The sequence below is a fragment of the Homalodisca vitripennis genome, chromosome X (assembly GCF_021130785.1).
Source record: "Homalodisca vitripennis isolate AUS2020 chromosome X, UT_GWSS_2.1, whole genome shotgun sequence".
Classification (NCBI taxonomy): domain Eukaryota; kingdom Metazoa; phylum Arthropoda; class Insecta; order Hemiptera; family Cicadellidae; genus Homalodisca; species Homalodisca vitripennis.
In genome coordinates, this window is record NC_060215.1 from 119,321,663 (window position 1) to 119,898,378 (window position 576,716).

General features: G+C 35.1%; 4 protein-coding genes across 6 annotated transcripts; 2 read left to right on the top strand and 2 right to left on the bottom strand.

The window, feature by feature from the left end:
- Positions 1-65,725: 65,725 nt before the first annotated feature.
- On the bottom strand, positions 65,726-69,663 carry LOC124369842. 3 transcript variants are annotated; one of them, XM_046827973.1, is made up of 3 exons: positions 69,067-69,663; positions 68,721-68,877; positions 65,726-68,042 (listed from the first exon to the last, which is right to left on the bottom strand). In XM_046827973.1, the coding sequence occupies exons 1-3, from the start codon at positions 69,223-69,225 to the stop codon at positions 67,615-67,617; spliced, it is 744 nt and encodes a 247-aa protein (XP_046683929.1). In that variant the 5' UTR covers positions 69,226-69,663; the 3' UTR covers positions 65,726-67,614. The 3 variants fall into 3 exon arrangements, with proteins under 3 accessions (XP_046683929.1, XP_046683928.1, XP_046683927.1); XM_046827972.1 differs by having other exon boundaries at positions 65,726-68,877; XM_046827971.1 differs by having other exon boundaries at positions 68,721-69,663.
- Positions 69,664-84,710: 15,047 nt separating this feature from the next.
- Positions 84,711-136,416, top strand: LOC124369583. Its single transcript, XM_046827624.1, has 3 exons — positions 84,711-84,962; positions 85,139-85,339; positions 136,309-136,416. The coding sequence occupies exons 1-3, from the start codon at positions 84,711-84,713 to the stop codon at positions 136,414-136,416; spliced, it is 561 nt and encodes a 186-aa protein (XP_046683580.1).
- Positions 136,417-136,469: 53 nt separating this feature from the next.
- On the top strand, positions 136,470-473,905 carry LOC124369843. Its single transcript, XM_046827974.1, has 22 exons — positions 136,470-136,832; positions 393,988-394,052; positions 395,935-396,000; positions 396,352-396,417; positions 396,772-396,837; positions 409,386-409,583; positions 417,488-417,628; positions 418,812-418,880; positions 426,150-426,215; positions 426,961-427,026; positions 428,165-428,233; positions 434,317-434,382; positions 435,488-435,556; positions 436,322-436,387; positions 443,865-443,930; positions 448,623-448,715; positions 458,503-458,595; positions 461,006-461,194; positions 464,168-464,283; positions 466,238-466,525; positions 471,143-471,290; positions 473,439-473,905. Exons 2-22 carry the CDS (start codon positions 394,038-394,040, stop codon positions 473,547-473,549), a joined length of 2,127 nt encoding a protein of 708 aa, XP_046683930.1. The 5' UTR covers positions 136,470-136,832; positions 393,988-394,037; the 3' UTR covers positions 473,550-473,905.
- On the bottom strand, positions 271,566-295,113 carry LOC124369584 (tudor domain-containing protein 7-like). Its single transcript, XM_046827625.1, has 4 exons — positions 294,977-295,113; positions 289,340-289,538; positions 280,617-280,907; positions 271,566-271,589 (listed from the first exon to the last, which is right to left on the bottom strand). The coding sequence occupies exons 2-4, from the start codon at positions 289,520-289,522 to the stop codon at positions 271,566-271,568; spliced, it is 498 nt and encodes a 165-aa protein (XP_046683581.1). The 5' UTR covers positions 289,523-289,538; positions 294,977-295,113.
- Positions 473,906-576,716: the final 102,811 nt, after the last annotated feature.

The following is a 576,716-nucleotide window of genomic DNA, read 5'->3' on the forward strand; positions in this document are numbered from 1 at the left end:
ATTTTGAATTTTTTTTTTTTTTTTTTAATTTTTGTTTCCGCAGGAAGTTGGCCCATCTTAGGGCTTCTGCAGGTCCAAAACTGCCCTGAATAGGAGGGACAGTGTTTTAGGGTAGGGTGGGGTGTTCCAGCCCTTTACAAAGATCAAAAATTGTTCCATGCTATAGAAGGATTGATCTATTAGGAAATTTTTTAGCTCACTCTTGAATTTTTTGTTGCAATTGATTGTTCTTATTGTTAGTGGTAAAACTTGATAAATTTTTAGTCCAGAGAAAATTTGGTTTTTTTTTTCAAAAAGAGTAAGCCTATGTTGCATTGAGAAATTGTTCTTAAATCTAGTATTGTAATTATGACTATTGTTTATAAATTCTAAGTTTTGAGATTTTATGTACCAGGCACATTCATAAATATATAGACATGGAACTGTTAATATTTTTAGGTTTTTGAAGTGATCACTACAATGTGAGCGGGGAGGCAAGCCCAACATGGCTCTGATGGCCTTTTTTTGCCAAGTAAAAATTCGTTTGAGATTTGAGGCTGAGCCCCCCCACAGGATGATTGAGTAAGAGATGTGAGACTCGAACAAAACAGTGGTATACAGATTTTTTCCAATTGGTTGTTTTTGAGTTTTGCAAGGTTTCGAAGGACAAAAACGCCTTTGGCTAATTTGCTTTCAATTTTGACCAACTGTTCATTCCAGTCCAACCCATCATCCAATATCACCCCCAGCAGTTCTGCTGATTTTGTGACATCCATCTCCCTGTCACCAATGCAACAAGCTAGGAGTCCAGGAATTTTTTTGAATTTTTCTTTTGTTTTGTTTGGATGCAGATGCATTTTGTTTTTTCTTGATTGAGTTTGAGGTGGTTTGATTCAAAAAATTGGGCTAGATTGTTTTGCTTTGATGAAGGATTCTAATTCCAGGACTCCACAATCTCTGTGCCTGGTAAACTAGGGTAGTGTCATCAGCGAACATGTAAAAGATTTTCCACTGGAATCTTACTGGTTATGTTGTTTACATAAACAAACCAGGAAAAAGCAAAGGGCCCAGGATTGAACCTTGTGGCACGCCATTTCGGATCAAAACTGGGTCGTGAAAGTGTGGATTTAATTTTGAATTTGGTTGTGCTGAGAACCTCCACTACCTGATACCTATTGGTCAAGTATGAGGTTAGCCATGCGATGGCCAGGAATTTTGAACGCCCAGTGCTGATAATTTCTTCAATAAGATGACCCGCATTGACACAGTCGAAGGCCTTCGATAGGTCAGCAAAACAGCCGAATACCGTCTCACCAGCCTCGACCGCATCAATGCAACCATTTACAAAATCAATTAAGGCCAGTTTGGTTGATTTGGATTTTCTGAAGCCATACTGCCTCTCCACCAGGAGTTTATTTTCCTCCAGGTAGAGAGTCAGCTGGTCACAGATTACCCTCTCAATGATTTTGGATACTGCCGGAAGGAGCGATACTGGACGATAGTTGCAGACATCGGACTCATCACCCTTCTTTTTGAAAAGAGGCCTCACCTTGGCCACCTTGCAGGCATCCGGGAAGGTGCAGCTGTTTATTGGAGGCATTCACCAACTCCACAAGGGGTTTAGTCAGTTCCTTTTGACAGAAATTTAATAGCTTTCATACATAGACCATCCACTCCGGCCGATGTTTTCGGTTTGAGTTTTGAAAAAAGTTTTTTTAGTATTCTATCATCTTTTGGCCTGAAAGATTCTAGTTTTGTGTTAGGGTCTATGTTTGGACCGTCATTGTCATCAGAGCAATAGTTTAAATTTTCATTTATTTGGTCTGCAATGTTTATGAAGTAATTGTTAAAAAAAAATTCTCCAATCTGCTTTGGGTGATTTATTTTTTTGTTTCCATTAATTATTTCAATATTTGTTATCTTATCAGTGCTCTTTCCTCTAAAATTATTTAACAACATTCCAGGATTCCTTTTGTTTGTTGTCAGATTCATTTATTATTTTGTTAAAACCATTCTGCTTTTGTTGACTTGATTCTTAATCTGTAAGTCTCAAGGGCTGAATTGTATTTCTGTCTGTTTCTGAATTTTTGTTTATTTACCATTTATTAAACAATTCATATGCCCTGTTCTTTAAATTGCTTATTTCATTGTTCATCCATTTAATTCTGTGATTTTCTTTTATGGTAACTTCTTTTTAAAGGGCAGGCTATATTGTAGTGGTATGCAAAAGTTTTGATAAAAGCTCCATATTTGTCATTTATATTTAGGGCGTTATAAAAATATCTCCAATCTTCATTTCTCAGTCTAAGTTTTAATTCATCTAGGTTATTCTGTTTCATGCTTCTTATTTGTTTTTTTAGTTTTACAATTTTTCCCTTTGTGAGTATCAATATTTAGTGATATGGCATGGTGATCAGATAGGAGTGGTTCGATTACTTCGTTTTTGTGTTTTTCAAAATTTGTAATGAAGTTGTCGATACAAGTGGCAGAGGTATCAGTTTCTCTGGTGGCCTCTTTTACAGTTAGATTCAAGCCAAAAACTTGTTTAAACTATTTTTAAAATCTAATATGGTTTTATTTTCACACAATATATTCAGGTTGAAATCACCACCTAGTATTATATTGTTCTCTTTTGGTGTTAATTTAGAGAGGTAAAGTGTTTAATTTGTTTTGGAATATGTCAATGTTTCCATCAGGGCTCCTATATAGGATGCCAATAATGGTTTTCTTATCAATCTACTTCGGTTATTATTTCACAGCATTCAAAATTCTTGTTCTCAGATAATTTATTGCCAATGCTGGTTATTTTTAGAACTTTTAGTTTAGACTGATTTTGCTTATAGATTGCAACTCCTCCCATTCTCATCCCTTCCCTGCAAAAACTGTTTTGCAAAGTGTAATTTTGTATTTTCAACATGTTTAATTTAAAATCTTCAAGACCATGCTCAGAGACTAAGAAAAAATCAGGTTTATTGTCATCCAAAAATATTTCAGTTTGTGTTATTTTTTCAAGAATGCCCCTTATGTTTAGGTGAATTACTTTACAGGACCCTGTTATATTGTTAGATGAAGCTTTTTTCCCCCAATTTAGCCTTCTGTCCCGTCGTGGGATATATCGGCTTGTGGTTATCTATGTGTTTTCCAGGGTCATGTCTATTTTTGCGTTTTTTTCATCCAGTGCTTTTTTTGGACTGACTAGTGAGAGATAGTTGATTATTAGGTCGTTTAGGACATCCTTGCCCGTTTTTATTAAAGTGTAGGCCATGTCTAGTAAAGCAAGTCCTATCTAACATTGAATTTATGTTTAGGAACGCCCAGTTATTTAGTTTACATTTATGTTGTATGATTTCATTTTGTTTTTTTATTACTTCATTTTGTCCGGGCTGTCGAATCTGTAGGGTGTTTCGACCCACAGCACCCTTCCCTTGAGCCCTTTCCGCAAGATTGTCCAACCCGGAGCCCAGTTCCAAGTTTGTTTGGTTTGAAATGGCATTTGACCCCCCTACATGAGTACAAAATCAGAGTCCCCTGCCTGTTTGGTTACCTCACCCGCTCGGTCCTATCATGGACATGAAAGAAGTTACCAGGCTGCACATCTTCCAAAATTTGAAATTTATCCCCAATTTTTGACCCTCTCAGCCGGTCACCACAGCCCCTCCCATGACTGTCTGAAACCAACCTAACCACACATTCCGGCCGGCGAGCCCCCCAACACTCGCACCAGCCACACCCCTATGCCCCTTAACCTCCCTCCACTCGTTCAAACCGGCCATTCACTCCTCCTCAGTCATGTCCATGACTACTTGCCTCAGTCTCGTTAACTCTACTTCCTTAAGACCAAGATCCTCTAATAAGGTTTCTTTTTCCAATAACAAAGTTTCGTTTTGAGTTTTTAGATCATTGGATTTTCTTTTCATTGTCCCTAAGAAGGCCTATTACATCAAGATTTTTTAAAGCTTTAAATTTAAATTGTGGTAGTATTCTATGCAAATAGGACAGAACCCAGTAGTCATTTTTCCTAATGTTAACAAAAAGTGTTTTTTTTAGTTTGCTACATGCTTTGTCTGCATGGAACCACTTACAGAATTATGTCACAGGCTATTGAGTCGGTTTTGTTTTCATCAATGGGCTCTCTACATTTACAACAGGTTTCAACAATCATTTTCTTGATGAGCTTAAGTAACTTTAAATAACTTAAAAAACTAGCCTAGCGTTGGGTAGCTTTTTGTCAATTAGTAGTAAGTTAACAACGAGAAAGTCTAGACTAACTTATTGTATGAGTGGCCAGATAGGCCTAGTCTTATATTAGTCCAAATTTGATCAAAAGCTTTAATTGTGTGATTTGAATTCCTAAAACTAACTATGTAGGTAAGTGGCCAGATAGGCCTAGTCCTAAATTAGTCCTAATGTAACTATACAACAATCAGGGATTTATGCTGTTCAAGAGTCAGCTAAGTTCCTGGAACAATTTTAATGTTGTGATTTTTTGAAATGAAAATGATTAATGTTGTTTAGTTTAGAAAAGATTTGACCAATTGGGTTTTTAATTTTGAAAAAGTTCGGCCCTCCCGGTTCAGAGTGATGTGGGTTTCAGCTGGTGTGTATGGATATAAAATGGAAGTTTTAAGGTTTCGAGGTTGAAGAAAGATATTTCCAAGCAAAAGGAAGGCAGTTTTAGTTGTACTTGCGTGACCTGCAGTTATCCAGAATTGAATTTCTTCATTAATGTGGTACGAACTTCTTCATAAACCTTATATCTTGACTGAGCACGTTTTTTTATGTTTTGGTCGAAAATTTTAGTAAAAAGCAGAAATTTATTGTTCAGAATGTAGATTTGTTTATATAATACTGAATCAAACTGAAAAAGTAGCACTTATTTACTGATTTATCAGGATTTTTGCGGATTTTAATTGAAGAGTAAAAAATTTGCAGCCGCCACACACACAACAGTCGTCCCGGCTAAATAAAAATGTTTTAGTTCGTGTTTGAACCTTACCACAACCTATTCACATATATTAAGCTATATTATGACCCTCAATACTTTTACTTCATTAATATATTCAAAAGTACTCATTAAGTCTTTTTTAACTTAAATACTTGAACTTTTATAATTCTTTCCGGGAGGTTTACAGGGATAAATGTACTGATTATTTCCTTACGTAGATAGTTAACATTAGGTATGCCATATTTGCATTGCATTATCTTAGCAAACATGAGACATTCTGTATAAATAGTAACAAGGCAACTATTTCAGTTTCAGATAGGTTGGATTCATTTTTTAGTTTCCAAACTTTTTTAAAACATGCTTTATTTCAGTGATTATTACACTATTTTTATCGTGAACTTCTTCGACTAACACTCAAGGTGGGTTGAGTATTAAAAAGATGTTAAATATATACAGTTTTCAGCATAAATATTTACATTATAAATAGCTATTATTGGTAAAATAGAAATACTGGCTGTAGGCTGCACTGATGGAGGTTGTTAAGATGAAAAGGCACCAAGTTGGTTTTCACTGCGGTGCAAGCTGTCCTTACTGTTGGGATGTAATGCCTATGAAAACTGTTGGGATAACCAACAGAAATAGTAAATCTAACAACAAATGGTACAATGAGGACTTAAGAATATTAAAGGTCCAACTTGACAATGCTTACTATTTATTCTGCAACACTAACTGTAAGAGGTCTAAAAGAAAATTATATTGCTCTTAAGAGAACGTACAAGGCAGAAATTAAAAAAGCCAAACTTTAATCATAATAACAACATAATTGACAGTTCAAACAATAAATCAAAAGCTGCATGGTCTGTCATAAATCAGCTTAGAAATGTTAACAGTAAGCCTCCCAATATTAACGCTAATTTAACGCCTGATGCTTTTAACAATTTTTTTCTTACCAGTGTAGAACAAATTTGTAATAGCATACAAACTGATGTAAATAAGCCTAATCATAGTGTTTTTTTCTTGACAATAGTGAGAGAGACTGTGCAACAGGAAACAATTCAATAGGGTTATTCACTCTTAGAAGTTTTACAGTAGAAGAAGTCTACCTAGCCATAAACCAACTGAATAATAGCACTTGTCTTGATATATATGGCACCAATGCAGCAATACTGAAGTTATCAGCATAGGTCTATTTGTGAAGTACTAACATATCTTTTCAACTTGTGTATTAAGCAGGGTATTTATCCTGACAAACTAAAAGTAATTAAGGTCATTCCAATACACAAAAGAGGGCCTAGGGATGATTTGTGCCAACTATAGGCCAATATCCATTGTTCCGACGCTGTCAAAGGTCTTGGAACGTCTCATTCATGAACAACTTTCCTCCTTCTTGGAATCAAATAAGTTATTGTCCAAGAATCAGTACGGCTTTAGACCTAACCATAGCACTGTTGAAGCTACTCAGGATTTGATCTTGAATTGTTTTGAAGGACTGGAGAACAACCTGAACGTTCTTTTTCAGATCATTTGATATGTCCAAGGCCTTTGACACAGTGTCGCATCATATTTTAAACTGGATAAGATGTATTTTTATTCTATTGAAAACAGTGTAGTGCAGTTCTTAAGATCTTATTTGAACAATCGATGGCAATCCGTATTCCTAAATGGCTCTTACTCAAAACAGTTAAGTGTAAAACAAGGTGTCCCACAAGGGTCCATTTTGGGACCCTTGCTTTTCATACTCTATGTTAATGACCTGCCGTACAACCTAAATGCTCATTCAGTAAAATCATTTCTATTTGCTGACGATTTGGCAGTGTGTGTCCAGGGTAACAGTGCAGAAAATGTGGGTTACATAATCGACACCAAAACTAAAAACCATGCATGACTGGTGTAATGCAAAATAAGTTAAGCCTTAATGACGGGAAAACTCAGGACCTTGCTTTCAGCCTTAGCAATCGGGGGGGAAGTAACCCACTCAAAATTCTTGGGGTTTCACAGTCCAGAGCAATCTTAAATGGCATCAGCAAATTGACAGTCTTGCGAACAAAATTTCAAAAGGCATTTTCATGATCAGAGCACTTAAAGGCAGTGTCTCTGTTGGTGTTCTGCTCTGTGTTTACTATGGCCACATACATAGCTACCTCTCTTATGGAACTTCAATCTGGGCAAACCATGGATATGTACAGAAGCTTTTTGTGCTGCAAAAAAAAAGCAATCCGTCTGATTTGTGATGCACACTGGCAGGCCCACTGTAAAGAGCTCTTCATTAGGTTAGGTGTCCCTTTCATTGCCTTCTATGTATATATTTAGCACACTCTTGTTTGTTAAGAGGAACTTGGCACTTTTGCCTGCAATGTCCTGAGGTCCATAACTATGCAAACTAGAAACAAAAATAAACTTATAAGTGAACGATGCAGATACTCTGCAACTCAGAAGAGTTTTCTATACCAAGGCATAAAAATGTTTAATGTTTTGCCGGAAGGTATTAAAGAGCTGCCACTCACTAGATTTAGACAAAAACTAAAGAACTTTCTAGTTGCAACCTGCTTATACGATTGTAACAGAATTTTTACGAAGTTGTTAACTCTTTAAGTTAGGTTAAGTAACCTTTTAAGTTGACTTTGTTATACACGTGAACATGTTTACAACAAATAAATATTTGATTTGATTTTGATTTTATTTGATTTGATACTAGATATTAAATGCTTCCTCCAGTGTATCTTTATGCTACTAGTCATTTAAACTAGCTACCAACACCTTTATCTGTCCTAATTTTACATAAAATAGCGATTATTTAGCTAACTGTTCCTTAACTCAAAACAGCAATCTACAATTTAAGGCTAATGATGTTTCTCTTTGTACTGCAGTTAGTTCTAGTTGACTTTCTAAAAGGAAACAGTTCTTTAAATGAACATATTTATCCTGACACACTTTGATCTCTAAAGAGAAACTGCGACTATTTAATTCATTGCAATCGTAGTCTAATAAAATAACTTTTCACTGAGGAGCTTTACTTCCTCTTTGTGATATATTCTTCTAGTAGCTAAATGTTTTCTCTCAAACAGTATCATAGGGTGTTTCTAGTTTCATTTTCTGAGGAGATTCTATTTATTTAGATACCTCTGTATATCAGTTCATACACTAATTCGTCCTTTGATAAATCTTCTAACTTAATGGCAGGCAATGTGACTGTTTCAACTGGTTTCTTGTAGTTTCATGGTCTTTTAAGGACTTGCGCAGTTACTATATGAACCGAATGGACAAAATAATGGAGTTAATGTGTTGAGGTCACACAACAGTTATAGATATGAAATATAACTATGTAATGCAGCTGCTAAAATCGAATAAACGAAAATAATTGGTATATGAGGTGAGGCCAAGTGATTATAATTTTCATTCGAGCATGATAGTCAATCGATATTTTAAACCACTAAAATTGACTTATAATAAATTACGCCGTTGACTGACAAACTACTAAGTCAGTGTCGGTAGATTTGGCTTGGCATTATACATCTAAGCTCAAAGGTTTTCAGGCCTAAATAATCGTGCCTGCGGTAAAGGAAGTTGGGTATAAAATAATTCTGGTAGAAGAGAAGAGAACTCGTATATATCAAAATCGCGACGGGATTAGGCATTTACCGAGACAACATACATTTTCATAGATGTAGTCTCGTCAAACTTATATGACCACAAGTTTAATCCTTTGAATTTTGGAAACAATACTCCTTACAAGTAACGTAGCTATAGTGGGAAGTTTTGATTCAATTGAATTTTCTGTTCGGCTCCAGTTCACCTTCCTTTCATTGCAGCGTCTGGTGTTTGACTCTGACTCAACTTAACTTTTGGAATCTGGAGTCATGTTCGTCTGAAATCCAAAGAAATTCGACGTAAAAGAATCTAAAACGAAATATTTACATCGTTTCGACATCAGAGACACCTATAAATAGGTGAAGTAGTAGCAACATTGTCTCATCATGTACATAGTTGAGTGAACTACGATTTGATAGACGCAATCTCTAAGGACGGTGACCAACAGTGTGTTCTACACCTAACCCAGCTATGATAGGAAGGGTTGATTTAATTGAATTTTCAGTTTGGCTCAGTTTTATAGCGTTTCACCATGTGAGACACCTATAAATAAATGAAGTATACGTTTCGTTTTGAGCTTCTTCGTCGTCGACGTTCTTTGGATCTCTTCAGACGAACGTTACTCAAAATTCCAGGAGTCAAGTCTGAGACAGCGTCATATACCAGACGCTGCAACAAAAGGAAGATGAACAGGAGCTAATCTCAAAATTCAATTACAGGCTAGTAAATTACTATTTACAAATCTGAATAATTTATATACATTAAATGAAAGGGTTAAATATCAGCTTCACATGAAAGGGTTAAATTATGATACGAAAAATGTTATTATTACTTACAGAAAAGCACACGAGATGTTTTCTAGTAGCCGGAAAGTCGTTTCTTAGAGAAGAGATAAATACGTGTCCCTTTTAGGTTATCACTTAATAATTTTGTTCAAAGAACATTAGAGAAGAAATATCAATATCCAGTTAAGAGCAACAGAGATGTGTAACATTTATGAAATAAAGATACGGTCGTTTCTATAGTGGAAAACGGGAATTCTCTTCTTAATATTAATAAATATAATTCATGTCCACGGGTTGAATGTTATTTTTAGCAAAAGTTGTAGTTTGTTTCATAATAAACCTCAGAGGATAACCGTTATTAGCGAATAATAATGAATAAAAGATAACAGTTGTGTTCTAAAACATAACTAATCAGAATTAAATTTAATGCTTACTTCGAGGTAACGAAGTACCTAATCGTTTTAGTAATTTTATTCCATTAAAATAACACTTTATTTTATTTTATTACTGAAGAAGTGCTAATTTGATGTTTTAATATTTTAGAGGACGTAATAAAACTTTAATACTTTTTAATGTTTATAGTTTTTGGATAGTGTATATTTTTATGTCTTGAGTGATTTAGTTAGAAAATTTAAGATAGGCAAATTTAGATGCTTTTAATTATACTATACAGTAGAATACACCATCCACTTTGTAGAGAAAATGAAGGCCACAAGAATATACTGCAAGTACCATATTCACGTAAATAAATATTAAAGCCAAGTATATTGATTGTCCGTGAATACTGGGTATTTCATTACAAATATTTAATGTCAATAGTCCAGTTTCCAAGTGTAATAAATCCTGAGTATTATGATGATTTAAAATAATATTAGTGAAAATAATAGTGACAAGATTAACTCGATCTATGAGTTCTTCAGACATTACATTTGATATTTATGATGTATTGATCAATTAATTTAGAAGAGTGAAGACTTATTAGACAATAAAGTACAAGCAAATTAAAAAATATATTTATATTTTTTCATAACATTAATCCTTATTTGTATTACTGTAAAACCGAGTTATTGGTTGGAAGGGTTACTCAATTAATATTAAGACACTTAAAGCAACAAGAATATTATAAATGTACAAAGGAAATGAGTTCACTATTATTGTTCACCATTTTCTGAAGTTCTATAGATCTAGAGATAACCACAGTTTAAACCAAATGCATATATGTTGCGTAAAGTTTACTTATCTATGAGTTTGAGCAATTTGTATTGAACTGTTTTGACAGAACATTCGTAATAGTTTTAAATTATTGTGTTCGATTGATTATGATTCAAAAGTAGAACTTATATTTAATAAAATTTACAGTAATTTGAACATTTATAGATGCAGCATAAGATTATTGTATTTCATTACGTTAAAGTAATAAAACTATTTATATACTGAGTACATAACACTCCTACTTCCGTAGGTTCTTAATAAAATATGCCTTATTATCTCTAGTAAAATTACATTCTATATCAAATCCATCATGATGCCTCCAGTGAAAGTATATTCTTGATAAAATCCCTCTAATATCCAGTAATACGACTATTTTCCACAAGTAAAAATATATAGTCCAATGGTCCGCTTGAAAAAGTTACATAACATCACATATCACTATAACATCTGTAACATCTGTAGTATAACATTACATTTATAGCACGCGATGTTTTATTAAGAATGTTTTCATGGACGTGCTTATATGCATAAAAAAGGTTAGTCATTTACGTACACACTTATAACGGGTACCGGGAAATTAGCCATTAACCGGGATGTTGAATGTTGGGAGTCAGTAATTAACTAAATTGAAGGTAAGAGTAACAAACATTCATAATGCCGCTTTTAGTTTACTATGTGCAGATGTTTCTTAGCTTAGTAACCTTTAGTAATTACGCAGAATTAAATATTTATGGACACTCACAAGGATAAACGTAAGGCTGAGACGACGGCCTACTCTCTGTCTAATGGATATCCTCACGTACGGAAGTGGGGTTTATTAGCTCAGCACGTATAGAATAGAGAGTTTTCACTATTACTGTGTTGTCGTGACGTACTCAATACGTATAATCTTTTATATTATTATATAACAAAATTATTAAAAAACTTACCTACTACAAAAGTTTTATTTGACAATGCAATACAATATTTACCATATTTTGTTGTATTCTACTATAAAGGTGTTGCTATTGCTCGATGGTTTTATAGTTTTTGTGTTTGTATTAGTACTAATCATTAAATGTTTTAATGTGAAACTTAAAACTAACAACTAATTGAAACAACGTCCCGAATTTTCTGGAGAATTTACTGTTTGTTATTAAAATATTTGAACACCAACTTTTTTTTAACGGATAAAGCTTTTAAAGTGCGGGTTGCGGCTTACCAAAGAAGTGAAGAATTGATTAGGCCTTTAAAATTACGTGCATTTCAAACTATGTTTACATTAAAGATTTTACTGACTCCTCGTAGACCGTTCCCCTATAATAATACTACTAACTACCTTCACCTGGTATGGTACAAAAAATTATGCCACTCTTAAAATTCCAAATAAGATCGGTGTCGAAATTATTAGTTTCGCCATTCTGTTTATAATTAAACTTTTTGAGGTCTGATTTCCAGCATGAAGTTCTACTAATTAAGATCTTTAAAACGGTACGCACATAGACTTAAACTTGCGTTTAAGATTTTCCACTGCCTCCTTATGGGCTATACTTCTGAGGTGGCGAAAAATAAATTAATGCAATATGTCAACGTATAAAATTTTATGGTTTTACGTTTACGGGTACAGAAGATATTAAACCGTTTCAAGACTTTTAAACACCCCTGTATGTTTTAGTAGCTTTATGCCATTTTACATTAGAATGATCTAAAATTGCAGCGATACAAACTTTAAAATTAAATGCAATCTTATTTCGGAACATACAATCAAGCACCACAACAACTGAATACATTCTGTTCTTTAAAGCGTATTTAAGCATATTCAAAATTCAAACAAGCTTAAAATTATTTATTTATGAATATTTAATCAGATGATTCCACAAAATAAACAACCCGATAATTTAAATTAGATATATGGATAATTATTGAGATAAAATTAACAAGTTACATGAGACAATTAAAATTCAATTATTATAGTAAATAATATTTCTTGTGCAATGCATATTTATACTCTTTGTAATTAATTTGTTTTATATCATAAGATTTGTATCAAATTTTTGTTAATATTTATTCATTCATATATACAAAAATTATTTAGATTTTATTTAAAAAATTTAAAAATTATAATCTACTTTTTCATTTATCACATTCGATCATAAACTGGGGATGATTTGTATACATTTTAAGATATAAGTCGATAAAAATTAAAATATGAATTATTAAAGGATATAAATATAAAAGTTAATACTTGAACAACGGAAGTAACTAGGGAACGATCATTTACGCCATCCTACCATCAGATATTTATCTTGTTTGTTAAAGTACACCCAGAGTAGATAGACAGGGTATTTTGCCTTACATTCTCATCCAGTTGACAATTAGCTTCCAATAAATGAAATTGCTCCAGTGTAATCATGTGTTATAATAACTTATAATATTAGCTCAAATTCAACAATACATCTTAAACTATATTAACATAATTATAAATCCTTTAAGTCATAATTATTAAAAAAATCTTAGTCCATAGTTCTTTATTGCAGTCAATAGATGTCCTGATATTAAACTGAGAAGCAGCAGCAAATCAAATATCTCAAAATTTTTGCCATCACATTTATGTATGCTAATAATGTAACTAAATACATATGTATGAGTAAGTTACCTGTCAATAAGAAAACAATGAACAACTCTTCTGCTGTATGAAAGGCCAGATAACAAAAAGCAAGTTACAAATATATTCATGTAACCATTATCAAATAATGAACCTTATTAAGTGGATATTTTTCTGCACAGTATTTTATTATAGAACAAAAGTTTTGTTACGAATAATAGTCATAATTACTGTCAAGTTACAGTTACTTTAATTTATTATTATTTTAAGCCAATATAACCAATTAATAATAGGCTTCTACAGGATAATCTAACATTAATAAAAACACCAAGGGGCCCAAGTGAATAAAAACAACCTATATAACAACCTGATTGGAGCGAGGGCTGGCTTCCAATCAGACTCTTATTAAATTAAGCAAGCTTAATGTTTTAGTAAGAACATTGAAACCTAGCATAAGTTTAAAATGGGAATCCAACAAAACATTTTCTTTAAATTTATAATTTAAAAATATCAAAGTAATAATAAACAAATATTGAAGTAGCTGTAAACAATTAATCAATCGTTTCTAATTAGATAAAACGTGGATGCTTTAAAAAATGTTGGACTTGCTTTTAACTTATTGGAGTGTATTTTAGGAGATGGAAATATGATCATGTCAGAAATCTTGTTTCACCAGTATTTCTGTCAGGAATATTGTGATGGAAATAATAGTCCTATGCTCAACAAAATAGATCAATTATGTTTAAAATATGTATAGATATCAAAGGTATAAGGATTTTACTTTTTATAAGTAGACTAACTAGACATATGTCATTTGTTTCGTAATTTATTTCATATCAAGAAGTTTCATAAAGAGTAAAACATTTAACAATTATGAATAGTTAGATGAATTTTTGGTTTATCTCCAGTTCATCTTCCTGTTATTACAGCGTTTGGTATCTGACACTGTCTCAGACTCGACTCCTGGAATTTGGAGCAACCGTGTCAGATACCAGACTCGACAATAAAATGAAGGTGAACTGAAGGAAAACTCAAAATTCAATTAAATCAACCCTTTCAACCATATATAAGTTATGTGTAGAAGGTTATTGTTATTGATTAGAGTTATATTTATAAGGAAGTTAGTAATAATCATAAGTTCACATACCGAACAAATATCAATTTTAGTATTTAAGCCATTTTATTTCCATAAAAGATAAAACACACACGCAAATATTTCAAGTTAATACTACTCGATGTGAGGAATGTTTTATTTCTTAGCTGAATTCATTACTGTTTACAAGCTTACTACTCTACTACTTACTGTTATAAAAATTACAAATTTAATGCATACTTCGTATGTATCATGTACCACAAGAATACATATCCTCTCAGTTAAATACGACTTTTATACTTGATTACAAGGCTATGATAAGAATACTATAAATATGAAGAGTTATTTACACACAACCTGGTATTGCATTGAGATTCATTCATTTGAAAAACTTGTGAATGGTGAGTTTACCTCTAGTTCACCTTCCGCTTGGTGCAGCATCCGAAATCTAACTCTGTTTCAGGCGTATTAATCAGTCTTGAACAGTAGATTACGTACATCCAGGTAAGCAAAGAACTCCAGACAGTTTCTTCGTCGTGTAAGATACCGCATAAATAATAGGATCAGTGCAATGTTGCAAGTTGATGTCAGGCAAATACGTTTTTTATTTTATATATGTGTGTGTTTGTGACTGTGTGTGTGTGAATTAAATTACATTACGAAATCTTATAAGAAAATGTGCGCATTGAAGACGAATGTCAACAGCTCAAACAAAACAAACATGCAAGAAATGAAACAAGATATGTTTGTTCTGAACTGTTTTCATGCATAAGGGATTTTCAGAGAGAAGTCACAATTGAAATATTGTACTTTGGAATGGAATGTTCGTCATAACTTCAAACTTTGTAAAACACAATCTCTTGTTCATTCTTGATCTATTATAGTTTCTCTTTATTCCCATTGCTTTTAAAGTTATGAAAGCAATGATTGACTACAATTAAGTGGAAAACATTATAATTTACATATTTAATCATTCTATTCCACAAAGACATTCTTTCATAGATTTAACTGTGTTTCACCATTATTACATCAGAAAGATTATTCTTTGTTGACATTTTATTATTGACGATAGATTACTTGACAACATAATAGTATTTTGAACTGTTACTATCGTTACATATTACAAACTCAGAACACTACGTTTCAAGGGTTTGAAATCTATGCTCTTTTTCAATGCTAGAAACTCTTAAGACCTAAGGTTATGAAAGCTCCAAATAATATATGATGATTAACTTACCGAATACTTACTTAATATCTTATGAAATAATACTTTAGTTTATATTCTAAACCACTACTGTTTTTCATAAGGGAATTTTTATAAAGGAAGAGTTAAAGCATCCAACAGAAATGGAATAGTATATTCAGGAAATAAGTCTTCTTATTTTTCCTAGTCTGTTTCTCTATGCCATACTTTATTAGATATATATATCTAATAAAGTAACAGCAAAACCATGGTATTTATATGTTTGTTTATATATATATATGTGTGTGTGTGTGTTTGTGTGTGTGTGTGTATGTGTGTGTGTGTGTGTGTGTGTGTGTGTGTGTGTGTGTGTGTGTGTGTGTGTGTGTGTGTGTGTGTGTGTGTGTGTGTGTGTGTGTGTGTGTGTGTGTGTGTGTGTGTGTGTGTGTGTGTGTGTGTGTGTGTGTGTGTGTGTGTGTGTGTGTGTGTGTGTGTGTGTGTGTGTGTGTGTGTGACATATTATTATTTAATTTTTACTAATCCACGTAACAATTTTCTTTAAAATACATGTATACTTCATTCTAATTATGTAACTATTACCAGTGTTTGGAATGATTTAAAAGTACTTAAATATGCTATTTAAAATCACAAAAAATTTTCTTAGTATGAAAATGAGCAGAGTAATAAAATGTGATACTGTACTGGCCTAAGTGATACTTTGTATTAAGAATAAATATCACACACACACACACACATACGCAACTTTGTTTGTTTAATCCGGTATAAAATTCAGTATAACTCCTAGTTGAGTAATGCTTTCGCAAAAGGTGCACGGTCATTATGCCTTAGATTTAAAAGTGAATGATATTTTTTTATCTAAATACAATTTATTTTACTTCAACACCATAAAACTCAAAATTGAATTGAATTTCATACTGATTAAACAAATGAGATAAATGTTTATCCTCAGGGGCGGTCTTACTTTCGAGGCCGTACGGGTAGTGGCGACCCCGAGGTACCCTAGCTAATGCTCCAGATCCCTTCTCTTCTTGTTCTGGAGGCCTATGGCTGGCACACTTTTCTATGTGTCAGCCTATCTCTCTTCTTCACTCTCTTCTATCTGAGGTAAACTTCCTCAACCCTTCGATTTAGTTTTCCTTTCATTTCTCCCACTAGGGGCCAAGCCACGGTGGAACAGCGTAGGCCAGGGCTGAATGGCTGGTGGCAAACCAGTCTTTACTATGCGGACTCTGGACACCGGCGACCCTCCAGTTTAAAAGCAGCTTACCCAGGCATGCGGGGCTCTGTCTGGGTCGACCTTCCATTCCCTAGCTACTCGTGGGAACAACATGAAGAAAAACAGAAACAAAAACCAAAACCAACCAACCCTTGAAACAGTTCCTGAAGCTGTTTCTAACCTACCTCTTCCTGCTGAGGTAGCTCCTGAAGCTACCTCGCACATACCATCACCTGGCAACACAACTCAAGAGGTTGTTATGCCAACATCCCTACCTTCTCCTCAACAAAGTGCCTTAGGAACACAGGAGGTTCCATTGCACACTGAAGCTCCCATACATGGCAAGGCTTTATCTGAGGAAGGTAGTACAAGCGCTGAGGAAGTAAAATCCCTTCAAGATATAGAAGATCAACTCCTCAACAGCCCAAGCACTCCCATGTCTACAGGTACGCTGGATGATGCCACAGAGCAACTCGGCAACCTCAGAATGAAGAGGCCTAATCTCACCACTGCTCAAAGAAAAGAAGCACTAAAGGCTAAACTTCTTGAAAAGGGTGAAGCTTTTGACCCTTCCAAGTGGAGGAGGGGAAAAAAGAAGAAAAAGAATCCAGAACGGCAGGAGGTCTCAACTCCGGGCCCAACTGCGGGTACCAAGGCGGGGGAGGGGTCGGCCAAACGCCCCAGAGGCACCTTGGTCACTCCACCCTCCACGCCTTGAGGGGCCCGCAAAGAAGGCTAGGAGGGAAACCCAAAAGCCCGAAGCCCACGATCCCGAGGCCTCTGGTAGCACACCCAAGGCTACCTACAGAGAGGTCGCAGCGATCAAAATGGCCATAGCCCTCGAAGGCTACCCGGAGGCGAAGCTTAGTGCAGAGCAAGGAGAAGCCATCGAGGACGCAATTATGGAAGAAATCCAACCCCTGGAGGATGGTTCCGTTCCATCGTTTGCGGGCACCTACCTAGAGAAAGGTGTTTTAATTGCTTCCTGCATCAACGAGCACACCAAACGTTGGCTGGAAGAAGTTATTCAAAGAATAAAACCTCTGGGAGATGACATCTCTCTGAGAGTGGGTCTGCGTAAGGACATCTTGAGGTCCACTAGGGTGTTTTTCAGAGCTCACCCGAAGCTTCTGAAGAAGACACCTGAAAAGGTACTTGAAATGTTCAAAAAGCAGAATCCCAACCTAAATGTAAACGAGTGGAAAATCCTTCCATCCAAGCCAGATCCGAAAGGTTACGGATTCGTCTGTTTCCTGGACGAGGTCTGCTACAAGGCTGTGTAGGCTTCCAACTGTAGAGCCAACCTAGGACTCTGGCAGGTCTCAATTGTCTCCTCGACAGTCAAGGACAATGCCACGAGTTGGGCATCAACCTCCAGCACAGTAGGGCTGCCTCGGCAGCCTTCTGCCAGTTCTTCCTCCAGGAGGGATTTGATCTGGCATTGATTCAAGAACCATGGCTTCACCAAGGGAGAGTGGCGGGCCTAAATCAAACCAAAGGTAAGTTAATTTACTGTACCTCTCTAAGGAATGTCAGGACCTGCATCCTGTTGAAGAGAGGCTTGGATTTTCTAACCCTCAACGAATTCTGCTCCAGAGATCTCACTGTGGGCACACTGACCTGGAAGAATGGAGGCATAGTGCAGAGCACAATTGTAGGCTCCGTATACTTGCCATATGATGCCAGGGAACTCCCTCCATCAAGAGACCTAGAGCTCCTGGTGGAAGAAGCACAAGCCAGACGTCAACAACTTCTTCTAGGTTGTGACGCCAACGCCCATCACTCTGCTGGATGGGGCAGCACCAACACTAACCCCAGAGGTGAGGCACTTTTACAATTTCTTCTAAGTAGGGACCTATTTATATGTAATAAAGGTAACCGCCCTACGTTCGCAACACGAATTAGACAAGAAGTTATTGATATAACAATCTGCACACAAGGTATACTTGGAATGGTTGATAAGTGGCACGTAAGCGAAGAGGCCTCATTATCGGATCACAGGTATATCCGCTTCAACTTGCAAGATGAGGCTGCAGAGGTCCTCTATCGCAATCCCAGGAGGACTGACTGGTTGGGATATAAGTCTGACCTTCAGTCACAGTTGGGATCGGTAGGCGGAAGGGTGCGATGCTTCACAGACATAGATCAGATAGCTTCTGACCTGCAGAATGCTATAATCAATAGCTTCCACGACAATTGTCCATTGCGACGGGGGAAGAGTCGAACCAATACTAAGTGGTGGACTGCGGACCTCGCTCGCAAAAGGGCTAATGTCAGGAAGCTGTACAATCAATGCAAAAGGAGCCGTATCTGGGAGTCCTATCATAGAGCTCTAACAGAATACAGCCTAGCAATTAAAAAGGCAAAACAAAGTTCCTGGAGGCAGTTTACACAGAAGGTAAATGAGTTAAGCGCGGCAGCTAGACTGCAACGTTTACTAGCCTCAGGTCCAACCGGTCACTTGGGATCATTAAGGTCCCAGGGAGATCAACACACTTCCGGGTCTAGTGATAGCCTCAAACTTCTCCTTGAGACTCACTTCCCTGATTGTATCTTTGAGAATGACGACACTGGAACGTCTGGTAACCATGAGGCAGGCTCACGGCCAAGAGCTTATCGTGGTGGCTGGGCCATTGCCAGAAGGATTGTCACTCTCTCTAAAACCAAATGGGCAATTTCTAAATTTGCCCCTTTCAAATCTGCAGGAGGGGATGGAATCTTTCCGGCCCTGCTTCAACAAGGGCCGGAGAATCTCCTTACCCTTCTATGTGAACTATTCAGGGCGAGCCTAGCTTATGGGTACATACCACAAGTCTGGCGTCTCAACAGGGTGGTCTTCATCCCTAAAAAAGGGAGAGCGGACTATTCTGTCCCTAAATCTTTTCGTCCCATCAGTTTATCTTCGTTTCTACTGAAAACATTAGAAAGACTGGTGGAGAGGCACCTGAGAAAGGGAGTTCTCTCAAACACTCCCCTTCATCGCAACCAACATGCATACCAGCAAGGCAAATCCTGTGAATCAGCACTGCACCAACTAGTCAGTAGGATTGAGGATAGCCTGTGCGCCAAGGAATTGGCATTGTGCACCTTCATAGACATTGAAGGAGCTTTTGACAATGCTAAATTCACTGCGATGGTAAGTGGAGCACAGCGACGTGGCCTCGAGCCAGCTCTGTGCCGGTGGCTTAGGGCCATGCTGTGCTCCAGACGGATCAGGGCCGATCTCAATGAAGAATCGCTTGTGATCGCACCTACAAGGGGGATGTCCTCAAGGAGGCATCCTGTCACCTCTACTGTGGAATCTAGTAGTAGATGGTCTACTTGAGGACCTTACTAACAATGGAATCTATGTCCAAGGATATGCAGACGACATAGTCCTTATGGTACAGGGAAAATATACAAATGTTGTTGTTGATATCATGAATACCAACCTTCAACATGTACACAACTGGTGTCAGGGAGAGGGACTGAAAGTAAATCCCTCTAAGACAGTAGTTGTACGATTCACTAGGAAAAAGAACCTAGAGTCTCTTTCTAGGCTGAAACTCGCATCCACACAGCTTGAGTGGTCAAAGACAGTTAAATATTTAGGACTGACTCTAGACCATAAGCTTACGTGGAATGATCATCTTAACAATATCCTGCACAAAGCAAAGTGGGCGCTCATAACGTCCAGGAGACTTGCAGGAATCTCATGGGGCGTAAAACCCCATATAGCACTATGGCTTTACAAAGCAGTTGTAAGGCCTCAAATCACTTATGGTTCATTAGTCTGGTGGACAAAGGTGAATCAGGTAACTGCCAAAGCCAAGCTTGAAAGCTTACAAAGGCTTGGCACAATCTTTGCAACCGGAGCATTCAGGAGCAGTCCCTCAGCGACCCTCGAGGTGGCTTTAGGACTTCTACCTCTTGATGTCCATATAAAAGCTGAAGCGCGTAAGTCAGCTTATCGGCTGATGGTTGCTGGCTTGTGGAGGAATGGCGCGTCTAACGCGAGCCATGGCGCCATCACTGAAGCTGTAAACCCAAGCGCTATTCTCGAAATGGTCTCCGACATAATGAGAACGGAGTTCGTATTCAATAAGCCATTCTCTGTTGACTTCTACTCCAGAGATGAGTGGAAATTGCAAGATAACATCCCAACAATAAGAAAGAGCTTTGTCTGGTACACGGATGGCTCGCTTATTAAGGGAAGAACTGGATATGGAGTGTTTAGTCAATCCCCTAGAACTGCCCTTTGCGGCAGTTTGGGTCGGAACTGCTCCATATTTCAAGCCGAAATCTATGGTATCCTAGCCTGTGCCGACCTAGGCTTCACCAGAGGGTACCAGGGAATGAACATCTGTATAATGTCAGACAGTCAGGCAGCTCTTAAAGCTCTTGACTCCAACAGCATTTCATCCAGGCTTGTGTGGGAGTGCTTTAACACTCTCTGCAAGCTTGGATCACGCAACTTTGTGCGTCTTGGTTGGGTACCGGGCCACACAGGCATAGGTGGCAACGAATACGCCGACAGGCTTGCCAAAAGCGGAGCAAGCATGCCATACACCGGTCCAGAACCGAGTTGTGGTATAAGCAAGTCAGCCGCTTACCAAAGTATAAACAAATGGTCCAGGAAGACACACCGCTTGCGGTGGCAGAGTCACCAAGGACAAGCACTCGGCAAAAGACTGCTCACTGATTCTAGCTCCGGCTTCACTAGATGGCTGATGGGGCTGGGCAGGGATCGGGTTAAGCAAGTGATTGCCTTGATCACTGGACACGGCCACTTCAGGAAACACCTAAACACTCTAGGTTTACGAAATGAGGACTCGGAGTGTAGACTCTGCAATAAGTCTGAAGAGACTGCAAAACACATAATACTGGACTGTGAGAGACTGGGAGCAAGGAGAAGGGCTCTTTTCGGTGATAAACAACCAGGCGACGAACCAGATGCTAGTATCGGGGAAAAGCTTCTTAGCCTAATTAAGGGCACAAAGATAGGCTTACCCCTCTAACATCAAAGGGGCACACAATAAGCTCAGGTTGACGTGTGAGGATCTGTGAATCCACCCCAATACCCTAAAGCAAAAAAAAAAAAACATATATTTCCATATCTGTCGAGAAAGAACTGGCTAATCATCAGTTTCCAATGTAAGTTTCCAAAGTATTATAGAAAATATAAAGAATAAAGAATTTATTTCTCTTTTTTACATCACAATATATACAATATACATATAGTTGACAATTTTTTATATATGTATAGTAGACAGTTTTACATATTTATGTCTTGCCAGGACTGACTTCAAAGCTATAAGTTTATCTACAATATTTTAAATACAAAAACATGTCAAGCACAATGAAAAAGTTTACAAGGTTTTTTAACTTAAACAAATTTACTCGTAAGAATACATAAAAGTAAATAATCTAAGTACAAGAATGAAACTAAAAAATATACTGAGATAACAAAAACATAAAGATAATTATCAACTACATCTTACTTTTTATATATAGAGAAATATAGGGCCTCCAAGGCTAGCCTGTTCGGAGGTTCCAGCATAAAAACAATAAATAAACAAATAGTTATCAGCGAACAAAAATCACACAAAAAATAAACCAAATTCTCGCTAAGGAAAAGAAATATATATTTACATAAAACTATTCAAAACAAGATATTTAAATCTGTATAACCTGATTTAAATTTGAATTTACATCTACTTAGAACTAATGTGTTTGTCAAAATGATTAAGAGGATAATAATGAAAATTTATATAAAAACCCAAAGTGATAATAATAAAAGCTAAACTTGAATATTTAGAACGATATCTATATTATCTATATCATGGAGCCACTTTTTTAGTTTTTTTAAAAATACAATTTTATTTGTTGAGTTTTTAATGTGGCTTGGCAGCCTGTTAAAAAACCAAGGTCCAATAAAAATAAAAGATTTGGTAAAGAATGTATTTTTCGGCTTTGGAACTTCAACATTATCTGCATTTCTAAGTTTACTTTTGTATTCATTAATTTGATGAACAGAAGTTATCATACTAAAATAACATTTTAAAATCTTAAAAACAAATAAATGTTTCAAAGGAAAAACTTTCAACTGTTTAAATAGTGGACGAGAGGGTTCAGTTATTTTTTTTTTAAGTTATTATTCTGACAAAATGTTTTTGCTGTAAGTATATTGAATTCATATTTATGTTATAAGTACCACCCCAAAGAAATAATCCATATTCAATACGACTTTGTACAAGTGCAAAATATAGCATTCTAAGTATGTTTGAGCAACACATATTTTTCAGAAAATAAAAGAGTCTAATTACGTTATTTAACTTTGTTTTAATATTTGTTATATGATTTTTCCAATTAACTTCTTGATCTAAAATAACACCTAGGTATTTTAAATTTTTAGTTTTTTCAACGATTGAACATTCATTTGTTAAACAGATATTTAAGCTTGAATCCATAATACAACCTGCACATTTATAAATTATGGGTGTTTCAAACGATACATCTTTTCTTAAGCTAAAATTAATATACATCGTTTTTTCAGTACTAAGTAACATATGGTTCATTTTGAACCACCACTGTATTGCTGTCAGATCTTTATTCATAGCAATATGAATATCAGCCAAATTATCTTTTACGTAACTGAGCGCAGTGTCGTCCGCAAAAGACGTCACTTTACCTTCAAATTTTGCATTACATAGGTCATTTATATATATTATGAAAAGAATTGGCCCTAAAACGGATCCTTGAGGAACACCGTGAGAAATTGTACCAGGTTCGCTGTATGTGGCACACACTTTGACACATTGACGTCTATTTTTTTAATAGCTTTCAAACCATTTGTTTGTTACTCCTCTGATTCCAGATTTATGCATTTTATCAAGTAGAATATCATAATCCACAGTATCAAAAGCTTTTTTATATCTAAAAAAAGGCCACTAGTACATTTATTTAAGTTTAAACCGTCATAAATGTTTGACATGAAATGCATTAGGGCATTTTCAGTGTTCATATTATCTCTAAAACCAAACTGATTTTGACTAAAAAAACGCGTGTTGTTAAGAAATTTTAAAAGCTTCTTTTTCATTATTTTTTCATAAATTTTTGAGAAACAAGAAAGTAATAAGATTGGGCGATAATTGCTACATTGACTGTTTGGTCCTTTCTTATAAATAGGAATTACAACTGCTTGCTTCAATTGGTTTGAGAAAATACCATGTTCAAAACTTGAATTTATCAGATACGCAAGAATTTCAACTATTTCCCGTGCAACTGTTTTGATAAGATTAGAACTTATATTATCTATACCAGGAGAGGTATTATTTTTTAAGGAATTTATAGCAATAGTTACGTCTTCTTTGAAAATAGCTTCTAAAAACATTGATCTGACTTGATACACATCGTCAAAATAACTTTTAAAACTTAAAGTTGAAAAATTCATAGGCAAATTGCTATCTAAATCTAAGTTATCTATTATGTTCAAAAAATATTCATTAAACTCATTTGCTACAGTCCTTGAGTGGTATTCAAGTTTATCATTTACAGTATATACAATCCAACAGATTTTGAATTTACTTTCATTTGATTAGTTATGCCATTTAAAACCTTCCAAGTATTTTTTGTATTACCTTCACATTTTTCAAATTGTACTTTATAGTAATTATTTTTTAGCGCTCTTATTTCATCTTGTAACTTGTTTCTAAATATGGTATAATAGTTTTTCAGATTAAAATTATTAGGATGATTTTTTACAAGTTTGAATAAGGAGTTTCTCTTTTTAATTTTTCTACAAATAAAATCATTTATCCAAGGTTTTATTTGTTTTATTTTTTTATTAAAAGTTAATATTTCTTCACTTTGTTTTATATATATCTGAAATAAGTCAATGAAAGAGTCAAAAGCAGACGACGGGTCCTGATCGTTGTAAACATCAGACCAGTCGGCTTCACGCAACAGCTGTCTCAGCTTATCATACGCGCGTCCTGAGCGGCTGAGAGGTTGGCAAGGGCTCGTCCCCCTCCCCATCCCTACCGGCCAGTGATAAGCGCACACACAACAGTGAGTGGTCAGTGATACCGGCGTGTATTGTTGAGACATCCACTAACATCCTGTATCGGCACGCAATACGGGCGAAAACATGATCAATACAGGTGGCCGAGTCTGCCGCAATCCTTGTAGGCTCATGATTTAAACTTTCTAATCCATTCATCGCCAATAACCTCAGATAGCTATCAACAAGTTGCGTGTTTTCTAATATATTTATATTCAAATCACCAACAATAAAAAATATTGATATTTATTGAAACTATTTAAAACTACTGAGAACTCATTAATGAAAGAATCTATTGAATGGAAATATAATCTGTATACAGATAATAAACAAATTTCATAACCAAGAATATTAATTATAATTTTTAAGGCATCAGCTGTTTGCATTTGAACTATTGAAGAATGTATAACTGAAATTGAACTTTTAACATAAACCGCAATGCCACCTGATCTATAACTATCGTTGCAATTTGAATACAAAACATAGTTAGGTATTGAATATTGATTTATTTCGTTACTATTAATCCATATTTCTGATAGAATAATTATATCAGGATAAGTCTTTTTCTGTGACATTTCTAATAAAAATAGATCAAAATTTTTCCTGATACTTCTAATGTTTTGATGAATTAGTTTAACTAAAAAACTACTAATTATTGCTGAAAAAATAGACTATTTACAAGAAAAAAATAGTTAATAATGATAATGAAGAAAAGAAAATATAGAGCTAGGAAAAAGAATATACATGATATAATCTACATTTATACATACATATATACATACAAATGTATACATCTACATACACACGCACATAAAACATATTGAAGCAGAACAGTTATAAAAATCAAAAAACTAAGTTAGCCTATACCTTGCTTAAGTCAGCCTGACAAGTTACATGGATTACTCGAGCAGATTCCTCCCTCCGTAAGAAGATCTTGCCGTTGCGGACCCACAGGAACTTGTAGTTCTTCTCCCGCTTCAACCTTCTCGCCTCGCCCAGAAGCTTCCTCCTCGTCAGCGTCAGGGACTCGTTGATGTAGACCGGCTGGTCTACCCCCAGGTTCATATGCCGGACAAGCTGCTTTTGACCCTCCGTTTCCTCAGGAATTCTTCTTTATCTAGTCGGCTGACGAATTTAACGATGATCCCCGGTGGCAAGTTGTTGGGACCAGACTTATTTCCCAAACGGTGACAGGCATCGATCATAGATCTGGTTATATCCATATCTAAGGCCTTTCCCACTTCCTTCACCACAGAGACGACGTCTTCATTCTTCTCCTGCGGGACGCCATAGATCTCAACAGTATTTCTTCTGGAGTACTGCTCCTGTTCTTCTATTCGACCTTCCAGGAATTCTACCTTTGTCTTCAAAACATTATTTTCTTGTACAAGTTCTTCAATTTTTTTCCGACACTTTTCTAGCTCTTCTGTTTGTTTCTTAACTGCATCAGTGCTATCGTCGATTTTTAAGTACAAAGTCTCAATGGACGAATTGAAGTTGGACTCCATATGTTTCTGACCTTGTTCCATTTCGAGAATTTTTTTCATGATATCTTCAAGGGTGAGTTTCCCCTCCAATGATTGAGACTCGAACCTCATGCTCTTGCGTCGCTCGGACCCACAGGGTTGGCACCGCCACACGAGGCTGTCGGCTGTTACACACTCCACATCTGCTTTACTCATCTTCAAGCAACTTGCGTGAAAATCCTTATTACAGTCATTACACGTTAACCTCAGTTGTTTCGTAGTAACAGCTCTGACACACTGGCCACAGTTGGACATTGTAAAGCAGTAAACATAAATATACACAATAATATAATTTTATAAACACAGATAAACCTCTAGATCACTTTTTCTTGAAAAACACAATTTAAGATTATATGATGATCAGATAAACGCACAGGTTAGTAATACTCATAGACACATGAAAGCGAACTTTCACCTGAGCGAGCTCTTATCAGTCACGACCTTTACTTCTGAGCGCCGACTCATCACTAAATACTTATCACTAATCACTAAAAGCACAAAATACTTATATAGCTTAAGTATAACAAGTATTACAGTACTTACATTTCTAAATGAGCTAAAATCCACCTCAAAATTATGTTTTCCCACGATAATGCACGTCTACATACAGCCAAACGTACACGACATGCCTTGGAAGACATCGATTGAGAAGTGTTTGTTCATCCTCTTTATAGCCCAGATCTGGCATCAAGCGACAACCACCTCTTTCCATCGATGAACATCTGGCTCGCAACACAGCGCTTCGATAGTGACGCTGAACTTCACGCTAGCGTTAATCAGTGGTTAAGATCTCAGGCGGCAGATTTCTACAAAAATGTAATCAACAACTTGCGTCACCTTATGATAAATGTCACAATTTGAACGGGGATCACGTTGAAAAATAGCCTAACAGCTTTTAAATGTGAATAATTAAATGTTCCTATTTCAGTTGCGTCAATTTGTTTCAAAACGTCTGTTACTTTCGGGATAGCCCTCGTATTTAAAAGTTGATCTTTGATAAATACAAAAACACTCCTGGTAAATAAAATATATAACAAATAATCTTGTTAGTGTTATCCCTGCACTAACAAAATATTAAAATCCTTAAACATAAGCACTGTTAGAAAATAATCAAAAACCTTTAAACCAAAACATATAATAATTAATGATCGATCTTATTACAAATTAGTACTGTTGTAATACATTCTATAAATTTAGTAAGATTATTATATAGAAATTATAATAAGTCACTCAACCAATGTAAAGTGTGACAAATTTGATATATTTGGTTTTTTTCATTACAGTGAATACTTTTATTAATTTAGTACATATTAATATATCCTTCAGTTTTCAGGAATTTAGTATTCAAAATTGAGAACTGTCGCAATATTTACACTTGGAAATGACGTATTGTTACTGCTGAAGAATTGGAAGGTAATTAAAATACGATAGTGTGTACCAAATTTAAGTGATATTCTGTTAAATTAAATTTGTGTGATAAAAGAATTTTCACATAGGTACAACATTTCTGGTATATTGTTAAACCCTTGTAGGACACATTGTATACAATCATTGAACATAAATATTTGTTGTATTTCGTCACTTTAGTTACTGAAAAGTTACCATGTTGGAGCGAAATCAGTACCCATATAGTACAATATAGTTATTTTCCCATGTCCAGTAATATAGTAAATACGCAATAAAATGTGTATGTATGTGTATTGTACTGTAGTCTGTTGTTTGTATACAAAGTAAAAATGTAATTCAAAAACTTTGTAATAAATGACAAAGAAGAAAATAAATTAAAACTTTGTAACCCACAAAAAAGTGGAGAACAAATGGTTGACTCTGAGATGAAGGGGATAGGAAGGGATAGGATAGGGTAGTAGTGTAGGATAACTAGGGTGTGTAGGTTAGTGTTAGTGTATAGGAAAGTTTGTGTAAGTGTAATCGAGCCCTATTGGGCTCTCACCAAGAGCCTTCGGTCCTCCACTTGCAAATCCACGGATTTGGTATTTATTTCGTCATCGCAACACAGCACAACACCGAGATGTTAAACTTTTGAACAATAAGAACGATTAGTAATAGACAGTAGCATTTTTGTAAATAACTTTCGTTTGTACCTAACAACAAAGTAAAAATTAATTTATAGTCCAAATTGCAATATTCATTCGTTTAAGCAATTATTACTCGAACACCAGCGAAAGTCGGTAAGGAAGATTCTGGGGGATAAAGAAGATCAACTGTGCTGCTGATTCGTGGTATATAAATAGTACATTTTTTTAGGATTTCGATTCAGAAAATGCCTTGTGTGCCTGCGTGCGTGTGTGCGTGTGCTGCTTGTGTGCGTGTGCGTGTGTGTGTGTGTGATGTGTGTGTGTGTGTGTGTGTGTGTGTGTGTGTGTGTGTGTGTGTGTGTGTGTGTGTGTGTGTGTGTGTGTGTGCGCGCGCGTGTGTGTGTGTGTGTGTGTGTGTGTGTGTGTGTGTGTGTGTGTGTGTGTGTGTGTGTGTGTGTGTGTGTGTGTGTGTGTGGTATGTTAGCGCGCGGGCACGTGTCGGTGCGGTGTGTGAGCGCGTGCGGGCGTGTCGGTGTTTGTTGGCATTATCCATATGAATATAATACTTCGACATATTATATTTACAAAATGAATATTATATTACAACATATATTACATAAAAAATATAAAATCCAATAATGGGATGGTTTTTGACAATAAATATTGTAGGATAATTATAATTCCATCGTTAACATAAAATTGCATATTAGTAGTATTTCAGATATTGTGCCATATAGCCTCTGGGATGTAAAAATTGTCATATCAGCGTTTAAATTATTGAGTACAGAAATGAAATAAGAGTACTATTGCTATGTTTTATAAATACAATTAAATATAATTAAATTAAAAGTTATTAGTACTGTAACAAATATTTAAATAATTGAAATTACATACTACGTGCCTGAACATACGTGTCTGAGAGTCCGTGAAATGGTGAGGCTTCGTAGAGTGCTCAGACTCCGTGTAACAATGAAGTTTCGTCGAGATCTGAGAGTCCTTGATATAGTGAGTCTTTGCAGTCTGCTGAGATTCCGTGAAGCCCGTTAAGTTAGCTTTGAAAATCTTTGGTTAAAAAAGGCAGGTTAAAAGGCTATATTGTAGAGAATACAAATAAATCGCGACAATCTTTTTATGAAAGTTGGTGGAAATTATTTTTATACAATATTAATTGCAAGAGTAGCTAACAGTGACTGTCACAATTTTACCTTTAAAATTCTAGAAAATGCATGAACTGAGTGCACACAATACCTTCAGTACCATAACTACCACAGTCCGTATAGGTGCATCTTAGAATATCTCACACGTTCCCCAAACAACAGAGATGTAAACCCAATTTAATGGTATGGGTAAAGTTTCTAATAAAATATTCCAATGATATAAAGCGTTTCTTGTTATCTTACAAACCCCTCTATAGTTTATATAAGTATTATAAGCTGTGTTTCTACAGTCATAACAATAGTGTAGGTTACTCATACTCATTATATAAAATGGCTTCAATACACGGTCTTAAACATTTATCACTATTATTATTATTATTAGCTACTTTTTTGAATAAATCCACAACATTACCTCCATTAGTTATTCGTCATGTATAAAAACGGAATTAATAATAGAAAGATATTGCATCATAATACGACACTTACATTAATGACTGTAAACCAAATTGTAATGAATTAAATACTTGTCTAAGAAAATAATTATATCTTAAATAGTAAAAGAATCTTAGCAATATATATTAGTACTTGTATTTGAAGTTAATACAGCACAGAAACTATTTTGAAAGTAAATGATTATTTTACACAAAATTATTATAAGCGAGAACAGGGTTTCATAACGTTTATTATTGAAATATGAAAAACTACTGAGGAATCTGATATTCTCTTCGTCAGGTGGGGGTTCATCAAACCCCCGAAACGTTGTGTTATACAATTTGTAACATGTAACGATGGTAAATGTCCCAAGTTACTGATAAAAGTGGTTTTAAAGATTAGGCTATTAAGTATTTTTTATTCTTACATTTAACCAATTTTAATATGGCTATTAAACTCACGGAGAGAATGTAATATGAATAAAGAGATTTCAAAAGCACATTTTACATATTTTTAGATACCAACTTTGCAAATAACACATTTCTTGAAATAAACTTAAAATTCTACTCTTAGACTGAAAAGGGTTAATTCAATGTGAATTTTGAGTTTATTCCAGTCCACCTTCCACTCAGTGCAGCGCCTGAAATCTAAAGTTTTCAGACTTGATTTGTTAATCTGTAGTTATTTCCGTCTGAAGAGATCCAAAATATCGGCACAAATAAGTGCACTGATGAGACAGTGAGAACACCTCTTCACCTAGATTACACTTGATTTTGTAGACTGAGTGTCTCTGATTTCGATACAATGGCAAGATTCCGTTTTGCACTTCTTCGTCGCCGACGTTTTTGGATCCATTCAGACGGACATGACTCCAGATTCCGAGAGTCAAGCCTGAAACAGAGTTGGATTTCGGATGCTGCACCAAGCGGAAGGTGAACTAGATGTAAACTCAGCATCCACAAGTTTTTCAAATGAATGAATCGCAATGCAGTTCCGGGTTGTGCGTAAATAACTGGTCTTATTATTAATATTCCTACCATATCCTTGTAATCAAGTATAAAGGTGGTGTTTAACTAAGAGGATATAAACTCTTGTGGCACGTTGGCATTTGTAATTTTTATAACAGTAAGTAATAGAGTAGTAGGCGTGTAAACAGTAATGTTTTCTTGCTCCGCCCAATGAATTCAGCTAAGACATATAACATTCCTCACATCGAGTATAATTAACTTGAAATATTTGTGTGTCCTTTTTTATCTTTTATGGAAATAAAGTGGCTTAAATACCAACATTGATATTTGTTTGGTATGTGAATTGAAAGAATTATGACTATTACAACTTCCTTAGCAATATATCTCTGAACAATAACAATAAACTTCTACACGTAACGTAGATATGGTATAAGGGTTGATTAAATTGAATTTTGAGTTTTGCTTCAATTCACCTTCCTTTTATTGTCGAGTCTGGTATCTGACACGGTTGCTCCAAATTCCAGGAGTCAAGTCTGAGACAGTGTCAGATACCAGACGCTGCAATAACAGGAAGGTGGACTGGAGATAAAATAAAAATTCAATTAACTACTAATTATTAAACTTAAGTAACTTAATACTTAAGACCACAGAAACCCTTCCTGTTCTTTGTCTCTCGAAAGCCTGCCAAAACTGGTTATGACAAATCCACTAACTACAACTATATAATAATTTTGTTGTCACTTCTACCCATGATGCCACTTTAATATGTCCCAAATAATTTCACGCTCCTCGCAAGTTCAGGTTACAGGCATACGGCTACCATACTGTATTGAGCTCACGATTGGAGTAGCTGGTGACATGCGCCCTCCACCTGTCAAGACTCCCTGTCAATCATTTCTGATGCATTTCTAAATACATTGAGCAAGCTACACCATGAATAATTGACTTACGTTTTTATTAGAATAACATTACGTATTCCAATCAGTCAGTAAATCCATGTTTTATTGCGGAGACATAATAATAATAATAATATTCTTTATTGCAGGAAACAATTACCAATAATTGTATTGCAAGCGTCATATAGAAATAAAAGTCCTAATCTAATAACTAACACAATTAATTTTAATTCTGAGTAAAAAAATACTAGAGTAAATTTAAAATAAAAATTACTTTTTGGGTATGTGCCACCAGCCGCCGTTTTCTCGATAGTGGCCAAATTTTCTTGGATATCAGAAGGGGAATTGTAATTTTTTTTAATGTTAGTGAAGACTATCCCAGCGACCCATCGCAAACTCGTCAACTGAGTAAAATGCTTTGGACACTAAGAAGTGTTTTAATCGAGATTTAAATTGTTTGTGGTTATTGACGCGTTTGATATCTTCAGGGAGCCTGTTGATTAGCCTCACACCAACCTGAGATGGCAAGCGTTCAAAAACAGTAGTTCTGTGCTGTGCCATACGAAAGTTGTCCCGGCCTCTAGTTCCGTATTGGTGTACGTCGCTACCCCGAAGTGAGACGCACTTGAATCGGCAGTATAGCACGACGTCGAGTATGTAGAGGCTAGGCAAAGTGAGTAATCCAAGCTCCCCGAATGCTAATTTACACGACTCTCTCTGATTTAATTTGTAAATGATTCTGACAGCTTTCTTTTGCATTCTAAACACTCTATTAAATTTTTATCTAGAACAGCAACCCCACAATCTTAGACCATAAGCTAAATGTGGATGTATTAGGCCAAAGTAAGCTGTCTTCAGAATATCCAATGAACAGAATTTTTCCAAATTGCGTAAGACATAAATGCCAGAAGCAACCTTTGAACAGACACTCTCAATGTGATCGTCCCATGTCAGCCCTCGATCAAGGTGCATCCCAAGAAACTTGGTGGATTCTTCTTCTTCTATTATGGTTTCATCCACCATCACAATTGGTCGGATTTCGTTTTCATGTTGCCGAAAACAGAAATTAATCACGCTTGTTTTAGAAAAATTTGTTTTCAAATTGATATTTAAAAAATGATCAATGCATGAGTTGAGTTCTTCAAAGGCTTTGATTTCAAGATCTGGTTTGGTTTTTGATCTAATGCAGAGAGTTGTATCGTCAGAATACTGAATCATCTTTCGATTATGGATTGATGAACTCAATCTGTTGACGTAGACGAGAAAAAGGACAGGCCCTAGAATCGATCCTTGTGGGACTCCATAAGGCATTTTAACTTTTTCTGAGAGGGTATTCGCGATCTGCACACACTGCTCTCTATCATTTAGGTATGACGAGAGCCATTTGTGAGGCAAACCACGAACACCGCTTGACCATAACTGGTGCAACAGTATTTCATGATGCACACAGTCAAAGGCCTTTGAGAGGTCGAGAAATATGCTAAGCACATGTTCCCGCCTCTCCAAACCATCGACAACAGAATAAATGAGACTCGTGACAGCATCAATAGTCGATTTGTTTTTTCTAAATCCAAATTGTTCATTACAAATAACTTCAAAGCGATTGAAGAAATCTTCTAATCGTCGAAGGAAGGCTTTTTCGAAAATTTTGCTGAGGACCGGAAGAATGGAAATTGGACGATAGTTACTTGCGACATAAGGATCGTCCTTTTTAAAAATTGGAATGACTTTTGCTGTCTTCAAAGTGGACGGGAAAACGCCTTGGGCGAACGACAGGTTAATCAATTTTGTGAGTGGTACTGAAATGTGCTTAAAGCAGCGCTTAAGTAATCACACAGACATCCCATTGATGTCACCAGACTTTTTCGACTTCAGCTCCCGCACCACACGGACCAACTCCGCCTCGCTCACAGGAGACAGGACCATGGATGAGACCGGTCCCATAAATGAGTCCTCTCGGGTGCTGTTCCCACTAAAACATGGGTCCGGCCCAGCAACCGTGGAGAAAAAGTTATTAAACTCACTTGCCACTTCAAGCGGATTTTTTGTTATTTTACCTTGTATTTTAAGGTTAGGTTTGAAATGTTTTAGGACTTGTGTTTGAGTTATATTTTTAATTATATTCCACGCACTTTTTGAAAAATTTTCAGAATTCATTAGTCTATTTTCGATTTCCCGAGCCTTAGCGGCTTTTATATCTTTGCGGTAATTTAGCTTGTATGCTCGAAAGAAATTTTTGAATTCTTCATTTGTCGATTCTATGTAAATTGAATGATACAATTTTAATGTTTTTCTTAATATGAGAATGTTTTGATTTATCCAAGTGTTGTGTTTTTTGTCTGATCGCTCTTTGAATGACTTATAAGGGCAAGTGATGTTCAAATAAAAATTAAAACTGTCTGTAAACGCAGAAAACGCTTCCTCCGCATTATCAAAACTATCAATAAATAACCAGGATTCTTCTTGGAGAAATCTGTTCAGAATTTGGATATTATGAATTTTAAGATCTCTTCTTATATTTACCGAAAGAGGTTCGATCTTCGGACTGAGATTCCCGATCACGGCCTCCTGCGCGAAGTGGTCGGAGATAGCCGCGTCCAGAACGGAAACCGAAACGTCTAATACGTTTGTAATGACGTTGTCGATGGCCGTACTCGATGTAGCACTCACTCGTGTTGGCGTGTTCACTGACCAAACTAAGCCGAAAGAGGTGAGAATATCGCGTAACCGATGGGTCAGGGGGTTGGTGTGGTCCAAAACATCGATGTTAAAGTCACCTGAAATGATAAACTTCAACGAATTAGAACAGAGAAAATTTAGAAGGGATTCAAATTTTTCAAAAAAAAATTATTGAGCAATCATTTGGGGATCTGTATAAGCCAATGATTGTAATTTTTCCTACGGAATTTAGATTGACTTTTATACCTCCCACTTCAAAGTCTAGATCACAACTGTAATCAACCTTGAAGGGTTGGAATATCAGTCTTTTCTTAACGAAAATTGCCACACCTCCGCCTTTGCAATGTTTTCGGTGAAATATTGCTGCCAATTGAAAATTGTCAATTTTAAACACAATATCCGCTTCAGGTGAGAAGCTATGATGAGTGACTATGAAAACGTCCGGATGGAGCTCCCCAGCCATGAGCGATAGCTCATCAACTTTATTAGAAGCTGTTTGTGCGTTTTGGTGCACAACAGAAAATTTTGATTGTGAAAACGGAATTTTGTTTTTGTTTAAAATTTAGGTTATTCTTTTGTACATCCGATGCTGATATCCTTGATTTTAAGTCACATTTGATGTCACTAGAATTAAAGATTTTTTTTGGTTGTAGCCACTTTTGTTGTTGTTGAGCTTCACTACGTCCGCAAACGTCTCAAAGGTCAGCGTCGGAGGCTCCACTGCAGCCGGTGTCTTACAGGCAACTGACTTCTTCGACAGGTGGTCAGTCCGGGGCAGTGACAGTCTATAGGACTTGAGAGGAGGCGGACGCGATGTAACAGCACGGCAGAACCTTCCCATACACTCCACCAGCAGCTCGGCCAGCAGGCGCTTACACTGAGGCTTTAGATGCATCCCATGGTTCGTGAATGCACCCCTTCCGATACGGTTGAAATCCACCACCTCCACTCCACTCTGCCTCACGCAGAGCTCCTCTATGTAGGCGTTAATTAAGGATGTCTCCCTGTTGATCGGATGTTGGGCGGGTAAGTCGTGTCGGTGAGGCAGAGTGGATACCACTACCTTAGCTGTCCTCAATTTGGAAGTGATGCAGCGCTCCAGATGTGTGTAGATGTTGCTCTGCTGACCGATGGCGACATCGTTCGTGCCTGCAATAATCACATAGCAGCTGTCTGGCGGAAGAGGACTGTCAGAAGTGACACTCAGCAGCCCAGCCCCGGGTCTGCAGACACCCTTCACTTTCGTGTCAGCAGTCACCATACAGCGGACGAGGTCGACAACATCACGGCTGTGGCTATCCCCGGCGATGTGGATGCTACGAAAAGGGAGAGATCTTATTTGATTGGGGACCGGCTGTCTAACTTGTTTGGTCCTCCGTTTTGCTCTAGACTTCCTTCTCCTTCCCATAGGCTTGCGAACCTCTTGCTTTACATTCTCCATTACGCTGTTCAGCACAGTAAAGCTGTTTGTCGTCTCAAGTGGTAGTGGGCTCCTTTTTCCCGCGTTTAACCGTCCATTCGACTTCCCCACCTCCCACACCACACTCGCGACTAGCCATAGATTCTTTTAGGCACTTCAGTTCGGCCTCTAGCACCTCCACTGTGGTCCTCAGACTGCTCACTAGCTCTCTAGCTTCGACACACAGTTCGTCCGTACAGGCTACCGGTAATTCACATTTAATTCCGCATTCAGGTCTGGACACCCGGGTAGTCACGAAACGCCGCGGTGAGTTGGCGACAAATATCTGGTAGGTATATTGTAGCAGGCGCTTGTCATTGTTACAGTACATGTATAGCAAAAGTCAATTCGAGGTGACAGCTAAAATTGTTAACATTCTTACTACATCAGAATAAAACTCAAACATACAATTCAGCAATTATTCATCCATTTGCCAATTTTCCATCTACAGCGACAAATTCAATCTCCTGATTGGTTAATTTCCCCTGGCAAATTCCAAAAACTCGGTATCGTTATAAAATGCTTTTGAAGTTATAAAGCGTTAACAAAAATTATACCTCTATAGAAGAGCTACGAACTAGTAACTTATTGATGAAATGCTATTTCATGTTAACTTACTAACACCAACAGACATGTTGAAGTTGAGAACTAAATATCAACTTAATTTTATATATATATCCACATTTTGCAATACGACTTTGTATCAAAAGTGGTTGTTAGGTTTAATTAACTTGAATTTCCATTTATACACGAGGGGTTAATTGGAGACGATTGTGTCGCTGATCATAAGATTGTACATGTTACTATTAAAGGTATATAAAGGTATTTAAAATGTCTTATGTCTATAACTGATTCGAGCTTTATCCCTGTCAGAAACTAAGATAGGTTCCCCTATCATCGTTAAGGCAAGTAGAACTGGAATGTCTGAAACTGTTCAATGGAATAGTTTCAATCACTGACTAAAGAAAAATATCATTGAATGGTTAAATATTGATTAACTATAAATGTTAGCCCGACATGTTTGATGATAAATACTTATTGCACTATATCTTTTTAGCACTGAAGAGCCTTATCAAGTGTCGATTTCTCAGAATAGTTTTACGTGATCTCCAAGTGTATAATAATGAAAAAGATAGCAAGATTAATAGCGAGATTTCCCTGAACATGTTTTAAATAAGTTATGGTCATAGGTGTCTTGCATCGGCAGCACTGGTGGTGATGGGACCGATTAAGAACAGATCGGTAGATAGGAAATGCTCAGCAGAATATAGTTCACCAAGAACTCTTCTAATTGTTCCACGTCCTTAATGCAAGTAATTGGATGTGAATTAACTGTAAAAGTCAATAAAAAAGCTAAACGAAAATATAAAATACTACAAATGAAGGCTTCGGCAGTCGCCTTTACTCGAGGTTTGTCGTATCTTATGGAGATGCACTAAAGACAAGTATTAAGGTATTTGCGTCCAGCATAAAGCTGTCAGCATGTCAGATCACCACAGTGAATCATCATTCAGTTGTAGCAATTGAAAATTGAAGAGGTACGCAACCGATTAAATAGTGGAACGGCCTTCTCAATAATAGTTTTATCCCTTTGGTTTCCACGCGTGTCCATTATGATCAAAAGTATGTACTTTAGATAATTCTACTGGGAAAAACTAAGTTCCTTGTTCATTTATCAGATAAATAAGAATATACTGCAGGGTTAATGGAATTATCTCGTCCTACTGGACTTAATGTGATAGGCGGACGACATCCACTCATTGGCCCAAAGTAAACTCTCGTCGAGTGCCTCTTAATCTTCTAACACATTCGCAGAACAACAGTCAACATGTTCTGATCACAACATTTTTTAACTGGCAATCACTTTGCTTGGCAAGGTTTTTACTGCAGTGGTCAAATATTGTCTGGTGCTTCACTCTGTGTTCAAGCCTCCTGGCTAGAGTTTAGAAAAAACATCGTCAGCATTGAAGAATTACAGATTCTCGTTCAAAGAAACGAGACAAGCAAACACCGCCAGGACAAATTGAGAAGTGAACTGTATCCACAGGACTAAGTAACTCTTGTCTTTCATCCGGTCCCTGAGCACACAAATCATAATATATATATATATATATATATATATATATATATATATATATATATTTAAGTTAGAATATGACGACATTTAGGTTGTATCGTTTGACTAAATTCAATTACAGAGAGATAAGTGTTTTAGATGGATATATTGCACGGTTTCAAAACCGTTCTATATTAAATGTAGTTCAGTTATGGTTGAAATCAATATCTTAGAACAGTAATATTCATAGAGATCTAAATCAACGATCTCTGCCAAGAACATACATCTCTTTACGATACATAGATTTTAGCACGAACTGAAAAGGGATTTACATTCACTATAAATTCATAGTAATAAGTACTATAAATGCAAAGTAACTACACGTACAGTAATACTTACTGAACAAGTGGGTATGAATTTCTGGTCAAGGTTTTGTGGTGGAAAACGAGAATGTTTTATCCAGCATTAAGGTGAAACATTCAATAGCAATGCCTTACAGCAATACCTCAATGCAACCTTTATAATACAAAGAGCTTAACATAAAGACAAGTTCATCTAAGAGCTTACCATTACGTGACCTGCTTTGAGAGAAATAGTCTCCTTGCAGAATGCGGGTTCCTGTTTCACTCTGTCAAAGATCTTTTTCTTCTTTAGGCCTACATCAAAATGGTTTATCCTGTTTAGCCACAGAATGCATAACTAAATAATAAGTAAATGTTTGGTATACAAAATTAAAACTCTTTTATTTATTTATTTTTTTTATTTTTGCCTTAAAAGAATATTAACCATTTCCAATTAACATCATTGTTGTTTAAACTTCAATAATAGAGAATGTAAGGTTCGTTTTAATCAGTTATTTTGTATGTCTTTTACTTTATATCCATAATTTAAAGATTTGTATTAAATTGTCTTGTAATAATAGCAAGTCTTATTTCATAAATTATGCATTTACGGTTTAATATTAATTTTAATACAATAATGTAAAACAATAGTCGAAAAGCAAAAATCAGTAAGACGGTGAATATCTCATCAGCGACAAGTAACGATGATTAAAGGATTATATTTTTATAAACACATATAGTTGGAAATAATAATGATGGTTAACGTAGTGAACCTGAAACATTGTGGATCATTAGCAGTAAGTAACATGAATGATGTACACACACAAAGTACATTCGTTGATATACTAATTGAAATAAAACTGCCAAGATATGTACTGAGAAATATCACTGCACATGTGACAGTTATTGGCCTAGAAATGTGGACAGTCTGTTCATTCAGTCATACAAATATGTGTGTATTATTTCAAATATGAATATTGGTAACATTTTTTTTTTAATACAACTTACGAATTATCAGATTTGTTCAGTAATATGAAAAATAAATACACTGTAAGACACCAAACGACTGTTTTTGAAGTTTCAAACCAAGCAAATAAATAATGTTGAGAAAATTATAGATTTTATTTAGCAATTTAATTTTTAGTAGAATAAATAATGAGTAAACATTGGCAACAGTAATAATAAAGAAAGCGAAAATTCAAAATACGTATTTAATTCAATGATTATTTGGCATTCTTAAAATGTAGCTCTTAGAAACGGTTTTGTTTCTGTTGATCTAAAAATCAGTGTGACCCAACCAATCCCTATTAATCAAAGACTTTCAAATTAAAGAAAACTAAAAGTACAAAGCTACAGAATTGTAGACGACTGCTGTGCCTATACTACCTATATCGCTCTCACTAAGCTTGCTCTCCTTCAGTAAATGTATGATTCTAAATATTAAACGTTATTATTGATAGTATGATATATTTGTATTTTTAGCAAAACCAGCCATTAAAAAAAACTTTACATTTGTAACATTGATTTGAATGTAAATAAACCTTTAAACATTGCAGTCAAAACCTGAATTTAAACAATTAATAAGTACTACTCGTATGATATAAGAATGAGTTACTTTTCGATTAAATTAATTAGTCTATATAATAATCATTAATTCATTAGATACTGTATATATTGGTATAAGACATGTACCATTTACTAACTGATACCTATGTTAGATTTATTGTCTAATTCAATGTGATTCTATAGATCGTGGAATATTGACAACATCAATGCATAATCATGATTTTATGCAGGTGCATATTATATATTTGAATAGTTTTATTTTATCTCACGAATGCAATTCTTATTCCAGAATATGTTTTATTCTCTCACAATACAATAATATGGCTTACTATAAATAATAATTAAACAAACTTTAACAAAAATCAAAGAAAGGATCAATATTTCTATAAAAAGGCATTTTAAAAGACAGAAAAATAAAATCTTTTAAGATCACTAGAATACAGTGTGTAGTTATAACAGTAATAATTCTCTACCTGTTTCCTTTGCAAATGAACAAATTCCATAAACACCATTACTTTTAAACTTTATTGTCTGCTAAATATTATACTACATTTTACAATCGATTTTTTCGTGTTAAAATGTTTCATTTATATTTAAATATTTCTATATTATATTTACGAAAATAATATTCACTCTTATTTAAAAGTATTATAACGTGTTGTACTTACCGAAACCAGTATCTTTTCTTTAAACCCGTAATACATTAATTTTAAAATTTATGTACATACCTTAGAGTGAAAGTGTAATTTAAATAGACTAACAAGTTTTTTGCTAAAATTAAAATAATTAATTGTTTTAGTTAAAACATTTTTGATACCATGTTTACCCATTCGTACAACGTTGAAAAGTAGTAATACCGTGCTAAAATAAAAAAAAAATTACAATGATATCTAATTTTTCCGAAACTTAATTTATATATATATATATATATATATATATATATATATATATATATAAAACATCCGAGAACCTGTTATAATCAAAAAATGAACTATCTTTACTGCAGTATAATGAATGGTTGGATTCTTCTGTAATGGGAAAGTCCATTCGCGACACAATATCTTCTGTCAAAAAAGCGTGGTAGTGTTTAAATTCACTTGGTTTCCTGTATTACTGGCCATTCATCTACTTCATGGCTGACACCGTTATGTGTGCTGACAGGAGGGAATTCTGTATGTCTGTTTGATGCATGCTATTTAAGTGAGATTATTGGGCAACATATACTTTTTCAACAGAATTTATGTGAGAAATGTAATTAAAAAAGAAAAAATATGAAATAGATAATATACCGTTTTAAAGTATTGCCTTCATGTATTACTATGTGTGTATTGGGTGCTACCAAGGTGCTTTCGTATTTAGATAGTGTACAGATTTATTTTTCTTGCTCCTGAATTCCTATTGAATGACACAGAGCCGCGCACTGTGACGTCTGTTCTTTGTATCACACAAAAAACACATTAAACTATACAGCCACAATTACACTATTATATTTAACAAAAATACAATTAATTAAAAAAATATCAAAACTATTTTAACAATAATATAGTTTTAAAGTTTATTGTTCTAAATAAAAATAATTAAAAATAATTACAAAGTACATAAAGAAAACAACCATCTTTTTACCTTAGTGCTAAAAGTTCTTAGACCTACTGATTCTTTTATTGGCAATGGTAGTTTATTTAAAAAAATAAATCTTATTAATATAAGATTTATAATATGAGAAATATTTTTATTGTAGCCATATACAGTGTATAGAGTTTTACAAATACTTTTAAGGTTTTCGGACGAACCAGTGTTAACAAGACCAATTCAGTCATGGTAATTTGAGTCTTTTGTGGCTTAACGTAAATTTTATATCAGCTGAGAGGGACCTTTCATAAAATAATTTTTATACATCAAAATATACCGTTTTGAGTATTTCCTTTTGGGTAAAACATAGTTAAATTACAGTTTGAACTTTGGATCTGTAAAAGTAAGAGGTTATGACATAAGTGGCACGAAGAGATTTTCATTAAGTTTTTGTTCAGTTTAATTTAGCGTATTTTATAATAGAGAAAAGTAAATTTATTTTTAATTAAATTAGGAATGTTATTTTCTTTGAGTTTTATAAGAAGAGACTTAAATTTTTATTCGATATTATTTTTTAAACATAAAGTTTAATTTAATCTATTTTATTTGAAAAAAGAAAACCTTTTCTTGAGAAAACTTGTGCAACAAAAGGGTTTGTGTAATCGTTTAGCAATCGATTTTAAATATATAAAAAGTTCAGGGATTGTTCTTCGAAATCCATTTTAATTTAAAATTAATAATTTTTAAAGGCATTAAAAAATTAATCTCTTGTCTATCTACCATAATAAATATAACTAATTAGATTTTAATAACTTGCGGATCTCTCTACAACTCTGTCAGGGTGCTTCCTCAATTACTTAGATTGGTTCGTTTTCTTCTCCGCCATCATAATCGGTGGGTATTTTTCTTTTTGTTGACAGAAACTAAATGTGATCGCGTTCGTTTTGATAAAATGTTTTTCAAATTGATATTTTTAGAAGGTAAATTACATGAATTCAGTTTAACGTAGACTTTGATCTCTAGATTTAGTTTTTGATTTGATACAAAGAGCCATGTTATCAGCAAATTGATTCATCTTACTGGGGGACACAATATAGTCTTTTTAGTTAGTTTGACACGGTGTTGACTGCTCTCTGCCGCTGGAAAGGATGATGGAAGCCATTTATATGGTAAAACGTAATACCTCAAATACCATTTATCTGTAAATTATGCAACATTGACGTTTGATGCAAGCAGGTGAATGCTTTTGAAAGTTCAATAAATATGGTAAGCACCTGTTCTTGCCACTCCAAGCCATTAAAATCACAATCACAGATATGTAACATTTTCAACAGTCTATTTTCTTTTCCTGAATCAGAAATACTCAGGACTAAGAATTTATTTCAACCTACATTTTTATTTCCTCAAGTATTTCCTTATTTCTTTGGAATGAGTTGTAGTAAATCATGTAATATATCTCATAATAATAAAATATCTTAATTTCTAAAACAAAATAGTATATATCCAGCAAACTATTATTTTCCAATATCATTAAATATTTGAACCAGTAAATCGTTATATTAACAATATTAATGCTATACAAAATATGCCCAATGCATATGTAAAGACAAACTTTGCTTTCTCTCACCTGTACCCTTTAAACATCATAACCGTATCAAAAAGCCCTGTAAAAAATGTAAAATATAAAAAGTTATAAATGTTCTCCCTTCTTAAGTAGAAGCAATTATATCGTAAGTACATATGATTTTGTGTCTGAGTAACCTATGAATTTATTGGACGTTACTGTATGAACTTTTCATTTTATATATTATATGTCAAATAGCTATGTAAATTATTGTACGGAAAATCAATTTATACTTAAAGTATAATACAAACTACTCATACTATAGGGTCGTGCAAGATAATAGTAATCTTCAGATATTAATAAGCCCCTAACAAAAATAAAAAAATCATATGCATTTGAAAGATCAATTTTAAAGTGGTTGATCAAAACCGTACTTATGAATTTGTATACAATTAATACATACAGGCTATAACGCTTGCTGCCTATTTGTAGAGCCTCAAGCGTCAAACGTTATGTTTGAACTAAATCTTAATATAAAACATTTTTCGAACGCTATAATAACCTCTAAAATTGTTTCATGTATATTTTAGGCTTTTAGTATAATTATTTAAAAGCGTATGTTAAATCCATCAAGAACTTTTAGTCTAAAAATTATATTACTGATGTAGAATATAATAATAATAATAATGGAACATGTAGTTATTTTTTTCAAACACAAATATTTGTATAATATAAAAATATTTATAATTAGTAGGCATACTTAAAACACTTATATGATTTATTAGAGTATACCTCTTTTAGCTCATTTGATAGTTACAATATGTAAAAAATTATATTAAATAACATTTCGTGCATTTTTATCACGTTTTGTTATTTAACATATGTTGACTCAATGTTACACTTTTTTAAATACATGATTTAATACCACATAAGTATCTTTTTATATATAATACATATAAAGTGTATATTTACATCAAATGTATGACTATGTCCATCTATTTAAAATCATTAAGGATATAAATCAAAACATGAATGTTTTTCTGTTAAATAACAAAGCAACAATTCTATGTTCCTTTATACGAAGAGCCATAACATATTCATTAGCCAGGAATAAACATTCGCCATCTGGTAATAAATAAGGATATTTGGGGTCCCAAAACTGGCCGTCTGTTATCTGTTAATGATAGCAATGAAAAATAGTTCCATTCAAATCTTTACTAACTGTGCATGTTCAATTATTTATTGTTATAAAAATATCTATCCATACCTAGATTTTCATGAAAATACCTGTTATCTAATATACCACTTACTACCACATCATTTCGGATATATTTATTAACACTTTGCAGCAATCTTAACGACTTTACAAAATGATCTTTTTGCATATGAAGCTATACGATTATGCGTTGCCTGTTATAAAATTTTCTAAAAGAATTTAATGAATATAAATTTTTTATTTACCTTCAATTTTCGTAAAACAAATATGTTAAATAAAATTTCGTTCAATAAAATGTTAAATTTAATCGTTTAATACTTATGTAGCATGGCCAACGAATTAAAAATACGAAGAGAGAGATTAATTTTAAATTCCGAATAACAAGAAAACCTTTTAAGTTTGGTGCAGGCGACGAAAACTGTTTAAAATCACTGGGAAATACATTTTGTACTCACCTATAATTTCTGGCGGAAATTGAGACACACATGGAACGTATTTACATAGATGCGAACACTCTTACAACAGAAAATCGTTTAAATTAATATGCCCTCTATAACGAATGAATTAATTACCGAACTAAATTAATGCCCCAGCAGGTTTCTAAAGAAATAGCCAGCTCTCCTGATTTGAACCAACCAAAACCAAAATGACTAAATTATGAAATTAATAAATAACTTTGTCAAATTTGTAACAAGACCTAAACGCTACAACAAATCCACAATAGCTTTTTTGCTTACTTATGCGTACTATGAAAAAATCTTGATTTTATAAAGTTTATTTTGTTCGCTGTAAATATTTGATTATTTTTATTGGGCTTCCTTCGATGTGACATAACTCTTTAAGTGATTAAGATTTTCAATTTTACTTACATTAAAACTATAAATATTGTGTTCAACTATCTCGTACATTCTGTACAACTAATATGAAATGTAAGTTAATAACAGTAAGTGAAGACAATGGTTTAACCTGTATTGATTGACGTCACCTGACCGCCCATCGTTAATTGACCTCTGCACTCCCATACTCCGCCTTACACTGTCTTAATAGTGAATAGAGAAACGTAGAAACTACGGTCAGTACAGTTCATGGTCAGTACAGGCAAGCTTTCTGATCTCTGATATCTATTTCTGCTCAGTGCTTATTGCTTTATTAATTAGCGTACTGCTTTCCATTTGAAGAAAAGTTTCTCTTTCACTGCTAATAACTTAAAGTTATGTTTTATATTCAGAAATCTCAAACCATCGCATATTTAACATTATCTTCACAAATAAACAAGTTTGTTTTGTTCTATCTCTTTTGTTTAGCTTTAAAAAAATGTGTTGGGAATCCTGATTACTTTATTTCATAAAATGTTTTGCCTGTTTATATTACAAGATATCTGACCACTATCTCACCATTTCTAATAAATACTTACCGCAATGACTGGCTATTTTAAATGTCTGTCATATAAATTTTTAGAACGATTTTAGTTCAGCGTTCTATTACTTAATTAAAAGGAATGTTTTATTTGTTCACTTTTATATCAGTACAAACTTCTAAACTTAAATTCGCCGTAATACTGGGTCTAGAATCCTTTGAAATCGATCAAGTGGAAGTTCTCCATCAAGTAAGAGAGGTGACGTGCGATGTTGCTTACATTTTCTCTTCTCTAGCACAGTTAATCCACGTTACAGCTTCATTGTGACGAAGATGCAATTCCTTTAGATACAAATACATGGTTTTTAAATTAAGGCAAAAACCAAACGTAAGAAACTTGTTTCATTCTACGTGTTACAATTCTGTAATTTGTTAAAACGTTTCTAAATTTGTTATTTTAGTATCAAAGAGTACAAAAAACAAGTTTAGCTGAAATTGTGTCATAATAAAATATTTGTTCATTAGGAAAACTTTTCAAGTCTTTTGCTGTTGGATAAATATTAAGGATTTTATTATTTCTCAGTGCAAGTTGGTTGGTAGTAATATGAAATTTTTATTGGTGATAAACCTTATAATGTCCTCAACACAAATAACTTGTCTCAAGGAATCTCGTATTAAATTTTGGATTTCGTTGGTACTAGCCTATTAAAACATCGTTGACCTTAACGAGGGTTTAGGCCATTGGGCAAAATCGCTGAAGAAGTCCACGGACGCTAGGAATCCGTTTAAACACCACTGATATTTTGACCCAAGTGAAACGACAGTGAAGTGTGAAAGTTTAGATTTTATGTTATTTTATACTGCGTTTTAACTGATCATGTATATCAGTTTGTGATTATTAAATTTTACCTACATGAATGTTTCACTTATGTCATGCAACTTTACCGTAGCAACAAGGAAATAACATTGAGACCAAGGTAAAATCTTAAAATTTTCTGAGAAACGACATTAATTGTAGCCCTTAGGTAGGATTGGTGGGGACGCTGCTTTAGCACCCCCTGGAATAAGCACCCCCTCGGGCTCTGACGTCACGGCGGGGGGTGCTAATTCAGCGCACGGACACGGTCCAGGCACGGAATTAGCACCCCCCGGCTACAAGGGGGTGCTAAATCAGCGCATGAACATGGTCGAGGCCCTGAATTAACACCCCCCTGTTCCAAGGGGGTGCTTATTCAGCGCATGGACATGGCTCAGTCACTGAATTAGCACCCCCTAGCATTCAACCAGCAAAAAGGGTATTTATCTTTTACATATTCAATTCAATCATAAATATAATAGTTGTTATCTGGATTTTTGTGACGCTGCCTCTTATAAGCTACTATCTACGATTGTTTTGCAATTTCCGATGAACGATTAAATAATATAATAATCAAATATGGCTACTTTCTCTTAAAAATTACCATAGACTTAATATTACATAATAATGCTCCGACTAACAAGGCTAATAGACCTTAGAACTCCTCCCTCTCATACGCATTGTCATATTTGTGTAATAATTTTCACTCATGACTTTGCTTTCTTAATTTGTTCTATATATCACCTATTAAAATAATAAATTAAATCATATCCTTCATTTATTCTATTTCAGTTTATTCTTTCAGTTAATATGTTTGTAAATTTAATTAACGCACTGCTAAATATATATTTAAAAAAACATAAAATTCTCGTCGATTCTGAGTCGATTTTTGGAATATTACGGAAGGTAAAATGTAATTATGGTTTTTATACACAATTAGTCTAGTATCTTTGCTGTGTCATTTTTATTGTACAGGTATTGAGTACTGGGCGTCCATACCAATGAAAGATCTAGTCTACTCATAGTCTAGTTAAGGGTATTCACTGAGCATTAACAGTTCAAACTTAACCCAATCGTGAAAACTCAATGAAACATGTTTCTACATATAATTAAAACTATGTTATTTGTATATGAATCCATAATTAAAGTATTTATTTCATTTAATAGCTTCACGGAAATGGAATCTTTTTTTTTTAGTTTAATTAACGCAAATGTAAAAAACAATTACAACAAATAATTTTGTAAACAATTTAGGCTCGTATTTTAGGCAAAATAGTTCACTGTCACACAGTATAGAATTTTTCTCTGCGGCATTTTTGTTTCATATTTAATTTTAATTAAATTTCAAAATTAGGTTTATAGAATGAAACAGATGAAGTATGAAAATTACAGTTTTTGACTTGTCATTTATTACAGAAATAATTTTTCAGTACCTGCCCTTAAATAATTACTCGTAACCATCTGCAGTAAGAAACTAGATTATAATTTTTTATCTTATGCACTATTAGGCGTATAGTGAATCATCTGCACAATGGAACAGCTACATAGACTTAACACTACACAAAAATCCGTAGAATGGTACTCACAAAAATATCTCAAGGTTACGCCCATAAGTATTACTATTGCTTACGTGTAAAATATCCTCTATAGAATCATGCCTAACTATTTTTCATGATTAAAGGAATATATTATAGAAACATCAAATACATTTCACATGAGGCTACAACTTGAAGATACATTATTAGTTTATGAACTTAACACTGTGATAAAAAACTTATGGATGAGGCATTGGTAGCTAAGGATGAAGTATATTAATCCGCAAAGGTTTCTTCCTAACTAGTTAATGTAAAAAAATGTTTGGTCGACTTCTGTCCATCTTACTTCTAGCAGATATATCCCTCTGGTAAAGGATTATACCCTCGATTATATTACTTTTTCTAACGGTATCGATGATAATTAGTGTAATATTACGAGAATGAATAATAGAATTCATATTGGGACTTTCATATTAAGTGATATCAACTATTACATGTAAAGTATTCCCACATATATGTTTTGTTGCTCCTTTTATGAGTAACCCTATTTTCAAATGTGGATCATAAATCTTTTATTACCTACGATACTTTAGGAAAGGAGGGATCGTGATTTTTAATTACTTTAGAACATCAGTTCAAAAAATCATGGAATGTCGCATTGACATTAAAATTGGAATATTTTCCAATGACCATAATTTATTTCATCAGTAGTATGCCATTTTTTTAAAGGCATGAAGGAGATGTCTATGACGTACCAGTTATTCTAGAAACATTCCGTACGAAGGGGCGGGTATCAGCTAGTAAACATTTAAAAACTTGAAACTCGTTATTTTTGCCTTAACATCGTTGCTCGTTATATATTGGCCGTCTACCAAATATGAAATATACAGAGTGAAATCAACCTGCAAATATCGATTGTAGGACTGTAGGTCCACACATAATTTTGACGAAGCTGACGAAACCCGTGCGTGCACTACCGACCCTACTTTTCAAACTGATGTGGCCGTATCGAGTGGTTGAGTAATAATATCGATGTTATTCTCAGTTGTTATTCCTATATTAATACATAACTTATTATGTATAGTGAATTTGTTTGATGAAATTTCCTAAAAAATATAAGAAGAAATCAAACAATGTTTGAGTGTACAGGCCCAAGGTGTAGCATATTATACTCTCTAGGTAACGGATACTTTTACACGAGTAAAGAGAAAAGATAAACTAGAACACGGTAATGATGTATGGACAAAAACTGAAAATCATCGCCCTTTTGTATGCAGTTAAAGAATATTTAACTATTGTGTGTTACATTAGTCAGACGTGCGCTTCTAACCCCATGTATCTGGAAGTGTCAAACTTAAGAATGAACATTCTTACAATATTGTAAAAAGAAGAGTGAAATCTCAGTGAAGTCTTTAATAAAGCGTCTATAAAAAGGTAAAATTTAAAATTACACTTCAGCTTAGCTGTACTTTTATTTTAAAGCTATTTATATCGGAAAGTGTAGAGAATTTTGTTACACTCTAATTTTCAATTCGTTGTAATTTTTATAACTGATTTGTAAACTAGGTAGTAAACAGATGTATAGAAGCATAAATATTACTTCATTAATAATAAAAAAATACTACACAAATATACATAATATTTCATTTTGTATAAAGTAAACTTTAATATTTTTTAATGTTTTATTTTCCGGGTAGAACAAAATCTTCAAACCTCGGTTAGAACAAACTTAACAACTGCAACAAATAGCAATCTTTACTGGTACATTTAAGCATCTACGTTTAACACCGTAATCAATAGCATACCTACAAACTCCGTATAAATTTACAAGCCAAAAGTAGGTCTGAGGTCTTCCATTTAAAAACAAAATATTAAATAGACATATAATAACTACAAAGACATTTTTAATTTTTGGTCTACGTAATCAACATGTATTAGAGTGTTTTTTTCTGACGTCTCAATCAAAAGAAACTTTGTTTAGAAATAATTAAGAATATTATGACCACAATTCAGCAATGTAATGTTAAAATCACTTGATTAGAGCAGCTAAAATAAAAACAGCTGATTGTTGCAGCCCACATTCATTCATATAATAAAGGCGGATATTGTTTGGTAATTGGTTTTAAAAAACAGTAATTGGTTTTAAAAAACAGTAATTGGTTTTAAAAAACAAACTATCTCCCTTATTTCACAACCAATTTTTAAAACTTGGTATCGTTAGATTTTTTATTAAATTTAGATATTTTTTTTACCATATATCGCTTTTAAGATATTTACGCTTAAAGATCTTTTAGAAATCACTATTTTGAAAATAAAGCTTGTAAGAAATTTAAATTTTTGATTTTCCTTAAGGTTATAAAGGTATATACAAAATTTTAACCTAAACAATCCATCAAATATAAATAGTAAAGTAAAAAAGACAAAAACAAAACAAAATTGTGGCTATTAGAGTAATTATTGAGTTTTAGAAAGGTGAATATGATTGTTTTTGCATTTGGTCCATGAATAATGTCTGAAAATATTGGTAGAGATTGTGGAACACTCTCTATAATAATTTTATGTACAGAGTGTCCTGTAATTCTTAGGAAAAGTCTATATACCGCAACTGCTCAGGTCATGGCAAACGCATTTCAGAATATGGAAATAGATCTTTGGTGCTTAGTTTCCTATCCGTTAGTCTGTATGTGTTTTTTATATACAAATTCGCTTTAATATCTTAAAACGAATAAACAAATCCTACCTAATTTGGATCAAATATTTGTGGTAATAAGGCCAGTTATAAACAATATTCATTAATACTTTCGAAATGGCGGCCATTAAATCTGATTAACTTTGAATGTCTTAAAATCCAGCAGGTATACAAGAATAAATCTGATCGTGGATTGTATCACAAATCTAATTACTCAAATACTATTTCAAACTAATAATAAATAACTCATTAAGAGCATCTTTACTGTAAAAAAACATGGTTCGTGAAAATAAATTAATATCAACTTTAGAGTATCTTATCCCTATTTCTTTTATTTTTGTGATATATTATGCAAAACATTTGAAATACATGTTTCAGGCCTATCTAAGGATAGAATACAATCATATATTTCATGTTTAATGAAATTATTTTAATATCTGTTGTTTTAGGACATATTTATTTACGAAAATTTAGTCAAGCGACAATCAGATGTATTTCCAATAAAACCGCTTATCTTTGATTTTGTCATCTATAAAAGCATTATTGTCTGAATATTACTGTACGAATTTTCTTGTTCTTTATTATTCTTAATATATAACAGATAACCTAGTCACTTTATTTAGTTTTTTCACATATATTGTGAATAAATTGAAGCTTTATGATAAATACAACAGTTTATTATTGTTAATTAAGACATTTGTTTTTGTCCTTCATTGTTCATAAAGGCGTTCATTGTTGATACATTTGCAATATCTCTAGTAGTTTTTAATTTATTAGAAAAAAAGTTGCTTGGCAACAGATATTAATGTATTTCCTGTACTTTAAATGAAGGGAATAAGATGTGAGCACGATTGGCATAAGATATTCTGGAGCTGCCGTTTACTCGATTTTTGTATTGTGACCTACTCGTTGAGATTTTCCAAGATATTCCATTTTTAACAACAACAAAAAACGCACACTAACCGACAGAGGGGAAATTAAACAATGTAGATCCATAATACTCAGTATATAAATGTATGTTTTGACAGCAATAACGCTTTTGAAAATACGGTAGTATATTTATTGCTACATGTTTTAACATTGTTTTCAACTTTTTTTTAAATTATAGTTGAACTAACTGATATGGATATAACTGAATGATATTTATTCTTATAGATATAAAATAATATTTAAATTGTTTGTCAAGTGTGTTTGAATTATACTATTCAGTTTAAATAGTATAATTCAGTTTATGATGCGTCCTTAAAAATAATTGGCTCTTAGCCGTCGCAAAATTACAATTTCACGGTTCTAATTTTCCCGCTTTTGATTGGTATTCGAAAAATTAAAATAAATAAATAATTGTTTTTAAAGTGGTTAATAGGTTTATATAATCTCTGACCATGTATATTTATTACACATGCCGGATTTACGCAATATCAGTTCCTCTGCGTTGTTCGTACCACGATTTCAAATTAATTTTACTTTAAAATAAACCTGTATTTGAATGCCTAGAACCTAGTTTTTTACTTAAGTATATTTGATGCATAGTATTTTTATAATTGGTAATGAACTGTTTGTTTTTGAAATTTTAAGTAAACCACAGCAATGCAGTAAATGTACTCATTGCAATATATATATATATATATATATATATATATATATATATATATTATATATATATAATTATATATATATATATATATATATTATTTTATTTTATTGAAAAATAAATCGCAATATGGTTAAACGTTTATTACTATATTCCGTTGGAGTAATTATTCATCTCATCAATACGCTGATTTAGCAGCCCCCAGATTCAAGGGGGTGCTAAATCAGCACATGAGCACGGTCAAGGCGCTGAATTAGGACCCCCCTATTCGAAGGGGGTGCTAAATCAGCACATGAACACGGTCGAGGCGCTGAATTAGGACCCCCGTATTCCAAGGGGGTGTTTATTCAGGGCCTGGACACGGCCACTGTGCTGATTTAGCACCCCCTTTCGTGGCGTCAAAATGACGTCAGTAGCGAGGGGGTGCTATGTCCAGGGGGTGCTAATTCAGGCGCACCGGATTGGTTTGTAAAAGTACATATAAAAAAATTGTATATGTAAATCTACGGATCATGTAGGGTTCCCCTTGTGCACTAAATCTCGTATGATGTAATATTCTGAATCTTATAGTGATTCTCGGCCACCGTTATATTCTTTATAGCACTACAATGAATAACGTGTACAGGTTATTTAGTTAAAATCTAAATAAAATTTCGCTTTCAAGAATCCTGAGAGAAACTAAAACGAATAATAAGGAGTAAAAACGTAATTGTAATAGTAAATAATTGTTAATGTAGGACTTTCTACAATATCCTAGTTAGTATGTATTACATTTACTTATAACTGAGAATTCAAGAATGTTAACGTAAACCAAATGTCATAAACGATATTGGAGTATTATGATGATATTTAATAAATTACTCTGAAGTTTTAAACTTGTTATTAAGATATTTTCTTGATTTATTCCTGGTCATCCGAATATAATAGCTGGTGGTGGTGTGGTTGTGTGTGTGTGTAATTTACGTTAGGATAATTAGTAATGTATCGTGTACAAAAAAGTTACAAAGTCTAAACATTTATTATTTTTAATTAATATTTAAAAATTAATATTTTAATTAATTAACGGTAAAAACATTAGGGAAAATACGCTTAAGAGATCATTTTAAAGTAAAATCCCTGTTTAACATTCCCAAAATCATTAGTGAACTTGAAACGTTGTTGGTGTTATTTTTTAGAATAATCGTGTTTGCTGGATCTTACAAGGTTCGAAATCAGACTTGCAATGATGAGGGAAAATATTATTCTTAATGAAGTACTGAAAATTAATGAAGCAGTCACTTTAATATTATAAGGTGTATTGGAATTTCTTCATGTGCAGGTGAGTCTGTGGCAGTATAATGAAGCATAAGAGGGACAAGTATTCAAATTTATTGCCTATAGAAATAATATTGATCATAAGACAACTATAAGCAAGTTTCTAATTAATATTTTACTACTTCTGCTATGCCTCAGGTTCGAGACAAGAATATTGTGCATATTATTTTCTAGAAAACTTCTAAGATAAGAACGAGTTATAATTAAAGTATTTTCTACTAATTTAATGTACCTTTTTACTTGATACCTACTTTTTTATATTAATGATGTACAATACAAAATAGCTTGAACTTGCGTTTTCATCGGAATATCGTTTATATAGCGTTATGTTAAATTCATAACTTCAGAAATAGCAATCATTTTAGGATATATTCTGTCCTTAAATATAAATAAACTATTAATAAGTTTAAATTCATTATTATTCAACCTAATCTTTTCACTTTGTAATGAGTTTAAAGAAGGAAGCAAATTCATCTAAAAGAAAATCAAAGCGGGCATTATACAAAACATGTAAATTCCAGACATTACTAACGAAACACCCACGAAACTTAGTTTGTATAATAGCGTATGGAGTTTGCTTCAACAACTCTCGAATAACTGTGTACAGTTAGACTCAACAACGGATGTTGATTATTCAAGCCCAGTCAGTTGTTGCCCGTATTTGCTTTAAACTTAGCAACTGAACAGTTCAAACACTACTCTGTTGCAGTTGCTGGCGGCTGGATAGTGTATTCCAGAATTTGGATTACTTAATTAAACTTATAGCAGACCTTTAGCTCGGATAGTACCAAGAACCTTTCCAATGATTTAAAGTTAATTTATTCTCTGAATGTGTAGTTTGAATATACGACAAAAATATAAACAGGTACCTATATCCATATAAACATTGGTAAATAAAGTTCCCGAGTTACCAGACGATTTTCGGTTGTTGTGAGTCCATGAATATTCGTTTATATGTTAAGCTTATTTAAACATCAAAACCTTTTAACCAGAACGTGATGTTCCAGGGGTTAATTTTATTTACTCGATGGTGTATAAAAATCTTTTTCGCATTTTTGATCAATATTAGATACAAGTTCTTTTAAGATTTAGTTTAGTTTAATGTAGTTAGTTTTAAACATGGTTTTGAGTATTCTCAGTATAAAAATATATTTTATTATTTACTATGGTATAGCACAATGTAAACGTAATTGGATACAGCTGAAAAACTTGTTGCAACAAATAATAAATATCAACGTCGTATGTAATTGACCCATATTAAAACATTATTCTCCATCCACTATTAACGTGAATATTTAAGTTTGTGTTATTGTATTGAGTAATTAATTCATGGACAAAGGATTAAGCATTTGATTAAGCATTAATGAGCATTTGAGTGACATACGCGTTTGTTGCATAGACTACTAAAATGTAAACCTTTAATTTAATAAAATAAATACCGATATCTCCATTGACTTTCCCAGCAATAGTTACTATTGATACCTGCGGCCATTTTAAGATACAGGTTCAAATGTATATAACTGCGAAACAACCTAAACAGCATCATATCCGGACTCTGAATATGTTTAAAAAAGTATCAAACAATAATAGTCCAGTCGTATTACCTGATTGAAAAAATAAATGTTTTCTTACAGCAAACTAATGGCACAATTTAGTCAAATACATCATAAATAAATAAAAAAAACCATTCCGAACCAAAATCGTCTATTAGGGGGTATAGGAGGGGTGGTTTTTAGGGGTGAAAATGGTTTTTTGCAATTTGTGAGTAAACAATGCATCCTATTGAAAAAAGTTAGATGTAAAAGTTGTTGGAAATAAAAAAATCTACAACTATTCTTGTAATAATTTTTGGCCTAACCTCAAAAATTTCCCCAAAAAATTCAAAAAACAGTTTTTTTGGTTTTTAATTTTTTTCTTTTACAAAAATGGTTCGATTGAGCTGAAAGTTTGATGGAATATACTTTGTGCTATTCTAAAAATACTGTATTTTTTTCATTAAGAAATATTCAGCCGTTATAATAAAATTTCACTTTAAAAAAATATTTTGATAATTTTCAATCACCATTTTGAAACATTTTTTTTTAATCAAAAAAGGTTCACTGACGGCTCATTATTTTAGTTTTTTTGTCTATTTTGAAGAAATTAAATAAAAAATATGTAGTTTAATTGAAAAAACTGCAGAAAAATTGAAAATAAACAAAATATTGACATTTTTCATTATACATTGTATTATTTACGTGGAAAAATTGTTATTATTTATTTAAATTATAATTTTTTTTATACCAGTGCTATTTGTAAGCATTAGGCAAAATAATAATGCATCATGCATATTTAACAACTACGTGGAAATTTTTAAATAAATCAAAAAACAGGATTAGAGTCTTAGTAATTTTTTTTTTAATTTGTATTTTCCATCATATATTTTTTATTTCTTTAAAATATGTTTTACAATTCTTATTGAAATTAATCAAGAAACCATTATTTCTTACCAAAAGTGTTTTTTGAATATTTATGTTTTTTTTCAGTGAACTTAAAAATATAAATATATATTTTTTTCATATTCTACGTCATCTGATCGTGATTCATACCATGTTCTACTCAATTGTTTCCCTGCTTTTTTTAAATGTAATGATTGTATCTCCTTTCATTGAAGGAAACACAAGATCGTTATCAAAACTATCACTCAATTTTTTTTAATGTATTTAATGTTGGGATATCACCATCAAAATCTTCTTTAATTTCGTTAAGGGAAAATTGGCACTCGGATGAATTTTTTTAAAGTAATACACGCAGTAACTTATGAAATCTTTAGAATCTACACTCGCTGTATGTCTACAAGATGTTGAGCTTGTCCCATCATAAAAAGATGACATGCACCTATTATGATAATAAGCTTGAACTTCATCTGATTCTTTGAGAAAATTCAGTCTAACTAACAGACTTTTATTAAATGATTCTCAAACATCTCTTCCCTTTAAAGTTGATAAAGTTTTTCATTAGTCTCAACCTTCTGCATGCCGCGAAATGCTCTATTTTGGTTACAAGGTTCTTCACAAAAAACACAATGATGCTCAAAATTAAAATCATATGCTTCTTTCATAATCTTCTTCCCAATAGATTTTGATCGAGGTCTATTGTATGCCAGTCGACAACCATCATGAATGTGTGCTTCAGTCAATTTCTGAAATGTTTTGTACCGCTGATCTTTGCTTTGTTTACTTGACGAAATAAGAGTATCTATCCCTCGACTTTTTATTTTCACCAAATATCCATCGCGGCTTTTACAAATGATACAAGAAGGTACCTTTTCCACCATTTACATGAATCTATAAAATGCAGAAAGCACGATAAAACTAGTATACTGAAAATACGTAAAAATTACTAGATAAATAGCATGCGTAAAATTGTATACACAGAGACAAATATTTATGATCTGTATTATTTTTAATAATCTTTATTGAATAATTTGTATAAAATTTTGTTTCAATAAAACAACTTTTACATTTAACTTTTTTCAATAGGATGCATTATTTACTCACAAATTGCAAAAAACCATTTTCACCCCTAAAAACCACCCCTCCTATACCCCCTAATAGACGATTTTGGTTCGGAATGGTTTTTTTTATTTATTTATGATGTATTTGACTAAATTGTGCCATTAGTTTGCTGTAAGAAAACATTTATTTATTTGACCATTTTTAACTGCTATTTCTCCTGGACTATAATTAAATATCTTACATTCCAAATACCTTGCAAGAAGTATCTATCACAGAATCTTTAAATACCCTTAGTTTATACAGAGGCACTTTGGAAATACACTGGAATTAGTTCGAGTTTCATAGCTTGGTTATAACATTAACGGCGTCTGTTTCCAGGTACTCAAAAAATGTTTAAGGATTAGAAAATAAATATCATAGAAAAGAAATGTTCTTACAAATTAAGATACGAATGTAATAAAGACTAATAGTTACTAAAGTTTACCTCTTGGTCAATGTAATAAATGTAAGATGTCATGCGTAAAAACTTTGAAGAATTTGATCTGCAGCATGGGTAAGGTTTATTTTCCTTCTAAAAAACCTATCCTAGAACAATCTCACTATCACCTTACAAATATCAACAGTATTACAACTTTTTAACAAACGTGAGAACTTATAGTTGTTTTTTAAATGGAGTAATCCTATTTTACTTTTGGAAATTATATTTCTAATCTTTAAAAAAAGTTTGTTTTACAATCTGGTAAAATCATGCCAAATTTTTTATGGTAATTACAGGAAACTGTTTTAAAGAATGCCGAAATTCAACGCAATTCAATACATGCAGTTTGTAAAAACAAAATATGGCGTAAACACACTGATGTTTCACACTGATTGCTTGTAACGTGTCTATAGTAAGGTTATCTACTATAAACCAATTACAACTATTTTTGTTTTAGTATAAGAGCGATCAATTGTGTTCTGAACTAATAACTCTTTATTTTAAGAATGCACAAGTTCCAATGGAATTCAATAATTAAACTCAGTATAAAATAATAGTAATTTTAATAAAATTTAAAATCAATAATACAGCAACGCCAAGCTATCTTTTTTACTTTGAATTTATTCTCAATTATTTCATATTTTTAACCCATCAAAAGTTCACAAGTCCAGTCTTAAAATTAACAATCAATCAATCTTTCAATAATTGTGTCCTTCAAGTTCTCAGTGCTACTGTTTTCAACACAAACTCAAAATAAAAATCTTCATTAAACTTCAAAATAAAATAATCTTCTTCTAATATAAAATGATACAAATAATAAAATAAGACTTCTTCTCAAAATAAAAATCAACAAATTAAGGTAATATTAATATTTAACATATGAACAAAGACAATGTCCAACCAGTTAAACTCAAAATTGTATCAAATTCAAACAACTTATTTTCTGTAAATTTCCAATATACAAATTATTGAATTATCCAGAATTGTCCACTTGGCTTTGAATGTTAAATTTAGGAACTTGTTAAAATGTATATAGAATCTCAGAACGTTAAATACATTTTATTTTTTAGTAGGCTATTCCTGATTAAACCAAATTGAACAGGAAAATATCATCAAGTAATTTTCTATTTCAATATTAAATTCTAACTTTCACAGTACCTCACACATCTGCTGAAGACTTCACCAAGTAACCAAAATGACTATTATAGATTAATTAATTTAAACTTGAGACTTTAAATTTTGAAAAGAAATTTTAATCTTAAACTCAACCTTCTTCCCGAAAAATCAATACGGCAAGAGTAGACTATCACTTTACACGACTTCTCTCTCTGAGCACACAGCAAAGACTCCCCTGAAAACGTGGTTGAAGCCACTGGAAGGATCTAGAAGTCCCTCCCACCATCTAATCAACCTAACATTGGCCAATCAAAATTGAGCAAACACAATGTCTGAATTGGATGGTACCTATCCAACCCAGACCTGTAACCTATGCTCAATACCTAGATACAAAAGGAAGCTTCTAGCATTCCTCGAACCCGAACTGACAAGAAATTCAGCACTGCTGGAAGGCTCACAATCTTACAATTCAATTATTATATTAATTCACAATTCTCTTAATAAAATATAAAGGTTCCTATAAATAATTAAATAATATAGGAAGCATCATATATCCTCCCTACCTTCAATGCTAGAAGCAAGGCTTCTAGCCATAATAAGGACAAACTACTAACATCAATTAGCAAGGGGTTTTATTAATAATGAGGAAAAACTACTAACATCAATTAGCAACTAGCAGGGCTTCTAGTAATAATGAGGGCAAACTACTAACATCAAGGGGTGCTAACTAATTAGCAAGGGGTTTAGAACTCACCAACCTTTTACCAGAAATAAAAAAAATTGTTTTTTTACACAATATTCACCTTACAAACTTTAAATATCCATTAAACAAAGCAGATCAAAGAATAATTACTTCCTACAATATGCTTACTTACAATTACCTACAACATGTTTGTTTACCTAATTACCTACAATCAAAACAAGTAAAATTCAATTAAAGCTCAGAATATGCAAATTAGTACATCATCAATAAAGCTTACATTTTAAAATACTAAGTTACTTCTCTAAACATTCTTCAATTGAAAACCATAATTTATTCTGTTAATTTAATTACACTACATCAAAACAATAAATATTTTAGAATGACTATAATCTTAACACCTAACAGATTCAGCTATATATAAATCAAATATTTACATTTAATCTTTGGTTAAGTCCAATACTGATGTACATATGTTTACAAACAAAGTTTAAAATGTAAACAAACAAGAATTATTAATGAATGTTAAATATCTATACTATGTTTCTTAACATCAATATTAGAACACTAAAATATTATTTATTGTTACAAATCTTTGAATTCTAAAACCTTAATTCTCCTAGTTTGTTTCATACATTAAAAGCACATAAAGTATAATAACCTGTTTTGAATTTATTATCATTAAATCAAAGTTTAAAAGCTCTTTAGAATTAATTATTTAATTATTGCAAGTTTACTTTAACAATCAATAAATATTACTCAGTACAAAAACAATTGATTAATTTTGAAATAAATTTATGTAAATACAAAGATCCCTATTTTTACATAATTCATTTATTTAAATGTAAAGTAAGTATTCTAAAACTAACTATTTCGAAGAATCCAGATGTGGAAAGTTCGTAGATAACGGCCGAGATTATTGATCGCAGTGCAGCTAACAATCTTATCTTGGTCCTTTGTTTGCGATGCCCACTGATAATCGACAGTCGCTTCCGAGACAGGTATACAGCTCCTGGCCAGCTCGCTTCTCCTGCACCTCGTACACACCACCAATGACTTCGTTCCCTGGTATTGCATTTTTCTCGTTCTCAGCCATTGCTCCAATATGTAACATTTATTTAGAACCCTTTAAAAGTATATCTGTAAAATTTAAATTACCACATGTCCCTTTTTATTCACTCAGTAGAATTCTTTGTATACCCCCAAAACGTTTAAGTTATTTCAAAATAAAATTCATTTCATCAGTGAACAACTTCATCAATCCACACCACAAATTTTTACCATAAGGAGCTTTCTACAAGACCATCTCTTCTCATCTTTAACTGTGCTGTGCAGTGCTGTTAAAATAATGTTCTTTCTTTTGGTAATTATTGTGGTGCAAATTAATACAAGTTAAATTCTTTTTATTTTAATTTTACTCAGTGCTAGTTACTTGTTTAGTTATTATGGATAACCAATCCAGGTAACAATTATATATATATATATATATATATATATATATATATATATATATATAAGCCGTATCCTTTTTCACTAATTATTTTAATCTTAATTTAGTGCTTATAATGAGGTAATATCATGTTGTATTTTCTCACTTTCACTGTGTAAACATTTACTCAGGGTTGTTGGAACATTTCATGTTATAGACCACAACCTGGGGTTTTCACAACAAATACAGATTATTTTTCCATCCAAATTTGTTATTACAATAGGAAGGGTAGGATTTACATTCACTAAATATATATATATATATATATATATATATATATATAGTGTGTCTGTATGCGTGAAGTAAACACATGTCTCATTGTACTTTCACTCATATGGTAACATGTATGTAGATTTCATAAAACATTAGTAATATCTATAACTAATTGGTTTGTTTACAAAATCTCAGATTATTACATACTCATTAATCGTACAAGTTTCATGTATTAAATACTCACAGTCCATCTCCTACCCTGAAATTTACACCATACACTTTCTACACCTATATTCATTTTACCATCATTGTTTTACCAGCTTCATGTTCATGCTGTGAACTCGCTTATATATGTTTGCATCTCTCAGATCTTGCACCACAAAACTGACATCTGAAATTACGGCAATAATTTTGTAGGGTCCTTCGTAAATGGCATCCAATTTCTTTCTCTGAAAATTAACTTTACAAAACACAATATCACCCTTCTTAAATCTAACATTGTTACCATATTTACTTAGTTTATGATTTTTCAAACATTGTTGCTTCAAATTTCTGACTGCATTGATTAATTTATTTTTATTCTTTCCCCGTAATTCGTTATATATTAAGTCCTTCAGATTCCACCTCAAAATTAAACTATTATTTGGTTTATAATTAAACAACAGTTCAAACGGGGTTGATTTCACACTTTCATTGTGATAACTGAATTTTTCCCAAATCTTTAGCCCATCCTCTTTTATTTTCAGAATAATAAACAATTAAAACTTGATTTAAATTTCGTAGGTTGACACTCCCCTTTTAATTAAAAATAATTTGTATTCTTCAGTAGTTAAACAAGTTGCATTGTCATCCACTATACATTCAGGTAATGAGTAATTATTAAGTAATACTATTTTCTAAGGCTCTTATCACATTACCTGATGTTATTTCCCGCAGTGGAAGGTACCAAGTGAATTTATTCATATCTTCTACAATAATAATTATATACTGATATCCATATTATATATCTGGGGTGGTGATAGCACCCCACACTATTTCAACTTTTTTTCGACTTATCAATAATTTTAGTATCGTGAAAATTACCATTTTTTCCCTTAGATGCAAAATAGGTTGAGGTAAAATAAATAGACTTTTTCACACAAGAAATACTTATTCTGAGTTATTTATTATACTTTAGTCATCCCCGATTGAAGAGCTTTGGTGGTTTTTGTTCTCCAAACATTTTTCACAAATGTTTTTCATGTGGTTCAAGCACATAAACTGATCACAAACACAGCAACAAAATTTATTTTTCTTCTCTGATTTTCTCGGGCATACAGTACATCTTCCAGATCCTGGGACATTTGCAGCAAGAGGTTGGGCTGGTTCCATCTTAGCAACTTTAGCTGCTTTGTTTTTATTTCCATTGGAAGGGTTTTTGTGGTGGCCCTTCGTCTGATTTGTAAATTTATCCTACAAGGAAGTAGGAACATTCCGAAGGAAATTCAACCTGTTCATAGCATTTTCTGCACTGTTTGTTGCATACAAAACAAATGAATTAATTCCAACAATGTCAATTACTCTAAAAAAATACAACTAAAGGCCAACGGTTGCACTTACGAGCAACACTATAAGAAGCACACATTTTGTTAACGGTGTCGACTCCGACTTTCTTCATGTTATAAAAAGTTATGATTTCAGGTTTGAAATCATCCCCAGTGCTTTCGTCAATGCCACATGATTCAGGATGCATACTTGATATAAGCAAGACATTTCTCTTCTTTTTAGGGACATAAGTTAAAACAGTCATGTTTTCTCTGTAACCAAACATTGTGCTCTTTACTGGTCTTTGACTTATATTTACAAACTCTTTTGCATCATGGGGTTTGTTCTTTCTAAGTGTACCTAAATAGCTAAGCTTTTTATTTAGCAGCTCCTCAGTCAGTGGCACACTACGGTACCAGTTGTCAGTTGTAAAATTCATACCACTACCAGATATGGGTTCAGTTAATCTCAAAACAACATTTTTTGCAGAGTTTGATAATTTATAAGGTCCATCAGGCTGTTTAGCTGGATATATCTCCATATTCAAAGTATACCATGTCTTTGCATCATAAAGAGTGTGCATTTTCAAACCATATCGTGCTGGTTTGCTGGGTATATATTGTTTAAAACCGCAATTTCCCTTAAATACAGCTAAATTTACATCAATTGTACAGTATGCTGATACCGATTAAGCATTTTGACTATTTACAATACATTTCTTGAATAAATCGCGCACTGGGGCTAAGTTGTATAGTCTTTTGCGGCTATTGCGGTCATTGATATTGTCAAAACTCAAACAGCGTAAGATCTGTTTAGAGACATTGCCGTAGGAAATAACTCTATATATTCCCAGAGATCTTTTAAATTCTGTTTGCCGCCACGAAAAGAACCAGCAAACAACAGAAGACCAATCGTTGTTTGTATTTCATTTTTATCAGTAAGTCTACAATAACTTTGATTCAGATAGTTAGGCTGAACTTTAGATATGTATATGTTGGTAAAATTTGTGATCTGTTGCACTGTGTTATTATCAGTCAGAACATTGAAACATTCAATTGGTGTTTTAGCGTTCTTAGCAGAATACTTTGTACCTGGTAAGTGAATAACAATAATTTCTTGTGCGAGAATTCCGATTTGAAGGAAACTTACGCCACTTAGTAGTTTTGTCTTTACCTACAAAATACTCACAATATTCTTCATTGCTGTCAGGTTGTTCCTCTTCTTCACTGTCTGACTGTTCAGATTCACTGTTATGAACTGATTGATTTTGTTGTTCATTATTTTCTTCCCCATCAGATGAATCATTCACTTCACTTCCATCACTAGGTTCAACCAATAATTTGTATATCCTCTGTTGTTCTTGGTGTAGGTTATTCATGATCTATTTCTATAAATTATCACTATTTACAATATAAAAACTTGAAATATTCACTTTAATATGACAAAATAAAAACTAACATGAACGCATATGTGGGGTGTTCATAGCACCCCAGGGGACAATATTCACAAGAACATCAAAACATGACCTCAACCACAATAGATTAGCAGCTGAGAACAAAGCCAGTAATGTAATGGAAAGGTACTTAACAACCCAGGAGGACTGCCAATCTCTAAATCAAAATTCCCTCATTTTACATTACTGGGGTGCTGTGAACACTCCACGTATGTTCTGTAGGGTTAAAAGGGGTTTTCATTAAAGAAGGAATTGTAAGTTTTTGATTAATAATATGTTGTAAGCATCATTTTGAACATATAGGTCATTATAAATAGCTTAAAACAAGTACCCGGGTATTTTGATTATGCTGGGACAAGAGGTTGGAATACTTTATGTAATTTTTCAAGACAGAGACAGCACGAACCTCATAGTTCTTAGGAGGCTTTCCAGTACACCTATAAGAGAATTGTTACTCTAATAATGTTCAAACATATGACACAATAACCAAAACACATACTACCTGGTAACTCCCCCAGGCCAGACTTGATTCAAGGAACTTTATATATTTTAGAAATCACCCCCAAGTGAGTTAAGTGACGCTGTTCCCTAAAAAATATCCATTATAAAATACAATCTAGAAACATCGCAAAGAACATCAATATAAAGTATCAAAACATAATTTGGTTTTACATAACAATATGATTCAATATCCAAATAAATATAAGCAGGCACTAAGTCTTTGAGATACGTAATAAATTTAAATGTTTGTTGGACAAACAAAATATACTGATGTGTATTTTACTATAAGAATACTATTAAGCACAATCACTTCTTTACTCTTCTTACTTTTAAGCCCCTAATAGACTATAGAGGTTTTTTTCTGTGTTACAAAATTAGTAATTTACACAAACCCATGAGTGACTTGATACCTTTTAAGTGAATCCAATTTGGTAACAACACTATTTTTTCACCGTACTGATGAATTTGCTGGATTTTTCTTAGATTGTTTGCATACACGATAGATAAACTGGTGTTAAGTATAAAGCCTTGGGGACTACCTACAGTGACAGACTTAATGATTTACCGTTGCCGGTAATATTTAAAGTTTTAACAAATAGATAACTAACTTAATAAGGAACCAAACATTTAAGAGGTTCACATCGGACATTCTAATGTTCCATCTTGTCTGATTTCAAGTATCAGATGGGTTACATACTGCTGAGATCAGAGACGTGCCAGCACTGCATTAGTTTGCATCAATTTTCTTAAACAACTCTGTTTTAAATGTTCCATTCTAATGTTTAACCGTAATCCTATAGAATATCTTACGATATAGTTTGTCAATGTAAAATATTTGTTGAAAATTGCCTAAATTAATTACCTACAGTAAAATTGTCATAAATAAGTAAATTAGAATATGAGAAAAATAATCGTTTCTCAGGTAAATAATAATTGGTATTTTGTACAAGTAAATATAAGGTTCTGTCAAATATCTGTACCTCAGAACTATATGGGCCTAAGTCACATTTAGTAGATTTTACAGGAGAGCATAAAAACTACGAACAGTTGTGTTTATTCTTTATTATAAAATTATGAACTGTGTTTAGTTTCTACTTCACAAGTTAACTTACTTATGTTTATAGAAGCATTAAACTGCTTTAGTATTTTTATGTAATTATTTTTTTGTTACATTAAAAATGGACTTACGATATTCTGGCTCTAATCAAAAACATATGTTATATTGCTACTTGGACTTAAGCAACCAAATTAAGTGTATCCATTAGCAACCAATATACATGGTTTAGTCAATAAAAACACTATTACAATGCTAATAAAATATATTATCTAACAATGTTGTAATGGCATCTGGAAAGTTGTTTTTTCTAAAATCAAAAACATTTGTTTTAATGCTATTTGGACTTAAGCATTGTATTTCCATTAGCAACTAATATACATTGTTTCGTCAATAAAACACTATTACACTGCTTATAAAAACTATAAATATAAGGTAAGAATTAATCTAATAATGTTGAACTGATATCTGGAAAGTCATTTTCACTAGCCCCATGTGGAAGGTTCTCAAAGTAAGCCTTGTATTCTTCAGGGACCCACTGGAGGATTGTCATTAAATCTCTGAATTTTTCATTACTTATTTTCCTCTTCTCAGATCTTAGTTTCGGAACTGATTCAGGCATGATTGTTTCTTTTCTCTTATTTCTTCTCAAATCCACACTTTTAAAATCAACATCATCAAAGCTTGTTTTATAGTACAGTATACCAAGTTCTTCTCTTCGAACCTGTAACCAAACTGTGTTGGAAATGAGGAAAGGTTCTCCAATAGTATTTTTTTTCCTGTTTATTAATGGTCCATCTTTATTAGTAAGCGAAAGAAAATCAAGAAAGTGTTCAAGAGACATTTTCTTTACAATGAATGGGTTTTTATTGCTACAAGATGCGATGAAGTTCGCCCAATCATTAGTAGTAAATATTGTGTTAGTTTTAAGATGCTTTTTTGCTCTTTCTATTAATCCATGTTTACCATCTACCTCCATATGTGTATGCCCAGCTAATAAAAATTTGTGGTTTATTTCATTAATGTTGGGTAGAGTTTTCAAAATCCAAATGTACATAAAAATCATATTAATATTTCTATTTTGACCGCTGCAGTTATCGGTCCAAACAGTCAGAGTGTCAATGCTGCTTTTATTGAGCTCTTCATTTGCCCAGGTAAACAAACAAGAAGCCATCTCACTTCCACCTCTACCTGCAGTGGTCTCATTCCAAATCATGCACCACGTTTTCTTTCCACTACTGTCGTCAATGGTGTAGTTTAGAGTCCAGAGCTTTCTCAAGTAGAAGCTTTGACAGTTTGTGAGAGCTGGAGTAGGAAGACACTTCTGTAGGTCTGCCATAACAACTTTAAATTTTTCATTTCCTTGTCCCAAAAGCTTATCTTCTTTTTTCAAATGGTATCTACGTGCTGCTTCATCTAGATGCTTCTGCTTTTCTGCTTGAAGGTTTTCTTTTTGCTCACCGTTTGCATTCTTTAATTGGCAATCAATTCTGTCACAAAAATCACATGTGTCATTGTCTGGCAAATGAAATGACAAATTGTATTCTCTATTGAAAATTTCTGAAAATAACCATTTCTTTTCGGGTTTGATATTTTTTTCTTTACATTCATTTTCATACATGGTATACATTATGGAAATGTTTAAATCATTACCCAAGTATTTTTTGTTTGTCCTTTCCCTACTATAGTGACTTTCATATGCTGGATATTTTGATATGTGGTTTCTTATGATATCCTTTGCTGTCTCTGGTATTTTGTTTCCTGGTACATGTTTGCCACGATGGTCTGGTTCAACCATACCAGTACTTTGGGTTTTTAAGAGAGCAAACTTAACAAATGTTTCTGATATTACTAGTGTGTTCAAGAAAAATTGTTTGCAAACTTTTTCAAAATTGTTATCCCATTTGAGAAAATAAGTATGGCTGTTTTTTCTACTATTTCTAGAACCATCTCTTTGTCGTGACCTGGCTATTGGCTTGGTTGTAATACAAGAAACTATATACTGGCGTTTAGAACTTAAGTTTCTTTCACTATTATAATAGTCAGAATGAATGTGTACTCTTTGTGCATGACTTATGCGCTGAGAGCATTTCAAGCGACAAGTAGTTTTACAAGGAGGTCTTAAAGTTCTTTCTTTTACAATATCTCCTTTAGAGTTGACATGCTCTTTTCCAGAAATTCGTCCCTGCTTTCTAATGTTTTTTTCCACTTTTTTTCATTCCTTATTCTTTTTCTTCCTTTATTTTTAGGTTGAGTAACTATCGGTAACTCGCTCTCCGTGTCATCTGAATCGGTGTATGGTACCAGAGGTATTATATTATTATTATTTGCTGTAGTATTTGTACTTACAGATTGACTTTGTACTTGTTCTAAATCGTTACTTAAAGTTGAATCACTCTCTGAACCTGAAGGTGGAGTGTATGTTGGATCATCGATGTCATTCTCAAATAGGTCGCTCACAGAAGATAGCGCATCATCTAAATCTTCCAGTGTTGTCGATGCTCCAGATTCTTGTTCCATGTTTGTCACTTGTGTTATCGTCTCTAGCTCCCATTCATTTGACTCTGAAAAATAAATTGTTAAGATATTTTGAATATTTAATTTTATTTAAGTGTTTTGCTTTTAATAACATAGAGCTTTCTTTCCTACAAGTGTTCCCAGCCTTCAAGAAATAGAGAAATTCACTCGGTTTTGTCCAATTTATTTTAATTTTTTAAATTGATGTTCCGCCAAAACATTGATTAGTTCATTATATAGATAGCCTACACAAAGAATGTGGATATAAAAAATATTATATCGTTAAAGTGGATTTCTATTGAATTTTTATCATGTTTTTGGTAATTATGTGTAATTTACTCGTCACTCACGAAGTTTTTCATATTGAAGTATAATTTCTGTTAAACATGTAGAATGTTAAATTAGGTAGAATAACAAGTCGGAAAGACAAAGAACCCCTAAGAATATAACTATTATCGTATGAAATTAATGCTCTCTGTCCCTACCGACTACAGCATTTACAGTCTAATGACAATGTACTAGGTCTAGGCCCAGCTTAACACGATTGAAATGGAACCTAAATTATTGCTAGGGTAGGCTAAAGCCCCCGAGTAAATACCTGCTACAATATGGTTAAATGGTTAAACATAACAGTAATTTACACAAAAAAGATTTTTATAACAACCATAAATTTACTGAAATTTATTTAAACTGAGCCTAGAGTATTATGTACCTACTAATCTCACCTGGTTCTACTGGAGTTGAAATGAAATTAAGAAGATGTACGTCTTTACTAGTTTCTCTTTCAACTTGGATATTTTCACTTTCATGCATGTTAAAATTCCATTGGGTTGAGTCATTGTCAGGTAAAACGAGGATGGATGTGCAATCTGGATTCAATACCTAGAAATAAAATTGAAAATCAAACATACACTTAGGCCTACTTCTCCTATTGGCACAACAATGTTCTAAACCTAGGCTAATAATAATAATAATAATAAAAATTGTTCCTTGAGGTCTGAGTATAAAATTCGAATTTTACTTTAAGTTTTACATATTGTTAGCTTGTAAACATATTTAAAAAATACTTACTTTTAATTCGGTTAAAGTCGGTGAAGGAGTGGAATTTCTTCGTGGAACTTCTACTGATTGATTGCTAGGACAATCATTAGTTTCAGGTTTCAGATTATCTTCAGTGAACGTATTAAGGTTTTTCAATTTGGAAAGTATAAACTTTCCCCTACTTTCCATATTAATACCAAAACGTTTTGTTAAAAGTAGAATAAAACTTTGATTAGTACAGCTCAGTCCTAACCTCAATAATCTCTCTAATAGCAGGCAGCAGCAATATCAACAGTATTATTGACAGTCATCAGCTGTTCAGAAAACAGGACTTGAGACTAAATGAGTATAGTGGCTAGGGCCAGACAATGGCAAGTCCATTTTGTGGACTTAGGTTTTTGCTGAAATGCTCAATGTTCAGAACCATAACATCATAGGTGGAGTTAAGTTTGTCTGGTTCTGATATACCTCAGGACTTAGACTCATATAACCTTTGATAAATCATAAAAATAGAATTTTTAGCGGAGTTACGATGGTATGGCTGGATGTAAAATGAAATTTTAAGAACATACGTGCAATAACCTAAAAAATAAGAAATTTTGGACTTAGGCTCATATGGTTCTGAGGTACAGATATTGTCTTAAATGTTATGAATATGGTTTTTATTCCAATTATGCATCCGTACTAACTTGGTGTAATCTGACAGAAGGCAGAAATAAGGCTTTGAATGGAATTCTGTACAAAACAAGAGGGGAAAAAGGGATGGGTTAAGAGTTTGATTAGAAAAAAGACGTCAGTAAAATTCTACATTTCTGTGAACTTAAATATATGCAGTTAAAGCCAGGCTAAAGAAAAATATCCTTAGGATTAAAGTTCAAGTCTATCTTCATATATTAGTTTTAGTTTAAATTATACACTTTTACGATTTAGAACGCGCTAAACTTTTAATAATACTAGCATAGTATTTGCAGGATAAACATTAAAATAATCTATATACATTAATATTTTAGTCCAAGTTAACCGGTTTCTATTTCACGATACACACAATACTTCTTTAGAACATAGTTACAAAACATTTCAAGTATTTATCACAGAGAAGTTTTACTTTTCTACTAGCACTTTTATAATGAATGTTTAAAAATTGCTATCCTGATAAACAGATTGAATATTTTGTGGTTATACAGCCACAGACAGGGTGAAAGAAATAAAGAAGGCAGTTTTATGAAAACACCTTTTATTAGTAAAATTTTAAGACAATTTTCTATGGTAGCTTTTGATGCAGATTATAACACTAGGACCTTATTGTAGTAGATAATAAACTAATCTCATTCGCTAAAGATTTGTTTAGTTGGCAGGAGTGGCTATATTTGTTGGCTCACTAATTTGATATGATAAACCATTTAATAAAATATGGGTCATCATTCAGTTCATGACTAAGGATTAGAATTAGGATCATGTGAACAACATATTTGTATACGTCACTAATAAAACGGAAGATTAGAGGGAGTTTGGAGATAATTAAAACGTTGCATTCACAAGAGAGGAGTGGTTCTTAATATGATCAAAGTAGCCTACTCCATATTAGATAGAATAGTTTGTAAACAGAGATATAATATCATTAGATTCCTTTGGGAGGTAATTTTTATTGTAAAAATTTACTTAAAAGCAGAAATGTTAATGAACCATAAGTTTTATCCATTATTGGAAATACAAGTGTTATAGAAGTGTATTATTTATTCTTGTATTCATTATGTATCATTGTATTATCAAAAAAGAAATATATATGTTTACATATTTATATAAATATCACTTTATTTAGACTTTTTACTTTTATTGTATCACTTCATTATGAGAAAGAAAAAAAATGTTAATTTCACTTAAGAAGTAGGTTAATTGGTTTCTCTAAGTTAGATTAACGGGAGGTGAAAATTAAAAGAAACTAGAAGCTGTCAAACCGAGCTATAATTTTTAATCTCCGGCACTAACTTTGCCACTTTTCCACTTTATGATTAACTTTGGTTACTAATAATTCTAAAATCACAACTTTCGGTTGTTATGAAGGGTAGAGGAATAATGACCATGATTAAAAGGATATAGTAGGTACTGATAATGTATGACATTACCTTATTGTTAGAACACATGCGAGTTGGTTAATGTTTGTAATAGACATGAAAACTATATTTGATACTATTTAGTTCAATAACATATCGTCTCAGCTCCGACTTCAGTAATGACATTTTATGATTTGAAAAGCGCATTTTACTAATCATTACGATTAACATAATACCCACAGTGGCACCAGCATATTTTTATCTTCGCATTAAAAGGAAGAGAATTTGAAGAAATATTCACAAATACAGTGGGTTGTTCATGTTTTCTGTAATGGCCTTAATAATTCATTTTCAAATTTTTGACACCATAACTAGTAATTAACTGAAATAGATACGTCGTAACATATTCCAAGATTGAATGACTCATGAGAAAGTAACACTCATAAAAGGCTAAAAGGAATTGCGGGTGTTCATGTTTCCAAGGAAATTACCAACATTAAGTTTTGAATGTCAAAGTATTTATTTACTATTAGTATTATTATATTTATATTATTATTTGTTTCCCTCTTGTAAAATAATGGAAATTTGCAACAAGATTTTTAAATATTTATCCTAATATTTATTATCATGAAACTCTTAATATTATAAATGAACATATTACCATAATATAATTATATATTTCATTAAATTTCTTAACATATTGTTACAAAATACCGATTGTCTAAAAATCTTATAAATTTTTAAAAAATCCATGCACAGTCGTGAAGGATCTAAAGAGTTTTAATTTAAAATTTTGTAGGAAATTTGGTTTAAGGAAAAACCCATTCTAACACCAAACAATAAAATAGCGGCAAGCGTTAATGATTGGACCATAATCCTTCTCAGATACGAAATATGTGGACCCTGTTGTAAAGTTAGAAGATAAATATCACTCTTTTGTAGAGTTTCTAAACTTGTAGAAAGTGGTAGTATTGAACTTATGGATTTACTGTTTCTCCCATGGTCCAATAAATGTAGCCTGTTCATGCGTAAGCTCTCTTGAAATCTGTGTTTCGATGGAAAACTTGTCTACCAGGAGGTTTGATGAAATACCGTGATTTTTATACAACACTTCACTACAAAAGCCTTCGTTTTTCTGCTGGTCTAGAAGTAATATTTTATATCCCGAACCAAAACTTATCTTCATACTCAATTTGTGTGCAGCTATATTGTATCCAAGGACGCTTTCCATAAAATATTACGATGTAAATCATAAAACTTAAAATATCAAAGATCTTATACGCTAAATATATACATAAGTTATGATTAACGACGGAAATACACATTTCTAACAAAGCTAACGTATGGTCGTCTGATGCTTAAAAAATCATTAATATTAGTTTAATATTGTGTAATAATTATTTATAATAGTTTTTAGTGATATAAATTTCCAGCAAAGTACTATAATAATTTGGATTTATAAATTATATGGTTATATTAGTGTGGTGACGAGTAAATTAAAAACAGAATAGACCTACATGCATTGGGGTAAAGTTGTTCGTAAAAAGAAAGCTCTATAATATTGTTTACAAAGCTGGTATTTTGTCTGAGATTGATGTTGTTTTCCCTTTCCATGCTTGGCTGTAACAATAAATATAACGTGTACCTACCACAGAGCACCACTAACTAATAAACATTGGCTTGGTTTTATTATTGACCACAACGTTCCTTTTAGCATTTTGTCAAATATTTTTATTTCGTCAAATGGTTTTATTGCAATTTAACATAATACAGAAGTTTTTTGCTCTAACAGTGTGGTACAAGTATTAAGAAAAAATATAGAAACAACAAATATTCAGATCTGTGACTGAAGTCACTAGCTTAGTTATTAAAATAAATGAAATAAATACATCTATATAAGATATTGCGATCAAACAGCAATGGTATAATTTAACAATGCGGAAGGTTTGTATAAGTATGAATATGTCATCAATGTTATGCCAGAGTATGCGTGCTCATTCGCGTGTGTGTAGAAGTCAGGATATGAATAACAACTTGAATGTAAAAGTATATCACTGTATCTAAATATTAAAATATAATTATATAATCCTGCACCGATGTTAACTTGTTTATACCGTTTTCTGTGTAACTCACTAATCTGTATTTTTATGACAGTACAAACTGCATAATTGCATCAAAGTAAGTGTTAGATATAGCGTGGCTTGCGAACCACTGCTAAATACGTTGTAGCTTTATCAGAAACTAGACAAAAAAATAGTAACATATAACCAACCATATAGTAAAATTTCTCTAGCAGGACTTTCTTAGTAACTCTTCCAAAAAGATTACTTTAGTCTCATCTAATGAGACTGAAGCTGACATTCGTACAGGTGGTAAATTGTTTGGAAAAATAAAACAGTATTTGAAATATAAATAAAAGGGAATATATGATTTTTTTCTATCGAAAAAAAAACTCTTTCCAACACAATTAGGTTTTGCAAAAATAGGCGTGATAATATTCAGGAGATAAAGTCTAAACTGCTTGCAGTAGAAATGGACAGATTAAGCCATAATAAGCTGTTAATACAACTTTGGATTATAAAAATCAGTACAATAGCCTGAAAATAACGTGTTGTTGTAAAAGAATATTTATTAACTGGTGTATTTGAATTTCTTTTTCTTTAGCAATGGGAAGCACAAATAAAAATGTATTAATACATTAATATTGTTAAACAATATTAAGTTCTATATGTTTCTCGTAGGAATAAAATATACTCGGGTCAGAGGGTGCGACCCTTCTCTATTTGGCTCTGATTCCGTTATTCGGTGATCTGATTTAAAATCGTAGACATCATTTTGAACCATGATTAAGTATATATATCAGTATAGATATAATATAGTATATATGTATGAAAGTCATATTTTGATTTTTTTTTAAATTATAATAATTATTAATGTAAGAGTTTCAATCTCAAAATTCAAACATTATTAATTTCAAATTAATAATATTTAAGGAGTGTCGTTATAATTTATTGAAGTTCTTCTCCAGAGAAACTATTTAATTTTAAATAAACTCATACCTTAACACATACGCTCATAGTTACATAATACTGTAAACGTGTTCAATTAGCTTATTTAAATAATTCATTTATATTGTATTGCAAAAGCACATGCATAACATTTAAATATTATGGCCGGAATTGTATTTTCCTGACATGATAAACTTTGAAATGCATATCAAATCACATCTTATTTAAGGGATCTGCACTAAAAGGGCAAAGTCTTGAGGTTTACCAAAGGGATGAACTCAACAAGTAACAGTTGCTGAATAGTATTCAAAATTTCTCAGAGTAAACTTAAAACTAAAAATAACCACTTTGTCTGAATTACATTTAAACATTTAAAATATTCTGTACGTATTATAATACAATCTAAACAGACATAATTTTTAATATTTTGTAAACTGATAGCATTCTGTATACGTTGCTTTTACCAGTATAGTGTTCTGTATTTAGTAAATGCGTGTTTTTTAGATTATTGTTTTCATTAAGATGTAAATTAAGGATTTGTTAGCAAATCTTTAGTATAATATAGTAAACAAATTACTATACCCCGCGTCATTAATATTCAAAACAATCCACTACTATATTTTCACCATGGCCATATTATGGAAGAAGATAACAGATATCAAAATTTAGCAATGAACATGCATTAGGTATAAAAATTACCTAAGATACGTAAAAATAGAGTGTGCTATGCATGATCTTCACAGTTAATGATGATTTTAAGTGAGATAAATAGATAATAAGCAGGAATTAGATGAAGAATATTATTTAGTGAATGTTGTAGGATTATATCTGAAAACCCAAAACAAGGAAATCGTATACAGTAAATTATATTGATGAATTCTGGAAGCATGATGGTCATATCAGTATAGCCCTAATACCTATGTTCAAATAGGAAACTTGCTTGAAATACGGATAATTGATTAATTTCCCGTGAAACCTAAGGTAAAAAGCAATATATACAAGTACAATGCTAACACTTTAGTTTAAAAAAATTGGAGATCAAGGGATCAAATATTCTTTATATTCTTAATAAGATTATTAATTGTAGTGCACGACAATTTACTACAGCATCGGCTTATGTATAAAACCGCAGTTTGTATTGTGTCAAAATAATTATTTAAATAAAAAATAAGTTAATACATAATTCAGAAATATTGTTGCAAAAAAGTTATATTAACCTAATCACGAGATTTTAAACGCTAAATATATGTTATTAAGACATCCTAAAAAGATTTGATATACGTGATGCGGTAAATGAAATGTGTGGATTTGCATTAATTCCTTCAGTTAGCACATTGATATCGCCTCCACTTAAACGTACTTGGTAATCGTCCAACTAGATATGTTAGAGGCTCACAGCTGACTGAAGGAGGCTTAAGGAGCTCGGTGTATAGACTCAAGTTATATCTTACACTCAATCCGCTACCATACTCGCATATGTCCTGAGTATAATTATATATTATATTATATAATTATATGCAATTGAAATCGTAAATGTCTACCGTAATTTAATAACTAAGAAAATTTATTTATTACTCATTTATTGTCAACTGTCAATGTACACCTATATAGTTTCGTTTGTTACAGTATTTATGCTTAATAATGAAAAAGTGATTTATACATTCGCCGTAACATAAATTAAGAACTCTTAGAAAATATTATCTCACAACACACGTCATGTTAACTGCCTGCCTTTGGTGATTAGGTGAGTTAGCACAAGGTACGATACAGTTCACTGGGACTGCAAGTGAGGTGCAGCACAGGTTTCAAACAATTGAGAGGTATTTAATACTGGGTTTATGAAAGAATACTAAATCTCAATAGTCATGTGAAGATTAATAAATAAAAATCAGGCCTAAATGTATTAAACAACAGTTTATTTTCCACAACCCATGGTTGCACTGATATGTCCTTTACTATAGTACTTAATTTATTAAACTGTTAAAAGATTATCACGTGACCTATAATCAAAACAATGATAGTTAAAGTTTGGTCATCTATGTGCTATTTCTATTGAAATGAGGGAAATTAGATTTAGAAATTAATTGTTTGCATGACTTCAAAATAACGGAACAATAAAAATATAATTATATCTTGTTGTTTGAATTAACTATTACGTTGATGCCTAAGGATGCTTGAGATAGAACGCAAACTAAGGATAAGGTGTTTACGTCCGTGAGCGTGAGTGAATGTACCCAATAACTATATAAACAGAAATTTTTGTTTGACTGAATACTGATCTCTTTGATCCCTTTGTGTCTGTCTCACTCACACTTCTGTGACAGTCAGTGATCCTGTTACACAAAATGCTCTTGTGTCACAGAGTTTGTATATATATATATATATATATATATATATATATATATAAAACCTACAATAAGCATAGTCACTGTCGATAAGTAGGTTATCTTCATACTTGCAACAATTTAAACTGCCCCCGTCGTTTGGTAATTTACAAAATGTATTACAAATGTTTACAAAAATATTTTACTAAATTATATATTATACAATATATATATATATATATATATATATATATATAAGTACTTGTTGGTAAAGGTAGATTTTAAATAAAATTTTGTGGAATGACAAACGAAGAGGGCAGTTTAAATTGTTGCAAGTATAAAGATAGGCTACTTACCGACAGTGACTATACTCGTTGTAGGTTATGTCATCTCGGTTGTTGTTATTTTATTTTGATTAATGCAGTATTAAATCCTGCTCCTGGAAATTTGCAGTTTTGTCTCGTTAAGGTAGATGTGTCTGCGCTACATGCACAAGGAATGAAGATTCCGATCAGTCTCGAGAAGATTATGTAGTATTTAGTGACATTACAAATCGAAAACCTCAAAAAGATAATTCCAGTAGGCGATATAAAAAGCTTTCACTTGAGTTGTGTCTACTAGTACTAAGTGCATTACTATACTTTAAGAACAAAAACAGCTTAGGAAAGGAAATAAGTACTTGAGGGATGAACTCTGTGATGTGTAATATAAAATTATACTAATTATATTTCAATTACTACTCTGTCTTTATCTTGAAATAGGACGTTCCAAACATTTGTAATAAATAAAATTAGTATTACAATTTGGCAAACAAGCATTAGCTCATATAATACTACTCCTACCTGGTCCCACCAAACTTCAAGATGTGTATTGTGTTTGAACGATTTCGGTGCCTTCCCAGTTGAACCCAGAACCCGCATGTTTGACAAGGATATCAAATAGCCATAAACGTAAACGAAGTTCACGGGTCCTGCTTACCTGCACACAACCTCCCGTTAGCCATAAATAAAAATTATGTTTTCAATTAAACATCGTTACAAGATCTGCTGTTGTGCTATACGTAACCTGCTTGCTTAAATTAGTTGCATTGAGAACAAATACATTTATCAATATCGGGTTGATTCGACATCCCAAAATGATTTATATTAACGTACGAATCATTGCCATTTTATAAGCTCAACAATATATCACTGTAAATAATAACAATTTATATAATTATATAGCATTCATATCTTCTCAAATTTTAAAACATGTAATTTTTAAAGCTTAATTTTTGTATGCAAATACACAGAAATCGGTTCTTTTACTGTAACTATAATACTTATCCTAAAATTGTGGTGCAACAGTTTAACGAATATTTAAGAAAGCATAGGGGTTAAACTTAAATAAATTGAAATCTTCAAATTGTATCTTTGTTGAGTGATTTATAAACAGGCTTAGATCTGGGGTAACAAAATTTGTAGAAGACCAGTCCTTGTCAATACCTAGCAGAAAATACACAACTTTAAAACTTCTGTTGAGAGTTAGTCTCATGTCCAACAGAAAAAATTTACTATATAACGTTTATATTATATACTATAAACTAAAACACGCCATCGTCACTCGTGTGTCTCCAACCTTTTCAAGGTATCTCGCAAGGGTCTGGTGCCAACAGAACTTGTCTGGATTACGGAGTCTCGAACTTCATTATAGGCAACAACAGATGAGTCAAGAATGTTATAGGCCGAGTCTGTAGACGTGTAAGCATCGCTAGTCGGTTTAGAAGAATGTTTTTTCCTTTCAATGCCCTATACGTCTTTCCTTTGTTTGAAGTTTATTTTTGACGATGGAAGGATTGTGAAGGAAACAGGATTTTTCTGGACATTTGCCATCGTTCAGTGAAAAAAATCAATAACACTACGTTTCGAGATCTGCAATATGATCTCTTTTTCAAGTAAATAACTAACCTAATACATAATTAATTATTTCTTTATTGAGCTGTTCGACGTGGTCAACATGCGCAGGTTGGTTCCTGGTTAGTTTTTATATTCGAGAAAATATGGTATTTGCTATTTAGATTGTTGTAGTTATTCTGCGCATCCACATTATACATTCTTTTCTTTTCCAATGGTTGTGACACTAGCGGTGGGGTCGAGGAGGGCACAGACGAGCTAGCTGACGAGGCCGACTACACATCTTAGAGATGTCTGGGATCTCAAAGTAACAATGTATGGCCCGCTTTGCTTATCCTTACTAACAGTTCTTTTAGCTTTTTATAAACAATGCACTCATTAGACTAAGAATAATAAACACTGCACTCATTAGACTAAGAATAATAGCCTTCAATGTATTTACCGTATTGAGTGATAATTAACGTATTTCCCTTATTTGTAACTCATACGGTAAATTGTATTACCTTTAAGTCACAATACAAATAAAAAGTGCATAGTAAGAATAAATAAATAATACTTTGCCCAATAGTCCAAGGGCGCCCTGCTAGTGAGGCCTAGGTACCAAAACATGAGTAAAACGGCACGTAAATAACCGAAGCGAGGCACCTAGCACACTGTTTTGCTGGTTTTGTTAGATCAAGTAGATGTTATGACCAAATTAGATGTCATACGAGTAAACTCACGTTCATGCACCAGTGTATTAACAGTTCACAGCTATTTCAACGTTATAATACACAATGCGATACTAAAACGAAATATATCTTACACATAAAATTAAATAAATTAAACGAATATTTGAGACGATAAAAACAGTTTGCTGCAAGTCGGCCCAAGTGCAGTATCCCCAAAATGTAAGGCCTCACGCTTTTCAGTGCTTGTTTTTAATTTTTATGTAAGCTGCATTCATATATATCACCTCTTTAGAAAGCTAAGTGAACTGTAACTAGACAAAAATTAATCAAAAATTAATAATTATGTATGATCGTGTTATAAATAAGATATAGTTTTAATTATATTGTGTTTAACTATTATGTACCAATAACTGATATCAGTAAACAAGCAAAGCCTACGTAGAGCTAATTTTAAGTTAAATTTAATTATTTAATTACCTGAGCTGAAAGTAAAAAATAAGGTAGCCTTATCTTACTTCTTTATCAATGATTCCAGATATAATATGAGTTATATTAGAATGTTATGTCGGGGGTCGGTAGGCCTGTCCTACAATAATATTACCAGTAAAGATGGTATCTCAATAAATTTAATAATTGCATGCAGTACAACGTATTCGTCCGTAAGGAGAACTCTGAACGTATATTATCACACCATGCACGTAAAGTACTAACGCTTGAACCGGCCTTCACTTTGCCGGATAAATAATCACTGAGCAATAGCAATGATATAATTTCTCAAGGCAATTTCAGTTCTTCGAAATCGTACACGATGTCCCGTTGTCACTCACAGAGATTGGTGCACGTACTCTGTTATCTACTTACTGGAGTTAATGTCTCTTCTACCTATGATCGGCAAGATGAACTGATAAGAAACCAGAATTAAAACCACGCATTGAAAATCGATAGGATCCACCTTTAATTCAGAAAATATTATTCCCTCACTACATGAATGTAATGAGGTGGTCTACAAATAAGTTGAAGGGTTACATATTTTAACTTCTGGAGTGCATTTAACAAAAACAAAACTAATACCTATCTAAAATGATAAACATTCTGAAGATCAAATGAATGTTCTTCTACTTATGTGTTTTTTAATTACTTCCAAGACCGATTTATGAATTGTGTTTTTATTTGAATAGTTCTTTCTTTTTTTCCTTCTGTGGGATTGATGAGAAAAGCTCAATCCGTGACTCTTCCATTCTTCCTCACACAAAACCCTTTTCTATTTTCTATAGCAATATCGTGGATTTTCCTAGGAGCTACAGCTCCTTCTTCCATTTATAAGATATTATAAATCATACTATCTGTTTCCCATTGAAGTATTGTGTGTTTAACATATTCAATTCTGATATCCTGATTTCTGCTTGTAGCCATTTATCTGAGAATTTATGTTATGTTTGGGTGGAATTAGAATCGCTCTTATTGATATTAGAATAGTTAGCGTTAGAACTTCCACTTCTTAAAATCTGTTTATGTCTAGCTCGAGTTTCCCGTCGTCAAGCTGTGTGGTCAACTCCTATAAACTTATCCACCAAAACAGCTTGTCGACTAGTTAGTTTATTAATCTGACTCACAACCTCATCCTTAGATTTCAATTCCATGACATCAGTCTGGAACTCAAAGATGTTCGTCGTTTTAGCAGATATCATTTGCGATACCAGTGGGGAGGATGAGAGGGCACAATATTGATTGATATATGTCGCTAAAATATTAACATAAGACATTAATGAAGGCACAGGGGACCAGCTCCCCATTTTAACTAAAATACATTTGAACTTGTAGATGTCAAACAAACTGTTTATACATCTCAACAGTCATTCAGGTGTATTTGTTTATGCGTTAGCTGGGATAAACTTAAGTAAGTTCAAACTACCTTCATGTAATTAGAAAAAAAACGCCTCGAGATAATGATATTTTATTAATAAAGGCAGGTTCTAATTATTTCAGCACCATCAAAATAACAGGTCACCTGCATCCTTCGTGGTGTAACAACTCTCTCGTTTTGTGAAGTCGCGTAGACACACAATTTCGTAATTGTGAATTTATTTCATGAACATAATCTCCCTTCTAACGGACTAATTAATGAAAAAATAAAAAGAACTTATGCAGATTTAATAATAAAAAAGCAAGAGGGGTAACTATTGTGTGGGCAACAGAAAACTATTAAACCTAAATAGCCAACACGCAAATGGCCTTGGCAAAAGTATACTATTTGGAGAAATAGTGAAATCCATGAACATTCTATATGCTCAAGACTATGTTCTTGCCCATGAGATTACTACATCTTTGTGATAGGACACATCGGAGACATCCCGAATCACAGCATGTCCCTGCAATTGAGCTGAACGGTGAGAGCTGTTACAATAACGACGTGGAGGGTACACAACCTCCGACAACTGAGGAATGCGGCGGAGGGCAACCCTGCGAATACGTCGACCTGGGATCTAGCAATGCTTCCTACTACAATGATGAGAGTTGAACTTGTGTCATCGGACTTGATTAGTTTTTCATATTTGTTTACAACCCACAATGATCATTCAGATTTATTTAGTAAAACTGGCCAAAGGGGAATGTATCGAAACAAGTAAGTTGTTCAAACGTAACTTCAAAAGATGGTAACGGGGTAGATTCAGGAAAACATAAGCAACGTTAGACACAAGTTTTTACAGCTATGCTTGTCGTTCACTTAGGTAACTGATATAATCTATATCTTTACTGAACTATCAAAGCGTAATCAAAGAACTATAATATGTAAAACTTTAACTTGAACATTTTAATAGATTACAATTCTCATGTTACATTATTAACAAATTAATTTCATTGATTGACATGAGGGAAATTGTAAAACAACAAACAGGATCACGATAACATATGCATCTCTCCTAGATAGTGTATTTACGAGTGTTCAAGGTTACATTGATTGTGAGGTAACATTGAATTGCTGTTATAAAGCATTTGTTCTAATCGGGTACAAAATTCAATAGCTTTGTGTTTTCTATGCTGGGAAGTTATGGAGCTATGGAGTTATGGAGTTGTAGCTCTTTTATGGCTAAAATCGCATTTGTCTCACAGGATACAGATTATTCAATTTGCTTCTTAAAATAAGATTTACTTGATAACAAATGGGGTGCCGCAAAGTTCCATTCTGGGGCCACCTCTTTCTATCCTCTATAATCAACTATAATCATGTGTGCTGGTGGAACACTAATTTGATACTTCACGCAGATGACACTATGGTTCTTCTTGGCGGCCCAGATAGTGATATTGACCTACGACCATCTTCTTCCCTTGTAAATATTGATCGTTGTCTGATGAAAAATAGCCTAATGCTGAAGGCCAAGAAATTCACGTTTATTCACTTTCTAAAAGAAACAAGCAAACTTCTGATTTATTGGTAAAAAGAAATGAAATTTAGGATCAGTCTCAATCTAAAAGTAAAAAATAAAGTAAAGAATGTCTTATTTTACCAGGCGAAGTTAGGGTTAAGAAGCCCTCTCTAACATTTAACCTGGGGACCAACGGCTTAAAGGTGACTTCCGAACCACCGCCAATGGCCGGGCAGGCGGGCCGCTTGCAAGGATAGAATCGCTCAGCGGTTACCTATCCAAGCAGCAACCACGCTTGACGTTGCTTGATTTGGTTATCTTGCGATAACCGCCGTACCCGCTATACTGTGCCATTGGCAAATCTACGTGTTTTTTAGGTGTAAAATTTGATAGTAGACTGCAGTGATATCATCATGTATCTAGGTTTTGTCGCAAAGTTAATAAAGTACGTTTTGCTTTGCGAACTTTCAGTCCATTTAAGATCAGATATCCGTTAGTGACTGTTTACTACGGGTGCTTTGTTTCCCTGTTGGCGTATGAGATCGAGGTCTGAGGTGCTCATGAGTCACCTGTAGAACATGAATTTTTGTTCCAAAGATAGTTGTACAGGATTTTATGCTTGGTCGAATACTTTATTTATGTATACTTTGGAAACTTGACATTCTGTAAATTAAATCCCCATTAATGTTTATAGTTCACGTGTATGTGAGGAAGTGTTTCTGTCAATTTCTATTCGTAGGAATCACTGATGTCTACTGGACCAGGCACTGCACTTTGCTTCGCACTTCCTCTCATTAATGTCCTTGCGTGAGCTTAGGGTAATGCACGCGGGTCACTTTTTACAATGTTGTCCTTGAAAATTTGATCGATGTCTGTAAGACAACAATTTTAATAAAGAACCATAGGAAGTACATAATAGTTTAGGAATTCTATAATGTTAATAAATTCATCTCTGGCAGTGGGTTTTAAGTTGTGAATGTATACGAATATTTTCTTATTTGCATTTTTCTTTGTGGATACTGTGAATTGTGATTCTGCTGATAGCACTGTGATATTAAGATACATTTAATCAACATTTAAGATTGCGATGTATTGTTTTGCACCTTATGCAATAAAAAATACTAAGAATTAAATATTAGTCTATCATTTATCAGTTAGTAGCCATTTTTTGAAATAGCCAAACTTAGTTCGGATATGGTTGTACGTGAATAATTCAATACTATTCAGGATTGTTATATTATAAGTTTATATATCCTGTGAATGAAAGAATTAAAAAACAATTCAATTGATTTTAAATATTTGAACGAAAAACCTAAATAAAATAGGTTACACAATAGAAATTATTATACTAAAAGCTATGTACTATAAAGTGTATTTCAGTTACTCTGAAGAATGGTTAAACTAATAAAACTTATTTGTTACGTATGTTTTTGTGTTTGAAGATAAAGGACAGGTTCAGCAAAAAGTTATGACATGTGAATTCAAGTATCAGAAGCAATTGATTTAATAATGTTGAAGTAAGACAACACTATCGAGGAATTTTAGTGAAATCATTTCTGTATGTATAACTGTATATTGAAAACTATTGATTTATCTTATAATGCAGTGTAAAAGTTCGTAAAACAATGCATTTGACTTAAGTATAAAGTTTAAAAAATAGAGAAAGTCTAAATTTACCCAACATTGAGAAACATGGAAAACTGTGACAACAACAAACGAGCTGACTTTGTTTCTGTTGTCAACTTACTGTTTGTTTACCCGAGTCTCTGCTTCTGATGTGGATCAATAAAATCAGTGTGAATGATTCTTACTGCTTCGCTCAGAGTTAAATTTTACCTTATATAAACAAATAGTGTTATAAATTATTTATTTTCACGGTTCATAATAATAGGTTCGTTGATATATTGGGAGGGGTACCTATCTAAAGTCTCTACCACTAGCCGAATAAATCGGCGTCGATTTATATATTCAGGTGTTTACGGGTACACGATAACGGATATACTGTCAAGACTATGTTTGAATCTGTACCATAGAGGACTAACATGATACTAACTCGCTAATTATTTAGATGAACGTGGTCCTAGAGTTAGACACTTTTAGGGCTGAAGGAGGTAATTTTAATGCCCCAGGAGGTACAGGAAAAACATTTTTAATCAATCTGCTTTTAGAAAAAGTGAGATCTACCGGAAAAGATTAGCTGTTGCGTCATCCTGCATTGTCGCTACGCTTTTGCAAGGAGTCCGAACCGCACACTCTACATTCAAGCTCCCGATGATAATAACAGCGTCTGTAGTGTTTCTAAACAGAGCAATACAGGACAATTGATGCGTGACTGCTCATGAATAGTCTGGGACGATGCTACCATGTCAGACAAGACGTCTGTGGAAGTACTAGATAGGACAATGCGTGATTTTCACAATAAAAATTCACCTATGGGTGGATGTACAATTCTGTTTTTGGGAGATTTCCGTCAAATCCTACCAGTTGTGACTCGAGGAACACGTGCTGACGAAATAAAAGCTTCGCTAAAAAGATCTAACCTTTGGCCACATGTCAATAAATTAGAAATGTGTATAAAATGTGAGAACAGGCTATTTCCAGAGATTCTGCTAAAAGTTGGCAATGGAGAGCTAACACAAAGTGAGGGAAGGATTAACCTTGAAACCTTTGTGTTTTGATAGATCCTGACATTGATAACATAAGTTAGAAAATATCTTGGTTTAAAGAAAGAGCGATTCTGTCACCAACTAACGAACAAGTAGATAAGGTAAATGACTTGATTCTTTCAAAGATTGATGCGCCAACGAAAATATACTACTTGGTCGATACTGTTCTGGATTTGGAAGAAGCTGTTCATTTTCCTACAGAATTTCTAAACTCTTTGAAGTCGTCTGGACTCCCTCCTCACAAAATAGTGTTGAAAGTAGGTTGCCCTGTTATTTTATTAAGAAACCTGAATCCACCTAAACTTTGCAATGGCACGCGTTTGCTGGTAAAATCACTGAAAACTTTCATAATAGAGTGCACAATACTCACAGGATGTGGTAGCGGAGAAGATGTATTGATTCTCCGAATCCCTCTGATACCATCGGATTTACCCTTCCAATTTAAACGTTTACAGTTTCCGGGAAAGACATCTTTTGCAATGACCATTAATAAGTCGGGTCAAACCTTCAACGTTGCAGGCTTAGATTTGAGCGTTAATTGTTTTTCACATGGCCACCTGTATGTCGCTCTTTCAAGAATAACCTCTTGAAATTGAAATTATGCTGCATCACATTTCGAAAACAGCTTTTCAGCGTATGCTTCGTTTCATTTGCATATTTATATTCCAAGAAGCAGTAAATGTTTAATAGAATACTGAGCTTTAATTCTTTTAATGCACCCTGATTTAAATATATAAAAAAATCACATTTATTATACTAATCAAATGTTTTTCTAAATATTGATTTGAAAAAGTAGTTTGCATGAAACTCATATTAGTGTAAACATGTAAAATATTTCTTTCGCTCATTTTATTATGTATGTATCACAATGTTACATATAACTGTGCAATCCAAAGAGCGTTTTATTTAATTAATCTAGTGTATTTCTTAACAGTACACCGAGCATCGACAATGTAGAGAACATTACAAAACAAATATAAGATGCATAATGAGGAAACTTTTAGAAATGTTTGAAATAACAATGTTTACAAATTCCCATTCGTTATATTTAACAACATAGCATGCGGATAATTATAAAGGGTTTCAAATTTAACTCACTCTCTATCAGAATCGGTTAGGGGCAAGCCAAACATTTCTTTAATTTAATAAATTTTTGTGTAATACCTCAAATGAAAGGCCATGATGAGACCAAACAAATGGCACTAATAAAACCTTTATATTTTAGTGATCTAAGTCAGTAATTTATTGATTAGTATAATAGAGCCTCATTACTCTATCCAAAATGGGTATTACTTGAATAAAGATAATCATCTGAATATATTTGATGCTATCTTAGGGAAAGCTCCAATTTTTTACTTTTTATAGGACTTAAAAAACTAGACAACACAACTGAATCGGTCATTATAGAAAAGACATATGTGACATTTTTCAAACTTTCGGGAAAAAACTGTGTTATCAAACCAGTTTCCATAGTAACTTGTAATAATAATTTCCATGCAACAATAGACTAATTTGCTATTTATACTTATAATTAAAAATTCTTTTTGTCATCAAAAAAACTTAAATAAAAAAGGCAAAATAATTTCACATGTGTTGTTTTTGCAAAGAATGAGGAATTCGCAATATTTAATGGGCTCAAAAATGATTAATGAGTGTTATACACACAGAGAAACCATATTTATCTGTAATAGTAAGATCAGAAAAGTATACAAAAATTAAAAGTTATTTTTTTATTTGTTTATGATCTTGATAAAAAACACAACTTCCAGTGTTTTAGTTTGGTCACAGTTTCAGCACGAAGACGCATCAGATGCGATGTTCGAGTCATTATCATGAGCTAATGTTGGCCACTGGTAGATTTCATCATAAAACTCTTCGTAACCTGTTAAATAGGGTTTTAACTTCTTCATATCCACGATTTTTCCATTTTTAATCGGTATTTTACCGTTTAAATAGGCACGTGTTGTAGGTGGTTCTGAGACATGTCTTGTTTTGCCAAAGGAAAATTTGCTTTCTATTAGGCCCCCAATGAAAAATTTTGCAACAACCTTGCCTCTGGATTCTTTGCTGAAGATAAACTGTCTATAATTGGATATTTTGAAAAAGACTTTTTCTTCTTTGGGAATGCAACGGCCGGATGTTTCATCTGAACACGTTTGCTTTTTGTAAAAAGTTGGCCACCATTTATGAAAGTGCAAGATTTCTCGAGTCTTAACATAGTAAATTGAAAATCTACCTTTTGTATAAGAGCGCAAAAATAGCTCACTATATTGTTGTGGAGTGTAAATGCGATCTGAAGTTCTCAAACTTCTTTTTAGGACCGCCAAAGTCTCGATCAAATGGCATGAATGAGTGTCCTCTCACAGGGAAAAAATGAATAATTTTCTCAAACCTTTGACTGTCACACACAAAAAAACAGGAATCGGAGTAAAGTATGGTTTTTATTTTGTCCTCCCTTCCCATCACTAAAACATACAGCTTTTTCACTGTTTCTGGTAACTTTTGTATGTATTGCCAAATAAACGAACACACTTCATTTGGGGATTTTCCAGCTTCACCTTCATGATATAAATACAGGTCAGCGTGACCACTTTTTTAGATCGTGGATGCAAAAGATATTTAAATTCAACTGCCTAAGATAAAATACTCCTTGCACAGGAATGCGTGGAAGTAGTTAAGTTGCCATGAATTCAAAACATAACGTTTCTGTCATCATCTTTATCATCTTAATTTTTTCTTGCTATACGCAAAGCGTCATAAAATTTGTTGGAACGCCCTGTATGTAACATTTGCTCCGCAGCTAAATTCGTTTTAGCATTATCGCTAAGATTTTTGTCTTTCATTTTCATGGAAAAAGCTTCACAAGCACTGCAGACATCAACTTGAGGCCGTCTAAAACTATAATTAAAATTTTCTTTATAATATTGTAGGAAGAATTTATATATTTTAACTATACCTTGGTATACAGGGTATTCCTCCAAAAACAGTTGGTGCATGATTTTGTCATTCAACATAGCATCTAAATAATGCTTCGGTTTACCACCATAGTGAGTTGTTTTAAATCGTAATAAATTTGTAATGTGATCATGAATCACTTGGCAGATTTCTCCACTTATAGCATTACCGCTACGTGATTGACCTCGTAGGTCCCCTTGAGCTTTTACTAGGAACAAGCAGATTACTTAAACGTCGTACACGGCTGACAGATATTCCATTTAATTTCATGTAAATCTAATTTCAAGTAAAAAAGTTAACTAAACTTCTTTTTAGGACCGCCAAAGTCTCGATCAAATGGCATGAATGAGTGTCCTCTCACAGGGGAAAAAATGAATAATTTTCTCAAACCTTTGACTGTCACACACAAAAAAACAGGAATCGGAGAGTAAAGTATGGTTTTTATTTTGTCCTCCCTTCCCATCACTAAAACCATACAGCTTTTTCACTGTTTCTGGTAACTTTTGTATGTATTGCAAATAAACGAACACACTTCATTTGGGGATTTTCCAGCTTCACCTTCATGATATAAATACAGGTCAGCGTGACCACTTTTTTAGATCGTGGATGCAAAAGATATTTAAATTCAACTGCCTAAGATAAAATACTCCTTGCACAGGAATGCGTGGAAGTAGTTAAGTTGCCATGAATTCAAAACATAACGTTTCTGTCCATCATCTTTATCATCTTAATTTTTTTCTTGCTATACGCAAAGCGTCATAAAATTTGTTGGAACGCCCTGTATGTAACATTTGCTCCGCAGCTAAATTCGTTTTAGCATTATCGCTAAGATTTTTTGTCTTTCATTTTCATGGAAAAAGCTTCACAAGCACTGCAGACATCAACTTGAGGCCGTCTAAAACTATAATTAAAATTTTCTTTATAATATTGTAGGAAGAATTTATATTTAACTATACCTTGGTATACAGGGTATTCCTCCAAAAACAGTTGGTGCATGATTTTGTCATTCAACATAGCATCTAAATAATGCTTCGGTTTACCACCATAGTGAGTTGTTTTTAAATCGTAATAAATTTGTAATGTGATCATGAATCACTTGGCAGATTTCTCCACTTATAGCATTACCGCTACGTGATTGACCTCGTAGGTCCCTTGAGCTTTTACTAGGAACAAGCAGATTACTTAAACGTCGTACACGGCTGACAGATATTCCATTTAATTTCATGTAAATCTAATTTCAAGTAAAAAAAGTTAACTAAACTTCTTTTTAGGACCGCCAAAGTCTCGATCAAATGGCATGAATGAGTGTCCTCTCACAGGGAAAAAATGAATAATTTTCTCAAACCTTTGACTGTCACACACACAAAAACAGGAATCGGAGTAAAGTATGGTTTTTATTTTGTCCTCCCTTCCCATCACTAAAACATACAGCTTTTTCACTGTTTCTGGTAACTTTTGTATGTATTGCTAAATAAACGAACACACTTCATTTGGGAATTTTCCAGCTTCACCTTCATGATATAAATACAGGTCAGTGTGACCACTTTTTTAGATCGTGGATGCAAAAGATATTTAAATTCAACTGCCTAAGATAAAATACTCCTTGCACAGGAATGCGTGGAAGTAGTAGTTAAGTTGCCATGAATTCAAAACATAAACGTTTCTGTCATCATCTTTATCATCTTAATTTTTTCTTGCTATACGCAAAGCGTCATAAAATTTGTTGGAACGCCCTGTATGTAACATTTGCTCCGCAGCTAAATTCGTTTTAGCATTATCGCTAAGATTTTTTGTCTTTCATTTTCATGGAAAAAAGCTTCACAAGCACTGCAGACATCAACTTGAGGCCGTCTAAAACTATAATTAAAATTTTCTTTATAATATTGTAGGAAGAATTTTATATTTAACTATACCTTGGTATACAGGGTATTCCTCCAAAAACAGTTGGTGCATGATTTTGACATTCAACATAGCATCTAAATAATGCTTCGGTTTACCACCATAGTGAGTTGTTTTTAAATCGTAATAAATTTGTAATGTGATCATGAATCACTTGGCAGATTTCTCCACTTATAGCATTACCGCTACGTGATTGACCTCGTAGGTCCCTTGAGCTTTTACTAGCAACAAGCAGATTACTTAAACGTCGTACACGGCTGACAGATATTCCATTTAATTTCATGTAAATCTAATTTCAAGTAAAAAAGTTAACTTTTTCTTTTTTTCTTTCTTCAACAGAATCTTTTTCGGGGTAATCGCCATCTTGCAGGTTAACCTCATTTTCTCCGATAGGCCTATCATTTCTCCTTTTAAGCTTGCGACGTCTTATCGCTTTCCGTTTCTCAATCAAACTCTGTAGATATGCATCTTGTGTATTCTTACTATCCAATGAATAGAAATAGTTCCACAGTTCAGTTTTATCTTCTTGAGATATAAGGGCGTTTCAAAAAGGACTTTACAACTTTGAAAATTCATATAAATTTTATTAAACAAGGTGCAGAGCTGGTTTTGGTGTTATTTTTAAAGGAAAATACTTCAAGTTTTTTACCTTAAACTAAAGATGTTCTACGTGGCTTCCGTTGGTTATTCTGCAGACATCCCATCGGTAGCCGATTTCTTCCTAGACTCGCACCAGCATTTCAGGTGTAACTTGCTCAGCAGCAGCGTAAATTCTTGCTCTAAGTTCAGGTAGAGTGGCCGGCAAAGGTGGTACGTACACCATATCTTTTATGAAACCCCAGAAGAAAAACTCTAGCGGTTTCAGGTTTGGTGAAGGGGGGGCATGCCATTGGCGCATCACGGCCTATCCGTTGACTTGGGAAGCGGTCATTTACAAAATCTCAGAAGTCAGTCAGATAGTGTGGTGGTGCGCCATCTTGCATAAAGAAAACATTTCGTTCTCGGTCATCCTCATCGATATGTGGTATTAAAAATTTTTGCAACATATCAAGGTACACTATCCCATTGATGGTTCTCTCTTGGAAAAAAAGGGGCCGTACACTTTCCTCTTGCTCAAACGTACAAAAAGCGTTCACTTTAGGGCTACCACGAACATGTTGTAATGTTTCATGTGGATTTTCGCTGCCCCAAATCGTACAGTTATGTGTGTTTACCTTGCCACTTAAGTGAAAAGTGGACTCGTCAGAAAGGATTATGTTGTCCAAGAAATGTTCATCATCATCCACTCGATTTAACATATCCACAAAGAAGTTCCTACGGGCTTATCAGTGTCTTTAATTGCTTGTAAAAGCGAATATCGGTATGGTTTTAATTGCAAACGTTTTCTTAACACACGCCAAACCGTCGTATGTGGTACTTGCAGCTCACGAGATGCACGCCGGGTCGATTTCTTAGGGCTATTTACAAAACATCGTCTCACTTGCTCAACGACTTCGTCAGATGTGCTTAGACAAACTGAGGAGGATTTTTTTATGTTTCACTGAGCACCCTGTTTTTTACAAAAAAAAACTATGCCACTCATAAATTGTAGGCCTACTAGGAGGATCTTTAGCGTACTTAGTACGAAAATTACGCTGAACTGTTGTCGTAGACTTCGATTCTTAAACCAAAAACACACAACTAGCACGCTCCGGTCCAGTGAAGGCAGCCATGTTTAACGTAACTGTCACTAGCGCTTGTGCGTCGCGATTAGGCACTAGCGGACTACGCGAGTCAAAACGTGAACTGTTTTCCTTTATAACAACACCAAAACTAGCTCTGTACCTTGTTTAATACATTTTATATGAATTTTCAAAGTTGTAAAGTCCTTTTTGAAACGCCCTGTATTAGAATAGCACTTTTCGGCACATTTACAGTTAAAATCCTCTTGTACTTTACCATAGACTTTCTTACCCGAGTGGGATGAGTATTCGACACCTTTCATTCTAGCATTTTTAACAATGTTTCTCTTGTATTCACTTTCATTTCTGTTGTATTTTTTTTCTTTTAATAGTCGGTTCACAATCACTTTCACTTGACATGGTAATAACAAAATATATTTCTTTCACAATCACAACAACTTTTAGGTTAGTAATATTATAATAAACAATAAATATTAACAAGTAAAAACATATCTGATTGAAACAGCAGATTACAGTGTTGCCAACAGCAACAAGAGGCAGAGAAAATCGTCATCCAGTACAGAAACAACATATGTGTATACACTTGTGTCGTTTCTGCACGGAACGAAATATTCTGATCCAAAATTTAACAGGCAAAGCATCATGGCACATGTGTCATTTCTGCACGGAATTGTGCCCCTACTCAAATAGAACAAGAAAAAAAGTGAAATTTGAAAACATTTCATATGTTCATCCCGAAGGAGATATGTACATTTGAAACATTTTACAAATTATTAAGGAGTTGAGGTGGGATTAAAGAAAATTCGTCATATTGGAAAATAAGATTACGAAAAATATTTTGTGGCACTTGATAGAAGTTAATTTTGTCACCCCCCCCCCCCCCCACCCCATAATACTCAATATGAATTTCGATTACGTATAATAACAGTATCATTTGGTTTTAAATAATTACGCGCGCATTACGTTAATTTTTCAAATTAAGCTTCCTAAATTAATATTATGTATTTCCTGTACTATCTCCTTTAACACTGTAAAAATTTAAGATACAGTACATTCTATGAAACTTATGTATTTTCCTGGATCTCCATGCTGTGTATAGCTCAGAATCTCGTCTAAATCTGTCATATATCTCTTAAACTATCTACTTAACACATTAAATTACATTCTCTCCTGAGTATTATTCTTCAATAGCACTGCAATGTTTTGTTTATCTCAGCCTACGTTGTTCCTCTAAAATCCTGCCTAATAATAGGATCCTCCTGAAATTTATAATTCATTCATTTTATTACCAGAGGCTGCAAGTTACATGTTTTGTTATCAGCCAAACCAAAGATTTGCTTTATTTGTTTGCCCGTAAACATTTAAATGTGTAAGGAAGTGTCATAAACATGTACTCAGGATATACTCAAGCAGTTGCATTAAATAAAATCACAAAAATTAGATGTTTATTAACATATATTAAGGTATGCTGTTCTGTTACTCTCCCTAAATAAATTTCAAAACTTACAGTAATACTTTCTCATAATACAAATGTTTGATTTTGTCATCATGGCTATTGTAGTGATATAGTCCTCCCAGATAAATGTTGATTTTAAAGGATATCCGGGATTTCAGAATGTTTTCAAAAGATATTGAACAATATTCATAAATGTCTTCAATATTCACAGAATTTGGAAGTTTTAAAGTCTACCAAAAGTTAATGTTTTATACAGTGCACAGACTACGGACTGCTCAGTCTTAGGTTGCATGCAAAATCCCAAGAATACTGCTAATCTCATTAGGCTAAACGTGCTACTATGTCATATGTGGAAATGAAATGAAATGAAAAATTCTTTATTTTTACAGGCAAAGTTAGGGCCGCATGGCACTTTCTTACACTTAACCTGTTGCAATGTAAAATTTAAAACATTAAATAAATATTATCTAAGAATAAAACAAAACATAATAAAGATAATAAAATAAAGAAATAATTACATTTACACAAAGTGGTGAAATTAATGTAATATTTTAACGTGTAATAATTAAAATTTAACACATTAATAAATTAACCATCTCTACTATTCTTAAAACATAATATAAATTTATATTTTTAATATACAAATAAATTAAAGTATTTATTGCTAAATGAACTTTTTCACACACAATCTCACATTCATCCCTCTGCCAGTGTCACGCCCACAGCATCTCAGACCGGAACTGCCCCGGCTAACCCCTCAAGATACATATCTTTCAGTTTCGCCACAAACCGGGAACTGCTATCGATGGAAGTAATTGTTTAGGGAAGGGCATTCCACAACCTACAAGCCATTACATGAAATGACTTATCAAACACTGCAGTCCTGTGCTGAGGCATTCTCAAAATGTATGAGCCAGAGCGAGAGCTTCTTACACCTACATGAGACACAGATTTAATATATTCAGAAAAATATCTTGGAAAACCAAATTTCAATATTGAATGAACTAGTTTTAAAATTTTGATGGACCTTTGATCTTTTAATTTTAGAATATTTGACTGAATATAGTACGGGTGTGATGTGCTGCTCCCGTCTCATATCGTAAACGTAACGTATACAGTAGTTTTGAGTTCTTTGCAGCTTCTCACTCAGCACTATGGTCATATCATTGATCACGGAGTTACAGTAATTGAAATGTGGAAGTACGAGTGATTTAGTCAAGAGCAGCTTGATATGTTCTGGTAAAAATCGTTGTAAACGTTTCAGTGAGTGAATAGATGCGAAAAGCCGTTTACAAATCTCCGCAACAGCGTCAGTCCAAGTCAAAGTCGAGTTTATAGTCAAACCAAGATCCTTCACCTTGTCGTAGTATGGCAGGGTGTTACCATTTACAGTTAACGTTTCAATAGTATTGAAGTTTATTGAGTTTCGTAAACGAGAGTGACAAATAATGATTGGTTTCGTTTTTGCATGGTTTAGTCTCAGGCCATGATTTTTGGACCACATAATCCCTGTGGCACCCCACAAGTAACAATTTCCCAGTCCGAAGTCATGTCATCCACTTTTACACACTGCCGTCTCCCTGACAGATAAGATCTCAGCCAAGTTAATACATGACTAGAAAACCCTATTAGCCTTAGTTTAGCTAGCAATACTTTATGGTTTACGCTGTCGAAAGCTTTTGAGAAATCGAATAGTGAGAATTGTGCCCTGTCTGTGATCCATAGCAAGCCTAATGTCATCCGTCACTTTTAAAAGTGCAGTTTCTGTACTGTGGTTGGTCCGAAAACCAGATTGATAGTCACTAAATATGTTGTTGTAAGATAGATATTCAGTGAATTGGCAGTGCACAATTCTCTCTAGGCCTTTAGATAATGCAGGAAGAATATTTATCGGCCTATAATCTGAACATGACGCTGGTGCTGAAATCTTATTAAGAGGACGGACAAAAGCAGACTTCCATTGTGATGGGAAAATACCACTCCTAAGAGACGTGTTGAAAATAAATGTGACTATTGGAAGGACAGCAAATAGAATATTCTTTATGAGGCGTATTGGGATGCCATCGTACCCAACAGCATTACTGCGAATACGGCGTATAGCTTTCAAACACGTCACCCTGTATCACAGGTTTAAAAGTAAACTCAGGATAACCACAACTACGGTGAGGTAGGTTTTGAAGATGTTTTAAGTAGTCCTCCACTTTTTCCTGACTGAAAACTTTGACTACAAGATGTAAAAAAAAAACAGAAATGTCATATGATTGTTCTCAGTATGTTTAAAAATATAAATCTACGATTCTCTTGCGTAGCCATCGTGTAAAAATGTGCATTGGCTAACGCTCAGCCAAATTCCTTGGTATGACATGTACCATTATCAAAATCAATGTTGCTTATATAAAATGAAGCTTCAATATATAAGTTTATACGTTAGTTCGTCCTCAAGCTATCCTACGAACAGACAGACAGGTAGGGATAGACACAAATCGAATATTTCCTGCCCCTGATGCAATAGACTATGTAATTATATTCATGCGCTAACGCTCAGCCAAATTCCTTGGTATGACATGAACCATTATCAAAATCAATGTTGCTTATATAAAATGAAGCTTCACTATATACGTTTATACGTTAGTTCGTTCTCAAGCTATCCTGCGAACAGACAGACAGTTAGGGATAGACACAAATCAAATATTTCCTGCCCCTGATGCAATAGACTATGTAATTATATTCATTCGCTAACGCTCAGCCAAATTCCTTGGTATGACATGTACCATTATCAAAATCAATGTTGCTTATATAAAATGAAGCTTCACTATATAAGTTTATACGTTAGTTCGTTCTCAAGGTATCCTGCGAACAGACAGACAGTTAGGGATAGACACAAATCAAATATTTCCTGTCCCTGATGCAATAGACTATGTAATTATATTCATTCGCTAACGCTCAGCCAAATTCCTTGGTATAACATGTACCATTATCAAAATCAATGTTGCTTATATAAAATGAAGCATCACTATATAAGTTTATACGTTAGTTCGTTCTCAAGCTATCCTGCGAAGAGACAGACAGGTAGGGATAGACACAAATCAAATATTTCCTGCCCCTGATGCAATAGACTATGTAATTATATTCATTCGCTAACGCTCAGCCAAATTCCTTGGTATGACATGTACTATTATCAAAATCAATGTTGCTTATATAAAATGAAGCTTCACTATATAAGTTTATACGTTAGTTCGTTCTCAAGCTATCCTGCGAAGAGACAGACAGGTAGGGATAGACACAAATCGAATATTTCCTGCCCCTGATGCAATAGACTATGTAATTATATTCATTCGCTAACGCTCAGCTAAATTCCTTGGTATGACATGCACCATTATCAAAATCAATGTTGCTTATATAAAATGAAGCTTCACTATATAAGTTTATACGTTAGTTCGTTCTCAAGGTATCCTGCGAACAGACAGACAGTTAGGGATAAACACAAATCAAATATTTCCTGTCCCTGATGCAATAGACTATGTAATTATATTCATTCACTAACGCTCAGCCAAATTCCTTGGTATGACATGTACCATTATCAAAATCAATGTTGCTTATATAAAATGAAGCTTCACTATATAAGTTTATACGTTAGTTCGTTCTCAAGGTATCCTGCGAACAGACAGACAGTTAGGGATAGACACAAATCAAATATTTCCTGTCCCTGATGCAATAGACTATGTAATTATATTCATTCGCTAACGCTCAGCCAAATTCCTTGGTATGACATGTACCATTATCAAAATCAATGTTGCTTATATAAAATGAAGCTTCACTATATAAGTTTATACGTTAGTTCGTTCTCAAGGTATCCTGCGAACAGACAGACAGTTAGGGATAGACACAAATCAAATATTTCCTGCCCCTGATGCAATAGACTAATTATATTCATTCGCTAACGTTCAGCCTATTACATTCATATGTACTTCAATTTTGTCTGTTCTTACATGATTATTTGCTATTTATTATGTTGTTTCATGTTATTTATGGCTCCGTCAGTGTCTTTCAATTGTCACATTTTTATGTCACTTTCACTTTTAGAACTGTTGTTATTATTGTTATTTTTCTAAATGCAATCATAAACATTATGTATACGACAGAACAAAGGCAAAAATTTATGTTGAGCTCCAATCTTTTTGTGTATAAAATGTATGTTTATTTATGTAGATATGTTTAAATATGATCTATTATTATTGTACATAAATCTCGTCTATTTATTGTAAAATAACCTACTTATATGATGTGCCTTTAATAACTATTTATATTGTATAACAGCAACTTTTTAGGGTAGGTAATTTCTCAGCTATAAGTACCATAACAACGAATAAACATATTTCAGTAGTATAAGGATGAAAAGGAGATTTCCGGTGGATGGCTTCATACTATATAGAGTAAGATATATTGCAAGAGTAACATTAGATCTGAGAGAGAAATGACAAGCAGCAGAACCACGAACTGTTACAGTAAACCAAGCTCCTGAGACCCCCAGTAAGCTTTTAGATATCCGTAGAACAAATAATAATTGATATTTATTCATAACAAGCTCAGAGAAGGAAGACGATGATTACTTTAGACTTCAGGACCACGTTTGACCAGAGCACTGCTGCCTAGGGTGAACAATGTCTATTGCGTTATTAGTGGAAACAAAGCATGTGGCAGTTCTAAGAGATGACATTACTACCCGACAACTTTCACGAATTTACAACTGCATTTTCTTGGTGTCAAAAATTCTTAATTTTGTGATTTTATCATTATATATTAAACCTAATTGTTGCTGTATTTTATACGTCATCATGATATAGGTAAAGTAATATTTATTTTTAATAACATAAGTCTGTTTTTTTTATTGTTTACACAAAACTGATGTTACTTCATTAAACTAATTTGATTCGAAAGTTGAGGGTATACATTAAGCGTAAGAAAATAAATGGCAAATTAATAGATTAAAAAGTCAAATCTTATAAAGCAACAAAGGCCTTACATACTATCAAGGCTTCTTCCCTTGCGATGATGCGCCTGAGTCAAAATGACGTCTTGAAAGAGGGCCATACATCAGCGCAATGGCCTAGTCCAGGCAATGAAACGACAACATACATATAAGCCCATTTTAATATGTCGATTTATATGTTCGTTGTATTTTTACGATTTATATTATTTCCAGATAATTAAATGCCTATTATCAAGAATGCTGTAATGGAATATATTCACAGTAAAATCTAGGTAGGCCTACTATGCATTTAATTAAAAGTTGCAATGTTTATTTGAAATTTAAAATACAAACTAAAAATCTGTTCCTACAGTTGTAAAAACTTACTTAATAAAATGTGCTAATAAATTACAAGTTTATAGCATTAATACCAGACGTATAATTAACACTCAAAATTAATGTATTTATTTTCAGTAGTGAAAACTTAATTTGAAGACGTTACTCGAATACTTTTAGAGGGTATAACAAATTTTACTAGTATTATGGATAATGACATTCTAATAAGGCATGAGGTTAAATGTCCTGTATATTTTAAATTGTGCAGTTTTTGGAATATGTGTATATATTATTGGTCAATTTGTTAATCTGGAATATCGTATTAAGAAAATGAAAATTAAGAATTAGATGTATAAATGAATAACAAAGAGACGTGTCTAAACACATTTAAAGCCATTTTAAATAACTGCATACCTTATAATATTGCTTTAACTGCCTACACGGTACACGTATCCTCCCTTTACTATTATATTTTCAGAATGTTGGGTACTGTGTCGTGTTCATTTTCTATGACTCTTCCTCTTAAATTGGTCATGGTTCCTCAATATCAATAGATCAGGGACAAGACCTCCCCTCCAATCTAGTTGTTAGTTGTTTACCAAATATCATTTCAAAATAAAAACTCATAATGAATAATACTTTAAATTTTAAAAAAAGTTGTAATTGTTTCCACAGTTAATTTTCCAAAAAAAAAAATACGGTTTTTATAATATTCCTCAAAAACTGTTAAATGTATATTGTTTATATATAAAATATACATTTAGTGTTCTACACCGTTTAAAATGAGATTCCTGCTCTCATAACTCATAATCCATTCGAACCCTTTTGTTAAATACCTTAGAGACTGTGGTAGAGTTTTTTAATTTGTTCATTTAACATAGCAAAAACGTTTTAATGAAAATCGTTGAAATTAATTTTAATAAATAAATAAATTACAGGAATTAACATGCATAAAATAGAAATATAGTAGGCCTCTTGTCTCGTACTAGTGAACATCCCGTTAGGTCAAGGTACATTTAGACATACAATATGACGTCATTTCTAAAATGTAGAGACTTGGCAGAATAAACAGTTGCAATCTTTTCAAAAGCGGCCTGCATGATTTTTAATATTAATTTTTCAATTTTCAATTTTTTTTCATCGCTCGTTTTTGGAGCTTCAACGCTCTCAAAAATTGGTTACTTGCACACGCAGGTGCAGCACTAGTCCGTAGGTAAGATGTGGATAGATCAAGCCATCATCATAATCTGAATAGGGCAGCATTTATCTAGATACCTCGAAACATAAATGACTAAGGCTAATTTGGAGCAAACGTAATCGATATGAACATTCCATGTCAAACCTTGATCAAGGTAAATTCCAATGAATTTCGAAGAACAGACCTCTTTTAATATGGCCTCATCCAACAAGATGGCCGGGCGATGGTTGGGCAATATTCGTAGTCTGTTGAGCGCAAAGAAAAATTTAGAACATTGGATTTTGAAGAATTTTTATAGACTGATGCTGTGAAAATGCTGGACACAACGGTTTATTGCAACGAAGGCATTTTGGTCGTATCATCCGCATATTGCAAGATTTCTCCGTGTGGTAGTGATGATTCTATGTCATTGACATAGAGCAGGAAGAGAATAGGGCTGAGACTCCCTATATCCCTGAGGGACTCCATATATAACATTCATTGAATTAGAAACACGGTTTGAAATTTGGTTTTGACAACTTGAGATCTATGATTTAAAAATAAACTAAGCCACTAGAGTGGCAAGCCTCGGTAGCCATGGGACCACAATTTGTCAAGCAGCTAAGATGGTCAACATAATAATAAGTTATTATTGTGTTGACCATCTTACGCTGCTTGACAAATTAAGGTCACATGGCATCCGAGGCGTGCCTCTCTTGTGTCTTTAGATAAATCGAATGCTTTAGATTTATTTATTTATTTATTTATTCAATTACATTGTTTTACACAGTTTGGCCTCGCCAAGTTACATAAAAAACTTGTCGGCGAGGTCCAGCGATATTTCCTTACTTCTACTGCTCCACTTCTACTGGCAATAATGTCTTTAATAAGTTGTATCGCTTAAATCAATTTAATAAATTAAACTACTAATGACGATTTATTTGCGGTTTAGGGCAGGCATCATGTTTCTATTTATATTTGGCAATTGTATGAATATGGTTTGAACTTAATATAACAATAACAATAAAATAATATAACGATTACATAACGAAAAACAATATAAATTACAATAACATGGTTAGATATTTGAAAATGATTTTTCTAATAATAATAACAATATATTCTTCTAGGAGTTCAGTGGTGTGTAATACGTGCATACCTGTCTGAATTTGTTCCTCTTTGTCTGTCTCCAGTTGTGTGCAGTAGTGTCGTCTGGTCGAAACAGTTTCTGCTAATTATTCCATATGTGATTATTGATTGAAATAGTGCCTTATAAACTGCTATCTTTGCTGGTTCAGTAAGTTTATTTTGCAGTTTATGCATTATGGCAATACAGGGGCCGAGTTTTCTCTGTAGCAAAGTTACATGAGGTTTCCATGTTAGCCTATTGTCAACAGTTATGCCCAGATATCTCACAGTTTCAACCAATTTAATACTCTCACATTGACATTGTTTATGACCATGCAAACATTCACAATCATGGTGTTTAATATTTACTACTCTATCAATTTTCATATTCTTTTGGCAAATATGCATTAAGCATGTCTTTTGGTTGTTTATTATCAAGCCATTGTCATGAGTCCATTTGTTTAACGTGTTAAAATTATTCTGTAGTATTTCTTCTGCAATTCTTATATCTTTATGCTGTGACAGGAGTAGTATGTCATCTGCAAAAGCAAAAATGTGACAATCCTCAATCTTTCTTAAAATCTCATATAAATAAATTATAAAAAGAGCTGGACCGATTTGGCTTCCTTGCGGTACTCCGTACTTTATATTTCTCTCATCGCTTAGTGTGTTCAATACTTTTACCACAAATTTCCTGTCTTTTAAATAGCTCTTAAACCATTCTAAATAGGGACCCCTCACACCCATTTTGAATAGGGCTGCAACAATCTTATTATGCTCTACAGTATCAAAAGCTTTTGAAAAATCAATAAACAAAGCCAATCCATGCAGTTTAGTGTCCATAATTTTATTTCCTATATCTGCAAACCCTTTTAATGCCATTTCAGTGTTGTAATTCTTTCTAAATCCAAATTGTTTATGACTTAATATTTTATTCTCATCTAAGTATTTATTTAAGTTTTCTAATACATATTTTTCTAATATTTTCTCTACAGATGATAATATGGCTATCGGACGATAATTTTGAAAATCCTTTTTACTGTTATTTTTGTATACTGGTCTAACAATAGATGTTTTCAAGCAATCCGGAAATATTCCTTCTTTTAATGATTTATTTATTAATGTAGTCAATGGTTTAGTGATACCATCCATTGCTTTTTGAATGTCTTTCATTCTTACTCCATCGATTCCTGGGGACTTGTCAGCATTAATGCCTTTTATTATTTTTACAATACTTTTCGGAGTAGCTATAGGTATGTAGAAATTCTGTAATACACTGTTATCCATATTGTCATTTATATCACATTCCTCTCTATTACCACAGCAGTGTTTTACTCTATCAATGCCTTCTAAAAAAATAATTGGCAAAGCTATCCACAATTTCTTTGTTATGCATGGTTTTTCCCATAGCCACCTCAATTATTGTCTTATCAATATTATTTTTAGTTGTTCTTCACAAAAGATAATTTATGTTTTCCCAAACCTTCCTGGAATTGTTTTTGTTGACTTCGAATAAATGCTGGTAATACCTATTTTTTCTATACTTTATTTTATTGTTCAATCTATTTCTTAAATTCTTGTACAAATTTCGGAATCTGATGTTAGAGGGGTCCCCTTTCCATAGTCTAAATATTCTGTCCCTTTCCTTTATTAAGTTTATTAGTTCCTGGTTCATCCATTCTTTCAGTGGAGTCCTTACGTGCTGTCCACCTTGCTTATCAATCCTCCCACCTGTCCTATTTATGGTAATAGTACTTCTGTCATAGATGCTAATGAATTTATTTATTACTTTCTCGAATCCTGCATTTACACTAGTTGTATCTTCTATATCCCAAGTTTCTTTCTCTATGAGTTTCTTTAGCAGTGGTTCTTTTAGTATTTTAGTTTTTTCAACCTCAGTGTCTCTTTTTCTTCCTCCCAATAGCTCTATTCTGGCAACTATAGGGTAATGGTCAGAAATTTTGGTTTTAATTATACCAGTGAAGATGTTTTTAATCGACATATCCAGTTTATAATAAATGTGGTCTATGCATGATCTTACTACACTACCCAGGCGTATTTCCTCTCTCGTGTAGTCCCATATACCCCTTTCTAGGCCCCTTTCTGCTAATGCTGCCTCATAACTCAATACATTTATATCACTTTTGTTCTTCAGATTTATATTGGTATCCCCTATAGATAGATAAATAGAGAAACACGCTTAATGTGTGTAACACTTACAACTGTGTCTATCGTCGATTTGCCTTCGTCGAATTCAAATTATTCGTTTAAGCTGATTATACTTGTTAAGAAACTAAATCATTCGTAATAAAAAAAAACTTTCGAATATTTGCTTATTACTGGCAAAATCGAGACAGGCCGATGACTATTGATGATAAAATAAGACATCCGCCCTTTATATACTGTAACTACTACCTTACATTACAATATTAAAATCAAACTCTTTATTGCCACAATAAAGTTACAATGTTATCATTCAAAATAGGTACGAAACTCAGGACTGCACAAGGTATTATGTATAGTTTTAGTGGTTTTGATTTAGATATAGCGTTAAAATCTAAATAAAACTATGTTTTATGGAACATACATCTTTCTTATAAGGGAGTTCGTATGAAGAGCATACTATATACAGGTTCAACCCGGAAATTTAAAACACATTTTACCATTTAGAGAACGGCTTTATATGGTGGATAATAATAAGTTTTTACATACCATATGGTACATTTTCTTTCGTGTCGTCCATCCACCCTGTCGTCTTGAATGACCAGTATTTACCTATGTCTCGTCCAACCAAACTATATCCTCAAACTGTTGCTTCCGTATCTCTCTAAGAAATTTGCAGCACCAAGCTACGAGGTTCTGTCGCTTTAATAACACTCTTCGACCATCGATTTTCTTGTAAGAAAATCCAACTCGCTTTAGAAATCTTGCATTTGTTTCATAAATCTGAGGATTTACTGCCAATGATTAAATCAGCCTCTCTTAATGAAATAATAAGTTTTTCAACGTCGGATGCTTCTTTATAATAACATGCATTATACACATGACGTCGTAAAGCATCAATCTGGAAAACGTCTAAACTGGTAACACGCTTCTTCTTTGGTATGTATTTTAGTAGGAGTACGAAACTTTGGTGACTCTCCGTTATTAACCGATCCATCCTTTTGTTGTCATATTTTCGTAACTGTATTCTTGTTAATGCAAAACGCCATAGCAGTCCTCGCCACAACTTTATCCACTGGAATTAAGGTCCCTTTGTTATCACGCTCTTGAGCAAAATATTCTTTTACCGAACAAACAAGCGTCAAGATCGTGGATTTGTTAGAGGTCGCCCTCTTATCTTACGACTATCAGTTTTTCAGACATTATACGTATCAAGTCTTGAAGAAGATTGTTGGTCGAAAACAGGCAGAACTCTAATAGAACACAACGCGCGCGCGCACCGCTAGACAATCACTCCACCAAAACTACAACACTGACACTGAAGCCGAGGGACAGAGCGAAATTTGGCAACAAGGGTAGTCAGCCTGACAGAATGGTATTCGCTTAGACGACGGCAGCAGCCTCCCCCTCTGGCCACATTCACTTTCATAGAATTCTATTTTGCATTATATCACACTATAAATATGGCAATATTTCAAGAAATAGTGAGAGAAGATGAAATTAGAAAAAGTCCTGCAAGATGTATAAAATCCCTGTATATAGGGAATTCTTCAATCTCCTTACCTTAAATTTTAAATACTGAGGTTTAACCCTTTGAGTGCCACAGGTATTTTCCTAAGGCATATGCATAAAGTGTAAGGCAGTTTTTTTTTCATATTTGTAAGCTTTTGGGCGAAAAGTTGTTGTAAAATAACTACCAAACAGATTTTCATAATGTTGATGTTGTTTGTTTCTTCTCGTTAAATGCAAAATATGATGCATATTATTACAAACAAAATTGTCTTTATAAAAATAAAAAAAATTCAGTATTAAACATTAATTTTTTTATAAAATGTTATAAAAGTTTCAACCTAATTAGAGTGTATAAAGTATTTTTAAGACTTGTTTCTTTATATCATGATAAAGGCCATATAACTCTAACTAAAACCCATGTATTATATATGGTACTAGAATAAAAACAAACATGGCATTATATGTATAAACAAAATGCTGCTCGGTACAGGCATTTTATAAATTTTACTTCATCTGTCAGAGTTTAAAAATTACATAATAATAGTGTAGTTTTCACACACAACATCTAATAACACATCAAGATAACACAAATAAATATGATTAGTAAATGTAGAGACAAATACTTGCTCTCGTATTTACATAACAGTTTACATTTACTAAATAATAACCCTAATATATTTACTCTGATAATTCACGGTTTTCAATTGGATACAACTCAAATCTCTAGATTACTTTTGTAAAGAAATACGATAAAATACTGTATACGTTACTATTTTAGTTTGTATTTACTCAAAAGCTTGGTTATCAGCACATAAACAACAAGAAAAGCCATTACGCAAAACGGTACTCGCCCGCTACGTCGCGTGACTGGAAGACAAAATCACCGCATATGTATTTCGGTAAAATCGCAGCCCACTATTTTTGGACGAGTTTTTCTTATCAGGGACCAAAATAAACTTAATTATACTTTCCTTCTTCCATAATGAATCGAAATATACTCGATGCATCATATACCTATCACCAAATATTGTCTCCAAATGTCACACAAATGAACTGACATTTTCGAATAATAAAACGTTGTTCTTTTAGTTTTTTTTCAATGGTTGTCGTAATAACTTGTAATTCCAAAATAGGTTAAAGGCTGTTCTTTTTAATACTGTAATTTATTTTGTTCCCGATAAGGAAAACTCGTCCGAAAATAGTGGCCTCTTGATAAGTAACCACACTACATAAGTTTCACAGATAAAATAGTAGAGAAACAACATAAAAGTCGTATTTATCAATAGTTTGCAACCTATTGAATACAGCTATCTGGTTATTTGGCCAAAATAATCTTGTACTGTACACAATATTATCAGAATACGAAACGTCAAAATTAGCGATGCTGGCACTTTATGCACTTTTCGTACCGCCAAAATTAGCGACGCTGTTGCAATTAAAGGGTTAAAATAAAACTAAAAAGTAGCTTTTGGGAAGGGTGATTGAATGGGGGTGGAGCTTGCGGTTCGTTAAGGTGGTCTTCCGATTTGTAACGAACAGTAATGGCTGGCAGGGGATGTGGGGTCAGGTTTAGGGGTTTAGGGTGTCAGCTGGGGCCGAAAATCTTTTGTTAAAGAGCTTTTGAAACCGATTATTCCTTTTAAGTCCATGATTGGTGGAGAAAGGTGTTGGAAACTGAGGAGTTTCTGGCTGCGTTAGGAGTGTCAAATGGCGTTCCGGAGGATAGTGTTAGAAGTACTAGTGTGTTAGATAGTTTTTATGGACCTTCCTGCAGAAGAATGTAATTCAATTGCTTCAAACCGGAATGAGAAGGTGAAACCAAATGAATGTGAAATACAGTGTGAGCATTCCCTTCACTGTTGAACACATTTCAACTCCGAGAGGTCGAGGATTGATCGGTAAATGTTTACAAATCCCACTTCACATGATTTGTTAATCTTTTTGAGGAGAGTACTTAAAAGTGTTAAGAATTGCAAATACTAAAAAAAGTTATAGTAGACGTTATTAAAAAAAATTCTGTATAATGAATAAATCAATATAGGGAACAAACCTTCCCACCTTAAACTTAAAATACTAAAATCATAAAAAATTATTGAAAATTTGAGAGCGAAAATTACCAGTATTATTTTATTCTTGAAATTAACAAAAACTTACCCAACCTAAGTACTTGACTACTCGAGGGCTACCACCAAGGGTTTGCTATGCTACCCTACAGGGATTTTATCACTTTAGGGTGGAATATCTTTTCAATTTTTTTGCTATGCTATTGCTAGCCCAATATTACTATGCTAGCCACTTCAAGCTACAGCCGGTTATCTGTATTCTAGGGACCTTCGCTACTGACCACGCAAAAAACATTGTTGTCAAAATGATAACTGCAAGGATTCATCTGTTAGCACCGAACATACAAAAATGCATATTTTAGCCATTCGGCCCATGTTTTCCTTTAAGCTGAACGTTTTCTGAATACCTCCAATGTGTTAAACATTATAATCAAAATATTAATCAGGAGTTTCAAATAACATTATATGATATAGCTGAATTTAAATAAAGTTTTAATAAACATGTCCATATAATTAAGTCATGTACTGTTAATAATTTAATAAGTATTTTCTTCGATTAATAATGTCTATAAATAATATTCAGTAATATTGTAACTTCCAAAAAGTAATTTTTCGTAGTTCACAGTGTCCTGTATTTTAGCATGCTAGAGTGGTATAAACATGTATGTAGATTTTATGTAGAATGTTTCTGCCATAGCTTGGATGAAAATATTGAAAAATAAATAACTTAAGTCGTTAATCAGAGAAAGATTTTTAAGATGCCAAATATATATATATATATATATATATATATATATATATATATATATATATATATATTAGATACATATTTTTATATGTATTATTTTTCAAAATTTTTATTCTAACAACAGTAAAAGACCATAAATATTTCGAAAATATCCGTATTGCATATTGAAGTTGGCATTTTACTTAGAAAGGTTGAGCAACTGAAGAGCATGTTCATATTTTATAATGAAGAGGCATTTATGTAATTCAAACTCAAATTTCATAAAAAATATAGAACAAGTGAACTATTCACACTCTTCAGTATCGAGATTGCTGACTAAATATTTTAAAATTCGATTTAAATAGAAAATTTAAATAAATCTGGAGTCATGTTTATTTTGCTTTACATTTTAATTTTATAACAAGTATACTTTTCTCACAAAAGGCTTAGCATACTATATTTAGAAATTACTTCCGCCACCCGTAGATTACAAAAAGGTGTTACTACAAACTTGAAGGAAATCATTTTATTATGAATATGAGCCACTTACATTATGAAGGCGATCCTTGAAGTTCCTCTATTCTACTCGTCTCTTCTGAGTCCTCATCGGTGCTATCCGACGCAGAATCGCTTTTCAATGACATGATGAAAGATCACTGATTTCCTGGAAAAGTACTCGTCTTCAACTTTTTTAGGTGTTTACATTTCCTAGACCAGTCCTCCGGACCTATAGTGGGAATCTTTTCTTCGGTCATGGCCTTTATTTCTGAATATTATTAGACCTAATGGTTCGCCAAACGATACATTTGTCAACATTTTCCAAACACCTAATTTATTTTGACCTTCCTGGGAGTTTCTTTGGCGTACAAAACCTGCTTACTTGCCCTTAAACTCTAAATTTCAATTGTCATCCTCGCCGTTGATCTTGGTAACGAAGCGTACCGAAACACAGGTAGCCACGTCAGTTCTCTCACGTGCCCTAACGATTGGAATCGTAACATATTTATCAGATTCGCGTTTCATAAATTTATAAACACTTGAATTTATTTCCTTTCTTATACTCTATGTGACCTTTCAACTTTAATTGTATTTCGTTTTCCATTTAAAGTCTGACGAAAGTAAAGCACAATTGTACTACACAATGTTGCACTTCAACAAAATCAATCACCACGAAAAACTACACTAGTTAAAAAACGAGCAGTCACTTCAAGTCCGAATCTCAACGCGCCACTTACAGACCTGACTGTTCAGTGATGTGCATCAAGACTGGCTGGACTGGCAGGCCCTTTATCTTTGTCCCACTCCTGCATGCATGCATGACTCACGTGCGACAACAATGCAGTTACAGTCGCCAACCCAGATGTTTTTATAAAAGAGCCCACTCTCCCCAGCCCACTCACCCTTGCTGACTAAACGGCTGTACTGTATCGAAAGACTTGCCACCTAACCCTAGAGGGATTTTCCCTTTAAGGTGGAATGGTATTTTTTATGTTTTTTGGGCCGTACGATAAGTACGTAACTACGAAGTACGATATGTAACTTCTCCATTTTGGCAATGGGAAGGTAGGTTTGGGAAAGTGTGGTGAAATGGGGTGGAGCCTGCGGTTCGGGGAGGTGGTGCTCGGATTAGTAACGGGCTATTCATGGTAGGGGCTGTGGAACACCAGGTTCAGGTTGTCAGTTGAGGCGGAAAATCTTTTGTTAAAGAGCTTTTGAAACGGGTAATCCTTTTAAGTCAACGATTGGTTGGAGTGGGAGTCTCGGTTTTTCTGGTGATGGTAAGAGCGTCCAATGGCGTCCCGAAGAGAGAGTGTCAATCCTCCAGTGTCAGAAATGACAAAATCGTTCCAACATCGAAGTTGTTTTCGTTGAATGGACGAGCAACAATGTCCAATTTCGGAGCTGGAGCATTCGGTGTAAGACATTCAAAGTATGAACAGTCTTGGTCAAAATAACACAGATGATTAATATCTCTTTTGCCACGACTACGGATGGTATGGCCAAGTCTCAATATGCTTACAACGGTTGACTAAATACTCTCCCCGCCATTCTTGTCTCTTAGGTTGATCAGTTCTTCATACCGCTTTAGTAAAAACATTAACTGCCAGGCTTCACTATTCCGCTTAGGCCCCCGATTTTTCTACTTTAATAAATGTATTATATTAAACAAACAAAGCTATAACTAGCATTAACAGTTATAATTGATTGGAGCGAGGCAACAAGATTCTAGTGAAAATAAAACAAACACTTTATTTATATTTTAATAAGGATTGGTTCACGTACGCACGTATTTTATGTTTAGCTTTACATATTAATGAAACAGAAACTATAAAAGTATATGTTTTCCTATTATACAATAAATAATTATATTAAATAATTAAGTTCTTTATATCTGTATTCAGTACACGCTAGTATGAACATTTTGCAAGAAGCTTCAAAAGCCGTTACCAGAATAGTTGAGCAATGGTTATATGCATTATAAAGTGCATATAATTATAAAAATAAATTGAAAAATGTTTACAACAAGTGCTATATAACTGAAGAGTGGTGTAATGGTTAGGTACATTATGAAGTTGAGTACATGCTTTATGACTATGAATTATGCAGTATAAAACGTTTACTTGAACAAACGAAGGAAATGGAAAGATTACTGTTAGTGAAATGTTTTTTAAGCTCTATATTAATGTTATGAGTACTAAGCAAATATTGTCTTTGTGTTGTAGCTTCTGTTCTAGATTATCCAGGTTGAAGCCATGTCTTAGCTTTAAAATCATTTACTACTGTTTGTTTGGAGTTTGTTTTTGACGATGGAAGGATTGTGAAGGAAACGGGATTTTTCCGGACATTTGCCATCGTTCAGTGATACAAAACATCAGTAAAACTACGTTGCAAGATCTAATAAATTAACCTAACATATAATTACAAACTAGGTTAAAATATACAAATCATACCAGAGCGTTGTGACACGCGTACGTCAAGAATCACAGTCACCATGGTGTGTGTCAACTTTGATTTCATTATGTACCTTATAAATAATTGATAATCTATTTTATGCTCGTAGAAAATTCCTTCTGCTAATATCCTTCTATTAGCCAATAAATTTAATTAACCAACAAGAAACCATTTTACGGACGCATTTTTAGAAATCAAACTCCAAATACATATTCCCGAATCCTACAGAAAATCTCCACCGACTAAAAGAAATACCAACTAATTGCAGTGTTTGAAGAATTAGTTTTCGAGAAATGTTAAAATCCATAAACCTTTAAGCGCAATAACTGCTTTGAAGCGATTAAAAGTAAACAATTTTATGTTTTAAATAAGAGTAAATAAAATGTATGTACATGCGTACAAATTTAAAATGTTTTTATAAATGGAAGAATGATTTACATTCTTTGTTTAAAGTTTGTTGGTGACGATGGAAGGTTTGATAGGATAACAGGATTTCGGACATTTACCATCGTTATGGTTACAAAAGGTATGACGCAACGTTTCATGGATTGGAATCTATCCTCTTCGTCAGGTAGGGGACGTATTACGACATACAAAAATAAAGAATATAAAGAAGAAAATAAGGGAATAAAAAGGGTTGAAACATGCCCAAAAGCTGCTTGGACTTTAGGTCCAAACGTTGTCACTGCAGAGAATGCAAGTCCCGAGCACAAGTCACGAGTACGAGAAACACAATCGCTCATCACATCGGCACGGATTCAGTGTGTATATATTGTGAAACTGTATCTTGCTGTTAGATCCGGAATCTCATGCAACAAGTGAGGGTACATAACAAACACACATCGGTACTCATCACATCGGCACGGATTCAGTGTGTATATATTGTGAAACTGTATCTTGCTGTTAGATTCGGAATCTCATGCAACAAGTGAGGGTACATAACAAACACACATCGGTACTCATCACATCGGCACGGATTCAGTGTGTATATATTGTGAAACTGTATCTTGCTGTTAGATTCGGAATCTCATGCAACAAGTGAGGGTACATAACAAACACACATCGGTACTCATCACATCAGCACGGATTCAGTGTGTATATATTGTGAAACTGTATCTTGCTGTTAGATTCGGAATCTCATGCAACAAGTGAGGGTACATAACAAAACACACATCGGTACTCATCACATCGGCACGGATTCAGTGTGTATATATTGTGAAACTGTATCTTGCTGTTAGATTCGGAATCTCATGCAACAAGTGAGGGTACATAACAAACACACATCGGTACTCATCACATCGGCACGGATTCAGTGTGTATATATTGTGAAACTGTATCTTGCTGTTAGATCCGGAATCTCATGCAACAAGTGAGGGTACATAACAAACACACATCGGTACTCATCACATCGGCACGGATTCAGTGTGTATATATTGTGAAACTGTATCTTGCTGTTAGATCCGGAATCTCATGCAACAAGTATCTCATATAACAAACGAGCATATCCTCTAGTATGAGTAGAGTTTCACAGTCAGGATATTTAGATAGGTGTTTCGCGGACACCCCTGTATCTACTTCCCTCTCGGCCCGAGTTATGGACTTATACAAACCCACGGGCAAGTACACTTTTGCCAAGGCTGCTTTCCTTTGCCCATAATAGTTCGCTTCCAATATCTCTTCCATATTCCTTGTAACCCTTTACAAGCCCGACGTAAAGAGTCGTAACCCTTAAAAGGTTACGACTCTGAAGAAGGAAGCCATAAGCCCAGTACGGTATGTGAAAGAGACGAAATGAGTGACTTTGACACTCTGATGGTACATTACGTTGTTAAAGAGTAAATATGGGCAAATATTGAGACAAGCACTCCAAGTGTGCCGCGGAACTAATTGTTTGGGAGCGGTCGGTTCTTGATTACTTTTTGTTTCCAACATCTCGGTTAATTTTCAACCAGCGTTCCCAAGACTATATTATGCATTCAACAAGTGCGACACATTGTCTACCAAAGCTGCGAGAGCTGTACGAGATCGGGAGTAACAACTGGTTTTTTCATTTGGGAATCTCGTGAATTTAAGCAGGGATATGTATGTATATGGGATCAAAACGTTCGAACAACATTATACATCGCTATCAGAAGTATTCAGTTACGTGCTGGAATTGACGTGCAGTTTATATGTAACTGTACCGGCCCACATATCCAAAGGTGCCACATCCACATCCGATCAGGGCAGTCCAACCTACACGGGAACGCAAGGTACATTGTGACGGTGTCCTGCACCGAGCTCCGTTGCTCTAATTGTCGAAGTAATGTGTATCAGACGTGTGGAGCAGAGACGAGCGTTCTCAGCGCTGCAGTGGTTAGTCAAGAACTACACATACATACATAAGTACACACACGTAATATACCAGGTGTCCTACAAGTCCCTCCCCCCCCCTGCTAACTTTCATATGAATATAGATGGAGTGATTTACAGTCGGAGGAATTTAGCTGTGCTCGTGCAGTCCTAATTCTACCCTTTCAACAAACAAACGCTATCTGTGTGGCGGGTTGCGTTTACGTGCTAGCCGCTGAGATGAAGGCGCAAGAATCTCTTAACGAATTAAGAGACTCTTAATTAAAAAAAAAAATCAATCACGATTTCGATTTGCCGATTAGTATTGATACATACTTTATTTTTAAAAACACGTTAAACAACACTATAACAACTGAAAAACAAGGATAAGTCCTATTATTGCTATTGTTTGGTATTCTCTTATTATTTCATTTACAATCACTTCAATAATATTTAGTTAATTAAAATGCTAGAACATAATTTTCTAATAACAAATGTTACTTGCAATGATTGTTTTTTCATTGGAGTTCTTCAATTCCACTCAAATTGACCTCCTCTTCTGGGTCACTGTCACTGCTGTCTGTATCCGAACCCCTGCGGCTGCATAGTCCCTTTCGATTTTCTCTACGTGCTTGCACTTTACTGACCACTCTTCTGCGCCCATACTTGATATCTTGTCTTCGCATAGAGCTTTAGCTTGAGACATAGTGAAAGATTTATTTCTCATAGCCACATGATTTTGACTTCGGCCCAAATTAACTCAATGGGATTGAGGTCTGGGTGGTAGGGCGGAAGTCGTAAGATGTCATCATGACCTTGTAGTTTGAACATGCCATGGTTTATATAACTGCACAAGTTTGTAGAGTTCAGGTAAAAGCATATCATCGCAGAATGGTATTCCGTTTTTTGAAAGCCACACCTTCATACCTTGCTTCCTACTTTTTGAAGTAGGGGCTTTATCAATTTGTATGATGAATTTGGTTCTAAATTCGGTAACAATTTTTCCTTTATCCACTTCATAAAAATGTCCCCATTCACATTGTCGTGGTAGTCTCCACTATGGTTGCTTGCTTTCCAACAGGTAAAAGCATTGGGCACAAACCCTTTCTCTTTTTATCCGCATGGATAATTATTAGTCTCTCGCCCTTGGAAATCGGCACGTGTAACCCCTCATTTGAGCCATCTGACCAAGTTTGGTTTGATACGTGAGGCGATAGTATATAAGATTCGTCTAAATAAATTATGGGGCGTCCTTGCTCCTTGTAATTTTTTAAAGCTCTCAAGTATGTTATCCTCTTCTCTCGGATTTTTGGATTTTCAATTAATAATTTCCTATTGTTTGCCGTCCTTCTCCAAGTAAATTCCAGGCCCTTTAATACCCACCTAAAACTGTTCTCACAACCCTGGAAATTTATGTTGTCCCTTAGCGCCTCCCTCAAAAGTTTTGCAGTCGGTATTCGATGTTCTTCAACATGGAAGTTGTCAACTAGTCTTCTAACTACACATTTATCGAAGTCAACTAAATGAGTAACTGTTCTACGTCGTTGACGGTTTTTGTTTGGCGTAGTAAAACTTGCCTCACACAGGTTACTAGCCTTCAACTTGTTAAGTTAACTGTTTATTTTAGTCACAACTTGCTCTGACACTCCAGTTGCTGCAGCAGTTCGTTGGCGAGCCTTTGACAACGGAATTTTAACAGTTTGATGGTCTGCCTCTTCCTTCATAAATGTATAAACATTACTCACAATTTCGAGAGCCTGACTATGAATAGTTCTACCTTTGACTATCGACTGTAACTCAACAGACATTATCGGTAAAACCGAAGCACAAGTTACACTCAGCACTGTCACAAAACAGACTGATTTTAGCGAGTGCGATGAGTTATTTGGGTCAATACGATTCCTGAAAGGATGGTTTCACCCATGAGTCAAAGGAAATGTTTTCGGGACGCAGCGCATAATGCTACCCCGCCACCCCTCCCGCCAATCAACACACACTCAAGGTCACGCGCACAGCTAAAGTCCTCGAACTGTACTTTTGGGGATATGTTTGGCAAATTTTAGGGGTAAGTCAAAATTTTTAAATAGGAACCCTTAGCAAGTGACAAAAATGGCGCAAACTAGAGGACTGTAATGTTATTTTACCAAATTTGGTGGTTATTTAAAATTTGAATATTTTATCAGACCACCAGAGATTGAAACTTACATTTAAAGCTATTTTTAGGCAGATAAAACTTTTACTCACTAGTTACTTTGAGAACTTACGACACGAAATCACAAAGTTCGTTGTTACAAGAATCGCCAAACATAAAAAACCATGATTAACGTAGGATTTACTAAGTTTGATATACATATAATGTATTGTACCTTGATATAAAAAACGTGTATGTATTGACGCGATTATGCAGATGAATCTTCTGATTTAATTAAAGTTATCCTGTTTTCAATAGTAATTAACATGATACAGTATGCATGTATTTTTTATTAATTCGCTTTAGTGGCTAAGAACAAAACTTTCACCTATAAAGATGTAGATATAGGCTACAGTATGTTCCACATTTTGTGCTTATTGAAGGAACCTCGGACACCATAAGAGATACAGCAAAGTTTAAATGAACAAAGTTGTGCGTAATATCAAGGCTAACAAATCAATGTGGTTAAGTTAATTGTTGGCTTCGTCGTTCATTCGCTGTGGTCAAAAAACTCTTTTTGATTTAAATTCTCAAACTATGTCAGCTCTCTTATTAGTACCCACATTGGGACAAGTTCTACAAGAAATCTGCGACTTTAATGTAGCAAGCCTACACCACCGTTTTAACAATAGCTTGAATTGAAAGTAAAATTATTTTCATTTTAGAACGAGGCCTGAAAATAGTAACTATAGCTGATATAAATGGTGTATTTTTTATGACAATTTACAATAAATAACATGGACTAAGGACATATGTACATCTGGGTAGGCTACGATTCATGGTGTGTATAAAGTACACCTTATATGTTCCCAATAACACATTAACCGAATAAGGACTGTCAAACGCTTAGTATTGGCGAATGGAAAAAAATGTTTCATTAGAACAAACAGGAACTACTTAAGAGCTAATTATAGATATGACAAAATTTGGCATAGTTTTTTGAACGACAACTTTACAGACGTATGGGACAGTCCTATCTGCCGCATGTTTTAAATGGGCTAGTACCGAGAGAACCGTAACTGAAGATATTCTCCAACTTACATCTTTATGGTGGTGCCGTGGGGAGGGGGCGGCTATTAGAGAAAGGTCCTTGCGAGCAGATGGCGGGCTCTGCAACTTATTGTGTGAACTATAGGAAACAAACAACCGGAAATGTACGGGTAGCCAGGCGGACCCGCATATTTTTTGTTGATAAAACATCGCTTTTGTTGTTCGTCAACCCGAGAAAGTCGACATAACCCTTGATAATTCCGTTCCTTGGAGCGTCTAGTATACCATCAAGGGCTCAAGATACTTTTATCTACACCACCGGTGGCTATTTATTTTAAGTGCATTAATAAGTTAAAACAACAATTTAATGGCGGTTATTTTAAGAAAGCAACAAAATCAAAACCTGAAATCAAAAATTAAAACTAATCTATTCTCTAAGAAGACGTGCAATATTAAATTATACAACAAGGTAGAAATTAATGTAATGGTGATTTGATATCTTTAGATGTACGAACTAAAAAGTTATAAAATTATTAATCTGAATGAGAAGCTTATAAATGTTATCATTTTCACTACAGTCTCCTAATTTTGTCAACTTTCTTGCACGCCTTAATGATTTTTAAATAAATATAGTTGTTTAACCAATCATAAAAAAATCATGGACTTACATTTTTTTCAAGTTGAGTCCTTCCTCTTTCTACACAAATGCTCGTGCATAAATATTTTCAAACAGTAAGTCTTGTTTTAAAACTTAAAAACATAACATTTCTTGTAAAAAATAAAAAGTGGACCAAAACATCACTATATAGTAATCTATAACCTAAATATATTTCTCATTATTTTTTGATGTATTCAGTATTTTCTTTACTGTCACTATAGCTACAAGTATTTATAATTGAAATCCACTTTTGTTTAAATATTTCTTTCTGTGCGAGCCTAACCCACTTGTTTCAGGGCTATCATCAAAATCCATTAGAAGCTGAAAATTAACAATAAACTGTAAACTCCTGTAATAAACCAATTGTTTATAAAACAATAATAATAGTTTGTGTTACTGTTATACTGATATTTGTTTGATAAAAGTCCGTCAGTAGTAAAATTAGAATCATTATCTGTTTCATATTGGAATAAATCTTCGCTTTCACTGGAAAATCTGAATAACTCTAAATTAATTGTCCTCAATACTGTCACGATTCATTATATTTACACACAAAACAATCGTTGTAAACTACAGTAATAGCAAGCAAAACAATAACAATGCAGACGACGAATTAGCAGAACGTTAACAAACGGCCGCCGGGCCTCCGCGCCGCGACGACGAGATTGTAAACGAACAATTGTTTTCCAATATTACAGATGACTGCCAACAACATTTCATTGATCATAATCCATAGAGTAAGAAATAAAAACATGTAAATAGCGAATGACTATCCACACAAAAGCTAAATACGTTTAAATGCATTTTTATTACTGTAAAAATCCACGCCGCCAAAAGACATTGTCGGCAGTGACAGTGTTAAAAACTGTTTAACGTGTTTTCGAGGAGTAAGTAAAAACATTAACTAAATAAAAAAAGGGAATGCATAGCACAGATAATTTAATAAATCTTTAAACAATGCTGGCATAGTCAATGTACCATCTCTTACAATAGCAAATGCCTTCCACAGTTCTTAGTTATATTAATAATAAAATAAATACATACATTTTTACTGGCTTTTTTATTTTTAAATGTAAGCTATGAAATGGCAGGACTTCGAGGAATACTGAAAAAGCTATGACCATATCTGTTATATAGAATCAGATTCTAGGATATTTTGTACTAACTACCAACCGACGTTCTCTGTGTTCCCTTTCGCTAACATGTTTGGAAGAATTGTAAACAAATCTTATTGAAGTTGCTGGAAAATACAAGCATTTAGTGAGAATTTACGTGTTTGGATGGATAATTAACACGGAGACGGCTTTGATAGAGTCCATGAAAAAAATGACAAATGAAAAGAAAATTGTTTAAGGGTTACGTTTGATATTAAAAAGCTTTTGATAATGTCTATCACATAATACTTCTAAAAAGCTATATAATTGTGGAATAGGAGATATTGTTTACAAATTTTTAAAGTCGCTTAAAGGTAAGAAACAACGTGTTAGTTTAATGGTCATATAAGCTAATGAGGTAATAATACGACTCATATTGAGTTCTACATTCTGAGTTTCAGTAAATGCTAAATGCTCTCACTAGCAGTTTATAAATCATGCAGGTCATTTTTGAGATATTTTATTTTACTATTGGAGTTGTAGGAACTACACATAATTTTAATCGGTGACATGACATATTCAGGATGCGACGAAGTTTTTTTATTTCGTTAGGTTCGTTTTGTCAGTGTAAGATTTTGGTGTAATAGATTGTACTTTATTTTTTATGTAAAAAATCTTTCCGTATGTGGTACGGGTTGTTTCACAGGACGAGTTGAAATTGCAAACAATAATCGTGCAGCCACGGTAAGGCGCACAAAACGCTGTAGTTAACATTTCTATTCCTGAAGTTACTGATCTGAACTGAACTGTTCGTATGCAAGATTCAGTCTGTTTGTACGATTGTTTTCGAATTAAATTGGTGAAATTCAATAAGTTAGAGGAATAAAGAAGTATAAATATAGATTATGAGTATACACTAATAATATTTTTATTGGGTTAACTTATTTATTGCTGGATGAATCTAAATGAAATAAACTAGTATCGTTAGTATTAAAAATATGATTACAGATATAGTTAATTCTGTATTTAATTGATGTACAATATATAAAATTTCATTATTTATTCAATTGAAAGTTAATTAATTACTATTATACGTGGCAATAATTGTAAAAATGATAAAGCGGGCTGAGGATTTCCATAAAGGTGCACCGTAGTCACGATTGTCCTTTCGGCGGCAAACGACCAACATCAAATGCACAAATTTTATCCGTTAAGTGAGAGAGAAAGAGAAGGAGAACTGAAATGCGAATAACTCGGTAATGTAGCTAGAAGGTAAACCGTCCTTGGCCGCATAGCAACGAAGACCACACTTCAGACTACTAATAAAAAAGAGCAGATGTTGATGTTGCATATCAGCGTCTGGAGTCAAGTGGTCTTGTCAGTACGCATTCTAGCGTATTCTGATACATTTTCTTTTTTAGTCGCTCTGCACAATGTTTTATGTACTTGTTGCTTTCTGTTAAAAGTTTTTTACTGTCGATGGGTGATTTGAATAGATAGTAAGATTTTCATTAAAAAAAAAACTACAAAATACCATTGCCGTACTTTTAATTTTTTGTGTATTAGGATGTTTGGCACCCGAAGAAGAAGGTAGATTTGAATCCTCAAAACGTAGTCCTATGTGTTGTCGATTGATATGTACTTTGGGTTTGCAAGGAAAAAATAACGAATTAATTGGGAGAAGTAATAAACTTTTTAGGACCCTTGAGTTTAGGATGTACCGTACGACGATAACACAAGGGGGGTGATGACTTCTGAGGTCGTAGTAATAAATACTAGAATTGCAAAGTTTACTTATAAGTTCAGTTTAATTATGGAAACTTACAAGCACCACTTTTAGATGGTAAAGGAAAAGTATGTAATGCCACGTTGCTGCCAATTAGAATATAAGAACTAAGAAAGTATATCTTCTAGGTGGGCCTAAAATATCCAATGTTCTTTGGAATTATGCCTACGATGTTTTACTTTATAAAACAATTAGATATCACTTCCCTTCGCAATATGTAGACTCACAACCCGGGTGTCGGCGTCATGGCACGAGACATTGAAGCTGTAGTCTAAGAACGGTTATTTCTAGAAGAGGAGTAGAATTTGGGAAAGTGGTAGCCATCTACTCAAACAACACGTGAGATACGTCAACTACGTGAGCTACGTGAACTACGTGAACTCGCCTAAAACAAATTCGCGACGGTATTAGCCATTTAATGATACAAATTACTTATTATAACAACGTGTTCGCCATTAAGGACGACGCCACAACTTTTATCTATCTCAATCAAGCAAATAAAAGATCTTCAAGGGTAAGTAACTTTACTAGTTACAACTTTACTTTACGTTACATTCATTTTTATATGTTTGGCATCAAAGGGCTAATTTAATAATACGAAAAGATAAATTTTACTTACGGACAAAGCGCGCGAGGTCTGATCGGTCACGTAGTTGGGCTGCTACAAAGGGTTAGAAGAAAATATTCATCCGCGTGCCAATTAGGTAGTTACTCCGCCGATAATTTAGTTCCGGAACATTGGATAAAAATAATATTAAATTATACTGGCTGACTAGGTTGCAAAATTTACATTATATGAAATTTAATTAACTAATTTACGGTACAAGGATTTAAAGAAAGTTCAAGTATTTCTTCTCAATTTCCTCTCGTTTTTCATAAGGAGAGAAAATTAATCACGGTATCAAATACTGGTATCGTACAAGAGCCAAATTTCGATAAAGGATATATTTTATATGGTTCTACATAGGATAGGAGGGAGGTTATTGGATTTTTGGAGAAGGCGATGATCAAAAGAATGTTTGTAAAGTTTTCTAACACAACATCAACAATTTTGCTGAAGTTGCTAAATTCTGACTATAAGAAAATTATTTGAATGGGGATTCAATGGAAATAAATAATTTATTCTTAACTGAGAGCTTAAGAAGAGGTTATCCAAGAAAATTACTCAAAGACAAACTTTATGCAAAGAAGAAAACTCTACATTCTAAATTTGAAAACAGTGACTCAAAATTAATAGTTCAGTGCCATCCAGGGCTTCACAAAATTAATAATATACTTAAAATAGCATTTAATACCTTACAAAATTCTAGTTGAACTATTGATATTTTCAAAACAAATCCTAGAGTAATCTTTAAAAGACCTCCTATTCTTAAAGTTTTATTGGTCAAACCTAAATTATCAATTACAAACACCAATGAAAAGGCATTACAAAATCAAACAGGATCACATCCATGTAATAAACCAACATGTTTGATTTGTAAAATGATAAAAAATTCTTCAAAATTCACTAGTAGCAAAACGAGCAAGGCATATCCTATCATTGGCAACTTGTCTTGTGAATCTAAAAATGTGATTTACTAAATTCAATGTCAAAAATGTCCAGCAGATTATATTGGCTCAACAACAAATACCTTGAGGACAAGAATGACAGGACACCGATTTGATTATAAACACCAAGATTTAAATAAAACTGTCGTCACTCGTGGTCTAAATCACAATGACACTTTGAAAATACATATTCATTCAAATCTATTCGGCAAGTACATACAAATTCTAACCCAATTTACCTCAGAACATTAGAACAAGCACACCAATTGGTTTTAAAGAGCAACATTCCACATGGACTTGATATCAGATAACTTAGCCAAAAACGTCTAAATTTGAAATCAACATATAAAAGAATTATTTATTTCATGCCATCTGTATTTATTATTATTATTTATTCACTTTTTATTTATTTTTGTTTGTGTTATGTTCTTTTATATATTTTATACAATTTATGCACCTGAAGACGGTTTTTACCGAAATGTAGTGGAAATGTTTTAAAAACGATTTTATTTGTACAGTAATTTACTAAAAATAATATATATGATATATTATATTAAATGAAATATAGTATATATGCATCTTTCTATGAAAATATGTTATTCCGTCAGTCTTATTTCATACAAACAATATAGGCCTAATAGTACGCCACACTATGTGTCGCATTACAGACTTCGCTGAGGTTGCATTCAAAATGTAAAGTTTATACCTCATTTCACTCTCGAGATGTCTTGCAAACAGACATTCAGACAGATAATTATACAAAAAAGAAGTTTTTACTTAATTAAAATACTTAATAGTAACTTAATAAAGCCTATTGAGTGATAGGCTTCAATGACACGCAAGACCGTTTAATAATTTATAGTATAATACTGCAATGTAATTGGATAACTTTGTCTGTAACGTAGCATGCAAATAAATAAATAAATAAGACCAATGTAAAAATATGCATTAGTGCTCTGCCAAAACTTATGGAGTGACATGCATCATCATCCAAATCAGTATTGCTAATATGAAAGTGAAGCTTCTTGCAAAATATAAAGTCTATAGATCAGTTTATTTTAAAGATATCTTGCGGACAGGCAGACGTAAAGGCCATGTCACACTGCCGTGGCGTCGCGTCCGTCCATCCATAGTATGAACGTCCGCGTATGCCGCGACGGTCTCGAATCCCGTCAATACCAGACACGCGTCCGCGTCCGCGGCCAACGCCACGTCTTTCTAGGAGTTGCTTATGCATTTCAACTACTTTGAATTTGTTTAGTTATACACTGATAGTGGAATTAATAGTTTGTTATAGCTCTACAAAATTAATTTATTGTTCTGGAGCGTATTCATTAATAATTATTATTATCAAAATTATATTTTAATTATTACATGCAATACTATTTCTATTATGAACTTAGTAATTAGGGCATTCAATACTTTGATATACCTCTTTAAAAACTATTGGTTTTTATATATAAGATGCATTTCAAAGGATTATTTTGTAATTTTTGTGTTGGTGTTTTCAGTTTTGTAATAAGTCTTTATGTTTTTAAAATAAGGCCTATTTAATTTTGTTATAGATCAAACATAATATGAAAAATAACAAATAAAATGATTGCATATAAACATGACACCAGAGTATTCATTAACCCTAGAACTGGCGGTCATTTCATCCTGGAGTGTCGGGCTGTTTTAGAGCTTCGCGCAAGGTTTTTTTAAACAAATTATTAAAAATATAAAATAAAAGGAGTAGGCAGTGGCAAGAGCGCGCGGTGCCCCGGTGAGGGGGTTGGGGAGGTGCTTTATGCGCATGCGCGAGCCTTCGTAGCATCGCCGACGTCGGCCAAGGATCGCTCCAGCCGCATAGCGCAGCAGACGGTGGCCGACGCGACGAACGTTGCGCCACGTCGGTTATGTCAGTGTGACTTGTCCTATTTGACAACATGGTTAGCGATTATTTTAAAAATCCATCCGCAGATGGATGGACGCGACGCCACGGCAGTGTGACATGGCCTTAAATGGAATTTTCCAGCACCTCTATAATCGGTTCCACGTTCACCCTGCAGTACAGGTCTGATGGGAATTCTCATGTTACTAGTCTTTACTGCGATCATCCTAGGGTTGCGTCAACTGTCCTCGCGACGCGCTCGAAGGCGCTTAAATACTATAGATTTCACTGTACCTTTTGTACCTTAGCTCATGTTTATATGAGTTTTAGTTATTTGTGATGTTTCATGGTTCTGAACAGGGTATATGCGGGACAGGAAAGAATCTGTTATCTTCTATGAGGCTGCACGGCTTATCTATCTGTTATTACAATCCCTCAGCCTAAACACAACAGCAGATAGTTACGGATAAGAAGGGTTTTTAAACAAAGTCAAAATCAAAGTTATTCATCAGTGTGGTGGAGTGACGGGGACCTTTGTGAGCGTGCTTTGCCTAACCTTGCGTACAGAACTCAGTGTAATATTTTTTAAGTTTATTTGTTTATAGTCTAATTAGATTGTGTGCAATATGTTTATACTTTTTCTTATAAAAAGTTATAGAAGTCAAACTTACTTAAGTCTTATAGAAGTTGCGACTGTATAACAGTTTTGAATGTTTTAAAATACTTTTAAAAACCTTTTCCCGAAGAAATTGTGGTTTTTTTTGTTAAATAACAAGTGAAACAACTTTAACCAGGTACCATTTTATAAATAAATGTACAGATTTTGTTAAAACCGAGAAATGGAAAGCGCAGTTTGTTTTAAGACCGTGATGATTTTGTGTTTGTCGTTAAAAGTTAAAGTTTCAACAAGAAACGTGGGAGCAAACCCACCCCCCGTACGGAATATTTTAAATGCTAATAATATTTAAAATTGTAAGTTTGACAGCCGTCTCAGAGCATTACTATTATTCTTATTTTATGCTCTAAAGAACGGCCATAACATAAGCGAAAATGTACCCTTTTGCAGACTGCTTGATAACACAAACAATTTTAAGAAAATGACGCTGAATTAATGAGAATAATAAACTTAACATTAGTTTCTTGTAAACTTATACGATATGTGATTACCAATAATACATTTGTAACTCACGTAAAAATAGTTGTCATATACAACTACTCGTGCTGTTAATGTTTAACACTACGGTGTGATTCCTTGAAAATAATACACCTTAAAAGTCTATGACTTTATACACACTTATTAATATGTGTTTTTCACCATGAATAATTGGTGTCGTGTCATTAAATTATTGATCATTTATGGGGTTATAAATATTGCTATGATTATTGAATGTGTTACGTAATTTATTCAATATGTACTTACGTATTCGCAAAGGATGCGACCTGCTGTACCTCCTGAAGATGATGGGTCCTGGACTTCGATATGACAAGCGCGTGTTCAACGAGATGACATCCCACTACTTCCCTATCATGTTGGATGTAAAGGTTGGTTTTATCTCTGATATAGACAGTTAATGTGGTTAAGAATAATATACCGCAACTCTTTAAGTATAAGGGTAATCGACACAAAGATCTGGAGAGACGAAAGAATACCAAAATCATTCAAATGTTCTACCTCATTCTGTTAATACTGGGAATCATTCAATTTAGCATGTGAAGTCAGAGTGTTCTTTCACTGTACAAGGTTGCCTAAGTTATCAATCTCTAATTCTCTTAAGAATCGTAGAACCGAACTTATAGTTTAGTTTTGCTTCACACTTTCATCTATTACATGGGTGGCCAGACACTAACTGCGGCAATGGAGACTGATGGTATTTGGGCTTAAAGGGTATGCATAATGAGTGAATGTTTTTTAAGTTTATACCTGTTTTCAAATTTTGTATTTTAATCCCGTTGATTATTGTGTTTATATTAATAGCTAACCAGGAAATGGAACATAATATAATACATTTCCATTTTGTTGTAATTGTAATTGTTAAATAATAAGTAAGCTTAAAATGTAAGAAAAGGTCTTATTTATCTATTTATCCTAGCAACGGTGGACACCATTTGTAGAAATATGAATTACTAAAACGACTAGTGTTATTTACATATTTGTATTTTTATATACCTATATTTTTAATAGTATTTTAACAAACAGTTGAATTGCGTAACAGCCTTGCTATATGTATTTGCCTTTACATATGGCTACGTTCTGAAAAACCGTAAAGGTCCCTTCATCCATAGGAAGGATGGGTTGGATGCTCGGTAAAGATCGTCCGTCTGTTTATTAAATGGAACACCGCACACCAGCGTCCGTCCAACCGCTGGTCGAAAATTCGTCCAGTGGATGGATGTTTTGGGATCACTCACCGAGCGATTTTTACAAAAATGTACGTCAGCGTGGAAGTTTTCTGGGTGTTATCTTCAACAGAAGTTCCTCGCCGCATAGTATCGTTTTTGGTCGCTAACCTTGATTTCCCTGAACCTCATAAATCAGTTTTTGCTAACTAATTTCTTAGTACAAGGTGAAAAGATATAAGATATCAAATATATAATAATACATTTCTTATCTTTAGAAGAAAAAAATAAATTTTAGGTTTTGATGGATGTATAAAATTATGTTTTACCGATATTAACTAAATAACACCTTTGGAATTTTGCTAATTTTTAGTAGTTTAAAAAGTCTACAACAAGCATACAGCTAGCCGTTCTTTGCTTGTGATTGATTTCCTGTAATTAGTGTTTTCCCTTTTTATATCGTTCTCTGTAAATGTCAACACTTCTTCGAATTGTTCTTACTTAGTCTAAAATGCCATCTGAATCTCTATTCGCCCCATTCTAAATCTGATATCAGATGGAGGAATTCACCAAACTCGTCTCTTATTTTATTAAGGGGGTGCAACATTATGTTTCTGTGTAATAACTGAGTACAGCAGGACTTTATATTCATCGTCACTGCTGGAACTGTCAGCAGCAATCCATGGTGGTACACTTCTCTCAATATCATTGTTACACCAAGATACACTAAATGCTATTATTTCACTGTTTTGCTTGACGGAAGTTGCAACTCAACTGAAAGACAAGATGCAAACAGATTTGTCCGTCTTTCCGTTGGATGGACGTTTGCGGTGTGAGGTAGTACACGTTGACGTCAAAGGCATATAGTCCGTCCAGTGGATGGGTGGATGTTGACTGTGACGCGGCCGTAAAATACATTCTCAGAATTAAATCTAAGATGAATCTTTGACTCTGCAGGCCGTTTGACCGAGAAAAACTCCGCGGAAAAGTTACTAAAAGAAACTATGTAAACATGACATTCATCTACAATAGAGAAACATGTGAATTATCCCTATTTCTAAAATATACATTTTGACACATTAAACGTATATATGAACTGTATACGAATAGCGTCAATATCTACAAAACCCTTTCTTTACATTATTATAAAGATTTGCTGCTGTAATTTTTCATTTATTTATTTTTTTATAAACAAGTAACACATTCCCCCCCATATACTGCTTTATTTACATTTCTTAAAGGGTAAAGTTACGTTTGTTAGTGCTGATTTTATTACGTGTATTGTAGTTATACATTAATGTTATGAAGTTGATATGATTGCTTTTTACACATTTAATTATTTCCGTATCACACAGATTATAAATTGTTGGGATTTTGAGAACACTGGATGGTATTTGGTTAAGTTTAATATTGCTCTAACTGATTTGTTGCATTTTTAATATCTTATCAAGATTTTGTTCCAATGCTTCATAGATACTTACTCATTGGTATGTTTAATGCCAATGAATAATTGCAATATAAATTTAGAGCATTTTGGTATCAATACTTTGACACGAGTGAGGCACATGCCGATGGCCCAGGTACCTGTAAAATTTTGATTTGAAAGTTTCACAATAATTATTATCTTATTAGAAGTATTAGAATTTGTAACCCTCCGGAACAAGAGTTATTCAATTCTGCATGTGCGTGTCTCAGGCCCAGTACCTTTGTGTTCACTTGGCTAATATCAGTTACATGTAAGAAAACTGGTTTAAAAATATTAGAGTGGGATAGTCATGGTTGTTAGGTACCAAAAGCAGCGGCACATTTTTTTAAAGTAAAGTAGCTGAGTTTAAAGCCACAAGAAAATAAATTACAACTGAGCGAAACTCAAAAGTGTGTGATCGGAAGTCGTAGCTTAGGCTTATATCATTGATACCTTCTTTTACTGTCCACCAAGAAAAGATACGAGAAAATATTATTAGATACGAGAATGCGATTCAGTTAGAGGTAGCCACAATGGGTATTTATTGAGTTTATACCTTCAAGAATGTATAGGAATGACAGTTGTTTGAAACTAAACTCGTTTCGACATAGATACACCTATAAATAGGTTGAGTGATAGTCTCATCTGGTACACAACTGAGAGCACTACGTTGTGATAGACACGACTTATAAGCACGGTTGCGCAACCGAAACTTCTACACATAACGTAGCTATGGTAGAATGCTATAGATCCTATAACTACATCAAATAAAAAGGCACGGGTGCTTTACACTAAGTGGTACATGATTATTGCTAATCAGAAGACAGTTGAAGAAGAAAACAGAATTGCCAGTTTGGCCAACCTGGGTTTCTTCACAAAGTGACGCCGCCCACTATCTCTATGACTTAATTTGCCTCCCTTTCTAAACACTATAATTATATATTTATTCAGATTATTATTGTTAAGTTCTTCATTTCACGGTACACTTCCAATCGCTTAGTCATGTGCTGCAGGCACGTCGCAGTGGGCGCTACAACTGCTATACCGTCTGCGCAAAGCAAAACATTCATCTTGTTATCTTAAAGTGATAACCACCCCCAGTAACTCCAGAATACCATTTACAAATAAACTAAACAACACGGGACTAAGCATACACAATCGCCTAAAATCTCGTATTAGTATAAAAGCTATCGGAAACTTCATCCTCGTTCCAGACTGAAATACGAGTGTTATCGTATACTTCTTTTATTACTGGTATATTAAAGCCCTTCTATAAATGTGGTTGAAGGCAGAAGCAAAGTCTGACCTCCAGAAAAGTGGAAAAAACAGCAATAAAAATCATACTGGAAGCCTATAACACGTAGTGATGATGTTACAAATGTTATAACGAACTGTAATTTTCACCTGGTCGTCGACGATCCACATATATTCGAGCACATGAATATAACTCGTTTTCCTGATTGTGTTGCTGACATCGATGCATTGTCACTTTGACTTTTAAACATGGAATGAAAGTCAATGAAAACTGGAGTCAAAACTTTGTACTTGGAAACTCTAGACTCATACTTACCGCTGACTTCACTAATTCCCCTAGACTTGTACTTAACAACCAACCTTCACCATATAGTGGCAAAGCGAGAGGCCTACGATTTACACTGGCCAAAAACCTAACATACTGCGCTGATTACACAACTGAAAATTTAGTAGTGTTTGCATTCACAGCCTCAACACGTTTTCGCATTTTCTACCATCGAACATTTCTACCAAAGACCAGTTAAACTCTATTTTTCCTTAGCCTACTAAGATAGATTTCAGCTTGCTCGAAACCATTGCATTTGTTTTATATTCAATATAAGTCGCCGAAAATATAATACACCTCTCTTTAAATAACTATTGTTGCTGAAGATGTATGAGCTTCGTAATGTAGCCCGTTGAAGATGCTAAATTCGATATTGCATATTAGATTGTATCCATTAGAACATTTTTCTTCCTTATCTTCTATTCTTGTGATACTCAGCGCACGTTTTGTTGCTATCGATCCATCTCCACTAACAGTACTTCCTTTTAAACTACTTTCACTGTACCTACTTTATCAGAACTGTTGGCGGGCCATAAGTTGAGGTTTCGGGGTGTGGCTTCATGTTCTGTATATTCTCATATTATTCATCTGTTGTGTTTTTAATTATGTAATGTTATTGTCAATTGTATATAACGATGTATATTATGTTGGCGGGCCATAAGTTGAGGTTTCAGGGTGTGACTTCATGTTCTGTGTATTCTCATATTATTCATCTGTTGTGTTTTTAATTATGTAATGTTATTGTCAATTGTATATAACGATGTATATTATGTTGGCGGGCCATAAGTTGAGGTTTCAGGGTGACTTCATGTTCTGTATATTCTCATATTATTCATCTGTTGTGTTTTTAATTATGTAATGTTATTGTCAATTGTATATAACGATGTATATTATGTTGGCGGGCCATAAGTTGAGATTTCAGGGTGTGTCTTCATGTTCTGTATATTCTCATAATCTTCATCTGTTGTGTTTTTAATTATGTAATGTTATTGTCAATTGTATATAACGATGTATATTATGTTGGCGGGCCATAAGTTGAGGTTTCAGGTTGTGACTTCATGTTCTGTGTATTCTCATATTATTCATCTGTTGTGTTTTTTAATTATGTAATGTTATTGTCAATTGTATATAACGATGTATATTATGTTGGCAGGCCATAAGTTGAGGTTTCAGGGTGTGACTTCATGTTCTGTATATTCTCATATTATTCATCTGTTGTGTTTTTAATTATGTAATGTTATTGTCAATTGTATATAACGATGTATATTATGTTGGCGGGCCATAAGTTGAGGTTTCAGGGTGTGACTTCATGTTCTGTATATTCTCATATTATTCATCTGTTGTGTTTTTAATTATGTAATGTTATTGTCAATTGTATATAACGATGTATATTATGTTGGCGGGCCATAAGTTGAGGTTTCAGGGTGTGACTTCATGTTCTGTATATTCTCATATTATTCATCTGTTGTGTTTTTAATTATGCAATTTTATTGTCAATTGTACAGGGTTAGCCAGTGAAACGGGAAGATTGGAGATGGCCTTGACAGTTGGAATGTTAGTGGTGTGGGTAATAGTGGCCGGCTCCTTTATACCTGCGTGTCCTGCCATTTAGTTGAGATGGATTGTTGGATGGGTGAATATCGCGGCTACGCGGTTAAAGCGTATTATATGAATGGCGAGAGTTTGGTGAAAACGCGACATTCTTTTCGACGCCATTTCAACATACCGCGCAACAGGCCTATTCCTTCGGATAACGCAATTCGTTCGTGGATAAACAATCTTGAACAAACTGGATCAACGTCTAAAAAATGAGGTGGGAGTTCGAACCCCTCAAAATATCACTACTGTTCAACAGGTAATGCTCATAAGTCCACGCCGATCTGCCAAACAACATGCTCTACGCCTTGGAATAAGTAACACTTCAGTGAGAAGGATTCTTCATCAAAATTTAAATCATCACCCATACAAAATACAGCTTGTGCAATATCTCAAACCAACTGATTACAATTTTGTGAGGAAATGGCCAGAAGACTTAAAGAAAATGTCGACCAAGTAAACAACTTGTGGATGACCGATGAGGCGCATTTCCACCTCTCTGGTTTTGTTACTAAACAAAACTTCAGATAATGGTCGGAGGAAAACCCTGGCGCACTTCATAAAACGCCTCTTCATGCTGAAAAAGTGACGGTTTGGTGCGCAATATCAGCAACAGGAAGCATAGGCCCATTTTTCTTTGAGGATACCAATGGAAGTGCTGTGACTGTTAACTCTGTGCGTTACGTTGTAATGATACAGAACTTTCTTACGCCACAACTCTCCCATTTTCCAGTGAATGAACACACAATGTTCCATCAAGATGGGGCAACAAGCCACACTGCAAGAGTTGCTATGAATGCTGTGAATGCTTTGTTTCCAGGTGGCGTCATTTCCCGAATGATATCCGTTGGCCCCCTCGCTTTCCAGATTTGACAGCTTGTGACTTTTTTTCTATGGGGTTACTTAAAAACAAGAGTTTTTCAGAACGATCCACCTAGAACTATCCCAGCCCTAAAAAAACTAATTCGGGACGAAATCGAAGGAATACCAGTCAATATGCTACAAAATGTCATGAGAAACTTCCAGGCCCGGCTGCAGCAGTGCATAGATTACAATGGAGGACATATGACAAGTGTTATATTCGATAAATAATTTTTTCACTTATTGTACAGTAAATGGCTACCTTTATTCTTTATATTTATAACCATTAAATAATGAAATTAATTTTCTTAAAGAATTAGTTACTTATTTAAGTCTTCCCGTTTCACTGGCTAACCCTGTTTATGGTAAGTTATAGTTAGTGTAACATACAACTAAGTAGACAGACATTTCTCATTTTCAAAATGTGACATATCCCATTACGCTATTATCAATCATAACGGCATAACAGGGCACGCGGTTTAATATTGTATTTAAAGGGAAACACTCAAAGTCCTTTCACTGCAGCTCCTAAGACACAACAATGACGCATAGGGTCAAAATAGCATAAATCATTACAGGTTAATTTTTTTTTTCATGAAAAAAAAGGAAGAAGCCGATCCCTTTTAAGTCTTGTTCTGCCAATTTCAATCGCCTGATAAAAAGTGCAACAGTCACATGATTTGAACCTGCGCTATGTCTATTCATACCCAAAGTTCGACGTCTTAGATCGCTCGGACATCGGCACTCCAAATAACTCCACAAGTTTATTGTTGTGATAAACTCGCCAAAGTCAAAATTGACAAAAAGCAAATTGGCGTTTGAAATATTCCTTTCCAATTATCAGTCATCAATAATACATTTTAAACAAAGAAAAGTTTATGATCATATTTCAATAATATTTTAAACCTGATATGACTACTTCGCAAGAACCAGTTATAGATCAGTATCACATATGAATTTATGTAGTATTAATGTTCTTGTTATTACACAAATGTTTTAAAGTACCGATAATGTTTTGATTTTTTAAATAAAAATATGCACAATCATCATTACTATTAATTGTGTATTTTTAATGGATTAGTATTTAGTAACGTTAATTAATAATTTTGTTTATGCCTTTGTGGAGTGGTGGATACACGACTGCTCAGGAAGGTCTACACAGTGTGGAAGGCGTGATTGTAGGAAAGGTCCACACCAACACCCATACTTACATTCGTATAGTTATATTTCAAATCCAGGCCGCAAAAACGGCAACTAATCCACATGCTTAGCTTTTATTTCCGAGTTGTACAGTAATTGGATTCCACATCAAATCATAAATAGTAGAGCATAATGTTCTAGTTGTTTAATTGACTTAGTTACAATTAATCCTTAGATTGATGTACTTTATAATTTACATTGCCACAGAATTGTTTGTACTTGTGATATGTATGTGTACAGTGTTTGTTGCTGGGCCAATTAAATTTCAATTTTCAACTATTTATTTTTACTTACATTGTATTCTCTCTGTGCACGAGAACATTTTGTTCTCAATTTGTGATTTCGAGAGGAATCCAATCACCATACAACTCGGAAATAAAAGCGGAACATATTGATTAGTTGCCATTTTTGCATCACGAATTTGAAATACGAGTATAAGTGTATGCATATAAGCTGTTTTATCTTATATGACCTTACATATTCTGTATAAATTTGTATTAAGGTACCATAAAATAATTATTACGACGAGATATTTCTTTTACAGATTTTAATCAAATACTTTCGACGTGATCAAAGTAAAAATCTTTAAATTAGAGCAACAATTGTACGATGCCCAATGTTTACAATATATTTGAGATACTTAAGACCAATTGTTCACATATTGTTTATTATCTATTGTTTTGTGTTCTGATATATTCCTTATTTCTGTGTTTTATAAATATGTTTTAGAAGCGTTGTAATAATTAATATGTAAGTGCATTGTTGGCTTTGTAAATACTTTATTTGGAATTCTCTCATTTTTGTAAATGAATTTACATTAAGTGGCTTGAATGCACTTATCTGTCACCACGTAATATTAAAGTTAGCATATCATTTCACTTAGGTATCGCCAACTAAAAAATAATTAGTCTAATGTAACTACAAATAATTTTCACATTTCCTAATAATTTTATTAGATTTTACTAAAAACTGAATTTGTGTTATAATATAGTTCCGTGGAAACATTTTATTACTCGTGTACACTTTTACTCGTGGTATACATGTTAAGTATGTGTTTTTAGACACATGAGATTCGATTACCTTTTTGTTTTTAGGCGAGTCGCCTCTATTCAAGGTAACAAAATATATTGGCTTCGTATAGTTAACTATTTAAGGTAATTTAATACAATTACAAATGTGACAATATCAGATATGAACTAATGATTGTTCACAACAATAAACTATTCGTTGCAGCTAACGAGTAAATCAACTCGCTTATATATAGCTCTATACCAATAAAGGAACAAGAGGGAGAATAACCAATATAAACTTACTTGTAAAGTAATTAATGTATGGAATTGATATACGAGTACAGTCCCAGGCCAGGACTGTGGACCCAAAAGTAGGTAAGAAATGGCCCTCACAGTTTTACGACGAGGACCTACAGTCCGTTTAACAGTAATTGCTGATAATGAAAAATACAAATACTTTTTTATAAGGTCTCGAGTAATACAATTAAACAGCTGTTTATACAGAGATAGCTGAGTTACTCCCATTAATTAACGTATTTCACTTTTCCTGATGTCTAGTCATACACTAATACAATTAAACAGCTGTTTGCACAGAGATAACTGAGTTACTCCCATTAATTAACGTATTTCACTTTTCCTGATGCCTAGTCATACACTAATACAATTAAACAGCTGTTTGCACAGAGATAGCTGAGTTACTCCCATTAATTAACGTATTTGATAGTTCCTGATGTCTAGTCATACACGATAAATTCTAAAGTATCCAAGGTGTACGTAAAAAGTGTTGTAGGTTTTTACAATTTGTTTTGTCATGTACTCTACATTGTTTAAACAATTACGTAAATAAGTAAAAAAAATTTGTTTTTATTAAGTTATCTATTAATTATGTGTATAACTATATCATATTAACTTATGTGTATGCTGTAACAAAAGATTTTATATTTTCTGATTCAACAGTATTAACATGTAAAATGTGTATTACATTTGTATGGTAAAATAACTGATTTAATTTATTTGGGTCTATTTCTTGTAAATTGTTAATACCGAGCTATTGTAATATACTAAATAAATAATTTTTACAATAATATTTGGTGCCATGAATATTAAAACATATATGCCATAGGCTTGCTTCAATTATAAATTAAATTATTTCAGTGTAAATTTAAAAGTTTCCTGCTTATTTTGAATTAAGGTGGGTCTAAAATATTTACAGCAGTTATTAAAATAAAATACGATTTTAATAGTCATGTTTGTCCTCTTAGAAAAATACATTTGTTATGGTTAATTTTATATACTATGAAAACAACATTACAACTCAAAAAAATTATTACTAAACACAACAGATCATTCCTTTGAATAAGCTGTCCATGCTAGAGAAGATGAATATAATGACATTTAAATTGTGGCCGAGAAGTTGAAAAGTAAAATGAGACTATTCTAGGCGTAAACTGACTTAATTTGAGACTGTTTTTTTAAAGGGCGGATTTGAAATTTTTTGCTAAATTCAGTTTTCGAACGGTATGTGTTCTTTGACGATATCTTGAATGATTTGGTTTAAAAGAGCGCCTGAAAATCCCCTTGTTTTATATTTAACTCTAGCTGAAAATTTATTGGTTTTTATTAAAAGGACTGATTTGCATAAAATCTGCCCCTTTAAAACATCACCTACACTATTCAGCTTAGTGATTTGCAGCCAAATAATAAATACCTACACTATTCTGACTGTACTATGGTGACATTTTAGATATAGAAACACTTTAGATGACATTATCTGACGAATACAAACAACTGCAGTGTACAAAACAAAAACCAAACCCTTTCAAAATTTGTCTGTACTTGAGTGATAGTGGAAGATTTGTTAAAGTGGAACAGTTCTTTCCAATGAGAGGACACAGTTTCCTGCCCTGTGATAGGGACTTACAGAGCTTATTATTAGCTGCTCAAACTACGGTAAGTTTACTGTGAGAGAAATCTTAGATGCTACTGAAATCTTTGGTTTTTAAACTTGGAGTAGTCAAAGTTTTCCAAAGTATTCAATTTCTGCAGAAACTAGAGAGGAAAGTACCCCTAAATAAACGAAAGGTACAATTTCCCGTTAGCAACCTATATTACTTTGTTTATAATCAGAGTATAAAAAGCTATATCAAGGGACTTACCAAAATACGTGGTTTAATCGATCATACGTTCCTCACGGCCAAACATATTGGTGATGTACTTCAAGTCACCTACACCCTTGTGGTAAAGTTACTCTTAATGTTTCACGATTATTGACGTTTTTAGTTGCGACCATAAATTCATGTATTGTACTGATATTAAAATATTCTTTTAAAATACATATTTGTACAATATCCAAAGAATTTTATTAATTTTAATTCAAAAAATATTTTGTTTTTTTAAAGGGCGTATTTTTAAAATTTGAAATTATTTTTTAATTAGTACAAACATTTTGAAATTAACAAATTGCACTACAATTTTGCTATTACAAGCTTATATTCAAAACATGTATATAATTACATTAAAAGAAATACACCAACTACCACCATGCCCCGATGAAAACTACAACAGAATAAAATTAAAGCACATGGGGCAAGCTCGTGAAATCATGTTGAAGAAAAAAAATCCATTTGGTCTAAATCTAAGATAACTTTTTAAATATTTCCATAGATTCAAAATTTGTCATAAATTACAAGTTGTATTCCATCCTTTATGAAAATCAACTATTTACCGAAAATGGTGTTTGTTGCAAACCCACCCTTAGAAAAACACTGATTCTACTATTAATGTGCAATCATGCAATTTTATTGTTAGCTGACAAAAAGGAAATTGGATACCTGTGCCCTCATACCTCGTTTTTTCTTTCATTTTGTTACTTATGTTTAGCTGTTCGCCAGTAAATACATTTATTTTGAATCCATAAATATGTTTCTTATTACAAATTAATATTCTAAAAGGGTGCTGACTGACATATAAAAACAGTTTGTAAAATAATTGTTTATATTGTTTTAGTAGCACCGATTTGCCAGTTAAGTAAGCAGTGTTCTGGTTTTATTAATTTATTGTTATTATTTTCGTGTAAAAAGAGTACAATATATATTTTTTAATTTCTTGGATTAACAAACTACGATTGTGTAGATAAAGGAATATATCTAATGATTTTCCGTTGATAATAAATAAATAAGTAAAAATTAACATTTAAATGTTATTAATAGGAAAAAACTTTGTTAGCATTTATAAAGACATATAATAACTTGATGTAATATGATTCCACATTCTCTTTTTTCCGAAATATAATTGTAATTAATTAGAACTAATCAGATCTATATAATCAGATTACTTTTACTGTATTGTGTGTTCTATCTTCCAGCTGCTCAGTAGATTATATTATATACTCTGTGATATACGGAAGAATATACAAGAACTCTGTTTACAACGTGTCAACAAAGCTGTCTAATAGCTGACAATATTGTTTTACTTTTAATGAACGCTGTATGAAACTAGTATTGCGGATGGAATACGAACGTGTGTTTCCGGGATACTTCCGACATTGAATTTATGTAATACAACTAAAAACTAAGGTTATATTTGCACACATAATGGACTTCTAAACCCAACTTTCCGATTATAAACATTTAAGTGTGTGGCTTCATTTCCGGACTGTGAATACACAAAAATACTTAAATGAGTTAAGTATCTAAAAGTAAGGATTTAGCAAATAATACCTTGCAATTTTCCATTTAACTGATTAGTTACACCGTAGTATCCGGAACCAAAGTCCAAAGTCCAACACTCGACACAGCAGCCATTTCCCCCTCCGCACCCCAACACTGTCAAAACAACCCCTCCTCTTCAGTATCTATCTACCTGACCCAGCAGGCCCAGCGCTATTGCATATCGCAGTTAGCTTAGAGACGTGTTTGTGAATGGGTCGTGAGGGGTTGGGGGCCTCTGCCTGCTCTATCCAAGGGCAAAGCATTGGAAACTCAGTCACCTGCCCTTCCAAGCGATATGATTCTCGTGTAAATACTCATAGGTTTTTTCTTTTTTAATTTGTACAAAAATGTACTTATTTGGACGGAGAACGGCGTATTTTATTGGTTTCTAAGCGGAGGTTTCCCTGATGTTCAAATCAAACTGGCAGTGATGAATGAGAACCAGAAGAGGATTGAAGCTTCGGTTGAGGCCACCCTTGTGGAAACAGTAGCAGACACGAAGAAGCATGGACAGTCCTTCAGTGCTGCTGCAGGAGTTGATGCTGATACAGATCCACATACTGATGCACAAGTAAGTAATAATCAAAGTAACACGTATCACCTAGGCATAGTTCGTGAGCATGCAAGGATTGAAGAAATAGGAATGACTGGTGCAATAAAATTGTAACATAATAAACTCTAATAGCATTAGGAAAGTCTCTCACCTTCTGTATAAGCCGAAAATCTCTCATAAGAGCCTTATGTAGATAAACGACCTCGAGTTTAAATTTATAAGAACAATGTTAACTCTGACACTGCAGCGGGGATTCTTCCCTTACAATAAGTTTTGTTGTTTGTGTGGTAAGAAAATAAAGGTTTATTTAATAGCAAAATAAACCAACCCCCTTGTTATCACACTGGTTTACTCATTGCTATATTTAATACAGTCATTAAAGCAAGTAAAATGATTATACCACACAAATTTACTTTACCATGTAAATGTCCGTTATGATTAGTACAACAACAATATGCGCAGGAGAAGATTCCCTCACATCTATACTATTTTTCTAACATCAAAATCATCTCCTGCACTTTAGTTCTCTAATTTAAGAATTACATTTCTAATACAAATTTCTTCTCTTTCTACTTTAATAATAACTTGGGACAGAAAATCACGGTAGTCGGTAAAACAATATAAAGGTCCACAAAAACGCAACCCAACAACACGCTAGGGTGGGGAAACCCCACACACACTACGAACAATTGAACATCTGTATGTTGAGTCCAAATGTTCAAGGCAACTGAGGTTCGTGGGTAGGGAAGAGATGTCCCAGAGATTCACACTCCAATAACAAAGTATTCTGGCACAGGAAAAAAAATTCCTTAAACCAGGGATTTCCCCATCGTGCATCACTTCGAACACTTTCACGCCTTTTTATTGCAGAAATATGGCAGATGTCTCGTTTTAAAGGCATGGTGAATAATTATATATGTATCCAAACGCATTTTAGTTTTCCTTGTAAATGAATACTTTTAGCAAACGTATAAAATTTAAAAAAATCGGATCTTTTCAAAACAAGAAATAAACAAATGTTAAAAATAAGGTCACAAAAGTATTTGAAGTGAAACATTGTTGTTGAGGAGAATAAATCAAGATGGCTGCACGTCGAACAACTTCACTTTGTAGCAAGACTATTACTTTTTTTTACCGAAGAAGTGTAATAAATTGATCGGAATGAAACATACTAACTTGTATGTGCTGTGAAGACCTGAAAATTACTAAGAAATACAAAACCTAATCTCTTTTTACTTGTGAAAGGAATTTATAGACTACCTTTTGAAGTACTCTAATTTCGACTGAAGTCAGGAAACCATAAAAGTATTATTCAACACAGAGTATTGGGCTAATCAGTACAGCCACGAAGGGTGGATTACTATACTGATATTAATTACCCTGTGTTATCAATATTCGAATATGACAACTGTAACCATTTGCGCGCCTTGATGACGTGGCATACTGAAAAGCGCCAAGGGGAAATAGGCCGGTTTTGCAAACCATTGATTTCTCGAGTTAAATTAATAAATTTTGTTCTGTTTTGTATCATACTGAATGCTCTAAAATATTCCATTAAGGAATATGATAAATTATTTATTACTTTTGAAATTTACGAAAACGTTTATTGCTAAATACAAATTATATATGGAAACAATAACATGTCTTATATTTATTTACAGGTAATTACAAACCATATACAAAATTAGATACATATTCATAAAATCTAAAGTGGTAAATACATTTTATAAGAAAGTGCCCGTTTAGTCTGTTTAGCATGTTTACTCGTTTTATCAATACAAGTTGTGAACGTTTTATAGTTGTAACTGTTATATTTATATAGAGCTTGCAAACCCAACAAACCTAAAATTAATAACTAATAACCAACCAGAACAAGTAACGTGTTTTGAACTGATATTAACTTAAAATCTAATATCAGCTGACTCATGGCTTTAAAACATTAGTTGACCGTTACAAAGTATGTACAAAGATTTCTGTAATAAAGATATTTTATTCATAAACGTTTAACCATAGTTTTGTAAGTTTAGCTCAAATAGAAAATTGACCCTTTTCCTTGATAAAAATCTAAATTACCTTATCCACACCGCGGCCAGGCATACCTGAAACCTGTTGTGTGCCTCAGGGATCCTGTTGTTTGTTTCCATACACGACATTTCTAAAATAGTGAAAACAAATTCTTTTGTTTGCGGGGGAGTATACCATATGTGTCGATTGTCTTTTTATGATGAGTTTATGGCTGACCCAACTGATAGCAAAGGGCTTGATTAGTTTCTATTGTTGCCGTTACAAAAAGGCTAAGGGCAAACCCGACCCTTCCAGAAACATCTGGTGCAAGTCGCCAAGGTGGGCAATTCAGTTCTTTGCAGTTACTTGTATGGTTATAAGTAACATAACTTTTGAGTTTAAATCGTAAGCTTTTGCTGCTTGTAGTAAATGCTAGCAGAATATGTACTATAACTCTAAAAAGGTCCTTAAAAAAATGATCGAATTCAGATTTAATCAAAATTTGTTTTATTACTTACAATATAAATAATTTTGCTGTAGTATAAATATGACTACTTGCTGTAACGATAATTATCACACTCACTATCGCTATAATTCGGATGCACGTACCTTCTTAGAGATCGCGTATAAAACAATGTAGTGCACTTAATTGTGCACTTGATGAGACAACGAGCATATTCACCAGTATTGTACTATAATTTGTAACCTATGTGTGTATCTGATGTTAACACGATGTAGATTTCATTTTGAGTTTCTTCGTCGCCGACCTTATTTTGAATGGCTTCAGACGAACATGAGGCTTATAGAGTGACCAAACGTCCCGGAAAACCGGGATTGTCCCGGTTTTTACTCATGTTATGCGATGTCCCGAAAAATGTTTATCGGGACGCCTAAAAGTCCCGGAATTCTGTTTAACACGTTAGCTGCGCGGAGTGGCGGGGCGGGCGTTGCCCGAATTGCGGCAGCGAACGCGATTGGCACAAACGAAATGAAATATTTCGGTCTGACGAATCCACATCAAGCTGTGTTGAGTAATGTATAATGTAATATTTAAACTTTGAACTATACTATTTAGCTATTTTTACCATTACATACCTACCATGATATATATATATATATATATATATATATATATATATATAATATATATATATATATATATATATACTCAATGTTATGTAATAATCATGATGTTGTCAATTATTTAATATCTATTATATACTATCATTTGATAACAAGTTAAATTTTAAACACTGCTATATGAACATAGAGTCTTGGAAGTTCATGAAACATTGTTTTGTGTGAATCTAATTAATTAATTGTAATTAAAGACATAAACTATGAATCAAGTAGTTCTTATTACGAATAATTCTTATCCAGGAAAACAAATTACCAGTTGGCTAGTTTGCGGCCTGGTCATGATGGGGAGGGAGGAAATGGTACATAATTCGAAGCCAAGGCCGTACCCGGGAGGGGTTCAGAAGGGTTGTCTTTCCCTACTTAAAATTAAAAGGTTATAGCTTTCAACGTTCAAATTCTTTGGTCAAATGGTCAGATGTGATATGTTAATACAAAAACATTTAAATGACTTGGAGGGTACTCCGTACCCCCCCCCCCCCAACGGCGGTGCTCAACCCCCCACTGGAGCTGTCCCGGTTTCTTCTGTGAATGATTTGGTCACCCTACTCAAGCCAGATTCCAGAAGTCAAGTCTACGACAGTGTCACCTTCCAGACGTTGCACCAAAACAAAGGAGAACTAGAGCTATACCCAACATTTACATTGAATCAACCCTTCTCAACATATATTCTGAATAATCTCTGTTTCAGTCACACATACGAGTACATGCATTATATGGCGCGTCACCTTGGAGCAGCCAACGAGGACGAGCGATATTACCAAGTGTTCCTCGTTGTAACCGCAAACCAAGCGAGTTAAGCGTACTTAAAATACTTAATCGTTACGTCCGAAAGAAATGTTACAGCTGTCCTAAATTAATTAACCACATATTAAAAATTGTAATTTTACGTGCATCTCTACAGCTTATTTCCATGTTAAGATAAATGGGTTGGAAGTAATTATTGCATTATAATAGCCATTTACAAAGATGGAGGAATTAAAAAAATGTATCCATAATAGAAACTAAAAAAAAAAACAAAACAAAAATAAAACAAATATTAATTTCCCGTGTTGAATTGTTAGATAATACAAGTATCTTTTATATATAATAAGACATTACGTATTTAAATAATAGAATCGTGTTCTGTTGAATGAATATTCAATTTGATAAGAAAGTTATCAAGTGCGTCTGAGATCTACTTTAATTTTCAAAAAATTACTTTATTTAGTACATAACGGCGGGAACGGCCGTACTGGTTTTGTTACAAATTTCGGTTCTCATAAATCTGAAAGAACTTGATAGCATCTTTTGTATTAGGCTATGAATTGTCTGTTTTATGTACAAATATTTTCACACTTAAGTTATTTCAATATTTAAACTGGAAACAGCTGAAAATATGCAGCACAAGTATTTCTATAATATAAATGCACTTTCTTCTTAAATAGACAAGTAACCCTTTTCTCTAACACGCAATATAGTTTTAACACGACATAGTTATAACAGGTGATGCCAGTCGAGTGAAAATATGGAGGCAACGAACAGGCCCGTGCTCAGACCGGTGTTTCGCATAGTTTTACCTGTGCCCGGGCCATCCCCGCCAGACTTGTATTGTACGGGGTCAGGTGGTGGCAGATGGTGGGGCCTTACCAATTACCTTTTCCGCGGCCCGCCACAGCTGAATACGGTCGGGGTCCTGCTAACGAGTGAAATACTACCTGTACCTGTAAACAGATGCCGCCCGCCCCAGCCAGGCCAGCAATGGTGGTAGTGCCTCAAGGTTGGTAGAGGGACAGGTTGACGCGTCCGGCCGTTTACGTGGTGCATGTTGCCGCTCACTGTGACGTCACCCGGTGACCAGCCGCGATGTTCTGCCACTCCGCGTCTGTACCATTACTACTGTACAACCAGTCTTGTACAACTCTCTTCTGACCTATTTAACTGTCTTTAGTGTACTTTTTGAATATTATTTTAATTATTATACTTTGTATTAGTTCTAATAATATACTTAATAAAAGACATGAACATGTGTAAATAAAACAAAGCGTTCACTTTTTCAAAATAAATGTGTATTTGAAGAACAATAATGATTTATGTACATATTTTTTTTTTCTTTTTTATTAGCTTTCGTTTTTCTAAATCAACGTCTCCTAGTCTTTTCTTGAATTTTGTGGCACAAAGATTAAGGTTTAAGTTTCCGCAATAGTTTCAGTACATGAGGGGTATCGGCAAAGAAAAACACTTTTTTGTTTTTGTCTGCAGGATTTTCAAACCATGGCTTTTCAATGAACATTCAGTTTGTTCCATAAACTATAGTTTCCCCCACCCATATCTGATACACATGCTACTACATCATAACCAGAGGTGCGAGCTTTATGTATGGCCTTAAATATAATTTCTTTTGAAATGGTTGTATCAAAACCGATGAAAATTGGCTGTTTCCAATTAGAGAACAGTCGTCTTAATACAATAACCTACATTTTTATTGTGAGCTCCTATAATTTGGTCATTTGTCTGGTCATATTCGTATGTTTCCTTCACTTTCATCTCATCATACATCAAAACTGCAACCTTCTCATATGTTTCCTTAGTTTCACCAGCAACTTCCATTAAACTGAAAATTTTTGTCAAAAAACGCTTTGCGTATATTTATATTAGTGATCCATCTGTTCAAAGTTGACAAACTGGGCAAGGGAAAATTACGTTTTCTTCGAAGATATATATATATATATCTTCGTTAGTCCATTTAACTCTGTTTTATTGCCTAGTAATAAATCTAACTGATATTTTGTAAATATAGTATTCAGCTTATCTCTTATTTTTGATTTTATCGACTGTCGTGAATTTTTCTTCTTCGATATATTATTAGTGAATTAGTAAGCCTACGAATTTTAAAAGATTTTCACTAAAAATATACTGTTTCTTTTAAAGATTTTCCTTTAGAATTTTATTTTCTTCCAATAATGCAATATATTTTTCATTTCTACTGGATTCTGTTTCCAAATTTGGCAAAAGAGTACTAGTAGTTAACTCGCTACTTTCCGCTCCTGGTTCGTCTGGAGAAAATATTTCAGATTTTTCAGGACTTGCCAATGAATTTACAAGTTGTTCGTTATTTCTATTTGTGTACCTCTTTTTTCTGTGTAACGTTATCTCATTCTCAGTTTTAACATTTTCACAAACTGAAGTATTTGTCAATTTTTTTAGAAGGAACAGCTGATTGTTTGAGCTTCTTTTTTCTCGGTAAATTCAACAGCTCTGATTTAAGATCCCTTTCATAGTCTTCTAGCAATAATGGTCTGAACATACGGAATAAGAGTCTGGGTTCCATTTTCCTGCCCGCTTACACAAATACACCCATCTACTCCTTATTTCAGGGTCTTTGGGAAAATTAAAATATACCACGCCTGTTTCCTTTGTTTTAGCGTGGCTCTTGTTACAGACAGCAACAGTGCACCTTTTCCCGGGCATTTATTAACCTAAAAACTGACTTTCAGTTTCAATATTTCTTTAAATTACTACTTGTAACGTACCATGATGATATTAGTCGAACTGCAATAGTCACATCAAGTACAAACATGTTACCCTCCAAAAAATACTACTATAAACAAATATCACCAACATACAACAAATATGGAGAACACAACACCTTAATGCTAGACAGAAGCGAATGCACTGTTAGGAGGCGGGAGTGGACCGCGGCGGCAAATCGCAGGTCACCGGTTGACGTCACGCCGGCGGCTCGGGGTATACTGCTGGGCGATATAGGGGATAAGTCAACCTGTCCCTCTACCAACCTTGGTAGTGCCTGACAGAGATGACTTCATGCTACCACTTCTTCCATCTCTCTCTCTCTCTCTCTCTCTCTCTCTCTCTCTCTCTCTCTCTCTCTCTCTCTCTCCTCTCTCTCTCTCTCTCTCTCTCTCTCTCTCTCCTCTCTCTCTCTCTCTCTCTCTCTCTCTCTCTCTCCTCTCTCTCTCTCTCTCTCTCTCTCTCTCTCTCTCTCTCTCTCTCTCTCTCTCTCTCTCTCTCTCTCTCTCTCCTCTCTCTCTCCTCTCTCTCTCTCTCTCTCTCTCTCTCTCTCTCTCTCCTCTCTCTCTCTCTCTCTCTCTCTCTCTCTCTCTCTCTCTCTCTCTCTCTCTCTCTCTCTCTCTCTCTCTCTCTCTCCTCTCTCGCCTCTCTCTATACTTACAAGCAGAGTGGCGCAGTCAATATAACGACTTGGATTGTTGATCCTAATATTCCAGAGTATTAATATATAAATCATCAATAATACATCCAAGACGATATAAAATATTTTTTGATTAGTAAAGATCCTAGTGAATATTAAGTACAATGTATTACTAAAATTGTTAACTATTAAATATTATCTGGTTTGTCTAAAATAAAAATCACAGTTCTAAATGAAAACAATGGATTTATTTTTAACTGGCAAATTAATAAGTTCAACGTTTCAGAATTTTTATCACTCTATTTTCCACAAAGAATTGACAAACCTTTTAGTAAATTTAAAAATTCCTTTGGCAAGAAATAAAAATATTAATCAAATTATCAAACTAAAAATCAGAGCTCTCTTCTAAAATAAAATAATAAAGTTTTAAAATAAAATGAAATACCACTTGGAAATAATTAAAATAAAAATGTTCACTTCTAAGTTCACTCAAAATACAAAATAAAATTTCAACTTCTCTTTACACTATTTGAACCTTAACTTTCAAGTCTCTGCAATTCAGGTTACAACTCTCTCTCTAACAATTATAAAGTTCAATTAATTTTCAATTAATAATTCACAATAAACAGTTCCAGTTAAATATTAATAAATTACTACTTTTTCAAATCTCAATTAAAGTTATTAACGAAGTTCAATTTTAATTCACTTCTCTTGCAAGCATGAACCAAATGTAACTTGTATGATTCTATTATGCTCTATTGTTCTTCGAGAATAAGTTATTCAGATTGCTCTGTAGTTTCTATGAATTTAATTTTTTCCTATAAAAAAGACAACAAAATTAATTTAATATCAGATCAAGATGACTTTTTCAATAAAACGTACAATAAATTTGGTGCTTACCTCAAAATCACTCGCGGAAAAAAAATTTAAGAAATACGGCGCACTGCAATTAACTTTACTCACGAAAATAACCAAAAAGAAGGGCGAAAATTATGAGCGTGCGCTTAAATACTTCCCTTTCCAAGACATCCGTGGAGCTCTCTCATTGGTCCAGCTGTATCAAACCAGGAGAACAATACTCACAATAAGACAAGTTCTAATCAATTCAAGGCAGTCAACCTGCCTTCTTAACAATTTAAAACTACCAGTGCTAACTTGCCAAAGGATTACATGTTCGATTTTACCCTGACATTTCACAATCTAATCTAAAATTAAGTCCCAATATTTCGATCCCAAAATTTTTATTTAATTTAAGTTTTAATTAAAAAAATAAATCAATGTAGCTTTAAAAACGCTACATTACTCCCCCTCCTTTACTTCTAAATACGGCCCTGAAGTTGATAAAAGAAATTTAACACCAATTAGCAATTTAAAAAAATGTTTTTAAAACGTACATCATTTAGTTACCCACCAATGTTTTTAGAACAGACAGAACAGTTAAACAAATAGAGATTGACCGTTATAAAAGGAATGTAGGTCAATAACTCGAGATAGCGAAGCCTATTCCCCTCACAATTCTAATTTTACTATCTACAACAGGTCAGTCTTTTCCAGTCCAAGGAATTTTGTCCTTTCCGGTCTCCTCCTGTCGACGTCTAGGTATGGACAGCAGCTCCCTCAGTCAGTGAGTGCTCGTCTTCACGGTCGTATGTATCGTCCCTTGGATCCGTCGTGTAGTGTAGGTCACCATCCCCGTTGTTGGAACCGCCGGTGGGCCGCGCGCGTGGTCCGCAGCGTGTGACCAGTGTTAGTGGAGTGTCAGTGCTGTTCCGTTTCTCACCTCCACAGCATTTCACATATAAACAGAACATTCTCTCTTACAATGACATAAGTCCCCTTTGTCACCATTTATGTCGGAATTTCAGAGCTTGTCTCGTTTCGTTTTCAAAAAATTTTAATTTTTATCCAACTCAAAGATTGCTCATTCTTTCCTTCATAAACTTTATTAAAATATTTAAGACCCTTTTTTTTTAAATTACTAACACGTTATTTACATTGGATTACAAGGGGGGGGGGGGTTGACCTGAATTTCTTTCTCTCATTCATTCACTATAAACAAATAACAACATGAAATTGGACACACAAGAAGGAATGTTAGTACATCAATAATATAATGTCTTTATACTAATATCAGACAGTATAATGGTTGTAGACACTATTATTAAATACTACATTTCTTAATTTTAAAGTCCTGAGGCCATGTAAATTATCCTCTTCATGTAAATATTTATTTATATGTCATAAAAATCCCCTTTTTCTTTTAATACCTGAAAGAAAACACAAAACCTTGACTTGGCCTATGGTTACTCAATTATGACATTTTAATATGGGGATTTTTTTTTTTAATTTTATGCTGAAAGAAAAAATTGTCCAATTGTTCTTAACTGTCCAAGTGTTCCAATAAAATTTCACTTAAGCGGGTCTCAAATCTTGTAAATGCACTCTTTTCAAAATTTTTAAGTCCTTGGTGTGCTGTATTATATAACTGTTCTCTGAGATAATAATCACAATCTTGTATGGTCCGTCAAATTTCCTATCCAATTTATTTCTGTGTCCAGGTATTTTACAAAACACTTCATCATTAATTTTAAACTTTCGGTGGTTTCTATTATAGGGCCTTAACTTCGAATTTTTAATAAACTGTTTATTTAAATTTTCCAACGCCTCCGCATATTTTTGACATTTTTCCTTTGGCACTAAATTTTCAAAAATTGATTTCAAGTTCCACTTTAAATCCAACTCATTGTTAGGTTTAAAATTAAACATTAAAGAATATGCGCTATACCCAGTACTGTCATTCACACACGAGTTAACTGCTTGTTGAATTTTACTTAAATCAGAGTCCCAGTTCCTTTTGCAATCGCTATACAAGCAAGTCAAAATTGAATTTAAGTTTCTTAAATATCTTTCAGATTTGTTACCCTGGGGGTTGTACGGGATTGTAGTGATTAATTTCACACCCCATTTGAAACGATTTGCTCCTAACTCCTCGCTGGTGAAGTAAGTAGCGTTGTCGCTCACAATAATTTCCGGCAAACCAAAGTTTTTAAAAATATTACTCTCTAAAGCTTGCAACACCATACCTGAATTTACTTTCTTGAGAGGTACGATCCAATTGTACTTTGTGAAGTCGTCCACCATGATTAAGATGTATTCATTCTGTCTTGAAGATCTAGGTAGAGGTCCAAATACATCCATGTAGATTTTCTGTAGTGGACGTGTCGAAATGTTTACATGCAGTTCACCACGGTCCCTCCAGTTAGTAGGTTTACTGCTAAGACAAATAGAACACCTTTTTACATTGGACTTCACAAACTCATTCAGATTAGGATGGTAAAACACCGCTGTAATTTTCCTTAATGTTTTATTAACTCCAAAATGCCCCCCACTTGGGCTATCATGATAATAATCAAAGACCGCCTTAAACATAGATTCGGGGAGAACTATTTTAGGGGATTTAGATCTCGAATTTGTATAAAATAAAATTCTTTTTTCTACCCAAAACCCTTTGCGCTCATCATCACTACTAATGTTTTTTAACTGTTCTTGCACAAATTTGTCCTTATTCTGTTCCAATTCTAAATCTTTGGGTAAGAAAGGATAGAAGTTATTTACATTACAAGTTACATTTACTACACTATTTGTACACACATTTACAGCAGAATTATTTGACAGTTCTTTCAACACCTCTCCATTAACCTCATCATTCTCATCAAACAGCCGTGACAAACAGTCTGCAGTCACATTATCACTCCCCTTAATGTGCTTTACAGTGAAAGGAATTGATAAAATTGTTTCCACCCATCTACCAAGTTTCCCTAGTTTAGTGTGGTTGCTCAATACCCAAGAAAGTGCGGAGTTATCAGTGTACAAGTTAAACTTCCTTACTTCGAGAAATTCCCTGAATTTGTTTATTGAGCACACCACTGCCAGAGCCTCCTTGTGGTAAGTACTTAGTTTCTCTTCATTTTCAGTAAATTTTCTCGAGTAATAAGCCACAGGTTTTAAGTTCTTATTGTTATCTTCTTGCAATAAGCAAGCTCCTATTGCCCTGTCACTCGCATCACACTGCAAGGTGAACTCTTTATTAAAGTCAGGAATAGCTAACACAGGGGGATTAGATATCTTATTCTTTAACTGTACAAACGATTTTTCACACTCTTCGGTCCACCGGAAGACTGCACATTTCTTCCTCATAGCGTTCAGAGGAGCCGCTATGTCCGCATAGTTTTCAATAAATTTAGAAAAATAGGACGTCATTCCTATAAACCGCGCAATGTCCCTTTTGTTTTTAGGTCTCCTACACTGTTGAATATTTACAGTTCTTTCTGGGTCAATTTTCAATTTATTTTCACTCACAATGTGTCCCAGAAAATTTATTTCCTTGTAACAAAATTTAACTTTATTAACATTTGCTGTCAGGTTATGGTTCCTCAAACAGCGTAAAACTTCCCTTAAGAGGGCATAATGTTCATTTAAAACCCTTAGAGTATACTATAATATCATCTAAGTATGTTAAAACACATTTAAATTTTAAGTGTCCAAGCACTGAATTTAAATAAGCAGTTAAAACGCCACTGCCCACAAGAAGTCCAAATGGCAGTCTTTTAAATTTATAACTACCGAATGGCACAGAGAAAGTTGTCAAATTTTGGCTTTCATCAGCTAATCTAATTTGATGATAAGCTTTTGATAAGTCTATGATGCTGAAATAGCGGTGACCACTTAAATGCGGGTATAAAGAATGGAGATCCCCAATTGGAAAATTTACAGCCTCAATCTTATTATTTAATTCCTTATAATTTATCACCAACCTTTCTTTTCCCGGTTCCTTTCCCACCAAAAAGGCCGGACTGGAGTACTCACTTAGGCTTGGCTCGATAACATCATGTTCTTGTAGCTCACCGATGATTTCCTTCATTCTCACCATCTTCAGAGGGTTAAGTGGATAAGGCCGCAGTTTGACTATACCATCATCCTTTAATTGGATCTTGTACTCGAAATCAAGAGTTTTCCCCAGACGTTCAGAAAAAACTTCAGGAAACTCTTCAATGATTTCTAAAACTTGCTGTGTAGCTTCGGAACTCCCTATCTTATAATTATGATTTATATTTAACACATTAGAACTAGTGTTTTGAATTAAATGCACTGACTTGTTCAAGTTAAAATCGAATCTACACACATTGTTTTTTTAAATCAATTAACAACCCAGTTGATTTAATGAAATTAGCCCCTAAAATTCCACATTGTGATAAGTTATTAATTACTACTAGATTAACCCTCCAGGATAAGTTGTCAATTTTAATTTTAAGATTTAATTCTCCTAGTACATTTAATTTTTGGTTTCCAGCACTAACACATTGTACCTTAGATTCTAACAATTTGTTAACTAAATTCGCTTCCCTTAAATGATTATAAAGTTTCGCACTGATTAAACTTAGTGTACTTCCAGTGTCTAACAAAAATTTCACATTAACTTTGTTTTCTATATTTACTAGTACACTTGGCAAGGTACTTTGGCTTTCCTCATGGCGTTTCTGCCACATGTGATTAATATGTCCGGATTTTTGTTGGGGACTATATTTAAAATCTTTTTGAGTGTCCAGTTTACGGGAAGGGTTAGAATCTAAGCTACCTTTTTCTAAGCCTTCCCCTTTTACAAGTTTTTTGGAATATTGGAGAAACGGGGTGGCCTTTCAACAGGCAATTTAGGTTGATTACTAACCTCATTACCATGCCAAGTTCTACAGTCTCTAGCGTAATGTCCTATTTTCTTACATTTAAAACATGCAACTTGATTGTTATGGCCTAATTGAATGTGATTAGTTATAGGCCTACTTTCCCGGTTTGAGGTGCCTTGTTGAACCATCCTCAACTTATCCGCATACTCAATATTTTGGCACCTTATGCAGATTTCATCCAACTCCTTGAGCGAAGTAGGATTTCCCATAAATATCATTTTATTGCGGGTGTCTGGGTTTAAACCTGTTTTAATAATATCTACTACTTCCCTCTCTGACATTGATGTGGCTAATATACTAACCCATTCCTTAACATCCAGTATAAAACCACTCAGGCTTTCATTAAATTTTTGGGGGCGATAGATCTTTTCAAATTTTAATTTCTCGCGATAACAAAGGGGGACAAAGGTAGTTAACAAATTTTCATGAACAACACTGACGGGTTGTCCATACTCTTTCGCTTCCAAAATTTTTGCCAATAATGGACCTTGGCAATAAGACACGCAAATTTCCAAGATTTCTTGATCAGAACATTTTGTTTCGTTTTTTAATGTTTTAACAACTTTTAAAAACTCCAATAGTTCATTTACTTTTAACCCGTCCGTTACCTTGAACATTCTAAGATACCTTTCAAGTGGGTTATGTAACTTATTATATACAATTGAACGATTCTCAGGTACGAAAACATCATTACACATATTAACGGGTATTGGTCCTTTCGTAATATTTTCAAGTGCTACACTTTCATTTTCCGTCTCCAGGTTAGATTCTGATAGCCGGCGTTCTATTTCGCTACATAATTGTTCATCCAATTCTACTGATTTCAATGACTCTTCCTGAGCTACTAAACCCTCAGACATTCTATCAATTTCTTTGATCAAGTTATCCGTTAATTTGAATAGACCTTTCAGGTTGTTCATTCGCCTTATCCAATGAGCAATTTTTACCTGGCACCGCAAAATTTCCAAATTATTAGAACCCTTTATTGCCTTTTCCACTCGAAGAACTAACACTTCATACATAGCAGCACACTGTTTATATTCCTCATTGCCACTTACTTTACTAGACAAATTTAGCTTATTGCCAATAATGTTGAGACCTACTACCTGTCTCAATAACTTTCTAAGTTTATCTACAGTGCTATCAGTAATTGTTTCCACACCACGGAACCACAGTTCATAAATTAATTCGTCCTTACTTAAAAAGTCCACTTTGAGAGCCATTTTAGGTTAAATAAATTTAACTTAACTATCACAACTTAACTAGACAACACAAGTTCTTGCCAAAGTTTTCTAACAAATTTTATAACAGTTTGTATAAGTTTATTAAAAATTCACTGGATACTTTACAAGCAGAGTGGCGCAGTCAATATAACGACTTGGATTGTTGATCTTAATATTCCAGAGTATTAATATATAAATCATCAATAATACATCCAAGACGATATAAAATATTTTTTGATTAGTAAAGATCCTAGTGAATATTAAGTACAATGTATTACTAAAATTGTTAACTATTAAATATTATCTGGTTTGTCTAAAATAAAAATCACAGTTCTAAATGAAAACAATGGATTTATTTTTAACTGGCAAATTAATAAGTTCAACGTTTCAGAATTTTTATCACTCTATTTTCCACAAAGAATTGACAAACCTTTTAGTAAATTTAAAAATTCCTTTGGCAAGAAATAAAAATATTAATCAAATTATCAAACTAAAAATCAGAGCTCTCTTCTAAAATAAAATAATAAAGTTTTAAAATAAAATGAAATACCACTTGGAAATAATTAAAATAAAAATGTTCACTTCTAAGTTCACTCAAAATACAAAATAAAATTTCAACTTCTCTTTACACTATTTGAACCTTAACTTTCAAGTCTCTGCAATTCAGGTTACAACTCTCTCTCTAACAATTATAAAGTTCAATTAATTTTTAATTAATAATTCACAATAAACAGTTCCAGTTAAATATTAATAAATTACTACTTTTTCAAATCTCAATTAAAGTTATTAACGAAGTTCAATTTTAATTGACTTCTCTTGCAAGCATGAACCAAATGTAACTTGTATGATTCTATTATGCTCTATTGTTCTTCGAGAATAAGTTATTCAGATTGCTCTGTAGTTTCTATGAATTTAATTTTTTCCTATAAAAAAGACAACAAAATTAATTTAATATCAGATCAAGATGACTTTTTCAATAAAACGTACAATAAATTTGGTGCTTACCTCAAAATCACTCGCGGAAAAAAAATTTAAGAAATACGGCGCACTGCAATTAACTTTACTCACGAAAATAACCAAAAAGAAGGGCGAAAATTATGAGCGTGCGCTTAAATACTTCCCTTTCCAAGACATCCGTGGAGCTCTCTCATTGGTCCAGCTGTATCAAACCAGGAGAACAATACTCACAATAAGACAAGTTCTAATCAATTCAAGGCAGTCAACCTGCCTTCTTAACAATTTAAAACTACCAGTGCTAACTTGCCAAAGGTTTACATGTTCGATTTTACCCTGACATTTCACAATCTAATCTAAAATTAAGTCCCAATATTTCGATCCCAAAAATTTTTATTTAATTTAAGTTTTAATTAAAAAAATAAATCAATGTAGCTTTAAAAACGCTACTCTCTCTCTCTCTCTCTCTCTCTCTCTCTCTCTCTCTCTCTCTCTCTCTCTCTCTCTCTCTCTCTCTCTCTCTCTCTCTCTCCTCTCTCTCTCTCTCTCTCCTCTCTCTCTCTCTCTCTCTCTCTCTCTCTCTCTCTCTCTCTCTCTCTCTCTCTCTCTCTCTCTCTCTCTCTCTCTCTCTTCTCTCTCTCTCTCTCTCTCTCTCTCTCTCTCTCTCTCTCTCTCTCTCTCTCTCTCTCTCTCTCTCTCTCTCTCTCTCTCTCTCTCTCTCAGTGGTGGCTTGGCAGCCGAGCGGAACGCAGGTCTGATTGGGCGCGCTCCGATTTTGAGGTTATGCATTGTCGTTATACCGGTTGTGGGTGATCATAGGACTAGTACTTTTGGCAAGTTACAGGAAGTGAATGAAGAATTAGTGCAGTGAACATTTTTATTCATCATGCAGTGTAACAGTTGTTTAAAAGGTATAGGTGATGAGGAAAAATACTTGAAATGTGTTCAATGTGAGTATTGCTTCCATGTTTCTTGTTTAAATGAATTTACTGATGAGGACTACAAGTTTATTATTACATCTAAAAATTTATGGAAATGTTCTAAATGTTTTAAAACTAAATCTGTTCGTAATGATGAAACACCAGTCACTCCAATTATGGAAAAAAATAAACCTATCTATTCCACTGGTAATTCTGATTCGGAAGCCACAAATTCGGAAGGTGGAACGAAACGAAAAGATACTTGCCGTAAATGTAGAAAGGGTTTCTCACATAACTCACACAGAGCGAGGTGTGTAAAGTGTAACTTTTCTTATCATTTTAAGTGTTCAATAAATAAAGACGAATATGGCAAGTTTCAAAATAAATGGGTGTGTGAAAACTGTGTACAGAGACAGGATATTCATGAGATAGAAATGTCGCATACACAAACAGAACAGGCAGGAGTAACTTTGCTAGAGATTCTAACAGAAATGAAAGCGTTCAGATTAGAAGTTGCTAAAAGTAATAAAAATTTTACTGACAACTTAAACAGTTACTCTGAGTGGGTGCAGGAAAACTCTGAAAGAATTAAGTCAATAGACATGAATTTAAGCAACATTACAAAGGAAATTGAAATTATACGTCAGGAAAATTGTACCTTAAAAAAGAACAATGAGCAGCTGACTAAAAAAGTAGTTGAGTTGGAACAATCATTAAGGGACAATACTGTGGAAATGTATGGTGTACCGTACAACAAAGACGAGGACATAATAACAATTGTAAGCAATATTTCTAAGGTAATTGGATTCGATTTTGGGTCTGAAATGATTGACAATTGTTATAGAATAAAAAGTTCTGCAGCGGGCCCCGCTAAACCAGGATCTATTGTTGTAAAAGTCCTGAGAAAACTGGATAAGGAACGGTTTATTTTGATGCGGCGGAAGAAGCGGAATATAAATACTCGTGACCTTGGGTTCATGGGAGGGGAGGCCTCACCTGTGTACATAAATGAAAGTCTGACTCAAGATAAGCGCAAGCTGTTGAATGCTGCTAGAATAGCCCAACGAGAAAAACAATATACATTTATTTGGGTGAAAAACGGACGTATTTTTCTTCGGAAAAATCAAGGAGACAGGGTGGTAGTTGTCGACAGTTTGGATGACGTAGAAAAATTAGCGTGATGTCATATCTGGTTTCAGGGTGTTAATTTTTATGTGTGTAGTGTTAAAATGGGTGTTTATATATTTTTGTTTGTTTGTCTAATGTATTATTTCGGGTTATGTTTATTATGTAAAGTGATTTTAGTAATAGGGTGTAAAACTTTCATTTGTTGTATCAATGACAAGTAGTTTAGAATTTGATCAAGAGCCTTTGTCTTTAAGTAATTTAAAGGATATTTTTAATAGTAAAACAAAGTTTCTAAAGTTAGTTCATGTAAACGTTGAAAGTATTATCGCTCATAGAGATACTTTTTTAAGTACCTTTAATGATAAACTGTTTGATGTTATAGCAGTATCCGAGACTTTCTTAAAACCAAATATTCCATCTGTGTCTTATTTGATGGATGACTACACATTAATACGTCATGATAGGGAGGATAAGGAAGGAGGAGGTGTAGCTGTTTATATAAAAAATCATATTAGTTATAAAGTTGTTGCCTCATCTGAGAAAAAATATAGTAAGAAACCTGAGTTTATACTAATTGAATTGTGTTGTAATTGGAGGTTGTTATTGTGTGTTATGTACCGGCCACCTAAAGCAGGTTATATGTGTGAATTTTATCAATTAGTAGGAAATTTGTTACCCTCTTATAATAATGTTATTTTGATAGGAGATTTCAATATTGATTTGAAGACTGATAGATCTTTTTCAGAAAGAGAACAAATGTTAAACTTTGTAAATAATTTAAGTTTGTATATTTTGCCATTGAATTCGACTTATCATAGACCTGATACTGATTCTTTATTAGACTTGATAATAACAAATAATGAATCTAGAATAATGAAATTTGGTCAGTTACATGTATCTGGAATGTCTTATTACGATGTCATATATGTTGAGATAAATTTAAAGAACAAACTGTTAGCTAGTAAGGGTAGTATTGCTATAAGAGATTTTAAAAATGTAAATTTGGAACAGTTGAAACAAGATTGTAATTCTCTAGAGTGGAATGATGTTTTTACGAGTGAATTCATAGATGATAAAGTACTATATTTGGAAAATAATCTCAATAACTTATTTAATAAACATATATGTGTTAGAAATGTGTCAAATAAAAGGAATCCATGCCCATGGCTAAATGATAGAATAAAAAATTTGATGAAAGAAAGGAATGTAATTTATAAAAGATATGTACAAACTAAAGATTATCAAATATGGGAAAATTATAAAATTATTAGAAATAGAGTAAAGACTGTAATTAGAGATGCTAGAAATCAATATTTCTCAAGCGTGTTGGGGCCAGATAAGAGTAGTAAAAAAGTGTGGGGTGCCTTAAAAAACTTTGGAAGTAGCAAAGAACCAAAAAGTAATCCAAGTCCTGTAGTTGATTTTAAATAGCCTTAATGAGTATTTCTGTGGTATAAACAATGACATTGATATTGATCTAATAGATTATTACAAATCAGAAAGAAATAGTGCTAATTATGGTAGTTTTAAGTTTGACCAAGTTAATAGTGAAGTTATACACAAAGCTTTAATGGATATATCATCTAATGCCGTTGGTAATGATGGTATTCAAGTAAGGTTTATTAAATTAATTTTTGAAGAGATAAAACTTGTATTGTGTCATATTTTTAATTATTCATTGGAGAAATGTGTATATCCTAGTCAGTGGAAATATTCCTTAGTCCTACCACTTCTTAAAATAAAAAATCCAGTAGAGTGTAAGCATTATAGACCAATAAACTTATTGTGTGTTTTAGGTAAAGTATTAGATAAGTTAGTGTATCAACAAGTATATAAGTTTTTAAATGATAATAATATTTTATATAAATATCAGTCTGGATATAGAGCCTCATTTAGCACACAAACAGCTTTGATTAGAGTAACCGATGACATAAGAAGAGCAATGGATCAAAGGCAATTGACTGTGTTAATGTTACTTGATTTTTCTAGAGCCTTTGATACTGTAAATCATGAACTTTTACTGTCAATATTAGAGTCATATAATTTTAGTTTTGATGCAATAAAGTGGTTTGGTGCTTATCTTTGTGACAGATACCAAAGGATCAAAACAGCTGAAGGCAATTTTTCGGATTGGAAATTGAATAGTGTCGGTGTACCCCAAGGGTCTACTTTATCAGCAATGTTGTTTTCCATTTATATTAATAGAATAGGAGATTCAGTAGTGTTTAGTAAAACCATGTTGTACGCTGATGATATGCAGCTTTATATTCATAGTAATTGTGACAATATTAATAATGCTGTTGAATTAATTAACGAAGATTTAAAAGTTTTGTATAGATGGTGTATGAATCATGGTTTACATCTTAATGTATCAAAATGTAAACCTATAATTATTGGATATTCACGAATTTTAAATAACATTGATTTTAATAATATAGTGTCAGTAAAAATTAATGAGGAATCATTAAATTATGAGAAATGTGTTGTTAATTTAGGTTTAAGATTAAGTAATAATTTTAAGTGGTCTGATCAAGTTAATTATATAGTTAAAAAAGTTTTCCAATGTATATACCAATTTAAAAAGATGTGTTTCAAGCCGTCAATTGAAATAAAAAAGCGGCTGATTTCTACATTGGTTTTTCCATTTATAGATTATGTTTGTGCAGCCATGTGCGATTTAAAGAATAATGAAATAAACGAACTTCAAAGAGCACAAAATGCGTGCATACGGTATATTTTTAATTTAAAAATAGATGAACATGTTACACCATATTATAAATTGTTAGGATGGTTAAAAATAAATGAAAGGTTAGAATACAGTGTCTTGTCTTTAATGTATAAATGAGACTCACTTCCCTGACTGTATCTTTGAGAATGACGACACTGGAACGTCTGGTAACCGCGAGGCAGGCTCACGGCCAAGAGCTTGTCGTGGTAGCTGGGCCATTGCCAGAAGGATTGTCACTCTCTCTAAAGCCAAATGGGCAATTTCTAAATTTGCCCCTTTCAAATCTGCAGGAGGGGATGGAATCTTTCCGGCCCTGCTTCAACAAGGGCCGGAGAATCTCCTTACCCTTCTATGTGAACTATTCAGGGCGAGCCTAGCCTATGGGTACATACCACAAGTCTGGCGTCTCAACAGGGTGGTCTTCATCCCTAAAAAAGGGAGAGCGGACTACTCTGTCCCTAAATCTTTTCGTCCCATCAGTTTATCTTCGTTTCTACTGAAAACATTAGAAAGACTGGTGGAGAGGCACCTGAGAAAGGGAGTTCTCTCAGACACTCCCCTTCATCGCAACCAACATGCATACCAGCAAGGCAAATCCTGTGAATCAGCACTGCACCAACTAGTCAGTAGGATTGAGGATAGCCTGTCCGCCAAGGAATTGGCATTGTGCACCTTCATAGACATTGAAGGAGCTTTCGACAATGCCAAATTCACTGCAATGGTAAGTGGAGCACAGCGACGTGGCCTCGAGCCAGCTCTGTGCCGGTGGCTTAGGGCCATGCTGTGCTCCAGACGGATCAGGGCCGATCTTAATGAAGTATCGCTTGTGATCGCACCCACAAGGGGATGTCCTCAAGGAGGCATCCTGTCACCTCTACTGTGGAACCTAGTAGTAGATGGTCTACTTGAGGACCTTACTAACAACGGAATCTATGTCCAAGGATATGCAGACGACATAGTCCTTATGGTACAGGGAAAATATACAAATGTTGTTGTTGATATCATGAATACCAACCTTCAACATGTACACAACTGGTGTCAGGGAGAGGGACTGAAAGTAAATCCCTCTAAGACAGTAGTTGTACCATTCACTAGGAAAAAGAACCTAGAGTCTCTTTCTAGGCTGAAACTCGCATCCACTCAGCTGGAGTGGTCAAAGACAGTCAAATATTTAGGACTGACTCTAGATCATAAGCTTACGTGGAATGATCATCTTAATAATATCCTGCACAAAGCAAAGTGGGCGCTCATGACGTCCAGGAGACTTGCAGGATTCTCATGGGGCGTAAAACCCCACATAGCACTATGGCTTTACAAAGCAGTTGTAAGGCCTCAAATCACTTATGGTTCATTAGTCTGGTGGACAAAGGTGAATCAGGTAACTGCCAAAGCCAAGCTTGAAAGCTTACAAAGGCTTGGCACAATCTTTGTAACCGGAGCATTCAGGAGCAGTCCCTCAGCGACCCTCGAGGTGGCTTTAGGACTTCTACCTCTTGATGTCCATATAAAAGCTGAAGCGCGTAAGTCAGCTTATCGGCTGATGGTTGCTGGCCTGTGGAGGAATGGCGCGTCTAACGCGAGCCATGGCGCCATCACTGAAGCTGTAAACCCAAGCGCTATTCTCGAAATGGTCTCCGACACAATGAGAACGGAGTTCGTATTCAATAAGCCATTCTCTGTTGACTCCTACTCCAGAGATGAGTGGAAATCGCAAGATAACATCCCAACAATAAGAAAGAGCTTTGTCTGGTACACGGATGGCTCGCTTATTAAGGGTAGAACTGGATATGGAGTGTTTAGTCAATCCCCTAGAACTGCCCTTAGCGGCAGTTTGGGTCGGAACTGCTCCATATTTCAAGCCGAAATCTATGGTATCCTAGCCTGTGCCAACCTAGGCCTCACCAGAAGGTACCAGGGAATGAACATCTGTATAATGTCAGACAGTCAGGCAGCTCTTAAAGCTCTTGACTCCAACAGCATTTCATCCAGGCTTGTGTGGGAGTGCTTTAACACTCTCTGCAAGCTTGGATCACGCAACTGTGTGCGTCTTGGTTGGGTACCGGGCCACACAGGCATAGGTGGCAACGAATGCGCCGACAGGCTTGCCAAAAGCGGAGCAAGCATGCCATACACCGGTCCAGAACCGAGTTGTGGTATAAGCAAGTCAGCCGCTTACCAAAGTATAAACAAATGGTCCAGGAAGACACACCGCGTGCGGTGGCAGAGTCACCAAGGACAAGCACTCGGCAAAAGACTGCTTGCCGATTCTAGCTCCGGATTCACCAGATGGCTGATGGGGCTGGGCAGGGATCGGGTTAAGCAAGTGATTGCCTTGATCACTGGACACGGCCACTTCAGGAAACACCTAAACACTCTAGGTTTACGAAATGAGGCCTCGGAGTGTAGACTCTGCAATAAGTCTGAAGAGACTGCAAAACACATAATACTGGACTGTGAGAGACTGGGAGCAAGGAGAAGGGCTCTTTTCGGTGACAAACAACCAGGCGACGAACCAGATGCTAGTATCGGGGAAAAGCTTCTTAGCCTAATTAAGGGCACGAAGATAGGCTTACCCCTCTAACATCAAAGGGGCACACAATAAGCTCAGGTTGACGTGTGAGGATCTATGAATCCACCCCAATATCCCAAAGGAAAAAAAAAAAAAAAAAAAAAACAAAAAAAATAATGTATAAATTGTTAGCTAAAAGAAAACCTGAATATCTGTTTGAAAAATACATAACGATGCAAAATGTACATTCTAGGCAGACTAGACTTGGAAATATAACTTTACAATATCCTATACATAGAACTGTGTTTTATACGAATTCTTTTCATGTTAAGTCAATTAGATTAATGAATACCCTAGATAATGATATTAAACAAGCATCTGGTGAAGGTATCTTTCACAAAAGACTTAAACAAAAATTTGTATTAAGGTATAACTAAAACAGCCTGAACCAAGATCTTATAATATTATTATAGTTGATAATATATCATTTATAAGTGAATCATAAATTGATATCATTAATATATTAAATACAATTCTTTTATAACTATATTGAAAAATTTTAATTGTGTGGTATTTTTATTAAATTTAGTTTTTTTTGTGCAGTTTTGTGTGCATTGTTATATTTTGTATTTAACACATTTATATTTAGTGTATTAAATATAAATGTTTTATTACTATATTGTAAAATTTTAGTTGTGTGGTATTTTTTATTGATATTAGTATTTTTTGTGTGCAGTGTTATATTTTGTATTTAACATATTTATATAATTAATGTGTTGAATATAATTCTCTTATTACTATATTGTAAATTTAAGTTGTGTGGTATTTTTATTAGTATTAGTTTTTTTTGCGCAGTGTTTTGTTTGAACTCTGTTAGCCTTAGCCACTGCTCAATTTGTAAATGAGTTGTAAATGTTGTGCCTGTCCTGATGGAAGAGCGGAACAATGGACCGAATCAGGGCAGGGTAAATAAAGAAATTGTCAAATTCTCTCTCTCTCTCTCTCTCTCTCTCTCTCTCTCTCTCTCTCTCTCTCTCTCTCTCTCTCTCTCTCTCTCTCTCTCTCTCTCTCTCTCTCTCTCTCTCTCTCTCCTCTCTCTCTCTCTCTCTCTCTCTCTCTCTCTCTCTCTCTCTCTCTCTCTCTCTCTCTCTCTCTCTCCTCTCTCTCTCTCTCTCTCTCTCTCTCTCTCTCTCTCTCTCCTCTCTCTCTCTCTCTCTCTCTCTCTCTCTCTCTCTCTCTCTCTCTTCTCTTCTCTCTCTCTCTCTCCTCTCTCTCTCTCTTCTCTCTCTCTCTCTCTCTCTCTCTCTCTCTCTCTCTCTCTCTCTTCTCTTCTCTCTCTCTCTCTCTCTCTCTCTCTCTCTCTCTCTCTCTCTCTCTCTCTCTCTCTTCTCTCTCTCTCTCTTCTCTCTCTCTCTCTCTCTCTCTCTCTCTCTCTCTTCTCTCTCTCTCTCTCTCTCTCTCTCTCTCTCTCTCTCTCTCTCTCTCTCTCTCTCTCTCTCTCTCTCTCTCTCTCTCTCTCTCTCTCTCTTCTCTCTCTCTCTCTCTCTCTCTCTCTCTCTCTCTCTCTCTCTCTCTCTCTCTCTCTCTCTCCACGTTAGGGCCTATTGTCTCTTGAGTCAGTCGCTGTTGAGACTCACTGCGCGTTTTCTTTTATTAAAATGTGTCAGTACATTGTAATATACAGTAGGCTCTATATAGCTTGGCCATCTCGAGACCGGACACTCGATTAGAATTTTAAACGGCCGGACTAACCGGCGGTAATAACCTATAGCATCAAATCAGAACCAAATGTGGTGTTAATAATAATCAAGTACACCATACTCAATCAAACACTAGTGTTTAGTACTGCCATTTTTATGTGCATTGAACTCGTTACAAATGCTTTGCACTGATCCACCTTTATCTAGGCGCTGTAAAGTATTAAGACCATCCTGCATTTTCACCGTTGTATGATAACGTTTTTTACTTATTTTCTAAAACGTGGTTTCCTGCAGACACTTAACAGTTGAACACGAATTATGTAACAAAAGAAATCGATTCTCAACTGAACTGAGATGATTGGTTTACGTTTGGCCGGAAACGTAATAAACAAGTTGCAGCCTGTCGATTTTTGCCGTAGGAAACTATCCGCGGGCGGTTCATCATTTCCAAGAAGACGACCGATTTATCTACTGTCAGTCTACTGTAGATCACTTGTTATTGAAACATTTCCGAGAAACTTTTAACTTTAATCAAAGCGGTAAACTGTGCGCTAAGGCCATAGAGCACAGAATAGAAATTTCTATTCTGTGCTCTATGGCTAAGGCCTGCGGTGTAAGTGAAAGGACTGTTAACTAAATAATTTAGAAAATTAGCCGTCACAAGAAGTCGGAAATAAAAAATAACAGGATGTGACCTTGATAAGAACGTTATGAGACAAAATTTTCTGTCTTACTACAACACAGAATTTCCAAAACAAAAAATAATCACGCAGGATCACAAACGAAAAATTGATTACAACGAATCACTAACTTAAAAAATAGTTTACCAAGGCATGTTGGTTTCAAGAACAAGAAAACCAATGATGGCAGAAATTTTTATTTTAACGAATGTTGTAGCGGCACATATCTCAATGTTTTTGAGATATGTGCAAGAGCTTAGAGAATCTGGTGGTTGTGGCCTCAAATATTGCCGCGATGAGACGTGTGTTAATGAAAACAACACTCGGTAATACATATGGGCCCGATACGACTAAGCCTGGTGGACTAAAGATTCCTGTCGGCAAGGGTAGAAGATTAATAATTTGTCATGCCAGTTCGGCTAAAGAGAACAGTTGAGAAACTTGTTCACGATGATCTGGATAAAGTGACTAAAGAGTTCGGCACGCAGAAGCCTAGCAGTAATTGATTTTGAGAAGGAATGTGTCCGTACAAGTGAATCTATTCTTACAATCAAGCAACACATTTAATGTACGATTTACGAAACAAAGTGTGGCATATTAATTTTAAAAATACAATGTTGGTATCATTAAAAAGTGTTTATAACAAAAGCCTAAATAGTTTCATCTGAAAAGATTGTTATGTCGTATTGTAAATGGGCAGCACTGACAATCTGACAGGACGATTTATTTTTTTGAATTCGACGGTTTGTTTGTAACAACATTATTAAATCATAAAAGTAATTAAAATATAAAATAGCGAACTATCATAGCATTTTTTTATATTTTACTGTCGAACCTTTATATTTAAACTGATAAGATTTCATTGTTCAGTGCCAGAGGTTCTGTCGACCACAGCAAGTGATGCCGTGTCGGGCGGCAGTTGTGTGGCCACATCGCGTGGGCTTTGTTATTCTATTGGTTTCCGCCAACTGCACTCACTCTCTGGTGTAAGGCCACTAGCGAGCTGTACCGTGTCGGGCGGTAGTGTTGTGTGGCAACGCCGCGTATGCCTTGTCATTCTATTGGTTGCCGCCAACTGCACTCACTCTCTAGTGTCAGGCCACTAGCGAGCTGTACCGTGTCGGACGGCAGTGTTGTGTGGCAACATCGCGTATGCCTTGTCTTTCTATTGATTGCCGCCAACTGCACTCACTCTCTGGTGTCAGGCCACTAGCGAGCTGTACCGTGTCGGGCGGCAGTTGTGTGGCAACATCGCGTATGCCTTGTCATTCTATTGGTTGCCGCCAACTGCACTCACTCTCTGGTGTCAGGCCACTAACGAGCTGTACCGTGTCGGGCGGCAGTGTTGTGTAACAACTTCGCGTATGCCTTGTCATTCTATTGGTTGCCGCCAACTGCACTCACTCTCTGGTGTCAGGCCACTAGCGAGATGTACCTTGCCGGGCGGCAGTTGTGTGGCAACATCGCGTGGGTCTGTCATTCTATTGTTAAATGAGGATTAAAGTAATTTAGTAATTCACCAAATCATAAACGCTGCTATACTCATTCTTTTTGTGTGCTTAGTTGAAGCTCAATGTTTTTATTCTGTCTTGGTGGATAAATTTTGATTTTCTCCAACAACCTAGTTTTGAGTCTTCGACAGATGCCCGGTTTGAAATCGTGAACCCTGTGCATAGTAAAACCGTGTAAGTCTGAGCGAAATGTAAGCGTTATTGATGTAGAGCCCGGCGAGAGCGAGCGTGTGGGGAGAAATTCAACTCCACATGGCCTAGCCAATGCGCGCTCGCCAGACAGGCTCTATTGGTTTTGTGCATGATTATAGCCCAGCAAGAGGCGGAGCGACACGGCTCAGAGTCGGGGTTCCCTTGGAATTGTGATGTTAGGGGCCGGCCTAGTAAATGAATTTTGGCTTTTCCCAGAGTAGGTTGTTTCAGACACGTGAAATTTCACTCAAACCCACATCTAATTTAAATATTTCAGCTCTTCTGAGTCTACAAAGGCGTTGGTTCGAGTATTCATTAAAAATGTGTGCTGCAAAAGAAAGGGGCACATAAAGAAGGCAGTTTTGTTTTCTATGTTATCCTTAAAAAGTACAGTAGGCTATGCTATATAAATTAAAATTGCAGTGAAGTAAATTTAATTTGTCAAATTCGTCATAACAAAACCGGTACTTTGGTGGTATTATCTGGAGGCCACTATTTTTATAACTGTTTTTCTTACCGGAAACCTAAAACACTACATCATTAGAAAAAACAGACATTATATGACTCACTGTAAAAATTACATGTCATTATGACGGTCGATCTTGTTTTCTGTCCGCTAAAAGGAAGTGATATCGGCGAGAAGGAGGCCATGTTGTCCCCATCTATTATTTATTATTATTATTAGGCTATGTAAGTAGCTATGTTATTAGACATTTCAATTCACAATTCTATATTGGAAAAGATGTTTTATTTTAGTTTGATCTATAAAACTTGCACTTGTGAACCAGCCTTCCTTGATTTTGAATTTTTGAACTGGCTGTTAGTAACAGTGTCGTAACTGAAGACATCTGTTGACCTAGATGGGTCAGATGTAGACGTTTAGCAGCGCCAGCCAACTCGGTACTTGCTACTAGTGACTCATCTATGCGCAGCCATGTTTGTCGCGTGTCTATACTCATCCTATCGTCATATCACAGATACCATATATATATATATATATATATATATATATATATATATATATATATATATATATATATATATATATATATATATATATATATATATATATATATATATATACACCATAGATCAAATCAGCCTGAGCCAGAGTGTACCTGTGTGAGCCAGAGTGTGTTGCCAAAATGTGTCGACTCTCCACTACATATTAACACAGTATACCTCAACCAGAATACTCGCAGTTTGACTCTCATTTCAGCTCCGTACAAGTCAAACCAAGGCTTCTACAGTGAACTTTTATACGGAATAAGAAATTAGATTATTCAACTCAAATATTTAGGATTATATTTAAAAAAAAGTTGTATTATGTCACTAATATTCGTTTAAGGTAGCCTAATAATTAAAGATTTAGTTGTAAAATAATACATACCAATATGAGTTAGACTGGTAAAAGTTTAGTTTCGACAAAAAATTATAAAATCACTCTTTTACCTCAATAGTTGGTGATCAAATGGGTGAAATATTAAAACAGTTATATAAAATATAATAGTAGTCTATATCATATGGAAAAAACTGTATGCTTCAATATGCTTCTTCTGAAAACAAGAAAAATTAAATTAATAACAATGATCTTTCCACTTGAAACTGTATGTACTTTAAGCAATATGTAGAGGTGAAATTAACTTTTTTCTTGTTCCTCTTTCATAAAAAAGCACAGTGTAAAAAAATGAAATCAGAAATTTTAAATAAATAATACAGTACACGACATAAAATTTCTGTTTCATGGAAAACGGTAAAATAATTGTAAATTATTAATTGTCATGTGTTATATAAAAATTAATTTATATATATATATATATATATATATATATATATATATATATATATATATATAAAAACCTATATTTTAAGATTACGCAGTATTATCTATTAATGTATATAATATTATCTACTAATTGTTGAGATGTTTGTGGGCCTAATAAGTGGATGGGTACAGTGGAAAGATAAGTAAAGTGAACCTTACAGTAGCAGGAAATCACGTGCTCTTGTACAGTTGGAGGAATTTAGCTGTGCTCGTAGGGCCTAAATACTACCCTTTCAACAAATACACGCTATCTGTTTGGCGGTTTGCGTTTACATGCTAGCCGCTGAGATAAAGACGCAACAATCTCTTTAACGACTTTAAACTCACGATTTCGATGTGCAGATTATTATTGACAAATACCTCTTTTTCAAAAAAACACTTTCTGCTTTGTATCCTTGGTGGAAGTAAGTAGGTTTTAATGGAAAAGACATTTTTTATATACTTCCACATTAAATTTATTAAAAAAGCGCTTTCGCCGGTTAAGGCATCATCAGTTTTAATTTATATATTTTAATAAATTTTAATTAATTTAATATGGAAGTATATAAAAAATGTCTTTTCCATTCAAAAAACACGTCAAACAACACTATAGAAACTGAAAAAACAAGGGTAAGTCCTATTATTGCTATTATTTGGTATTCTCTTATTATTTAATTCCACCACAATCAGCACTGTCACAAAAAAAAGACTGATTTTAGCGAGTGTGATGAGTTATTTGGGCCAATACGATTCCTGAAAGGAAAGTTTTACCCATGAGTCACAGGAAATGTTTTCAGGACTACACCGCCACACCTCCCGCCAATCACACACACACTTAAGGTCACGCGCCCAGCTACAGTCCTCAAACTGTAGTTGAATACATATCTGCTAGGTAGCAGCACAAATTGGTGTATCTCTCGTATCTGTCTCACACAGGCGCTCCTCCGTGACTACCACCTAGCACTAGAATCGGCTGCTGTTTTGTTACCTGACTGTTAAACACTTGAAATTAAAAAATTAGAGATGTTAATGTAGCATTAGAGGTACCTAAATTTATGTTTTAAAATATTATATCGGATTTATCTTGCTCTAGCTGTGCACTTTGAAAATAATATGTGCATAAAACTATTGTAGTACTGTATGATAAAATAATCCATTAATAAATTTTTAATTATATTACTTGATTGACCTGTTCCTTTTAAAAATATTAATATTATATTGATAACATATATAAAATTTACACAAAACAATAGATAATGGTAGAAACAGTTAATTAAATAGCATATCAGATACTGTATCAACAAAATATTTATAATGAATTCCAAGAATTATTTATGAAGAAAAATAGGTTTTCTTCATTTTCAGCAGACATTGATTTAACTTAACAATTATCATAACATTAAGATAGAAAATTACTTGAAATGGTATTAAGCTCTGTAAACGTATGTAAAATATTAAGAATTATGCCCCAGGAGACTTTGTTATCCATTTCAAGCTATTTTAGTCTCATAAATAGTGTTAGTATTTATCATTTAGTCATAGCGTTTTTATCATCAAAACACTGTATACTGCAGAATAAAAGATAGCATTAAAGCTAAATCAATCATCAACTCGATGTAGTTCAGCCTCAGTCTGTCCTCAAAGCTCCCCTGCCCAGTACAACTTGACATAGCGGAATCATTCAACAGCTCGATGTTGTTCAGCCCCTGTCTATCCTCACAAATCCCCTGTACAGTACCACTGAACATAGCAGAATCATTCGTCAGCTCGATGTTTCACAGCCCCTGTCTATCCTCATAGCTCTCATATTCAGTAGCATTCAACCTAATGGAATCATTCATCAGGTCGATGTTGTTCACACCCCTGTCTATCCACACATCTCCCATTCCAGTACTACAGCACGTAGCGGAATCATACATCAGCTCGATGTTGTTCAGCCCCTGTCTATCCTCACAGGTCTCCTATACAGTAGCGTTGGACATAGCGGAATCATTCATCAGCTTGATTTTTTCAGTCCGTGTCGGTACTCAGAGCTCTCCTATACTGTACCACTGAACATAGCAGAATCATTCGTCAGCTCGATGTTTCACAGCCCCTGTCTATCCTCATAGCTCTCATATTCAGTAGCATTCAACCTAATGGAATCATTCATCAGGTCGATGTTGTTCACCCCCTGTCTATACTCACAGCTCCCCAGTCCAGTACCACTGCACGTGGCAGAATCATTCAACAGCTCGATGTCGTTCCGCCCCTGTCTATCCTCTCAGGTCTAATATACAGTAGGAAAGGACATAGTGGAATTATTCAACAGCTCAATGTTGTTCAGTGCGTGTCAATGCTCAGGGCTCTCCTTTACAGTAGCATTAGACATAGCAGAATCATTCATCAGCTTGTTGTTGTTCAGTCCGTGTCGGTGCTCAGGGCTCTCCTATACAGTAGCACTGGTTATAGCCGAATCATTTATCAGCTTGATGTTGTTTAGGCCCATGTGTCAATCCTCACAGCACGATGTTGTTCAGCCCCTGTCTATCCTCACAGCTCTCCTATACAGGACCACTGGACATAGCAGAATCATTCGTCAGCTCGATGTTGTACAGCCCCTGTCCTATCATCATAGCTATCGTATTCCGTAGCATTCGACCTAACGGAATCATTCATCAGGTCTATGTTGTACAGACCCTATCTATCTTCACAGCTCTCTTATACAGTAGAACTACACAAAACGGAATCATTCATCAGTTCGATGTTGTTCAGGCCCCTGTCTATCCTCAAAGCTCTCCTATACAGTAGACTACACATAGCTGAATCATTCATCAGCTGGATGTGTTTCAGCCCCTGTCTATCCACAAATCTCCCATTCCAGTACTACAGCACGTAGCGGAATCATACATCAGCTCGATGTTTTTTCAGCACCTGTCTATCCTCACAGGTCTCCTATACAGTAGCGTTGGACATAGCGGAATCATTCATCAGCTTGATTTTTTCAGTCCGTGTCGGTACTCAGAGCTCTCCTATACTGTACCACAGAACATAGCAGAATCATTCGTCAGCTCGATGTTTCACAGCCCCTGTCTATCCTCATAGGTCTCATATTCAGTAGCATTCAACGTAATGGAATCATTCATCAGGTCGATGTTGTTCACCCCCCCTGTCTATACTCACAGCTCCCCAGTCCAGTACCACTGCACGTGGCAGAATCATTCAACAGCTCGATGTCGTTCCGCCCCTGTCTATCCTCTCAGGTCTAATATACAGTAGGAAAGGACATAGTGGAATTATTCAACAGCTCAATGTTGTTCAGTGCGTGTCAATGCTCAGGGCTCTCCTTTACAGTAGCATTAGACATAGCAGAATCATTCATCAGCTTGTTGTTGTTCAGTCCGTGTCGGTGCTCAGGGCTCTCCTATACAGTAGCACTGGTTATAGCCGAATCATTTATCAGCTTGATGTTGTTTAGCCCATGTCAATCCTCACAGCACGATGTTGTTCAGCCCCTGTCTATCCTCACAGCTCTCCTATACAGGACCACTGGACATAGCAGAATCATTCGTCAGCTCGATGTTGTACAGCCCCTGTCTATCATCATAGCTATCGTATTCCGTAGCATTCGACCTAACGGAATCATTCATCAGGTCTATGTTGTACAGACTCTATCTATCTTCACAGCTCTCTTATACAGTAGAACTACACAAAACGGAATCATTCATCAGTTCGATGTTGTTCAGCCCCTGTCTATCCTCAAAGCTCTCCTATACAGTAGACTACACATAGCTGAATCATTCATCAGCTGGATGTGTTTCAGCCCCTGTCTATCCACACATCTCCCATTCCAGTACTACAGCACGTAGCGGAATCATACATCAGCTCGAGTGTTGTTCAGCCCCTGTCTATCCTCACAGGTCTCCTATACAGTAGCGTTGGACATAGCGGAATCATTCATCAGCTTGATTTTTTCAGTCCGTGTCGGTACTCAGAGCTCTCCTATACTGTACCACTGAACATAGCAGAATCATTCGTCAGCTCGATGTTTCACAGCCCCTGTCTATCCTCATAGCTCTCATATTCAGTAGCATTCAACCTAATGGAATCATTCATCAGGTCGATGTTGTTCACCCCCTGTCTATACTCACAGCTCCCCAGTCCAGTACCACTGCACGTGGCAGAATCATTCAACAGCTCGATGTCGTTCCGCCCCTGTCTATCCTCTCAGGTCTAATATACAGTAGGAAAGGACATAGTGGAATTATTCAACAGCTCAATGTTGTTCAGTGCGTGTCAATGCTCAGGGCTCTCCTTTACAGTAGCATTAGACATAGCAGAATCATTCATCAGCTTGTTGTTGTTCAGTCCGTGTCGGTGCTCAGGGCTCTCCTATACAGTAGCACTGGTTTATAGCCGAATCATTTATCAGCTTGATGTTGTTTAGCCCATGTCAATCCTCACAGCACGATGTTGTTCAGCCCCTGTCTATCCTCACAGCTCTCCTATACAGGACCACTGGACATAGCAGAATCATTCGTCAGCTCGATGTTGTACAGCCCCTGTCTATCCTTACAGGTCTATTATCCAGTAGCATTGGACATAGAAGAATCATTCATCCAGCTTGATGTTGTTCACGCCCTGTCTATCCTCATAGCTCTCATATTCAGTAGCATTGGACATAACGGAGTCATTCCTCAGGTCGATGTTGTTCAGCCCCAGTCTATCCTCACAGATCTCTTATCTAGTAGAACTACACATAGAAAAATCATTTATCAGCTGGATGTGTTTCAGCCCCTGTCTATCCACACATCTCCTATTCCGGTACTTCGGCAAGTAGCGGAATCATACATCAGCTCGATGTTATTCAGTCCGTGTCAGTGTTCAGGGCTCTCTTATACAGTAGCACTGGTTATAGCGGAATCATTTATCAGTTTGATGTTGTTTTGCCTATGTCAATCCTCACAGCAGGATGTTGTTCAGCCCCTGTCTATTCACATACCTCTCATATTCAGTAGCATTGTATATAACGGAATCATTTATCAGCTCGATGTTGTTGGCCCCTGTCTATCCTCATAATTCCCCTGCGCAGTACCACTAGACATAGCAAAATCATTCATCAGCTCGATGTTGTTCACCCCTGTCTATACTCACAGCTCCCCAGTTCAGTACCACTGCACGTAGCGGAATCATTCAACAGCTCGATGTCGTTCCGCCCCTGTCTATCCTCACAATTCTAATATACAGTAGCAATGGACATAGCGAAATCATTCCATCAGCTTGATGTTGTTCAGTCCGTGTCGGTGCCCAGGGCTCTCCTATACAGTAGCACTGGTTATAGAGGAATCATTTATCAGCTTGATGTTGTTTAGCCCATATCAATCCTCACAGCACGATGTTGTTCAGCCCCTGTCTATCCTCACAGCTCTCCTATACAGTACCACTGGACATAGCAGAATCATTCGTTAGCTCGATGTTGTACAGCCGCTGTCTATCCTCATAGCTCTCATATTCAGTAGCATTCGACCTAACGGAAACAATTATCAGGTCGATGTTGTTCAGCCCCAGTCTATCCTTACAGCTTTCTTATACAGTAGACTACACATAGCTCAATCATTCATTAGCTGGATGTGTTTCAGCCCCTGTCTATCCACACATCTCCCATTCTAGTACTTCGGCACGTGGCGGAATCATACATAAGCTCGATGTTGTTTAGCCCCTGTCTATCCTCACAGGTCTCTTATACAGTAGCATTGGACATAGCGGAATCATTCATCAGCTCGATGTTGTTCAGTTCCATGTCGATGCTCAGGGCTCTTCCTATACAGCCCATGTCTAGCTTCACAACTCTCTTATCCAGTAGTACTACACATAGCTGAATCATTTTTCAGCTTGATGTTGTTTTGCCTTAGTCAATTCTCACAGCAGAAGGTTGTTAAGCCCCTGTCTATTCTCATAGCTCTCATATTAAGTAGCATTGGACATAACCTAATTATTCATCTGGTCGAGGGTTTTCAGCATGTCTATCCTCACCGCTCTTTTGTACAGTAGACTATACATATTTGAAATCATTCATCAGCTGTATGTGTTTCAGCCCCTGTCTATCCACACATGTCCCATTCCAGTAATACTGCACATGGCGGAATCATACATCAACACCATGTTGTTCAGCCCCTGTCTATCCTCACAGCTCTCCCATACAGTACTACTGGACATAGCAGAATCATTCATCAGCTCGATATTATTCAGCCCCTGTCTATCCTCATAGCTCTCATATTCAGTAGCATTGGACATACCCGAATCATTCATCAGGTCGATGTTGTTTCAGTCCAGTCTATCGTCCCAGCTCTCTTATACAGTAGACTAAACATATTTGAATCATTCATCAGCTGTATGTGTTTCAGCCCCTGTCTATCCTCACACATCTCCCCATCTCCAGTACTACAGCACGTGGCGGAATCATACATCAGTTTGATGTTGTTCAGTCCCTGTTTATCCTCACAGGTCTCCTATACAGTAGCATTGGACATAGTGGAATCATACATCAGCTTGATGTTGTTCAGTCCGTGTCGGTGCTCAGGGCTCTCCTATACAGTAGCACTGGTTATAGCGGAATCATTTATCATCTTGATGTTGTTTTTGCCTATGTCAATCCTCACAGCAGGATGTTGTTCAGCCCCTGTCTATTCACATACCTTTTCCATATTCAGTTCGCATTGTATATAACGGAATCATTTATCAGCTCGATGTTGTTGGCCCCCTGTCTATCCTCATAAATTCCCCTGCGCAGTACCACTAGACATAGCAAAAATCATTCATCCAGCTCGATGTTGTTCACCCCTGTCTATTACTCACAGCTACCCCAGTTCAGTACCTACTGCACGTAGCGGAATCATTCACGCTTGATGTTTTTTCGTGTGTCGGTGTCAGGGTTTTTCTTCCCGTAGCATTTGGGTTTTATAGGGGAAATTTCATTTTCACCCTTGATGTTTTTTAGGCCCCCTTTTTTTCCTTAATCTAAAGGGCTCCCCTAAAAGTCCCAACTGGCATAGCGGGAATTTCATTTTTTTTAAGCTCAAAGTTTTTAAAACCCCCTGTCTACCCTCAAAATTCTTTTTAGAAAGGCTTTTGCCCCAAAACGGAACCATTCTTTGGGCCCTGTTGTTCGGGCCCTTATTATTTTTTACAGCTCCGTATAAAATTGAAACTACAAAAAAACGGTTCATTCATCAGTTCGATGTTTTTCGGCCCTTTTTCCCCCTTTTTATCCAAAAACCGGGCTCTTCCTTTTTTTTCCCCCTTTTACCGGGGGGCCCGGGGGGGGGGGGGGGGAACCCCAAAAGGGGAATCATTTTCTTTAAAGGTTTATGTTTTTTTCAGGGCCCGGGGTTTTTAACCTTTTTTCATACCCTTCATTTTCAGTAGCATTGGCCTTTAAAGAATTTTCTTCGGGTTTCTTTGTTTTTCACCCCCATTTTAAAACCTAACAGCTCTTTTATCCAGTAGAACTACACAAACGGAACCCCTTTTTATCAGTTGGATTTTGTTTCGGGCCCCTGTTACCCACCATCTTTTTTTGGGGGTTACCCGGAACCTGGCGGAATATTTTTTCAGCCGATGTTGTTCAGCCCCTGTTTTTCCTTGGTTCATTTTTAGTAGCATTGGGACATAAGGGAATCATTCATCGGTCGGGTTTTTACCCCAGTCTACCCTTTAAGCTTTTATCCCAGTAGACTTACTTTTTTTGGAATCATTTTTTAGTTGGTTTTGTTTTTCCCCCTTTTGTCAAACCTCTAACCCATGTTGTACCCCCTGTCAATTTTAAGTCTAATAATTAAGTAGCATTGGACATAAGGGTTTCATTTTTAAGGTCGAGGTTGTTCACCCCAGTCAAACCTAACATTTTTACCCCGTAAAACTAACAAGCGGAATCATTATAAATTCGTTTGTTTTTCACCCCCTGTCTTTTCCTCCAAGGTTCTTATTTAAAATTTAGCATTGAAAATGGGATCTTTTATCGGCCCCATGTTTTTTAAGTCCGGTTTTTAAAGGCCCCTTTATACAGTAAAAAAAACACATTATGCGAATCTTTTTTTCAGCTGGATGTTTTTTTGCCCTGTAACCCCACAAAAATTTTATTCATTCCAGCCCCTTTATTGTTTTTTTTCACATTTGCGAAACCCAACCTTTCAACACCATAAAATTTTTCACCCATGTTTTATGTTTTCCCCAGCTCCCTTTACAGTCCCAGGGAAATAGCAGAATCAAAAAATAGCTCATTTTTTCGCCCGGGTCAATCCTCATAGTTTCATTTTCCCAGTCCCATTAAATAACTTAATCATTTTTTTCGGGCCCGTTGTTTGGGGGTTAAAAGCACCATTTTAATTCCTCAATTTTTCTTTTTCCCCAAGTAAATTTTTTACACAAACCAAAAATCATTATCAGGGGATGTGTTTCCCCCCCGGTTCCCCAAAATCTCCTTTTAAAGTACCGGCATGCGGAAATCTTTTAATCAGTTTTTGATGTTTTTTAACCCCCTGTTTTTAATTCTCATCTTCATTTTCAGAAAGCTTTTAAATAACGGAATCATTCATTGGTTGAGGTTTTTTAAAGCCCCATTTAAATTTAACACTTTTTTTAAAATACATTCAAATTTTACATTTTTTAAAATTTTTAAAAATTCCCCACCGGGCCAAGGGGATTTTGTTTTCGCCCTGTCAACCCCCACAGCTTCCCTTTTCCCGAAACCAGGGGAATGGGGCAAAATTTCTTTCATCAGCCGAATTTTCAGCCCCTGTCTATCCTATAGCTCTCATATTCAGTACCAATTGGGACAAAAAACGGAATCTTTTATCTTGATTTTTCACCCCTTTTGCCCTGCTCAAAGGGGTTTTCCTTTATATTTTTTCTACTGGCCCAATTTATCAAATATATTTTCCAGGCTGGGGGAATATCTTTTTTCAGCCCCTGTCATCCTAAAGGGTCTTTTTTCTGCTTTGGCCCTAGGGGAAATTCATTCTCAGTTGTTTTGTGATTTCAGTGTTGCGTGCCCAGGGTCTCCTTTAAATTCCGAAATGGTTTTTGCCGGTTTTCATTTTACCCAAGTTTTTGGCCATGTTTTTTAAGCCCTTTTACCCAATCCCCCTCAGGAGGGGGATTTTTTCGGGCCACCTGTTACCCTCATAGGTAAAAATTCAGTAGAAAGGGACAAAACGGAATCATTAAACAGTTGATTTTGTTCAGCCCGGGGGGCCCCCTTATCGTAAAAAGGCTCCTCTTTTTACTTTTTTTGGGGGAATTTATTTACGAAATTTTGGGGGGCTTCCCCCTTTTTTACCCCGGCAAACGGTTTGGGGCCGGGCCCCTTTACCCAAAAACTGAATTTTCATTCATTGCCTGGTTTTGGGTGTTTTTCACCCCCTTCTTTTTCCCAACTTTTCCAGTAAATTACCAAAAGGGGAATCTTTCATAAAACATTGTTTTTCCCCCCTTAAAACCCTCACAGTTTTTTTTTCCCCTAAAATCCCACGAAAGCAAAATTTTTTTCATCTTTTTAAAATTTGTTCACCCCCTGTCTTTTCTCTAGCTTTTATATTCAGTGGGAATTTTACATAAAGGAATCTTTAAAATTGGCCCATGTTTTTCCCCCCCGCCCTATTCACGGGCCTCTTTAACAGGGATTTAAATTTGCGGGAATCATTTATCAGTTTGGGGGATGTAATTTTAAACCCCTTTTTTACCTTTTTACCCCCCCATTCCATATTCGGCAGTGGCCGGACATCTTTCTCAGGTGTTTGTTTTTCCCCCCCCCGGGGGGTTTAAAACAGTCCCCAACAGTAGAATTAACAAAAGGGGAATCTTTCATCAGTTGATTTTGTTCACCCCGGGGTTTTCTCGGGGTTCTCTCTATACATTTCCACGGGGACTTAGCGGGGGGAATTTATTTTACCCGGATGTTTTTCACCCCCTGTTTTTCCTCAAAAGCTCTCATATTTAATTTAGAAGGGGGCCCAAAAAGAAATCATTCTTTAGGTCAAATTTGTTCCCCCAGTCTATTTCACAGTTTTCCCCAGTAAGAATCACGGGCGGAATAAATTAAAACAGTTGTTGTTTTTCCCGCCCTGTTATTTCGGGGGTTTTAATTTTCGGGTGTTTTTACAAAAAGGGAATTTTTAGGGGGTTATGTTTTCCCCCCAGTTTTTTAGGGTCTTTTTAAAAAACCCAGTAGATTTAATGGGAATATTTTTCAGTTTTGATGTTTTTTTGCCATGTAACCCTTTAAGCAGGATTTTTTTACCCCCGGGAAAAATTTTCAAGTCCCCTTTTTCAGTAAATTGGACTTTCAAAATCATTTTGGGGTCAAAGTTTTTCAGCCCCGTCTATCCTAAACGTTTTTTTAAAGAAAAAAAATTCACAAACGGATCTTTTATGGGTTCGATGTTGTTCCCCCCCCTTTACCCTTACGGGTCCTTTTTTCAGTAAAATTTAAAAAACGGAATCATTCATCAGTTCGATGTTGTTTGGCCCGTCATTTCAGGGCTTTTTATCCAGTAGAACTACAACGAACCCTTTTTTTTCCCATTAAACCCAAAAGGATGTTGTTCACCCCCGGGTTATTCTCAAGCTTTTATATTCATTTGAAATTGGGAACTTTGGGAAATCTTTTATCTTTTGGGGTTTTTCACCCCCGGGTCTACCCTCACACATTTTTTTAAACAGTGATATAATTTTGAATCTTTTACCGGGCGGATTTTGTTTTTGCTATGTCTTTTCCCCCATAAAAGGGAAAAAGGATTTTTTTCAGCCCCTGTCTTTTCCCATGCTTCATATTCAGTAGCATTGGACAAAAGGGGGAACTTTTCTTTTTTTTCACCCGGTGGGTGTTTTTCAGCCCCAGTCTAACCTAACCCCCCCTTTTCTTTACCCCATAGAAAACTACACGAAAAAAGGGGAAAATAAAAACTCTTTTCAGTTGTTTGTGTTCAGCCCCCGGGGTCTTACTCGGGGTTCCTTTTCCCAGTACCACTGGAATAGCAAAAAATTTTTCATTATTTTTTTAGCCCCCCCGGATGTTGTTAAAGCCCTGTTTTCCCTTTAAGCTCTATACGGAAAACAGGGAAAAATAAAAAACATCATTTCAGGCAGGTGATTTGGTTTAAACCCAGTCTTAATTTAAACGGGCTTTCCCCTTTTACCCAAATTTTTAGAACTACACGAAGGGGAAAAATCATTCATCAGTTTGTTGTTTTCAGCCCTGTCTTTTTTACCCTTTTATTTTTTCGTAGCATTGTACAAAAGGGAAACCCATTTTTTCTGGTCCTGTTTTAAACCCCCAGTTTACCCTCAAGTTTCTGTTTTTACAGTAATTTAAAATGTGAATCATTTAAACGCTTTTTTTTTTTGCCCCAAAAATTTTCAATCCCCTTCCAAATAACCGGGATGTTTTTTCAGCCCCTGTCTATTTTCAAGGCCCCAAAAAAAAGTAGCTTGGACATCAAAATTTCTTCTCGGGTCGATGTTTTTCACCCCCGTCTACCAAAATTCCTTTTTTCCAGTGATTCCCCAAAGGGAAATTCTTTTATTTTCGTGTTGTTCACCCTGTCTATCCTCACGGGTCCCAATAAGTACCTTTTGAACTGGCGGAATCTTTTTAACGCCCCGATGTTTTTTGGTCCTTCATACACTCTCCTTTCCAAAAAGCACGGGGGTTAAATCTTGCAAAACCAATTTTCACCCCCTTTTTGTTTTGCCTTTAAAATCCTCACAACAACGGGAAATTTTTCAGGGTTTTTCTCTTGGCCCCAAAATTAGTAGTTTGGGGAATAACAAACCCTTCTTTTGGTTTGAGGTTTTTTCGGGCCCATCTATCCTAACTTTTTATACATTTGGACTAACATTTTTGAATCATTAAACAGCGGATTGTTTCTCCCCCATGTTCATTCCACAAACAGCTTTTCCTTTTACTTTTTTCCACTGGGGCCCAAAAGCAGAATTTAAAAATCTTTGGCTCGATTTTTTAGCCCGGGCTTCCTCAAAACTCTCCTTTTCTTTTAGAAAGGGGGCCCCAAAAGGGAATTTTTTTATTGATTTTTTTCCCCGGGGTTCCTTTTGGGGCTCCCCATCCAGTACCCCGGGGACTTTCGGAATCTTTTAAACAGTTCTTTTTCAGCCCTGTCTATCCTAAAGGGTTTTAATTTTCGGTAGAAATTGGGCCCAAAACGGAAATCATTCATCAGCTTAAATTTTGTTCGGGTTGTGTCGGTGCTCGGGGTTTTCCCCTTTATCCCGGTTAACACGGTTATGCGGAACATTTTCAGCTTGATGTTGTTTTGCCCAGGCTCAAATCCTTTTAAGGGGAAAAATTATGGTTTTTTTAAACCCCCTGTCTACCCTTCCACCCTTCCTAACAGAAAACCTTTGGAAATGCAGAATATTCGTCGTCAAAGTTTTACAGCCCTGTTACCCTTTAGCTTTCATTTTTGTACCCTTTTGACAAACCCGGAATTTTTATCGGTCATGTTTTCAGAAACCTTTTATTTTTACAGCTCCCCTTATACCAACAAAGGGGGAATCTTTCATCTTTTGATGTTTTCCCTTCACCCTGTCTTTTCTCCATTGGGTTTTCTTTATTCATTTTTGGGCCCATTTTTTAACCATAAATTGAAAAAATCATTTTTTGGTCAATGTTTTTTCGCCCCATTTTAAACCCTCACAGTCTTTATCAGTAAACTAAACATAGTGAATCATTTACCCGGCTTTTTTTTTAGCCCTGTCTATCCCCCCCACCCAACCTTTATTCCGGTACTTCGGCCGTGGGCGGAGGAATCCATAATCGGCTGGGATTTTGTTCCCATTTTTCCTGTCTACCCTTTACGGGCTTTAAAAAAGTAGCTTTTGGGGAAACTTTAAGGCGGTTTTTTCATTCCCCAACCCCCCCTTTGTTGTCACCCCACTTTTTTTCCTCAGCTTTCAAAATTAGTAGCATTGGAAACCTAAGGGTTTTTAAATTCCCCAATTTTTCATTCCGGGGTCTTTGTTGTTCACCCCTGTCAAATTTCCTCAAACAGTTTTTCCCCATTTTTTCCCGGTACCATCACCTTTTTGGCCCCGGAAATTTTTTTAAACAGCTGGATTTTGTTCGCCCCTGTCTACCCAAACTTTCCCTCTTTCCCGTAATATTGCAATCCCAATCTTTGCACCAAACCAAAATTCTTCAGCCCTGTTTATTCTTACAGCTCTCCTTTACAGTACCACTGGTAAAAAAAGTGAATTAAATTTCTTTTTTCGGGGCTTGTTTAAAAATTTTATTTTTCAGCCCTTTTCCCTAATCCTTTTTTAGTTTCCAAAAATAATTTTATTTTTAAAAAGCATTGGAAACAAAACCCCCCCTTAAATTTCTTTCCCCTTTTTCAGGTTTCAAAAAATTTTGGTTGGGGTTTTAGCCCATCTACCCTTTACAGCTTCTTTATCAGTAGACTAACATTTTTTTTAAAATCATTCTTTACGGGGATGTTTTAAAGCCCCTGCCCTTTTAAACCCCTTCCCCCTTTTTCCGGGTACTAAGCACGTGGGGGGAATCATACATCGTCAATTTTTTGTTCACCCCCTGTCTTTTCCCTCAGGGTTCCTTTTAAGTTCCCTTGGAATGTAAAAAATTTTTTCCCTCAGCTTGTTTTTTTTTTAGTCCGTGTCGGTGCTCGGGGCCTTTCTTATACAGTCCCAAAGGGACTTTTCCCAGAATTATTCTTTCATCGATTTTGTACACCCCCGGGTCTACCCTTTACCTCTCATTTCAGTGTTTGGGACAAAAAGGAATCATACCCCCGGCCCCGATGTTTTTTCAGCCCCAGACAAACCTACAGCTCTTTTTATTTAGTAGAAAACACAAAGCGGAATCATTCATCAGTTCGAGGGTTTTTTTCCTGTCTATTCCCCTTTCCTTCATATTCAGTACCCATGGTACATAAACGAAATCTTTTTAATTGGGGGATTTTTTTTAGCCCCAGGTTTTTTCACAGTTTGTTATACAGTGGGGAACTACACATAGCTAAATCATTTATGGGCGGATTTTTTTCACCCCTTGTTATTTACAATTACCATTCCGAAATTCAGTACGTGGGGGAAATTTCAACTTCAGCTCGATTTTTTCTTCACCCCGTTTTATTTTAGGGCTCTCTTTTTCAGTAGAAACACAAAGCGGAATCTTCATCAGTTCGATTTTTTTTCCCCCCTGTGTATTCTAATGGTCAAAATTTCAGAAAGCATTGGACAAGCGGAAATTTATAGCTTGTTTTTGTTCAGTCCGTGTCGGTGGTCGGGGCTCTCCATTAAACAGTCCCCACGGCCCATAGCGAATAATTTCGTCAGTCGATTTTGTTAAAAGCCCCTGTCTACCCTCATGGCTTAAAATTTCATTTGCATTCGAACTAAGGAATCATTCATTAGGTGATTTTGTTTTCCCCCTGTCTATTTTACAGCCCCCAGCCCAGCCCCCTGCACAGGGCGGAATCTTTAAAAAACAGCTCGTGTGTTCCGCCCTGTTTTCCCTAAAAGGTTTTTATACTTTAGCAATGGAATAGCGGAATCATTCATCAGTTGTTTTTGTTCAGCCCGTGTCGGTGTTTCCGGGTTCTTCTATACAGTAGCAGGGGTTTTAGGGGAAATCATTAAATCAGCTTGATGTTTTTTCCGGCCCCTGTCTATCCTAAAAGCTCCCCTACACAGTAACGGGACTGGGCGAATCATTTTTCGTTTCAAATGTTGTACCCCCCCTTTGTCTATCATCAAAAGTATTTTTTTTTAAGTAGCATTCGCCCAAAAGGGAAACCATTCTTTTGGTCAATGTTGTTAAACCCCTTTCTATTTTTTAACCCCTCCCATAAAAGTACACCCGGGGGGAACAAAATCAGTTCGATGTTTTTTGGGCCGGGTGTTTCCCTAAAGGTTTCCCCTTTTATAAAATACACAAAGCAAAAATCATTCTTTAGTCATTTTTGTTCGCCCTGTTTTTCCTAATGGTCTAATATTCAGTACATTGCCCTGGGGGGGAATTAAATTATCGGGGTTAATTTTGGGTTCAGCCCGGTTTTTCACGCCTTTTATCCAGTTAAATTTCCAAAGGGGGTTTCTTTTATCGGGTTTTTGGGTTTGTGTTTGGGGCCCTTTTTGTCCTATTTTCCACACTTTTTTCTCCCCATTTCCCATACTGGATTTTTGGGGAAATTTCATTAATCAGCCCCGATGTTTTTTCAGCCCGTGTTTCTATGGTTCTAATTTATTTGGGTTTGGCCCAAAAAGGGAATTTTAATTCCGGTCGAGGTTTTTCCCCCCTTTTATCTACCCTTCCGGGCTTTTTTTTATACATAAAAACTCCCCGGAAATTTTTTCCCATTTATGTTTTTAAAGGCCCCTGTCTTTAAAACCCATTTTTTCCCTTTCCCAAAATGAACCCGGGTAGCCTTTTTTCACCTTAACCCCCAAAATTTTTAGAAAGAGGGGGCCCTTAACAAAATTTATTCATAAAATCAATGTTGTTCCCCCAATTTTTTCCCTCAACTCTCTTATCCATTTAAAACTACAAAAGCGGAATCTTTTATAAATTTGGATGTTTTTCCCACCCCCGGGTCTATTCCCCTTAAGGCCTTTAATATTCCCATTTTAGAATTGTACTCGGGGAATTTTCATTTAATCGGTCCATTTTTTGGGGTTTTTAAGCCCAGTCTACCCTTTTAAAGCTAATTTATACATTAGACTTACATTTTTTAAATTTCTTTTTTTACGGGGTTTTGGTTTACCCCTGTCTATCCACCATCCCCCAAATTCCAGAAATTTCACATGGCGGAAATCATGCATCAAACACCCCTTTTTAATTCCTTAAAATTGCCCCTGTTTTTCTTTAAAAAGGCTCCCCCTTTTTATACAGTACCATGGACTCAAAATTATTGTAGCTCTTTGTTTTTCCACCCCCCTTTTTCCAATTTCCCTTCCCTTTGGCTCAAATATTTCATTTTTACCCCATTAAACTAACCAAGAAATTTTTTAAATTAAATTTTTTCCGGGGTTCCCAATTGTTTTTTTCAGACCCCATTTTTTTTTCCCCCCCCACAGCTCTCCTTTAAAATCCCATAGTTTTTGGGAACCTACCAAACAAAGGGTTTTGGAATTTCATTTTATCAGCTGGATGTGTTTCACCCCCTGTCTATCCCAAAAATCTCCTTTCCCAGTACTTCGGCACGGGGGGAAAATCATACTTCAGCTCGGTTGTTCCCCCCTGTGTATTCCATGGCTCTCAAAATTCAGTGGGCATTGGACATAAGGGAAATTTCTTTCCCTTGGGTTTGAGGTTTTTAGCCTAGTCTACCCTTACAGTTTTTATAAGTAGATATCTTTTTTAAATCTTTCTTTACCTGGTGTTTTTCCCCAAGCCCCTTTTGGTTCTCCCCCAACAACCTTTTTCTTCCCTTTCCCAGAAATACAGCAGGGTTGGGGGAAAATCTTTACATCAGTAAATGTTGTTCAGTCCCTTTTTTACCCCACAGGTGTTATAAAATTTGCATTGGACATAGTGAAATCTTTTCACAGTTAATTTTTTTCAGCCCTTTTGGTCGGTGTCAGGGCTCTTTTTTTCATTTCCACGGGAAACATTTCAGAAAAAATTGTCAGCTCGATGTTGTACACCCCCAGTTTTTCCCTTATAGTCTCATATTCATTTAGCATTGGACATACGGAATCAAAATCGGGTCTTGTTTTTTCACCCCCCAAGTCTATTCTTAAGCTTTTTATTTTCCCGAACCCTTTTTTACTAAGGGGAATAAATTTTTTGGGGTATGTTGTTTACCCCCAGTCTACCCTCACAGTTTGGGTTATACAGTAGATCCCACATAGCAAAAATCTTTTATTGCTGGATGTGTTTCAGCCCTTTTTCATCCACAATCTCTTTTTTCCAGTAAAACTGCAATGGGGAAATTCTTTGCATCAACACCATAATCTTACCCCCTGTTTTACCCTCAAGGGGCTCCTATACAGTAGTTTTGACATAGCTGAATTTTTTTCCCAGTGGATGTGTTTCACCCCCGTCTATCCACACTTTCCCCCTTTCCAGTACTTCGGCCCCGAGGGGGGAATTTACTTCGTTCGATTTTTGTTCAGCCCTGTGTTTTTATGGCTTTCAAAATTCAGTAGCTTTGGACATAACGGAATATTCTCTGGTCGAGGTTTTTTTTACCCCTAGTCACCCTTACAGCTCTTTTAAAAAAGTAAAACTATACTGTTTGGTCTTTTCACCCGGGATGTTTTTCAGCCCCTGTCTATAAAACATTCCCATTCCAGTAAACGCACTGGGGGAAAATAACATCCCCACCATGGTTTTTTCACCCCCCTTTTTCTATCCCCCACTGGTCCCCTTTACATTTAGCATTGGACTTTTGGGGCAAAATTTATTAAATCAGTTAAATTTTTTTCCGTCCGTGTGGGTTTGTGGGGGGTTCCCCTATACAGTACCATGACATAGAGAATATTCGTCAGCTCGATGTTGTATAGCCCTGTTATCCCCCATCTCTCCCCACTCAGTAGCTTTGGGAACCAAAAGGAATCATTCATTAGGTTGATGTTTTCCCCCCCTGTTTCCTTATAGTTTCCCCGGGCCCTGTCCCACTGCACGTGGGGGGAAACCCTTTAAACAGCCGATGTCGTTCCCCCCCTGTCTACCTCACGGGTTAATTACATTGGGCAATGGGACTTAGCAGGATTTTCATCAGCTTGATTTTGGGTTCGGTTTGTCGGTGCTGGGGCCCCTCCTATACAGTAGCATAGTTATTGGGGAAATATTCATCAGCTTGTGTTGTTCAGTCCGTGTCGGGGGCTCAGGGTTCTCCTATCAGTAGCACTGGTTATTAGGGGAAATTTTCATTCATCAGTCGATGTTGTTCGGGCCCCTGTCTACCCTCACGCTCTCCTACCAGTACCAATGGAATAGCAAAACATTTTCATCGCTCGATGTGTTACAGCCCCTGTCTATTCATAGCTATATTTTTTTGTAGCATTCGCCCAAAACAAATCATTCTTCAGGTCAATGTTGTTCAAAATTATCTATCTTTACAGTTTCTTTATACTTTAGAATACACAAAACGGAATAAATTATCAGTTTCGATGTTGTTCGGGCCCCTGTCAAATCCTACAGCTCCCCTTTTACAGTCCCAAACGGGGACAAAAGCAGAATCTTTTATTAGTCATTGTTGTTCCCCCTCGGGAAAAACCTTTCATAGCTCTAATATTCAGTAGCATTCGCCCTAAAAAAACATTCTTAGGTAATGTTGTTTCCCGAACAGTTTATCTACAGCTTCTTTTCCATTTGGGAATAAAACAAAAGCTAAAATCATTTATCAGTTGGATTTTGGTTTCACCCCCTTGTCTATCCCACATCTCCCTTTTCCAGTACTTGGCACGTGGGGAAATTTATACATCAGCCCCCGATTTTGTTTAGCCCCTGTGTTTTTCTCATGGCTCTATTTTTAGTAGCATTGGACAAAAAGGAAATCATTCATCTGGTCGATTTTTTTTCCCCTGGCTACCCTTACAGCTCTTTTTTTACGGGTAGACTATACTGTTTGAATCTTTTCATTAGTGGAGGGTTTTTCGCCCCTGTTATAAAAAACCATCCCCCAACCCCAATGATCGTCAGCCCTGTAAAATTCTTAAGCTCTCAAAATTAGTGGGTTTTTTGGCCATAAGGGGAATTTTCATCGATCGATGTTTTTCAGCACCATTTTTCCCTCACATCTTCTTACCCAGAAAAACTACACAAAGCGGAATCTTTCCCATCAGTTCGATGTTGTTCACCCCCTGTCTTTTCTCTAAGTTTTATTTTCAGTAGCATTGTAAAAAAGGAATCATTTTCTGGTCCCAATTGTTTTGCCCAGTTTTACCCTCACAGCTCGTTATACAGTAGATACACATGCTGAATTTTTTTATCAGCTGGATGTGTTTCAGCCCCTGTCTATCCACACACCCTTTAAATTCCAGTAATATTGAACAGGGCGGAAATCTTTGCACCCAAACACCAAAATTTTCACCCCCGGGTTTTTTTCTTACAGCTCCCCTTACAGCCCACGGGGACATAGCAGAATAAATTCATCAGTTTGGGAAATTATTTCCCCCTTTTCTACCCCTATGGGTTTATAACTAGTAGAAATTGGACAAAAATGATTCATTCATCGGGTTTCGATGTTGTTCAGCCCCACTCTAACCTTCAGCCCCTCTTATACATTTAGGGACTACCATAGCTAAATTTCTTCATCAGGGGGTTTTGGATGTGTTTCACCCCCTTTGTTTACCCACCATCTCCCATTCCATTTAATTACTCCCCAATGGGGGAAATTTCTTTACATCAACCCCCTTTTGGGTTTCCCCCTGTCTATTTCACTGGTCCCCTTTTTACAGTACCCTGGACATTTGCAGAATCATTTTCAGGTAAATGTTTTTTTCCCCCCCAGTTATCCTCACAGTTGTTAAATACAGTAGTCTACAAAATAGTGAATCATTTATAGTGGATGTGTTTAAACCCCCTTACTATCACAAAATTTTCCCATTCCGTATTTTCCGCAGGTGGGGAATCTTTACATCAGCTGGGATGTTGTTGGGCCCCGGGTACCCTCACGGGTTTCTCTTATACAGTAGCTTTGGGGAATTTTAGCGGAATCATTATAAACCCCCTGATGTTCACCCCTTTGTCATTCCCACGGGTTTAAATTTTCTTTCCCAATGGACATAGCGGAATCATTCATCGTAAATTTGGTTTTTTCGGCCCCGTGTGGGTTTTGCTGGGGGGCCTTTCCCTTACAGTGGGATGGTTATAGGGGGAAATATTTATCGCTTGATGTTTTTCAGCCCGTCTATCCTTAAGCTTTTTTAAACCCGTAGAATTTCACAAACCCGGAATCATTCAAAAGTTCGATAATGTTTTGCCCTGTCTATTTTTAAAGGCTTTATATTCCCCCCTTTAAAACCCCTCGGGATTATTTTTTAAAAAAGTATTCCCCACAGATCGAAATGTCCCTTTAAGGGGACCAGCCATTTTCCCCCCAGGTTTTAAATTTATTCTTGCTCTTTGTTTTTACAGCTGTAAGTCCCTTGAGGGGGAACATACTCGTTTCCAAAACACTTAAAAGTCCCTATATTGGCCACTTATTAAACAGCTGTTAATAATTTTTAAAAAACATATGTTTCTTCTATAAGGGGCTCCCAGTCTTTTATTAAAGTGTCACTATTTACACATAAACGTTTTTATTTTTTTTCTCAAACATTTTTCAGCTATAACCTCACTTTCATTTTTTTTGACCTTTTAGTCCCCTTACTGTAGTTTTTTTTCACTTTAGTTTCTTGCTTTTTGTTCTTTAGTGCATAATATTTGAGTTTAAATGTTATTTATAGTTTTTAAATATTTAGTTTTTGTTGTATAGTCAGTAAAACAAAATGGATGAAAGGGAAAAAATTAGGTGAAGAGGGCATTTTGGAAAAACTCGAGTGTGATTCGTAATGACATTTGTTGTTGATTTAAATTTAATTGGCGAAGAGTTTAAAGTGTTAGTTCACTCAAAAATTGCCCGTGAAGATTACGAAAATTCGGGATGAAAAAAGAAGCTCTTGAACAGAAAGGGAAAGGAGAAAGGAGTAAGAAGGGGATGACGAGTTTGTTGCAGGGGAAAAATAGCAAATTGGAGAGAATGGGATGGTATTTTGTTTCAGCTTTTTCGGGTTTCAAGGGGAAAAAATTTTAGTGGATTTAAACCACCCAAATCACATGACACCAAACCCCCCATTAGAATTTTTTTTCAATTTTTTTTTACGGTTTTGAATATTAAATGAAATTTTTAAAGAAAACGAAAGGTATGCAAACGAAAAAAATACGAAAACCCCCTTTGGGGAAAGACCCATATGGTGGCGTGGAAAGCCCTTAAACTTTAGTAGAACGGGAAAGCATTTTTAGGAGTGCTCTTTTAACAGGGCCCCCATAAATCCTAAACCGGTCGATAAATTATTTTTCAGTAGAGGGCCTTGATTATAAAGCCGTTTTTTAAAGATGGGGTTCTCCAAAAGACGATTTAGTCAGATTTTTTGGAATTGCATGTTTTCCCCCCCCCAAAGGGGTCCAGAAAAGGGCCCCCTTTGGGAATCAAATTTGGAAAAAGTTAAAAAATTGTTGGGTTGTATTTGGGATCGAAATTTTTAGGGGAACCCCTTTTTTTTCCAAAAAACAAAGTCAGCTTTGAGAAAGCCTGTAGGCTTCAAAGGGAAGTGCTTTTCAAAGTCTACAATAAAGATAAGTGTAAAATGGGGCATAAAAGTCTTTGTACTGTCAGAACCCTTTTTGGATTATTTGTGCCTTAGACCCATTTTTTGGGGGAAAAAAACACCACAAGTTTTTTTAGAACGGCAAGACCTTTTCTGTTCCCAACCCCGAATAGTTTCCCATTTAGTGAAAAAGAAAAAAAAGAACATATGGAAAATTTTTGGGGGCCTTGAGGGATTTTTGATGGGTACTTAAAAAACTTGGAAACTGGTAAGGAACTGTATGATTTAAAATTAACAAAAGGGGGACAAATAATGAAAAATTTTAGATTAGGTTTGCTGATCAAGTGGGCCCTTAAGACAAAGAAAAAAAAAATACCGCTCCATCAAGTTGAAAAAAGGGGGACATTAATTTCTTTTGGGAAAAGGAAAGAAAAATTTACCATGTATTCTTACATCAATCAGTTAAATTTACCCGGGTAATTCGAGCAAACTGATGAAATTTTATGTCAAAATTTGGGGCCCAAACTGAATTGACCCGAATTCGTCCCCTATGGGGGACCCTTTGATCTGGGAGGGAAAATGAAAAAGGGAAATTTTTAACAGGCTGTTTAGTAAAAAGGTTCCCTCCCATAGTGGAAATTTCCCAAAGGGCAAAGGGTTTAGTAGCATTTTAAAATAATGGGAAACATTTAATTTGGTCCCCCGTTGTTTAGCCCCAGTCAATCCTACCGCCCGTTTTTACAGTAGACTACACATTTGCTGAAAATCATTTATCAGCTAATGTGTTTCAGCCCCGTTATCCCCCACATCTCCATTTTCCGTAATAATGCACCCTGGCGGAATCATGCATCAACCCATAATCTTCAGCCCCCGTTATTCTTACAGCTTCCCTTTCAGTACCCTGGACTAGCAGAATCATTCATCAGCTGATAAAATTCAAACCCCCCGTCTATCCTCATAGTCTCATAATTAGTAGCATTGGACATAACTGTTTTAATTTATAGGTTGATGTTGTTTTAGCCCCGTTATCTCACAGCTTTTATCAGTAGACTACACATAGTGAAAACATTCATCAGTGGATGTGTTTCGGCCCCCTGTTATCCACCAAACTCCCATTCCAAATATCCCGGAAAGTTGCGGAATCATAATAGCTAAATGTTGTCAGTCCCTTTTCAACTCACAGGTTGGGCCTATACAGTTGCATTGGACATAGCGAAATTTTACCCAGCTTTTATTTTTTTTTAGTCCGTGTCGGTTTCTTTGGGCTTTTTTATACAGTTAAATGGACTTTTAGAATTATTGTCAGCTCGATGTTGTACGCCCCCCGTCTATCCTCATAGCTCTCTATTCAGTAGCATTGGACATAACGGAATCATGCATAGGGGCGATGTTGTTCCGCCCCGTCTACCTCACAGCTCTTTATCCCGTAGAATACACCCAAACCCGGAAACATTCAAACAGTTCGATGGGTTTTTCAGCCCCCGTCTATTTCATAGCTTTTTTTTTCAGTTGCATTGGGGACATAAAGAAATCATTTATTGGTCGGGTGTTTTTCAGCCCCAGGGTTTTTCCTCCCCAGCTTGTTAACAGTTGACAACCATAGTGAATTAATTTATCATGGATGTGTTTCAGACCGTCTATTTCCCACCTTTTCCCCTTCCAAAAATTTGGCCGGGGCGGAATCATAATCAGCCGATGTTTTTTCGCCCCCGTGTATTTTTCATGGCTTCATATTTTAGTGCTTTGGACATAAAGAATTTCATCCGGGGGAAGGTTTTTTTGCCCTAGTCTATCCTTAAAGCCCCTTTTTAAGTAGGACTATACATGGTTTTTAATCATTTTTATTTAGCTGGAAGTTTTTTTTAGCCCCGGGTTTTCCAAACATCTCCCCTTCCCGTAATACTTTCACATGGGCCCGGGAAACCCCCCAAACAGCTCGATGTTGTTCAGCCCCTGTTTTTATTTCAAGGGCTCTATATTTAAAAGGGATTAGACATTGCGGGGGAAACAAACATCAGCTTGATTTTGTTTTAGTTTCCCTGGCGGTTTTTGGGGTCTCCTATACCGTTTCCATGCACATGCAGAATCATTCGTTTGGTCGTGTTGTATAAAACCCCTTTTTATTCCCCATAGGGTCTTTACATTCAGTCCATTGACTAAAAGGAATCAATTTATTAGGTTGTGGGTTTTTTCACCCGTCTATCCTTATAGCTCCCCAGTCCAGTACTTGGATTGGGCCCGGAATTTACTCAACAACCGGGTGTCGTTCCCTTTTGTTCCCTCCCCACAGGGGGCTAATATACCCGTAAACAATGGACTGCAGGATAAATTTATCAAACCCGGGTGTTTTTCAGTCCCTGTCGGGGGTCAGGAAACTCCCTATTTCAGTAGCATTTGGTTTTAGCGGGAATTTATTTTATTAGCTTGATGTTGTTTAGTCCCTGGGCAGTGCTCAGGTTTTCCCATACAGTAGCATGGTTATTCGGAATAAATTTACAGGTCGTGTTTTTTCAGCCCCCGTCTATCCCCACCCGCCCCTAAATATACAATATCACTGGATTTGCAGAATCATTCGTCAGTGATGTTGTACAGCCCCCGTCTATCTTTATAGCTATCATATTTAGTAGCATTCGAAACCCAACGGAAACATTCATCAGGTCGATGTTTTTTCAGAACCCTTTTCTATCTTTACAGCCTCTTATAAAAATTGAAATACACAAAAAAGGAAACACTCATCAGTTCGAGTTGTTTAGGCCCTTTTTTCCCCCACAGTTTCCTATACAGTACCTTTGGGCATAGCAGATCATTTAAATTTGCTCAATTTTTGTTCAACCCTTTTTTTTTCCTCAAGCTCTCTTTTTCAGTAGCATTTGAACCCAACAGATTTTATTATAAGGTCAATGTTTTTTCAGCACCCGTTTTTTTCCTCACAGCTTTTTTTATCCAGTAGGAAATAACCCAAAACTGGGAAAATTTTTTTCGCTTTGGGTGTGTTTCAGGCCCCATTATCCCCACAATTTTCCCCTTTCCCGTTTTTCGGCCGTTTGGGGCAATATACCCACCACCATTTTTGTTCAGCCCCCGGGCTATCCCCACTGGTCTCCTTACAGTTTGATTGGGGCATAGCGGGAAACGTTTTATCAGCTTGGATTTTGTTCAGTTCCCTTTTTCGGTGCTGGGGCTCTCCTATACATACCACTGGCATGCAGAATTTTAAATTTTCCCGTCGATGTTGTTTTTAGGCCCCCCATCTTTCCCCTAGCTTCATATTCAGTACATTGACATAAAAAGAATTTATTATCAAAGGGCGGGTGTTTTTTCGCCCCCGGGCTATCCCCACAGCTTCTTATCCCGTAAAAAATTTAAAAAAGCGGAATCATTTATAAATTCGATGGGTTTTTCAGCCCCGTCCCATTCTCTAAACTCTTTTTATTTTTGTAGAAATTGTACATAAGGGAAAAATTTATCTGCGGGCCGGGTTTTTTAGCCCAGTCTATCCTCACAGCTCTGTTAAAACAGTAGACTACACATAGCTGAATCTTTTATCAGCTGGATGTGTTTCAGCCCCCGCTATCCCACCTTCTTTTTTAGTAATATGCACATGGGGGAATCACCATCAAAACCATTTAAACTTCAGCCCCCCGTTATTCTTTCAGCTCTCATAATTAGTAGATTGGACATAACGGGGAAATTTTTTTAGGTCGGGGTGTTTTTAGCCCCAAATCTATCCTCACAGCTCTTTTTATCCATTAGAAATCAAAAAAACGGAATCATTCATCAGTTTGATTTTTGTTCAGCCCTGTTTTTCCTCATGCTCTCATATTCAGTGCAAAGGGGCATAAAAAAATATACATTTAGGTCGATGTTGTTCAGCCCCCCTTTTTATTCTTTATTTGCTCTATATTCAGTAGCATTTACTAACGAAATCTTTTTTTCTGGTCGGGTGTTGTTCAGCCCCCCGTTTATCCTCACAGCTTGTTATAAGTAGGGCTACACATAGCTGAATTTTAATTTTTTCAGGGTGGATTTTGATTCAGCCCCTTTTCTATCCACACATTCCCCTTCCCGTACATCGGGTGGGGGGAATAAAACATCAGCTTATGTTGTTTAGCCCTGTGTAATTTTCAAGGCCCTTTTTATTCAGTAGCCTTGGCATAACGGAATCATTCATCTGGTCGAGGTTTTTAGCCTTGTCCCATCCCTTTCCGCTCTTTTTTTACAGTTTGACTATACTTTTTTGAATCAAATTAATTTAGCTGGATGTTTTTCAGCCCTGTCTATTTCCAAAAATCTCCCCTTCCAGTAATAATTCACATGGCGAAAACATACATTTACCACCATGTTGTTCGGCCCCCGTCTATCCCCAATTTGGGCTCCTTACAGTAGCATTGGAAAATAGCGGGGAATCATTCTTCAGCTTTATTTTTTTTTTAGTCCGTGTCGGTGTGGGGCTCTTAAAATACAGTACCCCCAGCACCCTAGCAGAATCATTTTGTCAGCTCGTGTTGTATAGCCCCCGTCTACCCCATGGCTCCACATTTTAGAGCATTGGGCCTTTAAAGGAATCATTCATTATGTTGATGTTTGTTCACCCCACTGTTATTTACAGCTCCCCCCGTCCCGTACCCCTGCAAAGTGGCGGAATCATTAAAAAGCTCGATGTGTTTTTTCCCCTTTTTTCCTCACAGGTCTAATATACAGTAGGGAATAGACATAGCGGGATCATTCATCAGCTTGATGGGTTTTTCAGTCCATGTCGGTGCTCAGGGCTCTCCTATTTAAAATTTGCATGTTATAGCGGAAAACATTTTTAGCTTGATGTTGGTTTAGTCCCTGTCCCGGGGTCAGGGTTTTAAAATCAGTAGCCTGGTTTTTAGGGAATCATTCATCAGGGTCGATGTTGTTCGCCCCCCGTCTATCCCACAGCCTTTTCCTAAACGTAAAACCGGGTGGAAATTTTGCCAGAATTTTATTCCGTTTTAAGCTCGGGAAAAACTTTTCCCCGTTTTTCAAGCCCCCCTTTTTCTTAAAACCTTTCCCAACCCCGCTTTTTCCTTTATCCCGTAGAAAATAACAAAAGGCGGAAACAAAAATTCCATTTAGTTCGAAAAAGGGTTTGTTCCCCGCCCCTGTCTATTTTTAAGGCCTTTTATTCAGGTAAGGCCCCTTTGGGTTTTTCCCCCCTTAATTTGGAATTTTTTATTTTGTTTTTCCCTGTTGTTTTTAGGCCCCCCCCGTTTTTGCCTCCTTACCCCTCTTTGGTTTTTTACAGGTTTAACCTTTAAAACCATAGCTGGAAACATTTATTTTAAACTTGGGTTTTTGTTTCCCCCCCTTGTTTTAAAAATTCACCACAAACTTCCCCTATTTCAGTTTTTTTTACTGCCCCAATTTTTTTACCCCGGTTTTTCCCAATTTTGCAACCAAACAACCTGTTTTTTTCAGCCCTGTCTATTTTCTTTACAGGCTTTTTCATTTTAATTTAGGTTTAAACAAATTAAGGGAAAATAAAAACCGGAATCATTTTTATTGGTTTTGGTTTTTTTTAGCCCTTAAAAAAGTCCCCTTTCCCTTACCCCACTTCTTTTAATTTACAGGTAAGGAAAATTACTGGTTTTTGAAACCATTCATTTTTTTCCCCGCTGGTGTTTTTCACCTTTTCTATTTTAAAAAATCTCCCATTCCGTAATTTTGCCATGGCGGAATCATACATCACCACCATGTTGTTCAGGCCCCGTCTATTCCCCACTGGTCTCCCTTTCAGTAGCATTGGACATAGGAAATCATTCATCAGTTTTATTTTGTTAGTCCGTGGGCGGTGCTCGGGGTTTTCCTTTTACAGTACCACTGGGACATGGAGAATCAAATTTTCAGCTCGATGTTGGGTTTAGCCCTGTCTATTCTCATAACTCTTAAATTTAGTAGCATTGTACATATCGAAAAATTTTTTTATTGGTCGATGGGGTTCAGCCCCCACCTATCCTCATAGTCTCATATTCAGTAGCCCTTTAGGGCTTTAAAGGAAAATACATCGGTCGATGTTGTTTAGCCCCCGGGTTTTTCCTACGCTTGTTTACAGTAGACTACCATTGCTGAATTTATTTACCGGGTGGATGTGTTTCAGCCCCTGTCTATCCACAAATCTTCCCTTTTCCCGTACTTCGGCAGTGGCGGAATTTTATCATGCTCGATGTTTTTCTTTTCCCCCGTTATCCTCATGGTCTTCCCTTTTCGTAGTTTGGGGCATCGCGGAATCATTCATCAGCTTGATTTTGTTCAGTCCGGTCGGGGCTCGGGGGGTTCCTTTCCCCCTTTCCCCGGACAAAAGCCAAAACATTTTCCGCTCGAGTTTTTCAGGGGCCCCCCTTATTCCCCATGCTCTCATATTCAGTGATTTGAATAACAGAATTTATTAAACAGGCGATGTTGTTCAGCCCCGTCCAAACCTCCAGCTCTCTTTTTCCAGTGGCTTTTCACAAAACGGAATATTCTTTAGTTCGATGTTGTTATCCCCCGTCTATCCTTTATGGGGTTTCCCATGCAGTAGCATTGGGGCATAGCGGAAATTTATTTATCAGCTTTATTTTGTTCAGCCCTTTTCGGGCTCGGGGCTCTCCTTTACAGTTTCCACGGGGGCATAAACAGAAACATTCATCAGTCGATGTTGTTCAACCCCCATCTATCCTTTATAGTCTCACATTTTTGCTTTTGACATAACCCGAATCATTCATCAGGTCGATGTTTGTTCAGCAACCCCCGGGCTATCCCCACAGTCTCTTATCCGAGGAACTACACAAAGCGGAATATTCATCGTTTTGATGTTGTTCAGCCCTGGCTTTTTCTTAAGCTCTTATATTCAGTGGAAATTTTACATAAAGGAATCATTTATCTGGTCCATGTTGTTTAAGGGCCCCAGTCTATCCTTTCGTCTGGTTTCACAGTAGACTTTCCATAGCGAAAAATTTTTTCAGCTGGATGTGGGTTTAGCCCCTGTTACCCCACCCTCTCCCCTTCAGTAATAAATTTCACCCTGGCCGGGAAACATGCCTCAACAAACCCGTTTTCAGGCCCCCGTCTATTCTTTTCAGCTTCAAATTAGTAGCATTGGACATAAACAGAATCATTCATCAGGTCGTTTTTGTTTCAGCCCCCGTTTATCCCCACAGTCTTTTTTTCCCGTTTAAAAATACACAAAGCGGAATCATTTCGTTCGATGTTGTTCAGCCCCTTTCTTTCCTTTTAAACCCCTTTTAAATTTAGTTTGCTTTAAAATAAAAGGAAAACATTTTTTTTTGGGCCTGTTGTTTAGCCCCGTCTATCCCCAAGCTTCTTATCCCTTAGAATACACAAAGCGGGAAACTTTATCAGTTGGGTGTTTTTTCGCCCTGTTATTTCCCAACTTTTTATTTCCCGTAATTGGGCCCTAAAGGAATCATAAACAAACCATGGTTTTCAGCCCCCTCTATTCAAGCTTCATAAAAGTTGCATTGTCATAACGGGAAACAATTTTTTTTTGGTCGGGTTTTTAGCCCCAGTTTATCCTCTGTTTTTTTACAGTTAGACTAAAAGTTTTAAAATTTTTCAGCGGGGTGTTTTTTTAGCCCTTTTCATCAAAAAATTCCCCTTTAGAAAACTGGGACTGGCGGAATTATACATCAACCCCCTGTTGTTTAGGCCCCCGTTATTCCCCAAGGTCTTATACAGTAGCATTGGGGCATAACGAAATTTTATTAAAAGGTTGATTTTTTTTAGTCCTTCTTCGGGCCCTTTATTTAAAAAACCTAAAAAGAGAATCATTATCAGCTGGGTGTTTTTCAGCCCCCGTCTTCTATAAAATTTTTCCCAAATTCCCGTAAATGGCAAATCGGAAAAATTTAAACCCCCCTGTTTTCAGCCCTTCCCATCCTCATAGCTTTTCAATTTTAGTAGCATTAGACAAAAAAGAAAACATTCATTTAGGTCGGTGTTTTTCAGCCCCCGTTTATCCTCACAGCTTTTAACATTTGAATAACAAAGCGGGAAACTTTACCCGTTGGGTGTTTTTTCGGGCCCCTTTTTTATTCCCAACTTTTTTCCCCCAGTACTTTGGGGATCGGGAATCATACTCGGTCGATGTTGTTTTACCCTGTCAAACCCCATGGTTTTTCCTATTCTGAAACATTGGAATACGGAAAAAATTTTCTTCGGGTTTATTTTGTTCAGCCCCCTTTTTCTCTCAGGGTCTTTTTACCGAGTCCCAAAAATAAAAAAAGCGAATCATTTATCAGCTGGATGTTTATTTAACCCCTTCTATCCCAATTCCCAAATTCCCGTTTTCATTAGCCTCGGGAAAATTCATCAGGGCGATGTTGGGTTTTTCCCCGTTTTTCCCCCAGGGTCTTTATTCCCGTAGGATTAAAAAACGGAAAAAATTTTATCGGTTTGAGGGTTTTTGCCCCTTGGGCTTTTTCCCTTTAAACTTTTTTAATAGGGAATTTACATTTTTTTGGGAAACATTTTTTTTGGGGATGTTTTTTACCCTGGTTTTAAATTTCCTTAAGCTCCTGGGTTAACCCCCCAGGGGAAGGTTTGACCCCCTTTTAACCCTAGCTTGGGAAACATTTATTTTTAGTTGGGTTTTTTTTCAGGCCCCCCTCTTCCAACCTCTCCATTCCAAATAACCCGCAATGGGGAATCATTCTCACCCATGATTTCAAACCCCTGTTATTTTTTAAGCTCTCAAAATTTAGTAGTTGGACCTATGGAAACATTCATTAGGTCGATTTTGTTCCCCCCCGTCATCCTTCCCGCTCCATCCAGTAAAATACCAAAAAACCCGGGAAACATTAAAAAAATTTGTGTTGTTCCGCCCCTGTCTTTCCCCAAGGTCTAATTCCCGTAGAATTGGGCATAACAGGAAACATTTTTCAGGTTGGTGGTTTTTCAAACCCCCGTTTCCTTCCGGGGGTCCTTTTAAGTACCCCAAAGCGGAATTTTTTCAGTTTTGATGTTGTTCAGCCCCCCTTTATCTTTATGGTTAATTCAGTAGGCATTTGGAAAAACGGAATCATTCATCAGGGGGGATGTTGTTCAGCCCCTTCCCCCAATTCTTTTATTTTGCTCCCTCATATTTTAGGTTTTGCCCATTTTGTTTATTTATAACAAAAATCATTTTTCTTGGGCATGTTGTTTTTCCCCAGTTTTTTCAGCTTTGGGGTTTTTTAGTAGACTAAAATAGCGAATCATTTATCAGGGTGGATGTGTTTTTAAACCCCTGTTTTTCCCCAAAATCTCCCATTCCCGTAAATTGGACTGCGGAATCATCACCCCCATGTTTTTAGCCCCCGTTATTCTTCAGGGTTATAAATTTGTTTGATTGGAAAATAACGGAATTTATTCATTGGTCGAGGGTTTTTTGCCTTTGTTTCCTTCAGCCTTTTTTTTACAGTAGGGCTAATTTTCTTTTTTGAATCCAAATTTATCAGCTGGATGTTTTTCAGCCCCCGTTTTAAACCAAACATTCCATTCCAGTAAACTGCACATGGGGAATCATACATTTTCCCCCCCAGGGTTTTTCAGCCCCGGGTTTTCCCCCTGGTTCCCATACAGTAGTTGGGGCATTGGGGGGAAAACATTCTTTAGCTTGATTTTTGTTCAGTCCGGTCGGTGCTCGGGGCCCCTTTCCCAAACAGTACCAAGGACTAGCAGAATATTCTCAGCTCGAGGGTTTTTTGCCCCCGTCTTTTCCCCATAACTCTAATTGTAGAAATTGCCTTTTCGGGGGTTATTTATTGGGGCGATTTTGTTCACCCCCCTTTTTCCTAAGCTCCCCCTACGTTTTCCCCCTTGGACTCGGGAAAATTTCAAAAACGATGTTGTTCGGGCCCCGTTTTCTCCACAGTCTTAAAATTTCAGTAGAATACCCCTAGCGGGTCATTCACCCCGCTTGGGTGGTTTACCTGTCTTCCCCGGGGCTTCCTTCTTTGACTTGGATGGGAAATCAAAAATTTTTCCCCGAGTTTTTTATCCCCTGTTTCCCCCAGGGTTTTTATACAGTTTGCATGGGAAAAGCGGAAATTTATTTATCAGCTTGAAATTTTTTCAGCCCCCTCATCCCCCGGGGTTTTCCCTTTCCCAAAAACCCCCAAAAAAGCGGGAATTATTATCAATTTGTTTTTGTTCGCCCCTTTTATTTTTTAAAAGCCCCTTTATTTCAGTTTGCATTGACATAACCCAAAATTTATTTTTCGTTCCATGTTGTTTAGCCCCCGTCTATCCTTTGCCCTCTTATTCCCGTAGACTACACAAAGCGGGAAAATTTATAAATTGGGTGTTTTTTCAACCCCTGTCTATCCCCTCTCCCATGCAGTTAAAAATTTACCCTAACGGAATCATTCAACACCTTGAATTTTTTCAGGCCCCCTATTTTTACGGGGTCTCCTTTTAATTACCAATTTGGGCCCAAAAAGGAAAACATTCATCGGTCGAGGGTTTTAAAACCCCCTATTCCTTAAGCTCTTTTTATACATTTGGGCTTACAGTTTAATTTATTATCGCTTTTTTTTCAAACCCGTTATCTAAAAATCCCCATTTCCCGTTTAAACTCACAAAGGGGGAATTTTCATCCCCCATGTTGTTCAGCCCTTTTATTTTTGGCCCCCTTTTTCAGTTGCATTGGACATAGGAAACATTTACTTTGGATTTTTTGTTTAGCCTTGTCTTCCTTCGGGGGGTTTAACAAGGTACCCCAAAATAGGAAACATTTATCAGCTGATGTTGGGTTTAGCCCCCCGTCTATTTTCCCCAAATTCCCTTTCCCGTTAAAATTTTCAATCGGAAAAATTTATTTCCCCCCTGTTTTCAGCCCCCCTTATTCCCCAAGTCTATATTAGTAGATTGGGCTAACGGGAAACATTCATCAGGTGTTTTTGTTCAAACCCCCAGTTTTCCTCACGCTCTTTTAAAAGTAAAAATAACAAGCGGGAAACATTTACCGTTGGGTGTGTTTTCAGCCCCGGGCTATCCCAAATCTCCCTTCTAGAATTGGCATCAGAATTTTTCCCTCAGGTCGGTGTTTGTTCACCCCGTCATCCAGGTTCTTATCCCTTTTTAATTAAAAAAGCGGAATCTTTAAAAGTTGATTTTGTTCCGCCCTTTTTTGGTTTCCCCGGGGTCTCCTTTTTTGTACCCCTTTGGGCATTCGGGGAAACCCCATCAGGTCGATGTTGTTCAGCCCCCATCTATTCCCCATTTGTTCAATTCAGTGCATTTACATAAAAAAATCATTTAAACTGGTGATGTTGTTCAGCCCCCGTTTATCCTCCAGCTCTCTTATCCCGTAAGAAAATACACAAGCGGAAACATTTATCCGTTATGTTTTTCACCCCCGTCTATCCAACTTCCCATGCCCCTACATTGGACTGGGGGAAAAAAAACATCAGCTTGTTTTGTTAGCCCGGGATTCTCCGGGGGTTTTTCAGTACCCCTTTGGGCAAACGGGCATTTATTTTATCGGTCGAGGGTTTTTTAACCCCCCCTCTATCCTTCTGCTCTTTAATTCCTGTTGACTTTTTTTAGGGAAACATTCATCAGGTGGTTTTTTTCGCCCCGTCTATCCTAAAAGCCCCCTTTCCAGTTAAACTCACGGGGGAATCATTAACCCCCATGTTGTTCAGCCCCCGTTTCCCCCTTTCCCATAATGCCTTCTTATATTCAGTTAGCAATTTTGATACCCAAAAATGGAATCATTTTCGGTCCAGTTGTTTAGCCCTGGGCTATCCCCAAGCTCTTTACCCGTAGGATTCACCCTTTCGGGAAACATTAATAGGTGATTTTTTTTCACCCCCCGTTTTATCCCAAAAACTCCCAGGTTTCCCGTACTTTCCCGCCAAAGGGGGAATCATTCAAAGTCGATGTCGTTCCCCCCCTTGGGTTTTCCTCACAGGTCAATATACAGTGCAATGGACATTGCAGGATTTTATTTTATCAGTTTATGTTGTTCGTCCGTGTTCGGTGTCGGGGCTCTCCTATTTTTCCCGTAGCATAGTTATAGCCGAAAACATATTTTCCCGTTGGTGTTGTTCGGTCCGTGTGGGCGGTGTCAGGGTTTAATATACAGTTGCATGGTTGTAGCGGAATCATTTTATTTAGCTCGATGTTGGGTTTAAACCCCCTTTTTATCCTTAAAAAGGGCTAAAATTTCAGGGGCAATGGAATAGCAGGATCGTTTATCAGCTTGTGTTGTTTTAGTCCCGGGGGGGGGCTTTTAGGGCTTTCTATCAGTAGAAATAGTTATAGGGAATAATTTTTTAGTTGATTTTTTCGTCCGTGTTTGGTGTCAGGGTTCTAATATACAGTTAGCACTTGTTATAGCGGAAACATTTTTCAGCCCTTTTTTTTGTTCAGTCCGTGTCGGTGCTCAGGGTCTCCCTTTCGTAGCACTAGTTTTTAAAACGGAATCATTTTTCAGCTGATGTTGTTCAGTTTGGGGTCGGTGCTAGGGGGGTTTTAATATACAGAAACCCCTGGTTTTTAGCGGGGAAACATTTCAGCTCGATGTTGTTCAGCCCCCCCTATTCCCCACAGCTTTTATCCCTTAGAAATACACAAAGGGAATCATTATCAGTTCGATGTTGGGTTTTGGGCCCCCGTTTTTTAATAGTCTCATAAATTTAGTAGCATTTGTACAAAACGAATCATTTTTCTTGTCCCTGTTGTTTAGCCCCAGTTTATCCTTTCAAACTCTGGTATACGTAGGGTAAAATAGTGAATCATTTATCAGCTGGATGTGTTTTAGCCCCGGGCTTCCCCACATCTCCCATTCCAGTAATACTGACATGACGGAATCAGGGGACAACACCCTGATCTTTAGCCCCTGGGCTATTTTTAACCCGGGTCTATAATTAGTAGTATTGGACATAACGGAAAACATTCCCTCGGTCGGGGTTTTTAGCCCGTCTATCCCAGCTCTTTTATCCTTTTGGAAATAAAAAGTTTTTAAAATTTTTTTTATTTTAGTTGGGTGTTTTTCAGCCCCCCCTTTTTTATTTTAAACTCTCCCAAATTCCCTAAAATTGGGGCATCGGAATCATACATTACCCAAAGTTGTTCAGCCCCCGTCTAAACCCCATGGTCTCCTATTCAGTAGGTTGGAAAAACGAAAAACATTTATTTTTTCCCGATTTTGTTCAGCCCGTTTTCTCATGGGGTCTCCATTCAGTACATGGAATAACAGAATCATTCATCAGGTCGGTGTTGTTCAGCCCCTTTTTCTATTTTCATAAAACTCTTTATTTTTTAGTAGGATTATGTTTAAAATTTTCCGAAATTAAAATTTTTGGTGATGGGTTTTTTTAGCCCCTATTTTTCCCCATGGGTCTTATATTCAGTAGCATTGGCCCTAAAAGGGGTTTATTCATTTTGGTCGAGGGTTTTTTGCCCAGTTTATCCTTCACCACTTTTATTTCAGTAGAATACAAAAGTTTTAATCATTTAACCCGTGGATGTTTTTTTAGCCCCTGTTATCCCCCAAAAATTTCCCCTTCCAGTAATTTCGGGACTGGGGAAATTTTACATCACCCATGTTGTTTTACCCCTTTTCTTCCCCTGGTCTCCCATACAGTAGATTGGGGCCTAGCGGAAAAATTCTTTAGTTGATTTTGTTAGGCCGTTTTCGGTTTCTTGGGGGTCTCCCTTACTTACCACGGACTTAAACAAATCATTCTCAGCTCGTTTGTTTAGCCCCTAAACCCCTTTGCTCTAAATTCAGTAGAAATTGGGCCCCCAAAAGGGTCATTCATTAGGTCGATTTTGTTCCCCCCGTCTATCCTTACAGCTTTTTCCCCCGTAGAACTCAACGTGGGGGAAACATTCAACAGTTTGATGGGTTCGCCCTGTTATTCCCCAAGGTCTAATATTCAGTGGCAATTTTACCCTTAAGGAAACATTTATCGGTTATGTTTTTAGGCCCTTGGCTTCCTTCAGGCCCCTTTTACACAGTGCCCATATTTTTTCGGAATTATTTATCAGCTTTTATGTTTTAGCCTTTTCTTTTTCCCCTTCTTTCCAGTTTTAAAATGGGCTGGCGGAAACCTTCTCAACCCCCGTTTTAGCCCCTGTCTATCCTACCGCTCTCCAAAGTACATTTGGGCATAACGAATCATTCTTTTTTCGATTTTGTTCAGCCCGTCTATCCTCACAAAACTTTTTTTCAGTAAAAATACAAAAAGCCCGGGAAACAATTAAACAGTTCGATGGTTTTTCAGCCCCTGTCTATTCTCAAGCTCTTAAACAGTTTCCCCTGGGACATAAGGAATCATTTTTTTTGTCCATTTTTACCCCCCCTCTAAACCCTTACGCTCTTTAATTTCCAAAAATTTTGGGGGAACTTTAAAAAAAAACAAATTTTTGAAAATTTTGTTTTTTGGCCCTTTTTCTTTTAAACTTTTAATGTCATAAAAAATTGGAATAATGGAAAATTCTTTATCTTTTTTCATTTGGTTTAGGGGAAGTCTTCCTTCGCTTGGATACGTGCCAACATACTTAATTCATTTGTTCCGGTGGTGTTTTCCAGGCCCCTGGTTATTTCCCCAAAAATTTCTTATTTAAATGCCTTTGGGTCATTGAATTTAACACCCTTTATTTAACCCCCCTTTTTTTTTAAATCTTAATTTTGTTTGGCAAAAGGTTCATTCTTGGGTTTAAAAGGATGTTATTTTTACCCGGGTTTTTTTTCCGTTAAGAACTATAAGTTTGAAAAATTTAAATTAAGTTTTTGCCCCGAACTAAACTCCCAATTTCCCCAAACTGCAAACAACATATCATTACCTGTTGCAGGGCCCCGAACTCAGGGCCCCAACATTTTTGGTAGGGAAAATTTTTCATATTGGTTTGTTTGGGCCCTTCGGGCCCCGGGTTCCAAAGGGCCCCTGGGAAAACAAAACACCCCAAACTTTTTTTGTTCCCCCCCTTTCATTTCAAAATTCTTTTTTGCTTGTCATTTAAAAATTTTCTGGTTTAAAAGTTTTCAACCCCTCCTAATTTCCCCATTGCTCTCAATTTAAGTCATTTAAAACTTTTTTCGGAGTAACATCATTCAGGTTTTTTTTGTTTACCCCGGTTTTTCCTTCACAGGGGTTGGGTTTTACGTGGCTCCATTGCGGGCATTTACCAGGGTGGTGGTTTAAAACCCTGGTATTTTAAAACATTTTTCCAGTAAATTGGCCTTTTTTTGGAAAATACCATAATCGATTTGCATTTTTCCTCCCCTTTGGCCCCCTTAAAAACCTTTTAATTTACAAAACGGAATCAAAAATTAAAAAGTTGGGTTTTGTTTAAAATCCGTGTGGGATCGGGGGCCTTTTTACAAAACCAAAAGGGGAGAGGAAAACAATGGATGCGCCATGTTTGTTAAACCCCCTTTTTCCCCTACTTTAAGAAGGCATTTAAAAAAAACAGTTTTTAATTTTTAAAAACATTTATTTGTCTTGCCCCCGTTTTATTACAAACCCCTTTTTTGTAAATACAAAAAGGGGTATTTATATTATTTGTTACCCCGTCAATTTCCCCTTTCCTATGCAGTCGTTGGGATAAAATAAATTCAAAAAAATTTTTTTCAGTCCTTAAAAAAACTTTGCTGGGGTTCCTTTTCCCACTTTTTAGAAAAAAGAAAGAAAAATTAATTAGCCCTTCGCGTTGTTTTAAACCAAATTAATTTTTCCTTTCATTTTCTTTTTCACATTCAGTAGATTTAAAATAACGAAACATTTATCAGGTGGGTGTTTTCAGCCCCCGTTTTCCCACCCCTCTTCCCCCTTCCCGTAAACTCACCAAACGGAAACATTCAACACCATGTTTTCAGCCCCCGTCTAAATTTTTAATCTTATAAATTAGTGGCATTGGGGGTAAGGGGAAACATTTTCTGGTCCAGGTTTTTAAGCCTAGTTATCCTTACAGCTTTTTAACAGTAGGGTAAATGTTTTAATTCATTTATCAAACTGGATGTTTTTAGCCCTTTTCTATTAAACATCCCCCCATTCCCGTAATTTCTGCACATGGGGGGAATATCATCAAACCCCCTTTTTTTCAGCCCCGTCTATTCCCCAAGGGTCTCAATTAGTAGCATTGGGCATAAAGAAACATTACAGGGCGGTTTGTTTCCCCGCCCCCAAGGTTTTTTATCCCTCACAAAGGGCCTCTTTTTTTTCCCCCCTTTTTTAAAACTACAAAAAAACGGAATATTCATAAGGGCGATGTTTTTTCAGCCCCCGTTTTTATTCTTTCCCCAAGCTCTTATTTTTTCAGGGGAAAACCCCTTGAATTTTCATTTAATGGGAATTTATTTATTTGGGCCTGTTGGGAGCCCAGTTTTTTCCCCTTCCCCTCTGGTTTTTACAGTAGGGGTACACATAGCCCGAATATTTTTCAGTGGAGTGTTTTTAGCCCTGTTTTAAACCACACATTCCCATTCCCGTAACGGGCCCAAGCGGAATCATCATCCCCATGTTTTTAGCCCCTTTGGGTTTCTTCAGGGTCTTTTAAATTAGTAAACATTTTGGGCCCTAAAAAAAATCATTATTGGGGCGAGGTTTTTTGCCTTTGTCTATCCTTACAGCTCTTTTATACAGTAGGGGTATTAAAGTTTGAATCATTCATCAGCTGGATGTTTTTTTAGCCCCTTTTTATCTAAACATCTCCCATTCCAGTAATACTGCACATGGGGGAATCATACATACCAACCATGTTGTTCAGCCCCTGTCTATCTCATGGTCTCTATACAGTAGCATTGGACATAGCGAAATCATTCATCAGCTGATTTTGTTCAGTCCGGTCGAGTGCTCGGGGCTCTCCTATACAGTACACTGGAATAGCAGAAACATTCATCAGCTCGATGTTTTTCAGCCCTGTCTATTCTCATAACTCTATATTCAGTAGCATGTACATATCGAAATTATTTATCAGGTCGATGTTGTTCAGCCCCAGTTATCCCCAAGCTTTTCAGTGATTAACATACGAAACATTTACGCGGGTGTTTCAGCCCCTATCCCACCCTTTATCAGTAGCCCCCTGGTGAATTTATTTACCAGCTGGATGTGTTCAGCCCTGTCTATCCACACATCTCCCATTCCAGTACTTGGCACGTGGGGGAATCATTCATCAGCTCGATGTTGTTCATCCCTGTCTAATCCTCATTGTTCCATACGTACATTGGACATGCGAATTTATTTATCAGCTATTTTGTTCGTTTGTCCCGGGGCTCGGGCTCTCCTTACAGTACACGGACTAGCAAATCATTCATCAGCTCGTGTTGTTCAGCCCCTAGTCTATCCTCATAGCTTCATATATCAGTAGCATTAGACATACGAATCATTCATCAGGTCGATGTTGTTCAGCCCCTGTCTATCCTAAGCTCTCATATCAGTAGCATTAGACATAACGAATCATTATCAGTCCATGTTGTTTAGCCCCAGTCTATCCTCACAGCTCTGGTAGATACAGTAGACTAACATTCAAGCTGAATCATTCTATCGTACAAGCTGGATGTGTTTCAACAGCCCCTGTCTATTCCACACTCTCCTATTCAGTAATACTGCATCATGAGCGAATCATGCTATCAACACACTGATCATTCCAGTGCCCCTGTCTATTCTTACAGCTCTCTATATTAGTAGCATTGGACATAACGGAATCATTCATCTGGTCGAGGTTTTTTAGCCCTAGTCTATCCTTACAGCTCTTTTATACAGTAGACTATACATGTTTGAATCATTCATCAGCTGGATGTTTTCAGCCCCTGTCTATCCAAACATCTCCCATTCCAGTAATACTGCACATGGCGGAATCATACATCACCGACCATGTTTTTTCAGCCCTGTCTATCCTCACTGGTTCCTAATACAGTAGCATTGGACATAGCGAATCATTCTCAGCTTGATTTTGTTTAGTCCGTGTCGGTGCTCGGGCTCTTTCCCATACAGTACCACGGGCATAGCAGAATCATTCTCAGCTCGATGTTGTTCAGCCCCCGTCTATTCTCATAACTCTCAATTCGTAGCATGTTACATATCGAAATTATTTATTGGTCGATGTTGTTTTAGCCCTCCCATCCTCTAGCTCTCATATTCGTAGCATTAGACATAACGGAATCATACATCAGTCGATGTTTTTTCAGCCCCAGTTTCCTCACACTCTGTTATACAGTAGAACAATTACTGAATCATTACCAGCTGGATGTGTTTCAGCCCTGTCTATCCACATATCTCCATTCTAGTACTTCGCAGGGGAAAACATTACATCAGCTCGATGTTGTTCATCCCCTGTCTATCCCCACTGGTCTCCTATACAGTAGCATTGGGACATAGCGGAATCATTCATCCCCCCCCCCACCCCCCCCCCCCCCCACCCCCCCCCCCCCCCACCCCCCCCCCCCCCCACCCCCCCCCCCCCCCACCCCCCCCCCCCCCCACCCCCCCCCAGGAAACACCAGATATAATTAATTAAAAATTACATCTATCATTTTCAAGATTCAAGATTCAAGATTCAAGATTTATTTCTGTCATTAAACTTTAACAAGCAATAGACAATGTCAATATAGTAATTCAGTACAGTATCAATGTACCTAGAACACAAATTAATATAGTTGCATAACAATGCCTACATGTCATAAACTATTTACATAAATGGTTGATTTGTCGGAAAGTTAAAACAACATTTACAATTAAAAAACATCTAACTGGTTTAAAACAACTAAAATATAGATCAGGCATACATGAAACATTTACAGTACAATAAAATAGACATTTTAAACAACACATCAATAAAACAAGGTAGCCTACAGAAAAAAAATGGGCTAGCCCGAACTAAAAGCAGTAATGAATTCCCTAGATGGTAACTCAAAAAATTCCTTAATATCATAAAATGGCCTAACCACTAGGAAATTGTACACGGAAGACCGAAATTTGCAAAAGGCTTACTTGATGAACACAAGGTGGTAACTTATTGAAACATTTTAAGGACTGACACTATCAAGCCAATTTTTTGTTAGACTTAGCCTACAGAAGGGTTCTTGCAACTGATAGTCATTTCTGGTGTTATGTTGGTGGTTATCACAGATCAGCTTAAAACTATCAAAATTTTCCTTAACTTTACTAAGACATATATATATATATATATACATTTACTACAGTTAAAATTCCCTCATCAATAAAAAAAGGTTTACAATGAGCATTTAATGACGCCCTTCTCATAATTCTGATTGCTTTTTTTTGTAGTAACAATACACTTTTTAGATGGTGACTTCCACCCCAAACACTTATCCCATACAACAGAATGCTATGGAAAAAAGCAAAATAAGCATTTTTTAATAGTGGCTCTGGTAACTTATTTCTTAAGTTTCTTAATAAGTAGATTACCTCTATTTAGTCTAGCACAAACCTTTTGGATGTGTGCACTCCAGTTTAGACAAGGGTCGAGTACAAAGCCAAGGAGATTTACATTACTGTAATTTTCCGTGACTGACATGGGCTCTGCTTAGAGTAAAAAACTAAGTGTTGTGTTTTAGTTTGGTTCAAAGATAGGCCATTCGCTTTAAACCAATGTATGCTTTCTTCAAGAGCGTTTGACATAAATAGGCTAAGATTGTTTTAGATCCTTATTTGGCCATTTAACTATAGTACAGTGTAGTATCGTCAGCAAAAACTACAGAATTACAGCTTAAACTAGATGGTAAATCGTTTATCAGGATTAAAAACAGAAAAGGGCCTAGGACCGATCCCTGTGGCACGCCACTTACAACCTTCGCAATATCAGAGAGTGAATTTTTGAGTATTTACTCTTTGTGTTCGGTTTGCCAAATATGATTCAAACAGTTTGAGCTCCACACCTCTTACTCCATAAAAGTGTAATTTTGAAAGAAGGATGTTCGTGCGGCACACAGTCGAAAGCCTTAGAAAGATCGCCAAAGGATGGTGTGTGTACCTAGCATGATTTTCAAAACTTGTAAGTACAGATCTTATAAGGCCCTCGACTGCGTCAACCGTCGACCTACCTTGTCTTAAAACCAAATTGGAATTTAGAAAAAAGTGAATTTCTTTCAAAAAACTCACTTACCTGGTGTTTCATTGCTTTTTTCAAGGATTTTTTTTTGAAAATATGGGTACCATCGAGATGGGCCTATAGCTGCTAGCAGATGACTTGTCACCCTTCTTATATACGGGTACAACTCTAGATTGCTTGAGGGAGTCTGGAAATGTGCCAGCTTTTAAACACTGGTTTTATACAAACCGTTTAAGGCGGTAAACTATAACAGGTAGGACACTTTTTACTAACACTGCACTAATGTGATATATATCTCTACTGTGACTGCTCTTCATGCTATTTTACAAATTCCACCACCTGCTCACAAGACACTGTCTTCCACTGGAATTGATCCGTGGCATCTTGGGTACTGGAGAGGAAATCCATAGCTGTAGTAAGTGATTGTCCGACTTCCTTCGCAATATCAGCCACTGCAGAGATGAAGTACGCATTGAAGTCATCAGCAGAGAGAGAGTGAGTGTCTTTGTGGACAGTCTCTTTTCTTGAAGAATTTATTATTTCCCATGCCTTTTTTACTTTTGTTTTGGCGCTGCTTTTATTGCTTCTGCATTTGCCTGTATCTCCGCTAGATGTAACGATTTTTTGTATTTTTTCCTAACTGCAGTATACTTATTTTTGGTTTCCTCCACAAGCAGGCGGTAACGGAGGGCCCATTGTAGCTTATGAAAACCAGCTTTCCACTTCTCTCTTCATTTTTTGATGTTCACTAGTATACCAATTTTTGAGATGTAAGGCTGATTTCTTCCTATTTATTTCTTTAATGGGGAAGCATTCATCCATTCCAAAAATAAAGATTTTTATGAATGAATCAAAGGACAAAGGTGGGTTTTCGACTATTCTATTCCAATCTATCACACTGAGGAAATCCATAAATTTGCTGATATTTCCTTGAGTAAAGCTGCGGGATTTAATTTTGTCAGGACCATTTTTATCCTCTTCTAAACAGTTTGGCTTACACAAGATCCTAGCTGCCAACGCTAAGTGATCTGAGATAGGTTCCTTAACCTCAACAGACACATATTCCCTAGGAAGGTTTTGTAATAACATTATCCAAGCATGCAGACCCTCTGGTAGGCGTATTGTTTCCAAAATAACAATTTACGCTTCGTAACATGTTTTGAAGCTTTAATGTTGCCGTGTCGTTTACATTTAGGGACATTAATATTTATGTCACCACAAATTAAGATAGGCCACTTCTTGTTTGACATACTTAATATCAACTGTTCAATCGAGTCTAAAAACACTTCAAGGTCACCATTTGGTATGCGGTATACTGATACAAGTCTTACCCTGCAACTGTTGAAACACAAAGTCACAGCCACCACTTCACAATGACTTTCCACACAGAATTTTTCTACGTTTATCATCTGGAAATCAACGCCATGTTTTAATGTAGATTTGCAACCCCTCCTCTCAACTTGTTGCTTCTACAATATGCTGCCGCTTGAAAATAACCTCTCAGCTGTGCATAGGCTATGTTCTCAGAGGAACACCAGTGCTCACATACACAGATAGCGATATAGTTTTCATTTTCAAGGATATGTTCTAGTTCAGCCAATTTATCAGCCAGTGACTGTGTATTAATTACATATATGTCATATTTTAATGTCTGGCCACTAATACTAGGCTTATCTACAGATAACGTCACTTTTGGACCTAAGTTCCGCTTTGCATGCAGATGTCCTGTGAGTTTAAAAGCTCTGGTGTACTATTTAAATTATTCTTTTTAATTTTGTGTTTATAAACAGCAATGTAAAAATTTTTAGGCCAGAACTTAGGATTGTAAATGTCTTCAAATAGGTCTACAGGTATGCCTATTTTAAAAGATGAGTATTCGTCAGGATACTTAGACTGTAATTTTTCAACTACATAGTTTGCCTCTATCTTACCTTGCATAAAAGATTTTACACTTTCACAACTTATTTTTGGAGCCATGCGGGAGACAAACAAAAACTTTTTTCTGTCAGATGAGGTTAGGTTGTCATCAACATCTGACTGACCAATAATAAAATTTTCCCTCTTCTTCCTGGGAAATTGTGTTAAAGAAGGCCTATGTCTAGTTTCTACATTTAAGCTATTTTTGTGTTCAAATTTAAAAATTACCGTAGTTGTATAAATAATATTTTGGTTTCTCTCTCACAGTGAGTCTGCTACGTCTATATGCAGACAACTAATAGATACAATGCAAATCATTGATTATAAAAAAAAAACATGTTTTCACTGTATTTTGTGTTAAACGTGAACATACATAACCAAATAATTCTAACTTAATATTAAATTTCCTATGTTGTGTGTCTCAAAGAGGAATATCCTTCCAATCTGGTAAATATAAGTCCGCTTTTCCTATCTTACCTAAATTCCTTACTTAGAACTAAGCTATAAATAATATTTAGTTATTATTTATACAGAAATCTGAATCAAATTCAGAATCAAGACCAAATTTTGTTATTGGTATCGGATTTGAATTAAAATTCTTTGTTATCTGCTCATCCCTAATCAAAATAGCAACACAATTTTTTTAGAATCAGGCTATATTCTCATTCCTTAGTATCAAATTAACACAGGAATCGGTATCATATTATTTGAACAACAATTTTAGTATCTGTACTGAGTTTTTTGTAGAATTGGCCTATCAATAATGTTTATTTAAGGTATGATATTTATCTATAGTTTACTGTGTTTGTGTTCAATTACTGTAAATGTACTGTGTATGAAATGAGGTGGGGAGGACTTGGTAGCTCTAACTTTGCCTCTTTAATAAAAGCATTTTTATTTAATCATATTTAGTAAGTTTATTTTATGTGTTTTATTTATAGAACGGTTTTATAAACAAACGAAAACTTAATAATTTTCATCAATAAATAATCTAGTCATTATAATTTTTGCTAACAGATAAAAAATGGTGAATTATAGTTTGGTACCTCTTTCATCTACATTTGGACCTGTTCAGGGAATTATTCGCAGCTCTACGGGAAGGTCACAGGGTAAATTTTGTCATACTCTGAAAACGTCATAAATCCAGAGTATTCTTGTAAACCCCATGTCCACAGAACCTACCCTTCATGCAGTAGTTGCTACAACCGGTATTTCTTATACAATTATTTCAAAGTTTATGTAAACGTGATCACTATTCCTTGTATAAAAACATTCTATCCTTTGTAATAAACTATAAATCTTGATCTTTGACATTTTTAAAACATAGCTTAACTGTTAAAACTATTTTACTTAAATTTATTCACTATTTATGTGAACAAATTAGACTTCGGTTTTTTATGTGCCGTGTTTGCTCTTGTCCAATCTTTGTAAATCGCCAGCACGAATTACTACCTCTTTAAAATATCATACCCTACTACAACTTGGTAATATTCCAAATTTTCAATTCATCATTTTGCCTCTACATCTGCTATTCCCTATGAAATCAAATTAAATCCTTTTTACATTTCCATACATTGTAATTGTATCAATATATGTTTAATCTTAATCATTTATGTAAACAGAATCATAAACATGTTTTCATGTACTTAGTATGGACATAAGTATATAATTTAATATCTAGCCCTCTGAATTTAAAAATTCTTTAGATTGAGCTCATAATATTAAAAAAAAAGGCATAACTTGTAACACTACAATATACAAGTAATTCTGATTCAGTTTTAAACTACAATGAAACTGTTCATTTATTCCTTAAAAATTAACCAGAACTACAATGGATTGAATTGCTATTCATATAAACATATAAATTCACTTATACTTACTCCAAGTCATCCGTCATGATTTGAAGATCATTGTACTTGGAGTCTAGCAGGACATAAAACATGGAAGGAGAGAAAACTTCACCTAATCGCACTTCAATCTCTATTAGAGGTTCATTAGGGGCAGGATCCATTTTAGGTTGGGGTAACTTTTGATAAGAAATTATCTGGTTAGGTTTCAGTACATTTTCTGGAATATTCACTGAAATAATGTCACTCTGAAACATAAATCATTGGAAACAGACTTTATAGGGTGATACATTATATAAGACGATGTTTGTATATATGAGATTGATAGACTCAAAAACTATTTGACTAGTTATATGAAAACTTGTATGTATATGTATTTTTCATGGACAAGGTTTAATACATTGATGTGACTTGTCGTCACCAGGTGGCACTGCAAAAGATAAACGTTTTTAAAGCGCCTACACATTATAAACTGCAATTAATAGCCACGCACTATTTGAAGGCGTTAAGTATGATGTACATTTGTCTTTAAAATTAATTTATGGTTGAACTTTGGGGTAAAAAACGAGGAAATTAAAGCTAAAAGGCGTAAAGTATAAAATATTCTTAAAACCTTGCTGACACATTTATTTGAACATTGTTACAAAACAGGAACATTATAAATTACAGTAGTACTGTATTCTTTGTAATGCAAATAAAAAAACTTAAATTATATTTACTTTGGCACATAAATCAAAAAAGGAAATAAATTTATATGATTAAAGTGTATATTTATTTGGTTTGTACACTGAACACCAGCTTATATCAGCTTCAGTCCAGTCCAACAACCTATTAATAACAATGTGTAGCTCTTACATGTCATGTTGTCAGTTTGTACATTAAACACTAGCTTATATTAGCTAAATACATTTCAGCATCACTCCAGTCCAACAACCTAGTAATAACAATGTGTAGCTCTTACTTGTCATGTTGTCAGTTTGTAGATTAAACGACATGCCTATATTAGCTACATACATTTGAGCATCACTCCAGTCCAACAACCTATTAATGACAATGTGTAGCTCTTACTTGTCACGTTGTCAGTTTGTACATTAAACAACCTGCCTATATTAGCTACGTACATTTCAGCATCAGTCCAGTCCAACAACCTATAATAACATTGTGTAGCTCTTACTTGTCATGTTGTCAGTTTGTACATTAAACAACCTGCCTATATTAGCTACATACATTTGAGCATCACTCCAGTCCAACAACCTATTAATGACAATGTGTAGCTCTTACTTGTCACGTTGTCAGTTTGTACATTAAACAACCTGCCTATATTAGCTACGTACATTTCAGCATCAGTCCAGTCCAACAACCTATTAATAACAATGTGTAGCTCTTACTTGTCATGTTGTCAGTTTGTACATTAAACAACCTGCCTATATTAGCTACATACATTTGAGCATCAGTCCAGTCCAACAACCTATTAAAAACAATGTGTAGCTCTTACTTGTCATGTTGTCAGTTTGTAGATTAAACGACCTGCCTATATTAGCTACATACATTTGAGCATCAGTCCAGTCCAACAACCTATCAATGACAATGTGTAGCTCTTAATTGTCATGTTGTCAGTTTGTACATTAAACAACCTGCCTATATTAGCTACGTACATTTCAGCATCAGTCCAGTCCAACAACCTATAATAACATTGTGTAGCTCTTACTTGTCATGTTGTCAGTTTGTACATTAAACAACCTGGTTATATTAGCTACATACATTTGAGCATCAGTCCAGTCCAACAACCTATTAATAACACTGTGTAGCTCTTACTTGTCACGTTGTCAGTTTCTACATTAAACAACCTGCCTATATTAGCTACGTACATTTCAGCATCAGTCCAGTCCAACAACCTATAATAACACTGTGTAGCTCTTACTTGTCATGTTGTCAGTTTGTACATTAAACAACCTGTCTATATTAGCTACATACATTTCACCATCAGTCCAGTTCAACAACCTATTAATAACACTGTGAGGCTCTTACTTGTCATGTTGTCAGTTTGTACATTAAACAACAGTCTATATTAGCTACATACATTTGAGCATCAGTCCAGTCCAACAGCCTATTAATAACACTGTAAGGCTCTTACTTAGTTTCAGAGAGTCATGTAGGGGGAGTTTTATAAGACTCGATTGACATTCCCATCCCTCTACATGTGTAAACTGCTTTGTACAGGTGGTACAAATGTAAAATCTCTTGTGACAGGGATGTGCATGGTTATAAACACTAGGGGGAGGGATGTGTTACGGGCAGCACAGCACAGTCTCTGAGCTCATGAAACTCTAATCTGAGGTCACAGTCAAATTGATCAATTTGCTTTCCCTCGTTGTATGTGAAGAACACAGGGAAACACTATTTAGAAAGAATTCTTTTTAAATTTAAAGAGGAGGGCCTTTTATGGCATTACTTAGTTTGCTGACCATGAGACAGTGTTAAGGGTCAGATATATTTGTACAATGAAGTTTTGTACAATATTTATAATTTTTTAACAATTTTATAGGTATTTATAATCGTGCAGTTTTAAATTATATAAAGATGTTATTTATTTGGTAAACATTATTAAGTTTAATTTGACATAACCTGTGTATATTAAACATTTAATATACATTGTGGTTGTGTATATTAAATTACAAATGTCACGTTATGTGTAAGTATCTGTGTAAATGTTAGGATAAATTTATGCTCTTATCAATAACTTTACAATTAGGATTAAAGTGATGGATGATAAACAATGTGTAAACTGTTTAACAGCAATACAGTGATTTACTATTATTACATTTCCCTGTTTTGTTCCTTTAAAAATAATTTTATTGTTATTTTGGTCCTCTCTCAGTTTGTTAATATAAGTTAAAAGTATCTTTCCAGCATTGTGTATTGCAACTTAGATGCAACTAGCACAAAACACAATGTTTTCAACAAATTTTCATTACAGCATTTATTTTCGTAGGATATTATATTGCTTATGAACTATTAGAAGTTTAAAGTAGATTAGGATGATTAGGAGACAGAAAAATACTGCATCATGTCAGTACAATGAACTCACAATAATTTAATAGTTTGATATTGTATCACAAATACAGGGTGTATCAAAAAGAATCATCCGATTTAATAAAATCATAAACTATTCTGTTTGTTGAGCTAAATGCGCCAACAACGTACTGTTGAAAAGAGTATCTTTTAAAGTTTTACATGGTTCACGCTAGGTAGCAGCAGCGTGCTTGAGTGAACGCCTACTTCATTTCTAGTGAAAATGGCGTCTGCACCACAAAAAGCGTTTTGTGTTCTACGTTTTTCGCAGTGTGAGTCTGTAATAACTGTTCAGCTTGACTTTCTCAATAAGTATGGTGTTGATCCTCCTACATCACAGAGCATTAGATGATGGTATGCACAATTTCAAGAAACAGGTTGTCTGTGTAAAGGCAAGTCACCGGGCCGATGAAGACGTGGAGCGTGTCCGCCCTCAGAAATCTGTTCACCATGCTCAACAGCTCAACATGCCTCCTATGTCCGTCTGGCATGTGTTGCATCGACGATTACGCATGAAAGGATACAGACTTCAGATACTACAAGCTCTTCGTGAGGGTGGTAAAGAACGAGACGTGGAGTTTTGTAACTTCGCTCTTGATAAGATGATAGACGATGAACATTTTGTATCGCGCATAGTGTTTAGCGACGAGGTTACATTTAATTTAAATGGAAAGGTAAACCGCCACAACGTTAGATGAGGAACAGAAAAACCACTTGAAATTGTGCAACATGAGAGAGACTCTCCAAAATTTAATGTGTTTTGCGCGGTTTCACGGGAAAAAGTGTACGGTCCATTTTTCTTTGCTGAGAACACTACTACAGGAATAACATATCTCGATATGCTTGAGAATTATCTTTTCCCCCAATTGGAGACTGATTCGAACGACTTCATTTACCAACAGGACGGGGCACCGCCACATTGGCATCTGGCAATTTTTAAATCAAAGAATTCTTGACCGGTGGATCGGCTGCACTGGAAAAAATGACGCATCCTTACATTTCTGGCCTCCAAGGTCACCGGACCTTACTGTATGTGATTTTTTCTTATGGGGTTTCATAAAAAACTCTGTATATGTGCCTCCGCTACCAACAACAATGGATGAGCTGAGGAATTGCATTACAACAGCAGTGGAATCAGAAACTCAGGACATGCTCGCTGCAGTGTGGGATGAATTTGAATACCGCATAGACATATGCTGTGTATCTAAAGGTGGACATATTGAACACCTTTAAAAAGGTATGAAAAACAATTTTTTGAGTTGTTCGAAATATAGACATGCCAAATTGGATGATTCTCTTTAATACACCCTGTATATAGATAGCCAACCTTGCTTGTATCTAGAACTTTTTCAATAAGACTTACCGGTATTCTCAGGACTTCATCTGCAGAATCTGTCCTGGCTGCCTCCAGTGGCATTGTTTTGTGTTTTGGTAGCAACAAATAAAAATCTGTAACCTTTCTAACTGTGATTACATCTTTTATTATTTCAAGAAAATCTTCCAACCGTTTTATACTGAGAGCTTTGAGATCAAGCAACTTCTTAAAATGTTTCTGAAAAATTATTTCAATATCAATCAAACCTAATTACATAGTGCCTGAAGTACATAGTTAATGAGTATTTGCAAATCATTCTTGATCTGGCATCATAATCCGGCAATCTACAAGGTATCAAACAATACAGCTACTAAAACCAAACAGAAAATAATAATAATAATATAATAAGAATTCAATTCAATCCATTATAATTTCATTTTCCAATACATGTTCAATCTGTTATTATTGTTAAACAGTTACACCTGAATGTTTACAAATAAAATTACTGTTTGGCACTCAGCAAGCCATGGAAACATCTATTATATGAATATGTGATACATATATGATTGAAAAAAAAAACAAATTATTAAGTTGATCTATGTCTGGGTTTTATATATTGTAATCTAAACAATGAGCCAAGGGATTTTATTTTGAGCATACTATTACTTTTGACAAAACAAGATAACAACCTTGAAAATTAATAAAACTTTTTATACATCCCATAATTGTTAATATTATACACAATATATACCTTTTCAAATCCTTAATACTATACATTTTTTATTAACTCAATACATTGTGGCTTAATGATAGAGCGTACAAGGCACTGCCGGCAGGACGTTACGTTCTCATTTGAGGACGTAATTCAACTGCTTACACGAGGATGAAAAGTCCTGCTGGCAGGACCGTTCTTGGTCCCATTAGAAAGAGGGAAATGTAACGAATTAGCGCATGAAAGTCTGAAGTTGGTAGCTCTGACCGTTCAGAAATGGCGGCGATTATAGGAAAGGGTGACCGTGTGTATGTTTTCGCTACTTATTTTTATACTCCAAATAGTGGAAATGCATGGAGTCGCTCGTTATTCGGTAGTAGTTATGATACCACTAAGTGTAGTGGTACTGTAATTAAAATGACGTGTAGTTGTGCAACAGTTCTGTGGGACATTGACAAAAACACAACTAGATGTTTGCTAAAAGACTTGTTTCTCGAGTGATGGTCGAGCTGTCATCGCTGCCGGTGTGATGCCTGCTGCCAGCGCCGCTATAGGCCTACCCCGCCAGCTCATATCACCTGCAACGCTATCAGGTAAGAGAAAACTTTTCACTTTCTACCATTTATTAATAGTTGATAAATTAAAACTGGGTTTCTTAGTATATTTTGGTCGTACTTGAATAGTAAAGGTATTCATTACCAGGATAGTTTCAAAGGGGACAAGTATAGATGACGGACTTTTGGCACACGTAAAACTCGTAATATTTGTCACATTAAAAGTGCGGATAAATGTTTGTTTATTATTAAAAAGGCATCATCTAAAACAATTTCTTTGTTTCAGATGATGCCCAGAAAAGTAAAAGGAGGAAGACTACCGTTCAACTGACCAGTGCTGAAAACAGTTCGTCGTCATCACCATCCGATGAATCTAATGATGAAGATGAAGACCTTGATAGCGGATCAAACAATATTATTGATTTACCTGCAGATGCAGAGGAAATCTATAATAATTCAAACTTAGTTTTAGTTAATGACACTGAGTGGGACTTTGGTAAACATGTAAATATTGATCAATTCAAGGACCATCAATACAAACCTCGTTTTCACTTGCTCAATACTAATCGAGAACTTCTATCTCTCAATGAAATGGATTTTTGGCTAATTTTTTTCCCCATTGATGATATAAACCATATTTTAGTTTGTTCAAATGCTTATTTGAGGGATAGAAGAAAACCAATTTCAAGACATGAGTTTTTCAAGTCAATTGGTATTTTGTACGCCATGAGTATAAATATGTTACGAGTCCGCCGCAACTACTGGTCTACGGAAACCGACGGCCTCTTTCCTGCTTCAGCTTTTGGTTCTAGGTTTGGGATTGGTCTGCATCGTTTTGAAGAAATTTTAATGGCAATGGCATTTGCCATGCCTGAAGATAAAAGGAATGGAGATAGGTGGTATCAAGTTAGGCCTCTCATCAACATGTCTGTAACACATTGGAGGCAGAGTTTTTCCCCAGGTTTCAAATTAACTATAGATGAATCCATGTTTGCTTGGTACAGGAAAGGCAACTACCGTGAAAATGGCATGCCTGCTGTGATGAAAATTAAAAGGAAACCTAAAGGAGTTGGTTGTGAAGTAAAAACTATTTGTGAAAGCACATCAAGAATCATGATTGGGTTGGAAATCAATGAGGGAAAAGAAGAAATGAAAAATAAAAAATGGCAAAAGGACTTTGGTGCCGGAACTGCAACAACGCTACGATTGACTGAACCGTGGCATGGAACTGGTCGAATAGTTGTAGGAGATTCTTGGTTTTCTTCTGTAAAGACCAGTATTCAGTTAAAGGAAAGAGGTTTGTATTTTTTAGGGATGGTTAAAACCGCCTATAGAAACTATCCTCTGAAGCAAACTGTCCTGAGGTGCCCTAAGGAAAAGGGGTCTTTTATATCAGCTACAGCAAGCTCGGAAAATGTAGATCTTATTTGTGTAGGATGGAGAGACCGTAAGGTTCATACGTTTGTAGGTAAGTGCTCTACAACTTTACCTGGAAAACCATGTACAAAAAAAAAGATATGATGACGACAGAAAACTTTACACCAAAGAAGTAGCACGTCCAAAACTAGTAGATTACTTCATGGGAGCTCCTGCCATAGACATACATAACCACATTCGCCAAGATGGACTAGCACTAGAAACGGTGTGGCAAACTCAACAGTGGCATCATAGAATGTTTGCTTGTATATTTGGTATTATGAAAACTAATGCCTTTTTAGCATATAACCTTCACAGACCTGTCCTTGAAAAGAAGTCTCACACAGACTTCACTAAGGCACTAGCCTTGCAATTAATAAAAAACCAATTTGGCCTTCCACCAGAAACAAGACCTGCAGAACCTTTGTTAATCCATGAAGTGAATTTACCTGTGGAGGTAATCTCGCACGTCCTTGTTAACCTTTCTAAAGAAGACGAACGGAAGCGAGTTCAAAGGAAGTGTCTAATCTGCTCGAGAGTCCACGGAAAGCAAATGAAAGCAAGCTACTTTTGCAAGAAATGCGGACCTAATGCTGTCATGTGTAGCCCACAAACTGGCAGAGATTGTTTTGAATACCATATAAAAAATGGTATACCCTTACGTCGTAAGAACTAGATATGTATTGAAAAAGATGACTATGTAGCTACAAGATAGAAATCATACTCTTTTGAATTTAGTTCTTTGAGATAGCTAAACATATTAGAAAATAAGTCCCAAGATTTTCAATATCTTTCCTAAGTATATGAATAAATAATGAATTTTACTAATTAGTTGAAATACTTAATAAAGTTTTCCTGGGTAGATCTTAATTTTTACTACTTATTCTATACTTTTAATTTATTCATGTATTCTCTCTCTGTTGCGTAACGGAACAAGTTTATACTTCGTATGTTTATACATTTATTTTACATTTATGAAATAGATTACAAGGCAGTTGTTGTATTAGTCAGTAAGAGTCATATTAAACAGTTTTACAACATTTACAGTAGTTTATTGTTCGCCCAACACCACTATTACTATTACTATTACTATTATTATGAACTATTACTGCCACTAATGCGCTCTGGTTACCAAAAGTACTGCCGGAAGGACGCGTCCTGCTGGAAGGACAGTTCAAACATTCGCAATAAGTGCCTTAAGTCCTGCTGGCAGGACGCAACGCTGCGTACAAAAGTACTTCCGGAAGGTCCTTCCAGCAGGACGTGGGACTGTACGCTCTATCATTAAGGCATTTCCCTTTATAGTGGCATTACTAAATAAAAACTTGTGGCATTACTAAATAAAAACTTGGATAAAATATTAGTAGCACAGAAAAATCCTTTATGTTAATTGATTAGCATTAAAAAAGGCAATTGAACAAAGATTATTGGGTTGTAAATAATTATTAAAAACTAGAAATAAACAATGATAAATAGGTATATATGTGATATTTTTAAGGTGTATTTATAAATATAGATATAATAAACTTATTTTCATTTAATCATATATCTTAACCATATGATATTTCTGTTTAACCGTGTGCAATATATAGCCAGCCGGTCATTGGTATAACCTCTAGAATACTTTAAGTATGTTCGTGTAGTCAAACATTGACATTGAAAAGTTGAATATCAACATTATATTCCTCTTCTCAAGATCATAGCTTTCACCAATCAATACTGTTGCATTGTGGTAAAACACCTGATTTGGTTATTCATATCATGAATGAAACCACTCAGCATTACACCAGTTCTCACAGTTACTACAGTTACGAGCTAATTCCCTTGACTGCGAATTATGCTTTGTAGGCCTGGTAATAGTAAGAATTTGTAACAAACTAAAATTTGTGAAATATGAGACTTTTTTTAGTTTTAACAACCTAAGTTTTATCAAATTCTTTTTTAGAAAATGAGGTGGAGGAAATTCATATTCCTGTTAGGAAAAATTTATCTTAACACTGTACAATTAAACATTTTAGGCAGAGCTGTATCAATAATATTTCTTGATTTTAAATCTTTACTAAGATCCAAGATGAGAGCCACACCAATTCTAATTCTAAATTTAAAATCAAACATTTCTCCCCCCCCACTTTAAACTATTTGATTAAGGTTCTTATATAGTTAAGGAGCCTTATTTTTAAAGTTCAATTTTGTTTAAAACTAGTAAAACGGAATTGTATCTGGTGTAAATAATACTCTATTAAACGAGGATAAACAATCTGTAGATGTTATATATACAAGTTTGACTTTCAAGAAACGTATATTTTATTGTTGGAAGTACAAACCTTAACTTCAAACTTTTCCCCAATTAAAAATTCAAATTTTTAAAATTTTTAAGGAACCCTAAATATCTATATTCACAAGTATGATATGGATATTAGTAGCTAATAAACTGTATATTTTGTTAAATTATAATACATAAATTACTTACTTCATACAGAGAGATTAATTCTGTACTTCTGAAACCTCCTGGATATATTATTTCAACTAATTCTTTTATATTTTTGAGTATTGATTGAGGGATGTATCTTACAATTGAATCAAATTCACCTAAAAATAAGATAAAAGTATTAGTTTCAATATAATGGCATTTTTATAAATATCAATTAACAAATAAATGTAAATGGTTGATCACTATTTCACAAGTATTATTCTGCATTTGCCACAGACATCTCAGGCAAAATATTTTTAAAGCCCTTCCTTAATATTCCTGAGATTATTAATACTACTGATTATTACAAGTAGACATCTCATCTATAGAATCACTTCTTAACTTTTGTAGGTACCATTTAAATAAAGGTTCAGAAACCCAAAGTTAGACTAAAAAACCATTTATAAACACATATAAAATTATGTGAAGGTCCAAATAAAATCTGAAGTGGTACTTTGTTAAGTCTGGGTGCCCACAAACCACTATCTCTTATGTAGTATGGTTACCATAGATCAATCAAATCATTTATTGCCATTGATAATTTTTGTAGATGAAATAAGAATTGTCATAAATTAAAATTTTTGCCAGGACTACGAGGGGCTATCCCCAGAGTAGCGTAATTTCTCCTATTCTGTGGAACCTAGTTGCAGACGACCTGCTCATGTAAGGAAGATACAAGATTGATAGTATGGATGCTGACAGGACATGGCCCCCTTATAAAACACTGTGAGAGTTCACATCGGCTGTGAGCACCAATAGACGTGAGAGCCATTGCTTCAAATGAAAGTTGACTAGAGCTTCATTTGCTCCAGGAGCAAGACAGTGATAGTGCTCCATGAGCACCAGTCTAAAATTTCACAAGTTGCTGATGTAACCCAAGAAGTGGGAGCTGTAAAGATAGAGGGCAGTGTAACGTCAACATGAAATACTGTAAAGTAAAGATCATGGGGTTAATTGTTTCACTATTTTATTAGTGATGAGCTATTATAAAAAAATTGATAACAATGCCAACATTGTGGTCTTGATTTAAAATTCTATATTTATATCATAGATTCAATGACTTTCTTATGATTTAGATGTACTAGTGAAGTGAATTGGTGTCTAGTTAATTATATCTATTTAAACGTTATAAATTATTTGAAGTGTATTATTTATGTGCTTTAACAACAGACTGGACCATTGGTGACGTACTAAGTAATACGTTTTTTAATTCCAAGACAAGATTATTTTATTTTAAGTGATTTAATCAAATTTTCCAAGAACTAACCTATAAGCTACATTGCCAGTTAACTAATATTTACATGAATTATAAAAAAAATATATACGTAAGACACTTAAAGAATTTATATTTTAGAAGAAAAGAAAGTTTATAAGCAATAATCAACAGTTGACTTTGACATTTTCCACTTGGTCATAGTGCTCACAGTGAACAGATTTTCTAATGAACAGTTTTCTACCTGCTAGATGACTAACTAACTGAGGCAAAGAGAACTCTATCTTATCTTTATCTTACCCAACATTGCATGGCAATAGCTCAGGTGGTAGAGTGATTGATTGCTACTCTGAAGGACCTGAGTTCAATCCCTACTGTGGGTGTCTACTTTTTGCTAATTAGAAAACTAATTTATGATTATTATAATTTATTTAATGGGCATTTATTTATTTGTTTGAACTTTTTTCATTAAGTTTGACAATTTCTTCTATATAATAATTTAATTCAATAAAATAAGAACTTTTAATGGTGATTTAACAGTTACCTGGAAGTTTATTTTATATCAATAGATTAAACAAACATAAAAAAAAATACTGTTATGTTTCTAAGTAATGAGGTTGTTTTTGCCAAAGTGAGGGGATATCAACCATGGCCTGCTTTCATTACAAAATTCGAAAACAACAAATACCACATTGTATTTTTTGGCACAAATGACACTGCATTGTGCAAGGAAGCAGACGTTTTCTCGTATAATAAATATCTATCAGAAAAATTACCAAAAAAGAAAATTACACCTACTTTAAAAATTGCATTAGAGGAAGCTGAAACGCATGTTCTGTTCAATCCAGTACAGAATGCAAGCTATACTGATGAATACACAGAAGAGATCTTTACAAACGACCCAGCTGAACAAAGTTCAAGTGAAGGAAACGAAATAAACAGCCAGCTATGATATGAAAAGGAAAAAATGGAATAATCCCTACGTCTGGTGGAGGAAGAAGCTACTGAGATGTGCATGAGTTTTGAGAAGGAGATAGCCATTCTCAGAGACCAAGTAAAATTGCTTGAAAAAAAATTATGTAAGAAAGATAAAGAGCTGTTGGAACTGCACAACAAATTGGAAAATTATTGCAATTTAGAGGAACTAAACTATCTGTCCCCAAAAATTTTGATTTCAACCAGTACACAGACAAGAAAGGAAGCTTCAGAAAATAAAGCAAACGAAGAACTTTTAACTAGACTGGAACAATACGAAAAAGAACTTAATAGTAAAGAAGTTCTCATTCTTAAACTTCGGGATAACATCGACGAACTTAATGAATCAACTGAAAATAATAAGTGTCTCCACTGCTACCCACCTCTACAATACTCTGATTTCTCAAATGTTAAAGTTCACTTTCGGAACGATGCCAAAAATAGTTTGCCTCTCATACAAAAAAACAGTTTTACAACTGAAAACCAGTTTCAAATTCTTGAAATGGAAGACATTGTTGAAAATGATAAAACAGAGGAAAATTCAAGGCCCACTCATAAATCAATTGTAAAACCAAATACTAAAACTAATGCTAAAGCAGAAACTAACCTTCAGCATAGAAATACAACTACAAGGCCCAAACTGATCATTCTAGCGGACAGTCATGGGAAATAGCTCAGTACTATGGTTGAACAAAGGTCATCTTTGAATGTGTGTTCTTATGTTAGGCCAGGAGCAAGATTTGACCAGGTCGTAGAAGAGGTGGGAGAGATCACAAAAGTTTTGACCAGCTCTGATTACGTCTTAGTGATGGCAGGCACAAATAATGTTGAGAAATCAGGTGTCAAGCAGCTCATGAGTGATGTCCATACATTAACACTTTGAATCCCAAGCCCGAGCTCAGGCCGGGCTGTGTCAATATCGTCAATGACCCAAGCCCGAGCTCAGGCCGGGCACTCTATTTTTAGTTCGTGGAGACTGGTAATTCGCATTACTGACGTTTTTAGAGGTTGTGTTATGTTTAGCAAGTCATATTAGACTAATTTTATTAGTCATTGGTTATTTATAAACGGTTACAAGCAAAAAAATATTATAACAGAAATTGTGAAACAAACAGCTGATACAACGCCGGGTCACCAACTACGCAGTTGTCAGCTGGTGCCGGATGCCGTGACATCTGCACTGTTTACACTAGCTCTGTGTTTTACAGTGAACTATAAGTTATTTTAGCTACAATTTTTTATAAAATTAGTATTTGGAGTGCTCAGTTATAGTTTTTATTATGTTATTTATCTTACATTAGTCAAGAACTACGTATTTGTCTGCTAGTGCCGTGCCGTAGCGTCTGTACTCGTTGTACGTCTACTCGCTTTGTGTTTTACAGTGAAATAAAAGTTGTTTTAGTTATAGTTATTTATACAATTAGGATTTTGTGTTGCTCAATGTTTGTTCAGAGAAAAAAAAAAACAAACCAGAGGCAAATCTGGAAGAAAAGAAACTGTGTGGTTTTGCCCAGAGTGTGACACTGCCCTCTGCCTTCCTGAATGTTTCAAATTATTTCACACTAAAGCTAACTACTTGTAAATAGGACTACATTCTCTCTATTCAACTTTTCATCTGTGTTATTTACGTTGATTATAAATAAATATATTTGAACTACAAATTCTTGGCTTTATTTTGTTGTGTAATATGTTATGGTTAGCTGAAAATAATCATGAAGAAAAATGTATAAACAAACTTATGCTTTATGTTCCAATTTTTATTCTTCACAATTTTACACACTTTTTATGGACTCGACATTTTCATTGATTTCAAAAAAGTTGATATATTTACCTTGGATATATATACATATATTTGAACGTCAACTTTTTGGCTTTATTTTGATGTGTAATATGTTATGATTAGCAGAAAATACTCAAGAAGAAAAATGTGCAAATAAATTTATGCGTTATGTTCCAATTTTTTTTCTTCAGTATTTTACACACTTTTTATGGACTCAAGATTTGTATTGACTTCAAAAAGATAAGTAACATTTTTAATAGTTTTATTTATATTTTTCTGCTTTTTAATTTGATATATTGGTTGCTAAGAAACTATAACTTACAATTTTGTTACAATTTAACTAAAAAACCATTGAAATGGCTGGGACAGCACATATAAATATTACTAAGAACCCGGGACTCAAAGTGTTAGTTAAAAATACAAAGCACACCACCCTCTTGCTGGCTACACTACCCATGAGGCATGACCACTGGGAGCTAGATCAAAATATTACAAACATAAATGCTGAACTGGAGAACATTAGCGAAGTGCACGATGGCATGGTGAAACTTCTTCCCCTCCATCTCCTGCCTCGACATATGTTCACAGCACATGGCTTACACATGAACCGAAGAGGTAAAAACCGGGTTGCTGAAATGATAAAGAATCTTGCCATGAAGAAAGTCGTCGAATGTGAAGCTGAAGTTCAAATATCAACCTCAACATTACATACTGGAGTAAAACCAACAACTATGCTCATTCCAAATGAAATCTACAAACAAGTGGCAGAAGAAGTAACTGCCAGTCAACAGGTTCCCCCAGTTTCTTCAAACTCCAACAACAACAGGAACACTATTGAAACTGCCCCTGAGCTTTCTTCTAGAACTACTTGGCCGAACTGGAAACATCATCCTCAACTTTAGAGTCAACACTATCACCAAAGTCAAATATTAATGAACAACCTGCAGAACCACAGCAAGCTGAGAATTCTACTCCCGAGAGCAGTTCTCCAACATCCACTCCAACGGTGTCTCCCGGTGATCGCAGCTACGCAGAAGCCACAGCTACACCCAGAGGTCACAACAGATCACAAGAAACCACCTTCTCCACACACTTCAAGCACAACACTCTCTCTGTAAACAGTTGCCCCCCTTTAACAACCCTAACTATGTCACCAAAAAATATTGAAGCTTTTGATGTAAAACCTTCCTCTTCTTTAAACTCTCCAATGTCACAAAATACCGTACAAAGATAACTAATCAAACCAATTGCTCATCCAAGTATCACATTCCCAGTACATTTCCTGCTTCCTCCAATAACATAGTCAAAAATACAATATCAATTTTACATCACAATGTACATCTTCCATCTCGCTTAGATTTACTTGAAATTTTCCTTAAAGAATCAAAACCGGATTTAATTGCACTTAGCGAACATAAAATGACAGTAGAAGAATTGGATTTGCTACAAATTTCAAACTATGTAACAGCGTCTTGTTTTTCAAGGGAATCGGGTCGAGGTGGAGGTGTTATAATTTTAGCTCATAAAAATATAGATTTTAAGAGTGTTGAAATGCCTTCCATTCAGTCATTATTAATAGAAAAAGAGTTTGAGTATTGTCTAGCAGAGACAACAACAGGTAGTTTTTCATTTATATTAGGATGTATTTACAGATCTCCAAACTACTCAAATCTGGACCAATTTCTTCACAATTTAGAAATATTGTTAGATGTTTTGTGCACAAAATTTAAACAAATTGTAATTGCAGGAGACTTTAATATAGATGTTCTGATAAAAAATGATACTTATAACAGATTTGTAAATATTTTGTCTATATATGGTATGAGGTATATGGTTAACTTTCCCACCCGAGTAACAGACCTACTCTAAGACTGCAATTGACAACTTTATTACTAATATAGAACCAAACAATGTTCGTGTAAATGGAGTAATTACTCAAATTTCGGATCATGATGGTCAACTAATGAATTTGATGAATGCAGTTTCTGATAGCACAAATTTAACTAGAAAAGAAGTAAGAAAATTTAAAAATAATAACATAGACATTTTTTGCAGACATCTAAGCTCAGAATCTTGGTCTGAGGTCTACCAATCTACTGTTGATCTAAAATATGATAGTTTTTACAGTATTTTTAAACATTATTTTGATATAGATGTTCCTAAACGATATGTAACAGAAAACCCATGTAAAACAAAAGAATGGATTGATGAAGAATTAATTATAAAACAGAATAAAATTATAGAATTGGAATCCCAATTTAGAAGGTTTAAAGATAACAACTTAAAGTTATTAATCAAACATAAAAAAAGAGAGCTAAAAAGTAATATAGCTAATAGTAAAAAAAACTACTTTGAGGAAAAAATTGTCAATTCCAAAAATAAGATTAAAACCACATGGAAATTAGTTAACATGGAAGCAGGTAAACAGCCAAAATGTAATGCAAATTTTAAATTATTTTATCAAGAGAATTACATAACAGACCCAATTGCTATATGTGATACTTTCAATGAGTTTTTTGTTAATGCAGTCAAAGACTTAGTGTTACCAGAAATTACAGAATATTCTGTAAATTTGAATTTGTCAAATGTCCCTCCAGTGGACACAAAATTTAAATTTGAAATGGCAACAGAAAACGAAATTGAAAAAATAGTAAATTCTTTTGAAAACACATACTCAACAGGAAATTATGACATCCCTATTACGATCATTAAGGTAGCCTTGCCTTTTATCAACACTCCGCTGACCCATATAATTAATCATTCTCTACTTTCAGGAGTATTTCCTGAAAAATTTAAATTAGCTCGTGTTATTCCTATTTTTAAAAAGGGTAATTTGGAAGATGTCAAGTGTTACAGACCTGTATCTTTACTTCCTGTATTTTCAAAAATTTTAGAAAAAGTAGTTTTTAATCAATTTTATAAATACCTAGAGTCTAATAAGATAATTGACAAAGAACAACATGGTTTTAGGTCCAACAAATCTACTATAACAGCCGGTGTTGAGTTTATAGAGTCGATTATTGAATCTGTCGATAAAGGTGAAAAAGTAATTGGAATCTTCTTAGATTTGTCAAGAGCCTTTGATAGCGTAGAACATAATAAGTTAGTGGATGTGCTTCAAAATCTAGGAGTGGAAAACACTGAGTTTTGGTTCAAATCATATCTATCACAAAGAAAACAATATGTTGAAATAGACCATTTCTTGGATAGTAAAAAAATTAAGTATAAAGAAAAATATTCCTCTCACCTTTTAAAAGTACAATATGGAGTCCCACAGGGATCGATTTTAGGTCCTTTATTATTCCTGTGCTACCTAAAAGGTTTACCTGGAGTAGTACAGGATATCAACAATAAGGTCTGTCTTTATGCAGATGATACTAATGTAATCGTAAATGCAGAAACTGAAGAATTAGTTGAATTTTCATCGTACATTGGCCTATCATTAATAAAAGACTTTTTAAACAGTAAAAACCTTCTTTTAAACTCATCTAAATCTAGTTTTGTTTCCTTTTCAACAAAACAAGCAAGGAATAAAATTTTTCCTACAGTATTTGTGGACAATGAAATATTGGAGCAGGTGGAGGAAACAAAATTTCTAGGCTTGTCTATAGACAAAAACTTAGCCTGGGAAGAACATGTTAATCTTGTAATTCGTAAAACGTCTAGTGGTCTTTACGCTTTAAGGAGACTAGCCCATTCATAATATTGAAAATTTAAAAAATTTATATTATGCTTTACTCCATTCACATATTTCCTACGGAATTTGCATTTATGGATCAACAACAAAAAGAAATATGGACCAACTTTTAATGCAACAAAAAAGGGCACTAAGAATAATGTTTAATTTAAAGCAAACAAACTCTGTTAAACATTTGTTTTCAGAACTTAATATATTTACAGTTTACAGTTTGTACATTTACGAGTCAGTTAAATTTGTATTTATAAATAAAAGAATTGCAATAGGTAATGCATCCCATAGATATAACACTAGGTCACATAGATTGGTTGAACCTCATAAATTATTATTTTTTGAAAAAACCCACTTTTAAAGGAAAAACATTTTTTGAATATTTACCCCAAATCATAAAAAAAGAGCAAAACCCTAATACCTTTTTAAGATTGATGAAAAAATTCTTAGCACACGCTGCTTTTTACTCTATAGAAAAGTTTATTTCTCACAACAATTAAAATGTCAGCAATAAAATATGTTAGTTTGGTGGTAATAAAAAATTTTAATTAAGTATAAATGAGTATGTAACTGCATTGTTCTGTCTTTAGATTGTTTACAATTCTGTATTGTAGTGATAGTGTACTACTAAGAAAAAATAATAATATATAGAAATAAGATAAAATATGACACTATTCTTGTACTTACTGTGCAAATATGAATAAAGATGATTGATTGATTGATATAGTGTTTCATTTGCATATTTATAGCCTTCATTTCAGTAAAACATGAAATTTACCTGAGAAGCCACATTCCTTGTGATCTGGCTGTGAAGATTCCACTATGCGGGCATCATAGAGTTTCCAATCACCTTCAATCCTTTCAAATCTAAATACATGTGGTAAGAATGACAACATATTGATTGCACTGGAATATCCTAAACCAACAAAATCCAGTGTAACTTTAAATTGATCCTGCAACAAAAAATATTTTTTTAATCATACAATTTTTAAACAGTGAAGTCAAATTGAGTTTGTTCTGTAATAAAGTACAGCTTTATTATAAAAGCACCTTTAACACGTTCAAGACGACATGTACCCCATCGGCCACATGCGATCTTCCACAAATGCCATCAGATACACGACCGGCTTTTGTAAAGTGCCGATGGGGTAAACATTGCTATGAATTTCGTTATTGCGTTTTGATTGTTTGCCTGCCTTGGTGGTATGTTAAATTTGATTCCGCGCTTAAATACCTCAGACTATTGTGTACCCTGTCGGGTGCACAATTGCATAATGTTTAAGGTAAATTAAATTTTTAGGTACCCTTGGGGTGCACGGAGAAAAATTGGAAAAAATATTGAAATAATTTGATTTGTGGAAAATTGTGAAGTGTACATAATTTTCTAGTTATACTTAGAAGTTAAGAGTAAGAATAACTATTACAGTTTTTTGCCATTATTATTGAAAAATTCCAATGGCAAATAAAAAAGTCCGTTATCGTGAACGTGTTATATATTTTATTTTATATGCAAAAATAAAAAATTAGTTCACTTTCTTTTAAGGAAAGGCCGGTCCCATTTTAACCCGTTGAGAGTATTTACTGAGGCCTAAGCAGGACTGGTAGCAGCAATTACATTTGGCAAAAATGTAAGATCTTGGTTAAAGCCGTCTTAAACAAAATCTTTAAAGATAGACCAATAATTTTTACCATTGTATATACATTAAAATTTTTATTTAATGTACTAAATACTATATTCTTAATAACATTATTCATTTTATAAAAATGTTTATTGTGTAAATATTTGTATCCTACATTTTCTTAAATTTTTAAAACGAACATTTAAATTATTTTTTGGTTACTTTCTAACTTTCTTCTTGTAAACTATGACAATGGTTCTACATAAATAAAACTTGTTATGCGTATGACTAAAATAATACGTTTGAAAATAAAATACAGGAAAATAATATGAGAAATGTTTTTTATGATATTGCTGGACATTTACACAAACTTGTTGTTTATAATTATTACAGTTTTGTTTTGAAAAGTTAATAGTTCAGATTATTTTGTTTGTTTGTAAAACATTAATAAATAACTAAAGGACTTTATACCACATATGTACACACACACAGGAATCCATACAAGAAGAAGAACATACACCCATACAATTTTGATAACTTACAATAAACATATATAAATCAATAGATTTTAAAATTAAGATAAACTAGCAACCTATTTTAGAGTTAAAATTAACATAAAACAAATTAGCATACATATAAGATAGAAATAAATAAACTACTGTATTGTAAAATTGAATTATCAGTTGAAATAAAGTAATTTCTTTAGACCAAATACCACAGAATAGATTAAATCTTAATATCAAGGAGATTGTTATGCAAAGTAAGTTTACAACACCTGGAGTTATAAAGTGAATTTAGATCAGCTGGTGACTTTAAAATAATGGAATTTTATTCTTTTGAATGATGGCTTAATAGGAGACTGAGAAGAACATTTTTTCATAAAAGTTAATCAACATTTGAGTTAATAAATGCAGTAATACATTTTATTATTTGTGTTAAATTGGTGAATCTCGATTTTTGTAAAAGAACAGAATAGACATATACTAGATGATGAACACTTGAATATCGGATGGCAACCAGAACTCTCAGATCTTCAATCATTACTACTACTAGTATTAAATCCATACTAAACCAACAAGGATGATTGGAAGATGAATAAGTGTCAATGGAAAACACAAAGTAAAACTGGATTTGAACTCAAGTAAAATATACTCGATTTATGATTCCAAATCTTTAAAAATTCGAATCTATTTTGTATAAATTCAAATCTAACATGCACCACAACCTTTTCTATGTTGGATATAATTTTTTTTATGTGCCCATGGCAGTATAATTCACGAAACCCTGTATCATACATGTGACAAATGAACTCAATAATAATTGTAAATCAAATGTTTATTTATTTATATCAATAGCTAGTTAAGCAAGGGCAAAGAACGGGTTAATAAATAAATAAAGCAAAAGAAAAATTAATATTAGGAAATTCACTTTTTTATTCTCACTGCACACAGAATGACATATAATAAAACATACTGTACAATTGTAAAACAATCCAAAAGACTTTCTTGACATTCAAGTTCTTCATCCTCGCACAAACCGTGAAACGGCTAACGATTTTAAGCAAGGGAAATAATTATGTCTTCCACACTTCCATCACTATCACTGATAACAGAATTGCACTTATAATCACTGTTTGATAACAAATTAACAATAGAATCCCGCAGTTTTTTACAACCATTATGATCAATCTCACAACTAAACAAACACAACCCACACACCTAACCTAGCTTTTAACAGCTGACCAATGAGAACAGTGACCAAAAATACCAATAAACGAGTGGTGATTTCAGTGCTGCCAGTAACAAAGCTGAAAGAAATTATCTTTTAGTAAAGGAACCAATAAAAACTGTGGAAACGATTTCTGTCGGATATTTTCAGAACTAGAACGGCCCATAACAATAAAGAGTGGCTAAACATAGACTATGTAACAAGCGTGTATGTCTTCCCCAATGGGTTGTGATATTCTGCCTGTCCTCATGGACCACTGGCTTGTGCAAGCATCTTATAAAACAGAATAAGTTAGAGATACCATACCACCAATACCATAAAAGGTTGAGGGTACTGATAAAAAATGCTACAGTCACAGACAGGATTTGAACCTGCACTATCTCTAGCTCAGGTCAGTGGCGCACCCAGAAATCTTCTCTGTATCTCTTACATGGTGTCCCATAACAAAGTGTATAGATATCAGAGTTTGAAAGTTACCACAAACTAACTAATAGAGCTACAATAACGGGAGTTATATTAAAATTTAGCTCATTTATTTCTGCGTTTCTACATATTACCAAATCTGGTTTTTGGCGCTTTTCAACCAAACTGCTACTTTAAAAATTCATAAACCAGAAACTTGTTGTCATCCAATTCAAATCAAATGTTTATACAAGATAGATAAAAGTGTACTGTAATTGAGTATGTAATTTTAGAATATTATGAAAATAAAGTTGTTACTAAACTATCATCTAAACTTTTATTCTTGTCTGGGTGGTCCCACAAAATTCAGCATTTGTCAGGTTATGAAGTTCTTAGTCATTATCTTGAGCGTGTAATTTTGTAAACCTCGATTTAAAACGTTTAATTTATTTAAACAGATTAAATTGCGAAGGTTTTATTAATTTACTGTAACCAGCAACTTTTCATTTTAAGGCACAAATCACCAGACTGCCCAGGGTTGTGTTGCCTTGTAGAGACACCAAACTAGCACAGTATATAACTGCTCTGACCTCGGCAACTCATTCACTACTGTGACAACTGATCACGTCGGGACTACTCTAATAGATACTATATACCGAGTACTCGTCTGTCTGAGAGTACCCGTTAACCCAAACTGATAGTACCCTGTGCAAGTTACTGTTACATGTACTTTTATGATACATATACTTTACAAGTTTACCGTCGTTCCTGGAACAAAGTACTCGGACTTGTTTAGCAGTAACACTAACAGGAACATGTAACTGTACCGTTTTAGGAGTACTCTGTAACATATGAGTCTGAATCATGTACTTATGTACAGAATATATTTGGTTACTAAAAATACCGGGTACAGGTAGAAGCCTGAAGAAATAATAAGAATAAAGCTCACTTTCATCGTTTTTGTGACGGTGAAATTCAATATTCAGCACTTGGAACAAAATTGAATTATTATACGAGTATATACAGTGAGGTGTATTTTGTAAATAAAACTAACTATAAAGTTTGACTTTACATATTGGAATATGATTGATTTCAAATTTAAACAAAAACGTTACTTTTAGTAAGCAATTAATTCATTTGAAATAAAATGCTCTTGTGGGGGGACAGCCCTTGTTTTAGATCCAAAGTCCTACGTCTTAAACCACTTGTCATTGGAACTCTGATTGATTTTAATTTAAACTTTTTTCAATTATGATGAACATTAACTTTATAACTAAGTATAATATGTCCATAAATGCATGTATTTATGAAGGTTTCTAAGCAATATAAGAAAATAACAGAAGATCACTATTGAACCATTATTGTTCAGTTGTTAAAATTATTAGTGTTTATTATTTTAATTCCCCTGAGTAATATACCTATTTATATAAATCATAGCATGACATTAGTAAAATCACTTTATGAAAAAAATTCTAACTTATTATTTGTGTTTATTGCTTCATACATTTATATGAACTTCTAATCAAAAAATTGTCCAATTTGAATTTGAGAATCATTTGGTGACTTGAACTTATACTTTATTTTTCAAAATTTGTTATTGACGAGCATTAATAACATGTAATTATTAAATGCTCATTTGATAAATCACAATATTATATTCAGGGTTCCCTGGGTATACTCAATCTTAATCATCAAACTCACGGCTCTTTCACGATTTTTACAGTACAAAAATAGTAATTTTACGGTTGATAGCTTTTATAAACATTACAGATAAAAATAGAAAAAGATTTTGTGCGACAAGGAGTGGCCGATTTCACTATCTAGCACCAAGCGTGCCATGAGTGCGTGCAGTGGCCTAAGCCGTCTCAACTCAGCTCGAATACAGGCGTTCCATTTCTCAGACGCGGTGAAATGGTGAAACTATTTAATACTTTTCATTATGTCACTAAAGAAGTTGATGATTTGTGCAGAAAAGGATGGATGCATCAACAAGAATAGGCTAGATCTTTAGATCTTGGGTAGGACACAAGCAGGGGCGGTATGCGTCCAACGGTATGGTTTACTAAATAATGAGCATAAAATGGGATAACATTTCCCGCTTGTATCATATCAGAGCTCTTACTATTAATCGGCTTGCAGCGGTTCAAACGAGTGAGAATTAGGCCCAAGCTTAATCGCAGCAACTCACAACGATCGGTCCTGCCACGATTTAGAGCAATTTGACACAGGCCACAAAATGCCGACGATACACAAATAAAAGCTGTTAGCTGGGGCAACAATATTGCGGGACCCTTTTAGACAGCAAAGACAAAATTCGAAATTTTACTGCGAATCCCCTTCCTTAAGTGTTTGAGAGGGTTTCTTAGCCTTTACTTCACCTGGTAAAAAAATACATCTTGACTTTTTTTTACATCTCTGCCTTATTCAACAATAATAGTCTCTTGATGAAACAGAGAAAACATTCTCTCAATGAAGAATATTTTTTATAATGCTTTGCTGTTTCATGATTAACACGTTCGCTGCGGGCGGTAACTGTGGTTACCACAGAGCCTTTGTTCTGAAATGAGGTCAGTGTGCGGCCAGCGCACGAGCTATCACAACGATGTATTTCTCGCCCCTCGGGAGGTATTTTTCCCACCTTTTTATGCACTTTGTTTTCACATTAGACTTTTTCATTATTTTTAATGATTTTTAAAGTAGTAAGTGTTTGTACAACACATTGTATCTTCCCCCGGGACCAAGTGGTGTACAATAACCAAGTTCAAAGCGTACAACAGAGCCAGTATTTAGTTCAAACGACGAGGATGACAACATGGACGATGTGGAGTACCAGACAGACTCGGAAGTTGAGGATCCTGATTACGAGACCAACCCGTGCCAATGGATCGCTCACAACTGGATTGGAATACATTTTTATAAAATTATGTACTACAATATTTTTTGTATAATTTCAAGGAAACATTTCAATATATTTTGTAATAATTACTCAACACATATTTGTAAATAATAACTGAATTTGAGTGAGTTAGTAGAAATTTATATAAACTTTTTCACATTTTTATAAACTTTTACATTCATTTTGGTTTTCACATCTACGAATAAATATTGTTTATATAGGTCTAAAACAAATAAAATACAATTTACTTAGCAACAATGTATCCATTTGGAATATTCCCACTGCCATAAAAGGACGTTCCCTAGTGCGAACAGTAACTAGAGTTACTGTCTCAGCTCAGCTGCCTTACAGTTCAGTGGTCTTTCTTGTTTTAACCTCAAAGTTTAAGTCATGTCTCTTTGCTCATCTTGTGGAGATGAATTACCACCCGATAATGACTATGTTAAATGTGCTGTTAGTAGTTGTAAGTTACATTACAGTTGTGCGGGAGTTGCTGAAAAATCGTGGCGACAGATGGGTAATGTTCGCCGTGATGTCTACTGTTGTGTTTTATGTAGGAATTTGAAGAAGGATTCTGGGAGCATTTCAAGTGGTACTTTTACAACTGATTTGCAGGAACATTCAAATGTAAGTAAACAAAATATTCCAGAGAACTTTTTTCAGGATCTAGAGAAAAAAATTTAAAAAAATGTCAGCAGTACTATTGAAAAGCAGTTGAAATCCATAGGTGATAAATTTAATGAATTTGAAATATCTATTGACTTTTGTTCTAAAAAAATTGATGACTTTGTGGAAAAATTAAAGTTTGTTGAAAATCGGATGAATGAAATTGAAAAACAAAACAACGACTTAGTAGCTAAAAACTTGAAGTTGGAAAAAGAAGTCGAACAAATAAAAATTCAGTTTTAGGAGTTACAGCAGTATGGGCGGAACAGCAACATCCAGATAGATGGTGTGCCTGAGTTACCAGGTGAAAATGTTTTGAACCTGGTAAATAATATGGCAATTGCTATTGATGAAACTATAGTTTTGAATCATGACATCCAGGCCGCACACAGACTGCCATAAAAAAATACACAAAAGCCTCGCCCTATTGTTATTCAATTTAGTATCCGCCAGAAACGGGACTGTGTTCTAAAGAAAGCAAAACAGTGCAAGTTAAAAAGTACAGTATTTGTGAGGGATGCACCAGAAACTATGGTGTATGTTAATGAACATCTAACTCCATACTTCCAAAAACTATTCTATGAATCAAGATTGGTTAAAGCTGAAAAAAACTATCAGTACCTATGGGTATCAAACTCAAAAATATTCATGAGAAAGGACAAAGATTCGAATGCAGTAAAAATAGCCAGCATACAGGATTTGGAAAAATTGAGAAACGGTAATTGAGTAAATTGTCAACAGATGGACAGACAATCAACTTTGGACAGAGCATTTCTGGAAACTGGATTCTTGTGTTTGGTGCTCGTGTGGATTGACCAAAGGACAGATTCAAACATGTTCTTGTGTTGGTTAATGATAACTTCAGTCATTGTAATCTGTGCCACCACTATTATATTTTTACTCTTATCTTCACCAACTACCAAGGTCCTTCAGCAAGCCATTTCATCATCTCAAGCAAAATTCTCTTATTGCCATGTTGTAGAAAATCAATATTCTTTTCTCACATATTGTTTTGTCTCTTTTGTTAAGGATTCAGATTGTTGTTTTATTTTTATATTTAAATATTTCTTGCTTTGAGAAGCATCATTTTATTTTAATTTTATGCATTGTCTTTCTGACTCAAATAATTCATTTCCATTTTAAGCTTAGAAGAAAAACTTGATGTTTATTTTGGTGTAACAGAATAATAATTTAATTAGAAAAATTTGTTTGTATTCTTGATTTGTATTGTGTCAGACAATGTTTCTTAAATGTAAATCTAGCTATTACTATATGCACATATACAATTGCAAGTAAGTAAATTTTTTCTGTATATTTATTTGTATGTGTGTATGAAATCATTGTGGTTAAGTTACTAGTGTTTTATGTCTACTGTTGTATAACTGATTATGTTCTTGTTTTAATGTAAAAAATGTTGTAAATTGTAAATAATGTCTAGTTCAACACTTTTAGAGAGCATTGATGATGTAAATAATTTTATAGTGAGAAAAAGGGTTTATTATTGTGGCACACAACTATTAGGAGTGTAAACAAAAATTTTGATTCATTTATTGCTTATTTAAATTGCTTGCAGGTAAAGCCTCAAGTAATTGTATTGTCTGAGGCTTGGTTGGTAAGTGAGGAAGAAGCTGTTTATATAATATTAATAGTTATCAAATATTTGCATCTTGCAACACTGCTGTGAGAAGTAGTGATGTCATTGTCTATATACATCAGTCTATAACATCGGTTCTGCATGAATGTGATATACCTGGTTGTGATGTGGTTTTGGTCTCATGTCGTTTAAATAATATTTCTTTTTATGTTCTTGGTGTATATCGTTGGCATATATCATTGCCAAGGGATGTCATTCATGATTTGACGTGCTCGTTATCAAAAATTAATTGTGATAATATTATATGTTTGGGTGACTTTAATATTAACATTAAGTCGGAAAATAGCCTTAGTGATGAATTTTTGGATTCAATGGCTAGTCTTGGGTTTCAACAACTTGTTGACTTAGATACGAGAGTGCAGGGTATTTCCTCCTCATGTATAGATCACATATGGTTTAGTTCCAAGGTTTATGAAGCTCACAAAGTATCGGTGATTGAAACAAATGTAACTGACCACAGATCAGTGGCGTGCATAATGGATTTCACTCACTTTGGAATTGCAGAAAGAAGAGTTCATTATGGATGTTTCATTGATTATAAAGGACTTGGCATTGATATTTTGGAGAGTGATTGGTAGGATATTTTGGAGATCACTGATGTTAATTTGGCATTTAATTTGTTTTATGATAAATTGGCTACTTTGATCGATAACAATAAATATACTAATACCGCAGAAAAAACTAATGTTAAATTTAAAATGTTAAAACCATGGATGAGTGTTGGATTATCTAAGGCTTTTGCTATTAGAGATAAGTTATATAAATCATTTAAAAAATATCCCTGTACAAAAAAATAAGGAAAATTTTGATAAATTTCAATATAAATTATCAATCAATCAATCAATCAATCAATCAATCAATCAATCTTTATTCACATATACATTGAGTACAGTGGTGCGTCAACAATTATTAATTAATACATCTAAATTTAATAATTAAAAACATGAGAAGAAAAAAAAAAAAAAAAATACATCTTTATATTGTTTCTTTGTTATCTTGGTGTTTGATTTCTCCAGTCCAGGAATTCTTGAATTGAATATACAGATCTGTCTAAGAGCCAGTTCCTCAGGGAAGTCTTCAATTTTTCTTCTGGCAGTCTCCTCAGTTCTTCAGGCAACTGGTTGTAGAAGGCAGCGCCGCTGTATGAGGGCTTCTTCTTAACGAGACTGAGGTGGTGTGCTTCAAGTAGGAAGTTGCGTCTATGCCTTGTGTTTATAGTTATGCTGGTCTCCCATCCTGGTTTGTCCTGATTTCACTACGTAGAGGATTGCCTCAAGTATGTAGAGGGAGACTATTGTCATTATCTTGAGTTCCTTAAAGGCATCTCTGCAGGTTTCACGCGAGCCTAGTCCATTCAGTGTTCTTATGGCTCTTTTTTGAATTACAAGTACTGTTTGGAGGTTTGTACTACTTTGTTCCACCCCAGGCCAATAGTCCATATCGTAGATTTGACTCGAACAAAGAGTAATAGGCAGTTAGGGCTGTTTTTTTATCACTAAATCTGTATCATTCTTCTAATAACAAAGAGGTTGAATTTAACTTCTTGCAGAAGCTGTTTTATATGGCCTGTCCCATGAAAGGTTGTTGTCCAATGTTATTCCTAAATATGCATTCGAGTCTACCGTTTTTAATGTCTGGCAATCCTTGGTGTTGGTTTGGAGTTGGTGTGAAAATAAGTTGATGGGTTTTGTCTTCATTTAAAACTAAGTCATTATGATAAACAGTACTGCTTTGCCATGTTGTAAGCTATATGTGAGTTTATTTCCATTTGTTCTTTATCTTTGGCTGTAGTGATCAATGCTGTATCGTCAGCAAACATGACTGTTTCACAAAATTCTTCAAGGTATTGTGGGAAAGTCATTTGTTAACAGGATGTAGAGGATAGGGCCAAGAACGGATCCCTGTTGGTACACCTCTATTTCAATGGTAGGATTTCAGATTTAATTTTGCGTTAGGACATAATTTTCTTTGTAAGTAATCTCTACCAGTTGTTTCCTGTTTCCAAGGTAGCTTTCAAACCATTGAGCTTCTTTTCCAGTGGACACCAAGAGATTTGAGCTTTTCAATTATCAGTTTGTGATCCAGAGTGTCAAATGCTTTACTGAAGTCAAGCAAGATGGTCGAAGCTATGTGTCCTTGTTCTAGTTTGTCTATGATGCTTTCGATAAGTTGTGTGACTGCACTTGTTGTTGACCTGTTCTCAATAAAGCCATGTTGCCTTTGGGTAAGAAGATTATGATCTCTTAAATGTTTTAAGAGTCTATTCAAAACAGCTCGTTCAAGGATTTTTGAAAAATTTGAGACCAGTGATATTGGACGGTAGCTGGCTGCCTCTGTAATTTGGCCCTTTTTATAGTTAGGGGTAGACTTTAGTTGTTTTTAGGCTGCTGGGAAAAATACCTTCATTTAAGGGATTTGTTTATTAGGTTCGGTAAGTGGGATGGTAAGTTCAACTTTTGCAATATTTAATTAGTTTAGAGGTCATATCATCTATGCCGGCTGATGTTTTAGGCTTCATTATGTCAATTATTTTGCTTATTTCCTCTTCAGTGGTATTTGAGAATTGGAAAGTTTTGAACTGCGTTGTTGTTTGTGAGATTTATTATTTTACGTTGTTTTTCATTTTTATTTTGTTCAAGTGTTCTTTCTGCAATTGTTGCAAAAAAGCAATTTAGGTAATTGGCAATCTTTTCAGGTGATTTGCAGAGAGCTCCTTCAACATTCATTTTCTCAAGATATGCGTTTCCACATTTTTCTTTTCTTTCCTGATTTATTACCCTCCACAAGCCTTTGACTTATTTGGTGCTTGCTCTATGAAATCCGCATTGTGTTTTTTCCTTAGATCTTTTAGCTTAAGATCATAGTCTTTCTTTCTAAGAGCTGTGACTTCTTTATCAATTGCATTTCCAGTAATGTTTTGTCTGTTTAGTGCTTCTAAGTAGGATCTTTTTAGATCTTCGCTTTCAGCGTCCCATAGTCTTTTTGCTTTTGCTTTCTTTTTCTTTATTGTTTTTATATGGGCATACAGAGTCTAGTGTAATTTTTATGACACTGTCTAGAGCTGAAAAAGCACTTTCCGTGTTTTCTTTAGATGTGACATCTGACCAATTTTGTGTTGCTAATAGGGCTCTTATCTCTTCCATATTATGTTTATTTATGACCCTTTCCTTTGACCCCGTTGCTGTATGGTTTTCCATGTCTGTCATTATACTACATACTTGTGCTGTATGATCTGACAGCCCTGTTTCTATCACACAGTTTGTTATCTGTTCTGTAGTTAAGTTTGTGCATATAGTGTCAATCGAAGTCTGGCTGTGGTGTGAAATTCTTGTGGGGGGTAGTTCTAGTCTGTTTATGTTGAACCCTCCTAGAGCTTCTATTACTTTTTGATTTTCATGGCTGTCAATCAAGCTATCCACATTTATGTCACCCATTATGACTATCGGGCTATTCAAATTGTGAATGTTGTCCAATTCTGTTGAGATTGTGTCTAACGTATTTTCCAAGTTGGAGTGTGGTGGTCTGTAGGCTCCCATCAGGTATAAGTTGCATTTTTTTAGATTTATTTTCAGCAAGATAGATTCACATACCATTTCTGTTTCTGAGTCGGAAAATGGAAACTATACTGACCTTGCATTTGAATTCCATGTTCCTGAATATTGCCACCCCTCCCTTCCTGTGTTGTGTTTCTAGAGAAGCCTCCAATGAATTTATATTCTGGTATTCTGATATTTTCCAAAATTTCACTACTGAGTCCATGTTCCGTTACAATGACAATATCCGGTTTTTGACTGTGCAGAAAATGGGTCAATCGTTCAATTTTGTTTTTTAGACCATCTATGTTTTGGTGGATTATTTTGATTTTTTTTGCCTATTTTTGTCTCCTTTTTTTTTATTGTGGTAGCTTCTAAAAAATTATGGGAAAGTGTGTTCTGTGAAGGAGCTGGACTCAGTTTGTGATTATTCAATTTTATAAGTGTAGTATAATATTCAATATTGTTGTTAAAAAAAATCTTCTAGTTTTTCGTCACTTGCCCTAGGTTTAGCATGCATTGGCGGTGATCGGCTCAGGTGTTTAGGGCCCATCCTAGGCAAGTCAACAGGCTTTTTAACCAAGTGGATTGGTGCTTGAAGGCTTGCTGAGGGTTGCTTGTTTACCAGCGGTTTAATCTGTGTGTTCAGCTGATAGTTCTTTTCCTCGGGTTTTTCCTTGAGAGCGTTGGCTTTTGCAATCTGAAGGGACACGCTGAAGTGGTTTGCACTGGTCGTCTTCTTAGTCAGTTTTTTGGTCAGTGTTTGTCTTTCTCTTTCCATTGGGTGATTGGTTGTTATTGTGTCAAGGAAAGGGGTATTATCTTGCAGGGGGGTTTTGTTAATAGTTAGGTTATACTTCTCGGTAAAAGTATCTTGTGCATTGGGTAAGTAAGAGTCCTGATGGTGCTGTATGTTAGTTATCAGAGATGTCAGATAAGCCTTTGTTTTCCTTTCTTGCTCATAAAGTTTTTGTGAAAGTTGTGAAAGTTCATCCTGGTTTAGTTTATGGTTAGCAATAAGTCTATTCTTATCTTTGATTTCATTTTCTAATCTTTTTCTTTTTCTTCGAGTTTGGCAATATTTTCTATAAGTGTAATATTACTTGTCCTGATGCTTAGAAGTTCATGTGTCAGCTCTGCTACTTTACTATCTAAGTGAGGACACTCTTTTGTTTAGAGATAAGTTTTGATTTTTAAAGTAATTCTTTTTCAGATTCGCATTGTGTTAGCAATTCTTCTTTGAAAGTGTGCTCACGGGTTAGTTTATCTTTTAAAAAATCTGATTTCATCTTCAAATTCTGAACACTTCCCCTTAATATCAAGGAATTTGTTTTCGCTATACATAAGTTTTTCTTCTATTTCAGATTCATATGTTGATTTAGTTTGCTTTAAGTCATGTATATGTTGCCTTAAAACATGCCTTTCTTCCATGAGTGCTGAAATGTGATTGTTTAGTACTCTATTTTTCATTACTCTTGTCATTAATTATGTTTTGAGTTCGGAATTTTCTAATAAAAGAGCATTTCCTACCTCAGCTGCAAGTGACAAGGAAGTTTCCAGGTCCGTTTCCTCACGTGAGTGATAGTTGTTAACTTTTTCTACAACCTGTCCTATATTATTTTGAGTGTTATTGAGAATAGTCGAGTTTTCGTTTTCTTCATTGATGTCTTGTAGGTCTTGATTGGGGCTTAAATACTTTATCTGCTTCAACCAGTGCTTTGTTAAAGTTTTTGTTTTTAAAATTATCTGTTTTAGGTTGCCCATACTTATCTTTGTTATCTTCATAAGAACATATATGTTTTTCACTAAGCGTAGTTTTGTCATAGGTCCCAAAAACAGGATTTGATATTTTGAAGTTTCATGCGTATCACCCTCCTCTACTTTGTCTATTATACCCGGACCAATGAGAGTATCCTCTCACTTTAGCAAAGACTTTGTCTCCTTTAGCAAAAGACTTTGTCTCCCTTTAATAACATAGTCATTTTATCAGTTTTAATGACTTTTAATGTCGACATTCTTGAGATCATAGAATATAAAACATTTTTTGCTGGTTCTTTATGTCATTCCTGGGGGTGGAGATAAAGAAATTGTTAATTATAATCGACAATCGACAATGATTAAATATCAAGGGGGGTAAAATATATTACAAAAAATATTATTTACAAATATTAATATAAAATATTATTATTATTTATTATCATATTGTAAAATATTATTTACAAAGTACCAAGGTATTATTATTATTCAAGTTCCAGAGGAAGCAAAAAGATTCTGCCAGGGCTGGGATTCGAAACCTGGGTCTGCTGGCTGGTCAGATTACTAAAGTGTGTGCTCAATCCACTTAGCTATCACTACCTGATATCAGATGACAGTCAAGGACAAGGTTACTCTCAGACAGGTTTATACAAATGCTCCAACTGGTGATAGTACTTTTTTATCATTTTACACATGCTATTAAGATAAATTAAGACTATATTTTCTTTTCTGAGAATGTTTCCACAAACTTGCAGTTGTTATTTTTGAGGTAAGTGTATTAAAGTGTATAGTAAATCACAGCTACCTATGTGTTAACAGTAAACAAGCTAGGCTTTTTAATACACTTTGTAAAACAGACACTAAACTATGGGTTTCCACAATTTTATAACAACTTTTTGTAGCAAATGATAATTTTATTCCCGGTAGGGCTTCATTCTTTTACTGTTCAATATGTACTATTTAGCTTCAAAGTCATATAGTCACCATATGTATTAGGTTATGTCAACTGAGCCTTCTATAGTTATATAAATGTAGAGCAAAGTGTTGTCATAATTTATATTCTATATGATAGTCAATTCAAAAACTTCAATATTAAGATCTCAGCTTTGGAAAAAAGCTTGTCTGAATCCTCAGTTTGTCTCAAAATGGAACACTTTAAAGGTACTGAAAAACACATCATCACTATATCTCACTACACTCATCAACATGGGTGAGACAAGCTAAAGACAGATATTACATTAATAAGTTCCAAGAATACAGAAACAATTCAAAACAACTGTGGCATCTAGTCAATGGTATTATAAAAGGAAACTCATCAAGTAGTAGTAAAATAACATTACAGAACAATAGTAATCTAATGATTGATAGTTGTGAAATTGCTAACTGTTTAAACAATTATTTTGTTAATGTTCCTAATAACCTAGTTGATTCATTTCAATATATCACCGATGATATTAAGCACCTTTGTTTAACAAATTTTAAACCTTTTATTAACGAAAGTTCCTTATTTTTATTTCCCATTACACTGACAGAACTAAAAATCCAAATTAAGTCTCTCTCGCTGAGTAAAAGTACTGGTGATGATTTGTTATCAAGAAGGTCAGTGGCGTAGCGAAGAGGGGGGTCCAGGGGGTCCGGACCCCCCCCCGAAATTTTAAGACATATTAAGAAATAAAACATGGAGCAGGAGAAAAAAAAGGAGAGTTATCATTTACTCTTGTCTACAAACATTAAATTCATTGATTTAATTGATTAAAGTGACCGTTGTTAAAATATAATTGTCCTTTCGTTTAAATCATAAAGTATCAAACGATACTTTTGGACTCTGCCTTTCGGATAATGTAGTGTAATCACGGTATTGCTATAGAGCGCGGTCACGTGACGTCGCAAAGCAACCTAAATTGTAACACGGCGAACATTCGACCTCCATCGCTCGTTGTGTCAACAACTCCTGGAACAACATGAGTCACATCTTCAAGAAGATGGGAGAGCGTGCCTTTGGAAGCGCCGGGCAGCCAGCTAAGAGGCCTAGCTCTCCACTTGCCAGCTCGGCGCCTAAGAAGGTCGCTCCTCCAGCAAAGGGCCTTTTTAAAGGACACAACGTCACCACTGCTACTGTGACATCTGACCAACCTACGGCTTCGGTTTCTACGCCCAGGATACCCTTGCTGTTCCTGGACAGTGTTCCGGACTGGCCTACCCACGCCAAGAGTTGGAGGAGTTGGCGCGGGACGGCCTGACGACAACATTCCGCGGTGCTCACTATCGCTTGAAAGTGACCACCGTGGAGGACTTCATGGCAGTTCAGCGGTACCTATGTTCCAAGAAGCTGCCCTTCTACACTCACAACCTTGGGCGTAAAAGATCGCTTAAGGTTGTGATCAGCGGACTGCCCGACACCGATGATGTGGAGCTCTTCGATGTCTTAACTGACGAGGGCTTCGCCGTCGACGAGGTTGCACAACTTCGGACAGCCAGGGGATCTACCAGGAGCTGGCTGATCACGCTGACCAGGGACAGTGAGCGAGAGAACCCTGACACCAAGCGGGCTTGCCAAATCTACAACGTGACAAGCCTGCTCCATGTCAGGGTCTCAGTCACTGTCTACAAGAAGCCGGTCGGCCCGCCGCAGTGCTACCGGTGCCAAGGTTTTGGCCACGGCTCCGGCAACTGCGGGAGGCCGAGAAAATGCGTCCGCTGCGGGGAAAATCATCTGAAGATGAACTGCCCCAAAGTCTCGACGGAGAAGGGTTACTGCTGTAATTGTGGCGGCGATCACAACGCCAACTATCGTGGGTGTCCAGCCTACGAGGAGGCCAGAGCGGCAGCTGTCCAGTTAGGCCGCAAGTCCCGGCCAACCAAACCAGCGGCGAGGCGATCAACGGCCCAGCCGCCCAAGCGACCAGCGCGGGACGAGTCACCAGCGGACTCCGTATCGGAGAGTGAAGCTGAGGACGACATGCCGCAGAAGAAGAAGCGCCGGAGGAAACCCCAGAACCCAGCCAACCGACTTCCTCACCCGCCGGCATCTGTGGCTGACCTTCCGGTCACACAGAGGCCCAGGGCGACTCCCAGGCAGAAACTAGAGTGGCCACATACACCAGCCACTCCGCCGCAACAAACGGAGGCGCCAGAAGCTGATTCGCCCCCGCCCAGCGCAGCCTACAAGCCGTCTTGAAATAGCTGCGCAGCTGACCGCCCTCACCCGGCTCTTCAATGAAGCAGTGGCCCTCAGTGGCACACCGACCAGCTGCTAGACTGCTGCAGGAGCAAATTGTTCAAGTTGACAGGCAAGTCATTGAGCTCAACTGCTCAGATACTGCCCACAGACCAGGAGGAGCGCCCAGAGGCTATTCTAGCGACCCGACTTGGACTTGGACAGTTTAAATTAGCGACCACTTCGTTCAAATTCGTCTTGGGGACGTAAAATGGCTGCTTAGAATTAAGTCACGACGTTGATTTTAGTGTCATTAAACTGTAGACGTGTATGTAATTATCGAAAAAAAATATAAAAAATCACTTTCGTTCGGAAAATACATTTTAAAATCTCTACTGATAAGAAGTTCCGACTACTTTGGATTTCACTGACTGAGGTATTATTTCATTTTCCTTAGTATATTCCGATCGGAAGTGATTATTTTTGTTTTTTTTTCTCGATAATTATATATTTATTATTCGGCGTTGAATTAATACCTAAAATCAATGTCCTAACAAAATTATAAATACCACTTTCACCTCAACCACTCAACCAGTGAAATCCAAAATCATCAAAACTTGAATCTGTAGAGAGCTTTTCTTTGGTATTTACCGACCGGAAGTGATTTTTTGTCGATAATTATATAGGTAGTCGAGTACAGTTTAATGGTAACAAAAAAATCGTCGTCCTAGCTCAATCAAAAATACCACGTTTACCTCAATAACTGAAGTCCGAAGTAGTTGAAGTTCTAATCATTAGAGTTTTTCAGGTGTATTTTATTTCCGACCGAAAGTAATTTTTTGGATTTTTTCCGATAATTATATACTCGTCTACAGTGTAATGATACAAAAAATCGTAATTATAACTCATTCATAAATACCTCAATCAGTGAAATCCAAAGTAGCCGAACCGTTAGTTTGATCTGTAGCCGAGCAACGCTCGAAAATTGCCCTCCTTTTCTAAAGGGTTTCGGCCGTCAGTGGCCCAATGTCCCCGAAGGGGTATTTCATTTTTTCCACAGAATATAGTAATGTTGTGTCAATTATACACTTGAGTGAAGCTCTGTTTTATTCTTTTTCTTTCTTATCCAGTGAATCCAACATCACTTTGGTGCCTTATACTCGGCCAGAATCGAACTTCGTAAAGTTTCTGTAGTTATACAAGAAAATTTGTGGTACTAGAGTTGCTGTGAGAGTTGAATTTGCCTATTACATCTTTCCACTTTCTATAAGGCGTAGTTACTAAAGCCCATATTTATGGTATTTACCTTTTACCAGTGAACTCGTTGGCACAATAACACACAAAACGTCCCCCGGATCTCCCGGTTTCGGACCCCCCCGAACGAAATTTCTGGCTACGCTACTGATCAAGGTTAATATTTAAAATGTCAGAATAATTGTCTCCTGTACTTCTTAATCTATTTAATAAAAGTATTAGTTCAGGATGCTTTCCGGATGTGCTTAAGATTGCTACAGTAAAACCTATATTTAAAAAAGGAGACAGGCTTTTCGTAGAAAATTATCGTCCAATTTCTTTACTTCCAGTTTTGTCAAAATTATTAGAAAAATTAGTTAAAGTTAGACTCATAAAGTTTTTTAGAAATAAATAAATTTTTTTCTAAAGTTCAATTTGGTTTTAGAGAGGGACTCAGTACAGAGCTGGCTTTGCAGCATTTTTTGAAGGATATATATAACGGTTTGAATAATATTTCTTGTAACAAAGTGGCTGGTTTATTTTTAGATGTAAGTAAAGCCTATGATTCCGTTAATCATGGTTTGCTGCTAAATAAATTGGAATCTGCTGGTATTCGAGGTATCCCTTTGAATTGGTTTAAGACATACCTAACTGGTCAACAGCAATTCGTCAAAATAAACAGTAGCACCAGCTGCTTGGAAAGTCTACATTTTGGAGTCCCCCAGGGATCAGTTCTTGGGCCTATTTTGTTTTTAATCTTTGTTAATGACTTTTACTCTGGAAATTTCATTGGTAAGGTGACAGCATTTGCTGATGACACAGCATTTTCCTATAGTGCGTCAACAGTTGATGAATTATATTCAAGGATGCAGGATGACCTAAATAAAATATCTATATGGTTTGCTTGTAATAAATTATCCTTAAATGCATCAAAAACATTATATATGATTTTTTCTTTGTTCCAATCCGGCAACTTTGGCACAGCCTTAAGAATACATTCAATAAATTGCAGCAAGGATCTGTGTGATTGTGGCGTAATTAATAAATGTAGTCAGATTAAGTATCTAGGTTTGACTCTAGATGAAAACTTATCGTGGAAACCTCATATAGGTTCTCTGAAAAAATCTCTACGGTCATCACTTAGGGCATTTTTTCATTTGAAATCAGTTTGTCCTCCCTCAGTTATGAGACTGGCTTATTTTTCTTTGATTAATTCTAGGCTGGAGTATGGATTGTCATTGTGGGGTAGTTCATATGTTTCAAATTTATCTAGTCTAATAGTCCTTCAGAAAAAATTTATAAGATTGATATGTAATACTAATATTAGAGAACATTCGTTTCCGCTTTTTGTTTGAAATTTTATTTTACCATTGAGATATTTATATGTTTTTAAAGTGAGCCGGGGCTCAGTTTGGACTATTTTTGTCTTTTACCCTTCCCACCTCGGCCACTCTTGTCAGTCGGTGGGGGAGTCACTCCGTCAGAGTATTGATTTTCTGCCTGGTTGGACTGATTGGTCGAGGTCAGGTGGTTGACCTTGACTAGACTACTGACCAGCTGTTCACCGGCACCGGCTACTGTTCGGAGACACGTTCGGCACTCGGCAGAAGCTTACTGTGTTTCTGGCTGTGCTCTGCTCTTCCCGTTTCCCCATGGCTGGCTAACTCCACTACTTTCGGCAGGTAATTGTCTCTCTCACCCTCTTAACTTTATTTTGTTGGCAGTTTTTCTCTCCCACCCAGACACATATTTTCGTAGCTTAGTTAATATATTATTTTGTAACTTGTGTTCCTCGTGTACGTTGTTCGTGTCGCAAAGTGTTCTTTCCTGTCTTTCGTATGTTCTAAAATTGTTAATTTATTAACTATGCCAGTTAAGTTTATTATATTTTTGCGCCGTGCTTTCTAATTGATCCGTTCGGCGAACGGAAATGATTTATTTAGTTATCACCTTGTTTTTATTTAGTGTAAGCGGGACGGTACAGACTTTGCAAATTTTGTTACCTCGTGTTTTGTGTTGCGTGCAAAATTGGGTGGCAACATTAATGATTTTCATGTTATTGCTCAATTAATTATTTGCCTTATAGTAGCGTGAACGGATTATAATTTAATTATTGTTATTTGGGAAATAATGTACTGTTATTATTTGTAAATTATATAATTATTATTAGGCCTACCTTACAATTAATATTATAGAAAGATTAAAATCCAGTGAATTATTGTTACAAGTAAATGTTATCAAGCTGAATAATTTAGTATGGCTGTTCTAGCCTATAAGTAATTGTTTAAATATTTGAAAATTTGTTTTGTTTATAATATTTAATATTGTCACCAAGTAGTGTATCTTATGATACTTGGTGTCTTGAGTTATTTTTGGGAAATAGTCTTTTGATACTTAAAAGGTACTGTTAGTTACAGATGGCTATTTTTTTAATTGTTAAATTTAAATATTTTATATATACTTTGTGGCAAACATAATTAAGTTTTTATTATTTCTTGGGTTATAGTAAAATTGTTCTGAATATTTACTGGTTATGTTGGGATTCAATAGGGTCCCCGTGAGTGCCGTCAACAGACTGGTGCGGCGAGTCTGCCCGAACAACATTGAAACAAAAATTGAATGCCCGCGCCCTGCCAGCGCTACTGTACCGGCATCCAACCGGAGCGTCTGTATTCATCTTGAACAAGGTTGGATCCAAAATGTTTTTTTTTTCCTTCTTCTTATACCACTTGAGAGGATTGGGTTGTATGGAGCGCTGCCAGATGTTAGATCTGAAGGAGGGCCAGTATATTAGCCAGTATTTATTTAGTTTAGTTACATGAACTGAAGGGGAGGATTTCATCTTTAATTCGGATTCGTGGAGGCAACTAAGCCCCCGCCTCCTTCGAAAATTGGCTTTAAATTTTTTTTAATTTTCGGCTACAAACTTGAAACCAAATTACTTTTTAAAAATAGTGGGCCTAGAAATTCTACAACCTTTTCCCTCCCCTCAGTTCATAAAAAATTACCCGTTAAAAATTTTATATTTGCTACTGCCGTACCTGAAATTATGTTATTTATATACCAAATTTCTATTTATTATGTTATTTATATTATATTATTTATTTATTATGTTATTGTTTCTATTTATTATGTTATTGTCATTATTGGAATTCTATTTATTGTTGTTATTTAGTTTTTAAGTTACGCGCTGCACCGTGGTGCTGCATTTAATTGTATTTTGTGTAAATATGTTTGCTACCTAATTAATTATATCATGTACTCGAAATCTTGTCTCTCTTTGTCTCTCTTCCCACTAGTGGCATGTGATTTTTTTATGCCTTGCTCCGAGTTTGGGAGGGGCGTGCTTCCAAGACCTCCTGTCTATTTTCGCTACTCGGGACAAAAGTTTTAGTAATTTTTTTCATACTAAGTGGTAACAGTGGACCTGTTATTGACAACTCTAGTTATACTACTAGACTCAGTAATCAACAGTATTTGCGATTGCCTAAACCAAACTGTTCTTTGTTTCAAAAATGTTTTGTGTTTTTAAGTTATAAGTTTTTTAATTTAATTCCAAGTGAAATTAAAATTAATAGATCTATATTTATTTTTAAAAAGAGGCTGAAGGTTTGGTTATTGAGTAGAAGTGTTAAAGATATTGAAAATTTATATTTAGTTGTTCAGTAAAAATATTTTGTTCTTATTTTATAAATTGTAAATGTATGTTTTTATATTGAAGGTGAGTTGGATTTCTCTAATTAATGTGTGTTAATTTGATGGTTAAGAGTAATTTTAGTTGATTTATTATTATTTGTTTGTATTTTCATATTTTTATTATAGAACTTGGGTTTGCTGCTTATTATTAAAAAAAATAAATAAATAAATTAAGAAGCTGATGATGACTCCCACCCAAGTGCAAGATTATTCTCTTTTTGGGTTGGTATATTTTTTCTCTGTAATCTGTATATTGTTGTATACTGTATTTACATGTATTTAAAAAAAGAGAAAAAATAAACGCATTTATTATTATTATTAGTTATGAGCTGGCAAGGAAGACTGTCCTCAGGAGCTAGCGGTAACCACAATTATCGTATTCCCAAAATGGTAGAGATTTATAACTTTTGTGATTTATGAGTAATTTCCATATATTTCTATCATATTTCATCCAAAAGTAAGTAAAAATATATTTAAAAAATTTCAGCGTGTAGGGGTATATAGGGATTTTTAGCAGCAAACGTGTTAAGGCAACACAGAAGAGACTGTAAAGTGCCAAGACAGTTTAGAGTTTATTCCATCTTGAGTTCCAGGTTTCTATCAAGTCAATTTTACCTAATGCTACTGCACTCAAAGCTTAGGGACGACGCCAGAATTTTAAAAAATTATTACAAAATGTCCGAAAAATCATTCAACGAACAAGTGAAGATTGTTTACTTGTTTCTTGATTCCACAAGAAAATTAAAGCCGCACATTTTTAACGGTAAAACAATGTTCATATCATCAGAACTGAAATGAAACACACCTGTATTCAAGCTGAGTTGAGACACGAGAACCAATAGTGCCGTAAGTGCCAAGAGTGATGGGCCACTGCACACGTTTGTAGCGCGTTTCGGTGCTACACACTGAAATAGGCGACTCCGTGAGAAAGCATAGATGCTCACCCATTGTTTGCAACTCCATAAGTCCAACAGACAAGAAGTCGGCGATAGAGAATGAAAAGCTGAGTTCGGCTTTTTGCGGTCTGCGTACGACCTGCCTTTGTATCAAATTGAATCACATTACGGAGCGGTTCACACGAGCGAGTGCGACCTGGCTGCTCGCAGTCGACTGCAACGTGCAGACACAACGATCGCGAACAACCGCCCAACACTACAAGATCGCAGCCGACAGCGACGATGTAGTACATATTTGGGAGCATTTGAAGGATTCAGAGGGGCTGCCAGTCGATCACAGATAGTGGCGAACGCTCCACTTTTCTTGTAATATGAATGCCAGTGTCCGACGTAGAACTGTTTGTTGAAGGAATTATGAACAATCTGACCATCTTGGCCATCACAACTATTAATGTTTCATAGCAATAAATATTCATTTTTATATTATTTTTGTATAAACATAAAATGTTAGATATCATAACAGATTACGCAACACTAGAATGTAGAAAGAGAAGTTCGATTTCAAAAATCGATGAAAAAATTATTCATATTAGACTATTTTTAATATTTAGAATCTAATAACAAATTATCTAAAGAACTGTATGGTTTTAGAAAAATCTTATTACTCAAGTGGCTCTGTTTTCTTTCGTAAATAGTACCACTGAGGCCTTAGATCAGTTAAGTTACATTGCAGGTATTTTCTGTGACTTCTAGGGCTTTTGACTATGTAAACCATACACTGTTGCTGACAAACTCAAGAAGAATGGGTGTCAAATGTACAGCTCTTACACTGTGACATTCTTATTTAATCGTAAACAGAGGACAGTTATTAGTAATAAATCAGAAAAATATTGTTCTAATTGGGCAGATGTAAAAAATGGTGTACCCCAAGGATCAATCTTAAGGCCTATTATTCACTGTCTATGTCAATGATCTGTCAAATAACCTCCATAAAGTTTGTAACCTCTTTTAATATGCAGACCATACCTAATTAGACAAAAAATGTTAAGTGACTTAGAACTTGACACCAAAGATGTCATTGACAAAATTTTCCTTACTCAAGGTCTGTTGTTAAATGGAGATAAAACTAATACATTATGTTTTAAATTAAGAAATGATCAATTTTGTAAAGGGTTTAGTGATAATACACAAGCAGTAAAATTTGTAGGCATACATCTTGAAACTAAATTAAATACTGTATCAATATATTAAATAGCAAACTTAATTCAGCCAGGTATGCATGCTTTGAGTATACTAGTTACAATAACATCTTTGGAAGTTGGTATAGCTGTGTATTATGCCTCGATGTTGAGTTATGGAATTACTTTGTGGGGTAATTGCTCAGATGTGCAAAAGCTCTTTATTAGTCAAGAATCAAGATTTAGAACAATAGGTCATTGCAATTCAAGAACAACATGTAAACCGTTATTTAAAAAATGTAACATTCTTACTTTGCCATGCTTTAATATTTTTGAAATGCTTAAATTAGTAAATAGGAATCCTGATCAATTGGAAAAATACAAACTTAATCATAGATATCACACACAACATTTTAATTTATTTCAATATCCGGCACATAAACTAAAAAAATTTGGAACTAGCCCTATTTATCTAGGTTTGAAACTGTATAATAATATTCCAGTCATATAAAAAACTTCCTTATCTAAATTTACTAAAAACTTAAAAGTACCTTGTCAAATAAACATATTATAATATTATAATGTAAATGGATTCTTAGAAGCCAGTGTATGATAAAAATGAATAATAAACATCTTTATAAAGTTTTAATGGTTTTGTCTTAAATTTAATCAGTGTTTTTTTGTATCAATAAAATATGTATCAAAAGTAATGTTTCAGAATAAGATTTAGTTATATAGTTTTAATCATTGACCAGTTGTTTATTACATTGTGATAATAGCTTTATTAACAGTTAATAAAAGTAATAGTTAGACTTAACCCATTGTGGTAGTAGTTATATTTTAAATTTCTAGTTAGATTAAATTTGTAGTTTTATATAGGACAGAAGCAGTTACGGTCGAAAAAAGACTGGAAATGTTCTGAGTGTAAGAATAGGTACGTCCGGAAACAGCAACTCCCTATTAACACCTATGTTGACAACTCCAATAACAAAGGATTTTTTTGCTAGTGAATTGAAAAGTTTTAAAAGAGAAATATCCGAAGAGTTCAAATTGTTTAGAAATGAGATGCTTGAACTCTCTAAATCAACTCAGTTTGTATCAGATAAGCTCGATGCATCCAACTTGCTTATGGAAGAGCTTAGAACTCATTTTGTTGAGCTGAAGAGAAAAAATGCAGAACCGCGACTAAAAAATGAAATTCTAAGTCAAGAGGTGTCAGAGATTCGTGAGAAAATGCGTGCCTTGGAAGAGTATTCTCGGCGAAACAACCTAGAGATCAGCGGCATTCCTATAACAGCTAAGGAAGAAGTCAGTGAGGTGGTTAAGGACGTGGGAACAGCGCTGGGGGTAGATGTGCAAAATAGCGACATTGCTGCCACACACCGCGTCCCGTCCTACATGAAGGGTAGGGAACCCTCACTTATAGTACAGTTCAAAAACCGTGCTGTCCGAGACATCTGGATTTCTAAGAACAGATCTACAAAGAATCTATCAGCCCAGAAGATCAACAAGGAGTTTCCTGCCCGCAGAGTCTTCATAAATTATCACCTATCTCCTGAGAACAAGCAGTTTCTGACCAGGATCAAGCAGAAGTGTCGGGACATCGGTTACACTTTCGCCTGGAGTCGGGATGGCAAGTTCTTCGTCAGGAAAGGGGAAGGAGACAGAATACAGCAGATCGACTCCTACGCTGACATCGAGAAGCTGAAGTAATGTTACCGGACATTTAAAGTAAGAAAGTACATATATTTGCATAATTAGTATAAATAACTAAGTATTTGATTGAGGAATATAGTAAATTATTTTTGTTTACTTATTATGTTATTTATTTATTGAATGTTATATATTTATTGTAATTTAGTTTAGTTATCTATTTATGTTCGTTAGAGTATTTATTGTCTGTTATTGTTTTATATATATTTTAATATGTTTTATAATCTATTTAGTTTAGTTTTTAGATGGCTAATATGGATCCAATCTTATAGACAAACAATGATCCTAGCAATTTAGTCAGCTTTTGTAGTGATCAAAGTTGCCAAATTAATTTCATTAATGCAAATATAAGGAGTTTGCGGAAAAACTTTAACTCATTTCTTTTAGAATTATACTTGATAAATAGTAAAATATATTTCATTATTCTTAGTTAAATTTGGGTTAATAGTGACGAAATTCATTCATACGAAATCCCTGGTTACAATATGTTCTATTGTTGCAATCATACATATAGAGCTGGAGGAATTGTTTGCTATGTAACCGCAAATGTAAAGGTTTCGCAACTTGAAATAAATTTCAATAGTATAGACTCGGTGTTGGTTAATGTAACATTAAATGATTTATATTTTAATTTATTCTGCATTTACAGACTTCATAATTATTCTGAAAAAAACTTTTTGGATGAATTAGCAATTTTTACCTCAACTATCGCATTATACAATTATAATTGGTGATGTGAACATCAATATTCTTGATTCTTTGTTTGAAGGTTATTTTTGACGATGGAAGGATTGTGAAGGAAACAGGATTTTCTTGATATTCTTGAGCATAACCAAGTTACTCAGAATTACTTAAGCCTTCTTACTAGTCACGGTTTTACACAGTTTATTTAATAAACCAACCCGAATTACAGAAATATCCAAAACTTGCATTAACCACATTTTTATAAGGCATAGACTATTGAACATATTTCAAAGTGCAGTTCTGGACACAGGTTTAACAGACCACTGCTTACTAGGTTTGAAAATGGATCAGTATTGTAAGTTAAAAACACCTGAGATCTCTAAAGAGAGCTTTGTTATAGATTATGTATTCTTAAATCGCAAATTGCAAAATACAGACTGGAATAAAATTGTTGTTATAGTTTGGTAGATATAAACACTTGTTTTAATATGTTTCATGGTATTTTAACCAAAACTGTTGGTAGTTGTAAGATTAGGGCTAGTGTAAAAACTCAGTTAGACGAAGCTAGGTCTATAAGTCCTTGGATTAACAATAAACTATTAAATAAATTTAAAAGAAGAAAACTTTATAAAATTTACAATAAATATCCTTATGATTGTTTGTTTAAAAACTATTTTCTGAAGTTTTGTATTGAATTAGCTAATGAAATAGATAACACTAAAAATTGACAAATTGAGAACTGTAATGGCGATATTGCAAGGCAGTGGAAAGTAATAAACCAGTTAAGTGGTAACCATGTGAAAGTAGGTGTTAGTGAAATAGAATTAGATAACGGGCTAACTGTTTCAGACCCACAAACAGTTGCAGAATAGATAAAAAAATACTTTATCTTGGTACATTCCTGTGTTGACCTTCACGACAGTGCATTCCCTACTTTAAATTTAGAGCAAAGTTGTGATTCTTTCTTTATTATGCCAACAACCCCCAACGAAATTTTAAATATAATAAATAATATTAAAAATAAGAAATCCTCTAGTTTTGACAGTTTTAATTCCTTTTTAAAAAAAACTTTGTGGAAGTTATTTCTCCGGCATTGTCTTACATGATAAATTTAAGTTTTTTGGAAGAAGTTTTTCCTGAAATTTTATAAAGTAGTGTTTTTGTTCCTATTTTCAAAAAAAAGCTTTGGTACAAAATTAGATAATCTAAGACCTATCAGCTTGTTGCCAGTTTTCTCCAAAATAATCGAAAAACTTATGAAAACTGGAGCTCATAAATTATCTTGATAATAAAAATTACTTTAGCAGTAGACAATACGGTTTTAGGAAAGGGAACTCCACCGAGGATGCTCTTGTTGAGGTTACGGACTACATTTACACAAACCTTAATGAAGGAAACAAATCCACCGGTTTATTTATAAATTTCAAAAAAGCATTTGACTTGGTTAATCACAAAATACTATTACTGAAACTAGATGCACTGGGAGTAAGAGAAATAGCCCTAAATTGGTTTAATAGTTTTCTACAGGGCAGAACCCAACAAGTACAAATTAAAAATAGTTTTAGTTCATACCTTTCTGTGAAATCAGGTGTGCCGCAAGGCTCTGTCCTATAGGCTACTCTTTTTTTGGTTTTTATTAATGACCTTTTAAGGTCTAATTTTAATGGCGTCCCTAGCGCATTCGTGGACGATATTACTCTGTTTTATACTGAACAAAATATTTTACCACTCTGGAGACAAATAACAGAAGATCTAGTAATTTTTAGAATCAGATGCGATAGTAATAAAATGGAAATAAATGTTAACAAAACTAAATATATAAATTTTGATTTTAGAAGTTTTCATTTCCAAACCGGGTAGAAGTACCAAATCCTAAACTGTGCTGAAACTAATTATTGTAACTGTCTAAGTATAGGGAAAGTAGACAGCTTCAAGTATCTTGGAGTATTTTTAGATAAGAAACTAACTTGGGAAAATCATATTAATTATTTATTTAAAATGTTAAAAATCATCATTACGAAAATTTTAATTTTTAAAAATATTTGTGGTAAAAAGCTGTTGAGAACACTATATTTTGTACTAGTTGACTCTAGGCTGCAGTATGCGATGCAATGCTGGGGAGGAACTTTTAAACATGTTGGGCCAAAATACTTTAATCAACTGCCTTCTGAAGTTACAGACTGAAGCACAATAAAATTGTTTAGTATTAATTTGAAAAAATGGTTATTTGAAAATAGTGATATCAGTTTCTTAAACAATACACTTGTATAATTTTATTGTTTGTCGGCTTATTTATTGGTTTCTCGTCATTACATTTATTTTGTTAAACTGTAGATAGTGTGTGTATTTATTTATTACTCATTGTTATATTATTTATTTGTATATGTGTGTTATATTTATTTTTATATTTGCTCCTGTTAAATGTTAAATGTTCGTTTCCTTAATATAGTAACAAGAGAAAGATTTAATGTCTAATCAATTGAAAGTACATTAGTTAAATAAGGCAATTTGTATTGATAAGATTAAGCAAAGTGATTAGCAGACGGCACAGAGTGAGCAGTCTATAAAGTGGAGTTTGGACAATAGCAAATAAACATTTTTTCTATTATTGCGCTGCCACACTACTGGATGAAGTGGCAGTGTACCAATATTCCTAGAACGTAGATTTTTGTAAAACCATATTTTTGTGGAGGAATAAACTCATTATTTCATATGAGCCTCTGCAGGTCTTGTAGCAGCAATTAATTTAGGTGAAAATGTAAGTGTTTAGTTATACCACACTAACTTTAATTTTGTTTATGATAGAGCAATACAGTTTGAAACTTTTGTTTAAAATAATGGTTCCTCTACATTTGTATATAAAATACAATGTAATGCAATGTTGCAAATGTATTCAATCATAGTATACAAGATGAGCTATCAGCTGATCAGAAGCAAAATAAACACCAAATATTTAAAAAATCAGGTTAACAACATTATAAAAATTAAATTATTTATTTGTTTGTGCATTTAAACACTTAGTAAAAGACATACCAACAGTATCTAGTGGAAACACAGTGAATTACGTGAACAGTGTAATATCAAATGCCGACCACAGAACCAGCGTGTGTGTCTCTACCTCAATGGGTTATGTATTCTTAAACTTTCAGAAATATTTCCAATATCTATCTTTAGTAATATATAATCTAACTATATTACTTAATTGAGACATTCATAACACTCACCTTATATAATTGAGGTAAATCAGTCAGCCAAATCCCATGAGGATATTTCTCTAAAATGGTTCTGAAGTTTCTTATCATTCCATCACTAATATTACAATCAATCTCAGGCTCTTGCTGTGTTTCATCATTCCTAAAGAAATATGAATGTAATAATTCAATATGCTGAACATTATAAACATGGTTCTCTTTTTAAATGATATATTCTACATTCTACATCTATATTATTTGACATAGCCCAACGAAAAGGACCCACTGCAGAAAGTAACTTTTAGAATAAAAAAATCTATTGCTGCAGAGTGTACTAAAAATTAAAAATTATTGTGAACACATATTTTTTTAAATAAAAAAGTTATTGCGCCTTAAGAGATATAAATTATACAATCAAAATATTTTGATTCAGAGCCCACATTTACATGAAATTTAGAATTATTAAATATTTCTATATGTATATTATTAAAATAATTTCTTGATATTTGCATAGTAATTTTAGGTATTTTGTTAGCTAATCAAACATTTTTCACTAATAGGGTATTTTTTATCAAACTTTTTTTGAAATAACTCGTTAATTTTCTAATTTTTCCTTATTTTGGTCTCCAGCACCCTAAACCACAAACATGTGATAATGTAATTGTGTATAAGCTTAATATACACGGACTTGTAAATATGATAACTGCTGTAATTTTTAATGGATTCCGACTAACTTGAGACAGAGACAGTATTTGTATATAGTTAGGATATGATCATTAATCAGTCTTAACAATAAAAGTTTCTAGATGACAGACATTCACATTTGTGTAACATTTTGATCTTGTCTGTTTATATCATAGGCCCAAAATGACACTTTTGTTAGAAACATTAAATAAGTTTTATATATTTATTCACTTTTTAAATCTTTCAAGCTTACATCAAGACAGTGGCCATTCAAAATTAGGAAACAAATAGTTATACTCAATCAGACAAACGTTTTGGAATCCTCAAATTATTTACAACAAATTGAATATTTAGATGGTTTTTTATATCTCATTACACCTTAAAATAGTGCCTGTACAAAATTCTAAGAAGAAGACAATAGCTATGAAACAATACAAATAAATATGTTTACAAACCTAATTTGTAATTGATTGCAACTAACCCAAAACCACTGTATGTATAAACCTACAACAATATTGTCTTTTAAGGTTTCATAATGATAGATTTTCTAAATTGTTTTAAAGTGTGTATTGAGTCACAATTCAGCACGCACAAGAAATAACATAAAATCTAAAATAAATGTCCTGTATAATAGCTTTGCTGATGTGTGATATAATATTTTTAAAACATTACAGCGCAATGCCGGACGACGATGATCACTCATCATTCGTCGTTCAAGTGCGAGTGTTTCACTGAACACAAAAGAACGCTTGTCTCTACTATCAGTGATGTCGCGTCACAACCGTGGTAGGACTAATGCTGCAAAGCGAGGACTTGTGTAATGTCATTTCTGCTTTTGTCCACGTGGTCCTTTGCATGAAATAAGAAGAGGATTACCTGACTGACACTAAAGCTCCTGGAAAAGTAGCACGGCTCTGTTAGGGGCGCAGGCATGAAGTAATCCTGAAAAAGATTCCCGGCTTGGACTCCCATGGCCCGTAGGGGGTTTAGTGGCTATCGCTGTGCCATGTGTGGAACAGAGTGAGTCCCACACACTTTTCGTAAATGCATTCCTCCTATGTAAATAAAATATTTTAAAAACATAAATGTATATAATAATTATTCGTTTATAGTTACCTCTCTATTTGGTGTTTTTGTGAATCAAATGTAGAATCAAAACCGTGTTTGATTGTGCAGTTACTCAATAATTCTTCAGACTCAGACTCCCAAATATCTTCATTATTGAAATCTAGCTCAAAATTACCAAAGTCATTTTCACTTCTTATCAAATTATAATCATCTATTGTGCCTGAATACGAGACGTCTGGTGACTCTGAAACATAAATGAACATACAATCAACAAGAACCTTAATAACTGAAATTAACTAATGGCATTTACTGATAAGTTTACGCATTAGTTAAAATTCTTACAAATAAACCATAACCATAAACCACAACCATAAGTTGATATTAAGTTGCTTAATGTATTTAGAATAATTCCCTGTTTAATACATTGCGTAAGACATTCCCTTAATTCACAACACTATCTTTTCCTGAACGAGACTTCCGTTCTCATCGACTTTAGACAAACATTCGCTATCTCATAGAACTCTTACATATCTTCTGATCATACACTTCCATTAGTCATCTGGTTATCTTCGACCCAAGATTACCAGGTTTTGCAGACTCTTTATTTCCTTGTACTTTAACCTCCACGTGCATGATTCTTACAATTCATCATAAAATTATTTGAACTTCTCTCACCTTATATAGCAACCGCAAATCATGGTCATCAGTTTGATCAAAAATCATAAATAGTATGTTGGTTCTCCTGATGGAAGATGTGGCAAAGGAGTCAATCTACCAGATGATACGGGAGGATGGAAAAAAGGTCAGTCTACTGGGTATTCTTTTAACAATGCTGATCACGTGCGCAGGAGCTCCGCCATGATGGCTCAAGCAGCTGTGTAATGTGATTGTGTGTATTCAAAATTGGATATTATAATTCTCTTTAACATTATGCAAGTTCTATCTATTCATAATTAAGTAATTAATAACTAGTCATTCTAGAAACATTCTAGATTCCAACACATAATCATTAATATATTCATACAGTCTTTATACATAATTTTAATATATTTCAAATGTTTTATTTCTATCTAATTTAGTTTAAACAATTATGCAAAAGGTTTGCTTCTTCAAGATTACAATCCTTTGTTGAATTGTACTTAATCAAATTGATCTGTATATTGTATTTTTAGTTCATACATTAATTAAACTTATTTTAACTCATACAAGTCTCTCATTTCACTTCCTAGTTTTCACGTTCCTCAAGGAGTACCTGTCCTAGCTTTTAGTGAGTTGCCCCTTTAGATCTACTCTCTTTTATCATTTTCTTAATTTAGTAGGATCAAAGCAAAAGTTAACAATCAAATTTCATATATTTAGAATGAATCTAATTCGTAATTCTTTTATAATTTAGAAATTTTTTAAAACAACATTCCACACCTGCAAGGATACGAGATATTGCAGCTTTCTTTAATTATAGATTGGACAAGTAAAACATTAAGAAGGGTTATTTCACGGATAATGAGTTGGTGATAAGAGAGCAACCTATAAGGGTACTTAATTATAGACTACAAAATAGCCAGGCTGCTGGGGGGGCTCCGTAACTGGACAGTAGTGTTTACAGTATTTCAGTATTTTTAGTATTTCATAATCATTTGTATGACTGCCACAAGTAACAGTATGTATTTTTACCATGTAATTTTGTAAGATTACATAAATATTTTATGTATTACATAATACATAAAACTATATTATTTATGTATTATAACCTTATAAGAAAATTAAAAAAATACCATATGTACTCATTAGTAGTATTTATTCATATGGATCAAGATTCTGATGATCCAAAAATGTGAAATAAGAAAAGTCAAACTTGAATGTATGGGAAATAATGTATTTAAACACTCTAAAGTATTTAACACTGAAATTCAGTGTAGTGAATCATTTTCAATGCCTTTTTAGAGTAAAATGTTAAAATTATCTTTTACCAATATCAACAGTATTTAAACCATAAGTAAAATCTTAGACTATCATGTTGTGTGTAAATTAAACCACAAGGCCTACAATAACATTATTAAAGAGGGATTGCGGCTGGGCTTAAGTAGTTTCCCACCCACACATACAGACCTCACACATGCTAGTCCAGAGTATTAGGATCAGTTATATTTCCACCCTGTTAATCATCTACTGCACTTTCCAAAATAAAATATATATTTTTTGTAATTTTTTAAATTTTATCCTAAAGTAAATAGTATATGCATATAGTAAACATCATTACAAGAAGAATGATAACAATCAATGTACAATACACTGAAACTGCCACTTCAGAATGAAAAAGTCACAACATCTATATGTTAGTGGCCCATGTTAGTAGGAATGACAAGAGGGATGGATATTGATAGATAGAAAGGAACCATTATGGCTGCAATCCTCATGAGTGTGGAGATATGTACATGTGTGGCAACTTGACCTGGTCTTTCAGCCACATTCTTTAATTTATAATGGTACACATTGTCTTTATTGAATTTTACCATTTTCATTGGTATTATATAATACAGCTTATGAATCATAAAAAACATTATTAATAAGAAAAACGTAGAACATTTAAAAAAATCAAGAAGAGACAAATAAAATTATTTTCCAAACCTTTTTATTAAGTACTGGTACCCAAGGAGATGATGTAGGCCTACAAAGTTACAGACTTGCTGCATAACTAATGGTTTATATGTATAGTATAGGAGTCTGTGTGACATTATTAAACAATGTCTTTACAAAAGGCCTTAAATTAATTCAATTTATTCACTACCACAAATTCATATTTTGTGTAAATATTGGGTTAGGGTGACAGTCATTACACAATGCACAAGATAGTTACACAGATCCTACAAAACAGAATTTTTCATTATACAATTCAAATAAAATAAAGAATGTCCTAACACAACATTAGCGATTTGTACATTTTTTTAAACCAATAATCAAAATAGATTGTATCTGACATTAAGAATAAAACTTCAGAATGAAAAGCTTTGACATTACACAACATTCCTTCATCAGGATGGAATCACATGTCTGAATTGATACATCAACCACAAAAGTTGTCTCAATAAATTAAAATTTGTCTGGATACAAAGTGTGGCTAGAAATAACCGGATTAGTATTGGCAGACCCACAGACTGAACGTAATAAAGCTGAATATCGTACAGCCAGTCACATGACTCCTGCTCACATTTCATCTGGCCCTGTACTTATTCCACCGTAGCTGATCATTTTCCATAACTCTGTTCATGACTTTTGTCACTTTTTTTTTAATGATTCAACAGTCAAAAATCTCATTCCTTTCAAAGCTGACTTGACTTTAGTGAACGAAAATAGTCACAGTCAAAGTCTAGTTGGGTGAGCAGGGTGGATCATCAAAGACTAGGATGTTGTGTCAGGCCAAAAACATTCACTGACAAAGCTTGGAGAGGTGGAGCGTTGTCCTGGTGGAGGATCTTGATTTTCAAAAAATCATTCAGTTTTCTCTATACACACTCACGTAGGGTAGTCAGAGCGCTAATGTAGTAATTCTGACTAATTATCGATAGTATAGTTGTACAAGGTTACCGATCTTTCCCATGTTAGCTTCAGTTATTGATGGCGATGGTCGGCTAACGCGTGTGTTTTCAGCTATCTTTAAATCGTTTAAACCACTCAAACATTTGTGTTCATGATAAACAGTCGTCACCGTACACTTACAGTGACATTACAAATGCTTCAGTTACCTTTTGTCCCTGCGTTGGACAAAATGTTCAGTATCCAGAAAGCAGCATGTGAAAACATTACAAATAAATAATAATAATAATAAATAATAATAATAAATAATAATAAAAATAATAATAATAAATAATAATAATAAATAATAATAAAAATAATAATAATAAATAATAATAAAAATAATAATAATAAATAATAATAATAAACTTATAAATTTTCCAAGTTTGAAAAGACTTTAGATTTTCACATGCTGCTTTCTGGATACTGAACATTTTGTCCAATGCAGAGACAAAAGGTAAACTGTTTGTAACTGGTTTTATGGGTGGAATTAGTACAGTAGCCAGATGAAATACATGAAAGGTTGGGAGGGGGGTTACGTGATCGGCCATATGATGTTCAACCTTATTGCGTTCGTTCCAATAAAAGTCTGGTTATTTTCTAGCCACTCAATAACATTTTGTATAAACCATCAACATTAGTTGCAATAAACTCACTTTTTGCAATCATTTCTTATCAGAACTTATCTTGAATGGTTTACTGTAAAACACTACAATATTTCATTTTTCTGTAATTTTATTAACAAAAAGAAACTTGGATTGAAGTTTTGAAACAACTCAATCAATCTTAAAGTTGTCCACACTAATACCACTTTAATAATTAGTAATACCACTCTATACTTCGACTGAGTTGGTTGAACAGAGCACATTTTTTTACTGATGAGAAACTCTGCACATGTAAAAGGGTTGTTCAGAAAGTAAAAAATGTTTGTGACTAGCTTGACAGTGGACAGGGCCAGGCATCCATCATGAAATAAAAAGATTACTACACCCAGTTCACATCAAGCTGTAGTAATGAAACTACAAGTGAAAGTCCTGCCACCTGTGAAGTGTGTTCAACAGTTAGTTTTCTTTGCAAAAATCAACAAACTAATTGAAATTCATCACCATCTTTATAATGTTAATTGCAATTGAATAATGAATGAAAGCAGAGTGAAGCAGTGGTGTATTAATTTTTAAAATGGCTGCATCAATATTCACAAAGAAAATCGCAGTGGTCAACCTAGCCTGATTACTGAACTTTTCAGAATATTTCCCCCAAATTTCACTATTGATGAAATTGTAGAGAAGCTTGGCTACCTACAATTTTATGCCAAGTGGGTTTGAAAAATCCTTACAGAAAACAACCACAATAAACAAAGTTTAGCTGCATCACTGAATTTCTTAGAAAACTACGATAAACTAGGTAATGAACTTCTCAATTCTATTGTAACTGGTGATGAAAGATGGATAAAGCATGTTAGCTGTGAGTATAATAACAAAATGCAGTATATGGAATGAAATCACACACTTTCTCCAAAAAACCAAAAAAAGTCCACTAATTCTGTCAGCCAGAAAGATGGACCTGTTCCTGGGCCAATAAGGGTGTGATTCTAGATGATTTTCTTTAACAAGACTCGACTTTTGGTGAAAGCTATGGTGAAACACTGCAAAATTACACAGCAAGCGATACAAAACCAGCATCGGAGAAATCTGAGCTCAAGTCTTTTTCTTACCAACGATGATGGTTACATTAACAATCATAACCCTATTTGGACCCTATTAATCCATGTTGAAAAGTATAGTTTTTTTTTGTGACTATGCGAAAAGTGCCAGAGGGTTTTAGACAAAAACGCAAGGTTTTAGAAAAAAAATATACATAAAAATTATTTTTGATCATACAAAGCTCCTTTTGCATTCTTTCAAAAAGGTAAATAAATTATGTATCAGAAACATTTAACAATGACATATTTGTATAGTTTTTAAAATTACAAAATCACTTTAAACAGCTAAATTTCCACGGAAACAAAATAAAAATCAAGTTTGAGGTGAAATAACTATTATCAAAAATTTTTATTTAGATATTTCAATACTTCCATGATAAAGAGAATTTAAAAACAACTCAAAATCATATGTAATAACCTAATATTTGTACCATAAACAACATTTTTATAGATAGTTAATTGCTAGACATTATTTTTACTAAATCACAAGGTTTCACTTAAAATTGATTTTTGATCATTAAAAGCTTTTTTGAATTCGTTTGAAAGGTAAATGAACTATTCATAAGAATATATATATATATAACGATAAAATGTTTATATAATTTAAAATAATTAAAAATCACTTTGGACAGTGACTTTTCTACGGAAACAAAATAAAATGCAGTTTAAGGTAAATTAACTAATATAAGAAAAATGTATTTTTAAATTGTAATACATGTATTAAAAAGAGCATTTAAAAACAGCCTAAAATCATGTATAAAGTAACCTAATACTGCACAATAAACAATTATAAAAATTATTCAATTTATAATTCATACAATTATAGGTTCATTTTGCTAAAAAGCACAGGGTTTCGGAAAATATTCAGTTCAAGTTTATTTTTCACCATAAAAAGCTCTTTTTTTATTCTTTTCCAAATTTCAATACTTTCATGATATAAACCATTTAAAACAATGCAAAATCATGTGTAATATAATATTAATTACTAAATTGAAACTCAAAACATAAACATGACCTTATTCAGGCATTATAAACAAACTCTACAACACTGTCTTCATGGACACCTAAATGTATAACCGGCACAAACATCTACTAAAGGTTTTCTTAAGCGACTGTCATCACTTTTTTTTATTAACATGTATTGATTGGATGTTTGACACTGACGAGAGACACTGGACATGTAAATAAGAAGTTTCCATGGACCTCATGATGGTTACACTAAGCATCACAACACTACTTATTACTTAATCTGTGTTGATTGGACAGAGCAGATGTTTGACACTGATGAGAGACACTGCAAATGTAAATAAGAAGTTTCCATGGACCTCATGATGGTTACACTAAGTATCACAACACTACTTGTTACTTAATCTGTGTTGGTTGGACAGAGCAGATATTTGACAATGATAAGAGATACTGCACATGTAAATATTAAGTTGCCTTGGAACTCATGACGGTTATATTAAGCATCATAATGATACTTGCTACTTACGAGGGGGTACCCAAAAAAAACCGGAATTGTATTGCTGGCAGCGTGTAGTACACATTCCTGCTGCTAGGCGTGTGTCGCGCAACCCATTGCGAACTCAGTGACCCCAGTTCCATTGTCCTAGTGCATTCTGTTCGTTCGTAGTGACTGTTTTCGCTAACCCTGTTTTGTTCTTGTTTCGTTTTTTGTCATGGCAAGTTTAAGTGAACAACGTGCAGCTGTGAAATTTTGTTTTTTACGTGGTAAAAATGCTGCAGAAACTATTTTAATGTTGAATACAGCTTACAAAGATGATGCTATGTGGAAAACTCAGGTCTACGAGTGGTTCGCTCGATTTAAAAATGGTGACATGTCGATTGAAGACAAACCTCGTTCTGGACGTCCATCAACCTCTCGAACGGACGAAAATGTTGAGAAAATTTGTGAACTTGTGCTCACCGACCGTCGACAGACAATTGAGGAACTATCAGAGAGTAGTGGGTTAACTTGGAGCTCGGTTCAGCGAATTTTAACAGGAGATTTAGGACTGAAAAGGGTTGCTGCCAAATTTGTTCCTCGACTACTGACTGACCATCAAAAGGCGGATCGAGTTGAAACTTGGCGCCTTCTGAAAGAACATCTAGAAAATGATCCCGATTTTCTGGAAAAGGTAATTACTGGTGATGAGTCATGGTGCTATGGTTATGACCCAGAAACGAAGCAACAGTCAAGCCAATGGAAGTCGCCATCTTCACCTCGTCCAAAAAAATGTCAGCAAGTCAAATCAAACATCAAAACCATGTTGATTTGCTTTTTTGATGCTAAAGGCATTGTTCATTCTGAGTTTGTTCCTCCAGGTCAGACTGTCAACCAAACATTTTATTTGGAGATTTTAAGAAGATTGCGCAACAGTGTTCGCCAAAAAAGACCCGATTTGTGGCAGACTGGAGACTGGTTCTTCCACCACGACAACGCACCGGCACACACAGCCATCTCAGTTAGGCAGTTTTTAGCCAAAAACGGCTTGGTTCCGCTGCCCCACGCACCTTACTCGCCTGACCTCGCTCCATGCGACTTTTTTTTATTTCCACACATGAAAAGAGGCTTGAAAGGTCAACGATTTGACAGCGTTGAAGAGGTTAAGAAAAAAACGAAGCTCGAGCTTGCAGCCATTTCTAAAGATGACTACAAAAAATGTTTTGATCAATGGAAATACCGTTGGGACAATTGTATTAGTTGTAATGGAGATTATTTTGAAGGAGATAAGGTCATATTGTAAAAAATTTGATAATATATAATTTTTATAAAATAATTCCGGTTTTTTTTTGGTACCCCCTCGTATGCTGTGTTAGACAGATAAGATGTAGGTAAGATAAGTCATTGCACATGTAAATATGCCAAGCCATGGAATTCACAAGGTTACATTAAGCATCATAACCTTACTTGCTACTTAAGCTGTGTTGGTTGGAAAGAGCAGTTGTTACACACTGATGAGAGACACTGGAGGTCTAAAACAATCAACAGAGGCAACTCTTTTTACTAATATTGAATGGAGTTCTAGTGTTTAATACTTCAGCCAAGTATCAATAAAAGCACTCACTAAAACTGGTGTTGTAGAAATACAGTATTGAGAGTGATGAAAAGACAAATTTCATTGTGCATGATCACAGGGCACAAGAAAATTAATTTTTCAAACAAATTTATATTACACATACTTACTGGAGATTTTAGGAAATATTCTTTCTTCTTTGACTGTCACCAAGTCTTTGCCATGAGAAAGAACATCTTTTACGGAATGGATTCCATTTTTTCTTAGGTCTTCTCTGGTGTAATTTTGTAGAATATGTTCTTCTATATCACTAATATAAACTCCCTGAAACAAAACTAACATTTAGCTAATATACAGACTTAGATGATAATTAATGTGTGTAGTGATGTGGGACAAGTAAATACCCATGGAAAAGGTAAATATTAATACGGTATTTACACACTGGTTATTTAAATATCCAAAAACAAGGATAGTCTTTGAGATGTATCGAATACTTTTATTTGTTTTGACAAAGTGTTCAGCAACCAAAGGATTAAAGCATAGTCATTAGTTGTCTTAAATTAAAATCAACAAGAATATTTATTCTTCAAAATAAAAATAAATCTGACTATTTTTTGGCTTTTATAACTTTTTGTACCAATATTGTCTTTCTTAGTTCTGTAAATAAATTGTAATGGTTTTTCTAAAACTAAAAGAGATCCTTCTTGGAAAAACCTTGCTATTGTTTTAGTATATGCTAATGTATCTTCCATGCATTTGAACCAATAATTTCCTAACCACTTTTTTCACTCTGACTGAGGTAGCTCCAAACTATTTTGAATGCAAAAAACGGCTGCTTACGGTGTTCAAAATCATTGATCGCTCAGTTTGTTTTTTGATGTGCGAGAACTAAAAGAAGTGATTGCATGCTGAAGCAGGGCTCTATAGTGGATGGCCCAACAACTCGACCTTCTCCTTGCTAAAAATTCAATTATTTGAGTAACGGTGTGTGGCAGCCTGCATCGCCATGATGAAGATCGATTCACCTCTTCTTTGACGTTTTCTGAATTTCTCCAATGACTTCTGGCAAACAAATGGTTTGTACCATTAACAATAGACTGTCTTACATTGCTTTAATGCCACTATTGCCACATGATCGGATAATGCCAAAGAAACAGGCAACCACCCGCTTTTTTTACAAACAAATTTTGTTGATTTGGCTCATCTTGAAAGACCCACACAGTTGACTGCTCCTTGTATCGGGGTTATATGCGGGGGTATATCTATGATTCGCCACCTGTGGAGATATTATACACAGCCTTTAATGCACCTTTAGCAAGTTTTTAAAACATATCAATAGACAAGCTACAGATTTGAAAGTTTACATCCAACTTCAGCAAAGCATATTACACGACACGTGGTGTGGTGTTCTTCTACCTTGTAATATATTCCCTAATATACAAAATTTATATAAGATGACTGAAGGACACAATTCCCAGAGGTCTTTTAGCATGAATAAACAATAATTTTACAATTTTTTAGTTACCTTTGTTGGTCAACACGAGGAGACCAAGGAAATTACAGGACAGGAAAGGTGTAATGATTCTGCAAAAGTATTACAAATAGAAGGAAGCACTGTCCATAATCCTGAACTGGTAGCAAATGAATTTAATAATTATTTTCTATCTATTGCAGGGGAACTAAGTGAAAAAGTAAAGGAGCCTAATCCTTTATTACACGTTAATTTAAAAAATTGTTTTAAGTGAAAGAGCATTGTTAGATCAATTGTTTCGAGACCTGTCACGGAAGTTGAATTAAGAACAGCTGTATATTCTCTTAAAACCGGTACCTCACCGGGACTTGATGGTATTACTTCTTCATTTATTAACACATTTGGTGTGGCGCGGTCACTGGGGACCGCGTGCTCTACCACTTGTTTACCGTTTCAGTGTATTAGCTGCATCGTAACGGACAGGGGCGAAACTACGCCGAAGTCAATGTGTTAAGCTAATATATTTGTAACGACCCGAACCCAATATTAACAATAATCCAGGAAATTATGCTTATTTGGTTTTATAACAATTTCATCCATTTGGTAAAATTTAAATGAAGACATAATAATAATTGTAAAGAGTACAGCACTGTTGAGGAGGTCAGCAGTAAGACTGCTGACAATGCAGAGTCAGCACCTGCGTGTGCTGAAAGGCAGTCTAGTTCAGGCCTCAGACTCGTAGACATGTGACTCTCTGTCGCCCTATTATAAAATTTTCTAAATTCTTTTAATAATGTAATCCAATACTTTATATCATTCAGAAGTGCTCTCCCCCTTTTTAACCAATCCAAATTGTGTAATTTTTATAAATTAATCATTAATAAACAGTGTTTTTAAAATTCAAACGTTGTTGCACAAACTTTATTTCTTTTTCCGGAATCATCCGGTGGTGGCAGCGGATACCAATAACATCCCCAAATCGGTCGCGTTACAGATTTGGTGGCAGCGGTGGGATTATCGCGTAACTTTGGGACAATTTAACTGTATAGTTGATTGATTTCCCGACGCCGAAGTGACCACGTGAACATCAAAATTACTCAAACAGTGTAATCCAGTGTCAAGTACAGTTTAACGGCTAGGAAAAGTGTTTTTAAGTTGGATTTTGTAAAATTTCTGAAGAAAAAGTGCAACAAGAAGACGATGGAATTGGATGAAGGAATCTACACGTGAAGACGCCAAGCCAAGAAAGGACGCCAAGAGACGACGCCATCTTGCCATCTTTGTCACGTCACCAGCCTAGGAGACGGAAGCGGAGCAACCAACCAACATAGTGGATGACGCTGACAACAACCAACATCATCTGTCCACAGCCTCTAGCAACCATGGCAGTCACAATGGCGGTGATATTTGGTGAGCCTTTGTTCACATTCAGAAATTGAATAAATTTAATAAAGAAACATTGGCTATACTTTTAAACTATTTTACCAAATATTCTACGTTAATAATTATATAATAAAATAAGACATAGAAATAAGAGAGAATAAAGGTGCTGTGGTGTAATAATGAATGCAGCATTGAATGATAACACAACCATTTGCTAATTTTGTGATCGATTATTTAGTAACAAGTAAATTAAATTGAATTACTCTAACATGGAGTAAAAATGTGTACTTCAATGTCAGGTCGTTACTTCCAGGGCACCTATTTCTCATTTTAAAATTAAGATAAGAATACTTATTAAATAATATTTAGTAAGGAATTGCCAATGTTTCCAGATAAAAAAATTAATTATTAAATATTTGTAACATTAAAGGCACTCTTTAAAACAAAAGTGTAATAGCTTTGATAAAATTAATATTTTGAGTTTAAATAATTGCTGTTATTGAGAAATATTGATATTTTAAAATTAATTTGAAATATTAGATGTTAGACGCTATTCTAGTGCTTTATTTAAAATCTATATGTTACATTAATATACTTATACCTAACTGTGTAAATTGATATTGGTAATTGATTAGACATTGCTAATCCACTAATTAGTTGTATATGAATTACAATCACTAACATCGATTGATGATGATTGATTGATTAGATTGGTATTGATTGGGTATAGATAGGTTATCGATCATTGATTGGTGATTGAAAAATTTATTTTTTATAGAAAAACTTTTGGGATTTTGAAGAAAAAATAGTATTATGCTATCATAAGTGATAAATTCAGTCATATATTCGAAATTGAACTTCATAGAATTTTGTAGAGTTTCCTGAATTAAATGTTAGGTTATTAAGATTAGTATATTAAATTTCACATAAGCAGCACGTTCTAAAATCAACAATCATGAGTTCTACAGTAACATTCGAAGGAAAACCGTTGATTTCCAAGAAGCTTTTGATGCAATTTCAACTAAAGTTAGGTCTCTTCAGGACTGCATAGACGATACCATCGCGGGAAATTCTGTGTTAAACAGAACAGAGATGTCACCATCCGCTATGGATATGACAATTGGAGCAGCAAGTAGACCATCATTTGAGCTAGTGTCTAGCATTACTCCCTACGATGGAGAGAGAGCCGATCTACTCATGCCATTCTTCGATAGCATTCAAGGCATAGGGGAACTGAGCAACTGGAACGAAACACAAACATTACAAGTATTGAGATTAAAGTTAATTGGTAGTGCTCTACAGTTTTCAAAATCAGATGAAAAATGCAAAAACACCACAACACTTAAAGAAATTAAGTCTGCCCTAACAGAAAGGTTTGGAGATAGCCTACCAGATCACTATTATTTTGAACAGTTAGCTAACATCAGACAAAATAAAGGAGAGACTATCGAACAATTTTCTGACAGAGTCAAGAGGGTCAGTGACAAAACACTGAGAACCACCAATAACGAAGAAGTAAATAGAGTATTAAGAGAAGAAGCTGACCGAAGAACAATGGAAGCCTTTGTCAAAGGACTCTACGGAAAAATTGGCAGACAAACAAGGATTAAGTTTCCAAAGAATTTTAGAGAAGCAGTGACTACCGGGATAGCAATAAGTAACTTAGAAAGAAGGCCAAATCCATTTGAAGAAAAACCAGGGAAAGTGTTTGGAAACAATTTAACAGGTAAATGCTACAACTGTGGAAAGATAGGACATGTAGCAAAAGACTGTAGATGTAGGAACTCTACAGATAGGCAGATGAAGGAATGTGGATATTGCTGTAGAAAAGGGCACAGAGAATCAGAATGTAAATCGAAGGCAAACTCCACACGTCCTCACTGCAGCTTCTGCAAGAAGCAAGGTCATACAGCTGATCATTGCTGGGCCAGAACAAAAAACACGGGTAACGAAAGAGGTCAACCTTCAGGAAGCGGTTATAGTTCAAGAAACGCTCAACCGTTAAACTACAGCGGGGAACCCAGAAGCGCCACTGGCAACCCTGTGAGGAAGTAAATCTGAACCTACACAAGATTAGGTTTGGACAGGCGAAGAAAAAACCTAAAATTGCATACATCACTGAGCAGGAAAACAGCTATGAACTACTAACTCGTGGAACCATTGGGAGTGTCAATGGGCCAGTCATAATTGATACTGGGGTACAAATCTCGATGATAGAGAAAAGGGTCACCCAAGGACCTATCTCACCGACTGATGTTCGTGTACATGTCATCACAGGAGCCATAATGCACACCTACGGTCAAGTAAAGCAAACTATAAAGCTAGGAGACACAGAAATGATGTGTACGTTCATAGTAGCAGACCTGCCTGACGATTATATTGCAGTTAGAGGGTATGATGTGCTTAGGTGGAAAAGAGCTGTCATTGATTTAGAACGATATGTCTTAAGTATTGAAGCTCGTGACATAGTCAACCTATATGAACGAGACAAAGAAACTACGAATGATTGCGTGAGTGGACTTGGGATACCCACCAAGCGAACTCAAACCTTCCAAGTAGAACCCGATCGCTCAATCAACATGCAAGTGAAGCCTAACGAAAACGAAAACTTGCCTGAAAATCTTCCAGCCTACTGCAGAACTAACCTCAACATACCTGCCCGTTCAGAAATGTTAGTACAACTAAAATTGGGGAAAAATGTGAAACAACGAAAGCAAGAAATTGAGAACAAAGTTGTAATTGCAGAACCAGCACTCGTAAAAATTCATGGGATTTATGTAGCCAGAAGTCTAACTAGAGTAAGAAATGGAACTTGTTGGACAAAAGTAGTTAATACAAGTCCAGAAGATTTAGTAATGTACAAGAACACTCTGATCTGTAAATTAAAAGAACCTCATTTAAAACCAAATAGTTCAGCAGGACCAAAAAGAGTCAACACAGTATGTAAAAAAAGCGACGAATTCAGAAGAAAAGTGGAAGAAAAGATAGAGCATTTGAGACCAGAAGAAAAAGCAAAGATTAGAAACGTACTTCATCGGTTTGGAAATTTGTTTAGCCTTGGAGGAATTGAAAATTTAGGATGTACAGCAAAAATAAGTCACAAAATTAATACAGGAGACCACCCTCCCATTAACAAAAGGCCATACAGAGTGCCGCATGCACAGAAACAAGTGCTACAAGATCTGATAGAGGAACAACTGGATAAGGGAATCATAATACCGAGTGTATCACCATGGTCAGCACCAGTGGTCATAGTGCCAAAGAAACCTGGTCCAGATGGTGTTGTAACTCACAGAATGTGCATCGACTACAGAGATCTGAACTCATGCACAGTACCAGAAGTTTATCCTTTACCAGATATTCACGAAACACTTGACATGCTTGGTGGAAGTAAATTCTTTACTGCGCTAGACATAAATTCGGGATTTTTCCAAATTAAAATGCATCCTGACAGCCAAGAGAAAACAGCTTTCAGTACTCCAACAGGACATTATGAATATACCAGAATGCCCATGGGTCTTATAAACTCCCCTGCAGTTTTCCAGAGGCTGATTGATACCACTTTATCAGGACTGAAGGGAAAGTCTTGTTTACCATACATGGATGACATCTTAGTCTACAGCCCGACAATAGAACAGCATGCACAAGATTTGAGTGACGTGCTAGAGAGGTTTAAGGAGGTAAACTTAAGTGTGCAGCTAAAGAAATGCCAAATTACAAAACCTGAAATCAATTTTTTAGGACATATAATCACGAATCAAGGAGTAAAGCCTTGTCCAAAAAAGATTGAAGCTGTAAAGGAGTTTCCTCAACCAAAGAATGAGAAAGAAATCAGAGGATTCATTGGATTATGCAGTTACTACAGAAGGCATGTTCCAAACTTTGGGGACATAGCCAAACCATTAACTAAATTGATCAAAAAGAATGAAAAATTTAATTGGACACCAGATTGTGAGACAGCTTTCAAAAAACTAAAAGAAAAACTAACCACTGAACCCTTGTTGATCTACCCAGACTTTTCGAAATCTTTCATTCTTAGCACAGATGCCAGCAACGTAGCGATTGGTCCAGTGCTAGGACAAGAAATAAACGGTGTAGAACATCCTATAGCATACGCATAAAGACAGTCGAATTCTGCAGAACAGAACTACAGTGTAACCGAAAGAGAGTTATTAGCTGTAGTTTGGGCAGTTAAGTACTTCAGATGTTATCTTTATGGAAGATCTTTTTCTCTTTACACGGATCAAAGTGCAATCAAATGGTTACTATCATTAAAAGATCCTTCAAGTAGATTAACAAGATGGGCTTTGAAATTAGCTGAGTATGATTACAAAGTTTACCACAAACCCGATGTGAAAAACAAAAATGCAGATTGTCTAAGTAGAGTAGTATACAAAAACAAGTGTGAAAAATTACCTTTATTAGATATAGACGTGATTAAACAGCTCAAAAGAAAAGATAAAGAATGTCAAAAACTGAAAATGCACAAACATTTCAAAACAAGTCCCCAAGGAGTGGTGTACTTCAAGAAAGAAGATGAAAAATTAATTGTAATACCAAGAGAATTGAGAGAGAAAGTAATACGACTACATCATGATTTGCCAACGAGTGGACATGGAGGAATAAAGAAGACCATATTAAGAATTCAAGACAAATTCTACTGGCCAAAAATGAGAGCAGATGTAACAGCATTCGTACGATCATGTGACTCATGCAACAGACGAACAGATTATGGAAAATCAAAAGCACCATTAGGGAAGTTTCAAGAAGTAAGTGAATTTGGTTATAGATTAGCATGCGACATAGTAGGTCCCTTACCGTTAACTAGATCAAATAATAAGTACATATTAACTGTTATCGACCATTTCACAAGATTCAGAATATTTATAGCATTACCAGATCAAACAGCTGAAACCATAGCGCAAGCATTTGTTCAGAAAGTTAAAACGTCAATAGGAGTACCAAAATAACTAATTACAGACCAAGGACAAAATTTCACATCAGAATTGATTCAGAATGTTTGCAAACTACTGAAAATAAAAAAATTACAGACAACAGCTTACCACCCTATGAGTAACGGACGGACAGAGAGAGTGCACCGAACCATCCCTAAAATGCTGAGCCATTTTGTCAACAAAAACCAGTCAGACTGGGACGAACTGTTACCCATGATCAACATGGCATACAACAGCCAAGAACACGAGAGTACAGGGTACACCCCTTTTGAAATGGTGTACGGAAAGAAGATGGAAACACCCTTAGAGGCAGATCTCACAATAACTGAGGACATAGATGTCTACTCAGATTATGTGGAAGATCTACGAACCAGATTAAAAGAGATTCAAGAAATATCGAAACACTGCCAGGAACAGGCAAGGAAAGCTCAAAAGAATCATTACGACAAGAAGTCGAAAGAAAGTGAGTATTATGTCGGACAGTTAGTGTACTTGCATGTACCACACATAAAAAAGGGAAGAGTTAAAAAAACTCTCACAGTTATGGAAAGGTCCATACAAAATAGTAGAAATCGTATCTGAGTTAAATGCAGTTTTAAGAATAAGAGGGAAAAACGTCAAAGTACACGTGAACAGGATCAAGCCAGTAGTTGAACTGAAAAACAAAGAAGAAGAAAGTGAAGACAACGTAGAAGAATTTCAGGAGAGTGAAGATGAAGAAGCACTACGAGTTCCTAGTAAGGAAGTAAGAAGATTAGTAAGCCTTGAAGAAGAAGCAAGTGATGCAGAAGAGGAGGTTGAAGATCCAACAGTACCAAGCCAAGCAGCAGAGCAAGCCGGACCGAGTAGATTACAACCTGCCCAAGAAAGAAACAATGAAAGACCAGTCAGGGAAAGGAGGAAACCATCCAGACTGGAAGACTATGAAGTTGAGTTGTAAATAGAAGCATACAAGTTGTACTATAATAATGTAGAAGTGTTATATCATGAGAGAAGTAAGATAAAAGCCGAAGCTGTTGTGTATTCTTGAAATTTCATCTTGTAGGATAACAACTCAGTAGCGAATGAAGTGAAAATGATCAGTTTGACAGAAGTGAAAATGTGAAACGAATGTTGCTGAATGAGTCTGAATGTTGTGTGAGAGAAAACAAAAAGAGGGTACCCTGAAGACTAAAAATTGTCTGAGTATATCCACACAAGTACATGAGATCACTGAGAGTACTAACACAGAAGGCCAGAAAAAAAAAATTTGTAAGAAGTAAAAGGATAAATCGAGTTATTTTAAGATCAATTGTGTTATATTATAATAAGGAGAAGTTAGTTAAGCAACATTGAATATCCATAAAATAAAACATAGGTTAGATTATAGATGTCAATTATAACCTTTGTTACAGGACTAATGATTATTACGTTGGTCAAAGCAGCTGAAATGAGCCAAGGAGTTGTGTTTAGGAAGCTAGAAGATTCCGTGATATCCGGAGATGAATGGAGAATCGTTTTAGACTTTGATCTAGTAGAGATCCTTGATGAACTGATACCATTAAAAGAAAGATGTGTAGAATTAGAACAGTTTAAAAATATTAGTGTAAACGTCTGGGATGAAGACTTCGAGTTTGAATATATAAGAGTGAAAGAAGGAATCGAACAGTATGAGAGTAATATAACCGACTTATTAAAACTTTTGCCACCTGCTGGAAATTCTAGAAATAAGCATGGACTTATGAATGCAGGGGGTTATGCATTAAAGTGGTTATTTGGTGTACCGACTAGTGAAGATTTAGAACATGTAAATACCAAGGTAGACGAACTAAAGTTAATAAGTGGTACAGTTGTTAGTTCGAGTCATACACAAATAATTTGATGAAAGGTATTAATTCTAGAATTGTAACTAACACTAAAGCTATTCATGAAATCATGATTAAGTTATCTACAGCCAACGACAGGTTAATAACATCATTAACGAATTTCAATGAACAGAATATAATGATGCATCAGTCCTTAGCAAAACATATGGCAATTACAACAATGTTAAGACATTTAGGTCAAACTGTTGATGAAGCTAAGCTAAGAGTAGTAGAGTTTAGGCAAGCATTAGAACTTATATACTCTGGTAAGATAAGCAGTAAATTACTAAATCCACATGATTTGACAAAAGTATTGAATAAAATTGAAAAGAGTATACCATCTCATTTGAAACTAATTGTTCCTGTAAATAATGAAGATATATGATATATGTATTATGATCTTTGTACAGCACAAGCATTAGCCAATCCAGCTAGCATAAGATTGATTGTTACAGTACCATTAAGCTCAATTGATAGACAATTTGAAACCTATAGAATCGAAGTGATACCACTTTATCAACCTAGGTTAAGACATTGGTTAGTTTGGAAGATTGAACACGACTACTTGTCGATATCTAAAGATAGACAGTACTATGTACCTCTCACCTCAGATGAATATGTTCAATGTAGGCACAATTATGTTAAAATTTGTCCAAATTCAATAAGTGTGTTACACCATACAGTCGATGGTTGCATCTATTCACTGTTTATGGGATTAGGTTCTGTAACTCAAAGTGTAACAGAGTCCTAACTGAGAATGTAAATTCACCGTTTTGGTTACAAAATGGCAATGACTGGATTTATAGTGTTGCAGAGCCTTATAAAGTAATATTAAATTGTTTTAGAAACATTGAAGATGATACATCTGTAATTAAAACAGACATTGTAATAGATTATTTAGAAGTTGTTGTTAATACCTCAGGTATCATAAAACAGATATCAAGGTGTGATAATTTTGGGAAAAGTGGTAAAATATTTTCGAGGATCAGAGGGAATATAGTTTATAGAAGAAATATTACGCACCTTCATATACCGAAAATGAACATATTGCAGCCGAATGAAACTGCTCTTATCTTAATAAACAATAACTTAACTTTTGAAACGCTAAAAGATATAAAAAAGAATCTAATTGATGATCATGTAGAAATAGACCTAAATTCATTATTGTAAGGATCTAATGTAAACAAACCTGTCGTCATTAATGTAAATAAGAATTATAATTTTATTGTCATGTATGTAGTTTTAAGTTTAAATTGTATACTGCTCGTAGTTTTTATATGTCATAGGAGAGTAAGACGCCTTTGCACGACCAGTCGGCAGCAAAGACAAACTCAGAGCACAAGTGGCCCAGACCAGAGCCAACTGACGGTGAGGGTGGAGGAAGGAACTCCATTAGCAGAGATCATCCAAGAAGCCTCTATTGTTCGGATGACCCCCCCTCATGATTAAGTAGTAAACAAACAAACAAAATGTGTGAAAATGTTTAAAGTGACAAATCAAAAGACTCTGACCGGCTTGTGACTCTGAAAGAAAAAGAATATTGTACATTAGTAATAATCCTAAATCTTAATAGTATCATGATTATGTAAACTTAGATTAGTAAGATGTATTTAATAATGTGGAGAACACTTCAGGAAAAAAAAAATTTTTAAGTTACAAATAAGTCATTAACATACAAATGTAATAGATTCAAGATGTGCCATCACTTTAATCCTATGACACATCTTTTCCAGAGGAGAGGGTGATGTAACGACCCGAACCCAATATTAACAATAATCCAGGAAATTATGCTTATTTGGTTTTATAACAATTTCATCCATTTCGTAAAATTTAAATGAAGACATAATAATAATTGTAAAGAGTACAGCACTGTTGAGGAGGTCAGCAGTAAGACTGCTGACAATGCAGAGTCAGCACCTGCGTGTGCTGGAAGGCAGTCTAGTTCAGGCCTCAGACTCGTAGACATGTAACTCTCTGTCGCACTATTATAAAATTTTCGAAATTCTTTCAATAATGTAATCCAATACTTTATATCATTCAGAAGTGCTCTCCCCCTTTTTAACCAATCCAAATTGTGTAATTTTTATAAATTAATCATTATAAACAGTGTTTTTAAAATTCAAACGTTGTTGCAAAAACTTTATTTCTTTTTCCGGAATCATCCGGTGGTGGCAGCGGATACCAATAACATCCCCAAATTGGTCGCGTTACATATTGTAAGATATCAAATGTTTTGTTGTATATTATTAATTTAAGTTTAGAAAAAGGAGAATTTCCTGAAAAACTAAAAGAAGCTGTTATTATACCTATATATAAAAAGGGTTCAAGGACAAGTTTTTGTAACAATAGGCCATTATCATTGTTGTCTTCGTTTGCTAAGGTATTTGAAAAACTAGTTAAAGATAAATTATTACAATTTTTTGAAGAATCCAGTTTTTTTAGTAAAAATCAATTCAGCTTTCGGCAAGAGATGAGTACAGAGACAGCATTGCACGATTTTATAGATACAGTAATGAAAGGACTTAACAACAAAAAGAAAATTACTGGACTTTTTTTAGATATTACTAAAGCATTTGACACGGTTCACCATGATATACTTCTAGATAAATTATACAATGCCGGAATCAGAGGAGTTGCCTATAACTGGTTTAAAAGTTATCTGTCTGGGCGGAAACAGTATGTTAAAGTTAAAGATTCGAGAAGTAAATTTGAATTTTTTTTTTATTAAATTTAAATTAAATGTTTTTAAATGTATTTTATGTATGTACTCTCTTGAGGTCCAGTTTTATTGTACAAAACTAGTGGGAGGGATATGCACTGTTAATGGCCATGGTTTAATAATAAACACTAATGCTGAAATAATATTATTTTGTCTTTGTATTATGAGTTATGTATGAAATGTTGTATTGTTGGTTGATAGGGAAATGTATGTGTGGGTGTAGGAAATTGTACAATGGATAGTATTTGTTTAAAATAGATGTAGACATAATGAGGATTATAATTTATAATTTATTTTACATAATTAGTGTATGTCTGATTTATCTGTTTATCTTCCAAGTATGAATCTGAATGAATTTTGTTGGTAAGAGGGTTTTAGGATTATGTTATAATATTTGAATATAATTGTTGTTCTATCACTGCTAGTTCTTTTATTTCTATGAATTATGTAAATGCCTCGAAACAGGCTTTGCCTTGGAGGCCAATACTTTGTTTCTCGGTATATGTATGTATGTATGTGTGGCATGAATGTTGATGTGTCAAGGTCAGCCAGTACTGATATACTCTGTAATCGTGTGCTACGCACAAGATTATTTTGCTATGTATGTGGTTTGCAGTTATATTTGTTGTATATTTGTATTGAATATGTTGTAATGTGTGCATATTTATGAGAAATAAAGTTTATTCTATTCTATTGTATATCAACTCTCAAAATTGAAATTAAATGCTTGATACTGATTTTGAAACTTACAGCTTTTGAACCTGCCACTTTCTTGAAAAGCTCCCAAAGAACATTTTTCATAAAATCAGGATCAAAAGTTGATGGTACTTTTTTAGGTAATGATTTAGGTAGCGCTGGAGGTATTCCACAAGGAGGTCTTCTTCTAGGTCTTCCATTGTATCCACCACGTCTGCTATAAAATGTCGAACTACTCTTTTTCGGTGCTGTAATTCGTTGCTTTAAAACCAGTTTGTCAATGTGACTGGATGCTTTCATTGCAACTGGAAGCACATCTGGATTTTCAGAATTAAATGGTACTAGCTGAAAACACAAATTAAAAATTACTCCATGTTATACAAATAACATCCTATTGAAAGTTACATTACTACTAGCATGTAAGTACAAAGTATTTAATTGTTAAAATTAAGTATTGGTTGCTTTATTAAAATGAAAATTTAATTAAATATTAGTTACTTAATTTTTAAGATTCAAGAGCAATCATTAAGCAATAACTTAAGAAGTATCTCACATTAATTAACACTTGATGGGTTAACACTAAGAGGGTAATCGAGAAAGTAACTATTGTGAATGCATAACATAGGAAGTACTGGAGGTAGCTCTGCCATATTGGCATTGATGTGTACAGTGGTTCAGAAAATTCTGTCTTTTACACAAGACAGTGACAGAAACACTAGATTACCACAAGTTTTGTGCTAGTTGGATAGCAAAACTGCTTACTGCCAACAGCAAACAAATATAACTAGTTTTACCATAAACTTTTTTGGACGGGATTATTGTTAGTAATGAGAATTGGTTGCCTAAATAAATTCTCAGATAAAACAGCAGTCAATGCAATGGGGACATACCCCTCTACCAAGTAAGCCAGAAAGTGGGTCAAACTTTCTCAGCATGAAAATTCATGGCTACAGCCTTCTGGGATGCTAGGTGTATACTCATTGATTTTATGGAACGCAGTAAGACCATCCCTTCTGAAGCCTATTGTTACACTTCGAAAAGACCATGAAGAGTGAACCAAAACAAACGTCATGGCCTTCTGACACCATGATTTTACATTTGTGCATGATAATGGCCGCTCTCATACAGCTCAAATAACTAACTTTTAGACAAGTTCAAATGGGACATTTATGATCTTCCCCAAACAGCCAGACTTGACTCCTAGTGACTTTCACTTGCTCCTGAATATGAATTACAATATTAGACAATGCTCTGTAATGTTGCTTTGTTTACTTTAAGGAATTCTACAAAAATTATATGTGATAAACACACAAATTGTTAAACTATCCAATACAAAATTAAAACTAATCACAACATTTTGCCATTAAAGAACATACAAATGTAAAGCAAATGATAAAGTTCGAATTAACCAAGATTTCCAATATAAAAAGCTCATTTGTCCATATTCAACTGTACCAGCACTTTTTAATTTACTCCAATCCTACTCAAGGCATGGATGGATTATTTAACTACAGTATTACCAATTATTAGGAATTGTGGCTGAAGGGCCAGGTCACCTTGCATGCATGCACCCACACAATCACAAATGTAAAGGGTTGGGACCAGCCAGGCACCTGCTGTTTTCTTTCCCTGATTATTTAGTAACATCTAGACTCATGACCAAGCAATACTCGGTGACAATTTCAGTGTATTATACATGTTGTTTGGCATAATTTTTTTTCTTATGACGTTTTATAACCTATTTATACTAATCACTTTAAGATAAAATTACAAGTAACAAAAAAATCTTGGTTTGATTGGTGAAGTGCAATAGTTAAGTAATAGGGTGCAAATGCGGTCAGAACTCCTTTACCACCCCAAAGAACCAGGGGTGGAGTGTGGAGTCTGCATGTGTATTAGTGTAAACCTACATGGGCCCCAGCTACAATCACTATTTGCTAATACTATAACTCTACCAGAACTCATGAGGTCTAGAGATTAACACATTCTACCTAACAATATTTACAGTTATACAGCTAAAATATTTATGATTTTTATGAAAGTATGAAGATTCTTTTGAATTTACAGAGCGGTGCTTAGGAAGGGCACCATAGTAATAGGCTTTGATTATGGCAATAGGCCGCCCCTTAAATGAAGAAGGGCACAGACCTGGTCATCTTTGTTAGATCAGGTTGATGTCTTATCATAGAGTAAAGGCTAGACTTGGTGGACAGTCGGTTTCTGCAACACAGCTAAAGGCTGTCCTTAAAGAAGTGTCTTTTCGCCTCTTCTGTGGTGCCTTGTCATTCATGGTTTACTGATTAAGACTCAGCAATGAAGATTTGAAGTACAGGGTTACACAGATGACCTAGTAATTATAGTAATGAGTAGAGACCGTATTAATCAAAGACCAGACCATATAAAATAGGATCAGACCTGAATCAAGAATAAATAAAAGGCCTCATGGCTCTGTATGTTAAAGGTTGGATTAGTTTCCTTCAACTAACAAAGGAGGAAACACAACTAGGACATGGCACCCCTCAGAAACATTCGATTAAGAAAGGTTTAAGCCATAGACTGATAAATGCAGACTCTGCGGAGAGGCAGGAGAATCAGTGGAACGCATATGGCTGAACTGTACTGCTGTTTGTAAAACAAGGAAAAAGTTTCTAGAGGGATTTTCTTTTTGGAGAATGTGTTTTGTTTATGGAGAAAACATCATTAGTGATAATATTGTGCGTCAATCATGTCAAAAGTTTAAAGATGGCCAATTGTCAAATTCAAGGTATGTCAAAACTGAAGCCATTTGGTGATTTTTGTGGGTGTCAGTCAACATCTTTGGCACCCAGCGAGCACAAATCTTTTTGTAGCCTAAATGTTCTGTAACAATAATGTAAAGAGAAGATTTTGACACTTATAGAAATTCTAAAGTACTTGTTGTGAATCTATGCCTTTCTAAGCACAGTCAATTTCTTTAACAAGGCCATCTGTAGCGACATACTTGCATCCTTAAACTTCTTCATCGTGCACATCAGTTAAACCATCTTTAAACTTTCTACACCATCCATGCACACCACTACTACTAATGTTTTCTATGGAAACACGGCTCATTCTGCGATTGATTTCTTCTGCATTTTGCTTGCAGGAAACATATAACACTTCTCAATTCACCTTTGGCGGGAGAATCAATTGAGGCAGTCATGTTTATGCGTCTGCAACTCAGTTACAACTAGCTACTTGAACTTGGCAGTGACATGTATTATAGCAAGGAAGATGCGCAATTGACTATTGCACAAACTGCGGATCTGTCACGTGTCTGGCCATCATGGCATGAGGACGGACGTTGAAATTGCCCTCAAACATCATCTGTGAATGCGAAGCAATTGCCTTGACTATATGGAACATCTTTACAGGGCTTTTATAAAACCTACTGAGGTGAGACTTTTAGCTCCTTAGCATATCTTGAGACTTTTAAGAGCCTCAAGATGACCTCAGTTGTTTAGATATCAGAATAATTGTCACAATACATTCCAGAGTAGTGGTGACAGGGGTTTGCCTAATCAACGTCATATCATAGATTATCATGGATTACGTGAATGTGGTGTTGTGTCAATGCGTGGTTTTCTAAGAAGAATTTTAACAATCTAAAAGGACTTTCATCACCTGAACTGCAAATATCTTTCCCGATAAGTATTAACAATTTTATGAACCATAACATTTAAAATATTTCAAAGTTTTAAATGCACAAGAGCAACTCAAAGAACCGGTACTCACATCAGTCACGTAATCCACATGTTTTCGGTTATTTCTGGGGCCGGTATTGTGTAAATAAATTGCCATATTTTATTAATATAACGCACAAATTTAACAGACATTATAATCTGATGACTTTAATCCAAGCATCTCGTTATTAATTAATTGATCTTCAAAGATGAAGACATAAAATACACGTTGCTAACTCATCAACAATAAAGACTCATCGGCAAAGCAGTTTTTCTGTCGGTAAGGCAGTTTTCTGTCGGTAAAGCAGTTTTCTGTCGGTAAGGCAGTTTTCTGTCGGCGAAGCAGTAATCGTATATAATCATTATTATTACTGCTACTATTGTAAACATTTATTGAAATGACAAGTAAATACCCTTGTGGAATATGCAATAATGGAGTAAGATATCAAGCGATCCTCTGCACTGGAGAATGCAAACAATGGTATCACTCTAAATGTTTGAATTGGACCATCAATCAGTTCAACAACTTAACAAAAAATGAAATCAATCTCTGGAAGTGTGACATGTGTAAAACAAACTCCAGCAGTACAAATATAGACGTAATTGAACACAAAATAACAGACTATGAAGAGCAAGATGAACAAGCTCTAGAAACATCCTTAACTCTAGCTGCCGAAGCTGGGAGTGCCCTCCTTTGTGAAAACCAAAAGCTAAAACAAGAACTACAGAATATGAAATCTTATAACGCTGACCTGGCTAATAAAATCACGGTGTTAAACACTAAAAATAATACCTACTTTCAACAACAAATAGAAGAGCTAGAAAACGATAAATCTCTTCTTATCTCCAGAAATAAAGCTCTCACAGAAACTCTTCAGGAAGTAGAAGTGCAACTAGGAAAAGAAAATCAACTGCGGCTGGAATTGACTGCTACTTTTGAATATTATGACAAGGAGAAAGAAGAACTTGTTACCAAACTTGAAGGACAAGTAAAGAAACTGACTCAAGAGAATAATTCACTTCAACTCAAAAAGAGTGCTGAATTATCTCCTACTTTAACAGACAAAATTTACAGAAGTACTGAAACACAGACAGACTTTACTGAATCTTCAGCTCATGGTTCTAACTCCTCTCTGCTCCTCGAAATGACTAAAATTAAAATAAGGCAGGATAGAATTGAAAATGCATTTGAAGCCCTCCAAAACAATACACAGAACACTAAATCAGTCATAGAAAATAAGCAGTTATCCTATGATTTGTTTGATACAAATACTACTACTTCACCTAATTGTACACCAACAAAACGTAAAAAAGTTAGCTCAAGAAACAGAAAGAATGTTTTCAGCATTTCCTTACAAGCAGCTAAATATATGAAAAAAAATGCAATACTTGAACAAGAAAACTAGAAACACAAGAAATCTAACATAACAAGCTCAGTTGTAAATAGTAGTTCTCTCCCAGATGTTGAAACAAGATTGGGCGTTGTCTCGGAGCTTAAAGCTTTGCAATCAGCTTTGAAACTGGGAAATAAACCCCCAATGTTTGCAGTCCCCTTGGATAAAAAAGAGTGTCTTGAAGCCTTTTATGAAAGTAATTTTGAACAATTCTTGAAAAGAAACCAAATAAAAGACAGACCACCTACGGGGCACTTGTCTGACACCAAGCACGTAGGTGTTTGCTCGGTAACAGGTGACATTGTATTTGAGTCTACTGCGTCAGGAGAATTAGATACACCAGTTCAAGAACCATGCCACCAAGAGACTTCGTTTTTATGGAAGAGCCCATTGAAGAAAAGCAGAGAGAAGTTTACTCAGAGAAGACGTCTTTTCATAAATTCAAGATGGACACGCCAAAAAATCTAACTGTGCTACACCAAAATGTTGATAGGATTGGCAATAAGATTGATAGATTCAATCATCTTCTGCATTCTTCATCACCAGACATTGTTGTGATTACTGAACATGGACAAAGCGACAACCTAATCACTAACACCAGATTACTTGGCTATAGTTTGATTTCTGCCTTCGGGAGAAGAAATCGGCAAAAGGGGGGTGTCGCAATATATAAAAAATGTACCCTAGAAAACGAAACTGCTAATTTAAACGTGGAATGTAAAAGTCTACCATTGATTTGTGAGGTAGCAGGAGTATCCATCAAGTTGAGTGGCAAAGAATTTCTATACATTCTAGGAGTATATCGCCCTCCTATAAAACGCCAAGAAACTATCGTTCGAGCACTTGAGCTCCTGTCAGATATACTGGGCTCATTTCCATCTTCAGACAAGGGCAAGGTACTTCTAATAGGTGACATCAATATAGACAACTTGCAGCCATTGCCTGAAAGAACCCTTTTCAACGACCTTATGGCTTCACACAGCCTGACGAGGCTTCAACTCCCAGCAACTAGGATTACTGCATCGTCACAAACATCTATTGATGCCGTATGTACAAACGTCAGTACAAATCTTATTAAGGTTGATATAATGCATACGGCGATCTCAGACCACACGTGTCAGCTTTGTCACCTCACTTTCCCAGCAAGACAACGAATAACAGAATCTTCTCTTCGTCGTCACCTCAATGCAGAAAATTTGCACAACCTAAAACAAAATCTTGCAGCTGAGAACTGGATTGGAGTTTTTGGTTCAGACAATGCAGATGGCGCATATGAGTCTCTAATTCACACTCTAACTTTTAATCTAGATATATACTGCCCCCTGAAGAAGTCTAGACAAAACCGCAACTACAAAATATCTGCATGCTACGACGAAGAAGCAAAGCTATTAAAAGAGGAATTTTTGGAGGCTCAAAGGAAGTACATCCTGAATAACTCAGACAACGATAAACAGACTGCTGTTCGACTAAAAAAAGCCTACGACTTAAAACTTAGGTCTCTAAGAAAAGAAAATAGCGCTTATGTCATTAGCCGATCTATGAATAAAAGCAAAGCTGTTTGGCAAATAAACAATGGTGAGAGGAAATCGTCCAAAGAGTCTTCTGTAAATGCCATAAACCTTGAAGTAAATGGAAGAGTGGTAGATAATGCTACAGACGTAGCTAATCACTTCAACAGATACTTTACAACAATAGCAGATGAAACAATTAGAGTAAATAATAGCAGCCCTTCTTATAACCAAGCTGAAACTACTCACGCAATCCCTGTGGAACAAACTATACATATCCGGAAACCCGTATCAATTGAAGAGCTTGCAATTACAATAGATTCATTGAAGCCTAAATCTTCAACGGGAGTGGATGGAATCTCAGCTAAAATACTAAAAGCAGCCAAACATGAACTTCTACCACCCTTGCTTCATGTCATCCAGCTGTCGTTGGCCCAGGGTGTGTTTCCACAAAAACTAAAAACTGCCAAAGTTTTTCCTCTTCTCAAAAAAGGCAGTAAACATGAAATAGGGAATTACAGGCCCATCTCATTAATCCCCACTATCTCTAAAATCCTCGAGAGGATTGTTCTATCTAGAATCCTTGAACACCTAAATATCAACAATCTTCTCACTGATAAGACAACATGGTTTTGTAAAGGGTAGGTCGACTCTCACAGCCTTGGTGGATTTGTTTGAATTTATTGTGGATGGCATAGAAAATGGAGATAGTGTTGTGGGCATTTTTGTTGACATGAGCAAGGCCTTTGATTGTTTAAGCCATGACATGATTGTGACAAAATTAAACCATCTTGGTATCCGAGATACGGCACTGTGTTGGTTTCGATCTTATCTTTCTAACAGAAACCAAGTGGTTGAAATAGCTCAATCCATCAAAGGCATCAGATCCACATCCAGATCAGACTCTCGGCCCATGGTGAGGGGGGTTCCTCAGGGCTCGGTCTTGGGCCCACTCCTGTTTGTGCTGTCCACCAATGACCTGCCTGCAGTGACGGAGCCTTATTGTAGGGCCATCATGTACGCGGACGACACCGTCCTACTCACTTCTCAGAAGTCTGTTGAAAGCCTCGAAATAAACGCGTACATTGGCCTGAATTTGGCGGTGGACTATGTGCAAGGCATGATCTTGTGTTCAATGCTTCCAAGACCAAGCAGGTTACCTTTGGCACCAAGAGGGATGAAGTCTCAAACCTTCCCGACATCGATGCTGTCACTTCAATTAAACATCTTGGATTACACTTGGATGGAGATCTTAAGTGGAATGAGCACATAGATGTTCTCTGTCAAAGGCTGTCCACAGCTGTCTTCGCCATTAAAAGAACATTATCTGTCAGCACAGAGGAGGCAGCTTTAACAGCCTACCATGCCCTTTTTGAGAGCCTCATATACTATGGAGTTTCGGTATGGGGTGGAACCTCTGCACATAACTTACAACGAGTTCTAATTTTACAGAAGAGAGCCATCCGAACCATAAAAGGAATGAAAATACAAGATAGTTGCCGGCCAGTCTTTAAACATCTGAAGTTATTAACCGTTGTAAATATATATATCTTCCAGTCTACAACACTAGCTTGTCTCCTGGGAATAAATAAGCGACATCAGGATGTTCACACACACTGCACCAGATATGGAACTGACTTCAACCTGCCGGTCCATCGCTTGAAGCTCTTTGAATCAAAACCTTCTTACGCAGGTGCAAAATTCTACAATGCCTTACCCGCATCCTTGAAGGTCTTGGAGTTGAAAGTTTTTAGGAGGAAATTAAAATCTTGGCTGGCAGATAGACCCTTCTACAGTGTCAATGAATTTTTAAACTGGAGAGAGTGACCATGGCAATTGGCAAGCAAATAGACTCTTTTCTAAATATAATGTAGCCTACATGACGCCTGTTTCTATCTTGATGATAGCAAATAAAGATTTCTGTTTCTGTTTCTGTTTCAACGCTATTGTAGTTTATCATACCCAGTGGAGCCTAATATATTTTGACTTGAATTTGCAATAAAAAAAATTTGTAATATTTTGAATACCGGTCTAGATTATTTTCTCATTGAAAATTTTACCGGGGTTAATGCATAATGCTCCTCCAACTAGTTCTTAAATTATTACATAAAAATTCAAGTATTAATCTGGATTAATCAATAATTATTAAAGTTTGACATTAACATTTCACTCACCTTAACTACAGATGGTATAGACCTGAGGTAATCAAGAAATGATAAAAATCCAAGCTGTCGGTAAGGAAAATGTTTTCCTTCAGTTTCTAAAAAGTCTGCTTGTAATCTACTGGCCTTTGTTACTTTTGGATTTGATATTAAAAGACCACGAAGTATAAAATTCAATTCGTCTTTAGATTCCATTCCTGCAAAAAGCGACCTGAAATCAAAAAGAATAAACCATTATTCACAAACTTCCACACTATACATTAGTATACTGTGAAATGTAGATATACTAATCTACAAGTATAGTCTAGACACAATGAAATCAACTTTCACACTAAACTATATATACATACTTTGGATTTCAATAGTTTATTGTTATTTGTATTATACCACTTCAAAACTTTATTTAGTTTAGTTTTAAGTGTTATTTTCATTTAAAAATATTACAAAGCTATATCAAAATCATGTTAATTGAGCAAGCATAATTTTTGTGTGCTGGGGTTTAGTCCTTGGTTGTGTCACTGTAAAACATAATGAGATACTCGTACCCAAGACAAACAATTTCTCAAGGGATTGAATGTCAAGAACAGCACAAATTGTTCATACATTTTGTTCACAGGGCTGGTTCAGGAACTAGGTTAGAAGTAGTTCAGAAACTAGGTTAGGATTAATTCACGAACAAGGTTAAGGTTTGTGTCAGAAGATTACCGTCGTCACGAATGTTCAAGATTGTATCACATATTAAAACCAGGATGTTTGCCATGATAATATACCAAAAGATAGTAATTGTTTAAATAAATTAGATGTGAGAGTTTTCTGTGCCCTGTGTAAACAATACTAGAAAGCTTACTTACAAAAAGAATACATTACTTCAAATTGCAAGGTTTTAGTTAGTACCAGCTTGTGAAGGTTGCCCTCTTGATTACATGAAATTATCTGTGGCCAATAATTTAAAGTTAGCGCCAACATGTAACGGTTGCTCCTTGATTGCATGAAATGAACTGCCTAATAATGTCAAGGTAGGGCCAACATATAACGGATGCTCCTTTATTGTGTGACTTCATCTGTGATCAATAATGTCAAGTTAGCACCAACATGCAACGGCTGCTCCTTGATTGCATGAAATCATCTGCCTAATAATGTCAAGGTAGGGCCACAATATAACGGATGCTCCTTGATTGCGTGACATCATCTGTGATCAATAATGTCAAGTTACCACCAACATGTAAAGCTGCTCCTTGATTGCACGATATCATCTGTGACCAATAATTTCAAGTTAGCACTAAAATATAATGGATGCTCCTTGAACAAAGAGCCAAATATTGTAGGAGGTGGGTACAAATACAAACCCTACAGATGATAGGAGGTAAATTTGCTTACGTCCGTGTAATGGTAAAAATTCCTTAGAGATTTCTTCATTATACATTAAATAAAAAAGTTTCCTGTTTTACAATGTAACATTTAAGAGATTAATTTATATTCTCATTTCAAGAATTAAATTTGTGTACTATTACACTATTAAATAAATATAAAAAGGTTTATCTAAAAAAAAAAACAAATCAAACTTTTAAAATAATGACAGTAATTTTTATCTTTAACTGAGTTCAACCAACACATACAAAAATTGTAAACAAGTGCAAATAATGTACTCAAATCAAAAATTTCTGCAAATATTGGTTGTCTTGACATAACTATAAATCATAAATATAGTTACACTAAATCTAAAAAAAACAAACAAATTTTAAACCTTGCATATTCAAGATTTGAAATCACGAGCAGAACCACTTGAAATTATCTTAGCAGAGATAGTTCCTAATATATTAGTTCTAACAGAACATAATATGAAGAAATTTGAATTAGAAAGATTTCACTTAAATAACTATCATATTGTTTCACATTATTAATGTACAACTGCTATAGGAGGGGGAGTATTAGTTCTGGCAAAAGAGGGTTAAAAGGCAAAAACATATATTTTGCAGTAATAGATCAGCTATGTGAGAATAATCAATCTGAATGTTGTGTTTCATAATTTAAAATTGGCAACAGAGATATTTTACTGGCAGGCCTATACAGTATACAGGACACCAAATTTCAATAATAAAGAGTTTTTAAAAAGTCTTAACAATATGATTGAAACTGTACAATCGGAAAAGAATTATTTGGTTATAGCGAGTGTCTTTGCACAGCATATTTTTCATAAATTTTTTTAAAATAGATGCTTAATGCTAAATAAGAAGTTTTGCATATCAATTTTTTTGTTAGAAACCAGAGAAAATATTAAAATAATAAAAATATGCATTCAAGAGAGTATTGTTTTCTTTTATTCCTACATAAATTAAAAAATGTGTATTGTAGATTTATGTTTTCTAAGTTTCAATTCATGTAACTTTCACATGCCTTGAAATAGTAAGATACTGTAAACTTTTCAAAATATACACAGTTTTTTTAATGAACATACATACACTTATTTACAACACAAAAATATTTTTGACAAACATGTAAAGTATGTACTATTTTATTAGCAGTACACCTCTGTATTGGTGTTGATGAATTCTTTGGGCAAGAAGAATAACAGACAATGATGAATTGTTGTTACTGTCATTAACAATTTGTTTACAACGCAACTTACATTCCACCAGTCCACCAGTTTATAATCATCCATACTATCTGACAACAAATCTGACAAAGAAACATCATCATGCACTTCAATTGCAGATGTTACTTTTATTACCAGATCTAATATTTTCAACATCCAATAGTACACGTATATTTCATTTCAACAAAGATCGCCCATTTCACAACATAACAATAAATTATAAACAATTAGCCTACATAATAACCTAGCAACAGTAGCAACAAGATCGTAGCTAGGAGCCCGAGCCACTGTAATTGCCCATGGTTGTAAAAGAGTTAGCCCTTTAGGATAATCACTAAACTTATATATAATTTCCCTCTCAGATTGCCGGATCACAAGGGTGCCCCAGGCTGTTCTCTGTCTCAAGTCATTGATTTATGATTAGTCCTGTCTAACTGCTTAGTGAGCCAACCTGGTGGCCCTCGCTGTTTTGCCATTCATCTCGTCAGACCCAACTTCTCCGACATCAGATCACATTGGACCATTTAGGATGTGATCCGAGGTCGGGAAAGTACCAATTGGAAATACCCCAGGTCATTACTGTGAGCTTCATGTGCCACCCCGCACTTCTGGAAGAAAAAAGGCATCCCTTGATATAGTACTTAAATTCAAGGTCAGATCACATATACATGTACATTTAGTATCAGTTTACTTGCAACTAAATAACATCATTTCAGTAACAACATGATGCTAATACCGGGATTGAATCAGCTGGTTACCACAATAAAAGGTTACATAAACTTAATGCCACAATACGTTATTTTGTAGTAAGTTATTGACAAATAACTGTATTTCCTGTCTCTAGCAGCTATTACTCAAATACTATCCACATGATTTAACTTTGTTTGAATTAATTTGGAACAATGGTATTGAACTGAATTACATTAGACTTTTAATATTGTATACAGTTATCTATAAATGAAAGAAATATACATATTTTAAATTATAGAAAATATACAACTTTATTTATTGTAAGTTTGAGTAACATAGTACTTACAAATACTTTACAGGGTAAAAGTGCCTGATGGCAATTAAATAGTTTTAATCAATATATGATTCCATTCGCGTTTGAGCACTTATCATACTATCACTACAACCAAAAATACTTTTAACAACAAATCAACCTATAGCTTAAATACACATTACTAGGTTCGTTTAAAGGCAAATATTCTTAACAAATAGAAATAATAAATGACCAATACACAAAATTTCAACCTTGAAATTAACAAATTTGGGAATATAATTTAAATTTGACATCTAAACAGTCAAATGTCAAATACTGCCATTTAAATCGGAGTAAAAGTGACGTACTGGTTACGCAAGCAATGAGTGATGACACAGAAACTAGTAGACCACTCTCCATCGCCCGGCAACCTGAGAGGACAACAACCTAAGACTCTTTTGGAATAGAGCGAGATATAAGTTTTAGCTACATTAACTACACTTCTGATCCCAAAGCCTATATATTGATTAGCAATGGTAATTGTGAAAGTAACGGCCGAAGCGACAAAATACGAGTTTCACATTATTAACTTATTAGAATCATCCTACTAAACAAAACAATACAAGGTTTCATGGGATGGAAATTACAAATAATGAAATTGTAGAACATAAAATATGGAACTACTTTTCCCGTGTGGAGCAATATTTCTATGTTGTACATCTGCGTCAGGCGAAACATGACCTTTTATGACCGTGATTCAACCTCGTGATGGTTATCAGATGCACTGCCATCTTTGGAAATTTAAATTAAAAATAATACTGAAATAAGCAGAATTTTAACCCAAATGAAAGATGTTTAAATCTTAATTTCAAGCTAAACATTAATTAGTTGTTATCGGGTTGAGATGAGTGCCTCTTGCCACCAGCGAGGGGCAACACCAAAGCTAACAAAATAAAAACATCCATCAAGATGGTATCTATCAGTAAAATATCAGGTATTTATTTACAATACCGTGACCATGAAAAATGGACTTTTTTTCATGGGTTGGGCATTTATAGCCAAGTATTATTATCACAGGTGCATATAAACTGGGGGGAAAGTATATCATTGTATTATATTGATGCCTTTCGGCCATTATTGCATTAAGGATGGAAAATAACCGACAAAATTTTGTCGAACAACACTTGGAGGGTTAAGGATCAGGGGCATCACGTGATCTGGGATTCGACTTTTGCAAGCTCGAGTTAATTTTTTTTCTAAAAGAGCAAGCAGTGCGCAGCACTGCGCAGCGGGCAGGCATCGTTGACAGGATTAACGTCATCATTTCAGTAAAATTGCCAGAGGTACTGTCAAAAACAGAGTTTTCAAAGGATTTCAAAAAATCGTAACTCCTTTGATTTTCGTTGCCGACGAATTTTTTTTTCACTATTGTTTTCAGGAAAAATTGTAGTTTTCAGGAAAAAAAAATTAACATACCTTTCCATGGTCACGATTTTGTAAATTGATACCAAATATCAAATTCTAGAGGGTCTGATCAGAAAATCAATTGAAAAGTAATGCAAAGAAATGGAGAAACAGAACATTAAAATATAAAAACTTAACTTAACTTCTATTTATGAATGTACCCCCTAAAACCATGTTATTTGTTATTTGCACCTCCTAAAACCATATATACATTTATGTTCTGGAGGATGAGAAGAATACGTTAATAACATTAAATTCGTGATTTCCCGGGTCGTCCTTTAACCTCTTAGAAGCCTTAGCAATAATTTGGAAACAGCCTATTTGACACATACCCATAATTAAAATAGGGCTACAGTATAATAAGAGGCAACCACCACAATAGAATCATATTTATGATTATCTAAACTATAGAAACAAAAATTTTGACACAAATTACATTATATAACAACTATCTATGGTGTGTATCTATAAAATGTAACAAACTAGAAAGTTTAACATTTAGTTACTTGTGAGTATACTGTTTTACAGGATATACTTTGATTATATTGTGGTGGTGACCTCTTATTATACTACAGCCTAAAATAGAATTGTATTTATTCATAAAACATACCTGATTGAGGTATCCAATCTTTCGTAGGGATAATCAAATATGTTTAGGTTTGTTTGCGTTATACATATGCACACATAAACAAGGTGCAAGTTATAGTACCTAGAACGTACAATTTGTTAAAAAAATGCACTAACAAAAGCTTTTGCATGTAAACAAAACTAAATATGAAGAGAAATCACATATTCCACATTTACACAATTTTTTTTCATTCCCCTACCCTTATTTATCGATATCGGTCGATATTACGGATATCGATATTTCGATTCGATAATATCGGTATATCGATATCCAAGCTTGATATTGATATCAATAATTAATAAATATCGGGACTAGCCTCATATTGCAACAACCCTAAAACTAACTGAAACTGAATAGAATAGACCACTACAGAGGCATATAGCAGAAATATGATGTTTACAGCTTGGCAATACTTTTATATCTGTGATCTGTGACTGTGCTGACATTTTGATAACGATTGTATTAATCAACATTGTGACAGTATTGATTATATTTTTGTTTCTTCTCTAATTGTTATCTATAGGCTAATAGGCTTCGGGAAATCCCATGCCGCCTCAATGTAATATTTGTTTCTTGACGTATGAGTCTTGTAATAATCGAGGATAACTTATCGCTAAGGGCCCATCAGGCTTCCTTGGTACCTTATAAAGGTTACAGTTATGTTACCAATATGCAGAGAGTTACTTTGTTTTAAATTAATTTCTTAATTGAGCTCAAAAATTCAAGTAATTCTTTAAAATCTCTAGATCATTTGACTAGAGAATTTTAGTTAAGTTGTGACAATTCGTCCCATACTTATTCTTAATTAAATTTAAATCTTGGCTTCTAGCATGATCATATATGCAGGGACCGTAACAAAGATATATGTTCCAAATTCTCACTATGAGCTAAAGTACATCTCAGATATAGTGGAGTGAAGTATTGACCAATAGTATATACTAGGTTTTTATTTATATTGGCGTGACCAAAATTTAATCCAAGAATGTTGATTATTTCTCATCTTATCATTTCAACATTTTTGAACCATGTATATTTTGGCATCGTTTCAACAACCTCTTTATAGGCTACCATTGGGCTTTATTTACTCCTTTATCGTTACTTTTTGAGAATTATAATTGTTTTTTGGTACGCTTAGAAATCGTCTATGTGTATATGTAATTGTTGTATTTTAGAGCCACATGATTGCCTCCTTTGCTACGATTCCTCTTATATAAAAATTTTTCTGGGCTTTGATTTATACCAAGAAGCTGCACATTTTGTTTTCTACATTTATTGATATCAGTTAGTAGCCACATTTTTACACTTCTACTTTTATCCATAAATAAAAAATACAGAAATGTTTTAAAAAATCAGACCATTTAAATTTATTTATATTCATAATTTCAAATCTTTACTTTCCCGTCTAATTTAGTTTTAAAATGTGCTACTATAGACGATAATAATCCATTTGAAGCATGTTCAATAAATATGGTAGAGTTTCAAAATCTTATTTCTTCAATTTTTCAAACATATTTTAACTTCTTTAAAATATCCGATACTAGACTGAATATATGATTAATTGATTCATCAACACCATTCCTAAATTTTTACAGCATATCTAGTAAATTCATCTAATGTAATCGTGGTGCGTTGGAGAAGTATCCAAATCGCAATCTGCACATCATAAGTTTATAAAGTGTCAGTTTAAATTACTCCTCGTGTTCACGACATTTTCATTACAGCCAATTGCACTAGTTAGTGCCATTAACCTTCATTAGTATTTGAAAAAAATATGTGTGCTGTAACAAGCAACATCTTTGTTATTTATACAGTATACAGTATAATTATACAGTGCAGTAACATCTAACAATCCAACCGAGTCCAGCACAAGTGCGTAAAGATATTTCTCCCTTCACAAAAAACTACGCGCGTAGATGATAATATGGCTCTTCTATAATACTATTAGAGACAACAGAAATCAATCTAAAAAATCTCTGTCTATAGTACCATCAATAAATGTACAAAATGAAATAGAAAATCTATCTCTTTACTGTTTAAATAAATTAAACAACTTAAACCATCCAAATATTTTTGAAATCAAATCATAAGGTAATTGTTTTAATAAATTCAAATTCAAATTCGTTTAATGTCGTAAGACAACTTTTGTTGTATGACAGAGTCAAGTACATGCTGTATATACATAGCTTATAAAGAAAAACAATAATAATACAATGATTATGCAACAGTAAATATTATACTAAATTATTTTTTTAATTAGTCTAGATAATTATTGTAAAAAAAACTAAACATGTAAAACGAGTCACAACTTTACAATTATTAGTTTATGCCCGATTAAAAAGAAGTTTACAATTCCAACTAATAATGCAAGAAAAACAAAACAAAAAAACAAAAACATTATTATACTAGAAACTCTCCCACCGTGTAAAAACAACCCGCCACTAAATGCTCCTTTAGTTTTCTTTTAAACTATTCTTTACTTTGGATGCACTTTAGCGGTTCAGGAAGTCTCCAAAAGCACCTGGCACCGACATTGTGCGGTAAACTCGCTGCCCAAACGGTCTGGTGTGGAGTTTGGCGGAGGTTTACTCGAGCCCGGGTGTTGTGCTCGTTTACTGCGGATCCATCAATAACTGCTACACTGTTAAATTTTGCAAACATTATTGTTTCAAATATATATAGTGACGGTAGTGTTAAGAGGTTAAATTCTTTAAAAGCAATTTTACATGATTCTCGTTTTTTCAGTCCAGCGAGTACACGAACAGCACGCTTTTGCAACACAAACACTCTATTAATTTGTGTTAGTTTAGCTGAGCCCCAGACCAGCAGGCCATATCTCAGGCGAGACTCAACGAGAGAGCAGTATACAAGTTTAAGAAGAAACTTGTTACAGTATTTGGCAAGTTGGGACATTAGGAATACAGTCGAAGACGATTTTTTCTTAAGACGATTTAAACCAAAATATTGAACTTTCTCGTTATAATCTGATTTATTTTTTATGAATATTAATATATCATGTGTATGTGTGCGGGGGGGAGCGCTCGCGCGCGCAAGTGTCTTTTGTAATAATTTCTAGTCTTTAGTGGACCGAGAAAGGCGGAAACGGCTGGTTCAACATGTTCGGGATTAGCACCTGCATTGGTTTCCGGCTAGAACTGCTCGAGAGAAATACAAATCTCTATTAAATGAATTATTAAATTAAAACAGAGGGGAAATACCTTTTAAACAAATTTAACTCTAGCTAAAACTGATTACTTAAAAAAAGCTCTTAAAATACACGTAAAACTGATTGGAGCATAATTAACTCTGAAGTTAGTTAAAACAATACAAGCAAAATTAAAAACAGTTCCTTAAACGTCCAAAACAAAAATTATAGTAAACCGGAAAATCATCTCAGATGTAGTGTTGCCAATGGCGCAGTGTAGTGGGTACGGCGGTTATCGCAAGATAACCATATCAAGCAACGCCGAGCGTGGCCGCTGCTTGGACAGGTGACCGCTGAGCGATCTTGTCCTTACAAGCGGCCCGCCTGCCTGGCCATTGGTGGTGGTTCGGAAGTCACCTTTAAGCCGTTGGTCCCCAGGTTAAGTGTTAGAGAGGGCTTCTTAGCCCTAACTTCGCCTGATAAAATAAGGCATTCTTTACTTTTTTTTAGTATTTAACAACTTATTTTTAAGAAAAAGGAGAGGCCGATCCCCTTTTAAGCTTTATTCTGTCCGCCCTCATGGGCCACTGGCCTGTACGAGGATCTTATTAAACAGATTAAGGGAGAGAGTCGATACAGTACAAGGTCAATAGTAGTGATAAAAAGTGCAATGGTCACAGACAGGATTTGAACCTGCATTATCTCTAACTCAGATCCAAAGTCTAACGACTTTGACCGCTCGGCCATCGGCACTCCCTAAAAAACTAAACTAAACTTTGTAAATGTTTTAATAATGTAACTACAAATGAGTTTAGGCCGGAAACAAGAATTAGTACTCTGAAAAACGAAAATTCTGTCGGCTATAATTAAATCCCAATAAGAGTGATTAAAAATGCCAAAAAACAATTCAGTAAAGGTTTATGCCTTAATTCAGCCTTTGTTTCAGAAATGTTCCAACTCAAACATACCAACTCAAATATAAAAAAATCATACCAATTTACAAGAAAAATGATACAAAAACCACATCAAATTACCGATCTATTTCTATTCTTCCCGTAAAATCGAAACTTAATGAAAAATTGCAAATAAATCGTTTAAAATCTATTAAAGAAACTAAGCTACTCAGTAATATTCAACATGGTTTTATACCTGGAAAATCCGTGCTAACTACTGCAGTCTCATTCATAGAGTCTTCAATTGAATCAGTTGATGAAGGTGAATACACAACAGGAATTTTCATGAACTTGTTAAAAGCGTTGGTAGTGTGAGCCATCCTGTTCTGATTGAAAAATTTAAATCACTAAGAGTTTCAACAAATGCAATAAAAATGTTTCAGTCACATCTTAAAAATCGACTCCAATTTGTGCAAATTACTTATACAACAAAAGATAATTATGTAAAAAAAACATCGTATCCGAACTCTAGTATTAAACGGTCAATGTCCTCAAAGATCAATTTTGGGACCTTTTCTTTTTTTATGTTATATAGATGACATACCAACTTCCTTTACATGTGTGGCACAAAGCAACTTATGTGTCTATGTTGATGACTAACTTAAAAGTATCAGCAAATACTGTCGAGCAAGTATGAATTGTAAGTTTTATTGAATTGGAAAATATTGGAAGATTCATAAAATCGCAACTTAATGCTGAATGCAGAAATAAATAATTAAGTCAGATGTAAAACGCACGAGAACAAACAATTGGGTGAACCATTAATTAATTACAACTGTAGGGACAGTGTTGTTTAGTCACTGAATGATTGATTAATTTAGAGACGGGCGTTATTTAACGTAACAGCATAAAAATCGGTGTTGCCACATAGCAACAGTTGTCCCCGCAACGTGTTGCGAGAAACTCCCTGTCATTTTGGCAATGTGATAATAATGAATGAAGTCATTCGTTTCCGGCAAAGGCTCGATCCGTAAACGGTCGAAAGCGGCAGACAAGAAACTCTTCAGCTGTTATTTGAGCAACGGAGTTATAATGAACGACAGAGTTGTAGTGAGACCATTATTATTTAGTTAACGGATGTCTATTTACTGCTCGATAATATCAACTTATACATCAGTTTTATAAAGTCCTAGTGTAATTTATACTTAGTAGACAGAATTAATGTGTAATTCACAAAGTAAATTGGTTTGACTATGTTCATGGTTTTCTGTAGTTGTGCTACGTGTGCATTGTTTACTTATACAATTAAAAAAGCTGAAATAGTTTTTGTTTTATTTCTTACTAATTAATTATTCTAATACGTTCTGCAAATCTATACTATAATAATTTTTAATCGTATAAATCATTCTCAACGATATAGTTATATGAGTGATTAATCAGTCATTTAATAAAACTACAATACAATAGCAATAAGTAGGATTGAAATTATTAGTAAGAATTGTTGGCTTACAAGCCCACGAAGAAAAAAAGGACACGGTGTTGAGCAGGGCGATATAAAACGTTTTCTTGTTATGAGAAATCATTAAGGGGACCACTTGACTAAAAAAATAATTTTTTCGTGATTTTTGTTTTTTACTAATACTTATTGCTTAGAATCACCACTTTAATTTGGTATATAAATTATTAATTTGATATATATATATATATATATATATATATATATATATATATATATATATATATATATATATATATATATATATAATTAGTAAACAGGCTAAAAGTGCATTAACATGAAAGCATGTCTGATCATTTTGTGACTACAATTCTCAGACGGTTCTTTCAAGTGCCCTACAGCTGTTATAGTACTGTTATAATGCATTCAAGCTCACTAATTTTACTTTATATTTCGCTACGTTCGCTAACCTGGCACTTGGTGAATTCAACAACCCCCCCCCCCCCCACCCCCCCCCCCCCCCACCCCCCCCCCCCCCCACCCCCCCCCCCCCCCACCCCCCCCCCCCCCCACCCCCCCCCCCCCCCACCCCCATATCCACAGCTCTCTTTTCCCAGTACTACTGCACGTGGCGGAATCATACATCAGCACCATGTTGTTCAGCGCCCCTGTCTATCCTCACTCTAATATACAGTAGCATTGGACATAGCAGGAATCATTCATCAGCTTGATTTTGTTCAGTCCGTGTCGGTGCTCGGGGCTCTCCTATACAGTACCACACTGCACAAAGCAGAATCATTCGTCAGCTCGATGTTGTTCAGCCCCTGTCTATCCTCATAGCTATCATATTCAGTAGCATTAGACCTAACGGAATCATTCATTCAGGTCGATGTTGTTCAGCCCCTGTCTATCCTTACAGCTCTCTTATCCAGTACCACTGCACGTGGCGGAATCATTCATCAGCTCGATGTTGTTCAGCCCCTGTCTATTCTCATAGCTCTCATATTCAGTAGCATTGGACATAACGGAATCATTCATCAGGTCGATGTTGTTCAGCCCTAGTCTATCCTCACAGCTCTGTTATACAGTAGACTACACATAGCGGAATCATTTATCAGCTTGGATGTTTTTCAGCCCCTGTCTATCCAACCATCTCCCATCCCCATGATCGTCAGCCCCTGTCAATTCTTACAGCTCTCATAATTAGTAGCATTTGGACATAACGGAATCATTCATCAGCTCGATGTTGTTCAGCCCCTGTCTATCCTCACAGCTCTCTTATACAGTACCACTACACATAGCGGAATCATTCGTCAGCTCGATGTTGTTTCAGCCCCTGTCTATTCTCATAGCTCTCATATTCAGTAGCATTGTACATAACGGAATCATTCATCTGGTCGTTGTTGTTCAGCCCTCTGTCTATCCTCACAGCTCTCTTATACAAGTAGAACTACACATAGCTGAATCATTTATCAGCTGGATGTTGTTCAGCCCCTGTCTATCCACACATCTCTCATTCCAGTAATACTGCACATGGCGGAATCATGCATCAACACCATGTTCTTCAGCCCCTGTCTATCCTTACAGCTCTCCTATACAGTACCACTGGACATAGCAGAATCATTCATCAGCTCATTGTTGTTCAGCCCCTGTCTATCCTCATAGCTCTGATATTCAGTAGCATTCGACATAACAGAATCATTCATCAGGTCGATGTTGTTCAGCACCAGTTTATCCTCACAGCTCTCTTATCCAGTAGAACTACACAAAGCTGAATCATTTATCAGCTGGATGTGTTTCAGCCCCTGTCTATCCACACATCTCCCATTCCAGTACTTCGGCACGTGTCGGAATCATACATCAGCTCGATGTTGTTCAGCCCCTGTGTATTCTCATGGCTCTCATATTCAGTAGCATTGGACATAACGGAATCATTCATCAGGTCGAGGTTGTTTAGCCCCAGTCTATCCTTACAGCTCTTTTATACAGTAGACTACACATAGCTGAATCATTCATCAGCTGGATGTTTTTCAGCCCCTGTCTATCCACACATCTCCCATTCCAGTACTTCAGCACGTGGCGGAATCATACATCAGCTCAATGTTGTTCAGTCCCCTGTCTATCCTCACAGGTGTCCTATACAGTAGCATTGGACATAGTGAAATCATTCATCAGCTTGATTTTTTTCAGTCCGTGTCGGTGCTCAGGGCTCTCTTATACAGTACCACTGGACATAGCAGAATTATTCGTCAGCTCGATATTGTACAGCCCCTGTCTATCCTCATAGCTCTCATATTCAGTAGCATTGGACATAACGGAATCATACCATCAGGTCGATGTTGTTCAGCCCCAGTCTATCCTCACAGCTCTCTTATCCAGTAGAACTACACAAAGCGGAATCATTCATCAGTTCGATGTTGTTCTACCCCTGTCTATTCTCATACCTCTCATATTCAGTAGCATTGTACATAACGGAATCATTTATCTGGTCCATTTTGTTCAGCCCCAGTTTATCCTCACAGCTCTGTTATACAGTAGACTACACATAGCTGAATCATTTATCAGCTGGATGTGTTTCAGCCCCTGTCTATCCACACATCTCCCATTCCAGTACTTCAGTACATGGCGGAATCATACATCAGCTCGATGTTGTTCAGCCCCTGTCTATCCTCATGGCTCTCTTATTCAGTAGAACTACACAAAGCGGAATCATTCATCAGTTCGATGTTTTTCAGCCCCTGTCTATTCTAATGGCTCTAATATTCAGTAGCATTGGACATAGCGGAATCATTCATCAGCTTGATTTTGTTCAGTCCGTGTCGGTGCTCGGGGCTCTCCTATACAGTACCACTGCACATAGCAGAATCATTCGTCAGCTCGATGTTGTTCAGCCCCTGTCTATCCTCATGGCTCTCACATTCAGTAGCATTCGAACTAACGGAATCATTCATCAGGTCGATGTTGTTTTCACCCTGTCTATCCTTACAGCTCCCCAGTCCAGTACCACTGCACATGGCGGAATCATTCAACAGCTCGATGTCGTTCCGCCCCTGTCTATCCTCACAGCTCTCATATACAGTAGCAATGGACATAGCGGAATCATTCATCAGCTTGATGTTGTTCAGTCCCTGTCGGTGCTCAGGGTTCTTCTATACAGTAGCACTGGTTATAGCGGAATCATTCATCAGCTCAATGTTGTTCAGCCCCTGTCTATCCTCACAGCTCTCCTCCACAGTACACTGGGACATAGCGGAATCATTTGTCAGTTCGATGTTGTTCAGCCCCTGTCTATCATCTAATAGCTCTCATATTCAGTAGCATTGTACATAACGGACCATTCATTAATCAATGTTGTCACCATCTATCTTTACAGCTCTCTATTATACAGTAGAACTACACACAGACTCCAATAACTACTTCGTCAGAGCCCTGTCTATCCACACATCTCCTATTCCAGTACCACTGACGATGCATTCATTCAATGATCAGCCCCTGTCTATCCTCATAGCTCTCATATTCAGTAGCATTGGACATAACAGAATCATTCATCAGGTCGATGTTGTTCAGCCCCAGTCTATCCTCACAGCTCTCTTATCCAGTAGAACTACACAAAACGGAATCATTCATCAGTTCGATGTTGTTTCAGCCCCTGTCTATCCTCACAGCTCTCCTATACAGTACCACTGGACATAGCAGAATCATTTATTAGCTCGATGTTGTTCAGCCCCTGTCTATCCTCATAGCTTCATATTCAGTAGCATTCGACATAACAGAATCATTCATCAGGTCAATGTTGTTCAGCCCCAGTTTATCCTCACAGCTCTCCTATACAGTAGAACTACACATAGCTGAATCATTTATCAGCTGGATGTGTTTCAGCCCCTGTCTATCCACACATCTCCCATTCCAGTACTTCGGCACGTGGCGGAATCATACATCAGCTCGATGTTGTTCAGCCCCTGTGTATTCTCATGGCTCTCATATTCAGTAGCATTGGACATAACGGAATCATTCATCTGGTCGAGGTTTTTAGCCCTAGTCTATCCTTACAGCTCTTTTATACAGTAGACTATACATGTTTGAATCATTCATCAGCTGGATGTTTTTTCAGCCCCTGTCTATCCAAACATCTCCCATTCCAGTAATACTGCACATGGCGGAATCATACATCACCACCATGTTGTTCAGCCCCTGTCTATCCTCACTGGTCCCCTATACAGTAGCATTGGACATAGCAGAATCATTCATCAGCTTGATTTTGTTCAGTCCGTGTCGGTGCTCGGGGCTCTCCTATACAGTACCACTGCACATAGCAGAATCATTCGTCAGCTCGATGTTGTATAGCCCCTGTCTATCCTCATATCTCTCACACTCAGTAGCATTCGACCTAACGGAATCATTCATTAGGTTGATGTTGTTCACACCCTGTCTATCCTTATAGCTCCCCAGTCCAGTACCACTGCACGTGGCGGAATCATTCAACAGCTCGATGTCGTTCCGCCCCTGTCTATCCTCACAGGTCTAATATACAGTAGCAATGGACATAGCAGGATCATTCATCAGCTTGATGTTGTTCAGTCCGTGTCGGTGCTCAGGGCTCTCCTATACAGTAGCACTAGTTATTGCGGAATCATTCATCAGCTTGATGTTGTTCAGTCCGTGTCGGTGCTCAGGGTTCTCCTATACAGTAGCACTGGTTATAGCGGAATCATTCATCAGCTCGATGTTGTTCAGCCCCTGTCTATCCTCACAGCTCTCCTACACAGTACCACTGGACATAGCAGAATCATTCGTCAGCTCGATGTGTTACAGCCCCTGTCTATCATCATAGCTATCATATTTAGTAGCATTCGACCTAACAGAATCATTCATCAGGTCAATGTTGTTCAGACCTTATCTATCTTTACAGCTCTCTTATACAATAGAACTACACAAAACGGAATCACTCATCAGTTCGATGTTGTTCAGGCCCTGTCTATCCTCACAGCTCTCCTATACAGTACCACTGGACATAGCAGAATCATTCATTAGCTCATTGTTGTTCAGCCCCTGTCTATCCTCATAGCTCTCATATTCAGTAGCATTCGACCTAACAGAATCATTCATCAGGTCAATGTTGTTCAGCCCCAGTTTATCCTCACAGCTCTCTTATCCAGTAGAACTACACAAAGCTGAATCATTTATCAGCTGGATGTGTTTCAGCCCCTGTCTATCCACACATCTCCCATTCCAGTACTTCGGCACGTGGCGGAATCATACATCAGCTCGATGTTGTTTAGTCCCTGTGTATTCTCATGGCTCTCATATTTAGTAGCATTGGACATAACGGAATCATTCATCTGGTCGAGGTTTTTAGCCCTAGTCTATCCTTACAGCTCTTTTATACAGTAGACTATACATGTTTGAATCATTCATTAGCTGGATGTTTTTCAGCCCCTGTCTATCCAACCATCTCCCATTCCAGTAATACTGCACATGGCGGAATCATACATCACCACCATGTTGTTCAGCCCCTGTCTATCCTCACTGGTCTCCTAATTAGTAGCATTGGACATAACGGAATCATTCATCAGATCGATGTTGTTCAGTCCCCAGTCTATCCTCACATCTCTCTTATCCAGTAAAACTACACAAAGCGGAATCATTCATCAGCTCGATGTTGTTCAGCAGCCCCTGTCTATTCTCTAAGCTCTTATATTCAGTAGCATTGTACATAATGGAATCATTTATCTGGTCCATGTTGTTTAGTCCCAGTCTATCCTCACAGCTCTGTTATACAGTAGACTACACATAGCTGAATCTTTTATCAGCTGGATGTGTTTCAGCCCCTGTCTATCCACACATCTCTCATTCCAGTAATATTGCACATGGCGGAATCATGCATCAACACCATAATCTTCAGCCCCTGTTTATTCTTACAGCTCTCCTATACAGTACCACTGGACATAGCAGAATCATTCATCAGCTTGATATTGTTTAGCCCCTGTCTATCCTCATAGCTCTTATAACTAGTAGCATTGGACATAACTGAATCATTCATCAGGTCGATGTTGTTCAGCCCCACTCTAACCTCTCAGCTCTCTTATACAGTAGACTACACATAGCTGAATCATTCATCAGCTGGATGTGTTTCAGCCCCTGTTTATCCACACATCTCCCATTCCAGTACTACAGCACGTGGTGGAATCATACATCAGGTCGATGTTGTTCAGCCCCAGTCTATTTTCTAAGCTCTTATATTCAGTAGCATTGTACATAATGGAATCATTTATCTGGTCCATGTTGTTTAGCCCCAGTCTATCCTCACAGCTCTGTTATACAGTAGACTACACATAGCTGAATCTTTTATCAGCTGGATGTGTTTCAGCCCCTGTCTATCCACACATCTCTCATTCCAGTAGTACTGCACATGGCGGAATCATGCATCAACACCATAATCTTCAGCCCCTGTCTATCCTCACTGGTCTACTATGCAGTAGCATTGGACATAGCGGAATCATTCATCAGCTTGATTTTGTTCAGTCCGTGTCGGTGCTCGGGGCTCTCCTATACAGTACCACTGGACATAGCAGAATCATTCATCAGCTCGATGTTGTTCAGCCTCTATCTATCCTCATAGCTCTCATATTCAGTAGCATTAGACATAACGGAATCATTCATCAGGTCGATGTTGTTCAGCCCCAGTCTATCCTCACAGCTCTATATCCAGTAGAACTACACAAAGCGGAATTATTCATCAGTTCGATGTTGTTCAGCCCTGTCTATTCTCTAAGCTCTTATATTCAGTAGCATTGTACATAATGGAATCATTTATCTGGTCCATGTTGTTTAGCCCCAGTCTATCCTCACAGCTCTGTTATACAGTAGACTACACATAGCTGATCATTCATCAGCTGGATGTGTTTCAGCCCCTGTCTATCCACACATCTCCCATTCCAGTAATACTGCACATGGCGGAATCATACATCAACACCATGTTGTTCAGCCCCTGTCTATTCTCACTGGTCTCCTATACAGTACCACTGGACATTGCAGAATCATTCATCAGGTCAATGTTCTTCAGCCCCAGTCTATCCTCACAGCTCTGTTATACAGTAGTCTACACATAGCTGAATCATTTATCAGCTGGATGTGTTTCAGCCCCTTACTATCCACACATCTCCCATTCCAGTACTTCAGCACGTGGCGGAATCATACATCAGCTCGATGTTGTTCAGCCCCTGACTATCCTCACAGGTCTCTTATACAGTAGCATTGGACATAGCGGAATCATTCATCAACACCATGTTGTTCAGCCCCTGTCTATTCTCACAGGTCTAATATACAGTAGCAATGGACATAGCGGAATCATTCATCAGCTCAATGTTGTTCAGTCCGTGTCGGTGCTCAGGGCTCTCCTATACAGTAGCACTGGTTATAGCGGAATCATTTATCAGCTTGATGTTTTTCAGCCCTGTCTATCCTTACAGCTTTCTTATCCAGTAGAACTACACAAAGCGGAATCATTCATCAGTTCGATAATGTTTAGCCCCTGTCTATTCTCTAAGCTCTTATATTCACCCTTAGCCCTCTGATTACTTTTTACAAAGTATTCCTCACAGATCGAATGTCCACTTTAATGGACACAGCCATTTTCCCACCAGGTATTATTTATTCTTGCTCTTTGTTTCTTACAGCTCGTAAGTCCACTTGAGTGGACATACTCGAATTCCACGAACACTCTCAAGTCCACTATATTGGCCACTATATTCAACAGCTGTTAATAATGTTTAAAAACATATGTTTCTCTCTATAAAGTGCTGCAGTCTGTTATTAAAGTGTCAACTATTGATCACATGACGTGTTTATTTTTCTCACAACATTATTCAGTCTATAACCTCACTTTCATTTTTTGTGACCGATAGTAGCCTACTGTAGTGTTTTCACTTTAGTTTCTTGCTATTTGATCTTTAGTGCATAATAGTTGAGTTTCAATGATATTTATAGTTTTTAATAGTAGTTTTTGTTGTATAGTCAGTGAACAATAATGGATGAAATGGAAAATCTAGGTGAAGATGGCATATTGGATGAACTCGAGTGTGATTCAGTACATGACAGTGATGTTGAGTCAAATATTGGCGAAGAGTTTGAAGTGTTAGTTCACTCAGAAATTGACCGTGAAGATTACGAACATTCAGATGAAGAAAACGAAGCTCTTGAACAGCAAGGAGCAGAAGGAGTAGATGATGACGAGTTTGTTGCAGAGAATAGCGATTGGAGAGAATGGATGGTAGGTGATTCAGCTTTTCTCAGGTTTCAATGGTCCAATAATAGTGGATTTAAACCATCAAATCACATGACACCAAACACCCCATTAGAATATTTTCAATTGTTTTTTTACGGATGAACTATTGAATGAAATAGTTAAAGAAACGAATAGGTATGCAAACGAAAAAATCACGAAACACACCCCTTTGAGGAAACGATCCATATGGTGGACGTGGAAAGACCTTACTTTAGTAGAACTGAAAGCATTTTTAGGAGTGCTCATTAACATGGCCATGAATCCTAAACCAGAGATCGATGATTATTTTTCAGTAGACTGGCTTGATTATCAGCCGTTTTTTAAAGATGTGTTCTCCAGAGACAGATTTAGTCAGATTTTTTGGAATCTGCATGTGTCCCCCCCCCCCCTCCCCAAGGTCCAGCACAAGGAACCTTGACTCGATTTGGCAAAGTTAGAAATGTTGTGTTGTATTTAGATCGTAAGTTTAGAGAACACTATGTTCCAAGAAACAAAGTCAGCATTGACGAAAGCACTGTAGGCTTCAAAGGGAAAGTGCTTTTCAAAGTCTACAATAAAGATAAGCCTGTGAAATGGGGCATAAAAGTCTTTGTACTGTCAGAATCCTGTTCCGGATATATATGTGCCTTAGAGCCATATTTTGGGAAAAACACCACAAGTAGTTTAGAACGGCAAGACCTGTCTGTTACCAGCAGAATAGTTCTACACTTAGTGAACAAGATAAAAAGAACATATGGTAATATCGAGGGCCTGCATGTATTTTGTGATAGGTACTATACAAACTTGGAACTGGCTAAGGAACTGTATGATTTAAAAGTACACATAACGGGGACTATAATGAGAAATAGATTAGGTTTGCCTGATCAAGTTAGGCCTAAGACAAAGAAAAACAATACCGCTCCACTCAAGTTGAAAAAAGGTGACATTAAGTCTTTTAGGAAGGAAGATAAATACCATGTATTGCTATGGAAAGACTCCAATGACGTGACAATGCTTAGCACATTATATGACAACACAACACAAACAGTGAGGCGCACTGTAAAAAATGGCATGGTTGAAGAAGTGAGGAAGCCTACAGTGATATGTAAGTATAATAAGTCGATGGGAGGGGTGGATTTAGCGGATCAGTACATTTCAAGCTATGCATTTACACGAAAGTCAGTGAAATGGTGGCGAAAAGTTTTTTTCTGGTTACTCGAAACAGGGATTGTAAATGCATTTTTACTCTACAATATGAACCAGGGACAGGGAAAAGAGAGGCAGAGGAAATTCAGAAAACAACTAGTCAAAGGACTAGTTGGTAATGTAAGAAACTCGAAAAAACGGGGAAGACCGTCAGACATGCAAGATGACGAAAGACTGAACGGTAAGCTACATATCCTTGAACTGTTACCGTACCCAAAAGACTGTTGTGTATGCAGTGACAGGGGTGTTGGTGGGACTAGAAAGCGTAGTAAGTACTGTTGCAAAACTTGTACCTCAAAACCAGTTATGTGTGTTGAAAACTGTTTTGAAAAGTACCACACTTCAAAGAAAGTCAAGGACTAAACACTAATATTGCTGTCATTTCATTATTATAGTATTAAGTATTGATTATTGTATTGTTATTACTAAGCTTTATTTAAAAAAGTCATTTACTTTAAGCTGTAAATAAAAAGTTTTAATTATCAACAAAACTGTGTGTTATGTGGATTTTAAATTTTTAAATACCTATTACATCACATCAGTTAAATCACCAGGCTAATTCCGAGCAGCTGATGATTGTATGTCAAAATGGCGCCGAGCTGAATGAGACCAGCAATACGTCCACTATAGTGGACATTTGATCTGGGAGGAATATGCAAAGGTAAATTATAACAGGCTGTTTAGTAATAGGTTCCGTCCACTATAGTGGACTTTCAAGGACAAAGGGTTCAGTAGCATTGTACATAATGGAATCATTTATCTGGTCCACGTTGTTTAGCCCCAGTCAATCCTCACAGCTCTGTTATACAGTAGACTACACATAGCTGAAAATCATTTATCAGCTAGATGTGTTTCAGCCCCTGTCTATCCACACATCTCCCATTCCAGTAATACTGCACATGGCGGAATCATGCATCAACACCATAATCTTCAGCCCCTGTCTATTCTTACAGCTCTCCTATACAGTACCACTGGACATAGCAGAATCATTCATCAGCTCGATATTATTCAGCCCCTGTCTATCCTCATAGCTCTCATAATTAGTAGCATTGGACATAACTGATTCATTCATCAGGTCGATGTTGTTCAGCCCCAGTCTATCCTCACAGCTCTCTTATACAGTAGACTACACATAGCTGAATCATTCATCAGCTGGATGTGTTTCAGCCCCTGTCTATCCACACATCTCCTATTCCAGTACTACAGAACGTTGCGGAATCATACATCAGCTCAATGTTGTTCAGTCCCTGTCAATCCTCACAGGTGTCCTATACAGTTGCATTGGACATAGCGAAATCATTTACTAGCTTGATTTTTTTCAGTCCGTGTCGGTGCTCAGGGCTCTCTTATACAGTACAACTGGACATTTCAGAATTATTCGTCAGCTCGATGTTGTACAGCCCCTGTCTATCCTCATAGCTCTCATATTCAGTAGCATTGGACATAACGGAATCATGCATCAGGTCGATGTTGTTCAGCCCAGTCTATCCTCACAGCTCTCTTATCCAGTAGAACTACACAAAGCGGAATCATTCATCAGTTCGATGTTGTTCAGCCCCTGTCTATTCTCATAGCTCTCATTTTCAGTAGCATTGTACATAAAGAAATCATTTATCTGGTCGATGTTGTTCAGCCCCAGTTTATCCTCACAGCTCTGTTATACAGTAGACAACACATAGCTGAATAATTTATCACCTGGATGTGTTTCAGCACCTGTCTATCCACACATCTCCCATTCCAATACTTCGGCACGTGGCGGAATCATACATCAGCTCGATGTTGTTCAGCCCCTGTGTATTCTCATGGCTCTCATATTCAGTAGCATTGGACATAACAGAATCATTCATCTGGTCGAGGTTTTTAGCCCTAGTCTATCCTTACAGCCCTTTTATACAGTAGACTATACATGTTTGAATCATTCATCAGCTGGATGTTTTTCAGCCCCTGTCTATCCAAACATCTCCCATTCCAGTAATACTGCACATGGCGGAATCATACATCAGCACCATGTTGTTCAGCCCCTGTCTATCCTCACTGGTCTCCTATACAGTAGCATTGGACATAGCGAAATCATTCATCAGCTTGATTTTGTTCAGTCCGTGTCGGTGCTCGGGGCTCTCCTATACAGTACCACTGCACATAGCAGAATCATTCGTTAGCTCGATGTTGTTCAGCCCCTGTCTATCCTCATAGCTCTCACATTCAGTACCATTCGACATAACGGAATCATTCATTAGGTTGATGTTGTTCAGCCCCTGTCTATCCTTATAGCTCCCCAGTCCAGTACTTCGGCACGTGGCGGAATCATTCAACAACTCGATGTCGTTCCGTTCTTGTCCATCCTCACAGGTCTAATATACAGTAGCAATGGACATAGCAGGATCATTCATCAGCTTGATGTTGTTCAGTCCGTGTCGGTGCTCAGAGCTCTCCTATACAGTAGCACTAGTTATAGCGGAATCATTCATCAGCTTGATGTTGTTCAGTCCGTGTCAGTGCTCAGGGTTCTCCTATACAGTAGCACTGGTTATAGCGGAATCATTCATCAGCTCGATGTTGTTCAGCCCCTGTCTATCCTCACAGCTCTACTATACAATATCACTGGACATAGCAGAATCATTCGTCAGCTCGATGTTGTTCAGCCCCTGTCTATCATCATAGCTATCATATTTAGTAGCATTCGACCTAACGGAATCATTCATCAGGTCGATGTTGTTCAGACCTTATCTATCTTCACAGCTCTCTTATACAGTAGAACTACACAAAACGGAATCACTCATCAGTTCGATGTTGTTCAGGCCCTGTCTATCCTCACAGCTCTCCTATACAGTACCACTGGACATAGCAGAATCATTCATCAGCTCATTGTTGTTCAACCCTTTTTATCCTCATAGCTCTCATATTCAGTAGCATTAGACATAACAGAATCATTCATCAGGTCGATGTTGTTCAGCACCAGTTTATCCTCACAGCTTTCTTATCCAGTAGAACTACACAAAGCTGAATCATTTATCAGCTGGATGTGTTTCAGCCCCTATCTATCCTCACAGCTCTCTTATCCAGTAGAACTACACAAAGCGGAATCATTCATCAGTTCGATGTTGTTCATCCCCTGTCTATCCTCACTGGTCTCCTATACAGTAGCATTGGACATAGCGGAATCATTCATCAGCTTGATTTTGTTCAGTCCGTATCGGTGCTCGGGGCTCTCCTATACAGTACCACTGGACATAGCAGAATCATTCATCAGCTCGATGTTGTTCAACCCCTATCTATCCTCATAGCTCTCATATTCAGTAGCATTAGACATAACAGAATCATTCATCAGGTCGATGTTGTTCAGCCCCAGTCTATCCTCACAGCTCTCTTATCCAGTAGAACTACACAAAGCGGAATCATTCATCAGTTCGATGTTGTTCAGCCCCTGTCTATTCTATAAGCTCTTATATTCAGTAGCATTGTACATAATGGAATCATTTATCTGGTCCATGTTGTTTAGCCCTAGTCTATCCTTACAGCTCTGTTACACAGTAGACTACACATAGCTGAATCATTTATCAGCTGGATGTGTTTCAGCCCCTGTCTATCCACACATCTCCCATTCCAGTAATACTGCACATGGCGGAATCATGCATCAACACCATGATCTTCAGCCCCTGTCTATTCTTACAGCTCTCATAATTAGTAGCATTGGACATAACAGAATCATTCATCAGGTCGATGTTTTTCAGCCCCAGTCTATCCTCACAGCTCTCTTATCCAGTAAAACTACACAAAGCGGAATCATTCATCAGTTCGATGTTGTTCAGCCCCTGTCTATCCTCATAGCTCTCACATTCAGTAGCATTAGACATAACAGAATCATTCATCAGGTCGGTGTTGTTCAGCCCCAGTCTATCCTCACAGCTCTCTTATCCATTAGAACTACACAAAGTGGAATCTTTCATCAGTTCGATGTTGTTCAGCCCCTGTTTATCCTCATAGCTCTCATATTCAGTAGCATTGGACATAACGGAATCATACATCAGGTCGATGTTGTTCAGCCCCTGTCTATTCTCATAGCTCTCATATTCAGTAGCATTGTACATAACGAAATCATTTATCTGGTCGATGTTGTTCAGCCCCAGTTTATCCTCTCAGCTCTGTTATACAGTAGACTACACATAGCTGAATCATTTATCAGCTGGATGTGATTCAGCCCCTGTCTATCCACACATCTCCCATTCCAGTACATCGGCACGTGGCGGAATCATACATCAGCTCGATGTTGTTTAGCCCCTGTGTATTCTCATGGCTCTTATATTCAGTAGCATTGGACATAACGGAATCATTCATCTGGTCGAGGTTTTTAGCCTTAGTCTATCCTTACAGCTCTTTTATACAGTAGACTATACATGTTTGAATCATTCATCAGCTGGATGTTTTTCAGCCCCTGTCTATCCAAACATCTCCCATTCCAGTAATACTGCACATGGCGGAATCATACATCACCACCATGTTGTTCAGCCCCTGTCTATCCTCACTGGTCTCCTATACAGTAGCATTGGACATAGCGGAATCATTCTTCAGCTTGATTTTGTTCAGTCCGTGTCGGTGCTTAGGGCTCTCCTATACAGTACCACAGCACATAGCAGAATCATTCGTCAGCTCGATGTTGTATAGCCCCTGTCTATCCTCATAGCTCTCACATTCAGTAGCATTCGACCTAACGGAATCATTCATTAGGTCGATTTTGTTCACCCCCTGTCTATCCTTACAGCTCCCCAGTCCAGTACCACTGCACGTGGCGGAATCATTCAACAGCTCGATGTCGTTCCGCCCCTGTCTATCCTCACAGGTCTAATATACAGTAGCAATGGACATAGCAGGATCATTCATCAGCTTGATGTTGTTCAGTCCGTGTCGGTGCTCAGGGCTCTCCTATACAGTAGCACTAGTTATAGCGGAATCATCCATCAGGTCGATGTTGTTCAGCCCCAGTCTATCCTCACAGCTCTCTTATCCAGTAAAAACTACACAAAGCGGAATCATTCATCAGTTCGATGTTGTTCAGCCCCTGTCTATTCTCTAAGCTCTTATATTCAGTAGCATTGTACATAATGGAATCATTTATCTGGTCCATGTTGTTTAGCCCCAGTCTATCCTCACAGCTCTGTTATACAGTAGACTACACATAGCTGAATCATTTATCAGCTTGATGTTGTTTCAGCCCCTGTCTATCCACACATCTCTCATATACAGTAATACTGCACATGGCGGAATCATTCATCAGCTCGATGTTGTTCAGCCCCTGTCTATTCTCACAGCTCTCATAATTAGTAGCATTGGACATAACGGAATCATTCATCAGCTCGATGTTGTTCAGCCCCTGTCTATCCTCACAGCTCTCTTATCCAGTAGAACTAACCAAAAAGCGGAATCATTCATCAGTTCGATGTTGTTCAGCCCCTGTCTATTCTCATAGCTCTTATATTCAGTAGCATTGTACATAACGAAATCATTTATCTTGTCCATGTTGTTTAGCCCCAGTCTATCCTTACAGCTCTGGTATACAGTAGACTACACATAGCTGAATCATTTATCAGCTGGATGTGTTTCAGCCCCTGTCTATCCACACATCTCCTATTCCAGTAATACTGCACATGACGGAATCATGCATCAACACCATGTTGTTCAGCCCCTGTCTATTCTTACAGCTCTCATAATTAGTAGCATTGGACATAACGGAATCATTCATCTGGTCGAGGTTTTTAGCCCTAGTCTATCCTTACAGCTCTTTTATACAGTAGACTATACATGTTTGAATCATTCATCAGCTGGATGTTTTTCAGCCCCTGTCTATCTAAACATCTCCCATTCCAGTAATACTGCACATGGCGGAATCATACATCACCACCATGTTGTTCAGCCCCTGTCTATCCTCACTGGTCTCCTATACAGTAGCATTGGACATAGCGGAATCATTCATCAGCTTGATTTTGTTCAGTCCGTGTCGGTGCTCGGGGCTCTCCTATACAGTACCACAGCACATAGCAGAATCATTCGTCAGCTCGATGTTGTATAGCCCCTGTCTATCCTCATGGCTCACACATTCAGTAGCATTCGACCTAACGGAATCATTCATTATGTCGATGTTGGTCACCCCCTGTCTATCCTTACAGCTCCCCAGTCCAGTACCACTGCACGTGGCGGAAATCATTCAACAGCTCGATGTCGTTCCGCCCCTGTCTATCCTCACAGGTCTAATATACAGTAGCAATAGACATAGCGGAATCATTCTTCAGCTTGATTTTGTTCAGTCCGTGTCGGTGCTTAGGGCTCTCCTATACAGTACCACAGCACATAGCAGAATCATTCGTCAGCTCGATGTTGTTCAGTCCGTGTCGGTGCTCAGGGTTCTAATATACAGTAGCACTGGTTATAGCGGAATCATTCATCAGCTCGATGTTGTTCAGCCCCTGTCTATCCTCACAGCTCTCCTACACAGTACCACTGGACATAGCAGAATCATTCGTCAGCTCGATCTTGTACAGCCCCTGTCTATCCTCACAGCTCTCTTATCCAGTAGAACTACAAAAAGCGGAATCATTCATCAGTTCGATGTTGTTCAGCCCCTGTCTATTCTCTAAGCTCTTATATTCAGTAGCATTGTACATAATGGAATCATTCATCTGGTCGAGGTTTTTAGCCCTAGTCTATCCTTACAGCTCTTTTATACAGTAGACTATACATGTTTGAATCATTCATCAGCTGGATGTTTTTCAGCCCCTGTCTATCTAAACATCTCCCATTCCAGTAATACTGCACATGGCGGAATCATACATCACCACCATGTTGTTCAGCCCCTGTCTATCCTCACTGGTCTCCTATACAGTAGCATTGGACATAGCGAAATCATTCATCAGCTTGATTTTGTTCAGTCCGTGTCGGTGCTCGGGGCTCTCCTATACAGTACCACTGGACATAGCAGAATCATTCATCAGCTCGATGTTGTTCAGCCCCTGTCTATTCTCATAACTCTCATATTCAGTAGCATTGTACATATCGAAATTATTTATCTGGTCGATGTTGTTCAGCCCCTACCTATCCTCATAGCTCTCATATTCAGTAGCATTAGACATAACGGAATCATACATCAGGTCGATGTTGTTCAGCCCCAGTTTATCCTCACAGCTCTGTTATACAGTAGACTACACATAGCTGAATCATTTACCAGCTGGATGTGTTTCAGCCCCTGTCTATCCACACATCTCCCATTCCAGTACTTCGGCACGTGGCGGAATCATACATCAGCTCGATGTTGTTCATCCCCTGTCTATCCTCACTGGTCTCCTATACAGTAGCATTGGACATAGCGGAATCATTCATCAGCTTGATTTTGTTCAGTCCGTGTCGGTGCTCGGGGCTCTCCTTTACAGTACCACTGGACATAGCACAATCATTCATCAGCTCGATGTTGTTCAGCCCCTATCTATCCTCATAGCTCTCATATTCAGTAGCATTAGACATAACAGAATCATTCATCAGGTCGATGTTGTTCAGCCCCAGTCTATCCTCACAGCTCTCTTATCCAGTAGAACTACACAAAGCGGAATCATTCATCAGTTCGATGTTGTTCATCCCCTGTCTATCCTCACTGGTCTCCTATGCAGTAGCATTGGACATAGCGGAATCATTCATCAGCTTGATTTTGTTCAGTCCGTATCGGTGCTCGGGGCTCTCCTTTACAGTACCACTGGACATAGCAGAATCATTCATCAGCTCGATGTTGTTCAACCCCTATCTATCCTCATAGCTCTCACATTCAGTAGCATTAGACATAACAGAATCATTCATCAGGTCGATGTTGTTCAGCCCCAGTCTATCCTCACAGCTCTCTTATCCAGTAGAACTACACAAAGCGGAATCATTCATCAGTTCGATGTTGTTCAGCCCCTGTCTATTCTATAAGCTCTTATATTCAGTGGCATTGTACATAATGGAATCATTTATCTGGTCCATGTTGTTTAGCCCTAGTCTATCCTTACAGCTCTGTTACACAGTAGACTACACATAGCTGAATCATTTATCAGCTGGATGTGTTTGAGCCCCTGTCTATCCACACATCTCCCATTCCAGTAATACTGCACATGGCGGAATCATGCATCAACACCATGATCTTCAGCCCCTGTCTATTCTTACAGCTCTCATAATTAGTAGCATTGGACATAACAGAATCATTCATCAGGTCGATGTTGTTCAGCCCCAGTCTATCCTCACAGCTCTCTTATCCAGTAAAACTACACAAAGCGGAATCATTCATCAGTTCGATGTTGTTCAGCCCCTGTCTATCCTCATAGCTCTCACATTCAGTAGCATTAGACATAACAGAATCATTCATCAGGTCCATGTTGTTTAGCCCCAGTCTATCCTTACAGCTCTGGTATACAGTAGACTACACATAGCTGAATCATTTATCAGCTGGATGTGTTTCAGCCCCTGTCTATCCACACACATCTCCTATTCCAGTAATACTGCACATGACGGAATCATGCATCAACACCATGATCTTCAGCCCCTGTCTATTCTTACAGCTCTCATAATTAGTAGCATTGGACATAACGGAATCATTCATCTGGTCGAGGTTTTTAGCCCTAGTCTTTTATACAGTCCTTACAGCTCTTTTATACAGTAGACTATACATGTTTGAATCATTCATCAGCTGGATGTTTTTCAGCCCCTGTCTATCTAAACATCTCCCATTCCAGTAATACTGCACATGGCGGAATCATACATCACCACCATGTTGTTCAGCCCCTGTCTATCCTCACTGGTCTCCTATACAGTAGCATTGGACATAGCGAAATCATTCATCAGCTTGATTTTGTTCAGTCCGTGTCGGTGCTCGGGGCTCTCCTATACAGTACCACTGGACATAGCAGAATCATTCATCAGCTCGATGTTGTTCAGCCCCTGTCTATTCTCATAACTCTCATATTCAGTAGCATTGTACATATCGAAATTATTTATCTGGTCGATGTTGTTCAGCCCCTACTTATCCTCATAGCTCTCATATTCAGTAGCATTAGACATAACGGAATCATACATCAGGTCGATGTTGTTCAGCCCCAGTTTATCCTCACAGCTCTGTTATACAGTAGACTACACATAGCTGAATCATTTACCAGCTGGATGTGTTTCAGCCCCTGTCTATCCACACATCTCCCATTCCAGTACTTCGGCACGTGGCGGAATCATACATCAGCTCGATGTTGTTCATCCCCTGTCTATCCTCACTGGTCTCCTATACAGTAGCATTGGACATAGCGGAATCATTCATCAGCTTGATTTTGTTCAGTCCGTGTCGGTGCTCGGGGCTCTCCTTTACAGTACCACTGGACATAGCACAATCATTCATCAGCTCGATGTTGTTCAGCCCCTATCTATCCTCATAGCTCTCATATTCAGTAGCATTAGACATAACAGAATCATTCATCAGGTCGATGTTGTTCAGCCCCAGTCTATCCTCACAGCTCTCTTATCCAGTAGAACTACACAAAGCGGAATCATTCATCAGTTCGATGTTGTTCATCCCCTGTCTATCCTCACTGGTCTCCTATGCAGTAGCATTGGACATAGCGGAATCATTCATCAGCTTGATTTTGTTCAGTCCGTATCGGTGCTCGGGGCTCTCCTTTACAGTACCACTGGACATAGCAGAATCATTCATCAGCTCGATGTTGTTCAACCCCTATCTATCCTCATAGCTCTCACATTCAGTAGCATTAGACATAACAGAATCATTCATCAGGTCGATGTTGTTCAGCCCCAGTCTATCCTCACAGCTCTCTTATCCAGTAGAACTACACAAAGCGGAATCATTCATCAGTTCGATGTTGTTCAGCCCCTGTCTATCCTCACAGCTCTCATATTCAGTAGCATTGTACATAATGGAATCATTTATCTGGTCCATGTTGTTTAGCCCTAGTCTATCCTTACAGCTCTGTTACACAGTAGCACTACACATAGCTGAATCATTTATCAGCTGGATGTTGTTTCAGCCCCTGTCTATCCTCACAGCTCTCTTATCCAGTAATACTACACATGGCGGAATCATTCATCAACACCATGTTGTTCAGCCCCTGTCTATCCTCATAGCTCTCATAATTCAGTAGCATTGGACATAACAGAATCATTCATCAGGTCGATGTTGTTCAGCCCCAGTCTATCCTCACAGCTCTCTTATCCAGTAGAACTACACAAAGCGGAATCATTCATCAGTTCGATGTTGTTCAGCCCCTGTCTATTCTCATAGCTCTCATATTCAGTAGCATTGTACATAACGAAATCATTTATCTGGTCGATGTTGTTCAGCCCCAGTTTATCCTCTCAGCTCTGTTATACAGTAGACTACACATAGCTGAATCATTTATCAGCTGGATGTGATTCAGCCCCTGTCTATCCACACATCTCCCATTCCAGTACATCGGCACGTGGCGGAATCATACATCAGCTCGATGTTGTTTAGCCCCTGTGTATTCTCATGGCTCTTATATTCAGTAGCATTGGACATAACGGAATCATTCATCTGGTCGAGGTTTTTAGCCTTAGTCTATCCTTACAGCTCTTTTATACAGTAGACTATACATGTTTGAATCATTCATCAGCTGGATGTTTTTCAGCCCCTGTCTATCCAAACATCTCCCATTCCAGTAATACTGCACATGGCGGAATCATACATCACCACCATGTTGTTCAGCCCCTGTCTATCCCCACTGGTCTCCTATACAGTAGCATTGGACATAGCGGAATCATTCTTCAGCTTGATTTTGTTCAGTCCGTGTCGGTGCTCAGGGCTCTCCTATACAGTACCACAGCACATAGCAGAATCATTCGTCAGCTCGATGTTGTATAGCCCCTGTCTATCCTCATAGCTCTCACATTCAGTAGCATTCGACCTAACGGAATCATTCATTAGGTCGATTTTGTTCACCCCCTGTCTATCCTTACAGCTCCCCAGTCCAGTACCACTGCACGTGGCGGAATCATTCAACAGCTCGATGTCGTTCCGCCCCTGTCTATCCTCACAGGTCTAATATACAGTAGCAATGGACATAGCAGGATCATTCATCAGCTTGATGTTGTTCAGTCCGTGTCGGTGCTCGGGGCTCTCCTATACAGTAGCACTAGTTATAGCGGAATTATTTATCAGCTTGATGTTGTTCAGTCCGTGTCGGTGCTCAGGGTTCTAATATACAGTAGCACTGGTTATAGCGGAATCATTCATCAGCTCGATGTTGTTCAGCCCCTGTCTATTCTCATAGCTCTCATATTCAGTAGCATTGTACATAACGAAATCATTTATCTGGTCGATGTTGTTCAGCCCCCGTTTATCCTCACAGCTCTGTTATACAGTAGACTACACATAGGTGAATCATTTATCAGCTGGATGTGATTCAGCCCCTGTCCATCCACACATCTCCCATTCCAGTACATCGGCACGTGGCGGAATCATACATCACCACCATGTTGTTCAGCCCCTGTCTATCCTCACTGGTCTCCTATACAGTAGCATTGGACATAGCGGAATCATTCATCAGCTTAATTTTGTTCAGTCCGTGTCGGTGCTCGGGGCTCTCCTATACAGTACCACTGGACATAGCAGAATCATTCATCAGCTCGATGTTGTTCAGCCCCTGTCTATTCTCATAACTGTCATATTCAGTAGCATTGTACATATCGAAATCTTTTATCTGGTCGATGTTGTTCAGCCCCTATCTATCCTCATAGCTCTCATATTCAGTAGCATTAGACATAACGGAATCATACATCAGGTCGATGTTGTTCAGCCCCAGTTTATCCTCACAGCTCTGTTATACAGTAGACTACACATAGCTGAATCATTTACCAGCTGGATGTGTTTCAGCCCCTGTCTATCCACACATCTCCCATTCCAGTAATACTGCACATGGCGGAATCATGCATCAACACCATGATCTTCAGCCCCTGTCTATTCTTACAGCTCTCATAATTAGTAGCATTGGACATAACAGAATCATCCATCAGGTCGTTGTTGTTCAGCCCCAGTCTATCCTCACAGCTCTCTTATCCAGTAAAACTACACAAAGCGGAATCATTCATCAGTTCGATGTTGTTCAGCCCCTGTCTATTCTCTAAGCTCTTATATTCAGTAGCATTGTACATAATGGAATCATTTATCTGGTCCATGTTGTTTAGCCCCAGTCTATCCTCACAGCTCTGTTATACAGTAGACTATACATGTTTGAATCATTCATTAGCTGGAGGTTTTTTAGCCCCTGTCTATCCAAACATCTCCCATTCCAGTAATACTGCACATGGCGGAATCATACATCAGCTCGATATTGTTTAGCCCCTGTCTATCCTCACTGGTCTCCTATACAGTAGCATTGGACATAGCGGAATCATTCTTCAGCTTGATTTTGTTCAGTCCGTGTCGGTGCTCGGGGCTCTCCTATACAGTACCACAGCACATAGCAGAATCATTCGTCAGCTCGATGTTGTCTAGCCCCTGTCTATCCTCATAGCTCTCACATTCAGTAGCATTCGACCTAACGAAATCATTCATTAGGTCGATGTTGTTCACCCCCTGTCTATCCTTATAGCTCCCCAGTCCAGTACCACTGCACGTGGCGGAATCATTCAACAGCTCGAAGTCGTTCCGCCCCTGTCTATCCTCACAGGTCTAATATACAGTAGCAATGGACATAGCAGGATCATTCATCAGCTTGATGTTGTTCAGTCCGTGTCGGTGCTCAGGGCTCTCCTATACAGTAGCACTAGTTATAGCGGAATCATTTATCAGCTTGATGTTGTTCAGTCCGTGTCGGTTCTCGGGGCTCTCCTATACAGTACCACTGGACATAGCAGAATCATTCATCAGCTCGATGTTGTTCAGCCCCTGTCTATCCTCACAGCTCTCCTACACAGTACCACTGGGCATAGCAGAATCATTCGTCAGCTCGATCTTGTACAGCCCCCGTCTATCCTCACAGCTCTCTTATCCAGTAGAACTACACAAAGCGGAATCATTCATCAGTTCGATGTTGTTCAGCCCCTGTCTATTCTCTAAGCTCTTATATTCAGTAGCATTGTACATAATGGAATCATTTATCTTGTCCATGTTGTTTTGCCCCAGTCTATCCTTACAGCTCTGGTATACAGTAGACTACACATAGCTGAATCATTTATTAGCTGGATGTGTTTCAGCCCCTGTCTATCCACACATCTCCTATTCCAGTAATACTGCACATGGCGGAATCATGCATCAACACCATAAACTTCAGCCCCTGTCTATTCTTACAGCTCTCATAATTAGTAGCATTGGACATAACAGAATCATCCATCAGGTCGATGTTGTTCAGCCCCAGTCTATCCTCACAGGTCTCTTATCCAGTAAAACTACACAAAGCGGAATCATTCATCAGTTCGATGTTGTTCAGCCCCTGTCTATTCTCTAAGCTCTTATATTCAGTAGCATTGTACATAATGGAATCATTTATCTGGTCCATGTTGTTTAGCCCCAGTCTATCCTCACAGCTCTGTTATACAGTAGACTACACATAGCTGAATCTTTTATCAGCTGGATGTGTTTCAGCCCCTGTCTATCTACACTTCTCTCATTCCAGTAATACTGCACATGGCGGAATCACGCATCAACACCATAATCTTCAGCCCCTGTCTATTCTTACAGCTCTCATAATTAGTAGCATTGGACATAACGGAATTATTCATCAGGTCTGTGTTTTTCAGCCCCAGTCTATACTCACAGCTCTCTTATCCATTAGAACTACACAAAGCGGAATCATTCATCAGTTCGATGTTGTTCAGCCTCTGTTTATCCTTATAGCTCTCATATTCAGTAGCATTGGACATAACGGAATCATACATCAGGTCGATGTTGTTCAGCCCCTGTCTATTCTCATAGCTCTCATATTCAGTAGCATTGTACATAACGAAATCATTTATCTGGTCGATGTTGTTCAGCCCCAGTTTATCCTCACAGCTCTGTTATACAGTAGACTACACATAGCTGAATCATTTATCAGCTGGATGTGATTCAGCCCCTGTCTATCCACACATCTCCCATTCCAGTACATCGGCACGTGGCGGAATCATACATCAGCTCGATGTTGTTTAGCCCCTGTGTATTCTCATGGCTCTTATATTCAGTAGCATTGGACATAACGGAATCATTCATCTGGTCGAGGTTTTTAGCCTTAGTCTATCCTTACAGCTCTTTTATACAGTAGACTATACATGTTTGAATCATTCATCAGCTGGATGTTTTTCAGCCCCTGTCTATCCAAACATCTCCCATTCCAGTAATACTGCACATGGCGGAATCATACATCACCACCATGTTGTTCAGCCCCTGTCTATCCTCACTGGTCTCCTATACAGTAGCATTGGACATAGCGGAATCATTCTTCAGCTTGATTTTGTTCAGTCCGTGTCGGTGCTCGGGGCTCTCCTATACAGTACCACAGCACATAGCAGAATCATTCGTCAGCTCGATGTTGTATAGCCCCTGTCTATCCTCATAGCTCTCACATTCAGTAGCATTCGACCTAACGGAATCATTCATTAGGTCGATGTTGTTCACCCCCTGTCTATCCTTACAGCTCCCCAGTCCAGTACCACTGCACGTGGCGGAATCATTCAACAGCTCGAAGTCGTTCCGCCCCTGTCTATCCTCACAGGTCTAATATACAGTAGCAATGGACATAGCAGGATCATTCATCAGCTTGATGTTGTTCAGTCCGTGTCGGTGCTCAGGGCTCTCCTATACAGTAGCACTAGTTATAGCGGAATCATTTATCAGCTTGATGTTGTTCAGTCCGTGTCGGTGCTCGGGGCTCTCCTATACAGTACCACTGGACATAGCAGAATCATTCATCAGCTCGATGTTGATCAGCCCCTGTCTATCCTCACAGCTCTCCTACACAGTACCACTGGACATAGCAGAATCATTCGTCAGCTCGATCTTGTACAGCCCCTGTCTATCCTCAATCAATCAATCAATCAATCAATCAATTCTTTATTGTCATTAAACAACATACAACATTGTAATAGACATTGTCAAATAGGAACATAAAATTTACTCTATGCTAAAAATATAAATATAAAGGCCTACAACATAAAACATATAAAATATTAGACTAGAATGGTAGGCTATGTATTGTTAAAACTTAAGGTCACTCATGTCAGCAGTTTCCCAGTCCTCAACACAATAAAAGGCTTTAATTTTTAACCAATTTTGTAAAACGTTTTTAAAATTATGTACAGTAACATTCTTAGCAGCTAATGGTAACTTATTAAACAGTTTGACCCCAATGTAACCATAACTGTGTTGTGTTTTACTTAGTCTAACATATTTACAATCAATTAGGCCCTTATTTCTAGTGTTATGCTCATGGCAACTACCTCTTAGGTTATATTCATCCAAATGTTCTTTAACATAGATCAGACATTGGAGAATATACATTGAGGGAACAGTAAGTATGCCTAGCTCTGTAAAATGTGATCTACAGCTATCCAGAAAGCCAATACCTGAAACACATCTGATTGCTCGCTTTTGCCAATTAAAAACCTCCTTTGCACCAGGGGCGTTTCCCCACAGGATTAGGCCATACAATATGTGCGAGTGGAAAAAGGCATAGTATGCATTTATGACTAAACTGTCATTTGTGTACTGTTTTAGCTTACTTAGTAGGAAAACTACTCTAGATAAGCGAGTACACAAGTTACTTGTGTGATGATGCCAGCCCAATTTACAGTCTAATGTAATTCCTAACAATTTCACAGTCTTATCATCTAAGTTACATAAACTAAATACAATTTCCTCTGTTTTACTACTATTTACAGACAATTGATTGGCACAGAACCATAGATTAGGTCTCTCAACCATATAGTTTTTAACAATACAGTTAGTTTCAGAATTAGCGCTTGAAGTTAACAGTGTCGTGTCATCTGCATATAAAATACATTTATCAGGGATAAAAGCAGGTAGATCATTGACAAATATCACAAACAGAAAAGGGCCTAGGACAGAGCCCTGAGGTACCCCTCACAGCTCTCTTATCCAGTAGAACTACACAAAGCGGAATCATTCATCAGTTCGATGTTGTTCAGCCCCTGTCTATTCTCTAAGCTCTTATATTCAGTAGCATTGTACATAATGGAATCATTTATCTTGTCCATGTTGTTTAGCCCCAGTCTATCCTTACAGCTCTGGTATACAGTAGACTACACATAGCTGAATCATTTATCAGCTGGATGTGTTTCAGCCCCTGTCTATCCACACATCTCCTATTCCAGTAATACTGCACATGGCGGAATCATGCATCAACACCATGATCTTCAGCCCCTGTCTATTCTTACAGCTCTCATAATTAGTAGCATTGGACATAACTGATTCATTCATCAGGTCGATGTTGTTCGACTTTAACAACCTGCTTTCTATTGGTTAGATAACTTTCTAACAGACTTAACTCCTCATTCTTAATGCCATAATATTCTAGTTTTCTACATAATATACTATGGGACATATTGTCAAAAGCTTTGCTCAAGTCAATCAGACTAGAACCTATAACTAACCTATCTTCAAAACCTTTTAAAATTACATTAATCATAGCTTCCACAGCCATTGCAGTGGAGAGTTTAGGCCTAAACCCATATTGATGGTCATATAGCAATGAATTATTTACAAAATAATTATGCAATTGAGACAACAAACAAGATTCTATTATTTTACTGAAAACAGGCACAATTGCAATGGGTCGGTAATTCTCTGGTAAATTTCTGTTACCTTTTTTAAAAACTGGGGTGACTTTAGCTGATTTTAGACAATCTGGAAACTGACCTTTAAACATAGTTAAATTTATCAAGTAAGTAAGAGGCACTATTATCACATTAATTATATGCTTTATTACAAAGTTTGAGAGCCCATAAATATCCTCACTGCGTGTATTATTTAACCTATGTACAATAAATTTTACCAAACTATCATCAATCGTGTTCCACTTAAAATTCAAATTCTCTTTATCAGGGAGAGGAAAATTATGCAAAAAATCATTGTGAGTTAAACCATTTACAGAAGTTATTGTGTTGTTAGTTAATGGCACATTAACAAAATAACTGTTTAACTCTCCTGGCAAGAGTGGTATATTTTTTGAGATATTTGATTTCTTAACTCCAGATTCATTTCTTACAATATTCCATGCCATTTTACATTTATTTGGAGCATTTGATATTAAATAATTATTTACAGAAATTTTTTCTTCAGAAATAGTCTTATTGTAAATTTTCCTATATCTCTTATATCTATCCTTATCAACGGTATTACAACTTTTCTTCCACTTATCATATAAAATTAACAAGTAAGCTCTCATATTTTGTAGTTGAGGTGTGAACCATATTTTATAACGTTGTCTTGAATTGCCCTTGCCTTTTACAGTTCTTTTAAAGTTGGAGTGCCCCTATCCCTTTGGGATAAAATGTATGATCCGGACTTCTGGCCTACAGGGACGTATGTAAGTAAGTTTAGATTCTCTCATAAAAGTTCTTTAGTGGAACCCTCTTTTTTAGAGTCAGGACAGTTAACGAACCCGGGGTTATAGTCACCCAATCCTCAGTCGGCCTAGTTAATTGTCATAGGCCTAGCCTGAGTGCCGCTACTCAGGTGGTTGAATCACGTTCTGAGACTGTGCTTGCGCATATTAACATGCAATGTATAAAGAACAAGGTGAATTTACTTGAAGTTTTTAACCGTCGCATACTTTGTGACGTTCTTTGTGTCAATGAACACTGGTGCATAGAAGACGAAATACAACTTTATACACCTATGGACTATCTACTTGCGGCTAGCTTCTGTAGATCTACTCCATATGGCGGAGCTGCAATTTTTGTAAGAAGTTCATTTAAATATTCTTTTTCTGTTGTAAATATTGATTCGTTCTGTGAAGAGAAACAATTTGAAGCGGTTATGATCTCTTTTAATGTTATTAATTTGTTGATTTTATCTGTTTATCGCACACCTGACTCTTGTATTGTAACTTTTACTGATAGATTGTCTCAACTTCTTGAATTTGTCTGCAATAGTCCTAAGTTCTTTAAATATAAGGTCATTATCGCTGGGGACATAAATATTGACCCCAATAGGAGTACCTTAAATACAGCTAAATTTCTTAATGCACTAAAATCTTATGATTGTTTTTGTCTTAATCTGTCTCCCACCAGGCTGGAGTCTTGTCTGGATAATTTCATTTCCAATCTCCACCCTTTTTTATATACATGTAAAACTGTTCAACCTCACATCTCCGATCACCTTGGTTTGTTGTTAAATATTGATTTATCTTATTTGTCACCGTGTACCGCTTTACCAGCTGATAAGTGTGAAAAAAATGTTTATAGTTTTAGAGTTTTAAATGATGTTAGTATTAATAGATTTAAGTACAGATTGGGTAACATTGACTGGTCTGAAGTGATAGTTTCAAATGACCTTGAAGTGGCTTTTGATTGTTTCATGCAGGTCCTTCAACATAATTTTAATGATTGTTGTCCTACTAAAACTAAAGTGGCCAAAAATACTGTAAATAATAATCGCAAACTTAAAAACTGGTATACTCCTGTTTTAAAGCAGATTAGGCTATTTTTAGATATTAGTCATAGTAGATGTAAGAGCAATCCTGCCTTATGTGAAATCCACAGAAGGGTTAAGAAGTTCTATAGGGAACAAATAGATCTAGCTAAGAAAAATGCCAACGATGCTTATATCGTGGAATCACGTAACCTCTGTAAAGCTGCCTGGAACGTCATTAATCTGGAAACAGGGCGTACACCTAAGAAAAACTTACAGACAGAGCTTCCTATATCTGCTAGTGATTTCAATGATTTTTTTGTAAATATTTCTAATAATGTAAAAGGTAATAATGCCGTTAACTTGAATTTAGCTGGTGCCATCAATATCTTAGAGTCTAGTGTTATAAAGAATCCTCAATTACTGCCATTTAAATGGAATTTTGTGAATTCTGATGATGTTTTTAAAACTGTTATTGGGCTCAGTAATTCAAAATCTGAAGATATTTTTGGTCTTTCCAACTTTGTGTTAAAGAAAATAATAGATGTAATCTTGTATCCCCTCACTTTTCTTATTAATTGGATACTCGCAGTTGGTGTTTTCCCACATTGTTTGAAACTTACTCTAACTGTGCCTGTATATAAAAAAGGGGATAGATCTAATATTAGTAATTATCGACCTATAGCGCTGGTTCCTGTTGTATCTAAAGTGGTCGAAAGTATCATTAAGTCTCAGATGGAATGTTATTTTGAGCAGAATCATCTGCTCTCATCTGCCCAATTTGGTTTTAGAGAAAATCTGTCTACTGTTAAAGCTGTTGAAAGTGTTGTATCCTTTATCTTGAATAGCTTTGAAAATAGTGAGGAAGCCAGCACTTTATTACTAGATCTAAGCAAAGCTTTCGATACTGTGCCCCATCAGGTATTGCTTGAGAAATTGAGCTACTATGGTTTTGGAGGCAACGAGTTGTCACTGTTGTCCTCATATCTTTTAGATAGATCCCAGTTGGTCAAAGTTGGTGATCAAAGATCTGATCTTAGAAGGGTTGAAAGTGGGGTTCCCCAGGGTTCTGTCCTGGGTCCCTTTCTGTTTATAGTTTTTATCAACGACCTTCCCAATTTTGTACCTAATAAGAGTGTTCTTTATGCTGACGACACCACACTAATGTGTTCTAATAAGCTATCTGACATTAATTCTGTAGTAATAAATTATATGAGGGAAAGGTCTTACCTCTGGTTTGATGCCAACTGCCTATATGTTAACGAGGATAAGACGGAGCATATTGTTTTTAGTTTAAGGAAATACTCTGACAATAAATCAATAAAGTTACTGGGAATTAATTTAGATTCTAGGCTTACTTGGAGAAGTCATACTGATGCTCTTTGTTCTCGCCTGTCTAGAGTAATTTTTTTACTGAAAAGACTTAAAATTTGTACTAGCTCTACCATAGTTACTAAGGCATATTTTGCGCTGTTTCATTCCCACCTTTTGTATGGTGCCCTACTTTGGGGCAATTCAAGTGGTGCCAATGAGGTTTTTTTATGTCAAAAGAAGGCCTTACGCACAGTTTTTGATGTCAGTACTAGTGATTCTTGTAGGCCTATTTTTGTAGAACACGGTATACTTACTTTGCCGTGTATTTTTATCTTTCAATGTTTGGTATATGTAAAGGAAAATCTAGATGTTTTTAACCTGAGAAGTGTCACTCATAATTATAATACAAGGTACCAAGATCTTCTAGATTTAAGATATGTTAGACTCACCAAAACCCAGCAAATGTATTTGTATATTGGGAAAAAGCTCTTCAATAAGTTACCATTAGGCTGTAGAGATATTACGTGTAAAGTTTTTAAAAATGTTGTTTTAAGATGGCTTAAGAAAAAAGATTTTTATTCTGTTGATGAGATGTTATCAGGCAGTATTGACATTGTATTTCAATTTAGTTTTTTATGCTTTCTGACATGTACTTATGACCATAAGTGCTAAACCTAGTATTCTAGTATTATCTAATTTCTTTGACTTTGTCATGGCATTGTAATGTGGGACGACAATAAAATGATTCTTGATTCTTGATACACTGACTATTGGACAGTTGTTATTTAAAATATTAGACACAATATTTACAAAGAATTCAAATGCTAAATTTACATCACTTACAAGATACAAAGGAGTCCAGTCTGTATCATTTGTTAAACTTTCAGTAAGGCTAAACAATCGGTCCCTTGTAAGAAGTCGTGTTGTTGATCGTATGTCATTACATTGTTTTGGCCTAACTTTATTTAAGTCAAACTCAACCAAGACCCCAGCATGGTCTGATACTATATCCTGGTTAATGAGAGAACAATAATATAGCTCCTGTTTGACATTTGTATAGACATTATCAAGACAGGAATAGTTTCTGGTTGGCTGCTCATTCACATAATATAGGTTAGTAGACCTAAGAACATTAAAAAAATACTGTACATAGGGCCTATTTGGTTTTAAAATATCAACATTTAAATCCCCACATAAAGCAAAATGTGTGTATGGTCTATCCATTAAATCCAATATTAAGCGTTCTAAATTGTTTATAAAATTATTAAAATCTGAGTCTGGAGTTCTATATACATTTAATAAAATCAAATTAAAGTCTAACAATAAAATAGCAGATGCTTCACATAAATAATTAATACTATACTTAGATACATTTATACTTTCATATTTCAAGCTACAATCTACCATTATTGACGAGCCTCCCCGAGTAAGAGGTGGTTTCCTACTGAAACTAGATGCCACAATAAAACCTTCTGGGACATACAGAGTAATTTCATCCTCATGTAACCAGTGCTCATTAATACACAGCACATCAATATTTTTAATGTTCAAAATGACTTCTAGTTGCCCTATTTTGTTTCTTATTGATTGTATGTTTATAGTCAAGATATTTAGCTTACTTCTACACTTAAATTCTAAAGAGGATGTTGCACCGAAGGCAGAAGTCCGTTTCCCGATGGTGTAGCAGAGTCAGTTGCCGGTGTGGTGATATGCAAAAACGTTGGTGACACAATCCCAGCCGCGACTGGCACCCCCTTAGCACTTACAAGAGGGGTTGATGGTGATGCTGCAGCCCTCTCGTCCGCAGGTGTAGAAGGGCGAGTGAGTGGTGATGTGGTCTCTGCCGCAGCCGGCATCCCCTCAGTTCTCACTAAATTGCCTTGTGGCTGCGATGGTGATGTAGTTCCATCATTTATGTGGTTTACAGCAGTACAGATTTGCTCCGCAAGCCATCTCTTTCCTCTATTATTAAGGTGTAGTCCATGACGATTGTGCAGATGTCTTTCCGCTTTGCTTATCTCAACCAACATCACATTTTTATAAGAGTTACACAGTTCCTTAATTGATAAGTTAGATTTTCTTTGCAACTTATTCACACATGACCATTGAGGAAGATCAAATCTATTTGGCAAATCTACCAGAATTATGGTGTTGTTCCTAACCTTCTGAATTGTCTCTGTTATACCAGTTATAGCTTCATTAGCTTCATTCCTTGAGATGTCATTTGTGCCACAGAAAATTACTAATACATCATCTTTACTTTTTAATTCATTTGAAATATTACTAGAGTCCAGTATGTCTTTTGTTCGACCACCAGGTCTCACGAACCCCACTGCTGAATAAGAGTTTTGGTTCTTGTTAATATGCCAAGACAGGCCACTCCCATGGCTGTCAGCACAGATCAACAGTGTATCTTTATTCTTATTCTCACAAGTATTGTGGCAGTGAACTTGTTTGGCTTTCAAGCCGCTGTAATTTGCCTGATGGACTTTTGATTTAGCAGTATTAATATTGATAGATGAGATGATACATTCATTTTCATCAGTCACCTCTTCTGTAGAAACATCAGAAAGTACCTCAAACGGATTAATTGAGAAGAACTTTGGACCTGACTTATTATAGTTAATTGGTTTAACAGAATGACGAGATGGCACTTTCAGCCACTTTTCAACATCAAGAGTGGGTTGTTGTACACCATTTAAGGGAGAGAAATAATCCAAGCAGTTGGGATCCCCTGTTCTTTTACATGTAGTGTCTGGTTTATTGAGTTTTTCTCTTTCCAAGATCCCAATTATACTCTCTAGAGACCGTATTGTATCAAGCATTTTTGTAGTTTCCTCTTTAAGAATTACACATCTATCACACGATCTATTTGTATTATAGTTATGTACATGTTCACTTGCTTTGTTTTCTTCTTCTACCTCTGAGATAAGCTTTTCTTTTGCCTCTTTTTCATATCTGAGTTTGTTCTCCAATACTTTCATTTTCTTCAATAATTCCTGTTCTTTTTCAACTGACTCTTTCTTTAATAATTCATAGTCTTCTTCATTTTGTTTTACTTTGTCTTCAAGTTCCAGTATATAAAACGAGCTTTTGTGTTTTGCCGAGTGTAGTTCTTTTCGTAAATATTCATTTTCTTGTAAGACAGATTTATTCATCTCATCAGCTAGTGACGAATAATTCAGCTTTTCTGAATTTTCTTCAGTAGATTCTGTACTTGCGTCAATCATAGATTCGTTTTTGTCTATTGAATAAAAATTTAAACATCTCCAATCCTCCAAAAATTGTTCTTTCTCCATTGTTTTCACATCAGTAATGGTCAAGTTAACACACTTAAAGTGAAACCATTTATTGCATATGCTACATAGGATAGCCGATGACTTTACATTTTTTTCACATTTACCACAGGGATATTTTCCCATTGTCAAAATTATATTATTATAATATTTATTATTTTCAAACAATGATATCTTATTTTAAGTCCTTTATTTGCTGTAGCAAAATAAAATTAAAGAAAAAAAATACTAATTCTATGTGGGCATGAATTACGGTGAACAAGTTTGCTCACTTCTTTTTTTTTTTTTTAAGCTTTAAAGTAACAAAATGTTGGTTGTTACTTTAATTGACCAATGTAAACAAAGCAGACAGCAGTACAAAGCAGAATAACCTGACTGACCTTGACCTGTCACTACAGGTGGCTCACCAACCAGTTAGGTCTACAGCTGATTGAAAATCCAGGCTATCCCTATCTAGTGTCTGTCACTACAAGAGTCAATGGAATTCTCACTTCCTGTCACTTTTCATTCAATTTATAAAAATAAATATTACTTCAGTTGTATTCCAAAAAAATTACAATTTAAAGTACAGGTTTATTACATAAAATCAGTGTTTCAATATATTTCTACTATGAAGATAGTTATAAAATGTTTAATTTACAGTTCCAATATTATAAGTTAAACATGTGGTTTCAACTTAGATCAAGGTAAGTAAAACTTTCATTTAGTACTTGATCCAGTACTACAGCACGTGGCGGAATCATACTTCAGCTCAATGTTGTTCAGTCCCTGTCTATCCTCACAGGTGTCCTATACAGTTGCATTGGACATAACGAAATCATTCATCAGCTTGATTTTGTTCAGTCCGTGTCGGTGCTCAGGGCTCTCTTATACAGTACCACTGGACATTTCAGAATTATTCGTCAGCTCGATGTTGTACAGCCCCTGTCTATCCTCATAGCTCTCATATTCAGTAGCATTGGACATAACGGAATCATACATCTGGTCGATGTTGTTCAGCCCCAGTCTATCTTCACAGCTCTCTTATCCAATAGAACTACACATAGCTGAATCATTCATCAGCTGGATGTGTTTCAGCCCCGGTCTATCCACACATCTCCCAGTCCAGTACCACTGCACGTGGCGGAATCATTCAACAGCTCGATGTCGTTCCGCCCCTGTCAATCCTCACAGGTCTAATATACAGTAGCAATGGACATAGCGGAATCATTCATCAGCTTGATGTTGTTCAGTTCATGTCGGTGCTCAGGGCTCTCCTATACAGTAGCACTGGTTATAGCGGAATCATTCATCAGCTTGATGTTGTTCAGCCCTGTCTATCCTTACAGCTCTCCTATACAGTACCACTGGACATAGCAGAATCATTCATCAGCTCGATGTTGTTCAGTCCCAGTCTATCCTTACAGCTCTCTTATCCAGTAGAACTACACAAAGCGGAATCATTCAACAGTTCGATAATGTCCAGCCCCTGTCTATTCTCTAAGCTCTTATATTCAGTAGCATTGTACATAATGGAATCATTTATCTAGTCCATGTTGTTTAGCCCCAGTCTATCCTCACAGCTCTCATAATTAGTAGCATTGGACATAACTGATTCATTCATCAGGTCGATGTAGTTCAGCCCCAATCTATCCTCACAGCTCTCATATTCAGTAGCATTGTACATAACGGAATCATACATCTGGTCGATGTTGTTCAGCCCCAGTCTATCTTCACAGCTCTCTTATCCAATAGAACTACACATAGCTGAATCATTCATCAGCTGGATGTGTTTCAGCCCCGGTCTATCCACACATCTCCCAGTCCAGTACCACTGCACGTGGCGGAATCATTCAACAGCTCGATGTCGTTCCGCCCCTGTCAATCCTCACAGGTCTAATATACAGTAGCAATGGACATATGGGAATCATTCATCAGCTTGATGTTGTTCAGTTCATGTCGGTGCTCAGGGCTCTCCTATACAGTAGCACTGGTTATAGCGGAATCATTTATCAGCTTAATGTTGTTCAGCCCTGTCTATCCTTACAGCTCTCCTATACAGTACCACTGGACATAGCAGAATCATTCATCAGCTCGATGTTCTACAGCCCCTGGCTATCATCATAGCTATCATATTTAGTAGCATTCGACCTAACGGAATCATTCATCAGGTCGATGTTGTTCAGACCCTATCTATCTACACAGCTCTCTTATACAGTAGAACTACACAAAACGGAATCACTCATCAGTTCGATGTTGTTCAGGCCCTGTCTATCCTCACAGCTCTCCTATACAGTACCACTGGACATAGCAGAATCATTCATTAGCTCATTGTTGTTCAGGCCCTGTCTATCCTCATAGCTCTGTTATACAGTAGACTACACATAGCTAAATCTTTTATCAGCTGGATGTGTTTCAGCCTCTGTCTATCCACACATCTCCCATTCCAGTAATACTGCACATGGCGGAATCATACTTCAACACCATGTTGTTCAGCCCCTGTCTATCCTCACAGCTCTCCTATACAGTACCACTGGACATGGCAGAATCTTTCATCAGCTCGATATTATTCAGCCCCTGTCTATCCTCATAGCTCTCTTATTTAGTAGCATCAGACATAACGGAATCATTCATTAGGTCGATGTTGTTCAGCCCCAGTCTATCGTCACAGCTCTCTTATACAGTAGACTACACATAGCTGATCATTCATCAGCTGGATGTGTTTCAGCCCCTGTCTATCCACACATCTCCCATTCCAGTAATACTGCACATGGCGGAATCATACATCAACACCATGTTGTTCAGCCCCTGTCTATTCTCACTGGTCTCCTATACAGTACCACTGGACATTGCAGAATCATTCATCAGGTCAATGTTCTTCAGCCCCAGTCTATCCTCACAGCTCTGTTATACAGTAGACTACGCATAGCTGAATCTTTTATCAGCTGGATGTGTTTCAGCCCCTGCCTATCCACACATCTCTCATTCCAGTACTTCAGCACTTGGCGGAATCATACATCAGCTCGATGTTGTTCAGCCCCTGTCTATCCTCACAGGTCTCTTATACAGTAGCATTGGACATAGCGGAATCATTCATCAACACCATGTTGTTCAGCCCCTGTCTATTCTCACTGGTGTCCTATACAGTAGCATTGGACATAGCGGAATCATTTATCAGCTTGATTTTGTTCAGTCCGTGTCAGTGCTGGGGGCTCTCCTATACAGTACCACTGCACATAGCAGAATCATTCGTCAGCTCGATGTTGTACAGCCCCTGTCTATCATCACAGGTCTAATATACAGTAGCAATGGACATAGCGGAATCATTCATCACCTCAATGTTGTTCAGTCAGTGTAGTTCTCAGGGCTCTCCTATACAGTAGCACTGGTATTAGCGGAATCATTCATCAGCTTGATGTTGTTAGGCCCTGTCTATCCTTACAGCTCTCCTATACAGTACCACTGGACATAGCAGAATCATTCATCAGCTCGATGTTGTTCAGCCCCAGTCTATCCTTACAGCTCTCTTATCCAGTAGAACTACGCAAAGAGGAATCATTCCACAGTTCGATAATGTTCAGCCCCTGTCTATTCTCTAAGCTCTTATATTCAGTAGCATTGTACATAATGGAATCATTTATCTAGTCCATGTTGTTTAGCCCCAGTCTATCCTCACAGCTCTGTTATACAGTAGACTACACATAGCTGAATCATTTATCAGCTACATGTGTTTCAGCCCCTGTCTATCCAAACATCTCCCATTCCAGTAATACTGCACATGGCGGAATCATGCATCAACACCATAAACTTCAGCCCCTGTCTATTCTTAGAGCTCTCCTATACAGTACCACTGGACATAACAGAATCATTCATCAGCTCGATATTATTCAGCCCCTGTCTATCCTCATAGCTCTCATAATTAGTAGCATTGGTCATAACTGATTCATTCATCAGGTCGATGTAGTTCAGCCCCAGTCTATCCTCACAGCTCTCTTATACAGTAGACTACACATAGCTGAATCATTCATCAGCTGGATGTGTTTGAGTCCCTGGCTATCCACACATCTCCCATTCCAGTACTACAGCACGTGGCGGAATCGTACTTCAGCTCAATGTTGTTCAGTCCCTGTCTATCCTTACAGGTGTCCTATACAGTTGCATTGGACATAACGAAAACATTCATCAGCTTGATTTATTTCAGTCCGTGTCAGTGCTCAGGGCTCTCTTATACAGTACCACTGGACATAGCAGAATCATTCATCAGCTCGATGTCGTTCCGTCCCTGTCTATCCTCACAGGTCTAATATACAGTAGCAATGGACATAGCAGAATCATTCATCAGCTCAATGTTGTTCAGTCCGTGTCCGTGCTCAGGGCTCTCCTATACAGTAGCACTGGTTATAGCGAAATCATTCATCAGCTCGATGTTGTTCAGCCCCAGTCTATCCTTACAGCTCTCTTATCCAGTAGAACTACACAAAGCGGAATCATTCATCAGTTCGATAATGTTCAGCCCCTGTCTATTCTCTAAGCTCTTATATTCAGAAGCATTGTACATAATGGAATCATTTATCTGGTCCATGTTGTTTAGCCCCAGTCTATCCTCTTAGCTCTGTTATACAGTAGATTACACATAGCTGAATCATTTATCAGCTAGATGTGTTTTCAGCCCCTGTCTATCCACACATCTCTCATTCCGGTAATACTGCACATGGCGGAATCATGCATCAACACCATAATCTTCAGCCCCTGTCTATTCTTACAGCTCTCCTATACAGTACCAATGGACATAACAGAATCATTCATCAGCTCGATATTATTCAGCCCCTGTCTATCCTCATAGCTCTCATAATTAGTAGCATTGGTCATAACTGATTCATTCATCAGGTCGATGTAGTTCAGCCCCAATCTATCCTCACAGCTCTCATATTCAGTAGCATTGTACATAACGGAATCATACATCTGGTCGATGTTGTTCAGCCCCAGTCTATCTTCACAGCTCTCTTATCCAATAGAACTACACATAGCTGAATCATTCATCAGCTGGATGTGTTTCAGCCCCGGTCTATCCACACATCTCCCAGTCCAGTACCACTGGACGTGGCGGAATCATTCAACAGCTCGATGTCGTTCCGCCCCTGTCAATCCTCACAGGTCTAATATACAGTAGCAATGGACATAGCGGAAACATTCATCAGCTTGATGTTGTTCAGTTCATGTCGGTGCTCAGGGCTCTCCTATATAGTAGCACTGGTTATAGCGGAATCATTTATCAGCTTGATGTTGTTCAGCCCTGTCTATCCTTACAGCTCTCCTATACAGTACCACTGGACATAGCAGAATCATTCATCAGCTCGATGTTGTACAGCCCCTGGCTATCATCATAGCTATCATATTTAGTAGCATTCGACCTAACGGAATCATTCATCAGGTCGATAATGTTCAGACCCTATCTATCTACACAGCTCTCTTATACAGTAGAACTACACAAAACAGAATCACTCATCAGTTCGATGTTGTTCAGGCCCTGTCTATCCTCACAGCTCTCCTATACAGTACCACTTGACATAGCAGAATCATTCATTAGCTCATTGTTGTTCAGGCCCTGTGTATCCTCATAGCTCTGTTATACAGTAGACTACACATAGCTGAATCTTTTATCAGCTGGATGTGTTTCAGCCTCTGTCTATCCACACATCTCCCATTCCAGTACTTCAGCACTTGGCGGAATCATACATCAGCTCGATGTTGTTTAGCCCCTGTCTATCCTCACAGGTCTCTTATACAGTAGCATTGGACATAGCGGAATCATTCATCAGCTCGATATTATTCAGCCCCTGTCTATCCTCATAGCTCTCTTATTTAGTAGCATCAGACATAACGGAATCATTCATTAGGTCGATGTTGTTCAGCCCCAGTCTATCGTCACAGCTCTCTTATACAGTAGACTACACATAGCTGATCATTCATCAGCTGGATGTGTTTCAGCCCCTGTCTATCCACACATCTCCCATTCCAGTAATACTGCACATGGCGGAATCATACATCAACACCATGTTGTTCAGCCCCTGTCTATTCTCACTGGTCTCCTATACAGTACCACTGGACATTGCAGAATCATTCATCAGGTCAATGTTCTTCAGCCCCAGTCTATCCTCACAGCTCTGTTATACAGTAGACTACGCATAGCTGAATCTTTTATCAGCTGGATGTGTTTCAGCCCCTGTCTATCCACACATCTCTCATTCCAGTACTTCAGCACTTGGCGGAATCATACATCAGCTCGATGTTGTTCAGCCCCTGTCTATCCTCACAGGTCTCTTATACAGTAGCATTGGACATAGCGGAATCATTCATCAACACCATGTTGTTCAGCCCCTGTCTATTCTCACTGGTCTCCTATACAGTAGCATTGGACATAGCGGAATCATTTATCAGCTTGATTTTGTTCAGTCCGTGTCAGTGCTGGGGGCTCTCCTATACAGTACCACTGCACATAGCAGAATCATTCGCCAGCTCGATGTTGTACAGCCCCTGTCTATCATCACAGGTCTAATATACAGTAGCAATGGACATAGCGGAATCATTCATCACCTCAATGTTGTTCAGTCAGTGTAGTTCTCAGGGTTCTCCTATACAGTAGCACTGGTATTAGCGGAATCATTCATCAGCTTGATGTTGTTCAGCCCTGTCTATCCTTACAGCTCTCCTATACAGTACCACTGGACATAGCAGAATCATTCATCAGCTTGATGTTGTTCAGCCCCAGTCTATCCTTACAGCTCTCTTATCCAGTAGAACTACGCAAAGCGGAATCATTCCACAGTTCGATAATGTTCAGCCCCTGTCTATTCTCTAAGCTCTTATATTCAGTAGCATTGTACATAATGGAATCATTTATCTAGTCCATGTTGTTTAGCCCCAGTCTATCCTCACAGCTCTGTTATACAGTAGACTACACATAGCTGAATCATTTATCAGCTACATGTGTTTCAGCCCCTGTCTATCCAAACATCTCCCATTCCAGTAATACTGCACATGGCGGAATCATGCATCAACACCATAAACTTCAGCCCCTGTCTATTCTTAGAGCTCTCCTATACAGTACCACTGGACATAACAGAATCATTCATCAGCTCGATATTATTCAGCCCCTGTCTATCCTCATAGCTCTCATAATTAGTAGCATTGGTCATAACTGATTCATTCATCAGGTCGATGTAGTTCAGCCCCAGTCTATCCTCACAGCTCTCTTATACAGTAGACTACACATAGCTGATTCATACATCAGCTGGATGTGTTTGAGTCCCTGGCTATCCACACATCTCCCATTCCAGTACTACAGCACGTGGCGGAATCGTACTTCAGCTCAATGTTGTTCAGTCCCTGTCTATCCTTACAGGTGTCCTATACAGTTGCATTGGACATAACGAAAACATTCATCAGCTTGATTTATTTCAGTCCGTGTCAGTGCTCAGGGCTCTCTTATACAGTACCACTGGACATAGCAGAATCATTCATCAGCTCGATGTTGTTCAGCCCCAGTCTATCCTTACAGCTCTCTTATCCAGTAGAACTACATAAAGCGGAATCATTCGTCAGCTCGATGTTGTACAGCCCCTGTCTATCCTCATAGCTCTTATATTCAGTAGCATTGGACATAACGGAATCATACATCAGGTCGATGTTGTTCAGCCCAGTCTATCCTCACAGCTCTCTTATCCACTAGAACTACACAAAGCGGAATCATTCATAAATTCGATGTTTGTTCAGCCCCTGTCTATTCTCATAGCTCTCATATTCAGTAGCATTCGACCTAACGGAATCATTCATTAGGTCGATGTTGTTCACCTCCTGTCTATCCTCACAGCTCCCCAATCCAATACCACTGCATGTGGCGGAATCATTCAACAGCTCGATGTCGTCCGCCCCTGTTTATCCTCACAGGTCTAATATACAGTAGCAATGGACATAGCGGAATCATTCATCAGCTTGATGTTGTTCAGTCAGTGTCGGTGCTCAGGGCTCTCCTATACAGTACCACTGTACATAGCAGAAACATTCATCATCTCGATATTATTCAGCCCCTGTCTATCATCATAGCTCTCATAATTAGTAGCATTGGACATAACTGATTCAATCATCAGGTTGATGTTGTTCAGCCCCAGTCTATGCTCACAGCTCTCTTATACAGTAGACTACACATAGCTGAATCATTCATCAGCTGGATGTGTTTCAGCCCCTGTCTATCCACACATCTCCCATTCTAGAACTACAGCACGTGGCAGAATCATTCATCAGCTCAATGTTGTTCAGTCCCTGTCAATCCTCACAGGTGTCCTATACAGTTGCATTGGACATAGCGAAATCATTTATCAGCTTGATTTTTTTCAGTCCGTGTCGGTGCTCAGGGCTCTCTTATACAGTACCACTAGACATTTCAGAATTATTCGTCAGCTCGATGTTGTACAGCCCCTGTCTAGCCTCATAGCTCTCATATTCAGTAGCATTGGACATAACGGAATCATACATCAGGTCGATGTTGTTCAGCTCAGTCTATCCTCACAGCTCTCTTATCCAGTAGAACTACACAAAGCGGAATCATTCATCAGTTCGATGTTGTTCAGCCCCTGTCTATTCTCCATAGCTCTCATATTCAGTAGCATTGTACATAACAAAATCATTTATCTGGTCGATGTTGTTCAGCCCCAGTTTATCCTCACAGCTCTATTATACAGTAGACTACTTATAGCTGAATAACATTTATCAGCTGGATGTGTTTCAGCCCCTGTCTATCCACACATCTCCCATTCCAGTACTTCGGCACATGGCGGAATCATACATCAACACCATGTTGTTCAGCCCCTGTCTATCCTCACTGGTCTCCTATACAGTAGCATTGGACTTAGCGGAATCATTTATCAGCTTGATTTTGTTTAGTCCGTGTCTGTGTTTGGGGCTCTCCTATACAGTACCACTGCACATTGCAGAATCATTCATCAGGTCAATGTTCTTCAGCCCCAGTCTATCCTCACAGCTCTGTTATACAGTAGACTACGCATAGCTGAATCTTTTATCAGCTGGATGTGTTTCAGCCCCTGTCTATCCACACATCTCTCATTCCAGTACTTCAGCACTTGGCGGAATCATACATCAGCTCGATGTTGTTCAGCCCCTGTCTATCCTCATAGCTCTCTTATTTAGTAGCATCAGACATAACGGAATCATTCATTAGGTCGATGTTGTTCAGCCCCTGTCTATTCTCACTGGTCTCCTATACAGTAGCATTGGACATAGCGGAATCATTTATCAGCTTGATTTTGTTCAGTCCGTGTCAGTGCTGGGGGCTCTCCTATACAGTACCACTGCACATAGCAGAATCATTCGCCAGCTCGATGTTGTACAGCCCCTGTCTATCATCACAGGTCTAATATACAGTAGCAATGGACATAGCGGAATCATTCATCACCTCAATGTTGTTCAGTCAGTGTAGTTCTCAGGGTTCTCCTATACAGTAGCACTGGTATTAGCGGAATCATTCATCAGCTTGATGTTGTTCAGCCCTGTCTATCCTTACAGCTCTGTTATACAGTAGACTACACATAGCTGAATAACATTTATTAGCTGGATGTGTTTCAGCCCCTGTCTATCCACACATCTCCCATTCCAGTACTTCGGCACATAACGGAATCATACATTAACACCATGTTGTTCAGCCCCTGTATATCCTCACTGGTCTCCTATACAGTAGCATTGGACATAGCGGAATTATTCATTAGCTTGATTTTGTTCAGTCCGTGTCGGTGCTCGGGGCTCTCCTATACAGTACCACTGCACATAGCAGAATCATTCGTCAGCTCGATGTTGTATAGCCCCTGTCTATCCTCATAGCTCTCATATTCAGTAGCATTCGTCCTAACGGAAACATTCATTAGGTCAATGTTGTTCACCTCCTGTCTATCCTCACAGCTCCCTAGTCCAATACCACTGTACTTTGCGGAATCATTCAACAACTCGATGTCGTTCCGCCCCTGTCTATCCTCAGAGGTCTAATATACAGTAGCAATGGACATAGCGGAATCATTCATCAGCTTGATGTTGTTCAGTCCGTGTCGGTGCTCAGGGCTCTCCTATACAGTAGCACTGGTTATAGCAGAATCATTTATCAGCTTGATTTCTTTTAGCCCCTGTCTATCCTCACAGCTCTCCTATACAGTACCACAGGACATAGCAGAATCATTCGTCAGCTCGATGTTGTTCAGCCCCAGTCTATCCTTACAGCTCTCTTATCCAGTAGAACTACACAAAGCGGAATCATTCATCAGTTCGATAATGTTCAGGCCCTGTCTATCCTCATAGCTCTCATATTTAGTAGCATTTGACATAACGACATCATTCATCATTTTGAGGTTTTTCAGCCCCAGTCTATACTTACAGCTCTTTTATACAGTAGACTATACATATTTGAATCATTCATCAGCTGGATGTGTTTCAGCCCCTGTCTATCCACACATCTCCCATTCCAGTAATACTCCACATGGTGGAATCATACATCAACACCATGTTGTTCAGCCCCTGACTATCCTCACAGCTCTCCTATACAGTACCACTTCACATAGCAGAATATTTCATCAGCTCGAAATTATTCAGCCCCTGTCTATCGTCATAGCTCTCATATTCAGTAGCATTGGTCATAACTGATTCATTCATCAGGTCGATGTTGTTCAGCCCCAGTTTATCCTCACAGCTCTATTATACAGTAGACTACTTATAGCTGAATAACATTTATCAGCTGGATGTGTTTCAGCCCCTGTCTATCCACACATCTCCCATTCCAGTACTTCGGCACATGGCGGAATCATACATCAACACCATGTTGTTCAGCCCCTGTCTATCCTCACTGGTCTCCTATACAGTAGCATTGGACTTAGCGGAATCATTTATCAGCTTGATTTTGTTTAGTCCGTGTCTGTGTTTGGGGCTCTCCTATACAGTACCACTGCACATAGCAGAATCATTCGTCAGCTCGATGTTGTATAGCCCCTGTCTATCCTCATAGCTCTCATATTCAGTAGCATTCGTCCTAAGGGAATCATTCATTAGGTCGATGGTGTTTACCTCCTGTCTATCCTCACAGCTCCCCAGTCCAGTACCCCTGCACGTGGTGGAATCATTCAACAGCTCGATGTCGTTCCACCCTGGTCTATCCTCACAGGTCTAATATACAGTACCACTGGACATAGCAGAATCATTCATTAGCTTATTGTTGTTCAGGCCCTGTCTATCCTCATAACTCTCATATTTAGTAGCATTTGACATAACGACATCATTCATCATTTTGAGGTTTTTCGTCCCCAGTCTATACTTACAGCTCTTTTATACAGTAGACTATACATATTTGAATCATTCATCAGCTGGATGTGTTTCAGCCCCTGTCTATCCACACATCTCCCATTCCAGTAATACTCCACATGGTGGAATCATACATCAACACCATGTTGTTCAGCCCCTGACTATCCTCACAGCTCTCCTATACAGTACCACTTCACATAGCAGAATATTTCATCAGCTCGAAATTATTCAGCCCCTGTCTATCGTCATAGCTCTCATATTCAGTAGCATTGGTCATAACTGATTCATTCATCAGGTCGATGTAGTTCAGCCCCAGTCTATCCTCACAGCTCTCTTATACAGTAGACTACACATAGCTGAATCATTCATCAGCTGGATGTGTGTTTCAGCCCCTGTCTATCCTCACAGCTCTCCTATACAGTACCACTGGACATAGCATAATCTTTCATCAGCTCAATGTTGTTCAGTCCCTGTCAATCCTCACAGGTGTCCTATACAGTTGCATTGGACTTAGCGAAATCATTTATCAGCATAATTTTTTCCGGCCGTGTCGGTGTTTAGGGCTCTCTTATACAGTACCACTGGACATTTCTGAATTATTCGTCAGCTCGATGTTGTACAGCCCCTGTCTATCCTCATAGCTCTTATATTCAGTAGCATTGGACATAACGGAATCATACATCAGGTCGATGTTGTTCACCTCCTGTCTATCCTCACAGCTCCCCAGTCCAGTACCACTGCACGTGGCGGAATCATTCAACAGCTCGATGTCGTCCACCCCTGTTTATCCTCACAGGTCTAATATACAGTAGCAATGGACATAGCGGAATTATTCATCAGCTTGATGTTGTTGAGCCCTGTCTATCCTAAAGCTCTCCTATACAGTACCACTGGACATAGCAGAATCATTCATCAGATCAATGTTGTTCAGCCCCAGTCTATCCTTACAGCTCTCTTATCCAGTAGAACTACACAAAGCGGAATCATTCATCAGTTCGATAATGTTCAGCCCCTGTCTATTATTCAACCTCTTATATTTAGTAGCATTGTACATAATGGAATCATTTATCTGGTCCATGTTGTTTAGCCCCAGTCTATCCTCACAGCTCTGTTATACAGTAGACTACACATAGCTGAATCATTTATCAGCTAGATGTGTTTCAGCCCCTGTCTAACCACACATCTCCCATTCCAGTAATACTGCACATGGCGGAATCATGCATCAACACCATAATCTTCAGCCCCTGTCTATTCTTACAGCTCTCCTATACAGTACCACTGGACATAGCAGAATCATTCATCAGCTCGATATTATTCAGCCCCTGTCTATCCTCATAGCTCTCATAATTAGTAGCATTGGACATAACTGATTCATTCATCAGGTCGATGTTGTTTAGCCCCAGTCTATCCTCACAGCTCTCTTATACAGTAGACTACACATAGCTGAATCATTCATCAGCTGGATGTGTTTCAGTCCCTGTCTATCCTCACAGCTCTCCTATACAGTACCACTGGACATAGCATAATCTTTCATCAGCTCAATGTTGTTCAGTCCCTGTCAATCCTCACAGGTGTCCTATACAGTTGCATTGGACATAGCGAAATCATTTATCAGCTTAATTTTTTCCGGCCTTGTCGGTGCTCAGGGCTCTCTTATACAGTACCACTGGACATTTCTGAATTATTCGTCAGCTCGATGTTGTACAGCTCCTGTCTATCCTCATAGCTCTTATATTCAGTAGCATTGGACATAACGGAATCATACATCAGGTCGATGTTGTTCAGCCCAGTCTATCCTCACAGCTCTCTTATCCACTAGAACTACACAAAGCGGAATCATTCATCAGTTCGATGTTGTTCAGCCCCTATCTATTCTCATAGCTCTCATATTCAGTAGCATTCGACCTAACGGAATCATTCATTAGGTCGATGTTGTTCACCTCCTGTCTATCCTCACAGCTCCCCAGTCCAGTACCATTGCACGTGGCGGAATCATTCAACAGCTCGATGTCGTCCACCCCTGTTTATCCTCACAGGTCTAATATACAGTAGCAATGGACATAGCGGAATCATTCATCAGCTTGATGTTGTTCAGCCCTGTCTATCCTAAAGCTCTCCTATACAGTACCACTGGACATTGCAGAATCATTCATCAGATCAATGTTGTTCAGCCCCAGTCTATCCTTACAGCTCTCTTATCCAGTAGAACTACACAAAGCGGAATCATTCATCAGTTCGATAATATTCAGCCCCTGTCTATTCTCTAAGCTCTTATATTTAGTAGCATTGTACATAATGGAATCATTTATCTGGTCCATGTTGTTTAGCCCCAGTCTATCCTCACAGCTCTGTTATACAGTAGACTACACATAGCTGAATCATTTATCACCTAGATGTGTTTTAGCCCATGTCTATCCACACATCTCCCATTCCAGTAATACTGCACATGGCGGAATCATGCATCAACACCATAATCTTCAGCCCCTGTCTATTCTTACAGCTCTCCTATACAGTACCACTGGACATAGCAGAATCATTCATCATCTCGATATTATTCAGCCCCTGTCTATCCTCATAGCTCTCATAATTAGTAGCATTGGACATAACTGATTCATTCATCAGGTCGATGTTGTTCAGCCCCAGTCTATGCTCACAGCTCTCTTATACAGTAGACTACACATAGCTGAATCATTCATCAGCTGGATGTGTTTCAGCCCCTGTCTATCCACACATCTCCCATTCCAGAACTACAGCACGTGGCGGAATCATACATCAGCTCAATGTTGTTCAGTCCCTGTCAATCCTCACAGGTGTCCTATACAGTTGCATTGGACATAGCGAAATCATTTATCAGCTTGATTTTTTTCAGTCCGTGTCGGTGCTCAGGGCTCTCTTATACTGTACCACTGGACATTTCAGAATTATTCGTCAGACAGACAGAGGCTGAAATCATCAAGTTGATGAATAATATCGCCTCGTGCAGTGATACTGTAAGGGAGACCCGTTAGGGCACACAATGGCTGAACAAAACAGAACTAATTTCCGCCACTTGCAGTGTTACTGGAGTGAGATGTCAGGATAGACAGAGGCTGAACAACATCAAGCTGATGAATGATTCCACTATGTGTAGTTCTACTGTTAAGACAGCTGTGAGGATAGACAGGGATTAAACAACATAGAGCTGATGTATGATTCCACCACGTGCAGTGGTACTGGAATGGGAAATGTGAGGATAGACAGGGGCTGAAATACCTTGAGTTGATAAATAATTCCGAAACGTGCAGTGGTACTTGACAGGGAGCCGTAAGGGAAGAAACAGGCTGAAACCATAGAAAAGATGAATGATTCCGTCACGTGCAGTGGTACTTAACAGGGAGCTGAAAGATTAGACAGGGGCTTAACAGCATGGAGTAATGAATGGTTCCGGTGTGTCTGGTGGTAATGTATAAGAGAGCTATGAGTGCAGACAGGGGATGAACTATATCGAGCTGATGAATCATTCCGCCACGTGCAGTGGTACTTGACAAGGAGCTGTAAGGATAGACAAGAGCTGAACAACATCATGCTGAGGAATGATTCTGCTATGTGCAGTTCTACTGTGTAATGGAGCTATGGGGATAGACAGGGGCTGAACAACATCAAGCTGATTAATGAATCCGCGATGTCCAGTGGTACTGCACAGGGGATCTTTGAGAATAGACAGGGGCTTAACAACATCAAGCTGATGAATGATTCCGGTATAACCAGTGCTACTGTATAGGAGAGCTATGAGAACCGACAAGGAATGAACAACATCAAGCTGATTAATGATTCCGCTACGTCCAGTGCTACTGTATAGGAGACCTGTGAGGATAGACTGGGGCTGAACAACATCAAACTGATTAACGATTCCGCTATGTCCAGTGTTCCAGTGGTACTGAACAGGAGAGCTGTGAGGATAGACATGGACTAAACAACATCAAGCTGATAAATGATTCCGCTATAACTAGTGCTACTGTACAGGAGAGCTGTGAGGATAGACAGGGGCGGAACAACTTTGAGATGATTAATGATTCGACTATGTGTAGTTCTACTGTATAATGGAGCAGTGGCGATAGACAAGGGTTGAAAAACATCAAGCTAATGAATGCTTCCGCTATGTCTAGTGGTAATGTATAGAAGGGCTGTGATGATGGACATGGGCTAAACAACATCAACCTGATGAATGATTCCTCTATATATATTTCTACTGTATAAGACAGCTGTATGGATAGACAGAGGCTGAACAACATCGTGCTGATAAACTATTCGGCTACGTCCAGTGGTATTGTATAGGAGAGCTGTGAGGACAGACATGGGCTGAACAACATCGATCTGATGAAGGATTCCTCTGTGTGTATTACTAATGTATAAGAGAGCTGTGAAGAAAGACTTGGGCTGAACAACATCAAACTGATGTATGATTCCACTATGTCCATTGGTACTGTATAGGAGTGTTGTGAGGATGGACATGGGCTGAATAACATTGACCTGATGAATGATTCCCCTATATATATTTCTACTGTATAAGACAGCTGTAAGGATAGACAGAGGCTGAACAACATCGTGCTGATGAATGATTCCAGTATCTCCAGTGGTACGGTACAGGAGAGCTGTGAGGATAGACATGGTCTAAACAACATCAAGCTGATTAAAGATTACACTATAACCAGTGCTACTGTATAGGAGATCTGTGAGGATAGCCAGGGGCGGAATAACTTTGAGCTGATTAATGATTCCGCTATGTGTAGTTGTACTGTATAATGGAGCAGTGGGGATAGTAAGGGACTGAACAAAATCGAGCTAATGAATGCTTCAGCTATGTCTAGTGGTAATGTATAGGAGGGCTGTGAGGATCTACATGGGCTAAACAACATCGACCTGATGAATGATTCCTCTATATATATTTCTACTGTATAAGACAGCCGTAAGGATAGACAGAGGCTGAACAACATCGTGCTGATAAATTATTCGGCTACGTCCAGTGGTACTTGACAGGGAGCTGTAAGGAAAGACTGGGCTGAAAACATTGAGCTGATGAATAAATAGACCACATTCAGTGGTACTTGACAGGGAGCTGTAAGGAAATACACAGGCTGAACAGCATCGAGCTAAAGAATAATTCTGCCGCATGCAGTGGTACTTGACAGGGAGCTGTAAGGATAGACATGGGCTGAACAACATCGAACTGATGAATGATTCCCTTACTGTAAAAGAGAGGTGTAAGGATAGACAGAGGCTGAACAACATCGAGCTGATAAATTATTCAGCTACGTCCTGTGGTACTGTATAGGAGGGATGTGAGTACAGACATGGGCTGAACAACATCGAGCAAATGAATGATTCCGCCACGTGCAGTGTTACTGGAGTGGGAGATGTGAGGATAGACAGAGGCTGAACAACATCGAGCTGATAAATTATTCGGCTACGTCCAGTGGTACTGTATAGGAGAGCTGTGAGGACAGACATGGGCTGAACAACATCGAGCAAATGAATGATTCCGCTACGTGCAGTGTTACTGGAGTGGGAGATGTGAGGATAGACAGAGGCTGAACAACATTGAGCTGATAAATTATTCGGCTACCTCCAGTGGTACTGTATAGGAGAGCTGTGAGGACAGACATTGGCTGAACAACATCGAGCAAATGAATGATTTTGCCACGTGCAGTGGTACTGGAATGGGAGATGTGAGGATAGACAAGGGCTGAACAACATAGAGTTGTTGAATGATTCCACAATGTCCAGTTATACTGTATATGAGAGCTGTAAGAACAGGTGGGGGGTGAACATCATCGAGCTGATGAATGATTCCGGTATGTCCAATGGTACTGAATAAGAGAGAGGTGAGGACCCACAGGGGCTGAACATCATGGAGCTGATGAATTATTTCGCCATATCCAGTGGTACTGTTTAAGAAAGCTGTGAAGACAGCTTGACAGGCATTAGCTGAAAAACGTCGAGCTGATGGATTGGAAGATGTGAGGATAGACAGAGGATGAACAACATTGAGCTAATGAATGAATCTGCAACGTGCAGTATTACTGGAGTGGGAGATGTGAGGACAGACAGGGTCTGAACAACATTGAGCTAATGAATGATTCCTCCACGGGCAGTAGTACTGGAGGGGGAGATGCGAGGATAAATAGGGGCTGAACAACATCGAGCTGTTGAATGATTCCACATTGTCTAGTGGTACTGTATAGCAGTGCTGTGAGGACAGACAGTGGCTGAAATCGTCGAGTTGATGAATAACTCCGCTACATGCAGTGGTACTTGAAGGGGGCAGTAAGGAAAGACCGGGCTGAAAACCATAGAGCTGATGAAAGATTCTGCCAAATGAATTGGTACTTGACAGGGAGCTGTTAGGATAGACAGGGGCTGAATAACACTGAGCTAATGAATGTTTCTGCTACGTCTAGTGGTATCATCGTCTAGCTCCTCTTGTATAGGAGAGCTGTGAGGACAGACAGGGGCTAAAAAACCTCGAGTTGATAAATAATTCCACCGCGTGCAGTAGTACTTGACAGGGAATTAAAAGGAAAGATACTGGCCGAACAACCCTTGCAGTGGTACTTGACAGGGAGCTAAAAGGAAAGATATTGGCTGAACAACATTGAGGTAAAAAATGTGTCCACCATGTGCTGCTGTAAGGAAAGACACGTGCTGAAACCATAAGCTGATGACTGATTTCGCTACGTGCAGTGATACTGGAGTGGGAGATATTAGAATAGACAAGAGCTGAACAATATCGAGCTAATGAATGATTCCACCACGTGCAGTGGTACATGACAGGGAGCTGTAAAGATAGACATGTGTTGAACAATATCGAGTAATGAATGATTCCGGTATGTCTAGTGGTAATGTATAAGAAAGCTGTAAGGAAAGAGATGGTTGAACAACATTGAGCTGATGAATAATTAAACCACGTGCAGTGGTACCTGATAGGGAGCTAAAAGGAAAGATACCGGCTGAACAAGATCGAGGTAAAAAATATATCCGCCACGTGCAGCTGTAAGGAAAGACACGGGCTGAAACCATAAGCTGATGACTGATTTCGCTACGTGCAGTGGTACTGTATAGGAGTGCTGTGAGGAAGGACGGGGCTGAACAACATCGACCTGATGAATGATTCCTTTACGTGCAGTAGTTCTGGAGTGGGAATGCGAGGATAGACATGGTGCTATCTATCCTCTCATCTCCCACTCCAGTATCACTGCACGTGGTGGAATCATTTATTGACTCGATATTGTTTAGTCTGGTCTATCCTCAAAGCTCTCCTATACATTACCACTAGACATAGCGGAAACATTCGTCCTCTCCCTGTCAAGTACCACTGCACGTGGTTTAATTATTCATTAGCTCAATGTTGTTCAGCCTCTGTTTGTCCTCACGGCTCTCATATACAGTAGCACTGGACATAGCGGAAACATTCGTCCTCTCCCTGTCAAGTACCACTGCACGTGGTTTAATTATTCATCAGCTCGATGTTGTTCAGCTCCTGTCTGTCCTCACATCTCCCACTATTCTCACAGATCCCCTGTTCAGTACCACTGGACATAGTGGAATCATTAATTACTCCATGATGTTAAGCCCCTGTCTATCTTTACAGCTCCCTGTCAAGTACCACTGCACGTGGCGGAATCATTAATCTTTTCTTTGGTTTCAGCCTGTTTCTTCCCTTACGGCTCACTGTCAAGTACCACTGCATGTGGCGGAATCATTCATTAGCTTGATATTGTTCAGCCCTTGTCTATTCTCACATCTCCCACTCCAGTATCATTGCACATGGCAGACTGATTCATCAGCTTGATATTGTTGATCCCCTGTTTGTCCTCACAGCTCTCCTATACATTACCACTAGACATAGCGGAATTATTTATTAGCTCGATGTTTTTCAGCCCCTGTCTATCCTTACAGCTCCCTGTCAAGTACCACTGCACGTGGCGGAATCATTCATCTTTTCTATGGTTTCAGCCTGTTTCTTCCCTTACGGGTCTCTGTCAAGTACCACTAAAAAGGAAGCATGCTCTTTACCCAACTTATTAATATTTTATTCTACTGTGCTTTATTTACGATTCTTTGTTATTATAATTAACCTATTTTAGGTATTTAGTATTTTTCATAAAAATATGGTAGAAAGAAAGAAATAGTCAGGAGTGTTTAACAGATAGCATAAGGCTGAGTTTAAGCATAAACGTAAAAAATGGGTGAAATAGCTTGAACTGTTTTTTTACTCAGGCAGCTAGCCAATTCAGTAATGCTCCTATAATGGCCAGAAAATCTATTCATCCAGTATACGAAACCCAAAAGTATATGCCTTTAGAAAGAACGTGCTATGAAATACTTTTCAAAATAAACATTAAAAATATTTCAGAGGAAAATGTTTACTTACAGGGTGCTATTGACCTGAATGAAAAAGTGAAATCTTTTTTGGGAAATATGAGATAAGAGAAGGGCTTAAACAATTTCATTGATGCCAAAGAGCTGGCTGAAAAATTGGAGATGGTCCAAAGGAAAACAGTTTTCTTATGAAGAAGAAGTTGAACCTGCAGGATGAACTAGGAAAGAACTCTTTTAGTGTTGACTTTCTATGTAATTCTAGATTAAGAAATGAACTCCTTGAGAGAAAGATTTGAACTGATGTGAAATTTAAGTTTACAACATGTGGAAAAGAAAGAACGTAGTTTATTGTAAACATCTGTAATCAGTTCTTACTGATCAAAATGAGTGCTACACAGACAAAAGTGAGTTAGTGGAAGAGTTTCTATTTATATCACCTATACTGCCAAAAAAGAGCAAGAGCAAACAAGTGCTGTCTTATCTAATTGTGAAATCATATGTCAACACATCTCCTAATACATTATTTAGCGAATTCTTCTTTTTCCTTCCTGTTTTAGTTACAGTGGTGAAACTAGTTTTTGAATTCAAATGGATTAACAATAATGGACAATTAACGAAAGTAAATTTTTAAGATGCAATTTTGCTATCTAAATATGGGGATTATATATATATATATATATATATATATATATATATATATATATACAGGGTGTACATAAAGTCCTGCACAGGTAAAATACTTTCTGAACGATAACAGATAAATCAACAAGATTTGGTACATCAACACTACACCTAAAAATCTACTTTTTGAAGGAACTATCACTTTTCTGTAATATCATGGGGACGTCCCGCAAGGAGTCAGAAGAAAATCTTGAAATATTGCTTTACTTTTATGTTGGATGAAAAAAGTGAGAACTGCTCATATAGAAAAGTTGTAGTTGTGGTGCAATATAGTACACAAATACTACTTTTGTTTAAGAATTACATCACACTATTGCACACACGTTTACCCACACACTCTAAATGTTGTACAAATGTAATGTGAGTAAAATTTATGCAATAAAGAACTTAAATTTAAAGTTTGGCTACTGTTTCATTGATTTTTTACTATTGTACAACGTGGGGGAAAACACTTTGCATAGTCCCAAAATTTGTCTTGGAGTGGCCCTGCTCTCCACACTTGTTTAACTTATCCATCTTCGACGTTAACAGACAAAGATATCTGAATGCACCCTTAAATTTGTTTACAGACAAAATTATCTTTGAGCATTGAAAATATACTCTTTACAGAATATTTTTATGAGATATTCGATAAAATTTATTCTTTTCCTGGAAAATATCTTAAATTATGATGCAATATATTTTACTAACAAAAATGCCTACATGCATTAGGACCATCCTTCATTGATATATCAAACCAAACTTGTGTCTTAAAAATGAAAGTGGTTGAAACATGGAAGAGACTCATTTTTCCTGAAAACATAAAAGCCTACTGTAGTATATTATAGGAGATATTAAACATACTATAAATAATAACATTTGTACCAGGGTTTGAATTTGGCTTTAATGAAATCACTATTTTAAATTAGTATACTTAAGAAGTCTCATGATGTATAGATTTAGCAGATTTATACTAATTCCCATAAGCAATAGACAATTTTATAGGTATTATAGGTTATTATAGGTAATAATGTGATTACTTTCAGTTTACATTGAACATACCCCTCTCCACAATAAACATGTATTTTGTGAAATTTGTGTATGTATATATACATATTAGAAACCTACTGTCAGAACAGTGTTTTTTTCAAACATAACACGTAGCGATGATCTACACACAAAATTTGTATTATCATCTTTTTGTTCTCTTAGGACAAAAAGCTTATAAATTGAACTTAGTCCTGTAAGAACTTTTGCGCTGCTTCTGGAGTGACATGATATTCAGGATGGGTAAGGTTAGGGAGTAGGGGCCGCCTCCTATCGAGATCCATGAGGAAAAATTAGGGCACTACATCTCAAAGTCATGTCTCCCTGGAAGAAGGGGAGGCCAGCTCTGAACCAGCCTCTCCAGTCAAAGTAGGAAGTAAAACTTATATTTTTATCTTCAAACGTTGTTATTTGGCTAATTTAAAAAAATTCTGAATTTCGTACTTTAAATCCATACAGCTTTAAACCAAATGTATAGAGTAATCAATCAATTAAATTAAAAAAAAACATTTTTTCTACTCTTTCTAATTTGGGAGAAGTTATTTTAAAGGGCTATTTATGACTTTGGAATCTTATCAAAGAGTCCAAACAAAACCGAAAAGCATCATCTTAACAATAACTTCTTAGAGTGCTTAATTATCAGATTAGGTCAACCAGTTGCATGTTACTGGTGTGGCTTCTGTAGAATTAGGAGTTAAAAATTACATATTAATTATTAGGTACCTGATGCTTACCAAAGTATTACAAATTCCACCCTTCATGAACAGAAGTTATGAAGAATTTAATTAATTAGTACTTATTTTATACCAAAGTATAGAACTTTTACCCTTTACATCCAATCCTGCCGGACCAATGCTATGCCAGCTCGGCACATGTGGATTTTTCAGTTGACACAAATATAAAAATTAGCACCTAATTTGTACCAAACCATTATAATTTCTCCCTTCACATTGAGTACTGCCGGACCAGTGATACGCCAGTCCGACACATGTGCAATTTCCAGTTGAAACATACACAACATTTTGTATCTAATTTTTACCAAAATTTATAATTTGTACTTTTCATGAATAAGAATTTTAGCTACATTCTTAAGGAGCAAACTGTAAAATACCAACATATACTTTTTTATATGTATTTTTTAACTTTTACTGAAGTGGGTAAATAAAGTAGAAACAATTTCTTTTATTACATATGTATTTACAACATTCAAATGGAGTGTGGGAAGAGAAATACTGTAGTTATGGTGTCGTGACGTTGGTTAACCATGTAGAATTAAGAATTTCAACATTGTTATGGAACATTGGGATGTGGCTAGACCAATATCATAAGGTTTTCCTGAACTTTATAACTCACATGGTAATTTTGTCTTATTCTTTTAAACAAAAACATATAATAATCAATGAATTAACTATGGATTGTCACAAAATTAAATTTTTGTTAGAAACAGAATTCACAGGTTAATGATAGTTTTTTTAAAAATATTGAAGTATAAGCACTGACCATTTATCCAGTAGGGTTCATTTCTGCCTGGTTTATACCTTCCAGTTAATCCCATACTGGGCACAGCAAAAACTGATGTGTTAGGTCTTGTCTACTGCGGGATGTAACTGTTGGAGTTGGTAGGGTTCCCTAAGACTCAAAGCTTCTTGCTAGCCTAGACATAAGGGCGTGTCACCTCCTGTCTGCTGTCTAGAACGGAAAATTATCACAGTCCCGTTTTTATACATTGTAACTGTACTTTTCTTCATGTTAAACAGAATATAGATTCTTTTGCTTACCAAAGCTCTAGTCATAGAGTTTAATAACTTTAAATCTTTTGCAACTAAGTGGATTAAAAATCAACCTTTTTATATTATAGGTGTACTATAATTATAAATTTCTATACAACCTATTGTACATTGTAGAAAAATTGTATCTAAATTTAGATGAACTGATATAGTGACAAAATCAGTTGTAAATTATTTTGTTACATTAACCGCTGTCCTTACTAAACTTTTAACGTGTCCCGTTGTGAAATGCTTAAAGAATATGAATAATATTTTCAATTGGCTATTGCCTACGTACAAATTACATTAGTTCACAAACTAAATTAATTTAATATTTTGTTAGCGTTATTATTTTTTGTAATACTGTAAAACATGTGAATAGAAAAAAATGTGAAATTTAATTAAGAGCTTTACGTTGTTTATTTATTTGTATATTCGAAACGAGCGGTAATAAAAATGGCATGTCTTCCCTCGGGACCAGAGTTCACTCCGGGTAGGATGTTTCTTCACCACCACTAACGAGCTCCTCCTCGTGGGCCAGCCACATGGGCTGATCAGAAACCTCGGAGAGAAAGAGTGGAGATGGAGGGGCCCCTCCTGCCAACTACAGATGGTCTGTGTATTGGAATAATAGAATGAACCGTCCCACGCTTTTCGCTCCATACTCTGGATTTAATTTAGTTTAGTACCAGGCAAACCTATTACAATATACCACTGTGTTTTAGCTTATACTCTGATTTAAACACGTTTCAGTAGTTTGGTACAGCATACATATATTTAAATTATATTTTCAAGCTGGATGTTGCAGGTTGCAACACAATTAAATTGATTTCATTAAACCTTGATTTTACAACGTAATTAATAACAGGCAATTAATCTTGTCAACATACAAATAAACCAATACAATGAAGTATAGAAGTCTAATGTAACAAAGTAACTTCGTTACATGCAGTGTCATAGCTAGAAAAATTCAAGGGAGGATTAAACATCCGAGAGGTTACAAAGAGCCCTACTCCCAAAATTTAGAAATTTGTTTGTTTAAAAGTGTATTCTCAAGCTAATTGTACTTTTTAATTTGCTTACTCTCTCATATTCGATTGTAGTTATTCATGCATGTCAAAGTAGTTAGGTACTTGTGATTGATTTTGCCATATTTCTATATTTATGTTTTTTTTACATGGTTTAATCCACTTAGTTTATAGTTCTTAACACATCTACTGTGATAACTCTTTATTATAGCTTTTGTAGCTTAATTAATTATTTCTGTACTACCAATTAAAGACTCTACCTTAAAATATGTTGCAGTTATGCACATGAATGTGTTGCTTTGTCCTATTAATTTTAATAGCTTTCTAACGCAATGAAAAGATATATGTACTGTCGTTTTAAGACAATATACAAATTATGACGAACTTATGACACTTTAATGCAATATTCATTGTGCACCATCTCACATTTTGTCAAGTGTCTTTAGAGGTATAAAGAAAGTTCAATATTAATATAATTAATTGAAGAAACACTAATGCAGTGTAGGTTCTACACAACTTCAATCTTATTCAGATGTGTTCTATATAAAATGACTCATTAATTTGTAATAGATTATATATATCAGAATCGTTCCGAACTGAGATCGCTGATCAGCCGCATGTTCGGGATTACTGCTCGGCTTTGCCCCCACTCTTCCTCTCCGTGGTTTCTGATCAGCCCGTGTGGGTGGCCCAAGTTGAGCTCGTCCACCACTGCTACATCACGAACGGGCTGCCTTGTCGCACAGGCATCTGCCCCGCGCTTGCTTGTATTCACAAATCACAACACAACAGTGCACTTGTTTTGGTAGTGCAGTATGTTCTTTCATTAGTGACTGAATGATTTGTCTAACATGGAAACAATTAATTATTTTAATAAAGTGCCGTACTGGTAAGTAAAAACGAATATTCCATTAAATATGCAGTGAAAGAGTTGTGTCCTAGGCTTTAATTCCAATTTTGATGGAACAAAACTAAGTAGGTATGAAAATGTCCACTAAATAATGATTTAAGGCAAATATGTTAGATCTATTTTGTTCATTGGACCAATTTTGAACCTGATAAAAATTATGTATTTTGTTAACATAATTTTCTTCATTGCGATATTGCTAGAGGAGATTGTAAAAAAATAACAGATGAAACAGTTATGATCAATAATGGAACAGATAAAAGGCATTTCCAGAGGTGAGACATGGATAGTTTTCTACATTACTCAAAAATCCCAATTACATGTTACAGACTTACAACCAAAATATAGAAAACACCTGAAGAAAGACAATCCAAAATTGACTTCATAAAAAACAAAATTAAAATGTTCAAACAAGGTAAAATAAATAGATTTTGTATTTTTAGAATCCAGACAAGTTTTACAACAAGAAGCTTTATTGTATACCATTTACAGAAGGAAGCTGGATGCGATAGAGTTAAACACGTCTGAAAACGTGTGGATGAGCTTGAGATATATATTATACATATAGCTAAAAAGTTATAAAATCACATAAGTTTTCAGCTTGCAGAAACATTATTATTTATGATAAAGAGTTAACTGTTGAAGAAATGCCAATTAAAGAATGATGTAGGCCAATATTTATGTACAGTATCATAATTTGCGGTAGATCGGAGAAGGCTAAACCTAAAATGGTGTGCATACTTGTGGAAATTTTAAAAAGATTGAAGTATATTATAAAAGCACATAAATAATTTGTCTCAAAAATATGTCTAAAAGAAAAATTATTGAACATGGTAGTTAGTAATGCCTGTAGAATGCTGCAATTTACATTTAACTTCACGTTTTTAGTGTGAAATATCTCATTTGATTTCATTATAATAGGCGTGTGTCTAATTTTACAACATACTGATAAACAATTATATAAAAAATATTTAAGACATATTATCCAGTTAAAAAAAGATAAGAGACGAACTAAAGTGTCAGCAAAATAACATGTGAAAATGTATTTATTAAACAAACTATCGTGACGTCACAACGGAGCCTGCCTTCCCGGAATTAACGCTGGCCTCGCTTCAATTACTTTACCTGGCTTCGGCTTGGAACTTGGAATGCAAGGCCAGTCTTTCTTGTGCCGTGAAATGAAACGCAACTAACCTCGCTACACGTTTTATTAGATCCAAATTTGTATGCACACTAGTAAGAAAGTAAGTTAAACAAGTAGTAATATATCTTTTTCTTTTTGCTAATATCGCTTTAAATGTACTTTATTAATATGTAATTTATCTTACTGTTCCAACGCTGTTTATGTTATAAATTGCTGCTATACGCTATAATTTATTCAGCTTTAGCCTAAATTAGACATCGCCGAATTTTGATTACTTTCATGTGATAGACTATACTGTCAAATGTTTTCACAAACCCTAGGTTCTTTCTGCATTTCTAATAAAAGTTAACACCTAGCATAGCCAAAACGTAATATTGAGAGCAATATAGGCCTAGGCTAGTAGATGTTATGTCACTGTACCATTGTTTTCAAGGACCTAGAACTAAAAGGCCTAGTCCCTATTTATTGATAATTGGGTTGTGCTCATTCCCAAAATTTCAAAATATGTAAAATAGACGACCTATTATTATTCCCTAGCCTACTTTGGCTCTAAGCCCTGCAATGGATTAGTTATAAATACTTTTGCTTTCTATAAAAGGTTTTACTATTAGCTAGATCAAAAGTGAATATGCTAACAGTCCAATTTTAACTTTGAGTAGCTTTGATTTCATGCCTTGAAAAAATTGTACTTTGCATCTCTCAGCCACGTTTTTCATATACTTTGAGACTGTTGGTATAGTTAAATGCTGTAGAACAAACCATGTGAGGTTAACGGTAGTCGGATGGTTATATCTCGTCCATGTTAATTTAGCCAACTTTTAAGTAGCCTACATGTTTCTTAGAAACTACAAAAGATATCAGCTTTTTTATATTTTGTAGCTTATACAAAATACTTTAAATTGAATGAATGGTTTGAAAAAAATATTTATTATTTTTTTATATGAATATTTTTATAAATATATAGAAAATGTATCCTTAAAATATACTTTATATGTAATGTACAAAAATATTCTTTGTATTATGTAAAACCCTTTATTCAATTTAAAGAGCCATATGTAACCTGTACAACAAAACAAAAAATATGGTAATATCCTTTGTAGTTCCTGAGAAAAATGTACCTAAACTTTCAAAAATCAAACTTTCGGAAAACAAAAAACAAAGACTATGCTCAAGAATAGTAACTACTTTTAATAAATTTTACCTCAGTAAATTCCTGGCCCATATGATACTCTATGTGGGTCTTCTGCTTCTTCAAACAAGTCCTCTAATCTTCTCTTGGCTAGGGTTTTTGCCTGTCGACACTTTTTTTCGATTTCTTGAATCGCCTTGTCTGCTTTCCTTATCCTTACTTCATCAGCACACTTCACCGCAGTCATCCAGTTGCTACCAGGGGACACTCCCAACTGTTTTAAAAGTGCACACTTTGTAGGGTTCCCTTCATTGAAACTTGTAATTGCTTCATATAGGTTACCCCTAATTCAACAGTGTCCCGCATGAAAAAAGTTGTTTTTGGTAAACGACCAAATAATATTTTTCAGGGACTCTGAAGGATTTTGTGTACCTCCATGAAGACACCTACGGAGCAGTTCTGGATTAGATAAGTCTCGGAAAATGGACTTTATCTGCTCCATTATACTGTAACTGTAGGAAGGTGAGTAAGTTCACTGTGGTCGTAAATTTCACAGTTTGCAATGGCCTTCTGATACTTAAACCAGCTATTTTCCCCATGTGGACGCAACGCATGAGCAGGTTCATCATTTGAAGATATTAGGTGGAAATATGTAGCCCACACTGCTCTTTTCATGTCTTCCACAGGAGTTAAAACATTTCTTCTTATGTCCAGACCATAACAAATTTGTACTTCATTTATCACTGCATCCGTAAGACGGCCCCGCCCTCCAATTGTCTTCCCATTATTTAGGAGATTCTTGCCACACTTAGTATTGAGTTTTCGTAGCCGTGTCCCCATCCTTTTCTGGACATGGCCCACACATTCTAATTTTTCAATTGACAATTCTGGGCCATATGGTTTATCAGCAACAACAGATGGATATGATATACTGTCACCATCTCCTAGGTAGTGTTTATAACGCACATTGTACTTTTCTTGTGATTCACAAAACATTACCTGCACACCACATACTTCCATTCCACCACTAACCCCCCAATAATTAGCTACACATAATTAGTCTTCATGTATGTTATCTAATCGCTATTTACATCTGCATAACTTTGTTAGGACTTCAGCATCAATCACTTTGCCATTGTTTGCTCCAATCGCGCTCACAATACCATTCAAGGAGGCATGTCCTCTCCACTGCCATGAGCCATAGAATATTACTGTAAGATCTCTATCCCCACCATTCTCTTCCACACATTCTTCAACAGCATGTTTCATGCTACTAGCACAAACCTCTTTTTTAGCCTAGCATTAAATCCTGGTATAGTACTTGAAGGAGGGAGGCTTAGGCAGATTCGTTATACCGCAAAAGGTCTTTGCGGATTCCTCACCTCTCCCTATACATCGAAATGCATATGAAGTTCTAGCATTTATTTGTGATTTTTTAGTGTTAAATAAGATAGACAAGTTCTTTGATGAAACCTCAAACTGACAATTGTTGCATTGAACGTATATTCTAACACTAAGACCAAACCGGCTACTTTGATAAATGGAAAGCGGCCCCTGACACTTCACACACCTTGCGATTTTTGTAAGCAGTGCTTCTAGGTTAATTTCAAATTTACAATATAATTAGTTCCATTGTTACCATTATACAACTCATATTTAGCTATAGATTAGACCCTACCTTTGAGTTTGAGGGACTTATCCTTGAGTTTTCTTCAATGTTGTCAGTGTTACTTGTAGGCCTAGGCCTAGAATGTCCTTCATGGGTAGGTTCAAGTGTAGGTTCAGTGTTTATAGGATGGTAAGGTTTGCCTAGAAACCTTTTAGGCCTTTAGGCCTCTTTTTGAATGTTTTTTTTTTTTGGTATCCTGGGCATAATTTGTTCATTAAACTGTTTATTTTACAATAAAATCAATAAAATACAATAAAATCGAAATGCACCAAAATTTGAAACACAAATCACAACTAACTTTTGTAACAGTGAATGTAAACAATGTGTTTTGATAGCAGACAACTGAATAAATGCCGTTGCTGCCAACCTTATCAAAACAAATACGTGCCACAGTTTTAAAACAGAATCACTATAACAAATACTTACCTACCTACAATATCAGTGAGCGGCTGTGCAAAAAAAATCTTTGTACATCTCTTTAGAAAACCATTTATATTTTCAAAATACTCAGCAGAAATCAATAATTTTTACAAACAAATATAGGGATTTAAAAAAATATAAAACCCTAAAAAATTAATTTTTTGACCTAATCAACCATCCGACTCCTCTTAAATGAGTAGAAGTGCACTACTCTTACACTTTGCGGAAAAAGATCTTCAAACATGTCCTATTATCAACTTGAAAGAACCTCCTTGAGCAGACCGAAACAGATGCAGAATCTGGTATGCCTGTTATGGATATACTCTCTGAGTTCAGAAGCACATATTGAAAATATATATGTTTAAAAGCTAACCGTTGATCTATCTTTACAGAACTTTTATCCTATCTAACACCCTTTGCATCCTCTATATAAAAAACCAAACCTGTTCTGTTATCTTCCCGCTGGCAGCTGGAGAAAGTTCAATCTAGATTTGTCTGCATAATTGGTCTCTATTTTTATTATCTCTATATTTTCGAAGAAGTTCCTTCTCAGATGTTGAGTCCTATACAACTGGACACAACTCTTAAAACATAATGTTCCATTGAACTGGACTTTTTTTTATTCTTTTTTAAGCCTCAGCTTTAAGCTATGCTGGCTTCGATGTACACTGATATTTTATTACACTGGTATTTTTGATTTACAAAGTACACTATCAACCGTGTCTAAGTATTTATTTACAAAGTACACTATCAATCGTGTCTATGCCTGATTGGACCTCCCCGGGATTTGAACCCGTGATCTCTCGGTTAGAGAGCCGAGACTATAACCATTAGTCTACGGAGGAGGACAACTGGACTTTTAAGACAGTAAAAATCCATATGCCATTGGCAACTAGATTCTGGAACCTCTTTGATGGACAAGTTATGCTCTGCACAGCATATTATCTGAAATCCAATGTCTTCAGAATTTAGCATAACAACTTAATTTGGATTTATTTGGGGGCAGTAACCAGTTTTTTAAGAATGCTGCCATTGCTGCATATACTTTGTTATAGTTGAGATGAATATTTATTTATTATTATAATTTAACTACTATATTATTGTTGTTTTATTTCTGTTGTACATTAGATTCTTCATTATTGTTGCTTAATTAGCTATTGTATTTAAATTGTAAATGGGTTTTTCCTATTGAAATAAAAGAACAAATACTATAGTCCTGACAGGTGCAATAACAAATAAAAAAATGTCATAGATATATACCTCACCCATGTCACAGTATTTGATGATTTCTTTAAATGAAAATGCTTTCTAATATGAATGAAAAAAGAAGAAAAAACAATTAAAATGTGGAAAAGCTTAAAAATTTGCTAAAATTCTCAAAAAAGAATCTACTAGTCTAAGCAGATGAGGTAAAATCCCTCCATAACCTTAACTGATGGCGACAATACAAACTTTTCTTTGAGCTAGTAGCTATCAGTAACAGGTGAAAATTCTACAGGGTCTGATTACAGATATCTGAGAGGTCTAAAAATGTAATTAATTCACCTGACTATAACTTTTAATAAATTTTCACATGATTGAACCAAGTTCTGAAAAATTGCAAACACTTTTCTTGAAATTTACTTTTTCTGTTAGAGTTTTTTACAGGTTTCTTTCAACAAAATACATTTCCGTTTTGAATTATAACCTTGTGTTCATTCCATTCTGGACAATTTTTATTCCTCTGAAAACAACATGATCATTTAAAACTCAATAGGCCCCATAAGATTTTGTTACAAGGAGAAAATTCTATGAAAGTACTTAATGTGTTGTTATTGACTGGTTTACATAAACCAACAAAGCAATGGGTTTTATATCATGTGTATCACTTGTCTTTGCCTACACTTATGACATCAGTAGTCTATGTAAGATTAGAGTATGGCTCAATATCTGGCGGTGTCTCCACCAGTTTGGACTCACTTGAATAAATAAACTCAACTTCTTTGACTGATGGATATGAGGTGTGATTACATATATTTAGAGGTCCTTACTAAGTAAATTAAGTGCAAACTTGGATTAGCCCCTTCTGCTCATAGTGCTTGTAGAACCTGTTGATTTGATTGAGTTGATTGATTTGTTACACCATTGTGAATCACATAACTCGCTGCACTCATGACTCATACAGGTTTTAATATATTTATTATTTTTTATTCATCAACCCTAATGATATAAATACTTATAAATAAACTACATTGGATTTGACTAATATTCTATCAATTTTTATGATGATACATAAAGAAACGGGTTTTGAAGAACGTATGACCTATTTGTAGATCCAGTAGCTCCTTATTGCGTTATCAGAATTAAGGTCAACACAAATATAACTAGATTCACTTGAATTATCACCATCATAACAAATTTCAAATTGAATTTCAGAACCATAAAGTTTACTTGGTTAAATTAATACAATAGACTGAACAATATAAATGTCTCTATAGACTTTATCACAGATTACTTAATTTTTTCAATTACATTGGGAAAAGCTTAAATTTGTTCAATTTTCAGGTAGGCTATCCCATTTCGTTAATCAAGAAAGGAGCCATGTAGTACAAAATTGTAGGTAGAGGAAATTTTAGAATAATTTACTTATGAATTATGATAAAAAGTTGAATGTGTTATAAGTGGGCTACAGTTTAAACACTAAATTATTTAAATAACACTTTGCTAAACACTCTATTAAGACTAAGAAAAAGTCCAAATCAAATTAATATTTTATACATATTTTACTTCAAATAAATAATACACTTAATGCCTAAATTATTATGTTTTTAATATTTTTCTTTTCTTCTAGTATTTTATTATCTATAGTACAAAGAGTGTAAATATAGATTTTTTAATTTTTTTAAATTATCCAATACTGAATGATGTCATGTCGACATTTGTCGACAGTGGGCATGAATGGTAACGTTACGGCATTGACAGATATTGACTACTAAAGCCAACCGTGAGCGCATCCAATAGGATGAAAACTATATTTACACACATTTTAGTTTACTATTCCTAATGGAAGAAATTTTATGAAAGGACATTTATGGAATAGCACTTTTATTTATGTGTAAAACTGCAACTGTACAAATTGGTTCATAAATAATACAAAAAACACTTTTATGTGACATAAAATAATATTTTCGAATATCAAAAGGAAGTACATGTTTATCAAAACGTTTGTAAGAAATGCATTGAGCATGTTTTGCAAAACAATGTTACAAACACTGTTATAAAACACGAAGTACACAAAAAAAACTATTTTTTAAACTAATGTTACGTGAATAGAACTACTGTTAAGTAAAACAATGAGCCGTTGTAAAATTTCCTAGTAGCCTTCTACGTGGTACAAATACTACTGCACTCCTAAAAAACTATGAAATATGTAATAATACGTACTTAGTAAACACAAAAATTTAGTTTTAGGAAGACATTTTGGAAGAAAAAATATGTACAAACTCTAAAACTACTGTTGTAGCCGACAAAACTGTTGTGCCCTTGAGTAGAATACTTTGTCACACAATACGTGAGAGCCAACCTTACAAGTTTCACACATTTTTCTGGTCGCTTTGCCACAATGACCACATCTTTTTTGCATAGCAGAGGAAACTAAAAAGTGATTACCGCTGAAGCGGACGTCTGGGATAACCCTTTTTACAGCTTTTGAACTTGGTCGTTCTGCTGCCGGTCTCATTGTTTTGTAGCCATGTAACTTTGGACTACATACCTTGTAAAAGAAAGGAAATCCAACTTCTCTTCCTTGCATTTAGGGGTCATTCGATAAATAAGCCAAGCATTGTTCATCGATACACTGAGCATGTATGATATCATTGGCCAATACCATTTTTTTGATATGACATTGATGCGGTATGTGGAAATTTTTTCATACAAACGATCAACGCCGCCCATATACGTATTGTACAAGACAATACAGGCAGGTTGATCCACAAATATGTATTTTATGTTCATTTGACCACCGCTTTGCTTTGCCAAGAGGCTCAACTCCTGCAACAGTAGATGCGATAGTGAACACACTGTTGTCATTGTAGCGGATAAGCGTGATTTTAGTTTCTTGGACAGTAAGTTGGTGGTATGAGCCTCGTTCTTCTTTTTTTACGGTTTTTGGTTCTGGAAGGGGAGCTTTCTCCACTCCACTCTGCCAGCTCGTACTGTACCAGTTCCCTCGTGGCCTTCCTTTTTCAATACCTCCAACAGACGGAACGAAGTAAAAAAAGTTGTTGAAGACAGTACTTCCTGTCTTTGGGAAATTCTGTTATGAGATCAATGACCACTGATCCTCCAACGCCTAATCCTGGGACTGATGTTCCAGAACTTTTGCCTTAATACGGCTCTTCTTAAACGATGTAGCCTAGTCTTGTTGCGAGAACCCAAACTTTATATCCAAAGCAGATCGGTTTTCCGTGGATATGCTGCTTTGCTCCATGTCTTCCGTAGTAGGGCACCATGGATTCGTCAACAGATAAATAAATATCACCTGGAAAAAATGTTAGCCAGCGTTCATTTAGCAGTTACTCCAAACTGGTCTAATTTTCCCAAAGCGGTCTCCACTTTCAAGTTGACCGTTTTTACAAAAGTGGAAGTATCTCATTATTTCCTCAAATCTATTCCTGCTAATAGCTTTTGAAACAGCGTTGTTATGTTCATGGTCAGCTAGTTCCCAATACATTATTGTTCTTCACACGACACAATATCCAGACAGAAAAAGAATCCCAAAAATAGTCGAATTTCTTCTTTTTTCGTAGTAAAACTATCGTTTCCTTTCTCAACACAGGAAAAAACGTTTCTTTTAGTCGTTTACATTCGACTATGAAGTCAAGAGCTTCTTCATCGAAATTGGTATATCTTTCTTTTCCCATTTCCTGGCTGGCTTTGGGTTTTTGATGCTGTCTTCTTGAGCGGATGCTTTTATTTTCCTATTCTTTGTTTTACTATCCTCAACTTTCCTCTTTTTACTACCGCAACGTGGCTTACAGCCATGTTCTCTGAGAACATTATTTGTCGTCGGTTTGGACAAAGTTTCAGAGCTTGTACTTGGCTGAAAATCTATTTGTCATATCAAAACTTTTTTTTGAAGTAGAATCCTCTTCGTTGCCTCTATCTGCTTGTTTTTGTAGATTTACAGGTATGTCAATATCTTTGTGAAAACTTTCGTTGTGTAGACTATTGTTCTGACTCAAAAAACTAAAGCGAGATGGAGTTTTTTCTGGTGTACCTGGTACAATATCTTTATCGTATGTGTCAGAGTTGTCCCCATACCTAAAGTTTTCAATTCCATTTTCGGTCTTCTCACTAACGAGCTCTGCCCCAGCCCTTCGCTGGTTGCCAGGAAGTTTATTTATGTTTCCCGAAGGGTCCTCATCGTCACTATCTCCATCACTCTGCAGCGCATTGACTGGAGGCTCCATGAATATTGCAGCCTTCACAACGTCAGTTGTGTCTTCTAACAAAGAAGTTATTTGTTCTATGGTCAGCCTAAAACGAAAAAACATAGATATAATGACAGATACCAACACATACCCATCTGCGCTCACTGTCGACATTTGTCTACATCAATGTTTACGTAAAAGTGAGGTTAGGTTTAACTGTACATGTGGTATTTGGCACGCTAGTGCATATAAGTTCATAAACCATATATTGCATTTTTTGTATCCTCACTTTTCTTCACAGCAGCTTGAGATCATTGAACGACTTTGACCCGTAACTACTACAGATGTTTAACCATCACTTGCTGCCATATACGGATGTGTATGATGTATGTCATATCTCCGCTCCTTTGAGCTGATAAGAAATCAAGCTGTGACTTGGAGAATGAATAATTGAATAGAAAAAGGAAAGCCATCACCAAAAAATAAAAAAAAATATGTATACTCATTGCATTTAGTGGATACAATAATCACAGCAAAGTTCTCTAAATAGTTGTGTGAAATTTTAAATTTAAAAAATATATAGTTCTATATTTAAATAGATAATTACATCTTAACTTATTCATTTATTAAAGATATAAATTACTTAATATTGTTTAGCATAAATATTTTTATAAACTAAAGTAAAAGTATATCTACCACAATAGTAAAAACGTATTTGACTTGCCGATTATTATATTTTTAACTAACACATTAACATTATGTACAAAAGAAGTCCAAGCTTTCGAAGTTAAATTAGATACATATTTTAACAACTTGATTTTTAAGTATCAATACAAATGTAAATCCCACAAACGTACATAATTCCAATTGCGTTTCCAGTAGAGATATATATTTTTGAATTCATGAACAGGAGACCTAAGCAGGTACACACACCAGTCTTAATTCTAGAGCAAAAAATATATAAAATGTAAATTCTGCTCCCGTTAGTAAACAAGAGAAGCGTAAGTGTTTAAAATGATTTGACAGATGTTACTGGTTACTATTTGAAAAATCTAATTCTGTGTTTGTAGCTTTTGCACTCCTTGTTCTTCAAAGTTGATGAAAATATTAATATAGATATTCCGATTTTATTTAACGAGGTTTCATTTTAATTCTTTGTTATGGCTCTAATCATGCATGTAATAGGTTATCTTAGCTGGTTCACTGTAGGTATTTTTGACTATATTATAATACCACATGGTCTTAATTATATTTATATAGATTATATCTGTCATATAGATAAAAGTGATGGTTAAAAATTTGAAAGTAGCTTAACACAACTATTGCTAACAAAGCTTAACCCTTTGCGCTTGAAAGTAGTATTTGTTATTTGTCCTTGGAGCTCGTATGGCCAGCTCTACTGGCCGCTGCCATTTTGTCGGGAGCGCGGATTAATTTTTGCTGTAATGTTATCTCAGCTCGTATTTCCAGCTGTACTGGCCAATATATAATACGTCCATAGCTCGTAAGGCCAGCACCACTGGCCACTAAACATAGCAGTTATTTTCTAATATTCTATTTGTTTCATAATGAATGGTGAGTGCTGAAACCTATCGAGCAGCTTTTGAATTAAACAACCAAGCCTTCATTTCACTGTTTTAGCGCCAAAGCTCAGTGCAGACAGTAAGGTTATGTACGTAGTTCAGTGAACAACAATTCAGTGTGTTTGTGCTTTACTGTGTTATATTTCTTGTTAGGAATCAGATGTAATGTGTATTTTCTTTGTAAATAGTGAAAATGTTAGTAATAGTGTTTATTGTTTGGACAGTTCAGTAGAAAAGCTATAAACAATGGATGATCTATTACGATCTGATGAAGTAAGAGACATATTGTTGGAACCTGACATTGATGATGATTGTTCGGTCCATGAGAGTGATATAGAATCCAATATAGGAGAAGAGTTTGAGAATGAACTACGAGCTGAGTTAGGTGATGATTATGAACGATGCAGATATGACGATTTAGTAATAACTTCAATTACTGAAGATGAAAGTCTTGTGGAGGAGAACACTTTTAATCCAATACAAGAAGAATTAGCCGCTGTAGGTGAGGATGTAGAAACCGATGAATTATCATGGAGACAATGGAATACAAATGACCCTAAATTTAAAAAATTTGTATGGGCAGGTAATAGCGGCTATAAACCGCCACAAGGAAAACAACCACAGACTCCCTTAGAGTTTTTTCAGCTTTTCTTTGATAATAACCTGCTGTCTGAAATTGCTAAAGAAACCAACCGGTACGCTGTAGAAAAAATCCGAATGAAAACACGTATTTTTGAGTCCCAACTGCAACTAAAAGACTATTTCAATATTTTAAATAGTGGACTTAGACTGGTCCTAATCCCCTGTACTTGTGTGCGAGGTCTGAGGTGTGTGTCGGTGTGAAATTGCCAGAGCACAACCCTACTCCCTAATTGCTAATATAATATAGTTGAAGTGAAGCAGATGTACACCATTTAAATACAAGCGCTATGGGTTTGCAGAATTTATAATGACAGAAGGCTCAAATTATTATTCAAGATAGATTAAAATAGAGGGCGGTAAAATATCTGTATAACAATAAAACATGTAATTCAGTGCACGTTGTACACTTCAGTAACTAGAATACACAGTATATTTTAAAATTGCATTACAGAAATGTGGTAAAAGTTATATTTTTAATATTTACCCATTTTAAGAGCCAAACTAGATGACTTTATGTCATTACTGTTTATGCAATAGGTAACTCTTTTAATGAAATAGTTTCTGAAAATAAATGCCGAGGAGTAGATATTTTTTCTGTAGACCAAACTCTACAATTATTGTATTCTATACAACTCAAACTTTTCAAGAGTGACATATATTACATAGTGCTATTTTCTCTTCATAAACCTCCACCGACTACGATACCTGTCTATGGTTAATAGTCCTTATCCTAGTGGTACAGAAAGACGTCTCAATGTTTTATATAGTACATGAGGAGTGGCCAGTTTAAAATTGAAATAATAGTATTATTCAAATTAAAATATAAAAATACAATTTGTAAGTTAATACATTACTATCCAAATGTATTATTATAAGTTTATTATATTTCATGTAATACATGTATGATGGTTAATTTTGAGCCTGATTTCAGATAATAATATCTTACTTTACATTAGAGCATAAATCTATATAAATTTGTCATTATTTAATGGGGAGTAATAATTTATAAACATGCTTATGAAATCATACAGTTGTGACCTTTCATACATAAATGCTGCTATGTTCATACATATATAATTCCCTTTGAGAAAGCTGTAAAAATTCATACAATTCTATAGAGTGAGTGTAACTTAAGAATGTTGTGTGTTTATATTTCTAATTTAAAAAATCTCAAGAACCCATAAGGATTTCAACTGATAAATATATTAAGGAGAATGCTTCTGATTTGCATAATTTTCACACTTTAAATACGTGATCCTTAAGGAAAATTTTAAAATGTAGCAGTAGTCCAAATATTTAGAACTAATTTTTTTGTTAGATTTAAACATTTTTGCTTTATTAACTGTCAAATTACAAAGTATTTGATGGCAGGCACTACAGAAAAGGTAATTAAAAGCTTTAGGTTTGCTATGTCACCGCAAGGTGGCGGATCAGGTTGTAATATCTACACACAATATGTGTACATATGACATCGAGATGATATGCTTTAGATTCTCTGAGGTAACACCTTTTTCATTTAACAATCTTATCTTTACAGAACTATAGTGATTGCCTAAGTGTTTGCAATGCCTCTCACTCGAAGGACTGGAACAGTTTCATTTTTGTTAGTCTATATATCTGTCTGACCGATACTTCAAAAAATAACTGACTTATAGACTTGAAATTTTGCATGAAGCTTTATTTCTGTACAAGCAACACTGAGTTTGATGATGGTGTGTGTCACTCCGTGGAATTTAGCTAAACGTTAGCAAATGTATGTACATTGGTATTATATTTAACCATGATGGCAAACGAGAATTGCAGAATAAATAAATTTGTAATTAAGGTGAGAACAATCATTATCACATGTAACTTATTTATACAATGCAGAGAAAAATAATAGAGTGAAAAGTCAATGTTACGTGTAAAATGTGCAGACTTTAAATTTTGCATGAAAATTCATTTCAAAATATACAATCATGAGTTATATGATGTTGGATGTCAAACCGTAGAATTTGGCTGAGCTTCGTTGAAGCATATCACTCAGCAAGCTGATAAAATTTTTATTTTAACTGGCAAGGGTATGTATATTTTTTCTGTATGATTGCTTCTTGTCTATCTGCCTGCAGGACATGTCTAGAATGCAATAGAGTGGCATACTGTTACCTCGTTTTAGCGACAATTACTAAGTTATATAGTAAATTATCAAATTACTATCCCTTTAATTTACTATGGTTAAGTTAGTTTTTAATGTATTAAGTATCTAATATTATCATTTTTACTGTGAAAAAATATATCATTCAGTAGTGAGGTAAAAAATTAGTTTGTTCATAGTGGTCAACTTTTGGGTTTATCAGTGGAATGCTATAATAGTCAGATTCATAACTTTATATAGCAACAACTATCAAACTTCTTTTTTAATACCACAATATAAAATGGAGTAATCGTATAAGTCTTTGACCTAAATATAAATGCCTATGCTTCAGCTAAATTATTAATGATTAATTAGTGCTAGTTGATATTGAACTCGAAAGACGCTTCTATTTTGAGGACTTTATTTCAGAGTTAAATTTGGTCACTCCTGGAGTGAGGCAGATCAAAGATCGGGATTAAAATCGGGCACCGAGTCACCTACTGAGATAATATTACACACTGACATAATACACTCAATGGATTCTCTCATAAGCTTTTGTTTAATACTCATACCTTTTAAGCAAATATATTATAGAATGCATTATTTTTAAGTTTGGTTTTCATTATGTTAGGAGAAGTCATTGTTCTGAATAAGGTTAACATCTAATATACTTAAATACTTAAACATACGAAGAATTAAACATCTTAAAAATCTTGTAGGATTTGATTAAACTTTTTATATGAACACACTAATTGCGTTTATTTTTAAAAATTATTTGCTGTTAAAGGTTTAAAAGTTAGGGCCACTTAATGATAGACAAAATAGTGATTACTATTTCCAATGGGGAAAAGACAACTCTAATCTACCTAGTAGGTAGATCTCAATAAAGTGGCGTGGATCAAATTGCATGAAGTAAAAACTTGTTATATTCTCTTTCACTGACTGCCCTCAAACTACTAATAAAATATAAATTAGTGGGTTAATATATATCTGCAATGGTTTGAGGAGAGAAAAGCACTACTTTCAGTCTTTTTAAAAGTGGAATTCCCACAAACATGTATGATCCCATTTAGGTTTCCAGCGCAAATAAATATTTTGTATTCGTGAGTAGGACTAAAGCAAGTAAGAGCGAATATGATATAAAATTAAATTCTGCTCCCGTTCACTACAAACATGAGAAGCGTTAGATTTATGATCAAAAGGTCTTTCAATTAAACTTAGAAACATTGATACCTGATCTAACCAGCTAGTCAGGCGTATACATTTCATACCCATGATCAGAGTTTTAATTAGCGTAGGATTGTTGCTATCCAAACCGATGTAGCAAAGGGCGCCGCCGATAGTCAGTTTCTATTGTTGCCGTTACAACAGGCCAAGGGAAAAGAGGGAAGTTCTTTTAGTAACGGGATAAACGGTGTCACATTTTTACGCATATTTCAAAACTATGGTGAGGTTAGCTTAGTATTTTACACAAAAATGTGTCGACGAGTGTATTAAATGTTTTATAATTTGTTTAAAATTGTATTTTCGGTTATGATAGAAATTCCACAAAGAAGTGAAAATGTATTATACCCTGGTCTCTTTAGGGTTGTTTTGACTGGACTAAAGTTAGCAGACGTAAGCTGTTTTATTTAACCTTTTGTTGCTGCATCGTACAGTCCCACTACCCTCATAAAAGTATCTGGTCAAAAAAAAAATTCCTACAATTTCGTAAACCACTAAATTATTATCTATCCCGTTATTCGACAGATATTGTTAAAGTATAGAAGTCTATATTTGGACAAATTGTAACACAATTAATATACTATCATAAGAAGTTTATTTTTTGCACTTTAATTTTACCAAGAATAATTAAAACTGAATACTTTTTATAAATTACGCAACAAGAGAGTAAACCAACTCTGAACATTTATACGAAATCCACATATTTAAAAGGCTTGACATCCAATTAATAAGTTTATTTTTAGAACCATTAGAATAAAGCATGTTATGTTTACTGTAATCCACAGAAAATCTACATATCAGTACGTGAACTACTATATCTCCAGAACCATATTCACTGTGGACTGTAAAACCTACTAAAATAAAGTATTTTTAATAGGCCTACATGTTAATAATAGGCCTACATGTTAATAATAGGCCTATTAACATGACACAAGTTGGTAACAAGTAACAAGTTAGTGAGGTGTTGGGTCCTGCTTTACATGTGGAGGGAGTTAGTGAATGTAAGGTGTCTGGAGTTGAAATAACCCTCAACCATGTTGATAGTTTTGGTACAGATAGTGAGAGTTTGTCCAATAATACAAGCAGTATTTTTTTAGATTAAAACCAAATGTAAATTACAATAATGTTAGAGAAAAAGTACTTAAAATTAGGCCTAGTTTAAAGGGAAAATCAAAGTTTCAAAACCCCTTTTCAAAATATAAGCGTAGTAATTTATTAATATTTCATCAAAATATTCAGCACCTACCATCTCGCTTGACATAACACTGTCTGAATTCCAGCCAAAGCCTGAAATTTTATTCTTAACTGAGCATAAATGCTCTGAAAGTGATTTTGCTTACCTAAAAATTCCAAATTATGAAATAAGCAGCTATTACTGTAGAAAAACCACAGTTGGTGGGGGAAAAAATGATACTAACTCGTAGTAACAGTAATATTAAAGTAAAACCAATAAATGTACCCTCAAATTAAGTCTCTGCTTAAAGACAAAGAATTTGAATATTGTCTTTCTCAACTCTTTTTTTGGTGATGACTCCTACTTACTAGTATGTATTTATAGATCTCCATGCAAAAAGTATGATGATTCCTTCCTAACTAAGTTTGATTCTCTCTTAGGCACAGTAGCAAAAAGACATGGTAAAAGTAATATTGTAGTGGGAGGCAACTTCAATATAAATGTATTAGAGCATAGCAACACATATATAGAATTTGTAAATATTCTGAAAGCTTTTAACCTTTATTATTTAGTTGACTTTCCTACTCGAGTTACTGATCACTCCAGAACTGCCATTGACAATTTTGTAACAAATATAGATAAAAAACTTACATGTGTAACTGGCATAGTAACTGAAATTTCTGACCATGATGGACAATTGTTGGAATTATACAATGTAAAAACAAAAAGTACATCCAATAGCTTTTATAAATTTAGTAGAAACATTTCTGAAAGCAGTGTTAATGGATTTGTGAAAGTTTTGGAGATAGAAAACTGGTTGGATATGTATTATGCTCCTGTTGAAGAAACATTCAATGTTTTTATACTACATATATGTATCATTTTAATGTACATTTCCCTTTAACCAAAGTCAAAATTATTGCAAATTGTAAATCTTGGATAACTGACAGTATTAGGAATAAAAAGGCTACATTAGTTAATTTAAGTGCACAGGCTAGGAGCACTAAAGATAGTGATACCAAAGAAATATTAAAACACATAAGGAAAGAACTAAAACAGAATGTCATTTTAGAAAAGAAAAAGTTTTTTTGACAGAAAGATTGAATGCTCTACTAACTTGATAAAATCAACCTGGCAAATAATTAATAATGAATTGGGTCGAAAGTGAACTGGTTGTAACTCAGAATTACCTCTGAATGTAGATGGTAGACAAATTTCTGATCCTTTATGTATAGCCGAAAGTTTTAATAGTTTTTTCTCATCAACTGTAGAAAATTTAATTTTACCAAACTTGCCTAATAACCTTGTTCTAAATGAAAATTCACAAACTATAAATGTTCAAGTGAATAAGTCCTTTTACTTTCAACCAGTAAATTCAGATGTAGTTAGCACCATAATTGCCTCTCTCAATAATAAATTCTCATCAGGCCATGATGATGTGTCTGTGGCTGTCTTAAAACAATGTGGTAGAGTTATCAGTGGCCCTCTGGCTCATTTCATTAATTCCTCTTTTGTCACAGGTATATTTCCTGATCAAATGAAAATTGCCAAAGTTGTCCCAGTTTTCAAGAAGGGTGACCCTCATGATGTATCTTGCTACCGTCTTATTTCTCAGTTATCATGTTTTTCAAAAGTCTATGAGCGAGTAGTGTACAACCAATTTGCCTCTTATCTAGAATCTAATAGTTTATTTGACAAGGAACAGCATGGTTTCCGATCTGGCAGGTCAGTGATTACAGCTGCAACTGATTTTGTGCAGTCAATAATTGAAAATATTGATAAAAAGAAAAAAGTGGCTGCCATTGTCCTTGACCTGAGCCGAGCATTTGACAGTGTCTCACATCCTAAATTACTACAGATTTTGGAAAACCTCAATATTGATAGAAAAACAGCTGCTTGGTTCAAATCTTATTTAACAAACCGCAAGCAATATGTTGAGATAACAAAGCAAAATGGAAAACAAATCAACAAAATTCAATCAAGACAACAGTTCATAAAATATGGCGTCCCCAAGGTTCCATTTTAGGCCCTTTGCTGTTTGTATGCTATTTGAGGGGATTGCCCAGTGTGGTTATGGGAAACGGGAAAATTTGTTTATATGCAGATGACACTAATCTTCTTGCAACAGAGGACAATATAAAACAGCTTGAATTATCATCTTTTCTTAATATTTCCAATCTTATTCAAAATATGGCCCAAAAAAATTTATTAGTTAATTATGAAAAAACACACCTTATGCAATTTTCCACAAAACAAAATTCAAATAAAGAGACCAACCTTAAAATTGTAATAGAGAATCATGAACTGGATCAAACAGACAGCACAAAATTTCTAGGGTTGACGATTGACAAAAATTTTAATTGGACAAACCACGTAAATAGAATTTCATCCAAAATATCATCTGGATTATTTGCTCTGAGAAGAATGTCAAAGCTGAGCAATCTCAAAACATTGAAAACAATTTATTATTCACTCATTCATTATCACATCAACTTTGGAATTAGCCTATACGGGGGGAAAGTCAAAGCAAATCTCAATAGAATTCTGAAATTACAAAAACAGGCTGTCAGGATCATGTTAAATCTTAGATGGAGAGACTCAGTTAAAATTTATTTTGCTCAGCTACAAATTCCAACAGTATTTGCCTTATATATTACTGCCACAATCTTAACTGCAAAAGAATGTATTGAAATATCAGATCATCCTACTCAAAAATACAATACCAGGAATTCTAGATATAGAATAATTGGGCATCATAACCTTGAGTTCTATAAAAAAAGCCCAACCTACGTGGGACTAAAATTTCTTCAAAGATTACCTTGCCACATTAGATCGGAACAAACCTTGCCAAAATTTAAGAAAAAATTAACAAGTTACCTGACAGCAAAGGCACTTTACTCAATAGAGGAATTTTATGAATCAGATGGCCCATTAGTAAGTTCATTAATTTGAAGCTTATTTTTAAGAATTTAAAGTTCTCTTTAATTTATGATATGAACTTACAAAAATATAATGTTTATAGACTAATCATTATATACTATAAAGAATTCTAATTTGTTAAAGTAAAGATTAGTCAACTATATTGTATATACAATGCTGACACTATTCATTTATAAAATGTATACAACTATGAATAAAGAGATTCTTATCTTATCTTACTTCAGTAACTATGGAAAAAATACAAGATTATCTACTGAAATTTATATACAGCAACATATTAATACTCGTAAACCTCTATATCTCATTAGCCGATTGAAAATAATTGTTTCATAAGACACTAAAATACAGCTTTTTATGTCTTCTTTAATAATACTTGACAAAAGTTGGTAGCAAGGATAGTTTCTCGGTTCTGCCCAGTTAGTATAGAATAGTCTATTTGCTAAATTTGATGAACGGGGCAAACTGATTCTAGGTTTTAGCAAAGTCCTAATTTTGGATATCAACTAATATGCTGCATAAAACTTTGTTACCCTTTCATTCCAAAGGCATTACTGTTAATTATTGGCGTTCTAAACAAAATTATGAATCATGAAATGTACTTATGCCACTACTATAACAATATTGTAAAGTGGTGGTTACTATCTGACTATCAGGGAGGAAAATACAGCCCTACAAGACAGACAGATAAGTTTTTACATTCCTGGCTTAAAAGAACGTTTAGACTTCTCCTTAACTCCTTTAAACAATTTTATCAGGCAATGTATTGCCTTAATGAGTTTCTTATATTACTCTCTTTGTCATACAAATGAGTCAAACGTGGCACAGGGGGAATAGTGCACCACATGATGTTGGAACACTTCCTTAGTACCTTATTCTTAAGCTCCTTCATGCGATATTTGTATGCATATTTATTATGAGCGTACAGTGAACAATTCAATACAAGTGTTTTAACACAACTAGAAGTTTCAAAATGTACAGACAGCATATTAAAATTTTGTTTAGGAATACAATTGGATACTATAATGTTTTAGACTACATCAAAATAATTCTCATGTTTAATTTGCATTAACAATTTCATTCACCATGGTATTCCTGCTCTAGGCTAGTTTAATTAAGTTGCTGGTTCCAATCGTAATCAAACCTTATCCTTCTTCCCATCAAGGAATAGCTCGTCTTTCTTAGACAGATGTTTTTCCCTCTCCTTGACATTGCTGACACCCAGCAACATAAAATTCAACCCAATAAATACAATCATCGGAGAAACCATAATTCTTTACTTTGATAAGGAGAATAGTGGTATATGCAGTCGAGAGCCTTGGAAAATAAAGTAGTACATTGTCTTTTTTTTTCTTTTTTTCTTTTTTACATTGTCAATCGGATATCATCAGTAATCTTACATATTGATGTTGTTTGTAAAAAATTAAGCAGAGTAATATATTTATTAGTTAATTTAAGAAAACATGTCGCTTTAACGTACCTGAAAATGGCATATTTTGCTTATTTTGAGAGCATTATTAGATATGGCCTTGTTATCTGGGGAAATGGAACTGGTATAGAAAAGGTTTTGATGTTACAGAAGAGAGCTCTGAGAATACTTACTTATTCTGAATCTCTAGCCCATTGTAAACCTCTTTTTGTTGAAACTGATATCCTTACAGTAATTAATTTGTACATATTTGAAGTTTTAGTTTTAGTAAAGAAAAATATTGTTTCGTATAGATCAAGAGGTGATATACACCAATATGAGACTAGGAATGTGGATAAACTTGATCTGGACGATGTAGACTTACCAAAACTGCGAGCTATCACTCTTCACTTGGCATTACACTTTTTAATAAATTACCTCTGTGTCATTAAGGGGAATGCCATTTGCAAAATTTGTTACCAATTTAAGACGCTTGTTACTCAAAAACCCATTTTATAATTTAAATGAGTACCTTTCATGTAATTTTAACATAGGTTAAATAGGCCTAAGTGACAACTGTATGTACTGTTCTGACAAAATCTATTACAATTTTGTAAATTGTTGAATGATGAATAAATGACTTTATGACTTTAATAAGGATGTAGTGTTACTGTGTTCAGATCTGAATCCACTAGTAGAAATACTATGGACCATAGAGCATCATGACAATAAGAAGTAATGTTTTATTCCTTTCTGAAATGGATACTAATTATAGCTTATAATGAATATACATATATAAGTAGATAGTAATATGTCACTCCTAGGACACTTTTCTGAACAATACAATTTCAAATAAAAATACGGTCTAAGGTCAATAAATAGATCTATGAAAATAAACAGTAAATCAGTTTGGGGACATTTAAAAATCAAATGAAAATATACCTTCTAAATGCAGTTTTGAATCATTATAGTATAACTTCCATGGATGGAATAAATTAATTTAAGAATGTGAATATGTTTAATCTTTTTTTTTTTTGCGTTGGGGTATTGGGGTGGATTCACAGATCCTCACACGTCAACCTGAGCTTATTGTGTGCCCCTTTGATGTTAGAGGGGTAAGCCTATCTTTGTGCCCTTAATTAGGCTAAGAAGCTTTTCCCCGATACTAGCATCTGGTTCGTCGCCTGGTTGTTTATCACCGAAAAGAGCCCTTCTCCTTGCTCCCAGTCTCTCACAGTCCAGTATTATGTGTTTTGCAGTCTCTTCAGACTTATTGCAGAGTCTACACTCCGAGTCCTCATTTCGTAAACCTAGAGTGTTTAGGTGCTTCCTGAAGTGGCCGTGTCCAGTGATCAAGGCAATCACTTGCTTTACCTGATCCCTGCCCAGCCCCATCAGCCATCTGGTGAAGCCGGAGCTAGAGTCAGTAAGCAGTCTTTTGCCGAGTGCTTGTCCTTGGTGACTCTGCCACCGCAAGCGGTGTGTCTTCCTGGACCATTTGTTTATACTTTGGTAAGCAGCTGACTTGCTTATACCACAACTCGGTTCTGGACCAGTGTATGGCATGCTTGCTCCGCTTTTGGCAAGCTCGTCGGTGCATTCGTTGCCACCTATGCCTGTATGGCCCGGTACCCAACCAAGACGTACAAAGTTGCGTGATCCAAGCTTGCAGAGAGTGTTGAAGCACTCCCACACAAGCTTGGATGAAATGCTGTTGGAGTCAAGAGCTTTAAGAGCTGCCTGACTGTCTGACATTATGTAGATCTTCTTTCCTTGGTACCCTCTGGTGAGGCCTAGGTTGGCACAGGCCAGGATATCATAGACTTCGGCTTGAAATATGGAGCAGTTCCGTCCCAAACTACCGCAAAGGGCAGTTCTAGATGATTGACTGAACACTCCATATCCGGTTCTGCCCTTAATAAGCGAGCCATCCGTGTACCAGACAAAGCTCTTTCTTATTGTTGGGATGTTATCCTGCGATTTCCACTCATCTCTGGAGTAGAAGTCAACAGAGAATGGCTTATTGAATACGAACTCCGTTCTCATTATGTCTGAGACCATTTCGAGAATAGCGTTTGGGTTTACAGCTTCGGTGATGGTGCCGTGGCCCGTTTTAGACGTGCCATTCCTCCACAAGTCAGCAACCATCAGCCGATAAGCTGACTTGCACGCTTCAGCTTTTATGTGGACATGTGTGAATATGTTTAATCTTTTATAAGTATTTAATTTAATTTCAATGAAATTTTATCAAATATAACAAAGTTTATGAATAATATTTTTTCTTAATAAAAAATTTTCTTACTAAATAGTCAAGGATGTCTAAGTGTGAAAAAATTAAATCTCCAAAATCACTTCAGTTTCTAGCATTTAAAAAACTTATAAAGGACAACAATTTGAGGCGGTAGCTGCTAGAAGGGCCTATCTCGAGATGGGCCCTTTTTGAGGAGATCGCTTATATTTTTTCTCCATATGTTTAAGTATAACCTCCCATCTCACTCATTCAAATATTCCTCTTTGTTGTCAAGATAAACCTATTTAAACGTCTATGTGTCGAGAGGCCCTTCTAGCATAGACAAATGGTGGCATCAGCTGGCCGTGTGTTTGTGTTTTCTGCTGTACAATATAACCTCACTTCTTGTTTGTTTTGTGTTGTGATTGTGTAGCTTACAAGTAGTTATTTGAGTGTTTTATTTTTATTGGTGTTAGATACTGAAGAAATGAGTGGTGAACTTCTTTTGAAGTCTAACTCAAAAGGTGTAAAGAGAAAAGTAGTTAGCACTGAACAGTGGGGCCGTAATGTTCGGAAACAAAAGCGGCAGTCAGGCCTAGGTTATACTTCCACTTCGGGAAAAGATGTTCCGCCTAAAGTTAATAATACAGTTAAATCTTGTTGCAAAAGGGATGAGTGCTACAAAAAGTTCTCATTTGATGAACAACTTAACGTTTTTTTTAACCAATTTTACGGAAATCCTTTGGGTTAAAAGTGGTCAAGATTCATACTTGAGTAGTTGCATGGACAATACAGGATAAGAAAACTGAGTGTTTGGTTAAATGTGAGAGTAAGGAAAATTGATCGATCTGACTGTTTGGAAGTATCACATTAATTTTAATGGAAAAACAGTTACAGGTATGTCGAAAATCTTATTTTGTCAATGTTTCAAGTATCACAAAAAAGGATTAGAATAATCCAGGCTAAGTTGATGGCAGGGGAGTCCTTTGAAGAGAGAAGAGGAAAAAACATACTAAGAAATTGCCTCGGGGAAAACTGTGTGGCAACTTGCTACTGAACATTTAAAGAAAATTCCACATAGGCCTAGTCATTATACTAAGTCAAATAGGCTGTATTTTGAAGACCCAAACTATCACAATCATAGGCATTTACAAGTTGGTTTTCAGAGTATTACATGGAGAAAACTGGAAATGCTCTGCCAATGAAATATAAAACCTATTTTAAATTTTTTAGAAGGACAAACTTTGCTCTAAAACGTCCAAAAAACGGATGTGTGTGTGACTATTGCACTCAATGTCAGAAAAAGCTTGAAATCAACCAAAACGATCCATGCCGTAATGACTATAATGTTCATAAAAGAAGAGCTGAAAGGTTTAAACAAATAAAACAAGATTTGATCAAGCAGTGCAAACAATCTAATGATGTCTTAGTTTTGGAGTTCGAACTACTCCCAGAACCTTCCCTTACCCAAGTTAAATATCACTTCCCAATTTTATAAAAGGCTTTTTTATGGCTGTATTTATTTAATGTTCATGTTCACAATGACGATACATCCTATTTCTATACGTTTTATTGAAGGTGAGTCAAAAAAGGGTGCTAACTCTGTTGCGTCATTTGTTTTTGATTGTTTTGAAAAGGTTTTCAACCAACTTCAAAATATAAAAGAAGTTGTGCTGTTGTCGGACGCGTGTGGCGGCCAGAATAAAAATGCCACAATGACACAGTTTTTGTTCATGGTTGTCAAAGAAATATAATGTAAAGGTTAAACAGATAATTTCCAGTTAGGGGACACTCTTTCAATCAATGCGATAGGAACTTTGGATTGGTAAAAAAACAGCTCAAGCAGAATGAAAATAATTGAAAATCCCAAAGACTACCTTGAGAGAATAGTTCTTTCTCGCCATAAACCATCTCCGTTCATACTGGTTCACGATGCATCAATAATCGTAAACTGGGACAAAGCTCTTGCTCCCTTTTTTTTTACGTAATCCAAAATCAATTGAAATGAAAAGAATTCCTACAGAAACTACACCTAAGTATAGTATTCAAAAATATTCAGTGATTATGTATGATCCATCTGGAACTATATCAATGCTGTAAAACATTTTTCTACAGGAGTTTATGAGCAGTTTCAGCACATGCGCACTTTCTCCGCAGATCTTGATCTTCAACGTGCATCTTCCATACAAATTAATAAAAGTAAAGTAGATGATGTTCTTTCCCTTATGTCTGCAGTAAGTGAAGAAAACCGATGGTTTTATGTAGATTATTTTGAGAAGAATGCAGAAAAATTTCCTTCCGATTAAGTTAATAGACAAAGTAAAAACTAAAAGTGAACAGTATTTATTACGCTATTCCTCACACACTAATTTTAACATTAAAATGTGTTTAGGTTGTACCATGTTAATAAAGAATTATGTTGATGTAAATTATTGCTTTGTTTTATTTTTGTCTGAACTAGAAAGGCCCCTAATATTAGGTAAGAAAATTAATTTTTTATTTAACTTTTGTACCGTTATGTGACGCTACAAAAACAGCATGCCGATGTAGGGTTTTATTACTGCTGGTAGTTAGGGTTAATAAAAGTAATTAAACTCAGTTACACTGTGGAAATATAAAAGAGAAATCTGTTTGTAAAATAAAAAATATAATAAGTGAATAAATTATCAAAATAAATGGCTTTCATCCAATAGTCAACATTTAAATGCAGTTTTCTCAAAACATGGTTTTTTGAGATAGGCCCTTCTAGCAGCTACCGCCTCCAATTTTAATGAGTTCAATGAATTACCAAAATATGTAAAACAACAATTGATACCTTCAACTGATGATGAGTTGTTAGAAATATTAAATACAGAAGATATTCCAGTGTTACAGGTGATGCGTTTATATGGTGTATACAAAGTTTTTAAACTTTTGAATCATGGAGATATTCAAGAGTCAATTTTACTGAATATACCAAACTCACAAAGTATTTTTACAACAAATTGATAGAAAAACAACCATCAGAATATTTTCAACATGTGTTTATGCTGTTTCAACACAGTTATTGGAGATTTAACAGCGATATTAAATACACTCTTAAAATATCTCTTGCTATTCATCCAAATGATTTATTAGAGACTATGTGTAAATATCAAGATTTAACAACACAGTTTATTAAAGATTACAAAGATAAATTTCTTAGTGGGGATTATGATGAATTTTTAATAGCAGCAAAAAATATTGATGTATATAATATTCCATGTGATTCCGAAAAAGAAAGAGAAAAACTAATTGATTGGAGAAGCGATTGGTTTTACACCACGAGTAGTGGCTTTTGTGACTTTTTTGGAGGGAATTCAAATTTTTAAAAAGCAAATTATTATAGAATGTATTATAATTAAAAGAAAAGCAAGTTTTATAATCTATAATATGAGTTATCGCTTTCAATATTCTTAAGCTCTGTAATGAAAAAAATCTTTATTATACAATATTAACTTTATTACTTCGTTGATTAAAAAATGAATGATTGTGTCTTTGGTGTAGTGTTGTTAGTGTGCGTGTTGGGATTCTCATATCTACTCAACTTCTACAGCGTCTATTGTTTAGAGACTTGGCCCTGCACTGCTACTGTCCACCCAAGTGAATGGCTAGGAGCATTTATTCGGGTATTGGACTCTGGTTTTTTTTTCAAGTCTCAATTTTCTTTGGTAACTACTGTGTAGAAGTTGATGGAGAGATACAATTAGGGAATTTGTGTCGGGTGTTTTGTATGTGTAATGTTGTATTAATGAACGATGTGAATGATGAATGTAATGAACGAATTAAGGAAGAGAAGGAATGAACGAATCAAGGAAGAGAAGGAATTAAGGAATGAAGTGTAAAGGTGAGGAAGCAAATGGCGCGCCAACCACAGTTGTCATTACTCGGCTTGTTCTATAGTCATTACACTATGGCCACTCGTGTAAAGACTTGTCCCCAACCACTGAACGACAACCATGTCTTAATCAATAAAAAGCGCGCCTGAAGCTCTGGGATTTGAACCCAGAACCCCAGGCTTTGAAGGCAAGCGTCTTACCAACTGAGCTACGGAGACTCTTGAAAGTTATAAGCTATATCTCTGCTATATAAGTTGTTTTCACTTTTACAATTAGGAGTGCTAGTTTACAAGTTTATTAATAATTTTATATTTCAAAAACCACTCAACCGATTTTAATGAAATTTGGTACACATATAGTAAATACTTAACTCTTTCAACTTAACTTATCCATAAGGGTGAAATCATCCCCTATTTCTTAATATTCATTAAAAAATAAAAAATTTAATCAGAAAAATTTGAAACTTGATAAACAAGTGAGTTCTACTTAAAATTTCATGAAAATTAAAATATTTTAAAAATCTACCCCAAACATCCTTTATCTTAAAACGCTTATATCTCGAGAACTATTGAAGCTTTTTTGATGAAATTTGGTATATAGGATCAGTAAATATTAAAGTTTTTTTTTAAATCATCACTTCCGGTCCAATAAATGAACTTAAGATGACCTTGAAATAGCTTTTTCCTTATATCACCCCTATTTTTCAATATTTCTTTATATAATTTAAATTCAATGTTTTTATCAATGTCTTCAACAATTCTGTAAAGTTGTAAAATTATCCAATGAATAATATAGAAAATAAGACGGTTTTTTCTAAAATTTTACTGAATTTCTCTAATATCGTTCTTAATTACGTCATATGATAAAAATTTCTCAGAATCAACATAACAAATCACGTTTGTAACAGCATTTTGAAACTGCCAGCATTTGATAATTATATCGTTCTTTGAACCAGAAATATTTGTAAAACTCTTTGTTGTATCAATGACATAAATGGGTCTATTTGCTATAAATTCTTTGAGTTTGTAATACATTTCCATATTTTTGTAGTAAACTTTCTTAAAATCATGATACATCTGATACATGATTCTGAAAAGACCTCCGGTAATTTTTACATTTTGTAATTCATCTGGATAATAAGAACCGTTCAATTTTACTCCGATATTTTTTACATTCAAACTATCGAACTTTGAAGGATTTTTTTCTTGATTATTCTGTCTATCTGTTTGAAAACCTATAATAACGAACTTGGAATTGAATATATTTCTATAAATATTTGTGATATCGAACGAATAAGTTGTTCCAATAATACCTTTTTGTTTAATACATTGCCAATCTATCAATACATTCTTCTATCAATTTATTGTGTTTTCTTACTTCAATTTTAGAGAATAAAAATGGTACGAAATTATCAATTAATCTAACATCATTCGTTCCAGCATATGCTTGACCATTTTCTTTTGTGAAAGTTCCAGAAATATAAAACTGGAAGTTAGACGAGCAAAAATTATCTCCAAAATCAATATTAAACTCTGTTTGTTTATTTGGTTCATTCCAATGTTGATTACTAATAGGATAACAATTTTTAAACTCTGCTCTCTCAATACCATTTGCATACTTTCTGTAGTCAGCCATTTATATAGAAAAAATTTCAAATTTTTAATAAAATTTATTCATAGTTTTTAAAAGAAATGATACAAGTTTTAATAAAATAATGCATAAAATTAAAAATTCAATATATGCCATTTATTAGTGATCAATTTCATGATATTCAGGATTCTCTTCCTTAAATTTTGCAATTTCGGCCACATATTTTAATAAAATCTGCACAGGATAGTAACCACTATCTATAATATTATTCCAATCAACTGTATCTTTATTTTCATCCAAAAACTTTATACTCAAGTGTTGATAGAGACAAAGAACAGACATATGCTCTTTTAATTGATAATGAATATTTTCTTGAATGAACTCTGATGATAAAGTTTGATATTTAGCAATGTTATACCAATTCAATTTGTTTACGTATAATCTCATCATATCTTCGGATAATTCATATTTTTGAGAAATATCATCCCAATGTTCTTTTTTCAAATCTCTTTCGTGTTGCATTATAAAAAGATCGAAAGCACTGTAATGTCCTGCCATCTCTATTTATTAAGAAAAAATTCCAAAATCAAGTTTTTATAAATTGGCTCTTTTTAGTGTTACATTCAGCACATTTTCCAGAAATTCTTTTAACTCCATTGATATTTGCATAATATTTTATATAATTTGTTGCAGTTTTTGCCTTACACCTCACACAATATATGAGCACCATTTATATAAGGAAAATTAGTCATCATAGCCGCCTAATCCATTAAATCTGTTGTCTATGTTTTCAAAAGTTTTATTAACATCTTCTTTAAATTTATTAAAGTTTTCTTCTAGTTTATTTACTTTATCAAGATGTAAGGAATGTTTATCATTTATTCCTTCAAGTAATTCACCATTACTTTTTTTTTTCACGAACATTATCTTGATATGTATCAAAATCTTCCTGAATTTTTATAACTAGTTCTCTAACTTTATTTTGAAATGCAATAAAACCTTGCGCAATTTTTATAACTTTTTCATTAATTTCACCAACATTGTCTACTGATCTTTTACTTCTTTCTTCAAGTTTTTCATAGACTTCTGTTGTAAAATCTTTAACATGTTGTTTATGATTCTCATAATTTTGGTTCAGTTCAACAAACATTTTAATATGATCATCTAATTACTCTTTTACGATAACATCAAACGGATAAATTCTCTTACTAACCCTGCTAAGTCTTTCTCCTTTAAAATCTAAGGTATCTTTAACATTCGGATCATGTATATCAACAATATTGATGTTTTCTGATAATTTTAGAGGTTTTAAAATTTGTTCTTTAACAACAACATCATGTTTGTCAGTACCAGGTCGAACACCGACAATTCTTTTTTTATTAGCCAAACTAACATAATTTTTTTCAACTTTGATTGCTTCAGTAATTTTATCAGCTTTTTCGATATGAGACATTAAATTGGTAAATATTTTTTTTGCACCATCTTCAAAATCTTTTTTTAATGTTTTTATTTCATCAGCAACTTCATTTGAACTCATGAAATTTACAAGTTTGTTATCATATTCTGCTTTAAAATCTTCAATCTCGACAGCAAACATATCTGAATCTGGAAGGTTTTGCAATAAATTTTCTAACTCGTTATCAAACTCATTTCTCAAACTATCAAAATTCAAACTATCTACATTTTGAATACTTTCTGTTTTAATTTGTGTTCCAAATACATCAAAAATATTTTGTGAATCCATATTTATTAAGTAATAATTTGTTAACAACTTCTTTAAAATCTTTACCATCAGTCAGTTCATTCAAAACAAAAACACATAAATGACCACAAATTGGTGGATCTCTATAGTCTTGAATTTGCGAGTCATTGTAGTAGACGTTTGATTTTTTTCAAATATTTAATCAATTCTATAGGTGGTTTGTCCTCAATTCTTCCATATGAATCAAAATAAAATGCATTTTTTCTTTTTTATAATAACAAACCCAATGCGTTCCACTCCCCGTAATCGTGTCTAAATTCACAATTCCACGTTCAAATTTCTTAACTTTTTCAGGTAATGTATCACGCATAAAAATTCCTCTAAAATGTTTAATCTTTTTGCAGATTTCTTCCAATTCTCCGAATGTTAATGGTTTGATTTCAAATTTTTTTAATGTTTGATTTAACATAATTCAAAGTTTTTTCATCTAAAGATCCTGTAACATCTTCCAACTCTTTATCTAACCAATTTAAAATATTTCTAACAATAGGAATCACATCTTTTTTTACAATTGGAGCAGCTTTTCTAACATATGGAACAAAATTTTTAACAACTGGTATATCTTCTCCAAAATCTAATAAATCTTTCAAAAGTACACCATTTTTAAGTTCTTTCAACTGATTATAAGAAAATTCTATTCTGGTTCCTTTATTGTTTTTCTTATGTTTTTCGAGTTTATTGTATTGTCTATTTGTTAAAAATATCTTATCTTCGCCATTTTTTAGTTGATCTATTTTAAATTGAATAATAACAAGTATTTTCTTCTTAAAAGCGGATTTTATTTCCTCTTTCTGAGTTTTACTGAAATTTACGTTCACCTCCATTTAAATAGCTAAAATTTCAAGTTCTCTTCGATTCCCATTCCTAATTTTCTCTTCAAAAACATTGCTCCAGCTGTTGGAAGTGCAACAAATCTTTCATCTAAACTAGCATCTTTAGACAAAAATCTATCCATTGCTTTATCTTGCAAAATTTTATCTGCTATATGTCTGGAATTTGTGTCTCTATGATTTGCATAAAATATATCATGTTCCATTGCAGCCTTATCTAATTTATTAATACCAGAATCTCCTCTTTTCATTCTTTTAACAAGCTTCGTGCCTGGTCCCAGATATTGATAGCCTGGTACGTGTAATTCGAAAGGTAAATTGTTGATAAAATCATTCAAAAGTCCACTACCTTCAATCAAAATTGGAGAACTTATTTGAGGCAAAATTCGTTTTAAATATTTAATTCCATCAGGTTTTCAATCATTTCATCAAGTTTGTTCGAAATAAAATCTGTAATTGCTTTCTTTTCGTTCAAAAAATTGTTATTTCCAGCCTTTTCTTGAGCATAAATATAATTAATAATTCCATTAAGTTTTGTCAAATCGTCAATATATCTGTATTCAATCTTATTATCACTGTACTTTCTCCCACCTGATCCTTCAATTTGATCTTTATTTTTCCAAATTCCTTTAATTAAATTCATATATTTTTTACCTCTACTTGATTTAGGCTTTTTAGTTGATGGATCATTATTTTTGAAAATTGAATCAGATTTCCATAAAATTTCAGTATACTTTTGGAACATCATTGTTTGTTAATAATCTCCACAATCCTTGAGTACCTTCATACGTTTTTTCATTAATAATTATATCAATATGTTCAAAATTCACAGGTAAATTTCCAATCATAAAACTTTTCTTTTTTCCATCCCAATACAAACCAAATTTATCATCTTTTACTCTAGGAAGAAATTTTTTACCAATTTCACCAATTATTATATCCGTTGTCCCAGGATTTATTGGTTCAACTATTGTAGAATCTTCAATGATTCGGGGTCTAAATGGTGTAGAAGATGGTAGTTTTGGCAATTCAAGCTCTTCAGATTCGGGAATTGAAATATCGGCAAATTGTCGTACAACTGGAACCAAACCCATCATATTTTTATTTTGATTTAAAACATTTTCAATTTTAAATTCAACATTTTTAATTGCAGAAGTGAAAGGTTGATTAAATTTTTGAAGGAATTCTTGTTCTTTTTCATCAATTCTAATCTGTTCTTTAAATTCTTTGATTAATTTCTTTTCGATTTGATCAAGTTTTTTCACTTCTTCAGAAGTTACGTTCACCATTTATTCGAAAAATTTTGAAACGTGAATGTGGAACGTGAAAACGTGAACGTGGAACGTGAAAACGTACGAGATTATTACACGTTTATATTAGAAAATTTATTCAAGTATTTACCATTTTTAGGCTTCAAAGTTAGATTAATAGTTAAAAATCCATAGTCTTCTTTCCAAATTTTATCACATAACTCATTAAATTGATCAAAACGCATATCAGAACCAACATAATTATTGTAAATCTTTTTAGTGTAGTAGTGATCCATCTTGTTTAAAAATACAAATCATATTTAAATTATTTCTTATAACTTGTTTATCAACCTTTGAAAATCATTGAGAAAGATAAATGCAAAAGATATTTAATTATGACGAGACATTACGAAATATTCCTTAATAACGTCTTGATTTTCTAAAATACAATCATCGAAAACGATTAAAGAGTTTGGTTTACATTCGCTTAATGGAACTAAGTCCTCAGAAGCATTATAAAAATGTGATATTTTTTTACTTAAGTTTTTCTCAATATTTTCAAATCTTTGTTGTAATTTTTTGTATGCATCTTGTTCTAAAGATTTACTAAAAACATATAAATTTGAATAGTGAATTAATCTATTGTAGATGAAATTCAATAATAAAGTTGTTCTCCAATCCGCATGCACTGAGTCCTGCTACTCAAAAAGGTTCTGAACCAGTCCAGCACCATGCCACTCACACCGGCTCCCTCTATTTTATTTAAAAGAATTTTGTGATCTACAAGGTCAAATTTTTTTGAAATCAACAAAAGCCCTGTTGTTTAGTAACCATTATTTAAACCATAGTAAATTTTATTTTTGAATTTAATTAGCGCATCTTCTGTTGATTTAGCCTTAAGTCAAATTGGTTTGGATTGCACAAATTGATGCCGTGTAAGTAACTAATAAGTTTATTCCTCATTATTTTTTCCAATACCTTTCAAAAGACTGAAAGTAAGCTAATAGGTCGTAGGTTATCCAATTATATTAGGTTTCCTTTTTTAAAGACTGGAACAACAACGCTAGTTTTTAATATTTCAGTAAACACCATGGTTAAAACTTGAATTTAGTGTGTGTGTTGATACTGGTGTGATATGATTTAAGATAACTTTTAAGAAGAAAACAGTAAAATTGTCAAATCTAGAGGAGTTCTTATTTTTTAGGTGTTAAATAACGTTCAAAACTTCAATTTCTTTAGTAAAATCAGATGGTAGTAAAAGTAGTTTGAAGTAAATTACAATGGCTATAAATATACACTGTTTTAGTGATTTTCTTGGTCGTGGCAACAAAGCAAACACAACAGTGAGGTCGGAAATATAATTCACTCGAACCAAAGTTACTCATACACGTGAAAAGCCTATAACATTACATGCAAAGCCACAGGTAACTGCAAGTGTCAATCACAAAGCAATATATCAGACACTGAATGCAGATTTTGAATGATATAAAATCGTCGAAGGACATTGCGTTAAGTAGGCCATAAGTAGGGTGTCCCCTCATATGTAATTGAAATCGAGCCTTAATATTGAAATCAAGCGTTACAATCAAGTCTTGTAAGGAAGTTTTACTTAATAAAACTGTTAGTAAATTAAACCTTGATAATAGTTTATATAATTAATTTTCTACTCTTTGGGTGCTATTCAGAACAACGGACATAATCCTTTTTATTTAGAAGAGGGTTTTCTTCCAAATTTGGTGACAACAGGACAGACTCTGTTACATTTTAGTTTACGTAATGTAGCCTTCATAATATCATACATTATCTAAGAAAATACTGTATTACTAATAAATTGAGTCAACATTTTTATTTACAACATACTACTTCCATCTCACCCCAGATAACATACCAGGCTAAAAACAGTTCAGGGCTTCCTGTCGCCGGGGTCAAGGCCAAGCAGTACTTGGTGGAGAGAAGTGCTGTCGCCCATTGTCCAGCACTCTTTCGAGGCTACAGTAGCCTGACCAATTCCTCTTATGGTTAAAAATTAGCCTTTACTTCAGTTGCACAATTACAGTACACAGTGACTTTCCAAATGCACTGTATTAGAATCCCAGTATAAAAGACCATGTTCTGTAATTCCAAAAGTTAACTCAGGATTTTAAACGTAATGGATATAAAACAAAATACCAGCACATCTAAAAAGTAACATAAGGAAATTTGTACCTTTTACTTAAACATCAATTAGTAATTTTCAGTCAACACTGATCAAAAAAAATTTACTCTCGAACGTCATTTGAAGGAACTGTCAGGGAGCTGAATAGTTCAATATCCAATCTTTAAACAATAACATTCATGAAGATACTACTCAACATTTCCCGAATCCATCAATCAAATCTGCAGCTAGCTCTACATCTATTACACCAAATCTGACTACCGGGATCTTCTGGAAACAAGCCTCTTCCAGGATTTGAGTCCTCTGATATTAACAATAGAAAGACCTACAAATGTCAAACAAAAACTTTCAAAACTCTTTGAAAATAAAGTTATAAATGTGTGAAGATATCACTTTCTGTGATGAATACAAAGTGATGTGGGTTGTGCAAGTGATTTTGGGTTTAAATCGGTATGAAACAAAACTTCAATAAAAAGATATCTTGAGAAAGATTTCATCCGTAGAATTTAAATTTGGCATGAAACTTCATGTCTACACAATAGACAAGAATTTGTTTTTTCATGGTACATGTCAAACCATGGAATTCAGCTGAACATAATTTTTGTGTCAATTTATTTTCTCTATGATTTTCTGTCTGTATACCTTCCCGCAGGACATCTCGAGAATTAAATGCGTTCTAGATTAGAGATTAAGCATGCAACATCAGCAATGCCTCTTATGAGACATGTAGTATCATGTACTCCAACCTTGTAATTATTTAGTGAAGGAATTGTAGGTACAATTATTAATATACGGTATGCAAATGACAATGTGCAGCTTATAACATATGTAGACTTATTTAAAATATGTATTAAGTTACAATACCAACTAGCCTTCTGATATCTATTTGAATGTTTACTGAGGAACTGCTAACTTTACAACATCATACAAAACCATTGAAGTTTGCAAAATATAGCTCAATAAATATTGTGTTACATTTACATTAAAATGTATTATTTGCTTAACTTGACTTCTGTCGCTACTAAACTTTTAAATCGCCTCCATTTACGACATGAAAACATGATAAGAAGAACATGATGTATAAAGCTCTTTAAATGACTTTCAATGTTTTCCAGCAAATAGCTTAAATACATTTATGCCATAGTTACGAAAATATATATATGAATAATAATTCATGTTTGTGTATTTTACATGTTCCAGATAAACAACGGAAACGTGTGTAGATCAGCAAGTTACGTATAAGTAGTACTATGTCTACTACAGGGGTGAGTCAATTACCAATATTATTATGAAGTATTTAATGTATTTTGGTTTTGTTTGGATTTCTGTTATAACAGTTCACAACTCATTAGTTGTGTTGCTTGTTATATATTAACACCAAGTGTTTCACAGAGCTCTGAGGCACATCAGGTATACCTGATACAAAAGTGTATCACATCCATTAATGTCACAATCATGCAATATTCATGTAGCCAGTTACAGTTTACTACTTTTATTTTAAGTTTTCGGTTGGGACAGATCAGCAATTGTCTTGTCATTTAAAAGTTTGATGCTTTAACCCTTTGGTCGCCAAAATATGATTGATCGGAACAATGATGTTCAGTCATAGAACGCCAACATTCAACTGATCGGACGTCAAGGTTCAGACCAAAACTGCCAACGTCTAATCGATCAGCCGTTCAGGAAAACATATATAAAAGTTTATTTATTTACTTTTAACATTGTTTTGGACCTTTCCTGGTGGAAATAAGACTGCATGTAAATAATTTTTGAGTTGGGAGTGCTTTTTACTCTACCGCAAGTATTTGTTTTCAGTTAACAAAATCATACTATTAAATTATTTTGTGTGCAGTAGAATATATACAGCACAAGGCAGTAAAAAATACAAGGTACTTCAATTTAAAAAAGTGTCCACCCTTTATGCTTTCCTAAACATACGTGTTAAACAGTGACTTGAACAAATAGTTATTTATAAAGTATAAATTATTTGTAAATATATTCCTTTTATATTTTAAAAATAAGTTTTGTTATAGTTTCCTGCTGTTTTGTTTTTTCATAAAATTCTAAAAATAACTATTGATAGAGGAAAACTAGCCATTGTTATCATATTATGTAATTATTTACAAACTTATATGTTGTTGTATAAGTAATTATTGCAATATTACTTTGTTCTAATGTTAGTTCTTTTTGAACAAATATTAATAAACTATTACTCAAAATTCTGAAATTTATTGAAAATTTCTAGAATAGCTACATAGAATGAATGCATATGTTTGCAACACACAAATTTTGTTTAGTTCCAATTTGTTGGTGTAAAAAAAAATGTTTATGTAAAAATATGTTTCTGTTTCTTATTACCACGTTGTACAAAATATAATATATCTTATATTTTTAATCATTGAACTAAAAACAAAACATTTGCATAAAAACTAAGGACAATAGCTAGCGAAACGTAATTCCTTGCATAAAGGCCAAAGCTACCTAAACGCTAGAAGTTTTGAGTGGCAACCTCGGGCACTGGCATCCAAAGGGTTAATAAACACTATATAATGTTCATAAGGTTATTCCATGGTATTGGGTATTCATTTAGCGTAAACATTAATTTGTAAAGAACTATGTTATTTTCTCAATTAGAGGACTTATCCATTTATCTTAAGTGACAAAACACATATTGGTGTTGATATTTTGCTGACACATTTCTCATTAAAATATTTTTGTATTTTTTGCTTGCATCCAATGCAACCTCATGTCATAAAAATTTAGTATCTTTGGATAAGGAATTTTTTTCACATTTCTTAAAAGATTTCATAATTAAGAATGAACTCAGACGTCCTAGGTGAGTTATCAAGTTATTTTAGGGTCCCAGGTGGTGTTTCTTTAGTACAATTTGATACATGACTTGGGGCAATGAAATTAATTTAAAAAAGAATCTTTAGTAGTTTTAAATACAATTGTACAATCTGTTTGAGAAGGGTGATTCTTATCTCAATCAAACTTAATAATTTTGGTCCTTGCAAAACATTTCAAATTGTTATTTAACTTAAATTTTAATGAAATGAAATTAATTTACAACTTTGGTGTAGTATTTGTTATTTTAGAGAGTTAGTTATTTGTTTTACTTTAAAAGTTTTATAATTTGATTATCAGGTACAGAAGGCTACCAATAGTTCTACCTCAGAGCCAGAAGATGGTGTTCAAGAACCAGCATCACAAGTATGTATAACTATTTTAATTGGTTATTTAGTGTTCATAGATGCATATCAATGCATTTTAGGGTCTCAGGTGGTGTTTCTTTAGTACAATTTGATACATGACTTGGGGTAATGAAATTAATTTAAAAAATAATCTTTAGTAGTTTTAAATACAATTGTACAATCTGTTTGAGAAGGGTGATTCTTACCTCAATCAAATTTAATAATTTTGGTCCTTGCAAAACATTTCAAATTGTTATTTAAACTTAAATTTTCATGAAATGAAATTAATTTACAACTTTGGTGTAGTATTTGTTATTTTAGAGAGTTAGTTATTTGTTTTACTTTAAAAGTTTTATAATTTGTTTATCAGGTAGATCAGGCTACTAATAGTTCTACGTCAGAGCCAGAAGATGGTGTTCAAGAACCAGCGTCACAAGTATGTATAACTATTTTAATTGGTTATTTAGTGTTCATAGATGCATATCAATGCATTTTAGGGTCTCAGGTGGTGTTTCTTTAGTACAATTTGATACATAATTTGTGGCAATGATATTAGTTTAAAAAAGAATCTTTGGTCATAAGTTTTAAATGCCATTGTACAATATGTTTAAGAAGGGCGATTCTGACCCCAATCGAACTTAACAATTTTGGTCCTTGCAAAACATTTCAAATTCTTATTAAACTTAAATTTTCATGAAATTAAAATCATTTTCAACTTTGGTGTACTATTTGTTATTTTAGAGAGTTAGTTACTTGTTATACTTTATAAGTTTTATAATTTGTTTATCAGGTAGTGCAGACTATAAATAATTCAGCACTAGAGTCAAGTGATGGTGCTCAAGAACCAGCGCCACAAGTAAGTGTATCTATTTTAATTGGTTATTTAATTGTTCATAGATGCGTATTAATGGACACTCCATAAACAAATGGCAATGTTAGCTTAGAACATTGTAGATTATAGAAGGGTTGCTTTAAGGATTATCATTTAAATAAAAGAAGAGATATTCCATTCATCCATTCAGTGTTAAAAATATAGTCCAAAACAAGATGCTGTTGTCTTGGATGATGGAGTGATCTGAAATAGTTGTGAGTTTATTTTAAGTAATAAACCAAGCAGATGGAAAACCCCCAGGATGAACAACATTGGCGCTATTATAGTATTTACAAGAACCACTGTCCTTTTTTACACTGTGTGCCTAGAGCAGAGTTAAGTTCTTCATTTGTAGGAATACTTAAGTTGCCTACAAAAAATAATCGACCTTTCAGCTATCCTGTAATTGCTTTTATCATACGTTTAGTGGTCTAACAGCCAAAAACTGTAGTTTGTTTTATTTCCTCATTTATATTTTCTACAAAATTATATATGTTAATATTCCATGAATCCATTCTAGTTTTCTGTGTCAGGTTGTATCATCTGCATATAAAACAGTTATACAAAGGTATATTTAATGCAAAATCATTTATGGTTACAAAAAAGGCCCAAAACAGAGCCTTAAGAGACATAAATTTTAACAGTTTTAAACTCTGATACATGAGAGCCTTATCTGCCATTTGCCTCTTATTATTTCGATGAAGAATCAAGAATTTATATTTTTTTTTACATATAAACCTTTTAAGTCATAGGCTTATAATTTTTGTACATTTACTAACAATTACAATTACATATTGTTTAACAGGCAGTATAATTAACAATAAGATAATATAATTAACAATGGCCTAGTTAAAATATATCATTAACTTAATTCTATGGATAATACTTAATTCTAAAGAAATTACAAAAATTTGATTTCAGATTAAAATACTAATACTAAAATAAAATTTAAAATGTCAACAGATACATATAATAGTCATTAAAATGGGACAAACACATAAATATGATTCATGCGTTAAAAACCAATTGTACTAATATCACATGCCAAACATTTGTCAACATGTAGCCTATCTATTACTAATCATGAGTTTCTTTTCTAGTGGGAAGGGCATTTAAAAATTCCTTGAAATTGACCAACCTAGGGGTGCCCATCCCCCCCAAAGGCTATGGCGCATTCCCCCCCAAAAATTTACTATTCATGGGGGTGTATAAATTATACAGTATAATTATTGTCAAAATTTTTTAATAAAATGTATAAACAACACATATGCCATACAAAATAATAAATCAATGTACAGTACTATAATTAAAAGTCAAAATGGCTAGAGGTGTTTCAAAAAGGTAACTAACTTGATGAACTTAACCCTTGATTACCCTCGATGGCCTTTGTAAAGCAGCAGTTTTTTTCCTGTTCTCACTTGAAATGCCAAATTTGTCTATGATCTCACTGTTTGGAATTGATTGTAAAATATCCTTTTCGGATGCCAAAACCAACATATCAGACAACCAGGTATCACCCATACTGCTTCTCAATCTATTTTTAACGATTTTAAGTTTGCTCATTGCTCTTTCAGCTGAGCAACTTGTTGCTGGCAGGGCGAGAATTATCTGATACAATGATGTCAAACATGGAAACCAAGATATGTTCAATAAATAGCGATAGGGTCTTATAAAGCCCTTCTTGATCCATTGATCAAGATATCGTTGCTTTGCAATTGTACTCGTACAACCCAATGTTTCATCAGAAGAATCTTGGGTTTCAACTTCAACTTCTTCATTAGTTAGTCTTGCATTTTTGCATTTATCATCTTTTGAAGAAAGGACATCTGACAGGTCAATATTTCGATAGCTGCCTTTGTATAACTGGCTGAAAACGTCAAACTCCTCACAAAGTTTCTCGGTATCCAATCCATAGTAACCACACAGGTCACTGACAATGTCTGAGTTTAGGGTGTCGTCCCCAGTGTTTAGCAGCTTTTCGTGAGAAAAATGAGTCATTTGCTGCACAAAACTTAATGACGTTTCAGGAAAACGATCATGTAGTTGTGTGATCACGGAATCAAGCACTTTAAAGAAGACTTCTGTCCTCAGTTTTGCCATAGGATCTAATATTATTTCATCAATGGCAAGTTCGTCCATGAATCTTTTTCTCTTTCGGATTCGTTTGTTTGAAGTTTTCTGGAGATTGTGTTCTTGAGCAAAATGATTAATACTGCCCACCATTTTGTCCCACCCCTCGTCGGTTCTCATAGATTGGAGTTTGGAAAGTTTCAGACACCACTGTCGGAATCATTCCATAGTCAATAATTTTAGACTGTAAACAAACAGTCACTGGTGACAGAATTTTGAATAGTTCGGCAGCAATGATCATAACTGCAGCAGATTCATAATCAAACAGTGCTTTCAGAAGTCCTTTTGCTGGTGTTCCTGAGTCCGTTTCAGATTAAGTGTCATCAGATGTGTATTCCAGGGTTTCTCTTAGGACATCATAGCAAGTTATAACGGTTTTTACGGCATCGTTTTTGCTTGACCACCTTGTCGTATTGACTCTTTTCAAACGCTTTTTTTCTAGCCTGACATGACCTTTTTCTAACTTATCTACGAAAATATGATGTCTTTTATGTCCAGACATGAAATTGTATAGTTGTTGCAGAGTTGAGAACATGTCCCTTATTTGTGGGCACAATTCCATTGATTTTTCGACAACTAAGGCAAATCTATGCGAACAACACCAAATGTTGAATGCTTTAGGGCATTCCTTGAGGACAAATGATTTGACCCCACTAAATGGACCACGCATGTTTCCCGCACCATCCATGCTCTGCCCAATCATACCATTCTTATCAAATCCAATTCCCTGGAGAGTTTTTAATAGCTCAATTGATAAGTTTTTGCCAGTTGTGTTTCCGCTAGTAAAAACGTTAACAAGCCGCTCTTCTGGCTTCACATTCTCTTTGATTTCTCCGAATGAATCTCTGTCATCGACATATCGAATAAGCACTGTTGTGCATTCCTTCTTGCTAACATTTTGTGTGGAGTCAAGAATTATAGAATACGTATTAGTTTCATTAACATGTTCCACAATTCTTGAAACAACAATTCTATTCATGAGATTTATTAAATCATAAATGTTTCTGTAACTCAGAAAATTATAACCAAGTTTAGTTTTATTTTCTTTTGACTTCTCAAGCTTCTCCAAATAAACTCTTGCGTCTGGGTTATACATAGCAAGCAATCTAAATAAATTTACTAGTTTTCCGTTTAGAGACTCTTTATTTCGAAAAGCCAACATCTCCTCGGTCAGATACCGACAGCAATCTATAACGACCGATAGAACCTCACGGTGATGACTGACTAATTTATCATTTAGCTCAGTCAAATCAGTATCAACTCTTTTTTATATGGATTTTTGATTTTTCATGAAGTTCAATATCTCGATCTCCTCTATGATCCGTCCAACCCCTATAACCTGTGGTACCCCAAATTGTTCTTTCTGATGGCAAAGCAAATATCAAACAATGCAAACAAAATACAGCATCAGAATGTCTACTGTAAACAAGCCATTTCCTATATTTGGTTGTTCCATTAGGTAAAAGACCTTTTTTAACTTTTGGGTTGAATTTTCTACCGGATGAGGAAGGAAAATCTATTATACTTGCGATTCCAGCTTTAGTGCTTCGTTAATTAGTTCAGCAGAGAGTCTTTTGTTTGCATAAAATGCTGGATCTGTAGGATCGATTGTAGAGAATTGAAGTTCGGTCAAAGTAATAGGTTCAGGTATCTTCTCTGTGGGTATGTTGTCCTCTATATTTTCTAAAACTTCGTCTTCTTCTTCTGGTGTTGACATTGGCAGGCTAGTTTCCATGGAGGACGTTGGAAGTTCAATTTCTTTTTTTATCGTGAACAAGTATTAGAGGCGTATATTTAGATCCATCTCCTCTTTGGTGACACTGCAGCTCAACTTCTTCGTCGTTGCGGTCTTGGACAGCTGATGTTCCAGAATGTGGATTGTCTTCTAGCCCAGGCATCACTATAACGACTTGGATTGTTGATATTAATATTCCAGAGTATTAATATTTAAATCATCAATAATACATCCAAGACGATATAAAATATTTTTTTATTATTAAAGATCCTAGTGAATATTAAGTACAATGTATTACTAAATTTGTTAACTATTAAATATTATCTGGTTTGTCTAAAATAAAAATCACAGTTCTAAATAAAAACAATGGATTTATTTTTAAATGGCAAATTAATAAGTTCAACGTTTCAGAATTTGTATCACTCTATTTTCCACAAAGAATTGACAAACCGTTTAGTAAATTTAAAAATTCCTTTGGCAAGAAATAAAAATATTAATCAAATATATCAAAATAAAAATCAGAGCTCTCTTCTAAAATAAAATACTAAAGTGTTAAAATAAAAATGAAACACCACTTGGAAATAACTAAAATAAAAATGTTCACTTCTAAGTTCACTCAAAATTCAAAATAAAAATTTAAACTTCTTTTTACACTATTTGAACCTTAACTTTCAAGTCTCTGCAATTCAGATTACAACTCTCTCTCTCTAACAATTATTAAAGTTCAATTAATTTTCAATTAATAATTCACAATAAAACAGTTCTAGTTAAATATTAATAAATTACTACTTTTCCAAATCTCAATTAAAGTTATTAACAAAGTTCAATTTTAATTCACTTCTCTTGCAAGCATGAACCAAATGTAACTTGTATGATTCCATTATGCTCTATTGTTCTTCGAGAATAAGTTATTCAGAATGCTCTGTAGTTTCTTTGAATTTAATTTTTTCCTCAAAATCACTCGTGGAAAAAATTTAAGAAATACGGCGTACTGCAATCAACTTTACTCACGGAAAAAAAACCAAAAAAGAAGGGCGAAAATTATGAGCGGGGCGCTTAAATACTTCCCTTTCCAATCAACTTTGCAGGACATCCGTGGTGCTCTCTCATTTGTCCAGCTGTATCAAACCAGGAGAACAATACTCGCAACAAGACAAGTTCTAATCAATTCAAGGCAGTCAACCTGCCTTCCTAACAATTTAAAACTACCAGTGCTAACTTGCCAAAGGATTACATGTTCGATTTTACCCTGACATTTCACAATCTAATCTAAAATTAAGTCCCAATATTTCGATCCCAAAATTTTTATTTAATTTAAGTTTTAATTAAAAAAAATAAATCAATGTAGCTTTTAAAAAGCTACAATCACCAATCTAAATATAGAGAAATGCCTTCACTGTAAACTTTTATATCAATAATCTGCTAGTCAAAATTTAGTAAAATCTATAAACCCTTTTTCCAAGTACAGATTAATTAGAACACAAAGAGAAAATACACTACAAAACCAGGACTTTTGTAAACAAAAAATATATCAAGCCAAAAACAGTAAAAGATTAGTAGTGGCACACCAAAATGTAGATGGACTACAGAATAAAATTGAGAGAGTAACACACTTTCTTCACTACACTAAGCCCGACATAGTAATACTATCAGAACATGGCCTAATGTTTGAAAAGTTAGAACATACCAGACTTACAGGGTATAGCTTAATTGGAGGGTTCAGCAGACAGAATCACAAAAAAGGAGGTGTTGCTATATTTGCAAAATCCAATGTGCAAAATGACGTAACACTTGTCTCAACATCCAACCCAGTCTCAGAATGTATATGTGAAACAACCCTTCTTAAAATAAAACTGAAAAAACAGCAACTGTATATTCTAGGGGTATACAGATCACCTAGCAGTAATCTTGACCAAGCCATTGAAGTACTCATGGGTCAACTAGACAACGCTCTTACAACAAATAATCCTTTGATTGTAATGGGTGATATAAATGTAGATGCCATGACAGTGAATGAAAACACACTGAAACTGGAAGAAGCACTCCTAGGATATGACTTGAGAAGACTTAAACTGCCCCCCACAAGAATAACGCATAGTAGCCAAACCTCCATCGACTTTATATGTACAAACATGAGTGAAGCTGACATATCTACCCAAGTCCTCGACACAGGAATATCCAACCACTGTGCCCAGTTATGTAACATCAATACAGACAAAAGACTCATCCCAGCACATACACTGACAAGAAAAATAAACAAATATACAATGGAGGACTTAAGACTTTTACTGGAAGTAAAGGACTGGAGTAAGGTATTACAAACAAGCAATGTTGATGACGCATTTGAAATGTTCCACAAAACACTTCAACAAGCATTAGACATCTCCTGTCCTCTCTCTACTATGAAACTAAAAAAGAACAACCTCAAAAAAATATGGGATGCAGAAAGCAATGAGCTCAAGGACAATTACCTAGAAGCCATAAACCGAGCAATTCTCACAGGGAAACCAGAGGATAAGATGGAAGCAGCACAAAAGAAGAAAGCCTATGATATGAAATTAAAAACACTTAAGAAAGAAGAGATCGCAAACAGATTTGAGGAAGCAGACAACAAGACCAAAGTTTTATGGAATATAATTAACCAGGAAAGAAAGTCTCGTACCTCAAACATGCAGCTAGACACTCTCATCGTCAACAGGGAAACCATCTCTTCACCAACAGAAATAGCAAATCATCTCAATGAATTTTTTGCAACCACAGCTGAAAGAACACTCATGAACAGTACGCAGAATAACAGGCACACGAAAACAATAACCCAAGACACCTCAAAATCCAATTTGTACTTCTATAAAACAAACTGTGATGAAATTGGCAAAATTATCAATGGACTAAAACAAAAGTCCTCAGCAGGAGAAGATGATTTTTCATCAAAATTGGTTAAATATTGCAAAAATGAAATTCTCATCCCACTAACAAATTTAATTAATAAGTCTCTTTCCCAAGGAATATTTCCAAATTGTTTAAAAACTTCAAAAATATATCCTAAATATAAAGACGGTCAAACGAATGAACCATGCAACTACCGCCCCATTTCACTAATATCAACCTTCTCAAAGATTCTAGAACGTGTCATCTTGAAAAGACTTCTAGGCCACCTGAATCAAAATGAACTTCTTACTCCAAGACAGCATGGCTTCAAGAAGAATAAATCAACAACCACAGCAATAACTCAGCTAGTTGAATCTATTATCGACAAACTAGAAGAAGGTTGTATAGCCACAAGTATCTTCCTAGACTTCAGTAAGGCCTTTGACTGCCTAGAGCATGGCTTAGTAATTAAAAAACTCAGATCATTAGGAATTGAAGACAAAGAGGCAGACTGGTTCAAAAGCTACTTGAGCAACAGGAAACAACTCGTAGAGCTTACATCATCAAGCAGCGGAGTAATTCACAAAATAAAGTCGGAACTGTTACCAGTAACAAGAGGCGAACCTCAAGGATCTGTGCTTGGTCCAGTGCTTTACACTCTTTTGATAAATGACTTCCCACAATATCTGGAGAAATACTGCAAGGTTGTGATGTATGCTGATGACACTGCCCTTATTATTACTGAGAAAGACAAAGAACAACTTGACATCAATTCGTATATAGCTTTTGATATGGCAAAGCAATACTGCCATATCAATGATCTGGTACTAAATGAGAAGAAAACACAGCAGCTAATTTTCACTGCCACCCGAAACCATCACAGGGGTCTCCCAGAGCTAGAGGTAACAACATCAACAAAATACCTATGTCTGACTCTAGACAACAAACTATCCTGGGAGCCTCATGTGGATAAACTCTGCAAAAAACTTAGCTCCTGCCTTTATGTAGTACGACGAATTAAACAAATTAGCAATATAGATATGGGTAAATCAGCCTACCATTCTCTCTTTGAGTCCCACCTTAGATATGGATTAATTGTATGGGGAAGTACAACAGCAACAAATTTACAAAGAGTATTAGTAATACAAAAGAGAACCATCAGAGCTCTTACTGGACTGAGACCACGAGACAGTTGCAGGGAAGCCTTCAGAGAACTGAGGATTTTAACAGTAGTAGCTCTTTATATAATTGATACTATTTTGCACTCTGTAACACTAACTGGACAGACTAGAACTGGAGACCATCACAGCTACAACACAAGAAATAGACACCACTTTGCTCTTGAAACACACCACCTAAGTTTATATGTGAGGAAACCATCATACAAAGGAGCAATCTATTTCAACATTCTACCAGACTCACTGAAGAAAACACCAGCCAAACACCTGAAGAACTCACTCAAAAGTTGGTTTCTCCAGCAACCCTTCTACACTATTCAAGAGTTCATAAACTGGAAATCAATTGCATCATGAACTGATATTTTTAATTTTATGTTCTGTATGTCCTTTATTGTACTGACAAAAATTCTAAACTCAACGTTTATGAATAAAGAATATTGTCTATTGTCTATTGTCTATAGAACTGTTTTTGAGTTTATTATCAATAATATGCCACATTCTGCTACACTGAACAGGAGATAAACAAACACACATAAAGCCATATATTTTTAGAGAAACCTCTTTTGTCTCAGGGCACCTCAAAATGGTAATATCATACTAAAGTGGTAAAATATATTATGACAAAATGTTTTTTTTTAAAGATAGCAACTCCTTTCTACATACAAAGAGTGTTAATAGGGTTGAAGGGACAAAGCTGTAAGCTGTAACAATAACAAGTAAAACGATCTTGATATTTTAATTACAAAAACTATATAGACCAATAGGCTTATACATTATTAAACTAAATTGTATTTGAATTTTTATTTCATTAGATGCTTTTGCTTATAACGTATTGGACCAATACTACTTTAGTATTTGGCTGATACTATGTTTGTAAATGTAAAATGCTAATATTTACATACATTTAGCTTGTCACCATTTCAGGCAGGCCTCATCTCTTCAATACAGTATAATATTTACTTGCATTTTGAAGTTTTTATCATTTGTTAGTCTTCTTTTATAAGCTTTGTCCTTTTCTATGGCCTTCAATGCCTTAATTAATTGTTACTTAGAAAGGTTTTAATGTTTTGAAAGCTTTAGGAGTGAGTCATTAATAGAGCATAGCCTATATGTGTTTACTCCCTGCTTATAAAATTGAACAAACTAAGATATGGACATTTTGTTACTGTAATATTGCGGTACCTTTCAATAGCCGATGATTGCGCAGAAGCTGATGGTTGAGGTTCGTCGTCCATAGTTAAAGTAGAACGTTCTCCACGTCCCATGTAGGGTATCCAAGGTCCATCACCTTCTTTCTCCTCTGTTATTTTATATTTTATATCAATATTGTTTTTGAACTTATAGAGGTGTTTCTTTTTACAGTGTTCTAGCCACTTGTCATGGCGGTGCACCGTATTGCACATTAGTTCCAAACACTTATATTTGAATGCCTTTTTTAATTTACGAGGCATTATTTAATTCTATAAAACAAAAATTTATAGTTAGCACAGAAATACGGTAGCTACTTAACACTTTGTACCCTGGGCCCTTAATACATGTTTCGGCGTGGCTCCCTGGGGGTTTTATGATGCTTTAAAAAAATTCTGTGTTATTATAGTAATTATGTTATAAACTCATACTATATATCTTTTTAAAGATAGAGATACATACTTTTTATAAATGTATACAAATATAAAGTTTATTTTCAAAATAAATTTATTACATAATATTGAATGTTATGTAAAAAAAACAAAAAAAGTTTTTGCTACATAGCTTGTTATTCAGGTAATTCGCCTTAGGGTGGTAATTTTTAAAGTACAATGATCTGAATCAAATATAGGATCTCGCAAATTTTCGTTTAGATCGTTCATAAAATCAATATTTGGTCCCAGGTGTGTATCAAAATCATCGTCACTTTCCAACTCGCAGTCAAACAAAAGATCGCGAATTGCATCACTTTTGATTTCATCACCCATATTATTTAAACTCGAAAATAATAAGTAAATAATATAAAATAAAATCAACGGAAGGTCTAGAAGAAAGAACAAAGCGAGTATAAATACAAAACAAAACACACGGATAACCTCACATTGCTTGCATTTGCCTTTACTTCATTCAGTAAGAAACTAAAGTTATGATTATTTACAAACAGTTAAATTCACATTTATAATACATTATAATAATATGTGCTTCAGTATTTGTCGGCAAGATTTGTAGAAGACATCACTAAGACTCACAACAACACACAACGTGAAACACTACAAAGCAAACTGACAGTACCGACGATCAGCCGCGGCGCCTACGATCAGCTGTCTAGACTCGCTTGTAGTACGACGATAAATATACGTATTTCATTACTCAAAACCAACAAATACGAACTTAGACAACCAATGAACATAATCAAAATGTTTTAATCCAAAAATAAGATGACTGAGCTAAATAAAATAATTAAATAACACGACCCGAGCTATACTCGGGCGCCGGTAGCAGGCGCTGCCGACGCGGCCCGACCTATACTCGGGCTCAGGGTACAAAGTGTTAATACTAAACTCGTATAACAAAACGAAACAGAAACGCACACTAATTATTGTGTTGTGTTGAGGTTATGTTCACACACTACACATTACACTTGAAGACAATGCGTGACTGACTGAGCACTGGGCGGCTCGGAAGGGATGACGTGCGTGGACTTCCCCTTGACAACGACCTTTGCAAGGCGGGGGCGGGGGTCTGTTGGTCTAAAAATAGAACTACTGCATTCGCCTCGTTTGAATTGCAAAGTTTAATTTGCTTTTATTTATTTTTTTTTTTTTACCTCTCACGGCTTTAATTTGTTAAAACTACTGCAAACTTGTACATTTTTTTTAACTTTGTAAATAACGTATCCGAAACCCGCTGTTATAAGTTCCCCCCCAAAATTTTCATTCCCCCCAATTTTTGTTTCAATGGTGCAACTTGCGCCATTGCTCCCCCCCGTGGGCGGCCCTGGACTAACCTATAACCCAGTTTGTTGGAGAAACCATAAACCTCTTCACTTTGTGATCAGTTCAATTTAAAGACACAATTAAGCACATCATTTGAACATATCTGCTTCCAATAGAAAACGTTATTTTCCGTATTTAAATTAAATTTGTTTCATTAAATATAAAATATCAAACATATTATAATTACTCAATATAGTAGTTACTCCTTGTGTGATTGTGGAATTAATAAAATAGTGATTAAAATGTCAGAGTCAACTCTTATATCCTTATTTACTGGATTTAAACTACCATATACCTTAATACCATTCCAAGCAGCTTTATCCCTGTTTTTCGAAATAAGAATATAATTTTCTTGATATTCTAACTTAGCCTGTATTATTTTAGCCTTATAATGTCTTTTAGCTGTCTTAAACATCTATACATACATGTGTACATTTTCTTCAATAAGACCTTTATATTTCCACTAGTAGTCATAGAAATACATGACAAAATCCCTATACAAACTGTAATCTGATGTGAACCACTTATTCTCAAACCTATTTTTTACTAAATCTATTTTTATTCTCTTTAAAACACAGCATTCTTTAAAGGAAGTTGTCAAGAAGTTTAAAAACTGAGTAAAAATCAAATCAACTCTATTGAATAGTTGTATGAATGTCCTGTCAACCTCACTTAACAAATGTCTTGAATTTCTTATTGTTTGGGAGAGTCTCTGACTAACTTGAAACTTGTTGGCTTATTAAGGTAACTGTCCAAAATACCATGGAAGACTGTCCAAACACGAGTGGTCAGAGATAAGAGGCTGAATGATTTGACATTCTTTAATATTCTTTAACATATTGGTAACAATTTTATCTAAACAGGGTTCATTTCTTGTTAATTCATTATTTAAACAGTTAAATTAAAATTGCATAATATATTGAGGAAGCTTTTATCATTTAAATGACTAGTTAAATTTAAATTCTGAGAGTTTAATAAACATAAATCATGACAAAATTCATAGGGTACATAAATTATAAAACAAAAAATAACACATTCAGTTCTTGCACAGTCAAAGATAGTTGGAAGTGGGATATGGATTATTAATAGTTGGTCAAATTAAAGTTACAATTTTTAAAAACCTCAACTTGCTATATTGAAAAGTGTTGTCTCAGGTCCTTGTGTGGCAGCTGTCGCATTCATTAATCAGTGTTACAGAAGAAGAAACACTTTATATTGAAGACTATACACAGTGCTGTGTTTAGGTTCACATACGGTTATGTTTTGTCATTTTTTATGTTAGCTTTGACTTTTATGCTTTCATATTAATGTGTTGAATTGTTTACTTTTTGTATGCTTAAGATTATGCTCTATAATTTGACCTCTAGAGAAGAAGGTGCATAGCAGTACAGAGAATTATTTTATTAATACACTTAAACTAACAATGGCAAATTTCCATAAACATGTCTTCCCTACAACTTTCATTGCAACTAACTTATAATAATAAAATCAAGACTTATTGTATATAGTTTCTTACTTTCAATTGAAGCAGCAATTTTTCATTTTGTAAAAAATTATTATTTTAAATTAGCTTATTGCATGTAAGTTTTATAAAACAAGTAAACACATTAATTTTAGACAGTTCAGAAATGTTTAATCTCATATTTCCTATTTTAACAGTATAACGTCAATCATGATGTTGCTGGACCAGCCACTAATCAACATTACTCCACTCAGCCACTCCCACAGTGGCCGCATGTACTCAGCCCGTCTTCATTCATCGATCCATACGGATTACCACCTCCAAATGTATTCCCAGTGTATAACCCACCCCGAGCTGGCAGCTATATGCACGCTCCTCAGCACCTATATTCACAGGTAAGTATTATTTTTATAATAACTCATTTATAAAACTAAATAACTGATGGAAATGATTATACATGTCTAGATGTAGTTACACTGGTATAAAATTGTATAGAATGCTAAAAGTTTTATAAAAATGTATAAGGTCAATTAATAATTTCCAATGTGACTTGAAGATGGAAATGATTATACATGTCTAGATGTTACACTGGTATAAAATTGTATAGAATGCTAAAAGTTTTATAAAAATGTATAAGGTCAATTAATAATTTCCAATGTGACTTGAAATGTATTGATCAATGGCATCTTATTCAATAATATTTTAGGAGGAGATGTCTTGTTAGACATCCCAACCTCTATAAAAGATTACTAATTAAGTTAGCAAGTAAACATTATTTAGTTATATATGATAGTAAAGGTTACGTTTTGTGTAGTTTATTTATATTAGTATTTTCGTATTATTTATTAATATTATTTATGTATTTCAAATTATGTTTTGTCTTATTTAGATTGCACAAAAATCTATAGTTTATTACTTATGATACTAATTATGTTTTGTGCAATCTAATAAATAAAGATTCTGGTTGTAAAAAGGTGTGCAATATTGTATTATCTAATTAGGTTACTCTTTATTTTCAATATAATGCAATAATTACAATTCTCAAAATAAAATAATAGTATAATATAGTAATAGTATAATATATATATACAGGGTGATTCGGTTAGTGTTACCGGCACTTTCTGAGCTGATTGTACTATAAAAAATAAAGAAAAAAGTTCATATAAACATGGGTCCGGAAATGCTTCCTTACTGGGTTATGGCCAATTGAAGATTTCACCAAAAATTGTGTGCAGGAGGTCAAATGATGATTTGCCGTGTGTTTATGAAGAGATATTTATAGGCGAATGCAACTTTTTCTAACGGATTTTTAGATGAGAAATTGAATAAAGTTCATCTCATAGCTGTATCTCATTTAGTTTTTTTGTTATACTACAAAAAACAGAAATAAAATAATTTTGAAAACACTTTTTTAAGGTTTAACGGACAATTATTTTGTTAAATAGGCATTGAAGACCCACATTTTTACAAAGAAACTTGCAGAAAATTTTATTCTGAATAAAATTATGTGCCACACGGCTATTAACAGCGAAGTATTAGTTTCTGGAATTTAATTTTACAACAAACATTCTACCAAGCAAGAAATTCCAAAGCAAAGGAAAACCGCATTTTAATGACATAGAGTAGCCTACACATAAGATTTATTAGGATGTAATTTAAATTAAGTTTTAAATAAATTATTGTTTTTCATCTAAAGCTTATAATACTACGTACCACTTTCATAACAGGTGTTCAAAAATCAGTCCTTGTACTTTAATACACTTAGCAGCTCGCTTTCTGATTGATCGAGTTATCCTCCACAACGCTGCACGATTGTTTTTGATTTGTGCGGCGGCATCTTCAATTCGATTTATTAACTCTTCACGTGTATTTACTTTTTCCTGGTACACCAGGTTCTTCATCCAACCCCATATACAGAAATCTAATGGAGTTAGATCTGGTGATCTTGGTGGCCAAGTGTGTGGTCCACCGCGACCAATCCATCGAAACTGCTCGTTTAAGTGCATTGTTACATTATGGGAAAAGTAGGCAGGGGCACCATCATGTTGATAAATAATATTGCACCTTGCTGCTAATGGAACATCTTCTAATAATAGTGGTAGTTGTTCTGTAAGGAATTCTAGGTACATGCGGGAATTTAGATGTCCTCGGATAATGAATGGTCCTATTAATCGATCATGAATGAGTCCACACCATACATTTACACTAAATCTGTGTTGAAAGTTGCGCACGATTGTACTATGTGGATTTCCCTCTGCCCAAGTGTGTTCATTGTGAAGGTTGTTGACGCCATCTCGGGTAAATTGAGCTTCATCAGTGAATAAAATGGTTCTATGATGTTGACGGTTTCTAATTAACCAGTTGCAAAATTCCAATCGAAGAGGAGGATCTGTTGGTTGAATACTTTGAACTTGTTGTTTATGGTAAGGGAACATGCTATTTTTGCGCAAAGTTCTTCATACTTCAGACTGAGACACTGCGAATCGCCTAGAAAGACGCCGTGTACTGACACCAGGACTGCGTTCAGTAGCCATGATTATAGCCTCTTCCATATCTACATTATTCTGGGCAGGGCGATCCCGATAATTATTAATACTAGGAAGTTTACCTGTTACTCTTAGGGTACGAAATGATCCACTGATCGTTTTTGGGTTTGGAACTCTGCGATTAGGAAATCGTCTTCGGTATTCTGCAGTAGCAGCGGTTGCATTTCCGTCACAAACGCCTAAGACAAATACCATGTCGGCATATTCTTCCGTTGTAAATAACAAAGGCATTGCAATTGTGATAGTAAGTTACTTTAAAATACACTTCACTAACAAACGAGTAGTAAATTAATTGTATTAAATTGCACTCATTAAACTAGTACAGAATTGGTAACAAATAATTTTTTTTTTTTTTTTTTTTTTTTTTTTTTTTTTTTTTTTTTTTTTTTTTTTTATCTCTTTTAAGCCTCAGCTTTCAAGCTATGCTGGCTTCGATGTACACTGATTTATTACACTGGTATTTATTTTTGCAAAGTACTCTAATTTATTATTACACTGGTATTTTGCAAAGTACTCTATCATTCATGTCTTTGCCTGATTGGACCTCCCCGGGATTCGAACCCGTGATCTCTCAGTTAGAGAGCCGAGACTATAACCATTAGTCTGCGGAGGAGGACAATCAAATAATTTGGATTCCTCAATAAATTGCAGTGTATTGTTGAACAGCTGATTTGTGATACCAACTTATAAAAACATAATTTACCTTCTGTAAAGCTAACGTGACAAAGATATGTAGGTACATGATGTAACCATTTGGATAGTCCTAAAAAGTAATAGTATTATTGTTTTTTAGTTGAGCATTAATCTATTAAAATCGTATTTACAATTGTATGCTAATCAATTATTTGTGTACCTTATATCATTACATTACGGTGTTTATTTACTAAATACGTATTTCTTGCTTGGTAGAATGTTTGTTGTAAAATTAAATTCCAGAAACTAATACTTCGCTGTTAATAGCCGTGTGGCACATAATTTTATTCAGAATTAAATTTTCTGCAAGTTTTTTTGTAAAAATGTGGGTCTTCAATGCCTATTTAACAAAATAATTGTCCGTTAAACCTTAAAAAAGTGTTTTCAAAATTATTTTATTTCTGTTTTTTGTAGTATAAACAAAAAAACTAAATGAGATACAGCTATGAGATGAACTTTATTCAATTTCTCATCTAAAAATCCGTTAGAAAAAGTTGCATTCGCCTATAAATATCTCTTCATAAACACACGGCAAATCATCAATTGACCTCCTGCACACAATTTTTGGTGAAATCTTCAATTGGCCATAACCCAGTAAGGAAGCATTTCCGGACCCATGTTTATATGAACTTTTTTCTTTATTTTTTATAGTACAATCAGCTCAGAAAGTGCCGGTAACACTAACCGAATCACCCTGTATATATGGGGCTTCTGGCTCACTTTTGGAGGCAAACAGAAAATCAATGTATAATCCTATTCAATGTACCATAAATGAATCTGACAAATCAAACTGTAAATCTCAATGAAAAATAACCGAATCTAAAGCTGTTTTACTGAATTGTTTGCTTCTAATTTATTCTTAAGCTGTTTTAACCCTCAAAGTGCTACTATCGCACTGTGCGATATGTTCGTTTTTTTCATATCACAGACGAACGGTTCGCTCAATAACGACGTGGTTTATAAGGCTACATGTAGGAATAAATTCCCTATCAAGTAACGTAATTAGAACTATGTAATTCAGAAGTTTACGAGGAAGAGTAAGAAGAATAGTCAGCTGATTTCGATGCGTGTTTGTCTGTTACGGTCGTCTCGCGGCCGATGCTCTGTGACGTTATTGTTTTGCTTCGTTCTTTTGATTTGTAAGTGACTTATATTATTGTTTATTGAGTAATTATTTGTGCTATGAGTGAACTTAGTAATTCAAGTGCCATTAGGCGCTGTTTTGATGACGATTTGAGTGGAAATGATAGCGATGCAAGCAGCACCCCCACCAGAGAGTGACTCAGACTAATTTTTTTTAGTCTAATGTACATAAGCCATTTTTTTTTTGTATTTTTAATACTTTATCTGTCATTTTTCTTACTTTTACTCATATCAGTAACTAAATATGTGTTTATTTTGAGGCAATAATCACTATCCACCTACTAACTGCCACTTGTTGATGTGGTAAATATTTTAGTAAAATTTTTGCGAAAAAACATTGTTTTGTTTTTTACCAATTAGTATTGTGATATGTTGTGCAAAAGGTTAAGAAGTGATATTTTTCTTATTCAGCATTATATTTGGAACATTTTGCATATTTTTAGAACTAGGACTACTACATTTTGTAAAAACTATACGTCAAGGATTTTGAAAAATAAAAATATAAAAAACTACACAACCGGTTAGCAGTACCAGATTTTTTAATGATAAAAGATAAGCATTTTTATTTTTACTTGATCTTATAGAACATATGTTTGTGTAAAAAACCATATGTAATACATGCAATTTGAACATATGTTTGTATATAAAAAGTTGTTTAAAAAAGAAATGTCATATGCTCGAAAATGGCCTAGCACTTTGAAGTGGTTTAGTCATCACTTGGAGGGTTAATGAAAAATCTTCAAAATCTTTATTCTACAAAGTTTATTGTAACACATTCTTTAACTTTAATAGCCTTCTTTCCAAAAACAATCAAGTGTAATTTATAATTTTTATTCAATTCTTTAATCTTTTTTAATCTAAAAGGCTTACAAATCTCTTGGGTAAATTTACTTTAAAATCTTCCAATTCTGCTATGATTGTGCGCCCGAATTTATCTTTAATTTTCCCCAAATTCATGATTTCATACTTCTTTTTGTCTTCTAAATTTATTAACTCTTTATATTCTTTGAATTATCAATCACCAACCTCATTCAACTCTTGTAACAGTGCCATTTAATGCGAAAAACGTGAATAATACAAGAATACTTCTACAAAAAATTGGGTAAATTACACACTTTTAAGGTGAAAAATTGACATTAAATTTGAAAAACACAACAAAAACCATGTTTTGGAGCCAAAAACACAGTTTTTGTGGATCAAAATCACGGTTTTATTGTACATACATTCTAGTATTACAGTTTTTTTTTATCTATTGAATTATCTCTAATTATTGCGAATTTTTAGCTTAAAAGTTGATAATTTGAGCAAAATATCTCAAAATTCATTATGAAATCGGAATTTAGAAAATCTCCAATTAAAAAAAATTTTCTCTAAATAAATGGCGTGAAAAACAATATCATGTCTGTTTTGTCAGAAAGATTATCCTAGAACAAAACTATAATCTTTATAATTCTAAAATACATGACAAAAACAAGCAAATTTATGAGAAAGAATTGAATTATTAAAGAAATGGGCTAAAGAAAATCAAATTGTTGATCACTAAAAGATATACAATATAGAAAAATTAGGGGAGTTAAAGAAAAACTTTAATGAAAATAAGAAAATTCTGGAATTATTTAATGATGAAAAAAATTCGTTCAACCGTGGATAAATTATCCATTGAAACTAACGATAAAACAAGTCTGAAATCATTGAGCAAATAGATAAAACAACAAAAAACCTGTTTAAAATATCATTAATGTTAAAATGTTAGCATATTTACATGGTTACAAAACTATCAGAATGAATAACACTTAAACCAATCGAATAATTGATTCTTCAAACAAATAAATAGGATGTTCTAAGTTTAAAACTAATTTCGAGTTTTCTGAAGTTAACTTGAACAGTTTCATTTTCTATATTTAAATGGAGAAACTTGTAATAGTTTGCAGATATATTTTAACATAAACCGGGGAAAAAGATGTATAGTATGAAGAGATTAGGATTTCTAGTAAATAAAAAAACAGCACATTTATATAAACTGGAATGGAAGAGATATTACAAACAAACTACTTGGATATGAAGATGCCGTAAAATAATGTGATGGTTTAAAAAGTCTAAATGTAACAAAACACCTGAAAATAGTGGCAGTGAAAGAGAAATTGTTCTTTAAATAGAAGGCAGAACTCTAAGGAATAGGGCAATAAGCAGTGAGCACTGAGCAGAACTGAACGATCAGACATTATAACATCTGCCTCTATAGGTCAGAACTATGAACTTACTGAGAGTTAGTGAGTGAGACTGATAATGATGGGCTCTCAAGTGATATGGTAATCAATACAGGTAAAACCATTGTCTTTACTTACTGTTACTGCACTAACTTTGTATATTAGTCATACAGAGCTTACAAGATGGCTGAACACTTATGTTTATATTTTGACTATAGCTACAATTGAAAATCTTCATCCAGTAAACACTTATTCACTTAAAGACATATTTCACATCAATGGAAGCCCAATAAAAATATTAAAATATTTTTAGTCAACAAATAAACTTATAACATGATTTTTTTCATAGCCGTCTTAAGTAAGCTGCCAAGCTATTGGATTTATAAAAGTTTTCACTAAAAGTAACACTCATTTGATAATTATTGCATATATCAATCCATTGTAGTCCGGCACCTTTTTTAGCACTTCTAGGGGCATTGGAATATTTGGAAAGCGATGAAATTTAGATCATGGTTTTCACGGTTAAACCTCTTTGTACAGGACAAACGACTTAGAAAATAAATTTGGTCATATCTAACGTCTAATAATAAAAAATAAAAAAATGTTTGAATCTTGTAAATAGTAAAAATCTTATAAGACGAAATGAGAGAACATTTTATTGGAATATACCTAGATTGGTATTTATTTACTAAAAATAAAGTAAAATTATAACACACATAATAATTTAGTTTAAGATTTCTTTCAGAGTGACATAAATATTTATAGCCCTCAGATTCTAAACAAGATTTACACCAGTGATCTTTCTGCACTCAGGTGAGGAGTTTATTGTTAATCTTTCTGACTCATCTAAAAAGATTGAAATTGTTCCTGGCTGATCATTACGTATGTGTCTTCTGAGAATATTACCTCAAATCTAACAAACTGTCAAGGTGGAGTATGGTTACTGGATCTCTCAAACTTCAATCTCAAAAAAATAAAAATACTAAGACTTTAATAAAACTACTATAGTTGTAGTGACAATTTTCCCTAGTGAACTTTCTCTGCCATTATGCAAAGAATTTTATTGTTAATCTTTCTGGCTCATCTGAAGACATTGTAATCGCTCCTGGCTTTAGATACATAATTATTTGTCTCTTCTTAGAATATCACTTTTAGCTCATCAGACTGTCAATTTTTTGTGTGGTTCTTGGAAATAAAATAAACTAGCAACACTTTTCTATATTTGATTTTCTTTTTAGGGGCGAGTGATCACTGTTTACATCCTTCATAGCATATTATGTAATATTGAATGACCTAAAAGCGTGTATGTCTATCTGGAAAAGTTAAATAAATGTATTTGTCTACTACATAATACAATTATAATGTAGGAGAACACAACATAGTTTTCTGTGTTGAGAGTGAATGTTATATAGCATCTTGGTAACTATTATTAAGTCTGTAATTTGATATTCTTGTTAAATGTTATTTTTTGCAGAATTTATATCCAACCATGATACCTGCCTATGATCACAGAGGATACGGACATGTAGGTGTAGCTGATACTCTGGTCTGAGATAGAAATGTTATAATGATTACCTTATGTTAAATATATTGTTTGATAATATAGTTCTCTGTATTGGGAGTGAATGTTATATAGCATCTTGTCTAATGTTCTTTAACTTGACATTTTTGTTAACATTGCATGTTATTATTAAATATTATTTTTTGCAGTATCCAACCGTACCAATCTACAATGCCAGAGGATACGGACTTATACCCACCTACGATTCAAGAGGATATGGACCTGTACCTTACTATGATGCAAGAGGATACCCAACTGTACCCATCTACGATTGCAGAGGATACCAAACTGTAAGTGTAGCTGATAGTCTGGTATAAGATAAAAGTGTTGTAATGATTATCTTATGATAAATATATTATTTGATAACATAGTTCTCTGTATTGAGAGTGAATGTTATCAATAAATCAATCAATGAACTTTATTCAATAAAAGCACATGGTGCAACATGAATGGTGTCAATATATTTAAAAATTGTATAGAGAACTTAAAAAATGCTATTCTTGCTCTTAAAGAGTTAACATTTTTTTACTACTTAACATTCAATAACGCAATGTTATATTTGAATGTAACAATTTATAAAAAGTTATAACTTTAAAAATTCTTCAATTGAATCAAAAATCAAGGTATTTATTACAACATAAAATTCACAGTTGTACAACTATAAGTAATGTTGTGTGAACAGGTTGCTCGTCAATATATACAATGACAAGTCCAAATATCTGCTTAACTTCTGCTCTATTTTAAAGCAATAATTTTATGTTAAAATTCATCTACTTTTTGAATTATAATAGGATTTGTTTGAAAACAAACATAGCCAGTTAAAATAAGTAATTAAAGTTGCATGGCTTATTTCACACATCATAATTCATAAAACATTACATAACAGTTGAACAGTTAAATATATATTTGTAAATGATATAACATCAACAAACTAAAATACAATTACAACAAATAGAGTAGATAAATAACCTTAAAAACACAACTTAAAGTACATGAGTTAATGAACAACAATAAAAGGTTACTAAACAATCTTGAACACTAAACCAAATCAATTTAGTCAAAAGTGAAATGTAAAATAGCACATTTACTAAATACTATCCTGCAAAACTCGCTATAGTAAGTTTTACTCATTAGTACACATTTTACTATATTTTTAAAACCAGATTGAAATATTCTTTATATGATCAGGTAATTTATAGTAAAATTTAATTCCTTTGTAATTTGGTTAATCTTAAAAAATAATGTTAATTTTTGAATAGGGAATTGCAGCCTGTCTTTGCCTGACTATTATAATAATGTTCATGTTGAATATAAAGATAAATTCACTTGGTACTTTTTTAAATTGGTTTAAAATTTAATAAAATTGTTTTAATTTTTAAAATTACTACATCTATGAATAACATATTGCCTTCTATTAATGTCTTTAATTTTGTTGATAACATTGTAAGTTTTTAAGAAATTTTATTTTTGCAGCATTTAAACCCAACCGCTCCCGCCTACTATCCAAGAGGTTACCAACCTGCTCGAGCAGCTGAAACAAAGGTATGAGATAAAAATTTTACATTAATTATCTTATGTTAAATATATTATTAGGTTAATTCAAATGTCTTGTATCATAATTTGGCACACTGTAAATAACAGTAAAATTAACAGCAACTTTATTGGAAGGAATTATCAAACAGCTAAGCTAGCAAAGGGAGAGTTAATTATTGTGGAGTCAGTAAGTACAGTATTAGAATGAAAATTCTTAAAACTATTTAGAATGTGATAAATCTTTGATATTATGACAGATTTGAGTTGAAATTATCAATCCAGGGCTTTAACTACATTCATGACTAGTTAGGATCTATTCCCAACAGTAGAATAGTATGTTGCCACCAATGTTTCTGATTACACTTGTTTACATTAGTTGTGTGACAATCCTCATTAGGTTCTTTCATAATGTACTATCCATTGTGAAACATTATTGTATATGTATGCTTTGTAATATTTGATCAAATATACACAAAAACCCAGATTTGCACTAAAAATGGTTATACAAACCTATGTTCTACTCTAAATTTGAGTTGTTAGTCTATGGTTATGGAAATGTGGTTCTCCTTAACACATTCACTGCGGCAAAAATACGAGGAGGGTCACCGGATACTGAAAATTCTTTTTGTCAAATAATCTTACCTTGTGTTGATAGAAGACGGGAATGATGTTTCAAACTGCAATTCCGGGGATGTTTCCGTTTCAGAATTGACATCATAAGCCTGGACCCACATGTCACGTATTGACGGTACGCTTACCCTTGATGTATTGTCTGAAATGTAACCTACCCCTCCAAAGCACCATAGCTTCGTCAAGTGACAATTCTTTTTGAGGGTAGTACATAGATCTCATTTTATTGTTAACATACTCCACAACAAACTTGATTTTTTCAGTAGGATTGTCATGATCGGGGTAGTTACCACTTGGCCTACTGAAGTGTAGACATCGCAAGATTGAGAGAAATCTGTTATTCCATTAGTTGTGTGCTGTATTGTCACTATTTGTTTCCGGTCGCTTAAGTAGCTCTTGAACCATTGTAGTGCTGTCACCTTAATGCCGAAAGAACTTATTTTAGCCAAGACCAAATGATGATCCAAGCAGTCAAACGCTTTACTTAAGTCAAGAAAAGTAGTGGTGACATTATTTCCTTCTTCAATGTTATTGATTATGTGCTCTATTAAATCAATAAGGACAGTTGTGGTGGGATCTTCTAGCTAGGAAACCATGTCTTTCTGTAAGAAGATTGTTGGTTAGTAGATAGTTTAGTTTATCTTCTGGCTTATTACTTTTAATATATTTTTCTTGTGCCATCATAAATAGTTTTCTTACTTCTTCAGCTTCATGGTAAGATATATTTTTAAATTTCAGACATTTAGGCTAGCATCTTGACGTTTTTAAGGGACATGTTATATCAAGAGCTGACGTAAAGGTGCCGATCAATTTCGAATAACTTTCCTCAGCTTGATGTTCCTAGGAAAGCCTTTCACAGGATTGGTAATTCCTTTAGACTTGAGAGGTTCTTTGCATTTAGATGTCTCCTTGTCGATGTTGTTAGTTTTTTGGGCGGAGTTAGAATATTTAATTTGGTGAGTTGTCCTGTGTGGTCAGAGTGGCCCGAGCAGAGTATGTCAACTTTAAGGCTGTTATGGTCAAAGTTGGTGCAGACCACGTCAATGGATGATCTACAAATGCTGGAGATTCTTGTTGGTGCGAGGTTCAGTCTAGTTATCTCGTACAAAGCAAGGAAGTCATCAAGAGCCAACTTTTCTATCCTTGAACTGTCTAAGCTGTCTATGTTGAGATCACCGACCAGGCAAATACCACTATTATCATGAGGTATCCTGTTAAGAACAGTAGTCAGAGTAGCAAATGTATGGTTTACAGATTCACTGGGTGGACGATATACCCCAAGAATGTAAATGTGCTTCTTGTTTGTTGTGCTTACTTTGATCCCTGACATTTCACAGATTAGCTCTTCCAAGATTTTCTATGCCAAGACTCTTAACTTCGGTCCCAAAACTGTTGTGTTTATAAAAAGCAACACCTTTGAGGTGAGCTTCTCTGCTGAAAGCTGATACAAGGATGTAGTTAATTAGACAAGCCTCCTTAATGGTGTTATTATTTAAACCATGTTCTGTAAGTACTAATATGTCAGGGTTTGTAGTGGTGAGGAAATGGTTGAGTCGGTCCAGTTTGTTAGAAGGTCGGTCAATATTCTGATGCAGAATTATAATATTCTTTGCTGTTACTTTTTGGTGATTTAATTTTTGACTTTCATTTTGCATGGACTTTTGTGGCTTTCAGTCCAACAGAAATAGTATCAGTAGGATCTGAAAGTTTAGTTTTATCCTCATGTCCTGCTTCCTGCAAAGTCAGGTCTTCCATGGACTTTTTAGACCTTTCTATAGGTGTTTTATATTCTTCAATATGATTTGAGAAGAAGTCTTCTATGCTCTCATTTTTCTTCCTTATTTTGGCTGTTATGGGAGGGCCGTTAATGAGTTGAATGGGAAATCTAGTGCCACATTCAACCATTTGCATATCACCTGCAGATATGTTTGTATGAATCATATCCTGAGTACTAGCTTTGTACTTTGTAGCTTTGAGAGACACACTGAACACGTTCTTTTTTGCAAAGAGTTATTTATCTGGCCATTATTTGTGGTTTTGGTCATGAGGTCTCTACTAACTGAGGAATATGGATTTTTCTGTCTGCAATGTGGATATGATTTTATTATTCACTGGAATATTTAAACAGTTATTACAGTTAGAGTTCATAAAGTTGTCAAGAAAGGAGTTAGTGTAAAGTTTAAATTTGTTTATTTCCTCAGTAAAATTTAGCTGCTTTTTTTCTGCATCTTCCTCCAGCTTTGGCAACGTGACTTTGTTATCCAACAACTTCTGGTCTCTTTCATTCCCTTGTGTAATTAAATAAGCAATTTTTGTTTTTAGAATAAGAATTTCATTGTCTGCTTGTTTTGTGGTGGTAATTAATTCTGCTTCTAAATATTTTATTTTACTCACTAACTTGGTTTGTAATTCCTGCAGTTCTTTAAATCTAGCATCGCTGATTTTCTTTTCTTCCTCTGCCTGTGCCAATAACTCTTTCATATTTTGTTCCTTGATGAGGTTTCTGCTAAGGTAGTCATTCTTTTCAGAGAGGTCCCGAGTGTAGTCCGTTAGTGCTGCTATTCTATTTTCCAATTCTGCTAGTTGCTTTTCCATGTCTTGCTGTAATGAAGATTTAATATTTTTGGCTTCCCTAGGAATATAAGTTTATCGTTTTGCAGTTTGAGGTTATTAATTTCATTCTTCAGGACATTGTTCTCATTAAGTAGGGCGTTGCTGGCTTCCGCTGCCAAAGTCAGAGAAGTTTCAAGGTCAAGATCCTCAGATAACTCATATTCTCTGATTTTATCTTGAACATTGTTTACGACAGGTGTCATCAGTTTCTTCAGGAGCAACTTCTTGAGAAAAATTATGAGGAGTAGTTAAATTAGCATCTGTGATTGAGCCTATGGCTGCCTCAGTTTCTTGTAGCGCCTTATTAAATATCTTATTTTTTAAATTGTCTGTCTTGGGTAACCCATACACATATTTAAGTGTAACATATAGGAATAGGTCATTAGATTTTAAATTGGCAGTTTTGTTATCACCAAAAAAGAGAATGGTATATTTTACAGATTTTTCTTTGCCTTCAGCAGATATGTCTATCATTTTACCAGGCCAATGTGGGTAATATTTAAGTTTGGCAAAAACAATAGCTCCAATGGAGAAAGAGACGCTAGAGTTTACCATTATTAAACAGTGCTCTTAGTGGTCATGTAGGAGTTTGTCACTGTGATAAACTGTGACCAATTAAAACATTCACTGGGGATGTCAAAATTACTAGCGACAGAAAATGCGGGAAATTTTTGTTTTTTACTTACCCAAAACGTAGTCATTATAGCGAAAAGGGTTTTCCAAGGTATCCCGGAAGCTTCGTTGGCCAGAACAGGTGACGTCATGTCCATGCCGAGTCTGCTCGTCATCCGCACTGGGTGCCAGTCCCCGTGTTGTATGTGTTCGCAGTGCACTAGGTTCCGGCGCAAACACTCTCGAATTACTTGTATGTAGTACATGAATGACACGTAGATAGTACATCAATTACATGTATATACTACATATTAATTTGAAAAATATACAAAATCAAAAACAGTTAACACTCCCCCCTTCCCCTAGTAAAAATTAGAAGATAAAAACTATATACACCCCCACCCACCGCCAAAGACTAAAAACTACTTATTTGTCCTCGTGATACTTATCAAAGCAACTGAGTTCACACAGACCTGGTTCATCAGGGTACACTGCACAATAGTAATCTGTTTCCTTACGCTTGCCTTCTTGGTAGCAAACGCGGCACTTCCGGGTAACTGACTTGCCGTTTCCTTTGCGCTTTGTTAGTTTGGAGAGATGATGCATGCTGTTGCGCGTCGGTGTGATGAGCAGTGGGGCTTCCTTTGGAGGGAGCAGGTCTTCAAAAACACGAACTTGGAAGTCATACAGGGACAGTCTATCTGAGTTGTACATATTGTACAGGTAAAAAGAATTTACTACAACAGCCTGGAGAAAGTGCAAAAAAATTTTCTTGTGCCATTGCAGGGTCTTGCGCTTACAGGGGTAATAAGATACCATTTGGTCCAAGCGGTCAGTCTCCTTCATGTAAGAGTGGTAGTACATGATTGGTTTTGGCAGCTAAATTGTAGTATTTTTAATTTTCCATATTCGGACCATTGTGGTCTCACACTGAATTTGAATATCAATGATTTTACTTCACAAAACCACACAAACATACCCAATAGTATGCAGTTTCTTAAAGTTATTTTACCTAAACAAAAGGTCTCCAAGTTAACAGATAGATTGGGATGCTATGATTGGAATAATATTTTGAGCTCTGATGTTGTCGGTGCTCGGAATGTCTGTTCTGTCATTCTTTATATATTGACAAATAATATTAACCATTTCTCTAAACCAGTAAGAGTTAATTCCAACAGTGGTAAAAAAAGGAATAATGCCTGGTTCAATAATGAGTTAGCTGCTATGAAAAGTAGATTAATTTTCTTAGACGTCTTAGTTAAGAATAATATGAGAAATTTCCATGAAATTAAACAAACATACAATTACTTGAAGAATCATTACAGAAAAAGTATTAAAGAAGCTAAAATCAAATTTAATACAAATATAATAGAGAATAGTAGTAACAAATGCAGAGCGGCATGGAATATCATTAAAAGTAATAATAATGTTAGTACCGTAAGTTTAAAAAATTCAGTAATATCCCCAGACACTTTTAATAATTACTTTTTGGATTCAGTGGAGACTATTAAGAACAAAATAGGCACTGCCCCTTCTAACTCAGAGCAGCTGCTTGCGTCTGTTGAGAAACCTGTTCCAAATGTACATTTTACGTGGAATATAATAACACCACTGGATGTAATCAATGCAACTAAGCGTTTAAAAAACTCTAATTGTAATGATGTTTATCAAATGTCCAATAATCTTCTAAAACAAATCATTGATAACATATCTTTGCCACTATCCTGCTGCTTTAATCTTTGCCTGTTAGAAGGAATTTTTCCTGATGAATTCAAAATTGCAAGAATTAGTCCAATTTTTAAAAAGGGATCTAAAGACAAACCTGAAAGTTACAGACCCATTTCAGTTATTCCTGTAATATCAAAAATATTTGAGCTTTTAGTTTTTGATCAGCTAAGTGCCTATTTTGAGAAAAATAATCTTTTAAGTATTTCTCAATTTGGATTTAGAAAAGGTAAATCCACAGTAGATGCAATAGATAAGCTGGTGCACGAAGTGCTACTAGCATTTGAAAATAAGGTTTTTGCTCAGGCTACCTTTTGTGACCTGAGCAAAGCCTTTGATTGTGTAAATCACTCGGAATTATTGTTAAAACTTAAATACTATGGTATTCAAAATTTGCAACTTGAATTTTTTAAATCTTATCTTTTTGAGCGGAAGCAAAAGGTTCTAGTGAATAGTGATTGGTCACAGGTAGTTACAATTAAATATGGTGTCCCCCAGGGATCGGTTTTAGGTCCTCTTCTCTTTTTAATTAGTATAAATGACCTCCCTGCTTTTATTGACTGTAAATCAATATTGTATGCAGATGATACCACTTTCCTCAACATTAATTCAAACATTGATGAGCTTAAAATCTTGGCACAAAGTGCTCTGGATAAGGCATCGGATTGGTTTAAAGCAAACGGTTTTCTTTTAAATGAAGATAAAACCCAAAACATAATTTTTACTTTAAGAGCTATTGGTATTGATAATAATTTAGATAAATATTCAAATCAAGTAAAATTTCTAGGAGTTTGTTTTGATAAAAATTTAACATGGGGTTCTCATATTGATTACATTAGCTCAAAATTATCTAGGGTTATTTTTCTAATTAAAAAGCTTACTAATTGTATTGAAACAAATTATATTAGATCCGCTTATTTTTCTTATTTCCAATCAATTTTTAGATATGGTTTAATATTTTATGGAAACTGCAGCAGGATAGATGAAATATTAATTTTACAAAAAAGAGCAATCAGGATCATGTGTGGTGTTAGTTTTTTAGAACATTGTAAACCTTTATTTATAAACTTAAAAATTCAAACTATTTTCAACTTATACATATATGACTTAGTTTTGTATACTTTTCAATACCCTAACAATATTAAGTATGCTGATCATAGCTACAATACTAGGAGTAAGGCAAGTAGGCTTACTACAATCAATTTCTGCAGACTAAATAAAACCATTAATAGTCACCAGGTTGTTTCACTAAAAATTTACAACAAATTACGTAATTTAATAAATATATACCCTAAAAAAGTGTTTTGCAATAAATTTTATAATTGGCTTCTAAACAATCATTTTTATTCTGTAGATGAATTTTTTGCTGTATCCCATATTAATTTATAATTATATCTAAAGCTAAATAAGGATAATTGTTTATATTTCTTGGATGTGTTTACATATCACTTATATTTTAGTATGTAAACATGTATTTATTTATTGACTTGGCTACTGGCTGTAAAGTGACTTTGTCGATGAGTGCTAAACTTAGTATGACAATAAATAATATTATTATTATTATTATTAAGGGGTTTTCCCCTAAGAGATTGCTTTTAATAAAGAACATCTTGAACACAATCATAGTATTGAAATATATGTTTTTATTCATGTAGTTATTAAAATTATTAGTAATTATAAAATTGGATTATGTTACAGGTAACGGAATCTCTAGAAAAGTCTGACACAAGTGAAGAAACTCCATCTCAGAAACTAGACTTGACTGTAAGTTTATAGATACTGTTGTAAATTTCTTTGTTTCTTACCTTACAAATAGGTTCCAATATGTTTATTTCAATGGCTTTTTGTCTGATACACGTCTTGTTCAGTTAGGTGTTCCCCAAGGTTCAATTTTGGGGCCTACTTTATTTATTATTTATGTAAATGACCTGCCCTCTAATCTTAATGACAACAGTGTAAGCACCTACATGTTTGCTGATGACCTGGGCCTCAAAGTCTGCACAGAATCAGTTGATGATTGTAGGGAGATGCTTAGTATTAAAACTTCAATTGTAAACTACTAGTGCAGCCAACAAATTATGTCTAAATGAAAATAAAATCCAGGATTTACAATTCACCTTGTCTTGTAGGTCAAGTGAAAATGATGACTTGAGTCTTAAGTTTTTAGGTGTCTATTTGCAGTCAAACCTAAAGTGACAAACTCACATTGATTATGTGGCTACTCAGACTACAAGGGGCATCTTTTTGATTAGGGCTCTAAATAGAGTAATTTCTATAGATCACATGATGTGTGTATATTATGCATATATAAATAGTTTTTAGATAGTTTAAATAGTTTTGTAAATACTAGAACCAACTGTAGCATGTAAACCATTGAATAAGGGGTTTTCCCCTTAGAGATTGCTTTTAATAAAGAACATCTTGAACACAATCATAGTTATGAAATATATGTTTTTATTCATGTAGTTATTAAAATTATTAGTAATTATAAAATTGGATTATGTTACAGGTAACGGAATCTCTAGAAAAGTCTGACACAAGTGAAGAAACTCCATCTCAGAAACTAGACCTGACTGTAAGTTTATAGATACTGTTGTAAATTTCTTTGTTTCTTACCTTACAAATAGGTTCCAATATGTTTATTTCAATGGCTCTTTGTCTGATACACGTCTTGTTCAGTTAGGTGTTCCCCAAGGTTCAATTTTTGGGCCTACTTTATTTATTATTTATGTAAATGACCTGCCCTCTAATCTTAATGACAACAGTGTAAGCACCTACATGTTTGCTGATGACAACAGTGTAAGCACCTACATGTTTGCTGATGACCTGGGCCTCAAAGTCTGTACAGAATCAGTTGATGATTGTAGGGAGATGCTTAGTATTAAAACTTCAATTGTAAACTACTAGTGCAGCCAACAAATTATGTCTAAATGAAAATAAAATCCAGGATTTACAATTCACCTTGTCTTGTAGGTCAAGTGAAAATGATGACTTGAGTCTTAAGTTTTTAGGTGTCTATTTGCAGTCAAACCTAAAGTGACAAACTCACATTGATTATGTGGCTGCTCAGACTACAAGGAGCATCTTTTTGATTAGGGCTCTAAATGGAGTAATTTCTATTGATCACATGCTGTGTGTATATTATGCATATATAAATAGTTTTTAGACCTATGGAGTTGCTTTGTGGGGCCATTCTCATTTTAGCAAAAAAGCTGTTTGTACTTCAGAAGAAGGCAATTAAGATAATTGGCAATGTATATAGTAGAGAACATTGTAAACCTCTTTTTGTAAATTTTAATATTTTTACCCTGCCGTCCATCTATGTTTTAAATGTATTGTTGTATGTTAAAGATAATTTATTTAGACTTAGCAACCAAAGAGATGTACATAATCATTTTACACACAATAAAGATAGCTTAAAAACTCCTAGATGTAACTTTACTAGTACTCAATGCAGCTTTCAATACCAGGGTATCAAGCTTTTCAATGCTCTACCCATGCAAGTAAAGATCATGAGCAGGACTAATTTCAAAAATACCATAAAATATTGGTTGTTAAAATCTGCTATTTACAGTGTCGAAGAGTTTTTTCTTGTAGTGCAAAATCTCACAAGCTAGTTTAATGTATCATTATTGACATTGTTATATACATTCTTTGTATCCTGACAATAAATGCTTTGATTTGATTTGCTATAAACTTGGATTACGTTACAGATAATGGAATCTCCAGAAAAGTCTGAAAAAAGTGAAGAAACTCCATCTCAGAACTGGTACCAGATTGTTGTAAGTTTATATTTCATCATAGAATAGGTCTATTTCTATAGAATAGGTCATTTCATCAAAATAGGTCTAAAAATAGGTCTAAAAACACATAGTTTTTAGATCTATGGAGTTGCTTTGTGGGGCCATTCTCATTTTAGCAAATAAGCTGTTTGTACTTCAGAAGAAGGCAATTAAGATAATTGGCAATGTACATAGTAGAGAACATTGTAAACCTCTTTTTGTAAATTTGTTTAGTTGTCTATTTGCAGTCAAACCTAAAGTGACATACTCACATTGATTATGTGGCTGCTCAGACTACAAGGGGCATCTTTTTGATTAGGGCTCTAAATGGAGTAATTTCTATTGATCACATGCTGTGTGTATATTATGCATATATAAATAGTTTTTAGACCTATGGAGTTGCTTTGTGGGGCTATTCTCATTGACAATGCAAAAAAGCTGTTTGTACTTCAGAAGAAGGCAAATAAGATAATTGGCAATGTACATAGTAGAGAACATTGTAAACCTCTTTTTGTAAATTTTAACTCTCTCCCGCTCCCATTGTTTCCAGGCGCTCATGGTGCTTCTAACCTCAATTAATTCGCTCTGCCGGTCGGGCTCGGTCAAAATACGAGGCGTCTCAACTTACATATGTTATGTCATTGTAATTAACTATAATTATATATATTAATTATTTTACTATATATTGGTTCAATGAAGTTGATTGTACGAGACCAGGGAGGGTGCACACGGACAGCAGGGCGCCGGGTTGTTTGTTGCGCAGTTACTTGGTGAAGGTCATTGTCTGGCTCGCCGTCACTGCCCCTGCCACTGTGATCACTCCGAACTACATCCTCAATGCCACCAACCACTTCACAAGCTCTGGTACATCACTACACTCACTTGAATCATCGCAATCACTACTAATAACGAGATCGATTTCACTGTCACGAAGTGTACGACTACAACCCGCCATTGTTTCCGCACAACTAATATAAATAGCAAAATAATGGAATAAATCTACTGTAAGAGTAAAGTAAATGGTCTCCTGATAGCAAACAACCCGTAGTAGTACAAACTATTGCTACTCGAGAGCAGCACTTATCGGCTCTAGTAGATAAAGCAGTGCGTGCTGATCTGTGCCGTTTAGGCTGCAGTGGCTATGTTGTGGCCGTGCCAATTCATGCCTTGCGAGCGGGAGAGGGTTAATATTTTGACCCTGCCGTCCATCTATGTTTTAAATGTATTGTTGTATGTTAAAGATAATTTATTTAGACTTAGCAACCAAAGAGATGTACATAATCATTTTACACACAATAAAGATAACTTAAAAACTCCTAGATGTAACTTTACTAGTACTCAATGCAGCTTTCAATACCAGGGTATCAAGCTTTTCAATGCTCTACCCATGCAAGTAAAGATCATGAGCAGGACTAATTTCAAAAATACCATAAAATATTGGTTGTTAAAATCTGCTATTTACAGTGTCGAAGAGTTTTTTTCTTGTAGTGCAAAATCTCACAAGCTAGTTTAACCCTTTCCACTCGGATTTTTTTCACTAGTCTGCCCCCTCAGCTCGTATTTATTTTAGCATATTTTCAGTAAAAACCCATTTTTAGCAAACTGGAAGTCAATAAAGTATATACATTATTATATTGTATAATAATTTTATTTTATTTCTAATTTATATTTTTGAGATATAAAATTTGATAATTACACTAATAAGTTTTATATTTTAGCATGGTATGGTATCGTTCAGAACACTCTGCAGGATGAAGACCAGGATTTTTTGAACAGGTTTTACAATAGTAAAGTGTTTCCCTTCTTCCTCCTGGCACCTTTCTATTGCTACAAACAGCACAGTTTTTAGTTTTTTTTGTTGGATGAGCTGCAAGAAAGTGAGGTTGTTTGTTTAGCCTTTTTTCTTTTTCTACTGATGAAGGACGACCCCGCTTCAAACTCATAGGGTTACTGACATGGCCTACAAGTTCAGTGATAAGGATTTCTCTGAAATTCCTGTGTTGAATTGTTTTTTTTTCCATGGTTTTGTTTATTCGTGTTGAACAAGAGAAAGCTATCTACTATTCCCACTTCCAACATCCAGAAAAATAGCTTTCTCCACTACTTCAGAGATTTACGGGGAAATTTGTAGGAAGCAATATAGTGGTCTGCTTGGTCCAAGCCACCCATATATTTGTTATACTGACAGATAACTGTTGGCTTTTGTATGTTTATTTGATTATCCTTGCCTTAATTAAGTAATTCAGCAATAACTTCTGAATCAGAAAGAAAAGAGGTACTTGGTAACGACATATCGAGTCACTAATGCGAACGCGTCTGAAAATTGGTTAGGAAACGTGACTACAATGACAAAGCAAAATAAATCAGCAGCCGACCAATCGTAGTTCAGCTGTAATTTATTAGTTCCTGAGAATACCGTGCGATCGCAGCACCAATCGGAAACATCGTAGGCCGGCTAAAAATAAAGAAAAGATGACGTCACTGCAATGTCGGATGGCGTCCGACATACGAGCGGAACGGCAAAATAGCAATGTCGGACGACGTCCGACATACGAGCGGAAAGGGTTAATGTATCATTATTGACATTGTTATATACATTCTTTGTATCCTGACAATAAATGCTTTGATTTGATTTGATATAAACTTGGATTACGTTACAGATAATGGAATCTCCAGAAAAGTCTGACACAAGTGAAGAAACTCCATCTCAGAAACTAGACTTGAGTGTAAGTTTATAGATACTGTTGTAAATTTCTTTGTTTCTTACCTTACAAATAGGTTCCAATATGTTTATTTCAATGGCTTTTTGTCTGATACACGTCTTGTTCAGTTAGGTGTTCCCCAAGGTTCAATTTTGGGGCCTACTTTATTTATTATTATTTATGTAAATGACCTGCCCTCTAATCTTAATGACAACAGTGTAAGCACCTACATGTTTGCTGATGACCTGGGCCTCAAAGTCCGTACAGAATCAGTTGATGATTGTAGGGAGATGCTTAGTATTAAAACTTCAATTGTAAACTACTAGTGCAGCCAACAAATTATGTCTAAATGAAAATAAAATCCAGGATTTACAATTCACCTTGTCTTGTAGGTCAAGTGAAAATGATGACTTGAGTCTTAAGTTTTTAGGTGTCTATTTGCAGTCAAACCTAAAGTGACAAACTCACATTGATTATGTGGCTGCTCAGACTACAAGGGGCATCTTTTTGATTAGGGCTCTAAATAGAGTAATTTCTATAGATCACATGCTGTGTGTATATTATGCATATATAAATAGTTTTTAGACCTATGGAGTTGCTTTGTGGGGCCATTCTCATTTTAGCAAAAAAGCTGTTTGTACTTCAGAAGAAGGCAATTAAGATAATTGGCAATGTACATAGTAGAGAACATTGTAAACCTCTTTTTGTAAATTTTAATATTTTTACCCTGCCGTCCATCTATGTTTTAAATGTATTGTTGTATGTTAAAGATAATTTATTTAGACTTAGCAACCAAAGAGATGTACATAATCATTTTACACACAATAAAGATAGCTTAAAAACTCCTAGATGTAACTTTACTAGTACTCAATGCAGCTTTCAATACCAGGGTATCAAGCTTTTCAATGCTCTACCCATGCAAGTAAAGATCATGAGCAGGACTAATTTCAAAAATACCATAAAATATTGGTTGTTAAAATCTGCTATTTACAGTGTCGAAGAGTTTTTTCTTGTAGTGCAAAATCTCACAAGCTAGTTTAATGTATCATTATTGACATTGTTATATACATTCTTTGTATCCTGACAATAAATGCTTTGATTTGATTTGATATAAACTTGGATTACGTTACAGATAATGGAATCTCCAGAAAAGTCTGAAAAAAAGTGAAGAAACTCCATCTCAGAACTGGTACCAGATTGTTGTAAGTTTATATTTCATCATAGAATAGGTCTATTTCTATAGAATAGGTCATTTCATCAAAATAGGTCTAAAAATAGGTCTAAAAACACATAGTTTTTAGATCTATGGAGTTGCTTTGTGGGGCCATTCTCATTTTAGCAAATAAGCTGTTTGTACTTCAGAAGAAGGCAATTAAGATAATTGGCAATGTACATAGTAGAGAACATTGTAAACCTCTTTTTGTAAATTTGTTTAGTTGTCTATTTGCAGTCAAACCTAAAGTGACATACTCACATTGATTATGTGGCTGCTCAGACTACAAGGGGCATCTTTTTGATTAGGGCTCTAAATGGAGTAATTTCTATTGATCACATGCTGTGTGTATATTATGCATATATAAATAGTTTTTAGACCTATGGAGTTGCTTTGTGGGGCTATTCTCATTGACAATGCAAAAAAGCTGTTTGTACTTCAGAAGAAGGCAAATAAGATAATTGGCAATGTACATAGTAGAGAACATTGTAAACCTCTTTTTGTAAATTTTAACTCTCTCCCGCTCCCATTGTTTCCAGGCGCTCATGGTGCTTCTAACCTCAATTAATTCGCTCTGCCGGTCGGGCTCGGTCAAAATACGAGGCGTCTCAACTTACATATGTTATGTCATTGTAATTAACTATAATTATATATATTAATTATTTTACTATATATTGGTTCAATGAAGTTGATTGTACGAGACCAGGGAGGGTGCACACGGACAGCAGGGCGCCGGGTTGTTTGTTGCGCAGTTACTTGGTGAACTCACATTGATTATGTGGCTGCTCAGACTACAAGGGGCATCTTTTTGATTAGGGCTCTAAATAGAGTAATTTCTATAGATCACATGATGTGTGTATATTATGCATATATAAATAGTTTTTAGATAGTTTAAATAGTTTTGTAAATACTAGAACCAACTGTAGCATGTAAACCATTGAATAAGGGGTTTTCCCCTTAGAGATTGCTTTTTAACCCATTCAAGACGTTGGACGGGCAGTTTCCGTCCTTCACTACGCGCGCGGCCCAACGACTAAAGACGGGCCGCGCCCGTCCGCTAGACACGACATCGACGTAGTTGAATATATTGCCGATAGATCGCAGAGGCATTCACATTTGCTGCATATTTTGTTCTCAATATTCTAGTCTATGTTTTTCTTCTTCTTCGTTTCTGAAAATCATCTGATATTGCCTCAAATCATCTTGGCAAAACAGCTTTCTTTCGTTTGTAAACAGTCAAGATGGCGTCTCGCGACCGGAATGATGTGTTCGTAAATTCGGATGATTTTTACGGCTTACGTTGCTAACGTTTTAGATGAAAGTGGTGATGAGGAAAAGTGACAGTGATACAAGATGACATGATACATGAAAATAATGAGATGTCTGATGGTACAACGATGACAGCAGTAATAATGAAAGTGACGATAACCCACTGGCTAGGCCTTATGATTTTGCGTGGTGTGTTGGATCAAATACTGTTGTACAATGCGTTTTCCGGCAATCATGGAATAAATACTATCATTTGGAGGCAGTTAAGAGAAAACTGCACTGAATCAGATGTGTTCAATCACTTCTGTGACGATACCTTTGTTGCTCAGGTAACCCTTTGGTTGGCCTCCCGTTTGTGGAGAAACACCACTGCCCCTTCAAGGAAAGTTTTGGGGGCATTTTATTGAAAAGATATCTCCAACCACCAAAGCCAGGCCCTCAAGAAAATGTAAAGTTTGTGCCTCACAGGGAAAAAGAAGTGAAACAGTGTATCAAATGTAAAAAGTGTCATGTTTCACTTCATCTAGAAACATGTTTTGAAGTGTTTCACACCCAAACCAACTTCTAATGAAGTATAATAAACATTTTTAAATAGTGTAAATACATGTATATTTAAAAAAAAAACTAACATTTTGTGTTCATACAATAACAAGGAATAACTAAGGTTAATTTATAATATTCATAGCATGTTATACAGAAAGTGTTATGCAAAGTGCACCTGTTCTTACACGAAATCATGGAAAATATCCAGTTCTGTAGTCCAAAAATTATAGTAATTTATTCAGTCACGAATGGGTTAATAAAGAACATCTTGAACACAATCATAGTTATGAAATATATGTTTTTATTCATGTAGTTATTAAAATTATTAGTAATTATAAAATTGGATTATGTTACAGGTAACGGAATCTCTAGAAAAGTCTGACACAAGTGAAGAAACTCCATCTCAGAAACTAGACCTGACTGTAAGTTTATAGATACTGTTGTAAATTTCTTTGTTTCTTACCTTACAAATAGGTTCCAATATGTTTATTTCAATGGCTCTTTGTCTGATACACGTCTTGTTCAGTTAGGTTTTCCCCAAGGTTCAATTTTTGGGCCTACTTTATTTATTATTTATGTAAATGACCTGCCCTCTAATCTTAATGACAACAGTGTAAGCACCTACATGTTTGCTGATGACCTGGGCCTCAAAGTCTGTACAGAATCAGTTGATGATTGTAGGGAGATGCTTAGTATTAAAACTTCAATTGTAAAATACTAGTGCAGCCAACAAATTATGTCTAAATGAAAATAAAATCCAGGATTTACAATTCACCTTGTCTTGTAGGTCAAGTGAAAATGATGACTTGAGTCTTAAGGTTTTAGGTGTCTATTTGCAGTCAAACCTAAAGTGACAAACTCACATTGATTATGTGGCTGCTCAGACTACAAGGAGCATCTTTTTGATTAGGGCTCTAAATGGAGTAATTTCTATTGATCACATGCTGTGTGTATATTATGCAGATATAAATAGTTTTTAGACCAATGGAGTTGCTTTGTGGGGCCATTCTCATTTTAGCAAAAAAGCTGTTTGTACTTCAGAAGAAGGCAATTAAGATAATTGGCAATGTACATAGTAGAGAACATTGTAAACCTCTTTTTGTAAATTTTAATATTTTTACCCTGCCGTCCATCTATGTTTTAAATGTATTGTTGTATGTTAAAGATAATTTATTTAGACTTAGCAACCAAAGAGATGTACATAATCATTTTACACACAATAAAGATAGCTTAAAAACTCCTAGATGTAACTTTACTAGTACTCAATGCAGCTTTCAATACAAGGGTATCAAGCTTTTCAATGCTCTACCCATGCAAGTAAAGATCATGAGCAGGACTAATTTCAAAAATACCATAAAATATTGGTTGTTAAAATCTGCTATTTACAGTGTCGAAGAGTTTTTTCTTGTAGTGCAAAATCTCACAAGCTAGTTTAATGTATCATTATTGACATTGTTATATACATTCTTTGTATCCTGACAATAAATGCTTTGATTTGATTTGCTATAAACTTGGATTACTTTACAGATAATGGAATCTCCAGAAAAGTCTGAAAAAAGTGAAGAAACTCCATCTCAGAACTGGTACCAGATTGTTGTAAGTTTATATTTCATCATAGAATAGGTCTATTTCTATAGAATAGGTCATTTCATCAAAATAGGTCTAAAAATAGGTCTAAAAACACATAGTTTTTAGATCTATGGAGTTGCTTTGTGGGGCCATTCTCATTTTAGCAAATAAGCTTTTTGTACTTCAGAAGAAGGCAATTAAGATAATTGGCAATGTACATAGTAGAGAACATTGTAAACCTCTTTTTGTAAATTTGTTTAGTTGTCTATTTGCAGTCAAACCTAAAGTGACATACTCACATTGATTATGTGGCTGCTCAGACTACAAGGGGCATCTTTTTGATTAGGGCTCTAAATGGAGTAATTTCTATTGATCACATGCTGTGTGTATATTATGCATATATAAATAGTTTTTAGACCTATGGAGTTGCTTTGTGGGGCTATTCTCATTGACAATGCAAAAAAGGACCTGATTGTAAGTCTATATTTCATCTTTACTGTGTTTAATTAGCCAGAACTAAATGATGTTTGTAAACCAGTTAGTTAGGGTTATTTCCCCCTTGCAAGTGCTTTTTGTAAACAACACTTAATCACCAATTTTATATTTCATCATTACTATGTTGTAAATACCAGAACCAACTGTAGCATGAAATTGCCATTGTATAAGGGGTTTCCCCTTAGAGATTGCTTTTAATAAAGAACATCTTGAACACAATCATAGTATTGAAATATATGTTTTTATTCATGTAGTTATTAAAATTATTAGTAATTATAAAATTGGATTATGTTACAGGTAACGGAATCTCTAGAAAAGTCTGACACAAGTGAAGAAACTCCATCTCAGAAACTAGACCTGACTGTAAGTTTATAGATACTGTTGTAAATTTCTTTGTTTCTTACCTTACAAATAGGTTCCAATATGTTTATTTCAATGGCTCTTTGTCTGATACACGTCTTGTTCAGTTAGGTGTTCCCCAAGGTTCAATTTTGGGGCCTACTTTATTTATTATTTATGTAAATGACCTGCCCTCTAATCTTAATGACAACAGTGTAAGCACCTACATGTTTGCTGATGACCTGGGCCTCAAAGTCTGTACAGAATCAGTTGATGATTGTAGGGAGATGCTTAGTATTAAAACTTCAATTGTAAACTACTAGTGCAGTCAACAAATTATGTCTAATGAAAATAAAATCCAGCATTTACAATTCACCTTGTCTTGTAGGTCAAGTGACAATGATGACTTGTATGTATATACAGATCCCCCCAACAATGCTTAATTGAATCTTTTTTTATAAATTTGATTTCCTTTGTGATTTATTGTGCAAAAAATACAAAAATATCCTTATTGCAGGTGACTTAAACATAAATGTTTTGAATAAGGATAAAACTTATAATGCCTTTGTTAATATTTTACGTTCCTATGATCTCGAGTATAAAGTAGATTTTCCTACCCGAGTTACATCAGAATCTGAAACTGCAATAGATAACTTTATCACTAACATTAAATGTAAAAAGTTAAAAATATCGAGTATAATAACACACTTATCAGACCATGATGGAAAGTTGTTGGAAATTTATGGTTTGGAAAATGAGTTTGGTTATAAAACTAAAAAATACTGTAGGAAATTTACGAAGGCTAACACAGATTTATTTTTTAAACTTCTGGCACACGAAAATTGGTTAGATGTTTATGAAGCTACTGTTGAAACTAAATACAATGTTATTTATTGTAAATTTGCTTATGCCTTTGAAACTAGCTTTCCCAAACTACTAACAATAGAAAAAAATAACAATGTTAAATGGATTTCAAATGATGTTAAAATTAAAAATGATGAAATTATGAAACTTGAAAAAGAATATAGATTCCTGAAAACCGAGATTTTAAAACATAAAATTAAACAGTTAAAAAGGGAAGTTAAATTGCAAATTAATTATGAAAAAAAAACAATTTTTGGATAATAAAATAATGAATTCTACAAATAAATCAAAATCTACATGGCAAATTATAAAATCTGAAGTTGACAACACTACTAAAACAAATGAAAATATACATATTGTTGTAAAGGGCAAAACTGTATCAGAGCCAAACCTTGTCAGCAATGTTTTTAATGATTTTTTTGTAAATGCTGTAGATAATTTAGTAATTCCGAACATCCAACCTAAAGTTGTTAGTGAGTTGTCCTTTAAAACACAAAATTCAAGAAGATTCACTTTTGAATCTGTTAATGAAGATGCAGTAAAAAAAATTGTTATGGCTTTTAAAAATAAATTTTCGACTGGTATTGATGATATTCCAATGGCTTTGGTAAAACAACGGTAATTCTAAGCAATATATGGGTCAACCTCGATTTTTCTTATATTACAATATAATGTTCCAATAGTCAATTAGAAAAGGAAATGACTAGAATTTCTTGCCGGAAAGTAGTTATAGGGAGCAGGCAACCGCCAGACGGTCATATATTGCTTAGAGTTACCTATTAGTGATCAGGGGCACTGACGTGATCTGGGCTTCAAATTTGGAACTATTCGAGTTAATTTTTTTTTCTAAAAGAGCAAGCAGCGCGAAGCGCTGCGCAGCGGGCAGGCATCGTGCGTGATCCTTTTTTTTATTAAACATTTCTGATAAATTGTTATTACATATTACAATATAATGTAGGTAATGTATGTAAAACAATTTTAAACACATAATTACATGCTGGAAAGCAAAGTAAACCAATATAATCCGCCCAATACAAAATCTCCGTAAAAATCTGGTAAAGGAATCTGTGTCATTCCTTTGGCCTGAATCAATTCAGTATATACGAAGATCACGCACGATGCTTGCCCGCTGCGCAGCGCTTCGCGCTGCTTGCTCTTTTAGAAAGAAAATAAACTCGAGTAGTTCCAATTTGAAGCCCAGATCACGTCAGTGCCCCTGATCACTAATAGGTAATTCTCGCGGTTGCCTGCTCCCTATAACTGCTTTCCAGCAAGAAATTCTAGTCATTTCCTATTCTAATTGACTATTGGAACATTATATTGTAATATGAGTTGCCTGCTCCCTATAACTGCTTTCCGGCAAGAAATTCTAGTCATTTCCTTTTCTAATTGACTATTGGAACATTATATTGTAATATGAGAAAAATCGAGGTTGACCCATATATTGCTTAGAATTACCAAAACAACTGTTCCCGCTCAACTCCAGGCCACTCACGCACATTATTAATTCATCATTAATTTCTGGTTTTTTCCCATGTCAATTAAAAATTGCTAAAGTAATAATACCTCTTCATAAAAAAGGAAACACAAATGACCCATCAAGTTTCAGACCTATATCATTGTTACCCGTATTTTCAAAAGTTTTTGAAAAAGTAGCGTATAATCAGCTTATGAAATATTTGGAACTAAATCAGTTACTTGATAACGAGCAACATGGTTTTCGACCAGGCAGATCCACAGCTACAGCAAGTGTTAAATTTATTGAATCAATTATAGACTCAATTGACAGAAGTGAAAAAGTTATTGGAATTTTTCTTGATCTTACCAAAGCATTCAACAGTGTGTCACATGATGGGTTGCTTAATGTCCTTAGTGATTTGAATATAAAAGGCAAGGAATACAATTGGTTTAGGTCATATTTGAAGAATAGACAGCAGTGTACTCAAATTCAACACATTTTAAACTATGCTGGAAGTCAATATAATTACATTAGAACCTATTTTTCAAAATTTAAAATAGCAAAACATGGCGTTCCTCAAGGTTCTATCCTGAGCCCTCTTTTATTTCTCTGTTATTTAAAGGGGCTCCCTGGGACGGTTCCAGGTGGAGGCTCAATATGCCTTTATGCTGACGATGCAAGTATTACGGTTTCAGGTAATAAACAGGAAGACATTGAGCTTTTATCTTTTTTAAACCTTTTGACTGTTAAAGATTTCCTGAGTTCCAAAAATCTCTTGCTAAACCCAAATAAATCAAATTTTCTATTGTTCAGTACCAAACAATCAAGATTACAATTCGAGCCTAACATATATTTAGAAAATTAAAAATTGAATCAAGTAGACAATACAAAGTTTCTTGGAATAATATTAGATCGGAATTTAGGTTGGGAGAAACATGTTGATTATGTGGTAAAAAAAAGTCCTCCGGTCTATTTGCTTTACGCCAAATGTCAAGGGTGTGTAGCATTGAGACATTGAAAGCCATCTACTTTGCTATGGTAAATTCCCATATGTCTTACAATATAGGCATATACGGAGCCACAACTAAAAGAAATCTGGACAGAATCTTATTACAACAAAAAAAAATCTTTAAGAATAATTTTTAACCTAAAACAAAGAGATACAGTGAAACCATACTTTTCTCAACTTTGAATTTTGACTGTATATGATCTATACATTTATGAAACTGTTTTATACGTAAAAAAATACAACAACCCAATAATTATTTTAAATCATCATGATTACAATTTAAGACGTAGCAGATATGTGGAACAACATAGGCTGAAGTTTTATGAAAAGAAAACTAGTTTCATCGGCACAAAATCTTTGTTTAACCTTCCTCTCAATATTCAGAATGAGCAAAATTATGAAAAATTCAAAAAACTACTTAAAGATTATTTATTAACGTTATCCTTGTATTCTTTTGAAGACTTTTTTTTGTTTCAATATGTAAATAACTTTTAAGTATTATTGGGTATGTTTAGAAATGTATAAAATCCCCTTAAATTACCTAATAATTACCTTAAGTAATAACTGCCTTGATGTAAAAATGCTTTAACTTACTCTGTAGAAGGCTACATGGCCAAATCTTACTTTTTCAGTGAGTGTCAAACTGATTTTTATGTTTTAATATATAAATGATAAATTTATATTGAGATTTATTGTGACGCTATTCTTGTAATCTGTTACATGTCTGAATAAAGAAATTTTGAATTTGAATTTGAATTTGAAGGGTGTTTTCCCCTTTGTGATTGCTTTTTATAAACAACATCTTGAACACAAACATAGTGATTAAATATATGTTTCCTTTCATGTAGTTATTAAAATTATTAGTGATTTTTATTACAAGTGAAGAAATTCCATCTCAGAACTGGGAACTGAGTGTAAGTTTATATTTCATATTTACTGTGTTTAATTAACCAGAACTTAATGATGCATGTGAACCACATAGGGGAGAGGCGGGCATAATGGCCAGGCTAAGACATTTTGATTTTTTAAACTACTTTTTAGTCGAGCTGGAAATTTAAAAATCATATCAAATATAGATTATCTATCATAAGACCTGTATTAAATGTCTAGTTGCCGTTAGGAAAATGGATATCCCTTAGTAATTGATTTTCCAATAAGTAACTATATGGACCATTACGCCCGCAGGGGATAGGGCATAATGGCCATATATCTAAAATGTGGTAAATACATTGTAAAAACAGCTGTTTTATAATAAAACATTTATTATAAAGATTTGTAACCTAATTATATTGTTTGAAAGCCACTTAAAAATATGTATTGAAAAACTTTGAATAGAAAATATACATATTTCATACTTTGTTTCAAAAACATTAATTTTGTAGAATATGTACACAATAAAAAGTAATTTTGTAATAAGTTTAATTACAATTTCTACATAAAAACCTAAGGTTCTTCTAATCTACGCCAGCACACAGTTCATGTGCCCACATATTGCACCCTTGGCACTTTATAAAACGCTCATTAAAGGATCAAGCTGAGAATTGTTCCATACAATAAAAACATTTGACATCATTATCTGAATCTTGAAAAAGACTTCTTTTGGTGGTATTGATCCTGGGTTTCTTAGATGTCCTCTTTAGGTCTATTTTTCTTTCTTCACCCTTTTTTTGTTTCTGAAGTTTTTCTTTAACTTTTTCATTTTTCGCAGCTTCCTCGGATATCAAATTATCTTTGTAAGGGCTTCCTGACAGCAAAGCTGTACAGCCTCTTTTACGTCCAGTTCTCCTACGACTTTCTTCAGATACACAAGGAAGAGGGATAATATCTTTAGGGCTTACAGCAAATTGTCCTAGGTTTGGATCATAATTTTCATCAAGATTGGTGTTGTAACTGCTTGGTGATACAGCTTGCAGAGAAGGAACTGCGTTGCTAGTAGAGGGTAGTGGATCTGTAGAATTTAGACCTCCTGTTGTTGGCAAGTCCGTCTGGAAGTGGTAGGTCCCTTACTTCTGCTACAGCAAATTTGTCTTCTGTGAAAATGTTTTCGTTGATGGGCTCAATGCCACATTTCCTAAATCCATTTACAGCATTAAGTGGAACAGCAGCCTTCATGTATGCTTCCCCAAAAAGATGACTCACTTGGTATTGAGTTACTGTACGTCCAGGGTTGTTTCTTAAGAATCTCTCGATTGCCTGAACATAAAAAGTGTTCAGGGGCCCCATAAATGACACGTCTAGGGGCTGCAACTTGTGTGTGCAGTGAGGTGGTAGACACACTACAGACGTATGATTAGCTCTGGCCAGTTAAATGAACTCAATGTTTTTTGTGTGAGTGGAATGCCCATCAAGTATTAATAACACTGGGTCATCTTTCGTAGGTTTGGCATGTACCAGAAAATGATTATACCACTGTACAAAAAGTTCTGTCTGCATCCACCCAGAGGGATGGCAGGTGAATGCAGTTCCAGGTGGAGCTCCATCCAGTTCGGCCTTCACCCGTAGGCGGGGAAATATGATGTAGGGGGGAATGTATGAGCCCCCAGCTGACGTGCACATTACCAAAGAACACAAAACCCCTCTCTCAGCTGAGGTCAAAGATCCAACCTGCCGCCTGCCTCTTAATGCTAAAACTTTAGAGCTTTTGGACTGGACTGTAGTTAGTCCTGTCTCATCCACATTGAAAATTCAATGGGCTGTGTAATTATGTTTGGACCTTTCCTCAACTAATATATCAAAACATTTCTTAACGGAAATCTTATTAAACCCACTTGCTCTAGGTGCAGAAGTTTGCTCAGGTTCCCTTAGAGTTAACTGTGGATGGCATTTGCGGAAACCGGCGATCCAACCTTTTCCAGCCATCCTGGACTCTTTGTTAAAAGTGTGAGAAAGTTTGTTCTTCTCAGCAAGTTCAAATGCTGCACTTGAAGATCCTGAACAGTCATACCGAAAAATCTAGTCTCCAGCAAGAGTAGATTATTGTATATTTATAGTTCTTGTTCCTTAGTAAATACGGAATTAAAACCTCCAAATACTTCTTTGTGTCCTGTAGCTCTCTTGTTCGTCTCCAGCACTTTTCTCTTCAAGGTGTTCCTTGGTACTTTGTATGTGGTCGCAGCTGTTAAAAATGCCATGCCTCCCTTCACTGCATCTATTGCCTTTTGCATGTTTCCAGGATCCCATGACTGCTGATCTCACTTGCGCTTGTAGTTGTAAACCATCGCTCCTGAAACAAAACAAAACAACTGAAGTATTTCAAATAAAAAAAATAAACATAAATAATTAAACATTTATTATAATTATAATTTTTTATATATTATAATTTATTATAATACATACAAATATTGGTTTTATAACATCTAAATTGTAATAAAACTGTTGTATTGGCTTTACTATGGAAATCTGAAGTTTTACAATTTTTCTGTAATCATTTAGAATAATTATATCATTTAAAACATTATTCAAGTAACAGGAAAAAGGAAGTTAAAGAGGAATATTGCAGACGGGCATAACGGCCAAAGCGGCGGGCGTAATGGCCACCTATTGGCCGTTGTGCCCGCCCAGACGCCATTAACAAAACACTCTTCTAGGTTACTAACAAACAATGATAAACCACTTCTTAATACAGACATTAATAGCTAACTAATGACTCTTTTGAAATATATAGGACTGAAAAATAAAATATAATACGTAATTTTGTAATTATTACATAAATTGATGTCCTACCTTATATCAGAAGGTATGGAAAACACAAAAATTACAATAACTCTCGATGTCATAGCGGCGTGTTCTTATGACGACTCAACACAACTAGTGGGGCTACCAGGCACCTTCATGAACAGTTTCCGCATGGTGGCAGCACTGTACACACACAAAAATACGCCTGGCCGTTATACATCCATTATGCCCGGCTCTCCCCTAATAAGGGTTATTTCCCCCTGGCAAGTGCTTTTTGTAAACAACACCTAATCAGCAAGTTTATATTTCATCATTACTATGTTGCAAACACCAGAACTAAATAAAGCATGTAAACCATTGAATAAGGGTGTTTTCCCCTTTAAGATTGCTTTTTATATACAACATCTTGAACAGAATCATAGTAATGAAATACATGTTTTTATTCATGTAGTTATTAAAATTATTAGTGAATATAAAATTGGATTATGTTACAGGTCATGGAATCTCCAGAAAAGTCTGAAACAAGTGAAGAAACTCCATCTCAGAACTTGGAATTGAGTGTAAGTTTATATTTCATCTTTACTGTGTTTAATTAAACAGAACTAAATGATGCATGTAGATCAATAAATAACGGTTCAGAGCCTCCTCTAATTGTCCTGCAGGCGTTCTGTATACTCCTAGAATGTACAACTGTTTTTTCTTTGAGACTATGTTTTAATCATGCCCATTTCAAGTGTTAGTTCTTTATTGCTGTCTAGGGGGACCTCTTTAGTAGAAGATTCAAGTTCTTCTTTGACAAAAATGGCAACACCTCCCTTTTATGACTTTCACGGCAGAAATATGATTTTAGATGGTAGTTGCTGGGTCTGGTATTTTCTAGTTGTGCTTTGTCCATGCTCACTTAGAATGATAATATCTGGTTTTGTTTCTTCTACAAGGTGATTAAGTCTATCAATTTTATTACTCATTTCTTCCATGTTTTGATGAAGTACGGAGAGTTGCAGATTATTTTGTAGGGGCTCTTGTCTGGCTGGGTTGTTTGAGAGTATTTACCTCTGCCAAAATTTGCTGTTTAGAATAATTCTCGTGGTGAAGGTCCTTTTTCACTTAACTTCTTTTTGTTGGCACAGTTCTAAAAAAATATTTGCTTGTAAGCGTTCTAGAATGTAAGTATTTTCATTTAGATTCTCTGAGAGGTCTGTAGTGGATAGGTTTAATGAGTTATTTGTTTCTTTTCTTAAATCTTGTTGTGGTATTTTTGACTGTCTTTTTATTTCTTTTTCGATAAGGTTTGTTTAAAACTCAGCTGTGTTTGTAGCTGTTTTAGTTACGGATGGTTTTTTACTAGTTTTATTATTTTTATTTATAGTGTTTGATCTTGAGATGTCATCGGAGTGTTTAATTGTAAGGGGTTTGTCTTTGAAGATTTTCAGAATTTCTTCTGTGGAGTGTTGAGGCCTTGTTTATCCATGTGCTCAAAGTGTCTTTTCCAAAAGGTAAAATGTAAGATAGAGAGTTTGTATGTCTCGATATGGCCACAAGACAGTGTGGCATAGAGTTGTAGATTTGTTCGTCCTTTCTCGACAATCTAACAATTGCTATGTCTTTTACTTACTTCCCTTGGAATTCATGGATCGTAGTGACATTATAGCCCAGTGTAATTAATTCCAATTTTTATGATTGTTTGAATACCAAGATTTTGTACTTTTTGTCAATCTGAAGATTGTCCATGCTTTTTAGGTGAAACTTTGTCATTTCATTCATTACTAGGCTGGATGTTGTCATTCCTTTGTCATAAAAGTTGTTTAGAATAGCTGCTGTGGTCTTTGTGCATCTGTAGGAGTGGTTTAGGACTTGAGTTATTTCTGCAACTTGCATAATGTTGTAGTGCTTAACTTCAAAATATTCAGTTCTATTAGTGTAAGAGATCTGGTTCACATCTCCAAAAAGTAGTATCTCTGTGACTCGGGCTTGTAGTGTGGAAAAAAGTGTTTCTCCTGCATGGATCATGAGGGCCTCATCTATTATAAGTCGGCTCTATGTCCCTCCATTCTTCATGTGATTTGTTGAGTTCAGTACGAATGAGTGGATAGTCCGGAAGTTGTCAAGAGTGGAATTGTTGCATTCTCGGTGCTGTTCTTTGAAGCGTGCCCGAAAGTCTTCTGCACCCTCCCTGGTAGGAAACAGCACCAGGTCTCCCTCTTTGTAGGTTTTAGTATAGTTGTTGTCTTCCCACACCCTGGGACACTGTGTATTAATTTTAAGTTTAGCTCTTTTAATTTCTCTAATTTAATGTCTTTTGTTCTGTTGTACAGGTGGAGGTCATTCATTATTTGTGTGTCCTTAGATACTAGCACAATGGTGTTTATCAGGCTTGTTCCTTGTACAGTGGCGTATTCTGAGTATGTGTCTGTTTTTAGCTCTTTAAAATGAGCTCCATCATAGCCATGCTGGTACTGTTTAGTAGAGTTTTGAGACACAATAAAGTCTCCTGTCTTTAAATCAATCAGTTCGTATTTTTCTTTGGAGCTTTGAAGCATTTCCTTTATTCTACTGCTATTTGCTTGATATTGCGCAGGTTGTATTCTCTATAGAGAGACGAGAAGATTTGAAGTAATTTGCCTTCTTTGACGCACCATAGTTCTTTTTGCTCATTTAGTGCTGCTCTCATATAATCACTTTTTGTCAAGCAGTTAAGTCGCTGAGGTTGATATGTATCGAGACAGGAGTATGTGATGCCTGCTTTCCTCCATGTGTAATAGATGTTTGTTGTGTTGTCTGTAGATATTCGGGATATTTTTTTCTGGGTCTTGAAAAGGCAATCATCTATTATTAAGTCCACTGACTTCTTAAGTTTTTTGTCTTGTGTATAGAGGCGGATTCGGTGCAGGTATGCATTGCAGGAAAATTGGAAGAGTACATGAAGCAGATCTTTAATGCCAGCATAACTGGTTTTTAGCTCTTCTAACACTTCTTGAAGGTCTATTGACAATTGTAGGGGAAACTTAATGTAGTCATTTAACAGTTCTAATAATTTGAAGATCTTCTTTGTCCAATTTTTTTTTTTTTTGCAGTGAGGAGTAGCAAACTATGATGTAGGGTTTTTCATCTGAGCTTGTGATTGTGATAAAGTTATTGTAAGATAAGTTATTGAATGAGATTCTGTCTGATATATGTGTGATTGTTTATGTTTCTAGTTTAATTGAGTATTTTTTAGTATCTTTGTCAGATAGTGCAATTCCACATGATTTATTCCAGTCGCAGTCTGTGCTTAGTTGAGTTGTTACTAATAGAGTTTCTTCTGGGTCAAGTGCAATTATTTTAAGGTTATTGATAGTGGTAGAGTCTGAGTGGTGTAGGTGTGATGTGCGACCAGTGTTAGAGTTAATAGCTGTACTTCTTAGGTGTGTTTTAGCTACTGATCTCGTATGTGGTGTTTCGCTTTCATAGTCGCTGTTTCCAGCTGAGCATTTGTCCTTTATTGTTTTTTGTGTGAGAGAGAAATTCACTTCTTTCAGAAGATTGTTTGTCTCTTTTCTATTTTGTTGTGGGGTAGTTTCATTTAATAGAGTTGGTGCTTGGGAGTTAGTGCTTGGATTCTGTGGTTGTTCTGGGATAGTTTTGGCTTCATTGCTCATTTCAGGTAGTAGAGTGTTTTTTTGTTTTTGAACTTGTAATGAAACACTGAATAGGTTTGGTGTATGAGGAGTTTGTAGTTTTTGTGATTAGGTTTAGTCCGGTTTGGTTTATGTGATCTCTTTTGATTTAATAATGCACTTTTTGATTCCTGTCTTGTTACCAGCAGTTTGTCTTTTGTATTATTTGTGCTATTTGGCTTTAAAATTGTTAGAGGAGGGCTGTCAATTCTTTTATTTTTGAGTTCATTGATTGAGTTTTCCAAGTAGTCCTGCCTCTTTTTTATCAGTCCTATATCTAACAACAAGGTAGGGTCAGTGGTCAATGTACAAGTATTTATTGTTTGGGTTTGAGCATATTTTGGAGTATTTAGTACATGCTCTGTGGGTTTGGCAGTACTTTTGAGTTTTGAAATGATGTTTTCCTGCTCTTTCAGCTTGCTTAAATAATCGGACATAATCTTAGATTACCTTAGATCATGTTCCTCAAAAAGGTACAACTCATATTGGTACAACTGTGCTTAGTTTTAATTTATCGGGAACACATCCTGTTTTAAAGCTTAAATTGTTGAGAAAAGAGAGAATTGGAACGATGTGTATTTTATACAGTGAAATTATCATACCCCACAGATTTTTAATTCTTTAGGTTATTAATTATGTTATGGACTTCTAATGGCATTGTAGGAGTTACATAGAAAGACTCTCTAACACGTTGAGCATTTAATTGCCCTATGTATTGGGAAGTATTAACATTATCTATGTGAGATTGGACGTTAACAAAATGCTTGTTTGCCTCTTCGGCTACAACACTCGGCTCCACAACAATAGTACCATCATTAAGCACGAGCTTGTTTACTCTCTTATCTGCTCTAACGCCTGTTAAGTTATTGACATTTTCCATTGTTGAGATGGGTCCCCCTGACAACTTTTGAGTTTAGCAGCGTAAAAATTGTTTTTAGTTAAATCAATTGTATCTTTTAAATCAGCTCAAAATTTAGAAAAATGTGTTAAAAAAATTGTAGTATATGGTCTTTTCTTTATTATTTCATAAAGTGTCTTTCTTTTGCCAATTTTTTCAGGATAGTGTTTGTCATCCAAGGTGTATTTATTCTAGGTAGATCTAGCTCTTCAATCTACAGAAACGGAAATTACACTACTTTTAAAAATGTCAATAGGAGTTTCATGGAACCTATTATAGCATTCATTGGCATCACTAATTGTGTCGGATTTGTCGTAAACTACAGATCCTAACACCTTTGTGGTGGTTAATTTTAGTTTTTATAGGAAGTTGTAACTTGTTTTGTATCTCAAATTCTTAATCATTACGAAGCCCAGCACCAAGTGGTTAGATGTGTCTATACCAAAGGATGCACTTTCAAAAATTTCTATATATTTATACCTAATAAAAATGTGATCGATACATGACTTGAATGTTGGTGTAATTCTTGTTGGGAAGTTGACCAGTATAAATCAGTTGCTATTCATCACACTATGATATTTTTGTGATCCATCTATCTAGGTGGACGGATGTACCATATAACTATTAGATCAAATACTTTATCCAATGCAGTGATCTACTGTTAAGGATATGTTGTAATTTGAAATGTTTTGTAACAGATCAATAAGCAAAATCTGTCACAAGAATACCTTGAGGATGATGTCAATGATCCTACAGACTACACTGCAGAATCTTTCAGTGAATTCCAACAGGTATTTAATATGTACTAAATAAGGAAATTGTTTTTTTAAAACAATCAACCACATACGTTTTTAACTTTGATGTGAAATTTATACAGTATATCAGTTCAGTATATCTTTCAGATTTATTGCCCAGAATCTGCATTTATTCTTGCTGAATGCCTTGTCAAGTAGTCTTGACAGTAAATACAAGTGAAAATAAATGTACATATAATAAATAGTTAAAAAAAAATTTTATATTTGTACATTTATTATCTCAGTCTAAATTGAGTTCTGTGACACTTATAAAATTATTACTTTGCATTTTTAACTGACAAAGTGAATTTATGTAGTACGTGACTGATGCAAAATTTCTTAAAATTACTATTTATCCGTCTCTTTGTATAACTGAGGAATGTACTGGCATATTTTATCCTAATTACTCAAAATTTTAGGATTTGTTCTTAATTACATATAGTTATGATATTATACTATAAATATACAATAATACAATTTTGTATGTTATATCAGCAATAAGTACTACATTCTTAAATACAAGTTTATAACCAGTGAACATTACAGGAAAGATACGTAGCGGGTATTTTCTGAACTAGAATAGCCTATAACAATATGGAATGTCTAAATATAGACGACGTGACAGCATGTCTCACTATTTGTATGTAGCTATAACGAATGTTAACTAATGAACGTATTTACTTTCTCTAAAGTTATGTGTCTGTTGGTTTTGGGGATACCCAATCAGGTTATAGCTGTAATGAAATTCTTAAGGTTAACAACATGCAGGTTATTTAAACTAATTAGCTAGTAAATAATGCCAGATTTAAATGTATGCCTAATATTATTTTAACTAATTTCTATGATATTCACAATATTTATAAAAAGTTACAAAAGTTTGAATTGAAAATAAATTTTGTTATTTTTGAATAATTAAATTTAAGGGACCAAATCAATTCTTGGTTGAGCTTCAAAGTATCATGATACAATGCTCAAGCTCACTGAAGTTACCAAAATTTAGTTTAGTCATAGGATTGGAAGGAAGTTACTAATGCAAAGTTATCATTCCTGAATAATATACCAAGATCTTAAGTCTTAAAACAAAACATACATAAAATTGTTTATTTTATTTTATCTTAAAGTAATAGGTTTTGGGGAATAATAACACCCCATAGGAATGTTTTTATCAAACAGTTAAGGGGGAAAGCCCTCCAGTCCCCTGAACTACGCTTTGCAGTTGTTTGTTATACTTCATTCACCAGCAATATGTATTGTTTTTTTATTTGTTAATAATATCAATGGTGTCATATTTTTATGCAAAATACTGTGAGCTAGAGAAATGAACCTAGTATAATTATATACATTATATAGAATTAAACTATCAACTAATATATGAGGAAAAATCATAAGGAAACTGAGTTATTTCCTTTGGTGTTCTGCCATCACTAGTAATTGAGTACTGCCAGCTGGGTTCTCAGAATAGAATCATGAAGAGTATGAAGAGTCTGCAGACATGACTATAACCAATAAAACATAAGGAGTGCAGTACAGCATAGCTCTTTTGCCAATGTAGTAGCTGAACAAAGAAACTCAGCAGTCCAAGTAAACTGGTGAGCACTAATCACAGTAGGAATGCAGAGTCCTACTACAGACTTCATTGTAATATTAACCCTTCCCACGTGGAATTTATCTTTCAATTTTGACTCATAACGCGTAATTAACTTAAAAATTTTATTTACATTTTACCAACTCTAATTTTATTTTTAGTTAGTGGTGGTTAACAAATTTTCAAATTTTACAAAAAATCGTCATGATTTGCCATTGCATAGAACAGTATAGGCATATAACGACACAACAAATAAATTAATAACAAAATAAAAAGATAATATAATGCTAAATACAACAGGAACACGACAGTAAATAAGGAAATATGGTAAAACAGCGTTAAACACTAAAATATGCCGTGCCGGGATATATCCGTTTACCGCGTAATGGTTCGCCGCAGACTGAGGCTAAATCACGCCACGAGGGACAAAGCCACGCCCTCCCACCACTGCGACGCGCCAATGAGGTTCAAACTGTAACATCTGCTTTTCAGAACAAGTAATAAACACTCCCTTGAACTCTAGCAGATTCCACGGCAACTAAAATTTATTAAATAACACAAAATATACTTTGAAGGATATATCCGTTTGCCGCGTTTCGGTCAAAATTAGGTGTAACGGATATATCCGTTTGCCGTGTGGGAAGGGTTAAAGTTTTTTGAAACAGCACTCGAGGGAAGTAGTAAACGGGCACTTCTCTTTTTCAAGTTGTTCCAGTTCAAAGAAGTATGGTCTGTAATCATATGGAACATCCAACCACTAAGTATTTAATAAAAGAATATAAATGCACCACCAATTCCTTTGTCCATATGATTGCACAATAGTGATGATATATATTCGGAACTCAAGAGTCCAGAGTTTGTGAATACTGGACTGTCAGGTGAGTAACATCTAATTATGTTGAATTGGCTAACTTCTATTAATCGGTCAGAGGCACAAGATTGTCATAGTGGTCTAACTGAGTTTCAAAAAGAGTAGAAAGAGGCATATATATATATACATATTCATTCATTCATTCATTCATTTCTTTATTGCCAAGAAAACAATCATTACATAATTGTACAGGCAGAGTCAAAAATACAATAAAATAATCATTAACTAATTATAGCATAAAATTCATCAACACTATAAAAACTATTGTCTGTTAACAATCTTTTAATACAGCATTTAAAACTTTTCGATGGTAGATTTTTAAAGTATAATGGCAGATGATTATTTAACTTAAATGGCAGTATATTTAAAGCTATTTTGTGTTGTACTGTAGGATACTAAATCATTTCTTAGTTCCTGCCTATTTCTAGTTTCATAACTGTGGTAATCACTATTAGATTTGAAAAGATGTATGTTCTGTTTTACATAAATAAGGCACTGATAAATGTAGATACATGGAATTGTCATAATTTGTAACTTAATAAATAAATTCTTACAATGGGATCTAGTTGGAGCTTTACAAATCAATCGAACTGCCTGCTTTTGCAAGACAAACAGACAATGAGAGTAAGAGCAGTTGGCCCAAAAGATGGCACCATACATTAAAAAAGAATGTATATAACTATAATAAATTAGAAGAAGAACATCATTAGAAACTGTATAATTTAATTTTCTTAACATAAAGATACCTCTAGTGATCCTGGGTAAAATATAATTAATGTGAGAGAACCATTTTAAATCAGATTGCAACAGAACACCAAGAAACTTAACAGACTGAATCTCTTTACATCTATTTAAAGACATTGCTAAATCTTGTGTCTTTTCTAAATTTAAAGACAGACTATTAACATTGCACCAATCCGAGAGTAAACCAATCTTAAAATTAAAAATATCAGTGATTTTTTCTTCACAAGTAACATTTAGGCAAATATCATCAGCATACAAGTGACACTGTGTATTATCATCATCTAAAATAGCTGGCAGATCATTAATATATATGATAAACAAAAGTGGTCCTAAAATAGATCCTTGCGGAACACCATTAACAACATCCCTAAAACTAGATAACGACCCATTAAAAAACACACACTGAGTTCTATTACTAAGATAGGACTCAATGAAAGACAAAGACATCTGATCAAAACCCATATGTTTAAGCTTAACCAACAGTGATTTATGCTGCACTGTGTCAAAGGCCTTTGAAAGGTCAAAGAACCTTGATTCCACACAAAGCCCCTTCTCCATGCCATCCAGACAAGCCTGAAGAAAGGCACGAACCGCATCACAAGTGGTGCGATTCCTTCTAAAACCAAACTGCTTGGCTGAAAGCAAACAATTTCGTTCCAAGTAATTAATAATTTGTAGGCTTATTAACCTCTCAAAAACCTTCGAAAAAACAGGTACAAGGGACACAGGTCGAAAACTATGATACTCATCCTTACTGCCCTTCTTATAAACAGGAATCACCTTACTTATCTTCAGTTTATCAGGAAAATAACCTACATCTAAACATGAATTAATAACATTACATAAAACTTCAGAAATATAATAACTGCTTATCTTTAAGATTTTAGAATTGAGATAAAAGACATCCTGACTATTACTGCTACTTAAAGAATTTATAGCTGAGAAAACATCTTCAACACTTCCATGAGTAAACGAAAAAACAGAAGTCACATTATTATAAACATTTGACAGATAAAAACTAACATTAAAAATACTATTTGGTATATTACTGACTAGATCATTAATACTGTTGATAAAATAATTGTTGAAACCTGTAGCAGTTAAATTAATACTATTATTGGTATTGGCTTTAGCCTTACTATTGACAGAGAGGTTATCTTTGACAATGTTCCAAAGTTGTTTAGGTTTGTTGGAAGAGTTAGCCACCAATGAATTATTATAACTGAGTTTAGCTAATCTAATCTCCTTGCGGTAAATGTTTTTCAACCTTTTATATGCATCCAGAAAATATTGAGAATTTGTATCCTTACTTAAATAATAGTAATGTAGACAGGATTCCTTAAGAGCTATTAAATCAGGAGAGTACCATTTATTAATATTAGAACTTACACTAGATCTTTTTTTGACAGTTTTAATTGGAAAAGTTAAGTTAACTACCCACATAAATAAATTAAAAAACAACAAAAACTTATCACTAGCAGCTGAATAGCTGTAAACAGGTAACCAGTTCATGGTATTCAAATTTCTCAAAAAGGTAAGAGTTTCTTTATCTTGAACCAACCTAGTAAGAGACGTTGTCCTACCCTCCTCCGAAACTGTAGACAGCTCCATGGAAGTTGACACCGCAAATTGATCAGACTCCACTGTAGGAACTACCTTTACCGTCCATCTATCAGGATGAACACTAGTGACAATGTTGTCTATGCAGGTGCCCCTGTTGATGTTCCCAGGACGTGTAATTGAATTATTCAACATGATATTCAACCCGTAACCTCCAACTAAGTTACTAAACGCCACAGTGTTCCTGTCCTTGGTCTCGAGAAAGTTAATGTTAAAATCAGCACAGATGATCACTTCATGGTTCACATGGGAAGCAGTTTGCAATAGATCATCAAATAACAATAAAAACCTGTCAATATCCGTGGTGTTAGGTACTCTGTATAAACAAACAACAAGAGCATTTAAAGTGTCCACATAAACAGCCGATATTTCAAAGAGCAATTCGACAGCTAACTTATTAATCCAAGGTACTTCATGAAAAGTTAGATTATTTTTAATAAATATAGCCGAACCACCATGTGAGTGAATTGTCCTACAGAAAGAAGATGCCAGTACATAGTTAGGCAACTTAAAAAGAGATATCTCGTCCAAAGTGAGCCAATGCTCCGTTATGCAAATTATATCACTATTGTTTGTGTGACCAAGGGCCTCAACTGAGACCGACTTTTCCCTCAGTCCATGACAGTTCCAAACAATTAGGTTAAACTTTCTTACAGTTGGCCTGGCTATAGTGCAAACTTTGCTATTTACTACAGTTTGGGTTTGCCTAAAAAAACCATACTCCTTACCTTATTATTTTTAGGCTTAGGCTGATTGTATTCACATATTAGTGTTCCACTTGGCCAGAACTCAGAATTTAACACTTTTGAGGCCAACTCCAAAGGCAAACCAATTTTATATGATTTATAAGTATCATACTTTGTTTTCAACTCGACACACTCTGAATTGTAAACACCGGCTCCTTCCAAGTAGCTAACTAAATCTTCTTTTTGAACTTCAGGCGATAGACGAGATATAAATATCCAACTCCGTCTTCCAATAGCTTTTAGCTTCCATACATTAGCCTCTTCACTCTTCTTCGTACCAATAATAGGCTTAACATTGGGCCTGGAGTTTCTCTTTTTCTTGGAAGAGTAAAGTTCCCACTTATTCTCACGTAAGGAAGGGAAAACTTCTTTATTTTTCTCGTAACCAGATCCCCCATAGATTTCTTCATCTTCAAATCCAAGAAAAACGTCTCCTTCAATTGAAACATTGCCATTTGACTTACTAGGACTAAACGACTTTACACCCTTAGGATTATTATTGGTGTTACTGTCATGATTATTGTCATGATTAGAGTTGTTGGGCCTATTTCCCCCATCAGTTGCTGACTTCATTGACTCTTTAACTCTTGATCTCGTTAAAGGTCGATTAACGTCCTTTGCCGACTGTTCTTGTGAAGGAACGGTTAGGCCTATTGATGCTGGAACACTCGTTGATTTTTTGGTGATACCATCCCCACTTTCCAATATAGTGTTTAACTTTTTATTAATATGTACATTATCATACATCACCGATTTAACAAGTCCAATAAGTTTTCCTACCATGTCATGAATATTGAAATAATCATCAGCAGAAATCACATGGTTTCTCATCTTTTCTAACCTATCTTTGCAACCGGTACATATCCACTGAACATATTTACTCACTGACTTAATCATTTCAAAATCATTTGCTGAAACATTAACCCTCAAAGTGCTACTATCGCACTGTGCGATATATTCGTACCACTTCAAAGTGCTACTATCGCACTGTGCGATATGTTCGTTTTTTCATATCACAGACGAACGGTTCGCTCAATAACGACGTGGTTTATAAGGCTACATGTAGGAATAAATTCCCTATCAAGTAACGTAATTAGAACTATGTAATTCAGAAGTTTACGAGGAAGAGTAAGAAGAATAGTCAGCTGATTTCGATGCGTGTTTGTCTGTTACGGTCGTCTCGCGGCCGACGCTCTGTGACGTTATTGTTTTGCTTCGTTCTTTTGATTTGTAAGTGACTTATATTATTGTTTATTGAGTAATTATTTGTGCTATGAGTGAACTTAGTAATTCAAGTGCCATTAGGCGCTGTTTTGATGACGATTTGAGTGGAAATGATAGCGATGCAAGCAGCACCCCCACCAGAGAGTGACTCAGACTAATTTTTTTTAGTCTAATGTATATAAGCCATTTTTTTTGTATTTTTAATACTTTATCTGTCATTTTTCTTACTTTTACTCATATCAGTAACTAAATATGTGTTTATTTTGAGGCAATAATCACTATCCACCTACTAACTGCCACTTGTTGATGTGGTAAATATTTTAGTAAAATTTCTGCGAAAAAAACATTGTTTTGTTTTTTACCAATTAGTATTGTGATATGTTGTGCAAAAGGTTAAGAAGTGATATTTTTCTTATTCAGCATTATATTTGGAACATTTTGCATATTTTTAGAACTAGGACTACTACATTTTGTAAAAACTATACGTCAAGGATTTTGAAAAATAAAAATATAAAAAACTACACAACCGGTTAGCAGTACCAGATTTTTTTATGATAAAAGATAAGCATTTTTATTTTTACTTGATCTTATAGAACATATGTTTGTGTAAAAAACCATATGTAATACATGCAATTTGAACATATGTTTGTATATAAAAAGTTGTTTAAAAAAGAAATGTCATATGCTCGAAAATGGCCTAGCACTTTGAAGTGGTTTAATCATCACTTGGAGGGTTAACACATGACATATGAAAAAATTTATTGCATATTCCACCACATAAAAACTTTAAATCAGTCCCTAAAACTGATTTATCACAAGCACCGCAATAGGTAACGTCCGTATTATCCGCCATCTTGATCATTGATTAAAGCTAGTGGTATAATAATTAGTTCCCTTCCAAGGATGTGAGTTGTTTGTAAACAAAGTTGGATGTAGTTGACAGTTGGCAGTGATACCTGTTCAGGCCCAGTCTTAGCCCAGCTCAGTTCACACGCCAGAGGTCAGGATGTCTTATCTCTGATAATTCTTTATCTGTATTCAATTAACATTCTTGTATTTCCATGCAAAGAACTTTGATTAAATTGTCCTTAAATAATTTAATTCACAGATTTTATTAAAACTACTCACATACACTTGAAGCTGCTTGTAAACACTACACTTTGATGTAAAACACTTCCTCTGCAGTTCTAAAAAACCACTAAGTTTATACAAATAATTGGAGAGCACACTTGTGCCTGTTTGCTCTGTCTACTGTCCAGACAGCATTCTTCAATACATATATATCAATATGTATTCTCTTCATGTGAAAATAAAAAACCAAATATTGGTAAACACTTTTTATGAATTTTCGTATGTCAACATACTTCTTCAGATAACAAAATGTGTATAAATATTTACAAAATCAAATAATTAAACTAACTAAATAGAAACAAGAAAAAGAACTTAAATAGAATAATAAACAGGGGAAAATACCTCACAGCTGATGTTTCATCATAAACACCAAAGAGTAAAAAATTTTGAAATTAACGAATGTTCAAACCTAAAGGAAATTTTGACCTTAAAACAAGTTGGTGAGCAGTTTCACTCCTTCTCAAATTAAACCTATTTAAATTTCGTTGGCATGCAATGGAACATTATTGATGCCTTTTAGTTTGTAACAGTTTTCAATTTTGTCCTGATTATGTTCCCTGGAATGTACAGCGAGGGGCTTGTCATCTCCATGAACAATACTGTAACGGTGACCTGTCATTCTGATACGGAGAGGGTTAGAGGTTTGGCCAATATATTGTTTATTACAAAAATTACAATTTAGTTGATATATTATATTACTTGAATTACAATCAATTGTTCCTTTAATTGGATACGTTTTTATTGGTTATGTTACTACTAAAATTTTGACTAGAGGACATAATTTTGCACGTACCACAACGTAATCATAACATAATCAGGACAAAATTGAAAACTGTTACAAACTAAAAGGCATCAATAATGTTCCATTGTATGCCAACGAAAATTTAAATAGGTTTAATTTGAGAAGGAGCGAAACTGCTCACCAACTTGTTTTAAGGTCAAAATTTCCTTTAGGTTTGAACATTCGTTAATTTCAAAATTTTTTACTCTTTGGTGTTTATGATGAAACATCAGCTGTGAGGTATTTTCCCCTGTTTATTATTCTATTTAAGTTCTTTTTTTTGTTTCTATTTAGTTAGTTTAATTATTTGATTTTGTAAATATTTATATACATTTTGTTATCTGAAGAAGTATGCTGACATATGAAAATTCATAAAAAGAGTTTACCAATATTTGGTTTTTTATTTTCACATGAAGAGAATACATATTGATATATATATATACAATTCAAGTAAATTCTGATTATGTGTTTAGAGTTAATTAATACCATTATACCCCACTAAAAATGGAACAAATGAAGAGAAATGAAGAGATCACAAACTTTTGGATCAATCATATAAGTCTATGGTCTTAGTACTCATTACCAGCCTTTCTGGTCCCAAAAGAAATAGGTGAAACGAGGCAGGTAATTATAGAAAAACTCAATCCAATTCTCAAACAAGGCACAACCCAATACATAACTTACTATCAAGTCAGCATTGCAGTATGTTGGTAAAACGAAGTAGGTAGTACTCAATACTAGGATTGAATTTCACTTATAACAAGATTCCATTAGAGGAGTAGTAAAGAATTGTTGTAGCTTTGCTGAGAAGACCGCTCCAAAATCAAGCCAACAAGCACTAACCTCAATAGCCATCACATCTGAATTTTAATGAAATCCAGTTATCTAGTTAGATTTGTGGGCTTCAGTTTGAAGTGCCTAAACAAGTCGCTTAGTAAGACTCTGCACAGATGAAATTATCAATTTAAAAGTGCAAAACGCATATAATATATACGGTACAGCTTTGCTATAATCAGTATTTTATTCACTTTTTTATGTAAGTTGACCAATTAGCAGTACAACAAGTTAATTCTTTGTTACAGGAAGAACCTAAAGTGACAAAGTCTTTATTCATCTATCAAGTCAATAAAGAGGTAAAGAAATTTGTAAAAAAACCTCCTCTAAGTGTGCCAGAGGTAAGAAAGCATTTATAAAGAGTTGTAGTACTTTAGGCTCATTTAATAGAAGTCATTTGCTGAGATAAAATTTAATGAGGATTTTTATGAAGGAAAAGTTGTAGAAAAATATAAACTTTTGTTTTAGTAATTTCATGTTCAGTTTCCTAAGAAGTTCCCACAATTTTAATATTAGATTTTTCCTTTATTTTCATGTTAGAACAATTACAAAATTTTATGAATTTACCTTAAATATTACATATCCAAACTAACTAGTTGATCATAATCCTTATACAAGTTTAGTTACTTTGATATGTTAAAACTATGGAGCTTTTAACAGCTATTTTTTACTTATTTATATATCTAATATAGGTTATTTTCAGATATTTTTTCAATGATTAAGTGATTTTTCATACATCTGAGTGATGAATTTATTGTTCCCATGAAGAACGAGAGAATATTCGTAGTAACTGGTTCAATGTGCTGGACGAATTTAAAGGGTTTAAGTTTTGTTATTTTTATTGATTAAAGTTATTTACTGTTTATGTTTTAAGTTGTGCAACTGTTTTACGCATATTTACTAATTTAATGTTAAATTAATTTGTAATTTGCTCTTACATTTTGTTTTTCTTTGATGAATAAAGTGAAATATAATAACAAAGGCATAAGATACGTATTAAAAAATTATCCATCCTTTATAAAGAAAAAGCATGTTAAATGTATTCATCTATATATATGTTTTATAAAATGACCTCCTTCACAATGGATGTCATTTATTTAATTTATTCCATCACTCCTGTCACTTTTAGAGGCAAGTATTGAAGGTTTTTTTGGAATTCACTTCAGTTGCACCATTGTTTTGTATTTCATAATTTCTGGTCTGAAATCAAACTTTAATTCTTGTCTTGATGAAGCTGTCAAGGTTTTGTGGTCCACAGATCAGGACTTTTATGCCACACTGCACACGTAATATAGAAATTCTAAGAATTATTCTTTAGTAACGACTTACCTTTAGTTGATAAACTATTCCATTATTTAAACAAAAACATTCAGTATGACCTTGATTTAGATGTGCTTTTTCCGAAAGTAAGATGTTGCGTGTTTTTACATAGATAAGACTGCACATTGGTTTCTGTGTCATACCAAAGACCATTGGTTCTGTGTGTGATACACCCACGATTTATCACATGTTATGACAGTTTTGAGAAAATTAGAATAATTATGAGTGCATTCTTACATGTCCTGAACAACCTTAACACGTAACTTCTTTTGTTCTGTTGACAAGTTCTTTGAAAAAGAATTTGCAACAATTCAGCTCATGTCCAGGTTTTCAGTTAAAATCAAATAAGTTGAATCACTATTGATAAATACTTTTAGCTAGTTCATGGACAGTAATATAAGTTGATTTTCCATCACTGAAACGCAAACTCGATTCATCATTTGTACTTGTTGCTAATCTTCCAGTACAAGATTTACTCGAATGAAGTGCGGCCATCTTTGAACTTGTCATATCACTATTTTATCTCTATCACACTCAAAGCTTTTTCTCCTAAGGCGTTATCATCTTTTTATATTAGTCTCAACTTGAAAGTTACCAACTTTTTAGTACAAAACAAAAATATCTTGAACACTCAGTACAGAATTTGATGATTAACGGGCCTGCAGCTGACTAACACAATGTTTAGATCAAGGTCAGATGACCGGCTGTGCTTGCTCTTTATAGTTGACTGCATCTGTATGCCAGTATGTGCTTTTATGCCACTTAAGTAGTTTTCTTGTGTAATAGAAAACAATTAGTTACTTTCTGAACTCACCTCGTATTTTTTTTCTTTTCAATAACATCATGTTGGATTGATTGAGTTGTAATCAGTGCTGCCCTTCCCCTTAGCAAAAGTAATTATTTTAGATAAATACTAAATATGAACAAATAAAGCAATGGAAAGGAAACTCTTTCACACTGTACTATATAACTAGATGGACTAATAATAAAACAAATGTAAGGGAACCTTAATACCAGAAATCTCAAAAAACATCATGGAAATTTGTGCTATAAAAATGTTTGTGACATCTATATTTTTGATAAGAAGGTTAAGCTAGCAAAAGTTTGTGATGTGTGTTTAAAAGATTATCCTTCATCTAAAAATTACATTGTCAATTTGATATTAAAATTAGTTTTACCTAATTCAATACTATCAAATTGATTTTTAGTTGTTCATTTTTATTACGTCTTGTACATTTAGATGTGATTTATGATAGTGATATGACATATTCTCAAATTGTAAACACTTATATATAATATTAAATAAATATACGGTAATATTATGAATACATTATTACATTACACGTAGATGAAATATAATAATGAATTTAAAGCCTAATTTTAACCTAAATTTTTAGATGAGATTCATAAATAGAATAAAAATTGTTGCAGGAACTAACTGAACCCCAATGGATACAACCATTTACAAAAGAGGACCTACAATTAATAGATTTTGAAAATCCTTTACATCTCAAGATATATGTTGATTCAGAATCAGCAGTAGTGCTGAGGCTGAGAGAAGACAAGCCCAGTATATCTGTGAGAATCAACACCAAGGGCCAGCTTCAAGTATTGTGGGATGTAAGTTGCTCAATAATTAACATATTTCTACACATGTCTATCTTTTCAAGCCCCAGTATCACAAGACTGTATTTTACCTACATTTTATACAGTGACACTCTACAGATTTCTAAGTGTCTTGCACATTCCAACAGGTTGTATTTAGTGCATCTTTTCTTTATTTTCAAATTATATGTGCTATCTTTAGCAAGGACACATCGTTAGGTAATCTGTATCGGGTACTTTTGGTTTGCGGTAACTTGTACTTTCGGAACAAACACCAGGTGACAATACAGTAGTTCCGACGCGGTCAGTTGTTACAGAAGTGACTCAGTTGCCGAGCTTTGAGCAGTTCTGCACTGTGTTTTAGTTTGTTGTAATTCGTTGTCACTAGGCATCAGTTAACACTGTTCTGGGCAGTCTGGAGATTTGTGCATTTAAAAAAACAGTTTTCAGTTATGGTAAATTTTTAAAAATCTGCTCAATTTAATCTGTTTAAAAAATTTTAAAATAGTAGTTTACAAAACTACGCACTTGAGATAATCTAAGATCTCTATAACATAATCAATGCAACATTGTGTGGATCATCCGGTCAAGAATATAAGTTAAGATGGTAATTTAATAATAACTCCTACAAAATTATAGTACAGCTGTAGTATCTATCTTGCATAATTATTTGGTCTTAATCAAATCACAAGTTTCCGATTTATGAATGTTCAAATTTGAAATCTGGTTGTAAAGCACCAAACCCTGTATTTATTGTTGTTAACGGGAAGTTCTTGTTAGTAAACAGATTTATATTTTTAAACACAGAAATAATCAAGTCTATAAGTTAGTTTGTGGTCAACTTTCAAATTCTGATATCTATGTTTTTTAATGTAAGAGTATACATCTTGATTTAGCTATGGTCTTGATTTGTGAAATAAACTCAACTATTTTGTTATTGTTGTGATTACATTTGGTTTTAGTTACATACACTTCTCATAAACCGTATTTGTTGCAGAAAATGTTAATTATTCCTGTATAAGGTTTCTGGTGAGAAGTGGTAGAGTAGGTCTACGGTGAACTTTACACACTCTGACATGATCTTTGCCCACTTTTATTGGTTCATAAGTACTACAAAATAACGGTTTTAGGACCTAATTTTTCAAAATACTGATTGACCCCTCTACTGATCTGCAGTGTTTTCCATCACCCAGACTCACCTATCTTCCCGACACCCCTCAGAGAAGGTTTCTGGGTTCGCCACTGATCTTTAACGTTATTTATACTTTCTTCAATAGTCCATGATGAAACGTAGGAAAATTTTTGTTACTGGGTTTGTACCGATTAATTTCTAAAACAATGTGCATGTAATTCTTTTTGTAACTTTCAATATATGTGTGTGTTCGTGTGCGCATAAATAAATGTATGTGTTCTCTTATAGCCATATTTATAACATTTTGTTTAAATTCAGTGTTTTCTAACAGGGGTTATCCTCACAAACTTCTAAACTACAAACTGAACGCTTAATCATTGTACATTGCAAGAAAAAGACTAAATTTGACAAATAATAATATTTTTAGGCACATTTAAGAAAACCAATAGTTTAGTATATCCAAATTACCTGAATACAATAAGCATATACATACAAAACATAGTTATAGCTTACGTTTGGTTGTAAATGTATGTGTGTTTTTTCTAGAATCTATTATATTATTTAATCTGCTTTTCTGTATATCTGTTAGTAATCAAACTGGAAATTTTATTAGTACATGATTAAATTAGTTTATGACTTGTAATGCTGGTTGCAACATTTATATTATGAACAGTATAATTTATTGTATTGTATAATTTATTGTGGCTGTTAATTTATTTCTGTTAGTTGCTTGTGCAAAGTTTTGCTGCTAATCTTCTAGCTGTATTAGAATATTTATAATTATTTTAATATTTTATAATTATTTTAATATTTTTTGTAAATTTGTTCTTATGAAATAAGTTGTAAAAGGCACTGGCTGTTGGAATAAATAAAACATAACAATAGGATCCCACCCTTGCAACAATCCCAGATGTTTAGTAAGCAACATGTGCTACATTAAAAAAATATTTACAAGTAGTTATAAAAATACTACTGAATATTTGTCTAAAGACTTCTCCTACGAATCAAAACAACATCATTGATCGAATTCAATGCAATATATGCCCTAAAGATCACATTGACTCATCAATAAATTCTCAAAGAACAGGGTTGATGGAACACAGGTATGCATATAAACAGAGCAACCTGTAGTGCCGCATGGATTCAGTGATACTAATAGAAAACATATTGTGAACATTAGGTACAAACAACCTAAATATGCCCATCAGCTCATCACAAAATTAACATTTCAAAGTAGATTGAACTTAGATGACTTTCTCAACAATTTATTATTCGATTTATAAAATCAAACCATATATTAACAGTTCTACGCCATTAATGCTTTACTTTGATTTCTGTGTTGATGCTTGTGTTCATTATGTTGTTATAGCGTTATTTATAATGTTTTGTTAAACACTCTAAAGATCATTTAAATTGAATAAAGAACTTGTTTATGAATGGTAGGGTTAGGGTTTGTGTGTATGAGTAAATATCTATCGAATGACTGGTAGGAACTGTTTGAATGAGTACGCTTGTTAAGTCAGAGATTTATGTGTATCTCAATATTGTGAGGAAGTTTGTGTCTCAGTAATGTATGGTTCTATATGGTATTTTTACAAGACATGGGTAAAGACAGGTGTTTAACGTCAGGGATACAGGGTTGGGAGTATTTAAGTTATTGTGAGTTATGTGTCAGTGACCAGTTATTTCTTAAACTGCACCCAGTCTGATGGGTTACATTAGTATGGTACGTAAGTGACCTTAAGATTTATAGGATTTATAATATTAGAGGCATCAATGTTATGTAACCTTAAAAGGAGTACATGAAGAATAAAATTTTGATTGATGAATTGATTTGTTTGTATGGATTCTTTCAGAAGATGACTATTACATTGGATGTAACATGGACAACATTCAGTATTCTACACAATCTGGTACACATTCAAGCTAAAATTTTATCCGCTACAAATATTACACTTCCTGCTCAGTTACAGTAAGTTCTTCTGATTGATACTGTTAGATAATCTAATTATTTTATTCTTAACAAATTCTCAATTTATTTCTGTGACAAAAGTTTCTGAAAAGAAAAACTAGAAACTGTCATACAAGGAACGCTTAATTAATGGTTTAAGAGCTCTAAAACAGAGGAACCTCTAAAACACAAAATTTAGGGGATTAATTTGTTGCCTTGCCGAGGTGAGGCCGTCAAACTTGATATTGAAGTTCGCCATTGAGATGTGAAAACTAAAGCCATATAACAGTGATATCCATTAGCTTTTCTTCATGGATGAAACGGAGAGTGGAGTTTATAGTGAATATTACATTGTTCAGTACAATGTCAGTCAACTAACTCACTACATTAAGTATTAAGTATGTGTTGTCAAAGATGTCAATCAACCAAAATCGCATCCTCTCTACGGTAAAACATCAGCAAATTTAAAAACTTTTCTTTCCCATTATAAATAATACTCTAGATTAACATAAACAAATCACACCAGAGTGTTGTGACACGCATAAGTTGGGAATCACAACAACCATGTCATTATGTTAGCTTCATATATACACATCTCTAAAACATGCACTTAATAAACTCAAAAGATTAATTATTAAAACTGAACTAAAGAATACAGGTCAAATCATAAGTCTGCACTGAATGATCAACCACAGAGAAGTGACCAGAAGCAACAGAAAATGGTGATTGTCACAGCAGAAACAAGGTTGCAGCCAAAATCGGGCTAGGCTTTCTTATCATTGGTTCATTCTAGATGAACATCTCAAAACTATACTGTGAGTCTGCATTGGTTTATAACAAATGTTTAATCTGTTAGACACTTTAGATTTCCTTGTTAGTTAATTTTTCAGAATAGGCAACCAAATCGGCATAATTTCGACTGATGGTTTACTGATTGGTTGATCTGCTAATTTAATGTAGGAAGCTCCTTTAAAACGAAATTGAGCTTCTCCAATGTTTTATGTTGGATTCGTCCCAAATCACATGATAGTCTTTGAACCAACAATGATTTGCAATTTTCTATTTTTCTGTTAGTCCCTTTCTTTAATGGTCTTTTTGTTTTCCCTACATATCCCCTATAAGAATTACACATTATAGTGTAAACACATTTTTTGGGTTCCTGTGTGTTACTTTTTTGTTTTGTTTTTACGAATCTTTGTCTATTAGTGTTGTGTGTTTAAAACATAATTCTAATATACTTTCTACCTACTCTTTACTAATTTTTCCCAATAATCCCGGCACATAAGGGATGTTCAGAAAAATCCTGTTTCCTTCACAATCCTTCCATCATCAAAAACAAACTTCTAACAACCTTTCATAATAAAATAAATTTTTATTTATTTACGAGACCATGCAGGGGATATATGGATAGCTGAGCAATATTATACTGTGCAATGCAGGCTGTTGTCTGGATTACTTTATTGGAGTTACTAAAATATTTATACTTTGAGACATCGCTACATACATCTCAACTACCACTTAGCTCTATAATGATGTCACAATCAAACAACTACAGTATTTCTGTTTTTAATTTTACATTAAAATAAACATTTTAAATAACATAAGAGACAAGAGAATGTTCTCTTACTACCAAATCGTCTATCGTAGTATTTTACAAAGATACTACTATATTATATTACCAGTATATATTAGCTCAAGTCAGTAAAGTACAGCAAATTGATCTGAGTAGTTTGACATGCAGTCACACAAATCTATTCAAGTCTTATGTGCGGGAGAGGGTCAAGTAAGAAAACTGACTCAGTAAACCAAACACATTGGATTTTTCTGTATGTGTATTTAAGGACTTTCTAATTTACAACTATGTACTGAAAATTAACCATTATGCAAAATTAGTTGAATTTAAAGCCTTTTGATAAGGGTCCTTATAATTATTTATTGCTTGTCTCTTGTGATACACATTGTTTTGTTTTCACAGGTTCATAAATATAATGGCAGAAAGGATACTTTTTGGTTCCTATAAAGAAGAAGATGGTAATGAATATATTTCAGAAAATGTATTCAGACTCAGCAATGCTGGGTTAGTAAAAAAAACTTCAATAAATTTACCAAAAGTGATTGGTGAAGTATTTTGTAAAAGCAATGGAATCGAAGATGCCATTTCTCTAGGCACCCTGATAATGTTGAAAAAGTCTTCTACACAAGAACATTGGAAGTTGGGTCACAATGTCAATGTGATCTTCACCCCCAGTACAGGAGAATTAAGGTCAGTTGAGTATCTGACATTTATAACTTATGATATCGTCAAACAAATAATCATCTTAACAATGGTTTTCAAGAATACTGTGTAACATTTATTTGCATATTGTGTCAGTGTAGTAGTAACAATCTTGGATGCAATTTTTAATAATATATTACCCATGATAGACTAATATAGTGATAATTGATAAATGTATATTTTCAATATTAATGTAGGAATATATGATAAGATTTATTTCCTTTGTTGTAAATTCCAGTCATATTAAGTGCATTAAGAGGGTAGAAAGGAATGACAAAAGGGAATTTCCTTGCATATAATTTAAAACTCATATTAAGTAAATTAGGCGCAAAAATGAGAATAAATGGTGAAGGAGTATTTCATTGGGTGTAATGTTCAAAATAATATGAAGATATTGGGAAAGACATGCACGCTGGTTCCATCCACTCCAAGATTGAATGCAAAGCTACGCGCTAGTTACTTATTCTACAATTAGCAACTCTTTATTGTTATTGCCCGTTCTACTTCTGAAAATATCTGACAGATATCTTTGTCATGGTCTTTACTGGTTTCTTTACTAAGAAGATAATACATTTAATTTTGTTTTGTTACTGGCAACACTGAATTGACCACTTGTTTGCTGGAACATTTTGTCAAAGTTTTACATAAGTCAGCTGCTAAACACGAGGTTAGGTGTGTTGTTTGTTTTTGTTTCATTGTTAAATCGATCGTTATGGTTGTAAAAGGCTGAGATTCTTTTGTTGCTTTTTTATTAGATAGTGCAATTCTGATATAAGTGATTGTGATAGAAGCTTGGAAGGCGTGATTATTTTTAATGCTCAAAACCATTTCCCGATTCACGGTTTGTGCAACGATGAAGAACTTGAACGTCAAGACGAAGATTATTTGTATTATTTTATGGTAATACAGTATGTTTTATTTTTGGAAAGTAATTTTTAGTATAGTGAAAAAGGTTGTAAACATAGGCAGTGCCACCGCCAGCTAGGTTGCCAACTAGTTATCACATCTGAACGTTTCAATGTGTGAAACAGGATCATCCAGCAAGGACTCTGTTTAATTTGACTATGTATAACTTAGTTCTTTTGATTTAGTGATCATCTTTGTGTTCTTTTTTTTTAATGAAAACAAAATCTACTAAAATTTATAATTTCAGAATTAGCAATGCGTTGTAAAGTTGTAATAATTCCTACAGCTTACAAAACAATTAAAATACAATTTGCATGGCATTAAATTCAGCATTGTTGGAGGATATAGAAGATAAACATTAATGTAAATATCAAGATTTTATAACTAAGTCAGTACAGTACTAAGTTGCTCTAAGTGATTTTTGTTAAACACATATCAGCTGTTATAAACTGCTATGCTATGAATAGTAGAAAAAGCGTTTTTAAGCTGTTTTAGATTAATTTAAGAAATTAATTAATTTAAAAAAGTTTCATTTACTTTGATAGTAAACATTTATTTGTAATAGTAAGTAGTAATAATTACAGATAACTGCAACATTGGGATCCTCCGGGTCATCCCACTCACCTTTCACCTTCCTCTTGGCACTTACATAGGCTTGACGATATGTTTTTAGTAATAGAATTAACAGATAACTGGAACATCGTGATCATCCAGGTTTTCCACTCACCTTCCTCTTGGGACTTACAGTACATTAGATCAACAGGATATTTTTAAAATAGAAACAACAGGTAACTGGAACATCTGAATCCTCCAGGTCATCCTACTCACTCTCCATCTTCCTCTTGGCACTTACATAAGCTTGGCAAGTTCTTTTTGCAACATTGGAGGCCCTAAATTTTTTTTAGTTTGCCCAAGTCTGGGTTTCTCATGGCATTTCAAAAGTTCTACCCAACAATCTTTCTCACCTTTTTAAAAATCATACATTTAGCTACATTTCCTATATTGAAACAGTTTATGGCCAACGATTCCCAATTATTTGATTCACAGACTCATTCGGATCCTGTGGTTTACCATGAAAGTATTTCTTCATCTAATAAAGTGTACCAAGTTATTTAAAATAGAATTTACTGTACCAACAGCTGACAGAAAAGCACACCAGCTTATTGAATGCAGTACATATATGATTAATTTCGTTATTATAGTTGCAAAAGTCTAGAAAATGAGTTGTGGAATCAATATGTTATAATTAATTTTTGAATTAATTCCTGCTGTCGAAGTCTGATCATATTTTTTACCAAAATTTTCAGGAGATGTCATAGAATAATTTTAGAAAATATACAAATTTTGTAATTTTTTTTATTTCTTCCCTTAAATTCTTTTATATTGCAGTTAGCTATAAAAAAGGACATTGTTATAGCCTTCAACAGATTTTCCTGACGATGCTCTTGATTCTATATTTTATTTTGTGTTAATAAGAGAATGTAAGGCAAACAATACCAACAATTTTAAAAGTGGTAATTCTTAGAACAATAAAATTGAAACAAACAAGATTTTTTAAGTGTGCAAATTTTACACAATGTTCCTGTTTGAATAGTGAATACACAACCTGTTTTCCTATAGTAGTCTCATAAGTTTTTAAACACTTGTCATAGTGTGGAACAGGCTTTTGTATTGATTCATCCTAGACAGTTGCTTGTGATTTAAACCATTTAGGTTTATGATCGTCATTGATCCTCTTACCAGCTAGATATTATTTGAGTTGCAGAAAAAGAAAGTTGTTTCTCTAAGCAAAGTCCAGACTGTTGTTGAAAGCTTGAGAGAGCATCATGCGATTGCGCGTTCTTTTGTTACAACGTAAAAACATGAGCGCCGTGATAGAAAATCCCGCCAAGTGTGAAGTGCATGGTGTAATAAGATTTCTGTGGTCGAAAAGTTACACAGCAGCTGAAATTCATTGTGAATTGAGTGTGGTGTATGGCCCAAACATTATGAGCGAAGGTGTAGTCCGTCAATGAATTCTTTTTTTTTTTTTTAATGGAAGAACGAACGTTCTCGATGAAGACCGGAGTGGTAGGCCATCTCTCGTCAGTGATTTCTTGGTGAACAAAGTGGATGAGAACCGTCACTTCACAATCTCGGAACTTTCAGATCATTTTCCTGAAATTTCTCTAAGTCTTGTGCATGAGATAGTGACAGAAAAACTAGGCTATCACAAGTTTTGTGCTTGTTGGATTCCAAAAGAGCTCACCGATGATCAAAAAATGAAAAGAATGAGTTCTGCCATAGACTTTATTACTCAGTATGACATTGAAGGAGAAACATTTTTGAACAGGATTGTTACAGGAGATGGGACTTGGGTAGCCTATGTGAATGCCGAAACAAAACAACAGTCAATGCAATGGGGTCATACAGCTTCGCCAAGCAAGCCAAAGAAAGCTCACCAATCTTTTTCAGCGAGAAAATTGATGGCTACAGTTTTTTGGGATGCTAAGGGCATCTTGCTTGTTGAATTTATGGAGTGTGGTACAACCATTACAGCTGCAGTTTACTGTGAAATCTTAAAACAGCTACGACGAGTGATTCAAAACAAGCGTTGTGGTCTTCTGACATCTGGTGTTGTTTTTGTCCATGACAACGCCCGCCCTCATACAGCTCAAAGAACAATAGAACTTTTGGAAAAGTTCAAATGGGACGTTTTTGACCACCCCCCCTACAGCCCGGACTTGGCTCCCAGTGATTTCCATCTTTTCCTGAAGCGGCGGCTTGCATCTCAGAGGTTTGCGAGTGATGAAAAGCTTCAAAACGCTGTGACAGGTTGGCTACGTTCTCAGGCGGCAGATTTTTTTAAAGACGGAATTTCAAAAACTGTTAAAAGATATGATAAGTGCTTGAATTTGCATGGTGAATATGTAGAAAAGTAGAGAAAAGCTATAGTTTTAACATTTATATTATAAACTTTTTGTATCTCAACTGGTTTATTTTTTATTTCAAAACAGAGGTTACTTTGTGGACGACCCTCGTAATTTAAGTGTTAGTAATACACATGTACCGAACTGCACTCACAGTGTTTTAACGGCAAATGCCACAAACAGAATATATTTTTTGGACATATCTTGCATAAGTAAAATTAGTTAAAAATTGTAAGGTTTTCATCCTAAATACAATGAAAACAAATACGATGTGTACGGTGTGTTGGGGTACACATTGTTACTACCCCAACTGAAGACTATTTTTTTAACAAAAATTCGTTTAGATTACTGCATCTCAAATTCTTAATAGTATTTTAGCATCACTGAACAAATAATATGATATTAAGATGGATAGTCATATTATGAAAATAGAACTTCATTAGAAACACTACTGAAATGCTATATCAAATTAGCATCTATAAGTTTGTGTTGGCCAATAAAAATAGTTTTAGGTTGCCAATTTGTAGCAGTTTGTGGATTTCCTGCCAGAATCTACAAAGTATTAAATTCTGATTTCTCTAAACATATCACAATTTGTTGAAATGAGGGTGATAGCATTGCATTATTATGAATAATTACTTGCATTAAAAGATTTTCCTTGATTACATGTCAAAAGTAATAATAAAAGTTAGTAGGTAAGTTTCATACATTTTTTGTCTATAAAGGTTTGTATTGGAAGCATATCTGACAATGTAAAACTGTTGTTTTGAATAGAAAATATTTTTTTCAGAATTGAGAAAGAAGGAAATAGCCTAATCATCAAAGGCTCTGAAGTGTTCTTGACAACAAATCTCAATACTGAAGAAGCTCTGATGCGAACAGTAATAGATTCTGAGAAGGAAGAAATTGTTATACATAACACTGTCACTAAAACCAAGGTTTGTTAATTCTTATTTTCTACTAAATTTCTTTACAAACTTAGGCTTAGTGGCCATATAAAAATTTCAACTAAGATTAAAAGTTATACCAGGTGACATAAAGATTAAATTTAATACTAAGTAGTCTGCTTTGCATATGTTTTGGATTATCTGTTAATTTTCAGGCATTTTCTCAAGATATGTAAACATTCTCTTTGGAAACAAATAATTAACAGTCCGAATGTTTTTATATACTCAGATATTATTGAGATAAAAAAGTTTTAAGTTATAACATGAAACGCCTTCAACTTACAGTCTACTACATCTCAATAACTAGATATTTTAAACATCAGCTTTACCTCACTTTACAGAGCAGTCATATAGTAGAGCTAATATCTTAAAACACTTACAAAGATCACCTAAGTGATCAAGTTTTAGTTTTATTTCAAGTCCATCCTTTTGCTGATTACTTTCTTATTACGTGGCTAAACAGTTAATATGAGAGAAGACTATGTACAGAAAAATGGGGCATTAGCAATATTAAATCAGTATGTTACAATAAAGTAAAACAATAGACCTACAACACTGCTGTAACTAACCCAGTACCAGTTGACTAAACTGTACTATAATCAGAAGCAGTTTAGGTTCAAAGTTTGTCCTCTCATTATTATTGTTATACATGAGGATATGAGGACAATAATACATCATGTGGTCAATTCGATTAATGTAGTAAGTAGAAGATTCAATTTAAGTCTTTATATTAATCCCCAATAATATAATGTGAATATGAATTAGTAAACACCTATATTAAACAAACTAACACAGTAAAACATATTAAACCATTAAAGTGTAAAATTGTAAATCTATAAGAGTAAATACGCTAAGCATCAGAGCATCATCAGATAACACCAATCTCTGTCACTCCACCAACACCTCTCCCTTTGCTAGTTGTACTGTCTTACAGTCCCTCCCCATTCACTGCATTGAGCATCATTAGATAACATCAATTTCTGTCACTCCACCAACACTCTCCCCTTGCTAGTTGTACCTTCTTACAGTCCCTCCCCATTCACTGCATTGAGCATCATTAGATAACACCAATTTCTGTCACTCCACCAACACTCTCCCCTTGCTAGTTGTACTGTCTTACAGTCCCTCCCCATTCACTGCTTTGAGCATCATCAGATAACGCCAATCTCTGTCACTCCACCAACACCTCTCCCCTTGCTAGTTGTTTCATCTTACAGTCCTTCCCCATTCACTGCTTTGAGCATCATCAGATATCCCCAATCTCTGTCACTCCACCAACACTCTCCCTTTGCTAGTTGTACCATCTTACACTTACAGTCTCACCCCACTCATTGCTTGAAGCATTATAGCATCGTCAGATAACGCCAATCTCTGTCACTCCACCAACAGCTCTCCCCTTGCTAGTTGTACCATCTTACACTTACAGTCTCACCCCACTCATTGCTTGAAGCATCACAGCATCGTCAGATAACGCCAATCTCTGACACTCCACCAACACTCTCCCCTTGCTAGTTGTACCATCTTACACTTACAGCCTCACCCCACTCATTGCTTGAAGCATCATCAGATAACGCCAATCTCTGTCACTCCACCAACACCTCTCCCCTTGCTAGTTGTTTCATCTTACAGTCCTTCCCCATTCACTGCTTTGAGCATCATCAGATATCCCCAATCTCTGTCACTCCACCAACACTCTCCCTTTGCTAGTTGTACCATCTTACACTTACAGTCTCACCCCACTCATTGCTTGAAGCATCACAGCATCGTCATATAACGCCAATCTCTGTCACTCCACCAACACTCTCACCTTGCTAGTTGTACCATCTTACACTTACAGTCTCACCCCACTCATTGCTTGAAGCATCACAGCATCGTCAGATAACGCCAATCTCTGACACTTCACCAACACTCTCCCCTTGCCAGTTGTTACATCTTACATTCCCTCCCCATTCACTGCTTTGAGCATCATCAGATAACTCCAATCTCTTTCACTCCACCAACACCTCTACCCTTGCTAGTTGTACCAACTACCAAAAGAAGTCTCCTTTTTTGTGGTATAATATGTGTGTGTGTTTTTTTTTTCAATCCAATATTATATACTTTTTAATTTTTATGAAATAAATTTTTATTTTGTTACAGGTAGTCCTAAACATTCCGCAAGAGACTCTAGAATTCACAACTAGACTTTATCGGGTAATAGCTACTGGGTTCAAAGAGCCTCGTTTTAATGTTCAAGGTTTCTATACTTAAAATTTGCCAGGACACTTGCAAATATTGACTTAAATACTGTATTTAAAAACTGTACGTTTTAATAGAAACCAATCAAAATTTTTGATGAAATGTTTATGATTTAGATTAGAAAGTTTGTTATACTTGTATTCACTCATTCGTTTTGTATAGGTACAAATGAGAATTCAAGGTTTATTTTGAAAAAAAAAAAACAACTGTAATTTTAATACTTTATTACATTCTAACAGTTGATTAGATTTAAGTTTATTTCCTCTCTGTGAATTACTAGTTAATAATAATTAAGTGTATATGATAGTTACTACCTCATAGTTCAATAATGTAATTTATTGTTGACTAATAAATTTATTTTTAAACATGTTAAATGTCTTTATATTTATTTACTGAACACATTCTAATTGATTACATATAACTAATCAACAACATATAGCTGTACCAAGAGAAAGGATATTTTGGATTGTGTACTATTTTTCTTGTTTCATACTATCAATATCCTCTGGTATTCCCATTCTTCTTATGTATAATGAACACAAATAATTCCTGGCCATGCCACAGCAAGTTTAAGCATGAATTATGTTTTTATACAATACCGTAATGTGATTCATTAATATAAACCACAATAAAACAAAGATTTTTTAAAAATGTGTAGCATAATATTATAAATGTTAAAGCCAACTGAAAGAGACTTATTTGTGTAAATTTAACACATCTATACTGCTCTAATAAGAATGTCTCTTGATTTGGCTTGTCTGTTAAAGTAGCCTAGAGCACTGGACTGGACACTCAGGAGTTACTCATTGTTTTAACAAATACCAGTTAACAGTTTCTAATGAATAAATGACTTATAACACTTTCTTTTAAAGTAATTTTTATCGTTTACATGACCTAGTCTTGTTATAGTTATACTTTTATAAATCTTAGGTGTTCCAAAAAGAATCATCACATTTTTTATGCTTGTATTATCAAAAATGATGAACTTAGACACATAGAATACCATGACAGAACACGGCCTATGTTCAGGTGGGCTATGATATGTTTTACATTATAAATCATGGGTGCTCCACCACCACTCTGTGTTGCATTGTGTATGTCCATTCAATAGTCAAACTTGTCCAAAACTTTAGTGAGGAACTGACAACATTTCGATTGTATTTTTAAGTAAGATTTTAAACATAGATTTTGGTAAGCAAAACCAAACGTAAACACTAGCCACAATCCTTAAGATTTCATAAAATGGAAGAGCTTTAATGCTAAAAAAAGCACTTGTTTTTGGAAGAGCTTGTTAAAATGGATAAGATTTAGAAATATAATAATATTGTTGTGTATTAATGCTATAACGCGTCATGTTATGTTTATTTTTTTAATAATATAACCAAATAAAAAAAAACAAACTATTCACAAACATCAAATTAGGAAGGAATACATTAAAATGTTCATTAATTAGTTATTTTTATTTTCTTAATTTTGGATGTCATAAAGGTTTACAAGAGCTAAATACAAATTAAGTGGTTTGATAAGAGTTGAAATCTAATTAATTTCCCACGACAATACAATGAACATGTTGGTATGATATGTTAGTGTATTATCCATGTTCCCTGATGTTGACGTCCATAGTGCTAATCACTGTGCTCAATTCCATAACTTCAGAGAAATAATTAATCTCAATATCTGCCTTCACTGTCTTCCAGATCCTGATCTGCCTTGTTGATGTATGAGCATTTCAAGTACTTTAAGGCTTCACTATGTTCTACAAGCTGGACACTCACAATTTTGTAGAACCTGTTGTGTGTTAAAAATTACTTACCAAATAAACTTTTTTCTGAATTTAGTGCAGATGGTAAACTCACTCTTTAAACTTTATAATTTTTTCAGGATAAATCAAGACATTACACAATAATATAAAGTGTCAAACAAGCGATAGTTACTTTGCTACAAATTATAATAATGTAAGTGGTGGATACATTTCATTGAAGTAATCCAGACAATGTGAAGTTATCGTTTAGTCATAATCAACGGATATTAAACTTCTTCAACATGGTTTTGGCATACAGCTATTCTATCACTTGTGTCAAGGCCACCAGTAAATGTGTGGTTCTAGCTAATCTTTTCTCTACCCACCACTGCTACAGGTATATATATGTGTCTGGCCAAAATTCCTCATCCCCTACCCCTCTTAATTCCCCCTCCATTCCTCCTTAAAGGTCATAATTACAAATTGTTAGTTTACATCACATCTCTTTGTAAATATTAATTGTGTAAGTACGTTCTTTTCACATTTATTTTTCTTATAAAATTTCCAAAACCAAAACGTTATCATATTTGTGATTAGAAGTTCAATTTTAGTATTTTCTTGAGTATAATTTTTTTTATAATCTGTACATTTTATAATCTTTCCTTGCATTTAAACAATTTTACAGTTTAACACTGTTGAGATTAGAAAGCGGCTTCAGATGGATGAAGCACGAGCTGCTCACACCTTTCAGTACTCGGCATTACCCGATATGGTGTGGTATATTATTACTGATTTAATTTTTTACTTTTTAATGTGTGATTAATTGTATTTAAGTAAATTCCTTTATTACATTAAAAATTAATTGTGTTCACAAATAAATACAGATATAAATGGCAGATTAACCCATTGGTGCAAAGTGTCTAATAATCAGACAGAGCATTTTAGTACTGGGAATTTTAGCTTCTAGAATGTTTAGCTAAGCTAACTTTCTCAGATGCAGTTTTATCAATTCTTTCTCTACAGTCATGCAGGTAAATTCTATTTAAAATTATTACTTATAATGCAAATTTTATAGTCAATATTTGTAATTTGTTTTGTAACAACGTAACAAACATCTTTTTTATAACATATCTCACTATAAAAGATGCTTGATTAGTTTTAATAACCTTCATAATATTGCGGAATGTACATTTTGGTAGAGGGCCATTGAAAGACTAGTGCCCCATGTTACTGTCGTGATGACCAACTTAAAAGACCTGGCCAAATCAAACAGCGAGCTCGCTGAAGAGGTTGAGCTGCTCTATGACAAGCCAACATCTACTGACATCGCTGATTGTTGTCTCAGCTGTATGCTGGGATGTGCAGACTCAGCACACAGCTAGCTAGGCTCAGGGAGGAAAACGCGAGACTGCAGCAAAGGATTATCAGTGGTGAGGAAGTGAACATCAACAGGTGTTCCTGCTTGAGAGGCAGGGAAGAATTGTACCCAGATAACGGAGAACCAGCACCTCGTGACGAAGATAGAGTTGCTAGAAGTGAACATAAAATATCTCTGTTCAGTTGAGACGAACGGAGTCACAGGTGAGATGGTGGCGGACCTTGTTTGACGATAGCCAAACGAGGCAGAACACACCAAGGCTTCTGTACTAGTTAAATCTTGGGCAGTGTTTTAATTAGACCAGATATTATTACTAGGAACTTTTAATTGAATTCGTGAAGCAAACATTTGTGTCATTAAATGAAACCTCTCCCGGAATAGGGTGTACTTACTTTAATGGAAGGGCTGTCTCTCATTTAGGGTCACTGTTTGGGGATGCTATTTCTGCGGCTTTGTGGTTTCAGATTGAGGAACCAATTCCTGTCCCTGGTAACTTGGGTGAAGTCACATCAGGTGCTGGTCGGGGTCCCAGAGCTGAGAAGTTCCTCAAGAGCAGTCGTGGCTCAGGCGTCAGCTTTGATGATTCTCAGCCATCACACTTGACTGGTGACTGATAATCATGGGCACTTAAAGTCAACATGAGATCTTTAACAGGGTTTGATGCTATGAGTACATTGAAGTGAGATTTATATATTTTTGGAGTATCTGAAACCTGCCTTCGTCCTGGCACCCCTTAGAACAGGTACAATATACCGGAATACACTTTGCTGTACATGGACCACAAAGAAAAAGTAAAAGGTCAGACAATGGGCACAACTGGTGGCGTTGTGGCCCTTTACTTAAAGGATTATTCAAGAAGAATACAGCCTTTCCGAAGGGCCCCCTGGTATTGAGTGTCTTGCTGCCATTTTGATGGTCATGGGATGGAACTTGTATAGACCTTCTCTTGTGAGGTACACCTTTCTATCACTTTTGTTTCACTCTCTTTTTGGCTATGAAAGTAAAGAATAAATATTGAAATATTATCAACTAAATACTTATGCCGTTTCTTGAAAGAGACAATAAAGTTAAAATAAGCAGCTACCTCCACCACCTTGTTAGACCACATTATAGTGGACAGGTCTGGTGAGGTCAAGAGGACCGGTGTCATTGATGCAACTAGTATTGTGGATCACAATGAGGTAAAGATAACGGACCACAGCAACTCAATTTGGGTAAGTGCACTGTGCTGTATCTTGCTGCAACAAACTTGGTGGAGGCCCTTAGTGTCAAAGGTGTGAGATTCACTCTTGGTGGTTAGAGTTTGCTTTTAGCTTGGACCAGTTGGTTAGTCAGTCTTAAAGAATGAAAACTTTGAGATGGCAGCCTAAATCTTAACTCAACTAAATCCAAACATAGACCCAAAACCATTAATTTGTTACAAATATTGATTAAAAACAAATTTTATTTCTTCACTTTTTCGATATCTCTTAAGGTTTAAAGATGGAGGCCGTTCAAAGTTTGGGAAAGGAATGAATACATATTAGTTATTATGCATTTAGCGCAGAACAAAAAGGATTTTAGAATTTTCAGATCATTTACAATAATGTTTGTTTCATCGTGTTTTTTGTTATATCGTATATGGTTTCCACATAGTGGGTAAAAAAAATTTTACAAAGTATAGGTTACAACATTGCGAGAAAAATTGTGAACACGATAACAACCACAGTTCTTAATTGATACAAACTACATTTCGTGTAGAGATAGTATTTATAGTTAGGATAATTCAATAGCCAGTCTTAACCAATAAACCATTTTAAGATGACTGCCATTCGCATTTGAACAAAAATGTTATCTCAGGTTTTACAACCTAAATCAAAATTGACACTTTTCATAAAATTGTTAAGTAACTCCAAGCAAAATTGTTTCATCCGTATTTTTTTATGACTTTTAGGTTTTAAGATTGGGGTCGTTTAAAGTTATATTAGTATACAGTTTAACCATTAAAAGAAGTGGCCTCAGAAATCTTCTCTAGGGAGTGTCCGAAACACTGGGTAGTTGGGATTATGGAAACCCCTGATATCAATAGGTGGATTCGTTGCCCTCCCTCGAAAAAAGTTTTACTATTATTTTAGTAGTTAGATATTTATGTCAGGAAATAAATTGTATGGACTTTAAAGGCCATGAAATGGTGCATGTATCTTAGCATTCGTTAATGGTTCCAGAGGATGTGAAAATACCTCATTAAGTTGTATAATGAATTCCGAGCTGCGCTGGAAAATCTATATTGTTTAGAATTTACCTTGATGTCCTCTATGAAGACTACTGTGCAGGGTGTTCTTTTGAAAAGTTTCTACCATTTTTATTTTAATAATAAACAATTTAGCGAATTTCTATCGTCAAATATTTTGTTACTTGTTAGTGGAAACAAAAAAAGTGTTATGAAATGGGGATTAATTACTTTCCCTCATAATTACCCAAACTCAAAATTTTCAAAATGTATTCCATTCCATATGGTACCTCTGATAAAAGCCCGTTAAAGTGTAGAGTTTTGGTGAATAAGTTTTAAATTGTTGCACCCGTTCAGTCAATGTACGTTAAAACCCCGATTTTAATTTCATCTGCAAATAATATGTTAGGCCCATGTTAGTATTAAAGTAAAATTACAAAACTTTGCCCAAGAAATAAAAACCTCCCCCAATTAAAAATGTTAGGAATTTTACGCTGTCACAGACCTAACACCTGGAATCTTGCGTCATGTTCTTATGAAGAGCTCAATACAAACTACCTACATCATAGACACCCAGACAACAAAAATGTATTGTAATATAGGTGAATATCTTTGCAATTCAATAAAATATGTTTAGTGTTCAGTTTTATCACGTATTATGTTTCTAACATCTAAAAGAACTGCATTCACTGTGTTGATGTACCTGTTTAGTTATTACTCAAAATGATCTATTCGGATGATATACTGTGTGACTACTTGTTGAAAAGATCTGGTAATACTGAGTAAATGCGACTTCAACCTTTCAGCAACTCCACAATCATATCGACAAGACTAACGATCACAAGTTTGTTTGGAAATAGAATCATTTGCATTGAAATTAATTTTTCAAATATTTTGCTTAGGACTGACTAACTAGTGGAAGCTTGTAGTTATTGATAATTCTAGAGCCATCTTTTTTTAATTGTAATTGCTTTTCAAACCTTAGGAGTGATGAGGAATGAATTGAGATCTTTAGACGTTTAGGATGGGAGCTGTTTTACGATTCTGTCCTGCTCTTCTCCAATGACTGGAACCAGAGCCATTGTGGCAACTGGGTTTTCTTCGCGTGGGGTTAGCTTGAGGAGCTGACGGGCGACGAACCTGGTAGACACAATTGCAACTTCGGTTCCACCAGTCACAAGTTGGTCACCAATTTTGATTTGGATACTTTTATGATGAGTGGTCTTATTGGTAATGGTGTACCAAGTAGTTAAGAAATATTTTCAGGTCAAAATTGTTTTAAAGACATCATATGCTTTCCCAGCTTGAATAACTTTTTGTAGATTCTTTTACAATAAGCTGAAAATGCTTTTCGTCCTGAGTGTTTTTCCATAAATTTGAGAAAAGTGACGCTTTATCTATTGAAAAAAATGTCTTTAGTAATCCTTTTATTTCTTCAATTTTTCTAAAAAAGGTTGGCAGTTTTCATTATGCACCAGAGAATGAAATTAAAATTAAAGCAGTTAGTAAAAATGTTGAATTGCTGTTCCACTAGTCACCACGGTTCAACAAATCCCACTGTACTTTTTCAAGTAAATTGTTGAGAAGAGCTCAATTTTTTTTGTGTCTTTTAAAACTTTGGAAATATTAGGCTTTCCTTTCTAATGCTTTTCCACGGATTATATATGTGTTGACCACAGACACTGTGACATTACGGAGGTTTGAGGTAACGTTGACGATAGCCGATTGTGTGATTGCCGTCACCCTTGTTGGGGTGTTGAACAGTAACTCAAGGCCATAAAGCTAGGGTATTACCCGTAGTCCAAACAGGGATTCGCGATGAATCCCTCGACATACCTGGTACATGAACAAGACATGGCAACCTCAAAGTGGTTGTATGAAAATCGTTTAAACACACACATGTAGAGTGTTTCAGAATTCTTATAGTATTTTAGAGGATCATACTTATTGTTATAGTAAACTCATTTTTAACTATAATTAGATTATACGAGTTTGAAATCTATCTGTATGCATGTACGTGTTATTTTATTAAAGCATGAGAGTAAATAGCTCGAGCTCGGTAAACTGTACTGGCAAACAGTGCTTTGTTCTCTGTTTAGGAGTTAATACTTGGGTTGTCACGAGCCATAGTGAATGTAAGCCATACACACGTCTTGTCTCACGGGACTTGCATTATGTTGCTTGCTGTAGATTAGTCGAAACTTTACTTGTGTAACACCTTCACACTGAACGTTTTAGTTTCGTGGAATCTTGGAGTGTTGTTCTAATTTATATAGAAATGTGTTGAATCAGTTCGAAAATATAATAATGCCTATGTGGATTTGTTCTGAGTTTTACCCAAATAATCAAGGAAATTATTGCAAAAGACCTCAAATGGTTAATTGAAATATTAAGGGCAAACCAATTTATACAAAGTAGTGTTTGACTATAGTTTTTCAAATTAAAAAACATCATGTTTTAATTTTTTCACATTTTGTATTATTTTTGTGTGTTTTTTAATATAATGCTGGATATTAACAAGCAAATAAATAATGTTTTACCACTCTATTGTGTATCCAAAACGAAATTATGAGTCCAGTACTATTTTTAACTTAATCAACGCAACCCAAAGTATGACGACCAACTCTTCTATTCTGTCATTTAGTTTTTAAAAACTGAAATAATGAAATAATGATTTATTCTTCCATAAAATTTCAAAATACAAAAATATACATAAGTTTCTTAAGAATAAGCTAACCACGCTGCCAGTAATGTGGTTAGCTGCATGTAAATTATAAATTCAAAGTAATAATAACAACTTGTTGTGAGTTCAGTTCACAATAAACAATTTAATAAAAAACAGCCAGAATGCCACTCTCTGGCGCCTAATATAAATACCTATAATACTATACAATACAAGATGCAGAATATCATACACAATATCACTGACAGAATAAAAACGTAATAGTAATCACAACAACATAAAATAAAAAAGGTAAAACGAGTAGGATCAAGTAGCCGACATACACAACATAAGAACAAAAATAGTAAATAAAACTAACCAAAGAAACAAAAAGATTAAATTTTTTAACTTTCAAAAAATAGATAAGAGGATTCGTACAACACAACAGGAGCATTTACTTTAGTACAAAATTAAACAAAATTGTATTGTTGTTTTCAAAAAGCCATTGTTTTAACTTACGAAGAAATAATTTTAAATTGTTTATGTCTTTTATTTCTGTAGGTAAAATGTTAAAAAATTTTGGTCCAGAATAGAGGAAAACACTGTCTAAAAAATTCTTTGTTGACTTTAGGAATTCTAAAGATTTTACGACTTACATTTCTTGTGTCATACCTCAAAGAATGTGTTCCGTCATTCCACTTCTCAGGTAGAATAATTTTAGAACCTTAAACACATAAAGGTGTTGTATTAGGTAAGATTTGTAGTTGGCAATATAATGGAAAAGAACTGTCCCGTGGTTTTTTTATTTAAAATTATACGTATTATATGATTTTGAAAAACTCTTAACCTATCCATTAATGTTTTATACGAACCTCCCCAACAAATTAACCCGTTATTTGCAACCTAGATTTGAATTAAAGAAAAGTAGAGTGTTCGTAATAAATTTGGATCACATAGGCGTCTCAAAAAGTAGAAAGTTCTTAGCGTATGCGAAAATTTTTCGGATGAAGATTAAGAGTATGTTCGCTCCAGTTTAATTTGTCATCCAAAATTAATCCTAAGTAATTAAAATTATCTACCCTCTCAATATTCAAACAGTCACAGTTAACCTTAGTGCAATTAAGAGTGTGTGGTATGTAATCGGAATATTGAAAAGCAAAATCTCTATAGCCAAAATTTATGTACCGTACTTCGTTTTTTTTACGTTAATTATCATAAAATTAGAGTTACACCAGTTTCTGTAATAAATCTAAATCGTGATTTATTTTACGGTACAGGGATTGTGAGTCTTCGTCTGAATAGAAAAGTGCGATATCGTCTGCAAACGCATTAACCGCACCAGCAAAGGGCTGTTCAAGAGGTCGTTTATAAAAACTAAGAATAACGTTGCAGACATTACAGAGCCTTGAGGGACACCTGTCTTAATAAGCAAAGGTGGACTTAAATTATTTGTAACTCTCACCTGTTGGTATCCTATTCGTAAGGAAACTCTTAAACCAGTTTCAGGGGAACGCCTCTAATGCCAATTGATTCCAGTTTATTTATTAGCACGTTGTGATTAACAGAATCGAACGCTTTTCGAAAATCAATGAACACAACCAGTCACTTTTTTGTTTTCATTTAGGCTACTGTAAATTCTGTTTGTTACGTTAATAAGAGCGTCTTCAGTGGGATTTACCCTTTATGAATCCATATTGATTGGTATTTAAAACAATATTTCTATTTAGGTAATTTAACAGTCTATTAACTATTTTTTCAATGATCTTCGAAAATACAGAAAGAAGACTGATAGGCCTGAGGTTATCCAATTTAATAGATTTTTCTTTTTTGAATAAGGGAACGACAATACTTGTTTTCAATTTTGTAGGAAATATACCAGTGTACAAACTTAAATTAATTAGGTTTGTTAAAACGGGGACAATATATTCAGCAATATTCTTGATAAGTTCAACAGAAAATGAGTCGTGTCCAGTTGAACGTTTGTTTTTCAAGTGTTTTATAACAGACATAACCTCGTCTTCAGTTGCAGGTGTCATAAAGAATGAATACCGATAGGCTCGAGATGTAGGTGGACTGTCGCTAGGCACAGCTGTTGTTCTGACCTTGACCGCGATAATCAGCTGATGCGATAAAGTGTTTATTTATAATCTCGGCTACAGCTCTCACATCAGTCACAACAGTGCCATTATCTAACATAACCTTATCAACAGTTTTGTTTTATATTCCTTCCTGTCAGGCTATTTATAATTTTCCATTGTTGAGCAGAATCTCCACTACAAGCGCTAATTTTGTTAGTGTAATGTTGCATTTTTACGAAGTCTATTTCATTTTTTTAAATTATTGCAAAATCTGTTTATAATAGTTTTTAAAAGCACTGTCATAAGGTCTCTTTCTAAATGTTCTATGTAACTTCCTTCTTGTTTCTATTTTATTAATTAACTGAAGTGTGATCCAAGGACTGGTAAGTTTTGCTTTACTTAATTTACTATTTCCATTACTGCAATGCACTGCTGCTACTGATAACAATCAGATAAAATACCTATAAAAAGTATCGTAGCTTGAATCTACATCCCTGGATCGACAACAATCACCCCAATTTATATTCATTAACTTATGTTTAAACCATATTATAGGTAAATTCTAAGCAATATATGGGTCAACCTCGATTTTTCTCATATTACAATATATATTGTTCCAATAGTCAATTAGAGAAGGAAATGACTAGAATTTACTTGCCGGAAAGCAGTTATAGGGAGCAGGCAACTGCCAGACGGTCATATATTGCTTAGAGTTACCTATTAGTGATCAGGGGCACTGACGTGATCTGGGCTTCAAATTTGGAACTACTCGAGTTAATTTTTTTTCTAAAAGAGCAAGCAGCGCGAAGCGCTGCGCAGCGGGCAGGCATCGTGCGTGATCCTTTTTTTTATTAAAAATTTTTGATAAATTGTTATTACATATTACAATATAATGTAGGTAATGTATGTAAAACAATTTTTAAACACATAATTACATGCTGGAAAGCAAAGTAAACCAATATAATCCGCCCAATACAAAATCTCCATAAAAATCTGGTAAAGTAATCTGTGTCATTCCTTTGGCCTGAATCAATTCAGTATAGACGAAGATCACGCACGATGCTTGCCCGCTGCGCAGCGCTTCGCGCTGCTTGCTCTTTTAGAAAAAAAAATTAACTCGAGTAGTTCCAAATTTGAAGCCCAGATCACGTCAATGCCCCTGATCACTAATAGGTAATTCTCGCAGTTGCCTGCTCCCTATAACTGCTTTCCAGCAAGAAATTCTAGTCATTTCCTTTTCTAATTGACTATTGGAACATTATAATGTAATATGAGTTGCCTGCTCCCTATAAACTGCTTTCCGGCAAGAAATTCTAGTCATTTCCTTTTCTAATTGACTATTGGAACATTATATTGTAATATGAGAAAAATCGAGGTTGACCCATATATTGCTTAGAATTACCATATTATAGTCTATATTATTCCTAAAATTTATTTTTGTTTTTTCATGCATATTACTTAAAGTACAATTTTTATACTAAACTAAGACCTAACATACAGTGATCGGTTATACCATTATCAAACACATTACTTCTAAATATATCTATTCTTCTGTTCTTAATAAAAATGTGGTCAATACAAGAGCTGGAAATACTTGATATTCGTGTAGGTGAATTAACCATTGAAAAAAAAATCCAAAACTGTCCATTAGGCTCAAATAATCTTGTGTATTTCCGTTATTATCCAGTATATTTAGATTTATATCGCCTATATATATTGTATCATTATTCAGAAGAGGCAAGATATTTGCTAAGTCATCAATGAATTCACTTTCTGAGTACTTCTGTAATCTATATAAACATTACTAATCTAAAAAAAATAACCTAAACAGCTTACATTTAGAGAGACAACAAGGCAGCAGTAACCATATCCATTTCAACCTTATCAACTACAAAACCATTTTCAACATATACGGTAGCACACTACTCCACCGATCTATATGTGTTGTTACATGAAGCAAAAAATTGGTAACCTGGAATATTATAGAGAATATAAACTGTACCAAGGTGACTTCTATCATACCACCACCAGTGAAGAAGTTTGGTGGATAACCGACTCTATTTTAACTGTCATCAGTGGAGAGCTGTCACGGCAAAATCAGTAAATGACAACAACAATTAAGCGCCATCAAAGCTGGTGCATTAAAGATAATGAACTAAACAGTGCTCTCATAAGTAATCCTGTCCGAGTATAATAGATGGCCGCTAATCTCTACGAATGGGGTAAATGATTAACCCGCCACGATTCATCCAAAAATTGCACGCATAAGTGAGCCTACATACTGCTTGCATGATTACTTTCCCAAAGTAGTACTGCTATAAAATTAATTTCAATCATGTAGAGTGAAATTCATTGTGTGCAGAATAATATTATCTGACTTTTAATAGAACCTATGCAGAATATAAAGCAATGTACCTATAGGCACAATGATTAAGATTCACTAAGAGCCCATACTCCCGAGACAAAACAACGTCTACCATGCCAAAAACTGGTAAAGAAAACAGTGGTAAACTAGATGGGTGGTATAACGTATCGAACGTTAAGTCCAGAGGATTTAGAATTTCAAATATAATATTGACGTGGACCGGGACATGTAAGGCACGAGTTCCAACCTTCCATGTTTTAAATGCTTATTATCGTACCAAAATCAAAAAACTATTGTACTTTTGATTAATCGCATCGTGCTTAGCACACTTTAAAAAAGAACTCAGGTATTTTTAAATTAAAACATTATTTTGAACGTCCATTACGTTATACTTACATTTTAGTTTATTTTGTTCAGGAAGTGCACAAATAATAAGTCCTAAAAATAAACAATGTCAAATTGTTTATTTTTAGGACACAGGGAACACGCGCAAATTACTAAATGCAATACATTGTGGTAGATCTAAAACGTATTTCTCAATCATATCATCCATATCAACGCAATCGTAGTTCACTTATACCGCTGATTCCACTAGTTCCTACAACTGTCCACCACCTTTGACTATATACTCTTCGTTTGGAAGTTGAGTATCCTTAAAACAAATTCTTCATTTTATATATTGTCTCCAATTATTTTTCTTAGGGGCGAAATATTAAATAAATTTGTTTTGAGGATTCTCAACCTCCAAACTTACCTTTTATTAGTATATAGATTATTGTCGATAGTCAAACACTTCTACTTCATGCTCTATGCTGCATTTCATCATCAAAATGAGTTATAAAAATAATTAGAGACGAGATTTTAAATTGATTTGTTTTAAGTATTCTCAACCTCCAAATAGAAAACCTAGACGGTGTACCAGACACCCCTCAGAGAAGATTTTTGGGTGCGCCACTGTATGGTCAACCACTTTAACTTCATTCTTTATGCTAAATTTCATCATCAAAATGAGTAACCAATTATTAGGCGTGATATTAAATTTATTTGTTTTATGGATTTTTAGCCTCCAGTTATCAGTTATTAAAAACAATTAGGTGCGTTAGAAATTGTAGTGTTAACTAAGCGTGTTTAGTTTGATACACACTCACTCATGCCTGAGTTTGAAAGCCTAAGCTTACAGTTTTTATGATTTGCAAATCATTTAAGACCTTTGAATTGTGGATTCATGAAAATTAACATATTATTTTAGTTGATAGATATTGTAATACAATTTTATTAATGTAATGCAATATTTGTGTAATATAATATTGTAAAAGCATGAGATATATTTATGTAATGCGAGACTCACTTCATATTTACATTTCACTTAGGTTTAATTTATCTTATACGCAATGCATTACTTAAATATTAAATGTTATATTTATCAAACACATTTTTAAGATGGCTTTTAAATCACAGATTACAAATGTCTATATCATGCTTGTTAAAATTTGTTTGGATTTTTTCAAGGCTAGGTTAGATCAAGGCATGTTTACAAAATTTTATTGTTTTATTATTTTTCTTTTAAATATTTTTCTGTATTATTTAACTAAGCATAAACACTGGCTATAATACTATGAATTAGTATCAATAGCTATTGTTAAATAATAGCATTAATAACAAAAAACATTATCACATTTTTGGTATTAATGTACCCCTTACCAGAGCAAGTCTGAAACACAAAGAGAGAAGCAACGCGTATACAAATGAGTTGATTAATGAAATTTAAAAACTTTCAGCTTAGAAAATAACTTTAATTTTATAGTAAAATCATTAATTAAGAAAAGGAATTGGATTCATTATTACCATGGCCGGTTAGTAGCGTAGCCAGAAATTTCGTTCGGGGGGGGGGTCCGAAAACCGGGGATCCGGGGGACGTTTTGTGTGTTATTTGCCAATGAGTTCACTAGTAAAAGGTAAATACCAAAAATATGGAGCTTTAGTAACTACGCCTTATAGAAAGTGGAAAGATGTAATAGGCAAATTCAACCCTCACAGCAACTCTAGTACGGTGCCACAAATTTTCTTGTATAGCTACAGAAACTTTACGAAGTTCGATTCTGGCCGAGTAGAAGGCACCAATGTGATGTTGCGTTCACTGGATAAGAAAGAAGAAGAACAAAACAGAGCTTCACTCAATCGTGCAATTGACAAAACTATATTCTGTAGAGAAAATTAAATACCCCTTCGGGGACATTGGGCCACTGACGGCCGAAAACCCTTTAGAAAAGGAGGGCAATTTTCTACGTTGCTCGAGCGCAGGTCAAACTAACGGTCGGGAAATGCACCGGAAAAATTCTACTGATTAGAAGTTCGGCTGCTTTGGATTTCACTGATTGAGTTATTTATGAATGAGTTACAATGACGGTTTTTTTGTATCAGTACACTGTAGACGAGTACATAATTATCGGAAAAAATAAAAAAAATCAATTTCGGTCAGAAATAAAATACACATGAAAAACTCTAATGATTAGAACTTCAACTACTTCGGAAATCAGTTATTGAGGTAAACGTGGTATTTTTGATTGAGTTAGGGCGACGATGTTTTGTTATCATTAAACTGTACTCGACTAACTATATAATTATCGAGAAAAAAAATCACTTCCGTTCGGTAAATACCGAAGAAAAGCTCTCTACAGATTCAAGATTTGACGATTTTGGATTTCACTGGTTGAGGTAAAAGTAGTACTTATACTTATGTTACGACATTGATTTTAGGTATTAATTCAACGCCGACTAATAAATATATAATTATCGAGAAAAATAAACAAAAATAATCACTTCCGATCGGATATACCTACTAAGGAAAATGAAATAATACCTCAGTCAGTGAAATCCAAAGTAGTCGGAACTACTTATCAGTAGAGTTTTTCCTGTGTATTATACGACTGGAAGTGATTTTTCAATTTTTCTTCGATAATTATATAGTTATTAGTCGGCGTTTTATTGATACCTAAAATCAAGGTCCAAACATAATTCTAAGTACCACTTTTACCTTAACCAGTGAAATCCAAAATCTTGAAAACTTGAATCTGTAGAGAGCTTTTCTTCGGTATTTACCGACCGAAAGTGATTTTTTTCTCGATAATTATATAGGTACAGTGTACAGTTTAATGATAACAAAAATCGTCGTCCTAACTCAACCAAAAACACCATGTTACCTCAATCACTAAAGTTCAAATTAGTTGAAGTTTTAATCAGTAGAGTTTTCAAGTGTATTTTCCGACCAAAAGTGATTTTTTAAATTTTTTTCAATAATTATATACACGTCTATAGTTTAATAACACCTAAAATCAACGTCGTAACTTAATTCTAAGTGGTCATTTTACGTCCCCAAGACGAATTTGAACGAAGTGGTCGCTAATTTAAATTATTCGCCGTGTTACGGTTCAGGTTACTTTGCGACGTCATGTGACCGCGCCCTATAAATACCGTGATTACACTACACTATCCGAAAGGCCGAGCCCAAAAGTATCGTTTGATACTTTATGATCTAAACGAAAGGACAATTATATTTATAACAACGGTCACTTTAATCAATTAAATCAATCAATGTAATGTGTGTAGACAAGAGTAATGATAACTCTCCTTTTTTTCTCCTGCTCCATGATAAATTTTTTAATTTCTTAAATTTCGGGGGCGGTCCGGACCCCCTGGACCCCCCCCTTTGCTACGCCACTGTGGCCGGTGTTAGAATGTGCGAGCCCTCATTGTGGCACCCATCTTCTGTATAGTTGTCATATCATCAGATTCCCCTGGAGATACCTTGGTGCTCATCTCTTTAGAAAATATGAACATAGATTGCAATTAAATTAAACGTAGACAAATGCACTGCCCTTTATGTGGCACCAAAACCTGTAATACAGACTAATAAATAATAATCTTCCCAAATTTCTCAGAAATGTTGTTTCTATTCATAATATCTTAGAAAAACTTGAAAAATGTATTAAATCTAGTCATCAGGCAGTTATAAGATCTTTATAAATTATGTACTAGTCTACCATCATTGTTAATGTTTAGTGTTGTGACTTAAACATAGCAATTATATTTGTTTTTTTCTGTAAATTTTAATGCGAGATGTTGTGAAAACCAGTTGTAAGTACTGAGAAACAATTCAAATAAAAGTTATTTTTATTTATTTATAGGATTGATACAAACATACTATAAGCAACCAAATTAGAAGTATAAACACAGACATTATAAACTCACTTATTAAAATTTTTTATAATATCAATAGTGAAACACAGAACAAATATTTTAGATGCTGCTAAAAAATGCTGTAAAGTTTGACAGGTAGAGGAGAACATATTGTGTTATGTTAATGATTTGCCTAAAAATGGTTCTAATAAACTAGTTCTGTGCACCTGCATATAGACACATCTGCAATTGTTAAGACCAATTCCCTTAATTAACTAGGAAGGAAGAAGTAAAGTTAATGAGGCTCTGGATGAACTATCAAGGTGGTTTCAAGCCAATAGGCTAAAATTAAACTGGAAAATAAGCAATTGATGAACATTTAAGCATTTTCTTGGGGTCTATCAGACGATTCTAACTCTGGTGATCCCAATAAACTGGAAAAGCACCACCCCAGGGTACTTTTTAGATAACAAAGCATGAGAGATGGTGTCAAAGGCTTTACTCAAGTCCATCAGACTTGAACCAACAACAAGTTTATTCTCAGAACCATTGAGAATAAATTTGATTATTGCTTCTACTGCATCTATAGTATAATTTTTAGGTCTGAAACCCAATTGGAAAGTGTACAGAAATTGCTATTTACAAAATATTCATGAAGCTGTGCTACCATGCAAGATTCAATTATTTTACTTGAAATAGGCAAAATTGTAATTGGACGATAGCTTTCTGGATTTGACACATCTCCTTTTATGTAAATGGATGTAATTTTACAAACCATGAGACAACATGGAATATTTTCTTGGGGTAAAATTAAGTTAATTAAATACTATACTCACAGACAGCTCTAAAACAAAAAGTGGCACAGGCACTGGAATTGAGAGAGTGAGACCATGTAGAGAGCTTGTGGTCCCTATGGATCCATATCCGACAGTCTTTCAGGCGGAGGTCACAGCCATTATAGAATGTGCTTGTGAGAATCTTCATCTGCGATATAGGAGCAAGACGATTAATATTTTCACGGACAGTCCGGCAGCACTGATGGCGCTGGACACTTGTGTGATCAAATCCAAACTAGTTTGGGATTGCTATCAGCTGTTTCCTCCCAATGTTACCATTTGTTGGGTTCCTGGTCATGGGGGGATACCTGGGAATGAAAGAGCTGATGCCTTGGCCAACCAGGTCTCAGTGTCAATTATGACGGGCCCTCAACCGTTCTACGGTGTTCCAAGGTGCGAATCCTTTAGGGCTGTTTTAAAATGGGTTCACATGGAGCATGAGAGAAGGTGGAGGTTGCATCCGGGCTTGAAAATGAGCAGAATGTATTACAGTCGCCTTCCTCCAGAGTGGCGTCGGACCTTCTCTCATTAAATAGATCAATGTCTTCTCGGGTTATTGGTCTTATCATGGGACATGGTCACCTGACGAAGCATCTTCACAGAGTCGGCATCCTTCAGGAGGATCCGCTGTGTAGAATGTGAGATGAGCAGGATGAAACTGCTGAGCACCTCCTCTTTGATTGCTCTTCAATAGCAAGGGAGCGGTATGCCATCTTTGGTAGTTTGGACAAGGGTCGTGAGTTTCCCCAGGAGGATCTGATAGGTTGTTTTCGTCGGTTTGTGGAACTGCTGAAATCATAGACTGGTAGGCCTCATGGTGTGTTTGCGGGGTGCGCAAAGAGCCCTTGAGACTTAAGTGCATGGCAGTAGGCCACCCCAAGGGGGAAAAGAAGTTAATTAAATAAGTTAGTGGTACTACAATTACCTGTTGTGTTATTTGTGGCTCAAATTATATACAACAATACAGTACTGAAAACATTTACAAGATGCTACACTATGTGATTGAGAACTGCAATGCTAATGTATGGATATCCACTCTACCTTATAGGTATGACATGAAATGTTAAAGTTCTGAAATACATCGTAAGATATTCCTTATAATTAACTATATCTGGAAGACCTTCAGTGATAAAAGTAATGTAAAAATAATAGATTTGTATCTTTTTGAGCAAAATATGTATACAAAGCATGGTATGCATCTATCAAAGAGGGGAAAACAAGCCTTAGGAAGGATTATTGCAGATGAAGTGAGCGATATAAAACCTACTCTTATATCATCAAATGGCTCATTCAAACAGCTACTGAGCACTAACACTTTGCCTGATGATGTTTCTGCTTCTTTGACACATTTTTTGATCAATTGAGAGATAATCTCAACAATATTATATTTAATAACAACTTAATCAGTGATTACAATACATTTCTTAGCTCATTTCTTGGATGTACGAATGAGAATTTTCCTACTAAATTGATAGAAAATGTACACAATAAAAATACTGGTTGGATCACTTCAGATATTAAGACACTTGCTGAAAGAAAAAGGGATTTACATAATATGACTAAATACAGTAATAATACGTACTTCATTAATTATGTAAAATGTTTTAAAAATGTTTCAAAAGGGTTATAAAGAAACTAAAACGGAGTGCAAATAATGCTTTCGTTGAACAATCTAATAATAAGATGAGGGAATGCTGGTAAAAAATGAACTAAGTCTCAATACTAGAACTTCAAACAACTATGAATTTAGTGGAAAAGTCACAAGTGATAGTGAATTAATTGTTGAAAACTTCAATAACTACTTTTCAAGTACTGTACTTAGTCTAAACATTCCTAAAGTTAAGATAAATACTAATAACATTAATATTGATGAAACTTCAAGTATTTTAAGTAAATTCACTCCTATGACTAAAGCAGAGGTTAACCAGATAGTCTTAAGTTAAAAAATACTAAATCTGTTGGATGGGATGCAATACCTGTCTTCTTACTCAAGTTAAGAGTCAATAGTCAAGTGTGCTTTATTCATGAACATTAAGAAGTGAATTTGTATCAAAATTGAATTAAAAACAATAAATATTTACAACATAAGAACTGTGTTGTCTTCTACGAAATGTGCATATCTTCTAGTAGTCTCCATTCAAAAAATTAATTTAAAGAGTAAAAGAGATGATCTAGGAGCCAGTTCTTAATAAGATTACAAAACTGTTGTTATTTGGGCATTTTCAGGTTGGAGGGAAGGGTGTTGCACATCTTGGCTGCTGCGTAGCTGGGTTTCTTCTCTGTCATAGTACGGTGGTGTATAGGGAGTCAATATTTAGCTGAGTGTCTTGTATTGTAGTTATGGAACTGTGATGACTTCCAAGATATACAGATTAACCACGGTTAGAATTTTCAGATCTCTGAAACTTCTTCTGCAGGTTTGTTTGGGCTGGAGATTTTCAAGTATTCTTATTGCATGTTTTTGTAATAGGAGTACTCGCTCCAGATTACCTCTCGTAATGGCTCCCCAGACAGCAATACCATAGTGCAAACAGGACTCCAACAGGCTGTGGTAGGCAATTTTAGCTGTTTCAGTATTACATATACTCTTCACCCTTCTAATTACAAAGAGACTTCAGCTTATCTGGTTACAACGGGCATTAATGTGAGGAGTCCAGCTGAAGCCTTTGTCAATAATTAACCCCAAGTAGTTTGCGGTGTTAGCTATCTCAATGTCAGGTAGTCTCCCAATATCCTCTCGGTTCTTCCCAAGGACTAGTTGTTTGGTTTTGGTCTCATTTACAACAAGATTATTTTTATGAACGTACTGAACTGCCATATTAAGTGCAGTGTTGGAGGCCACTTCGAGATGTTCTGGGTTCCTATTACCTAATAGTGAAACAGTATCAACAGCATACATCAGTGACTCACTGTATTCTGAGAGATATCTAAAGAAGGCGTTAGTGAATAAAATAAAGAGATTGGGCCCAGTACGATCCTTGAGGGACTCCCCGAGTAATACTTTTCTGGTCAGATTCAATTTGTTGTATGAATCCTTGTCTGTTATGTTTTAACTTAACTAATTGTGTTCTCCCTGACAGATAGCTATGAAACCAGTTGCAGCTAGTTCCTCAAATGTCCATTACGGTTAGCTTGGCCATAAGATGTTCGTGGCTAAGACAGTAAATGCCTTGCTGTAATCTAGCAATACTGCGGTGGCAGTATTAACTTCCTCTACTTGGTCAATAAAGAAATCTACCAATAATCAGTGCAGTGGTTGTAGACTTGCCTGCCAAGAACCCATGCTGCTGAGTTGAAAGAAGTTTGTTAGACATTACAAACTCATTATCTATGAGTCTAGTTAATGTTATTTTTTCAATGATCTTAGAAAATGTCGGTATCAGAGAGATTGGTCGATAATTTGATGGTTGAGTGGGTGGACCCTGCTTAAACTTTGGGTAAACCTTTGCCAAATTTAAGGCAGTTGGAAAGATTCCTGAAAGATATGATTTGTTTATTATATCTACTATAGGGTTAATCAGTTCTTCGTTACAGGTTTTCAGTAACTTGGCAGAGATTCCATAGTATCCTGAAGATGTCTTTGGTGTTAAGCCATTTATAACCTTGGATACTTCTAGACTGTTTGTCGGATGATGAGTGTAGGAACGTTAGGTCTGTCCATAGGTATTGCCATCAATTAATTGATAACCTGTCCATTTCTTATTATTGTGTCTTCAGTTGTGTTTATGAAAAAATCATTGAGGCAGTCTGCTATTTTTGCCGGGTCTGAGGTAAAGGTACCTTGATGGCCTAATTCGATGGGTAGGTTGGGCTGTTCTTTTGACTTCCTTTCAGACTTTATGACCCTCCAGAGTGCTTTAGTCTTATTGTCAGCTTCAGCTATAATGTGTTTTGAAGCTTGCTGTCTCAATTGTCATAAGCTTAGGTCGTATTCTTTTTTTATTTGTGCTGCATTTCTTTTATACTATTCTCTATCTGAGGCATTGTATTGGTTTTGAGCCTTAACAAGCATTTCTTTTATGTAAATTGTCAAGGGGTAATTTAGTACTGGTTTTATTTGGTCTATGAGTCATTCTCAATCTGAACAAAGGGCAGGTGTCATTCAGTGTGTGAGTTAGCGTTTGAAGAAACTTATTATAGGTGTCATATATCTCAATGGAACTGTACACTTTTGCCCAGTCATGCTGGCCAAGTCGTGATTACAGTCTTAGGAGGTTTCTAATATTCATATGTCTGCGTTCCGTGGTTTTAGATGTGCGAGTAGGTACACAATTCCTCGTTATTGTGCATAGCTAGCCTGTGTGGTCCGAAATCCCAGTATTTAATATAGTAAAACTATCAAAAAGAAACTTGCAGTCTTCAACTCCACAACACACACTGTCAGTAGATATATCAAATAATTGTGATAATGTGAAAACAGTGCCTGGGACCTCACATTTAGTGAGATTCTAATGCAGAGTGTAAATACAAGTGTATTGTTGAATTGAAAAATAATATAAATGAAGAAGAAAAATATACCGCTATTAACATTGTTAATGTTAATAATAGTTTAGATTGTTTACAACAAAACAATCCTTTTTATGGCAAACCCAACCTCAAATTTAAAGACATAAAAAATTTTACTAATAATAAATGTGTTGCATTGTTTCACCAGAATATAAGAGGGCTTGAGTCATCAATTGAGTCTCTCGAAATTACTCTTGATGAATTAAATCTAGACATTTTTGTACTTTCAGAACATAAAATGCTTAAAACAACTTCAGAAAGAATAAACATCTTAGATTACAAAGTAACCAGCAGTTTAGGTAAAGAGACATCACATGGAGGGGGTGTGGTCATTTTGGCTAAACCACACTTGAATTAAAAAAAAAAAACTTAAAAGAAATTGAAGAACTGTTTAGTGAAACAATATTTGAATGCTCTTGGTTGAAAATACCCTCCCTCTCAAAAATTCAAATTTACTGGTTGCAGATTTCTTGAGAAATCCAATTAAATTAAATAAAAACGAATTAATTGACAGTTTAGGTAAAATGTTTGAAAACCTAACAAATAAATTTGCAGATATAACAGTCCTGGGAGGTATAAATACCACCTGGCGGAACAAGGCCTTGCATCCAAAAATCTTAATACCCTTTTATTAGCTAATGGTCTATGATACTTAGTTAATTTTCCAACCAGGGTTACAGAAACATCAGAAAGCACAACTGACAACATATTCACAAATATTGACAAAGAAAATATCAATATAATATGAATAAACACGCAACTTTCCAACCATGATACCCAATTATTAAGTATTAATTCCTTAGCTCAGAAAAATAAAACAAACAACTTTTAATTATGTTAAGTGTTTTCAAGAAAATTTTCTGATGCAAATATTAGCAAATTTTCCATGGTGTTACAAGAAATAATAGAACTCAGTAAAATAGATAGAGATACACAGTTTAATGTTTCTAAAAGTTAGAGAAATAAATAAATGTCCTCTGAGTTTTATGTTTTCCCTATAAATAAACCTCATAGGCGTCATCAGTCCTCAAAAAAGTTGCTAACTGTTAATTGTTAAGCAGGTTTTACTACATGATTAATAAATAATCTCAGCATTATTCTATCTAGGTAACTCAGAAGATAACACAGCTAACATTTATTAATTGAGTGACCCGTGCCCAACTACACATAGCCTATTTCTTTGGTAATTTGAGTTATTGATCCTCAATAGATTTTGTAAGATGTTAACTGAAGTTTTTCGTGATGTATACTTTAACAGTATTTGGCTTTAAAAGAACTTTAAAATCCTCTTTTCAATCATCAGTTTTATTTATTTCTTGACTAGCTGATATATCAGAGAATTACAATTGTGATAGCAATGTTTTGAAGTGGTGTAAATAGGAAAAATAGAATATATCATAAAAACACTGGTGCACAGAACAGCTATTATTATAAAACATGGACTTTAGATACTGCATGATGTAAAGGAAATCTAAATTTACAAAAACTGTCCCCTAGCAATACCAATACCGAATTCAAGCCTCAGTTTCCAATAGTTGGGCTCAGGTTGCAATAACTCAAAAAACTGTTTCTTGGCAAAGCACATGAGGGTCCTTTATATTTGGACCAATTTGGAACTGCCCCGTATAAAATATTCCAGAGTCATAATTAAGGTATCATGTTAGCATAAAGACACTGGTGCACAGAACTAACGTCAGCTATTATTATTATAAAACATGGACTTTAGATACTGCATAATGAAAGAAAATCTAAATTTACAAAAACTGTTCCCTAGCATACCAATACCAAATTTCAAACCTCAGTTTCCAATAGTTGGGCTCAGGATGCAATAACTCAAAAAACTGTTTCTTGGCAAAGCACATGAGGCTCCTTTATTTATGGACCAATTTGGATCTGGCCCGTATAAAATACTTATAAAAGTACTATGTTACAGTTAGTGAACACTTTAGTTGACAACCACAAACGGATTGTATTAGAGATTGTTCATAGTCTAACTAAGATGTGATGAGAAATAACTTACCGGTACCAACTCTGTTATCTCCCATGTCCTCAGGCGGTTCACAGACTTGTGCCTGGTTCTGACTTGTGTTTGCTGTCCCATTTCCTTTTTCATTATTCTGGCACTTCTTGCATGGCAAACCAGCATCTATGAAACAAGTCTTGATTATCACACATGAATTTAACGATTAACCCTTCGCACACCACTAATAAATCCATTAACTTTACTATAATGCCAAGACAAGTAAACAAAGTTTGCTTCTTTAAATTCAAAGCTAATTATTACTACAGCTAAATTATAATAGGTGAAAGCAAAAAAATGTATACAACAGGGCATTTTACTTAAAATTAGCGTACTTACTGATAAACATATTAAAGAACTATTTACAAAACTGTTTTATTTAAATAAATTTTAACTTCATTGCAAAATGTAATTAAACTGAAAGTTTAACACTACACAAGATGAACAATAACAACGAGATAGGCTACATAGTAGAGGTGCGCTTGGGACAACCGAAAAAGCAGTAATACACGCCACGGATATGTTTGGTTATAGCTCTGTAGGAGATGCAGAACTGACAAGCAGACAGTCAGAGTTAGACAAAGAGCGCTCACCTCCCACCTGCAGAGTAAAGGTCGTTTATAAATACATCCTTGGCAACCGCGATAAGCACAGAGCGATCGCCAGGTATTTCGAAGGCCTTTTGTGAACTAAACAACTCTCCAAGAGACATAATCTATGATAACGGATATAACTGTATTTGGCGTTTTGGTCAAAGTCTTCCAGTATAATATATCCATCTACGGCATGGAAAGGGATAAGAAAAATTAATTGGCTGCCTCCTATCCTCAAATCTCGGATGTGTCACTACCAAAAAGGTTATACCAAAATCTCAAAATCCATTTTATATGGTGTCATACTTTTAATACATATAAAAGAAAACTTGTTAATAGGTTTTAAAACTTAAGCACATACATTACAAATACTAGACAGGATACAGGTTTACAGGATACAAGTGGAAATATGACAATGATCTTTCTGTTATATGAAATATTACATCTCGGCTAAGGCATTGCTATTGTAAGGCATTACCAATACCTCTGTATAACTGTAATGGATGGCATGTATACCCATGGAGAACAGTCATTATATTATACACCACATACTCATCTCAAGTACTGCATTGCACCTACAAATATACTGAATAGTGGTGGTACTCCAATAGGTGTGTATATTGACAACTAACTACAAAATGCATTCCCACTTCCCCCTCCCCTCACTGGTGCATTATTTTTACCTCCGTAAAGTTCCTTGGTTTAAAAATAAAATAAATAAATAAAATAAAAATGCCTTTATTGAGGAGTGACACATCAGCTCAATACTGCTTTACAGCACAACTCCTAGTCAAAGAACTTACACTAAAAATAACAATTAAAACATATTCAACACAAATTCAAAACTGACAACAAGAGTAAGAAAGTAATTAAAACACAATCAAAATAATATCAAAACTTATATGAAATAAACAAATAAATAAACTATCTATACATGTGAGACTGATATTACTTCAGTCTCTTTTTGAAAGCCGAGACCGATAGCTGCTTGAGGTCACAGGGGAGATCATTATAAAGTTTAGGCCCGAAGTAGGAGAACCCTCTCCTTCCCACCTCAAGCCTAACCCTTGCAAAATGCAGTAGCGCGTCCTGTCGGGTACAGGTTGGGACACACATATCCGCACCGCGCCCCGACACGTCAGTCGGCCGTATGCTGACCGTCATACGGTGAAAGAATTGCAGCGCAGTTTTCAACCTGCAAGTCCACACATGTCCGCACCGACACCAGACCGCCGTGGGCCGCACCGTGCCCGCACCGTCACCGATATGTTTAGTTTGAATTTTGACGGGCACGGTGCGGTCTACGAGAGGCATCATATGTTGTTTACTGTTGCGTTCTTCTTTTTAAAACTATTTAAGTAGTCTACACGTTCTATTTTAGTGAATTATTTAGTATAGCCTACTAATTCTACTTCCTGTGTTCGCGTATAAAATCATATTTATTATTAAAAGTATTACATTTTCTTACCTTAGAGTAAACTAGTCATATTTTCTTATTGTCCGTATTTTCTTATTACAACAAATTTGAAAACCATGTTGTACCTTAAGTGATTTTAAAACAACTAAATTCGAATTATGAAAAATCTACAAACATTTTTCATTAATTAAAACATAACAAGCATGTAATTATTTGCGCGAAAATCTATTTTTCTTTGATGTATTGAAGTTTACTTGATAGATTTATTCCGGTATTTTGTAAGGGTCATATTTAGAATGTTTCTATGTCATTTTTATTTTTTTATTCTTTTCACTTCAATAAAGTAAAAAATAAATATATTTTATTACAATAAGATTTTCAAGCAAGAAAAACCCATGTTAAAAATAAATAATAATAAATAATTTATTTCCCCATAATAACAAACTGAATATTACAAATAAATATTATTGCCAGTGCTTAATAATAATAATACTATGATATAACGTATTTACAATAGCAGTAAAATAACAAATAAAAAATGTTTTATACTTACTTTTTTTCAAATTTATGTACTTAGAGTAATAAAATATAAAAAGTAGGTTTACATTCCTTTTTAGATTTTCCTTTCTTTTTTTAAACTAATAATTAGGCCAATATATTTACAAAATAAGGGAAATTTAGGTACTCATAAGAGGCTGTGCCTGTGTTGGGGATACTATATACAAAAAGGGTAAAAAATAAAAAATAGCGGAATCGAGCAAGAATGAAATGATAAAAATGAGTTATTGTAGCTTATGTAGTAAATGATGTACTCTTACGTTTCAAAGTTTAAATTTAGTATAACTAGTGTGCTGTATTAAACAAAAAGGATTTACGCATGATTTACAATTCAAATATTAGGCTTTACACACATGTAACATTAAATATTATACTATAAATAATTATTTTATAATGCTCTAACGTGTCTATTTAAATATTATTATAATTAGCAGACAAGACTAACCATACACTAATGTATTATCTTAAACAAATACTCAATATCATTTTGACCGATCAACCATACTCTATTTTTTTTAGAAAATATATTTATGTTTCTACTATTTTTGACTAATTCTGGCAATACATTATTTGTCCTCGGAGCTATAAAAGAAAAACGTTTTGTAAAATCTGTTTTTTGTAAGTTCTCCAGTATATATTTTACAAATATTTACTATGTTTTTTACAAATTATTATAAAAGGGCTTGCGACATGGCAAAACTCTCTGGCATCACACTATAGCTCCTGGGTTTAACACAAAAAAACACTAAATATACTGTTCATAGTGTATTTTGACCCGAAAATTCATTGCAATGAAACACAATAAACAAGAATTAATAGGGATAAAAATATAACCAAGATAATGATATTTACAAATTTTACATACTAGCTGATTGTACAAAGCTTTACTGTAGCATTACAATGTTTCATTCACCAAAGCGATTAATAAAAATAACAACAATGATATTAACAATTTTCTCAAGCAATACTTAATCTTCCGAATATTTTTTAAGCATCTGTCACTTCGAATTCAAAAGAAACATGCTCTAGTACAAACAGTGAGATTGTTGCGCTCGGACTGCATACGGACATGTGTGGCCTCACGGTAACCGAGCCGAGCCCGCACCGACAATCGGCCGACTCACGTGTCGGGCACGGTGCGGTTATGTGTGTCCCAACCTTACCGCGGAGAGCAACCTCCCCCCGAGTCACAAGTCTATCCACCAGGTACCACGGCTCCCGCGCCGCCAGCACACGGTGGACTAGAGTGCAAGTCTGCATCCTGCATACGGCTTGTGTTGGCAAAAGTCCGGCAGCATCCCGAAATGCAGACACATGCTCCCGTCCACGGAGGCTGAAAACAAAACGGACAGCTGCGTTCTGCAGTCTTTGAATACGGCTCATTTCATCATGCGTGATGCTATTGCCGTATGCAGGAAACCAGTAATATAGCACTGACAGAATTATTGATTGTACCAGTTGGAGCTTAGCTGCAACTGGTAGGATGGTTCGGTATCTGTACAGACCCCTAAGCCTCCCCAAAGCCTGTTGAGAAACATAAGTGATATGGTCAGAGAAGGTGAGACCATTGTCAAGCACCACGCCCAAAGTCTTGACAGCGTCACTCACCCTTAGCAACTCGTCACCAAGTTTGACTTGCACAGCTGCCTCAACGACACGTTGGATCATGGTGGGAGGTGCAACATGGATTACTGTGCATTTGTCAACATTCAATTTGAGACCGTGCCTTATCGACCATTGACTTATTCTCAAAAGATCAGAATTGACTGCCACAATAGCCTGGTCGATTGAGTTCAGCTCATAAGACAGATGCAATTGGCAGTCATCAGCATACGCATGCACGTTGCAGTGACGCACACAATCGGTTAGGTCGGCTGTATAAAGGGTAAACAAAAGAGGGCCCAGACAACTTCCCTGCGGCACTCCTCTCGATTTCTCGAGGGGATGTGAGACTTCGGAACCCATCTTAGTCACCTGTTCTCTGTTTTCTAAATAAGACTTAACCCAGGCAATTGCATCGTCCTGAAAGCCCAGATATTTTAATTTCGCAAGCAGTAATTCATGGCTTATGGAGTCGAAGGCTTGAGAGTAGTCAAGCATAACTACAGAGCTACACCTGCCTCTATCCCTCGCCTCAAACAAGTCTGCAAACATATTCATCAACGCAGTGCAGGTGCTATGGTTTCTTCTGAATCCTGACTGCAGTTTAGGGAGCAATCGTTCTGCGTTTACGTATTCAACAATTTGCCTAGTTACTAATTTTTCAAGGACTTTCGACATAGCTGGTAGTATAGATATTGGCCTCAGGTCATTGACATCTTTCGGGTTAGGTTTTTTTGACAAAGGGTGAACTATACTTGTTTTCCACTCTTTGGGAAACTCACCAGTTGACAACGATTTGTTCATTAGGTGGGTGATAGCACCAATGGCATATGGACTGACGGCTTTTATCATTAAAATACTTATGTCATCTACTCCAACTGCCCTGGAGGTGATCTCATTTATAGCCGACTTTACTTCGTCCTCTAATATTCTCCTAAAAACAAAATTATTGACCAAGTCCCCACGTGTCTGTCGATAGTAATTGTTTATCAGTTCTTTGTCTGCTTCATAAAAGGATCCCATATTTGAGAAATAGTTATTTATTTCATTCACATTTATATCTGCTGGGAGGTGGTTTTTGCTCTTTTTCTTCACTATATCACTCTGCTTCAGGCACTTCCAAAACCCCTTAGAATCCTTACAGTCAGTCAGTTTTTCAACAAGGAAATTCTTTTTTTCTTTGCGTACAACACCGTTTAATCTATTTCTAATATTTTTATATTCTATCCAATCACGCTCTTGTTTAGTCTTTGTAAATTTTTTTCGTAACTTATTCTTCAATTTTGTTAAGTCAATAATTTCCTTATTTCTCCATGGTGCTTTCTTCTTCGTTATTCTTTTTGTCACCAAGGGTGCCAAAGAATCAAAAATACTTCTCACATTTGAAGCAATAAAACTATTTATACATCTCACCTCCGTCATTTCATAGGTACATTCCCATTTTACTTTACTCAGCCTGGCTAATGCACCCTCAATGTCAAACTTTGAAAAATCTCTATAAGTTACAAACTTGGCAACGGTTTTTTTTCTTTTCTACACATTAGACTGCAGTAAATGAGTTTATGGTCAGTAATTTTCATATTCCTGTGATCTAAAATACTCGAAGCATCAATCACCCCACACGTTTCAAGGTGAGTCGCTTTATTTGTTATTATATGATCTATCAGTGTGGATGATGTGGCAGTAACTCGAGTAGGTTCCGTTATGTGTTGTACGCTATTTGTCATTTTTAACAGGCGACGGAGATGTTTGACTTCTTGACAGTGACTTGACAACAAATTGATGTTAGTATCCCCAAGCATATGACTGAGTCCACTTCAACTGCGATGTCCACAAACAGTGCCTGAAAGAAGGAGTCGAGGCAGGTGCTACTAACACTAGGCGGCCTGTACACTATGGCAACGGCGAGCTTAATACCCCTTATTTTAAGGACTACAGAGATAAATTCTATGCCTGGATCCACGCTAGGTATATTCTTTCTCTCGAAAGTCAAACCTTCTTTAATGTAAAGAGCCACACCTCCTCCGGCTCCTACTATTCGGTCAGCTCTCAAAAGCGTGTATCCAGGTATCTCGTAATGGTCAGAAGGGGTGCTCGGACTGAGCCAAGTTTCTGATACTCCAAACAAATCCAAATAAAAGTCATCTATAAATGATGACATCTCCTCGAAACCCGTGTTTAAAGAGCGCATATGTAGGTGCGCAAAACACAAGCTTCGATCTGCTCGTTTCCCGACTCCGGCGCGTAACCCGACCCCGAGCTCTCCTCCAGGAGTGGAAGAGAGACCGGGTCCGGGCACACCCTCAGAGGCGAGACTACGATTTCTTGGCTGACGCTCGCCACCGAGTCCTCCATCACACGGAGACTCGCAGGGATCAGCGCTCCAAACAGAGAACTCAGCCGCGAGACGCCCTCCCTGTTAAGGTGTCTTCCATCTCGGGCGAGGTGCCTCCTCGACACCCAGCAGTTGGCCTCCACAAACATGACTCCAAAATTATTACACATTAAGTCAAGTTGAACGTTAAAGTCATGGAGGGCTTTATAGCTAATGTCGGATCGAATAATTATGCTGTTTACGAAAACTTTTGAATTTGGAAAATTTTTCTTAGTCGTAAACAGCAAATCAGCCATGTCGTGAAGAGCCTCACGCTTGCCGTGGCCCTCGTTGAATCCTGGACCTCCCCTGTAACCTCTCCTCAGATTGTTCGTGCCCACATGAATATGTATAACTGAAAACCTGTGATTCACATAGCTCAACAATACTTCTTTTAAATCAGTTATTCTAGCGCCTGGGCGACATTCCAGGATCACTTCTTCGCTAAGAGTACTTAGAATAGCGTGTCGAATCATTGAATCACCTAACACTAACACATTCTTAGAACTAGGTTTGCTAATATAGCTCAGATAAAGGATGATTATTATAAAGTATAAACTCTTTAATTTTCCCCTCAAAGGGTTGACTTTAAACACTTTTAAGGAACTAGGGTTTCAGGAAATGTTCACTAATACACAGGCAGTAAAGTGGTATATTACAAAATTTAGCTACCATCGATACATTTTTTATTTAATATTATAAGATTTTTCATAGTAAGACTAATTATTGTTTTAAAAACTTAACGAGCCATTTCATTTGCAATGCCTTAGACAAAACTTTTGAAACTTGCAAACTTGAATATGCTAACAAATCAGATTCAGATTCAGATTCAGATTCCTTTATTTGTCATTACACATTACAGAATGCAGGACAAGTGTCAACAACAACAACAATAAATTAATAAGTTACAACAATTAATAACAGTCAATAATTAAGAAAGTTTATGTCATAATACTCTTGAACACTGTACAGACATTCATCCAATAAAATATGCTTAATACTATTCTTAAATTTATTTACAGGCAGCACCTTAAGATGTTGTGGTAAACAATTATACATTTTAATCCCTTGGTAGACGAAACTATTTTGAGTGAGAGTATAACAACACCTCTTTGTCACCAGATGTGGCCTGTATCTTGTGTTGTGTTCATGTACTGAGGTGTAATCCTCAAGAGTAGACAAATTGTTTCTTATGTACATTAAAACAGACAATACATAAATAGATGGCAGGGAAAGAATTCTTGATTTTATAAAGAGAGGTTTACAATGTGTTCTAGCTGATACCCCACATATTAATCTGATGGACCTTTTTTGCAACACAAAAAGTCTCTGAGCTCCATGATAATTGCCCCAGAGGGAAGTGCCATAGGACAATAGGCTGTGAATGTATGCATAATAAACACATAATAAGGTATCTGTGCCTACACTATCTTTCAGTATCCTAAGTACAAATATACCCTTGCTAACACGAGTAGATAAGATGTTTATGTGATTTTCCCATTTTAAATTAGATTGAATATTAATTCCAAGAAATTTTAAACTACTGGTAACATCAAAGTGACTTAAACTAACAGGTAAGTCAACAACCTTCTCCATGTTAATACAAAGCTTGTTAGCAGCGCACCAATCATTTATTACTCTGGTTTGCTGGCTTAAGACTGATCTCATGACTTCAAGGCTCTTTTTTTTAACATACACACCTAAATCATCAGCAAACAGGTAACTACTAGCACCAACAGAACTTAAATTAAAAGGCAGGTCATTTATGTACAAAATAAACAGTGTTGGACCCAAAATTGAGCCCTGTGGTACGCCATGTTTAACATTTAAAGACGGAGAAAATGAACCATTTAGAAACACTGATTGATATCTATTTGTTAAGTAGGATCTAAAAAACTTCACAGTAACATCAGTGAAACCATAAAAAACTAACTTATCAACTAGAATGCTTATAAGATATCTGAATATGAATATGCTAATCATAAGATATCAGTGAGCAGAATGTCTGAATGGAAATTTGTGAACACATGCCGGTCACTAATGCCGTTCCTTAATGGTCTTTTCATTATTAAAAGAGCAAAATGAAGTGAAAAAATAAAAAACAATTATTTAGTTACTTTAATCAAGTTCAGTATAGTATGGATCACTGTCATGATTCGGTTCGATGTTAAAAAATGAAGGTGAATGGAAGAAGTAGCCTACTTACTTTTGACCAATGCAGTGAGAGTCGCTAAGGTGGCTCTGAGGCCGGCCTGCTGCTTCAACAACTGTTCTTTCTGCTCCCGCATATTCTCCATCACCTTACGCAGATCCTGCGCTACCTCTTCTTGCTCGGTCAAGTCTGTCCCCAGAGTGAAGTTACAATCCTCTAAGCTCAGCGTTCCAGTCTCCAAAGCCGACATCTGCAATCATACGTTCTAGTGTGCTACTAATGTCAAACCGAAAATATCACTACTATTTTGAAAAGCTGATTTCTTAGGGATAAAAATTTTCAGGGTTGTATTTAAAACTTTCAGAGGAGGATAGATTTCAATCCTCGAAACGTAGTGATATTCTTTTGAAACATTAAAAATGGCTTAAGTCCAAAATCCTGTTATTTTTTCAAATTTACCATCATCAACAATAAATTTTAAACGATGAACTATTCTGAATTCATAATTCTACCTGGTTACACCGCTGCTCCAGTTCAATTTTTTCTATAATATTCTTCAATGAAATTTCTTCCAAACTTCCATCTTTTTCATCTTAAAAATAATATAAAGTTACATACCAGCAGTTTTACAAACCTAAGATTAACACGTTCCCTGCGTTGTTGTTATAATACAAAACTCATCTAGGTGCGGAACGAGTAACTGGTTACCCGTACATGAACATAACCTGTGTGCGTTACGAGTAACGGGTTACCCGTACATGAACATAACCTGTGTGCGTTACGAGTAACGGGTTACTCGTTGTGCAGCAAACTTTCTGCGCATCATTTCTCAGCAACCGAATACAACAGAGTGCTCTAGGTTAGTTTGGGAGAACTAAAACGTTCTTGTTGACTGTGTGGCAACTCAGGAAGAGAATCTGACGCCATTAAACGAGTAACCGGTTACTCGCTACGCACACTAGTAAAGTAATGTTATTTATTAGTAATAGTAAATCTATTATATAAGAAAAATTAGTATTTGCGAAGTTTTGTCATGTAATCTATTTACAAATATCACATATTTAGAGGAAGCAGAATAAAAACTACGTTTTAATTTTGTTTATGAATATATTTTATAAAGATAGAACAACAATTTATTGTATACAATGTATGCACATACTAGAAACAGCTAAAAAACTTAAAATTACAGTTAAGAACATTTACTGTACAGAAAAATATTTAAATCTAAAATCAAGAGTACTGCTAAATTATCCATTTAAAGTTTAACAGGTTTCAATTTAATTTTCAAATTTATTTGTTGTCAGTCCACAATTAAGTCTGGCTGATTTATTTGTGTTTGCTGTTAAAGCAGTCTAGGCACATGTGTGGCTATCCGGGGCAATCTTTACAGTATGTGTTCACTTGTTTAATTAATTTGTCCGCCTCTTTTGATGACATTTTTTTCGCCCTGTTTAATTTGGTAACACTCTACACAGCGGCACTTAGTTTTTCGCGTAAGTCCTTCCTTTTTAAGAAAAGTGTGAGGTTTCTTTCTGTATGGGCTGGCAGTTGATATGCCTTCACTCTTTCCCATCAACTGTCTGGCTACAATTTTCTCTGAATTTGATGATGGCCATATTGTTTCCATTTGTTTTACCAAAAACTCTCCAGGAATTTACCATCGTTGTACCTGTTAATAGTTCAACAGCAACCTTTTTATACCACTTTTGGGATTTTCTAAGGGTTGTGTAGTAGGCAGCCATTTGGTCACTGTAGTCCACTCCCTTTTTTGCTGCGTTGTAATCTAGAACACACTGTGGTTTGAGGACCGGCTCATTTGTTCTGTTTTTTCCCGCTTTCTACCAATTTGCTGCTCTGATCTAGTGCAGTAGTCAACATTAGTACGTCCCTTTTATCATGCCATTTTATAATTCTGGTGCCATGCTGACATTTAAAGCCTGTAGATTGACCCTTACCAACTTTTTCCTTAACGCCTTCTGGCAATCCTCTTCGTTTTGAGTTCAATGTACCACACAATCGTGTTTTACTTTCCATCAGTTTCTCGTCTATAGGAACACCAGTATAAAAGTTATATGTGAAAAGTGTTCTACCCTGATTTAAAAAGCCATCAAAGTGTGCACCACCGTCATTGACCTCTCCCATTAACTCCATGACTACATCGTAAGTGTGTCCAAAAATACTATTTAGAGTTCCTTGCTTACCAGCGTACATGGAAGTACGCAGTGTATAGCCATCAGTTGTACATAACTTGAACAGTTTTACGCCGTATTTATGGGCTTTGTTTTTAATATATTGCCGAAACAGTAGTCTGCCTCACCGAGGTACCATTGTTTCATCTATGACGAGATCTTTACCTGGAATTAATGTGTCCATGAAAGCTGTATTCAAATAATCAACAATAGGCCTGACCTTAACTAAGCGATCCTTTGGATCCTGAACTTCTAAATTATTGGTAAAGTGCCAGAACTTGTTTAGCAAAAGGAACCATCCCTCGTCATCACATTTTTTATCAAGTGGTTTTCATACAAGATGTTTTTTGACCAATACAGATTTATGTGTGGGCATTCAACCAAACCCATACAAATAAGGATTCCAACAAACTTTTTCATTTCAGGAACACCTGTAGGCTGCCATTCCTTAACTCTAGACCTATAACCTAAGCTAGCAGTTGATATGTGTTGATAGGCGTACCTGTTGGTTTACTGTACCATGTAGTTCCAAAGTTCATCGTCCAAGAAATGGCAGTATATATATATATATATATATATATATATATATATATATATATATATACAGAGAGAGAGAGAGACAGAGAGAGAGAGAGAGAGAGAGAGAGAGAGAGAGAGAGAGAGAGAGAGAGAGAGAGAGAGAGAGAGAGAGAGAGAGAGAGATTTCTTTGCATCTTCCATGTAATCAGAAAAATAAATTGTTTCTGGAAAAGTAGAAGGTGTATCTTCCGTGCTCCAAATACACTCTCCACGGCCACCACGTATGTCTCGGTCACGCTGAGAACGGCTACTAGGAACTCCTACCATCACGACCTCTGCTGGCGTCAAAATGTCCGCTGCCATCACGACCTACGCTAGAACTCAATTCCGTAATGGCTAAGCCTGATGTACGGCTTCCAGACAAAAAATTATCTTCATTTTCTGATGACGATTCTTCACTAGAGTCATCAACATCATCGTTGTCTGGCTCGTAGTTGGGGTCCTCTATGTCACTTCCACAAACATCTAAAAGCTCTTCCTCACTGTCACTTTGCACAATGTCAGGATCGATGCTACTCGGAACGACGGAAGCTAACCCCTTGAAGTAGTTGCGTATTAGTTACAAGTACTAAACTATGCCGACTTCGTTTAGCACGTGGCGGGTTATCACCACCATCCGAACTCATGATGAAAACAAATATGTACGTAAACCCAAACACGACTCAGAACAGTACACCACGCACAAAACAATTCAGTCACATCACCGTTGTGCCGGTGCGAAGCACGTGTGTTGGAATAGACAAGCGCTTTGTGGGGAAACGTTTGAACTATACGAATAACCGGTTACTCGTTCCGCACAAAATTAAAAAGTTATAACTGCAGTGCGTCACGAGTAACCCACTACTCGTTATGAGATTTACAGTTTTAAAGACTATTTCGAAAATAACATTTCCAAAATTACAACTTTCATTTACCACAAGCTTTTGGTTCAGGAAAAAGAGCGTACGCACTGGGGTGAACACTTTGATGTTTTTCCTCTGCACGTAAATTTAAGGTGTGTTACGAGTAACCGGTTACTCGTGGCGCAGTGAACGTGTTAAATATAAATTTCACTTCAATTATTTTGCACTGAAAATAGTACCACATTGGCTCAATAGTAGCACGCTCGACTTATAATTAAAGTAGACTCACTCTGCACTTGACTCAGTCTATTCTCAGGTACCCTCTCTCAGTTGATCATTCAGTAAGAAAACTAAAACGGCGTTTGGGAATCATACATGGTTTGGAAGTTAATTTAATAAAAAGGACAGCCACACACATACACACACACACACACACACACACACACACACACACACACACACACACACACACACACACACACACACACACACACACACACACACACACACACACACACACACACACACACACACACACACATATAGAACAATAATAATAACAATAATAATAATATAGTAATGAACAATAATATAGATTAAAATGTTCACCCGCGCGCACCTTGCATGGTGCATTGGGAAAATACATTGTGAAATTATGAATTTTTTTGAATAAAGATGGTTGTGAACTGTGTGTGTGTGAACTGTGAACACACACACACACACACACACACACACACACACACACACACACACACACACACTTATATCTATATAGTACTCATACAACAATAATCATACAACTTGAAAATGTTAACAGCACTAATTTTACACATGCAGGTTATAGAGAAATCTTTGCTAAATATTTCACTAAAGACATCACAATATACAAAAATATTACTTCACAACTATACGTTATCTTCCTAATTTACCATCTATGCTAACTGCTATGCTTAAAAATACATAGCTGATAACAGTTTACGTTAATTACCGGATTTTAAATTTACATGGCTATTGGCTTTAACAGATATCTGTGGGTAGGTATTTTATATAGTACTAGCTTCATAATATTTTATCCAAAAGTAACATATATTGTAACTAGAGTTTAATTTCAGAGGATCTTTGTGCATACCAAAAAGGTTAAGTGCGAGAACACAAGTGAAAGTGAAATACGGTCATCTTACTCAACCACTTACTGTGTGGTCATCTTACTACAACCAAGATTCAGAAGCACATTCCTTATGGTTTTACTCTATATTTAGTGTCGAATGTGACCAATCGCATGTATAAACCGATATGTTATCGAGCCAAAAATGAAGAAGATTTGCCAAATGTTCCAAAACAATTGTTTGAAAAGCTCAATAAATTATCGAAATACATAGCGAAAAAATATAATTCGAAGAATATGAAACCTATGAAACTAACTGAAGAAGAAATTTTGTATCAAAATTCAAACGTTTCTCATATCTGTGAAACAGAATGTTTTGATGGTGAAAAAAGATTAAAAGTAAGAGATCATTGTCATTTAACAGGTAAATTTCGAGGCGCAGCTCATTCATGTTGCAATCTGGATTTGAAATTTCCCCAGAACATCCCAGTTTTCTGTCACAATATATCAAATTACGATACTCATTTGTACATAAAAGAATTGGCTAAACAATATGGAAATGTTGATTTGATCGCAAACACCGATGAACGATACATAAATTATTCTGCAAATTCTGGATATGGCTATGAGTTTGACAATGATAAACCTAGAAAATGTATCAAGTTTTCTTTCGTAGACACATTTAGATTCATGGCGTCATCTATTGAAAAATTAGCGAAAAATCTAAAGAAAGAAGACTTTAAACATACCAATCGTTTTATACAAGATGGTATGAATGAAATTCTAAAAAGACAGCCAAATGACGAAGAAGAAATCTTTAAAATTCTATCTGGAAAAGAAATATTTCCCTATGAATTTATCGATAGTATTGAAAAACTTGATTACACAGAAGAGCTGAAAATTCAAGATTTCTATTCACTTTTGACAGACGAGAGCATATCTGACAAAGATTATCAACACTACTTGAGCGTTTGGAACAAATTAAAAGAGAAAGATCTAGGCAATTACTCTGATTTGTACAATATCCAAGATGTTTTATTGCTTGCTGATATATTCGAAAACTTCAGAAACATTTGTCTAAATTGTTACAAACTTGATCCAGCTCATGATCTAACTGCTCCAAGTCTTGCTTACAATTGATTAGTGATTATTATATGTATTTAATGATTGAAAAAGGCATTCGTGGAGGCATTTCTCAATGTATTACACGATATGTTAAAGCAAATAACAAATATTTGAAAGATTTCGATAAGACAAAGCCCGAAAACTATTTACTTTATGTCGATGCAAACAACCTTTATGGTTATGGTCTTATGCAAAAACTGCCGTTTAGTGATATCAAGTGGATGAATCCTAAAATATATACAAAAGAAGAGTGGCAAGAAACAATTTTGGAACTCACTGGCGACGAAGATTATGGCTATATTCTCGAAGTTGATCTAGGATATCCAACAAATTTACATGGACATCACAAGGATTTACCTCTTGCTCCCGATCATTATAAAAACAAACTTTGCACAACTTTACTGGATAAAACTGAATACGTTGTTCATTCAAAAAATTTGAAATTTTACCTCGAACAAGGGATGGTGTTGAAAATGTGAATAGAGTTATAGCATTCGATCAGAAGCCTTTTATGAAAAAGTACATTGATTTTAACACAAACATGAGAACCAAAGCTACAAGTGACTTTGAGAAAGATTTTTATAAGCTCATGAACAACTCTGTTTTTGGAAAATCTATGGAAAATGTGCGAAATAGATGTGATATCAAACTAGGAAATGAAGAATTTTCAGTGAAACAGGCCAAGAAAACGAACTTCAAATGTTTCAATATCTTTGACGATAACTGTATAGCGAGTCACATGTACAAACAAAAGGCTAAATTTAACAAACCGATCTATATAGGATTTTCAGTTCTTGACCTATCAAAATTGTTAATGTATGAGTTTTATTACGATAAATTAAAGAAGTTTGACCCAGATTTGAATCTGTGTTACATGGATACAGACAGTTATTTCCTAGAATTGAAACGAGATCCTTTTAAAATTACTAAACAAAATATAGATGACTTTGATACAAGTGATTATCCAAAAGATCACGAATGTTTCACTACTAAAAATAAGAAGGTAATAGGGAAATTCAAAGATGAGTTAAATAGCGAAGTTTTAGAAGAATTTTGTGGTTTGAGATCAAAAATGTACTCGTACAAATATGTAGACAAAAATCCAGTTAGGTGTAAAGGAATTAAGAGAAGCGTTGTAAATAAAACAATAAATATCGAAAACTTGAAGAAATGTTTGTTCGAAGACAAAGAAGAATTTAGGGAGATGACAGTAATCAAAAGCTACAAACATGAGTTGTACACCGTTACTATAAACAAGTTAGCACTGAACGCTAAAGATGATAAGAGAATTATCCTAGAAAATAAGATCGATACAGTACCGTATGGCTATAAAAATGAAGCGAAATCTGATATATTAGACGAATTAAATAAACTTGGAAACTTTGATATATAAATGGAAGATGATTTAATACATTGTCACAAATGTAAGAAAAAAACTAAAAATATAGATTCTAAAATTGTTCAAACTCAAAACGGATTGTATAGAATTGCAGCAAAATGTTCAAAATGTAAGACAAATAAGAGTAAGTTTATAAAGAATCCAAATGAAAAACAAGCAAAGAAAGAATTGAAGAATAAAGATGAGATAGAGATTGAAGCTAGAGAAATTCATGCACCAGTACGAAAAAAGTTTAAAAAGAGAAAAATTGTAACTTTAGGAATTGACGATTTATGGGCAGCAGATTTAGTAATAATGTCTAACTATTCGGATCAAAATTATGGCTTCAAATATATGTTAAATGTTATTGATAACTTTTCAAAATATGCTTGGTCAAGAGCTATCAAAAGAAAAAACTGCAAGGATGTTTCAAAAGCTTTCGAAGATATAGTAAAAGATGCGATAAAAATCAGGCATAAACCTCCAAATCTACTTCATACAGATAAGGGTTTAGAGTTCAAAAATAAAGAATTTAATGATGTTTTGAGGAAAGATAACATTAAGATTTATCGTACTGAAAACGAAGAGAAATCAAGTATTGTAGAGATATATAACAGAACTCAAAATGAAAGAATGAAAGTAATTTTTGAGATTAATAAAAACTACTTTATATTCTTCAAAAAATCGTAAACAATTATAACGATTGTAGCGGTCCCAGTTTGCTCAGTCTAGGGGGTGGGAAGGGTAGGTGTGGTTTTTTCACAAGTTAACGGCGTAGTAGAGTTAACTGTTAACGGTACTATCCGAGGGGCGCCACCTTGTTTCCAGTAGTAGTGTGGTTAGGAGAACGGAGTCAGAACAAGGGAAAAGACCCGTTACTGAATGATGTTGTAAAATTAATGACCTTATAACCAACCAAAGTAAGAGTGAGTTAAATACAAGGTAAATTTAAGAAAAGGAAATACATGTAAGAAAGCTAAACTCATTCAATGTAATCATTAAGTTTAGAAAAATTCTAAAAGCCTGTTTTTTTTTTTATTGCACAAGAAACATTTATCAAATGAAATATTTATTAAAATTATGTAATTTTACATTTCATATCATGGAAAAAGGTTTGATTACCATTTCTGTATTTGGATCTCAACAGTCTGAGGGTACAGGTAACCCTTAGATTTATCAATACAATATACCCTAAAACACCAGTAATTATCACTAACTAAACAACATTACCTTGGCCGGCCACTAGTACTTCTGGTATTTTACCCATAGATATCAATCAAACAATACTTACATAAACTAGACACATATTTACACAAAGCACATTAAACATCAATATGTATCCAATAAAGAAAGATATTTATAAGTAATTATTCAACTACGTAGATCACAACCATACGCCTCCGTAAGGGCTCACGGTCAGGGAGGAAGGCACAGTAGCAGGTATGGCACGGGCACTGGGTAGGTAGTGGTACGCAGACCTATGTGGAGGCACACAAACCGCTCCCGAACAAATCCCTCGAGCACAATTCAGACAATAGAATCTACAAAAATATTTGACACTAAAAGATGTATAATAGTTGCTTCAGAATAGCACCTATAATTTTATGTTAACAATAATAACAATGAAAACCTAAATATTCCGTGAAATAATCTTATCATGAAGTATTTTGAGAGATATATAATCGGTTTGTAATGTAAATAACCCCAAAAATTAACTATTAGTCAATTACTCAATCTACAGTAGTCAATATAATGAGATATAGTTTAATTAAATTCCAAAAATAAATTATTAACTAAAATAAGCTTTTAAATAGAATTCACTTGAAAACATCTTTTCATATTTGTTTCCTATTCTACAAAATGCCTTTTTCTTACTTACATTTTGACAAAGCACGTAGCATAAATTACCAACATTTATTATCCTGAATTTTACAAACAACAGCAAAAATAAAACAGACTAACAGATAATTTTTTAACTTATAGGCCACACAACACTATTTATTACCTAAAGTACATTTTGTTGTTATTTCAAATGCATTATTTAAAATAAAAGTTCTAACCATTTGCAACAACATATGTTTGGATCTAAGAAAATATGAACCATTAAAACACTATGATAATATTTACAATCTGAAAGGATTTATATTTATGAGTACAACTTACAAATTAATAAAGGCTCAAGTATATTTCTGCTTCTTAATTTCACTAATATATTTACTCTGGTTGGTTGAGAAAAGAAAAATTAATTCCAAGTATCTGTATTCAAAAGTATTTATAATTTCTTGGTAGCACACATTATTTGACTTAAAAGAATATTAAAATACCTCACCTTGGCAACAATCCAGTAATGGGCCAGGAAGGGAGCAAATGTAGGTAAAGACATTATATATAACCCTCGTGGAGACTCAATTTCCAACTGAACAATCTTCAAAACTATCGCCATGAGAGAGAGAGGATAAGCCTCGTGAAGCCTGACAGTCAGTAACAAAGTCCAACAGGAAGTAGGAGTCAATTGTTGTTTGGCCAGCTGGAGCTGCAGCTGTTTAATAGCCAGCTGATATGGATTTTCCAGGTTGATCAGGCCTGTCTGCCAAAGTTAATAAAATCTAACTCTTACTCTCTGTTATAAAATTTAAGGTTCACAAAAAAAAATGTTTACACCACCCCCTCTCTCATGAGAAAATTTCCCCAAATTTTCATCCGTTACTGAAGATAAGGTTTTAAGTCCGAGGTATGCCAGGTGCCCATGAATTTGCCCATCTTCTGATTGGAGCTGATAGGTCACTGGAGATATTTTCTTCTTAATTCGGTAAGGCCCAACAAATTTTGGAAAGAGTTTGGATGACTTGTAGTTGACCGCATTCGCTTGGGTGAAGTTCCTCTTCCATACAAGTTGACCTTCTTTAAAAACTGCTGCTCTCTCCTCCGCAGGTTGTATCTTTTTAGCATTAATCTCATGTGCCTTCTTCATCCTTTCTTTGATCTCCTTAAAAAACTTCATTCCAGCGCGTCAGTTTCTGGAGGTGATCACCTGCATCGGAAAGCTGACTGGCAAATCTTCTTCACCAAGATTTCCCAGATCCCTCACCCGATAAGTTGATCTCATGTCCGAATACAAGAAAGGCTGGGGAATGACCAGTGGTCTCATGTACTGCCGTTCGTAGGGCACACCCTATCTGAGTGTAACTTAATATCCCAATTGCGGTGATTATCCCACATAAGATCTCAACATGTTCCCTATAGTTCGGTTCACCCGCTCCGTTGGGTTTGCTTGAGGATGATGAATAGGAGTGTAGATAGTTTTCACTTTATATTCCTTGAGCAAATCTCGAAATGGTTGACCAATGAATTCAGATCCATTGTCGCAAATCACAATGTTAGGAACCCCATATACCAAGAATACATCTTCCTCCAAATGTTTAGCAACAAGTCTCGCAGTGGCTGCTCTTAATGGAAACAGAAGGGTATACTTGCTGAAGTAATCCACCACTACCATCAGGTACTTGTAACCTCTTGATGATCTTACAAAAGGTCCCATCAGATCCAGACTTATTGTCTGCCACGGTCGGTCCACTACTCTCTGAGACCCCATAAGTCCTGCTGGCTTTAAGGTAGCCGACTTAGCTTGCTGACACACCCTACAGCGAGAGACATATGTTGCGGTGTCCTTCCTCATCTTAGGCCAATAGTACTTCTGTAAGAGTCTGTGGTAGGTTTTATACGTGCCCAAGTGCCCAGATGTAGGAGCGTCATGAAATTGTTTGAAGAGTTTCCCACGCTGATCCCCTTGGGTACAACTAGCTTCCAATCTTCTTGCTCATCACCAACCGAAGTAGATGAAGGGACACACTTCCAGAGCTGATTATCGACACAACTTTCCATGAAGAGTAAAGGTCAGGCTTTTCTTTTACTGAGTCGATCATCTTCAGATAACCACTTGTCCCCAATCGGAAAACAGTTTAGTGAGGGAATCAACGATAAATTCTGCAGGTACAGATTCTAATGGGTTCCTAGATAAAAGATCCGGAACGACGTGTTCTTTACCTTTGCGATGCAGCAAAGTGAAGTTAAAAGGTTGAAGACGTAATGCCCACCGTGCCAATCTTCCTTGAGGATCTTTTAAATTATGAAGCCATAACAAACTGTGATGGCCAGTTACAACAACAAAGTGAACTCCTTCTATATAAGGGCGGAACTTTTCAATTGACCAAATGACGGCCAAACACTCCCGCTCTGTAGCAGAAAACTTTGCTCAGTTTTGCTCAATGTCCGACTTGCATAGGCAATCACATTTTCTCCTTCCTCTGAATCTGGGAGAGTACCGCTCCAACACCAACAGCCGAAGCGTCACAAGAAATGGTAAATTCCTTCCCAAAGTCTGGGCAAGAAAGGATTGGAGATTTTACAAGGTTACCCTTATATCTTCAAAAGCATTCTGAGCTTCAATGGTCCACTTAAAGTTGTTATGTTTCCTCAGCATTGAAGTAAGAGGATAAAGACGAGAGGAAAAATTTGGGAATAAACCTCCGATACCAACTTGCAGTACCGCAGCAGAATGCACGGACTTCCTTCACTGAGCGAGGGGTAGGAATTTCCAAAATGGCTTTCACCTTTTCAGGGTCAACTCTCAGGCCATTAGCATCGACAATATAGCCCAAATAACGAAGTTCAGGTTGGCAAAATCGGCACTTGTCTTGATTTAAGGTTAGATTAGCTGCTGCTAGCCGCTTGAAGACTTCTTCCAGAATTTTCAAGATGTTTCTCAAAGGTCTGTGTGACTATTATTACGTCATCAAGGTAGATAAAGACAAAAGGTTCCAAGTCCATCCCTAATATATTATCAACCAATCGTTGCCAGGTGGCTGGTGCATTGTGGAGTCCAAATGGGAGAACATTAAAGTGGAAAAAGACCTCTTCCTTGGATTGTATAAAGGTAGTTTTCTCTTTACTTGAAGCTTCAAGGGGAATCTCAGCCATGCGCGCTTTTGATATCCAACGCAGACAAGTATTGGGCATCCCTTAAGCGATCCAAAATCGAAGTGACATGAGGTAAGGGGTAAGCATCTCTGCAAGTGACTGAGTTGACTTTCCGGAAATCGACGCAAAACCTTTGGCCACCATCAGGTTTGTCCACAAGTATGATTGGGGAGGACCAAGCACTTCTTGAAGGTTCTACAACACCCAGTTCAATCATTTTATCAAGTTCGGCATACACAAGCTGCAATCTAGCGGGAGACATGGGAATAGTAGCGTTGCTTTATGGGAGAAGCATCTCCAGTGTCAATTTTATGCTGCACTAAATGGGTTCTTCCTAATTTCTCTCCTTGATTGCAAAAGTACTTCTCCAAAAGATTATTTAAGTCTTCCCTTTGTGACGTAGTCAATACGGTAGAGTCTTGTAGACCAATTGCACATATCTGGCCCTCGTGTTGGTGGGTTCTCAGAAAATTCCCCAGGACTTCTCATAGGCGTCCATAACAATATGCATAGCATTCCAAAAATCTATCCCCATATAATTGTTTGAGATAGAGAAGGTACAACAATGACAGATAAATGTTTTGTTTTATGAGCGAGAGTAATAGGAATGTTGGCTCTTCCAATAATCTTATGTTTCTGGTGGTCAGCAGTTTCTACAAATTGGTTGGACAATGGCCGAATTTTTGCGGGAACTTATCAAAATCCACATCAGGTCTCTTCCGATCACTGTATTTGAAGCTCCAGAATCTAACAATGCTTTGCAACTAAATCCAAAAATTCGAATTGGTAGATAAGGTCGCGGATCATTAGCGGAAGTTTCAATCAGAAAATTTATACCTTTAGGCAATGAAGCCAAATCACAAATGGACAACTTATTGGTTGACGGTAAATGAGATAAGGGAGGTACTCCTAAGATGCCCGAGGAGGCTCCCTTCGTACACCCCGTTTTTTTGAACTACACTTAGGACAGGTTGTTTTGCGATAACCAGCATGCCCACAGCCATAGCAGAAAAGTTTCCTCTCTTTAGGACAATTTACTGTACATGTGGCCTTCCTCACCACAATTCCAACATTTGGACTTCCTTGGGGCAAAACTCGTAGGTTTATTAAGTGCATGAACTTGATGATTTGAGGAATTCTTGCGATTATCAGTGCGAGAGTAAGCTAGATCAGGTTCTAAGACGCGTGTCTGGCCTAGGAGGAGGCCTACTATTTGTAGTTCTCAATCTTCCCAGCTCAGCCCTTACGTCCCATTTGTCGGAGTTCATCAATAGAAGAGATCACAAAACATACAGAGTTTGTCCTGCAAATAATGATTTAGATTCTTAAGAATCTGACGAAGCCTGATGGGTTCCGGAATTGGATTTGACAAACGACCATAAAGACCCTCCATAGAAGCAATGAAAGATAAATATGCTCTTGATCGCCTTGAGTTCTGTTCATAATCTCCTGCAGCAACATATCGTCATAATCCGGCGTTCGAAAAACAAGTTTCATCTCCCATACACAATTGCTCCCAGGAATTGACTCTGCCCACGGTCGACCGATACCAAATTAAAGCATTGCCGGTAAATAAATCAACTGCTGACCTAAAAAGTTGAGCTTCAGAAACTCCGCGAGCATGACGAAGTTCCTCAACCCGCTGCAAAAATGCACCAATGCTCTGGCCAGGACCATTACTAAACTGTAAACCCCATTTGAAGACTGGTATAGGCTTTGCAGTTTCTGCCTCTATACATGACTCATCAGGTTTCAGTTTCCTATTTCCCAACCATAGTAGATTTTCCTTGTCCAGCATGTCCAAGAGGGGGGAAGGTGCTTTTCTTGTGCGATATTCTTCCGATTTACATTTCCCTTGAGAGGGTGGAGTTTCTGTATTGGCACCTTGGGAAGTGCCACCTTCTTCCGCAGTATTCACTGACGTATCTTCACTCGCCTTCTTTTCTTCAGCACCGTCCAGCTTCTCCGTTACCTTAGATGAGAGGGAAAGGAAGGTATCTAGCATGTGTTTTGATCTCTGTAATAAGTCGTCCTTTTCCTCCGCTGTGTCTTTATCCCAGTCCAGATCCACAGGTATACGCTCCACTCGCAAGTAAAGATGCCAAAGGCGGGCAGAAAGTTTTCGATGTTCATTGTCTTTGTATTTCCTTCATAATCTTCAACTAGCTCTGACAGGTCATTGAATTTTTTCCTCACATTCTTCAAGTTCGGTTTCAGCATTTTGGTTACTAATAACATCTTCCTTAATCTCAACATTATCAAGAAAAGCTTGAGAGAGCCTGGATCTCAATTCATTTGCATTTCCTGTAGTAGCTAAACCTCTAAGTTTCAAACTCATATTCATTTTCATGACGACGTAAATAATATGCATTCATGGTGACAGCAGAAACCAAATTCCAAAGTGAAAAACGAACACTCACACAATTTAAGAAAAAGATAATAAGATGTAACAGTCAGTAATCAAAACCACTAATAATTACGAGTACCGAACAAAAGTGTTGCAATATACAAGTTAACCAACCATAATGCCAATAACAATCACCATCAGAACAAAAAAATTCACAAATATATTATATAGTTCCCCACTCAAGCCAGGTCCCACGTTGACAGCGCCAAATGTAGCGGTCCCAGTTTGCTCAGTCTAGGGGGTGGGAAGGGTAGGTGTGGTTTTCACAAGTTAACGGCGTAGTAGAGTTAACTGTTAACGGTACTATCCGAGGGCGCCACCTTGTTTCCAGTAGTAGTGTGGTAGGAGAACGGAGTCAGAACAAGGAAAAAAGACCCGTTACTGAATGATGTTGTAAAATTAATGACCTTATAACCAACCAAAGTAAGAGTGAGTTAAATACAAGGTAAATTTAAGAAAAGGAAATACATGTAAGAAAGCTAAACTCATTCAATGTAATCATTAAGTTTAGAAAAATTCTAAAAGCCTGTTTTTTTTTATTGCACAAGAAACATTTATCAAATGAAATATTTATTAAAATTATGTAATTTTACATTTCATATCATGGAAAAAGGTTTGATTACCATTTCTGTATTTGGATCTCAACAGTCTGAGGGTACAGGTAACCCTTAGATTTATCAATACAATATCTGTAACATTTTTTTGTGAACCTTAAATTTTATAACAGAGAGTAAGAGTTAGATTTTATTAACTTTGGCAGACAGGCCTGATCAACCTGGAAAATCCATATCAGCTGGCTATTAAACAGCTGCAGCTCCAGCTGGCCAAACAACAATTGACTCCTACTTCCTGTTGGACTTTGTTACTGACTGTCAGGCTTCACGAGGCTTATCCTCTCTCTCTCATGGCGATAGTTTGAAGATTGTTCAGTTGGAAATTGAGTCTCCACGAGGTTTATATATATGTCCTTTACCTACATTGCTCCCTTCCTGGCCCATTACTGGATTGTTGCCAAGGTGAGGTATTTTAATATTCTTTTAAGTCAAATAATGTGTGCTACCAAGAAATTATAAATACTTTTGAATACAGATACTTGGAATTAATTTTTCTTTTCTCAACCAACCAGAGTAAATATATTAGTGAAATTAAGAAGCAGAAATTACTTGAGCCTTTATTAATTTGTAAGTTGTACTCATAAATATAAATCCTTTCAGATTGTAAATATTATCATAGTGTTTAATGGTTCTATTTTCTTAGATCCAAACATATGTTGTTGCAATGGTTAGAACTTTTATTTTAAATAATGCATTTGAAATAACAACAAAATGTACTTTAGGTAATAAATAGTGTTGTGTGGCTATAAGTTAAAAAATTATCTGTTAGTCTGTTTTATTTTTGCTGTTGTTTGTAAATTCAGGATAATAAATGTTGGTAATTTATGCTACGTGCTTTGTCAAAATGTAAGTAAGAAAAGGCATTTGTAGAATAGGAAACAAATATGAAAAGATGTTTTCAAGTGAATTCTATTTAAAGCTTATTTTAGTTAATAATTTATTTTTTGGAATTTAATTAACTATATCTCATTATATTGACTACTGTAGATTGAGTAATTGACTAATAGTTAATTTTTTGGGGTTATTTACATTACAAACCGATTATATATCTCTCAAAATACTTCATGATAAGATTATTTCACGGAATATTTAGGTTTCATTGTTATTATTGTTAACATAAAATTTATAGGTGCTATTCTGAAGCAACTATTATACATCTTTTAGTGTCAAAATATTTTTGTAGATTCTATTTCTGAATTGTGCTCAGGGATTTGTTCGGGAGCGGTTTGTGTGCCTCCACATGGTCTGCGTTACACTACCTACCCAGTGCCCGTGCCATACCTGCTACTGTGCCTTCCTCCCTGACCGTGAGCCCTTACGGAGGCGTATGGTTGTTGATCTACATAGTTAGTTTACTTATAAATTATCTTTCTTTATTTTCTTTATTGGATGTTTGATGTTTAATGTGTAAATCATTTGTGTTATGTGTCCTAGTTTATGTAAGTATTGTTTGATTGATATCTATGGGTAAAATACCAGAAGTACTAGTGGCCGGCCAAGGTAATGTTTAGTGTATAATTACTGGTGTTTTAGGGTTATATTGTATTGATAAATCTAAGGGTTACTGTACCCTCTCACTGTTGAGATCCAAATACAGAAATGGTAATCAAACCTTTTTCCATGATATGAAATGTAAAATTACATAATTTTAATAAAATATTTCATTTGATAAATGTTTCTTGTGCATAAAAAAAACAGGGCTTTTAGAATTTTTCTAAAACTTAATGATTACATTGAATGAGTTTTAGCTTTCTTACATGTATTTCCTTTTTCTTAAATTTACCTTGTATTTACTCACTCTTACTTACTTTGGTTGGTTTTATAGGTCATTCATTTATTTTACAAATCATTCAGTAACGGGTCTTTTCCTTGTTCTGACTCCCGTTCTCCTACCACACTCTACTGGAAACAATGGTGGCGCCCTCGGATATAGTACCGTTAACAGTTAACTCTACTACGCCGTTAACTTTGTGAAAACCACACCTACCCTTCCTTCCACCCCCTAGACTGAGCAAACTGGGACCGCTAACACGATACAGTTCACAGCACAATCAAAATGAAGCCCAAAGACGTAGATAAGGATGCAGAAAAGGAGTTATTAGAGACCGTTTTCAAGTATATTCCACCAGAAATTCACACGAAAACTAAATTTAAAATCAATGATCATGTAAGAATTGTTAGTAAAAAAACAACATTTTCGAACAAATATAAGAACAATTGGTCAAGAGAAATCTTTGTGATTTATCAAATTAATAACACAGATCCTGTAACTTATAGTATAAAAGATTTAAATGATGAAGAAATAACCGGAAAGTTTTATGAATATGAATTGAGAAAGTCAAAGCTGTAATTTTTTCTATATAAATGGAGGCTCAAAAGAAATGTTCCATGTGTCAAGTATTTAAAGATTTATCGAAGTTTTGTCAAGATAAGACTAGAAAAGATGGATTATACTATTATTGTAAGGATTGTAATAAGAAATATAGAAAAGAATTATTTAATAAAATGGAAAAATTAACTTTAGAAGAGAAAGAATGCACACGGTGTAAAAAAGTTAAGAATATTTCAGAATTTTATAATCACCATTATAGTAAAGACAAAAAACAAGCATATTGTAAAGAATGTATTAGAGAAATCTTTGCTAGACCAGTTCATTGCGTATGCGGAAGAGAAATTCAACAATTCTATAGTCTTAAAAGACATTTACAAACAAAATATCATAATTCGAATGTTTAGTAACATTTATTAACATTTTCATTGTGCAATTTAGATATCTTGTAAATCAGTCGAGATTCTGTCATATTTGTGATAAAATTGATTTCCGTTGTATAAAATATTTAAAGATTATTTCATTTGATTATAAAGATTTATACTATTTGGATCACCATGTCTTAATAGAATTTCCATTTCTGGGTAATCAATTTCAAGTTCTTTCAATCTTTTCGGTATTTCTCTCTTTTGAGCTCTGATAACGTAATAAGGATATTCCCACATGTGATTCTTTTTAATTAACACAAAAACATCGTATTTTTCTTATCAAAATCTTTACAAACAAGGTCTGGTTTCATTAAGTCAATATTTACACTTTGTTTTGCGATTATTTCCGTTTTTATTTCATCTTTAATTTGCAAGTGTTTAACTTCGTCCTCTAAATATTTAATCTTGTTTTCAAGTTTGTACTCACCAAATTTACGAATACTTGGCAAAACTTCTTTTGTAACCCAATTTTTGAAGATTTTTTCCTCTTTTTTATGTGATCTCAAGATTAAAGAATAAAGTCCAGATTCATTGATAAAAACAGTGTCAGGATGAAGATTGTTAAGGGGCCATTCGAATAGCCCCTTGTTTTTTAAGTAAAAATATTGAATTTTGTCATCATCATCAACATTTAATTTAATTGCGTTTTTTGTTTTTTCATAACCTAATATTTCACAAACATCTTTAGCCTTAAACCAGATTACATTGTTTTCGTCTACAATCGTTACAATGTCTTTATTATTGAATGTAAGTTGATTATTGAGTAGGTCTAAAACTGACTCCATTTAGATAGAAAAAAAATTTTAACAAGCAATTTTTATTTTGATTGTAAAGTCCAGATTCATTAATGAAAATAGTGTTTTTTTGACAGTTTGAAGGTAAGAACGATTCGTTCCCCCCTTGATTCATATCCGTTGCTTCATAAATCTTTCGACAATCTTAAATATATTGTTGTTTTACTCTTATTTTTCAATAAATTTCCTCCAGAGTCTTGAACTCAATCTTGAATACAATCATCAAAAACGATCAACGAATTGGGTTTACATTCGCTTAACGGAACTATGTCCTCAGAAGCATTATAAAAATGTGATATTTCTTTGCTTAAGTTCTTCTCAATATTTTTGATTCTTTGTTGTAATTTTTTATATGCGTCTTGTTCTAAAGATTTACTAAAAACATACAAATTGGAATAAGGAATCAACCTATTGTAGATAAAATTCAACAATAAAGCTGTTTTCCTACATCCACTTGAACCAACAATTAACAATCAGATTGGTTGATCTTTCTTATTTTCTTCAAACGTTTGAAGTTTTATCTGATCTTTTTGCTTTAAAAATTTCTCCATTTAAATAGCGAAAATGAAGTTGTTCAAGTTGACTTCAGAAAGCTCTAAATTAGTTTTAAACTTAGAACATCCTATTCATTTAGAGGAAGGATCAAATTATTTTATCGGTTTAAGTGGTTTTTATTCTGATAATTTTGTAATAAATATTAGTGAAAGTTCTCCTTATTGTATAGGATTTAGTGAGAAGAACATAACAAAATATTATGGTTTAAACAAAGGATATTATACCTTCCATCAAATAAAAAATCCCTTTAAAAATTACCTGAAAACATTCAAACAATCAGATAAATCTTTAAACTTTGACGAAAACAAGTTTGAAATGCAAAAAAATTATCTCTCTAATAAAATTCAAATAAAATCACCAGTAAGAATAATGTTTTCAGCAATTATAGTAGACTTATTAGGGTTTGTTCAAGAAACTATTGAGCCAAATCAGGTATATTTAGGAAATAAAACGCCAAAATTTAGACCGTTTGATGTAATTGAAGTACATTGTAATCTCGTTGAACCTAGTTTTGAAAATCATTCTGAACATCTTCACAAAGAATCTGAAATTTTATACACTTTTTCCCAAATGTTGCTTATGGATCAAAAATCAGTAATAAAACCGAATGAAATATACTATATTCCAATTAGAAAAAATATTAAAAGAATTCAAAAAATCATCTTAACTGTTCAAGACTCTGAAGGAAATTTATTAAAAAATGAGAGTAAAACAACAATATATTTGAGATTGTCGAAATAATGATGAAGCAACGGATATGAATCAGGGGGGAACGAATCGTTCTTACCTTCAAACTTTCATAAAAACACTATTTTCATTAATGAATCTGGACTTTACACTCAAAATAAAAATTGCTTGTTAAAATTTTTTTCTATCTAAATGGAGTCAGTTGTAGACCTACTCAATAATCAACTTACATTCAATAATAAAGACATTGTAACGATTGTAGAAGAAAACAATGTAATCTGGTTTAAGGCTAAAGATGTTTGTGAAATATTAGGTTATGAAAAAACAAAAAACGCAATTAAATTAAATGTTGACGATAATGACAAAATTCAATATTTTTACTTAAAAAACAAGGGGCTATTCGAATGGCCCCTTAACAATCTTCATCCTGACACTGTTTTTATCAATGAATCTGGACTTTATTCTTTAATTTTGAGATCACATAAAAAAGAGGCAAAAATCTTCAAAAATTGGGTTACAAAAGAAGTTTTGCCAAGTATTCGTAAATTTGGTGAGTACAAACTTGAAAACAAGATTAAATATTTAGAGGACGAAGTTAAACACTTGCAAATTAAAGATGAAATAAAAACGGAAATAATCGCAAAACAAAGTGTAAATATTGACGTAATGAAACCAGACCTTGTTTGTAAAGATTTTGATAAGAAAAATACGATGTTTGTGACGTGTGCAGTTTATGGTGAGTTATGGTATAAATAATGTAGAACTGATCAACTCTACATTATATAAATTTCAATTCATCAATGTCGTAGCGCGCCGACATTGTACCAATTATACCAATGCCCGTACGTCACTCTTGCCTGTTCTGCATAAAAGAATAGCCCATTGAGTAACCTTTTATCTCCGGTGGACTGTTCACCGCACGACCGGACGACACGCTGCGGCAGGTGAACTTATAACAAACAGCTGGTGGATTGATTAGTGAGGAAGCTTGCGAGTGACTGGATTGCGTCGGTGCTGTGTGTGTCTACGAGCCCTTCAGCTTCGCTGGATTTTTCGGGAGCCGACTAATAAATTGGCCAAGGTGAACTACTACCATATATTTTCCTTAGTTCTCGTCACTCTTACGTGAATTCAATATACTAATTTTAAAGTTTAAAACACTACTCAAGATTATAGAATCACTCAACTGAGCCTTTGGAAAAACTGTTAGGGGTTTGAATTGAACGTGTAAAGCTAAAACGTGGCATTTACTTTTAATAGTTAATAATCTTACCTAATAATTTGTTTTAAAGTATTTGTTTCAAAACCAATTACGCTAACTATGTTGACAACATTTCTAAGAGAAAGAGGTAAACTTTATAAATAGTACATATGTTGAGAATTAATGTCACAACTTGAACTGTTATAAACTGCAATGTTTTAAATGTTTTAATCGAAGAAAATTAATCTCTTTTATAGTAAAGTAAGTATTTAATTATATAAATACATACAAGTCGCATAAAATACAACCATGATTGACATATATTTTGTAACAGACCGTGTACAATCCTAATTTGATGTGTCACAGTTTCATGTTAGTACGATACAATAGTTTTCAACGTTTCTTCTTAATGTATCAATGTTTATTTGTAATAAAAGTCAAGGTAAATTATTACCTCAAGCTATTAATAATTAGTCTTTGATATCATATTAAATTTATAAATTCAATTTTGTTATTATACTGCCTATTATGTTAAATCATACTGTGTACATGTAGGGTACTTTAACTGTTTATTATTTTTCGACAGTGTTTATTAGCCTTTGATATGAACAGTCAAGCTTACAATTCTCATGATTTTATAGCCAGAAATTGCATAAATACAGGTAGATTCATTATCCCCTAGAGTATTGTTGCTTAATCAGCTGAAATATACATTCTAGCATAATATTTTCTTTGCTTCAAACTAACAAAAACCTAATGTGTTTTATTTTTAAATGTTTCATTGTTGTTTTTCATTTGTATGTAAATGTCCATTTCAATTGCTACTGAGAACTGTTGTTATCTGATGTTCTCTGTTGGTTGAACATATTAATCAGGTAATTTAAGTAAGTTAGTTTTAGTAATTTAATTAACTAACTAATAAGAAAAATGAACTGATTTTAATTGAATGGATGATACTACACTTGTCAACTTGGATAATTTCTCTGATTTAAGGTTTTATATGTTCATAATAACATTAACCAATTATGTGATATACCTATATACCTATCGATAAGAAGCTTGCTGGGTCCATAACTATTTTGCAGTGAATGTGTTCAAGGGCTTTTGGGGATTTGGTATGGGTACACTTCTGGACTGCGCCCGGAGCCTGGTGGACTTATTGCCGAGCCGCTAGTGGGTACTACTCAGCTTGCACTACCCTGACACTGGGATCTGCTCCTAGCCGTGCCGGCCTTACACCTACCACTACCGCACCGCGGATCCGCTCTCGCCGCGCCGCGCTCTTCCGCGCCACGGTCTGGACCGGACGTAGTAGGCCTTTTGTGTTGTGACTCCCAGTTGGTGAGTACAGACTTGGATTTATTTCACAGAGTGCTCTTATGGATTAGTGAGTCGGACGCGGGACTGATGTCTAATTCTGGACCAGGAGCCTTTGTATTGTGGAAGGAGCCCTTAAAATTTGGTTCAACGCTACCCTCCAGACGTTAACCGCACACCTTAGTGCATTATAGTGTATCTTTAGTATAGTTTACTTGTGTCGTCTATTATTTACATGTCTAGACCATTTATTGCATGTGTTTATTGTATTTATTTATGTATGTTGAATGTTGTTTTGAGGAAGTGGAGCGCTCCCTACCATTAAATAGAGTTTCATTTAGCCATTTGTAATTCTCTCTAATAAGTGGTAACATTGTATCTTCGCTATATTTGTTGTTGATTATTTTCTTGTCTAAAGCATTTACTTACTGTAAGGCTGGATTACTTGTGATAATGTCATACAATTCCTGCACATAAATAATTAGTTTAATTGCAAACATTTGAGTGTTTTTGTTTCTTTTGTTCAGTCCTAGTAACTGGATTTAGATAACCTCGCATAAGTATTAGGGTCTATATTTAACCTTATATTCAGAATATTTCAAATACAACTATCTGTGTAGTCCAAAGGCCTGGTTGACAAAAAATAGCTTTAGTGTATGGTAGTAGGGAGCCTGATTGGTACCTTTCCTTGGAGCAGGGGTACTGTTCCTTGTTGTAGCCCTGCCTGTTACCTGTCCTACAACAATGGGTGGCGCCCTTTCCCTCACCGAGCAACCTTAAAGAAGGAAGAAGTACTAATCGTAGGTTACCCTTTAACCCTTACGGCGCGCTGTCAAGGACCACCCCCTTTCTCCACTGAGTGATTACCGGACATTTGCACAATTCCCCTAGGGGAGAACGTTGTGTTAATTAAAAAGAATCACATGTGGGAATATCCTTATTACGTTATCAGAGCTCAAAAGAGAGAAATACCGAAAAGATTGAAAGAACTTGAAATTGATTACCCAGAAATGGAAATTCTATTAAGACATGGTGATCCAAATAGTATAAATCTTTATAATCAAATGAAAGAATCTTTAAATATTTTATACAACGGAAATCATTTTATCACAAATATGACAGAATCTCGACTGATTTATAAGATATCTAAATTGCACAATGAAAATGTTAATAAATGTTACTAAACATTCGAATTATGATATTTTGTTTGTAAATGTCTTTTAAGACTATAGAATTGTTGAATTTCTCTTCCGCATACGCAATGAACTGGTCTAGCAAAGATTTCTCTAATACATTCTTTACAATATGCTTGTTTTTTGTCTTTACTATAATGGTGATTATAAAATTCTGAAATATTCTTAACTTTTTTACACCGTGTGCATTCTTTCTCTTCTAAAGTTAATTTTTCCATTTTATTAAATAATTCTTTTCTATATTTCTTATTACAATCCTTACAATAATAGTATAATCCATCTTTTCTAGTCTTATCTTGACAAAACTTCGATAAATCTTTAAATACTTGACACATGGAACATTTCTTTTGAGCCTCCATTTATATAGAAAAAATTACAGCTTTGACTTTCTCAATTCATATTCATAAAACTTTCCGGTTATTTCTTCATCATTTAAATCTTTTATACTATAAGTTACAGGATCTATGTTATTAATTTGATAAATCACAAAGATTTCTCTTGACCAATTGTTCTTATATTTGTTCGAAAATGTTGTTTTTTTACTAACAATTCTTACATGATCATTGATTTTAAATTTAGTTTTCGTGTGAATTTCTGGTGGAATATACTTGAAAACGGTCTCTAATAACTCCTTTTCTGCATCCTTATCTACGTCTTTGGGCTTCATTTTGATTGTGCTGTGAACTGTATCGTTATAATTGTTTACGATTTTTTGAAGAATATAAAGTAGTTTTTATTAATCTCAAAAATTACTTTCATTCTTTCATTTTGAGTTCTGTTATATATCTCTACAATACTTGATTTCTCTTCGTTTTCAGTACGATAAATCTTAATGTTATCTTTCCTCAAAACATCATTAAATTCTTTATTTTTGAACTCTAAACCCTTATCTGTATGAAGTAGATTTGGAGGTTTATGCCTGATTTTTATCGCATCTTTTACTATATCTTCGAAAGCTTTTGAAACATCCTTGCAGTTTTTTCTTTTGATAGCTCTTGACCAAGCATATTTTGAAAAGTTATCAATAACATTTAACATATATTTGAAGCCATAATTTTGATCCGAATAGTTAGACATTATTACTAAATCTGCTGCCCATAAATCGTCAATTCCTAAAGTTACAATTTTTCTCTTTTTAAACTTTTTTCGTACTGGTGCATGAATTTCTCTAGCTTCAATCTCTATCTCATCTTTATTCTTCAATTCTTTCTTTGCTTGTTTTTCATTTGGATTCTTTATAAACTTACTCTTATTTGTCTTACATTTTGAACATTTTGCTGCAATTCTATACAATCCGTTTTGAGTTTGAACAATTTTAGAATCTATATTTTTAGTTTTTTTCTTACATTTGTGACAATGTATTAAATCATCTTCCATTTATATATCAAAGTTTCCAAGTTTATTTAATTCGTCTAATATATCAGATTTCGCTTCATTTTTATAGCCATACGGTACTGTATCGATCTTATTTTCTAGGATAATTCTCTTATCATCTTTAGCGTTCAGTGCTAACTTGTTTATAGTAACGGTGTACAACTCATGTTTGTAGCTTTTGATTACTGTCATCTCCCTAAATTCTTCTTTGTCTTCGAACAAACATTTCTTCAAGTTTTCGATATTTATTGTTTTATTTACAACGCTTCTCTTAATTCCTTTACACCTAACTGGATTTTTGTCTACATATTTGTACGAGTACATTTTTGATCTCAAACCACAAAATTCTTCTAAAACTTCGCTATTTAACTCATCTTTGAATTTCCCTATTACCTTCTTATTTTTAGTAGTGAAACATTCGTGATCTTTTGGATAATCACTTGTATCAAAGTCATCTCTATTTTGTTTAATAATTTTAAAAGGATATCGTTTCAATTCTAGGAAATAACTGTCTGTATCCATGAAACACAGATTCAAATCTGGGTCAAACTTCTTTAATTTATCGTAATAAAACTCATACATTAACAATCTTGATAGGTCAAGAACTGAAAATCCTATGTAGATCGGTTTGTTAAATTTAACCTTTTGTTTGCATATGTTACTCGCTATACAGTTATCGTCAAAGATATTGAAACATTTGAAGTTCGTTTTCTTGGCCTGTTTCATTGAAAATTCTTCATTTCCTAGTTTGATATCACATCTATTTCGCACATTTTCCATAGATTTTCCAAAAACAGAGTTGTTCATGAGCTTATAAAAATCTTTCTCAAAGTCACTTGTAGCTTTGGTTCTCATGTTTGTGTTAAAATCAATGTACTTTTTCATAAAAGGCTTCTGATCGAATGCTATAACTCTATTCACATGTTTCAACACCATCCCTTGTTCGAGGTAAAATTTCAAATTTTTTTGAATGAACAACGTATTCAGTTTTATCCAGTAAAGTTGTGCAAAGTTTGTTTTTATAATGATCGGGAGCAAGAGGTAAATCCTTGTGATGTTCATGTAAATTTGTTGGATATCCTAGATCAAGTTCGAGAATATAGCCATAATCTTCGTCGCCAGTGAGTTCGAAAACTGTTTCTTGCCACTCTTCTTTTGTATATATTTTAGGATTCATCCACTTGATATCACTAAAACGGCAGTTTTTGCATAAGACCATAACCATAAAAGGTTGTTTGCATCGACATAAAGTAAATAGTTTTCGGGCTTTGTCTTATCGAAATCTTTCAAATATTTGTTATTTGCTTTAACATATCGTGTAATACATTGAGAAATGCCTCCACGAATGCCTTTTTCAATCATTAAATACATATTATAATCACTAATCAATTGTAATTCTATTTTCGTTAATTTTAACATAGCGTCCCAAGCAAGACTTGGAGCAGTTAGATCATGAGCTGGATCAAGTTTGTAACAATTTAGACAATTGTTTCTGAAGTTTTCGAATATATCAGCAAGCAATAAAACATCTTGGATATTGTACAAATCAGAGTAATTGCCTAGATTTTTCTCTTTTAATTTGTTCCAAACGCTCAAGTAGTGTTGATAATCTTTCTCAGATATGCTCTCGTCTGTCAAAAGTGAATAGAAATCTTGAATTTTCAGCTCTTCTGTGTAATCAAGTTTTTCAATACTATCGATAAATTCATAGGGAAATATTTCTTTTCCAGATAGAATTTTAAAGATTTCTTCTTCGTCATTTGGCTGTCTTTTTAGAATTTCATTCAGACCATCTTGTATAAAATGATTAGTATGTTTAAAGTCTTCTTTCTTTAGATTTTTCGCTAATTTTTCAATAAATGACGCCATGAATCTAAATGTGTCTACGAAAGAAAACTTGATACATTTTCTATGTTTATCATTGTCAAACTCATAGCCATATCCAGAATTTACAGAATAATTTATGTATCGTTCATCGGTGTTTGCGATCAAATCAACATTTCCATATTGTTTAGCCAATTCTTTTATGTACAAATGAGTATCGTAATTTGATATATTGTGACAGAAAACTGGGATGATCTGGGGAAATTTCAAATTCAGATTGCAACATGAATGAGCTGCGCCTCGAAATTTACCTGTTAAATGACAATGATCTCTTACTTTTAATCTTTTTTCACCATCAAAACCTTCTGTTTCACAGATATGAGAAACGTTTGAATTTTGATACAAAATTTCTTCTTCAGTTAGTTTCATAGGTTTCATATTCTTCGAATTATATTTTTTCGCTATGTATTTCGATAATTTATCGAGCTTTTCAGACAATTGTTTTGGAACATTTGGCAAATCTTCTTCATTTTTGGCTCGATAACATATCGGTTTATACATGCGATTGGTCACATTCGACACTAAATATAGAGTAAAACCATAAGGAATGTGCTTCTGAATCTTGGTTGTAGTCGATCTTTGTGGATTGTTCTTGCATGTCGGAATTTTTTCTAATATGCTCTCAAAGTCCATATAAATAACGTACGGATGATTAAACTTCTTTTGAAAATTAGTAAATATTGTTGTTTGACCTGGAAACGGCATAATTGGTTTACAAACTTCATGTTGCTTGCAAATTTCTAAATGATCAGCTAAAGCACTATATTTGTAGAAATGACTTAAACATCTTCTACATAGCAATTTTTTATGTTCGTGTTTAGATAACTGAGAACACACTAATCTATTTAAATCTCTTATCAAGACATATTGAGATTTGTCTTCTTGTTTAACATACAATAAATCGATTTCTAACTCGGCATTATAAACTTCGGAAATTTGCAACGGTACAATGTTGAGTTTTTCGTTATAAGTATAGATATTTATAGACATTTTTGGATATTTGTACTTGGAATTGTAACTTAGTTTTTCAAATAATTGTATATCTTTTAAAGACATTGGATACTCAAAGACCGAAAATATCTCGTCATTTACAAATTTTTCATATTGTTTTGATCTTTCACAATCTCTTTCGGGTATTTCAATAGCGCATCGGATAGAATAAATAAAGCAGTAGTCATCTTTATTTTTCATATTTATACAAGCTTTTTCATCTTTGATTTTCTTTGGTAAATCGATATATGATCCTGCGTTCATTATTTCGTGTTTATTGAGCCACACCCCGCTTCCGCTCGCCCGTACCAAGCTAGCTTAACAAAGAACGTGCTCCCATTGGAGCGGAGCGGGGCCCGACTCACGGAGAGAGAGCAAGGAAAGGCAAAGAAAGAACGTGGATGGCCAGCCATAGTGAATATATATATATATATATATAATATATATATATATATATATATATATATATTTGAGAAGAAAAAAAAACAAGGGGACAAACGCAGACAAAACTACCCAGAAAGGTTGCCTACTCAGGTGCACCTGGAGAACAAAACTATAAGTGGTCAACCCAGACTTATAGATAAAATTAAAAATCTTTATAAATTTAAGTTAGATAGAATTTAGAGCGCCAAATTTCAAACAGGAAAAGCCAAAATCACCCGGAGTCCTGTGGCACAGGGCGGGTTCCTGAAAGGATAGAATTAACCTAAACTTAACTACTTAAAACTAGATAACAAACTGGATAACAATACTTAAATAACAGGCACACTGAGACAATATCACAGCAGGGTATCACAGAGAAATAATGTCCTCAGGTAGGAAAACCTTAGTAGCCCGCCATGGCACCGGTGTAAGGACCCGGCCCAAGAATCATGGGAGAGGCGGACATTGGAGCTGGAGCTCGTGAACCTCGTCAGTTGACACAGCCGTGTTTAGCCAGACATTTGGGGCAGAACAAAACCCAAAACAAAACCCAAAACTAAATAAAAGGGTAAAAACAAAATAAACTTCACTAGTAACGGTCTGAACAGAAGTGAAAGTCGCTACTCTCTCGATCCAGTCGCAGACGACACCAAAGCCACGAAGAGTCAACGAGAGCAAACACCAACAACAAAATAAAACACTATAACAAAAAAGAGTCGGGAAAACCGAAAGGGGCACGAGAATTTGACCCGGCTCAGACACCCCCCCCCCCCCAAAAGGGAGACTCCCCTCTCCAACAAGGAAACTCAAGAAGCTCTCCCCAGTTAAGGAATTCCCCGGCAAGGCTTTAGATGAGAAATATGTGCCTTTCGATAAACCTTGCCGGTTTGGGGATCTCCCAACAGAGCCGTCACCGGAGTCAGACACCTAAAGATACGGTGGGGGCCTGTCCACCGATAAGACAACTTTGCAGCCCTTTTGTCCACGGCCGAACTGGTCGGATGAGCTCTACAATATACAAGTTCCCCCTCTCGGAAAGGGTTAGCCACACGCCCCTTGTTATACTTCCTCCTCAGCAATTCCCTAGCCCTGAAAAGATTTCGCCGGGCAGCTGCCCAAGTGCTAGCAACATCAGGAGTACCAGGCGGTGGCAGAAGGTCCCCAATCCTCCAAATATTAGCCAAAGGGTTGTTGGGTGGAAACCCAAACAACAACTCGAAGGGCACCGCCTTGTGACTTTCATGAACAGCTGTGTTAAAAGCAAATTGAATCCAAGGGAGTTCTTGGTCCCACGTCTCGTGATTTTTAGCATGGAAAGCGATGAGGGCTGATCGCAGATTACGGTTAAAACGCTCTGCGTGGGAGGGCTGTGGGTAGTAAGGCGAAGTCGTCGCATGGCGGATACCGTGCCCAAAGCACATTCTCTTGAATTCATTGGACAAAAACTGAGTTCCATTATCGGATACTATAGTGGCGGGAATTCCGAAATGTTGGAAAAGATTGGTACGGAGCACCTTAGTCGTGAGCTGAGCTGTGGCGCTTCGTAACGGAAACAACCAGACGAACTTGGAGAAAGCATCTACACAGACAAGCAGGAACTTATTACCTGACTTGCGACGAGGGAAAGCCCCAACGTAGTCGATGAAAAGCTTCTCCAGAGGTCTCTCCGCCACTTCAGATGACAACAGACCCAGCTTAGCGTTCTGGGCGGGCTTGCTTAACGAGCACAGTTGACATGACCGTACTCGAGCCGCAATGTCCCGATCCATGCCCTTCCAAATGAAGAGTCCCTAATCTTCGCGATGGTTTTATGTATACCTAAATGACCGCCCACTGGGAGAAGTATGGAAATAATGAAAAACCATCGGTACAAGAAGACTTGGCAGCACTAATTTGGGCTTTCCCCCGCTGCCTAGCTCGACAGCAAAGGGTACCTTGGGACAGAAAGTACGGGGGGTGGGCACCTCCCCCTTGAAGCTCACAGATAATATTGGCCAGCTCGGGATCATTTAGTTGATGAGGGAGGATATCCGAAAAGGCCAGAGGACAGTCAAGCAGCACAGCCCCACATACCGGCTCCAAATCCTGAAGTTGGTCGCCGGGAGTATGGTACATCCTAGAAAGCGTATCGGCAATGATATTTTGCGTGCCACGCACATGTTGCACAGTAAATTTAAGGGAAGATATTTGAACGACCCAACGACCAATTTTCCCAAGCTGACGAGGATGAGCGAGGAGCCAAGATAGTGCCTGGTTGTCGGTTTTCAAGGAGAAACTCTTTATGTTCTAAAAAACCTTCGAAATTTATTTATCCCGAACACAACAGCCAAACACTCCAGCTCATAAACAGATGAACTCTTTTTTTCACAGGGTGTCAATGTGCGTGAAGCATAAGCAATTGGCTGCCTGACGCCATCCACCTCCTGAGACAACACCGCCGCAATAGCCAAGGAGGACGCATCAGTTTGTAAGACGAATTTTCGACCAAAAATCCGGCATAGCCAACACAGGAGGCTGCATAACAGCTTCTTTCAAACAATTGAAAGGACGTTCTGCTGTGTTTCACCCCCATTCAAACTTAGCACCCTTCTTGCGAAGCAGATTAAGAGGAGCGGCCAACTCTGCAATATTGGGTATGAAACGCCTGTAAAAATTTATCATTCCCACGAAACGTGCAACTCCCTTTGCATCTTTGGGAGGAGGAAAATCCCTGATCGCCTGGTCCGAGCTGGATCTATGCAGACGCCCCGGGTGGAAATAAGGTGACCCAGAAAAGAAATCTCACTTTGGGCGAAACTCACCTTTTCCGGGTTGACGGTAAGGCCAGCACCACGCAACCTAAATAAAAACTTCCTCCAGATGGGTCAAATGTTCTTCAAAGCTCTCACTGTATACAAGAAGATCATCCAAATAGTTAAATACAAATTTAAACTTGACGTCATGGAAAATAGAGTGTAATAGTCGTGTAAGAGTTTGAGCTCCCACAGCTAAGCCCATTGGAACACGGGGTAAACTGATATAAATTCCAGGGAACACAGAACGCAGTGAGAGGACGAGATTCAGGCTTCAAAGGTATCTGGTGGTAAGCCTGGTTTAAGGTCAAATATGGAGAAAAATTTGGCCTTACCGAACCAATCAAATGTAGATGCCGAATGTAGATCGGGGAGAGGTACCGAGTCAATCTCAATCTGGGAATTAAGCTTTCTATAGTCCAGGACCATTCTGGACTTACCATTTGGCTTAGGGACCAGGAAAAGCGGGACTGGCATAACCTGAGCAAGAAGGTTCGATAACTCCATTCTCTAGAAGTTCATTAATGATGCTCCTCAGCGTTTCCATTTTAGGTGGAGCAAGTTTGTAGGGGTGAGAACGAACCGGGCGGGTATCAGTGAGGCGAATCTCGTACTCAAGAAGCTTCGTAACAACCCAGTTTGTGTGAGTACTTCTGGGAAGCGGCAACAAATGCCCCTTATAGTCTCAGCCTGCTCCACGGTCAGATGCCCCAACGGATCAGGAATGGAAACCCTATCTCCCTCCGCTTCGACTGCGGCAGCCCCATGAGAATATTCATCCGAAAAAAGGTATTGAACACCCGCCGAGAAAAGCGAAAGAAACACCGGCCATTGCCCAAGTCCAAAAATCATGCCAGTCCTCCGAATAAAAATCAGCCACCCAAGATAAAAGGAAAACACAACTCCCCTGCCACCAAAAACCGCCACACCCAAGAAAAATGGTGGATTTTGATTTTAAACTGGACTTCATGAGTGATGGGCAAAGGAGAGCGAGACGCCGTCCAGCAAATTAAAGAACTAGGTTCAACCTGTCGGATGAGACCAGAGGCTGACAACTCCTGGAAAAAACGCAAGGATATCAGGCTGCGTGCTGAACCAGAAATCCACAAGGGCCTTCCGGTTCACATCTCCGACAAGGACATCTACACGTGGGCAAACCGAGCAACCCGCTCTCACACCCAATGCAGCCAAGGAAGCAATGGTCTCCTTATTGGTGGATACCTTACAAGATTTGACTTTATTACCCCCTGTTCTTCACCCTAGCAGACATCACGCTACCAGACATATTTAGTCCGGCAACTATATTATTACTAACAATATTAGGTTTTCTTGCCGAAGTGACGGAGTTAACAAGGAGTCCAGTTTCCAGGTCCCGGAAGATTAAACTAGTCAGGAGGAACCAAAACTCCCACGTGCCCGAGGACAATCCCGCCTCAAGTGACCCCTCTGGTTACAACCAAAACAAGTTGGGGGTTGCCCACGCGGGAGTTGCACCCCCTGCCCTGACCCTGCTGAAACCCGAACCTTTCCAGGAGGTTCACTGGGCAGATGTCCCATCAATCTCTCCCTTAGGAAATCCGCATCCTGCACTCCTCTGGATGCAATGCAGAGACGGTCTAGATCCGCCCAAGACGTGGGTCTTGTGCAGAAAACCAAACGACAACGGTCCTCCAGGTTGATTCCCTCCAGAATAATGTCCACCAGTTTGCCTTTCGCTTAAGTCAAGACGTAGTATTTGGGCCACCCCTCGTATCTCGCCGACAAATTGACTAAGCGTCTCTCCGGGTGCCTGTGGGCGATAAATACGTTTCAACTCGCAAACGCTCCATGACACGACCAGGTATAAAATATTCAATAACTTGAGCATGAAACTCATCAAAAGGTGCTCTTCGCTTGAGACAGTCAAGTAGGGCGGTCACTTAGTGGTCTCAAGCAAAAGGGGGCTAAAATTTCCATAAGTACCAAATCGGTCATTCCAGGAAACTCCTGAATTTTGAAAGCTTCCTGAAGAAAAGCAAGGAGGTGATTTAACTCCAATCCATCGGCCTTGGGCATGCTCTGAAGTATAGGTGAGAGTGGGTGGGACAACTTGGCAAAGGCTGAACTAAATAGACCTGAGACATCATGGCCATCAACAACCGTCCCACAACCCTACATGATCCATGAACACAGGAAAATGTACCGAAGACTTTGAACCTCCAATTGCAGCAGAAATGGCAGAGGATACCAATTCCGAATCTCGGCACCCTGTAGCAACACCCTGAGGACCTGCAGCTCCTCCAAGCTCAGCAATACGAGAATCCGAAATTGACAGAGTAGGAGGCTCCTGAAAGGAGGCCCCTCTCTCTCTGACGGACCTAACCTCACCTAGACTCTCTCAGGGCTGACTTAGTTTTTCAGAAGTAGTAATGGCCCATGCACCAATATCAGCGGTGAGTCCAGGAGCCTTATTAAGCAGTTGCACCCTGGCGCACCAGTGAATAATCTGGGAGCCCAAACGAGCCTTGGCCGACCCAGTTAAAGGCAGTGACCCACTATCAATGTCATCCTCTAATTCTTCCATCCTAGTCTTGCAGCTAGCTAATTCATCTTCCAAACAAAATGATTCCTGCCATGTCCTCTCTAAGTTCAAACAGGCCCTGAGCTGAGCTCTCAACCCCTTTACGTCCTCCCGGGCCTGCTGCCCCCTAGACACGACCTCAAAAACCAGCTCCGGCTTCCGGAGATACTCAGGCACCAAAGAGACGGCCATATCAACTTCAAGACAAACAAAATCTAACTTACTAAACTTAAGTAGTCTCAACTCAAAAGGCCACCAACTGACGAGGCTCAATAAGAGTACCCAGCTCCTACTTCCCTGAGGCAAAAAAAAAAACCAGTAAAACCCCGCACAAATACAATACTATAAAACACGGAATAACTAACACACAAAACTCAACATTACATGCTCCCAGCCCGGGAAACCGCTTGGCAAGCCATAACCACGCTCTGCTACCATCTGAGCCACACCCCGCTTCCGCTCGCCCGTACCAAGCTAGCTTAACAAAGAACGTGCTCCCATTGGAGCGGAGCGGGGCCCGACTCACGGAGAGAGAGCAAGGAAAGGCAAAGAAAGAACGTGGATGGCCAGCCATAGTGAAAATATATATATATATATATTTGAGAAGAAAAAAAACAAGGGGACAAACGCAGACAAAACTACCCAGAAAGGTTGCCTACTCAGGTGCACCTGGAGAACAAAACTATAAGTGGTCAACCCAGACTTATAGATAAAATTAAAAATCTTTATAAATTTAAGTTAGATAGAATTTAGAGCGCCAAATTTCAAACAGGAAAAGCCAAAATCACCCGGAGTCCTGTGGCACAGGGCGGGTTCCTGAAAGGATAGAATTAACCTAAACTTAACTACTTAAAACTAGATAACAAACTGGATAACAATACTTAAATAACAGGCACACTGAGACAATATCACAGCAGGGTATCACAGAGAAATAATGTCCTCAGGTAGGAAAACCTTAGTAGCCCGCCATGGCACCGGTGTAAGGACCCGGCCCAAGAATCATGGGAGAGGCGGACATTGGAGCTGGAGCTCGTGAACCTCGTCAGTTGACACAGCCGTGTTTAGCCAGACATTTGGGGCAGAACAAAACCCAAAACAAAACCCAAAACTAAATAAAAGGGTAAAAACAAAATAAACTTCACTAGTAACGGTCTGAACAGAAGTGAAAGTCGCTACTCTCTCGATCCAGTCGCAGACGACACCAAAGCCTCGAAGAGTCAACGAGAGCAAACACCAACAACAAAATAAAACACTATAACAAAAAAGAGTCGGAAAAACCGAAAGGGGCACGAGAATTTGACCCGGCTCATTATTAATGCTCAAAACTAGTTGTTTTCAGCTTTTAAATGTCCATCCAGAACCCTTATTTGGATGATTTGTTTGTTCACGATGTGTTAATTTATTAAATTGTTTGGTGATAAAATCGTTTACATCGAAGATTTCGTCTGCTTTTATATTAAAATACATTGGACACGTTTGTGTTTCACCGTTCACTAAAGTTCTTTCATATTCACATTCCAAAGAGAGATAACCCTTCATATTTTTAACATTCTCTTGACATTTTTCTATTAAACTTTTAATTTCTGGCCTCATAATTGATAGATATTTGTAAATTGACATGGAATTGTCGTTCAAGTTTGTTAAAATGTATTGCTTGAAAAGACCGTGTATTGAGGATAAACTTCAACATCAATGATATTTTTAGGTTTTTTTATTAAGAGTTTTATCAATTTCTTCGATCATTTCAGACTTAGTTTTATCGTTTGTTTCAATGGACAATTTTTCAGCGATTGATTGAATTTTTTTGTCAGTAAATAGTTTGAGATCTTTTTTATCTTCCTTAAAGCTTTTCTTTAATTCACGCAATTTTTCTATATTGTACATCTTTTCATGATCGACAATTTGATTTTCTTTAGCCCAATTCCTCAAATAATTCAGTTCACTTTCGTAAAGTTGCTTGTTTTTTAAATGAATTTTTGAGCTATAATGTCGATCATAGTTATGTTTTAAGATTTCTTTCTTACAAAACGGACATGTTATTTTTTCACGCTTCATTTATATAAGAAAAATTTTAACTAGCGATTTTTTCTAAATTTCAATTTTATAGTGATTTTTCGAGAAATATCGTTCAAATTATCAACTTTTAAGCTAAAACTTCGCAATAATTAGAGATAATTCGGTAGATTTTTCAGGATTTTTCAAAAAACTCTAGTACCAGTTTGTATGTACCTTAAAAAAGTTTGTAAAAAGTATGTACCTATATAGAAAAAATTGCTAGTTAAAATTTTTCTTATTTAAATGGAGCTACTAAAGGAATTAAATGAGGTTGGTGATTTAAAGTTCAAAGAATATAAGAAATTAATGGAATTAGAAGAAAATAAGAAGTATAAAATTGTGACATTGGATAAAATGAAAGATAAATTCGGGCTTACAATCATAGCAGAATTGGAAGATTTCAAAATACATTTGCCAAATAGATTTTTGACTGTTTTGGATGAAAAAAAGTTTAAAGAATTGAATAAACATGATAAATTACACTTGGTTGTTACTGGAAAGAAGACTATTAAAGATAAAGACTGTGTTACAATTAACTTTGTATAATAAAAGATTTCGAAGACTTTACATTGATTCTAAGGAGATTTTACATTAAAACTGCTCAAGAAAGTAGAAGCAAACAGCTATAGATTCGGTAATTTTTCATTCATGAGTTACTGTTTGAATTACAGATTCGTTTATTGTCCTTTAAACAGTATTTTCCCCACACACACACACACACACACACACACACACACACACACACACACACACACACACACACACACACACACACACACACACACACACACACACACACACACACACACACACACACACACACACACACACACACACACACACACACACACACACACACACACACACACACACACACACACACACACACACACACACACACACACACACACACACACAAAATTGGATTATTATTCTTCATTGATTGACAATTGTAAAGGTGACTCCAGGAAATACTGGAATGTTTTATTAAAGGCATTGTTTAAAAAACAAAAGGAGTTCTCTTGTCACTATAAGAATTAATGGTAATTTAGTTGATGTTAGTGGTAATGAATATTTAATTGCTAGTGAGTTTAATAATTATTTATACATCTGTTATTCCTGAATTAAAAAATAAAGCATTTTGGTTATGAACATGTTTATGGAAAACTGCAATAATGAAAATGAATTAGTTGGAAGTTTTAATTGTACTTACTTGGACGTGGTCAATTCAGTCATGTCAATAAAGACAAACGTAGTACGGGTGTGGACGGTATTAATATACGTACTGTTAAAAAAAAATCTTGATGTATTTGCTCCTCTTTTGTATAGTATGTTCAAAAAAATCTTTAGAACAAGGAAGAGTACCTGATGAGTTCAAATTGGCCATTGTAGTCCCGATTTTTAAGTCTGGTGATAATCGGATAAATCGGAAGTATCTTCTTACCGCCCAATTTTCCGTTATTAGTGTAATAGCAAAGATATTTGAGACAATAATTAAAAATAAAATACTTGATTTCTTTACTCAAAGATCACTCTTTTCTAATAATCAGTATGGATTTTATTTCCTGGTAGAGGGATAGACCTAGCAGTTGAGAAACATGTGAGTTCTATTGTAAATGCATCAGATAAATATAAATATACAGTGGCTGTGTATCTAGACTTTCAAAAAAGCATTCGATGTATTAGATATTAATTTTGTTGTTGAATAAATTTGGGAATTTGGTTATGGTGGATTGGCTCTTTCATGGTTAAAATCTTTTTGTATAGGAAGAAAACAAGTTGTTAAAATTAATAATGTTATTAGTGATCCATTGGAATTGTACTTTGGCACAGCTCAAGGCGGAGTCCTGGGACCTCTTATGTTCCTTGTGTACATCAATGACTTGTTAGAATTAGATATGTATTCAACTGTGTTTGCTTATGCTGATGACACTGCACTAGTGTGCTCTGCCTACAATAAGCAATCACTACAGCTTAAGATTAAAAAAAGATCTAGATAAGGTCTCTCAATGGCTGTCAACAAACCGACTTTTGATAAATTCTACTAAGTCTAAGTGTATAGTTTTTTATGATTATCACCTCACTAATGAGCATTTACAACGGGAATTTAATTTGATGTGTCATAAGCACCAGTGTATTTAATAATGTGTGCTTGCAGTAATATTGAGGTAGTTGACTATGTAAAAATATCTAGGCATGTATATAGATAAACGCCTTTAAATGTGGGACCATCACATTAATTTTTTTATCATTGAAATTAAGAAGGGTAAATTATGTTTTGTATCATCTTGAAGGTTTTGTAAGAAGTGACCAATTAATGAATGTTTTATCTTTCTTGGTTTGAAAGTCTAATGAGGTTTGGAATTATTCATTATGGCGGAGCCTACAATTCTTGTTTTAAAATCAGTTATTATGAATCAAAGGCATGCTGTGAGAACTATATACAATGTAAAACGCATGGACAGAATGAGCTACCTTTTTTAAAGAAAAGAATATATTAACATTTGAGCAACTTCATAAAGTATTCAGTAATCTTGTATATTACCAAATTTATTTACCAATTTGACCTTAGAGAAAAGTCAATAGAGTCACTAGAGCTAGTCAACAGATAGTTTTAAGAGTTCCTTTCTTAACTAAAGAATCAAGTAGACACCAGTTTTGCTATTTGGGTCCCTAGAATATATAATAACTTCCTGCTGCACTATGGCGATAGAATTATGTTTGAAAAAAAACCCAAGGTAAAGATGAAAGCACTTGAATATTTGAAAAGTATGCCAGTTGAATAAACCTAAAGTATTGTTAAATTGTTGTCTTGATCCAAATTGTTTTTGTTATACGTGCTTCTCATATTTATTTTTTCTTGTTATGCTTGTGATTGTTATATTTTGTATATTTTATATTTGTTATGCTTTGTATATTTGTTATATTTTGTATATTTGTTATATTTAGTATATTTGATATTTATATATTTTATGTATTTGTTATAGTTAATATAGTTAAGTGTTATAGTAATTATATAAAGGATATAGACTGCTTAGCCTGTACCGCTTGTGCCTCATAGTGGTAAACATTCATAGTATGTGGTGTTGTAGTATTGAGCTTGATGTTAGCATTTAAAATGTAAGAAAAAAAAACCAACTGCACTCCCGCACGCGCATGCTGCGCATTGGGAGAATATTGTTTATTTGTATTATATGAAAATTTTTTGAATATAAAAAATGTTTTTGAACTTGAACTTGAACTTGAACTTGAACTTGAACTTGACACACACACACACACACACACACACACACACACACACACACACACACACACACACACACACACACACACACACACACACACACACACACACACACACACACACACACACACACACACACACACTTTGTGGGGTTATTAAGCAATAAAATATACATTGATTGTTTAATGTATATATTGCTGCATTGAGGTGCACTGTTATTGTATGATTGATGGTTGCTGTTTCTCATAAAATGATCATAATAATGTGTTAAGGTTATTAATCTTGGTTAACTGCCTCTTGTGACTGCCAAATTTAAAATTAAAAATTAATGCTAACTTGCCTCCCGCACGCGCCTTCTCGGGTGCATTGGGAGTGTTTTTGTGAAAGCTGCATAATGTATTAATTGATTTAAAGTAATGTACTAATTTGCTTACAGTATCTGCATGGAATTGTATAATAATGCATGTATTACTATAATATTTTTTCTGAATAAAGATGTTTGAACTTGAACTTGAACTTGAACATACACGCACGCACACGCACGCACGCACGCACGCACGCGCGCACACACACACACACACACACACACACACACACACACACACACACACACACACACAATCTCTGCCTACCACAATCGGATTGAACAATTAGAGCAGTATAATAGAAATAAAAATGTCCAGATTGATGGGGTCCCTGAAATGCCAAATGAGCAAATGAAGGAAATAGTGGAAGCTGTGGCTAGTGTGGCTGGTGTTAATGTAAACTTTGCAACTGATGTACAAGCTGTACATAGAATTCCTACTAGAAAGAGGGATAGTCAAAAACCAATTGTGTTGCAATTTTCAAGTCGGCAAATCCGTGATTCCTTCTTATCAAAGTGCAAAAAAGCTAAATTTAAATCGGCTGATGTCGTGAAGGGCGTTGGAGCTAGTACTAACGTCTATGTAAATGAACATCTGACCCCTTTTAGTAAAAACCTACTTTATCAAGCTAAGCAACTTAGGGATCATGGTTACAAGTATGTTTGGACTGAATCGGGCAAGGTGTTTGTCCGAAAGGCTGAAAATTGTCCCAAAATTCGTATTGCCACACTGGATGATGTGAAAAAGCTTATTACCGGTATCACTCATCAGTCTGGGGACAATTTGGGGGGTGTTAAATAATGCTAAAGTGCTGTGATCGTAAAATAAAATGGTTTATCCTGTTTCAGCGAATAATTTCAAAATATTTAATTTAAATATTAGAAGTTTAAGGAAACATTTTGACGAACTAATAGTCTACTTGAACAGTTTGCCTTTTTCATATAACATTATATCGTTAACGGAGGTTTGGATAAAGAGCGGCGAGGAACATCGTTATCAGCTGCCAGGATACGACATGATATTCCAACCCAGGCCGGACAACTAGGCGGGCGGCGTGGTGGTGTACGTGGATGTTGACCTTCCCCACACTCACAGCTGTTATCTGTTCGCTACATCGGAGCTCGTTAACGTTACCTTTAATCTCTCTGTTGATAATCATCTTGTTCAGTTTTCACTTTTTGCAATATATAGGCAATGTAAATTCAATTTTAATCAGTTTAAAAATGATTTCGAGGTTATTTTAAGTAAATCCTGTAATCCTACTAGTATAATAGGTGATATTAATATTTGCTTGTTGAAGGATAAAGGCTCCGGGAGGGATTATTTAAACTTAATCTCGTCTTATGGCTTTGAAAGTTTAATAAGCAAACCTACTAGAATATTTAATAACTGTATATCCTGTATAGATCATATACTTGTGAGAAACTCAAAAGAAATTGAATTTGACAGTTGTGTCTTGGAGCTGAATATAACAGATCATTACGCTTTAGATTTAAGGTTGTTGGGAGTTGACAAGCAAAGATCAAAAATAATATTTTGTTCTGTTTTGGATCAGAAAATGCTCAAAAGACAATTGCATTTGGCTGACTGGAGTTCAATTTTTGGTAATAATGATGTAAATTTGACTGTCTCGAACTTTTATAAAGTCTATTACGATTGTGTCAATGCATCGAGCACTCTGAAAAAAATAAATAGCAATAATAGGAAAAGAAAAGAATGGATTACAGATTACGTTATTAACTTAGTACATGAAAAGAACCGATTATTTGAAATTTTTAAAAAAGACAGGGACAATTTAGAGAAAAGCAATTCATATAAAAGGTATTCAAGACATGTAGCAAGGCACATAAAAAGAGCCAAGCTTACTTATTTTTCAAAATTGATTAACAACTGTAACGGTGACTCAAAAAAGTACTGGGATGTAATAAAAAAAGTCGTAAAGGGGAACAAAAAGTCTTTAAATAATATCCAAGTGGGAGATGTGGTGATGAATGTTAATGGTAACGAAAAAATTGTAGCTAATGAGTTTAACTCATATTTTACAAGTATTATTCCGAGTCTGCGATCTGAAGCTTTTGGTTGTGATTTATTTAATGATAATATTTCAGAATGCAATGTGCACCTTGAAGGCCTTGATTGTAGCCTTGATGAAGTGGTACATGCCATTAAATCACTAAAAAATAAAGTTAGTAGTGGGGTTGATGGTATAAGTAGCAGAACAGTTAAGGAAAATATGAATATTTTTGCCCCTTTGTTGTTACATATTTTTAGAGAATCGTTAAGTTTAGGAATTTTTCCTGATACTTTTAAGGTAGCTATTGTAGTACCAATTTATAAGACAGGTGTTGTCTCTAGTGTTTCATCATACCGTCCGATCTCTGTAATAAACACAATAGCTAAGGTATTTGAACTAGTAATAAAAACCAAGTTACTAGATTACTTTTTTGAGAGGTCCTTGTTCTCCAGAAATCAGTTTGGCTTTCTGAAGGACAAAGGTACAGATATAGCCATAGAAAAACATATAAGTTGCATTACTAACTCTATAAATAAAAATAAGTACACACTTGCAATTTACTTGGATATTCAGAAGGCATTTGATGCTTTGGATATTAATATATTAATAAATAAATTAAGATTGTATGGTATAGGAGGTAACGCACTAAAGTGGTTTGGATCCTTTTGCTACCATAGAAGACAGGTTGTCAGGGTGAACAAGGTTTTGAGTGATGCAATGTATTTGCGCTACGGCACACCACAAGGGGGGGTTTTAGGGCCTATAATGTTTTTAGTATACATAAACGATATGTTAAGTCTGAATTTTAATTCATCAATCTTTGCTTATGCTGATGACACAGCTTTGGTGTGCTCAGCTTACAACAGAGACTCATTAAAATACAAAATTCATAGAGATTTTGAACAAATCTCTGCTTGGCTAATTCAAAATAAGTTACTCATTAACTCATCAAAATCTAAGTGCATAATGTTTTTTGACTGTGATATTTCTAAGGAAACTCTAAAAAATACCTTTGATTTGGTTTGCCATAAACACCAATGTTTGTATTCTTGTACATGTGAAAATATTGAAATAGTCGCATCTGTTAAGTATCTAGGGCTTCATGTTGACCAATACTTAAAATGGGATCAGCACGCTAATTACCTGTCGAAAAAACTTAATAAGATTAACTACGGGCTGTACCATATGAAAAAGTTTGTTGGTGGTGACCATTTAAGAACTCTCTACTTGGCGTGGTTTGAGAGTACCCTGAGGTGTGGTTTAATTCATTATGTAGGAACCTACCCAACCATAATCAGGAACATTATAATGTGTCAGAGACTTGCACTGCGCACGGTTTATGGGTTAAGGCGGATGGAGAGCATGAGTTATTTGTTTTCTGAACATAATATTTTGAAATTTGAACAGTTATATGTTTATAGCGCTGTAATGCATGTTTATAAATTTTTACAACAATATAAGTTTAGAGAAATTAATAGAGTTACTCGCAGTACACAATACATGTTTCTTGAAACGCCATTTTTTGTAAAGGAAGTTTGTAGAAAACAACTATGCTATCAGGGACCTACAATGTTTAATTCAGTAGTGCAGTATTATGGAAACAGCATAGTATTTGAAACTAAGCCAAAGGTGAAGATGAAGGTAATATCTTTTGTAGTAAACACAATTTAATGATAGGAATATGGGATTTTTTAGGGCAAATTTGTTTTTGTTTTTAAACTTATGTGACTTATTCTCTTTGCATGTTCGTGGTTCTAGTCAAAGTTGTTGCATTGTTCGAGTTGTTCACTTTGGCCTTGTTATTTGTTATGCTGTTATTTACTATAGATATATTTATGGAGTATATAATATTTATTTTTGTGTAGGCTACTTGAGGAAGTTTATTGTTGTTGTTGTTGTTATTTGTTGCACTGTTGATAAATATATATTTGTTGTTAAACCTTATTGTTATTTGTTATCGATTATGAAGTTTATAAAATTGCTGTTACCATGTTATATATTTTATATCATATAATAATTATTTGTATATCTTGCTATAGCTGTTATAAATCACGTAATTACTGTCGTAAGGACATTGTATAAATTATTAGTTTATATAGTACATGTATAATAATTACTTCAATCCCACGCGCAACCTATGAGTTGCATGGGAACAATAGAAAAATGTATTGCATGTTATTCCTGAATAAAGATGATTTGAACTTGAACTTGAACTTGAACACACACACACACACACACACACACACACACACACACACACACACACACACACACACACACACACACACACACACACACACAATAATATAGAACAATAATAATAATATAGTAATGAACAATAATATAGATTAAAATGTTCCCGCGCGCACCTTGCATGGTGCATTGGGAAAATACATTGTGAAATTATGAATTTTTTTGAATAAAGATGGTTGTGAACTGTGTGTGAACTGTGAACACACTGAACACACACACACACACACACACACACACACACACACACACACACACACACACACACACACACACACACACACACACACATACACTTATATCTATATAGTACTCATAGACTACAACAATAATCATACAACTTGAAAATGTTAACAGCACTAATTTTACACATGCAGGTTATAGAGAAATCTTTGCTAAATATTTCACTAAAGACATCACAACATACAAAAATATTACTTCACAACTATACGTTATCTTCCTAATTTACCATCTATGCTAACTGCTATGCTTAAAAATACATAGCTGATAACAGTTTACGTTAATTACCGGATTTTAAATTTACATGGCTATTGGCTTTAACAGATATCTGTGGGTAGGTATTTTATATAGTACTAGCTTCATAATATTTTATCCAAAAGTAACATATATTGTAACTAGAGTTTAATTTCAAAGGATCTTTGTGCATACCAAAAAGGTTAAGTGCGAGAACACAAGTGAAAGTGAAATACGGTCATCTTACTCAACTCAAGATGGCAACGAAGCAGACTTGGACGGTGAATCTAGGTCTACAGTCTACAGCTAATGTTCAAGGTAAGCTTCGTTCATAATTCTTCTTAGAGCCTATTAAACATGAGAATACTAACACCGAAATATTGTGTTAATAGACAGATAAATCAAAACAAAACTATTGGACAGACCAACAGTGTGTTGAGTTTTGAGCAATAGAACCAGAGCTAGCATATGAAACCTGCAAATATGTTTCAAATTTAGGTTCTGCTAAAATTTCCATGACATTCAACCACAAAATTATTTAAAAATCGCCTTTCAAACAAGTAAATTCAATTTTCACAAAAGACCATGTAAAATTGTTATAAATGTAACTTGACAAGTTATGACGTAAATACTACAGTAAATGGGTAAAACAAAACTATACCGTTGAAAAAACTTTTACTGTCCAAGTTGATTTCTAGAATAAAATCTCAAAGTTCTATAATAATAATAATAATTTTATTGCTTTAGAACATGTACATGTTATAGCAATTGTCAAAGAAGAAAATAAGCTAAAATTTTGGATTCATACATGACATCTAGGTTACTTTCGTACATACAATTTATTCCATCCATCCTACTGCTCATTTATTCGAATTTCCCACTCTAGCACCAGCGTCAGTCAGCCAATTATGTGGTCACCCAAACATGTGCCATGAACTCGTCTGTATTGTAAAAAGCTTCTGAGAGCAATGCACTTTTCAGACGAGTTTTAAATGCCTTAGGCATTGCGGCACTTTTTATGAAATTTGGCAGTTTGTTGACAAACTGAGCTCCTGCCTGAGAAGGCAAGCGCTCATGTACTACCGTCCTGTGTCTCCCAGTTCGGTAGTTGTCCCTGCCTCTAGTCTCATATGAGTGTATATCACTACCTCTGATGAGATTGCATTTTGACTTGAAAAACATAGACGTCTCTAGAATGTAGAGGCAGGGTAATGTCAACAGTTTCAGTTTTCTGAATGCTGGTCTGCACGACTCTCTCCATTGTAGTTTTGCAATTGTTCGAACGGCTTTTTTTTTGGAGTGTAAACACTCTAGAGAAATGTGTATTTGCACAGCCTCCCCACAAGACCACTCCGTATGACAGGTGGGGGTATATCAATCCATAGTACGCCGTCATCAGTACCTGAGTTGGGCAGTATTTGGATAGCTGCCTCAAAACATAAATGCCTGAGGACAATTTTGAACAAACGTTGTCTACATGACTATCCCATGTCAACCCTCGATCAAGGTGTATACCAAGGAATTTAGTCGAGTAGACTTCTTCGATCTCAGTCTCCTCCAACATCACTATAGGACTTTGATCAGAGACGGTCGGCCGCAAACGAAATTGAACAAACACCGATTTTGACGGGTTTGTTTTAAGATTGAGCTCATTGAAATGTTGAATTAAGTTGTTGAGCTCAGTGAATGTTGTCATTTCAAGTTGTGTGTTTGATTTTTCTTTGAAACAGAGAGTCGTGTCATCGGCATACTGGACTATTCGTCCTTGGTGCAAAGATGAGCCAGCATCGTTGACATACAATAGGAAGAGTAGCGGACTGAGAATGGAGACCTGAGGAACACCACAACCCAGCTCACCCCCCTCCGACCGTACGTCAGAAATTTTTACGAATTGTGTTCTATTACTGAGATACGATTCAAGCCACAAGAGTGGCACTCCTCGTATCCCGTAATACTCCAGTCTGTGAATTAGGGTGTTGTGATCAACGCAGTCAAATGCTTTAGATAAGTCAAGAAACACACTAAGTGTGTCTCTATGACTTTCAATTCCTTCTACTATCATCTCGACCAGCCCAACGACTGCGTCTATTGTCGACTTCCCACTTCGGAAACCGAACTGGTTTGATGATAGTAAGTTGTGTTTTTCCAAAAAATTCAAGAGTCGACTGAGGAAGATCTTTTAAAAAACTTTACTGAAAACTGGTAAAATTGAGATGGGACGATAATTTTGAACTAATTTGGGGTCACCTTTTTTGAATATCGGGGTGATTTTCGCTTTTTTCAGAGAAGATGGAAATATTCCTGAGCGGAGAGAGAGATTTATCAAATGTTCAAGCGGCCTCAACAGGTGCTGTGCACATTGCTTAAGAAGCCACATTGAAACATGATTTAAATCGTTTGATTTTTTTGAAGGAAGATCTCTCATCACTCTGGCAATTTCCTCTTCTGTAGTAGGAGCCAGAGCCATAGAAGCTGCTGGGCTCCGTACCAAAGTGGAATATGGCTGATGCTGCTTTGGACTGAATCCTTGGTCAGCACCAACCGAGGCAAAAAAAATATTGAAAGCGTCCGCGACTTTGGCTGCATCGCTGACTTGATCGTTTCCAATCTGAAGCTCAATTTGTCTTTCAGTTGGTGGACTTTTATTTTTGATGATAGCCCATGCCGTTTTTGAAAAATTGTTTGACGTGAGCAATTTTTTGGTGACGTCATATGCTTTTGCAGCTCTGATCACCTTTTTATAAATCCGATTGTAATTTGTAAAAAAAAATTTGAAAGCCTCGTCACTCGAGTGCTTGTTGATTTCAGAGTAAAATCGTAATTTCTCCCTTGAAACCAAAATGCCTCTTGTAATCCATTCACATTTTTGTATTGTAGCCTTTTGATGGATTGTTTTTAGGGGACAGCTCACGTTCAGATGGAAAATAAAAGTGTCTTCAAAGTTTTTGAATTGTAATTCAACGGGATCTCTAAAATTTAGGCAGTTCCAACTCTCTCTCGAAAGAAAAGAGTTTAGAAGAGCAATGTTTGAGGGCTTTGTGTTTCTGATTGTTGTTTGTATGATTGGATCCCGTGCTGGTTTGAGACCACTCACAATGGTCTGTTGGCCATAGTGGTCTGAGATGGCTGTGTTGATCACAGACACCCGGAGGTCAGTCAAGTTTGATATGATGTTATCTATCGCAGTCGCTGAAGTGCTGGTAATCCTTGTTGGTGTGTCTATTGACCAGACAAGACCGAAGGACCCCAACAAGTCAGCGAAATGTTTCGTCAAGGGACTATCGATATCTAGGACATCGATGTTAAAATCTCCCATGACGATAAATTTTCGATCCCTCCTTGTCATGTCAGTCAGAAGTTTTTCAAATTTGTAAAGGAATTGTTTTTCATCTCCGTTTGGGGACCTGTACACTCCAATTACTTGGATTGTGCTGTTGTTTCTGTGAATGTTTAACCCTGTGACTTCTAAGTCTTTGTCAGTTGTGCTTTCGACAGAAACAGGGGTAAACGAAAGATTGTTCCGAGCAAAAACTGCAACACCCCCACCTTTGGCTGAGGTGCGACAGCATTTGTTAGCCAATTGGTAATTTTGAATGTTGAAGTGTTCAATGTTGCTGCTGTTAAATCCGTGTTCGGATATGACTAGCACGTCGGGAAGAAGCTCTTCGCACAAGAAGGGAAGTTCCATTCTCTTGTTTGTAGCCATTTGTGCATTTTGATGAGGGTAACATGGGATTATAACTAATTTCTAGAGTTCATCCCATCCATTAGCACGGGCTACCCTCTCAAAATGTGCTAGATATTCCTCAACATTATCATCAAAGACCCCCTTAAACTTGGTGGAATTGATAACGGGTCCTCTTGCCTCAGCCATAACTTCTTCACTACTAGAGTCGTCCTTATTCAAATCTTCAGGCAGTGAAATCGAACTACTCGACGAGGAACAGGATTACGCTTCAAGATCAAGTTCTTGGGCACATTCATCTAAATCTCTATCTTCCTCGATTACAGTAAAAGCCTCATCTACTTTAATCTCTCTCGGCTCAGTATTCTCTCCTAACCTAGACCTGCTACGCGTCGTGATAGCAAACTTTATATTAGTGTGACTCATTAAAAATAAAACAATGGCAACAAAATTCTACTGTCTAAAATTTATACTTATTTATAAATTATTTACTCATTTACATTTAAATAACACAAACACGATTGATATCAACCCTTTATCAAAATAATATCTAAATCTTACGCTTAACTTAATTTAAATTTCTATATCTTTTTTTATTGAATTCTTACTTTTTAGCTGAACGATTTTATTCTTATTGTAATGAAATAACTTGTACTACAACATTACTTAAAACTCTTACTTCAAAAGAAACACAAGATCTTTTAATCCGTATCTGGCTCTAAAATCGCCTCAGGATTACCCGGCGCTACCCACCAAAAGCATGTCACGTACTGCCACTTCCAAAATAACTAGAACTATTACTCACCCTTCGCAGGCGTCCAGGGGTCAGCGGGGGGTGGGGCTGCTTGGCTGTGAGAGGGAAAATCCCACGAATAGAACTCTATCAACTTAATAACTCATTTTATTAAAACATTTCTCGTTAACCCTGTCCTACTATTGCCCGTAGCAATGACAACCGCCCGCCGCGACACGCACCTTAAGGCCGGTATCGACAGTGCGAGGCTGCTCGCTGCCAATGCCTCGTGCCATCTGCCTCAGGGTGAGCTTTTCAGCTAGCAGCTAGTTTGTAACCACGAATGCTCACTGCGAGCACGCGAACCACTCGCATTCGTAGTGAAGACAGTTGGGACAATTTGTTTTTTTTTAGAAATGCGCAAGTTGCTGCCGCTGCTTTTATTGTGATGGCGACGACTATCAGGAAAAAACTACAGAAAAAGCTACGTAAACCCCGTTGGTGGGTCAAAAAATTTATCGAAATCGGTTCAAATATGTGAACAGACTCCTAGAAGACGTGAGGTTCGAAGAAGACGTGCCAAATTTCTTGCGAATGTCCAAGCAAGATTTGAACATTTAATTACATTGATAGAGCCTAATTGTCTGATCATTTCATGATTATCCATGATGACGATTTCGTTGTGGAGGTTTGTTGGTTTGCAGTGCAGAATTGTGTCTTGTACGGTGCGAGGCAGACAGCGCAGGTATCCACTTGACGCACAGCTCGGAGCGAGGCACCTTTGAGCACTGCTCTAAAACCGACAAGCACACGGCTCACCTCACATTGTGTGACGCGAACGCGTGACAGCGCGGCAGCCAGCTGAAACGCAGCTGGTAGCCGGCGCATATATACGGATGCCGCTCGGCAAGGGTTAATTTGTTGTTATTCTCGGAATCAACATTTAAAATACAGATCAATACAATGTAATGATGGATGGCTATTCGCCAGTAATTTAAAGCTAATATTGAGTTAGGCTAATACTTAAATTAATGCTAAGTAAACAATAACATAATGAATATGACATGCAAATCAATAGTAACAAATAAATAATAACGGATAATAATGTTCTAACAACAAATCGATACTACAACAAATAATAAATACACATTATAACAGTCATTTAATAATGCAAGAATTATTATAGGATGACTAAAAGCAATGGAATGAAATGGAATAAATTAATTAAAGCTGAATATTAAAGTACTCTCGACACTAGAGTTTATTTTGCCCTAGATGTTAAAAACTGATTATATACGAGTTGGTTTTGGATATTTATCAGATGGTCTTATGTCTTACAAAATAATTGTTTGAACATCCGTATATGATTATTTGCGGTATATACGTAAAATACAGTTCAATAAAGTTTAATGAGAACAAGTACTAGAAATAGTAGGCCTAATGTATTAGCAAATTTAAGTGCCGTATCAATTGAACATCAAAGAGCATAAAAGTCACATTTGACACAATTGCTATTTTTGCAGCCAAAACTCTTGAAAAATAAAAAGTTCAAAAACGACATTCTTTCCTTTTTACTGTCTGGTAATTTACAATACAGTTTCATGCAGAGTTTTGTGTGCTTTAATATAAAGTCGTGTATTTGTTTCGTTTGTAAAACAGCTGTGCCATTTTGAAAAATTTGGGTATCCAAAGTAGTAAGTGATACTAATGATTTAAATACATACAATTTTTTTGGTTTGTCCTCATCTTTCTAACACAATTTTTTATAGACCAGTTCTGTAATTGGTATAAAATACTGCGAATATAATAATAATAAATTACTTATGGATTATTTACAAGCTGGTTTAGAAGCAGCATAAAGGTCACAAATTGACGGAGTTGATTGGTGGTAAAACGCGGCATTTTAGGACCTGTCCTCTCTGGAATATGTAGCTGCGGCTCTGCTCTTGGCCCAAGAAAAATTATTTATTTTAGTGTTAAAACGTCAAAGAGCTGCGAAACTACAGCAACTCCGGAAAGGAATTTTAGCGAAGACTGGGAAATGCCTCGTTACTTTTTTCGATACCCCTTGTTGTAAGGGGTTATGTTGTGTATTATATGTGATTTTGTTGCATTTAAATAGTGAAAATTGAAATTGCGTATTTCACAGTATGTGATGTAATGCACGGGTATTATTTAATCATTACCTGTAGGATGAGGCTGTGCTGGTGGACATCTTAAAAGCAAATATTAAATCATTTCAATTAATTAATTTTGTTTTGAAAGTTTAGCAGTATGTCTCATTTTAAGGTACAATGTAAACCCAAACCACTTTTACTTTCCCCGGTACGACTGGTTACACATGTTCGCACATTTTACCTTTAGTGGTGTTTAGTAATTAAGGGTGCGCTCTACCACTCTGGGGAACGCTGATGCAAGGGTTTTGGATCTGCCTCATTGTAGGTTCATTTTTTGAGCTATTACAAACATATTGATGTCATTTAAGTAACTAAATATTTGTATAGGTGTATTAGTTTTTAAAATTTCAATTTCGATTCAACTTAAGCTGCACATCAGGTGGAAAGTTTTTTAAAAAAGGGTATTTTCAACGTTTCATAAAATAAAAACGCGAATTTTTATTAAAGAATAAAATACAGACATTCGTAGATTGGAATATAGCAAGAGTAAAACTGTAAACTGTTTATTAAAAAGTTCTGAAGTTAAGGTACAATAAGGCAGACATGAAAGGTCTGCAAGCGCTATTCAACGCTCTGTCAGGTGGAGCGCGTGGCGGCTACAGCCGGAAACTGTAGGCAACTCTCCCACCACTACCTGCTGGATATTTCCCCTCACCTGCTTTCGCTAGGTTATAACATGTGGCCTTTCAGTGTTGGTGTTCCTTCAATTTGTTGATTTATAATATCTACCCCGCGCGGCGCCGGGTCTTTCCAGCGGCCATGGACGAAACACTACTTACGCGCCACCGTTGCGCGCCCATGCTATGCATGATCGTGTCGTGTGGAAGCTCTCATATACATCTTCATATCACCGAAATAGTGTTGACGAACTCTTTCCGTAACAATAAATTCGTAACGTTTAACAACTACCTCTACCTCCTGGGGAACAATAAATTATTGAATAATGTCAATATTTTCAAAATATGAGTGACATACCTCATTATGAGGTATTTTGTTTAGTGCAATAGTATAGTCTAACTATAATAGGTTTTATTTGACTTAATGTATGATTGCTTCATTTGATTGTTAAACAAATCTCATTACATGAGCAGCTATTACCCATTACAAAATAAAGGAATTAAAATTTTAACATTTTAATTAAAATTCCACTTTTTACTTTTTACTACAAATGCATATTGCCAGAACTAGTTAACCCAAGATACCCTCGAGGGCTTCCTGTGAGAGACAGACTAGATAACAGTGCAATAAAATGCACCTTAAAAACTCTAATGATTAGAACTTCAACTATTTCGGACTTCAGTTATTGAGGTAAACGTGGTATTTTTGATTGAGTTAGGACGACGATTTTTGGTTATCATTAAACTGTAATCGACTACCTATATAATTATCGAGAAAAAATCACTTCCGGTCGGTAAATACCGAAGAAACGCTCTCTACAGATTCAAGTTTTGACGATTTTGGATTTCACTGGTTCAGTGGTTGAGGTAAAAGTGGTACTTCGAATTTTGTTAGGACATTAATTTTATGTAATAATTCTACGCCGACTAATAAATATATAATTATCGAATAAACAACAAAAATAATCACTTCCGATCGGAATATACTAAGGAAAATGAAATAATACCTCATTCAATGAAATCCAAAGTAGTCGGAACTTCTTATCAGTAGAGTTTTCCGGTGTATTATCCGACCGGAAGGGATTTTGTCAATTTTTCTTCGATAATTATATAGGTATCAGTCGGCGTTCAATTGATATCCAAAATCAATGTTCTATCATAACTCTAAGTACCACTTTTACCTCAACGACTCAACCAGTGAAATCCAAAATCGTCAAAATCTGAATGAGTAGAGCTTTTCCTTGGTATTTTCCAACCGGAAGTGATTTTAATGTTTTTTCTCGATAATTATATATGTATTAGTCGGCGTAGAATTAATACATAAAATCAACGTCCTAACATAATTGTAAGTACCACTTTTATTTACCTCAACCACTCAACTATTGAAATCCAAAATTGTCAAAACTTTAATCTATAGAGAGCTTTTCTTCGGTATTTACCGACAGAAAGTGATTTTTTTTCTCGATAATTATATAGGTACAGTGTACAGTTTAATGATAACAAAAATCATCGTCCTAACTCAATTGAAAACACCACGTTTACCTCAAACACTGAAGTCCAAATAAGTTGAAGTTATAATCAGTAGAGTTTTTCAAGTGTATTTTCCGACCGAAAGTGATTTTCTATATTTTTTCGATGATTATATACACGTCTACAGTTTAATGACACCTAAAGTCAACGTCGTAACTTAATTCTAAGCTGTCATTTTACGTCCCCAAGACGAATTTGAACGAAGTGGTCGCTAATTTAAACTGTTCGCCGTGTTACGGTTCAGGTTACTTTGCGATTTATACTTTTACTCGTTTGATACTTTATGATTTAAACGAAAGGACAATTATATTTTTAACAGTGGTCAGTTTAATCAATTAAATCACTCAATTTAATCTTTGTAGACAAGAGTAATGATAACTTTCCTTTTTTCTCCTGCTCTATGCTTTATTTTTTAATATGTCTTAAAATTTCGTGGGGGGTCCGGACCCCCTGGAAGAAACGTAATCATTCCAGTGATACTGTCAGGTCAGTGTCTACCGATCTGGAATACGTGGAAAAACTGGGCAAGGCAGGAATTGTTATGAAAACCATAGAAAATTTAAATAATTGTAATGTTATCAACAAACCTAACATAATTTTATTAATTCTTTGATACATAATGTAAACCCACACGTTTTCTTGTACATATAATCATTCTTTCATGTTTTTAGAATTATCAGATCACATAAGAGTTTTAAGATTAACTAACCACGCTACCAGCAACAGTATATTACAAAATTACATATTTTATGAGCTCAGTTCATATATTTACGACTTAATACACACAGCTACATGTCACTCTCTGTGCGTCTGCCAAATTAGAATGTAATTATAACTTTGTAACAACAATAAACTTTACAGAATTGAACAATAGTAACATAACAAAATTCAGCAACAAAAAACAAAGTCACAACAAGACATTAAAATTACAATCAAGCAAAATATCACAAGACCAACATGAGAGAAATTACAGTTTTTACTTAGCAAATTGTACAGGATAAAAATTTACCTGAGTATATTACACTGAGTATATACAGGATGAGTGGCTCTTGGTGTGACAACATTTTTTGGGTTATAATGCAATGTAAATGTGATACAATGGTGGTTATAAAAAAGTCTTTGACTTTGTTTTTTGTTTTGTTTTTTGTGCGTCTGCCAAATTAGAATGTAATTATAACTTTGTAACAACAATAAACTTTACAGAATTGAACAATAGTAACATAACAAAATTCAGCAACAAAAAACAAAGTCAAAGAATGTTTTTTGTTGCTGAATTTTGTTATGTTACTATTGTTCAATTCTGTAAAGTTTATTGTTGTTACAAAGTTATAATTACATTCTAATTTGGCAGACGCACAGAGAGTGACATGTAGCTGTGTGTATTAAGTCGTAAATATATAAACTGAGCTCATAAAATATGTAATTTTTTAATATACTGTTGCTGGTAGCGTGGTTAGTTAGTCTTAAAAATCTTATGTGATCTGATAATTCTAAAAACATGAAAGAATGATTATATTTACAAGAAAATGTGTGGGTTTGCATTATGTATCAAAGAATTAATAAAATTATGTTAGGTTTCTTGATAACATTACAATTATTTAAATTTTCTATGGTTTCCATAACAATTCCTGCCTTGCCCAGTTTTTCCACGTATTCCAGATCGGTAGACACTCTGACCTGACAATATCACTGGAATGATTACGTTTCTGTTTGTTTTCAAATATTTCAGTAGACCGAATTTAAATTAACAAAAATTAAATATATTTTACTAAAACGTGTTATTGCATAATAATAAAAGTATGTTGTACCAACGAGTAACGGTAGGAAAAGTACCGGTTACAGTTTCATACTGATTTAGCCGATCTCCACACTACGTGGCGCGAGTGCGTTGTTACGAGCCGAACGCATTTTCTTTCGGCAAATAGCTGAGATTCTCCGTAGTACTGATACTCGGGTCCCTCGCTCGGCAAATGTCGGAGGCGCTCGGTAAGTTCCGATCCCTTCCACAGCAACTACTCATTGCCCTCCCTACAACCGATTTTGCCAGCGCTCCAAGCGGATTTTTGAAACATCGTACTGCGATTTCAGGCCTGTGGTAGAGCGCACCCTTAACCAACAAACGTCTTGCTCAACAATAATTTTCACTAGTATAATGAAAAGGCAATGCTTGTAAATAATTTCCCCAAGCTAAGTGATCGCTATTGATTTTTTTTTTTGAATTGCGTGTATTGGGACCATAGATTACAATAAGACCAAATAGATGGGCTATGCCTATCTTGCCAACACTGGGGCAGGTGAAGCCAGGTCCGCCATGTTGTCGTGGGATAGAAACTCAAAACTACGCTCCGATTAGTGTAAAAATTCAGTTCTCCCGTTTCAATCAACTCGTGATCTACCCTACTTAGAATAAAGAAAATACTTTGAAACTTTGTATGAGTGAAGTCAATAAGTTATGGATGCCTGTGGTATCATTCAAATGTTCAAAAAATTTAGTTTTGCAATTTAAATAATTAAATTAAGTTGAGAATTATGTTTACATTTTAAAACTTGACATAAAAAAGTTAGTCGTCTGCTACTTTTGCCGTTTTTTGGTCAGGCAAGTTTAAAAACGGTGGAAAATGTTGGTGAATAGTTGAAGTTTTCAGAACATATTTTCTTTTTTAATTAGCTATTATGGTTTGGCCAGAAAGTTATTGTTTGTAGGACGTTAGTTTACGAGTGCCGCGACCGCTTGGAGCTCAACGCTCCGTGCGGTCCGTGCCGGGCCATCTGTTTCCTCGTATCGTACATTATAGCATATTATATAAAGTGAATAGAACACGCTTTATTTGTACTTGTTTACAGTAATTACTTCAAATAAAATCACATAAGCTATGTAATTAATGAAGGAATTCATTCTGAGTCAATACTCAGAATACAAGTACAACTAAGAGTTTATTTGCTATTTATTTTTTGCATATATACTATAATATGAGCAAAGTTTGTATATGCGGGTAAATTATTACATGAGGGAAACATAACTTAAACCTTATAATCCTTCAGCTCAAAATATCCCAAAACACAATATCTAAAGTTTATGTTTACATATTATAACAAAGTTTATAAAGGTTTAATAAAATATTTTGTTAAGTCTGTAAATATTTATTATACAATTAGTAAGGCAATAAGTAAGATTTATATATTAATTATAATAAAGTATGGAAAATTACTTAAATGTACAATAAAATATAGTTTCAACTTTGCAACTCAGTTAATAGTAACTAATCTGTAATACTCAGTTGAGAAGAGGAGGAAGTTTTAAGTCATATATTATAAATGTTAGTTTATTGACCTTTTTCAAATTAAACTGCGCTAAAAAGAAAGAAAATATAGAAATAGATTTGTTTTTAGGTGACCATTTCCAACCACGATGACAAACAAAACAAAAGACAAAAACTATAATACAATTGAAAAACTTGAACAGTTTAAAATTCAATGAACCAACTATTGCCCCATGAACGTTACTGTTTGGTTTTGAGTATTGATTCATTGAATTTCTTTGAAAAATCGTGTAGTCTCAACTTAAAAGATTTCTTAGCTATTGCCTTTATAAGAAGTACAAAATGGTCAGTAAGCGGAGTGTGTAGCAGGTCACTAAGCTCGACAAGGGCGAAGTGAAGAGCGGGGGAGCAAGGCGACGCTCCTCAGTAGGGTGACTCACGCCCGCGCCGCCGCCATATTGTTGAGTATTAGCCGCTCCGCAGTGGCTTCACCTGCGAGCACCCGATGTCCTATCTATTGATCTTATTGTAATCTATGATTGGGACAGATTGCATAACAAGAATAAATTATGATAAAGGATTATTCTCTCCCCCACGTTTATTATTATAATTAAAAGAAATTTAAATAAAAAAAAGACTGTTAACCAACCAGCGCATCGAGAAATGAGACAAGAGGAAGATGCACAGCTGTCAGTTATCTAGACTGAGAGAGAAAACCTAAGATGCGCTGTATATATTGTAAGTATACTACACGCGTTAATGTTAGCGTCTTTCATTTCTAAATCCACTTTTAAATAATTCATTATATGTAATATTTTTTGCATATAACGGTTATTTTCTATATTCTGTCAACCTGAGGCATTAGAAAGTATAAGTTAGTAAATTACTACAATTGAAATTAAGTTAGAATTTTACACGGTTTTTACGCTTACCTCTCGACACCGTGAGGGAGTGAGTGAGTGAGTATGTGCGCTACCTGGCGGCCGGTTTGAATACTACAAGCTCTCGTGTCCTAGCGACAGCACGTTGTCGCGTAGGGTTGCCATCCGGCGCGGCGGGTGCACACTGCACAGTGCTATGTGCTTGTTTTGTGGAAAACCTGTTGCTCAATAAAGTCAGTCGATATTTTCTTTAATTAATTTGTTGTTACTGACGGAATCAACATTTAAAATACAGATCATTACAATGTAATGATGGATGGCTAATGGCCAGTAAAGCTTATATTGAGTTTATTTAAACTCATCCTATGAGCCAAACCTGAATTCATACAGAAATAGTTTGAAATAAAATAGAGTCTATCGTATCGAACTTTAAAAGGTGATATAAGCCACCTGACCAAATAAACATTTCCTCATATCATGAACATTGCACTTACTGATTATAGCTCTACATGTTGGTAAAACTTTTATCGTTAACGAATTATTTTAAAACAAATAAATCAGTTATTAATACAGAAAATAGAATTCGTTCACGATTTACAGAGAGTAACAGTTATAAGCGGCACTGTAGTTTAAAATGTGTTGTGGAGCACAGAACGCCTGCCGCCTGACGATACTCCCGAGGTCGGCACACACATACCCGCACCGCGCCCAACACGTGAGTCGGCCGCGGTGAAAGAAGTGCTGCGCGGTATTCAACCTAGTCCATACATTTCCGCACCGACACCGGGCCGTAGAAACCGCACCGCGCCCGCACCGTCACCGTTACACTTCGAGGACTTTAGCAGCGCGCGTGACCTTGAGAGTGTGGTGATAGTCGTGAGGGGTGGCGGGGTAGTATTATGCGCTGCGTCCCGAAAACATTTCCTGTGACTCATGGGTAAAACCTTCCTTTCAGGAATCGTATTGACCCAAATAACTCATCAAACTCGCTACAATCAGTCTGTTTTGTGACAATGATGAATGTGGTGGAATTAAATAGTAAGAGAATACCAAATAATAGCAATAATGGGACTTATCCTTGTTTTTCAGTTGTTATAGTGTTGTTTAACATGTTTTTGAAAATAACATATTTGTCAATACTAATCTGCAAATCGAAATCGTGAGTTTAAAGTCGTTAAAGAGATTGTTGCGCCTTCATCTCAGCGGCAAGCAGGTAAACGCAACCCGCCACACAGATAGCGTTTGTTGGATGGGTAGTATTTGGGACCTACGGCACAGCTCAATTCCTCCAACTGTACTTTAGGTTTGAATTTTGACGGGCGCGGTGGATATAGTAGAGAAACTGATTGAAGAAGCGAGGAAGAGGGGTTTTTACAGTAAACTAGTAATGTTTCGTACTGTGTTAAAATTACTACAAAACACATTATACGGAATTTTAATTTTTTTACCAAAATCAAATCAAATTTATTTCAGAATTTGCAAGGAAACATAGTACGCTGACATTAGTCCCACATGGGCCACAGAGGCTTGTGCGTGGTGACGAGTCTGTTTCTAGTTGCTGTGCACATCGATATTATAATAGTTATCATTAATAATAATATTAAACTATTTTGTATATTGTTAAAACAATTATTATATGTCAAATCTAAAATAGAAATAGACAACTGTAATTTGTAGGTCCAAGACCTCATAAATGATGCCACAATATTGAATAGTGTAATTAGTTTTATATAATAAATAATAATAGTAATAATAATAAATATTTATTGCATAATTTAAGTAAATTGTGTACAATCGTCAATATACATGTAGTAAAATGAATTAAACTTTATAAATCAATTTAAATGCAAGTCATTTCAGTCATTAAAATGTCTTCAGCTATGCTGATTGCAATTTAGAACAGAACTAAAGGACTTGACCAATTTATTTCAATTAACTTCAAATTCAATTTATTTCAAATACAAAATCATAAAAAATAAGGCAAGTTATTTGCTATAGAATAAATCATTGAATAGAACAAAATTAATTACTAACGTTAATTCAAGTTAAATTTAGGCTATTAGAGGTGTTTAAAACCATCGGAGATGGGAGGCGAAACGGTGCAAGGCGGCCATAGCAAAACAGTAGAACAGTTTGTTACGTGTAATAATGTAAGCTAGTCCAGTAAATAGATGTGATCATATATTTTAGTCTAGTATATAGACGAGAGCAGCGACTCAGCGTGTTCAGCGCCGACCTCCAACAGCCAGACAGAAACACGATTTTTGTATGCGGACAGCGGGACCTGCAGGTCCCTTATGTGTTGCGGAATATTTCTGAGTAGGAAATTTGCAATGTAATATGGATTGGTGTAATTATATGATTTTAATACTCGGGGAGCCTGCAGGCCCACGCTGACAGCATTCCTTGTAAATATCTATGTGTTACAGAGGTGACGATCTCCTGCATATGACTACTTGCGAAAACCAGTAAGCTTTTAATGTATAGCTGCCGAATTGATAACAATTGTGTCTCTGTATAGAGCAAGAGAGTCGGGTATCTGTTGTGTTGTTGAACGGCGCCTTAATAACTAAATGTTGAACAATCATACTATAATACTGTATTTTAAAATTGATTATGCATAGGTGTAATAAATATTTTTATTGGGATTTAATATTTCAGTTAATTGATGGAATTCGTAAATCATTTTCCTTATTTGTGATTTTAACATGGGAATGTGTGGTTCCCATTTTAATTTTGAATCCATGATTACTCCCAGGTACTTGTACTGGTTCACCCTCTGTAACACCCGACAATCACAGGAGCCAGTGTTCGTGTCACCGCAAGAGTGGAGTACCAATCCCATGTCCACAGGCGGCTCGCCCGCGCTGCGCAATGAGATCAGCATACATTTAGTTTTTGAAAAATTCGTGGTTAGAATATTTTCATCAAACCACCGTTTTACTAACGCCAATTCTCCTGCAGCAACACGGTAGACCTCCTCCCACGATCCCCGCTCAAACAATATTGTAGTGTCATCTGCAAACAGAAATATCCTACCAGTAGTTTCGAGTAATTTCCTACCAATTTTTGATGTATTGAAAATTTTCCCTGTATTTGTAGGGATCAGATTTACAATATTTATATGACATTTCATATGTATTTCATTCTTCTCACTACAATAAAGTCACTACAATATTAAATTTGCAGTCGTAATGTTTGAAAGTACGAAAGTATATATTTTACAAATATTGACTATGTTTACCAGTTATTATAAAAAGACTTACAAAACTAAGTTGCTACTTTTTAACTTGCTGAACATTATTGAATTATCCGCCACTTTAAACTCCAAAAGAAATATGGTCTAGTATAAACAGTGAGATTTTTGAGCTCGGACAGCATACGGACATATGTGGCCTCACAGTAACGGAATCAAGATTGCAACAACACGGCCGACTCACGTGTCGGGCCGATGTTTTGCATGTTTACATGTGAGTACGTTAAACGTTTCATACACGAAACCTGTTTCAAAATAAAACCAAGGGGGGTGGAGTAAGCCAGCTTTGGTTCTGAGTACCTTCTGAAAATAGAGAATCTTTAGCAAGACATACCAGAAGAACCTGCAACAATGTAAAGTCAGACTACAGGCTCCGCCAACTCTACACCTATGTGTGGACAGGTGGAAGCCATGAACTTTGGATTAATGTGTAAATCGTGTTAATTTACTCTCTGTAGTTCGCGGTAAAAAAATATATTTTTTATACAATTTATAATGAAAGACAGAGTTGTGCTTCTGTGATTGGAGACCTTGGAGTCATCATGGATTCAAAAATTAAAATTTGGGGAACAACACCCACACATGTTAAAATCACAAGTAAGGAACACGATTTACGTGTTTTATCAATTAACTGAAATATTAAATCCCAATGAAATAAAAAACTATTTATTACGCTTATCACTTATGCACAATCGGTTTTACAACATGGTAATATACGAGTAGTATGAGAAGGGACTTTCAGGTTTATTTTAGATCCGTTAATGATTGTTCAAAATTTAGTTATTGAGGTAGCGTTCAAAAACACAACAAATACCCGACCATCTCACTATATAAAGAAACACAATTGTTATAAATTCTGCAGTTATACAGGGTGTTTCAAAAAGAATATACGTATTGCAAAGTATTAGTTTATTCAAATTATCGAGCGCTGCGCCTCTGCTCCGCTATTGGACAAATGAATACATAAGTCGACAAACGCAAACGTGTGGCGTTTTGTAGCGAGATTCTTTATGCTATTGGTAACAATGGTAACACTTCCGAACAACGACTCTCTATAGTCAGTAGTCAGGTAAACAAACACAATATTCGAATTTAGGCCTACAGAACCCACGTGCAGCCACTGAAGGTGTACGAGATTCGCCCATAATCAATGAATGTTATGGTTTTTACCCGATCATTTGTTTCCGAGGCTGCACGAATACAACTTGATTTTTCAACCAGACAGGGCAACCCATACCCGGTGTAGCCAAGTGCGTGAATAACAGAACTAAACTCTACGGACTGCTGGATTGGTCGTCAAGGAGCTGGCGACTTAGCATGTCTCACCTCGGCTTACCGGATTTGACACCTTGTGACCCCACAGGGGGGGGAGGGTCCTGTGAGGTCTCGTTAAAGACAATGTGTATGTAGCACCACTCCCACAAAACCTGGAAGAGTTCAAGAACCGGATCCGTACTGCCATAACATCACTGACAAAGAACATGTTTTTTCGAGTATGGGAGAAATTTGAGTACCGATATGATATTTTCGCGTCGTTGATGGAGACATCTGTAATCTGGGCTTGAGAGGTTTGTTAATATATGCATACAGTTTTAAATTCGCATGTTTTAATATTTAACAAATACGTGCATTCGAAATACATATATTCTTTTTGAAACACCCTGTATATCTAAAGCTTGCTGGTTTTCGTAAGGAGTCACAGGAGATCGTCACCCCTGTCACACAGATATTTTACAAGCAATGTTGTTAGCGTAGGCCAGCAGACCCTCATAGTTGTAAAATCGTATGATTACATAAATTCATATTAAATTTCAAATTTCTTGCTCAGAAATATTGCAAAGCCCCTGAAGGTCCCACTGCCCGCACATAAAAATCGTGTCGTTGTCGGCTGTTGGAGGTCAGCATTGAACAGCGTTCTCATCTATACAAGTATACTGCACTAATCGCATATATTTACTGGACTAACTTACGACGCTACACGTAGCAACTGCTTGGACATAAAGTGTACTATGTGTGTTTGCAAGTTTTAGGAATAAATTTGACTTTAACAAATCAAATGAAGTTTGATAGAGTTATTTCTGGACATCCTGTATAACTAGTACGCATCCAAATAATGTGTAACTTTTATTTTTTTATTGGTTATTAAGGAAAAAATTTCGAACTTTTACTCACAACGTCATTAAAATATTATAATATTGTATGTTTTACACGAAAAAACTAAAAAGAGTTTGGATGTTATTAATAAAATCGTTAAATTAATATTAAGTTACATTACGTCCAAGAAAAAGATCCTGTTGATTTCTTAGGCAGCAAAGTCATAATAATCCTGGAAAAAGTTACGGTCCATTCGGTAAAGACTCGTCAAGTTATATCAACAGTACGTGGCATCGATTTCCTAATAACAACACTTTTTACAAATGTGTATATGTAGGATAATGTATAAACAATTTAACTTTCAAAATAACAATGAGCTAAGCAATTTCTCATTACTGGAAAACGGCAATAAAAAAATACTGATTAATACAAATAATTAGTTTGTAAACGGTGGCACATGGAGTCTATCCTTTGTCTCTTTGTGCAGATTTATGCATAACCATATTTTAAAACGTGTAAACCAACAGGAGAAATTTATTACGTTTAATAACCCAAAACAGAATAGGTGGTAATGCACAGTAGTGCATGGCGGGGGGTTGGTGGGGGGCCGCACTGTTGCTCCACACCGCACCACCGCTGCACGTCCGTTGTCACGGCCCAGCCCATGCATATCTTTTGTTGACGGCACAATGTCTCTTCCTCGCTTTCACTGCGGCGCGCCTAACAACAGTCATTATATCCATGCAAAATTCAGTCTGACCAAATTGTAGAAACCTTGCTGGCCATTTGTTATTTCGCTTGCGAATGATTTTGCGATCCATTGGAAATTTAATAGAAACACGAGAAAGGGTTCGGGTGCTGGCATAAAGAGAGAGGTCTGGTTGGAAGTGGTGGGCTAAATTAGCATTTGTTGTTTGTAATGAATCCGAATATTCTATGCTGATGCCACTTAAATCAGGAAATTGAATTAATTGTAACTTTAAATACAATAGTTTTCAATTTTTGTTCGTGTAGATCATGAAATGGATTATTCTTCAGTAATGTATTGAGGCGGCTAGGCGAACCGCGATCTTGGCGGCAGTGGCGTGCTGGTGGGGGAACGACTCTTTCCCGTTATAGTCAGTAACTCGAATATCTCCCCAAGGTCGAATCCCCCCCACCGACGAGTGCCCCACCACTTGAAATATCCCACCTCTCGGCTGAACACGACTGACCATCGGATTGAATAATTTTACGTTCGCCTTACAACCCTCGGTTGTTTTTGGATTGAAACGGGTTTTCAAATTGAATTCAAAGATGGATTGAAGATGCCGTAGATTACGATATATGTATAATTTTCAATATATGTAACCTAAGAAGCATCCATTTTTAGTTTTTTAAATATTTTTATCACCTATATATAAAAAAATTATCGTTGTCTATTTTTTTATATAGAAAACTATCCAAAAGTATATACTTTTCAAAAGAATTTGTTTTGGTGTGCACTACTTAAATTGTTTAAATAAGGTATATCACGTAATTCTATGTCAAAAAATTGTACCGTTATTACAGCACATATTTTGTAATTTATATGGAGCTAATACTTTATAAATTAAACAACTTTTCGGAAATACTTGGTTTATTCCGAAATTCAAGTTCACCCAAAAGTTTACAAAGTTTACAAACTTTTGATTCAATTTTATTCAAAAATCACTCAATCAATCAAATCTAATTAAGAGTCTGATCAAAAGGTACTGAAATTAAAATTAAACTAAAAATGTATACTTCTCCAAAAATGGTTTAAATTAACAAAACAAAATAAAAGTTCTCTTCTCAAAATACTCAAAATTAATATAACACAAAACTTGATATTTACTTTATCACCAAAATTTAATTCACAAAACTTCAAAAATTTGAATTAAATTTTCAGACTCTGAAAGATGGGAAACTTTAGAAATTTTTAATACAGTATTATAAAATAAAAGATATTAACTATACGCTGGTACGGGACTTACTACTTTGAAGATTACGGAGGCAGATCGGATCTTAAAACGCACTAAAAATTTTAAATACTTCAAATTGACTTTACCCACGAAAAATAAATTACTCTAAATCCCAACTATTGGGTTAGAGAAAGAACTTCAGCTACTAACTCGACCGCTACACGTACTCCTCAATCGCCAAGACTAGACTGACTGCTCCTCCAGCGAGCCGGGAGGAACGCATCACCCGATACGTCACTGACCGATCAGCTGATTGCCGGTCCAACTGAACAAAACAATGTCCCCGCACCGCGTCTAGTTAATAAGAGCCTACTTCCTACCGCGATTCAGCATAAATGAATTTGAACTATGGTACATATTTTCCCTAGCCCGAAGCTGCAATCACGGTAGGAACCTAAACCTTTAAACACTCATCCCGGACTAAGTACAATAATATCCCTCCACATGCACACTTTTAAATAACAATTCTTTTGTACTTATCACTACGTGGAGGCTGTGATGTGTAGTCCGAGGGGTGATGTGGTAGAAGGTGTCCGACGTCCAGTGTGGGTCCCCAGGTAGCCATCGCAGAGGGATGTGGTAGGTGAGGAGTCGAAGGCAGGTAGCATCTCCAATTCCCCCCACCCCCCCCCCCCCCCACCCCCCCCCCCCCCCACCCCCCCCCCCCCCCACCCCCCCCCCCCCCCACCCCCCCCCCCCCCCACCCCCCCCCCCCATTTAAAACATTTTTGGATAGTGAAGTAAATTGCAGAGTCCAAATCAGTAAACTTAAAAATAAAATAAACAATAATTTAAGGTATAGGTTTTTAGAGGGATTCCTTTAAACGAAAGAGTATTGCATAAGTTATATTTTTGTCTAATTCAAAGTCCCATAATATATAGCACTGTATTTTGGAGTAATACCTATGAGTAATACCTTATTTAAATCTAGTAAACGTGGAGCAAAAGCATCTAATTAAAATAATATCATATGAAAACATGTTTGAATATTCTCGACCTTTATTTATAAAAACAAATTTTTACTTTTAAAATATACTTTTGTTTTTTATGTGTTAAAACATTTTTACTCTATATTATAAGCCAGCTAAACATCTAGTAGCAGTTAAGAACAATTAAACGATTTAATAAAATAGCAGAAAAAATTACTTAGGATACCTGAATTGTCTACTAACTTCAAACAAATTTCATGACACTATATAATAAATGAACTGACTAACTTATCAACCAACTATAAAGTATAAATTGATAAATCTACTTACCGTCTCCACTTCAACCCGTTCTGAGAGAGGTATCCCGCAGCTTGGTTTTCACTCATCGTTAAAATTTGCACTATCGACTTAACAGCTCAACTGTACGACCGAGAATGAGGACGCTTGGGGAAATTACGGTAGGTTTACTGTTCAGGTGGAGGGGGTTGAGAGAGAAGGGGTTGGTCAATTATTGGCGTAGGAGGGGCGAGTACTGGGAGGGGCATTGGTGGGGTGTAGATTTTTTCTTTAAAAATACTGATCCCTTCACCACTAATGTTACCACCACCACCATTTTTAATTTATATGAGCATATCCTCACAAAACTTAATAAATTGTATTTATTCATTAGCTCAGCCACTTTCCTTGCGATGTCATTTTAATAATATTGTTCAGGTTTTACAAATTAGCTCTAACACAAGATTAGTATGTTGCATATAAGCTAATGCTGCATTATAAAAATTATCGAATTACTATATAAATAAAATTAATCACAACGAATAAAAGAACTAGTTTAAACATTTTATTATTTTTGCTAATTTCAAATACTTATTGTCAACCCCTGAATCACAACAACTATTTCATGTGTGCGATCAGAGCGCCAATCGCTTAAGATTTATAAATTGTATATTCAATATTCCTAAATTAACTGTGGATTTTTTAAAGAAATACCCATTTTCAGATACAACTTACAATCAATTGATCTATAATTTAAAAGGACTTGAATTTTGATCAAATTGTTCTGCAAGCACCATTAAGAGACCTGGTTTTTTAGTATTTATTTCAACGGTATCAAGTCGAATATGTGGGCATATTTTCTTTATTTCAATGGATTTAATTAAGTGGTACGGAATTGCTATTAGTTCTTAGTCTTTTATAACCTATCTGCTGTGTAATATAATTGGGGCTTATAACTTTAAATAATTTTGAAAATTAAGCGTATACAACGTAAATGATAATTGTGCTTCTAATTTTATTCTCGAGCTAAAATGTACACAATTGCACACAGTAGTTACTATGAGTTGAAAAGTAGAAACATCCTATTCACTCAATTTATGGTAGAACTATTATTGGATTAGGATAGTTAAAATAGACACCGCTGCAATTTTTACGGTACCAAGAGGAATGGGAGGGAGGTGAATACTATTTTCATTTTTAAACTAATTTCATTCACAATTCCAAATCATTTCCTAATTCACATGTTTTTTTTTTTATAATTGAAGCAACAACATTCAATGTTTCAGATTTATAACTGTAATTTTAAGATCATTCCATAAAATTAATTGTTCTTCAGTGAGATCAGGTAGACAATGTGTACATCAACAATATCATACTGTATCCTATCTTTCTCATCAATCCCGCTAATCATGTTTATGAAGGTAGGTTTACTGTCCTGTTGTTTCCATAGATAGACTTCATCCACCACCGTAAATGTAAGTAATTTCGGGTAATATATTCTCAAAAATATCTTTCCTGTTATTCAATCTATAACTTTTCTTTGTCTGAAAATGATGTTAATGAACCCCTTACATATTTCAACCGATATTGTCAGCAATTTTAGTCAAATCGAATACGCCTCAACCAAAACCATACATGCTGGTTTGATGGAGAACTCCGAGATTTGTTAAGAAGAAGCTCAAGACGAACTCAGTATATTGTTTTGACATCAGAGACACTACACTCCAAAATATAAAACAATGGTGTATGTAAGTGAAGAGGCATTATCAATGTCTCATCAGATGCACATCTGACACAGTACAATGGTACTAGTTTTACAACTACTACCTCACGTTATATTCAATTACAGGAGACGGTATTATTCACATTTTTTTATGTCAACATAAGCTGACCGTATTGATGGTATCCCATTACTGACCCATTACTTTGTTATAACCCCTTAACTTTCTTAAGTTATAGGCTTATAATACAATGAATTATTCGTACAGTATCCTAAAACTAATTTTTGCGAAATATTATATAGTTGGATGAAATAATTAGTATTTTTCGGAAAATTTACGGCAAAACTGTTCATTATATAGCCTTAACATTGGCAGGATGCATGGTAGTTTATCATAAATAGATTTATTGATACGCTTATATTCAGTTTAAATACGAAGCTTTGGGCAATCCGGGATTTCCTTTTAATCAGTAGAATATCAACAATCCACTGTAAATAAATAATTGTCTACATCTCAAAATGTATAACAGTAGATATAATTTTTAGATTTTATGAAACTAAGAACAACGTTATCACTTTGGATAGGTCTTCTTTTTAGAAATTAGACACATTTTTGCAGCTTTGTAACATACTATGTAAAAAGGTTTTGCAAACTGTATTTTTCTGTGGCTCATGGTTATGTTGAAGTGTAAAGCAACACACATTTAGTAACCTCCAGCTTACAAATAAATCACCAAGTAATTTTATGTATAAAACTCTTTATATTACAAAAATAAACAACCATAGGTAATTCTATATACGACTATATAGATATATAAAGGCGTCGGTGCAGATGTTTGATTTATATTGAATGCCTGAGAAATTTGATTAGTTATTCTACGATACATTTTTTAACCCTAGAAGCTAGTCAAATTTCTTTTCTTGCATATTTGCCTAGTTAAATATTCTTTTTTTTATTTAAAAACAGACTATTTAAAGAATAAACTATAATTTTTACTAAGCAAAAATTTAAAATAATGTTTAGTTTTTGGATACACTTAACACCATATTTTTCACTTTTTAATATTAAAAAGTCTTTAATATAATATTCCATTCAGTTTCCGTTATGTGGATATAGAGATTGATGTTTAACAATAGTATTCGGGGAATCTTGAGATTAGTATCCTTAAAGTATAAACATCAGAAGCATTACTTTTTTTTAATCCACGGAAATACATAACAATATTTTAACATTAGCTGTTTCTCAAACAATCAATGGTACGGTCTGCAAGCGGCTTTTTTATAACCTACCTCTGAGTAAGACGGCAACGGCCGGGGACGACCCTAAACCAATGAATACAAACCTTGTATTCATTGCCTAAACTGACCTTTGTCCCAGGGATGTTTCCAAGATTCTAATTAGGCTACACTAATCCTTACTGACAACACCATAAAAACATCCGCAGTTTACAGTGGAGGTGGCAGCTTCTCATTATTACTATTCTTAGAAATTTTACTAATGCCGGCACCTAGGAAACTGCCAGTTGTCTCTGCAATGCTTTGCTGTCTGGGAATTTCTGTCTTCTGAACAGTGCCTAACTTAAAAACAACTTTTTAAAATTGTTGCAAAAAATTACTAAATAGTACTTATAGCTACATTTAGTGATATTACGATTTTACACATGATTCATTACTATCGATTAATCATATTGGGAAAGTCAAGCCACACTCTATAGCGCTATGACATTCCTCACTGGAATCGATTGTTACATTGATATCTATTGAACTAACTAAATATATAACATTTCACAATGATCTACACCGTCTAGCTTTAGTAAATCCTTCATAAATTGTTAAGAAGTAAAACATTTTGATTGGTTAAACCGAATTCTTATTTTTATTTTTAACAGGAATTAATCGCAAAGTGTTTTGCTAAACATTAATCTAGTGAACGACTCGATCAATTAGGTTAATTATTTACGAAAAATACAAGTTTAAATGATAGGAAGTTTTATAAGAAAACAAAGATTGAAAACGTTACGTACCGGGAATATTTTATAATTCGTAAAAAATAACATGTATTATTCAAATCCAAATTTAACTGACACTAAACAGACGTTGGCACGTTAAATTGAAGTCAAGGAGGCTATAACTAGTAAGTCTAAAGTTACCAAACTTTTCACACACAGGTTATGACAAATATCATAACTAAGTTTGTAATTTCAACAATTCCAACATTGGTTCTTTGAACGAAATTCCTCAATGCATAATGGAACACAATCACTTTAGAGATATGCTTGTGCAAGCTTGAAGGTGGGGTTAAAATTTAAAAAATCATACAAGAGTGCTGTGGCACGCACAAGCCAGGATGCGTGTCTAATGCGTGTATTCCTGACTTACGTGTGACAAAGCTCTGGTATAATATGTTTATTTCAGTGTAATTGTAGTTATGTATTAGGTAAATTATTTACGTGAGGAAAAAAAATGAAATGAAAAATGACTTTATTTACAGAGGCGAAGTTAGGACTTAAAAGTCCTCTCTACCACTTAACCTCCAAACAAAACAAACAAAGTAAAATATAATCATACCTATACATCATCATACATTGTAAGTGACACGTAAACTAAATCACTTTAATAGTTAATTACATATTGGATTTAACATAATAATGCAAAACAACCATAACAACAGAAGAAGAGATCAGAAATGTAGAAGAGAAGAGACGTAGGAAGAGATCAGATTTCAGATCTTAAAACGTAGTTTTTTATATAAACGATGGGATAAACACTGAGCGATGGATAAAAGTCTAGAAATAATCCTGTTCCCCTCGTATTAAATATTCCCTCACTTGTAGAAACATACTTGAGTATGAATGATGTAAACACCTAACGTATATAATGCTGTATTCTTAATTTAAAACGTGGTCTATTCAAACATACAGTTTTGTGCAATACATTAGGCAGCCCATTAACCTGACTGGAATCAGAAGTTTAAGTATGCGTCTGTTTAAAAACATCTAAAACACTTGAAAACGATAAAGGCGAACTCTTTGCATTCTGCTAACGTCTGAGACATCTAGACTACAAAAGTGGTCTGCCTGGTTTACTCAACAGTTTACCCAGATGAATATAGGCCTACTATATTAAGTACTATAGTTCTCATGATCTAATATGTTTTTAATTGTGCACCAGATATAAATGGTTTATTTATATGGTAGGTATTGAGAACACTATTTATAATATTCAGC

What these genes read in the sequence shown, in the direction of transcription:
- LOC124369843 (XM_046827974.1), top strand. An exon ending in ATTGCAGAGGATACCAAACT is followed by an intron (nt 417,629 to 418,811) that starts GTAAGTGTAGCT and finishes TTATTTTTGCAG; the next exon opens with CATTTAAACCCAACCGCTCC. An exon ending in CTCAGAAACTAGACCTGACT is followed by an intron (nt 427,027 to 428,164) that starts GTAAGTTTATAG and finishes ATTACGTTACAG; the next exon opens with ATAATGGAATCTCCAGAAAA.
- LOC124369842 (XM_046827972.1), bottom strand. Translation starts at nt 67,276, where the DNA reads ATGGTTGAACCAGACCATCGTGGCAAACATGTACCAGGAAACAAAATA.
- LOC124369583 (XM_046827624.1), top strand. Translation starts at nt 84,711, where the DNA reads ATGTCAGACAAGACGTCTGTGGAAGTACTAGATAGGACAATGCGTGAT. An exon ending in TTCCAGAGATTCTGCTAAAA is followed by an intron (nt 84,963 to 85,138) that starts GTTGGCAATGGA and finishes ATTCTTTCAAAG; the next exon opens with ATTGATGCGCCAACGAAAAT. An exon ending in GCAATGGCACGCGTTTGCTG is followed by an intron (nt 85,340 to 136,308) that starts GTAAAATCACTG and finishes GTTACACCGTAG; the next exon opens with TATCCGGAACCAAAGTCCAA.
- LOC124369584 (XM_046827625.1), bottom strand. Translation starts at nt 289,522, where the DNA reads ATGGAATCTAAAGACGAATTGAATTTTATACTTCGTGGTCTTTTAATA. An exon ending in CTATACCATCTGTAGTTAAG is followed by an intron (nt 280,908 to 289,339) that starts GTGAGTGAAATG and finishes TTGTGTTTTCAG; the next exon opens with CTAGTACCATTTAATTCTGA. An exon ending in AAGTGGCAGGTTCAAAAGCT is followed by an intron (nt 271,590 to 280,616) that starts GTAAGTTTCAAA and finishes GTTTCGTTCCAG; the next exon opens with TTGCTCAGTTCCCCTATGCC.